The 480,251-nt window shown below is 44.3% G+C and overlaps 3 protein-coding genes, 1 non-coding gene and 2 pseudogenes across 12 annotated transcripts; 2 read left to right on the top strand and 4 right to left on the bottom strand.

The window, feature by feature from the left end:
- Positions 1-62,668: 62,668 nt before the first annotated feature.
- LOC113251619 (translationally-controlled tumor protein-like) lies at positions 62,669-64,317 on the bottom strand (annotated as a pseudogene).
- A 3,634-nt stretch (positions 64,318-67,951) lies between these two features.
- On the bottom strand, positions 67,952-68,153 carry LOC113252557 (small nucleolar RNA U3; annotated as a pseudogene).
- A 15,490-nt stretch (positions 68,154-83,643) lies between these two features.
- On the top strand, positions 83,644-222,475 carry LCOR (ligand dependent nuclear receptor corepressor). Of its 9 annotated transcripts, XM_057308858.1 has the most exons (9): positions 83,760-83,784; positions 84,807-84,880; positions 145,764-145,826; positions 146,542-146,607; positions 146,950-147,029; positions 173,752-173,884; positions 178,813-179,100; positions 182,032-182,125; positions 207,678-222,475. In XM_057308858.1, the coding sequence occupies exons 7-9, from the start codon at positions 178,863-178,865 to the stop codon at positions 212,005-212,007; spliced, it is 4,662 nt and encodes a 1,553-aa protein (XP_057164841.1). In that variant the 5' UTR covers positions 83,760-83,784; positions 84,807-84,880; positions 145,764-145,826; positions 146,542-146,607; positions 146,950-147,029; positions 173,752-173,884; positions 178,813-178,862; the 3' UTR covers positions 212,008-222,475. The 9 variants fall into 9 exon arrangements, with proteins under 9 accessions (XP_048074718.1, XP_026349558.2, XP_057164840.1 ...); XM_048218761.2 differs by lacking the exons at positions 145,764-145,826; positions 207,678-222,475 and adding an exon at positions 184,672-194,257 and having other exon boundaries at positions 83,644-83,780; XM_026493773.4 differs by lacking the exon at positions 145,764-145,826 and having other exon boundaries at positions 83,655-83,780.
- LOC113252566 (U6 spliceosomal RNA) lies at positions 171,845-171,951 on the top strand. Its single transcript, XR_003314920.1, has one exon. It is a non-coding gene; the product is annotated as a U6 spliceosomal RNA (small nuclear RNA).
- A 5,209-nt stretch (positions 222,476-227,684) lies between the features above and the next one.
- SLIT1 (slit guidance ligand 1) lies at positions 227,685-389,324 on the bottom strand. The gene is made up of 37 exons (XM_057308774.1): positions 388,910-389,324; positions 367,894-367,965; positions 365,761-365,832; positions 360,514-360,585; positions 279,353-279,424; positions 278,224-278,295; positions 277,536-277,607; positions 276,865-277,028; positions 275,453-275,600; positions 274,935-275,006; positions 274,348-274,419; positions 272,126-272,197; positions 271,250-271,393; positions 266,456-266,619; positions 265,713-265,736; positions 265,435-265,579; positions 264,740-264,814; positions 264,408-264,551; positions 261,859-262,002; positions 261,406-261,572; positions 258,346-258,478; positions 255,923-255,991; positions 253,279-253,350; positions 250,857-250,928; positions 249,953-250,024; positions 242,486-242,649; positions 240,691-240,815; positions 240,315-240,412; positions 237,502-237,641; positions 237,291-237,384; positions 234,511-234,648; positions 232,927-233,164; positions 231,290-231,420; positions 230,683-230,837; positions 229,363-229,651; positions 228,839-229,050; positions 227,685-228,064 (listed from the first exon to the last, which is right to left on the bottom strand). The coding sequence occupies exons 1-37, from the start codon at positions 389,104-389,106 to the stop codon at positions 227,826-227,828; spliced, it is 4,605 nt and encodes a 1,534-aa protein (XP_057164757.1). The 5' UTR covers positions 389,107-389,324; the 3' UTR covers positions 227,685-227,825.
- A 33,487-nt stretch (positions 389,325-422,811) lies between these two features.
- Positions 422,812-478,602, bottom strand: ARHGAP19 (Rho GTPase activating protein 19). The gene is made up of 12 exons (XM_026493777.4): positions 478,511-478,602; positions 457,851-458,116; positions 456,749-456,829; positions 455,111-455,320; positions 452,263-452,489; positions 450,052-450,138; positions 441,193-441,258; positions 439,547-439,738; positions 435,142-435,240; positions 430,678-430,788; positions 430,088-430,166; positions 422,812-426,604 (listed from the first exon to the last, which is right to left on the bottom strand). Exons 1-12 carry the CDS (start codon positions 478,564-478,566, stop codon positions 426,594-426,596), a joined length of 1,485 nt encoding a protein of 494 aa, XP_026349562.1. The 5' UTR covers positions 478,567-478,602; the 3' UTR covers positions 422,812-426,593.
- Between the last annotated feature and the right edge of the window lie 1,649 nt (positions 478,603-480,251).

Below are 480,251 nucleotides of genomic sequence, written 5' to 3'. Positions count from 1 at the left end.
TTCTTACATCTTCAAGATGTTCTTTCATAATCTCTCAGGCCTAAGGACCAGACAGAGCCTTTTTTCTTGGTTGTCAAGACCTCGCTTACAAGAACTAAAGGTAGAGATGGAGGAGTTTGCCATAGCAGGGTACTCTTAATTCATCTTAATTCTCTTAACTATCCTATGAGGAAGATGAAAATAGTATACACGTTTTATAGATAAGAAAGTTAAATACCTTTATCCAAGGGCATACAGCTAGTACATTGCAGAGAGCTGGGTTTTGAACCCCAACAGCCTGCCTCCAGAGTCCATGCTTCCGCCCACTCTGTTATGTGGTGAATGCTTAAAGCAGGCCCTGCTGTCATTTGCAGAGCCGCACAAGTCACTGGCCTGTACTGGCATCACCTCCCATTGCAGGTGCGCAGGCAGAAGCTCTGTCACCTGCGAGTTTCCCCTGCTCTGCCAGGAGTACCTTATGCTCATGAACCACGAACATCAGGAAAGGGTCCTGGTCTGCCCCACCCCCTGCTCACCTCCCTGTCTGTGTCCCATCAGACCTTCAGCCCCTTGGGGGCAGGCTAGGTCTCTAACTTCACTGCATCCCCAGTACCTAGCACAGGCTCCAGCACACAGCAGGTGTTCAGCCAGCATTGTTTGCTTAGAAATGATCAAAGCCAGCCTGCTCATTTTACAGGTAAGGACTAATCACACAGGTTAAGTGACCTGCCCAAGTCTCCACAACCTACTTCTGAGGAACTCATTCCTTGCTTTGTTCAAGAGTTCAGAGAGACTCCACGCATTCATACACACAGGATGGAGTGTGTAAAGACCGAATTATATGGGATAGACCAGTAGGCCATCACAGGTAGGGGCAGGGAGAAAGAGTTCCTCAGTACCAAGGACCTGGTTTAGTCTTATCAACACCCTGGAGTTATAAAAACTGCTTTTCTTTCTACCTGCTCAAGACGATCTCAGCCCAACCCAATGGCCCAATGCAGACCATCTGGGAACATTTACAGCTTTTAAGAAACAGGTAGCTTTACAGATAAAACCTGGAAGCCTACCCTCTTGTAAGACGGAGGCCTCCTTCCCTAGACACCAAAATGGCCACTCCCTATGCAATAACCGAAGGACCCCTCGTTGGGCCACTTTGAGCAATGGCCCTGAATCTCAAGTTCTTAGAAACAAAATGTTCTTGGGAATCTGCTATGTGGCTAACTCTGTTCAGAGTGTTGTCACTTACTCAGCTTTCATGAATCTTTACCTCAAACCAGTGAGGCAGTCATATTATTGTCAGCCCACTTTACAGGTGAAGAAACTGAGGCTCCAATAAGGTAATTTCCCTGACCCACGGTCACTTGGTTAATAAGTGTCAGAACTAGATTTTGAATTCAAATCCATTGGTTACACAAAAGCTGCCTCCCTTGCCATGCGTTATGGTTCAAAGGCCATACCAGCTACTCTGTGCTGGTTCCATGAACCCCACCCCAAAATTAACCTTAGTAACAAGAAAAAGGAGTCTCGCAAAGATTGCCACCCAGTATCCACACTCCCCATGTTTCTTAGTAACAGTATCCCAATTCCATTTGGAGCAGCAGGATTCCATCCCCCAGCCTCTCATGGAGCCTAGAGGAATCCAGTAAGTTGTAAACAGAAGTCATTGACCAGAGAAGTTCTTTAGAGGATGCTTAATCCTTTTACCCTCTCTTTTTAGTTTTCCCTTTTGCCTTTCTCACCCTCGTTTAGTTTCTGCCAGGAAAGGGAATGGGATGACTGGAGATCCAACAGCCTTCTTAGATTCTGAGGTGACTGTGTGAACAGAAGTTCACACTAAGGACAGTCGAGCAGAAAGATGAGCAGAGTCTGGTTCTCTACTGACCGTGGAGCACCCAAACAAGCCCCAGGTGCCCCCCCCCCCCACCGAACTCTTCTACATGAAAGAGAAATGCATACATCTCTGTCTTATCTGAGACATGGTTATTTACATGTCCTGCCATATGTAGCCAAACCTAATTCTTATATGTGAATGGAAGCTAGCCTTTACTGAGCACTGACCATAATCCACAAACTTCCTAATGTTCTTGCAATTAATCCTCACAATAATTCTGCATCACACGTATTATCTCCACTTTGCAGATGAAGAAACTGAGATGCAGAGATGTTGGATAATTCTTCCAGGATCATTCAGCAGGTAGCAGAACTGGAGTTCAAACCCAGCTCAGTCTGAGTTCAAATTCCATGGTCTTTCCATAGCACCATGACATACTGGATGCTTGCAGAGAGTTAATTAAAAGTACCTCCTGGGGGTGCCTGGGTGGCACAGCAGTTAAGTGTCTGCCTTCAGCTCAGGGCGTGATCCCGGCGTTATGGGATCGAGCCCCACATCAGGCTCCTCCACTATGAGCCTGCTTCTTCCTCTCCCACTCCCCCTGCTTGTGTTCCCTCTCTCGCTGGCTGTCTCTATCTCTGTCGAATAAATAAATAAAATCTTTAAAAAATAAAAAATAAAAAAATAAAAGTACCTCCTGAGGACACTTGCTTTCAAGGTGGGGAAGCGTCGCCCTTGAACCCTCAGCGCTTCAAGCCACGTGCAGATGGTGCTTCATCTGTGCATGAAAGCATATCTTGCACATTTTCTACTTCCGCCTTCTGAGCTGCTGAAGCAGAAAGTCCAGGCAGCTGTGATAAAAATTTTAGGACTTGGCCTTATAGACTCTCACAGTGTTACAGTTGGGAAAGACCCTAAGAGGTCATCATTGGACACATGTGTAAACTAAAGCTAAGACAGGCAAAGTGATCTTTCTAACATTATCTGTTGAGCTGAAGGTGATACCAGGACTAGAACTCTGGTTTAAATTCCTAGTCTGGTGGGGTTTTGGTTTCTTGGGTTTTTTTTTAACCTGTATCTGACCATTTATGTTTTTAACTACCAGTTAAAAAAAAAAAAAGCAAATGTAGAAATTCTTTCCTCGATCTGGTGCTTCAATTTTGTTGTTCTTTCCCATAAATCTACCACAAGTTCCTAAAAGGTTAAACCAATCTTGAATGCCTAGAATAAGCCCCATTTGATCATGATGTACCATGTTGTCAGTTTACTAATATTTTTTTTTAAAGATTTTATTTATTTATTTATTTATTTGACAGAGATAGAGACAGCCAGCGAGAGAGGGAACACAAGCAGGGGGAGTGGGAGAGGAAGAAGCAGGCTCATAGCAGAAGAGCCTGATGTGGGGCTCAATCCCATAACGCCGGGATCACGCCCTGAGCCGAAGGCAGACGCTTAACCGCTCTGCCACCCAGGCGCCCCAGTTTACTAATATTTTGTCAAGGATTTTTGCAGCTGTGTTAAAGGTAGATATTGGTCTGTAATTTTTTTTTTTTGTAATATCTTTTGTTAGTTTTTGGTATCAGGGTTAATATGGCCTCATAAAACACGTTTGGGAGTATTCACTTTTTTATTTTCTAATAGAGAAAGATTGGTATTATTTCTTTGTTAAATGTTTGATAGAATTAACCATTAAAACTATCCAGACCTAAATTTTTCTCTGTGAAAAAATTTTGCCATATCAATTCCTCAATAGATATAGGGCTATTTAGATTTTGCAATTTATTCATGCCAGTATTGATAAGGTGTACTTTTCAAGTAATTTATCCACTTAATCTAAGTTTTAAAATTTTACTGATATGAAGTAATTCATAATATTTCCTTATTATCCTATTAAAGTCTGGAGAATATGGAATGATAGTCCCTCTTATTCCTGATACTGTAAATTTGTTTCTTTCTGTGTCTCTCAGTCTAGATGGATGTTTGTCAAATTTCATTGATTTTTCCAAAGAACTAGCTTTGGGTTAATTTGTCTATTGTTTGTTTTTTTTACTTTGTTGCTTTCCACTCATTATTATTTCCTTCTTTCTACTTACTTTGGGTTCACTTTGCTCTTATCTAGCTTCCTAAGGTTGAAACTTTGTTGATTAATTCTATTCCTTTTATCTTTTATAATATAAAAATGTAAAGCGATAAATTTCCCCCAATTCAATGCTGTAGTTGTGTCTCCCAAGTTTTGATATGTTGTATTTTCATTATAATTTACTTCAAAATATTTTCGAATGTTCCCTGTGGTTTCTTGTTTGAGACATGGGGTTATTTAAAAGTGAGTCAAGACCGAGGGCTAGCAAGATGGCGGAGGAGAGGAGACCTAAATTTCGTCTGGTCCCAGGAATTCAGCTAAAGAGCTATCAAACCATTTCAAACACCTACGAACTCAAACAGAAATTGAAGAAAAGAATAGTTGCAACCACTTTGTGCAAGGTAGGACATGGGGAGAAGTGAATGTGAGGCAATATACGGTAAGATAGACCGCGGTGGCGGAGGGGGGGGCCGCCATCAGCCAGCTGCCGGCAAGTGCTAGAGCATCGGGGCACAAAATCACAAAATCGGAACTTTTAGAAGTCTGCTCCGCTGAGGGACGTCACACTAGTGGCTAAGCAGGGGGTGGGACCCTCACTGGGACAGTGTGGTCTGAGGATCCCGGGGTCACAGAAAGACCCAGAGTGCCTGAGTGCGGCTGAGCTCCCAGGTATCGGAGCAGGGAAGCCGGCTGCAGAGTGAGCCGAGGAAGGGGCTCTCAGCTTGGGGTGGCCATAAACTGCGATGCGGGGCACAGTCGGGCCACTGCTCTCTGAGCAGGGACCCAATAAGTGGCAGATCTGGGAAGACTCCCCTTCCTCCCCCAGGAGGAGTGGAGCAGGAATCTACTGGGTTTGGAGACTCCAAATGGGGTGGTGGGCCAGAGTTAGAAATGCTTGGTCACAGGCTGGGTGAGCACGGAGCGCGGACAGATACCAGGGGGACAGGAGTGACTGACTGCCTTTCTCTGAGGGCGCACTGAAGGCTGGAGGGGGGGGGCGGGGGGGACACAGCTCCAGGCTCTTCTGGGGCCAGAGATTGGGAGGCCGCCATTTTCATTCTTATCCTCTAAAGCTATGCAAAAGCCTTCAGGGAACCAAAGCCACATGGCACAAACCAGAGCAGATTACAAGGGTGGTGCAATTCCACATGGGTTGAAGACACCTGAGAATCAATACAACAGGCCCCTCCCCCAGAAGATCAGCAAGAACATCCAGCCAAGACCAAGTTTACTGATCAATGAGAACTGAAAAACTCCAGCGCTAGTGGAATACAGCACATGGAATTCATGGCTTTTTCCCCATGATTCTTTAGTCTTTCAAAGTTAATTTTTAAAATTTTCTTTATTTTTTCTTTTTCTGTTTCTTTTTTTTTAATTTTTCTTTTTTCCTTTTTCAACCAACTTCTTATCAATTCCTTTTAAAAAATCTTTATTAATTTTCATTTTTACAGTCATTGTCTATCCCTTCATTGTATTTAACCTTATTTTTTGTATATATGTAAGTTTTTCTTTCTCTAAAATTTTGGGAGGCAGTTTCTTCTAACAGACCAAAATATACCCAAAATCTACTGTGTGGTCTGTTCTGTTCACCAGCCTGATCATATTCTTTTTTTTTTTTCTTTTCCCCCCAGTTTCGGGTTTCTTCTGATTTGTTTAGTGTATATTTTTCTAGGGTCATTGTTAGCCTTTTAGCATTTTGTTCTCTCATTCATCTATTTTTCTCAGGACAAAATGACAAAGTGGTAAAACTCACTTCAAAAAAAAAAAAAAAAAAAGAACAAGAGGCAGGACCAACTGCCAGGGACCTAATCAACATGGACATTAGTAAGATGGCAGAACTAGAGTTCAGAATGACAATTATAAAGATACTAACTGGGCTTGAAAAAAGCATAGAAGATACTAGAGAATCCCTTTCTGGAGAAATAAAATCTAAGCAAGTCAAAATCAAAAAGGCTTTTAATGAGGTGTAATAAAAAAGGAGGCTCTAAGTGCTAGGATAAATGAGGCAGAAGAGAGAATTAGTGATATAGAAGACCAAATGATGGAGAAGAAGGAAGCTGAGAAAAAGAGAGATAAACAACTAGTGGGTCATGAGGGGAGAATTCGAGAGATAAGTAATACCATAAAGTGAAACAATATTAGAGTAATTGGGATCCCAGAAGAAGAAGAAAGAGAGAGGGGGGCAGAAGGTATATTGGAGCAAATTATGGTACAGAACTTCCCTAATTTGGGGAAGGAAACAGGCATCAAAATCCAGGAGGCACAAAGAACACCCCTCAAAATCAATAAAAATAGGTCAACACCCCAACATCTAATAGTAAAACTTGTAAATCTTAGAGACAAAGAGAAAATCCTGAAACCAAGAGGTCTGTAACTTGCAATGGTGCAAACATTAGATTGGCAGCAGACCTATCCACAGAGGCCTGGCAGGCCAGAAAGGACTGGCATGATATATTCAGGGCACTAAACAAGAAAAATATGCAGCCAAGAATACTATATCCAGCTAGGCTGTCATTGAAAATAGAAGGAGAGATAAAAAGCTTCCAGGACAAACAGAAACTAAAAGAATTTGTGATCGCCAAACCAGCCCTACAAGAAATATTTAAAGGGGTCCTCTAAGCAAAGAGAGAGCCGAAAAGCAACATAGACCAGAAAGGAACAGAGACAATATACAGTAGCAGTCACCTTACAGGCAATACAATGGCACTAAATTCATATCTTTCAATAATTACCCTGAATGTAAATGTGCTAAATGCCCCAGTCAAAAGACACGGGGTATCAGATTGGATTAAAAAAACAAGATCCATCGATATGCCATCTGCAAGAGACTCATTTTAGACCCAAAGAAACCTCTGGATTTAAAGTGAGAGGGGTGGAAAACCATTTACCATGCTAACGGACATCAAAAGAAAGCTGAGGTGGCAATCCTTATGTCAGACAAAGTAGATTTTAAACTAAAGACTATAATAAGTGATGAGGAAGGACACTATATCATACTTAAAGGGTCTATCCAACAAGAAGATCTAACAATTGTAAATATTTATAAATAAACATGGGAGCTGCCAGTTATATAAGCCAATTAATAACAAAATCAAAGAAACACATCAACAATAATACAATAATAGTAGGCAACTTTAACACCCCGCCTCACTGAAATGGACAGATCATCTAAGCAGAAGATCAGCAAGGAAATAAGGGCTTTAAATGACACGCTGGACCAGATGGACTTCACAGATATATTCAGAACATTCCATCCCAAAGCAACAAAATACACATTCCTCTCTGGTGCACATGGAACATTCTCCAGAATAGATCGTATCCTGGGTCACAAATCAGTTCTCAACTGGTACCAAATTCCCTGCATATTTTCAGACCGCAGTTCTTTGAAACTTGAACTCAATCACGAGAGGAAAGTTGGAAAGAACTCAAATATATGGAAGCTAAAGAGTTTCCTACTAAAGAATGAATGAGTCAACCAGGAAATGAAAGAAGAATTTAAAAGTTTATGGAAACAAATGAAAATGAAAACACAACTATTCAAAATCTTTGGGATGCAGCAAAGGTGGTCCTAAGAGGAAAGTATATAGCAATGCAAGCCTTTCTCAAGAAATAAAAAAGGTCTCAAATACACAACCTAAACTTACATCTAAAGGAGCTGGAGAAAGAACAGCAAATAAAGCCTAAACCCAGCAGGAAAAGAGAAGTAATAAAGACCAGAGCAGAAATCAATGAAATAAACACCAAAAGAACAATAGAACAGATCAACAAAACTAGGAGCTGGTTCTTTGAACGAATTAATAAGATTAATAAACTCCTGGCCAGACTTATCAAAAAGAAAAGAGAAAGGACCCAAATACACAAAATCATGAATGAAAGAGGAGAGATCACAACCAACATCAAAGAAATACAAATAATTATAAGAACATATTATGAGCAACTGTATGCCAACAAATCAGATAATCTGGAAGAAATGGATGCATTCCTAGAGACGTATAAACTACCAAAACTGAACCAGGAAGAAATAGAAAACTTGAACAGACTTATAACCAGCAAGGAAATTGAAGCAGTAATCAAAAATCTCCCAACAAACAACAGCCCAGGGCCAGATTGCTTCCCAGGGGAATTCTACCAAACATTTAAAGAAGAATTAATACCTATTCTTCTGAAACTGTTCCAAAAAATAGAAATGGAAGGAAAGCTTCCAAACTCATTTTTTGAGGCCAGTATTACCTTGATCCCCAAACCAGACAAAGACCCTATCAAAAAGAATTACAGACCAATATCCCTGATGTACATGGATATCACCAAAATACTAGTCAATAGGATCCAACAGTACATTAAAAGGATTATTCACCATGACCAAGTGGGATTTATTCCTGGGCTACAAGCTTGGTTCAACATCCGGATATCAATCAATGTGATACGCTACATTAATAAAGAAAGGGCAAGAACCATACGGTATTCTCAATAGATGCAGAAAAAGCATTTGACAGGGGCGCCTGGGTGGCACAGCGGTTAAGCGTCTGCCTTCGGCTCAGGGCGTGATTCTGGCGTTACAGGATCGAGCCCCACATCAGGCTCCTCTGCTAGGAGCCTGCTTCTTCCTCTCCCACTCCCCCCTGCTTGTGTTCCCTCTCTCGCTGGCTGTCTCTCTCTCTGTCAAATAAATAAATAAAATCTTTAAAAAAAAGAAAGAAAAGAAAAAGCATTTGACAAAGTACAGCATCCTTTTTTGATTAAAACTCTTCACGGTGTAGAGATAGAGGGTACATACCTCAATGTCATAAAAACCATCTATGAAAAACCCACAGCGAATATCATTCTCAATTGAGAAAAACTGAAAGCTTTTCCCCTAAGGTCAGGAACACGGCAGGTATGTCCACTATCACCACTACTATTCAACATAGGACTAGAAGTCCTAGCCTCAGCAATCGGAAAACAAAAAGAAATAAAAGGAATCCAAATCGACAAAGAAGTCAAACTCTCACTCTTTGCAGATGATATGATGCTTTATGTGGAAAACCCAAAAGACTCCACCCCAAAATTTATACAGGAATTCAGTCAAGGCAGGATATAAAATCAATGCACAGAAATCAGTTGCATTTCTATACACCAACAATGAAACAGAAGAAAGAGAAATTAAGGAGTTGATCCCATTTAGAGTTGCACCCAAAACCATAAGATACCTAGGAATAAATCTAACTAAAGAGGCAAAGAATCTGTACTCAGAAAACTATAGAATACTCATGAAAGGAACTGAGGAAGACAGAAAGAAATGGAAAAACGTTCCATGCTCATGGATTGGAAGAACAAATACTGTGAAAATGTCTATTCTACTTAGAGCAATCTACACATTTAATGCAATCCCTATCAAAATACCATCAACCTTTTTCACAGAAATGGAACAAATAATCCTAAAATTTGTATGGAACCATAAAAGACCCTGAATAGCCAGAGGATTGTTGAAAAGCAAAGCTGGTGGCATCACAATTCTGTACTTCAAGCTCTATTACAAAGCTGTAATCATCAAGACAGGATGGTACTGGTACAAAAACAGACACATAGATCAATGGAACAGAATAGAGAGCCCAGAAATGGACCCTTAACTCTATGGTCAACTAATCTTCAACAAAGCAGGAAAGAATGTCCAATGGAAAAAAGACAGTCTCTTCAACAAATGGTGTTGGGAAAATTGGACAACCACATGCAGAAGATTGAAACTGGACCATTTCCTTACAGCATACTCAAAAATAGACTCAAAATGGATGAAAGAACAACGTGTGAGACAGGAATTCATCAAAATCCTTGAAGAGAACACAGGCATCAACCTCTTTGACCTCAGCTGCAGCAACTTCTTCCTAGACACATCGCCAAAGGCAAGGGAAGCAAGGGCAAAAACAAACCATTGGGACTTCATCAAGATAAAAAGCTTCTGCACAGCAAAGGAAACAGTCAACAAAACCAAAAGACAACTGACAGAATGGGAGAAGATTTTTACAAATGACATATCAGATAAAGGGCTAGTATCCAAGTCTATAAAGAACTTATTAAACTCAACACCCAAAGAACAAATAATCCAATCAAGAAATGGGCAGAAATCATGAACAGACATTTCTGTAAAAAGGACATCCAAATGGCCAAGAGACACATGAAAAAGGGCTCAAAATCAGTCGGCATCAGGGAAATACAAATCAAAACCACAACGAAATACCACCTCACACCAGTCAGAATGGCTAAAATTAACAAGTCAGGAAACGACAGATGTCAGTGAGGATGCGGAGAAAGGGGAACCCTCCTACGCTGTTGGTGGAAATGCAAGTTGGCACAGCCACTCTGGAAAACAGTATGGAGATTCCTCAAAAAGTTGAAAATAGAGCTACCTTATGACCCAGCAATTGTACTACTGGGTATTTATCCCGAAGATACAAATGTAGTGATCCAAAGGGGCACATGCACCCCAATGTTTATAGCAACAATGTCTACAATAGCCAAACTATGGAAAGAGCCTAGATGTCCATCCACAAATGAATGGATAAAGAAGATGTGATACACACACACACACACACACACACACACACCCGCGCGCACACAATGGAATATTACTCAGCCATCAAAAAATGAAATCTTGCCATTTACAATGATGTGGATGGAACTAGAGGGTATTATGCTAAGTGAAATAAGCCAATCAGAGAAAGACAATTATCATATGATCTCTGATATGTGGAATTTGAGAAACAAGGCAGAGGATCATAGGGAAGTGAGAGAAAAAATGAAACAAGACAAAACCAGAGAGGGAGACAAACCATAGAGACTTAATCTCAGGAAACAAATTGAGGGTTGCTGGAGTGGAGGGGGGGTGGGAAGGATGGGGTGGCTGGTTGGTGGACATTGGGGAGGGCATGTGCTATGGTGAGTGCTGTGAATTGTATAAGACTGGTGAATCACAGACCTGTATCCCTGAAACAAATAATACATTATATGTTAATAAAAAATAAAAAAATAAAAACCCATCCTGATTTTTTAAATGTTAAAAATTTAAAAAACAAATTGAAAAAAAATTTAAAAAGTGAGTCAATCTCCAAATATTTGGGGCGCCTGGGTGGCTCGGTCATTAAGTGTCTGCCTTCAGCTCAGGGTGTGATCCCAGAGTCCTGAGATTGAGCCCCACATTGGGCTCCTCCGCTGGGAGCCTGCTTATTCCTCTCCCACTCCCCCTGCTTGTCTTTGCTCTCTCACTGGCTGTCTCTCTCTCTGTCAAATAAATAAATGAAATCTTTAAAAAAATTCTCCAAATATTAGGGTTTAAAATATATGTATATATGACTTTTTGTTACCAGTTTCTAATTTAACTCCATTATGGTCGGAAAGCAGACTCTGTATGACTCCAGCTTTTTTAATTTAGTGATATTTGTTTTATGACCCAGCTTGTAATCTGACTTAGTGAGTATACGACATGCATTTGAAAAGAATATGTATTCTTTTTTTTTTTTTTAAGATTTTATTTATTTATTCCACAGAGATAGAGACAGTCAGCGAGAGAGGGAACACAAGCAGGGGGAGTGGGAGAGGAAGAAGCAGGCTCATAGTGGAAGAGCCTGATGTGGGGCTCGATCCCAGAACGCCGGGATCACACCCTGAGCCGAAGGCAGACGCTTAACCGCTGTGCCACCCAGGCGCCCCTGAAAAGAATATGTATTCTGCAATTGTTGGGTATATTGTCAATTAGCTCAAGATGAGTGATAGTGTTATTCTCTTCTTCTACATCTTTACTAATTTTTGTCTAGTTCTACCAATTGCAGAGATACGTATGTTCAAACATCCAAGTGTGACTGGGAAATTTTCTAATTCTTCTCTCAATTCTGTCAGTTTTTCTTTCATGTTCCTGAACCTCCATTATTAGGCATTATTAGGCACACAAACATTTAGACTGTTAGATCTTGCTGATGAATTAAGCCTTTTATCTCTAGGAAATACTCTTTAAATACTTTTTTTAAAAAGATTTTATTTATTTATTTGAGAGAGAGAGAGCATGAACAGGGGGAAGGGTGGAGGGAGAGGGAGAAACAGACTCCCTGCTGAGCAGAGAGCCTGATGTGGGGCTCAATCCCAGGATCCCAGGGTTATGACCTGAGCCAAAGGCAGATGCCCAACTGACTGAGCCACCTACATGCCCCTAAATACTCTTTTTTTTTTTTTTTAAGTAGGCTCCATGCCCAGTGTGGAGCCCAGTATGGGGCCTGAACTCAGAATCTGAGTTCAAGACCTAAGTTGAGATCAAGAGGTAATCACTTAATGGACTGAGCCACCCAGGCACCTGAATACTCTGTAAATACTTTTATCTATTTATGATAATTGTCTCTGCTTGACATCTACTTTATCTGATGCTAATATAGCCATCTTATTCTTGTGCTTCCTGTTTACATAGCATAATTTTCCATCCATTTACTTTCAACCTACCCACATCTTGATACTTCATTTATATCCCCGAGGTAAACCGCACATGGTTAAATTTTTCTTTCTTACTGATTTTGTCCGTCTCTGCCCTCTCAATTGGAGTATTTAATGTAATAGTTAATATGGATCTATTTAGGTCTAACATTTCGCTATTTATTTTTTGTTTGTCCCCTCTGTATTTGAACTTCTTTTTTTTTTTAAAGATTTTATTTATTTATTTGACAGAGATAGAGACAGCCAGCGAGAGAGGGAACACAAGCAGGGGGAGTGGGAGAGGAAGAAGCAGGCTAATAGCGGAGAAGCCTGATATGGGGCTCGATCCCATAACCCCGGGATCACGCCCTGAGCCGAAGGCAGACGCTTAACCGCTGTGCCACCCAGGCGCCCCTGTATTTGAACTTCTATACCTCCTTTCCTGACTACTTTCATTAATTGGATATATGTAAGAATTCCATATTTATTGGCTATTTAGCTATATCTTTTTGAGTTAACTTTTTGTGGTCATTCTAGTAATTAAAATATACATTCTTAATTTTTTTACAATCAACTTAGAGTTAAAATTTTACTGCTTCTCCTAAAGTGTAAGAAACTTGCCGTTTTACTCTCATCTCAACCCCTTACTTTATGCTATAGTTGTTAAATAATAACATCTACATATTGATGATATGAACATTCACAGGACAATGCAAGACAATACAAGATAATGTTATAATTTTTGCATCAAACATTATCTTTTGAAGTTTTTAAAAAGATTTTATTTATTTACTTGAGAAAAAGAGAGCATGAGCAGGGGGAGGGGCAGAGGGACAAGCAGACTCCCTATTGAGCAGAGAGCCCAACACGGGGCTCAATCCCAGGACCCCAAGATCATGAACGACCTGAGCCAAAGTCGGATGCTTAACCCACTGAGCCACCCAGGCACCCCACATCAAACATTACCTCAATACATATTATTTTAAAGAAATTTAAAGGGAAATAGTCTTATATTTACATATATTTTCCATTTCTGGTGCTCCTTTTTACTTCCTGAAGATTGAGTTCTAATCTAGTTCTCTTTAGCTTGATGAACTTCCTTTAACATCTCTTATAGTGCATTTTGGCTAGCAATAAATGTTCTAATTTTTTGTTTAAAATATCTTTACCTTTCGTTCTTAAAGGATGTTTTTACTGGATATAGAAATCAGATTGACATTTTTTTTCTATAATGATATTTTTCTATTGACTCTGGCCCCCATATTTTTTCTGATGGTCAATGGGCTTTCAAATTATTGTACTCTTGTATGTAATATATCTTTTTTTTTTCCTGACTGCTTGCAATATTTTCTCTTTATCTTTGGTTTCAACAGTATAGCTTCAGATGTGGTTCTCTTTTCTTTATTCTGCTTGAAGTCAACTAAGCTTCCCAAGTCTGTAATTTTATGTCTTTCACCAAATTTGCAGAAATCCTGGCCATTATTTCCTTAAATATTTTTTTCTGCACCATACTCTTCCTTTCTTCTACGATACTCTTAACACATGTCTTATTCCTTTTGATATTATCCCTCGGATCCTTGAATCTCTGTTCATTTTGGGGGTGGGGATCTTTTTTTCCTGTGCTTCAGATTAGATCATTTCTATTGATCTATACTCAAGTTCACTGACTCTTTCAGCTATCATCTCAAAAATGCTTTCAAGCCCAAGGGAATTTTTCAGTTCTAGAATTTCCATTTGGTTCCTTATATATATATATATGTTGCATAATACCCCATAGCACCATACTATATCAACTCTCCTTTACTGATGGAGGTTCACATTAAGTTCTTTTTCTTCAGGGTAGGTACACCTTTTTGCCCCTACAAAGTCATGCTACAATAAATTTTCTTGAATATATTTCTTTATGTACCAGTATAATTTTTTTCTGTAGAATATATTACAGAAAGTAGTATTTCTGGATTAAGGAATATGTGCATTTTTAATACACATTATTATACTTTCCACAGATGCTGTACAAATTCACATTCCATACTCATATGGGTAGTGTCACCAATACTTTTTATTTTTGCTCATCTGATGAATCAAAATGCTATACTTTTATTGTGTTAGTTTGCATTTCCTTGAATACCAGTAAGGTTAAGAATCTTTTCATATCACTAATGATTTACACCTTTTTCCTGGAAGTACCTATTAATATGCTTTGTCAAGTTTTAATTGTCTTTTTTTTTTTTTTTTTTTTGGTTTGTAGGAATTAAGGTATATTAGCAACATTCATCCTTTGTCATGTATATTTTTAAGTATTTGGTCTTCTGACTTTGTTTATAGTTTCTTTTGCTATACAAAAACGTGTTCATTTTTAAGAGGTGATGTATGATGGGGCATCTGGGTGGCTCCGTAGGTTAAGCGTCCAACTCTTGATTTCCACTCAGGTCATGATGTCAGGGTTGTGAGATTGAGCCCTGCCTCAGGCTCTGTGCTGGGTGTGGAGCCTGCTTAAGATTCTCTCTCTCCCTCTCCTTCTTAGGTGGTGACCCTTAGGGTTCCTAAGTTTTATCTTTTGCATCAGAAAGTCTTCTTTACTTTATGATTTTAAAAATAATTCCTTACATTTGTATCTAATATTTTTATTTTTCACATTTAGACTTTTAGTCCATCTGGAGTTTATTTTTGCATATGATGTGGGGTAGAAGTATCATCATATTTTCTTCCAGATGGATAGTCAGTTCTGCCAACACCATATATTAAGTAATCCATCTTTCTCCCTCTAAATGAAATGTTATCTTTATTTATATTAAGTCCTAGTTTGAATTTGTTTCTGGATTTCTTCTTATTATTATTCTACTTGTATTGTTTATTCCTATGCTATACATATGTTTTTATCATAATAGCATTACAGTAAGTTTTATTATCTGGTACACAGGTAGAAATTGTGTTTAGCTAGTAACATGGATAGCAGATAATAAAAGCTTAAACAAGAAATAAGTTTATTTCTATCACATAAAAGAAGTCTGGTATAATAAGGCCAGGGTTCATATAGTAGCACCATGCTCACCAAGAACCCAGACTTCTGCCATTATTCTGCTCAGCTGTTCTTAGCAGTGGCTTTCAACCTGAGGCTCCCTGTGCTCCAGGAGAGCTGCTGAAACTCCAGCCATATATCCCTTTTTTCCAGGCAGGAAACAGAGTGGAGAGGAAATCAGAAGGGTACATGCCAGCTGTCTGATTTCATTTTTAGGGGCTTTTCTGGAAGTCCAAACTAAAAAGTTTATTTATACCTGCATCTGTAAGGGAAGCAGAGAAATGAAGTCTTTTAGTTGCTGGATATTGAGTGTGAACCGAGTTTGTCTCAGCCACATCTAGTAACGTAAGCCCTCCCCTCCCTTATATTCTTCTTTTATTTGTTTTTGTTACTTTCAGACATTTATGTCTTTTAGTTAATGGACTTCATTCTTTAGAACAGTTTTAGATTATAGAAAAATCGAGCAGACAGTACAGAGAGTTTACATATACCCCCTTCCTATATTTGTTCCTACCCAGTTTCCTCTATATCATTTACCTCTTGCATTAGTGTGGTGCATTTATTAAAATTAGTTGACCAATAGTGTTATATTACTATGAACTAAAGGCCGTAGTTTACATTAAAGTTCTCTGTATTGTACTCTATGCATTTTGACAAATACATAATGGCATGTGTCCACCATCACAGTATCATACAGAATAATTTCACCACACTAAAAGTCCACTATGCTTCACTTATACCCCTCCCCCAAAACCCCTGACTCCTGGGAACCACTATTCTTATTACCATCTCTATAGTTTGCCCTTTCCCAAATGTCATGTAGTATGTAGACTTTCCACACCAGAAAAGCTTTGTAAGAAACTGCCAAACTGTCTTCAAAGTGGCTGTACCATTTTGCATTCCTATCGGCAATGAATTAGAGTTCCTGTTTTTCTGTATCCTCACTAGCATGTGGTGTTAGCAGTGTTTTAGATTTTAGGCATCCTCATAGTTTTGTATCAGTGTTTCATTGTTTTAATTTGCATTCCCTAATGATATATGATGTTGAATATCTTTTCATATACTTATTTGCCATCTGTATATCTCCTTTGGTGAGGTGTCCGTTAAGATATTTTGCCCACTTTTTAACTGGATTGCTTCTTTCCTTATTCTTGGGTTTTAAGAGTTCTCTGTATATTTTGTGTTCAAGGTCTTTTTTAAAGATTTTATTTGTTTGTTTGTTTGTATGAGAGACAGAGAGACTGAGAGAGAGAGAGCATGAGCAGGACAGAGGGAGAGGGACAAGCAGGCTCCCCACTGAGCAGCGAGCCTGATGCGGGGCTCCATCCCAGGACTCTGGGATCATGACCTGAGCTGAAGGCAGACACTTAACCAACTGAGCCACCCAGGTACCCCTGTATTCAAGGTCTTTATCAGACATGTGTTTTGCAAATATTTTCTCCCATTGTATGGCTTGTATTTTCAAAGGTATTCTACCTTTCAGTGTTGTTAAGGTCAATATTGTGACAAAATCTCCATTTCTGTTTAGGTTTTCTGCAAGTCCGTACCACTCCTCTTCTTCTGTGACTTCCATTGGCTTAAGGCCACTTCCCTTTCCAAGTCTGGCCAACTGGCAGAAATCCCTCAGCTATCAGCCAATCCAATATGACAATATTATATTTATAATATAGAGAAATAATTTATATATTTTAAAATCATATGTACATATATCCTTTTAACACTTTTGGTTTTTCATCATTCTAAGAAATTCTCAGTCACTAAAAACCATACATACCTGCATTAAATTTTCCTCTTAAAATTGGAATCTCCCCCCTCAAATATTTCAAGCACCCAAGGCATTGAGCAGAAAAGGGCCCCTTGTTTGGCTGCCTGTGGAACTCAGCAGGGTGTCCGCAGACCTTTCGACAGGGACACTTCCCCTTTAGGGCCTGCACTTGCCCTGGGCTGCAAAGTCAGCCTCCAGCAGCTGCCTCTCCCGTCTTCACTTGACCACAGCTTTGCTCAACGACTTCTCCTTCCTAGTTCTTGAAACAGTTCACTCTCCTCTGCTTCTTACCGGCTGTCTCTCTACCTGCTTCTTTTCTCCCATACCCTCCCCCCACCACTCCCTTGGTCACCAGGCAGTCCCCGAGGTCAGAAAAGTCTGCCTCACCTGTTCCTTTTTCCTCCCTTTCACTGACGTTGTCTACACAGACATCCCTCACTTTTCGTCGCATTCTCATTATTTCTTTTTCCAGTTTGTTGTTGTTGTTGTTGTGACTTTACCTTTTAACATAAAACGAATACAAGCATATGAGAAGAGTAGGTAGGTAAACCACAGTTAAGGTTCTAGGGGGGTGATCTTCCTGGATATTGACTGCTAGGACTGGCTTAAAGACACAAGAAAAAGACCTGAAAATCCTACTCCATCTCTTTCATTGTTCCTGTCTTCCTAAGAAATACTTTCTTAGGGGCAAAAGTGAAACTTATGAATTTGATGCTGACTTAATTAAGAATGTTTTGAGATCCATGGAGTGATGCAATATTCCCCCATGTTAAATTTATCTGGATAGATTAAAATTCGGTAAGCTATAGGCCAAAAAAAAAAAAAAAAAAGTAATGACTATTCACTGCAGAAAAAATACAACAAAGTCGAAAGGTAAAGATAAAAACCAGCTGCAGTCTCATCAGTCCACAATAGCCCTGTAGCCATGCAACGCTTGCAGGCTTTTCCCGATGCCTGTAGGGAACACAGGCCCAGGGACCCTCGTCTACAATTCCAGGAAGTGAAAACCTCGGGAAACACAAGGTTGTTTTGCTTTTGTTTTTGTTTTCTAAGTTTGCAGCCAGCTTATTTGACTACACAACCTGACCCAAACTGATGTGACATGATTTATAGTCTTTGTCCTACTTAGAGTGAATGTTCATGTTCCACTGCAGAAATCTTCGTGGGTTTGATTGCAGGTTGCTGCCTCAGACACATCGAGGGTGTTCCGTAACAATGCAGCTTTGTAAAGTCTGAGAAATTCTGAATTCCGAAACATATCTGACCCTCGAGGGTCAGGACTGTGGACCCGAAGACTTCAAAGAAGTGATGGTGATAATGATGCTCTGTGGCGTCCGCGCGCTCCAGGCACTGCTCAGCACTTTGTGTATATTAATTAATTAAATCCTATACATTCCCACAAAGGAGGTACTATTTTCTTCATCTCCATTTTACACACAAGGAAAGAGATGACATTGTACTTACTGTTTTATTGCTTGCTTTCTGTGCTGGATAATACCTCTTGAACATCTTTGATTTCAGCGAATATGAATCTACAGCCTTATCTCTAGTGATTGCACTGTGTCCTATTGTGTGACTGTGTTTTCAGCCAGTCCCCTGTTGTAGGGCACAGGTTGTGTTCATACCCTCTTGATGCATTTCTCTCTAGGATCCTTCAGTAGAAGCTGGCAGTTGTCCTTCTCAAACCTCTGGTTCTGAGAGGCCAGGACATCGCAGGACTTGCTTACTGGGTCCTTAGAAGGAAGCCCATCCTGCCTCTTGACCATCTCCTTTTATATTTTTTATTTTTTGTTATTCTAATATAAGCGTTTCATCCTCTGTGTATCTTTACCCAATTCCCCGGCATTTGAGAAATCCGTTTCGCCATTATTGAGGCAGGATCTGAAATGGCAGATATCTCTCACTTCGTCAGCACGGCCTCTTTTGCTTCCTGCCCTTAATTGACCCACTTCCCTCTCCGTGTGCCCTTGTTTCAGAAGGCTAGCATGTCAGCTCCGCGATGACATCTCTTAGGTCTATATTCCTACTGCCTGATTGCTAAGCATTTAATCAAATGGGTCCTTCTTTGATGTCATTTAATCTTGATTCTTTTCCCACAGTTGCCACTAACATTGTCTCGTGGCACCTGTATTGGTTTCCTGTGGCTCCTGTAAAAAATGACCACAATCTCTGTGGCTTAAAACAAAAGAAAATTATTCTTCCACAGGTCAGAGGGCCAAGAGTCCAAAATCGAGGCTTTTGCAGAGCCACACTCCCTCTGAAGGCCTAGTGGAGAACCCTCCCCTCCCCCTCCAGCGTCTGGTGGTGGCAGGTGTTGCTTTATGGCTGCATAACCCAAATTGCAGTCTTCATCTTGGACTTCTCTTCCCCCAGTGCCTCTCTTCTGTGTCTCTTATGAGGACACTTGTCATTGGATTTGGGGTCCACCCAGATAATCCAGGATGATCTCATCTTGACATTACATCTGGAAAGATCCTTTCTCCAAATTCGGTCACATTCACAGCTTCCAGGGGTCAATGCATGGACATCTGAGTCTGAATCTATTCCAGCTCTACTGCTTGGTGATGGCTGCTTCTGGACCAATCATTTGGCACCTCTGAAGCTCAGCTCCCTTATCTGTAAAATGGGATGATAATGACACCCACCTCTCTGCATTGTTGTGAGCAATAGAGAATGCGTGCTAACGTACATGGTATAAAGGTGTTCCCCAAATGGTAGCTATGACAACGTGTGTATAATGCAATATGATGTTTCTTTAAAATTAGAGGGGTTTTTTATTATAAAAGAAAAAATAATTCATGCCTATGGTAGTGTATAAAGTAACACCTCCCCACTCTAAAAGAACCTAGTCCTAGTTCCTGGAGGTAGCCGTTGCTAACAGTCTCTTCTATAAGCTTCTACAAATATTCTATGCGTTTGGAAGTATATATCCATTTTGTTACACAAATAGGCTCATGTACATTCACAGCTTCCTTTTTACTAAATCATTGTTCCAGGTGTATTCTCCAGGAAGCAGACCCTGAGATGGACTTCAGTGTGCAGAATGCTTATGCAGTGGTGTTGGTGGGACTAACATCTGTGGAAGGGAGAGTGGGAGCAGGAGTAGGGAGAGGGAGAGGTCAAGGTCTTAGACAGCCTTGGCCAACCCCACGGAGTTCTGGAGTTACACTCCTGCCACTCCACTGCCAGTGAGCCAGCCTGGGAAGGCAGCTTTCTGCAGCTGAGGCCATCTCTGAAAGGGACGACAGCAGAGGGCTGTCTACCACCAGCACTCCCCGCAGCTGACAGCAGCAAGTTCTTCTGAAGGGGGCATCAGCAGCACCTGGTGTCCACCTCAGGGATGTCTGGATGACCTAGTAAGACAGGAGAACTCTGATGGAAAAAGGGTATCCTCTTGCCTAACAGCTGGAAGACCCAAACCCTGTAGACCCAGCAAGTCTGGCACATGGGGTTGTGTCAACTTTACACTAGTTTTATGGGAGTTTTTATTGTCCAAAAACAGTCACCATTGCTTTGTCTTCCTCTTCTGACAGCAGAGCTTCTGGGACCTCTTTGGCTGGGATGTAGGGCAAAGGGCTGGGGGAGGAAGCAATTAAGTTTCAACACAAATTTCTCTGACAAGTAATGAAAACAGAAAGTAGCTGAGGATTCCCATTCTGTAAAAGACAAGCATAAAGGGTCATTCACACATGTGACAACGGCCCTTCCTATCTACTTCCTTTTCAATGTTCTTTTAGTGTTTTCCTTTGTTCAGCACTTGCTGGATCAACTCCCAAGCTAAGAATTTGGGACCACTGCCCCATGGTCTGAGAAAACAGGTGCCATTGTCTCACCCAGGCTATGCCCCCAAGGGAGGCTGTGTGTAACTTGGCATCCTCCATGGGGGCCCCACACTTTCCCTGCCCTTCCCTCTGACCTCCTTCGTGGAACTTAGGCAAACATAGGGAAGCAAAGGTTGGGAGACCAGGCTCCATCCTGGGAATGGAGACCTGCTTGAAAGTAAGAATTTGGCTTTAATCAGTATTACCAGAGGCTACCTCGCTGGCTCAATCAGTAGAGTATGTGAATTCTTCTCAGGGTCATGAGTTCAGGCCCCACATTTGGCCTAGAGCTTACTTATATATAAATATTTTAAAATACTCAAAATATTTAAAATAAAAAATTAAATATATTTATAATATATAATATATGTTTTATATTTATATATATTTATATCTGGAAGGAATTATATATATCTAGAGGGATATATGTTTTTACATATATATATCTATATCTATCTATATCTATCTATATATATATCTATCTAGATAGATATAGATATATATCTGGAGGGAATGTAAATGGTACAAACATTTTGAAAAACAATGTGGCAGTTTCTTATAAACACCACAAGAGCTAACCATTCCACTCCTAGATAAATGAAAACCCATATTCACACAATGACTTGTACAGGAATGTTCATAGCAGCTTTATTCATAATAGCTCAAGCTGGAGAGAACCCAAATGTTCATCAGATAAAAAATTGTGATATATTCTTGCAATAGAATACTTATCCTCAGTAAAAAGGAATTGATATATACAAAATATGAATGACCCTCAGAAAACATGCTGAATGAAAGAAGGCAGACACAAGAGTACATACTGTATGATTCCGTTTACATGCAACTCTAAGAAGGTCAATTTAATCAATAGTGACAAAGCAGAAAAGATGAAAACGGGGTATGTATGGACATACTTAGGAAAAAGAATATGCACCAAAAAATTAAAGTGCTTGGCTCAGTTGGAGGTGGTGGACGTTAGGGGGCATTATAAATGACTTTTACTTTATACAGTTCTGTACTTTCTAAACTTCACAATATGATCCAGCTACTCTACTCATAAGTATATACCCAAGATAAATGAAAACCTACATACACATGAAAACCATACACAGATTTCATAGGAGCATTATTCATAATAGCCAAAAAGTGGAAACAACCCAAGTGTCCATCAACTGACGAATGAATAAATAAAATGTGTTTATATCTAGAGTGGATTATTCGGCAATAAAAAAATGAATTACTGCTATGTGCTACAATATACATGATCTTTGAAAACATGATGCTAAGTGATGAAAAGCCATCAGATCAAAAGTATTTACTACAAATATGACAGAGGATTAATAGAAAGGTCTCATTCTAGCTAGGAAAAGAAAAGAAAGAAGAACCCAGTTGGTAAAAGCAAAGGAAATGAAGACAGTCGCTCTGGGGGAGCTAATAGGAAACGGACGGGTAACAAGCCTTATAATTGCTAGTCATCAAAGAAATGCAAATTGAAGCAACAGCATTCCAAACGCCGGCACTACTATTATCAACTGCATGGTTGCCTTGGATTCTGGACCCTCACTTGCTTCAGCAAATAGACCTGGTTTCTCCTTCTTTCATTTACAGAGAGCTAAATTAGTGCTCAAATATAACAACTTCATGATCTACACAACGTTAAAATTATCTCCCATTATTTTCTTCTTTTTTCCCCACCTCACGCCCTGTATGTTCTCTGGAAAAAGAAGTTATTGAACATGTATACAAACACACTGCCTCTAATCCAATAATGATAATAATAATAATAATCCTTTTAAGTAAGCAAGTTATAAATCTATAAAGCATACATAAATGAACTTTTTAACCTATAAGCTACCAGATGGCTCATGATTCCTTCAGATATGGTTTAGGAGGCCCATCTGGTGGCTCTGATGGGGGACCCATGCCCCAACACTCAGAGCTTGCCCTGACTCCCAGCCCTTGCCTTGCATTCTTCCTGAGACCTCTGTCATCATCCCTACTTGGGATTGCTTCATGAATTCTTTCTTCTCCCTTCAACTTTGTGCTTCCCACAAATTTGCCACTTACTACATGGGCAGGACCTCTCAGAAATGAACGCGTCAAGCCTCTCATTTGACTCTTGCCACAAAATCCCCCTGCCTTTATAAAACAAGGTGTGCATTGTTTTATTTTTAAAGTGATGCCGTTGGGGCATCTGGGTGGCTTAGTTGGTTACGCATCTGCCTTCAGCTCAGGTCGTGATCCCAGGGTTCTGAGATTAAGCCCCACATTGGGTTCCCTGCTCAGTGGGGAGCCTGCTTCTCCCTCTCCCTCTGCTGTTCCCCCCGCTTGTGCTTTTTCTTGCTGTCTGTCAAATAAATGAATAAAATCTTTATAAATAAATAAATAAATAAATAAATAAATAAATAAATAAATAAAGTGATGTTAAGCTATCCAAAAAGCAAAAATAATTTAATTATGATCTTTAATGCTAGTGTACTAGTATAATCTTATACCACTAACAAAAGTGGAAAATGATACAAGACCATCAAGTTGTGCATTCTTTTTGATTCTGTGAATGTGTGCATGTGGGGGGTGGTGTGTGTGAAGATACTCATTACAGTAACATTGATAATGGGAAAAAAATTGTGTCTCCTAAAGGTAGAGCAATAAGGAAAGAGTTCAATTATGAGGCTGCCCTCTTGCAAAGACTAACTGGAATAAGGATAGACCACTGACCTTATCCATTAGCTGGCCAGTGACTGGCCTGGCAAAAAAAAAAAAAAAAGATAAACTGAACCCACTAGAGTGTTTCTCTCTTAAACAATACCTATTACCAATCGAGAAGGTATTAGAGCTGGGACGTCATCTAGAGCAGTAGTTCTCCAACCTTAATGTTCATGAGGATCACCTCAACAGCTTGTTAAAATATGGATTGTTTCTAGACTATGGGCATAGAGAGATGTGCAGAAGGGGAAGGACAGAGAAACTCACAGGAGGAACTAAAGACCAACTGTGGCTCCTGGTTACTTTCCATTTTCCGTGAGCCCAGCTATACTCGGGTTCCTGATCTGAGATTCTATGTGACCTCTCTGTGTCCTTATGCTAAACTCCCCTTAATTTAATTTAACGTCAGTGAGTCTCTTTGCAATATAAAAAGCCTGCCTAGAACACATTTTGTAAGATTATGTCCTTCAATGGAGGCAAAGTGCATTATCCCAATTCCATTCCAACCCACCCCTTGTGTAACCAAGGTAATGATTTTGTATGTATCTTTCCTCAGCTTTCTCTAAGTTCCATATACACATATATGCAAGTGTTTTACTATGTCTGTTACAAAAAATTAAATTGTTTTGAGTTAGCGTTCAGATTCTGCTATAGACGGACATATCTGTGGCTTAGAAAAGCTGAGGTTTACTTTTCTTTTGCATGACGGTCCTGAGGTAGGTGGTCCGAAACTGGTGAGGTGGTTCTGTGCTCTGAGGTCATCTTAGAATCCTGTCTCTTTCCATCTTGCAGCTCCACCAACCTTGGGAGTTGCGTCAATCACATTTCCCAGGGTGTTTTATACCATGTCTGCATTCTGGTCAACAGGAAGGGGAAAAGGTGGTGGCAGGGAGGGCATTCCTTGCCTTTAAAGAACAGATTTTCAAAGGTGCACAGATCACTTCTAATCATTTCCCCTTGGCCATAATTTAGAACTGCACACACAACTGTCTGGAAAGGAGGCTTAGAAATAGAATCTTAAGCTGGTTGGTCATGTGCCTGGTTAAAATTTAAGAGGTTCTGGAGTGGGGAGGGGTGGAGGAATGGGATTGCTAGGTGATGGACATTGGGGAAGGAATGTGTTGTGGTGAGCACTGTGTATCGTGTAAGACTGATGAATCACAAACCTGTACCCCTGAAACAAACAATACGTTACATGTTAATAATTTTTAAAAATTAAATATAATTTTTTTAAAATTTAGAGGTTCTGTTATCAAAGGAAAAAGGGGGAATGGATCTTGGGGAACATTGAACAATCTCTACCACTAAGACTATACAATGCTCTGCAATTTGCTTATTTCGTAATGCCCCTCCAAGTCAATAAACACCACCCCAATTTGCTTTAATGGCTGCCAACCTAGCATCTTACTGTATAATTATCATGTATTCAGTTACTCCTCTATTTGTGGGCCTTCAGATTAAGTCCATTTTTTTGTACACATAAAGTTTCTTCAATAAACGTCCTTGTTCACAGATTCTTGCTTCCTAGAACTTTTGTTTCAGTAGGATGAATTGCCCAAAAAGAGTCAAAGGATATGCATTTTTTATTTTTATATGTGTTGCCAAATTATTTCCTTAAAAGGCTATAAGAGTAAGTTATAAGTCCACCAGCAATGAATGAAAGTCCCCATTGCCTTATATTATCATTAATATGACTTATGATCAATATGATTAATTAATATAATTAATTAATGATTAATCATTAATTTTTGGCCCATGTGAATGGGTGAGAAATTCCACTTCGTTGTTACTTAATTTTTTCAAAGATTTATTTATTGGGGCACCTGGGTGGCTCAGTCCGTTAAGCTTCTGTCTTCACCTCAGGTCAACTCAGATCCTAGGGTCCTGGGATGGAGCCCTGAGTCTCGCTCCCTGCTCAGCAGGGTGTCTGCTTCTCCCTCTCCCTCTGCCCCCCCCCACTCATGGTTTCTCTCATTCTCGCTCTCTCTCTCTCTCAAATACATACATAAAAATAAAATAAAAGTATTTTTAAGAAAAGATTTATTTACGTATTTGAGAGAGAGAGAAAAAAAGAGCAGTGGGGCGGGGTGGGGGGGAACAGAGGGAGAATCTTAAGCGGACTCTGTGCTGAGCACAGAGCCCTACATGGGGCTGGATCTCATGACCCTGAGATCACTACCTGAGCTGAAACCAAGAGTTGAATCCTTAACTGACTGTGCCACCCAGGCACCCCCATTTTTACTTAAATTTGAATTTCTCTGAGTACAAATGAGGTTAAGGGTATTGTCATATCTTTATTGATGATTTGTATTTCCTTTTCTGTATATTGCTGGTTCATATCTGTATCTATTAGCATCCCAGCAGGAAACAGAATTCACCCCAGATGGTTCAAACGAAAAGACTGCAAGGAAGGCACTACTCACAGAGTTGCAGGCAGGACGAAAAGGGTAAATACAAGATGAAAAGTTAGTGAGGCACCCAGAGACGAAACAGCAGGAAGCTATCGCTGCCTCTGAGGGCTAAAGAGACAAGACGGGGAACTAGTGTTACCAGTGAGCCCAGTGAGGACTGAACCATGGAGGAAAAGCTCTCCTCTAAGAGCTGTGGAGATGGAAGCACTTAGCTTCTGCCAGACACATATCACCAGAAGGGAAACATCCCAACTTTTCTCTCCTTCACCCTCCTATCTCCCGCCAGTTCTTTCCATTGGCCAAATCAACGGGCAAGGCAGCCAGCAAGGATTCCAAGTGATGCAGTCCACAGGGCAGCCTCCCAGGACACAGATGCAGGCAAACAGGGTGAAGAGCTGTGCAAAACAAGCAGAAAAAACAGCATAGTATCTTTTACCCCCTCTTCTATGGAGTATGTGTCTTTTCCCTATCCATCGGTGGGAACTTGTCAAACACTAGGGATATTAATCCTTTGTTTCTAGAATGTATGCAAATGATTTCCACAGTCCATCACCAGCAATTGACTCTTATCCACAATTCATTTTTCCATATAAATCATTCTTATGGCTTTGGAGTCTACCTTTCAAAAGATAGTACTACCTTCACCTCCAAGGTTCCACACATCGTCTCCTACATTCTCTTCAAATGTTTCTTTTTTTAACTTTTGCCGCTTTGCTCCCTTTGAGTTTATTTTTGTACAGGGCATGAAGTAGAGAGTCTAGCTTTGTTTTCTTCCAGATGAAGAGCCAATCATGCCAGCCATGCTGGCATGGCTCTTTATCCACTGAGGTAAAATCACAACTTTGTCATATAAGCTTAGAATATATACTTAGATTTATTTCTGAGCTTGCCGTGGCACTCTTTCACTGCTTTGAGTGGACGGTGTGCTGGGGGCTACAGGATAAAAGCATTCTAAAATTTGCAAGGAAGAATCAAAGTCTGAGAAGTAAGAGAATGGCTAAGAAATTCATGGAAAGGGACACCTGGGTGGCTCAGTCAGTTAAGCATCTGCCTTTGGCTCAGGTCATGATTCTAGAATCCTGGGGTCGAGTCCCACATCGGGCTCCTTGCTCAGAAGGGAGCCTGCTTCTCCCTCTGCCCCTCCCACCTGCTTGTGTGTGCTCTCTCTGTCTCTCCGACAAATAAATAAATAAAATCTTAAAAAAAAAAAGATTAATGGGAAAAAATTCTTTCAGTAGCCTTGATATATTACATGCTAGTAATTTCTAGAATGCTGATCTAATTTTTTTAAAAGTATGGGTGTGCCTGGGTGGTTGAGAGCCCAACTCTTGGTCTCAGCTCAGGTCATGATCTCAAAGTTGTGAGATCGAGCCTCACATTGGGCTCCCCACTTAGCATGGAGTCTGCTTGGGACTTTCTCTCCCTCTCACTTTGCCCCACCCCCCAGTCTCTCTCTCTCATTCTCTCTGTCTCTAAAATTAATTAATTAATTAATTAATTAATTAATCTTTTTTAAAAAGTATGATGTTATCCCAAGAACAAATGAATAAATACAAATTAAATTTGAAAACTTAGTTATGTTCTACTAGTCTAACATGGTAGCTGTTTTTAGTACTTTATCTTACCCTCCATCCTTTATCTGTATAACCTAAAGGTCAGCCCCCTGAATATCATAAATTCATCAGTTCACGGGGGACATTTTGTTTTGCTTTGTTTTTTGCTTCTTCTTAACTCCCTTGCCCCTGCACTTCTGCCTCATGGTTGCTCCTAGAACATTTTCATGGGCCATTTCTTCTCTGGAAGTCTCCAGCCTCCCACCCTTTTGCCCACCTTTCCCTCTCTGACCTCACTGCTCATCTCCACCAGCTTCTGCCCATTGCTCTCTCTTCCCCCTTCACTTGCCCCACAACATTAAAACTTCGTCTTTCTTTATTGGAAGAACAATGCTGTATTACCCATCTCACTCTAACCCGGGCCAGCCCTGAGCTCTAGATTGCTGTGAGCACCAGGGTCTAGAAAGTGTGTGGCAAAGCAAAGACAGCTCACTTTCTGAGGATTCCTGCCTCCAGATTCTTAAAGCAACAACTTTCTCTCCCTCCTCCCTGGCCATACTTTTCAAGAGTTGTGTTCACAGCTTATACACATACCAATTTGTGTTCGACATTCCTTTGATGTTAGTTCATCAAATGTACACACATATCAATTTGATTTTTTGTAAGTCATTTTCTCATCATGAGTCTTAGCTTTAAAAACTGTATAATTCCCTCATGTAGGGATGACATAATTGACAATAATTTCTCTAGCTTTGAACACTTAAAACATTTCCACTTTTTTTTTTTTTTTTTTGCTGGAGAAAATTTGTTATATTTTTAAATAATTAAAGCTCTCTTTCTGTCCAATTATTTTCTAATACTTCAAATTTTTTAATTCTTTTTTAACCCTGAGGTCAAGAGTTGCATGCTGTGCTGACCTGAACCAGTCAGGCGCCCCCTATCGATTTATTTTCTGAAAGTAAATCCCTGGGACTATGCAAAATAGAGAAAAATGGAGCTTACGTTTTTATTACCCTTGATATATATTGTTAAATTTTACACAATTCTACAAATTTACAGTGCCGCCAGTAACGAATATTTCTCTATAGTCTCATTTCTGTTGGGTTTTGTGTTTTCAAAGACGTTCCACATTTATAGATGCAAACTGTGCTTTGTTTTTATTCCCATTTCATGTCTTGATTCCTGGGACTGTTGAAAAGTTTGCCATTTATTTACAATTTGGATTTTCTCTTCCATATATTGTCTGTGCTCTTGTGTATTTGTGTTTGACTTTTTTTTTCTCTTTTTTTTGGTAGTTGTATGGTTTTACCAACCCAAATACAATGTGCACATAAGCGGTCTGTCTGTTCATTTTCTTCACCATGCAGCCTGGTATTGAGATGGGTGACTCTGGGCTGGGCTGCTCCTTCCACCATGGCTTCTTGGTTCTGGGAGGGGACATTGTGAGCAATCTCTGCGCGGTAAGATCTGTTACACAACCACAGCGCTTCAAGCTCCTTGACGTCGTGGACTAGGAATCCTGGAAGCCATGGGGCAGCCTGTGCTTTGTTTTCTTGTTGCTTCCATAACCAGGCGTGGGCGTCGAGAACTGGCCCTTGAATCTTCTGCAGACCCTTCTGTCAATGCCTCTGGGTTTCCATCCCTTGCACTTAGTTTTGACATATCGGTCTGACAGGCACCAGATGAACTTGTTGGTCCTCTTTTCAACAATCTTGGGCTTCTGAGGGCGGCCCTGATGCTCTTATTCACACACTTTAGAGAGGGCAGATTTGATGCCTGCTTGATCACATCTGCCATAACTATTTCCTCTAATCTCATTTTTCTTTATAGATCTTGTATGTAGGTATTTGTAAGTTTTACTATGTTCCAGCAGTCTAATTGTTCCCTTATTATTTATTGATTTATGTTAGAAGGTAGTAGAAGAGGGAGACCTGGGTAACTCGGTTGGTTGGGCTTCTGCCTTTGGCTCAGATCATGATCCCAGAGTGTTAGGATCGAGTCCCAAGTCAGGCTTCTTGCTCGGCGGAGAGCCTGCTTCTCCCTCTGCCTGTCGTCCCCTCTGCTTATGTGCTGTCCTCTCTCTCTCTCTCTCTATCCGACAAATAAATAAATAAAATCTTTTTTAAAAAAAAGAAGGTCACAGAAGATACTTAGGACTGTAAGAATTGAAATTCCACCACTCCTAGTCTTGCTCTGCCGCTCTGGGTGACTGAGCAGATCACACCACTCCCGAAGCCCTCTTCCCACCTGAAAGCGCCTGACATCATGGGCAATGGCATGGAGTGCACAGGGTCTGAGGAGGATTAAATGACATAGACATAAAAGGCCCCAACCCCACAGGCGCAGTGAAACAGGCCAATATGTAGCCAGGATGCACCACAATGGCCCTACAGCGAGACACTGAAACACATTCGTTCTGCTAGAATGTGCATTTCTGTAAAGGAATCACTCATCGCTGGAGGAAAATCATAACCACCATCAGGAAAGCAAGAAGCCCTCAGTTCAGCTGCTACTCTGACTGCATGAGCGCTTTCACTATAGCTTAGGAAAATTAAAAATAAGCGCTCATACCCAGAGCCCTTTTCCCCAGCTCCAGGGCACTGCCTCCTGGACCCACTGAGCAGAACTCAGAGCCCACTGCCCTCTGTATTTTCTTTTCTCTCTTTTTTTTTTTTAAGATTTTATTTATTTATTTGACAGAGAGAGAGGCAGTGAGAGAGGGAACACAAGCAGGGGGAGTGGGAGAGGGAGAAGCAGGCTTCCCGCTGAGCAGGGAGCCCGCCGGGCTTGATCCCAGAACACTGGGATCATGACCCGAGCCGAAGGCAGACGCTTAACGACTGAGCCACCCAAGTGCCCCTCTCTGTACTTTTCTGCACCTGCCAGCCAGCTCTAAGTAAAGCCCTGCCCACATTTTTTCCACTCTATGATGCTGTACATTTGAAATAGCCACTGTGATGCCCTCCAGCCACACGGAGGTGCCCAGCGGTCCGAGCTCTCTCCTGATGTGCAGACTACTGTATGCATTGCTTTCCAGTTACAGACGTGCATAGATTGGGAGTGAGCTGCCTCTAACCCTATTTTCCCCACAGCCCTTCTATTTGTACTCCTTGCTTTTGCAGAACATACGATTTTTCAGGAATGGGTAAGTGTTGGGCACTAGTATGTACAGCCTCACACCCTCTTGTTCATACCTTTGATCCCGGCCTTGTTTGGGGGCACAATTCCACACAGGCTTGGACGTGCCTCCTGTGGCCACGCTTCACCCCCTGACCCCCGCAGGGCTCGTGGAGTGCCTGCAGGAGCGTGCTCAGCATTGGCTCATGTGCAACACAGAGGGGCAAGGGTGTTACAACCCCTTGGGGCAACCCTCTGCCAGTGCTGGATAGGAGTCAATGGATGAAGACTTACAAATGCTTCTCCCTTTCATCCCTCAGACGGTTAGTCTGAGGCATATTCAGTACAGTTTCTCAGAAGTTACTGTTGGCATCAAAGCCCAGTTGTCCACAGCAAGGACCAGCACAACTGGCTTGGCTTGCTCTCCTTCCTTGGCCAGACTCCCTAGGCCCTCCCTCTTCCCTAGGAAGGCACCTGCAGCCACGTCCTTGTCTCAGGCTTTTCTTTCCGGGGGAACTAAGGTACCATGGGCTGCATTAAAGTCAAACACCTCTCCCTACTGTTGCGAAACAGTCTTTGCCCAAATCCTTCCAAGGGCCTTTATCATCTCTTCCCCAGGATCCCCTGCACCTCCTTATGATGCCCCACCCAAAGCCTCCATCTGGAATCTTCTTTTTGGTTTGGATAGAAGGAGCCAAGTTTTCAGCATCTGCCCCAGTGTCTAGATTGAATAGAAGTGGCTCCTCTGTGTCAAGGGCTAGTCTGAATCACCAAACAGGGACAGACTCTCACAGCCCCAGCTCCAGTTGCACACCAGGATTCAAAAAACCTGTCTGCAGCCAAAAGGGTGAACGTGAGGTTTATGAGTCGCGGCTTTGCCCTCCTTGTCACATTCAGGATGAACTCAGAGGGGAGGAAATGAGACCATTACTAAGACCTGTTCTTTCCACTGGAGCACTTCCTTCTTAGACTTCGACACTTCAGTGTGTGTACATGCACGTAGGCCTGATTTTGTCCTCATGATCTTTGCATTCTTTGTATCCTAAAATCTAGGTCAGTGATTCTCAGACTTTGGGATTTCGCAGAACAGTACATTAAACACATATTTTTAAAACTATGAAGCTATCATAATTCATTTCGTTTAGAGAGAAATTTATAACACACAATCCATGGTTCTACAATCTTCTCTTTCTATCTTCTGCCATAAGGTTTAATGAAGTCTTCAACATTATTCTGGAAGTCCTCTTTGTTCTGCAAATGTGTTCTGCGGCTTTAATATTCAATGGACCATCACAAGTCAAAAGGACAGTGAATAGTTTATTTAACCCCCAAACAACATCCTTGAATGTCTCAATGGAAGTCCAGCTGGTACGGTCAGTTGAATGGTCTCTCGGTAAACTTAGACATATTTCACCTGTTTTGGCGATGTTGGGGTGCCAGATCCCCAGCAAACATTCATGCTAGGAGGCACCATGTTGTGCACAGTGGGAACCGTAGTTTCAAACTGGAAATGTCCCCCCCGGTGGTTACCTTCATCGGGGGTTACAGTTAGTTGAAAGCAATGCAGCTTGTTTGGGTCAGGAAAATGCACTTGACATGTACAAGGTAAATTGGCTTCGCACTTTGTAACCTCTTTAACAAGCAGTTTGTCCCAAACAAAAGCCCTGAGTGGAGTCAGACCGACATCTGGGACCCTTGGGGACTGTCAGCCCACTTCAAGTGGTAACCAGCGTTAGCATTACTGCAGACTTTAACCTGAGCGCCCAGGGACAGGCGAGGTGGGCCCTGTGACCAACATCATGGAGGGCCTGGCAAGACATGCGGCCTCTCACAGTGGCATTGAAGTCTTGGAGGCTCTTTATCAGCCTTCCTCTCCCTCTCTCTCCCTTGCCCAACGGAGTCTGGCCTATTCTGTTTGGTAAATAAACAAATGATGCCCTAGGTAATAGAAAACAGGTAAAAAGGGCATCATTGAACTTGAAAATTTGTGCTTAGTTTTAATTCACATGGAGATTGTCTTACTTGACTTAATACAATGACCACTTCGTACTCCAAGTTTATTGTGCAAAATTAGAGCAAACCAGTCCCTCAATGTACAAGTCCTTTCTAAGTTTAAGGAAGGTGACTCTGAGAGCTTTTTTGAATTCTTCAAGTTGTTAAGAATAGGATGCCATTTTCAAAATTTGATTGTCCAAATGACTTCCACAATACTATAGTCAAAGTAACTTCCCAAATTCCAATGGCAAAATTTAATGCCAGATGTGTCCAATAACTCATAAACCACTCCACAGATAGAAATTAAATGTAACTCGATCTTGTCGCAAACTAAAAAATATCTTTGGAAATGTTTCCAGAAAAGGCCATCAGTTAAAAGTTATTAATTTATCCCTAACTAGTAAACTGGCAGTCAGTGTGTAGGATTTAACAGTATGGATTACAGCAGTGATCTTCCAACTGTATTCTGCATCAGAATCACCTGGAGAGATTGTTGAACCGCAAACTGACGGGCCCTATCCTCAAAGTTGCTAATTCATAGATCTAGGATGGGATACGAGAATCTGCATTTCTAACAAGTCCCCAGCTGATGCTGAGACTGGGAGAACCGCACACTGACTATTACAGAGACGTAGAAACACTTGCTACCACACTAAACTATAAAATAGACATAAGTTCTGTTTCATTCAGGGACAAAAAAAAACTCTGTGCAAATTTCTATTTTGTCAAATTTTATCTCTGGCCTGGAAAACAAACCAAGGTTATCTATAGAGTTTTTCTTTGGGGCTCGTGGTTGTCAAGGGTGCTGGGGGTGGGGGTAGAGTCCAACAAAAGTTGAGAGGATGTCATATTTAAATAGGTGAAACTAGGTTGCTGGAACCACCAGTTTATGAGAGTGATGGGTGTCATCGGCATTGAAATCTCACCTCACGGTTGCATTCTACTCCGACTTCTCTGCAACTCCCTCACCCCCCATTAAAAAATGAAAAAGGAATTATCTTCATTCTGATCTAATCTCTCAAGGCCTAAGGTGTGAACTAGGTCATCTGGTGATGACACTTACAAAACCTTTACACGTGATTTGCCATTAATAGGGTGTAAAGAACATTCGAATATGTTATCTCTGATCCTCAAACCAGTCCTAGGAGGTGGACCTTACTACCTCTTGATACCAATGATGGAATTGAGTCACACAAAAGATAAATGACTTGCTCAACATTAGAGCTAACAAGGAGCAGTACCAGTGCTCAGATCCAGGTTTTGAAAGACTAACTACAAAAAGTTTAAACTGTTCAAGGCACCTGGGTGGTTCAGTTGATTAAGCAGCCAACTCTGGATCTCAGCCCAAGTCTTGATCTCAGGGTCATGAACTCGAGGCCCACGTTGGGCTTCATGCTGGCATGGAGCCAAATACATACATACATACATACATACATGTTTAAACTTTCCAGAGATGTGAATTTCCAAAAATATTGAAACTAAGAGAGAAGTTTATTGTCCTTGTTGATGCTATTTCTCCAACATATTAGAAATAATTAGTAATGTTTAAATACATATAATACTTGTTTTTGTTAGGAGATAGTATAAAAATATAGAGAAAGCATCCCACCCATTTAAAGAAATAACTTTATTTAAAGGAAATAGTTTGATAAGTTTTGCCACATAGCTGTAACTGTGAAATCATCACCACAACCCAGATAATGAACCCTCAGAGTTTCTTTTTGCCCCTTCACCTATTTCACCCATCCCCCCACCCACCTCTCCTCTGGCAACCATCAGTTTGTTCTCTACAGTTAAGAGTCTGTTTCTTGATTGTCTCATTTTTTTTCTTTGTTCATTTGTTTTGTTTCTTAAATTCCACATATGAGTGAAATCATATGGTATTTGTTTTTCTCTGAGTGACTTATTCACTTAGCATTATACTACCTAGCTCCATCCATGTTCTTGCAAATGACAAGATTTCATTCTTTTTAACAGCTGAGTAATATTCCATTGTATATATACATCACCTCTTCTTTACCCGTCTATCAATGGACACTCGGGTTGCTTCCATAATTCAGCTACTGTAAATAATGCTGTAATAAACATAGGGATGTATATATCTGTTTGAATTAGTGTTTTCACATTCTTTGGGTAAATACCCCATAGTGGATTTACTGGACCATATGGTAGTTCTATTTTAATTGTTTGAGGATCTTCCATACTGTTTTCCATAGTGGCTGCCTCTAGTTTGCATTCCCATGATGCTGCAAGAGGGTTCCTTTTCTCCATATTCTTCCCAACGCTCTTATGTTTCTGAATTTAGCCATTCTGAAAAGTATGACATGATATCTCATTGTGGTTTTGATTTGCATTTCCCTGATGATTAGTGATGTTGAACATCTCTTCATGTGTCTGATGGCCATCTGTATGTTTTGGAGAAATGTCTGTTCATGTCCTCTGCCCATTTTTAATTGGATTATTTGTGCGTTTTGGTGTTAAGTTCTTTATCTATTTTGGATACTAACCCTTTATTGGATATGTCATCTGCAAATATCTTCTTTTCCCATTCCATAGCTTGTCTTTTATGTTGATTGTTTTCTTTTCTGTGCAAATGTCTATTTTGATGTAGTCCCAATAGTTTATTTTTGCTTTTATTTCCCTTGCCTCAAGAGACATATCTAGAAAAATGTTGCTGCAGCCGATGTAAAAAAAAAATTACTGTGCTCTCTTCTAGGATTTTTATGGTTTCAGGTCTCAAATTTAGGTCCTTGATTCATTTTGAGTCTATTTTTGTGTATGGTATAAGGAAGTGGTCGTTTCCTTCTTTTGCATGTAGCCGTCCAGTTTTCCCAACACTATTTGTTGAAGAGACTTTTTCCCAATGCATATTCTTGCCTCCTTTGTCAAAGATTGATTGACTATATAATTGTGGGTTTATTTCTGGGCTCAAGTTTTGAGAGTTCTTTATATATTCTGGGCACAAGTCCCTTATCAGATATTTGATTTAAAAGTATTTCCTCCTAGGGGTGCCTGGGTGGCTCAGTTGGGAGAGCATGGAACTCTTGATCTCAAGATTGTGAGTTCAAACCCCATGCTGGAAGTACAGCTTACTTACTTACATACATACATACATACATACCTACACACATATATAAATATCTTTTTAAAAGGGCATTTCTTCCTAATCTATGACTTATGTTTTCATTCTCTTAACTATCTCTTACTAAGAGCAGAGATTTTACACGTTAATGAAGTCCACATTTATCTATTTGTTCTTTCATGGCTGTGCTTTTGGTGTCATTTCTAAGAAATCATTGCCTAACCCCAAGGTTACAAGTGTTTCTCCTATGTTTTCCTCTAGAAGCTTAATAACTATAGGTTTTACATTTTGATCTATGATACATTTGGAGTTAATTTTTGTATGATGGGAAATAAAATTTGAGGTTCCTTTTTTTCGTGAAGATATTCAAGGTGTCTTAGCAACATTTGTTGAAAAGAATATCCTTTCTCCAATGAATTGTTCTTGCACCTTTATCAAAAATCAATTGTCCATATATGTGGAAGTCTGGACTCTCTATTCTGTTCACTGACTTGTCTGTCTCTAAGCCAATGCCACATTGTCTTTGTTACTATAACTTTATAGCAAGTCTTGAAATCAGATAACATTACTAGAGTCATATTGTATAAAATGTGATAATATATATTAAGGGCAATAAAAATAAAGTGAGTAAATTCCTCTTCTTCCCGTATTCTGCACATTTTGGTGAGTTTGTTTTTAGGAAAATAATTTGAAAGAAAAAGAACTTTAAGAAATTTATCTTAAAACATCTTATAACAATTTTTCCCAAGCCGAAAAAACAAACCAGGGTTATATCAAGGGTAATAAAAACATAAACTAGTTGTTCCCCATTCTGCATATTCCCAGGGGTTTAATTATAGAAAATAATTTGACACAGAGATTTAATTATTTAAAAGTATTTTATGACAAATTTCCCCCCAACGAAAATGTGGAAATGTCTTAAATGTTCAAAACTAGAGAAATTATTGTCAATTATGTTATCCCTACATGAGGGAATTATACAGTTTTTAAAGCTAAGACTCATGATGAGAAAACGACTTACAAAAAATCAAATTGATACGTGTGTACATTTGATGAACTAACATCAAAGGAAAGTAGAATACAAACTGGTGTGTACATAAGCTGTTATCGCAACTCTGAGAACTACGCCCAGGGAGGAGGGAGAGAAAGTTGTTGCTTTAAGAATCTGGAGGCAGGAATCCTCAGAAAGTGAGCTGTCTTTGCTTTGCCACACACTTTCTAGACCCTGGTGGTCATAGCAATCTAGAGCTCAGGGCTGGCCCGGGTTAGAGTGAGATGGGTAATACAGCATTGTTCTTCCAATAAAGAAAGATGAAGTTTTAATGTTGTAGGGCAAGTGAAGGGGGAAGAGAGAGCAATGGACAGAAGCTGGTGGAGATGAGCAGTGAGGTCAGAGAGGGAAAGGTGGGCGAAAGGGTGGGAGGCTGGAGACTTCCAGAGAAGAAATGGCCCATGAAAATGTTCTAGGAGCAACCATGAGGCAGAAGTGCAGGAGGGAGCTAGGAAGAGACACAGAATAAAAACAAATAATTGTGCCTGTAAAACTGGTAAATTGGGGATTTCCAAGAGGCTGACTTTTGTGTTATACAGATAAAAAGTAGAAGATAAGGGGCACCATGGCTCAGTTGGTTGAGCGCTTACTCTTGGTTTCAGCTCAGGTCATGATCTCAGGGTCCTGGGATTGAGTCCTGCATCAGGCTCCTTGCTCAGTGGGGAGACTGCTTCTCCCTCTGCCTCTCTGCCTGCCTCTACCCCTGCTTGTGTGTTCTCCCTCTGACAAATAAATAAATAAATAAAATCTTAAAAAAAAAAATTAAAGACCTAAATAAATGGAAAGGTATCTCATGTTCATAGACCAGAAACTTAACATTGTAAAGATGGCAACAATCTCCAAATTGATCTGTAGATCCAATGCAATCTCTATCCAATTCCCAGTTGGCTTCTCTGCAGAAATTGACAAGCTAACCCTAAAGTCCATATGAAATTTCACGAGCCCCCCAACCCTTATTTTCAATCTTAAGAAAAAAGAAACAAAACAAATTGGGAGGACTCATACTTCCTGATTTTAAACCTTACTACAAAACTACAATAATCAAGACAATGTGGTACAAACATAAGGATATACATATAAATCAAGGGAATAAAATTGGGAGTTCAGAAAAAGAGCTCTCACATCTATGGACAATCAATTTTCAACAAGGGTGCCAGAACAATGCATTGAGGAAAGAATAGTCTTTTCAACAAATGGTGCTGAGACAACTGGACATCCACCTATATAAGGATGCAGCTAGACCCCTACTTCATACCATATACAAAATTTAACTCAATGTAGATCAAAGATACAAAGTTACAAGACTCTTAGAAGAAAATAGGAATGTAAACTTTCATGACTTTGGATTAGGCAATGATTTCTTAGATATGATACCAAAAGCATGAGCAAAAATATTGGGCATGACCAAAATTAGAAACATTTGTGGTTCAAAGGACACCATCATGAAAGTAAAAAAGACTACCCACAGAATGGAAGGAGATATTTGCGAATCATATAACTAATAAGAATCCAGTGTCTGGAATATGTATATATTTAATTTTGTGAACATATAGAATACAGTTATAACTGCCTTAATGTCCTTCCTAACATCTGTGTCAGTTTGAGTTAGTTCCAACTGGTCGATTTAACTTCTCATTATAGGTTTTCTGTTCCAAGTTTTCTGCATGCCTGGCAACATTTTTGGATGCCAGACATTGTGTATCTTACCTTGTTGGATGCTGAATATTTTTTCGTACGACTATAAATATTCTTGAGGTTTGTTCTGAGGCTTACCTGAGTCACTTGGAAATACTTCAGTCTTTTCAGATCTTGCTTTTAAGATTTGATAGGTAGTTCTTGGGACGTCTGGGTGGCTCAGTCAGTTAAGCATCTGCCTTCAGCTCAGGTTATGATCCCAGGGTCCTGGGATTGAGTCCCACATCCGGCTCCACAGGGAGCCTGCTACTCCCTCTGCCTGCCTCTACCCCTGCTTGTATCTCTCTCTCTCTCTCTCTGACAAATAAAAAATAAAATCTTTAAAAAAAAAAAAAAGATTCGTTAGGTAGTTCTGGAACATTGCTCAGTCTAGAGCTAAGTATTCCAACTAGAGGGCAAGACCCTTTTACCTACACTACCCAAAGCCCTGTGAATCTTGCAGTTTCCCAGTCTGGCGGCTGGAACAGACACTATTCCTGGCCTGTGTGAGCAGCCGGCTCTCTTCCGTCTAATCATTTCAGGTGTTCTCTTCCTGCCTCAGGCGGGGAGTTAGTTTCCTCACCCGTCTGCACTGAGCAGTACCCAACCCAGTATTCAAAGGGCCTTTCTGCCTACGCCCAGAGTCCCCTCTCTTTGCAGCTCTTTCCTCCCCAGTACTCTGTTCAGTGGCCTCTCATTGCCCGGGGCTCCCCAGACTCTCAATTTCACCTCAGTTTCAGAGTTTGCTGGGTTTAGATCATGACCTGAGCCGTAGACAGACGCCTCACTGACTGAGCCACCCAGGTACCCCCACACCCATTATTCTCTGACTCAACTTTTTTTTAACAATTAAAACTTTGATCTGTATGGAATATGTTGGTAAAGAGTGAGGAAGGAACCCAATTATATATTCTCCTTAGTTTCCAAGTATCCCATCACTATTTACTATTTAATCAATCTTTTCCTCACTTTTTCAAAATGTCACATCTACCATTAACAAATCACCTTCTTTTTTTTTTTAATCACCTTCTGTATCTAGCATTTTGTGTACCTATGAGAGTCATTTCTGAGTTATCAGGCACTTATAATATTATTTTTTAATAAAGCTTTCCCAGGTGACAAAATCATAGCATTCTAGCACTAGAAAGATATTCAAAATTATCTAGTCCAACTCCCCCAGTCGAATTTAAAAATTTCTTCTATAGCACACATGACAGAATGTCACCTAGCCTCAACTTGAAAATCTCTAGCAATGGAAAACTTAAACTCCGTGTGACAGCTGCTTCCATTTGGGGACACTTCTATTGCTTCTCATTCTTTTGGTCAAGATCAAATGCAATTTTTGGACACTTCTGGTGATTAGAAATTTTTATTATGCCTTGCTGAAATCAGCCTCCTGAAATTCCTGTCCACTTTTTCTAGTTCTACTCTGACAGCATACACACCTGTTCCTCCTCAAACCTATCGACCTTTCAGTGCCTGGAGACATCTCTCCTGTCTCCCTTTGGCCTTCTTGAAGGGAAAACATGGGCAACGATCCCTTTACTCTCCAAAGGCTCAACAAGTTCTCTACTATGGATAATTAACCAGTTAGCAATGTGATTTACTGGATTTGTCATATTTCAAAAAATACCTGTATAAAATAAAAATTCATAATCTTCACCCCCTACATTCTGACCTTTTTCCAATTCTCTCTCCTCAAGGAAACCAATGATAACCTTATGATGCATATTCTTTTATGGTTTTTTATTCTATGTACACGTATAAAAAGTGCTTTAAAAATGATGTGATTTGCATTTTGCATATAACAATACCTCATGTACTTGACATATTTCTAAGTCAATACATATAGAGATCAACAGCATTCTTTAAAGTAACTTCATGGGCACCTGGCTGGCTCTGTTGATAGAACATGCAACTCCTTATCTTGGGGTCATGAGTTCAAGCCCTACATTGGGCATAAAGCCTATGTTAAAAAAAAAAATGAAGAAGAAAAAGAAGGGGAAAAAAAGAACCTCAGAACATTTCATAGTATGGATTTACCATAATTTATTCTAACATTTTCCCCGTACATTCTTCACGACTCCATATTTTTTAGCATTGTAAAAGAAATGATACAATATATATCCTTATATATAGATTGTTATATGCTACTGCTTTTATTTTTATAAAATACATTTCTAGAAGATTGTTGCATTTTATTTATTCATTTACTTTTAATTTTATTGAAGTAAGAACACTTAACATGAGATCTACCCTCTTAGCATATTTTTAAGTGTTCAATATGGTACTGTTGAATATAGGTGCAAAGATATACAGTAGATCTCCAGAACTTATTCATCTTCCTTAACTGAAACTTGATGCCTGTTGTCTAGTAACATCCCACCTTTCCTACCCCAGACCCTGACAACCACCATTCTATTTTTTACTTCTATGAGTTTGATTATTTTAGATGCCTCATCTAAATATGAGCATCTAATTTATGATGCTTCATCATAAGTGAAATCACGTAGTATTTGTCTTTCTGTGACAGCCTTATTTTATTTAGCACATTGCCCTGAAGATTCATCAGTGTTGTCGCATACGGCAGGATTTCCTTTGTAATATTCCATTGTATATATATACCACGTTTTCCTTATCCATTCATCCACTGATGGATATTTAGACTGTTTCTAATCTTGGCTACTATGAATAGTGCTGCAAAGAACATGAGCTCTTCAAGATCCTGATTTTAATTCTTTTGGATAAATACCCAGTAGTGGGATTGCTGGATCATAAGATAGTTCCAGTTTTAATTTTTTAAGGAACCTCCATACTGTTTTCCATAGCAGCTGCACCATTTTGCATTTCAAACAATAGTGTACAAGGGTTCCAATTTCTCTACATCTTCACCAACACTTGTTGTCTTTTGGGGGTTTTTGTTTGTTTGTTTTGGGGGGGTTGATAATAGCCATCCTAACAAGTATGAGGTGATCTCTTATGGTTTTGATTTGCGTTTCCCTGATGATTAGTGACAGTGAGCATTTTTTCACATTCCCATTGGCCATCTGTATGCTTTCTTTGAGAAATGTCTATGCAAGTCCTTAGCCCATTTTTTTTTTTTTTACTTGAGTTATTAGTTTGTCGTTGTTGTTGTTGTTGTTATTGAGTTGTAGTAGTTCCTTATATATTTTGGAGATTATTCCCTTATCTGATGTATGGCTCACAGATATTTACTCCCATTCCGTAGATTGTTGTTTCCTTTGCCGTGCAGAAGCTTTTCAGTATGACGTAATCTATTTTTGCTTTTGTTGCCTGTGCTTTTGGTGTCACATCTATGAAATCATTGCCGGGACCAATTTCACGACGTTTTTACCTTGCGTTTTCTTCCCGGGATTTTTGCAGCTTCAGGTCTTCCATTTAATTTGAATTGATGTTTGTGTATGGTATGAGGGTTTAATTTCACTTTTTTGCATGTGGACATCTAGTTTTCCCAATACCATTTGCTGAAGAGACTGTCCTTTCCCCATTGTGTACTCTTGCCATCCCTGTCAAAGATCACTCGACCTTATATGCATCGATTTATTTCTGGGCTCTCTTGTCTATTCCATTGGTCTATGTGTCTATCTTTATGCCAGTACTATATTATTTTGATGACTATAGTTTTATAATGTATTTTGTATCAGATAATGTATTGCCTCCAGTTTTGTTCTTCTTTCTCAAGGTTGATTTAGCTATTTGTGGTCTTTTGTGATTGGATGCCTTTTTTTTTCCTTGCCTAATTGCTCTACGAGAACTTTCAGTATCATGTTAAAAAGAGGTTGCAAGAATGGGCATCCTTGCTTTGTTCTTGATCTTAGATGAAAAGCTTTCAGTTTTTCATGGCCAAGTATGATGGTAGCTGTGGAGTTTTCATATTTGGCCTTTATTACATTAAAGCACTTTCCTTCCATTTCTATGTTGAGTGTTCTTATCATGAAAGGATGTTGAATTTTGTCAAATGCTTTCTCTGCATTGAGATGATCATATACTTTTTATCCCTTATCTTCTTAATTTGATGCATCACTTTAATGGATTTTCATACGTTAAACCATCCTTGCATTTCAGGGATAGATTTCACTTAGTCATGGTGTCTGATCCTTTTAATGTGCTGTTAGATTCAGTTTGCTAGTATTTTGTTGGGGATTTTTACATTTACATTCATCAGTTGATATTGGCCTATGGTTTTCTTATGGTGTTTTTGTCTGGCTTTGGTATCAGGGTAAGTCTAGCCTCATAGAATGAGTTTGGAAATGTGTCCCCCCCCTTCAAGTTTTTAGAGGAGTTTGAAAGTTGGCATTAATTCTTCTTTAAATGTTTGGTAGAATTCACCAGTGAAGCCATCTGATACTGAGCTTTGTTTGTTTGAAGGTTTTTTTTTATTACTGAATCTGTTCAGACTTTCTATTTCTTCATGATTCAGTCTTGGTGGCTTGCACATTTCCAGGAATTTATCCATTGCTTCTAGGCTATCCACTTTGTTGTATATTTGCTTTGTAATTGCTCATAGTCATCTCTTATGATTATTTTTATGTATTTATATATTTTTAAAGATTTTATTTATTTATTTAACAGAGAGAGAGCACAAGCAGGTGGAGGGGCAGAGGTAGAGGGAGAAGCAGGTTCCCTGCTCAGCAGCAAGCCCGATGTGGGACTCGACCCCAGGACCCCAGGATCATGACCTGAGCCAAAGGCAGATGATTAACCGACTGAGCCACACAGGGGCCCCATCTTTTTATTTTTTAAAAAAGATCTAATTAATTTATTTATTTGAGAAAGAGCACACACAGGGTGGGGGTGGGGAAGGGGAGAGAAGCAGAGGGAGAGGGACAAGCAGACTGTGCCGAGCACAGAGCCCAACACAGGGCTCGACCCCATGACCCTGAGATCACCATCAGAGCTGAAATCAAGTGAGATACTTAACCAACTGGGCCACCCAGGCGTCCCTCTTATGATTCTTTTTATTTCTGTAGCATCTGTTGTAATATCTCTTCTTTCATTTCTTATTTAGTCTTTTTCTTTGTTAGTCTAGCTAAGTGTATCAATTTGTCTACTTTTTCAAAAAAACAACTCTTAGTTTCATTGATTTTTTTTCTGAAAGGGTATGTGCATTTTAAATTTAAGTAGCTATGACCAGATTACTTGCCAAAAGGTTGTGGTAATTTATACACTCTCTGAAAAAGGTGAGGGATGGAGTGGCTCTCCATCTGGAAGAAAATAAAGTTAGAACCTTGTCTTACATTATAGACAATAAATTTCACAGAGATTAATACAGAAAGACAAAAAATAGAACTAGTTCCTATTAAAATAGGAAAAAATAAAAGATAACATTTGTTCAACCTCAAGATAAGTTTGGCACTTTTAAAAAAAGACCGGAAACTGAGAAGCCATAAAGAGAAAATTGTTGTACTCAACCACATAAACATTTAATTACATAAACAAAGCCAAAAGAGAAATGAATAGAGTGAGAGAGAAACTTGCAAGATATAGCAAGTGATACCACTAATATATAAATAACTCCTTCAAATTAGTAAGAAAAAAATATATAAAAAGCTAATAGAGGGATGCCTGGCTGGCTCCCGCTGTAGAGCATGCAACGCTTGATCTCGGGGTTTTAAGTTCAAGCCCCACGTTGGGTGTAGAGGTTCCTTAAAAAAAATAAAATCTTAAAAAAAAAAGCTAGTAGAAAAATGGGCTAAAGATAGGAATAAAAATTGGTAGAGATCTATAAACAGCCAATTAACTTATGAAATGTTCATCCTCAGACGTAGTACAAAACACACACACACACACACACACATACTTAACCAACATTATCATTGTTCCTCACGGGATGGCAAAAATGGAAAATACTGCTAATATCTAATGCTGTTGGGCACTGAGCCCTCTGATCACTCTGACAAAGGAACCATTTTAAGTAATCAATTAGTCAATTGCATTTTCACGCCTTACTTTTTTTGCTTCATTGACTATGTTTCCAAGCAAATGATATTTTTTCACCAGCTGCAGAAGATAACACCTGAATGAGGTGTGAAACAACATAAACCAGCAGCTGTAGCACGTGGAAGCCCACTCTCAGGGCTGGGTGACAGGAGCAAGGCTCCTCCTTCCCCTTTCCAAATATGCTATAGTGTAATCTTCACAATTCAAGGGGAAAAATTAGCAGGAAAAAAAAAATAACATTCTCATATTTTTCCTGAACGCGCTGCTTTAGAAGCTCATTATGCTGTCTACGCTTCTGCCAAATGAGTCTTATACTTAAGTACTCTGCAACAGCATGAATTCACTAAGAGCAAAATTCTCACTTCAAAATAAAGTCTTTGTTTTATTTTCTTCTTTACTTAAAAGCAGAGAAAGAGGAAGTATCCCGGGAAGCTTTAAGAGGGGATTTTGATCCACATAAAGAAACACTGTCCAGAAAGGGAACCTCAAGTTCACCTGGTTGCCCTTATCTTACAGAAGAGGAAACTCTAAGCTAAGAGAAGCAAGACCTCAGAAAACACACAGGTTGGGAATGTGTAGCAGTTGCCACTGGACTTTGTTATAGATCGTTCCAAAGGGGTTCTTTTTTTTTTTTTTTTTTTTTTAAGATTTTATTTATTTATTTGAGAGAGAGAAAGAAAGAGAGCACAAGGTGGGGAAGAGCAGAGGGAGAAGCAGGTTCCCCGCTGAGCAGGGAGCCTGACTCGAGGCTCCATTCCAGAACCCTGAGATCATGACCTGAGCGGAAGGCAGACGCTTAACTGACTGAGCCACCAGGGGCGTAGGGTGCATGCCCCTGATCATTCCAAAGGGGTTCTTCCCCATTTTGTCCAGCCCTTTCTCTGCGGTCACAGGCTTGCAGAAGAGCGAGCGTTCTGGTGCAGTGTAACCACTAGGTGGCACTGTGTACTGCTGGGCTAGTTCTGGTAAAGTAGCCCCCTGTCCAGCTGTAGCGTCTCCCTGTCTGTGGACGGGTCCTTTTCACGCTGGCTAAATCATAATTCTCCTCCGAAAGTTATAAACTTAGCCAATTTTAAGAACCATTTCATTTTTCTTAGAAAGGATAGAATTTTGGTTCATGGATTGGGAGGGACTTTCACTTTAAATATTTTCTGGAATTAGTCCATTCCTAATTGTTACTGTAAAATTCGTGCAGCCTTTAGGGGCTCCTCAGGGTGCCCAGTGCCAAATGAGCTATGAGTTACGCAGCTGAAGGACTAGTGTATAGAGCGTAGGGTGCATGCAAATGCTTCGTGAGACCCAAGAAAAAAATGTAAACCTCCAGAATAAATCAGGCTGGACGCTTCGGTGTTCTCCCCACAAACTGTGTTTTAGATAAGCCTTTCAGGTGATTCTGAGGCAACAACAGTCTTGAAACCCTGTTTTACAGGATGCATAATTAAAAGGCAGTTTCCCTTCTGACCCAGGCACCATCCCGGTGGCTATTTGTCTAGCATCAGCAAGCCTGCAGGGGTGGTGATAAAAAGCATTCCCGGTGTCTGGTTCTATATTTTCCTGTGTAGAGAATGCCACCCATGCTGGGCATCAGAAAGAGCACACAATTAGCTGCAGCCGTTGTTCAAGATTGTTGTTGTTACAAAGCCCAGCACACAACAGGTGTTCAGGGAATATTTGTTGTCAGCAATAAAATAAAACATTATATATATGTAGTACTGTATACATTGAACCTCATATACATAATGTTGAATAAATGAAGCCAGACACAAAAGTTCACATACTCTGATTTCGTTAGATGAATACCAAGAAAGAGCAGGACTAAAAGGGACAGAAGTCAGAAAAGCGGTTGCCTTTGAAGGGGGAGGATTGACTGATGGAAGTATTGACTGATAATGGAATGAAGGATTGTCTGGGATGCTGGACCGGGACCTGGGTGATAGCTGCCCGACTGCTCAGGTTCCTAAAACAGTCGTGGGGGGCTGTACTTAAGAAAACAAAGAAACAAAAGAAAAGCCAGGCTGGAAAGGAAGACAGGAAAACAAATATGAAAACAAAAATAAGATAAAGAAGAAAAAAAGGAGAAGGGTAGAAATATAAGAAATACAAAGGAACATAATTTATACAGTTGGAGTCTTTGAAGAAGAAAACAAAGCAATGGAACAGAACTAACATGTAAAACTATAATCCACTCAAAAAACATTTTCAGAAATAACAACGACCTGAATCTACATACTGAAAAGATCTGCCAACTACCTGAGAAAATTAACGTAAAATGATGGACTCTGAGACATATCTTGGCAAAACTATCAGATTGTAAAGATAAAGAAAAACATTCTGAAAGCCTCCAGACACAAAAGGACATAATTTGCAAGTGCAAAAGAATGAGATGAGCATCAGACTTCTCCAAAGCAGCACACAAAGCAAGGCAAAAAGGGAGTGGCATTTTCTAGAAACTGAATGGAAAAAAAAGTGTGATCCATGGCAGCCAGTTTTTCAAGTATCAAGACAAACGTTTTTCAGGAATTTAGGACCTTTTTTGAGGAACGTTTTAGAGGTAAGCTTCATCCAACCAAGAGATGACTTGGAAAATTTTAACAAAGGGCTGGTGGTGGAGAACCTGGCCGGCTCAGTCCGTCGAGCATGTGACTCTTGATCTCAGGGTCCTGAGCTTAAGCCCCATGTTGGGTGCAGAGATTACATATATACATATATACATGCACAAACACAAAAAAACACAAAGGGCTGATGATGAGTATTTTCATCTAGATCATTGCAGATCAAAAACTAAAACAAAGGTGGAAGCGAGGGTAGAAGACCACAGTACAAGTGTACGACATTGTGACAAAGCAGAAATAATGCAACCGCAAGGTGGGACAAGGAAGAAAAGTAGAAGGGGAAAAGTTGATTGATTGTCTCAGAGGCAACGGGTAGGGGTTAGAAGAGGCCGTTAACACCGATGCTCATGTGGACATATGTCAAAAAAAAAATCTTAAAAATGTCATGAGAAAAACTTCAGTAAGCTCTATCAAGTGGACATTTTATGGACAACGCTTTCTCATCACGATACAATGAAACTAGAAAATGTTAACTAAAAAAATTTTAAGAATCCTTAAGTGTTGAAATTTATAAATTCTTTAAGTTGCATATTAAACAAATTTCAGTTTAAGAGGAAATGAAACATGAAAAAAATTGTTTTGTAACTGTGTGGTGATGGGTGTTAACTAAATGTATTGCGGTGATCATTTATGTGAAATTTATGTGGTGAAATATATATAATCATTATGTTGTGTGCCATAATATCTTAAATTATATACCATAATATATAATGTATGCCATAATATCATAAATTATATCTTAATTTTTAAAAAGAGGAAATGTAAACTTTTAATTATGGAATTTCTAAAACATGATTAATGAAAGCACTACATATCATAATCTATGGGATACATTACAACAATGATCAAAGGTAAGTTCACAGTACAACAAAACACTTTTGTCAGTTAAAAACAAAAGAATGAAAATAAATTAATTAAATTCTTAGCTCAAAAAACCAGGGGGGATAAACAGGAAAAGAACAACAAAGTGAACCAAAAGAAAGCCTAAGGTAGGAAATAATAAAGTAAGAGTAGAAAATTAAAGAGTCAAGGGATAGAAAAGCAGTAACTTTAATTAATATATCAAAATCCTGGTTTCCTCAATAATTTAACAAGATAGACAAACCACTCTCTGACTTGATCAAGAAATAAGGGAGAAAGCACAGACGTACAAAATAAAAAACGATGGGAGACATACCAGGGAAACAGAAGAAATTTTAAAAATCATAAGAGATTAATTTGCAAAGCTCTATGCAAATAAATTCTGAAAACCTAGATAAAATGTGCATTTTCCTTGGGAAAAATGTAGAGATAGAAGAATTGGTGAAGAAAAAGTAAAAATATCTATATTGCAGATGACATGATATTATATCTGGTAAACCCTTGAGAATCAAGGATAAAACTAACTCAAACAGTAAAAGAACTCTGAAAGATAATAAGATATAAAATTAACACACACAAATCAAGAGCCTTCATATGCATTAATAATAACCACTTAGAGGATATAATAGCAAAGAAAACCCCAATGACAGTAGCAAAAGATTAAGTAAGTAAATTGAACAAGAAATGTAAAAAACATAGAATAAAACTTTACAATATTTCTGAAAGATACAAAAATAGACTCGATTGAATGATGAAACATTTTCTATGTTTAGATAGGACACAGTACAAAGGTATAAATCCTTCCTAAGTTAATTTATAAAGTTAATATAATCCCAATAAAAATACCAACAGTTATTGATAAAATTCATATGGAAAAACAAATACAAATCATCAAAAAAATGGTGAAAAAGAAGTACAGTGAGGACCTAACCCTACCAAACATTAAAACGTGCAATAAAGCCTCTATAATTAAAGCAATTGGTACTGATGTATAAATAGCCTGACAGTGAAATTGAATACAAACCCCAGAAATAAACCCTAGTAGATAAGGACATTTGTATACAACAAATGTGGCAACTGAAATCACTCAGGTATATAAAAGAGGCAAGGGGCGCCTGGGTGGCACAGCGGTTGAGCGTCTGCCTTCAGCTCAGGGCGTGATCCTGGCGTTATGGGTTGGGGCCCCACATCAGGCTCCTCTGCTGTGAGCCTGCTTCTTCCTCTCCCACTCCCCCTGCTTGTGTTCCCTCTCTTGCTGGCTGTCTCTATCTCTGTCGAATAAATAAAATCTTAAAAAAAAAAAAAAAAATATATATATATATATATATATATGAGGCAAATGAGTAGCCTTTTGGAAAAAGATAAAATTATATCTGTACCTCATTCCATGCACAAGAATAAACTCCAAACTGATCAGAGATCTAAATGGGAAAAAAAAAAAAAAGAAAGAAAGAAAGAAAGAAAGAAAGAGAAAAAAAACCACGTAAGTTACTAGAAGAAAATATGGGTAAATTCTTTTTTAATCCAAGTACAGTTTTCCCCATTTCTGAAAGTAGAATGTTCCTATGAAATCTTTTGTAAGCCAAAATAGCATAAATCAAAGAAACACGTACCATGATACGTAAAAAATTTCGAGCATGATCAGACCCAAAAAACAACCTCTCCTAGGCTTTCTGATGCACAAAATAGCTGGAGATAAAGCACAGATACTCACAGACACGGAGCTCTTGCAGCTTGATGTGAGATGCCCAGTGCTCTGCCGGGGGAGGAAGCGTGCTGGGGCTGCGCTCTCTGCTTGGGGTGCAAACTGCCTCCAGGACTGCTCGTTGCAAGACAAACACTGAATGATGTTTTTGCCTTTCACCTTTCTTCATAGAAGCAAAAATCCTCTTCAGATCTCTTTCGCTTGGTAAAAACAGGTAGTAACGTAGGGCTGTTGTCAAAGTGAGGTGGCATCAAGCAAACTTTTGAAAAATAGGGAAAAGCTTTCAAACTCAAGATCCGAGCGTAATAAAAGAAAAGATTGATAAATTTGACTATGTAAAAATAATTTTTGAAGGGCAAAAACAATACCACAAAGTAAAAAGGTAACTGATAAACTAGGAGAAAATATTTGCAACATACGTGACTGATAAAGGGCTATTATCACCAGTTTATTTTTAAACTCTGAAATTGAAGAAAAAAAGGCCAAAAACTCAATAGAAAAAATGAAGGGAAAGATATGAACAGACAATTCACATAAAAGTGTAAAAATGGTCTTTAAAATATGTAAAGATGTTCAATCTCACTCATAATTAGAGAAATGAGAATTGAAACTACACTGATAAACCATTTCTCACTGATCGGATTGGCAAAAATTGGGGGAAAAAACCCAACTTGACAGTACATTCTGTTGGTAAGGCTGTGGAGAAACAGGTACTGTCATAGATTGCTGGTAGAAATCAAAATCAGGGAGCGCCTGGGTGGCTCAGTTGGTTAAGCATCTGCCTTCGGCTCACGTCATGATCCCAGGGTCCTTGGATGGAGCCCCAAGGCTGGTTCTCTGCTCAGTGGGGAATCTGCTTCTCCCTCTCCTTCTGCCCTTCTACCCCTCCCACCCCCACCCCCTGGCTCATGCTCTCTCGCACTCTCTCTCTCTCAAATAAGTAAATCTTATTTAAAAAAAAAATCAAAATCAGTACAACCTTTTAGGAAGGAATTTGGCAATATCTGACAAAGTACATGTGTTTACCTTTTGGCCCAGCACTGCCACTCTGGGAGTGTCCCCTGAACATTCACCTCCACCAGGATGACCCTACATGAGGACAAAGGTGTCCATTGCTGTATCACTTGTGATTGCAAGATACTGGAACAGCCTAAACTCCCCCATACACAAGAGTGTTTGAACAAACCACGATGCATCCGCGAAATGAACTGCTTCGTCCACTGTAAATAAAATGAGGAAGATCTCAGTGCACTGAAACGAAATGATTTCCAAGATAATCGTTAAATGAGAAAAAGCAAGGTGCAAAAGAGCCATTTATAACGAGAGATACTTCCAGAATGGTGGCAGGAGGAAATCTGAGGACCTACCCTCCAGCGAAACAATCCTAACTGGTGGAAGTTAAGAAAAGAGAAAAAAGCATTTAAACTCTCTGAAAATTGTCCTCAGGGCAGACAGCAAATAAACATTTATCCGCAAACCTCTGCTAAATGTTGACAGTGCATGGAAGCTTCCCTCCAGGTGGGTGCAGCTCCTCTCTCCTCCCCACCCCCCAGCTCCCAGGCAAAGACTATGGTATCTCCCCAGGAAGGGCAGGCCATCAGGCTTCCTTATCATTCCCAGCTCTGCGTTGCAGAAGAGAAACTCCAGGTGAGTGTGGACAAGAGCTTGGGGCTCCCTTTTTGCATTGAGCCTCTACTCACACGGCAGAAGTGCTACCTCGGGCAGCAAGCCAAGGATACCAGGATCGCCCTCACCCCAGCTGCTAGTAGGACGCTGGTTCTTCAAGGACCCAGGGGACCAGAGGATACTTCCTCTGCCCAGTGCCATGCAGTAGAACAGAGCCGTCACTCTGAGGAAGCTGGCTGCTGTCCTCACGGCTAGCTCTGCAGTTAAGTATTTTATGACAATTTTTTAAAATTAATACTTGTATTTACCACTGGATTTAGGATTAGAAGAATCTAAATTACTCTAACATCTCAAATAAAATAATGGATCATAATGAGCTAGGTGCTTTCTAGAACGCACTCCGTAATGTCATGGACCAAATAATCCATTCTTTACAGTAACTTTTATATTGGTATGTTAAGGTTATTTATACTAACTATTCTTCTTGGGTGAAAAACAACTGGAAATGTCCCAAGTATCCATCAACTCTTCATAACAAAAAAGAATGAACATCTAAAACATGCAACAAATGGAAGGTGTGTGCTGAAACCCCACAAAAGGCTGCACACTGGGCGATTCCATCTATATGAAGTTCTACAAAAGGCAAAACTAATTTATGTGAAAAAAAACTTTAGTGGTTCTCTGTATGGAACTGTTGAATCACTATATTGTACACCTGAATCGAATACAACACTGTATGTTAACTACACTGGAATTAAAATTTTAAAAAATAAAGTGGTTCTCTAAGGATGAGAATTCATGTGGGAAGTGAAAGGAGGCACAATGGAACTTTCTGGATGGATGGAAATGTTTTATAAATTGTACTGGTGGTTACATTGATACATATGTTTGTTAAAACTCATCAAACCGTACACTTCATATAGGTTCATCTTATTTTATTCAAATTATATATCAAAGTTGATTAAAACAAAAGAGAAGGAAAAGAAAAGTTTGGGGTTTTCCCTGTCTGCTCATATCTAAGAGAGGAGCAATAAGAAAATGATTAGAAGTCCTATAAGTGAGGAGAGTTTTCAATAAGGGGTTTCATTGTAGGGCGATCTGGGTGGGCTGTTTTGTGGGAAACTCTTGATGTCAGTATTTTTAGGTCTTCTCTAAAAAAGAGGCAATAAAGCAATTGAGGCCAGACTACTTAGGTTCAAATACAAGATCTACCACTCATTTGCTAAATTTCTAACTTCTCTGTGCCTCAGTTTCTGATTCTGTAAAATGTGCATGATACTATGCCTACCTTGGAGTTAAGGTGAGGATTAAATGAGTTAATGTATATAAAACAATGTCTGGCACATAGTAAGCACTAAATAAACATTCGCTGTTATTGTTATTATTACTCAGGCAAGAAGCTTCCGATCTTCTGCCTTGAAAACAGAATCCTGGCTGTTAGGATCCTAGGAGGGAGCAAGAAAGAGAAACAGCTGGACTGGAGAAGAGGGCTCATCCATTCTCTTTGACCTTTTCCTGGGGGAGGGGGAGATTATGCCCTTATTTTCCCCTTCTTGTCTTTGTCGGGATTGGGGGAGGAGCCTAAGTTGTATACGGATTCATCCCACCAGCTTCCCGGAAGGATTTGTCAAGCAAAAGAGTGGCGGCAAGTCTTACTCCTGAGGAGCTCAAGTGATCTAATGACGTTAAAAGCATCATAAACAAAATCACAACATCATAAAGAGTTAAAGATAAGCAACGAAGTGTGGAAAGAACTTGCAACAAATGTAGTGTGGAAATAAAGACCTACTCCCGTAAGAACTCAGAGCTTCCTGAACAAGGGAGTCACCACCAGCACATGCTTTGGGCAGAGACTCGAAGCCGCAGGGGATGAGAAAGCCTTGTGGCCCAGTGGGGGGAGGGGGACGGATTTCAGATGTGCTTTGATTGGAGATTCTGGGCACAGAGAATGTGGATGCAGGCTAACTAGACACAGGGCGTCTCATGTGATTAGTTTAGGGGGCATATTTGGTTTTCTCTGGCTGATCCTAAGTTGGAAATTGGGGGGAGGAAGCAAAAAATGGGGAAAGTGACGGTCATTGACCAAGTCCTAATGTTGTGGTAGGGTTACTACAGAGGTTGTGGTTTGGTGGCCTGGACTGGCTGCTGCAGACGTTGTGGGACAGAATTCTATGGTCACATGTGGTCTGACCGTTGTCTGTATTGATACTCAGTCTCAAAAGGGATAAGAAAAACCTAGATGTCTCCAATAGATTAAATGATCAAAAGATGCAAAGTATGATTTCTATGTTTGGAATTAGGAGTAGCCAATTCAGTAGGTTCAAATCACAGTTAGGTTTGGTTTATGCATATCCAATTGCAAATGCTCAAGAAAAAAGAGAGAAAGGTGATTCAACTCTATTATTCCCCGCAATGACAATGTGTCACAGGCAATGCAGACTTGGCATGGCTTTCTTTTTAAAAAACAAACTGTAGAATTAATTATGACTCACAGAGAAACACCGATAACAAGTAAGAGGAACTGATAATATCAGCTACAGAAAATACTATTAATATTTTATGGATGATTTAAGACAGTGTTTTCAAACTACGGGTTATGATCCATTAGTGGGTTGTGAGATCAATTTACAGGGTAATAAGTATTTTTTTAAAAAATTGACTGGTATAGAATAGAACAGAATATTGTCTTTTTGCCTTATCAGTTAACTTTTAGAACCCAACATTTGGGTAAAATGTGACACCAGTGTCAACACTGAAGTAATTCAACCTCATAGGAGAAGTATATAGAGATAAAATAAGATACTGTTTGTCTGAACAGAACTACATCCGGGGGCCTGGGTGGCTCCGTCAGTTGAGCAGCTGCCTTCAGCTCAGGTCATGATCCCAGAGTCCTGAGGTTGAGCCCCATGGGCTCCCTGCTTGGTGGGGAGCCTGCTTCTCCCTCCCTCCCAACTTGTGCTCTCTCTCACTATTTCTGTCGCTATCTCTGTCTTTCTCTCTCTCTCAAATAAATTTTTTAAATAAAAAAAAAAAGAACTACATCCAACTTAAAACATCTGTGCCTCAAGGGATACAATGAATAGAGTTGAAAAGGCAACCTACAGATTAGGAGAAAATATTTGCAAATCATGTATCTAGCAAAGTGTTAATATCCAGCATATAAGTAGAGCTCCTACAACTCAACAACAAAAACAAATAACTCAGTTTAAAACTGGGCAAAGGACTTAAATAGATCTTTCTCCAATAATATACAAATGGCCAACAAGCATATGGAAAGGTGCTCAACATCACTAATCATTAAAGAAATGCAAATCAAAACCACAATGAAATACCACCTCATACTCGTTAAGATGGCTGCTAAAAAAAAAAAAAAAAAAGTGTTTCCAGGGATATGGAGAAATTGGCTCCATTATGAAATATTGGTGGGATTGAAAAATGATGCAGCCACTATGGAAAATGGTATAGCAGTTCCTCAAAAAATCAGAAATGGAACGACCACATCATCCAGCAATCGCACTATTGGATATACAACCAAAAGAATTGCAAGTAGGGTCTCAAAAAGACATTTGCACACCCATGTTTAATAGCAACATTACTCACAATAGCGAAGAGGTGGAAGCCACCCAAATACATACTGATAGCTGAACGGATAAACAAACTGTAGGATATTCAGCCTTAAAAAGGAAGGAAATCCTGCCATGCTACAACATGCGTGAAGCTTGAGGACATTCTGCCGAGTGAAATAGGCCAGTCATAAAAAGACAAATACTGAATGATTCCATGACTTATCTAAAGTAGTCAAATCCAGGGGCGCCTGGGTGGCACAGCGGTTAAGCGTCTGCCTTCGGCTCAGGGCGTGATCCCGGTGTTATGGGATCAAGCCCCACATCAGGCTCCTCCCCTATGAGCCTGCTTCTTCCTCTCCCACTCCCCCTGCTTGTGTTCCCTCTCTCTCTGGTTGTCTCTATCTCTGTCAAATAAATAAATAAAATCTTTAAAAAAAAATAAAGTAGTCAAATCCATAGAAACAGAAAGTAGAGGAGTGGTTTAATCAGATTAAAACAGCCCACCAACAAGCCCATAAAAACCCTTAGACTTAGAAACTCTGGTGGCAACTCTCTTGGGTCCCCTCCCTCTTCAGGAGCTTTGTACTCTATCATTCAATAAACTTTACTATCGCTCTATAAACTTTGCTTTGCTGCCCACCTCTCTGGTCTACTTCTTCATTCTTCAAAGCAGTATGACCAAGAACCACAGGCACTAAAGGAGAAGAAATCCTTCAATAATAATGGATAAGATGGGAAATTTTATGTGTTTTTACCACAATTAAAAATAAAATTTAGGGGCGCCTGGGTGGTTCAGTCAGTTAAGCGTCTGCCTTCTGCTCAGGTCATGATCTCAGGGTGCTGGGATAGAGCCTCACACGGGGCTCTCTGCTCAGCGGAGAGCCTGTTTCTCCCACTCCCACTCCCTCTCCCTCTGTGCTCTCTCAAATAAATAAAATCTTAAATAAATTAATAATAAAATTTAAAAATTATTACTTTAAGATTTTATTTTTAAGTAATCTCTACACCCAAAGTGGGATTTGAACTTAAAACCCTGAGATCAAAAGTCACATGCTCTACCGACTGAGCCAGCCAGGCGCCCCTAAAAATATTTTAAACTAAAACAAGATAACCATGTGTTCCGTACTTCCCAAAGCTCTTTAGCGATAATGTTAAATGCTGGTGAGGGTTTAATGAGTAGTCTTACCATTGCTGGTAGAAGCATCTCTTACAAGAAGGCAATTTGGCAGTATCTGTCAAGAGACTTGCAAGTATTAATACCCTTCAGCTCAGTAGATCTATTCCTAGCAATCTATCCTAAGGAAAACTTTAAATGTGGACAAGGATTTGGGTACAAAGATGTTCATTACATTCTTTTATTTTTTAAGGGAAAAATTGTAAACGGTGTAAATATTGAAAACGTGGCAACAGTCAAGAACATTTGGACAGCAGAAAGGGAAGGAAGAAAATGTCTTAAATTCACATGATGGCATGTCATAGTCATTAAAATGTCTACTCATAGATGTTAATGGAAAAATATGTATGATACAATGTTGTGTTAGGATAATTTTTTTAAAAGATAAAATCATGACGCTCACATAAATATAAAGAGAACATTCATCACAGATTGAATTTCACTCAGTAATTAACGAGGGAACCGGTAAGGTATTAAACCCAGTTTAAACAAGAATTCAAAGATTCCCACAGGACTAGGTCAATCAGGAACACTTTAATGAATTTACAAATAGATACAACACTGACTTTATCTACTTAGGGATTTGGAAATCTTATCCCTCCACCCACCAAAGAAATTTCCATATCTATGGGCCAGAATAATCTGCATCACTACTTCTCAATGGAGAAGTGTAGTAAACAGGACGCTAAGAGGTCATCTTTTCCTTTCCTTTTCTTGCCTCCTTTTCAAAATCTTTTACAACTTTTCCTAGCAGTTGAAATCATCAGAATATAAAATTGAATATGTAACATTGTCTCAATTAAGAAAAAAAAGAGAGAAATTCACCCTAAATATTAAGTATGGGCTGTTGTTTTTTTTGTTAATGATGGAGTTAGTAGTTAACTTGCTTCCTGAATCTTTTCTCTTCCCCAAGTTTTCCACAACAAAAGCATAGTCCTTTTATAATGAAAAAAAGTTTTCAAAACTACAATCATAAGACAATTTACCTGAAGCAAAAAGACCCAAATAATGGTACCCTTAAAATTCAGTAATACTCAGGAAAATTTATATCTAAATCTAAGTAAATCTATCTGCAATCTAAAGAGAGTCAACATGAAATGCCTGGAATTAGCTACTTGTGGAAATACTCCCCTAAAGCAATCTTCCTCTGAACAAATCTGATGATAAATATTTTTGAGGAGATAAAGCATGCTTTCAAATTCCTTAGGGAAATCACAATCTAAGGCTAAGAGGAAAATAATTGAAGATGAGCATTTTTATTATTATTATTAATTCTAACATGAATCATACTAGGGATGGGATTTGGTAAAGGTAGATTTTGGTCTGCCTGGAGTAGCAGGGGAAAAATCTAAACAAACGATTTGCCAGTGCTTCCTCAGTAACTCTCAGAGGAAAGAATGTACTGATTTGAGATGGCTAGTCTTAAGTACTTCAGTAGAAATACATTTTCTTAACATAGAGAAGGACAATTTATCTGTTTACCGTACTATGGTTTAAGAGAAATACTTCCAGAAGAACATCCCACTCCTTTTGTTCTCCTAAGGTAAATACAAAATGGAGACCAAACTTGAGAATTCCTTGAGCCAAGTAAGCAAAACTAAATCTAGCTTATTCATGAACATAAGTGAAACTTAGATTATTTCTTATAAATGTGTCTGATAATCATAATAGAAGCTCAGATTGGCTTCCTAAAAATGACATAAAATAACCACTTCTCACCAATCGCCTACTGTCTGGAAACCCCCAGGGTAATAACCAGTCCCTGTCAAGGTTAAACAACCTCCTCATTTTCACTCTGTAAACTATCCTATAACCTCGTGCCTCTGAGCTTTGTGTCTGTTTTGTATTTGAAAGTTCCCAATTTGCAAACTGTTCACGTCTACACAATCAGCTCTTACTGAATACCGTTTTACTCCTCTGGTGCTTGTAATTTCACTATTCTAGATTTTTGACAGTTTTCGTTCTATCTTTACCTCTTCAATTTGATGTCATGTAATCATATCCACTAAAGTAAGTCTTACACATGTATAATGCCCTAGTATATACTCACAATGACCCCAGGTATATGGGTCAGTATCGTCCACGTAGAAACTCATCCCAGGCCTGTGGTGTCTTTAGAAAGAGGTTGAGTTCATCTTGGCAGCACCTCCAACCCTGAGATTCTGGAGGCACCTGAGGGCATAGTTGGTTCTGGAGGGGAGAATTGCTTTCTTCCTTAAGAGGCTCAGAGCTCCTTTCAGGTAGCCAAGCTTCCCTGAAGGTAGAGCAATCTCTATCAGATCCCCAAAATATGGCTTGGGCAAATTAACCAGGAAAGGAAAACAGAGATAAAGGTTAAACATCAGAGGCAAACGTGTATTTCTGAAGTCATGACGGTCATTCTCATCTATGACTAGACTTGATCTATCACCAGACAAAGGGGCACTGTAAAATGATTTCTTTTTTTGGATTTATGATATCAGGCTGTTATTTGCATTACGCAGTGAGGATTAGTTTTCAAAACACTCATATCTTGTCTCAGGAAGAGTAGAAGGAAAAGAGTTTCTCTGACCTCACCAAACCTTTTTCAATACGGAGAAGGACCAGCTGTTTCTCTGGGACAGTAGTTCTCAGATTCAGTGAGATTAAGGATCATAGAGCATATCCAAAATGAAGACTTCCCTTTCTCCACCCTTGAGATTCTGATCTTGTAAAAGCTCCCTGTGTAATCTTACTTACAGCCAGAATGGAGAACCCCGAAGCACAGGGTTTTACCCTTTAAAGGGCTTTCAGGGGCCTTACTTAAAGATGTTTTAAATGGCCCTCTCCCTAACCTCAAGCAGTGAGGAGCATGCAGTATGTTTTACTGCAGCCAGTTAAATGCTCAGCCTGAAACACTGACTCTGGAGAGAATGACTGCAAAGTCTCAGAGCCAATTAGAAATTATTCATGAAATTGTAGTAGCATTGAGTCAAGGACGGCAGCACCTGGTGGTGTCCTAAGCAGACCTTCCCTATGTGCGTGCTAGCCTGCCCAGTGAGTCTCTGAACTATCCAATTCCTTCTAATAAACCCCTTTTCTGGTTAAATTAACTAGGAGTGGAATCTGTTGTTTGCAATCCAGAACCACGGCTGGTTCAGTAAAGTAGGTCTTATCGTTACATTTTGCAGATGAAGAAATCAAGTTTCAGAGAGATTAGATTACTTGTCAGAGGTCTCTTGGTAAGTGGCAAAGCCAGGACTCAAATCAAGATCTTCTTTGCTCATTGTGCTTACCATCATGATATGGGTTGGGAAAAACCATAGCGCAACCATCATACACCTTCTTGACCCACAGAAACAGCCTCAGTGGTTCTCAGCCCGGGATGCACACTAGCGTCACCTGACAGTGGGACCAACCTGGATTGCCTGGGGCTGTCCTGTTCTTAGCACTGGAAGTCTCATTTCCAGGGAAATCCTGTAGCCTTGGGGAGACTGGACAGTTGGTCACTCTACCGGGGGGGGGAGGGGGACCTTAAAACAACAACAACAATAACAACAACAACAACAAATGCCGAGGCCCTCCTCCAGAGATTTTGAGTTAGATGTTCTGTGTGGGACCTAGATATTGGCATTGCTTAAAGTATCAGCTTAAAGTATCAGTGTGAGCAGCTAGGGTTGAGAGTCACTGGTCTATATGAAATCTTTCACAGTGTATCAGACTCCTAATCAGTCTGTCCTATTTGTGCATCTAAGGCTGGCTTTATTGCTGTGGTTAATATCTACACAAGCGGGCATTTGATAAAGACTCCAAAATATTAAGATCAGAAGGCATGGCAAACAGTGTCCAGAGCCAAAAGCTGGTTTCAATGGCTGCCTCCCTGTCTCCTTCAAAAAAGAGCAAATAGGGAAATATTAGGGGCATTTGAATGGCCCTGCAGGTCATAATTACAGCGTCTGGGATTAATCTAGTGATCTCGGGGAGGGTAAGGAGCTCTGCAACAGTGATAAGTAGTGCTGTGTATGGGAGAAAGGAGTGTGGTACAGGCTGTATGGGTGAATGAGGCTGGGTTATAAATTGGTGATGACTCAAACTTCTCATGTCACTTGGTGATTGAGGTCTGACTGTACTACACCAGTTGGCAAATTCTACAGCTTTGGCTCCTATGTTGCCATTTGACTTTGTTACTAGGGGCCAAGGAGAAACCCAGAGGACCAGGTCATTCCTCTAGTCATCTGTGGTTCTGCTAGCCCTGAAAGAAAAGCCTAGAGCCTTGGCATTCCAGGGTTCTTTTTCTCTCAGAAGTTCATTTGTTCATTTATTCGTTCATTCAACAAATATGTGTGAAGTACCCACTATATACCAGACACCACGCTGAGGATACGACACCAAGGAAAACTAACATGGTTTTGCCCTTGTGTGGTGTTGTGGGGGGAGACTGATGTCTAACCAAGCCATTTAAAATAGTGTGATCATTGCTAAGACAGAGAAGTACTAAGCACTGAAAGAAACATGTAGATGAGGTCCAGGAAGACTTCTCAGAGGAAGTGTCACCTAGACTGGGGCAGATGGATAATCTGGATTTAGCCAGGCCAAGGGAAGAGCTCTCTCAGGGAGATAGAAGAGCAAATGTAAAGACCCCAGCTGGGCTGTGTGAAGCATGTGGTAGGTGGAATAATGCACCCCCCCAGAAGATCACACCCTAATCCCCAGAATCTGTGAATATGGAAGCTTACCTGACAAAAAGGGTTTTGCGGATGTGACTAAACTAAGGATCTTGAGATGGAGAAGTTATCCTGGACTGTCTCGGTGGCCCAAGTAATCACAGAATGCTTTTACTTGAAAGAGGGAGGTGGTAGGTCAAAGTCAGAGAGAGATTTGGAAATGCTACAGGGCTGGCTTTGCAGATGGAGAATGAGGCCATGGACCAAGGAAGGCAGGCAGCCTCTAGAAGCTGGGCAAGGCAAGGGAACTTTTCTAGAGGTTCTCCCGGAAAGCATCCAGAAGGAACACAGCCTTGCTAACACTTGGATTTTAGTCCAGAAAAACCCATTTTGAACTTCTGACCTCTAGGACTATAAGATCATACATTTACATTGTTTTAAATCATGAAGTTTGTGGTAATTTGTTACAAGAACAATAGGAGACTAATATAGGAACCTACCAAAAAAATAGTCCAGAATGGCCAGACCATAGAGTACAAGGTGCAAATAAGATTGGAAAGGTAAGCAAATCAGGCAGAACCTGATAGGGCTTGTTAAGGGTAAGGCTGAAATCCACTTCATCCTTGGGATACCCTGAAGGATTTTTAAACTGAGGAATGATCAAATGAGGTTTACCTTTTAGAAAATTACATTTGATCTACTTCAGGGGTCAGCAACATTTTCTGGTAAACAATCAGATAATAAATATTTCATGCTTCATGGGCCATACGGCTCTTGCTAAGTATTCATTTTTTTTTAACAACCCCTTAAAAACATAAAACCTGTTGTTAGCTCAAGAGCCATATGAAAACGGGCAGTCCCCAGCTTTGAGCCATCCTGTTTTCCATTTTCTCAGCCACTCTTGCAGCTAGGTGTGGGGATGGGAGTCAGGAACCCAATTCTGGCTAAAGAGATAAGGGAACATTTCCCAAAGAATTCTGGGAACACTTTGGCCGTACTTATGAGAAGTTTGGGCACTGCGTTTCTGCTTTCTCCATGCCCTTGAACACTGATGGGATGCCTTATCTCATGAGATAAGCCTGAGGGGGGGGGGGGAGCCAAGATTAACAGAGATGACAGCCCTGACAGAAATGGACTGAAGCAAAGCCTCAAGTGTCTATCTCTAGGTTTCTTGTAACACGGAGGAAAATCAGCCCCATTTTAATATCTGTTCTAAGTAGGGTATCCTGTTGCTTGCAACTGAAAGAATTCCTAAGTGAACAGGTGAATGCTAGGAGATTGATTAGGAGGTTTTGCCCCAATGCGAGAGGGGTGACGCTTGCCCAACGTAGGGCTGTGGTAATCAGGAAGTACACAAACTTGAGACATATTTCGAAGGTCGTATCAATAGGATACAGAGATTGTATGTGGAAGGAGAGGCAGGAAGAGGGAACAAGTGATGTCAGAGATTACTCCCAGATCATTGATTGTGGCGGTACTGCTATCTACCTAAACAGAGAAAGGAGAAGAAAGAGCAGGTTTGGGGAGAAAAAGTGAAAAATTGAATTCTGGAGTTTGGGGTTCCTGCGGGCCATCTTAATGGAGCTGTCCTTAAGCCATGCCATGTGAGAAACTGATGCCCAGGAAAGAGGTTGAGATAGCTGTCATCAGCATCGATCCATACTTCTTCTTCTCTCTTTTTTAAAAAAAAAATATATTTATTTATTTATTTATTTGACAGAGAGAGAGCAGGAGAGAGGAAGAGCACAAGCAAGGGGAGTAGGAGAGGGAGAAGGAGGATCCCCACTGAGCGGGGAGCCCAATGTGGGGCTCAATCCCAAGACCCTGGGATCATGGCCTGAGCTGAAGGCAGATGCTTAGCCGACTGAGCCACCCAGGCGCCCCATACTTCTTTTTTTTTAAGTAGGCTCCATGCCCAGCATGGAGCCCCATGTGGGGCTTGAACTAATGACCCTGAAATCAAGACCTGAGTTGAGATCGAGTCTGACATTGAACCAACTCAGCCACCCAGGCGCCCCTCATGCTTCCATTTTTAAACTATCCTTTAAAAAAATCATATTCGTGGTGTCACCATCCTCGCGGTAGTCCAGCAGAGCAGCCATGCCATCTGGATTCGTTTTCACCAATAAAGAGCTGCTAGTTTTTGAAATTAGCAAGGAGGTGCTTGATTTGTTCTGCAGCCCCTGTCATAAAAGGTTTTACTCTTTCTGTCCTTCGTTCTTTAAGCTTGCCTTTGATTGATTTCGTGTAATCTTTTTTTTTTTAAAGATTTTATTTATTCAACAGAGATAGAGACAGCCAGCGAGAGAGGGAACACAAGCAAGGGGAGTGGGAGAGGAAGAAGCAGGCTCATAGTGGAAGAGCCTGATGTGGGGCTCGATCCCATAACGCCGGGATCACGCCCTGAGCCGAAGGCAGACACTTAACCGCTGTGCCACCCAGGTGCCCCTCGTGTAATCTTTGATGTACCTTCTGTAGGCTTCTTTTGTGAAGCTGGTTTCCTGCAAGTGATGGTTTGTGACAATATCAACACCAGGGATGACGGTGCTTTTGGTACCTTCTCCCTCCCAGCCTTCAGCGAAGGCATTTCCACCAACGAGCAAGTCACCAATGTTACCCTCTGTCCTACTGACGGTCTTCCCCTCCGCCTTCAGGCACAGCCCATCTGCAATCTCCTAGATCTTACATCTCATCATGGCTGACGAGGTCCTTCTAGATGATTAAAATGGCGGCTGGAGAAAAACAACGATGCTGCTAGCTTAGCAGGAGGTGGAGTGCGGTGCAGCCTGAACCACACTGCGGTGGGGGAGTGGGCGGAAAAGTGAAAGATGCTTTTCAATACCTTAATCTGTAAGTTGGATGTGACACTTTGGACTGTCTCAACTCTTGCAATTCCTTGACGTATAAGTATCTTTTCCCTGAAATGCAAAACTGTAGTCAATTTCCTTATAAGTTCTTGGGCTCGTAGCTCAGCCACACAAAGATTGAATTTCCTCATATGTAGAAGTCCTAGCAATGCTTACTCCATAGTCTGTCAAGAGCACCCAGTGAGAATCTGTATATGAAAGTCTTTTATGAACTGTAAAAAAACGACAATGAGTTTAGCTGGGTGTTTATTTACATGTACTTTTGTATACACAGACTTCATAAGAATAAGGGTTTTCATATGATCTTTGTAGAATGGGTGGGAGTCCAACTGGTAGAGAGGAGAAGAGATGAATTGCTATGTGGGAAAATGGTATGATATGATAAAGAACAGTTCATCAAAACCAAATAAAATTGAAGGGGAAACATGAGAGGCACTCTTTCAAAATAATGGTCATAATGATAATGATGAGGACTGTTATTATTAATCATCATCTACCGTTTTGAAAATTCTTCCCCATGCAGCAAGATGTGAAATAAAATAAGAGGAATGAACAGCAAAAGGAAGAAACAAAAATCATTTTTTGTAGATGATATAGTTTTAGTATTAGGAAACTAAAGAAGAAATAGTTAAAAGCATTGACATTAATAAGTGGGTTTGATTAAACAGCTAGAAACAAATTAATGTAGAAAGAAGCAATAGCATTTCCTTAACCAGTTGAAAAAGACAGTGAAATCTCACCTACATGTGATTCTGAATACACTTACCACAGACTTCCCAGCCAAGTGCATTGTCCAAACTAGGTCTTCCCATTGTCCTTCCCCTTCCTTCCCACCACATTGACATTGCCTTGAGAACAATCACATGCATCCCATATATTCATGTTAATTCCTATCAATGAGAAGAAATTTTATCTTGAAGATTCTGTGTTAACATTTTAGGTGGACCAGGATTCTCCAAGAAGAGCGCTTAAGAGAGGCCCTTCATAAAATGTGTTTGTTGTTTCTGTTGATGCTTATCTCCCTTTCTGTTCCCCTTAGGTCTTGTTTTCCTTCTCTCCCTGCAATAACTGTTTGTTATGAAATATAATAACTTGTAGACTTTTGTGATAAGCCTGTAATAAATGCCAGGGTCTGTCTGCACATGGAAGTAGGTGGTTACCTCTCTCTCTTCTCCACCCCTTTATCACCTAGACACAGCGTCTGGGGAAGGTTAGCAGAGTTACAGAAGCATAGCCTCTCTCAGCCAGAACTTTCCTCCCTCCCATCTACCTGCCTCATCCACCAACACCCAGTGACGACTTTATAGCCCAATCTGACTGCAGCTCTCCAATCAGATAGGTGAACATGCTCAGGTCCTTGGTCTAGAAATTTTTACCTTCTCTGGCCCCAAGGGGACTTTGGCCCTAAATTTAATTTGAAGTTGAAGAATGTTGTAGGGGCTATGCTGTGGCCAGGAGGGCTGAGTAACCAGAACAGAAAGTGGGAGAGGAGGGTGGGAAATGCCCCTCCTTTTGCTGTTACCAGGGACTTCTTTCTGGGCCAAATTTGGTACCAACTAAAGCACGTGGAAGTGCCTAAGCAAGGGTTTGGTGAATGAATGTGATTCGTCTTGAGTTTCTTCTTGTGAATGCTCTTGAGTTTAGCTTAGCCCTTGTCCTTTCATGCTGAGCAGCACAAGACCAGGCAAAGGAGTAGGCAATGTGACCGGGCTTGGCGGCTTTACCTACTAGACCCCATAGCTCCATCCACAGTTTGCCGACACAGCTCCTAGGTTCCCCTATTGTTAACATCTTACATCACACAGTATATTGTCAAAACTAAGAAACCAACCTTAGCATATTATTGTTATTGAAACTCCAGACTGTATGTTGCTAGTTTTAACTAGTATTAACTAAACTAAGCTAAACTAAACTAACTACACTGATTTCAATAGATTTTTGCAGCTAATGCTTTTTTCAGTTTCAGGATCCAATCCAGGATACCACATTGCATTTAGGAGCTAATGTGCTTTTCGCCATCCTATAAATCTCCTTTAACACCCATTTCCAGCCCCATCCCTGAACTGTCTTCCAAGATTTAACATCAATCATAGGGGAGGAGAAGGAGCCAAGGTCCTAAGGTTAGGTCTAAAAGCCACCTCAGCATTTCTCATTAGCATTTCCCAAAATGAAATCTCCGGATGAAGCGTTCAACAAGAAACTCTGCTATTTTCAAGGAAAGAGAGATTCTATAGCCAAAAGAATTAAAGAAATGCTTGATGCCAGGGGTGCTTGGGTGGCTCAGTGGTTTAGCGTCTGCCTTCGGCCCAGGGTGTGATCCCGGAGTCCTGGGATCGAGCCCCACATCAGGCTCCTCCGCTGGGAGCCTGCTTCTTCCTCTCCCACTCCCCCTGCTTGTGTTCCCTCTCTCGCTGGCTGTCTCTCTGTCAAATAAATAAAAATCTTAAAAAAAAAAAATGCTTGATGCCAAATCCCTTCTTGAAGAGGCAAAATATTTATCGACATGACAAAAACTCTGAAAAGTCTTACAATAAATAAGCCAGTTCAACTTAACAGAACTTTTATCAAATTTCAGTCATTTGTGCACCACCTTCATGCTTTTTGCTGTATCTGCACAGTGTGTACTATTATTGACTTAATCTTCTTCTTTAAATCCACTCATCTTTTAAAAAATACATTGTAAAGAGCATTTGATATCACTACTCTCAATGGAAAATTAAGATCATTTGCCAAAATTAGTTAGAATGGAAAAAATGTTAATTTCAACCAAGAACTTCCTAAAGTCATCTCATCTATCACCAGTGGTTCACATATGATAGATTGCAAAATATTGGTTAACCAGAACCCTTTTTTCCATAACACCTGTTAAAATCCTGGGGAGACACTTTGGGAAAGGCTTAGAAGATCAGAAAATATATAGAGGGAGCTAGTGGTAGACCCTGAACTGAAACTGAAGCCCCTACTTGCCTCTCAAGTGCCCTCCTCACAATTCCTATTCTGCTTCTGAGGTTCAGACCTCCCTTGGGCACGGCCAAAGGAGATTCCATGGGGGTCATAGTTTGTAACATAAAAAGTTCAGATTCCATGTGGTCTGGTTTTGATCCTGACTTTGGGATTTTAAACAGATTCCCACACCTAGTTCTGAAGGCTCCCTATCTTCCTCCACTCTAGGGGAAGAACTTGGATCTGATTCTTTGTCAAAGTACATGGGTACAAAGTGTTTTCTGAGTCCCAACTATCATTGCTACCTATACCCCGCCAATTCCCACCTACTGACCACTGACCAAGTTCCTGCACTTTGTCCGGTTCTTCCTAAAGTCATGTTATTTTAAAATTTAATTGTGTTTGAGCAACAGGGTGTGGCAAGGGGGGGGTGCCTATTGTTAATCAGTAACAGAGAGCGGCAGATAAACAAGGTGCTTCCAGCTGGGTGGGGCACATTTGGCTCTCAGTTCTCCCTAAAGCGGCTCCAGAAACTTGAGTACTTGATTTGACTGGCGCTCTTGGCTGTTTTCTCATTGCGAGAGGCTAGAGCACAGGTGTTGCTGACCCCTCCTCCATTTGGTCAGTTGCTTGATGCCTTGAGTGGGTTTGACAACATAATGCTCACTAATCCTACCCCAGCTGGTTTCTAACATTCAGACCAGATTTGAGTGCCCCTGGGCTTGATAATAGCCTCTGGAATCATCCATTCCTTTCTTTATTCAAAATATTAAACATTTTGATTAAGCCAGTCTGTGCTATGGTTTACGTAATAATGGGTAACATTTACGGAGCTCTTACTCCTTGCACATTATCTCACTTAATCTTGGGACAACTTTAGGAAAAAGATATTCTTTTTCTCATTTTAAGGTCAGGTAACCAGGGCCCCAACAACTTAAATACCTTTCCAAATTTTACGTAATTATCAAATGCCAGATCTAGTATTTGAACCCAGGCATATACTTAATGCCAGAGCCTGTACTCTTAGCCCTTAGCCTATACGGCCTCTGTGGGAGAAGGCGTGGTTTGTACCTTCAAGGAGTTCACATACTTAAAATAGCTATTTTGAGGTCCTTTTTTTTTTTTTAAAGATTTTATTTATTTATTTGACAGAGGGTGGGAGAGATACAAGCAGGGGGAGGGAGAAGCGGGGAGCCTGATGCGGGGCTTTATCCCAGGACCCCAGGATCACGACAGGAGCCAAAGGCAGATGCTTAACAGACTGAGCCACTCAGGTGCCCCTATATTGAGGTCCTTTAAAGATCTCTATTTTGAGGGTAGGGAGCCTGCTTCTCCCTCTCCCTCCGCTTGTGGTTTCTTGCTCTCTGTCAAATAAATAAATAAAACCTTTAAAAAAATCTCTGCCATCTCTGGATATGTTTCTACCTTTTGTCTCCTCCCTGGTGATTTATCACACTCTCCTTTCTCACAACTAGTAAGGTTTCTTGTTTTGCTTTGTTTTGTTTTACTCAGACAGCGTCCCTTCCCTCCAGCTTCTCCGAAGGAGAAGAATGATCATCAATGACGAAGGGCAATTGCAAAAAAAAACTCCCAGTGGAGTCAGCTTCACGCTCAGGAAGGGACAGTGCGCCCTCCTCATGGTTTCAGGTTCTCTGCACGTTCTCTAGTAGCAAACCATAGAAATGATCCCTGAAGGTCTAGTCTTGCAACTAGTAAGTCTTATTGAATGTTGTACATCGTGGACATTATATTGTAGAGCAGCTGGATTTTGTTGTCTTCCTCTTAAAAATGTTAAGACTTTTCTTTTTCTGGAAGTAAGTTAATTTTTAATTTGGATTAGCCTGATCTTGTCAGAGCTTTTTTTTTTTTTTTTAAGATTTTATTTATTTATTTGACAGAGAGAGACAGCCAGCGAGAGAGGGAACACAAGCAGGGGGAGTGGGAGAGGAAGAAGAAGGCTCCCAGCAGAAGAGCCTGATGTGGGGCTCGAACACAGAATGCCGGGATCACGCCCTGAGCCGAAGGCAGACGCCCAACCACTGCACCACCCAGGCGCCCCTTGTTTTTTCCTTTTTTACGACTATTCTAGCGTTCCCTTATTCAACAGCTAAAGTAGCCCTGTTCCTTAGGCATGAGAGTTATGAGATCCAAACTCAAAGCCCAGAGTAAGAGACAAAGATCTCTCGAACATCTCTGTTCTTGCAATCCACTAGCAGCTGTTTTCTCTCAGGTCTCCTGGATGTTTTCTCGAGCACATGCAACTTACGTAGCATTCAGTCAAAGACTGGATTTCCATTAAAGGAATCCCTTTGCATAATTTTTGCGCTGCTTTTTGTGTGGATCTTTCCTCTAACCTTCCTCACACATTACGCTCACTACAGTAGTCTAGAATCTGCCTCCTGCTCTGTTAGGCTCCACCTCCTTTCACCATGGTTTGGAGGGGTGCCCAGGCAGAAAATTGGGTTGAATATGGAGCTCACCTCATGTATTTCCATTTTCTCAAAGATCACAGATCAGCACCATCTATTGTTCAATGCCTACAAATAATTGCTTCATGTATTTTGGCAATTTCATAGTTGTATATGATGAGAGAGTAAGTATAGTACCAATTATTCATTTATGGCCAGCCCTAGAAAGCCTGGTTGTTCCATTTTATAACAATCTGACAATCTCTGAATCTTAACTGGAATTTTAGTCTAAGTGCATATTAGAATTTGTTTCTATCATCTAACTTTTTGCTGTGTGTATGTTTTGCTTTTTCTTTTCTTTCTTTTTTTTTTAAAAGATTTTATTTATTTATTTGACAGAGATAGAGACAGCCAGCGAGAGAGGGAACACAGCAGGGGAGTGGGAGAGGAAGAAGCAGGCTCCCAGTGGTGGAGCCTGATGTGGGGCTCGATCCCACAACGCCGGGATCACACCCTGAGCCGAAGGCAGATGCTTAACGACTGAGCCACCCAGGCGCCCCATGTTTTGCTTTTTCAATGGTTTGCTTTTTTCATTTTTTTCTTTACAAAAATTAAAGTTATTTTGTTTGTTCTTTTAGTTTTTATTTCATTTTACCTCTCTACACATTTTAAAGGTCTACATACTATTCCCATTTTTTTTTTACTAGTTATTCTTGAAGTTTGTCATGCCTACTTATACCAACAGTTCTATAGTTCATATCTGTCCCTCTGCTGAATTACATGAAGTCTTTAGAATACCTCTTAAGTCCTTCACTCCTAACTCGTAACTTATTGTTACTCAGTATTTTCGCTTAATTCTTTAAAAAATACACAAATGAGACATTATAACATTTTTACTTCATATAAATAATGTTTAATGTTACCCACAAGTTTACCAATTTCTTTGCTATTCCTCACCAGATCTCAGGTCTTTGTTCCAAGATTTTTCTTCTTCCTGAAGTCAATTTTTTTTTAAGTCCTTTTGGTTAAAAAAAAAAATCCTTTTGGTGAAGATCTGTGGAAGATTCTCTCAAATATTAATCTCAAAATAGATTTATTCTGCTTTCATTCTAAGATTTATTTGAGAGAGAGAGAGCACGATAGTGCATACGCACGAAAACGAGCAGGTGGAGGGAAGTGGGAGAGGGAGATGAGCAGACTCCCTGCCTATGGGGAGCCCAAGATGGGGCTGGATCCCAGGACTCTGAGATCATGACCTGCACCAAAGTCAAGAGTCCAGCGCTCAATCGACTGAGCCACCCAGTGCCCCTGCCTTCATTCTTGAAAGATAATTTCAGTAGGTACAGAACTGAGAGTGGATGAATGTTTTTGGTACAGGATTTCCTTCTCCTTCTGTGCCGGAGGTTCTTGGTCATGTGGCCTGGAAGAATGAAGAGGTAGACCAGACAGAGTGGTGCGCAGCAAAGCAAGGTTTTACTGAGCAACAGTACAAAGCACCTAGAGAGGGAGGGGACCCAAGAGGGTTACAAACAAAAGTTTCTAAGTCTAGGGGTTTTTATGGGCTTTGTTGGCGGGCTGGTTTAATCTGATCAACCCTCGCACGTGTCATCCAATTGGGTTTTTGTCATCTATCTATCACGTGAGAAAGGGTGGAGGGCTCCTTGCAGGGTGGTGTAACATTCTGTTAAGGGTGGTTCCTTCTTAGAGCTGGGGGACTCTTGTTCCGCCAGCTTGTCTTCCAAATCCTTCACCATTTTCTGATTCCAGGTTAATAGGCTCCTTTGGCACTTGAAAGGCGTTACTCAATTAGTTTTCTAACCTGAATTGTTGCTGTGGAGTCTGCAGTCAGGTGGTCATTCATTTCCAAATCATTTTTTCTCCTAAGCTGATTTTTAAAGTATTCCTTTGTATTCTGGAGTTTATAAAGTTTCTAGGTGTAGAGTGTTTTATTTATCAAGCTTGCGATAAATGTTTTGGGTGTTTATGGGTTTATATCTTTTGTCAGAAGTGAAAAATTATCATCTATCAACTTATCAGCCATTTCTTCTCTGTTCTCACTAATTTATCCCCAAGAAATCTATAAATTAGACTTACTATCCTATTTTCCATGTTTCTCACTCCCACTTTCAAAATGTTTATCCCCTTGTTTTCTTGTATGACATTCTGGATGATTTATTTAGATCCAACTTCCATTACGTCCTTAACATCTGTGCCTAATCTGTTTAACCAATGGCTTAATTAATTTTAAAATGTCAACAATTATATTTTTAGGGGCGCCTGGGTAGCGCAGTCGTTAAAGCGTCTGCCTTCGGCTCAGGGCGTGATCCCGGCGTTCCGGGATCGAGCCCCACATCGGGCTCCTCCACTGGGAGCCTGCTTCTTCCTCTCTCACTCGCCTGCTGTGTTCCCTCTCTCGCTGGCTGTCTCTCTGTCACATAAATAAAATAAAAAAAAATCTTAAAAAAAAAAACAATGATATTTTTAATATATATTTTCAAGAACACTGTATTTTTTTAAAAAGATTTTATTTTTATGAGGGGAGTCTGGGTGGCTCAGTCAGTTAAACCTCTACCTTTGGCTCAGGCCAGATCCCAAGGGTCTTGGGATTGAGCTCTGTGTCGGGGCTCCTTGCTCAGCCGGGAGTCTGCCTCTCCCTCTCCAACTGCCTCTCCCCCAGCTCCTGCTCTTTCTCGCTCGCTCACTCTCTCTCAAATAAATAAATAAAATCTTTAAAAAAAATAAAGATTTTATTTATTTGAGAGAGTGTCAGAGAGCAAGAGCCTGGGGGGGGGGGGCAAGGGCAGGGGTTCCGTAGAGAGGGAGAGGAAGAAGCAGTCTCCTGGCAGAACAGGGAGCCCAACAGGGGGCTGGATCCCAGGACCCCAAGATCATGACCTGACTCGAAGGCAGACAGACGCTTAACTAACTGAGCCACCCAGGCGTACCAAGTACACTCTTATTTCTCTTTCAAAAATTCCCGGTCACTTTTGATAATCTCTATTGTCTTGATCATTTTTGTAATTCAATTTTAAAATTTCATAGGAAGTTATTTTATATTTCAATTTTATAATTTCAATATCTGAAGACCATGGAAGTCTAAATCTGCCTGTTGTTCTGATTGTAGGTCATAGTGGCTTATTTTCTCTTATGTTTGTCCATCTCTGATTGTAAGATTATATGTATTTATCTTTGGGGATCCTATAGGCCTAACCTGGGGATTTTTTGATGTTTCTACTAGGAGCTACCTAGCTCCAACAGGAGCTACCATCTTGGGAACGACTTTAGCTTTTTCCAAAGATCTTTTCTTATTTAGGAATCTCAGGGTCAAGGTTCAAGATGTCTGCTTGGAACTAGGCCAAGGTTTGGTCTCTGATCAGTTGGTGCGCTGATAGGTTTACCGTCAGGGCAGTGCAAACTCCAAGCTTCTTGCTACTCACACTGCCATCCTGCTTTTAGCATACTTTTTATTAGGGACCACTTAGATTTTCTTTATTTATTGCAATCCCATGTGATGTATTAAAAAATTAACCTCTTCCAGAATCTCCTTGCTTTGGAGTAATGGAATGTTTTATAGTGTCTAGCCTTCCATACTGACAGAAGTCAAAGTCACGAAGGCTGCTGCTGCTTTTTTTTTTTTTAAGTAAGCTCTACGCCCAACTTGGGGCTCAAACTCACAACCCTGAGATCAAGAGCCAGTGCTCTACCAATTGAACCAGCCAGATGCCCCTCTTTTTCCTTTTGTTTGAAAAATGATTTGTGGGCCGTATGGGGGCATTAAGAGTAAATAAGGTAAAATATGCATTTGAAAATTGATTCAGATATATATTCCCCAGTGAAACCACAGTAAACTAGGCAAAGTATACATTTGACTGGAGATTCAGATATGAATTTGAAAAGAATGCATAACACAGTATGTACTAGTAGCAGCAGACTGAACCAAAATGGGTAACGGTTGATGGCCTTAGAGGGAGTACTGAATGACACCGAGGATCTGTAGATATGTTTGCCCTGGGGACACTTGCTGACTATAGCTGGACGCTATAGAATCCAGGATTGGCCCTGGGGCAGAAGATCCCAGGGCAGGGAACAGCAAGAGATTTTGGTATATATATATATGGGGTTGTAGGAAGACATTGGGTATTTCAGGGGTCAAATGAAGGCTTCCAGTCTTCATATCCCCTTAAGGTATGTGCCAAATTTTGAAGCTGTTGGCCATGCTTTCACCAAGAGGCATGCAAAAATTTCCTACGTACACTGTCTCCTTCCTAGAAAACTCCTAATTTTTTTTTTAAAGATTTTATTTATTTATTTGACAGACATAGAGACAGCCAGCGAGAGAGGGAACACAAGCAGGGGGAGTGGGAGAGGAAGAAGCAGGCTCATAGCGGAGGAGCCTGATGTGGGGCTCGATCCCATAACACTAGGATCACACCCTGAGCCGAAGGCAGACGCTTAACCGCTGTGCCACCCAGGCGCCCCAAAACTCCTAATGTTTTAAGCTCTAACGGTGGTTACACATATGCGGAACCAACAACAGCACTATAGTATTAGTAACGTCAAATAAAGATGTGTGGGTTCATCCAAAGTTGAGTCAACTTATTTTACCCAATGTGCCATGGTAGGTACTACACAATTTTGCAATTCTTTTTTACACACTGAGGTGTTTTATTAAAATATGCACCTGTAAAATTATTTGTTTGCAGCTTTCAAGCACTTGACGTTGATGAGCTCTAATAACTCAAGGTCTAAGGAAAGTCGGGAATACTTAGTCCAAACTTCTCCTTTTAAAGAAGTAGAAACTGAGGGCCAGAAAAATCAGAGATTTGTTGAAGGTCATAAAGCATTATCAAAGGAGATATCCAACCGGTTTCAGAAGTATAATGATGACAATGGTCCTGAAGTTTCTGAAAGGGTGATAGGTCCAAGAACTGAGCAGTTGAGGAGTTTGCCAGAATCCAAAGTGTCACACAGTATGAAAGAGCATCTGCGCAGCCACATCCCTGTCTGTTTGGAACATCTAGAGTTTACCGGCAGCATTAACACTGCGTCTAGGAGAGCGTCTGTCAAGGAGGCTCTGAAAGAATAAAAGCTTTCGGAGAGATGTTACAGAGTAATTTTCAAGGAGAGTTTTAACAGGGAGTTTTTCATGCTAAGGTTACATCAACTGCAAGCAACTAGTGGAGATTATATTTTCTTTTTTTTTTTTAAGTGAATGTGTGGAAAAGATCAAGATGTCATTCATCACTTGAGTATATTTATTCTCTTTCTCTGAACATGAAATGTCACCCATCCTATGAACAGAGGAGTTGTCCTTTGTTTCATGTCCTACCAGTTTATCTACAGTACTTCAAGTCTTCCACGGTGTATGCTTTGGAATTTGTTACTTCTGCGTTTCAATTGATTTGAAAAGAACCGTTATTAGATCAATAAGACAATGCTTGAGAAGAAATTACAGGCCTGCAGGCAAAATAATAAGTCATAAACATATGTAATTGTATAAGACATTCAGCATAACATGGCTTTAGTGACAAATGACAGCCCTTCAACTTAAGAGGCATTTCAATGAGAAAGGCATTTCAATGAGAAATCACAAATAAAAGAATATTAATGGGATTTTTAAGAAAAGAGTGTGGACTGGTTAGTGGAATTGTTAAATATATTCTAATGCTTTTATCATCTTTCAAGAATAACTGTATTAGTCAGCGCAGGAGCTTTTATGCTCTGAAGAAACAACAATCCCAATTAAATGATGCAGAACTTCAAAGACTTAGTGGGTAAACATTTGTTAAATGTCAATAGCACGGTGTTTAAATTGATATAGAAAAGTAAAAAGGAAGTTTGGCTATCTTTTAATTACATACAAAGCCACACTAGCATTTACCTTCATCTGTGAAGAGGATAAAAACCAAATTACTAGAATCTCCTGAGTTCAAATTTTTCCATCTACCTGTTGTGTGAATTTGAGTAAGAAATTTAAACTCTGTGTGCTTTATTTTTCCCATCTCTAAGATGAGATTTAAAAACAGTACCTATTTTGTAGAATTGTTTTAAGTCTGAAATAAAATAAGGCAGGTAAAGTGCTTAGTTCAAGACTTGGAGTCCTCACTCAACAAGTAGTATCATTATTCCACAAGTTCATATAAGTTACCCTGATTTTTTTTCCCCTAAACTGAAGGGTATTTAAGAAATCTGTATTGTGGGGTTTTTGTGTGTTTTTTTGGTATTAATAATTACTGTATTAACTTCAAGAAATAATTAAGATTCACCTACATGGATGAAACTACTTTTTATAATAACCTAGTATGGGGTGCCTGAGTGAATCAGTTGGTTAAGTGTCTGCCTTCAGCTCAGGTCATAATCCCAGGGTATGAACCCAGGGTCCTGGGATCAAGTACCACGTCGGGCTCCTTGCTCAGCAGGGAGTCTGCTTCTCCTTCCATCTCCCCACCCCCGCTCGTGCTTGCTCGCTTTCTCTCTTGCAAAAATAAATAAAATTTTAAAAATATATAATAACCTAGTATTGTATCATATCGTATCTCTTCTCATCTCATCTCATCTCATATCTAGTACTCTTGGAGGCCAGCATTGAAAGACCATTGTATAAGGAGTGAGTAGATGTGAATTCTATGCCCAGCTGTGTCTGTTCTGTTTCCAACCTTGAAGATAATTTACATCTCTAATGACTGCACCTGCATCTTCAGACCCATGAAAATAACCTGGCCTGGAAGTCATGTGTCTCACTTCTGCCCATAATCAGTTCATTGACCAGAACAAGTCACCCATTTGTTTGGGTAGCTGCTACATAGCAGGCTCTGTATAATCAACCTTTCAAAGATGACATGAGAACTGCTCAGTAATGAGAGGTCATTTTTGTTAGATGGGAAGAATCTCAGATGTAAATTTTGAAATGTAGGTTTTGCCAAAGCTCAGTAAGAATATTTAAGCACTATCTGTGATTTTACCAAACTTTCTTTTTCTTACTTAAAATTTTCTTTGAAGACTTCCTTTGGCTTTAAACACTTTCATTTTGCCTAACTCAGATGTATTTTACACCTTTTCAGGCTTAAAAAGAAACAAATTTTCCATGGAAAATTTGCTACCTAGTTATAATATTTGCTACCTAGTTATAAATAACTCCTTTCTGGTGATTCTTCCCCCCCCCCCCCCCAAGTCACCTAACAAAGACAACAGTGAACTGTTGTTTGTTTTTTCCTGAGAACCAGATGAACAAAATACCATGTGTTCAGGTAAATAGCTCAGCATAAGGATCAACATAGAATATGATTCCGAGGGCTTATAGGGAAAAAAAGGCTCACTCCTTAAAAAAAAATAATGCTAAGGATATTTTTTACAAAGATTTTATTTATTTGTCAGAGAGAGAGACAGAGATTGAGAGAGAGCACAGAAGCAGGGGGAGTGGCAGGCAGAGGGAGAAGCAGCCTCCCGATGAATTCCCCCAGGACTCCGGGATCATGACCTGAGCTGAAGGCAGACGCTTAACCAACTGAGCCACCCACCCAGGTATCCCAATGCTAAAGACATTTAAGTTTCATTCCTACAATTTCTGAAAACTCTTTATATCTTAGTTAATTCATTCCATTGTCATTTAGGAAAATATCTCATAAACTTAAATTTTTTCTTAACATTAGTGACCACAAAGATACTATTGTCTATCATCGCCTTCTTCCTAGGCTAGCACCATGGTAATTTTGTGACTATGGCCTTATATTATAATATTTAGTAAAGTAAATCTCTCCTTGTCACATGTCAGATTCCCTGGAAGCAGAATTGGAGATGAACTTTGGGATGCAAAAGGTTTATTACGGACTAGCATTTGTGGAAGGGAATTGGTAGCGGTCGGGGGGGGGGGGCAGAATTGGGCAGAGAAAGTATTCAAACCAAGATTCAGGTCAACAAAGCCTCAGCCAACCCAGTGAAGTACTTTGGAACAAGTGTTAACTGTCAGTGTCCAGCATCAGGCAGAAGTGACCAGGCTGTAGCCTGCTAGCCCTTAGTCACCGTATCCTGGCAGCCCCAGAAAGACGTGACCTTGGGCAAAATAGCTCTGAGCAGCTGAGGCTAACCCCGAAGCAGCTGACAGCTGGAGGCTATGTAGTGATCACAATCCCTACAAGCCAAACTGTGAGTTCTTTCTCGGAGGATCTAAGCTGCACATTTCCAAGGCTAACATATTCTTCTTTGCTGTTCTCTTTTTTAAGAAATTTTTCGTTGTTGTTAGAAAAAGAGAGAAAGAGCACGTGCGTGTGTGGCGGGGGGGGGGGGCAGGGGCAGAAGAAGAGGGAGAGAGAATCTTAACCAAGCTCCACGTGCAGCGCAGAGCCTCACCGAGCCTCTGTCTCCAACCCTGAGATCATGACCGGAGTGGAAATCAAGTCAGATGCTGGATGCTTAACTGACTGAGCCACCCAGGCACCCCTGCTCTTCTCTTTCAAAACCGATATCGTAATTATTCATGGACCTTTATTTTTCTTTATAAATTTTGGAAAGTTTTTTGAGTTCCTTTTGGAGTTTTGGTTAGAATGGCACAGAATGTATGCCATCCAATGTGGGGAGAATTGACATCCCCTGGATAGTGCTGTGCCATGCAGATGATACTTGAGTAGCCAGAAGATGACACTCTTTTTTTTTTTTAATATTTTATTTATTTATTTGACAGAGATAGAGACAGCCAGTGAGAGAGGGAACACAAGCAGGGGGAGTGGGAGAGGAAGAAGCAGGCTCATAGCGGAGGAGCCCGATGTGGGGCTTGATCCCATAACACCGGGATCGCGCCCTGAGCCGAAGGCAGACGCTTAACTGCTGTGCCACCCAGGCGCCCCAGAAGATGACACTATTGAGAAGTGTTTCTGGAGGCAGCAGGACAAGGAGGCAGCGAGTATGGTCAGGAGATTGTTAAATGCAGTGGGGATCAAGCAAATAAATATACTGAAGTCAATACGAAAAAATATGGGCACCTGGTTTCTCACTGTCAAAGGGGGATTTATAAGTGTGTAGCAGGGAAAGGCTTGCAAGTATTCAGAGGGGCTGGATTGGAATCGAATGCATCAGTGTAAACTCATGGTGTTTATATTTAGAGACAGATATAGAAATATAAATACAGATGTGTGTATATACATATGTATATATGTATACGTATATAACTGATAGATGTGTATATATATACATATATGCATATGTATATACACACATATACTTCACAGCTCTGACTGCTGCTAAGACCTAGTAGCCATGACACCCCAGTAGGAGTGAACACACTGAGCCCAAATCTTGATTTCTGAATACAATCCTCCACCAAAAGTAAGCAGGGCTCATTCTAGAGCTGAGGCAGAGAAAATACAAAATGAGCCTAGAACATCTAGCTGTACCAGAAAATGAGGAAAATGTTTGTAGAATGATGGGGGTATGCCAAAAGGATAAAAAAGTCAGCTTGAAGTGACTCTCACTGGCCAAATCTGGGATGATGACAATAACTACAGCAATCCATTACAACCCACTGAATGAAACAGGAAATGATGAGTCCATAAGTAATGAATCAATAAGTAAAAGGGGAAGAGCACAAACTCATATTCAAATATAAACTAGTTAATACAGAAGAAACGATGAAGAAAATAACTTTTTGACCATCATCATTGTGACAAGTGATTCAGGCAACGATTCATGGATGTTAAGGCTGGTGGGTAGGGCGAGGGACAGGACGTTGGTATAATCTCAGAATATCTCCCTACAAAATATTTATCAAGTACAAAGGAAACAATGGTGATTTTATGGTGGAGAAAACCACTTGATCAGATGAGCAAATTTTCATCACAATTATGTGAAGAGTTAATTGACATCATGAGCCCTCGATGAGATGCCCAGAGACCCCAGCCTCATTTCTGTGGTTTTCTTGTCACAGTGTATGGCCTGAGTCTAGTCATGAGGAACACTGCATAAACCCAGTTGAGGATCACCCTACAGAATGAGAGGCCCGTTCTTTTCAGGACTGTCAAGATCATAAAAAAAAAAAAACAAGAAAAGACTGAGGATTGTACCAGAATCAAAGAGACTGAGAATACACGCAGTTAAATTCAGTGTAACTTCCTGGATGGGATTCTGGACCAGAAAAGGAAAAGAGACGTCATTGTTAACAGAGAGTGAAATTGTAATGGGGCCTGTATTGTATCAGTGTTGATCTTCTGATGTGATGGGAGGGTTATATGTGGTTATGAAGGAGAGTGTCTTTGCTTTATGGACATTCACACTGGATATTTAGGGATGATAGGAGTCAAGTCTGTAGTTTTCTATCGGATTGTTCATAAAAAGACCCAACAACAAGAACAAAACCATATATACAGGTACATAGAGAGCAAAAGCAGATGTGCAAGATATTAACAATTGGGGGATTTGTGAGGGGAATATAGGTGTTCTCGCAACTTTTCTATAATTTGAAACTATTTCAAAATAGGTAGGATACATATGCATACTCATATTTAAAACAAACATAAAAACACATGTTTACACAAAAACTTGTTTGCAAATATTCATTGCAGAATTACCTATAATAGCTAAAACATGAAATCGATCAAGTGTCCATCAATTGGAATGGATAAACAAAATGCTGTATATCTATATGATGAAATATTATTTGGCAATAAAAAGGAAGTGTTGATACGTACTACAGTGTAGATGAACCTTGCAAACATTGTGCTCAGTGAAAGCAACCAGTCAGAGAAGACCACCGGCTATATGATTCCATTTACCTGAAATGTCCAGAAGAAGAAAATTCAGAGACAGAAAGTAGATTCGTTGTTGCCAGGGTTTGAGGAAAGGAAGAAATGGGGAGTAACTGCTAATACACATGGGGTTTCTTTGGGGCTGATGAAAATGGTCTAATAGTGATTGTGGTGATGGTTGCACAACCCTGTAAATATACTAAAAAACCACTGACAGGTGAATTTTATAGTATGTGAAATATATCTCAAAACAACTTTAAAAGAAAAAAAGTGTCATTTACACACATAACATAAAGTAAAGCCATAAAGTTTTCTGGGCACACAGGCAGACTGAAAAGAGAGGAACTTGGAAAGTCTTTTACTAAAGCACGAAGAACCCCTACAGGAGCAGTTCCAAGTGTCCCAGCTTCCCTTCTGCCCACTAGGTCTTGGCTCTAATTCCAGGTCCCGTTTTCCCTGCAGTACAGGAAGCAAAATAATGCGAAGATTAAAGAGCCGGCTCTGCATCCAGATTGTTTTGTTTTTTTTTTTTAAAGATTTTATTTATGTATTTGAGAGAGAGAGAGAAAGAGAGAGAGAGAAAAAACATGAGCAGGGGGAGGGGCAGAGGGAGAAGCAGATTCCCTGCTAAGCAGGGAACCAGTCTTGGGGTTTGATTCCAGGAGCCTGGGATCGAGACCCGAGCTGAAGGCACAGACTGAGCCACCCAGGCACCCAGATTGCCTGGGTTTGAATCCAAATCTACCATAACCTGTAGTTAGGCAAGTTACTTAGCCTCTCTGTGCTCTGGTATCAAATGGGGATGCTTGATTGGGTTGTTGTAAGGAATAAGACATAATCCATGAAGAGTGCTTTTAAAAGTGTCACTTATCGGAATTCATGAGAAGCTGACCATGTTTTTTTTTAACAAGTCTTGCATCAGGAGACTTCTTTCTTAAAAAGCTCCAATCCGTTTCATCCTCCCATTTCTCTGACGTCCTTTCCCATATTATATGCCACCTCCAACTAATCAGACGCAAGCTTGATATAATCCTGACCAACCAGTCTATGGTTCACAGAGGCTACCCCCACTCTCTGATCGTCATTTTCTGAGCTCCGTTTTTCCCTATCATCTGACCATTGCAAGAACTATAGAACATAACTTAGGGAATGTTGTTTTCAAAGGCCAAGGTCATTGCTGTTATTTCTTCACGCTGTTAGATATTCATCCCGAACTGTACAAGCATCGTAGTTTCCTGTCACCCTGCATGCTAGACAAGCAGATGGGAGCCTAACCCTGAGAACTGATAGTCATTTCATGCTAACAATATGACAGCCACTGTCCATGATTGTTTCATTTCATCTTCACACAATCTCTATCTTGTAGACTATTACCCTCTTTGTCACATGAGGAAACTGATGACCAGGAAAGTTAATTTGTCAAGGCCACACAGGTTCTAATGGATGGAACTAAGATTCTAATCAATCTCTCCGTGTCTTCAGATCTACTCTCTTAGCCACCGTGTTGTATTGCTCGATCTTCCCCAGAATGGGAAAGAGCTTGCAGCTAGGATCCTATTCCAGGGTAGCCAAAAGAGTTAGCGGTCAGAAATTATGTTTTAGATATCTATGTGTCCTAAGTGCCTAAGACACTGTGTGACACATGATAGGAGTTCAACATTTTTGTCAAACTGCTCAACTGTGCAATGGAACATAACCTCTCACGTGGAATTACATGAATCCTCTGTGTGCAGAATCCTGCTTCTACTTGCAGGACAATTAGAGGGTTTCGGACTCAGAGAGATCTTAGAATTCTGGTTTTGCCATTTGGTAACTTGGTGGCCTTGGACAAAGGCACTTAACTCCTCTGAGTCTTGAATCTCTAATCTGGAAAATGTAAAAGTATGTATAAATCATACCTCCTTTTTGGCATTGTTATTCAGATGGAATGAAATAAAGTTGCAATGTTAGACATATAGTAGATATTCAATAAATCATAGTTATTACTATTGTCCCCTCATCCTTCCTTCCAAGTAAGCCTTTGTGACAGGTCAACTATATATTGGTTCCCAATTTAAAATAAGTGAAGCAATAATTGCAATTCAAACTGGAGTAATGGAAATAACATTGAATTGGGAACTGGGAAATCTGGCTTCTGGCTTTTGTTGCCCTCTTTCTATTGAGCAGCTATGCAACCAAGTCACTTTACTTGTCTGGGCTTGTTATTCCATACTTCAAATTAGAGTCAATCTCTAAGTCTCTAGGATCCTCTTAATCTACATGTCTGAGACTCTTTAAGAGATTATGTTGAGGAAGTATTACCCTTGGCTTGATCATTTCAAGCAGATTATGGGTAAATGGAAAACACATCCATTAATTCATTTTAAAGTTATATATTGTTCATTTATTTGAAACTTCATGAAGCATACTTCTTTCAAAACCCATGGAAACTTGATTAAAAGCTACAAGACTCAAACCTACCACCTAGTGGCAAAGAAAAGGAGATTCATATTTAAGATACAAGCTGTCCCGCCATCACAGGTGCAGGGTGGGTGTCCTCAGCAATCTTTCATTTCATGTTTGTCCTTTTCTGTCACTACTCAGGATAGTTTTGTGTACACAGAAATTCAACACTTCCTGACTTAACAGTTTGTCCATTTGACAGTTCTCTTTAGCAGGTGAAATATCATGAACTTCTAATCATTGGTGTTAGATTTGGGGAGCAGAGGTGCCTTCCTACTCATACATTTCAAACCACTTCTACCCAAGAGGCCCACCCAGTCCATCTCTTTATGGTTAGACAGGGCATTCCACAAGTGCCTGGTTGAGAGACCAGGACCACTACTTTGAAAAGACAGAAATCAATACACCAACGGGATTCTTGCCTGCAAGTATTTAATGACTTTGTTTTACCTACTACAGTAATTAAAATTCTTCACATTTAAATTTAAATATCTAAAAGCAGGAATGCACCGTCCTTAAACTTAAACCCCAAAGGTGAGGAAGCGGCCAGAACCCTAGCATACTAAAGGGAGATCTATTTTCCATTTTTTCTTTTGTATTCTGTACCCCCCCTCCCACCCCTGCTTTCTCCTTTTCTTCCATTTTCTCTTTTCTCTTTCTTTCCCAAATAGCAGTCAGGTAATTAAGCTCAGAATAATGTTTAAATGGAACAGGCAGTGCCCTACGCAGGGTTATTTAATTACCCCAGGTTTTCACCTGAAAATCCCTTTCGTCATTGAAAATATTTCTCCAGTCTTACCTGAAATATGGAATTATGCCATTTTCCAACACTCTGCTTTAAGTATTGTTAATTTAGCCTTCTTTTGAAATATCATTCTCCCTTTAGCACAATTTTCTTAAACCTCTTTCTACACACACACAGCGGATCCGAATATGCCACCTTGAGAATTTCGCCTGTGATCCAGCCTTGTTAGTAGAATCCGCCTAGTTTTATAATTTAAAAAGCTTGATTCAATTTTTACGGGTTTACGAAGTCTTCCAATGACTTCCAGTGTCTTCCAATGACTTAAACTATATCCTTCTCAGTTTTTAAAACTTTGGGGGCTTAGTGCCTCCACGGGCATCTGGACATTTATTCTTAAGTCGGCTTCTTAAATAGGCTCCCGAAAGGAGCAGTTTCAGCTGAGAAGTTCAGAGAACCAGTTACCACGGAACTCGCAACAGTTGGTGTGGGGCAATAGGCAGGTTAGAAGAGATAAATGGGGCTAGTTTAAGAAACAAAAAGTCCCGGGAAGGGAGAGGTAGGGGCAGCGGTGGCCTTGGGGCACACTGCGAAAGCGGCGCAGGATCTGGGGTCGGGGCGAGCTCCAGCCCCGCGAAGGCGCCTTCCCGGCGGCCAGAGGTGGCGGTGGCTGCGGCCAAGAAACGCGGGTACAGCAGTCGGACGGCCGCGCCGCGGTGAGCGCGGGGTCCGCGCGCGCCCAGGCAGCCCCCGCGAACACGCCTGGGACACCGCGAGGTGAGGCCGGCCCTGCCCCCGCACCGCCCCCGGCGGGAGGTGCGACGCCCAGGCCGCGGGTGCGTGCGCGGCCCCGGGCGACGCGGCTGGGCGTGCGCGGGGCCGCGGCGGAGGCAGGGCCGGGCGGGCGGCAGAAGATGGCGAGGGTGTGTAGGCGGCAGCAATGCTCCGTTGAGAGACGCGGCTTTCGGCAAGAACTGGACTCGTGGCGCCACAAGCTCATTCACTGTGTAGGTGAGACTCTCCCCCGGCCGCTTCCGGCCCTTGGGCCGCCCCGCCACCGGCTGACCCGGACAAGGGAGGGAGCCGGGCAGAGGGAATTGCTGCTCCGGCCCGCCCGCCCTCTTTGGCTCGAGCGTCCCCCTCCCCCACCCCCCGGAGTGCGGGCGCGCGCGACCTCCGGGCGGGCTCTCCCCGGCTCGGGCCTGAGCACGCGCGTCGGCCCCTCCCCTCCGCGCGTCTTCCCGGGGCGGGCTCTCGGGTGGGAGCGCGTGCCCCTTCCTTTCCCCGTTTCCCCCCTTCCTTTCCCCGTTTCTCCCCTCCCCGCCCGGCGGCCTGGCGCCGCCGCCGGCTTATTGTGGAGACTCGTCCCGCGGCGCTGCCACTTGACCGGGGACGCCGCCTCCGGTTCCGCGGAGCCGGGCACGGGGCGGGGCTGGGGGGCGTGCTCAGCCCCCTCCTCCGCTCTGTCCGGCGCCTTCCCCCTCCCGTGCCTCCCCTCCCCCCACGCGCCGCGGCGCGCGCCCCAGTCCCCGCGTGCACGCGCGGCGGCGGGCGGGCGGGCGCCCGGCGCTCGGGCGTGTGCGAGGCGTGAGGTGGAGATGGGGGCGGAGGGAGCCGGAGCTGTCACAGGCCCCGGGTCCGCCTGACCGAGCCAAGTAGGGTGTCATGGCCGCGGGGGGCAGCGGCTGCACTTCCTCTGCGGGCGGCGGCGGCGGCGGCCGGGGAGTTAATCCTCGACGCTTGGGTCGGTGTGTGTGTATTTGTGTTCGGTGTGTGCGCGGCGGGGAGGAAGGGGGGTGGAACTGGGTCCTACCGAGAAGCCGGAGCGGGGGGTCGCTCTTGTCCCCTCCCGGGGGGTTTGCTGGAGCCGCCGCCTCGCCGAGAGTCTCGCCCCCCCCCCCCCAGCCTCCCGGGCCTCGGGTGGCTTTTTCTTCACGGGCAGGAGGGAGTGTGGACGGGGGCGCCCCGGGAGGGGCCGGGCGGCCGAGCTGCGCCTCTCACACTGTGTGTTTTGTCTGTTTTTCTCTCCCAAGGTCCCGTTTCCCTCTGTGCGGCGGCCGGCGGGACCATAAGGGCTTAACTCATATATTTAACCCCCCTCCAAAAAGTAAGTGGCCCGTGTGGTGTCTCCGCTCCGCCCGCCGCCCCCTAGCCCCAGTCCATCCTTGTGTCTGACTCTCCTGTCCTCCAGCATTGTTATTTCCCCATCTTTGCTTCAGTGCTGCTGCTGTGGGGGAAAATGCTTTCTCGTGCTCCTCCGTCCCCCAGGCCCAGTCTTCGGGGAGGCGCAGAATTCCAGCCCCTTTCCCCCTTCTCCCCCCGTGGGGAATATTCTTGGGAACCAGGTCTTCCCCAGCAGAATCTAGGAGATTCTATCCGTACGCTTGGGCCCCTCATCCCCTCCTTCCCGACAGGGTTTCGTTGGAAGGAATTATGCAAATCCTGCTTTCTGGTGTCCATTCAGCGGCAATTTCATGCGGTGAGAAGTTCTCTTTGTTGTGCGAGGGGGAGAACAGACACTGATTTAATAGACATATCTGTTGGGGGGAAGGGTGGAGGGGGTGTGGAGAGGCTCAGTTTGGAAGAATTACAGCACTTGGTTAGCTCAGTGTCTTTGTGTTTGAGCTTCCTGGCTTGACAGGAGGGTATGCCCTTTACAATGTCCCACAAGAGATGTTTTCTGTAATAGATTAAAAAGCAAAACTGAAACTTTAAATAAGTGAGACGTAAGGTAACCTTTACCTACAGAATATAAGCCTTTCCATTTCTGCAGTGTTTCATTATGAAGATCTGTGTGAATTTTGTTAAGGATTTAGACTGTAACATCAAAATTAAAATAGGCAACAATGCTTTAAGGTATCTCCTATAACTTTGGTTGTCCACAGGTTAAAAGTACATTCTTAAAACATGCTTGTGTGAGTAATAAAGACACGAATAAATTTTTTCGTGTAAGGTGACTTGTAGATAAATTTTAAAATTTCCCTCCTGCCAATCCAAGCCCAGCTCTGCCCTCCAGAAAGCCTTTGGGTATCAGTTATCATTTACTCTTGTCTTTGCTTGTATTTTTTCAAATCTATCCTACATTTGCTAAGATGTTACATCAGATTAAGCTCTTTTTGAATAATTAGTTTTAACCATCATATGAAAGAGTTCACGAAGGCATGCAGGTTTTGAGTAGTGTGAAATTAATGTTTTCGGAATTACGAGTATAAAATCCTGAAATTATTTTGAAGAATTTTTAGTCTTGTATTTGTTTCACTTTTTTCGAGATTAGTTTTTTTGGTAGGGCTTTTTAGTTTTTTAAAAGGTTTTGAAATTGACTATAACCCTGTAGGTTTCATAAGTTACTGTTACTTTAGATGGTTTTAATGAGTTGTTTATCTTATTCTAATTTTGTTTGCTTTGAATCCTTGCCTTCTGCCTCAGGCCCCCATTTTATCAGTCACTGCTAGTGTTAGTGGTTACTTCGTGCTGCTTGACAAGGTTGTGGTTTTTTTTTTCTTTTCCCTTAATGACTAACGAAATTCTGTAAATAACTGAACTGAATATCAAATTTTGATTCGTTTTTTGAAGGGGGGTTTTAATCTGGTCATCAGTTTCCTTAAAGCATACTTTTAACTCCAAATTTCCACTTTGAAGGTAGTAAAGTTCAGGAGATACTTAAGTCCAGAGTGCAGAGCAGTAATAACATAGTTGATAGTCTCACAGCTAAAATCAATTGGGTTTCGTATTTTTTCTTATGTATAATTTCTTTAAGAGGAGAGTTCTAAGTAAATCAATAGTAATGTTAACTTTCTATACTTAAAAAGGCTAGCAGTGATTCTCATATAATGGAAAAGGCAACTATGTTGTTTGTCACTAGCAAACGTTTCCTCGTTTATTTTAATGAGATTGGTTCTGAACAGTTAACCTTCTATTTGATTCTGTTGACTGATTATCTTACTACTTTAGGGTCATTTGGTTTCTAAATGATATTTAATTTATAGCAGTCTTCGGAGTAAAAATGAATTCTCGTTTATTTCCAAAATCTAATTCTCCTATTTTGGGGGGACTGTGTGGTGGTGGGTGCATCAGGATTGTGGAGGTGTTTGTGTTTCCATTATTATGTTTTAGTTGAATTGGAGTCAGTAGCACTTTCAGACAGTGATTATGATCAAGATGGATATTTGGTACCCAGGTGATTATGGAGGTGTCCTCTGGGACTATGGCAGTCCATATTCCAGGAAGATGGAGGTTTTTCTCTGCTGCTTGGTGTGATGTAACCTATTGCTTGGCTGCTCCTCATCCTTGCTGTATTCTCAAAAAGCTCTTCCCAGTGTAGGGAAAGTTGTGTTGATTTCAGCTTACTCAACTTGGCTGAAAAAGGAGAGCACAGGAAGTCTTTTTGACTTACACAGACTTATTTCGAATTGCCCTTATTCCCTCAAATGTGCTTGTAGCCAGAGCAATTCTAGGAAGCATCTGAATAATGCTATTTTTTTAGCCTTATGGGCTGTACTCGATGGCCTGTAATTTCTTTCAGAGTGAGAATTAGGTGTTCAGTGTCTATGGGGACTTGCACTTCTGAGCACCCACCTAATTACTTAGCTATTTGTATTAGTGTTGTTTTTAGAGATGAAAGGCAGTTAGATAAGTACTTCATGTAAATTTGTACCTGGCACTGTGGGCAGACAAAAGGGGAAGCTACCCTAACCTTCAGGAACTTTTAGTACTTAGAGAAGATATAGTGTATAAGGCAAAATGTGCCATACTGTGGTGCAAGCAAGTGCTAGGGGTGTTTAGAAGTGAAAGATCTCTTTTGAAGTGATGTAGGAAGACTTCGTGAAGAAGGTGGCAGATTTTTGCTTCATTTTGATCAGTACGGAAGAGGCATTCCTGTCGTGAGAAACAAAAGTGGCAAAGGACAGGAATGAGTTGAAACTGTTTAAGTCTGTTTAAACTGCAGGCCATGATTTATGTAGGGGATATATAGATGATAGGTTTGCAAAGATAGGTTGTAAGATTTTCTAATGCAGGTTAAAAAGTGGGGTCTCTTTGTTAGCCACCTTGGGGCTTACAGTGCATTTCTCTCCTTAGCTCTGGGGAGGAGTGTTTCCTTTATTTGATGATTTCATTGTGGAACTCAACAATGACACACATTGTTTTTAAATCATCTTGACAGGAATGATGTTGTTATCCAAAACAGTGTCTCTTTTAAGTAAACTCACTGGAGGCTATACTATATTCCATTGCACAAAACCTATTTTTGGAATTGCCTAAAATCAGTGGCATATGTATTCTTTGAACATCATTAGTACTGACAAATTTTCATCCTTAGAGGTCTCATTTGGTATTTGGAAACAGTCGAAAAGTATCTTTTATGGCAAATAAAAGTATATGTTAAATAATGAGGTTGGTTTTCTTTCCTGGTTTGCAAACTGGCTGTGAAGCTCAGCAAAGGGGTTTGATTTTTTTGATATGCCTCAGAATGTCTCTCTTCTTAATTCCTTTATGTCTACTCATCTGCTGTATGGAATCTGGGTATTGGGTAGATGTGAGTAAACAAAGCTGTTTTTGTAGTTTCAGGTTAAAAACTTCCCATCACTACCCTCCAAATTATCGACTGTATTTGTGAATATTTAAAAAATTGTTTTACTACTCCTTACAGTTGCACATTGTTTGGGGGATAATTCCAGTGTGAACTATTAGCTCATTTTATTCTCTCTTGTATGCAGGAAGTGTCCCAAGTACAGTGGTCCATACCCTGAATTTTTTCTTTTCTCATTTGAAATACAATTTACATACCGTAAAATTCAGCCTTTTAAAATATACAATTCAGTGATTTTAGTTTATTCACTACATTATTCAAACATCACTGTATAATTCCAGAACACTTCCATTACCCAAAAGAGAAACCCCATACTCAATATCAGTCATTTCCTACTCCATCTGCGATCCAGCCATTGGCATCCCCAGTCTGCTTTCTGTTCCTGTGGATTTGTCAGTCTAGCGTATTTCATGTAAATGTAATCATAGAGTATATGGTGTTTTGTGTCTGCCTTAGCATGTTTTCAAGATTCATCCATGTTGTGGTATGTATCAGCACTTAGTGTTTTCTAGGGCTAAATAATTTTGCATTGTATAGACATGCTATGTTTTGTTTATCCATCAGTTGATGGGCATTTGGATTGTTTCCCCTTTTTGCCTATTGTGAATTATGTTGCTATGAACGTTTGTTTTCCCTTTTCTTGGGTATGTACCTAAGAGTGAAATTGCTGGGTCACATGATAACTGTTTTAACTTTTTGAGAAACTGCTAAATTGTTTTCCAAAGCAGCTGCAGTATTTTATATTCTCACCATCAGTGTATGAGGATTCCCTTTTCTCTACCCCCTTACCAACACTTGTTATTGTCTTGTTTTTTTGATTATTATTTTAGTGGGTAGGTCTGAAGTGGTATCTCATTGTGGTTTTTATTTGCATTTCCCTAATGACCAGTGATGTTGAGCATTTTTTCACATGCTTATTGGCCATTTGTGTATCATCTTTGGAGAAATGTGTATTCAGATCCCTAACTCATTTTAAAATTGAGTTATTTGTCTTTTTATTGTTGAGATGTAAGAGTATATTCTGGTTACTGGACCCACATCGGTGTATGATTCACAAATATTTTTTCTCATACTCTCAATTTAAAAATAATTACAGATCAGAAGGAAACTTCAAAATACCTTGTAAAGGGAATAATGTATATAGTAGTGGATTGATAGGAGAGAACTAGAATTACTCAGGAAAGGCTGGCTTTAATATCCCTAATTCATAAAATATGAATTATTAAAATTGTGGTTTTTAAAAATATTTTATGTATTTTAGAGAGAGCACAGGTGGGAAGAGGGAGAGAATCTCAAACAGACTCTGTGATAAGCATGGAGCCCCAGGTGGGGCTTGATCTCACAACTCTTGAGATCATGACCTGAGCCAAAACCAAGAGTTGGAAGGTTAACCCACTGAGCCCACCCAGGTGCCTTTGTGTTGTTTTGTTTTGTTTTTTAAGTAATCTCTCCACCCATCGTAGGGCTTAAACTCATGACCCCAAGATCAAGAGTTGCACACTCTACTGACTGCGTCACCAGGGACCCCAGTATTGTTGGTTATTTGATGAAGTTGTGTCATAACACAGATATATATACTTTGCTACCCAAATCTTCAAAATTCCTGCCTTTCTATGGTGAGGGTTCATAAATCAAGTTCAGATAATGTGGTAAACCACATTATTTAAATCTGTCCTATGCTTCAGTTTTGCATAGTAAATAAAAGTTTGGGTACAGAGGGATACCTTTATATAGATATTTTGTCTGAAACTTTTTTGAGTAGTGAGAGAAATTTAAACAATAGCAGTATTTTTGAAATTTGAGATTGTATTTTTTGGTTGCATTTTATGAAACTCAGATATTTGATAGTTCATATTTACTTACTGAAAGTTATTATATGATTTTATTTTCTGGTGCTAAACTATACTGTTTTAAAAGACTTGAATTTTGTGAGTAGTGAGTTTCTCGGGTTTTTGCATTGGTTAGATTTGGTGTCCAAAGTGTCAAGTGTAATGATGTCTTAGGGATGAAATTGAGAATCTTAGGAGGTAGGTGGGAGAATTAGTCTGAGAATCCTTTACTTAATGGATTGTGAGGGGTGTGTTAAGAAGACTGTATGGTTGGCACCTTGTAATGATTTTTTGTCTTGTTTTTTTTCCTTTTGTTCCACATGTTTATTTTTTGTTAGAGAGAAATATGGATTCTTTTGATTTATCACTTAATCAGTTTTCTGAATGTTATGTAGTCCAAGGAAGTTACGTGTGTAAAGCCAGTTTTTGTTGCGTGACCAAATGATAATGAAGTTCTTACAGTCCAGTTTTGGGTAATGTGTATTTTTGAATTATGAGAGCAGGATAAGTCAAAGGGAATGGGTACAAGAAAAAAGAATGTATGTAACAGTAATTTGTAGACTTATATTTGAAGTTTTGGTATTTGGAAACAAGAATTAATATGTTTGAGATGTTTTATAGTAAAGAGAAAAAAAATTTCCTCAATTATGTTTTTCAGTTGTATTCAAAACTTTATAAGTGTACTTTACCATTTGAAGTAAGGGAGTATTTCTTATAACTTCTAATTCATTAGGAGTTAGTGCATCACAGTTGTTTTTTTTTTTTTAAACAAAGTTTGAACTGGATCATGTAGAAACAAACTTGTCTCACAAGATTTTTCTTAAGTGTAATAAGGTAGGGGAATAAACAAATTCTCCAAAACTTGACATATAGAAAGCTTTAGAAAAATTTAAATTAATGGTGTCACCATCTTATATCTACGTAGCACATTTTATATTTTAAGAATAACCCTTTTACGGGGCGCCTGGGTGGCCCAGTCGTTAAGCGTCGTCTGCCATCGGCTCGGGGCGTGATCCCAGGGTTCTGGGATTGAGCCCCACATTGGGCTTCTCCTCTGGAGCCTGCTTCTTCCTCTCCCACTCCCCCTGCTTGTGTTCCCTCTCTCTCTGGCTGTCTCTCTCTCTGTGTCAAATAAATAAATAAAATCTTTAAAAACAAAACCAAAACCCTTTTACATACACTATTTTATTGCCTTTATTTAGGAATGTAGAAAGATAAAGATGGGTATTAAAAAATAATAGGTCAGTTGGGAAACATTGAGTAATAACTCTTATTGAAGCAATCAGGGGATTTCCCTTACCATAAGCGCTTCCTTTTATCCGCAGAAATAATTGTATGATATTTTAATGTTTGAAATACTTATGTAACTTATCAGGTAAAAGTAAAACACAGAACCGAACTCTTCCAGAAGCAGAGTTTTTATTTAATTTTCTGCAATTGCTGTATGAAGTTACATAGTAGTTTTCCACCTCTGTTAAATATGCTAACACATCAAGACTTAGGTTAGAAGATGTGAATACCAATATTATTTCCCATGAGAGCTGCTATTGTTGGAAAACTGTTGTATGATGAGCATTTTCATTCTCATTAGTAATACTAGATAGTCTGTGACCGTTATTTGATTTCACTGTTGGCTTACTTTTCATAAATCTGAGTCATTTTATCATTATCATTAATAAATGATTATTGTGTACGTTTCTGTTACTAGTTGGCTTTTTAGAGGTTTGTTTCCGGAGAGTAAAGGCCTATTCTCCCTCTCCTAAACTCATAATGTGAAGGGGAAGAAAAGCTAATTTTAAAAGGATATATAGGGTGTATTTTGCTTGGTGAAAGAAAATCCCACGCGTGAAAATGTGAAATATATTTTATTTTACAACAGAATTCACATCTAATTTAACATAAGAAGCATGCTCTACTAGTATGTTTAGAATTATTGGTTTAGGGGTGCCTGGTTGGCTGAGTTGGAGGAGCATGCGACTCTTGATCTTGGGCTCATGAGTTTGAGCCCCACGTTGGGTGTAGTAATTACTTAAGTAAATAAACAAATAAATACATATTGGTTTATACGAATTTCAAAAATAAGTGTACAATGTATGTAGAAGAGAAAATTGTTGACTTTGTTAAACTGAGACATGTTTATGTTCAGTTTGATATGTGCTTGTTTTTCATTTTTTTAATTATCTCTATTGTATGGGAATTTGTAGTCTCCTGCCTGAACACTTCCCTTCCTCACAATCAGTGTAGGCATATTTTCTAGGTCACTCGTAGGCATTTGTCTCTATACTTCTGTTGTCCTCTCTTTTTGTCTTTTAGATTCATGATTTATCAAAGGTAGAAAGGATGCTAGAACTTATTTACTTTTTCAACCATGTTAAAAAGAAAGGAATTTAAAAAAAATCATTCCTTTTGGAAAATTTCAAACATACACGAAAGTAAAAAGTGTAAGACAGTGAACATCCCAGCTACCTCAACTAATGGCCAGTATTTTATTCCCACTGAATTATTTTGATGCAAATCCCAGGCATCATTATTTACTATTGAATCTTTCTTGGCAGCCTTTTGTATAGTACGATCTCCCTCTTTCCACTTCCCATCCCCCTGGTAAATTTAAAGAAATAGAATATCTAAATACTATAGAGAAGACAAGTTTTTGTTGTTTTACTAATTCTTTAAAAAGCCAACAGATATTGAGCTTTTCCCATGTGCCAAACAAAATCCCTTTGATGTTACTGATACACAGGTGGAGAAACAGATTTGGAAAGATTAAGGATTTCATTCATGATCACTGAGCTAAAGAGTGGTAGACCCAGGATTGGAATTCAAAAGCCTGTGCTCTTTAATCTTAAACATTCAAGCATATGCCCTCCTTTTGGACTTTTTTATTTGGTTCCACCAAGTTGCCCCTGTTTTCTTTGTTTACAACTTCTGATTGCTTATTTGATTTATATTACATTAAAGAATTCTAGTTTCTCTGCCTATAATCTTACCATAAATGGTAACATAATTACTCTTCCAATTCTCTGTCCTGGAATGCCTTGCCCCTTTCTCTTTAGCATTATCATGCTGTTTGGCTTCCCTCATTCTTCTTTGCTTTTTATTTTTTTTAGTTTTTTTTTTTTTAGTTTTTTTTTTTTTTTAGTTTTGTTGTGGTATTCAGAGCTAAGTAGGTTTCTGAGCGGAATGTTTCCACTGGCTTAGTTTTTCTTCATATGTTGCTAGACTGACTATCTCTATTGGCTGAGATTTGTACATAGGCTGACAAGAGGAAAGGCAGCAAATGCTATCCAAGCGATACTGATTCTGGGCTTGGTGAGCCCTTCCACCTGGACTGGCCTAGTTCACGGCACTTTGAAGTTTGTAACAAAAGCCTTCTAAGTAACAGTGTGTAGGTGCCTGGCCTTTTCTTCTATTCATATCCTTCCTAGAGAGCTCAAGGTGGGGGCGAGGGTGGAGGGGCAAACAGGGTAAAGCAGATTGGGGTCAGGATTTAGGATTCCTGGACTTCAGCCAAATGCCTTCTCAGTTTTAACCTTCTGTGACTTAGATTTGGTGCGGTTGGCAATAAATATTTTTAAGTGTGTGCTAAAAAGAGAAGTTGCTGAGTTGTGTGTAATTAGTGAGAAAGGGAAAGAGTAATTTGGCAAATTTTAAAAATAACACACAGGTTTGGGGGCACCTGGCTGGCTCAGTTGGAAGTGCATTCGACTCGTGATCTTGGGGTTGTAAATTCAAGCCCCACATGGGGTGTAGAGATTACTTAAAAATAAAATCTTTTAAGAAAATATGCTGTTCTGGTAATTCAGACATCACTGATCTTAGACAAAATGCTTCAGTAATAGATACAGGAAGATGTTGTGACAAAAGTAATGGGGAGAAATACTCATCAAAATAAAATGGGAAGTTCCTTGCCTTTACTAAGAATAAAAAATGAGGGGAACATAAATGTTTGTGACTATGCCCCTGTGTTGAAATGAGGCTTTTTTTATTGAATGATTAATGATATAAATACTAATCTCATCACAAGTGTTAGGTTATGTGAATTTTCATTCAGCTAGTAAGGACGTGGAAAAAGTTTAATTTGTATAAATTAGTATTGATTCGCTTATCCTGATCACAATACAATGATATTTTAATTATGGGTAGGCTTTAAGCAGTCCATAAATCTTTGGAAATTGTTGTTTAAAAAAATCTTTAAGCTGGCTATTTTTCTATGAGCATTTAATACAGCTGATACATCTTTTAAAATGATTTAATGTATCACCTGTGTTCAATGGCCAGTGTACTAAAATTTTACTTATTATTTACCTATTAGTAAATTATCTATGGCAATAATATTTTTATGATACTATGTTGGCTACTTTATCTAGATTGGTTTCTTTCTTTTTTTTTTTTTTTTTAAGATTTTATTTATTTATTCGACAGAGCTAGAGACAGCCAGCGAGAGAGGGAACACAAGCAGGGGGAGTGGGAGAGGAAGAAGCAGGCTAATAGCGGAGGAGCCTGATGTGGGGCTCGATCCCATAACGCCGGGATCACGCCCTGAGCCGAAGGCAGACGCTTAACCGCTGTGCCACCCAGGCACCCCTCTAGATTGGTTTCTGTTCTCGAAAGAGGATAAAAATAAATAATATGGGTTAATTTCCAACAATTTTTTAAGAGGTACTAAAATTTTTGCTTTATTGACTTTTTTAAAAGAACAAGAAGTATGATCGAAGTGATAAACCTATTTTCCATGTGAGACTTGGACAACTAATTTTCTTGTGTGTATTACTATATATAGATTCTTGTGTTTATTAAAATAGATTTTGGCATGTTAAAATAAATAGACATATGCAGAGCATCAGAAATCCACATGTATATCTACTGAAAACAGTTTCAAGACTCATTGCTATGGCTACCAACATAAAATTTTATCTAGAAGATAACGTTCCTTTTGGCCCCTTTCTCCTTAGGCAGAGAACTTCTGTTTAATCTTAAATAACATATTCTATAGCAAAGATTAGTACATTTTATTGGTGCCAGGCAAGAGTACATTCATAAATGGGCAAAAGACAGAGAAGAGAAACTAGAATTCTCCATATTAGGTGAGAAGACTAGGTAGGAGTTGTCAGGAGCTATAAAACTGTGGGACTTAACTTTTTCTAATGAAATTGGCCACATAGTTTACAGTCCAACCTTGAATGAGTTGTATTGATCAGGACTGATGAACTACCAAGAAGATTAAATTATCCACAGATTTCGATCTTTTAAAGGCAAGAAAATGGGATTCCTGGATGGCTCAGTCGGTTAAGCATCTGTCTTTGGCTCAGGTCATGATCCCAGGATCCTGGGATCGAGTCCCACATCGGGCTCCCTGCTCTGCTCAGGGGGGTCTGCTTCTCCCTCTGCCCCACCTCCCCGCTTGTGCTCTCTCTCTCTCTTGCTCATGCTCTCAAATAAATAAATCTTTTTTTTTAAAAAAGGCAAGAAAATGTATATTAATGGAGAAGAGTTTTTCTAACGTAGCTACATTGATTAAAAAAATGAATAAACTGATATTGTGGCAAAGACGGGACCAGAGATGTTGATGACCCAGACATTTTTTACCCTTCCTTTTTCTCCCTTTTTAAGGATTTAAACTTTACTTTGGAAAAAGTGGAAAGCTTGCTCTTGTTAAATGATTAGTAAATGCTTATTACCTCAGACATTAAAAAAGTTATTTCTTAAAACTGTATAAAGATGTTTAGGTAAGAATACCTTTAGTAATTATTGTACCTAAGTCACCGAACCCGTATTTTGTCAGATACTATTTAACAGGTAATCACATGAAATCAACTGTTTTGAGGAATGTGAATATCCACTTGCGGGTAAAAAAGGTAAAGAATAAGTGCTGTATTGGGGCGCCTGGGTGGCACAGCAGTTAAGTGTCTGCCTTTGGCTCAGGGCGTGATCCCGGCGTTATGGGATCGAGCCCCACATCAGGCTCCTCTGTTATGAGCCTGCTTCTTCCTCTCCCACTCCCCCTGCTTGTGTTCCCTCTCGCTGGCTGTCTCTATCTCTGTCAAATAAATAAATAAAAATCTTTAAAAAAAAAAAAAAAAGAATAAGTGCTGTATTAAACAGGAAGGAAGGATCTGTTGTCAAATCATGTTGCAATCAACGTCTGGTTTTTGTGACTAGAAGTATAAGCAATAATAGTAATGATACTGTTGCTATTATATTTGACTGGAGTATGAAATAAATAGCACACTTTAAAATTTGGATTAAAAAAAAAAAAAGGATGCTTGCTCTCAGATGGCAGAATATACAAGATCTTCAGATGTTTGGTCCAATGATGCAGCCTAGGATTCTGCCAAGAATGTTCTTTTAAGAATGAGTAAATTGCTTTTTCATGATATAGTTTTCATTCATCTTTCTTCTCTGTACAGCTCCATCTTTTCTTTATGTTTCTTTTTCTTTGTGTGTAAAATAAATTGATATATGTTTGAAAATACATCACATTAAGAAGAAAACAATTAACTTTTAAGATACATGTATGCATATGCAGGTTCCCCTCTCTTATATGAAAGTAGAGCATTACTATGAAACCTTCTGTAAGCTGAAATGGCGTAGAGCAAAGAAGCAGTTACCAATTATTGATATGGAAAAACTGTTGCACATTCCCAGACCCAAGAAATAAGCTGTCTCAGGTTTTTCTGATACCCTGAAACACGTTTTGTTAATGGATGCAAGAAATAAATTGAGGTAAAGTACAGATGGTCACAGACACAGTTCAAAGTTAGGGTGCCTTGATGCTGAGTGTAGTTCAAGGGAAGGAGCTTGGTGGTGCCATTCTTTTTTTTTTTTTTAAACGATTTTATTTATTTATTTGACAGAGATAGTGACAGCCAGCGAGAGAGGGAACACAAGCAGGGGGAGTGGGAGGGGAAGAAGCAGGCTCATAGCGGAGGAGCCTGATGTGGGGCTTGATCCCATAACGCTGGGATCACGCCCTGAGCCGAAGGCAGACGCTTAACCACTGTGCCACCCAGGCGCCCCTGGTGGTGCCATTCTAACTGCTTAGGGTGCGCACTGCCTCTGTAACAGCTTGCTGTGAAACAAATGCTGACCGCTGTTTCACTTTTTGCCATTTTTCATAAAAGCGAGATGGTGTAATGCAAACTTTTGAAAAGTGGGGGATACTTGTATTTTAGTCTAGGGGGAAACATATCTTCAGAAGGCCATGGAGATAAGAATGACTTTCAAAGTGGAAATAATGGTGGTCATAGTTAAGAGAATGACATTAACTAGACGGTTCAGTTCAGAACATATGTATTCAATGAAGTCTTTTTCCTTTTTAGTGAATGGTTTTTGCTCTATTTGCATCATTGTTTATATTAAATCTGTAAAACAGTTTTATTTTGATATAATGCAAATAGTTTGGTCTCTTCTGGCTTTTGTCCATTTATGAATTTAAAAAAAAGTTAAAAGTTGCAGCCTTTCTTGAAGTTAACCATTGAGTCTTCCTTTTCTTTTTATTTTATTTTTCTTTTTATTTTTTTTAATTAATGATTTTTTATTATATTATGTTAGTCACCATACAGTATATCCCCGGTTTCCGATGTAAGGCTCGATGATTCATTAGTTGCGTATAACACCCCGTGCACCATGCAATACGTGCCCTCCTTACTACCCATCACCGGTCTATCCCATACCCCCACCCCCCTCCCCTCTGAGGCCCTCAGTTTGTTTCTCATAGTCCATAGTCTCTCATGTTTCATTACCCCCCCTTTCTTTATCCCTTTCTTCCCCTACCGATCTTCCTAGTTCTTATGTCCCATAGATGAGAGAAATCATATGATAGTTGTCTTTCTCTGCTTGACTTATTTCACTTAGCATTATCTCCTCCAGTGCCATCCATGTTGCAGCAAATGTTGAGAATTCGTTCTTTCTGATAGCTGAGTAATATTCCATTGTATATATGGACCACAACTTCTTAATCCAGTCATCTGTTGAAGGGCATCTCGGCTCCTTCCACGATTTAGCTATTGTGGACATTGCTGCTATGAACATTGGGGTGCATATGGCCCTTCTCTTCACTACGTCTGTATCTTTGGGGTAAACACCCAGTAGTGCAATGGCTGGATCATAGGGTAGCTCAATTTTTAACTTTTTAAGGGACCTCCACACTGTTTTCCAGAGTGGCTGTACCAACTGGCATTCCCACCAACAATGTAGGAGGGATCCCCTTTCTCCACATCCTCTCCAACAATTGTTTCTTGCCTTGTCAATTTTTGCCATTCTAACTGGCGTAAGGTGGTATCTCAGTGTGGTTTTGATTTGAATTTCCCTGATGGCTAATGATTTTGAACATTTTTTCATGTGTCTGTTAGCCATTTGTATGTCTTCATTGGAAAAGTGTCTGTTCATATCTTCTGCCCATTTTTTGATTTATTTGTTTCTTGTGTATTGAGTTTGAGAAGTTCTTTGTAGATCTTGGATACCAGTCCTTTATCTGTAGTGTCATTTGCAATTATATTCTCCCATTCCGTGGGCTGCCTCTTAGTTTTTTTAACTGTTTCCTTGGCTGTGCAGAAGCTTTTTATCTTTAGTCCCATAAGTTCATTTTATCTTTTGTTTCTCTTGCCTTTGGGGGTGTGTCATGAAAAAGGTTGCTTTGGCTGATGTCATAGAGGTTGCTGCCTATGTTCTCCTCTAGAATTTTGATGGATTCCTGTGTCACATCGAGGTCTTTCATCCATTTGGAGTTTATTTTTGTGTATGGTGTGAGGGAGTGGTCAAGTTTCATTCTTTTGCATGTAGCTGTCCAATTTTCCCAGCACCATTTATTGAAGAGACTGTCTTTTTTCCACCGGATGTTTTTCCCTGCTTTATCAAATATTAGTTGCCCAAAGAGCCGAGGGTCCATTTCTGGGTTCTCTATTCTGTTCCATTGGTCTGTGTGTCTGTTTTTGTGCCAGTACCATGCTGTCTTTGTGATCACCGCTTTGTAGTACAGCTCGAAATCTGGCATTGTGATGCCCCCAGCTTTGTTTTTCCTTTTCAACAGTTCCTTGGAGATTCGGGGCCTTTTCTGTTTCCATACAAATTTAAGGACTATTTGTTTCAGTTCTTTGAAAAATGTCCTCGGTGTTTTGATCGGGATAGCATTGAAAGTGTAGATTGCTCTGGGTAGCATGGACATTTTAACTATGTTAATTCTTCCGATCCATGAGCATGGAATATTTTTCCATCTTTTTATGTCTTCCTCAATGTCTTTCAAGAGTGATTTATAGTTTCTAGAATATAGGGCCTTTACGTCTCTGGTTAAGTTAATTCCAAGGTAACGTATGGTTTTTGGTGCTATTGTAAATGGGATGGATTCCCTAATTTCTCTTTCTTCAGTCTCGTTATTCGTGTATAGAAATGCAACTGATTTCTGAGTATTGATTTTGTATCCCGCCACATTACTGAATTGCTCTATAACTTCTAATAGTTTGGGAGTGGATTCTTTTGGGTTTTCCATATAGAGTATCATGTCATCTGCGAAGAGAGACATTTTGACTTCTTCTCTGCCGATTTGGATACCTTTGATCCCTTTTTGTTGTCTGATTGCTGTTGCAAGGACTTCTAGTACTATGTTGAATAATAGCGGCGAGAGTGGGCATCCTTGTCGTGTTCCTGATCTTAAGGGAAAGGCTTCCAGCTTTTCCCCATTGAGAATGATATTTGCTGTAGGCTTTTCATAGATGGCTTTTATGAGATTGAGAAATGTACCCTCTATTCCTACACTCTGAAGGGTTTTAATCAGGAAAGGATGCTGTATTTTGTCAAATGCTTTTTCTGCATCAATTGAGAGGATCATATGGTTCCTGAGTCTTTTCTTGTTGATATGATGTATCACGCTGATTGATTTGCGAATGTTGAACCACGCTTGCATCCCAGGTATGAATCCCACTTGGTCATGATGGATAATCCTTTTAATGTACTGTTGGATTCTGTTAGCAAGGATCTTGTTGAGGATTTTGGCGTCCATATTCATTAGGGAAATCAGTCTGTAATTCTCCTTTTTGATGGGGTCTTTGCCTGGTTTGGGGATCAAGGTAATATTGGCCTCATAGAATGAGTTTGGTAGCTTTCCTTCTGTTTCTATTTTTTGAAATAGCTTTAGGAGAATAGGTATTATTTCTTCTTTGAATGTTTGGTAGAATTCCCCAGGAAAACCGTCCGGCCCGGAGTTTTGTTATTTGGAAGGTTGTTTATCACTGACTCAATTTCTTCATAATTAATTGGCCTGTTTAAGAGATCAATTTCTTCCTGTTTCAGTCTTGGTAGTTTATAGGTTTCCAGGAAGGCCTCCATCTCTTCCAGATTGCTTAGTTTTTTGGCATATAGCTGTTGATAATAGTTTCTAATAATCCTTCCAATTTCATTGGTGTTGGTCATGGCCTCTCCTTTTTCATTCATAATTTTAATAATTTGGGTCCTTTCTCTTTTCTCGTGGATAAGTCTTGCCAGTGGTCTGTCAATTTTATTGATTCTCTCAAAGAACCAGCTTCTAGTCCTGTTGATTTGCTCTACTGTGCTTCTGGTTTCTAATTCATTGATTTCTGCTCTCATCTTGGTCAACTGCTTCCTCGTGAGTGGATTAGGCCTGTCCCTCTGTTGCTGTTCCAGCTTCTTGAGGTGAGAATATAAAAACTGCATTTTAGATTTTTCTATTCTTTTGAGTGAGGCTTGGATGGCTATGTATTTCCCCCTTAGGACTGCCTTTGCAGTATCCCATAGGTTTTGGACCATTGTGTTTTCATTCTCGTTGGTCTCCATAAATTGTTTAAGTTGATTTTTGATTTCCTGGTTTATCGAGACATTCCTGAGCAGGATGGTTCTTAGTCTCCAAGTGTTTGAGTTTCTTCCAAATTTTTCCTTGTGGTTGAGTTCCAATTTCAGAGTGTTGTGGTCTGAGAATATGCAGGGGATAATTTCAGTCTTTTGGTATCGGTTGAGACCTGTTTTGTGTCCCACAACATGGTCTATTCTTGAGAATGTTCCATGGGCATTAGAATAGAATGAGTATTCTTTGGTTCTGGGGTGTAGTGTTCTGTATATATCTATGAGGTCCAACTCGTCAAGTATGGCATCCAAAGCCTTTGATTCTTTGCTTAGTCTTTGCCAGGGTGTTCTATTTCTGATAGTGGAGTGTTGAGGTCCCCTACTGTTAATGTATTTTTATTTATATGTCTCTTTATTCTGGTTAAGAGTTGGCTTGTGTGTATCTTGCTGCTCCCCTGTTGGGGGCATATATATTTATAATTGTCACATCCACTTGTTGAATACTTCCCTTAAGAATAATATAGTGCCCTTCTGCGTCTCTAACTATAGTCTCTAGTTTAAAATCCAATCTATCTGATATGAGAATTGCTACCCCAGCTTTCTTTTGAGGTCCATTTGCGTGAAAGATGGTACTCCATCCCCTTACTCTCAGTCTGAATGCATCTTTGGGTTCGAAGTGAGTCTCTTGTAGACAGCAAATGGATGGGTCATTTCTTTTTATCTAATCTGCAACCCTGTGGTGTTTTATGGGAGCATTTAGGGCATTTACATTGAGACTGATTATTGAGAGATAGAATTTTAATGATGCCATGTTGCCAGTAAAGGCTTTGTTTGTATCGGTTGTGACTTTCTGTTCTGTATCACTCTTCGGGCCTTTTTACCTTTATAGAAGCCCCCTTAATATCTCCTGTAGGGCTGGTTTCGTGGTTACAAAATTGGTTAGTGACTGGCGATTCTGGAATGTCTTTATTTCTCTATCAATTCTGAATGACAGCCTTGCTGGATAAAGGATCCTTGGCTGCATGTTTTTCTCTGAAAGAGCTTTAAAAATGCCCCCCCCAACCCTTTCTCTCATTCCAGGTCTGTGTAGACAGGTCTGACGTAATTCTGATGCCTTTGCCTTGGTACGTGAGAAATTTCTTTGCCCTGGCCGCTTTCAATACTGTATCCTTGGATCTAATATTTGCGAAATGCACTATGACGTGACGTGGCATAGGTTTGTCGTGGTTGAGCTTGGGAGGGGTCCTCTCTGCCTCTTGGACACGAATGTTTGTTTCCCTCGCTAGATTAGGGAAGTTTTCAGCTACAATTTGTTCAAATATCTCTTCTAGACCTCCGTTTTTCTCCACCCTCTCGGTGATGCCGATGATTCTGACATTGGATCGTTTCATTGAGTCAGTAATCTCCCGTAACCTACATTCGTGGGCGTGGATTTTTTTAAGACCAGCTTCTATTTTCGTTTTTTCCTCTATTAACCCATCCTCCAGTTCACTAATACGTTCCTCTGCTTCGGTGACCCTGGCCATCAGAGCCTCTAGTTTTGCCTGCATTTGGCTCATAGAATTTTTAATTTCTGTCAGATTCGCTCTCATTTCTGTCCTTAGGGATTCTATATTCTCAGTAACCTTTTCGTTAATAGTTTTTTCAGTTCTACTCATCATTTTGACCATCGTTACTCTGAATTCCATTTCTGATAATTTGGTTACATCCATATCCATTATTTCTGTGGCAGAGGCCACAGACTCACTGTCTTTTCTTTGCGGGGGGGGGGGGCTTCTCCTTCTTGTCATTCTGATGAGGAGAGGTTGTGGGGTTGTCCAGAGCCCAAATTATTGACTGGGTCCCAGGCCGTGCCCCTTGTTTTATAGGGATCTTAGGGATGTGGGCTTCTTCTTTAAAGATTTTATTTATTTATTTATGTGGCAGCCAGCCAGCGAGAGAGGGAACACAAGCAGGGGAGTGGGAGAGGAAGAAGCAGGCTCCCAGTGGAGGAGCCCGATGAGGGACTCCTTTCCGGAACGCTGGGATCACGCCCTAAGCCGAAGACAGGCGCTCAATGACTGCGCCACCCAGCCGCCCCGGGTTGTGGGCTTCTTGATTTTTCAGCCTGCCTTCTGGGGGAGGGGCCTGCTGCGCCGATACTCAGGCAACCCTGTTTGGGTAAAGTCTCCGTGTCCCCTGCGAGGGGGGATGGGGATGGGCACGCTGTGAGCCGGTATTTCCAGGCTTTTGTTCTCTGGCGGCTTTCCCTGGCAGTCTGCTGTGCCTCTTCAGAGAGTCAGAGTAGCAGTGGCCGAATCTAAGCCTCTGTCACAGAACGGAGGGATTGCGGCCCGTTCTCCACTAATGTTTTGGCCACTTTAACTCTGTTTCTGTTGGTGCTGCTCAACCCTGCAGCGTCCGGGGATGTGCGCCCCACACCCGGCGTCCCAGCCCTTACTTCAGGGCCGGCGTGTCTCTGTCCTTTGTGTTTCTAACACCGCCAGCTGCCAGCCGCCCCGGTGCGCTCCCGGAGCTCCCGGTCTCAGTCTATTTCTGGTGAGCACACCGGGATTCCGCAGTTCCGTGAGATGCCTGGTGGCGCGCGCTCCTGGCTCACGGTCTCAGTCTGCTGTTTTGCGGGTGCTGTCCGCAAGCCCGCCCGCTCCCCTTCCTTTCCTTTTTCTTTTTCTTTTTTCTTTTTTTATTTTTTTTTTTAAGATTTTTATTTATTTATTTGACAGAGATAGAGACAGCCAGCGAGAGAGGGAACACAAGCAGGGGGAGTGGGAGAGGAAGAAGCAGGCTCATAGCAGAGGAGCCTGATGTGGGGCTCGATCCCACAACGCCGGGATCACGCCCTGAGCCGAAGGCAGATGCTTAACCGTTGTGCCACCCAGGCGCCCCTTTCCTTTTCTTTTTAAAACACGAAGTTACGAAGAACATTTGTACTTCCGGAGAAAATACATAATGTACACAAATAATTTTAGACATGAATTTGCATGCTTTTCAGATATTAACCATGGATAGCTAACCCTTTAAAGATTGTGTCTTGATAGGATGGAAGAGGTTGTTAAATGTATTTTTTGCTTTCACAAATTTAATTCCTTTCATCATTTCTCCAATTGTTCATCACATTCTAAGGCCCATCCTGGAAGCACTTGCATGTAACAACAACAAAATGTGACTTCGGATCAGGCAGACCTGGGTACAAATTTTATCTTTACAGTTTACCAACTATGGAATGTAGAGAGAACTAATTTTAGTTCATTGTTATATGAAATAGTATTAATAGTAAATACTGTGTAGGAGGGTTATGAGAATTGACTAAGAAACAAAGACCTTCATCTTCGCTTAATAAATAATAGAGCGCTTGAAAGAAATCTGTTGAAGCTGATTCACAGAATTTGTTTTTTAGATATAATCTTAAAATTATAGCTTCTTCAAAATATTTTTGTAATAAAGAATGATGATTCTTCTCTCTGGAATTTAAATTGCATTGTGTTTGGTCTATTCAGAATTTTTATATATTTACAGCTCCTCTGTGTAATGGTTTGGGTGATGGCAATTTAAACATTATTATCACATTTATTGCCGCATTCTATAGGATAGGGTGGCAGAAATACTCATTTGTATGCTTTTTTGCCAACAGAACTACCACATACTTTCTCTTAGAAAAAATAGTCCCATCTTAGGCAGTGGTGTGGAGTGGGAAGAACCCTGGGGGAGGAGCACTAGGTTCTAGTTTAGGTATGACTATTGCTGTGTGGTTTTGAGTAAACATACGTAATGTCTGCATCTTGGTTTCCTTATCTGTAAAATAAAGTCTTGAAGAGCCTTCTAATTATAATATTTTGAGAAAAATTGTGTTGATTTTCATTGTTGAATAGGCCCATGTGTTTCAGGACAGAAAAGTTGACATGATATTAGGAAATATTGTATATTTTGGGGCATGAGAACTAAACTAGTGTACTCAAAGATTATTGCTTTATAAAATGTTCATGAGAATAAAGTCTATTTATTCATCTTTAAGGACAAAACAGGATATGTAAAGAATGGGCAGTAGCTCCACAAGCTCATGCAAAAATGTGTAACTAATTTTTCTTACTAAGAATATATACCTCTATATACTCACAAGGTGGGAGAAAGTTTGCCTCATTTAGCTAATGATAATTGTATCTGTATATTTCATATAATGTAAATGTGGTTTCTCTCTTTCTGTCTCTTTTTTTCCCCCCAATACTGTTTTCCATGGTGGCTGCAATAGTTCACATTGCCACCAGCAGTGCACAGGAGTTTCCTTTTCTCCGTATCCTTGCCAACACTTACTATTTCTAGTTGGTAATAGGCATTCTAACAGGTGTGAGGTGATAGCTCATTGTGGTTTTGATTTGCATTTCCCTGATGATTAATGATGAAGAACATCTTTTCATGTATTTGTTAGCCATCTATATGTCTTCTTCGGAAAAATGTCTATCCAGATTTTCTGCCCATTTTCTTATTGGATTATTTGGGGGATTTTTTGCTTTTGATTTGTGAGTTCTTTATATATTTTGAATATTAGCCGATTTTCAGACACATCATTTGCAAATATTTTCTCCCATTCAGTAAGTTGCCTTTTCACTTTGTTGATGGTTTCCTTTGCTGTGCAGAGGCTTTTTAGTTTGATGGAGTACAACTTGTTTATTTTTGCTTTTGTTGTTTTTGTTGTTGGTTTCGGATTTAAAAAAATCATTACCAAGACTGATGTCAAGGAGCTTATTGCCTTTGTTTACTTCTAGGAGCTTTGTGGTTCAGATCTTATGCTCAGATCTTTAATCCATTTTGAGTTAATTTTTGTATATGGTGTAGGATAGTGTCAAGTTTCATTTTTTGCATGTGGCTGTCCACGTTTTCTAATACTATTTATTGAAGAGACTGTCCTCTGCCCATTGTATATTCTTGGCTCCTTTGTCATAAATTAAATGACCATATATGCATGGGTTTATTTCTGGGCTCTCTGTTCTGCTCTTCTCATCTGTGGATCTGTTTTTATGCCAATACGGTACTGTTGTAGTATGGTTTGAAATCAAGGGACATGATGTCTCCAGCTGTATTCTTCTTTCTCAAGATTGCTTTGGCTCTTCAGGGTCTTTTGTAGTTCCATACAAATTTTAGGATTATTCTGTTTCTGTGAAAAATGCCATTGGAATTTGGAAAGGATTGCATTGGATCTGTATATTGATTTGGGTAGTGTGGACATTTTAACAATAGTAATTTTTCTAGTCAGGAGCATGGATTATCTTTTTATTGTGTCTTGCTTCAGTTTCTTTCATTAATGTCTTGTTTTCAATATACAGATATTTCATCCTCTTGGTTAAATTTATTCTGAAGTATTTTATTCTTTTTTGGTGCAGTTGGAAGTGGGATTGTTTTCTTTCTTTCTTTTTGGTAGTTCATTTTTTGTGTATATAAATGCAACAGATTTTTGTGTATTTGTATCCTGCAACCTTACTGAATTCATTTATTCTAATAGTTTTTTGATGGAATCTTCAGAATTCTATGTAATATCGTGTCATCTGCAAATAGTGATGGTTTTATTTCTTCCTTTCCAGTTTGAATGCCCTTTATTTCTTTTTTCGTTCTTTCTTCTTCTTCTTCTTCTTTTTTTTTTTTTTTTGCTTAATTGTTCTGACTGGGATTTTTAATACTGTGCTGAATAAAAGTGGTAACAGTGGGTGGGCATCTTTGTCTTGTTCCTGATCTTAGAGAAAAAGCTTTCAGCTTTTCACCATTGAGTATGAAATTAGTAGGGGGCTTGTCATATATGGCTTTTATTATGGTGAGGCATGTTCCCTCTAAACCTGCTTTGTTGAGAGTTTTTATCTTAAGTGGATGTTGAATTTTGTCAATGCTTTTTCCCTGCATCTGTAGAGATGATCATATGATTTTTAACCTTCATTTTGTTACTGTAGTGTGTCCTATTGACTGACTTTATAGACGTTGAGCCATCCTTGCAAACCTGAAGCAAGACACACTTGATCATGGTGGATGATTCTTTCAACGTATTAATTACATTGAGTTTGCTAATATTTTGTTGAGGATTTTGCATCTATGTGCGTCAGGGTGATTAGCTTGTTTTTTTTCTTGTGGTATCCTTGCTTGGTTTTGGTTATTAGGGTAGTGCTGGTCTCTTAAAATGAGTTTAGAAGAGTTCCCTCCTTTTCTATCTTTTGGAAGAGTTTGAGGAGGATGGGTGTTAATTCTTTTTTGTATGTTTGGTAGAATTCATCAGTGAAACTCTGTGGTCTTGGACTTTGTTCATTGGGAGGTTATTGATTACTGATTCGGTCTCCTTAGTAGTAATCAGTCTGTTCATATTTTTTTATTTCATCACGATTCAGTTTTGGTAGGTTTTATGTTTATAGAAATTTATCCATTTCTTCTAGGTCGTCCAGTTTGTTGGCATACAGTTGTTCATAGCAGTCTCTTATGATTCCTTATGTTTCTCTGGTATCAGTTACAACATCTCTTTTATCTCTCTCTTTCTGATTTTATTTGAGTCCTCTCTTTTTCTTGGTGAGTCTAGTTAAAGGTTTGTCGATTTTGTTTATCTTTTCAAAGAACCAGCTCTTCATTTCATTGATTTTTTTTTTCTTGTGTCTTTTTAGTCTCTATTTCATTAATTTCTGCTCTAATCTTTGTTAATTCCTTCTAACTGTGGGCTTTGTTCTTTATCTTCTTTTTGAGCATACAGTAGGTGAATACTTGTTTCTTGAGGTAGGCATTTATCACTATGAACTTACCTCTTAGAATTTTCTTTTACTGCATCCCATAAATTTTGTTTTCTTTTTTTTTTTTTTTTTTTAAAGATTTTATTTATTTATTCGACAGAGATAGAGACAGTCAGCGAGAGAGGGAACACAAGCAGGGGGAGTGGGAGAGGAAGAAGCAGGCTCATAGCGGAGGAGCCTGATGTGGGGCTTGATCCCGTAACGCCAGGATCACGCCCTGAGCCGAAGGCAGACGCCCAACCGCTGTGCCACCCAGGCGCCCCTGTTTTCTTATATTTTCATTTTCTCTTTCTCAAGGTATTTTTTCTTTCTTTCTTTCTTTCTTCTTCAGATTTTATTTATTTGATAAGGAGAGAGAAAGTGAGGCCGCATGTGCACGTGCACACACAAATAGGGAGGGGACAGAGGGAAAGGAGAAGCAGACTCCCCACTGATCAGGGAGCCCAACGTGGGACTCGATTCCAGGACCCTGGGATCATGACCTGAGCTGAAGGCAGATGCTTAACTGACTGAGCCACCCAGCTGCCCCAGTTTCTCTTTTGATTTCTTCTTTGACCCATTTGTTGTTCAGTAGCATGTGGTTTAATTTCCACATTTGTGAATTTTCTAGTTTTCTTTGTGTAATTAGTATCTGTTATCCTACCATGTGGTTGGAAATGATGCTTGATACAATTTCAGTCCTCTTAAATTTATTAAGAATTGTTTTGTGGTCTGACTTGGGAAGTGAACTGTCACATAATCTATCTTGGATTTATATGCGCTTGAAAAGAATGTGTATTTTGTTGCTTTCGGATGGCATGTTCTCTAAATATCTGTTAAGCCCATCTGGTGTGATCTTTGCTTTAAGACCAGAGTTTCCTTATTGATTTTGTGTGGATCCATTGATGTAAGTAGGTTGTTAAAGTCCCCTGTCATTATTGTATTGTTTATTTTTCCATTTAGGTGTGTTTGTATTTGCTTTACATATTTAGGTGCTCCTATGTTGAGTGCATAAATATTTTTTAAAATATTTTATTATTTTGGGGGGGGCATGTGCATGAGTTGGGGGAGGGGTAGAGAGAGAATCTCAAGCACATTCTGTGCTGAGTGTGGAGTGCACATGGGGCTCAATCTTAGGACCCTGAGATCACGACCTTAGCTGAAAGCAAGAGTGGGACACTAAACTGACTGAGCCACCCCATGCCCCAAGTGCGTAAATATTTAAAATGTTTTATCTTCCTGTTGGATTGACCCTTTTATCCTTCTGTAGCATTTTCCTTGTCTCTTTTCACAGCCTTTCTTTTAAAGTGTTTTGTCTGATATAAGTATAGCTACTCCACTTTCTTTTGGTTTCCGTTTGCATAGAATATCTTGTTTCATCTCTTCATTTTCAATGTGTGTGTCTGAAGTGAGTCTTCTGTGCAAAGTGTAGAGCTGGGTCCTCCTCCCCCCATTTGGCGGCTCTTTGTCTTTTGATAGAAGAATTTAGTCCATTTACATTTAAAGCAATTACCAATAGGTATGTGCTTGTTGCCATTTTGTTAATCATTTTCTGGCTATTTTTGTAGTTCCTCTCTGTTCCTTTTTTCTTGTCTTGCTCTCTTGTGGTTTCATGTCTTTCTCTAGTGATATGCTTATATTCTTTTTATATTTTGTGTATTTAATGTAAGTTTTTGCTTTGTGGTTACCATGAGGCTTCCATATAATAACTTATAAGTCTATTTTCAATTGATAATTTCAGTTTTGATCTCATTTTAAAGCTCAGCGTTATTTTTCCTCTCCAGTGTTTTTTTTTTTTTTTAAAGATTTATTTATTGTTTGAGAGAGAGCACACAGGAGCAGGGGGAAAGAGCAGAGGGAGAGGGACAAGCAAACTCCTTGCTGAGCGCAGAGCCTGACACAGGGCTTGATATCACAACCCTGAGATCATGACCTGAGCCAAAATGGAGAGTTGGGACACTCAACTGAGCCACGCAGGTTCCCCCAATGTTTTGTTTTGATGTCACATTTTACATCTTTTTTTCTTCTTTATTCTTTAATTATTATAATCTTAGTTATTTTGATGAGTTCTGCCTTTTGATCTTTATATTAGCTTTAAAAGTGATTAATCCACTATCTTTATTATATACCTTTCCAGTGAGATTTATCCTTTCATATGTGTTCTTGTTACTCATTAGCACCCATTTTTTTCAGGTCAAGGAAATCTCTTCAGCCGTTCCTGTAAGGCCAGTTGAGTGGTGAACTCCTTTAGCTTTGGCTTGTCTGAAACACTCTTAAGCTTTCCTTCACTTCTGAATGTTAACTTTGCTAGGTAGAGTATTCTTGGTTCAAAGTTTTTTCTTTCAACACTTTGAATATATCATGCTACTTCTGGTCTGCAAAGTTTCTGCTGAGAAATCTGCTGGATTTTTTCCTTGTACATAACAAGTTGTTTTTCTCTTGACGCTTTTAATAGCTTCTCTTTTTTGTCTTTAACTTTTGACATTTCGATTATAATATGTCTTGGTGTGGGTCTTTTTTAGTTTCTCTTATTTGGAACTCCCTGGGTTTCCTGGATGTGGATGTCTGTTTCCTTCCCCAGGTTAGGGACGTTTACAGCCATGATTTCATCAACTGAGATTTCTACCCATTAGTTTCTTCTTCTGGAAGCTCTATGATCAAACATTAGTCTATTTAATTTTTGTTCCATAAGTCACTTGTGCTGTTTACTTTTTAATTTTTTTTTTCTTTTTACTGCTCTGGTTGGTGAGTTCCACTGCCTTGTCTTCAGATTGACTTTTCCATTTCTCTGTTTCATTTAGTTTGTTGTTGAGTCTTTCTGGTGTTTTTTTTTTAGTTCAATTATTTGTATTCTTCAGCTCTGTAATTTTTTTTTTTTTTTTTAAGATTTTATTTATTTATTTGACAGAGAGACAGCCAGCGAGAGAGAGGACACAAGCAGGGGGAGTGGGAGAGGAAGAAGCAGGCTCCCAGCGGAGGAGCCCGATGTGGGACTCGATCCCGGAACACCGGGATCACGCCCTGAGCCAAAGGCAGACGCCTTAACGACTGCGCTACCCAGGCGCCCCTCAGCTCTGTAATTTCTATTGATACTTCTGTTTTCTTCTCTTTGTTGAAGTTCTCATTGTGTTCTTTCTTCTCCCCAGTTCAGTGAGTATCTTTATGACCATTACTTTGAAATCTCTATCACGTAAATATTACTTACCTCTGTTTTATGAAGTTTTTTTCCTGAAGTTTTACCTGTTGTTTTGTTTGAAACATATTCCTCTGTGTCTTCATTTTGCTTGACTGTGTGTTTTTTTTTTTTTTTTTTTTAAGATTTCATTAATTTTAGAGAGAGTATGAGCTGGGGAAGGGGGCAGAGGGAGAAACAGACACCCCACTGAGCAGGGATCCTGATGCGGGGCTCAATCCCAGAATCCTGGAATCATGACCGGAGCCAAAGGCAGATGCTTAACTCACCGAGCCACCCGGGCACCCCTGTGTGTGGTTTTTATACATTACATGAGAGAACCACATCTTCTAGTCTTAAAGGAGCCTCGTGTAGGAGATGAACTCCGTTGTTCAACCCTGCCTCAGTTCTTTGTTGTCTCCCAAACCTTTGTGCTTCTCCAAGCAGCCTATCATTTTTTTCCCAACAGTTTAAAAGTATGCTTGGTAGTAAATTGAAAACTTGGGGTCCTACTCCAGATCTGCTGATTCCAGACTTAGGGATGGCATGGGAATCTGTATTTCTAACATACCTCAGGTGATTCTTGGCACACTGAAGTTTGAAAACCACAGACATACAAGATAAGGTTACTTTAGTCAGTATGTTAGATGCTCCAAGATACCTGATCCAGCCTCCTACTTTAGTCTCAACGCTCTATATCCTGCCCATTCTCCACCCTAATCCCTCAAGTCCTCTTACCACAAAATACAAGTCACTCTTTATCTAGTGTGCAAGTATTATTATACTACTTTATCTTCTTCCCTTTCTTTCTCTAGTTGTACCTTTTCTAGTTTGAGAGACCCTTGAATTCAGCAACCATGTCATGTGTTTCTTTATATTTTGAGTGCTTGGCAGAGTGACTGGCACATAGTGGATGCTCAGTAAAATTTGTGGAAAGGTAGAAAACAGAAATAAGCACTTTTTCAAACTACTGCTTGTGTATTGTCTGCTAATATCTTATTGGCTAAAGCAAGTTATATGATTAAGCCCAGAGTCATGGTGGGAAGGTATTATAAAGTTACATCACAAAGGGACTATATATAGAGGGATGAAGAATTGGGGCCCAAATAGAAAGCATCAATTTTCACTTATTCATGTGAATATTTGTGATAATAGGTATTTGTCAAGCACAATATGTGCCTAGCAACCTGCAAAGAGTGGGGTATCCTTTATTATTATTATTATTATTATTATTATTATTATTATTATTATTATTATTATTTTGTACTATGTAGGAACAATTAGAATGATTAATGATGGGACACCTGGATGGCTCAGTTGGTTAAACATCTGTGTTCGGCTCAGGTCATGATCCCAGGGGCCTGGGATCAGGCCCTGAGTCCGGCTCCCTGCTCCACGGGGAGCCTGCTTCTCTTTCTCCCTCTGCCATTCACCCTGTTTGTACTCTCTGGCTTTCTCTGTTCCTCTGTCAAATAAATAAAGTCTTTAAAAAAATGATTAATGATTAAATAATTCACAAATGTGATAGAACTGGTGGTTTGAATTTGGGACTGTCTGACTTCAGAGTTTGTATGCTTTCATATGGTTATAAACACGTTATGTTTTTAATTTCCCCCCATAAGTTTTTTTCTCTCTTATTTTTGGGAAGTAGATGTTTTGGACATAATATGTGGTACCCTTAATGGCTTTAACACAGTGATTTTTAAAGGAGATTGGGTGGGAGAAGTTGACCCTTTGAGAACCACTGTATTATATCAGCTATAAAGAACTAGTTTTCTATGTTTGTGAATTGTGTGGAGACGCTAGTGAAACCTGGCTTTTAATAGGCGAAGCATATTTTTAAATTTTGTCTTGTGTTATTTCAAAATGTAATTTTTTCGCCTTTTGCTCAGAATGTGTGTATCTGAAATTTGTGAAGTACCAGCAAAAGGGATAAGAAAGGGCTAGGAATTTCCAAGAGGTGAATGGATAAAACTTGGAGGTGGGCTGTAGGTGAAGAACGAGTGTTTAGATTATATAAGAGCATAAGATGTTGATAGTTTTTCCAGTAGTCTGGGGACATACATTAACATATGTGTGTGACACAGTTTGCTTGAGATAGAAAGATATGAAACATGGACAATGATAGCCATATTGAACGGCAAGACTGTTGTAAATTTTCTCAAAGTGGTGATGTGGAGAGAAAGAGATACTTGGGTATGACTTTGTCATCACTTGTTGGTCTAGGACTGACATTGCTTTAGGGATGGTGGTGATGTGGAATGGTATTAAGGAGGAAAATATTTTATTAATGCTTTTTTTTAGATATTGGTACTTTGGTTTTTATAATTCTGAGAGTTCTTTATATCGTTCATATTTTGCTATAAGGAGCTCACAGATCCATACTTTAACAAGCATGAATGAATTTGTAACTTTTAGATTCTGAAACTCTTCTTGGAAGATGCCCTGGTGGATAGGGAATAGACATGGATACAAACTATTTTTTTTTCCTACTGGCTCTTCCTATCTGTCAAGTTTGAGAAAATACCTGAAAAAAAGTGAAGCCCCGTGTTCGATCATATGGTACTTTCCAGTGTTCTGTTACATCTATCAGGACTCTTTCTACTGCAAGTTCAGAAAGCCAATTCAAATTCATTAGTCAGAAGGTCATTTTGTAGATTTATGAACTGAAAAGTTCACAGGATAAAGCTATAGGTAGGATTTTATGTAACTGGAATCAGAAGTTTGATTGATGTCATCAGGAATGTATCCTTATCACCCTTTCTAAGCATTCTTTTTCAGATTTTATTTATTTGAGAGAGCGTGAGCGCAAGGGAGAGCACAAGAGCAGGGGGAGGGAGAAGCAGACTCCCCACCGAGCAGGGAGCCTGATGCAGGGCTCCATCCCAGGATGCTGGGATCATGACCTGAGCCTAAGGTAGCCACTTAGCCGACTGAGCCACCCAGGCACCCTCTAAACATTCTTTGTCAATTTTGGTTTCCTTCTTCAGGTATGATGGTAATGATGATCAGTAGCAGTTCTAGACTTACATAATTCTTAGAGTCCACATGTGTTTCTCTGTATAGCACTGGTCAAATTGGTGGATGGAAGGCCAGGCTTGGGTCATGTGGCCTGTCCCTGAACCAGTCACTATAAGGCTAGAGGACTATGATCCTCTGACCTGACGAAGGACATGTGCCTGGTTTTGGAGAGAGGCTTAAGATCAACTCTCTCTCAAGGCTTGAGGGAGGAGCAGATTGATTCTTCAAAAAAAATCAGATGTTATTCCTTTAGAAAGGGAAATGGGTTCAGATTAGGCAAAACCTATGAATATTCCATATATGAATCTAGATCTACTTTTGAAGAAATTGACTGATTTGGACTATGTTGAGTTGAATTGTGTTCTGCAAAAAGATATGTTGAAGTCCTGACTCCCAGTACCTTTGAATGTGACTTTACTTGGAAATAGGGTCTTTGCAGTTGGGGTCAAGTTAAAATGAGGTAATACTAGATTAGAGTGGGACCTAATCTAATAATTGGTGTTTTTTACACAAAGGGGGAAATTTGGATAGAGGCAGAGATTGGAATTATGTGGTCATAAACCAAGAATGCCGAGGATTGCTGACAACCACCAGAAGCTACAAAGAGGGAAAGAAGGATTCTTTCTTAGAGGGTTTGGAGGGAGAATAGCCCTGCCAACACCTTGATTTCTGCCTTCTTGTCAGTCTCCAGAACTTCAAGAGAATATATTTCTGTTTTAAGCCACCTAGTTTGTGGTAATACGTGGTAAAATTCAGCAGCTCTAGAAAACTAATATAGACCATATTTGGTACTTATAAAATTTATTTTTTTATTCAGCCCATCTTTTTTTTTTTTTTAAGTTTTGTTTATTTAAGTAATCTCTATACCCAATATGGGACTCAAACTCATGACCCCAGGATTGAGTTGCATGCTCTTCTGATTGAGCCAGCCAGATGCCCCTCAGCCCATCTTCTTAAAATAAAATGCTGACCATAAGTTTCCCAATGAATACCTTTTACATTTTAAGTGGCTTTTATGGGGATTTGGGATGCCTTTGGAATTTATGGGTTTGGCATTTGAAAATGTATTTTGTTAGAATTTCATTGTATCCATAATGATTTGAGAATAATTGTGTTTATTGACCTCTACATTTTATAGAGTCTGTAGTTGTAATTTAGTTGAAGCCATTGTCCTTACTGATGTATAACTAAACATTATTTCTCAATGTGTTTGACTCCCAGATAGCACAGTGCCGTGTGAGAATCAGGAGTAGAAATAATTAAAGTGAAATACCCAGAGTAGATATGTTCTAGTAGCTTGAATATGAAAGAAGGAATATGTCTTAGGGCAACTGGCTATCAAGGTGGGAACAGTTGGTATTTTAGTGACACTAAAAAAAAAAACTTAAGAGTAGCTTAAACAGTATTTCTGAGCTCTTGTTCATTTTCTGCAAACAGAGAGTCAGATAATACCTCCAGAGTTTGGTTAAACTTTGAAAAAAATAAGATCTTATGAATATCCTTCTAGAATTTTCTAATTTGTAGTAAGTGGATATTTTCTGTAGGTACTGTAATTCTTACTCAGAACCTTTGTATAAAAATTTATTATTTTAAGAAACTTAAAACTATTGGAAAAATAGTTTGGGGAAACTACGCAGGCACTTTTAAATATATATCCCCCCGTATTCACTAAAACGAAATAGGAACAATAAGTGAAGAAAATGTCCTATCTTAAACTAATAATGTTGCATGCAGTATAATTATTTTTTTTAAAGGTTTTATTTATTTGTCAGAGCGAAAGCAAGAGAGCGTGAGAATATAAGCAGGGGAAGCAGCAGGCAGAGGGAGAAGCAGGCTCCCCACTGAACAAGGAGCCCAATGTGGGACTTGATCCCAGGAGCCTGGGATCATGACCTGAGCTGAAGGCAGACACATAACCGACTGAACCACTCAGGCGTCCCAAATTTTTTAAATAAATTATCTATCTCTGTTTATTCACTTAAAGTAAGCTGTACGCCACCCAATGTGGGTTTTAAACTCATGACCCCGAGATCAAAAGTAGCATGCTTTACCGACTGAGCCAGCCGGGCACCCCATAATTTTCATTATAAATATTTTTGACAGTGGTACCTTATTTTAAGTTTAGTAACATTTTCTCAATTCAAAACTCACATATTAAGTATGCAGTGACAAGTATTGCTTCTGCCATGTTCCATCTACTCTAGTTTTACTTGCTTCCTCTAACCATTTTTGTTATGTATTCTTTCAGCGTTTCTTTATAAAAATAAAAGCAGATGTTAATATTTTCCTTTTTCTATTTTCTTACAACAGTATGTAGAAAATACTGTGTTCTTTACTTTGCTTTTTTTTTCTTTATATGTTTTAGTTGCCTTTCTATATTAGTATATAGAGAGCATTGTCATTCTTTTTCACAACTGCATTGGATTCCATTGTGGATAGGCTGTAATATATTTAACTTGATGGTTATTGAACATCTGAGTTTTCACTTGTCGCTAACCATCCTGCAGTGAATAATATTGTACATAAGTTATTTTGTGTGTGTGCTGGTATCTGTAGGATACGTTCCCAGAAATGGTATTACTGAGTTAAGGGGTAAAATACATTTATAGCTAGGTATTGCCAAATTGCCCTCTACATGGGTGATACAATTTTGTAGTCCCTCCATCATTGCAGGAGAGCACCCTTTGGGAGAATGTCTATATCCCTACAGCCTTTCCTATATAATATTGTGTCTGATTTGTGGATTTTTGCAAATTTGATATGTAAAAAATACTCTCAGTATAGTTTTAGTTAGCATTTCCTTTACGAGTGAGGTTGAGCCTCTTATTTTTAAGGAAATTTCCGTTTACATTGATCTTTAACTGATTTCTTGAAATGGTGATTATGATATATTGCCTAGTGGTAAAACTAATAATAATGTTTTAATGGAGGAGGAAAGGGAGGAGATGATTGTTATTAGAAGAAAGATTTCTGGGTCCTTTTTCTCCAACTCAGGAATTTTCACATATTCATGAATGGTTCTTAAAGAATTGATTCTGAAATTTCAGTTGCTTTGTTATTGCTTTAGGAGGCCTGCAATGTGTAATTGGCACAGCATAGCCATCCGGGTTTTTCTGAGTGCTCCTTCTCCACCTTTATCATGAAAGCATAGATTGGTGTTATGCAGTTTCTTTAAACTTTTTCAAAGGATTTTAGAAAAGTATTCAAATTTTGCCCAAAGGCCGCCTTTTAGATTTTCTGTGGGCATTTGCTAAAGTACAGTTCTTATCTAGTTGGCATAAGTTGATTTCTAGAAATGTTTTTGGTTTTATTTAGTGTATCTGCAAAATGTTATTTGCCTTTTTTCATGATGTTGTTTTCGTCTCCCAAGTTGCTTATTGTTAGCTGTTCTTTTTGGCTCTTCATTCTTTCTGTGTTGATACTCTGTTTACTTGAATGTTGGAAGAACTGTTTTGAGGTTTTGGGGGGTAATGTCACTTTGCATTCTGAACTGAAACCCCTGTCCCTAAGAAGTTACGTTTCTACAGCTATTAATACCATTAGATACGGTCTTGACAGTATCTATGAACATTGTTTAATGTCTTAAAATTTGATATCTTAGAAACTACAGGAGAAACATAGTAAAATAAACAACAGAAATTAAAGCTAAGAATACATATGCCCAGTTAAGGGATCGACAGGCAAAGCAAGCATAGAAACCAGTGACTCAGATGAAGGACTATATTCTGAGAGCCAAGTTGACAAGGAAGTAGATATTGAGTGACTCACAGATACTGATCCAAAATAAATGTCTCTGTCAAATAAATGTATATTGACTTAAAATGAATTTCTTAGGCAAGGATAGCCTCTTGGCTTTGGGGACAATCTCTGTTTAGATAGTTTGGTTGAATTGCATTTTTAATTTAACTAGTAGACTGTTCCTGTTTGTGTGGCACTTAGATTCTGATGGGAGAAATAGGGACATTAATCATAGGAAGAACCTATAACTACACAGGATAAGAGCTCTGAAAGGAGATGTGGTTCTGTGTGTGTAATTGTGTTTGTAGAGGTGGGCAGATTGGAATAATAGAAAATCAGAAGAATTTCTAAGAAAATAAATATTCATTTGGGAGGTGAAAGTGAGTATGAGTTAACCAGGGGAAGGAAGAGAAGGGGGTAGGTGGAGAGGATTCTTCTAGACAGGGTATCAGAATATGTTTTCAGAAGACAGAAAAAGAAAAAGTAGACTTTGGTTTTCCTCTTAGGATCTGGTTTATGTAAATATATTTCTTTTTCACCACTTGGTGGCACTTAAGCATGTTTTAACAAGGCTTAGTTTTGGCTGTGGAATATTCTGAGAGTATTTTTTAAAAATTAAGGAAACTGATCTTTGAAAATTAGAGGGGTGTGGAGCACCAGATGAGTTTATTAAAATCTTATGGGAAGAAAAGACAGCGTACTCAGGCTCTGGATATTTCTGTAAATGGACATCTGTATAATCCACTCCTACTGGGGAAGGATGAAGGCATTCTTTGTCAGGTACTCTTAGTTTTTTAGCCTCTTTTCTTTCCAAGTTCAAATAGGAGTGATTTTTTTTTTTTGCTACCTTTTTTATTGAGATTTAATTAAAATGGAAAGCTCTAAAATTTTAACAATTGTGTACACCCGTGGATCTCTGTCCAAAACAAGATATAAAGTATTTCCAGCTTCTTAGGAAGTTCACTTATGTTCTGCTCCAGCCAGTTGCTCATTACTGCAATAACTGATTTGTCACAAGTTAGTTTTGCCTATATCTTACATTTCATATAAAAGGAATCATACAGAATGTACTTTTTTGTGTCTAGGTTCTTTTGCTTACACATTTGTGTTTATAGTTCATTCCTTTTTAAGTGGATTTATTGAGACATAATTTATATAGCAAACAGTACACCCATTTAAAGTATATAACTCAGTGATTTTTACTATATTCACAGAGTTGTGCAGCCATTAATGTCAGATTTTAGTCCATTTTCATCACCCCAGTGGGTATCATATTCTGTTTACATACGAGATCCCATAACAATTAGCAGTCAGTCCTTGTCTTGTCCCCCTCTCTTTCCATTCCCCAACATGGACAATGACTAATTTACTTTGCTAGGTCCCATAGAGGAAGGAAGAAGTGGTTAGGACTGTGACTGTGTTAGATTGATGGAAGATTGGTAAGATTGGTAGATCCAGGATAATTTTCTAATGGATTAATGTGGGCAGTAGGAGAAAGAAGATAAGGAGGATTATAAAGTTTTGGGTTCAAGCAACTTGGTGCAGAGTTGTCTTTAACCAAGGTAGTAGAGACTGTGGGTGGAGCAGGTTTGGAAGAGAAGATAATTTCGTTCTGATTTTCTTTCACGTAGTAGGTACTCATTGTGAATATAGTACTGCTGAATATTAAGAACCAAGGATATGAGACAGCAGCCATGAGAAGGCACTCATTGTCAGTCTTAGGTTCATTTACTGTGTGAGTTCTCCTCCGCTTGATGTTGTTTCTGTGTATATTTTTGTTTTGTTTTTCCATGTAAGATGTGTATATAGTACCTACTTTATGCTAGGTCCTGTTCTAGCTAATTTTTCAAATACTAATTTAATCCTCATAAAAACCTTATGAGGTAAGAATGTAATTACAATGCCTGTTATTACTGAAGAGTCACTGAGAAATTAAGGAACTTGTCCAAGGTCACATAGTTAGAAAAGGGAGAAATAGTTAAGACTCATACTCACAAAGTTTGGTTCGAGTCTGTGTTCTAAACCACTGTAGAATGCTGCTTCCCTTTTGATTATTCCCCATGCTGATTGATTGATTGAATTGAAGTATAGTTGACAAACAGTGCTACATTAGTTTCAGGCCCCTGTAGTTTTATTGTAGTTATGAATGGAGAGTGAGGATTCACACAATGGCCCAGAAGCTTATTTGAAGTAATCTATGCAGAGGTTGTGGCTAATGGGTATTTCTGTAGCTTTAAAAATTAGTTATTTTCATAATATAAAATAAAGTAAACTTGTGAGGCTGCAAGTTCTGATTACAAAAGTCCTAGAAATTGTATCTTGAGGTGCTCTTAACCTGTGCTGATTTTTATGTGAAACTTTTTGGAGTGTCATAGTTATTTAAGTTGGGAAATATCTATCAATATTGCATCTTTATGATTCTATTTACATCTCTGACATGGTGCAAGAAGTATTGATTTGGAATTCTGGACTGATGGTATTCCAGGTGCTCCATGTATTCCGTTTGATAAATGTTCCTTCAGTTGCTTGACTGTTAATATTGAAAATCCTTAAGGAGTTGACTTTTTTCATTCAGGTATTGGTTATGCTCTATTTGGCTTAAACTGTCATTGCCCCAAAAGGCAGTGTAGCTTTTTAGTTCACATTCCTCTTTAATATTCTCAGTGACATTTATAGGTGTCGGTTTGAAATAATACAACTTTGCGAAGTGTTTTATATCATTTGTTTTTCCTTGAGGGTATAATCAGACTCTACAAGGTGATGATGTTGGTAGCTGACCTTCAAGGATTGAGAAAATATATTTTAAGTCCATCTTTTTTAGGTTATCAGTGTTCTTTTTTTTTTAAAACGTTATCTGTATTCTTAAGGAGGACCATAAAAAGGTAAAACAACACTGTAGGATTTAGTTCTGCTTCTCTTTGTTAGTATTAGTGAGCCATCAATTACAATTTTTGAAAATTTTCCTTACTTTTCCAGATGGAGAAAACACAACAGTTGGTATCTGTTTTTTGTATTGAATGCAGGTGAACTAGTTGAATGCAGGGGAACCACTGAACACAGGTAGTTATTTAACTGTCTAAATTCTCCTAATTCTCCTGAAGATTATATTAATGAGTGAATCCCATTCTCTACCTCGAGAGAGAAGCAAATTCATTACATACAAGGATGTTGTGTAGGGCATTTGGGTTTAATTCTTTAAGGGAACCTGATTGAGAAAGGCTGATCTGGGCTGTGGTCTGTGTTTGTAAAGGCTCAGGAACTAAGGATGATTTTTTTTAAAGAGTTAAAAAAAAAAAAAAAAAGGAACAGAGACTGTATATGACCTGCAACAACTAAAATATTTACTATTTGGCTGTTTATAGAAAGGTTTGTCTAAATGTCCTCTAAGACGATAATACTTAAATTTGAATCCCAGCTTCTGTCTCTCTCTCTCTCTTTTTTTTTTTTTTTTTTAAGCTTTTTGTCCTCGGTATCTGACTCTCTAAATGGGGGATAGTTTAATAGTACTTACCTCAGAGTTGTTGTGAAGAGTACGTAAAATAGTGTCAAGTTTTGGAATACAGCTTAATGAATGTTAGCTGCTATTATTGTACTTAACATGAAATATAAAATGGCATGTATTTATGTTGTTTACTAATATGGTATATAGCAGATATCAAGTCCATTCTTACATTGTGATATGAAGTAGTAGTATTTCAGTTGAGAATATTAGCCAGTATTTGTGGTGCCATGATATCTTACAGATTCTTATGTAGGAATGTTCTCTTAAAAACCATCTAATCTGTTACCCATTAAATGTTACCACATTTTGGTGTTCGGTAGTTCAGTATTTTTCAAGGTAGTCTATCTCTTTGGATAGCACTAATTTAATCATTTTTATTTGGTGTGCTGACTTCTGTCTTCCTGTTGTTTGAGTTTCGATGCCTTAGAGAAGCTATTTTCAAACTTTCTTTTTTAAGATCCCTTAAAACTTAGCTTTTCAAAGAGCTGTTGTATTAATTTATTTGAAAATAACAAACAGCCTATTACATGTTAAGCAACATTTTAGTGAAAATCATTGTTTTCCAAAACAAAAACATTTTGAGAAAAGGGGCATTGTTTTTACATTTTACAGATTTAACATCTGGGTTAATAGAAGATAGCTGTCTCATTATACCTACTTTTTTGTTCAGCTGTTGCATAATGTTATTTTGGTTGAAGTATATGAAGAAAATCCAGCCTCAAATATAGAAAGATTGTTGGAAGAGGGAAAAACATTTTTAGTAGTCTTTCAAGTAATTTTGGATATTTCTCATGGATTAACACCAAACCTTGATAACTGGTGTGTGTGTATGTGTGTGTGTGTGTGTGTGTGTGTGTGTGTGTGTGTGTTAGTAAACTTTATTTTTTAGAGTAGTTTTAGATTCACAGCAAAATTGAGTGGGGAAAATACAGAGTTCCCATATAAGCATAACCTCCCTACTGTTCACAGCTTGGCACCATAGTGGTACCTTTGTTACATGGATGAACCTACATTGACCCATCATTATCACTGAAAGTCCATGGTTTACATTGTGGTTCATTCTTGGTGTTGTACACTCTGTGGGTTTGACACGTGTCTCCACCATTGTAGTGTCATACAGAATAGTTTCAACTGCCCTTAAGATCTTCTGTGCTGTGACTATTCATTCCTCCTTCCCTTTCCCCAATCCCTGGCTGTACATTTTGCATTCCTGTTAGCAATGAATGAGTTGCTCCACAGCCTGCACAGCATTCTGAGTTAGTGTTCCTGCTTTTGGCACTTTTAATAGGTTTGTAGTGGTATCTTGTTTTAATTTGCAGTTCCCTAATGACATTGTGATGTTGAACATGTTTTCATACGCATTCTTGCCATCTGTATTTTTTCATATGCTTACTTCCATCCATATTGCTTCTTTGGTGTGGTGTTCAGGTCTTTGGCTTATTTTTTAATCAGGCTGTTCATTTTCTTATTGTTGAGTTTTAAAAGTTCTTTGCATATTTTGCATAAGTCCTTTATCAGATGTATCTTTTGCAAGTATTTTCTCTGTTGCCATGTGGAATTTTAAAACCGTGGTATACGTAGCTTACATATAAGGTAGTATAATATATATATAATGATTGTAATATATATACCATATATGACATTTTACGTATTTAAATATGCTGTATTCTTATTAAAATATTGTATTTCATTTCTAGTAACTTTTAAAAGCAATCATAACATTTTAAGTTCTTTAGGCTTTCATCCTTCTGTTTACTGTCTGCTTATTCTTGCTTTTAATAAATTGTTTTCTCTAGATTTCATGGGTTTTTTTTCATTGTGGGCGGGCTCATGTTTGACATGGCTTATTTTTTTTTTTCTGTAGGAATCTTGTGTGGGTAGATCATGAGAACTTTTCTCTGGGGAAGGTCTGCATTTGCTTCTGCCAGCCACCCCCTCCCACCCTTCTCAGTAACCTAGAGAACCAATTTTATGTTAATTTTATAATTAGGGAATTCCTAGATAATTCAGATAGTGTGGTGGTTCTCAAAGTGTGGTCCAGAGACTCCTGGGGGTCCTGGAGTTCAGACTATTTTCATAATAATACTGAGATGTTATTTGCCTTTTAATTCTTCATTCTCTCACTAGTGGAGTTTTCCAGGGGTTATTGGAGATGGTATCATTACTCTGATAGGTAAGAGTGTGAGTCTTGTGTGTGTTCTTGGGGTTTAAAATTTTTGTTTTAATTTGTCTTTATTTTATTTTTAAGTAAACTATATGCCCATTGTGGGGGCTTAAACTCACAACTCAGAGATCAAGAGTTGCGAGTCCTCAATAATTTTTGAGTATAGAGTGATCTTGGAACTAAAATGTTTAAAAACTGCTGAAGTAGTGTGTATTTGAATTCCAAACCTGTGCAAGTCACAAGCATGGGATTCAGTTTCTCTAGGGAGATTCCCTTATAGTCTCTCTGCCTAGGAGGACAAAAAGATCCCTGAGCTTCCTTTGCAGATATTCTGATTCAGTAGGTCTGGGTTGGGATCTAAGGAATTTCATTTCTAGGGAACAAGTTGCCAGATGTTGACATAGACCGCCACACTTTTGAGTAGCAATGCTTTAGAGTCCTGAGTTTCAGCGTCCTTAAGGCCTCTCTTCTCTTGTCCCTGCGTCAGTGTTAAAACCCAAGTTCCTAGGTTACCACCCATACTTAATCATCCACTCAGTGTGTCAGCACACTCTCAGCTCTGTCTTCCAGATTCTCGTTTGTTTTTAGCACTTGAGGACTTCCCTGCCAACCTTTTGAGTTTAGCTGTGCATTGAGAGAGAATATGTGTTTTGAGAGCAAGAGAGAGAGAGAGAGGAGTGTATGTTGCCATTATACAAATTTTATTCATTATAAATATGCATATATTTTATCTAGGAGTTTATAATAATAGGACTTTTAAATTATTTTGACATGTTTCCCTGAATAGTTTGGTCCCATCTATAAATCTATCACTGAGCAACTAGAAGTTTCCTATAAATCTTTATAGGCCTTTGGGGAAAACTTTTTAAAATATTACCTTGTTTAAGGATGTGCAATGCATTATAGTTATTTAGAATACCATTTTTCATTTGAATATCCATATAGTTCTGTAAAGCTTTCAGAATTGGACTCAGTGTGTTTTTTTTTTTTTTTAAAGATTTTATTTTTATTTATGTGACAGAGAGACAGCCAGCGAGAGAGGGAACACAGCAGGGGGAGTGGGAGAGGAAGAAGCAGGCTCCCAGCGGAGGAGCCTGATGTGGGGCTCGATCCCGGAACGCCAGGATCACGCCCTGAGCCGAAAGCAGACGCTTTAACGACTGCGCTACCCAGGCGCCCCTGGACTCAGTGTGTTTTGAGCTTAGTATATAACAATAAATTTTTCTCAAATTAATTTCTAATAGTTTATTGACTTGTCATTTGTTTCTCTTTTAGCATTAGAATGTTAAGTGTTTCTTAAAAGGCATTCAAATTGAGAACTTGGCTTGATAAGGTTCTACTTACACTTGTACTATGCAGTATTTTAAAGTTTATTCTATATTTTTGTCAAAAGGAATGCCTCGTTAAAATATTTCTTGGTATTTTCCTCTTAATGATTTTAAAGACTGACATATATTGTTCTAATCCTTTGTATTTGCTGTTCTGCTACATACATAATTTCAAGAATCAGTTTAGCAACGTAGTAGGAATATTATTTAATATAGAATGCTCTTCCCAAAGACTTCCAGAAGTTTTGGTGTTCTCTTTTAACTGTAATAACACAGTTATTTTTAGTAATCGTAGATTCAGAGAAGATTATACAGTGATATCTAGTACTCAGTGATTACCTAGGGTCAGTCATTGTGTAAAGAAATAACACTTTGGGTTTTTTTCTCTTAAATGTATTAATTTGTACTTATTCACTCAAAGTACTAGTTTCTCTTCTACACAGCTTTAAGAGATTTTTACAGGGATGTTTGTATAGTTTAGGGTACCATTTGTAAACTCTCCATTTTGCATCTCTCTGAACATTTGTAATAATTAGACTAAATGCTGAATTAATGCTACTGCTTACACTTCTCCAGTCAAAAGTACCCATTTGTTTCCAATTTTAAAACCAGTCCTCCAGCCATATCACCTTATATTCTTTTCTTCAGCATAGGGAGAACTAAAGAAATGTTATAGTGTTCTGAAAATATAACTGTTAATTTCAACATAATAAATAGGGCAAGAAAACTGTGACAAAGATGGATTGATTTGATCATTCTGATTCTCAAAGTGTGATTCCCCCCGCCACTTACCCTGATGCTTCCTGAGACTTTCTGGGATATGCTTGCTCAAAACTGTTTGCATCCTTAACACTAAAATGTTATTTGCCTTTTGCACTGTGTTGATATTTGTGCTTATATTTTAAGAGTGTGGTGGCTAAACTGCTGGTGCACAAATCGAGTTAGTGGCACCAAACTATTATAGTAGTCTTTGTAGTCTTTCACTTCACACACAAAGTAAAAAAAATGACAGTTTCACCTAAGAATGCCCTTGATGAGGCGGTGAGAAATGCTGCTTTTACTAAATCTTGACCCCAAGTTTATGTTTTGGTAATACTCTATGTGATGAAATGGGAAGTATGCATAAAGCACTTAATGTGACTGAGTTGTGAGCTAAACTAGATGTTTTTTCATGGAACACCACTGTACTTTGAAGAATGTCTCACAAACTGTGGTTTTTCAGACTTTAGTATTTGACAGACATTTTCTCAAAAATGAATGAAGTGAGCCAGTCACATCAAGGAAAGAAGTGTAACAGTATTTGTTGCCAGTGACAACATTCCAGCTTTTAAGAGAAAATTTCATTTGGAAGATCCACATAACTCAGTGAATCAGTACTTTCCAAATGGTCAATACCTGATGTTTACAGGTCAAGCCTTGGTTAAAGATCCTTTCCGAGTACAAATCGGACCAGTGGATTTTTTGTAACAAAATTTTATTTTCAAGTTAACGTGTAGAAAAGTTGACGTTTTTGTGTACAGCTCTCGGAATTTTAACTACATGTGTAAATTTGTGTACCCACCACCACAGTCAAGATACAGAACAGTTCTATCACCTCAACAGCTCCCTTGTGCTCTTCTGTTGTAATCACCCCTTCCCAAACCTCTGGCAACCTCTTATCTGTTCTTCAGCACTATAGTTTTGTCATTTTGAGATTGTCATATAAATGGAATCATAGAATATAACCACTTGAGACTGGTTTCACTAACTCGCCATAATGCCATGAGAGTCATCCAAGTTGCATCAATATTCATTTTTTAAAAAAGATTTTATTTATTTATTTGACAGCGTCCATGCATATGAGCGGGGAGGGGACAGAGGGAGAGGGAGAAGCAGACTCCCCTGCTGGGCAAGGAGCCCCATGCAGGGCTCGATCCCAGGACCCTGGGATCATGACCTGAGCTGAAGGCAGACACTTAACTGACTGAGCCCCCCAGACATCCCTCACAGAATTTGTCACACATCCACTGGAATATTACTCAGCCGTCCAAAAAATGAAATCTTACCATTTCTAATGCTGTGGCCGGAACTAGAGGGTATTATGCTAAGCAGAATAAGTCAGAGAAAGACAATTATATGATTTCACTCATATACGCAATTTAAGAAACAAAATAGAGGATCATAGGGAGAGGGAGGGAAAAAGTAAAATAAGATGAAATCGGAGCGGGACAAACTATAAGAGACTCTATAGGAAACAAACTAAGCCCTTTGGGTCTGGCTTCTTTAATTTAGCATTTTTAGATTCATCTATGTTATGGTACATTATCAGTATTTAATTCCTTTGTTAGCACAGGCTGCCGTAATAAAACATTGGATGGCTTAAACTGATATTGATCTTCTCATAGTTCTGGAAGCTGGAAGCTCCAGATCAAGGTTCAGCAGGGTCGTTTCTTGTGTATACTCTTTTCTTGGCCTGTATATGCCCATCTTTTCACTGTGTCTTCACATGGCCTTTCCTCTGTGCTGGAGCATGAAGAAGGGGGAGCACTCTCTGGTGTTTCTTTTCATTAGAAACTAATCCTATTGGATCAGCCCCCTTTCTCTTATAACCTCAGTTAGCCTTAATTAAATTATACATTTATATTGGAGGTAGGGCTTTCAGGATATGAATGGGGGGGGGGAACATTCTGGCCATAATAATTCCCTTTTATCGCTGAATATTATGCCGTTGTATGCTTATGCCCAATTTTGTATGATCAGCTGATGGACATTCGGGTGTTTCTGCTTTTTGGCTCTTATGAATAATGCATGTCTGAACATTCATGTACAAATTTTTGTTTGAACACCTGTTTTCATTCTCTTAGAATTGTACTTGGGGGTGGAATTGTTAGGACACATGGTAATTCTATTTTAATTCTTTGGGGAACAACCAAACTGTTCTCCACAGATACGGCACCATTTTGCATTCCTATCAGAAGTACATAAGAATCCAGTTTCTCCACATCTTCACCAACACTTCTTATTTTTCCTTTTTTTTTTTTTAATAACCATCCTCGTGGGTATGAAGTGGTATCTCATGGTTTTGATTTGCATTTCCCTAGTGACTAATGATATTGAGCATCTTTTCATGTACTTGCTGGCCATTTGTAAATCTTCAGAGAAATGTGAATTCACGTCCTTTGTCTATTTTTAAATTGGGCTATCTGGAGTTTTGTTGAGTTGTAAGAATTCTTCACATATTCTACATATTAGGCCCTTATTGGTCATATGATTTCAAGAATTTTCTCCTATTTTGTGGGTATTTTCACTTCATAATATTCTTTGAATTGTAGAAGCTTTTAATTTTTACGAAGTTTAAAATTTTACACTTCTTGTTGCTTGTGCTTTTGGTGTCATGTAAGAATCCATTGCTATATCCGTAGTCACAAAGATTTACCCCTGTGTTTTCTTCTTAGAGTTTTATCATTTTCTCTCTTACATTTAGATCTTTGATACATTTCGGGTTTTTATGTATGGTATGAGTAAGAGTCCAGCTTCATTCTTTTGCACATGGCTGTCCAGTAGTCCCTGCATTGTTTGTTGAAAAGGCGATTCTTTCCCCCACTGAATAATCCTAACATCCTTGTCAAAAGTCAATTGACCATTGATATGTGTTTTATATCTGGACACTGAGTTCTTTTCTGTTGGTCTATATGTCTGTCTTTGTGCCAACACTGTGTCTTTGTAATAATTTTTGAAATCAGGATGTGTGAATCCTCCAACTTTTTGTTTTTTCAACTTTCTTCGAAACAAGATTGTTTTGGCTATTTGGGCTCCCTTGCAATTCCATATGAATTTTAGGATCAGCTTGTCAGTTTCTGCAAAAAACATAGTTGGGATAGTCATTGCATTCAATCTATAGATCAGTTGTGCAGGCTGGGGGGGTGTATTGCCATCTAAACAATATTAGGTTTTCTAATCCAAGAACATGGGATATCTTTCCATTTCTTTAGGTCTTTAGTTTCTTCCAGCATTTCATGTTTTGTAGTTTTTAGTGTGCAGGTCTTCCACCTCTTTGGTTAAATTTATTCCTAAGTATTTTATTCTTTTTGGTACTATTATAAACAAAATTGTTTCCTTGATTTCAGATTGTTCATTGTTAGTGTATAGAAATACAGCTGATTTTTGGGTGTTTCTCATGTATCCTGCAAATTTGCTGAACTTGTTTATTAGGTCTAATATAGTTTTTGTGTGGATTCTTTAGGATTTTCTGTATGTAAGATCCTGTCCGTGAAAAGTGGTAGTATCACTTCTTCCTTTTGATTTGGGTGCCTTTTATTTACCTAATTGCCGTGCCTAGAACTTCCAAACAATGTTGAATGAAGTGGCAAGAATGAACATCCTTGTCTTGTTCGTCATCTTAGTGGGAAGCTTTTCAGTATTTTACCATTGAGTATGTTAGCTGTGAGTTTTTCATAGATGCCATTTATCAGGTTGTGAAAGCTCCTTTCTATTCTAGATTATTGAGTGTTAGCCTGAAAGAGTGTTGGTATTTGTTGAATGTTTTTTCTGTGTCAGTTGAGATGATCATGTTATTTTCCCCCATTCATTCTATTACTGTAGTGATTGATTTTTTAAAATTGCTTGAGCCACCATGCATTCCTGGGATAGATCCATGGTGTATAGTCCTCTTATACGCTGCTGAATTTGTTTTGCTAGCGCTTCATTGAGGATTCTTGTGTCTATATTCATGAGAGATCTTGGTCTGTAGTTTTCTTGTGAAGTCTTTGTCTTATGTTTATCAGGGAAATACTAACCTTAATGGAATGAATTAGGAAGTATTCTTTTTTTTCTTCCATTTTTTGGAAGAGTGAAGAGCTTTGGTATTATTTCTTTAAATATTTGGGAGACTTTATCAGTGAAGCCATATATCTCTTGGCTTTTCTTTGTTAAGGTATTATTTATTACTCTTGAATCTCTCATTATAGATCTATCAGATTTTTTGCTTTTTCTTGAATTATCTTTGGTAGTTTGTAGGAATTTGTCCCTTTTATTTGTTTTCTATTTGTTGGCATACGATTGTGCATATTATTGTCTTATAATTCTTTTTATTCTGTAAAGTCAGTAGTGATGTCTCTACTTTTTTCCTGGTTTTAGTAAATTGAGTCTTCTCTCTTCTGTTTCTTGGTCACGCTGGCTAACGGTTTGTCAATGTTGTTAATCTTTTCAAAGAAGTTTCAGTTTCACCGATTTTTTTCTTTTTTCTTTTTTGTCTCTGCCCTTTATTATTGCCTTTCTTCTGCTTGCTTTGCATTTAGTTTCTTCATTTTTTTCTAGTTCCTTAAAGTGTAAGCTTATTGATTTGTGATGTTCTTTTTTAATGTAGGGTTCACAGTTGTAGATTTCCCCCTGAGCACTGCTTTTGCTGCATCCCATGTGTTTGGTGTGTTGTGGCTATTTTTAATTCTTGTCAATGTATTTTCTAATTTTCATTGTGATTACTTTTTTTGACTCATTGATTAAGAATGTGTTGTGTAATTTCCACATATTTGTGAATTTTCCGATTCCCCCATTATTGATTCTAATCTCTTTGCGTTATTGTTGGAGAAGATACTTTGTATGATTTCCGACTTTTTAAATTTATTGATACTTTTTTTTGGTGACCTAACATATGGTCTACTGTGGAGAACATTCGATGTGCACTCGAGACAAATGTATATTCTTCCTTTTTTGGGTGCAGTGTTCTTTGTATGTCTTTAGGTCTAGTTGATTTATGGTGTTAAGTCCTCTTTCCTTTCTATCTTTTACCTAGTTGTTTCATCCATTATTGCAAGTAAGGTGCTGAAGTCTACAATTATTGTTGAGCTGTTTCTCCCTTCAGTTCTATCATTTTTTTGCTTCGTATGTTCTGGGGCTCTGTTGTTCGGTGCATTTGTGTTTTTAATTGTTAAATCTTCTTGACAGATTGACTCTTTTATCATATATTTTTGTCTGTTGTAACAAGTTTTAACATGTATTTTGTCTGATATCAGTGTATACACTCTTTCTCTTTCAATTGCTATTTTCATGTACTGTCTTTTCTTTCACTTTCAACCTGTTTGTGTCTTTGGATCTAAAGTGAGTCTCATGTAGACAGCATATAGTTGGATCATGTTTCTTTTATGCATTCTGCCCATCTATGCCTTTTAATTGGAGAGTTTAACCCATCCATTTACATGTAATGTAATTACTGTTAAGGATCTTTGTCATTTTGCTATTTGTTTTCTACATGTCTTATATCAGTTCCTAAAGCCCTCTATTACTGCCTTCTTTTGTGTTATATAAGTATTTTCTAGTGTAACATTTTAGGGGGAATGAAACATGAGAGACTATGGACTATGAGAAACAAACTGAGGGCCTCAGAGGGGAGGGGGGTGGGGGAATGGGATAGGCCGGTGATGGGTAGTAAGGAGGGCACGTATTGCATGGTGCACTGGGTGTTATACACAACTAATGAATCATCGAGCCTTACATCGGAAACCGGGGATGTACTGTATGGTGACTAACATAATATAATAAAAAATCATTAAAAAAAAAACATTTTAATTCCCTTTTTATTATTTTTACTGTACAATTTTATAGTGATTTTCTTAGTGCTTGCCCTGGGGATATATAATTAATATAATTTATAAAATTCTATTTTGGATTAATAACTAATCTTAGTTACAGTAGTATACAAAATACTTTGCTCCTGTGTAGTTCTGTTCCCTTATTTTATTCTGTTATTGTCATAAATTACATCTTTATACATTATATGCCCATTAACATAAATTTTTTTTCAAAGGAAGAAGATTTAATATATTCAGGATTCACATCATGACAAATCATGATACTGAATACTCACCCCCCCCCTTTTTTTTAAGATTTTCTTTTTTTTGTCAGAGCACAAGCAGAGGGAATAGCAGGCTGTCTGCTGGGCAAGGAGCCCAGTGTGGGACTTGATCCCAGGACCCTGGGATCATGATCTGAGCCGAAGGCAGACGTTTAACCGACAGCCACCCAAACGTTCCTTGAATACCCTTCTCTTGATAAAAGTTCAACTTATGCATTTTTTTTTCTGTTTAACCTACCCTGCCATCTTTTCTCTTGTGCTTTGCTATGGTTTCACCCCACCTCTTCCTGTCTATGGTTACATTGACAGATTCCCTCCCTCTCCCCAGTAGTTTAGGAAGTCTACTCCTACACAAGCTATGATGATTAACCTTAATTTTAATACACTGTTTAACTTTACCACCATCTAAGTAGTATCTATAATCTTTCTTTTCCCCACCTCCCAAGTACAGTTAGCTGCCCATCCTCCTGGTAGAAATGGGGCATTTTATTTTCCAGTTTTCCTTGTTGATTTTCTCACGCATCAACATAAACTTACTGTTACATGAAGTTGTCTTTAAATCATAAGGAAAAAAAGAGGAATTACCAGAACACAACCTCCTTCCTTTCTCTTCTTCCTCAAACACTTCGTAATGTAGTGCTTCTATTGTAGTTTCAGATACTATTCCAAACAATTTGAAAATATTGAATTATTTTAATTTTTTTAGATCAAAACAATTTTTATAGCCAAGGAAACTGAGGAATAAATAAGACAACTTACCTAAGGCCATAGTACTGTTAAAAGGCAAAATCAGTAATTTGAACCTAGGTTATCTGGCTCCAGAGTCCTTGCTGTTAACCACTGGTCTGTTACTGCCTAAGTACTAGTGTTCATTCTATTACATTATAACATTGAATGTAGAATTCAGTTGGATACATAAAACATGGATTCATGTTGAAAATTCGGGACAGATAAAGTGAAGGGTATTGGGAGTCAACTGAAAGGAAAGATAACAGTTGGGAGGGGCTTTTGATCTGTGGTCTCGAAGACAAAGCAGGATCAAGACTATCAAGACTATCAAGGCTTTTTAGACAGAAGGAACAGGATGAGAAGAGGCCTTAAGACAAGGAAAAGCAGGTTGTACTCAAGAAACAGAATAGCTGAGTGTGCTTGAAGGAAACCGGGAGAGAAAGTGTTGAAATGGTTCATATCTGAAATGATTTAAAAGCCACACTTCATAGTTTGGATTTTATTCTGCAAGCAGTAGGTAGTCATGAACGTTTTCGAGCAGAGGAAGACTATTAAGAATTTATATGTAAATGTGTGTATAAAAATCTGGAGGCTAACTCAAACTTTGGTGAAATTAAAAATTTTCTAAAACATGTGGAAACTTATTTCAGTAGGGACCAGATTAAAGTTTGATCTTTTGTACTGCCATATATTAAGGTATGTTGGAGATGGGTTATAAAGTAGTGATTTTTTAAAACATGCATATTAGAGATTTTTAAAGAAATGTGTTTGATTATATTGAAAGGGATGTACTTCCCTTTCAAGATCATCTCTTGTATGAGAGGTGGTGAGGTAGGGTATGCATTTATTTTAATTACATGCCATATGCTAGTTCAGATCAGCTATAGTATTTTTGAGTGTTTACAACTAAGTTGTTTGCCAGTGCTGGAAATATAACCATAAGTAAGACCTGGTCATATTTTCAGTCTTTTTCTTCCTATTTGGTAAACATTGGAATACTTCAGTATTCAGTCCTCTTCCCTCTTTTCATTTTATCTGCCCTCATTAACCAAATGTGATCTCATCGAGTTCTAAGGCCTTAAATTCTATCTGTACTTTAATGATTTCCAATTTTATATCCTTGATCCCAGTGTATCCTTTTAAATTCAAACCCACCTATCCAATTGCCTCCTGCACATATCTTTTTTGATTTTAAAAGGCATGTTAGATTTAACATGTCCAAAACTGAACTAGATTTCTCTCTGCTGAAGTTGTTCTTCCTTTAGTCCTCTCTTGGAAAGTTACATTACCATTCATCCAGTTCTCAAACCAAAAGCCTAAGTATTGTTTTTAACACCTTTCCTTCCCATTCCACATCTATTTCATCATCAAAGCAAGTTGGTTTTATCTTCGAAATATATATTCAGCCACTATTCTCTACTTTCATGACTCCCATACTAGTTTAGGCCACCATCATCTATCTCTTGCCAAAGCTATAGTAATAATAGTTCTTTAATAATGTTTTCCTCTTGGGACACCTGGGTGGCTCAGTTGGTTAAGTGTCTGCTTTGGCTCAGGCCATGATCCCAGGGTCCTGGGATCAAGTCCCGCATTGGGCTCCTTGCTTAGCGGGGAGCTTGCTTCTCTCTCTGCCTACCACTCATTCAGGTTGTGTGTGCTCACTCTGTACCCCCCCCCCCCACCTCTCACCCCCGCTCTCTGACAAATGGATAAATAAAAAATCTTTAAAAAAGGTAATGTTTTCCTCCTAATCAGTTGCCTGTGCCCCCACCTGGGAATCTTAAACAATATAAATCTGATCATGTTGCACTTCCACCAGTACCCAGATGTAAAACTAGTTGATTTCTATTAAATTCAAAATCCTCACCATGGCATACAGGATCTTGCCTCTAGATTTCTGACTTCATCTCCTACTTTGTACTTGATCACTTTGCTGAGACCATATCAGCTTTCTTGCTCTTTCTCAAATACACCATAGCTCATACTATATGCTGCTTCAGCATAGCTCCCTCTGCGTAGAATGTTCTTATCTTGGTTATCTATGTTGCTTGCTCCCTCACTTTATTCAGTGCTCAAAAACGTTGGCTTAAAGTCTCTTCCTGACCTCTCTGAAGATTCTCCTTCCTAAATCCCTGCCCAACATTTCTCATTGTTCTCTATCAGTCAGGGTTTATCAGAGCTTCCTTGTTATCCCCTTACTGTGCTATTTTCTTCTTCAACCATTACTTTTACTTACCCTTATCACACATTATTTATCATCATCATCCTCATCATCATCATTTATGTATTTGTCTTCCTTGTCAGAATTAAAAAGTTCCATGATAGGAACTATTGTCTGTACTGTTCACAGCTGCATCCCTAGTGTCTGACTCAATATCTGTATAGTCCACCAAGAAACGGAGGCCCCAAAACAATAGAAAACCTCTACTTTATTTAACCTAAAAAAAAAGAGCAAAAGAAATTGCCGATCTCCCACCTTGTATTACATTTTTAGTATGTTTGAGACAATATGTAATAACAAAAGGCTATTATGAATTCAGTAATGCTTTCAAAGGAAATATGTATTTTGTTCACAGCAGAATGGCATTTGGACAAATAGTGGCTGTATATGCAAGCACATTTTTATTTAATTTACAAACAGTGCTCATATGGATTTACTGACCTTGTAATGATGGAGTTCCTCTAAGGAATTGTGGCCTACAGATTGTGAACTCCTGATGTAATTGACTCATTCCTAATCAACTTCAGATTTGCATTTAAATGGCTTCTTTTTAGCATAATTACTCTACCCAAGACAGTTTGATATAACAGAAAAAATGAACCCAAACTGCCCTTGGATTTCCAAAGAACTAAATTCATCTGACCTAGCTACTTACTACCTTTGTGCTTTTGGTTACTTAACATCTTGGAATCTCATTTATGGTATTACGTATGTAAATATAATTATATGAAATTACTTTGGTAATGTTCCAGCTACTCAATACGTATTCCTTTTCCCTTCTTAATGTATTAATACCATTATTTTTCAGGACCTCATCTTTCTCAATTTATTTCTGTCTTTGCTGTGATTACAGCTTTGTACAAAAAAAAAAAAAAAAAAAAAGTGTTCTGTCATCTCTCTTCATGGGCCAGCAAAGCAAGCCATTCATTATGTTCTGGTTTTAGTTCATCGATACAGGGAACTTAGTTGAGCTCAAGCAGAAAATCATCCCTTCTGTTTTTATTTACTTTATTTAACTGTTTCTTTGGGTCTTCAACATGCCAGACACAAAACGGAGTCATTCTAAAATCACAGACCACTCAGGTAAATATAAGAGTATAGGGAATTAGGAAGAGTGTGTGTACATTCATTCAACAAACATTTATTGACTGCAGTTTAAGGAACAGGCTGATATTAAGAGAAACATAATGGGCTCCAGTTCTTTGTTCAAAATCTAGTGGATACAATGCCAAAAAATAACTGTAGAATAGTTTATAAGTAGTAGTATAAGCAGTACTGATGAGGATGTTCCTAGTTTTGCCTGGGGCTTGAGGGATGAGATAAAGGATGCCTTGGAACAAACTAGATTGAGGATTGCAGGAAAACATTCTAGGCAGAGGATGTGCTATGCTTAAAAGGCACGGAAGCGTTGACATGTATGTAGTGATTGATAAATCAGTCTGACTAGAGTATAATGTATGTAGACAGAAAATGGTGTCATGGGAGATTGAAAAGGTAGTTTGAGACTAGACAGACCCAGTGATGTTGGGTGTCATCCAGGAATTTGAAGTCTTCACTAGTATCATTGGAAACCAAAGGTTTTTAAAACTGAGAAAAGGTGGAAGAAGTTTGGCAGAGCGTGAAGGATGAATTGTGTTGAAAATGGCCGTATCGGGGATGCTGAAATAGTAAAATTAATGAAAAGTTAGAAGAGGTCATTAGTAGGCAGTGGATGCATTCAAAAGAGCCTGGGTTGTAGAGTTACAGTCCTGGTTTTAAACCTAGGCCCTCTCTCTTTGTAGTTGTATGAAAAAATTAGCTGCCTTGATTTTCAGCTCTCTCATCTGTACTAGGTAGTAATAATACCTCTGAAGATTTGTTATAGTGGTTATGAAGTACCTGATACAGGGCTTGCCTGATGCCAACTAAGGACTCAGTTAATGATAACATGAACAACATGTAATTATTAAGGTAAAAAATGGCGAAGGCCTGAATTTAGGGGTGGAAAAGAGAATAGATTTGGATGGATCTTTCTGAGTTATAATAATAGGACTCACTGGCTAGAAGACTTGATGACTGACTTAGGGAAAGAATGGAATCAGACAGACTTAGATTTGTAATCTGAATGATTTAGGATGAAAGGTTTAGGGATGCCATTTTCCTGGTAAGGAATAGAGGAGGAATCACTGGTTGAGATGAGGTAAAAGGAATGAAATTATTTTGATTTGGACTTTTTGAGGTATTTGGGATATCTTGATGATGACGTGAATGAAATAGGCAGTTAGAAATAAGGTCTGGGGCAGGAGATAAGAGATTGGAGAGTTATCAGTATATGCACGATAGCAGAAATGTGTGTAAATCTTAATGGCAGGGCATATATTTTAAATGCATCCTCTATTCCCACATTGCTGAGCTCTGTAATAACACTTGATTGGTTCTTATTATTAAATGTGAGATTTAAAAAATAATATCCTTTTAGGTTGGCTTTGTATATAAAAGATAATGCATAGTTACTTTGATATCTAATTTAATGTTCACTTTATTTAAAGTTACAAATTTAAAACCTAGTTTTCCTAAAATACAGATCTTACTCTAATTTTAAACTTGTAATAAATATTTTAGCCTAACTTTTTAAAACGTTTTAATCTGTAACTATGAATTAAAATTTTTATATTTTCTCTCTAGATACTTAACAGAATCTCCCTAAGTACTTAAGTAAATCTTATTAATCTAATAATTTAAAGTTATAAATGTGATTGTTCTTAAGTTGTACGAGTACCTAAATACAGTGTGCAGACTTAATAATTCAGCCTAAAACCACATGTCTAAATCAGCTATTCAATTGTACATTTTAAATTAGAATTGCAAGGTTATCTCTGTATTAGGCAGCATTTTCTTTCTTTCTTTTTTTTTTATGATTTTATTTATTTATTTGACAGAGAGCACAAGCAGTGGGAGGAGTGGGAGAGGGAGAATCAGGCTCTCTGCTGAGCAGGGAGCCCGATGTGGGGCTTATTCCCAGGACTCTGGGATCATTACCTGAGCTAAAGGCAGATGTTTAATTGATTGAGCCACCCAGGTGCCCCCAGGCAGTATTTTCTTAAAACATTACAAATATTTATCAAACAGGCACAGATTACTTATTTTAACAGCTTTATTGAGATATAATTTACATACCTTATAATTCACCCATTTTAAGTGATTTTTGTTATATTTACGAAGCTGTGCAACCATCACCAAAATCAAATTTTAGAATGTTTCCATTACTTCAGAAAGAACTGTGGCATTCTTTTGCAGTCATTGCTGTTTTCCCTCCTACCTGTAGAAAACCATTAATCTCCTTTCTATTTATATAGATTTGTCTTTTCTGGACATTTCATATAAATGGAATCATATAGTATTGTGGTCTTTTATTTCTGGCCTTTTTCACTTAGCATAGTGTTTTGAAGTTCATTCATCCATATTGTAATAACATTCCATTGTATGAATATATACTGTATTGTATTTATGCTAGGTTGCTTAATACAAAACAATTAAAAGTTTAGTTCTCTTAAATCATTCTTATACTTAATACTTTGCTTTTTAAAAAAAACAAAAACCTGAAAATAAGTGAACTAATAAGCTTTTATCATAAGTTAAAAAAAGAACAACAGAATAAACCCACAGACAAGATAATGAAACTTAGAGTGAAAATTATTGAACCGGAAAACATAGGATAGAGAAGATCAAAAAAAAGCAAAAGGTGGGCAATGGGGAGTAAGAAAATAATCCGACAGGATTGATCAAGGACTTAAAAGACACAAATAATATTATAAAAATAAAGACTAACTAGAGATAAGGTAAAAGATTTAAAAGATAAGGGATTTGTAGCATTATCTATACTAGCCAGAAGGTGGAAGCATCCTAAGTGTCCATAGATAGATGAACATATTAAGAAAACATAATCTGGGGCTTCTGGGTGGCTCAGGAGTTAAGCATCTGCCTACAGCTCGGGTCATGATCTCAGGGTCCTGGGATCGAGCCCCACGTCACGCTCTCTTCTCAGTTGGGAGTCTGCTTCTCCCTCTCCCTCTCCCTCTGTGCTCTCTCTCTCAAGCCAATAAAATCTTAAAAATATGTATAATCTATGTATCAGTGGAATATTATTCAGCCTTAAAAAGGAAGGGAATCCTGTCACATGGTGCAGCATCCATGAACCTTGACGACATTATGCTAAGTAAAACAAGCCAGTCACAAAATGACAAATGTTGTGAGATCTAGTTAAGAGGTACTTAGGGGCGCCTGGGTAGCGCAGTCGTTAAGCGTCTGCCTTCGGCTCAGGGCGTGATCCCGGCGTTCCGGGATCGAGTCCCACATGGGGCTCCTCCGCTGGGAGCCTGCTTCTTCTTCTCCCACTCCCCTGCTTGTGTTCCCTCTCTCGCTGGCTGTCTCTCTGTCAAATAAATAAATAAATAGATAAATAAATAAAATCTTAAAAAAAAAAAGAGGTGCTTAGAGTAGTTGCATTCATAGAGATAGAAAATAGAATGGTGGTTGGCAAGGCTTGGATGGGGAAATAGGGAGTAATTGTTTAATGTTTCAGTTTTGCAGATGAAAAAAGTTCTGCAGATGATGTAAAAACAAATATTTAATGGTACACTTAGTGGCTAAAATGGTAAATTTTATATTACATATATTTTACAAGTACAAAAAGGATGAAGGAAAATACTATTAACAATCTTACGCCAATAATTTTGAAATAAAAGAAAAATGTAATTTTCCAAAAACCGACTCAAGAAATACAAAGCTTGATTGGTTCTATAACTATTAAATAAATTTAATAGAGCTCTTCTCTCAAAGAAAACACCCCACATGGTTTTACATGTGGGTTCATCTCAACTTTAAAAGAGAGTATCTGTCACCTCTTCCAGAAAATAGAAAAAGACAGACTATATCTCAGTTGTTTCTATGATGTCAGATACCAAACCCAAACAGGTATTATGAGAAAAATTACTGGTCCATTTTACTCATTAAACAGATTACCCTTGGGGTGCTGGGTGGTTCAGTGGTTAAGCATCCAACTCTTGATTTCAGCTCAGGTCCTGATCTTAGGGTCCTGGGATTGAGCCCCACATTGGACTCTTCACTCAGGAGGAGTCTGCTGGAGCTCCCCCGCCCCACCAATGCTTTTGCTCGCGCACATGCACTCTCTCTCTCAAATAAATAAATAAATATTTTTTTTAAAAAAAATTACCCTTTTAGTAATAGTAAAAATTTATTATTTTGTTTTATGCTTTTATCCTTGAATTCTTCATCTGATATTTATCTTGCCACCTAATTTATTGCTTCTTTTTTCTTGTTTATGTTTTTCTCTTTGCCTATGTCTTCAGTTTCAACATATCTTTGTCACTTTCAGCTCATTATAAACTGCATATTGCTATACCCTATGTGACAAACTTTTCACTTAATTAATCCAGTTAATATTTATCATAATGTGTACCTGTTTGGTATTATTCCTGAAATTGTTTTTTGTGTTTCTTGTTTAGTATGCTTGCTTTTTATTTAATTTTTAATTTTATTTACTTTTATAGTTGACCTTTTTTGTTACTGTTATTTCCTCTGGTGGTTTGGAAATTCTTCAGCTTTAGTCATACATTTTAAGCAAGTTCATCTTAAGCCTACATTTCCTTAACATCAAAGATTAATGTCTATGACAGATTGCTCCCTTATCCCACATACACACTTGATTTTGACATACTTAAGCATATCTTATTCTTACTTCTTCACCTAAGATTTGGGATGTTATTCTTAAATCATTCAATTAAAGAATTATATTGTGTTCATCTATTTAAAGAGTTCTTTTTATTCATTATATTAAACTGAACCCCTGTATTAGTAACAATTATTTACACTTAACTATTAATTTTATGGGTATATTGCTTACCGTTATTTTTTATATAAACAATGTTTTCTTAGGAGGTACTTGTTCTGAATCATTTTTTATTAGCTGAACTACTTTTAAGTAACTCTTAGCCCAGAGTGAGTGCTGCCGTGCTTTTCAAATCAGAGCATATCTAGTTATTTCTTTCTTTTACCCATGTCTTTAAATGATAGACTGGCTAAAGAAGTGTTTTGTTTTTGTTCTACATTCAGAATTTTGTAAACACATACCTCCATTGGCTTTTAGCATTTACTTTTACTGATGAAATGACTGGCAGTCTAAATCTCTTTTCTCTTTGTTATTCTAAGTAAAAAAAAAAGGAAAATTTCCCCCTTATTGGGAGCTTTTAAACTTTTATTCTTGAAATTGAGATATTTTACCAGAGAAGTATTAATATACATGCTTTTTTCCCCCTGAGTATTCAGCCTCAGTTTTTCTCAGAGCCCATTCGATATGCAGACTCAAGATAGTATTCAACTTTAGAAAGTTTTCTTCTTCTTCTCCTTCTGCTTTCCTTTTTTAAAAAAAAGTTTATTAAAATGTATATTGTTTGCTTTTTTCTTGTTCTGGAAATTGTGTTTTACATTGTTCAATGTCCTGGCCACCTCATGATTTCAGTGTCTTCAGATTCACTATTTCTTTCTTAATTTTGACTTTTTGAGGACATTTCTTAAGTTAGTTTTTTAAAATTACTTATTTATTATATATTTTTCTACATACCACCTCTGTTTGGCTATTTTGATAGTTTTTCTTTTTTCCTTCTCTTCTAAGCACATGTTCTCCACTTTTTCCAAAGTAGCATGCCCTTTTTAAAATGCTGTTCTTCCCTGGTCTCAGTGGAAATACTATTTACATTTTTTTCTTCAAGTTCTAATATTTTTTCTTCATCAATTCTGTTTCATTTTGAGCCATTAGTTGTAATTAGGTTATTGTTTCTCTTCATTGTATCTGGTTGGGTTTTTTCATCAGTTCTTGTGCTGGGTAATTTGGAGGGTGATAAGTGTGCCAGCAATTGGGCTCTTCAGAGTGCATGGGCCAGGAGCAGATGCTCAGAGGGAGAGGAAGAACTCTTAGTGAATGTAGTTGTCCGGCACTAGGCGGGGTGGATCACCTTAAGTAATGAAAAGAGGAGCCTGGTTTTTGTTTATTACCTGTGGAAGTCCATCCACATTTCTTTGGTTATAGGATACACTGGGGAAGCTGGAACATCAGTAAAAAGGGATTCTTTACCTCATATTACCTTGGATAAAATATAAAAGATTATATAAAATCTGGTGCTTTTTAGTTCCTTTGGGGCTCCCTTATAATGGAGTTTAGTGTGGTGGTGGCAAGTTCTACACCTGAGTTTTAAGCAAAGAACAACAGACACTGTCGGTCTCCCCTCATTACTAGGATATTAGTTGATGATTGTTACCAGCAAGCATCTCTGAACTGGCATTTTATAAAATAATAATACTCTCTTGGAGGTTGAGCTCTTTTATACCGGGCACCAAGTTTTACAAGACACCCAAGGACCTAGATGTAAAAATTGTGAATTGTCTGATGTGCTTCTATTTTTCCTTGAGTACCTCTTTGTCTTCCAAACTGCTAATCTCTATACTGGTTTCCTCAGAGAAAGGATTCCCAAGACTCAGCCCTTTTTTCATTCCATCTGTAATATTTTCTTTATTTCAGAAGTACACACTATATCGCTTACTGAAGTTGGCTATGTATTTGATACGTTCCTGCCCTGTTATTTTTTATAACCAGCTTTTCCTCTTTTGGTTGCAAATAAAGAGGTAGCGAGTATGATTTAGATTGAAGAGGGAATATGTGAAAAAATTTAAGAGCTATATGATTATTTAATCAGAAGCTAAAAACCAGGCATGTTGCGTGCATCCTAGTATAAGAGAAAAAAAAAATGTGGGAAACAGGAAGACCTGCATAGCCTTCCTAGAGCACTAAATCTCCTTGAGCAGGTAAGGCCTAAATGTGTGAAAAGAAAAGAAAAAAAAAAGGCTTAGATAGCCTATGACAAATTTTATTTTATAGCATACTTTTATAGGCAGGGCTTTGCATGGGCAGAAAACAAAACATAAACACTTGACATTTATTTAAAAGGGGAGAGTGATAAGTAAGGATAAGAAAACTGGAAACCCAAGATTCATGGGGGCAGGTACCATGTCTGTTCTCCATTGCCTACTCAGTGCCTGCCACTGTCCCTGGTAGGTGGTAAGTTGTCAGTTAATATATATTGAGTAAACAAATATGTATTTGTTGAACAAACTGAAGAGTACCTTGAAGGAGATAATTTATTTGGGCAGAGGTGAGATGGAAAGCCTTGAGAAAATACTAGGAGGTAAAAGTGATGACTAAATACACCAGAAAACCAATGTGACTGGAGCTGTGAGAATGAGCACAAAGTTCTGGGAAATAAGGCTGCTAATGGTAGCTTGGAGCCAAATTACAAGCAGCTTTGATTGTTGGACTTAAGAATTTAAATTTATTTTTTAAACAAAGTAGAATTTCTCTGAATAAATAGTGGTATTGACAAAAAGCAGTGTTTTAGAAATAGTCTGAAAACATAGTGGAGGTTGCTGTGAGGAAGAGACTGGAGACCAACTTTGAGACCATTGTGATGTTGGATAGGAATTCTTGGGACACTAGTTATGTCCTATAAAATTACCAATATTTCCTTATATGTAATATGTTACATAAAGATGCTTTTTAAGCCCTAGTGATTGAACATAATGACATGGCTGTCTTTCTCAGTGTTTATTTAATTTTCCATGGCATTTTGTTATTGATCTCATGGCTTTTCTGTGAGATCATGGTATAAATTTTGAATACATTTGTTTTTCCCTTATTTGCTTTTTGTTAATGTCAAGCATAGCACATGAGCCATTTCTCGTTGCTATGCAACTGCTAACTAAATTCAATATTTAATATTAATAAAACTGAGTAGCATTAAATTCAGTTAATAGAGGGTAGCAAAATACGGCTTTACAGTTTCTAATAAGATTTGTAACGTTTAACATATGTTACAGATATGAGCAAAATAGGGGTGACCTCTTTACAGTTGCTTTTTTAATCAGAATTAATTGTGGTTAAAGGACCAGATTTTGTCAAGCAGAGAAAGACAGTTATATGGTTTCACTCATTTATGGAACATAAGAAGTAGGAAGATCGGTAGGAGAAGAAAGGGGGGGATAAACAGAAGTAAACAGAAGGGGGAATGAACCATGAGAGAGACTATGGACTCTGGGAAACAAACTGAGGGCTTCAGAGGGGAAGGGGGTGGGGGAATAGGATAGGCTGGTGATGGGTATTAAGGAGGCCACGTATTGCATGGTGCGCTGGGTGTTACACGCAAGTAATGAATCATGGAACTTTACATCAAAAACTAGGATGTACTGTATGGTGACTAACATAATATAATAAAAAAATATTATAAAAAAAAAAGGCACCAGATTTTTTGTTTGATTCCTTTTGGTCTTTTCCCTTTCATGGCTTTTTGATATGTAATTTCAGTTTTTGTTAGTGTCTGTGTGTTATTGATGAAATTTTTATTCCGTTTTCTTATTTCAGACTCTGTTATCTTTTGTAATTTTTATAATTTTGTATCTCAAAGCTTTTATTTGCTTTTTTTGTTCTGAGTATTATTTCTTGCTATATTTACATTTTTCCTTTTCAAGAATTTATACTTACTATGCAAGTTTGGAATTCATTATAATTTCATACAAACCTACGCTCTTTGGGACAAGAGCCACCTGTACTCTCCTTTAGCTACTTGTAGCACATACTTGGTACTTTCAAGATATTAAAATGCTTTCATTAATATTTGTAAAATAGGGTGTTAGAGTTAGAGATAGGCTCTGGGATTAATTTAAGGGAAGAAAAAAAAAAAAAAAACCAAACTAGTGTTGCGAAGATCTAGTTTGCAGGCCCAAGATAGCTAGGATCTAGCAATTCGTTTTTCGTTCTCTTACCACCATCTCCCTAACCTCTAAACCCCCAGTCCAACCCTTTCTCCTCCCTAGTGTGGGGAAGAGGGGTCATAGTAAATGAGTGGAAAATGTTCTAATTATAGTAGGCAAATTAAATAAGCAGACACAGATAACTCCAATTTGCTTGAATGGGTAGTTTGATTTTGTTAATGTCCTTGGAATAATTTTGATGGGAAGAAATTAAGGAGAGTTGAAAAACAATTGCTTCTTAATAATACATGAAAAATCTAGAATCTAGAAGATAGTGTAGAAAAATCAGGTCTTTAACGTCAATGTAGATAATGCAAACTCTAGAGATTACTCTGTTGAAAACAATGGCTAAATACTGTGGACAAAAAAATCCCTTACACTGCATTATTATTCTTAAATTTTAATCTTTTTTATTTTATTTTATTTTTTAAGATCTTATTTCTAAGTAATCTCTATACCCAGTGTGGGCCTCAAACCTACAACCCTGAGATCAAGAGTCTCATGCTGCACTGACTGAGCTAGGCAGGCGCCCTTGCATTATTTAATGAGATAAAATACTGTTTCTAAGGACCATCTTTTTTACCGCTTTATCTTCCAAACCCTTTATGGTGATTGTATTTGTGGTAAGGAAATGCTAACTATGTGTGCGGACCTCATGTATCCACCTGGGTATAGTATTTTAAATTAGTGGGTCTCCCTCCCTTTTAAGCATAAGAGTACTTTTTTTTTTTTTTTTTTAATTAAGTTTTACTCAGTTAACATACAGTCCAATATTGGTTTCTGGAGTAGAATTTAGTGATTGTCACTTGAATACAACACCCGGTGCTCATCACAAAATGTGCCCTCTTTAATACCCTTCACCCATCTATCCCATCCCCCCCCACCCATATCCCTCCATCAACCCTGTTTGTTCTCTATCGCTAAGATTTTCTTATGGTTTATTTCCCTCTCTCCCTTTCCCTCCCTCCTTCCCATATGTTCGTCTGTTTTCTTAAATTCCACATATGAGTGAGATCATATGATATTTATCTTTCTCTGACTTATTTCATTTAGTATAATAATATACTCTGGCTCCATCCACATCCTTACAAATGGCAAGACTTCATTCTTTTTGTTGGCTGAGTAATATTCCATCATAACTATCTTTTTAAATTATAAACCTGTGATAGTAGACTATGTGACAAAATGCATAGTGCCCCAAAATACCTAGTACATACTAGAAATTCAGTAACACTTTTTGTATTTTCTTAATTACAATAACATTTTTATGTGTTTGAAAAGTACTATGTACAGTGAATGCACAAGACATACTCTTTCTGAAGCTCATGCTTTAAGTATATATGGATTCGTGGACCCCTTGTAACTGTTTGAACTCCCAGTGAGATCCATAGTTTGGGAACCACTACTCTTACCCATTATTTCTGTTATGTTATATAAAGGTACGATCTGATTCCTTTCTTCTTTTCCCTCCTTTTTCTCTTAATGAACCATAGGAAACAGCAAGATGGCCAAGATTTTTAAATTGTTTTTCATTGAGTTGATCAGCAATATTTGAGGTAATAAATCAGAAAAGTATTTTTTTAATACTGGTAAAAGGTGATAATATTTTAAATATTTATGTGTAGGTGTATTTGAATTTCTTGTATGTATAATTAGTGGGTTTTACCTTCATAAAAGAACCAGCAAGTAGTTATTATGGCAATGTGGAACAATTACAGAGGTCTTTTTCTTTTAAAATACTGTGTTGTGACCATTTTCTTTAGTGATAAAGATGTTCTTGGTGAGGATTTTCCTTCTTTAAAAACTGTTAGCTTGAAAAACCTATGATCTCAGTTGATACTCAGAAACATGCTATTTAGAGTAATCTAGAATGCTGTGGAAACTTTGAAACGATTTGACCTTTTATTGGGAAAGGTGCCTTTTTAAAAATGAAGTTGGGCATTTATGTAAGGAGGTATTTGGGATTGTGTAAAATGATAAGAGAACCTGTGAATTTCCATTCATTCATTGGTTATTTCTAGTGTTGTCTGTTTTGTATTGTTCTTGAATGTGCTCTGAATTTATATTGAATGTTAATCATGGACAAAAATGCAAATGCTTCTTTTAAATTTGTCATTGACACTCTTTCCTCAGCATCCCTTCAGTAATAACCCGGGGATCCTTGAAAACTGGAAGAATACAGTTTTTTTTTTTTTTTTAAGCAACAGATTGATAATATTACATTACCATAGGGAGTATTATTGTAATATGGATTTTTTTTCATCCTTTCAGGATTTGAAAGTATTCTTGAAGGGCTGTTTGGACCTGCATTATTAAAAGATCTCAGTTTATTTAAAGGTATTCAATTTTTTTTTTTTTGGTATTTCAGATTCTTCCTGGTGACATATATGATACTTTTGTGATTTAAGCCTCCATCTCCTTCTCTTTATTCAGTGTTATGTGAGTTAAAGCTGTATCCCTGTAAGCATCTGTTTGTGTTTTAGTTGAATGCAAATATATGTATTAATAAGGTATATTAACTAGTGAGCAGTTATTAAGAATTTTAAGACAAATAAGGAACCTGTCTACTGTTTAGGGTTTTGTTGTTGTTATTAAAATAAATATATTTGATATTTTCATTTGTTTCATGAAAAATTCCCTTTCGTGACTGTTAATTTAGTATTCCAACTGTTTTTGCAGACTGTGAACCTGAAAACATTTCTGATTGGACTTTTGATGAAAATTGTCTATTCTGTTGCTTGAGAAGAGATAAAGTAAAGGTAACCAAAAAACTTGTGGGACTTATCTATTATCTAGTGTGGTATTTTATAGTTTTTATTTCTTCAAAACTTGATTACTTTTTTGTAGGAAAAGGAAGGCATACCCCATATTTATTTAAAAAGATTTGATAGTAACTCTGTTTTGCTATTTAGACTGTTTCTAGTATGTTGATTAGCCTATTGAGAAATCTATATCCCAATGTGCATTGCTTTATTTATATAGCTCACTAGGCAGAATAATTAGCTAGATTTCAAACTGTTGGGTGTATTTTAAATATGAAATATATGATAATTTAAGCAATGAGAGTCATTTGTACAAAAAGCAGTAACATGGATCTAGATCAAGTAGTTACTAATTCATGTAGATTTATGACAAACTATGGTTTATGCTTTAGTAGAAGATGTTTCTTTATACTATTTGAACATGAATGCTATTTATATTCAGTTGTAGAAATTGGCAGTATTTTGGGTTTCTGTTTTTAGTGCTTTGTGTTAAACGTAAATGGAGTTTTGGTTTAGAAGCATTTCAATTGTTGGGAATATTTATTAATAATGGTTTCCTATCTATGTTTCTTTTTATGGTACTTCTGTTCCCTGTATTTATTTATTTATTTAAAGTAGACTCCACGTCTAGCGTGGATCCCAGTGTGGGGCTTGAACTCATGACCCTGAGATCAAGACCTGAGCTAGTATCTAGAGTCAGATGCTTAGCCAACTGAGCCACCCAGGTGCCCCTGTTCCCTGTTTTAAAGCTTTTGGAAACATTTTTAATTCCTTCCTTCCCCTTGTACACTTCTAACAGGATCATTGACCAGGTTCTGTAAACTCTTCCCTTATACGGAGTTTATTCATTTTTCCTTCCACAGTCATTACCGTATAGTTTTTACCGTTAGCATTATTTATAGACTACTGAAATAACATGATTGGTCTCTTAGTTTTCTTCAGTCTTTTAAACACTGCTACGAGTTTAAACTCCTTCCCCCCAACCCTCATCCCTCAAATATGTGGAAACATTATCCAACACACAGTCTCCAGTGACTTTTTTCATTGTATCTGGCTTTATTAGCCGAATGTTCTGTGCCTCAATACTCTCCACACATCAGTCCAGTTCTCTTTCTAATGCTGCCCCCCCAGTCTTCTATATAGTTTTCTTTCAGCTAAACTGGTACAATCATTGCTTTTACTATTTAGACTGTAGCATTGCATACCAGTTGTTCTTTATAGCTTGAAATTCCCCTTCCCTTAAGCTTAAGCTTCCACCCTCCTTCAGTATCAGCGGTATACCTCTGCTCTTATTGCTGTTTCAACCTTTCACACTGTTGTAGTATCTATAACGATTATTTGTCAATTAATAGTCTGCCTTATTATGTTCCTGTTTTTCTGTGTTTGTGTCTTGTGTTCTTGACTACATTGTCAACCTCTGAAGACTGAACCATGTTGTATACTTCGTTACCCCTCCTTGTAACCACTGTACCATTATTTACCATTGTTGGCAAGTTGCTTTAAAATCTGAAAGCCAGTTCAAGAGCTTTTCAGTGTTCTTTTGTAGCTTCCTTTTCTTACTTACTGCATGAAAAAGTTGTTATTGTGACTATCCAGGATGGTCTATTATCATTGAATTAATGTGGAGAGTGTTTTGAAATTTAATGTGGTTTGAGAAAGACCATAAATTAAGCAAGTATCAGTGAAGTCGAGGTTGATCATTTTAAACTGTGTGTGTGTGCATGCATATGCATGCATGTTGTGACTATTGAGCAAGTCATTTAATAGGCATTTTGGTGGAAGAGAAGGAGCAACTATTAATTACCTTTTTAAGGGTAGGATTGGGAGGAAAACCCTTCTGTGTTCAGTAGTTGAGAACAGTATATTCTTGTAATATGATTGAGTTTTCCATTGCTATATGAGGGTAAAATATTATGTGAATATTTTTAGAAGATGGAAATAGCAAGGCATGGAACCATGTAGCATTTAAAGCAGCTGTTCTTATTGTTTTAGTTCCTCAATTTCTAGTTGCTTTTCTAATTAGAAAGAATATTTCCATTTGACAATTTAGCTAGTTCTGGGAAAGCTGATATTTTCCATTAGACACTTCACTATTTATCTTTGGCATTTATTTTTTTCAGAGACAGCCATAACATCTATAGTGGAAAATAGGAAAAGAGAGAGCTTGTTTGAAGATGTAACTTGTCAAGTATGTATCTCTAATTGTGTTAGACTTAAAGTGATTGAACTGAAACTTTTAGAAGGCACTTGGAGCATCTCATCTGAGAAGGACTAGAATGTGGAAGTAAATATATCCACTGGGTTGAAGCTTGTACTTTTTAAGGCTGGCTTTAAGATTCCAAAAAGAGGAAATCTCTGCAGAGTATGGTAATAGCCAATAGGTGGCAGCATAGAGCATGATAGTGGAGTCTTGAGTTTGAGGGTGGCATGATGAGATATCCAGGATATTTGGAAAAGCTGTTAGAAATATTGGTCTGATAGTTGGGAAAGAAATGGAAGTTATTCATATTTTTTCATTTTGGACTTTCAGTAGATACCGAAGCTGTTAAAACTGATAAAGTAAATGCATACCGTTTATTTATATTTACTTTATAAAATATATAGATAAAAAATACAAAGTAGTCTCTTTGGAAAATAGGATGGGGGTTCAGCTAGAGATTAGTGAAACAATTGTTGATCTACCCTTCAGGATTCTACAGTGATTAGAAAATACAATTTTTAAGGGATCGGAAAGTAACATTTTTTGAACATCTGTGTGCCAGTTACTTTTATTTGTTCCCATTTAAATCCTCACAACAATCGTATAAAGTTGGTTAAAGGCATACCAGTTTTAGAAATAAGAAATTGGAAGGGTTGCAGAGATTATTACAGGCAGTGTCACGTAGCTGGAATTTGATCCATGTTTTTAGAGTACATGCATTTTGATAACATAACTAGGAACAGAATCACAGAAAGTGGAGAGCAGGAATTAAAGTAGAACTTGGAATGATTCAGTTTGAAAGAGAGAAGAGAACTAGAGTGTAGATGGACAAGAGTGTATTTGAAATAGCCACTCTCAGCTGTGCCTAGGAATCTACTAGTGAGTACCTGCCTCACTGGTTGCCTTCTTTCTTTTCTATTTGTTGGGCATATACGAGGCACTCTGTAAAATGTTTACTAAATGAGTAACTTTACTAAATAAGGCTTAATAAACTTAGAGAATTAAATTAATAGCTAACTTTTGAGTGCTTACATGTGACAAGCATATACACACAGTTACCTGTGTGTATTCACTCATAAGGCTTTTAGACATTTTTTAGCTTCTTTGAAATAATTTTAGACTTATAGAACAATTGGAAAAACAATAAAGAGTTATTATATACCCTTTACCCAAACTTTCCAGATGTTAGCATCTTATGTAACCACAATATAATTATAAAAATCAAGAAATTAACATTGATGCCGTATTATTTAATATGTAAACCTTTCATAGTTAGCCAGTGATGTCAGTAATGTTATGTTTCTGGTCCAGGATCCAGTCTGGGTTCACACTTTGTATTTAGTTGTCATAGTTGGAATAGTATTTTTTGCTTTGCCTTTCATATATTTTGAAGAACACTAACATTGATTTGTAGAATGTCCCCTCGATTTAGGTTTGTCTGATGATTCCTCATGATTGAGTTTAGGTTATGCATTTTTGTCAAGAATTCCACAGAATGATGTATCATCCTTAGTGCACCCTATCAGGAAGCATACGGTGATGTTTACCTTCATCAGTTAGTTAATGTGATGTCTGCCAGTTTTCTCTATTATAAGGTTTCTATTTTTTATTCCCCATTCATACTTAATAGATACCTTGTGGAGAGGTACTTTGAGATTTTGGAAATACCTTTCTCATCATACTAGTTTCTCATCATATACTAATTTCCTCATTGTATACTACTAATTCATTCATTGATGAATGTTGCTTGAAAAATTACTATCTACTATTTACCAAATGATGATTTTCTATTATTCTGCTTCTGTTAGTTGGAATTCTACTCTAAGAAAGAGCTTTCCTTTCTCCTCTATATTTATGTATTTATTTGTTTACCTATCAATATGGAATCATGGATTCTTATACTCTGGATTATAATTCATTACAGTCATTTTTTTTTTTTATTTTGTAGTTCAAATTGTCCTAGATTTGGCCATTAAGAACTCTTTCAGGTTGGTTCCTTATCTTTTTTTGACATGTTTCTGTAATGTTTTCTTTTTTTTTTTTTAAATAGTACTTCTTTTCTTTTTGGCACCAAAAAATGTCCCAGACTTATCTTTGCTTTCTCTGTCTCAACTCTGGATTTTTCCAAGGACCTTAGTTTATTTAGAGAATTGTATAAGAAAGCAAGGTCTAGGTACTAGGTGTCTTTATTGGTACTAGAGAGTCATTACCTCTAGGTCTCCTCAGTCGTCTCAGCTAGGAGATATGTATTTTTACTTAAATATATCTGTATTTCTTTCTGTATCTACTAAAAACCATCTTGTGAGGCTTTCATTAATTGTGTTGATAGTATGAAGAGTTGATCCATTAGTAGTGAGAGGGTGTTGGAGAGTTAGGAAGAATTTATTGTTCCTAAAAATGGACTAATTCTAAGTGATTAATAAATCTGTGGTATGGCTCTGCTTGTTTGGCAGAGATAGAGACAGCTCTTGTAGAGTCAAGAGCATGGATGTTTTACTAACTAGGAATGATGGGAGATAAGATGTTATACCAAAATCTAAAATAATTGTGCTCTAAGGAAGTTTGTTATAAGATTGTTAGTGAGTTTAGTATTTGACTAGCATTTTAGGACAGTGTTTTAAGAAGATAGAATTTGAGCTGCATTTTTGAAAAATACATAAGCAGAGATGAGACAGGCACATCCTAGGTGGATAGCACATTTATTTTTGGATTAACCCGGGATAAATTTAGAGTCAGGTCATGCAGATACCCTTCATTGCCCAGCCAGCTGAGAAATCATGTAACGAGATTCTTTTCATATTTATCATTAGTCTTTCATGTTGCATTTAGTCTGAACATTTTATAATTTTTTCTGGTTCATGAATATACATTAATTAGAAGTTTAGATATATCCTTTTAACATTTTACTTTTATTGCTACTTTAGCACATTGAAAGTTTATAGTAAGAGCAAATGGTGACTCTTGTTACTATTTTCTCATCATATTCCACAACATGTGTTTATGTCCAGTATATTAGTTTGGGTATATTCAGTGCTGCTTGATGTAACTTGTCTGTCTCTTGTCCCAGAGTACCACAGATCATTAAGTATTCATAGTATGTACCATATGAAAGGCACATTGGAAAAAATATATTAATATAATACATATCTATTAGGAATGAGAAAAATAAATATGAGAAGTTTAAAGGTTACTTATTTATGAGATTTAAGTAGATACAGGGCAGAGTTAAGTGGATACCACAAGTTAGTACATGATGAATTAATTGCTCTATTAACTCTACAGATCTAAATTGTGAGACTTAACCTTGTACTTCCAGAGGCCTTTTATATAGATTATTTTAAAAGATTAGGGAAAATCACTTGACTCAATGAATCAGTGCTCAGTCCAAGATCTCGTTAAATATTGAAGTGGGTTTTTTTTGAACTCCTACTCTTTTGTGGATTTTTCCCTAAAACAAATAGACCTCAATAAACTATTAATGGGTGGTTAGCTCTGTTGTGTTAAATTTTATGTGGTCGTAGTTAACCAGTGGACTAATCATTTGGCACATTTATTAAATGCCTGGATCTGTGGTAGGCCAGAGAGTATACCAAAGAAGTAAAACACTGATTCCTCCTTATGGACTGTTGGTGAGACCTTGGGTAGCTAATGCAATTAAAGGGGATTTAAATTGGGGAGAATTAAATCATCCATCAGACATGCCCGGAACCAAAGCTCTGATGTAGGTAGGAAACATTGAGAGTAAAATCCCCTCCTTCATTCTAGTATATAATATTCGAAAACATAGTGGATAATACCAGAAAATTTAAGTACTAAAGCACTCGAGAGGCGAAGTGGATGATGCTTAATCAAGGAGATGGAACGCATCCTGAATCTTAAAAGGCTCCATGTTTTAGAGTGGTTTGCTTTGGTAGTCACTTTTAGGTTATAATGCAGAGGATTTTATAGTGAGAAAGTTATAGAAAGCTCTTATAATAACCCAGAAAATGAGCCTGAATTAGGGTCATTGCTGTGAAAATTTATAAGGAAGGTATGTGTGTAAGGAATCTAGAAAAAAGTGAACTTAGCGATTACGTGAGTTTGTAAATAAGAGAGAGAAATGATACTGACAAAGTTTTCCAAGCCAGGATGACTTAGCATGGTGAATTAATAGAAGTTGAGAAGTGAGAAGGGGAAAAGTATGGTGGCCAATTTTTATAGTGAGGAAAATGAGGTTATTAGCTGAAAGCAGTTTGTGGTAGAAGGGAACATTTAATTGGAAGTGTCCAATAGGGTTGTGGAAGAGGAGTTGAAATAAGAGGTCTGAGCTGAATACATATTTGTAGGGTTTCTGAATACATGTGGTGATTGGAATACTTGAGCAGATGAATCTTTGGTGAGGGATAAAATGCAAAATACTAAGAACTGAAGACCTTCATTTTAGGAAGTAGAAGAATCAGATTGAAAGGAAAATAGGATCATAGAATAAATGAGTTGCCAATCTTGGATCAGGTATCTCCCTGGCCCCATACTGTGTGAGGAGTATGAGTTGTGTTTGTTGTACTAACATGGACTCCTATGCTGTTTCCCCAAATGGGCCCTAAATGGGTTGACAAGTACCCCCAAACATACTACAGTGGGCTTTGAGAGAATAGCTTCTCAAGATTATTGGCTATAGGAGCCAGACTGTAAGTCTGACAGGGTTAATGAATAAGTAGATGTTGTTGAAGTTAAGAAATGGATATAGTCTACCAGTTTAAAAAGTTGTCACTGACAGGAATGATAAGAGAACAGGACCAGAGAATTAATGGGCAGTTGGTTTAAGTAAAGGTTTTGTGGGGAGGAGGAGAAAACTTATGTAATGTTTATACCCTTGGAAGAAAAGAAGCTGGAAGAAGGGAAGACGTTAAGGTTATTAAAAGGTGGGAACAGTTGAAGAAGGCAAGATTGTAAGAAAAATCAACAAAGGGGGGCGCCTGGGTGGCACAGCGGTTGAGCGTCTGCCCTCGGCTCAGGGCGTGATCCCAGCGTTCTGGGATTGAGCCCCACATCAGGCTCCTCCGCTATGAGCCTGCTTCTTCCTCTCCCACTCCCCCTGCTTGTGTTCCCTCTCTTGCTGGCTGTCTCTATCTCTGTCAAATAAATAAATAAAATCTTTAAAAAAAAAAAATCGACAAAGGGACCCCTGGGTGACTCAGTCCATTAAGTGTCTGCCTTCGGCTCAGCTCATGATTCCAGGGCCAGGGGATCAAGTCCCGCATCAGGCTCCTTGCTCAGCAGGGAGCCTGCTTCTCCCTCTTCTTTTGCCCCTCCCCCTGCTTGTGCTTTCTCTCACGCTGTCTGACAAAAATAAATACAATCTTAAAAAAAAAATCGACAAGAAATTAGTTACTGAATAGTAATAGGAGATTCCTGTTGAAATAAGAGTACAGTCAGTATAATTGTAGGAGTTAACAGTTGGCAGAAAATAAATGAGGCAAGAAAACCTAAGTATAAGAACCCTGGCTAACTGACTTGCTCACACTGAGGGCAAAGAAAGTTGAGGAGTTCTCAGGTATGAAGGTGATGTTTAAAAAAATAATAAGGGAGAAATAGGCTATAATAACTGTACTCCTCTCATTTGAACTGCTGCTTGCAGTTTTCTACTTTAACAAAAATAAAAGATATTTTCAAGAAAATTAATAAAATTGCCTCTTCCGGCAATGCTTTTTTTTTTTAACCATTTCTTTGTTGTTGTTTTTTAACGGAAGTATAATTGACATATAACATTAGTTTCGCATATATAATAATGATTCAGTATTTGTATATATTGCAAAATGATCACCACACAGTTACATAGTTAACATCCATCACCACACATAGTTATAATTTTTTTTCTTGTGATGAGGACTTTTAAGATTTACTCTCTTAGCAACTTTCAGATGTGTAATACAGTATTAACTATAGTCACCATGCTGTACATTAGCTCCCCGGATTTATAAATGTAATTGGAATTTTGTGTCTTTTCCGTTGTGTGTAGATAGATAGACCACATTTTTGGTTTTTGTTTGTTTTTTAAGATTGATTTATTTTGGAGAGAGCATGAGCATGGTGGGGGAGGGGCAGAGGGAGAGGGAAAGAGAGTCTTAAGCTGACCCTGTGCTGAGCATGGAACCTGATGTGGGGCTCAGTCCCTCAGCCCCAAGATCACGATCCGAGCCGTTAACCAAGTGCTTAACCACCTGCACCACTCAGGCACCCCTGGACCACATTTTCTTTATCCATTTTGTCCATCAGTGGACACATAGGTTGCTTCCATATCTTGGCTATTGTAAATAATAATATAGTGAACATAGGGGTGCATAAACCTTTTCAAGTTAGTTTTTTTGTTTTCTTTGGATAAATACCCAGAAGTGGAACTGCTGGATCATATAGTTCTATTTTTAATTTTTGGGGGGAAACTCCATACTATTTTCCATAGTGGTTGCACCAGTTTACATTCCCACCAACAGTGCATAAGGGTTCCCTTTTCTCCACATTCTCACCAACACTCATTCTTGGCTTTTTGATAATAGTCATTCTAACAGGTGTGAGATGATACCTCATTATAGTTTTGATTTGCATTTCCCTCATGGTTCATGATGTTTAGCATCTTTCATGTACTTGTTGTCCATCCATATGTCTTTGGAGAAATGTCTATTCAGATCCTCTTCCCATTTTTTAATTGATTTCTTTGGATAGTAATCCCTTACCAGATACGTGATTTGCAAATATTTTCTCCCATTCAGCTGGTTGCCTTTTTACTTAGTTGATGGTTTCCTTTCTGAGCAGAAGCTCTGTAGTTTGATGTAGCCTATTTGATGTAGGTTTTTTTTGCTTTTGTTGTCTTTGCTCTTAGTATTAAATCTAAAAATTATTCCAAAGACGTCAAGGGACTTGACTGCCTGTATTTTCTTCTGGGAGTTTTATAGTTTCAGGACTTATGTATAAGTCTTGAATCCGTTTTGAGATTTGTACGTATGGTGTAAGACAATGGTCTAGTTTCATTTATTTGTAGTGTGGGCTGTTTAGTTTTCCCAATACCATTATATGGACAGACTGCCCTTTCCCCATGGTGCATTCTTGGCTCCTTTGTTGTAAATTAATTGCCTGTAAATGCATGGGTTTATTTCTGGGCATTCTATTCTCTTCCACTGATCAGTGTGTCTGTTTTTATGCCAATACCATACTGTTTTGATTACTGTGGCTTTGTAATATCATTTGTAATCAGGAAGTGTGAGGCCTCCAGTTCTGTTCTCTTTTCTCAGCAATGCATTTTTAAGTAGGAAGAAATGTCTATCAAGTCTTTTTTTGCCCATTTTTAAATCAAGTTGGGTTTTTGTTGTTGTTGAGTTGTAGGAGTTCTTTCTAAATATTAAGCCCTTATCTGAATTGATTTGCAAGTATTTTCTCCTGTTTTGTAGGTTACCTTTTTATGCTCTTGACTGTGTCCTTTGATGCATGGAAGCTTTTAAAATTTCGATGTCCATATTATGTATTTTTACCTTTGTTACCTGTTCTTTTGGTTTCATTTAAAAAAATACTTATCAAATCCAGTGTTATGAAGCCTTTCCTCCCTATGTTTTCTTCTAAGGGTTTATGGTTTAAAGTCTTTGATCCATTTTGAGTTAATTTTTGTGTATGCTAAAAGGTAAGAACCCACTTTCATGTTTTTGCACGTGGGTATCCCATTTTCCCCACACCATTTATTGAACAGTGTCTTTTCTCCCACTAAGTGGTCTTGGCACTCTTGTCAAAAATCATATATATGAGGGTTTATATCTGGGCGCGCTCTCTTTTTTGTAAAGCTTTTTATTTGAGAGAGCCCATGTGAGCCTTGGGGAGGGCCAGAGGAAGAGAGGGAGAAGCAGCATCCTCACTGAACCGGGAGCCCAACTTGGGGCTCAGCCCCAGGACCTGGAGATCATGACCTGAGCCAAAGGCAGACACTTAACTGACTGAGCCACCCAGGCACCGTTGGGCTCTTTTATTCCATTATTTTATGTGTCTGTCTTTATGCCAGTACCATATTGTTTTGATTACTGTAGCTTTGTAATATGTTTTGAAATTAGGAAGTGTGATACCTCTAGCTTTCTTCTTTTTCAAGATTGTTTTGGCTCTTTGGGGTCCCTTGAGTTTCCGTAGGAATTTTAGGATGGGTTTTTGTATTTCTGCAAAAAAAATGCCATTGGGATTTTGATAATGGATATGTTTTAAATAAGTAGGTAGTTTGGGTAGTATTGACATCTTAACAATATTGCGTCTGCTTTTTTTTTCTTTCCTTCAAAAAATTTTGCCAGTTCCATATTTCTAAAGTTAAAATCAGTAGCTATGCATTTCACTTTTATTACGTCAAAAGTACCAGCTACTGTGGTTGAAATAAAGGTACTGTGAATGATTGAAAAGTAGTTACAGCCACAGATGCTATATTCAAGGAATTTGTAGTCTAGTGGAGGAGGTGAGGTAAGAAATACACACACGCACACACACAAATAAAATTTTTTTTTTTTAAGATTTTATTTGTCAGAGAGAGAGCTTACACAGTCAGGGGAAGCGGCATGCAGAGGGAGAAGCAAGCTCCCCACTGAGCAAGGATCCCGGTGCAGGACTTTATCCCAGCACTGTGCGAGCCCAAGGCAGATGCTTAACTGACTGAGGCACCTAGGTGTCCACACACACAAATAATTTTAATACGGGTTATAAAACTAGTACTGTTCAAGTAGTATAGATAATATGCTATAAGAGTTCAGAAAAAGGCAAGATTACCTAGGCTTTTATATTATTATTGCCCCAAATATGCAGTTGGATATCCTTCTGTTTATAATGGTCTTGGGCATCTAGGGACATCCATAGTCGTTATGGAGAACAGATAGAAATTGAAGTTTCTGATTGAGTTGTGGATGAGAATGGGGATAGTATAAACTTTTAATTTTCAGCCAGTGGAAGGATATAAGAAACCCTTGCTATTGACTGTGGTGATGGTTTGCATTGTCTTTTAATATTTTTAGTAACTGTACATGTATAAGGGAAGGAAACTGTAACTGCAGATGCTGACTGTAGATATTGGTAAGTTAAGTATAGTGGTAATAATAGCCATTTGCCACTTATATTTTAGGCTTAATTTCCATGAAAAGTAATAACAGATACACTGATAAGTCATTCATGGTAGGTTTGTTGTATATTTTGAATACCATATTTCATTCGTGATGTGTAGTCAGACTTCAGACTTTGTTTTTTCCTATTCTTTAGCTTGATAGTTTGCTTAACAAAATTGACATATGGTAAGAATTGTATTAAGCACAGCAAGTTTTATTTTGTTAGTGTAAAAAGCAATAATTTACATGAAGTAAGGTTTCTTTTTAGATAACTGACCTTAAAGAGTATGAGCATTTAAAATGGTGGAGCCATTTTCCTTAAGACTTGCTGGCATTTAAAATAATAAGACATAGGAGAGTGGCATTTAAATCAATGAGTTGCGTCTTGTCAGCTCTTTTTAGTTCATTGCTTGAAATGTCAGTAAGCCATGGGTAGCAGACATGGCTGTAGCTATAGGCCCATGATCTATTGGGGTAGGCTTGCTAACATAATTATTACAAAACTTTGCATGCATGTACATGCTTCTAATTCCCAGGTTTTCTATACCATATTGTATGAATTTTTTTAAAGAAATGATTTAAATTTGGAGAACACATGTATAGAGCGAGGAATGGTCTTAAATTTAGATAGGGATGGTCCTAAAATGTTACCCCCTCAGTTTTGTATCATACTCCTGAACTCTAGACCATCTTACCTTCACCAAGTGAAATTTGTAATTATTTATTCCATTTCCTCTTCTGACATATTATCTCTCATAAAGAAAATCAGCAACTATGTAAGTGTCCTTCCCCATTCTTACCCTCCAAAACACCAAAACTCGTAAGGTGACAAATGTTAGAGTTACGAAAGAAACTTGAGGAAATGTTAATTTTTATGTATTGTTTAAAGTTTAATTTTATTAGCTATTATCCTAAGAACGAACTTCCATGCTGACATACTTTTGTTGCTTTATTTATTCAATAATATCCTTGCTATTTCAGGGACTAGTGAAACTACTTTCGTTATAGTTCTTGGAGAAATCTAATAATTCTGTCAGCAAACTATCGTCCGTCTCCAAGTCCAGCCCGTAGCCTGTTTTTGTAATGCCTACAGGCTAAAGAGTTGGTTTAAAAAAACAGGGGTGGGAGGAGATGCAATAGAGACTGTATATATGCCTTCAAATACTAAAATATTTACTATCTGGCCCTTGATAGAAGATGTCTTCCTCTCTTTTGAATATATTCATCAGGTTGTTGAGATATCAAGGAAAGCCTGAAAGTTGTTAACTTCCATATCTTACTTATTATTCTCTTTGCTTTTCGTCTGTTTATCGGAGCAACTCATAACACAAACAGATACAGTTTAATGGCAGGACAGCTGGGGTTATGAAGGAGGGAGAGGATGGGAGAGAGACAAGGGAGATCTTGGCTTGTGGGAGAAAAGTATGGCTTAGCATTTGTCCATCCTACCTTTTTTACCTTTTTCCTTTGAAATAATTTCACTTTTAAAAAATTTTTTTATTAAGTAGGCTCCATGCCCAGTGTGGAGCCCAGTGTGGGATTTGAACTCGTGACCCTGAGATCATGACCTGAGCCGAGATCAAGAGTTGGATGCTTAACCAGCTGAGCTACCCAGGAGCCCCAGAAATAATTTCACATTTATAGAAGAGTTTTAAGAATAATGTAAAAAACTTTTTTTTTTTAAGATTTTATTTCTTTATTTGAGAGCAAGTGAGGGAGAAAGCATAAAAGGGGGGGTGGTCAGAGGGAGAGGGAGAAGCAGACTTGTCGCTGATCAGACCCCGGGATCATGACCTGAGCCAAAGGCAGACGCTTAACCTACTGAGCCACTCAGGCGCCCCAAGAATAGTATAAAAACTTTTAAATACCCTTCACTGAGAGTTACCAATTGTTAACATTTTGCCACATTTGCCTTACTATTCATTCTCATTCTTTCTCTCTCAGAGATAGTACATAAAACATATACAGATTTTCCTGAACCATATCAGAAGTAGTTACAGACATCATACCCCTCATACTTGTCCATTCCTCAGTATTTCCTTGTATATTTCCCTATTTCCTAAGAATAAAGGTATCCACTTACTAAACTACACAGTACATTTACCAAAAATCAGGCAAGTTAACTTCAATACGGTATTTAATCTGTGACTCTCATTCAGATTTTACCAGTTGTCCCAGTGACTTCATAGGTTTTTGGTGTTTTGTTTTGTTTTTTACCCCCCTGAATTTGATTTTCTACTCTCTAGTCTCCTTTAATCTGGAATGGTTCTTCAGACTAATTTATTTATTTTAATTTTTTTAATGTAAATTCAATTTAGTTAACATATAGTATTAGTTTCAGGGGTAGAATTTAGTGATTCATCAGTTGCATAGAATACCCAGTGCTGGGGCGTCTGGGTGGCACAACGGTTAAGCGTCTGCCTTCGGCTCAGGGCGTGATCCTGGCGTTATGGGATCGAGCCCCACATCAGGCTCCTCCGCTAGGAGCCTGCTTCTTCCTCTCCCACTCCCCGTGCTTGTGTTCCCTCTCTCGCTGGCTGTCTCTATCTCTGTCGAATAGATAAATAAAATCTTAAAAAAAAAAAAAAAAGAATACCCAGTGCTCATTACATCAAGTGCCCTCCTTAATGCCCATCACCCAGTTATCCCATCCCCTCACCCACCTTCCCTCCAGCAACCTTCATTTTATTTCCTATGGTTAAGAGTCTCTTATGGTTTGCCTCCTTCTCTGTTTTCATCTTATTTTTCCAGACTTTTCTTATTTTTAATGACACTGACATTTTGGAAGAGTATAGTTCATTTGTTTTGTAGAATGTCTTTCAATTTAGGTTTTGTGATAAAATTCATGTCATGATCTTTTAGCAGGAGTACTAAATAAGTGATATTGTATCATTGTCAGTGCATCACATCATGAAGCACACAATGTTAGTTTAGTAGGTGGTGTTTACTTTGATCAGTTGACAAGGTTGATGTTCACTAGGTTTGTCCACTGAAGTGGTTCTTTTTCCTCCTTGTAATTAATAGGTAATTTGTGAAGAGATACTTCGAGACTATGTAAATATCTCTTCTTTACTAAACTTTCATCCACTTTAGTTTTGGTATTGTGGTAATTTCTTGCTGGAATCCGTTATTTTTCTGATGGCTTGAAAATTGTTATTTTTCTAACTATTCCTCTACATTTTTTAAATATCACTTTATACTGTAAAGAAGAGCTTTCCCATTCCCTCTGTCAGTTTGAAGTCAAAATTCTTAGTCTGTTCAAATATATCATCCAGTGTCCCAGGTTTGATTAGTGGGAACCTCTTCAAGCCACCTACTATGTCCTTCTGACATGTCCCCATCATTTTTTGAGCACTTTAATACTTCCTGGTACAGCAAGATACTCAACATTCATCTTGTCTTTTCCCTGCACCAGTACTGGATTCCACTTTTCTAAGGTTATCTGGTTCCTTTGGTGATGCATGTATGCCTTTTTTGACTAGTCTGCATACAACTTCATTAACAAAGACTAGCTTTTGGGCAAGACTTAGCCTCCTTATCTTGATTTCTGTCTTAAGATATAGCAAAAATAGTGAAAAATAGTGAAATGCCAACAATTCATGGTGACTGATAGTGTATCCAGAATACTATGCAAAAAGTAGATGGCAAGTAAAAAATACTGTTTTTCAACCTAAAAGTATGCTTGCTTGAGAAGAAGGATGTTTATATGAGGTTTTGAAAATAAGTGTCACATTTCTTTGTGACTCTAAAAATGTAAGTAAGATCATTTGTTTGATTTCAAGTGCCAAAAATCAGTGGTATGTTCTGTATCTTGTATCTTTAAAACTGTGAACCTATTTTTAAAGATTTTTAATGTGGTAATATTTATATGCAGTAAAATTAATCCATTTAAGAGTTCAGATTAATAGATTTTGGTAAATGTATACAGTTGTATAATTACCAGCACAGTCAGGGTTCAGGACAGTTCCCTCACCCTAAAAAAGCTTTCTCATGTCCCTTTATAGTCAGTCCTTTTCCTGGACCCTCCAACTCAGTCAGTCACTCTAGTTTTACCTTTTCTAGATAGAATTTTATATAATAGGAGTCATACAGTATGTAGTCTTTTATATTTGACTTATTTCATTTAGTATAATTTTTTGATATTTATTATTTTTGTATATACTCTTATTCCTTTTTATTGCTGGGTAGGTCTCCATAGCATATATCTGCAACTATTTGTTTATCCCTTTACTTTTTTATGGACTTTTGAGTTGTTCCCAGGAGTTGGCTATTAGACTTACTCACATATAAGCCTTTGTACGTATATTTTCATCTTATCTCAGAATTGGAATTACTGGGCAGTATTATAATTGTATATTTAACCTTATACTACCATATCATTCACCAAATTAATTTAACCATTTTGTGATTCCATCAGCAGTGTATGGGAATTCTGATGTTCCCCATTTTGCCAACATTTGGTATTGTTAATCTTTTTTTAGCTTTACACATTCGGGTGGGTCTGTAGTGGTGTCTCATTGTGATTTTAATTTTCATTTCTTTGTTGATTAGTGATGTTGAACATCTTTATACATATCTTATGTGAAACATTTGTTTGAATCTTCTCCATTTTTAAAAACTTATCAAGTGGTATCAGTTCTTTATACATTCCATATAAGACTTTTTGTCAATTTTTTCTTTTAAAATTCATGTTTTTTATGTCCTGTTCAAGAAAATCTCATGGTTTCTCTTAGAAGCTTATTAGTGTTGACTCTTATGTTTTGATATCTGATACATTTCTAGTTAATTTTTCTGTGTGGTGTGACTTTTAAGTGTTGAGGTTTATTATATTTCATAAGATAATCCAGTTCTGACACCATTTGTTGGGAAGACCTTCTTTCCCCCTATTAAATTCGTTGGCATCTTTGTTGTGTCAGTTGACAATATTCCTGTGGGTATATTTCTGAACTCTGTTATTTGCCATTGAACTATATGTATTTTTACACCAATACCACAGTGTCTTGATTAGTGTATCTTTATGTCTGAAAATCAAGTAGTACTAGTTCTCCAATTTTGTTTTTCCTTTTCAGACTTGTTCTGCTAATCTAGGTCTTTCTGCATGAAATTTTAGAATCAATATATCAGTTTTTCAGAAAGTCTTTTAGAATTTTGGTTAGGATTGCATTGAATCCGTAGAGCAATTTTGAGAGAATTACCATATTAGCAACATTGAGTCTTCCAGTTTATGATCATAGTTTGTATCATCTTTATATCTTCTTTAATTTCCCACTGAAGTGTTTTGTAGTATTGCTTCCCTTTAGCCTGAAGAATTTCCTTTAAGCATTTCTAGTAGTACAAAGAGATAGCAACTCTTAAGTTGTAGGGAAAAGTATAAACTTCTTATCTGAAAACATCTTTTGGATATTTGTTTTATGGACATTCCCAAAAGCTAGTAAAAGTTAATAAAAGAGTATACTGTATGGATTGTGTGTAGGTGGAGATAACTAAAAGCTTAATAAAGAACTTGAGGTCTTTCCTATTGATGATCTCAACCCATTGGGTAGTAAGTCTCCTTTCCTGCTTTGGGTGATTGGATTGGATCATCATACCACACAGTGTTGATGACTTCTGCAGCTGTCTTTTCTCTACCTCTCCTTATCACCTTCACAGCTCCCTTAAAAGAAATTACCTTAACAGGATATTGGAAAATTGACACAAACTTGTGAAACTACCAGGAAACATAGCATTTGAAGATAGATGACCTACACTTTCCCCGAAAGCTATGTACAAAATTAACTTTTACACAACACACGTTTCTCCATTTATGCCAGCGCTGGCAGCTAGAAAATAAAGGTAACATCCTTCTCATAATGACAATAAACATGTAAAATAATAAATATGTGGGAACTATATGAATAAACAATAAATTTTAATCGAGATCCATTAAAGCCCACTTGGATAAATGTAAAGCAACTCCTAAAAGAGAAGACTAAATATTTTTAAGGGTGTTACATTCTTCCTGAAATACTTTCTAAGTATAATGCTATTCAGATCAAAACCACAATGTCTTCTTTGGGGAGCTGGTGGTAATGGGGAAAGAGTTGACTAAGTTATTTTAAATATAATCTGAAAGAATAAAGCTAGAATGGCCAAGACATTTTGAAAAATATGAATAACGAGTAGGGATTTGCCTTCCCAAATACTAAGACTTGCTATAAATACATAATAATTTTTTAAGTATGGTACTTTTTTCACTTCTTTATTAAGGAGAGAGCTTTTAAAAAAAAACATGACTACTCCCTACCACAGAGATACAGAATCAGATGCTTTGACAGTATGTTTTAGGCATATATGCTTTTAAGAAGCTCACAGTAGGAAAAAAAAGAAAGCAGCAGCAGCTCAGAGTTGATTCTGATATGACAGAATCACCTGTGGCTATGAAGAAACCAGTCTAGGGGAACCAGTTCCTGAATTCTGAAGGAAGCAATTCCTAGGGAATAAAAGTTCCAATTCATGTCTCCCACTGTATTCTTATTATGTTCTAAGCCAACAACTTGTTCTTTAATAAGTAGGGATAATAACTGTGTTTTTTTATTTACAGAAAAATATGTCACATCATTTTGTCTTTTTTTTTTTTTTTTTTTTTGCCATAGTATACATAATGACTCCTTTTACAATTCAGATATGGGGGAGAGGAAATGACATGAATTTACTCTTTTTGTATCTTCTAGCTATTGTGTTAACTTTATTAGCTCTGTGTCATATGAACTTTTTTTTGGTTCATTTAATTTTGGTATAAAGTATGTACAGTGAGGATGACCTATATTTTCTTTGTATATCATTACTATAAATTTGTTTTTAAGATTTAATTTATTTATTTGAGAGAGAGAGCGGGTCAGGGAGCAGAGGGAGAGAGAGGGGAAAAGAATCTCAAGCAGGCTCTGTGCTGACCACAGAGCCTGATGCAGGCTCGATATCATGACCTGAGCTGAAACCAAGAGTTGGACACTTAACCGACTGAGCTACCCTGGAGCCCCATATCAGTGCTGTAAATTTTTAACTTGGTGACCAGATGCAGTTGAAAAAAGTATGTGATTTTGTGTTATATTTTTCATCTTTGGTTATTATTCTGGATAAAATAAGCAAAATAACCATTTGACTGGTAAAAATTATTTTTTTAAAAGATTTTATTTTATTTATTTATTTGACAGAGAGAGACAGGCAGTGAGAGAGGGAACACAAGCAGGGGAAGTGGGAGAGGAAGAAGCAGGCTCCCAGCAGAGGAGCCGGGATGCGGGGCTCGATCGCAGAATGCCGGGATCACGCCCTGAGCCAAAGGCAGACGCTTAACGACTGAGCCACCCAGGCGCCCTGGTGAAAATTATTTTTAAACAACCATTTAAACTGTGGAAATAACTACCTTAAGGGCATACAGCAAACAGAGAATCATTTGTTCAAAAAAAAAAAAAACAAAAAACTACTAAATCTCAGTAAGAACAATGGGACTCTGGCATTTGATCCATGACCCATTCCCACCCACCTCACTGAACTCAGCTTGAGGGAAGCTCTACTCTGAGCAGAAGGAGCAGACTGTGGGCTTCTTTCATACCTTCTAGCTTCTTGTTGGAGATGCTTTCTTCCAGGCAGCTGAGGTCAAAAAGCCTAGTGCTCCCTTCATTCACTCACCCTTTACTCAGAGTGGAAGTCTACTCCAGGCGCAGCAGAGTGAGAATACTGAGCTTTGGGCCAGGCATCATTCATAAGGCAGAAGTTCTATGCCAGGAGAGGCAAATCATCCAGCACCCCTCTCATAAAGCACAGATGTCTCTCTGAGAGAAGTGGGTCATTGTCCCAGCCCCCAGTTTCTGTGCAGTGGCACAAAGGTTCTTCCAAAGGGAAAGGCAGGCCTTGAGAGCAGAGAACTCTCTCTTAAGGAAACTGACTTTATTTGGAACAGAGCTTACAAAAAGTTGTTGAAAATGATGATTTTTGTGGTAAACGATTAAGGGGAGGCTGGTAGCTCCATGATACTAGTAGCAACAAGTGAAACGGCAGACTGGTTAGAATTTTTACCAGAAAAGAGAGAACCAGAAAAAAAAAAAAAGATAGCTAAAAGAACCCTCCTGGGATTGGAATAAGCCTCAAAGACTGGCAAAGAAACCCCACCCATACAGAGAGACCCGCTTTTATTGGAACAGAGAGTGGTGCAATTTATGCGCCATGGTGTGGCAGAAACACAATGAAACAAATTAGTAGAGGCTAACAGCTGGATGTGTGATACCACTACAGGCAGATCAGCAGGAAGCTTCTAAAGCAAAGACCTGAGAAAGAAACTGCCAGAGAGTCTAACTGAACCCACAGTCATTCCTGGTGGACAGGGAGACTGCATGCTCAAGACAGCATCTCCTGAGAAGTGGTATCAGAGGCTGCACGGTGCTAGTGAAATAGACTCAATGAACCTAGAGATAAAAAGGGACATTTTTTAATGATAAAAGGGTCAGTCTATCAGGAAGACATAATTATATCCTTACCTAACAACATAGCCCCAAAACGCATGAAGCAGAATGTGAGAGAAGTGAGGGGAGAAGGAGTTCAGCAGCAATAGTTGGATATGTTGATATTCCACTTTCAATAATGGATAGAGCATCTAGGCAGAAGATCAACAAAGATGGAAGACTTGAACAACACTGCGTATCAACTAGACCAAGAAGATACTTATATAGAACACTCCACCCAAAAAAGAACAAAATACTCATTCTTCTCAACTGTACATGGAACATTCTCCAGGAAAGACTTTCTGCTAGGCCATAAAAAAATTAAAGGATTGCAATCATGTGAAGTATGTTTTCCTACTACAGAGGAACGATATTAGAAATCAGTTACAGAGAAAATATGAGGAATTCCCAAACATGTGGAAATTAAATACCACTTCTAAATAATCAGTAGCTCAAAGAAGAAATCACAAAGGAAATTAGAAAATATATTGAGATGAATTAAAACAAAGCCAAAACACACCAAAACTTAACGAGATGGTAGCCAACAGCACCTAGACCAGAATTTATAGCTGCAAGTGCCTATATTTAAAAAGATTTCAGTTCAATACCCTGTCTTCCTCAAAAGACTAGAAAAAGAAGAGCATACTAAATCCAAAGCAAGTGGAAAGAAGGAAATAATAATGAGTAGAGCAGAAATAAATGAAATAGTACAGAAAAATAGAGAAATCAGCAAAATCAAAGGTTGGCCCTTTGAAAAGACCCAACAAAATTAATAAATGTTTTATCTAGGGCTGATCAAGAGAAAAAGCTCAAATTACTAAATCACAAGTGATATAGGAGAAATTACTACTGACCTTACATGAATAAAAAGAATTAAGGGATAATATATATATTAGCAGACTAGATAATTAGGATGAAATAAGCAAATCCCTAGAAAGACACAAACTACTGAAACTGACAAGGAGAAATAGAAAATCTGAACCAAGCTATGTTGTAGGTTGAAATGTCTATCCCACCCCACCCCACCCACCTCCCCCAAAAAAGACATGTTGAAGCTCTAATCCCTTGTACTTATGAACATGACCTTATTTGGAAATAGGGTCTTTGCAGGTTAATCAGGTTAAGACAAAGTCATACTGGATTAGAATGGATCCTAAATCCAGTGACTGATTTCTTTATAAGAAGAGAGATTTGGAGACCGAGACACACACAGGGAAGAAGTCCATGTGAGCTGGAAGTAGAAATTGGACTTACGGGGCGCCTGGGTGGCTCAGTCGTTAAGCGTCTGCCTTCGGCTCAGGCCGTGATCCCGGCGTTCTGGGATTGAGCCCCACATCAGGCTCCTCCGCTGGGAGCCTGCTTCTTCCTCTCCCACTCCCCCTGCTTGTGTTCCCTCTCTCGCTGGCTATCTCTGTCAAATAAATAAAATCTTAAAAAAAAAAAAGAAAGAAAAGAAATTGGACTTACGCTGTCACAAGCCAAGAAATGCCAAAGATTGTTGGAAACTACCAGAAACTAGGAGAAAGCAGGGAAGGATTCTTTTGTAGACCCTCAGAGGGAGCATGGCTCTATTGACACCTTGATTGCAGATTTCTAGAATCCAGAGCTGTGAGAGAATAAGTTTCTGTGGTTCTAAGCCACTCAGTTTGTGGTAATATATTACAACAGCCCTAGGAAACTAATACAACCTAGAACAAGTAAAGAGATTAACTTTGTAATTTTAAAATTTTCATCAAAGAAAAGCCTGTGGCCAGACATTTTCACTAGTGATTTCTGTCAGATATTTTTAAAGGATTTAATACCAATTCTTCGCAAACTTATCTAAAATATAGAGGAGGACTTACTTTGTGAGGCCAGTATTACTTGAATACCAAAACCAGACAGAGAAGTCACAAGAAAAGAACACTTCGGGCCAGTATCACTTATTTATACCAACAACAGCAGTAAAATTCTCAACAAAATATTAGCAAACAAAATCAAGTAATATATAAAACTGTTATACACCCTCACCAAGTGAGATTTATCTCAGGAATCCAAGGTTGGTTTACATCACAAAATCGATTAATGTAATACAATGCATTAATGGAATAAGTAATAGGAACCATATGATCATCACAACGGATGCCCCCCAAAAAAGTGTTTCACCAAATTCAACACCTTTTCATGATAAAAACATGTAACAAACTAGGAATAGAGGAGAAATTCCTCAGCCTAACTTACAAAAAAGTACATAGTTGTGGTGGGAGGCTGAACGTTTTTCCCCCTAAAATTAGGAATAAGACAAGGTTGTCCACTCTCATTACTTCTATGCAGTATTGTACCTGAGGCTCTAGCCTTGGCAGTTAGGCAGTAAAAAAAGAACCAAAGTTACCCAGATTACAAAAGAAGAAGTAAAAGTGTCTATTTGTAGAAGACATAATGTTGTATATGGAAAATCCTAAAGAATCTACAGAACTATTAGCGAGGTTGTAGAATACAGCATTTAAAAAAAAAAAAAAAAAGGTGGGGGCGCCTGGGTGGCACAGCGGTTAAGCGTCTGCCTTCGGCTCAGGGCGTGATCCCGGCGTTGTGGGATCAAGCCCCACATCAGGCTCCTCTGCTATGAGCCTGCTTCTTCCTCTCCCACTCCCCCTGCTTGTGTTCCCTCTCTCGCTGGCTGTCTCTATCTCTGTCAAATAAATAAATAAAATCTTAAAAAAAAAAAAAAAGTGGTATTTCTAGACAAATAGCAATGAGCATTCTGAACATGAAAATTAAAACAGTTCCATTTACAATAACATCCAAAAGAATAAAATACTTAGGAATAATTTTAAGATGTTTAAGGCTTATACACTGTAAAATTTTTAAAAATTGTTGAAATAAAGAAGATGTAAATAAACAGAGAGGTATCTCATGTTCATGAATTGGAACACTTAATGTTATAAAGATGGCATTGCTTCCCCAAATGGCCTGCAGATTCAGTGCATTCTCTATCAAGACCTCTACTGCCTTTGCAGAAATTAAGAAACTGATCTTAAAATTCATATGAAAATTCAAGAGATGCATGAATAGCCAAAACAATCTTATAAAAGGAGAGAGGACTCACACTTCCCAGTTTCAGAACTTACTACAAAACTACCATGATCAACATACTGTGTTACTGGCTTACAGATTGGAAGTGTAGATCAGTGAAATAGAATTGCATGTCCAGAAGTAAAATTTATGGGTTAGTGATTCTTTTTTTTTTTTTTCCCCAAAGATGTTGTATTTATTTATTAGAGAGAGAGCACACAAGCCAGGGGATGGGGAGGCAGGGGGAGAAGCATACTGCCTGCCAAGCAGGGATCCCGACGCAGGACTCGATCCCAGGACCCTGGGATCATGACTTGAGCCGAAGGCAGACGCTTAACTGACTGAGCCACTCAGGCACCTCTGGCTAGTGATTCTTGACAAAGGAAGTTGAACCCCTTTTTATACCATACACAAACCTTTACTTGAAATGGATCATATACCTAAAAGTAAGTTCTAAAACTATAGGAATAAATCTTCATGACCTTGGGTTAGGCACTAGTTTTTTAGATATAATACCAAAAGCACAAATGACCACAAAAAATAGATAAATTGAAATTCATTAAAATCAAAAACTTTTGGGGGCGCCCGGGTGGTTCAGTCAGTTTAGCATCTGCCTTTGGCTCAGGTCATCATCCCGGGGTGGTGGGATCGAGCCTCGCCCTCATCAGGCTCCCTGCAGAGCCTGTTTCTCCCTCTCCGTCTGCCTGCTGCTCCCCCTGCTTGTGCTCTCTCTGTGTCAAATAAATAATCTTTTTAAAAAATAATTTAAAACTTTTGTACTGCTAATAGTAGTAGCATCAGTGAAGTGATAAGCTCACTGATGGCCGAAGATATTTGCAAATCTTACATCTGATAATGGACTTACATCCAGAATATATCAAGAATTCTTACAACTCAACATTAAAAAAGTAGATAGCCCAGTTAAATACTGGGCAAAGCATATGAATAGACATTTCTCCAAAGAAGGCATTTAAATGACCAATTAGATGTTCAACATCAGTAGTCATTAGGGAAATATAAATCTGAACCATGAGACACCACTTCTTGTGGACTAGAATGGATATAATAAAAAAGATAACAAGTGTTCATGAGTATGTGGAGAAGTCAGAACCCTCATTGCTGTTGAGAATATGAAATGGTTCACCTGCTTTGGAAGATGGTTCAGTACTTCCTCAGAATGGTAAACATAATTAACATGATCCAGAAATTCCACTTCTAAATATATATCCAAGAGAAATGAAAATATACATCCACACAAAAACTTGCACACAAATATTAAAGATAGCATTATTTGTATCATAGAAACCCAAATGGTCATCAGCTGATGATTGGATAAAACATGCTGTATCCATACAATGGAATATTGTTTGGCACTAAAAAGGAAGGAAGTACTGGTACATGCTACAGCATGGTGAACCTTGAAACCATTATTCCAGGAGGAAAACGTGTATCTCTCTCTCTCTCTCTCTCTCTCTCTCACACACACACACACACACACACACAAATATTGCACAATTCCATTTATATGAAATATCCAGAATAAGCAAGTCCGTAGAAGCAAAAAGTAAGAAGCAGTTGCATAGGGTTGGAGCAAATGGGAGAATGGGGAGTAGCTGACTATTAATGGGTACAGCGTTTACTTCTGGGGTACAAAAATTTAATTTATCATGGTGATGGTCCCACACCTCTGTGAACTTACCAAACAAACCATTGAATTTTACACTTCAAATGAGTGAATTGTGTGGTTATGTGTATTATATCTCAGTAAAACTATTCAAAAACAAAACAAATAGGTGTGACTGTAATTAATGTGAGCCAACTGAAAGTTATCTGTATGTTTCAGAGTCCAGGTTGATAAAATTGGTTAAAATTGTTTAATTCAAGAAAAAAACAGGTAGCACCTCCTTTACTGAGTGCTGTTAGTTGCTGTGAGTTGATTTAGATAAGACAGTAGCCTGAATGTAACATTAAACATGGTTGAAATACAGATATTCTGAGCTTGCTTTGGCAGCGCATATACTAAAATTGGAATGATACAGAAAAGATTAGCGTGGCCCTTGCGTAAGGATGATACACAAATTTGTGAAGTGTTCCATATTTTTATGATGAGCACCGGGTGTTGTATGTAAGTGTTGAATCACTAAATTCTGCACCTGAAACTAATATTACACTGTATATTAACTGGCAGGAATTTAAATAAAAACTTGGGGGGAAAATACACATTTTTGTAAAAGTGTATGTAGAATCACTCACTGTAACTACACTGTGTACAGTGCATCCTTCAACTAACATCTTCTCTAAGATATAAATGTTTCTAAACATGAAAAATAAATATAGATATTCTGCTCAAAGTCTGACCAAACTGACTAAATGTAGGACTAAGGAGTTAAGTACAGTTCATGCCATGTAATGTCTCATTTAAAAAATCACCAAACAATGAAATGGCATTAAAGTATAATACAGTGGAGGATTTTATTGGACTCTTTAATTAATACCTATTCCTAATACCTTTTAGATGTTAAATCTGTATCAAAATTACATTATTTTGTGATTGATTTTAAAAAGTTACTTAAAAATTTCTTTAGGCCACAGAAGAGAATGTTGGCAAATAGAACTATAATAAAGGTTTTCATAATGATTTATAACACAATATTTTCTTTATGTGGAAGACTTAATAGGTCTAATATAGAAATTATATGGGATGATTATTTTAGTTTGATTATGCAAGAGAGTTCTTCATATTAAACTATTTATTTGTAATATATAATTGCTAAATGTGTCTTTGCAAAATATGATTTGGGTTGTGCTGTCAAGACCGTTTGAATGATAGGGAAATCAAGCTGGTTGCAAATATCATTGGTGTATTTGAAATCTTTAAGAAAAATTGTTCATGGATTATAACATTCTTTCAGTGTCTTGTTTATTACTTCTTTTTCATTGTGTCAAGGTATGTCCCCATTTTCTTGTTTAGAGTACTTTTAAGTTTTCCATGACATAAGTAAATGCACATGGTGATACATTGCAGTGATCTGAAGTAAATTATATGTGCTGGAACTTAAAGAACACTTAAAACATGTACTTTCCTTTTCTTTACACTTTTATTTTCTATTACCATAGTTTCTTGTTTATTAGCTACAAAAGTGGAAATAAGTACAAAGCATTAACAACATAGTGTAGTGCTCCTGCAGTCTGAGAACAGATTCTGGGAGTGTTCGGGATGAGTCTAGTTTAGCATTTTGAAACTTTCTGATCAGGACTTAAATTTTTATATTGTAAACCTTTTAAGCATGTGTAGTGATGTTTACCTTTAGAACATACGATGCACTCTAGTTTTAAATTCTATTAATTTCACAACTGTAAACATTTGAAAGCTATAGTTTATGAATAGTATTCTAGGCACAGAATTATAAATTCAGATAACTTTCTATTTGAGTTTTCCCTTCTTATGGCCCTTCAAAAAATGTTTGTTTTGTGTCTGGAAAAAACTTCTTGAACTTGGAGAGCAAGCATGATCCTCAAATAATATTTAAGGTTTAAGGTGTCTTTTTGTTTGAGTTGAATTGTGTGTGAGGTATTCCTATGTAGTATAATAAGAACTGATATATTTGAATGCTCAAGAAAAATTTTCCTTTAGTATTAGTTTAATTAGAGTTTCTCTGTAAATTTTAAACATAATTCATAAGAGAAATAAAAACCACCCAAAGTATATTTTTACATTCACTTTGCTTTTGTACTTTTGTGGAGATAAATTTTATTCTGATTCGAAGTTTTAAAATACTTTAATTGTATTAAACTGATTTGTCTTATCTGTTACTAACATTTGTCTTTGATATTGCATATGTGCTTTTGATACTGAATGGGGAAAGATTTTTGTGCAAATATTTCACCAAATATTTTTACAGGGACACTTAGTCGGTCTGGATGAACCAGCTTCGGGAGCTGGGCAAGAAGCTCTGCTTAAACAAGAGCAAGCAAAAATCATTCGATTCGAGAGACAAGCAGAAGAGTTCCTCAATGCAGTCTTTTATAGAAAAGGTTGGTTCTAGTGAAGAATGGCATTTAGCATCTGCTTGTCTTATATTAATTTCCTTAATTTTAATGTCATTTTTTAAAAGTCACTTTAAAAATATTTTTCTTTATTGATAATACACTTTATATTCCTTTGGTCAAGTTAAATTTGGAATAGGGTAAGGCAACCCTTCTCCCTCCTTTTCATTCTGAAGTGATGGTGTCATATAACTTTTTATTAGGTAAATAGTTCCTGAAAGTATTATGAACATCTGAAAATTCTAAGGTTTCAGCAGTACAGTATTTTCTCAGACAAATATTCTTCATAGTTACAGTTTTAATCACAGATAACCATAAAACCAACTGTATATAAAATTTTAGTAATTCCTCACTGAAATTCATTTGGAAAAAAGATGTGAAGTTATATCTTAAAGTTAGATTTGCAAGCATTTTTCCTTGATATAGTCTTGCTTCACTAAAATTTCATTGAATTATTAAAATTAGAGAAAGAAATTCATTATTATATAATAAAACCCATACCCCATATATTGGAGATGGTATTTAATAGCTCCACCTCTTAGATTTTTCAATTTTTCTTTCTCCTTGAAACTTTTGTAGACAAGTTTTACATTTCTTTTCACTGTTCATAAAGCATAGTTGCTATCAGCCAGGACCTTCAGAAAGCTTCCCTCCATGATCCATTCTAGTGAAGTCTTTACCTTCAAGAAATTCTTTCTAAATGGATTTGTATTCCTTAGTTATGTCTTTCCTCTGGTTCCAAGATGGAGGTTACTGTGAGAGGTTCTAAAAAAGTTTCCTACAAACTCCTCCTAATCCTGAATATTCCTTATTTAATCTTCAGCAGACTCAATGATTCTGCTTTCTTTATGTGTTCTAGTTTACACCTCTCATTCTTGTGGGAATTCCCTCCTTCCCTCCAAAGTTAGAAGGGTGATTTTTGCCTATATACTGGTTGAAAGTCTAATTAAAGTGCTATTCTGATTGGTTGGTTACAGTTGGAGACCAGCTGATGTTCTGCTTAATGTGCTCAGTATTTTCAGAATGGAGTATGAAGTTAGGTGTCATATAAAATTAAGGAGTGAAGAAGATTATTGTTTTCAATGCACTTTTTTTTTCTCCCATCAGATCCCTATGCAAAATTAAATCTTTTAGTACATCTTCACTTCTCTTTTCATACCCTCTAGCACCCTCAGACCTAAAGCTCCCAACTGAGGCTCCCATGCCCACTTTATCTTCCCCTTAAAGTACCCTGAATTTTGAAATCATGTTCAAAATAGTAATTGACTTAGTTTTACAAACATTTGATTGTTTTATTAAGGTAATTCACATTTAAAGTATAAATGATAGATCGGTTCTGTCAGTTTATTAACAAAACATCTTTACAGCTCCTCTGCTATTCTCTACTTTAGGATATGTAGTGAGTCATGGGTCTAATGCTGCAGCAAACTTCATTATCTGAAAAGAGGAACTCCTCTCCCTAATATACATATGGAGAAACCACTTTTCATCTACTCTTTGCTTACAGGGAGTTAATAAGATCAATCATAAGCATATTCCTCAAGAGAATTCTAGCCGCTTTCTCTACTAGTCCTATCCCTTTGTCATGTAGGAATAACTTAAAGTTCTTACAAGTTTTCTTATTTAAACATTAAACTTTTGGGCACATGGGGGAATTTTTACCTTCCAGTCAGTCTTAGGGTAGACTTCAAGAGATGAGAGTCCTCTGAAATTGTATGTAAGGTTAAGATTGTGTATTTGTATACGGGCATATAATGCTCAGAAAAACTATTGCTTTTTTTATTGGAAGTTCCTTCCTCCTCGTTTTATGCATTAATGTTATTTTTAGATATTGTATTAATCTTCATGAAAATGTCTCCAAGGTGACCATTAGTCCTCTTCAGGTTATACCAAAAATGTATAACATGAAGAGATATGACAAGCAATTTAGTCTGAAGGGGATTTTTTTTTTAATAAATAGTTCAGAAATTAATGGATTGAGTTGTTACTAAGTATTGCAAATGAATGTTTTTTGTTTTTGGAGGGGAGAAGAGGGGCAGAGGGAGAGAGAATCTTAAGCAGGCTTCATGCCTAGCTTAAGAACAGTGAGGTCATGACTTGAGCTGAAATCAAGAGTCGGACGCTTAACTGACTAAGCCACCCAGGCACCCTGAAAATTTTATGTGTTAAATAATTGAGTATGAAAAGGTACCATAAGCTAAGTAGGAACGTAGATGCAATAAAAGTAGGCTTTTGTGGTATGGACTCTATAATAAATTCCAGCTTACAAACAGTATACCTTCTACAGCTGTCATTATCATATTTTTTTCAGCTTGCTTCGTCACTTGTGTTAGAAAATTTGACACTTTCCTGAAAGTTTGATTTTAAAAAATTTTTTTTAATTTTAATTTTTAAATTTATTAAGATTTTGAGAGAGTGCACGGGGCGGGGGGTGCAGAGGGAGATGGAGAGAATCCCAAGCAGACTCCACGCTGAGCGTGGACCCAATGCGGGGCTTAGTCTCATGACCTTGAGATCGCAACCTGAGCCGAAACCAAGAGTTGGATGCTCAACTGACTGAACCACCCAGGCTCCCCAGATTTGCATTTTTAAAACACACAGGTGGCTGGTGAGCATTTACTTGTTTTCCTGTAGTTTTAATTTTGATTTGATTTGTTGTTTTTATTTATTAGTTGTGCGTGTTCCTCAAGGCATATCTAGGTTTATAGAAGTTGTGTTTTGTTTTAAATAAGCGAAAGAATGAAATGTGTTCAGGAAATCTTTTCAAAAGATATAGAAATTCAAATGGCAGAGATGTCATCAATTTGTGAATATGAATCATGTTTTATGATTATGTTCTTCATTCAAAAAGGCAAAACAGACTGCAGTCATTTAAAGCTCAGAGGTAGCAATTTTTGGTCTTTATCCTAAAATCTCTGACTCTTCACAAATCTCTTTAATTATATGTATGACTCTAATTAAACACATCTCATAAATTCATTTTGCTTCCTATTTGGAAGCTTTCTTCTTTATGTGTTACTGGGGATAAGAAGATACACTAATATATTAAAACTTGAAATTATATGCAGTCTTTCATTTGGAAGATGGATCTTAAGTGGAAAGTTAAATGAATATTAGTAAGAGTATTCAGTGGGTAGAGAGATTTTAAAAAAACCAGTGTGTGGCCAAAATGTTTATTAGAACATTTAAGGAGCTCATCAGTGGTTGCAGTAATTTCTGAACCTTACCTAATTGAACACCTTAATTCTTAAATCATTTAGCGTACTCTATAGAGAAGAAGCATGGGGTTAGAAATACTTGTTAGTAGAACAGAAATGTTACTGTTGATAAAGCAAACCTCATTAAACTTCAGAGAATTTAATATTCTGACTTTAGACTATCTTCTGGTATTAAATGTTATCTTTCAGGGAAAAAAATTGTTCTTATGAGTCCCATGGGGTTTTGGTGATGATGATGATGTGTGTGTGTTTGTTTACTGGGGAGATTTTAGATTTTAATAGTTATAAGTCAGTTTTTCTCTAAATTTATAAATCAACCTAATAACCTTCCAGCTCCAACTGTATTATGGGTAAAGTAATTTACCTTCTATAGTTAAATCTTTAAAAGACCAAGGAAACTCAGGTTTTCTGAGAACTGTCTTCTAAAAACCTCTGAAGTGTGTTGGGGAAGTAAAGGTCATAGGTGGAACATTAAGATCATGTGGAGAGTTTTAATCAGGGGTCTACCACTAACCATCTATACAGATTTGAAGAGGCCATTTATTCTTTAAAAACATTAACCTCATTTGTCTAAAGAAAAACAAAACTATTTGATGAGGATTGATTTAACTGATCCATTTATTCCTCAATTAATATGAATGCATACTTTATGCCAGGCAAGATTAGGTGCTGAATACACAGAGGTAAACAAACATAATCTCTGCTCTTGAGAAGCTTAGTCTCCCTGAGAGTGTGGTAACGGTAGAGATGTGATGACCTATTTATACCAAACATTTTCCCTTTTATATTCCACCATTTGACCTTTAGGGTCCCTTCCAGGACTGAAAGTTCTATGAGTTAGTGAATTCATATGTTTTAAAATTAACATTGATTAGAAATTCATAACTTAGGTGTTTATTTCTTTATTTCCGTAGCTGTTATGTTTAATGATTGGTAGAGTGTATTTAAAGAACTCATGGCAAGTATATGGGCTTAAACTTTTGAGATTTGGCATTTAAACTCCGGGTTCTAAAATTGTGATCCCTCAACCAGCTGCAGCTAAAAACTTACTAGAAATGCCAGTCCTTGAGCTCACACTAGAACTGCTGAATGAGTGACTCTGGGGATAGGACCCAGCAATCTGTTTTTATAAGCCCTTGAAGTGATTCTGATGAGCCTGAAAATGGGAGGCTATTGCCCCATTCTATCATGGATGTTTTAAGTATCTCCTTTTATAATTTTGATATGCCTTCCATCTTTAACAGAACGTAAATTAAGCACTCATGAACTAAGTAATCCAACAATTCAGGAAGATATAGCTAAGAAAAGGTCTAGGAGAAGCCAAATATGATCTGTAGGTGGTAAATAGGGAGGTAATTATTTCATAAAAGAAAGGTTTGAGATTTCTGTATCAGGTAAGTGATTCTTGCCCATAAGATATACTATTTGTTATCCCTTCATTTAATTTCATAATATTGAGGGGCTGGTGTTTAGAATAATGATTTTTTGAAAAAAAAATTTTTTTTTTTAAATCTGGAACTCAAGCTTAGAGATTAAAAATAAAATTCTGAGAAGGAATACTACTTTTAGGATATTGCATTATAAGAAAAAAGATAAGATGAAATTTTATGTTTGCTTGAAAGCTGTCTCTCTCTCTCTCTCTCTTTTTTTTTTAAGTACATTGTCCCAATTTAAAAGTAAATAAATCTTTGTTTACAGACAGTCCCTGGGTCTCCGACCCCAATATTCCCCTAGTGGCCCGTGAGATCATGCAGCGAATGATCCAACAATTTGCTGCTGAATATACCTCAAAAAATAGCTCTACTCAGGACCCCAGCCAGCCCAATAGCACAAAGAACCAAAGCCTGCCGAAAGCATCTCCAGTCACCACCTCTCCCACGGCTGCAACTACTCAGAACCCTGTGCTCAGCAAACTTCTCATGGCTGACCAAGACTCACCTCTGGACCTTACTGTCAGAAAGTCTCAGTCAGAACCTAGCGAACAAGGTATGGTTTGATGTCAAGGTCTCCTCTGTCCAATCAGAATACTTTAATTGGGGAAGAAAAAATTATTGGCAAGTAGGGCACCAGTAACAATAATAGGATAAAAACTAATGTGATTCTTAAATTATTCCTGACTCTGCAGTGGTAGAGAAGAAGTACAGATAAAATGGCTACCTTACGTATCAGTTCGTAGTTACGAGTAATGTACCACCCAGGAAAGTAGGTGGTTACAGTTGTTACTGATCTTTAATTTACTTGATATTTATGTAAGTGTTTTATACTTTCTAAAGCTTTGCCATATCTATTGTTTTTAAAACCCCTGTGCAAAATTAAGTTTTCCCCCTATCTATCAGTGTTCTAGGATTAGCACCTGAGAAATAAATATGTTTTATTAGGTAGAAGTTATACTCTGCAAATGAAATTATAAGGCAAGAATGTGTATTGTTTGCATTTTTAAAAAAGAAACTCCTGGGGTTAGGTATAATGAGGAAGACATTGACACACCAGGTGGTTCAGTGTATTCAATATTTTATAAATACACAAACACAAGCATATGCATATATGCTGTGTTATGAACTAACCTTAGAATATTTCCAAAAGGTAATTTTAATTTGTTGATGAGGATCCTCATTAAGGGAAAAGGTTAAGAGGTTATCAGTTTTGCTTATTAGCACATATTTCTTGAATTTATGAAAAGTTTACTCTCTTGAATAGATTAAATATTTTTGTTGCTTTGTGATCTCATTTTACCTTTAATTTCACAAAGATGAAGTGAGCATTTCAATTCTGCCATTGCTTGACCCATTACAGATTGTAAATTGGTGAGGCCTATTCTAATGAGATTTCCTGTCATAGAAATCTCATAAAGAGTGTGCAGAAAGTTACGAGATGTGTAGATTTACTGGTTAGAAATACAGGTTCATTTTGCAAAAAGTTGAATCCGTATGAAGAACCTCTTTGACAGGACTTTTCTTTTGCTTATTTTAAGTAATTTAAGAGGGTTTTATACTTAATGGACTGGCTTTAGTTTATTAAAGAATGTATTTTTGAATAGTAGTTTCTGCTTTTTTCCTGTTTGGGGGTAATGAATAGCAATCACAATCTCAGAATTCTGAGAGATTTCCTGGTAGAACTCCTCATTGTCATATGTTCACACTGATCAGTATACTTTTACTTCTGGTTACCAAAGCAAAAATGTGCTTTTCTGTGCTTTTTCTTTTTGTCGAGGATTATCTTTACCAAAGATTGGTAGCTTTTATTAAAAAACTCCTTGCTCTAAATATTCCATTAAAAACTTCAGGTCTACAATAGGAGAATGACAGCATATAAAGGTTGCATTTAAAGTATTAATAGTGAAGATAAATATATAAAGATACCACTTAGTCTAATTTAACTTCTAGTTGGTGCTGTGCTTAAGAGAGATGTTGTACTGACGGTATGCTCTCGTCAACAGAAATTTGAGCTAGATGACGGGATTATAGTGTATAGTCTTTAAGGGAAACAAAATTTTTAAAATGATATTTCCCAAATGAATTTTCAGGTGTTTTCAATGAAATCACAGTATATTTAGTATATTTAAGTAGATAAAGTATATTGCCTGTGTGATTAGACAGACTTGGAAGTCTTTAAATAATAGTGTCTTTGGTTGGAAATACTTTAAGCAGTGTATTTGCTTGTTAGATGTCTAATGGGGTTAAGATGTCTAATAGGACACTTGGTTCTGTAAGATTACAGTTATATTTTTAGAAATATTGGTAACTCTAAAGGACAACACTTATTCTGTATGAGTGTGGGATTTTTGGTTTACAGACTCAGTCACGTATTTACTTCTAACAGCAGGAAATCAGGAGTGGTGGTGTCCTCAGATACGAGTCGTATGTAGGTTCTGTATTGGGGCAGTTTTTAACATAACTAGATAGAAAGTCCTCTCTACTGACCAACTGAAAATCAGAGGCATGGAGTATTAGCTTTCTTTGTTAATTTTGGACAGAATGGCAACTTTAAAAGTTGTCCAGATGATGAGTTTTCCTTTTTAGACATGCCTATGAGGAAAAAAAAGTCTTTGTTGGAAAAGAAGGTCTTCTGATTTTGTGTTTTAATGGTATTGAATTTGTTATTTGGTCTAGCTTCAGTAAAAAGGCTAAACATCTAGGCTGTCATCACTATCAAGACTGTTTCATTCTTCTTTCTTTCCCTAAACTTTGCTCACCAGTTTGTAATAGCTTATTAATTCAAAAACCTTCCCTTTATAGATTCCAAGAAGGGAATTTTGAATTTCTGCAGATTTTTTCCAAAAGATTGAATCCAAATACACAGTTTTTTGCACATGTGTCTGAAGAAAAATTAGGACTCATGAAAATTATAAACAGTTAACATCTGATTCATCGTACAGACTATCTTGTATATACATGTAATTTAACCATATAAACTTGTATTTTAAAATGATCTGTGTTATATAAAATTTTCTAAATCCAACTTTTATGTACTTAAGTGCTTCAGGTAGACTTAGCTCTTGAGGACTTTAGTTTTATAATTTGTATGATGTGGCATTAAAAACTTAGGTGCTTTTATGAAGGTAAATTTACAAAATGGAGTCTAATAGTTCTGTTACAGAACTTCATACTGTGTAAACTGCAATTTCTAATATCTCACTATATCCTAACATCTTCAGTGATATGCTATATCTTTTCTTTTGCCCTACTAATAAAATATTTAACCCTTGGAGATATTAGATATAACAAGCTTTGCTAAATGTATGTCACTTTAGGAGGGAAAATAATCCTTATTCTATTAACGAATTGACTTCAGAACTCACATATATGGCTAGTGTATCTGCATGGTTGACTAGGCCTGTTGCTTTGTCATTTTGGTCTCTTCAGTCCACATTTGTTCCTAGTTTTTAATATCCTCAGGTGTTTGTTTGTGTCTCTACAGACGGTGTACTTGATCTGTCCACTAAGAAAAGTCCATGTGCTGGCAGCACTTCCCTGAGCCATTCTCCAGGCTGCTCCAGTACTCAAGGGAACGGGTAAGGGAAAATATTTGTAGCCTTCCACAGTTTTATAGGGGACAGTTTATCAAAGAGTGGTGCATATCTCCATTATTTGTTCTAAAAATTAAGTCTTCAGAGTAACACTCTTGTAAGTGGGCCTTTAGTAAATTACTTAGTCCATCGCTCAAGTAAAAGCACAATCTGTGAAGTCCAGAATTGACTAGTGTAGATCAGTTTTGCCAGATCATTACAGATAGTGAGTAATGAAAATATGGCAAGAATGTCTTTGGCCTTTTTGTTGTTGAGTGTTTGAGAGTGGGAAACCCAACCTAGGTAATTCCAGAGTTCAGATGTGAGGCAGTATTATGTGTGCTGAAGTTGTTGAATGAAAATTGGGCTCCAGTACTTAACTTGTTATCTCTAATGGAGTGTGTGGGTATGTGGGGGCTGTTCATTTTTTTCTATTTGGTTTGGTTTGGTTTCATTTGTTGATTTGAACTGCAGTTTTAACTCTGTGTGGCAGTTCAGAAAATGTAATTGTATGTATTTTTCGTTTTTTAAGTGGTTAAGACTGTAGTTGTTGGGATAACCATCTTATGCTACCAAGACATTATTACATGCGCAGTTTTGATAACTCTTAGATTAAAGTGAATTTTCTGACCACCTAATTTTATAGTATAAGAATTGTCTTAATTTTCCCTCTACATGTACATAAAAACCACTTAGAAAAGTCAGGTATTAATGAAGACATTTAAATAACATATTGGGAAGGATTTCCATAAAATTGTGTTGTAACCAAAAATCAACTTCATATATGAAAAGTAACTTTGGTAAGTTAAATTAGTTAATATGTAGGTTTCTTTAACTTTTAGAATACCAACATAGGGAACTTGTTTAGATGTTAAAGGAATAAGTACACACTAAATGGACTAACCTTTTTCAACTTACTCTTAATTACTTTCAAATTGAAGAATTCCTTTACTGACTTCTAAAATGCTGCCTTTATTTTCTCTAAAATTCCATCATTTTCCTTTTTCTCTCCTTTCTTCAGTGAACTAAAAGTAACATTGATTTAATGCAGTTTGCATAGTTTATTAATCTTTTTTTCTTAAGCCCTTCTTTTCACTATAGTTTATATTAGATACAAGTCATTGTGTTCCCAAATCATTGGGTTCCATTTATATATCACAAAGCTTGAATTGTGTAATTAAGGACACATGTAGGAGAAACCTCAGTGTGGTTTGCATAAATGAATCCCTTGCTTAAGATTTACTTTAAACTTGGCCACCAAGTCCATGTATAATGTGGTTGAAGTTGCTGTGTTTACCCCTCTGAATGGAAAGAAAGTGTTTTTTATGTAGTATCATTTTTTGGAGGACAAAAACACCGATAAGACTGCCCGTCTTTTCGTTGAATATTCATGGTTATCTTTATTATGTTATTTACTGATAACAGCACAGAATCCCTGTATACTTTTGGAGAACATAGCTGGTTTATCATTATTTCTTCAGAGTTCCACTTTTGTGCCTAGTAAATGTAATTATTCCCCTCGGGCATGCTTTACCAGTTGCCAGTTTTATTATTGATACATTTATGTATTGTGAAAATGGAAACCTTATGAATTAATTTTGTGTAAGTAGTTGACTTTTTAAACATTATTTGAAAGCTATCCACTTATAATTTCAAAATTGATGTTTGATATTTTAAGAGACACTTTTAACTAAAGAAAACTGCTACAAATTGTTTACATACCTTTGACAGTAATTACTTTGAGTAGAACTTAAAGAACAAAGTTTGGGGAAAATAAAGGGCAGTTTCTTTAAAGATTGGATTATTTCAAATGGAAAATTAGTGGTACTCATGTGTCTGCAACTAATAGTGTTTTAAAATGAAGAAGTGTGGTAAGTTATAATGCGATGGGTATTTTGGTTTGTTTTGGTTTGGGTTCCCCCCCCCCTTGGGGCTGGTAGCCATATATTTTTTTCCAAGCAAAATAAGAAATGTTGTTTGAACTTGTTTGGTTTTTGATAATGAACATCAACGGTTTGTGGGATAAATGAGCAATTATCTATGGGTTCCACCACTGTAAATGGTTCCAGTTTTATAAGCTGGTTGTCATGAATGTTGAATATGTTGCATTAAAATAAATAAATTGGCTTACTCTTTTATTACTGTACTTGTTTAGTGGTAACGTCACATTGGTAACACAATTCTGTGTAGATCTATGGAGACTTGATGATTACTTTGTAATTAATAATTAAGGTGCTATTTTCAGACAGTTGCGCGAAACTTTTTCTCCGAAAATTTGTGAACCCAACCAGAGACCAGCTGACAGGTTTAATTTTTCTTTGCCCAAAAAGCTCCTGGTTTTTTTTTTTTTTCTTTTTTCCTTTTTCTTTTTTTGTGAACAAGTTTTAAAACTAACTGCCGAGACCATTTTTTTTTAATTTTAGAGAAAAATAAATAAATAACACAAAGTGATGTTACCCAAGCAAGGCCTTCTAATAAAGGAGTGGTCCCCTCACCCATCCCTCCCTACCTGTGCAAGTCCTGCTCACATCAGTTTCCTTCCATCCAATTAGGCGACCTGGGAGACCCAGCCAGTACCGCCCAGACGGACTTCGGAGTGGTGATGGGGTACCTCCAAGAAGCTTACAGGATGGAACCAGGGAAGGTTTTGGACACTCCACATCACTCAAAGTTCCATTGGCTCGATCCCTGCAGATTAGTGAAGAGCTACTGAGCAGAAACCAATTGTCCACAGCTGCCAGCCTTGGGCCATCTGGATTACAGAATCATGGACAACACTTAATATTATCCAGGGAAGCCTCTTGGGCAAAACCACATTATGAGTTCAACCTCAGCCGTATGAAGTTCAGGGGAAATGGTGCACTCAGCAACATCAGTGACCTTCCTTTTCTTGCAGAAAACTCTGCCTTTCCAAAAATGGCACTTCAAGCAAAACAAGATGGAAAAAAGGATGCGAGCCATGCATCTCCTGTAGATTTAAAGATACCACAAGTTCGAGGAATGGATCTTTCTTGGGAGTCTCGCACTGGTGATCAGTACAGCTATAGCTCTTTGGTAATGGGTTCACAAACGGAGAGCGCGCTTAGTAAAAAGTTAAGGGCTATTCTTCCAAAACAAAATAGAAAAAGCATGTTAGATGCTGGACCCGATTCTTGGGGCTCAGATGCTGAGCAGTCTACCTCTGGACAGCCATATCCCACATCGGATCAAGAAGGAGACCCTGGCTCCAAGCAGCCTCGGAAGAAGAGAGGGCGTTACAGACAGTACAACAGTGAGATACTGGAGGAAGCAATCTCAGTGGTTATGAGTGGAAAAATGAGTGTTTCCAAAGCTCAGAGTATTTATGGGATTCCCCACAGTACACTGGAGTACAAAGTAAAGGAGAGGCTGGGCACTTTGAAAAACCCTCCAAAGAAAAAGATGAAATTAATGAGGTCGGAGGGGCCAGATGTTTCTGTAAAGATTGAATTAGATCCCCAGGGAGAGGCAGCACAAAGTGCAAATGAATCAAAAAATGAGTAGGAATACTTTAGAGTGCCAATTACTGTACAAACTGGGTGAGCACTACTGCATTGTTCAGCTATCATTGCTTGCACCTAACTTCACGTAATGTGACACTTGTTTCTTTGCAGATTTTGCATTGACTTGTGTGTACAGAGGTGAAAGGTGCATTCTGAATGTTGCATATTTTAAATTTTTCATGTGCAGTATGGCTCGGGATATTGTTTGGCCTTTTTGCATGTTTCTCTACAAAAGAGAATTGAGTTACCTCACAGAGAACAGATACATGGAAGTGGACTCCTTGCCTGTAGAGCCTGCATGCTTTTCTTTCTTTCTTTCTTTTTTTTCTTAAGTTATATTTGCCTTTATTTAAAAAAAAAAAAAAAATGAAAAGAAAAGGAAAAAAGCCCCCTTTTAGAAACCACCTCTGTCATACTGGGAGCTTTATCATTACAAATTGGAAAGCCATCTTATAAAATCATTCATGTTTCTCTTCTGCATTTCAACTAATTGAAGGATTAAACTAAAAAAAAATCCTAGGAATAATGAACCTTTGAATTTAAGAAATTTGGTTATTCAGTGATACGTAATTATTTAGGTCAATTTACATTTTATGATTTTCTTCTCACTATTAAATTTACTTAACAAATCAGCAATCTGTTTAGTGCTCACCCAGAGGGAAAGGAGGTGGAAAATGTGCACACACTACCTTCAGAAATGCTTCGGTTAATTACTTTGTAACACTACCTTTGCTGTAATTTTATTTGGTGTTTTCTAAGGGTAGAATTTGGTCTCACCAACAAGTGAGGATATAGCCTTATCTCATGGAGGACGAGCTCCGTTCTTACTCAGGAGCAGTCAGGGTACATTACATAAAACAATAGAGGATGCCTCATTTTAGCAAACTAAGTTTCTTTGTAGTCTTAAAACCTTTTACAGATTTGATCATGTGCTAACTAACGACTGTATGTCGTTGCAGACACTAGTTTAAAATATTCAAGATCTGTTTATTGGGGAAAGGGAGAAAGAAGTAAGGAAAGAAGTGTGTTTAAGTAATTATAATATTGCAAAAGTGGTATCTAGATTTTACAGCCTCAGTAGTCTGCCCAAATATCCACATGAATGAAGGATCCATGTTTGTGGTGAGAGAAAAAAAAACACAACCCCATGGTAACCTAATATGATTTAGGTTGCATTTCACGTCTAAAGATAGTTCAATCAGCAATCGAGCTCAGTAGAATTTCTATTTTAACTAATCCAGATACTAGAACAAGGGGGGAAGTGTTGTTTTTTAGTTTTTATTTAATTTGTTGCTTTCAATTTCTTTCTCTCTCTGTTTTTGGCATCCTGCATTTTATCCCCTTCTTAACCTTTTCTGATATTTAGCTGATTTTTATGGTTGTTTAGCACACAATTCAGGACTTTTCAGATCATGTTTATATAAGCACTCCTTGAAGAGCATCTAAGCTTTTTTTGAGATGGGCTTTTCAAATTACAGTAATTAAATTCAGAATATTTATTTCCTATAATTTTTTACAAGAATAACCAATAAATAAAGCCCATGAAGTTTAATTTTGCCTTGTGACCAAATTAAAATTACTGTTGGTGCAAAAACAAAATCCACACCACATACACCCTGTCTAATCTAATCTGCTGAGAAAGGTGGTCAGGCCCTTCTAAATGCTTAACCAAAAACAAAAAGTCATTGGAGTTTTCATGTAGAATAAAAGTAAACTTGGAGCATTAAATTTGAGGCCGATGATTTCAGATGGATACTAAGAGTTTGAAGAGAAGTAGGTCCAGATAGTCCCGAGGCATAAATTCTTGCCTGGCAATTTTGGAGCAGTTAATTAGGTTAAGGATAGTTTTCCCTCAGCAACCTATGTGTTCAAAGGTTAGGCACACCATTGCTGTTATTGAAATAATGCACTGCTCATTCTTGACATAGCCTGGGCTTGGGTTCCTCTTTTGGTTTGGTTATTTTGTGTAGCAGTTTAATCCGTGGATGACTGAGCCTGTTTCCTCTTAGCTTTCTAATCTCAACAGGAAAAAGCAGCTTGGGTTCAGAGCAGTATATGACTCTGCAATATTTTCTAGCCTAGCTAGAAGTTGCAATAAAAATATTTTATGAAATATATGGTTTTCATCTGCAGTTGAAGGAAGTTGTAGAAAGTTTGCTGAAAGCAAAGGGCTAAGCTTGTGAAGGAATGCCTCCTTTGTTCCACACTCAGTAATTTGTCACACACAATTAATTGCAGCCATGGTACCTTTTTGCCTGACATCTGGGGTATTTGGTAGCCCAAATTGCTGCAAAAAGGCCCTTTGAGCAATTAATTTGTGCTTGCTTTTATCTCCTCTCAGAAAGGCATCATTAAAGGCCCATTTAAAAATCTGGCCCTAAAAGTTCAACTTTTGTAGTTTTACTGTTCAGAGAGGTTTAATCCTGTGTGGTAGTCTATAAAGTGATGTATGAGTTGAGTTATGTAAATTTTGTCATTGTAGTGTACATGGAGTGATCATTTTACTAACATAAATATTTTCTATGTGTGTTTCAGTGGATGACAATCGAGCAGCAGAAGAATGGTGTGCCTACCCTTTAATGCTGCAGTTTAAATAAGAGAACTTGTATTGTGTCATTTCAGATTGTAGGCTGAGACTTGTAAATAGTGAAAATTTGAGTACTTCTATTATTTGTTTTGGTTAGAAAGTGAATTTAAAAACAAACCAAACTCTAAACTTTCTCAGATTAAAAGTCCTGAGACCTGAAGATTGTAATATTCATGTCTGTGAAGCTTTTAAACATTACACTTGAGATCAGTCATGACTTGATATTCAGGTAAATTTTCTTTTCCAAGAAGCTTTTGAATAAGCATATTTCCTCCAAAGGTCGGTCGGTCTCTTTTTTTTCTTTTTTGAGTGTAGATTATTTTAAAGCACTAATTGCATTACATTGGTAACTGCAATATAAAATAGCCATTATTGTTTTGTGAAGCATGGTTGAAATTAGATAGTGGTCCCTTTTAAATTTCATGAGCCTCTCAGAAAAAAAAAAATCTTTAAAAAAAAATACAGAAAGCTGCTGAATATTTCAAAAGATATATATTTTACCTTATTGTAGGTTTTGTAAAGTTAGTTGGTAATATTCAGGTGCACTTTTAATGTTAAATTTTGTGTTCAGAGTTCCATTATACCATGTATTTCTCGGAGGTGGCTCATCACATGGCTGGCTGTCAGTCTTGGTGCCGCAGTGATCTTTTAATATTTGATTTCTCTCTTGATTTGCCACTGTTCTGTATTGGCACTTTCAGTGTAGATATTCTAGTTTGGGGACGTCCTCATAAATGTGTAATAGAGATTGGTCTATTCGCATGCTTAATTTCTGCTAATCAGAGTTTTGCATGGCCCAAACAACAGTTGACCATTTTTATGGTATGGGAAAGTATAGTTCACAGCTGTCTTTGTCACAAAAGCCTTTTCTCCTCTCATTTTCCAATAGGCAGATAATGACATTACTCTACGTAATGTTAGGAGATAATGTGTTGAACATCAATTCTTGCGGGGTTTTTTTGGTTTGTTGGTTTGGGTTTTGTTTTTTAATGAGAGAACATTGATATTATAGAGTAGATACGCTATGGCACTATAAAGTCAAAAATACTGAATAATCCTGTGGAAGGATATCTAGTTGGTATTTTTATCATTAGCTTTCTCATTTTTCAGACAGTCGAGCCATGAAGCTTGACAGTAATGTAATGTACTATATTACTTTGTTCAGTAGGCTTTCAAGTGACTCTGAACTATGTTTGTGATGAGCTATACACGTTTTTTCTGCTCCCCAAATACCATGAAGGACAAGGTCTCTCTTTCAAGAAACATAATTTATATTTGTGTATAATACTTTTTAATATTAAGTTTGTTGTTACTCTGAAGTTTAGGTGTTGCTTGATAAACCTTTGCTGCAGCAGATCATGAATATGAGTAAGGCTTTGTGTGATAATAGGGGTCCTTATGTGAAGTTAATTACTGTTCAGTTCTGGTGAGCAAGCTCAACAAGTGTGAAGTGTGTATTAGCTTTATTTGGTACACTTTTACTTTACAATATTGAAGTGCTTTTAGAACTCTGGTTATCTTATATAAACCATTACCTCAACCAATTGGCATTTTCATTCCCCAACATTTTACCTGAGATATAATATGAGCTATATGGGATCAGACAGTAAAACAATAAGGCACAATGAGAAGTTTAGTTCCCAGTTTTCTGGAGAGAACTCTAAATTAGACTAAAAATGACTACCTGCAAAGGCCCATATCATAACTACCTTCTGTCATTAGGCAGTAGTTAGCAACCTTTGAGCTGCTAGTGAGCTATGTGTTCTCCCCCTGCCCAAGTAAGCACATGGTGCAAGGCCTGAAGCCTTTGTGATTCTCTTACATTTCATTGACCCATAATAGTGAAGCTTGGATTCAGTTAGTTATTTTTGCAAAACAAACTAATGAGTCAGCCCAATGTCAGAACCTGAAATTATTTTAGTAGTTACAGCAGACAAATGACCGTTCGGTGTTATTTTCTTTAACAGCTATTGTCCCTGTAGATTTAATTTTGAAACCACATATTTTTGCTTTTGTAATTATGCTTTCTTTAAATGCTGGAGGTTGTTTTTGTATGAGCCATCCTTTTCTGTATATTCAGGTTGCTGTCATTGGTGATAGAATATGGCAATAGACTGAATTGCTCCACTTAATCTTTTATGGAAGACATTGAAAGTTATAGGTTAAATTTTGACCTTCATTGAAGATATCAAAAATTGTTTTCCTTGTTACCACTTTCCATTGTAATTAGGTCTTCATTAATACTATGGTCAGGCCAGTGTTATTAGAAACTAAATGGCTTTAGCCAAACAGCCCATTTAGGAGACTATTAAGCTATATAGGGGCTTAAAAAAATTGGTTGCGCTCAAACTCTACTGAAAAGGAAAGAAGTATAATTCTGGTACAAGGAATGCAGACCTCCAAAGTCTTCTTAGGTTTTTTTTTTGATTCATTCTGTCCTTGAGACTTAACAGGATTTGTGAACATGGTGACTGAAGGGAAAATAGAGGAAATTCTCTGCATGTCCTCTGTCTCTTATTCCCAGATAAACTCACAGTTGCCTTTCAAAAAAGCAGACATTAGCCCTGTAGCTGTGTGCCCTAAATGTTATGAAGGAGATGGGGGAGGGAGGTAAGGAGTCGGATGGGAAAGTATGTAGACTTGAGAAGAGGCTAAAGATTCTGTACTACGATACTAACAATGAGTCACAGGATAGATAATGTGGTAAAGTTGGGCCACCTTCATTTGATAGTCAGAAAAATCTTTTAGATGATTTGAAAATGAGAATCAAGGCTAATTAATGTTGATTTGACAATAAAACATGAGTTAATTCTGCAACTATTTGGGGGGTAATTTTAAGGTTTCCAGTTCATTTAGAGCTGTATCGATAAACGCTAAAAAACAAGCACTTTTAGTTAATCATCGATTTATTGGATGTAGCAAATATTATAATCATATTTAATCTTTATAGTTTGAATATGGAAATGAACTCTTTACCCCATCTTGAACTGTCTTTGAACAGACTCAAGGTGATCTTTTCAACACTGGAAATGACCCTACACACATACCAAAAAAATCTAAAGCAGTAAGACGTATTTGAAGATCCATACCTCTTAGAACTTTTTAGATTTGTCTTGGGAAAGAATTTATGAACCTATAACCAGTATTAGTGCAGTCTTGGGTTCCTTGTTCTGCATAATTGCACCCTTTCTCAGGTATGTCCTGAAAACATAAATTTTAAAATAATCTCTTTAGAGATTAGATTCTCAGTGGATAGTGTGTAAGGGGACTGGGGGGAGGGGGTGGGAGGGTTGGCCACAGGACACTGACACAGTAGAGCAGGGATTTTTAACATTCAATAGCCAAATAGAATTTCAGTCTAGAATATTTTTACCCCCTCAGAGTAAGTGAAACAACATCTATTATTTGGTAAATACCCGGTGCTACACTTCTAAAGGTCTTTTCTTTCATCCAGGTAACTTTTTTTTTCCTGCTTGGTGAAAGGGTATATAGTAAACTTTACTGTCACTAGGAAAGCACTTGCCCGAAATGTTTAAAGTACTAGAAAAGGGATAATTCAGCACTTTTTCTGTTACAACACTAAAGTCTTAATTTATCTTCAGAGTCTTAGGTACTGTAAGTTTTAGCGTGATTATTTAAAAATATAAAGCATAACTACATAATACGGGGTCAGATCACATTTATATAAATCTTGTCTTATTTAAAAAAAAAAACAACGTTCTGTACCTTTCAAGCAATTCCAAATGATTGCCTCACGTTTCCCATTTCATTAAGCATTTCAGGCTTAAGAATTTGGAATTTGAGAGGAGGTGCGGGGAAAATTCCCCAACATGAAAAATTGTGTCAGACCATTTTAGAAAAATAAATCACTAGGAAAATGGGTAGGGATTCTCTCTCCCTTTAAGTCTTCAGGGAATGAGCAGTATTTAGAATCTTTGGCTGAAATTCAAGCCTTTTTACTGTGTAAATTTTTAATATTAATTCACTGACATGCTTTTTACATCAGAGGACTGAAAATGGATCTTAATGTTTTTAAGTTGTGGAAGGGTATATTTCTAAAATGAGGGGGGATAATTAACTAGGTTAGTATACCAGCATTAGTAAGTTTAAGGAATTTTAGTATGTAATAGCAAAGTGTTTGATTAAAAGTCTAATCCTATATTGCTAGTCGAAATTAGTTATAATTCTGATATAGGAAAGATAATAGTCATTGGATATTGATATGCTGTGCTGTCAGAAAACCAGACTAAGATAGAAACCTTTATCTGACTCCCACATGTTGCTTGTTCTGATGGGATGTATTCTTTATAGCAGCTTATTGCTGCTTTGAGAAGAAATGTATAAACTATACATTTGGAGTGTTTGCATATAATTCTTTATAACCTCCACTTAAACTGTCAGACATTGGTATTTTATCAGTCCACACTGTTAAATAAAACTAATGTTCTTAGGAATCCAACTTGTACACACTGTTTAAAAACCCTCAGGGACAGTTTACACACTATTCTCACTCAATTCAGGTACTTTGATGCTATTCTTAAACCTAACAGTGACTTGTATTTTTCTGTTTTGCTTTTATTTCGACGTGCTGGTAGCACATCCTTGATGAATGTCAACTTAAAAACTCAGTTCAGGTATCCAGGTATAACTCAGCCAAACATTTTAAAGCTGCATATAACTCTCCAGCACACGGTGCCTCACACTCTTATAGTGGCATTCTATATATTCAGTTATTACTACTGAGCAGATAATATGGGGGTTCCTGTTAACAATGAATTTAAAAAAAACAAAATGTGCATAAATGTATAGCCAGCACATGTGTAACACACGCACACACACACACACACACACAGACACACACAAACTATATATTTTTAAATGCCACTAATAGCCAGCACAATTAAATGACATTCCTTGCTGCTTCTGTAAACTATAACAGATGCAGTTCCTCCTCGATGTGGCTCTTGCTTCTTCACCACACTACTACTAAATTCAAGCACTGGTCCTTGGGTGTCTGACCTCTACATTCTAGTTTATGCAATGTCTTTAGAGAATTCTGTGCACTGGCCACTGTGATGGAACCGTTGGGCCAGTAGTGCTCTGAGTTTATTAGTAGCGATTCTGCCAAAGTTGGTGTTGTAACATGAGTATGTAAATGTCAAAAAAATTAGCAGAGGTCTAAGTCTGCATATCAGCAGACAATTTTGTCAGTATATTTTGTAGCCCTGAAGTCCTCAGTGACAAGTTTCTAATGATGTGAAGTTCTAATTCCAGTGTTTAGCCCTTCGCATCTTTACTGTTAAGACTTGTCTGCTAGAGGTCTTTATTCTTTAAGACTCCTTTTGTTTTCTACAGTACTGTCTGTGGTTAACAAAACAGATTATTCCTCTGCTTTAATATTTGATATCTTACATCTAAAAGGAACTCTCCATATATAAAACCCATAGCCTTTGAAGATATAGAACATGGCATCTTTCAGATTTCTAGACGTTCAAGTGTCATGCAACAAAACAGGAACCCCCTTTACTCTTATGGACCTCATTTCAATATACTGTTTACAGTTTGACGGAATTGTATAATTTAATATTTCTCTTGTACTGTAGTTTATATTTATTTACAGATTTTTTTTTGTACTGTGTGATTTGAACTTTTTGTTCCTTGCTATGATCAATGTTTATGTAGTAGAGCACTTATGATCACAAATTAAGTTTTTTGGTTTGATTGCACTACATTAAATTTTTTAATGCAGTTCTGATTTTTGACTGGACTAAAATAAGCTGTGTCTTAATGTATGTGATGAGTACTTAAAACTTTAATCCATGTGGTCCCCTTTTTTTTGCATTGTATGTCAGAAGCGCTAGTTCTTTCGTGCATGTGTAAGATTTAATGGTTCCATTGTATTATTTGACCATGACATTTTGGAGAAACATTCCCAGCTGTAATGTTGTGTATGGTAGTTCTCACTGGATGCTAGACTTTTCAAAACCACTATTCTTCTAATAAATTTTGTTGTGAAAAGCTGTTTTAAAAGCTTGTTTTCTACTTCTTAAGACTTTAATGCGTTTTTAAAAAAATCCATAGAAGGGGTAAGATTTCCAGGTGTACTGTAAATGTACATGGTAATGGAAGTTGGTAATTTTTTAATGGTAAATCCTTTCCAGATGACCTCTTAGATAACTCGAAGTGGCTGTTTCATAATTGTGCATTGGTATTTGGGTGCCATACTGCCTTGTAACTCTGTGCCTTTACTAATGTGATGCTCCCCTACCTCAGTTTTCTTTGTTTGGATTATTCACTTTAAAAAGTTTTTTTCAGCTAGACAAGATATATATTGATATTTTCATAATACCTGGTTTCTGGACTTACATAATTATTTTCTGAAAATCATAATTTTCTTAGAGTAAAACTTTATGCTGGAGTTGCTTGCTAAAACAATGATTTACTAAGTTTTGCTCTTGAAGCACAAGTATGAAAGTAACACTGTCAGTTGAGGTTATTATAGTCGTTCTGATTTCTTGGGAAGGTGCTGGCATTTCCTTTTACCTGGACAAATAAAGAACAGCATATATGTTGCTCAGTTGTGGTTTTTAGAAACTAGGTGTATAAAGAAGTTTTAGATTATAAAGTGATTCCTCTTGTAAAGTGGTGAGGGGAACAGCTGAATTATAGTGATAAAGATTAGAAATGGTATAGCAAAGTATTGGAGGAAGCTTTTTCAAGGTCATGATATACATGTAATTAATGTAAATTGAAGTGATTTATGATCATTTCTAATGGCATTTTATATTCAAAAATGATGCTGCTGTTGGTAGTTGCTCCAGATTATCTTTTAGTTAGTATTTTTGTTTTATTTCTTTGGCTATTTCTGCCTTTTGTTCCAATGTTTATAAATTTGGAAATTTTGTTGGTACCGTAGGCTTGTTTATCGGCTTCATTTATTCCCCTTAGTCATGCCACGTGTTTATAGAACGTTTTTCTGGAAACCTAATTACTACTACTTTGTAAATTTCAAAGCTATAATTACTTGTTTCTTGCCATTATCCATTCTAACCTGGTGGCCAGATCAATATAGTAGGATTATAATCTGGCATCTCATAAGTGAATTCATTTTAATTGTCCTGTTTTCAAATTGGTATTTAGTTCTTCAATTATTGTAACTTTAAAAAGGACTTACTCCTAATCCAGAATTTTTTTCTTTGATTCTGTTGATACTTTGGAATTAATTGAAGGACTCTATATGTATTAACAAGGTGTCGGAATCAGGGAAATTGCGTAAGGGAAATGGAGTGGGAAAATGGGATAGCTTTCTGCCATTTTCCAAGTTGTATGATTGTTATTTTTTCCTCAAGAACTGTCCCTTTCTCTCACCAGACACTTGTATTGAAATGTAATCTTACTACGTCATACTGTGCTAGATTTTGTCGCCGAAAAGAGTGCAAAAATTTTTTTTCTTAATAGAATTTGCTAAGCAATGCGGTAGATAACGGTTCTTATATTCCAAATGTACACTTTATCATTATCGGCTTCCAGTGGTTAGCATTTAGCACAGGATTTTATTAATCCTATTCAATTTACAAGTTATTGGACTTCTGCTGTTTTTGGAGGCAATGGTGTTATCAAGCTGGAAATGATGTATCAAGCTGCATTTACAATTGGAGTAGAAAGGCTTTTTTTCAGAGGTTAGTGGAAAAGAAATATTCTCAAAAAATAGTTAATAGTTTAAGCCATGATTTGGTTAGAGTGCAACTTGGAAAGTAAGAACTTGGGAAGTAAGCAAAAATAAACTCATAAGGATTAAATCTTGAGTCTGAAGCTTTGTATAGGCATGTAAAAACATTAGTGTTTATTGACTAGTAGTTTTATGATGTTAATTGTACTCTTGCCAACCATATTTGATCAGCAATATGGAGTGATAAGGGATTATTTGGTATTTTAAATTTCTGTCAACTTGGTATTCTAGCTAGATCACTCGTGTTTTCATCTGGAAAATCATAGTGGTAGCCTGAATGCCGTTTAGGCCTCATTTCACCTCTGAGTCTATTAAATGCAATCTTCTATTAAATGTGAGACAAATATACTAATTACATCTGTTCTAACATTGGGAAATACAGTAGCAACCTTTATTGAATAATAAGGTATAAACTTTAGGTCTCCCCTTTGCATTGTAGCGTTTTCTAAAGGAAAAAGAAATAGATCTGGATCTCATTTTAGATGCCTTTTATTTAAAACAAGTCTGTTTTTTAAAGTTTTTATTATGAACTGTATGAATGTGATGATACTTTTGCAAATATTATAAGGTATGTTAATTTTAAAGTATGTTATTTATAATGTCTGTTTCTGTTGTGTGCAGGCTAGTTCTGTCTTGAATATTGGAGCACAAAGAGTTCTGGGGGATCATTGGATATAATTAGTCTTGATTAGAATCCGTCTTGGAGAATGCAGATGCATGGGTCCTGTACCAGATCCACTGAATCAGTTTATAAGTGTGAGGCCTGAACATGTTCTATATTTTCAAAATGTGACACAGGAGTTTTTTTTGGTTTGGGTTTTGTTTTTGTTTTTGTTTTTGTATTTTTGAAGCTTATTTAGTAGATCTTTTTCTAGTTGTGGCAGAGACGCATAAAATTTACCATCTCAACCATTTTTAAGTATACAGTTCAGTAGTGTTAGGTATATTCACATTATTGTGACCACAGGAACTTTTGAGTAGCCCCCCCCCCATTGATTAAATGCTGTTTGTCCCATTCTAATCTTTCATTTTTTTAAATGAAAAACATGGAATGTGGCGAGTTTAAGGGATTTGCCCTCCTCACATAGCATTAGTTGCCCTTAATACTCATGATTCCAAACCATTAAACTTATCTCTATACCACTTTGGCACTCCTGATTCAACTTTAGAATGAGAGGTTTAATCTGCTAATAATTTTCTTTTAGGTTCACTTTTTAACTTAATTAAATCTCAAGTATTAATTTAGTTTCACCCTTCTGGAGATGTACATTGCTTTTTAGGAAGAGAATTAAATCTGTATTATAAAATTACCAGTTAAGAAATTATGTTAGAAGCTTACAAACTTTATTGTTGAAAAGAAGTTAGGGTTGCTGACTCAGTGCTAGAGGAAATGAATCTTGACGAGTAGGTAAGGCATATAGAGGAGAGGAGAGAATATCCCAAAAGACAGAATTTGATGGACCTGGTTTAAAATCCCAGCCCTTCTGATTTCTTCGTACATGATCTTGAACAAGTTCCTGCAACTTTCTGAGCCTCAATTTCTTATCTGTAAAAGGAAGCTTTTACCACCTGCCTCAGAGATTTGCTATGAGGCTCAAATGAGATTCTGTAGGTGAGATACTTAGTACTATGCTGGGCTCTTCGCAAATACTCAAAAAATACAAGGAGTGAAAGCATCTGGCAGGAGTTAATTTAATGTGAGGGAAAGTGAGAAAATCAGATTGAAAGTTGTAGAGGAAGTCGTTTGTATTGATTAGAACTTTGAAAGAGGCAGATGAGTTTGTATTAGGGACACTGGGCAGCCAGTCTTCTTTTTACTGCAGTCAGAGACATAAAACTGTTGGAACTGCGATTAAAAGCTGGAATGCTGCTTTTCTGCATTTCTTGGTCCTGTTCCACGGGCATATTATCAAACTATTAGTCATTCTTTGTTTCTTTTCAAAGACTAGACTAACAGTTGTTTAGAAAGTAGAATATGTTTAAGATTAAAAATTACAAAGGAGTAGAATTTATCTGCATTTCCATTGTAAACTGAGTTTCTTTGTATAGTCACGGTTGAAGGTTTACATGCTTTGGAGATTTTTCTTTTTATGTGGTGGTAGTTTTAATAGCAAAATATAAGAGCCAAGCATGGGAGTGGTCACGTGTGCGTGCATATGTGTTTAATCATTAGACCATTAGTTTTCCAGTGAAATAATTTGGGGAATCTTCTGCCAAAGATTTAGTGATTTTAGTTACACTCTTATCAAATCGAAGTTTGACCATTTCACAGATAGATCATAGCTAGCACAGTTTAGAGGTGTCATTCCAGCATCTATTAAATCAGCTAGGAACATTTTGCCAGGAAAACCTGGCAGTGTAGCATTAGTTAGATAAAGATGAATTAAGAAGATAACCAGGATAGCAGATTCTTATGAGGTGCTTGGAATTGGTAAGTCAGTGTAGATCAGTTTAGTGGGTCCTAACCAACATTTTAAAAGAAATAAAAGAGAAAAAGCACGTACCATATAATAAGGATAAATACTGTTTCATTGAAAGTGTGTGTCATCATAGATAATGCACCAAGATGTGTGCTTCATCACTGGGTAAAAAGTATTTCTTGTTCTGGTTTGTAGTCAAAACTCTAATGTAAACCATACCTTTTCATCCCAGTAATTCTGGTACCTTGGAGAGCATGCTAGCAACCTCTGCTTACAGCTAAGAGCCTACACCTTTTACTGTCTGATCTTCAAAATTCTCTTCTTCCTTTCCCTGCCTCATTGATTTGAACTCATTTTCAAATGAGGCTCCTCAAAATGGAGCCTACTTTTAAAAAAAAGAAGATGGCAGTTCTGGGTAATGTGAAACAAACGTGAAAATGAGGAGAAACTAGTGGCAGGAAGCTTAAAATACAGTATTCTCCAAGGAAAGTCGGGTCAGTATGGTTGAACTGGATAGTAATTGGAAGCAAGAGAAAGGAGGGAACCTAGGGATAAGGAGTGAGGTGAAATAAATACCTCAGTATGTGTGTGTGTGAGTGTATACATTTAGTTACACTTTGTTTTCAATATTCCTGAGTGAAGACTTGAATATACAGATGATTCTGCTTTTAGTTCATCCCACTCCAACACACCTCCAACAGTAGACTTGAGATTCCAGAGAGGTGGAGTGGAGAATGATGATAAAGGGCTTAATTCCAAGAACACCCCAGAATGGTAGATATAAAAATGCTTTGCTTATCCCTATATTTCAAATTTTAAAATATATACCTCCTCTAATATTCATGAGGTGAACAAGTGATAAATGATATTTAGGAGCCCTTTTTAAGGTTTTACATTTTACAAAGTGATCTAGTCTTTAAATGATTACAGTTATTAGGAATGCCATCGTGATTTACTATGTGACAAAAGTAGAATTTTCCACTTTTAAGTCTTAAACCGCAGATTTGTATGGTTTCAAGAATGGAGATTAAGAACCTCAAGAGAACATGAGAAAAGTTAGGATCTAGAAGATCCCCCTAACAATCATGAAAAGCTCAGGATACTATCAAATATCTGCTGCTTATTATATAATCTGCTAGTCTCCCTCTTCCTTTCACCCAAAAAGAAACTAAGACTATTTGTCAGAAACACATCACCCTGTTTCTGGAGAGGAAAGAACATTTGTGTTGCTGGGATCTGTTGTGTGAACTGTTAAAGTCCTCTTGTTTGTTTTTGTGTCAGCCCCCTGTGCTGACACACGGCCTTGCAAGGTGGTGGTGTGGGTATTGAGTTGATGGTGGTTGTTACCACTATTATTACAGAAGAAATATGCTCCCCTTGTAATGGAGTCTTGTCTGGATGCCAGGGAAGTGCACGGTCCTTGGCTTCTCCTGGGCCTTGACAAATGTTTCTTTCCCCTCACCCCATGATGAGGGGATTTGAAAGAGCCCCATGATATGGTGCGTTCTCTCGTGTGGGGAATGAGCACCTGGTTTCTGCTTCAGCAGTGGTATTTTTTTAGTCCGTCATCGTCCTGGTCATTTAAACTGGGAGTGAAAGAGCAGTTTCTCCCGAAGAGCAACATAGATTTTAATCCTCTATCTGACTAAAAATCGAAAAGAGAAATAGGTCAGTCAGCTGGCTTGTCATGAGGTCTCCTATAGTCCTGACTTCCTAAAATGTCAGTTATGCTTTTTCTATCCAGATCTCTCTTCACTATGGCTTCACTAACTCAGGCTAGTGACACACTCTTTTTTAGTTCAAAGCAGCCTGAGGTAGAGGTCTGTCCTCTTGGTCTGAAATTATTGTATTATTTCCTAAAGTCTATTTCACAGTGTTTTCTAAGAATTCTTAGTTAAAATACTCATTAGATTAATAATTTAGGTTTGTGCTCTCACCAAACCAGTATTTAGCAATATCACTTAGGGATATTTCTTCCCTCACTTCCAGGAACTATTATTTTTTAATTCATGCCCTCCAGTCCAAAATCCTGTGCTTTTCACAGCCTATGAATCTTTCCTCCTTTTGTTTAAATTAATATCTGGATGTAATGTATTTGGTCTTACGTGCATAGTCTTAGATGATAGAAACAAAAATCAATCTGGTAGGAAAATTAAAAACTTTATCAGATGTAGATAGTTTGGCAGAAGCATCTGTGAACTCATTACATTCCTAGAAAGGAGACAAAGGCATTGGACTATGGTGCTTAATGACTCCTTGCTCTGACTTCTTTTTTTTTTTTAAGATTTTATTTATTTATTTGACAGAGAGAGACAGCCAGCGAGAGAGGGAACACAAGCAGGGGGAGTGGGAGAGGAAGAAGCAGGCTTCTAGCAGAGGAGCCTGATGTGGGGCTCGATCCCGTAACGCCAGGATCACGCCCTGAGCCGAAGGCAGATGCTTAACCGCTGTGCCACCCAGGTGCCCCTGCTCTGACTTCTATTCATCAAGTAACCTTCTGATTATATTTTGGCTTCTGGGGTACATTTGCCTATAGGGTAAAAATATGTTAAATAAGAATTTCCTTGATAACTATATTTTTATTATAACAAGAAATTTGACAATTTGGTTAAATTAGAAATGGGAGATACAAGCCTTAAAAGGCTTTCTCATAATAATAGCCTCTTATCAGAGATATTAAGCCCCGAGATACAGAAAAGCTAACAAATTATGGCTTCATGCTCAGTAAGGACCCCCTGAAGCACTTCTCGTTTCCCCCAATTTCGATTATTCATAGTTTTTGGAATCTTTGTTCTGCCATGCTTCTAGCAAACTTGGCTAGAAACACGGTAAACAGAAAGCTGTTACAAAGGGATTCCATGTCTTGTTTTAGATGAGTAGTTCTTCACTATTTTTCCATTTCACACCTGAACAAGATGCTATTTGCTATCAGCAATCACCCAGGGTTTGAAAATACACACACACACACACACACACACACACACACTCCTCCTCCATGTTTTTCATATCTGGGGGAGTGATCATTCTCTTTAACCCCAATTTTGAGAGATGCTTTTTCTATCTAAATCCATCTAAACTCTATTTCACAAAATTTGGATTTCAGCCACCTGGAAGTCAGGTATTAAACTGCCTGATTTTAAGAGGTCACTTTCTGTTTTGTGATCTTATTTCTTAATTTCTTTGTCACCTACTGTACCCTTTTATTGTTTCTTTTATAAAAGTTCAGTTCTGTGGAAGGAAAACTTGGTTGTTCAATAGCTTAGAGGTTCAACTAAACTATATATGGCTTTTGGAAAATCTCCATAACCCATGCTGCCCACCTTCTCCTCTACTCCACACACACATACACACAGTAAATGTTGTCATAGCACTTGGAATATTCCTGTGTCCAAGTATGGGTGATCCACAGGTGTGAAATAGCCATGGGTGGATGTATTTCCCAGTGCAGAGCAAGGACTTGTCAGCAGACCTATCCAGGCCCTTGAAACACATTTTCTATGTTCAGAGGACCAGAAAATAAGGAATTAGGGAATGTAATTTCAGGTTATTGTCTAGCAAAAAACACAGTTCTTCTTGCCTTGAGGAGAACTGATGATGCATTTTTTATGTTTTCTTGTATTTAAGTCGAAGAATCAAGCCAAATTAATGTACTTCTCTTAACTATCTGGTCTACTCTGTCAAGTGTTGTCTCTAGCTTTCTCTCCCCTTCTGTTTTCCCAGGACTACCTTTTTCTGCTACTAAGATCAGCTCCCATCCAAACATCATGCAGTGTCTTTATTGCTCTTTTGTATTTTGGTCATCATTGATGTTGCATTTGCCATCAAGAGTTTTGTTGGTAGTTAGCAAATATTGGAGAGACTACCTGAATCCATCAATCCCAGATTCTAGACTCTTAAAACTGTCCTTTCAGCTCTCTGCCATTTCTCTTCTCGTTTTATTCTTTTTTTTAATCTTTATTTTATTATTATTATTTTTTATTTATTTGACAGAGAGTGTACAAGCAAGGGGAGCAGCAGAGGGAAAGGGAGAAGCAGGCTCCCCACTGGGCAGGGAGCCCGATGCAGGACTTGATCCTAGGACCCTGGGATCATGACCTGAGCTGAAGGCAGATGCTTAACTGACTGAGCCATCCAGGTGCCCCTCATTTTATTCTTTTACCTTAAGATAACATAAGCATTGACGACCCACCATTTACATTAACCACAGGAATGCTTTTTTGGGGGGAATTTAAGTATTGCAGTATTGACAAAGTAGGCGAGTTCAACTGTGTCTAACCTCTGATCTGGAAAAACATCATTGAGTAAATCATTACAGATAGAGTTGTGAAACAACACATCACTCTTAAACTGTGCCTTTCAAAGTTGTTATGAATATTATCTTATCCTTTGACCACACCCTTAAGAATTAGGCATTGAGCTGGGGATAGAAAGACGGAGTGGTCGAGGTCATGTAAGCTATTTCTCTCCCAGGAGAGACATTCAGAACTAATCCAGGGAGTTGGAAGTCAAGTTTCCCTCTTCTGCAGCCCTGCGTCGCATTTACCAGTCCCTGGGACCTTAAAGCTCTTTACTGGTGGTGAAGTATTTCTGACTGATAAATAATTTACTTAACTATAACAGACTCCTGTTGTTGAGCAGAAAGAACATGAAATCAAACAAGTGATTTTGAAATCTGTGATGAATTATTGTTCTTGTAAAGATCTTACATAGTCAGGTGTGAGGGACGTACCATCATACTAACTGTAGTCACTAAACTATGACATAGTGCTTCCCCTTCAGTCAAGCTGAGTGAATGGGCCACAGGACAGAAGCTCGCGCCTCTCTTTTTTCACCTTCTTAGTGCCTGAGAGTATTCTAAATCAGGGCAAGTGCATATTTAGGCTCTCTCAAAGGCCTAAGACTATAGGAAAAAACGGAATAACTGGAAGCAAAGGTTAAGACTGTTTAAAAATCAGGCAAAAACTAGCCAGTTTTTTAAACTGCACCCATTTTTTTAAAAACATGAAAAAATTGTAATAGAATTAAATTTTAGAAAGTTGAGGTTAATTTTTAAAATTAAATATTCAAATCATCTGAAATTAAAATTTGTCTAGACCTAAAATCTTACTGAGAAAATTTCTAGAGAAAAGGTAGGAAGCTTGATAAGTTAGAGGCACAGTCAAAAGTGATTTTATTACTGTAGTTATAAAGTTTGCTATTATAACAGGGCCATTTAATGACACTTGGACAAAGGTTAGTAATAATGTGAAGGTTCTCATATCCAAGTGAAGCTACTGGTCCAGTTGCCTTCCAAACATCTCAGATTCAGAATCTTATAAACACCTCAACTCAGTGTGTACAGAAAGGAACTCATCAGACACATACATACCACAGCAATCACCAGCCCCCAGCTTCATTCCCTGTATTCCCTTCTCAGCAAGTGTTGCTGCCCAGGAAGAAAACCCAGGAAGCATTCTTGATATTCTTTTTCTGTCCAAGAAAAAACAGAAGAGCATGAAATACGATCCCTACCTAGTTGCTTACATCTCAAGTAGCTCAAGTAGCTTACATTTGCTTGGAAAGCTAAGACAAAGACAAGTCAGTAAAAGAGACAAGATACAAGATATGTAAGATACATATACATGATTCCTTATGATTGCCAGTATATTTTACAAACCGCTATGGCTTAGGATTTCAGGAAAAGATGCAGTCACTCCGGGACTCCTGGGTGGCACAGCGGTTAAGTGTCTGCCTTCGGCTCAGGGCGTGATCCCGGCATTGTGGGATCGAGCCCCACATCAGGCTCCTCTGCTATGAGCCTGCTTCTTCCTCTCCCACTCCCCCTGCTTGTGTTCCCTCTCTCGCTGGCTGTCTCTATCTCTGTCGAATAAATAAATAAAATCTTTAAAAAAAAAAAAAAAAAGATGCAGTCACTCCAGGTGGTATCCGGATAGTGTTGAGGTCCAGGATATAACTGATGAAGAGCTCCCTACCTCTTACTCTGATGACCTGTGGTTCACCAGTACATTCTCCCTGATGTTTTTTACCAGGAAAACACACAAATGACCCTTTGTTGATGTCTTTCTTTTAAGCAAGGTTGCCGTTTGCAGTTTTAACCTTTTCATCTCCTGGACTCTCTCTCATGCTGTTTTTCAGCACCCAGATGCTATACTGCTGTTCCAGGTTAGCATTCAGTGGGTCCTGATGTTTCTGCAGTATGTATGCCTTGGTTGTGAAGACTCCACTTCCCCTTTCCGTAGTGCTGTGGAGCAGATTCATACCTACCTGTACTTGTCTGTTCTTTCGGGACTAACTAGCCATGTTGCCACAACCATTGCTTCAGGGATGGCTTCATGGCCCCTTGGAAAATCTTACATTAGTTGAGGCTAATTAAAGTACTGAAGCACTATTAAATTATTGAAGCATGGAACAAAGGCGGATGTCTCACAGCCGTAAAAGAGGTTAGATCTCACCTGTGGGTTAATTATTACTCAGTTTTTATTCTGTGTGGGCATCACTTCAGAAGAAAGCGCTTTCTCGGTTTCTTTCAGAGCACTCTGTCCTCTTATTGGGTGCACATCTTGATTGTATTAACCTGCAAGCATATTGTCAACCCCAAATACTAAAGTCTGCTTCCAGAGCAAAGCCATAGGCATGGAGCAGTGTCCAGAAGATGTTCACACTTCAGCGATAGTGGTGCTTCTTGAGTTGGGGGGAACCAGTTATCTCCAGTTTTTTTCTTCAGTAAGATGCCATGATATTTCTTCATCTTTTTCATAAACCTTGATCAGCCTTTTTTACCTTTTTTCATGTATTGCTAAAATGCAGTTTTTTCATGCATTGAAAAGGCAGTGATATCCCACTTATTTATATCACCTCTCTCAGAAACATCAGGAACAAGTCCAAAAACCAAAAACTGAGAAAGAAAGACCACTGAGCAGTTGAAGTTGTTAGAAAATCCATGTACTTTACTCATAAAACTCTTCCTGAAACCTTCATCCAGAGTCTTTATTTTTACCTGAAGTACCGGTCTAGCGCCTGAAGTAAGCCTGCCAAACACAGCTTCTATTTGGAAGCCAATAAGAAGAAAGAGTTTAATAACATACAGACTGCCAGCATAACTTTTTTATATTAAGGCAGTCAGATTTACTTAATCAAGTAGCCCCCAAGGCTATCAATATATTTCAGTTCAGTATAATAAAACTAATAGCTGTGGCACACCTGGGTGGCTCAGTAGGTTAAGCATCCCACTTTGGATTTTGGCTCAGGTCATGACCTCAGGGTCATGAGATTGAGCCCTGTGTCAGGCTCCACACTGGGCATGGACCCTGCTTAAGATTCTCTCCCTCCCTCTGCACCTCCCATCACCCTGCTCATACATTCTCTCTCTCTCTTTCTCAAAAAAAAAAAATAATAACAGCTATACTTTAATAATAGTGAATATGGTAACAACCCTGATCATTAAGAAAGAATAAATTATGTTCAGAGGAGGATATAATTTTTAAAAGATTTCCATCAAAAGTATTTTTAAAATTTTAAATGTTCAGTACTTGAAATGTAAACTTTATGTAGAAAATACACTTTAGGTTGTCAGAAAGCATTAATGCAGATCTCTGAGTTCTTTTTTTATTGAAGTATGTTTAATGTGATTGGCTGACAGTAATGGTAACTGATAACTTCATAGGTTTTCCTTTTCACTAATCCTAAGTGAAAGAGGGGGCACGTGCTCTATTAAGACCAAAAATGGTTAAGTGTTCTGGCCAAGGTTACACAACTAGTAACTGGCAGAATACTCACTACTGTCTCACAGTACTGTATCCTTTTACACATGTTACGCTGTTGGTACCACCTGATAGACATAGCAACAAGGGAGGGTAAGGAAGGCAGGAGGCCAGTGTAGGCTGTCTAAGGTAAGCCTTCCTGGAAAGGCTCCTCATGGCTGGGAGATAAAGTCAGAGATTGAAGAAAAGAAGAATTAGCTGGAAGGTACTGTCAAATAACATCTGTTCAACACATGTTTATTAAGGTGCCCTCAGTGCCCTGACAGTTTCATAGTCAGGTAATAGTCTCCTGAGGAATTACAGTCCAGAGAGAGAGAAATTGAGAAGTTGTATGAAACTCCAGAAAATTAGGTGGGCACCTGGGTGGCTCAGTCGGTTAAGCATCTACCTTCAGCTCAGGTCCTGATCCCGGAGTCCTGGGATGGAGCCCTGAGTCGGGCTCCCTGCTCAGCGGGGAAACTGCTTCTCCTTCTCCCTCTGCCCTCCCCTCTCCCCCACTTGGGCTTGCTCGCTGTCTCTCGCTCTCTCTCTCTCTCAAATGAATAAATTAAAAAAAAAAAAAAAAAACCTCCAGAAAATTGGAGCACTCCAACTGCTTGGGCTTAGTAAAACCCAGACATCCAGAAACACAGAGCAGCTCTTGAAAATACTCGGCTGTCTGAGCAGGAATTGCTTTTAGCTTGTCTTGAATCTAGTATGATCCTTGCCCGCCACCCCTCACTGTCCAGGTTAAACTTCAGAGTTGTCCTGGATAACTTATGGAAGTGGTTGTTTGATATAAAATGACTTCTTGTGAAATACTGTAAAATGCTTATTGAAGGTCTAGGAGAATATAGCAGGTGGGGCTTGACTAAGAAGACGTCACGTTGCCTCCTTGCAGTGACGGAACCTTGCAGTTTACAGTGGGATTTCCTGTTTCCTTGCTTAATGCCTAGGAATCAGCAATTGCTTGTAATTCCATCTTTCATTGTGTCTGAAATGTGAAATTACCCATCTCTATTTCTCATTGCGCCAGAAAGGGGGCAGAAGAATTCCTGCATTACTGTTTGCAGAATTATAAGTCCAGCAAATTAGTCATGCTGAGAAACCATGTTAAAACTATAAGTCCAAAATTTGTAATGTAGTGTGTCTGAATTTTTATCAGTGTTGTGGACTTATAAATCAATGACTGTTTCATAACAGGAATACCCAGGCCTAAAACGAAAGTGTATGTTGACCAACTGCGGTTAATAATGTGGCCAAAATTTTATTTTCTGAAAAATTCTTTTCAATGATATTTCTTCTTTATAGGAAAAATTATTGTGAATAATCACTTAAAAAGTATGAAGGATGTTACTAAAACTTGAGAATATATTAGGTCTGGCCTTATATTTTAATTAGGTTAATACTCCTTATTAATCAACTTTATACGGGCACTTGGGAGCAGTTTTAGAGTGTCCATTCTCTTTACAGCATGAGTAACATCTGGTAAATTTCATAATGTAAAAATGTTCTTTGGAAAATGAGCCATACTAATTTCTCCTTTCTCTTTGTCTGTCTAGTGAGAACTCAACAGAGGCTATAGGAGTAGATTCTAACAATCAGTCGAAGTCCCCACTGGAGAAGTTTATGGTCAAACTGTGCACTCATCATCAGAAGCAGTTCATCCGTGTCCTGAACGATCTGTACACTGAATCCCAGCCGGGCACCGAGGACCTGCGACCTGATTCTGGAGCAATGGATGCATCCACTTGCAATGCTGGCTGTGCCCAGCTAGGCCCCAAACATCAGGAAAAGGATGCTGCATGTCTCGGTATGAAGTCTCCTACTCCTGTAGACTTGTTTGTAGACTCATCAGGCTCGCACAGCCCTCCACACTTGACAGAACAGGCCCTGAAGGAGCCTCCTCCTGAGACAAACTCTGTAGATGGAAGAGAGAATGCCTTGACTATTATCCAGAAAGATTCCTCTGAACTTCCAACCACTAAACCTAATTCTGGTAGTTCAACAGATACTTCCATGCTGGGATACCTCACCGCATCTAATTCTTCCTCATTAAGCTTCCACCACATCTCTAAGAGCTTGGAGGGGCAAACCACTGGACAGGAGCAAGACACAAATGTGAAAATATGTGAGGATGGGAAAGACCATATGCAGAGCTCAGCTTTAATAGAAAGTCTAATTGCAGTGAAAGCAGCATCTGAGAATAGTGAGGAGAGCAACAGCTGTATTGTTTCTCAAAGAAATTCACTCAGAGCTTTATCAGAAGAAGCTTGGGACTCAGGGTTTACGGGAAATTCACCTAGAACTGCTGACAAAGAGAATGCTGTACTGTGTAGCTCAAAAACACCTTTGCGCCAGGAGTTCGAGTCCAGTGAACAGGACGCAAGGCCAAAGCAAGAGAACCATCTGCACTCACTAGGAAGAAATAGGGTCAGTTACCATTTACATCCCAGTGACAAGGGTCAGTTTGATCATTCCAAAGATGGTTGGTTAGCCCCCAGCCCCATGCCAGCTGTGCACAAAGCATCTAATGGACATTCACGAACCAAGATGATATCAACCTCCATTAAGACAGCTCGGAAAAGTAAAAGGGCATCAGGGCTGAGGATAAATGATTATGATAACCAGTGTGATGTCGTTTATATCAGTCAGCCGATAACAGAATGCCACTTTGAGAATCAAAGATCAATATTATCTTCTCGGAAAACAGCCAGGAAGAGTACTCGAGGATACTTTTTCAATGGTGATTGTTGTGAGCTGCCAACTGTTCGCACACTGGCCAGAAATGTACACTCCCAAGAAAAAGCGAGCTGTTCAACAGTGGAGCCAGAGGCGGTGGTCACTCCCAAACAGACCCTTACCCTTTTGGCCCCAGGACCTGCAGTGGATGTGCAGCACCCCAGAGATGACGACCATGAAGAGCCTAGTAGAGAAATAACCTCCCCCAAGGAAGGAGAAAGAGAAGCTTCCTCTGAAAAGGAATCTCAAGAGCCTGAGGTTTGCCCCATGACAAATAAACCAAATCCGAGCAGCTCTCCTAGGTCAGAGGAAACGACAGCCTCCAGCCTGGTGTCGCCTCTCCCTGTTCACCTTCCCAAAGAGGACACGCCAGAAGGCAGCTCCATGGTCTCAACTCCCACAGCAAGTGGGATGGCTTCCCCTGACCAAGACCAACAACCAGTCGAACTGCTGGATATCAAGGAGGGGACTGTCACCCAAGACTGTCACCTGGTTTCCTCTACTGAGAGCATTTCTGAGGGAGGCAGTGAAGATGTTGTTTCTAGGCCTCATTCTTCTCCTGAAACAGTCAGTAGAGAGGAAGGTCCTCTGTGCTCAGAAAGTCAGAGTCCCCCCGTGGGCTTGGAGCCTCCCCTGAGCCTCAGAAAAGCTGAAGACAACCAAAGCATCAGTACTGAGGCTGAGACTGAAGACACTCAGGAGCTAGATACTGACCCACTCTTGAAGGAAAGCAGCACTTTTACTAATGAAAACCCCAGCAGAATTGAGGACAGTGAGGCAGCAGGTGGTACAGGAAAATCAGAGGGACAGGGCAGTGATGTAAAACATTCTTCAGAAAAAGATATGTGCGATCAAAACATTGATTTACCTGAAGAGAATGTGGACAAGAAGAAAAAAGGTAAAAAACTCCCTGAGGCCTCTGACAGGTGCTTAAGGAGTCAGCTTTCAGATCCCTCCTCTGCCGATAGGTGCCTAAGAAGTCAAAGTTCAGATTCTTCCTCTGCTTGTCCTGAGATCAAGGTTTCTAAAAATCCTGGTATGAAACGTTCTAAAAAAGAAGGGTATCCTGGTGAGACAGCATCTGAGGGCCTTCTGGCTGATGGTTTCCATACAAAAGGTCTGGAGGACACTGAAAACCCAGGTGTCGATGAAAATCCCTCTGAGAAAGATGCTGAGCAGGAGGCCGAAGGAGGTGGGATCATCACCAGGCAGACTTTTAAAAACATGGTGGCAAAGGAAGTCAAAGGGGAAGAAGGAGATATTTTCCCCAGCAGTGATCCCGTAACCACAGTTGGCCAGCCCCTGCCTGGAGAGAGACTGGAAATCTATGTTCAGTCTAAGTTAGGTGAGAAAAATGCTCATGACCCCTCAGAAAGTATTCCTTGTACTTTCCCAGAGCAATCAAAAGAGATGCCAGAACCAGTTCCCACACAAGATCCAGAGGAGGTTGCGAATGAGCTCAGCACTGCAAACATCCAGCGTAAAGATGATGGTAGCGACCCGCCGTCCAGTGCACTTGGGTTGTCAAGTAGTGGAAGCGGTGATGCTGGTGGGCCCCCAAAATGTGTACCGAGGCTTACAAGACTGACCTCTTCAGCCTACAACCTAAGACATGCTCATTCTCTGGACTGCTCGGATACTGCAAAAGTGACTTCAGAAAAGGAAGCAGCACAAGGAAACCCAATGCCAAAGGAAAATGAAGCTTCGGAGAGTGGAGATCCCTTAGACGAGAATGATGTGGACACAGTGGTAGATGACCAGCCCAAGTTTGTGGAATGGTGTGCAGAGGAGGAGAACCAAGAGCTTATCGCCAACTTCAATGCCCAGTACATGAGAGTTCAGAAAGGCTGGATCCAGTTGGAGAAAGAAGCCCAGCCAACACCAAGATCAAGGAACAAGTCAGATAAACTGAAGGAGATTTGGAAAAGCAAGAAAAGGTCACGGAAATGTAGGGGTTCGTTGGAGGTTCAAAAGTTTTCTCCAGTTCAGATGCTGTTTATGACAAATTTTAAATTATCTAATGTTTGCAAATGGTTCTTAGAGACAACTGAAACCCGGTCTCTGGTGATTGTGAAGAAGCTCAATACTCGTCTTCCGGGAGACATCCCCCCTGTCAAGCATCCTCTTCAGAAGTACTCTTCTGCCAGCCTGTACCCCAGTTCACTACAGGCTGAACGCTTGAAAAAACACTTGAAGAAATTTCCTGGAGCTACTCCTGCTAGGAACAATTGGAAAACACAGAAGCTCTGGGCCAAATTTCGAGAGAATCCTGACCAGGTGGAGCCAGAGGATGGCAGTGATATCAGCCTCAGTCCCAATTCTGAAGACAGCGTAGAGGAAGTCAAGGAAGGCCGAAATAGCCATCCTCCCACAAACTCACCTACCCCAGCCAGTACCCGGATCCTTAGAAAATATTCCAATATTCGAGGAAAGCTCAGAGCCCAGCAATGTTTGATCAAGAACGAGAAAATGGAAAGCCCGTTTGGGCAGGCTGTGGAAAGTAAACAGAGTTGTAAGAGTGTATGCATCAACCCTCTGATGTCCCCCAAGCTTGCCCTGCAAGTGGATGCAGATGGGTTTCCTGTTAAGCCCAAGAGTACTGACGGAATGAAGGGAAGGAAAGGGAAGCAAATGTCTGAAATCTTGCCGAAAGCAGAAGTGCAGAATAAACGCAAGAGGACAGAAAGCAGCAGCACTCAGGACAGGAAGGACAAGGGACCTGTGGTGAAAGCCAGCAGAGACAAGCATCCCGATGGATCCACCAAAACCCCTGCTGCCAAGAAGCCAGCTGCAAGGGACAGAATCAGCCAACTGCCCAAAAAGACATCCTTAAAAGAGAATAAAGTGAAGATCCCTAAAAAGTCTCCTGGGAAGAACTGCCCTCCCTCTAGGAGGGAAAAAGAGAATACGAACAAAAGACCCACACAGCCCGCTGCCTCGGAGACCGGGTCGAAACCTGCAAAGCAAAAGGGGGCAGGTGAATCCTCTTCAAGGCCACAGAAAGCCACCAACAGGAAGCAGAGCAGTGGAAAGACTCGGGCCAGACCCTTGACGAAAACCCCGGAGAGCAGTGCCGCGCAGAGAAAGCGAAAGCTGAAGGCAAAGCTGGACTCTTCTCACAGCAAACGGAGACGGCTGGATGCAAAGTGATCGGAGGGTGGCAGCCGCGAGTTAAACTGTCCTGCAGAAGTAACCCTTCATTTTGCATTAACTGAATCTGCTTTTATAAGCTTATCCAGCCTTTCAAATCGGCAGTTAGTGGAGAACACCACAATTGAAGATGTCAGAAAGTGCATCTCAGATGGAGAAGGGAACTTGCAGAGTCTTTCTCTGAGGCTGAGTAAGGGAAGTTATATATTATATTCTGGTTGTTCCTTGGGTTTTAAACTTGGAACCAAGCAGTTTTAGTTTTTAAAAGTACAGTGCCTTATTTATCCTTTCGTTTTTAAATTTACAAAAGCTAAAAAGCTGATCTATGTGATTAAAGGCTTGTATTTTATACTTGATGCACAAGCACTTGTACTGTAGCCGAGAAGACCACCATCATGCACATAAACGTAGCTTCTGAGCAGCTGCCCTGCAGTGTCTGCACATGCACAGATGCTCCTGTTTGCAAACCCGAGCAGTGAACTTCCCTCTCTGTCTTGTTTGTTTGTTTAAATGATATTCGAAAGCTAAACCAAATCATTTTTATGGTATGTGGAGATTGCAGAGGGAATTTATAATTACTATGAAAGGTGAATATTTCTGTTACCCCTTTTTTAAAAATCATATTCATTATCGGTCACTCCTCCCACTTTTGACCTTTTGTCTTTTAAAAAATGTGTTCTAAATTATGTGCCCATGGGACAAAAGATGTGTCACAAGGTGTTAATATTGGGTTATGACTTCTAAAAATTATTTACATCCCCCAGGTGATTTGTATTACTGATTCTTACCATCCTTTTCATTTTGGGCCTTGCACACTTGCTGGAAACCTAACAAGGTTTTCACCTGACTTTGGGGGAAAAAATGTAGGTTTTTTTTTTTTTCCATCTTGTAACTGTAACTTGACAATTAGGATGAGAGTGACTTCTAATATTCTTTCTTACCCTGAATACTTCCACATTCAAAGAAAGCCGAGTTGTTATTTCCATAATAGAAAAGTTTAAGAGTTTGTGTGTGCATGTGCATTTGGGTGCGTTTGCCTGTGGTTATTAGCCACAGACGTCTCCCAGCCCCAGTTCTACAGTAAAATTCTTTCTTCCCCATGCGGTGTGCTAGGGTGTTCGTGAGCTGGGTAATTAGCACAGGCCAGATGGTTTAAATGTGGCCCAGGGTCTCTGTGAGTATCTGTAAAACCAGTTTGGCACCAGACTCAGAAAGGTCTAAACAGCACAGAGTCATGTAAAGGTCAGAGCAACCTTGCAGTTGGAGAAAGCAGCTCTGGCATTCCTAGTGGGCCCACACCCTTCCTCCCACCTGGAGCTGATGTTCAGCTGGTGTGTCCCAATGGGAATGGACATGTTTAGAGTGCATGTCAGCATTCTGATTGATTAGCACCATACTGGTACTTAATGCTTGTAGTGTCACTCCTGCCTCTATCATGTCAGGCTCTGTTCCTTGGCTCAAAAGTCAGAGCCACAGTGTTTGTAACGAATGTTGTTTGCCTTTCCCGAGTGACGCCTGAGGTGGTTGCATTGGTTTTACCTTGGTGCCTATAGCATTGCTCGATTACAACACAGCGTGTACTCAACATTTCCATTGGGCCACTCTACGTAAAGGCTTGGTTGGTAGAGCTTCAACCAGCTTCTCTACTGTGCTCTGTCACAGAAGTAGGCTTGTATGGACAGGTGCTACTCTGTCCTTTTTACTTAAAAAGATTTCCATTTAGATTGTTCAGATCTGTTTAGGTAAACCCAGATGGACTTTTTTCATGCATAGTTCAGTCAAATCATGATAAAACAGGCCTTCTACCCATTCTGTTAAAGGTTTGCTGTATATAATGAGAACTTCTGCTGACTGGATAGGACTGGAGAGAAACGTTTGATTCATGGGAAATTGAGAATTGTGTTGAATTTCATAGACTATCTTCAGTGAAGCCTTGACTTTTTTCCCCCTATGTCTCCTCTATCCCATGAGTCACTTTTTTTTTCGTTTTAATATCTTTGACTTTGGCCATGCAAGAGCTACCTATATTAATGAAACTGCTGAATGTGTATGTTGGGCAGCCCTTTCTCAGCATTAAGTTGCACAGAAGCATTAGTATGTTTTGAATAGGTTCAGTTAATCTTTGAAAAGTGGTTTTAAAGTTTTTTAAAAATATTTTCATATAGTCGTCACTGGATCCTGTTTTTGTGGTGACTTAAGCAACTGAGGTTTGCCGATGTCGTGTGTGCTGACTCCTGTACATATGTCCAGGGCCCCTGAGCTGCGTGCAGACTGCCTTGTAGTGGTGCTTGGATTAGGTTAGCGAGAGGTGGGAGGCAGTGAGCGGGTGCAACCCTTCCAGTTCCAGGCTTCTAACTCATTCCATTACTTTTCTAAGTTCTTTTTCATTTAAAAAAGCTTACTTCAAGATAGTAGCCTTTTCTCCCATTTTAGGCAGCGTTTGAGAAAAGGTATCAATGTGTATGCATTTTTTTTATACACTGCAGTGGATCATCTTTAAAATCAACTTACATTTTATAGTAGTAGCAACACTTAAATAGACTGGGATTCTACATAATTAGAACACTTAAAAGTTTAGAAGTATTTTTATGTTTGTTGAATCTCATTTTTGCTGATTCAGTTAATTTTGCTAATAGAAGAAAACAAAAATGAACTTGAGGGCTGGCTCTGGAACGCCCTTTTACACTTACAGCCGATGCTGGCAAATGTGTCTCCTAGACACCTCCAAGCCAGACCTGCAAGTGACTCAAGTTTCCCCTTGTTTTCCCTGTCTTGCAAAGACCTCCTTTTTATAGCCATCTTCACAGTATGGCTGACCACCAGATGCAAAGGAAGTCTGTCCAGCGTTCCAGATTCCAAATCACAAAAGAATTCTGCTCCTGGGCCTATACTCAGCACAGGGACTGTCCCAGCACTGGAGCTGAAGTTGCTGACCAGAGGACACTGGTATGACTGCTGAGCTTCTGGGAGAGCTGCAGGGTGCCTGGGAAACAATCACTGAAGCTCTACCATAGCTCCCCAGAGCTGGGCCCTCCTCGGGAGACCCATCTTCTAACTCCCACTTTCTAGCCCCTAAGGCTCCCTGCGTTTGGGAGGACAACAGGGAGATCGCTCCCTAGTCAGGGCCCAAAGCCTCACCCATAGCACTCCCTCAGACCCCTAGCAAGCTGCAGCACAGCAGGGAGGCGCTGAACCTTTGTTCTGTTCTTAAGGCTTCTGCATGGGAATGTCCCTAGGTCTGTTAATCTGCAGTTGCTAGTCCCTTGCATCTGGTAGGTAGGCCAATTCTGTTGCATCTGAGTTTCATTAAAGATTTCTGTGCAAGCCTTATCTAAAAACGATAATCTTGGGCTGTGGGTTTCGCCCTTGCAGTATTATGGGTAAGAGAGGTGCAGGTTGCAGGCTTCACAGATGCGGTGCTCCTGCCGGGCTCCTCTGTGCATTTCTCATTGTTCAGATAGGACATCCGTGAAACACATCACTTCGAGACAGTTGCTTTGAACTGAAGTTTGGTCTCTTTCCTGCCTTGTGGTGGATTTTGTACTGAGGGCTGCAGCTGTCACTTTCCTCTCTGGGCAGCGTCTTGCTGATTGAAGGACCTAAGAGCCAAGTAGGAAAGGACAGCATACAACACAATGCAGATGTCACCCTTAGCGATCTGGTGGCTTGTCACCGCACCTGGGACTGGATTGGAATTTCCTAAGGTGCTGGGCCCAGGAGCCACCCCTGTTCCTGTTGGTTTCCTGTCAGCCCACACAAGCTGTGTTTTTTGCAGATGCCCTATCAAGGGTCTGCAGAATATGGGCTGGTCGCTCTTTTGTAAATAAACGTTTACTGGAACACAGCCATGCCCGTTGGTTTATGTATTTTCCGTGGCTGCTTTCCGGCAGAGTGGAGTATCTAGAACAGAGACCATATGGCCTGCAAAGCCGGAAAGATTTACTGTCTGGACCTTTCAGAAAAAGTTTGTTGACCCTCCTTGTTTAAGAAAATAATCCTTTTTTGGGAACAAATTTTGCCTGATTTATCTTCTCCTTTCTTTTGCCTGCCCCCTCCCCTCCGTCCTCTTCTTTTTCCTCCTTATCTTCCCTCAGTTTTGTTCTTCCTTTTACATTTCTTTATTTCTCCTTGCTACAGAAGGTATATCGTTATAGCACATTGAATACCGTCTCCTGACACTTGAGCTGCTGTAGCCTCACATCTTCCGTCTTCGAGCCTCCATCACTGGCCACAGTGAGGCCGCTGTTAGCCTCTAGAGTCAGGCCCCACAGGCAAAGAGGGCTTCGGAGTTCTCAGTGCGGCCCGGGCCTCTCATTTCACTCTGTCCTTACCTTAGACCTGACACTGGCTTCACATCTTGTGTGTTACTGAGGCAAGCCAAGATTTATTTATTTTTTTCAAAATTAGGTGAGAATACTTTAGTTGGAGGTTCCGTTTTCTGAGCTGCATGTTTAGATACGGAAAAAGCCTTTTCACAGAAGAAAAACAAAGTCCAGTCACTGACCCACAGTATTTATTATGTAATGTTTTTGGCCAGCTTCTAGGAAAATAAAAATGTATCAGTACTGATATTTTTTCAGTCACATACTCTCCTTTCAAAATAACGTTATTAGAGGTAAGCCAAAAATAAAAAACAAGGGCTTGCTTTGAACATGCGTTTAGAAAAGAATAGAAAATTGGAGCATCTTAGGACCTAAGTGTGACTGAGAAGGTGTAGATTGTATCTTTGGATCAAATCCAGTCAGCCTCCAAGCTGTTGGTCTTCCCTCTCCCCCACAACGCAAGGATAAGCTTCTATACTGTTCTACAAATGAAGTTGAATGTCGTGTCAGTGAAAAAATTTCTGTCAGTGGCCCCAGAACAGTGATTGTTTCAATTGTTTTGAAAAAGATAATTATTATTTTGACTTCTCAGCTATTAATTTTTGTCTTCGTATGGCTTGATGTCCACTGAAATACTGGAAATTTTTTCTACAAGTATGAAATCATGTCTCTGTATATCACATTGGCAAGGCAGTCCTCACATCCCAGCAGTAAGTATTCTTCCCCCGGCTTGCTCCCAAGTCCTTTTTCAGGGAAAAAATGAAAAGAAAAAGATTATTGTATTTAAAACAAGCAAAGTTGTAGCAAGCCTTTTGAGGCAACCTTCAGTACAGTTCATCCCTTGAAATGTCAGAACAAACTGCTTGTTCAACAGTCGACGTATTAGAAGACTTGAAGGTCTGTCCTCTCTCCTTTAAAGTTATTAAGTCATACTCAGGCAGAAACCCAGAGCTCTCTGATGCTGCTTCTGACTTAGGGCTTTGCCATGTCGTGCTGGAGGACCCAGAGGACCACCTGGGCCACTTCTGCGGAGGGTATGCTTGCTCATGCTTTTGTTCTTGGAATTGAGCCAGTGCGGCCACTTGCTTCCGTTAGCTCCTGTCTGTCTGATCGTCCCTTTCCCAGAGCGCTGGTGGTGTACGCTCAGTGCTCAGGAGACATCCTTTGCTTCGGTGTTCAGAGGGGCGATTGTGTAGTTACGTCTGCCTGGCAAGCACAGTGATGCACAGAGCCTCTCTCCCCTGCCTGGACCGTCCACGTCACACAAGGTGCTCAGCAGTAGGCAAGGTACGTAAACGTACAGATTGCCCATAAACAACAACAACAGCAGCAGCAAAAAACAGGTGCTTGTGCTTTTATAATATGCCAGAGGTTGGAGGGATGCATTTTACTTTTTTTTTTTATGATTATATTAAAAAAAAAAAGTAACAGAGACCATATGTAGCTGACAGAGCGTAAAATACAAAATATCCACCACCTGGCTATTTACAGAAAAGATTTACTGACCCTTGTAGTAGGTCATTCAAGGTCAGTTATGCAGACAGTTAGGGACAAACATTTTTCCTATAATCAAGCCTTGCACCATTTCTGCCCTTTTAGATTTGAGGATGTCTTGCCTGTTCGTCTCGGCACACAGCTGTTGTTGCACCTTATTTCTGAGTAATGCTTGTGCACTAAAGAAAAAGAAAATACCCCCCTTCGTTGATTGAATATTTGTTGAATCCTGATCTTATCTACTAGGATAAGTAGTTAAAACTAGAAGTACAAAGTCTTTTAAGTCTTCCTTTATGGCAAACAGATTTAGTAATGGGCCTAAAGCCAAGACAGCGCCTCTCCTGGCCAGCCCAGGTGGGTTCCTTTTACCCTCTAGAGCCGTCCTTTTCTTTTTCATGTACAGCATATTTGCAAGCTCACTCCCCAAGCTTTGGTCACTACTTGTGAACATAAATGGCTGGCCTGTGCCTGTTTGAACCTCGAATCCAGCCTAGCCATTCTCAGCTCTTCTAAAAACACCAGCCTGTTGATGGCACCTCGTTGGCACACCAGCTCTAGACTGAAGAAGCCTGGCTCACCTCGTTCAGAGGAGCCATCCTTGACACCCTGCTTCTTCCCTCTTCTGCTTAGGCCACTCTGCCCCCTTCCGGGAGCTGTCTTCTCGGGGACGGTCTCCCATCTCCCGAGCACGTTACTGAGCAGAGACGTGTCATACTAGAAGCTACTTTCTCTCCATAACTCTTTATTTTCCTTCTAGAATTTAGCCATTGAGTCCAGATGCTCTAAAGTTTATCAACTTTTTCAGCCCACTTGTTTTCTATAACCTGCACCTCTGCTGCCTTGCAGCCGAAGCTGTAATATTTGGGAGGTAGTTTGTGGGAAAGACGCTATACAAACAAGAGCTGCATAATTTTGTATATTTATACCACAGATAGGGATTTGTTTTAGAGCCGCTGTAGCTTAAGGGTATTTGTTTCCCCAGTGTTCTAGGAGACTGTGTTATTGACTCTGGTTTCAAATACATTATATAATACATAGTTATACACACCACTGTGGAATTTATTTCACTGTGTAAATACTGATATTTTCCTGTTCAAAAGCTTCTATAGAAAGTATTTATTTTAACAACAAAAAATTAACTGTCAAAAGGGCTTTCCAAAAAAGTGTTCTTTCTAGACACCCATCCTTCCCAATTACCATGCTCATCCATTGAACTCCCAAACAACATCGTGAAGGCAGAGGGTGCAGCCTTGAAACCCTCACTAGTTCGGGCATATGCAATGTGGATTGGGAACCCGAGTGCTTCTCCCCACTGTCATCCCATCCCAGAACAAAGTGGGTCTCCCACCACTGTTATGGCTGTGCCAGGCATGGCATCAGGGCTTGCCTGAAGCAGCCCACGTTTCGCATACACAGTTGATACCTTCTGACTGTCCAACAGCCTGTGCAGGGAAATGAGCCTTAGTTGTAACCCCAAGGAAATCCAAGCCCATACCTGTGGGATATGGAGAAACCACTGGTTGCCTAAAGAAAGCATTAAGATATATTGTAGTCTTTCTCATGTTTGTGAAGGACACACACCTGTTCACATTCATTAACCATGGGAGATTAGTGTTTCCTTCTGCACCTTGATAGTACTCATGAGCACCTCAGCTCTCCTCCTCCGCCCCTCTTTTCCCTGTCTCAGCAAGCATCTGTGCAGATGTGGGCCAGTCCCACCTGTAACCCATGGTTACAGAACGGAACCATCTGTTCTAAGATGTGTGCAGCTTTTCTTCTCAGGAGTTTTGGTCTGCAATTCAGAGCACCCCTAGATGTCATGGAACTGATGGCTTTATGATCACGTTCCTCTTCCCTGTGCCCCATTCCTGGGCACCTCTGTCTGAGTCATGATTCTCATTCCGCCCAGCTGGCTGGACTGGGAACTGCAGCTTCAGGACTGCAGAGCGCCTGGGACTGGACGCACATGGAGTTTTGTCCTCCATAAATTTTGAACCATAATTTGCATATTTTCTTATGGCCTCCCTTTGTCTTTTCTAACAAATGAGGACACTTGAACAGTAATGCTGGAGAATGTTTTTTTCTAAGATACTATTTGTAAGCAAATCTGATTTTAAGATGAAATGTGAATGGGTAACTAGGTGCCAGGGAATTTAGCACTGAACTAGACAGTCAACACTTTTTTAACCTTTGCAGGAGGAAATAGATTTTGCTCTCATCTAATGTTCACAAGAAGTAATGTTGTAAATAGTTTTTTTAAATATTTATTACGTGTGCTGTATACCGATTCATGTTCTGAGCGGTGTTGGTCTGCAGTGTAGTATCGTGGAAGGGTATATTTTGAGCAATGGACTTACTTTCATAACACAGTTCACACATGGAGAAAGAACAGAAACCAGCAGGTTGAGAGCTGTGTGGGGCATTTGATCTGTAATGCTACATCAATCCAAGCTTTAACTGCCCCCTCTTCTCATCTGGTTATGTTAAATATATTATATATATATACACACACATGTATGTATGATAAACTGGTCGGTTCCCGGATCTGCAGAGCAGATTTCCAGGTGTTCTTTCTGATGTGTTACGTATAAGCAATAGGATCCCAGGAAATAACATTTGTTCTGGGCTCTGCGTTGGCCCTTGTCTCAGAGGATAGGGTGGGGGTAGAACAGCTCTTGCTAAGACCTCTTGCCTTTGCCGGAGAGGTGGCTGTACTTGAATTTTTGCTTCTGTTTGTCCACACGCTTCTTCATGTCATACAACTCTAGCAATGGATGAGAAGTCTGCCAGCACCAGACACATCAAAAATCGGGCATGGAGATTGAAAAATCATCATTTTTCCATGAATTTGTAGGGCTTCCTAAATCTAGTGGAGGCAAAGCTCGTTTGGCTGTAAACATAAGAATTTTTTATATTAGAAATTTAATTGCCAGCTAAAAGTCCTTTGAGTCTATCTGCCCTGCGTTTGAAAGCTAAGCCCATTTCCTGTGATCCCCCTCTGTGCCTGGGTTTGAAATGTCTGGGGTAAAACCCGTTAGATCCGAGCGAGGCAGGCAGTCCCTCTTCCACGGCTCCCAGCGTGTCCAGTTCCACAGCTTTCTAAGCTGTTTAGCAGCCTCTCCTGTGACCGTCCTAAACTTTATGAAAAATACCCCACACCCAAATAACCATGAATAGAATAATGTAGTTTTTTAGGCTTTTGGAATATGTCTTCTCTTTTGTATTTATGATAGTGTTTAGAATTTTTCACTAGTGTTTTTTAGATTGAAGTGGGTGCGTTAGGATAAGACTTTCCATTGCTGAGCCTAAAAGCAAGCAAGAGGAAAGAAACTGACCTATATTGTGTCATTGGGAAGGTGACTACTTGTGGTGGTGGGAGGGCGGGGAGGGGGCGTTGTAGATTATGTGGGAGTAAAATAGAACTCTGGCCTGAGGCTCCCCAAGTGTTATTACCTTGTAATAAATAATCCCCTTATTAGCCTCACTTAATCTCAATAGAAGCCTGCTGTTTACCCTCAGGGAACAAGTAGTTTTCAAAATTGAGCTCCTCCAAGGTCACTGGCCAGCGCCTGTGTGCAGGCGTTGGTCGTCTTTGTGAACTCATGGCATTATTTTCCCATATGCATTATGATACTAAGAAATTCAACCCCAACCTGTATGAAAAGCACAGCCCAGGGTCCTACTTTAGGCTAGAGTTAATGCCTTTCGGGGGCCAGGGGGGCATAGGAGGCCCATGCAATTTAACTGAAGCTCAGGTGCCGTGTTGGGTTTTTCTTCTTTTTTGGCCACGACCCTTCAGAATGAGATTAGGGCAGGGGCTGCTGATCCGGCTGGATCCAGGGAGCTCTAAGATGAATCTCTACCGTTCCTTTAAGGTCTTTCTGGTTCCTCCCGGTGTTGTCGTTGCCGAGGTCAATCTTGTAGTTGTTCAGATGTGCTCCTTTTTGCTGTCTTGTGAGTCTTAGCCAGTGATCCAGATGCCCAAGGAGAGAGTCCCCGGAGGGCCTCGCCCCTTCCCGGTACCAAGTGTGTGCTCCTAACCTGTGCAAAGGTGGTCTTTCCAAAAGCAGTGAGTTGAGAAATTCTGCAAATGGTAATCTGGGTGATCGGCGTGTATTTCTTGGGCCTGGATTTCCATTATGTTAGTGAGTGTAGGAAGATACTGTGTCTTTAATGGATGAAAATTCAATGTATGCTGTGAATTTGTTGGTTTGAAACATTGAAAAATTTTCATTAGACAATGTTTACATACCTCACCTGAAGAACCTTTGAGAGTGTATATATGAAATTTAAAAATATATTAAGTTGCTTTAAAACAATATGTATAGCTATAAAAGTTGGAGTTATTTTAACTTTGAATATGTACCAAGTCTCTTAAATATTGAAATCTGTGGACTTTTTGTGCTTCTGTGTTTTACTTTCCTGTTAGGCCATGTAGGAAGCTGTGTTCTTGTTATTGGTGAAGGGCCCTCACTGAGATCCAAGCTTGGAAGGATTTCCTTTGTTGTTCCAGATTTTCTTGTTTGGTTTGAGGGATGGGGTATGGAGCTAGAGGATGTGTGGGAGGGATTTCTCTAACATTGACATCTATTCCATGAGCTTTTTCTAGGCGCTTATTTTATTGCAGCGTATTAAACTTCTTTGATATTAAAGTGTGTTTGTGTAGTTACTGAAGAGGGAACAGAATGCATGGAAGCCCAGTATTCCACTTGTAGCCTCTGGCAAAGTTAAGAAGTTGCCAGAAGGAACCCAAAAGCAATATACTTCTTCATACTTCTGCCTCAGCCACGGTGTTGGGACTTAAAGGAACATTGTGTGGTAGATCTGTGGTTATTTTGTGAGGTATGCCTAACTTCAGGGGCAAGAAAACACTGTGGGTGAATCCTTGGGAGTTCCACCTCGGAGTTGGAAAGGTGCCAGTGCTTCATCCCGAGGGGCAGAGAGCAGCTGAACCAGGTAAGCCATTGTTAAATTCAGGGGCGATGTGCACAGCCACCAAGGAGGGCTGCCCCCCCCCCTTCCCCGTAGCCCATGTTGGGGCCTGGCAGAATGCTGGCAGGAAATTCTTAACATGTCCTAGCCTCGTGACCTGTTCTGCATTCTTTCAGTTCTGCTTGAGAGGGGTCAGTGTAAGCGTCCAGTGGGCCAGTGAGTCCTGTGGAATCAGCCATGATTTCATTAATAAATTATATGACAGTGGCCACCGACATGCAGAACTATAGCCAGTAAAAATAACCCTGCTGCTGACAGTCGGGCTGCCTCTCTTAATCGGGTCAGGAGAATCATCCTGTTCCACATTAGGACTTTTCGTTGTTAAAAGAGACTTCTTTTCCTCCCATATTGATCCTAGGGTACAATAACTAGAATGTATCTAAGAGGTGCGGACTGACTGGCTTGGTGTGAGGGGCCATCTCGAAAATTAACGCTGGAGAGTGCAAGGCCCCGGGACGATAGAGATGCGTTAGCACTGATCTCAGGAAAACTTGGCAACTTTAGTTGGAAGCCTGGTCATTTTTTTTTTTAAAGATTTTATTTATTTATTTGACAGAGACAGCCAGCGAGAGAGGGAACACAGCAGGGGGAGTGGGAGAGGAAGAAGCACGCTCCTAGCGGAGGAGCCTGATGTGGGGCTCGATCCCAGGACTCTGGGATCACGCCCTGAGCTGAAGGCAGAAGCCTGGTCATTCTTTCTGTTGCTTCCACTCCCCAGCCAAGCCCTGCTATGTCCATTTCCTTGGCTGGGGATTTCCTTTGAACTGTTAAATTTGCCACTTACTTCACTGTAATTCAGATGTTGTAAACTGGTAGCTCACAGATGTGTTTTATTTAGCCTAGTGTTTAAAAAATTATACACAAACTATGAGTGTTGACATGAAATTTGGTTTCTGGCTTCTCTTTTAAAAAATGACAAGATCTGATAAAGTTAGTGCGTGGTAAGAATCTGCTGGAGCTCAATAGATTGGAAAATGTGCCTTTAAGGTCACCATGGTCCTTTTCGGCTACCATTTGTCCCTTTTTTCTTTAACAATGGGGAAATAGGTTTCTTACTTGCTGCATTATCAGCAGTGGTGATACAAATAGAGGCCAGAAGGGCATGTGCCCACTGGACTTATTTAGATAACCTACTGTCCAGACACTTGAGCTTACAACCCTATTTTAACCCATTTTCTCTCCTATACCCAGTTCATTACATTTCCTCCCAAACCCCTAATTGCTTTGCAGGTACTGCAGTTACCATCACTGCCCACTTTTAAGGTGACCACGTCTGTTAAGGTGACTTGGGCAGCCATCATCATGATCTAGTGGGAAATCAGTCTGTAGCCATGGCATCAGAGCCGGGGGCCAGCTGGGTCCCCTTGCTGGTAGGGGCCTTGCCCAGCCTGACTGCCAGGGCTGGGCCTCACCTAGATGCTCAGGTCATGCATTCTACAGAACTCCTAGGAGCAGTTTTCAGTCTGAAATCATGGCAGAACTACATAGAAGTATGTTTGCCTTCTTTCTCCACTGATCCCTATGAACCACTGGTTCCTGGTGACAGGTTAACCTTACAGGGCAGTTCGAGAAGCCACATCGCTTTCTAATCTGTTGCCCTGATGAACGGAAACCTTCAGAGCCAGCTTGAATGTGGATGGGGCTCAGTTCACACACACACAGTTCGGGTGTGGCTGCAGACACTGGAAGGGAAACGAGCCGAGCAGCCCCTCCAGATCTCTGTGTGTGCTGTGCCATGCCAGGATGGGCCCGCCCTGACATCCCCGGGGAGCCATGACCAAGCCATGCCCAGACCTCGCCTTCCTCCCTCAGGAGGAACCCACCGCCTCTGCCACTTCAGGGAGACCAGAGAGTTCCGAGGGCAGATATCCTACATGTGCTGCATCTGAGAGCCATCCCTGGATTGTGGCCAGCGTATGGGCAGCTCAGAAACCCCCAAACCCTGGGAGGCGGCCATGTCAGCAGCCCTGGGCTCATCCTTGGTGCAGAAAAAGAGATCAACAAGGCAGAACCTGAGTGAATCAATGTCATGTTCACATGGAAGACAACAGACGATATCCAACACGTTCTAGAACAATTCTAGGGAAAGGACAGGGGTGGCTCCCTCACAGCCTGCTCTAAACCAGTCTCTCTAAAAGAGTGATCCTGACAAGACTACAGAAACCCCTAACACTGCATCTGAAAAACAAAACGAGACACCAGATATTGACTTTAACATATAAAAATACTATAACAAAATGAAATACAAATATATATTAGAATCTGTTAAGTATTCTATATAAAGAGATACTTTCATGGTTAGGCTAATAGCAGGCAAAAAGGAGACAAGTCCGGCCTTTTCCTGACACCTTCACAGGGCGCTGGGGCCGCTGGGGCCAGCAGTGGCGGCAGCAACCCCAGGACCTGCCCTGCTTGTGTCTCTTCAGTGCGTGGTTAAGAGCCAGTGGTGACATCAGCGCAAACGAAGGTCTTTACCGAAGGGGTGACAAGGTATGGAGGTGATCTGTCAGAGATGATTTCACCAGAGCCTTCTCCCGGGCCTCAGTGTGAACAGGCAAGAGGAGTGGTGACACAGCTCCTTACCCACGGGCAGGTCAGTGCTTACATTCAGGGGATGTTGACCCTGGGACACACAGCTCGGCCCCTAGCTGCCCTCACTCTTGTGGTGGATCCCAGTCTCCCGGCTTGACAGAGGGTGAGCGTGGGGCCAGGCGGGGATGTGGGTGTCGTGGAGGAGTGGGTGGGGGCTGTGGCCAGCTCACACAGGGCACTGCCTGCGAACAGACCCCCCCCCCCCCATACTCTGCCCTCCCGACCCCACAGCACTGGGAGTGTGGGACTCCTGGCAGCCATCACCCATCTGCAAGTGAAGAGGCTGCTGCCAGTCAGTGCCCGTCAGGCCCAGGGAGCCTCGTCGACTCCAGGGCAGTGGGGAGCAGTGATGGCCAAACGCAGGTGAGTGTCTCAGGGCCAGTGGTCCCAGAACACCTGTATTTCGTGTGAGGGGTGAGTCAGCTACGCTTGAGCTTTCCTCTATAGATCAGCACCTGCCTCGTGCAAGAGCTGCTCTCCTTAGTCCCCCAGTGGCCCAGAAACTGTAGGTAACGTAGGGATGCTGTGCAGCCCTCGGAGAAGCCTCTCAAGGCCCGGCTGCTGTCCATGGGGGGGAGGGGCACTGCAGCCTTGCTCAGGATTATAGTAGAGCCTGGTGCCTGGTGAAGAGCAGATCCAGCCATGAAAATACCTCTGCAGTTGGGCCGGGCAGGACCCCCTTCACATTACAGGGCTCCTGGGATTCAAACTCGCTGGCCGGAGTCCCAGTGTAGTGGAACATACCAGCCTTCCTCAGTTGTAAGGGGCTCCAGCCCTCTGCTGCTCAGCACCCAGAGCTCCCTCCCCCACCACCCGTGGTGGCTGAGGATACGGGAAGAGACCACCTCAGCCACACCACGGCATGCTCCCCAGCCGTGTCTTCTGGTTGTCGATGGAGGGGCCGGGAAAGGGACATGCTCACTCCCCTTGCCCACTGGGGTTCCCTGGGAGCACCCTCACTGGGCAGGAGAGTGTGACCTATCTTGTAGCCAGTTCACTACTTAAGCTCAAAGATACGCTTTTGTGTTTTCATTCTGCATGGAAAAGCATTTGTAGTCACGTGGCCACATATTCAGTGACTCTTCAAACACAGAGTCCTTCCTTGCAAATGCCTAGGGTGAGCCGCGCTGGCCTGGGCCAGCATCTGTGGTTGGAGCCCTCTGCTCATCTCTTCCCAGGCATCCTGGTTACTCCTGTGATGCTCTACGATGAGTCCGTATCGGTCCATGAGAGCGGCCTGGTACTGGCAGCCGGTAGGCACGTAAATCCTTGTTGATGTGATTAATGAAAATGGATCTTCTAGCTCCTCCAGCCTCCCTTCTAGAGCCATAGTGGGAGGGTCTACATTGCTTATACCTGTGTTCAAACCACCTCACCATTTGATAGCTGAGACTGAGGCCCATGGGGAGGAAGTTGGAGCAGAGGTTTCTTGGTGCCTGGACTGCTGCTCCCTACTGGTCTACACTGTGAGGGGATCTGAACCCAGTGTCCATGGGAGGAGAGACCTCCCTGGCTAAGCAGCCTAGCCCAAACCCCATTGACCCTGTCCCCCTGCCCGTAGCTTGCCAGCATCTTGCGACTGGCTAGGGGCTGGGCTAGCCCAGGACCAATACCCCTTTGGTGGTCAGTCTGGATGTAGCGGTTATTCAGCGGGAACCAAGAACCAACCTCCCCCGTCCTCTCCCCACCGTGCTCTCTGGTGGGATCGCCAGCCCAAACAGACCCAGTGGGCATTTCCTCCATCTGAGAGCCCCCTCCTTGAAGCTATAATGGTCAACCCATAACTTCAGGATTTGGAGGTCTGGTCCTAAGACCCAACTCCATCCCCAGCCTCACTCCCCAGGAGCAGTGGCTGCAGTGCTTCTCCGCCCAGGGCGCAAGGGTCAGTCCCTTCCTGGCCAGCAGGAGGGGCCCTTCCCCTCTGCAGCCTGGCCTACTGCTAGCAGATGCTGCAGCGGCAAACGCAGCAGAGAGCCAGGCTGGCTGCCCCCAGGGAGGCTTCGAGGCTCCCTGCAGCGGGCAAGGGGCTTCTGTGGCCACCATGGGCCACAGGTGAGAGGGAAGAGCTGGTTTGGGAAGGGGCCAGTCCCTTCTTCAGACCCAAGTAGTAGGCGAGCAGGGGGTGTCCCCATTCTGCACTTCTTGGCCTGACCTCAAGCACACAGTCATTCAACAAATATTTATTAAGCGCCTATTTGTGCAAGGCACTTCTGGAGAGGGCGGCCTGCAGCCCGGCCCGCTCCCCCGCCCCACCCCCAGCGCCGTCACTCCGGGAGGTCGGTCCCCCCCCACGCACCGGAGGGCCCAGCCGCCCAGGAGTCGCTGTGCTGGCCTGCACCCGAACCCGGCTGCAGGCCCCCCGGGCTCGGCTGCGGCCACGTCCCCTCGCCCGCCGCACCCTCCCCGTCCAGCCAGGCGCTACGCGCAGACGGCACAGCCACACTTGGTGGGCTTCTCCACCTCCTCGGCAAAAGAGGTCCCGTCGCTGCACTCAAAGGTGAACTTCCTCCGCTTCAACCGCAGGCCCTGGCAGCAGCCCTGACCTGGGCATGAGCCCCGGCACTCCACCCATGACAGCGGGCGCGTGGTCTGGCAGATGGCATAGCCCCTCTGGACCTGGTGAAAGTCCCGGACAGGGTCCCCCCGGCACTCGGACTCTGGATAGGACAGACACCAAGAGAAAGCCTCAGGGCACACCCGTGGGCCAGCCCTGGCCCAGGGGGGAGGCAGGAGGAGGAGGAGGAGGCAGCCTCCAAGGACCAAGTCCTCTAGGGCTCAGACTCCACCTCTGTCCCCACCAGGCATGCACATGCACGGACTTGCCCCTGGGCCCATAGTCCAGGGAGTAGGAAGGAAGAACTTTCTAGCTGCCAGGACCCTCCGGGACAGATTGGGCTGTCAGGTAAGTGGGCTCTGTGCAAGAGGAGGCTGGAGGCTGGGAAGGCAAGAACAATAGAGAAGGAATTTGTGCCAGGAGCAGGAGGGTCTGGGGGACCCTGAAGGTGCTTGAGTTCTGGACTTCTCCCTTTCCCTCTGCCCAGCCTCAGCAGTCTCTATGCCAGCAGAAGCATCTTGGTCACATGGGCCACGGAGGGCCTGGGAAAGAGTTCCCAACCCTCAGACTTCCTGCTGTGCTCCGGGCCCAAGGTAATGGGGCCAAGAGGTGGAGGCTGGGCAGGAGCTGTTACCCTGGGCAGTCCCTTCTGCAAGGACAGACCCCAGCCAGAGGGGGCACGTGCTTTGGGTAAGGGGGCTTCAGGGAAGCTGGGCCATTTGTCTGGTGGTGGGGCTCCAGAAGTACTACACGCCAACAGCAGTCCCAGGTACAGGAGAGGGGAGAGGGTACAGAGGGGTTGCCAGGCTTGGAGGAGGAAAAGTCAAGTCACTACTGCAAGTTGTGGAGAGGGCATGTCAGGAGGGGGGCCCCTGACCTTGCTCACACAGCTCGCCCGAAAAGCCAGGGTCACACACACAGTGTGCCCCCTTGGTGGCCAAGGCCTGGCAGTGGCCATGCAGGCACTGCAGGCCCCCACAGGGGTCCGCAGGTGCCCCAGCCTGGTTGCACAGAGCCCCCGAGTACCCATCCTGGCACTGGCAGCTGTAGGAAAGAGCGTCGAGGGGCACACACTTCCCGTGGACACACCTGGAGGGGACAGAGAAAAAGGACTGTGAGAATAGGCTGGAGCCAGACCAGCCCTAGGGTACCCCACAACCCCAGCCTTGGCGTCATGGGGTGTGATTCTGTGTCCTTAGCGACCTCTTCCTATTAATAAAAACTGAAAACTAGGAAAAAATAAAACCCTGTGTTGGGCCACGTGTTCCAGTTTGGGGGTTTGAAAATACAGTGCATGCAGAGGCCCTCACCTGGGGATAGGAGCTTGCAGGGAAGGGAAGGAAAGGGAACCTGCAGGTGGGGCAGCAGGGGGAGGGCTCCCTGAACCCAGCCCAGGCTCACTTGTGGCCATGGCAGGGGCCGTCTGCTGGTTGGTCACAGTGTAGGCCCCCCCAGCCGGCCTCGCAGTGGCACACAGGCCCCGGGGTGGCATTGGGCTGGCAGATGCCATGGAGGCAGTAGAGCTTCCGGCAGGGCTCACAGCCTGGCACCACGCCTGGCTTCATCCGCGTCTTGGTGAAGTCCTGCAGCTCGTTGTTGATATACAGGTTTCGGATGCAACCGTGGAAGCTGGTGCCATTGAGGATCTGCCACAGGCGGAAGGCAGCTGAGTTCACATCCACGGGCATCCCTGGGGTGGGTGGAGGGGGCAGAGCTGGGCCGAGTCCGGCTCAGACCAGGCCTGGCGCTCACCACTGAGGTCCGCTGGGCATCTGCCCTCGGCCTCTGTCTTTCTGTCTCTGCAACCCTGGGCCAAGGTCCTTTGCCACATTGGAGGGTCCGTACTTTCCCAGAAGAAAGAGAAAAGCTGCCCCCTCTCTGACCAGAGCCCGGGGGTGCCAGGCCTCGCAGCAGCCAGCTGACGAAGCAAGCCCTGGGTGCCTAAGGTCTGGCTGCCCTCACCCGAGGCCCCTTCCTGCCCTGTGGGACCAGCTCTTATCTCCTTACTCCAAAAGCAACGAAGGACCTGGGCCGAGAGCTTTGTCACCTGCTTTGTGGTCATCCCAGCAACCCTCTGAGGTCAGAGTGGCTAAACCCCATCGTGTACTCAGTGACTTGCCCAAAGTTGTATGACTAATAAACCGCAGAGCTGGGATTAGAACTCAGGGTTCTGTCCTTCGCAGCTGCCCAAAGTCTTGCCAGGGCCCTCCGCAGCACTGAGAAGGCCCCACTATTGCAGAAATCTAACTTGTCTGGACCTGGAAATGTTTGCAGGTGGTGGACAGGGTCATTTAGCCTGCAAAGCATGGAAAGCCAGCTGGGAGGTCCCCAGCTGATGCACAGACTCTGTGCCTGGGCCTCGGAGGGCTCTGAGACTGGGAATGGACCCTGAATGCTTGACAAGCCCCTCCTGGCCCAAAGCCAAGAGGAAAGGTGCCCACTTTGGAAGACAGCTGGGAAAGCTCCAGGCTCCCCTCAAGGCCAGGCCTCAGACCTAACCCAAGGTACTTATCCTTCTTGGTGAGCCTGGGCTCCAGTCTGGGAAGGACAATCCACCGGTGGCTTGGAATACCCCCGCAGTCCAGTGGCCTGGCCTCAACCTTCCCGGCAAGCCTTAGGCCAGAAAGCAACAGAGGCCCCACCTGGAATGGTTGTCCCCATCACCTGACCGGGAGGCCTGGGGAGGGCCAGCTGCAGCCTCTCCCTGGGCCAGGTCCTTACCTCCCACGTAGAGGGGAGCCTCACTGTTTAGTGTGTAGTGTTTGCCAAAATTGTCCATGGTCATGGGACTGCCTCCGTCGATGGAGAGATTCACCATCTGGTCAAAGGTAACCAGCTCAACAGTATGGAACTGCCCATCATTGATCGTCTCGGCACTGGAAGAAGATGGGGTGCCACCACCCCAGGGAATGGGCTTCAATTCAACCCATATCTGCCTGGGGCCTTCCCCAGAAAGGCCACTGGTACAGCAGCTGCTTCCCAAGAAATAACATCTCTAAGGGAGGAGGGTGTGCAGACTCGGCGGCCTGGGGACTGGTCCCTCCTGCTTCCCTTCCTGGGACTCCCTGGGGGAAAGCTGAGCAGTTTGGGGCAGGGGTTTCCAAATTACCATCTCTCCCTTCCCACTAAGGAGCCCCCTGTGAGGAGGAGGTGGGAAAGGGAAGGGTGGGCCCTACCCAGGCCTCAGCCTCAGCCCAGCCCCAAGCTGGGGCCACACTAGATGGTTCAAATGCCCTTCCGACTTGAGCAGCTCAGGTTCTAGTGGTCCTGATAACCACCTGCTCTTGGCCCCGGAGACCCTGAGCGGGGGGGCATGATGGAGCCTTACCTGTAGATGGCAGAGCTGGGGTAGCTGCCCGGGTCGTAGCTGACACGCACGTGACCCTGGTACAGCTCCACTGCGATGTGGTCATTGTCCCCATTGTACAGCAAGATCCCGTTGTCCTCTGCCGTGGAGACCTGAGGGGCGAGGGCACTTTCTCTCCCACCCCACCCCACACAGCAGTGGCACAGGTAGGTGGGGCAGATGAGGGGCCCACATCTGCAAGAGGAATGCTGTGTGCAGAGCGGTCCTCCCCCGACTACCCCAGGGGACACATCCTCCAGGGGATGCTGACAGAGGCTAGTAGCCGCTGGCTCAAATGCCACCCACTGCCAGACTGGCTAGGGCTGCAGAGAGCAGGCAGACGGACCAGCTGAGGCCGGAAACTGTGTGCGAGGAGGAGCAGGTAAGAGACCTTAGGGCTACCTGCCCGGAGAGGAAATGGGTGGGCTAGCCCCATGCTGTGATGGATGTGGGCTAGCCCATGCTGTGAGCCTCCGGGAGCCACCGAGAACAAGTTAAGGAAGGCTCTCTAACAGCCACGACCCGCCCCCAACCTGGAAGGAGCCACTCAGGAGGTAGGGACTGTGTGTGGAGCCGTGCGAGCGAAAGCTGAGTTGCCTTGGGAGGGAGATCTCGAACCATGATCCTGCCTTGTCCCTCTTCCCCCATTTCTTCTGGTAAAGGGCCTGATTCCCTGGTCTCCTAGGGCTGGCACAGGGCCCAGGCCGGACCCGTCATAGCACCCCAACTCGCTGGACTCCATGGCTGGGCCAGGAATGGGCATGTGACTGAAGGCAGGCCAATCAGAGGTCTTCCCTGAGGTCCTTGATTGCTGTCCAACCAGCTGGCAGGGCAGAGCCAGCGAAGGGGACAGCGGGGCAGACCTCCCTTCTCTAAGGAGGTGCCTGAGGCCGTAGCTGGGAGGGTTTGGGCGAATTCTGTTTTGTTGAGCAGTTAGGCTAGCTGTGTTCTCGCAGGGTACACAGTGAACGTGGGCACGATTTGGGAGAGGTGACGCAGTGGGGGACAGCATAGGGAGCACGTTGGGAGGCTCAGGGGCTCTGTGAGAAAAGGAGAAAGACGTGGCTGCTGGGGTAGGGAATGCCGCTGGAGGAAGAGAGCGCTAGCCCCAGAGGACACGCAGACTTCTATCATTTTATCACGTGAGATGCACCATCCCCTTCTCCTCCCCAAGGACTGTTTGGCAAACAATACCGTTCAAGTGGGACGTGCTTTTTGCCCTCCACGACCTGAGTTCAGAGATGAAATTCCAGATGTGAGATGGATAAATAAAGGCCCCGGGGCCAGGAGGCTGAGGATATGAGGCCAGAGCTGAAGCCCAGAGCCAGCTCCGGCCGTGCCCCAGGCCCTGGAGTGTGTGCAGCGTGGGAGGCTGGCTCTGGGGGGCAGGTGAGACAGGTGGCGGGACAGGATCCAGTCACCCGAGACCACTTCCACCCCTCCCTCTTTCCCCGATCAAAGATGGCTTTTGTGACCCAATAACCTTTCCACATCTGCTGGACCCACATCCAAAGAGTTTTGATTAACACGGGCTCCTCCCCGTTCTCCCAGGCAGGGAGGCCCTTCGCTGCTCTGACCTGCCCGACTCCCCTCTGTGACCGGGCACCCTGGGCACGCACCTGCAGTGTGATGTTGGCCCGGGGCCAGTTCTGCAGGTCCGTGAACTGCAAGTAGGTGTCCCGATCCACAAAGTTGACACTGAGCAGCTTCTCGCACTCGGGGCCGCCGAAGCCTGGGAGGCACTGGCACACGGGCCCGCCGCCCTGGTTGACACAGTTGGCCCCGTTCTGGCATTCAGTCCCCTCGCAGGGGCTTCGGGGGGTGGGAGGGCGGGGAGGGGCCTCACAGAACTGCCCGCTGAGAGGGGAAAAGATACAGGTCAGAGAAGGCCAGGTGAAGGGGCAAGGGGACAGCTTTCTTTTCCACAGTCCTGGAGAGAAATTCGCCGAACATCTTGGGAAACTGGATCCTTACAGCAACAGAAGATGCTCCTAACGAGCACGTTTCCCCGGAGAACTAGGAGTCGGAAAGATACTGGAAACAGGGGAGAAACAGGTGTGGTCATCACTGTCCTCTGTCCACTATCCCAGCATCGTCGCTCTCCTCTGGGCATCTGTCAGACATGGAAAACTTGAATCCGCCTCCTAACAAGATCTTGTGCAGATTCAAGGTGGGGAAGCACCCGTGGCTGTGGCAGTCAAGTCCACTAGCAAATTTTACTATTGCCCATTTTACGGAAAAGAAAACAGACCCAAGCAAAAGAGAGAAGACCCAAATGACTAAAGAAATAAAAGGGGACACGACTACCAGCAGGGGGCTCTGACCCACGCTATGGCCGCAGCACCAGTAGGCACAGCAGCCGAGAGCGGAAGCAACTCAGAGGTCTCTCAGCGGGTGGGTGGGTGCACAACGCGGTCTGTCCACACGATGGAATATTATTTGGCCACAAAAAGGAATGAGGTTCTAATGCATGCTGCCACAGGGATGAAACCCAAAAACATGACGCTGAGTGCAGGACGCGGGTCACAGAGGACCACAGGTCGTGTGAGTCCATTTCTAGGAAGTATCCTGGATAAGCAACTCTACAGACACAAGTATTAGATTACCGGTTGCCTGGAGTGGAACTTGGGGTGGGGGGTGACAGATAAGAGGTATGGAGTTTCTTTCTGGAGTAATGAAAATGTTGATTATGGTTAATGGATGCACAACTCTGGTAACCTACTACAAGCCACTGAATTATATACTGAAACTGGGTCAGTTATAGGGCATGTGAATTATAGCTCAATAAAACTGGAAAAAAAAAACCCAAAACCAAAACAAAACAAAAAGCAGAGCATGGGAGGTGGGTGGCCAGAAGGAGGGCAGGTACCCCTCACCCTAACCTTTCAGAGAAGTCAGGCTGTGAAGATAAGTGACCTTTATGCCAGATGTGTCTTCAGAGGCTCACTGGGCACTGGCCAGTAATCTGTACCCACCTCCCTCCACCAAACAGTTCCGGGGCCCCGTGCTTATGGCCGAGTGATTAGGTGACTTTCCCAAGGTCACACAGCTGGGGATGGCATAGCCACGGTTAAAACCCGAGGATCCAACTTCCAGGCTAGGACCCTTACTCCCTCCTGCCAGCTGGGCTTGGGGGCTCCTGCCAGCTCTGGGGCTGGAAGCTAGGAGGCCTCAGTCGCTCGTGGTGCCTCAGGGCCACTCACCTGTAGCCCTCAGCACAGAGGCAAGAGTAGCTGTTGACTTCGTCCACACACTGGGCCCCGTGCTGGCAGCGGTGGTCCCTGCAGTCATCCTGGTTCTCACTGCAGTTGTCACCTGCGTAACCTGGTGCACACTCACACCTGGGAGGCGAATGGGGTGGGGGGCAGTCAGTCCCTCACTTAGGAGCCTGTGGGGTCTGGGGCCTGTGTGTGTGACAGAGAACCTCAAGGCCCATCCGTCTATGGGACAACTGGGAGGTCAAGCAGAGCCCTGGAGAGAAAGCTGCCCCCCAGTACGTCCTGGGACCCTTTTCTGGTACAGGAAAAGGAGCCTGTGTGGGCCTCTGTGTGGGGGCAGGTTCTGGGCTGGGAGGTTGGACATCCAGTGGCACGAGAAGGGGACCTTGTCATAAAGGACCCACCCTGCCCACTGACAGCACATCCAAGGCCAAACTTCAGCCCCTCTTGACCTGTCCAGCTGCTCCCTAGAACAAGACCCTGAATCATAAGGCTCAACTTGCTCTCTTCTCCAACCTCCCCAACTCCACCGGACCAGCCTCCTGGCCCTCTCCCTGCAAAGTCAGTGCCCCCACTCAGGGATGCCAGGCCAGCCCCCAGGCTCCCAGCTCTCACTGTGCCGCACTGGTTACCTAGAGATCAACCATTTGCCTATCAACTAAGGAGAACACTCCACCTACTTTTCAGTCACAGCCTTGCAAGAAGCCCCTGTCCTGCTCCCCCTCCATCAGGCCCACCCTGTGGTCAGACCTGTCTCCACTGGAACATCCCCTTCTCTCTCCCTGCCTCAGTCCAACCTAGCCAATACCACACCTCCTCCAGGAAGTCCTCCGGGCTGTTATCAAGTGATCCCTGTTGGAAACCCTTCCAAACTAAACTGCAAACCCCGCAGCTCAGTCACACAACCTGGCTGGCAGGTGCTCTGCTCCTGCCTGGATGTTTTTACTCATTCCCAGTTTTTCAAGCTGTAAGAAATACTTTTCTACCCAGTAAGAATACATACACATACGTACATATGCATGTGTGTGTGCGCGGGCACACACACACACACCCCTAAAGACAGTTTCATGCCACAATATTTCTCCTTACTACATAAAATGGCATGATGCTTGGATAGTTTCTCTATTTTAGGGTTTTTTTTTTTTTAAGGATTTTATCTATTCATGAGAGCACACACGAGCAGGGGGAGGAGCATAGGGAGAGGGACACGCAGACTCCACACTGAGCGCTGAGCCAACACGGGGCTCGATGTCCAGACCCCGAGATCACGACCTGAGCTGAAACCCAGAGTTGGACCCGGGTGCCCTCTATTTTAGTTTTTAATGTTAATCCGGACCCACCCCACGGATCATGACCCACTGCTGGGGCTTGAGCTGCGATCTGGGCGCTGCGGTAGCTCACTCACTCGCATCTACTCCCTCCCTCGTGCTCTCAGTGAGCCTACTGGACCCCTGCGGAGGGCCGGGCACAGCCCCTGGGGGGGGGGCGGTTGAGAGCACAGGCGCACTGCACAGCCGCTGTCCGCTCACTTTCCGTGCTGTGTGGGACTGCGCCAGCCCGGTGTGAGGGCTGAGGGACAGTCCCGCTTTCTTCCACCACCCGAGGTCCACACCCCTCCACCTCCCCCCCCCCCCCAGCAGCAGGCACTCCCCTTGCTCTGCCCCTGCTGCTTGCTCTACCGCGCCCATCGCACCCCAGCAGTCACCCAAGTGCAGCATCTCTGCCGCCCTTGCGTGGAGGCGCCCATGCACTCCTCGGTTTCAGATCGGGCCTCAGGACCCCCGTCTCCTGCTTCCTGCCATTGTCCTCGGGCGGCTCCTGCTGGACCGTGGGCTCCCTGAGAGGCTCCCCTCCCCACCCCGGCCTGAGTGGCTGGGGTTGGGTCCCTCAGTCACAGGCCTCCACCCTGACCACCTGTGCTGTCCTAACCAGTGAAACGGGGGTCCCAGAACTAGGACACTGTTTACAAAGCTGCAGGTGGAAACATTTTAGAAGCCCACGACCTTCATGTAGTCTTCAGGTGACAGTGCACTTCCCTATAGGCCGGTAACAAAGATGGTGACAACAGTCAATGAATGACCCCTTATCCAAACCTCCTGGGGCCAGACAGGTTTTGCAATTCTGAAATCTGGTATTTTGGAAAGGTTATACAAAGCCTAAAGCGTTACATAGCACATCAGTGGGAACTGGGGTAGCCCCTTAATTAAACATGTTCCCATTTCTGCAGCAAGATCTACGTACGTTCACACTACACGGCAAGAACAGTGACCCAATAGCTTCGTAACAGTGCGGGTCAGATTTTGTTACCAAATACGTTCAGGTCAGACCAGATTTTACTATCAAACGGGCTTTTGGTTTTCAGAGTTTTGTGCATTTTGTGACGGGAGGAGAACTGTGGATCTGGAAAGATAAGGGCCCTTTATGGAGCACCTACCAGATGTCGGACTTGGAGCAAAGCACTTTTCATGCATTTGCTCATCTGACCCTCACCACCACCCCAGGAGGAAGCTACAGGGGTCCCCACTTTGCAGAGGAGAAGACAGGCTCAGAGTAGTCAAGGCACCCTTCAGGGTCAGGCTGTAAACCCAGGTCTGGCCGACCAAAGCTACGCCCACCACTACCCTGTCCTCACGCTGACTCGCAGGAACATTTTGTAGCCAAGACCACCCACTTTTGACAAGAAAGGAAACAGAATGGGGAGAGCAGAGGGGAGGGGACTTCAAGGCCCATGTCCTTGTCTGGCCCTGAGAACGGGCAGCACTGACCTGGGCCCATCTGGAGTACCCACACACTGAGCCTCGTGCTGACACGGGTTCAGATCCGGGGAGCAGAAGTCCACCAGCTGCTCACAGGCCCTTCCTGGGGAAAGAACGAGGAGGAAGGAGAGAAGCTGCCCCCACGCTCTGGCAGGCAGCTGGCCCAGCAGAAACCTGCAGGCTCTGAGGGAGGGCCAGGGCACGAACCCCCTACACTTACCCGTGTACTGCAGGGGGCACCGGCAGCTGTAGTTGCCCACGCCGTCCACACAGACACCCCCGTTGGCACAGGTGTGCTCCACACAGTCGTCCGTATTCACCTCACAGGTTGGTCCTTCAAAGCCGGTGGGACAGGAACACCTGAGGGTAGAGAGGCAGGTGGGCCTGGGCCAGGGCAGCAGCCTTCCTGAGACACTGGTGGGAGCCTGTGTCCGCCGGCGACTGTCACTATCCCAGAGCTCTGGTCCTTCCTCCAGGCCAGGCCCTTGCTAGGTGCCAGGGTTTGAGTATATAAGACCGCCCTGCACTCTGGGGGCTCACTCACAGTCTAGTTGGGGAGACAACGAGGAGACAGGCAACCAGACGAGAGCTGGGGAGTAGCAGGATGGTGCCACACGGAGGCTGGGGAGGGTAGACAGAGGCCGAGGACACTTCGCTCATAGATCAGGGATGGGGCGAGAACAGGGCTGGGGGGGGGGGGAACAGGAGCCAGCTCGTGGAGGGTCCTGGAAATCCGTGGTCTTCTTCCGGCTACACCTTCCCCAGGGGGCACCTGGGGTCTTCCAAGTGATGGGTGGGTCAGAGAGCTCTGAGAGATTAATTTCCAGATCTTCAAGTTCTGCACAAACACTTCCCCGAACAGACCTACCCCAGAGCCTCAGGAAGGCGCACACACCTCTCCCAGCCTGAGTGCAAGGTGGGACGTGCCTGGAGCCTAAAGCCCTCGGGCACCAAATAAAGGGACAATTAGGAATGGAGAGTTTTCCAAAGTGACCAGACAAATGCTTTTGCAAGAGGTTCCAGTTCTGAGTATTAATCATTGAAGGAAGACCTCATGGAATGGTCAGCTGGTAGAGCATTACGAGTAACTTTCGATGACAGATGAATCTGGGGTTTTTGGCATATAAACTCGAAGGGTTTCAAATAACTGAGTGACACGTTACAATAAAATCTCTAATCCCAATGACTTATATGCACAAACTTTCTCAGCCTTTCTAACTGTATACATAGATTTTTAAAAAGGACCATCCTGGATGCTGAGCCTTCTCTCGCTCTCACATCCACCCTGGGACACAGGAACCCGTTAGGAGGATAGCACATACAAAAGCTCCACCTAGCTCAAGAGTCTAGTAACATTTTACTTTCATGCGTAATAATTATCAATAAAGTTTTGTGGTAGAGTTTTGTTCTGATCAGTTGTATATTATTGACAATTGTAATGACAACTCTGCAAAAGAAACTTTTTCATCAGAGGTTTATGGTGACAAGAAATAAAAAAAGTCTGTAAGCTTACATCCCCACGTTGGTGGCAGGGAAGCATGGCAGCGGGCTCAAGAGCAGACTCTAGCATCAGAACACAGACTTTGGAAGAGAAATGGAGGTGGGGGTGAGGAGTAAAATGGAAATGCTAGTTCGGGGAGAAAAAGAATGAGGTAAAATGTTTAAGCTGTTAAACAGGAGCTTGGTTCGATTTTTTAAAATGGTATCAAGTTGCTGTGCTATTTGGATCTCATTGGAAAGATAGAACTAGATAGTTTTATTTTTAAATGTTAATATTTACAATATCCTGGAAATTACCTCCTTTGCAATAAAAGTTCAATCTACACTGACAAATGCTGTCACTCTGAGAATGTGCAAGAGGGGATGTAGTTTAAAACACCTGTTCGGCGCAGGTAAGCAAGCAAAAAGGTGTGAGGCGCAGTTTCAGGGCCCGCCTCCAGCTGAGAGGGGGCGACCCCAGCTGCACCCGCCCTCTGCCTAGCAGGCATTTCCGAAGGGTCCTCGCAGCCCCCCAAGCTCCATAGAGTGCCCCCCCTCCCCAGACTGTAGCGGAGGAGGAGGGGGCTGGATGGTGCGGCCGCCAAAACCCAGAGGAGGACGGAGCCTGTGACGACCTGCGAGAGGCTGTTTAGTGTTTTATTTTTTACATCTGACGGTTTGGCTTTGCAGAGACATGTTTGGCCGTTTCTGCTAAGTAGATTCAACATCGTTTTCCAAAGAGCAAATTTGTTTGGCAGTTTATTTTCAGCAACTAAATACTGTATATTCCTCGGAAAAACTCTGGGTCCAGGAGAGTTCTGGGAAGGTGGGGGGCTCATCGAGGGGTCCTGGGGGAAATCAGTGGGGGGGCTTGCGTGGGAAGATCAGACAGGAGTTGGGAGGGCTGGCCCTTCATGGAGTCCAAGGTGAGGTGGGCAACGGCTGCCCAGGTGTGATCAGTGTGGCACATGGGGGAGACCACGTGGGGGAGGCCCCCGATGGCGTGCCTGGGACTTGCTCCCACCTCTGGGAAGGCCTCCCCACCTGTGCTGGGGGCTGCTTGATACCAAGGAGCTGGCTAGGGGCCTTGCCTTCAGGCAGCATGGGCATGGCAAGCAGATGCTGGACTTCCAATTGCAGCCTTGGGAGTTAGTGGAGATTAAAGGTGTTTAAAACACCCCCAGACTGCCCCTTAGCACTGCCACCGCATATGCCCCTGACCATGGATTGCCAGGGCCGTCAGAAGACCCTCTGGCCCCTGGCCCGAGCAGGGAGAGGCCTAGAGCAGGAGTGGGCAGCGCAGCTCCCAGCCCCAGCCCCACCTGCTGCTGTGAGACTCTGCAGGCCCCCATCTCTTCCGGCAACCGGGGTCTGGCCTGGGTAGGCATGGAGGGGTCTCTAGTGAGTGCCTGCTGCTCCCCAGCACAGCCCCACCTCCTCCTACAACACAGGGAGACCGGGGCCATCTCACTTGGAGGAAGGAGGCACCAAGGCTTGGGTGCTAGACCCGTCAGCACCCCACCCACCAGGTTGCAGCCCCTCCAGGCAACTCACATGAACCCAGTATCCTCGCCCTCCTGTGGGCGGCAGGTCCCGCCGTTGCCACAGGGGCTGCTGGAACAGCTGTCCAGGGACACCTCGCAGTTTCGGCCCTGGGGGGCAGAGTGAGTGATGAGGACCTCAGAGAGACCCAGGGATTGGGGTGAGCCAACAGAGACAGCCCGCCCCCCCAGCAGCATGCCTTCCTGGCCCGGGGGTTGCCTGTTCATTCATTCATTCATTCACTCATTCACATGCTGGGTCATTGATTAAACATTCCCTCATGCGCCTGTCCTGGGCAGTATGGGCAAAGCGGTGAACAAGGCAGCCCAACCCCACCTTACCCGGAAAGGGCAGCCCCCCCGGCCCCCCCGGCCCAGCCTCCACTCACCTTATAGCTGCTGGAGCAGGCACACCTGTACACTTCAAGGGGGTCGTTATGGCAGGTGCCCTGGTTCTGGCACGGGCTGGACAAGCAGGGATCACACTTGGCCTGGACAGCCAGGGTGGGGGGACCTGAGGCGGGGGGGAAGCATTAGGGCAGAGGGGAGAGAAGGGCAGGATAGCGCTCAAGGAGAGTGGTGGAGGTCCTCTCCCCAGGGAGATTTTGGGCCTTCCTTTCTCAGCCTCCACCCTGGCCTCCGCACCGGCCTCTGTAAAGTGAGGTTAATAACAGCACCTGCCTCAGGGGCCTTAAGGACTAAATAAGCTAATTGAAAAGCACGAAATGGCCGGGTGTAGGCGCCCACGGAGCCCCCACGCGGTGGTCAGGGCAGAGCCGTCGGTGCGAGGGCATCGCAATCACTGTTAGGTGGGCTCTGGCTCCCACCCCAGCCCTGTCACAGTGAGCAGGAGACCGCGGGCGGCCACCTCAGCAGGGAGGGGACACGGCTCTGTGAGGGGCCCAGCTTAGGAGGAAAAAATCCTTTTGCCTTCAAGTTGTTTGTCTCCCAGGCTGAATGGGGAAGGACCTTTCCTGTCACCACAGGCAAGACCTCCTCCAGCCCCTCTTTCCTGAACCTGGAGGTGGGCGCGGAGCCAGCTGCTGGCTGCCTGGGGCACCACCTGTGCGGGACGCGGCCCTCACAAGAATGAATAGAAAACCCAGCCAGTAAACTCAGGTTTGCACCTAGGACTCCTTCTAGAAATGGAGAAATATCGGTCCTGCTGAAGAGGCGTGAGCATTAAGAGAAACACTTTTCAGTAATGACTGGAGGGAAGCATGGGCAGGTTCCCGGGTACGCTGGGATTCTGCTGCTCCTTCTGGGGCTAGTTCCCTGGTGTGTTGTCTGTGAAAACTCAGCCAGCCCCTCACTTATGATCTGTGTACCGTGCTGTTGCCCATGTTCTACTTCAATTAAAAACAATTTTTTTTTAATTCACCAATACCCGCCCCACCCCATTAAATAAATGCCAAGCCAATGTTTTGCTCCCAACAGCCAAGCCACAGGTCAGGACCCTCTACACTGTCAGCCCCGTGACCGCATCCTTCACGCCACGTGGCCATTGACCTGGGGCTGTGGGTTTCATTTCCCGCGGAGGCCTGTGAGCTTGCAGAGGGCCGGGGCTAGGCCCCCAGCGGCCCCCGGCACACACGGCTGGACCTGGGGCAGCCCTCGGCCTCCTCCCTCAGCTCAGCTGGGCTCCCGGGCCCTCAGTCAGTCAGTCAGTGAACCTCTGAAGGAGTATTTACAGACGCCGCGGGTGGGGCAGCTTCAGAGCAAAGCGTGCACCCAGGCCCTGTGCTTCTGCAGATGTCAGGAGAGTGGCGGCTCATTGCTGCGCGCAATTCCTACCAAAGGGAGGCCGGAGCACTCCCGCTGCTGAGAGGCTGGGAGCGTCCAGAAACGCTGCTGCTGTTTTTATTTTCTTTACGTAACCCCAGGGAGGGATTAAGGCCCTCACAGCCTGAGATGTTCTGCCTGGCTTTTCTCGTTCGTTCGCTGTACGTCAGGACTGGAAGTTGGCCACACTAACGAGCAGCAGGTGCTTTATTCCTGTCGCCGACCCCCCCTCTGCTACCCCACCACGCTGCCGGTCACCACAGGGACACAGGAGTCCCTGGAAGGCCCTGCCAGGATTAGGCAGGTCCTGTGAGCCCCTGGCAGCAGGCAGCGGGGACGCAACCCTGTACCTAGACAAGCCCCCCCCCGCCGCTGCCCCTGTTCTCGTGCTCCGGGGCTCACCTTGGCATTCAAACTTCTTGGCAGGCGTGGTGAGGAGCAGCTTGCCCTCCATGTCTGGGGGCCCCGCACAGCGGGCGATGCCCGGTTCCTTGTAGCCTGTCTTCACCCAGCCAGACAGCCAGCGGAGGTGGCAGTCACAGTACAGAGGGTTGGCACCGATGGCCCTGCATCAGAGAGCAGAGAGCAGCAGTCATCCGTAATGGGGTCCTTTACGCCCTAGGCGCTGAGGCTGCCGGGCACTCAGCCAGGGGCTGGCGAAAACCCCAACAGCGCCTGCGATGAGCCTTTCCTGCTCAGCCGGTGCTGCTCAGGCACTTCCTACGTGTTACCTTCTTCTTCTTTTAAGATGTCATTTCTGTATTTGACAGAGAGACTCCCCGCTGAGCAGGGAGCCCGATGCGGGGCTCCACCCCAGGACCCCGGGATCATGACCCGAGCTGAAGGCAGATGCTTAACCTACGGGGCCACCCAGGCGCCCCTTATGTGTTATCTTCTTAGTCGTCCCCACAGCCTGCTCTCCCCATTGCACCGCTCAAACAGGCTCAGAAAGGTTGAGCACTTGCCTAAGATTGCGCAGAGAAAGGGGGGCGGTGGGATTTGAACCGGAGCTGTTGAGGCCAGGGCTGATCAGTGCATTGCCTCCAGAGTGCATGGCGGGTAGGGGCCACCAGTTACTGCTGGGATGAACCAGCTGCTTTCCCACGACATCGAATCTTCTCATTAGCCCCACGGTGTAAGCTTTCTTCTCCGTCTCCGACAGTGGGAACAAGCCTCACGTGGACTCAGTAATTTCCCTGGGGTCCCACAACTAGCGAAGGGCAGCCCCTAGCTCCACACCCAGGGCTGTCTGACTCTGAAGCCCGTACTCTTATTTTTTTTTTCATTTTTAATTAAACAAGGAGCACATGAATGCTTTCTTGTTGTAAACCATTTTCAAATACTGCAAACAAAAGCCTCCACCTCACATGATGTGGAGAACATACTAAATGCCACTGAATCGTACACATGAAAATGGTTAATTTTATCTTAGGCAAATGTCACCTTAATTTTTTTCAAAAGGCCCGTTCCTATGACTGATGGGACAGCAAAACGGTAGGGCCCCGGCAGAGGGGAGTTTTGTGATATCGATCCAATCACCCATGCAGTGGCCTTTTGACCTAGCGATTCTGTTTCTGGAAGTTTCTCTCACAGCTACACCTGCACAGGTGTGTGAAGACCTCTGCGCAGTGGTACTGATCACAGCCTTGTTTGTAATAGAAAGAAACTACAATACGTTCGTCCACGTTACAGAGAAAGGCTGCCGCCAGTGTCGCTATCAACCACAGAAGGACCCGTGGTCACACGGTCACCACGCCCAGGAGTGTAGCTTTCTGGTCTCTCCCATAGTTACACCTAGAGCTCTTTTTAAAAAAATTATTTTAATTCAATTAATTAACATATAGTGTATTATTGGTTTCAGAGGTACAGGTCGTCAGTCTTATAGAACACCGGGTGCTCACTACACCACATGCCCTCCTTAATGCCCATCCCCCAACACCCAGGGCTCTTCACAAATTCTACCCGCTTCCTGCACATCATTACCAAGCAGCTTCTTGTCACTAGGTGGCACGTCTTGGAGCTCTTTCCAGGTCAGCATAAAGGGGTCCACCTCATTGTGTCAAAGTGCTTCACAGCATCCCAAACAATGGCAATCTCATAGCTTACTGAGCGATTTCCCGATCGCCAGACATTCCGGTTGTTTCCAACGGCAGTGAACGCTCTTGTAGTGTGAGCATTTCTCTAGAACAGGTGCCTAGAAGTAGGCGTCAGGTCCCAGAGGAAGCGCACGCGGGATGCTCAGAGCTGCCCTCCACAACAAGGTCGTATCCGCTCGCGCTCACGGCAGCGTCAGGCCAGCCCTGCTCCCTCCCACCCCAGGCCAACACAGCCGCCACACTCTTTCAGGGAGGGTTAGAGACGGGCGGGCGGGAGCTCCTCCGCCAGCAAAGGGAAAAATCAGAGCCTCCGCCCGGCATTCACTTATATCAACACGATTTTGCAAATATAAGGCTATGTGATGAGAATGAGAATGGGCGCGTTTATTAAGTAACAAACAGCTGCCCTGCCCTTTTCCACCTGTTTCTGGGCAATAGAGAGGAAGTGGCTCCCCCGAGGTGTGCTCAATCTGATGAAAGCAGCAGCAACTCTGAGCAGGAATCCCCAAAATAGCCCTGCTGATGACTGCACAGTCTTACAAGGCGGCCGTGCAAGCCTTGGCCTCGGGCCCCAGCGCAGCTGCTCCCTGCCCGCTGACCTGGAGCAGCCACGGCGCCTCTCTGGGGCTCACTTTATGACTCGATAAAGAGCCTGCAATCTGGAGGCGGGCAGAAGGACAAGCACACATAACCTAGAATGGGCACCACGGGAATAATGCAGCGTGGAAAAGGCGGCTAGTTCAACCTCGACATGTATTTAAGTTTTTCTGTCCTGATCTGCTGACAGCATCTATCCTGGCTAACGGGACAGGGGGTGATACCTTTCTCCACTGAACAGTGCCAGGGCTGCTCAGAGGTAGAGGGAGCTCAGAGGCTTTGGTTTTTTGAGGCTACAGTGTGTTTAAAAAGAAAAAAAAAAAAAAGACTTTTTGTAAATAACAGGAATACAAAAATTGTGCTAAATTTAAAATGTTTACATTAACCAGATTAATATTTTTAACATACAAAGTGTAAGGTAATGTGATTATGGTATTCAAAATGTAAATACAGACTTTATTTTAAAATCTTTTTTTGTAGTGCACTGCAGGAGTGTGGTCTGGTAATGAGCCATGAGCTTAAAGTTTATCATGAATGACTTCTTCCTCCAGTCCTGTAGCTCATTTAGAGAAAATGCCCCAGAGACTGAGGCCACTGTGAATGTGGGGACCTTGACAGGTCAGGATGGTCACAATGCCAATTCCCCCGTCGTCCCCCCACAAATGGCAGCAAATGTGCACCTCAAATCTTTTTTTGAAGATTTTTTTTAAAGATTTTATTCATCTATTTGACAGAGAGAACACGAGCAGGGGGAGTGGCAGAGGGAGAGGGAGAAGCAAGCTCCCGTTTTTAAAAGATTTTTTATGATTTATAAGTAATCTCTACAGCCAATGTAGGGCTCAAACCTACAATCCCAAGATCAAGAGTCACAATCTCCACTGACGGAGCCAGCCGGGCGTCCCGTGGGCCCCTCCAATCTAAGTGTCCCTTTCTGACCCTTTACATAAAAATAATAATAAAGAATAATAAAATCTCCCACGGTATAACACTATTCAAAAGTAAATTCTGGGTTGACCCACCTGTTTTCCTTGTTTCCATATAGAGCCGACTCCGAGCCGCACCTGATTTCAACCCTTCACACACTTCACTTTCACCTGGGGACCACTTTTCGCACCAAGAGTGACTGTGGGCTCCGAGGGGAGCAGAGTCACAGGCCCCGCTGACGCGCAGCCGTGGGGACAGGCTGTCAAGCCAAAAGGGCTGTGATTCAGGTCTACACCCTAGCAAAAGTATAAATAATCCCGTGTTGTTGAAGTTTGGTGTAACTTGGAAATAGCTGAAACAGTAGGTACGCAGTGCGTTCCCGCCAAGGCCCTGCCGGGCTTCTGTCAGCGCAACCGGGACCGAAATAGCTCTGCTGTGGCTGTCCCACGGGGCCGCCGACCGCAGAGCGCAGCTCACACCGAAACTTCGGGATCTCCTTCACCTGAGCTAGGCCTCCTCTGCCCATTCTCCTCTCAGGCAAGGTGCTCGTGTGCACACTGTCTCCGCCTCGTGCAGCGAAGCTCTCCGAGAGGAGGAACCACCGTCCCCTGCCGTGCCCGACACCAGCAGGCCGCCCGCGAGTGTTCGTGAACCAACAAAGCACGAGGAAGGCACACAGCTCAGTGTGAAAGCAAAGGAAATTCAGAAAGGAAAGAGTCGTCCATCGTCCCACAGATGTAACTAATTTAATGTTTGTGTATTCCCTTCCAGTTCTTGTGCTCACACACGTACGTCAGTGAAATCGCGTACGGTCTTCCTTATCCCGCGTTTTCACCAAGTAGTAAAGGACAGCGCCAGACTCCTCTAACGAACTACGTGCTGTTCTGTCCGACGGGCATACCACGGTCTACTTCGGCATTCCCAATTTACTTTTCACACCGAATTCTTAATGAATTCGGAATCTAGCTTCCCGGCACGCAGTAAATCAGAGGCAACAAAATGCCAGATTAGAGAAATGAAGAATGACGTTGGGCAACTTTGGCACAGGATCTGGGACACAGTAAATATTCTTTGATGAAGAGATGGATGGCTGGATGGTCGGACGGACGGATGGATGGACAGACGGACGGATGGAGGAAAGATGAGCTAATTGCAAAGTAAATATGAAAGTTAACAGCCGCAGAGAAGCGTGTAGGGTATTAGAGCCCAGGGCAGTGATGAGCACTCACAGTCATGGCATATGGACCGTAGTGGATCTTAGAAATAATCTTTGTACAGGCGAGGAAAGAGGTCCAAAGAGATGAATGAATTGTCTGAGATCCCATTGCAAGTTGATGGCAGAACAAGGACCTAACACCACACATTCTAATCACTAGAGTTCAAGGGGTTTAAATATGGTGGACCTCAGCCTCCACCACACCCTCTGCTTACTACCCCCTCCACCTGCATACTGCCAGTGAAGAGGAGAGGCCTGGGCCAGGGTCACAGTAGGAGCGAAGGGCGCCTCCAGGAGCCAGGGACGCTGGATGCTAACTCTTGGGTAACTCGTGCCCTGCTGTCCTCAGGGACAAGTACAGATGCTCTCTGGAGAGAAGCATCTCTGATGTAGGTCCTCAGAATTCCAAACATCAGCCAAAAATGAGCGCACAACCACTAACCACCAAACACAAATGCAAACAAGCCCTGCTGAGTGAGAGTTATCAAGAGCAATGACCAGGCGGCCCCTGCCTGGCCTTTATCTAGAGCCACTGTCTCCAGCCAGGCTCCCTCCTGCCACGTCCCATGCCAGCCAGCCTCCACATGTCACCATGGCTTTCTAGGAGCTTTTTCTACGACTTCATTCTCCCATAATTCCCTTCTATCTGTAACATAAAGTCCACACTCTTCAACATGGCACAAAAGGCCCTTCACAATGGAATTCCAATGTTCCTTTCCAGATTCATCTCCTCCCACCCCACACTCCTCACCCAACCAACCCCCTATTATCCTATGTTGGACAACACCCCTGAATATGTCATTTACTTTCTTGCCATCTTGCCTTTGCACATGCTGTTCCCTCCTCCTAGAATGTCCTTCCCTATCTTCTCCAGTGGCAAACCCCTAGCTAGTCCGTTTCTGAGGGCACCAGCATCAACATCACCTCCTCTGTGAAGCTCCTCAGACTTCCCCAAAGTTAGTCATTGCTACCTTTAAATTTGCTTTATAATATCCCTGATGGTCACAGAAGGCAGAAACCCTGTGGTAATAAATTCTTCAGCACTTGACTCACTGTGGTTATTCAGGATGTATTTATTGAGGCAATAGAGAATAAGTAAATAGCTTTGGAATCAGACACACCCAAGTTCCAATCCTATCTCTGTCATTTCCTAGCTTTAGGACCTAGGGAAGCTGCTTCATTTTTCAGAGCCGGGGCCTGAATGGAGAACGTAAATGTAAATAATAAATGTAAATAAATACAAATAATAAATGTAAATAAATAAATGCAAATAAATAATAAATGTAAAATGGAAATAATAAATCCTCCCACCTAGGACAGAGTCCTTTTTCCCTTTCACTCCCGTGGCAGACATCACTAATCAATCCCTGCACTCCTCCCACGGAGTGCGGACCAGCGCTGGAATCTTCACTGTGGCCTCAGGCCAGTCCCTGTCCAATTTGCGGAACTGGTGCAGAGCACAGCACCTATTGTCGCTTTGGTCTTGGCGTAAAGGAAACACCACAGATAAAGTACTCACACATAGTAAAGTCTTTGTCCCAGAGAGACCCTCAATAAATAGTACCTATTGCTATTACCATGTTAAATACACAGATCCTTTGTAAGATACACTATGATGTCAGAGACTAACACATGGAGAAGGTGAGTCTTACCAACGGAGAAAACCCAGTGAGATTACTGGACGAATGAAGCTCAGGCGGTGATGCCGGGGGCCCCAGAAGGCTCTCTGGGGGGGGGGGGTGCCCGCCCACTCTGGCCCTGCGCACGCGAGTGTGGGCAGAGAGCAGGATGTCCCGGGAGCGCGCAGGGTCCCAGCTGCCGTGCCTCTGGCCTGATACCTGCTCGGCCTGGAGCTGGGACGCGGGGAGAGAATGCTCTGCACCCAGCCCCAGCCCAGAAGTAGGGTGGTCCTGTCCCGGCCCACTGCTTCCTCTTTCTGTCAATTGTGGTAAAAATATATACAACACCGAATTTGCCATTTTGACCATTTTAAGCGTACGGTTCGGTGGCATCGATCAGTGCAATATGGTGCAACTCCCACGACTATCTGGCTCTGAAACTGCATCACCCCCGTACCCACTAAACAGAGGTCCCCGTTCCCTCCTGCTCCCGGCACCTGGAAGCCACCTTTCTCCTGCCTGTAGCTGCGGGCCTACCATCCTGTACCTCCTATCAGCGGAATCACACAGTATTTGTGCTTTAATGTCTGGCTGATTTCCCTCAGCAGGTCTCCAAGGCTCGTCCGCGTCTGTAGTGGCTGCCAGAGTTTCCTTCCTTCCTACAGCTGAGCAAGATCCCAGTGTATGGAGACACCACATTTTGCCCAACTTGGGTCGTTTCTGCCTCTCGGCTCTTGAGTGAAGGAGGCCGCTGTGCACGTGGGCGTACAGGGTACCTGTGCGGAGTATCCGCTTCCAGTTATCTGGGATACACACTTAGAGTGGAACTGCTAGGCCACAGGGTAATTCTGCTCTTAGCCTTTTGAGGAACTGAACACACTGCTTTTTAAAAATCCACATGGTACCGCCAGCTAAATGGTTTCAGAAGCAATTCGACATCGAAGAACACCAGTTCTTGGGGCAGTAAATGTCCAGAGCTTATCCCCCACCCTGTGAAGTCGGTGGCTTACGAGCATGGGCTTTCGAGACCGAAGACTCTAGCCCCTACCAGCTGTGCAACTCTGGGCAAGCTTCTCACATTTTCTGGGCCTGTTCCTCGCGTGTAAAATGGGAGTCATTGTACCCATGCTGCAGGAATGCTGGAGGGGTAAATCGGCCGCTGCCGTCCATCCGGGTCGTTACCACTCTCATGACTGCTTACGAAGAGCCGTCCTCACACCCATTGCTGGGACTGAGAAACAATGAACGTGTAAGGGTCTGAGATGGGGAGTGTTTGACGTTCACGAGCTCAATTAGTTTCAGGCTAAAAGCCATAAACTCTGCCAGTCTCAGGAGGTGGGGGGGAGGGGGTCTCTCTCAGAATCCAAGTTCTGTTTAAATCCAAAAAGGCCTCGAGAATCGGGCCGCTGTTACTTACAGGTGAGACAAGGAGGTCGCGTCTGTGAAGATGCCCTCTCGGAGGCTGGAGATGTCATTGCCATGCAGGGACCTGAGGAGAGAGGAGGCCGTTGGTGACTCCTCCAGGCACAGAGACTCAAGAACCGATGGAGGCATGTGTCATGCTTATCCATGGGTCTCTCCGTCAGTGCCAGAAGGGAGATGGCCACCGGCTCAGAGACCAGGCCCTGCTGGCCACTGGCAAGGGAGGGGGAGCCCCTCATAATCCAAGTAGACAGCCCTGCACCCCAGCCCTTTTGGGGGAATCGTTTTTGCCATCACATATTACCCAAAGCACCATTTCTGTTGACACAGGAAATGGAATGAGTGTGCGGCCCGGTGCCCTCCCTCCCTTGGCCAGCGAGCCTGAGGGCTAGGCTCCCCCTTGGTAAAAAGGTTACTATGGCAAGCCATAGGTTGATGGTAAAGAATGTCCCCGTGCCCCAGGCTGGGCTGCTGGAGGGTCCCACATGGAGCTTCAAGAGGGCTTCCTAACAGGCATGACAGTGGGCTTTGATCACAGGGCAAAAATCTTCCTGTGGGAATTCTTAGAAAAGGTTCACAAATCCCTTGCGAACATTCTCCACCTGAACCGGAAACTCACATGCAAACAAGGGGCTACCTTATGTTGGATGCCACCCCCCACACACACAGCTCCCCCAAACACAACATGGGGCGGACAGCAACCCCCCATTTCTCAGAGTTTCCCATTCGTTCTTCAGCCTCCGTGAGGGGCTTGAACGAGCACAGATGGGCCTCGCATCTTGGGACACTACTGGCCCTGCTGGGGCCACAGAAGTGGAGACAGTTGTGCCCACCACGTGGGCCGTGGGGCCCTCCGTGGGCTGGATTTTCACGGAGGAATGAAGAGCAGGGAGACTTACAGCAGGCGCAGGGAGCGCAGCCCCTGGAAGGCCAGCGGAGGGATGCACTGGAGGGCGTTGTAGCTGAGGATGCTGTGGGAGGAGAGGGAGGGCGAGGGAGGAGAGACCAGGACAGGGAGGGGCCGGCACCAAGTTAGCGACCGGCCCCCGCCGGCTGGCTCAGCAGCAAAATGAGGGACGCCTGAGCATGGAAGGGGGTAAGGGCTGAGCCCTGGACTAGTAAGTCCTGTGACCCAGCTGTGTCCCCCAACCCTTTTATGCCTCCGTCAGTTCCCCCAGATGCAGAGTAGGGACAAAACCAATGACAACTTGATAGGGCTTTTGTGCAGCTAAGGGGAGATGGCCCAGGTGAAACCCTCAGCTTCCCTGTGAAGTTGCCCCTGACCAGGCCCTGCCTCACTCCCGGAGCAGACAGGTGGGCCCGGACCACCTAATGATGTGCCATGAAGAAGCTATGACAGTGTTGGGAAGGCTCTGTGACCGCGCCCCCCCTCCCCCACCCCTGTCATAAAGATGGGTACTGAGGCCCTGTAGGGTGACAGAACTTCCCCAGGGTGCTGTAATTAAGTCCCTAAGCTGGGTTTTTAAGTCAGCTTCTCAGTTTCCTGGGTCCACAGGCTACACCATTCTCTCTCAAGGCTTCCAAATAAACGGATCCATCAAGGGCAGAAAGGGAGGTTGAGAATAAAGGAAATGATACTCATAAAAGCCCCAAATGTACATCCAAGGACTGACGGACACACAGCCATAGAGTGGGAGACCACTGCTCACTGACCAGGGCAAGGAACGACCCGTGCAGTGACAGGGAGGAATTTCAGAGTAACTATGCTGGCTGAAAGAAGCCAAAGAAAACAGAGTATTGCTGGAGGATTCCATTTATGTAAAACTCTGGGCGGCGCGAACGCATCCATAGAAAGCCGACGGCTGGCGGCCTGGGCCGGCAGTGCCAGGGTGGGGGTGGGGGGCGGAAGATGGGCTGTCACAGGGCGCAAGAGACTTCTGGGGGTGTTGGAAGCGGTCGCCATGTTGATTGTGGTGATGGGTCCATGGATGGGAACATAAGTCAGGATGTAGCCAATTGTGGGCTCTAAGTACGCACAGCTGAGTGTATATTAACCACACCTCAATTAAGCAGTTTCTAAAACAATGAGAGCCGGGAGATGCTCCTGTCCCAGGAGCGGGCTCTGTGTCCCCTTGCAGTGGCCAGAATCACTGAGGCCAGGCTGCCCAGCCCCAGCACTGTGGACTGTTCTCTGCTGGGTACTTAGCAGCAACCCTGGCCAGCGGCTCCTCCTGCCCTCCCCTAGCCGTGATCCCCAAAACCGCTTCCGACATGATCAAATGTCCCCTAGAGGGCGGAATCACCCCAGTTGATGGCAGCTTCACACACAGGCCCAGGAAGACTCTGAAATGGGACCCAGTGGGTGAGTAGACCCAGCGGGCAAATAAGCACAGGTGGGGAACCGAGAACCAGCATTTCATGGCCTTGGGCCCACATTCTGCTCCTGGAGCGGGGAGGTTCTGGCGGTCATGACCCAGTCCTTTTTTCTGGGTCTCAGCTCTACTGTTTTGTGGGTATTGGACCACAGTAGAATCCAAGGGAAAGTTCTTCAGTTCTTGGCACATTATCTATAAAGTGAGGTGTTGAGAAGGTAAGCGCGATACCCCTCTTAAGCCGCAGGCCAATAGAAGGGATGCTTGCGATACTTTCCAACCAATTGCTGGGAATGTAATTAAAGCAATCATTAAAATAGCTCAGACTATGGGCATGAAAACGTTCAAAGGTCGCTGTATACAACAGTCCAAACTGGAAACAACCCAACTATCCAGCAATAGTAAAATGAATAAGGAAAATATGGCAAGTCTTACAAAGGAATACTATACAGTAGTAAAAATGAACAGACCACAGCTTCCCACATGAGTGGATCTCACAAACACAATGGCAAATAAAAGAAGCCAGATAACAAAAAAAAATATTCTGTATGATTCGATTAATATAAGGTTCAAAAATGGGGAAAGTGAAATATGCTTGTATAGAAGAGCGTATGTAGATGGCAATACTATAAAGAAAATCAAAGAGTGATCACCATAAAAGTCAGGCTAGGCACTGCCTGGAGATGGGAGGAAGGGGGAATGATCAGGAAGGGATGGGGCGACTTTTGGGGTGCCGTGTTCTATTTTTTTGCCTTAGGTATTCACACATGGGCCAGATTTATAACTATTTGTCAAATGGTACATTTATTTTTTTTTGCATTTTTCTGTATAAATTTTTCTGTATATTTTACAATTTAAAAATTGGGTTTTTTCTTTTCAGCCGGCAGGCCCTGGCACGCCCCCTGGTGGTGATACTGCGAGTGACCAACGGGGCTTGGGGAAAGCCTCAGTGGCCAGAGCGTGTGTGCCCTCCCGCCCCTGGACTCACAGAGTGGTCAGCTGGCTCATGTTGGTGAAGGAGGAATTGCTCAGGGAACTGATCTTGTTGTTGCTCAAGTCCCTGGAAAAGACGAAAGCATCATTGTTTAGAAAGAAAGAACCCCACCCTGCTCTCCCCTCCTCCACGCTGCCCGTGGCCCTCCCTCAGGCAGCTGGGGGGCAAGAGGGGGGCAGCAGAGAGGGGCATTTGGTGCACGATTAGCTACAGCGCCCTGCTCTGCTCCCCGAACTCCCACTACATCCCCGGGGCTGCCTGTCTCCATTTCCTGACCCCCACCCCAGTCTTCTGCCCCCTTCCACCCTGGAAATGCTCCCACTGAGGAGATGGGCTGCCTCCGAACTACCAGACCTCCTGGGCTCTGTGCTTTCTCCTCTTGCTACCACTTAGCTAGCTCCTTCCTAGCCCTCCCACAATCCAACGGGGGAGACAGTAACCACGATTGTTCAAATGAAGGCACAAGGTCTCTGAGTGATGAAGCACACCCAGGGTCACAGCTGATACCCCTCTTCTCAACCCTCTTGCCTCCCCGTCATTCCTTCCTCAGACCCCTGACTGGCTTCCCATACTCTGCCCCGCCTCCTTGGCCGGACCTTCTCAGTCTCTTGGTGAAGCTTCTTTCCAAGCCAGCCCTACCTTGCCAACCCTCTCCCTGTTGTCCGTTCTGGGAGCCTGGGGGACACTCCAGGCTTCCCTCCCACCACAGGCAACAGTGCCCTTCTCTGCGGGCCCAGCAGCCCTGGCTTATGAACCCCCCTCCAGAGACACTCCAAGAACAGTCCACGTCTTGTGTTTCTCCCCCCACCCACCCAGTCCACAGCCCCACAGCCAACCCAGAAACTGTGGCCCCACCACCTCCTCCCTCTCAGCCTCCACCTCCACCCTTTCTGCTCACTCAAGCCATCTCTCCCAGCTTCTGGCTCAGGTTCGACCTCATCTCTCACCTGCAGCTTTGCCCCTTTCGATCCACACGGGCGGGCACCACCACCATCTTTCTAAGACACAAATCTGACTAAGTCACTTCCCGGCCAAATCCCGCAATGGCTCCCATTTGCCTAAAAAATGAGCGCAGACACCGGCTAGGTGCTCTGGGCTCTGGCGCACCTCCCCCTCACCTCCTCCCGACGCCTGGCGTGGATTTGCTCCTTCCTGAAATTCTCTTGCCCCTGTTCCCTCCGCCCACTGGTGAGTTTGCCTCTGCCCCAGTCCGCCACACAGAGTCCATCACCCCCGGCTTCCAGCCACACCCCTAATGTGCGTTTCCCTCTGTCGGAACACTCATCAGTCCCATGACTTTATGTGCCCCAAGTCTCTCTCTTGCCCCCCCAACCACCTTCGGGGGAGGGGCCATGACTTAGGGGCCTTCACGTCTCCTCACTTCGTGCAGCTCTTGGCTCAGGAAATATTTGTAACATGAAACCATACGCCCTGCCTTCAACTTCTCTTGGTGAGCATTCCTCTAACATTGTTCTTGGACACACTGAGGTTCTTCACTGACACTCAGCACTCTGGGTGGCCCCTCCTGGTGATGGGCAAGGACTGGCCCCACACCAGTCCTCTCTCCCTCCTCTTCTCCCAGGTGTATCCAAGCCACCGGCCCAGCGGCTCCAAACAGACCGGAGAAAAGCTGTCTACGTCGTTGCTACTCTATCACCAGCCACCGAGTCACTGCCCTCCATCCCCTCCCCACATGGGAATAGTCCAAACACATCTGCTAGGTCTTTAGCAAAGACAGATACCCCGGAGCTTCCCGATTCTGGAAGCCAGTGCTACTCAGAGTAGCCAGCCCCTGAACTGAACGTCCCACAACCAGGAACTTCTGCCAAAGTCCAAATCACTTACGACACTAAACACACAATGTAGTTTAGCTCACAGCTTTGTCATAGTAACACTTTCTCAGTGAGGGAAGCAAGACATTGATTTGCATCTGGTGCAAGTTTCTTGTCTAATTGTGGACCCATTACAAACAGTTCTCTAGTGACCACTGGTCCGTAGACCACACCTGAGGAGGACTGCTCCAAGCCCAACTAAGAGGGAATGTTATCTGGACTTCTGGGGAGAATCTGGCCCATGAGCAGACCAAAACAACTGAAGTGAGGTGTTAATTAGGCTGCGAGGTTAAGAGGAACTGAAGTTATTCGGAGGCTTATCTCATATACTTTCATGGGGTGCAAAGCGTCAAGGGTGGAAATAAAGAAAAAGATGTTAGCCTAAAGAAAAATTTAAGTCACAGACGTGTATTTGTAGCTGCCATATTTCATGTTTGGTTTGGGGGCCATGGTTGGACTGAGTTTTCCATCAGTCTCTTCAGCTCTGGCTCCTTCCTTTGGCAGGATGACCCTCATTGACAATCATTCTCAGCCCAGAGGGAGGCTTGGGGTGACGCGCTGGGCAGAAGAGGACAGGGTCCGACCCAAGGGAGCCTGGAACATGCCATTCCCATGCATGACCACTAGGTGGCAACACAGCTCTATGCACGGACATTCGGGAGGGAATGGGCAAAATTCAAAACGGAATCAGCCAGAAGTGGGGTGGTAGGGAATTCCAGGAAAGCTAGAGCCAGTTGGTTAGATACCAGGGGGGGCCCCTCGCCTCTGAGGCAGGCCTGGGATCCTCAAGAGGCCTGGATACTCACACAAGCTGCAGGTACTTGAAGGTGGACAGCTGTCCTGGAACCAGTGTGAACTGGTTCCCGTCCAAGTAGCTACAGGAGAGGACACAACAGTTAGCTGGCGCTGGGAAGCCTCCCCTGTAGCCCAGCCCTCCAGCTCCTCCCCTCTCCTCTCCTCCATGCAGGCCACACAATTGGCCCAGAATCGCTAACTTGGGGAGAAAATAGGCAATTTCTTAAGCATTTGGGTAGGTGCCAGCCAAAGAACTTGGTAAAAGCACTGGGACACAAAGCCTCCCTTGGCTTCCTTCCTGCCCCTGCCTCACCCGCTCAGCCTCCTCCCTGTTGGCAGGCACCCCCAGGGCTCACTCCTGGGCTTCTCGCCCTCCCCTCTCTACCCTGCGGTTTTCCTGACCAGACAGGCCCGATCTGCACATTAGTCCCTCCCAGGCCCACCTGCCCAGACCTTCGCCAGCTAGCAGGGCCCCCTCTCCACCCACTGGCAAGGTGCGTGAGGCTGGTCCCATGGAAGCCCCAGACCCAGACTGGCCCAAACCTGAGCTCGGGGCTTTTCCACGCAAACTGGCTTCCTCTGACTCCATCAGCATCACACCCATGTCCTAACCACCCAGGCTCAGGACCCTGATGGTGATTCTCCTACTCACTCAACAGCTCCCCAGGGCCGCTGACTCTCCCGCCTACCAGTCGCTGCTCATTTGCTGTGTTCCAGACTCACATCTCCCCTGACTGCACACCGTCACCCACGCCTAGACTCCTGCAGCCGCCTCTGTCTGTTCCTCCATCTTGGCCTCCCTTCTGGGACCCACTACATACACCGCCACCCAAGTTGTCCTCAAAGCCAAGCCCACCAGAAATCCTTCTAATGCTTCCGAAGCTTCCCCATGTCTACAGGGTGGTGCTTGGCATTCAAGATGCTGTGAAGGTCACCTACCTGCCCCCAGCCATCCTTGCTAAGCAGTGACCCAAGGACGAGGAGCTGAAACCCCAGCTGGCCTCCCTGCCCAGGACCCCCAGCAACTACAGCCCTCTTGATGGCTCGTCCCCACCCTCCAAAGATCCAGAGCAGCAAAATCAGGGTCTTACTTGCTCTGACCCAACAATGGTCATACAAAGTGACTTCCCACCCATTGCATGTGACCCTCTCAACCACTCTTGTTAATACACCTCAGTGGCCCCATTTGACAGCCGGGAAAACAAAGGCTTAGAGCAATCGAGTGATCTTCCCAGCCTCTGAACTTCAGCAACCTTGGTCAAAGAAGGCGGGCTGTCCCACCTGTCCCATTATGCTCAGGGTTATGAGGCACCAAGGAAAACGGTCACTAACAGGATGACAGGAAACTGGGCAAGGGACAGGGTGGTGGGTCACAGGACAAGGAGGACAACGGTGGTTGATATGCTTGTGAGGAGATAGGCGCCTTGCTGGTAATGAAAGAAATGCAAATGAGAACCTCACTTCCCCACAGGGAAAGAAAAGCACAGCTACGGAGGCCTGGAGGGACCAGTCCCAGGGGACAGGAGGAGTCAGGGACTGACCACAAACTTATCTGGGGGTGTCTGTTGAAGAAGCCAGCTCTCCGTCTCTGTCTGTCGCACGCACTGACATCCACACCCCCACATAAGCTCAGATACCACATCCAAATCAACGAAGGTTCTAGCACCACGACGCCCAGTGTTGATGGGGGGGCAGGGGTAGTGGCAGGAGGAAGGCCATTTCCACACCCGGCCAGTATGGGTACAAAGACAATGACTTTTCTGGAAGGCCATCATGCAAAAGGCAGCAAGAGTCCTAACAACGCATCGCTCTTTGACGAGCAGCTTCACTGACGGGATAGTCACCTCAGCACTATTTATCATCATAATTCAATTTAGTAAAAAATTTGGAAACAATCCAACAAAGGGGTATTTGTTATACAGATCATAGTAGATTCATGGGGTGGAATAGTAGGCAACCAGCAAAAATAAACTTCTGGGGACGCCTGGGATTGGTCCTGGCTCAGGTCATGATCCCAGGGTCCTGGGATCGAGTCCTGCACCGGGCTCCCTGCTCAGCAGGGAGCCTGCTTCTCCCTCTGCCTGCCGCTCCCCCTGCTTGTGTTCTCTCACTTTCTGACAAATAAGTCAAATCTTAAAAAAAAAAAAAAACCACCACTTCTGTGAGAGCTGTCATGAGAGAAGGGGACGCTCAGGAGGTGATGTGAAGTGGAAAACGTCCGTCACTTCTTATTTTAAAAGCAGGCATCAGCCGAGAGTGAGAAAGCACTCAGTGGGTGACTCATGCCATCAGGTGACTACAGAGGCGTGTCAAGCAGAAGCTCAAAGCCTTCTTGGAACCAGTGTTTTCTGCAACGCCCTAACTCCAAGCCCTAGTCAGCTACTCTCTGCTCGAGGTGACCTGTCCCCCTGATGCCAGGCCTGGGGCTACTTACAGTTCGGTGACATTCTTGGGGATGCCCTTGGGCAGGACCTGGAGATGTTTGTTGCTGCATCGGACCACGGTGTCCAGGCAGGCACATTCCTGGGGGCACTGGGGGCGGGGCAGGCAGCCCCCCTCCTCCTGGCCTGGGGAGGAAGACCCAAAGCCACGTCAGTGAGGGAACAGGCCTCCTTAGGGCCTCTTGCAGTCAGGGCCCCGCCCCACGGTGCCTCAGAAGACTTTCTCTGACACTCTCTCAGGCACCAGTAAGTCCCTGCTTGGCTGCACCCCTTCGTCACCAGGAACAAAGCCCCTTGGACCTGTTTTCAGGTTAAGATGGGTCGTGGGTCAATCTCTTCTGCCTCGGATCCGAGGTGGACGTAGGCATGGCACAGAAGGAGGACGGCAGCCGCATCATTTCTAGTACGTGCCAGATGCTGTATCGAACATCCCCCTTTAATGCTAAAGGAAAGGGGGCCACTAGCACCGCTAGAATGCAGCACCATGAGGACAGAGACTGGTCTCTTTCTGCTTCTTTGCTCCCAGAAGGAGCCCAGCCCCTAGAAAAGAGCCTGCACACAGGAGCCCTCAAAATAGATCGGCTGAACGAATAAAGGAAGGGATGTGTACTTTACTGAGGTCTGGAGAGGTCACGTAACCTGCTCAGCTCAGAAGGCTGGTCAGAGGCAACGCGGGGTCTATACCTGCGTCCAGCTGACAGAATCAGCTCCTATCACACCTCCATCACGGATTCACTCATGCATTCAGTAAATATTGTTGAGAGGCTCTGTCTGCCTTCCTCTCTTCCTTTCTGAGTGGGTGCAGGAGTAATAAGGACACCAGGGTCAGAGTGGCCGAGGGCACTAGGAAGCAGGTGACCATGACCATCCGGGAGGCTGGCTGCGGGAGGCACCCTGCAATACGGATGAACTCCCTGAATCCTCAGAACAGCTCTCTGGCGGATGGGCTACCAGCCCAATTTAGAGATGAGGCAACTAAGGGCAGAGTGGTTCAGTAACGTGCCCAGGCCCCCAGCCTGGAAAAGGTGGCACAGGCCTGGGACGGAAGCCGGCTACCCCCGGAGCCTCCCTCTCGACCGCTCCGGTCTACGGCCTCCTGGCAGCAACAGCTCAAAACATCACATCCTTTCACCTCGAGGAAGTTCTCCTAAGGGGGTAAGTTGAAGACAGTTGTCTACCAGGATGTTCCTGGCAGCATGAGGCATAAGAGCAGAACTCTGGAAGTGTCTAAATGCCAAGAGGCAGGCTGATTAAATCCATTACAATACTCTCCAGGCAATGACAAGCATGTTGAAAACGTCCACATGGGTGGTACTGCGAGATCCTGTACGCGTCACACGTGTGTGCACACGCGCACACACACACACACACACACACCAGACTTCAGGAAGGTCACAAAGCGGAATAGCGACAGGAGTCATTCAGGGCCGGGAAGCAGGAGCAGTGGACACACTGGTGATTGTTTTACTCTTCTGGATTGACCACTGTGGCTTGTTAAGGAAATGATGCCTCACTTTGTAATAAAAATAAAAAGAGGTGGCGCCTGGATGGCTCAATTGGTTAAGTGTCTGCCTTTGGCCCAGGTCATGATCCCAGGGTCCTGGGATCGAACCCCGCATCGGGCTCTCTGTTCAGCGGGGAGTCTGCTTCTCCCTCTGCTCCTTCCTGTCTGCTCATGATCTCTTTCTCTTTCTCAAATAAATAAAAATCTTTAAAAAAAAAAGAAAAAGAAACTGTTTCTTGGGGAAATAATAGTGTTTTTATTTTATTTTATTTTATTTTATTTTTAAAGATTTTATTTATTTATTTGACAGAGAGACAGCCAGTGAGAGAGGGAACACAGCAGGGGGAGTGGGAGAGGAAGAAGCAGGCTCATAGCGGAGGAGCCCGATGTGGGACTCGATCCCGGAACGCCGGGATCGCCCTGAGCCGAAGGCAGACGCTAAACGACTGCGCTACCCAGGTGCCCAATAGTGTTTTTAAATATACTTAATGGCATAAGAAAATGCCCAAAATATGTAGTTAGGTTTAAACAGAAACAGAATTTTTGGGTTGGGGGGATGGGTAAAATAGGCGATGGGGAATTAAGGAGGGCACTTATCGTGATGAGCACTGGGTGATGGATGGAAGGGTTGAATTTAAAATTAAGTTAAATTTTTAAAAAAAGAAACAATTTTTTTCAAAGACCAGCAAGTCATTATTATATAAAATGATATAAAAATATATGAGTAGTATGGAATTTTTTTAAAATAGGACATAAAATTGCTCTAGAAAAATCCATTGATTTCGTTTAGAAAAATACCCTGACCATCTTTCTGGGTGTGAAAGTTGAAGCTCCTCACTCAGGACCACCCTCATCGGGCCTGGATGGACCAGTCTGGAAGCAGCTGTAGGGAGGGCTAGAGGAGGCAGACCCAGCAGGCTGGAAGCGGAAGGTAGCGGCAGGGCTCAACAGCAGGGACAGCCGGGTGGGGCTGCAACCTTGCTCTGTCACCATGGGTAAAAGTCTGCCTCCAACAGCTGTCCTGTGCGCGCGGAGCTCTGCGGGGAAGTCAGGGGACGGGGCTACATTCTGCACGTGCAGGGGAAGAAGGGCGGGGCCTCAGGAAAGAGACTGGGAATCGCATGAAGCAGACCTGAGTGTGAGAAGTGACCGGTTTCCCACAGGGAGGATAGGGGCCTGGGAAGGTCCCGCTGCCCCTTGTAAGCCTGGAGCCCTGGGCATGGCCAGGAGGCAGGTCCCTCCCTGCGTTAGGCACACTTATAGAAAAAAATACGCTAACATGTGAACTGTGGTGTTTTTCTAAGGGATGGAATAATAGGTAACGTTTCCTTCTTTTATCCAGACTTTCCCATTTTTTAAACAATAAGCATGTTATTGTTCTTAAAACTGCACGAAGCCGCCGCCAGGCAGGGGCAGGTGCAGGACGAAGAGGGGGTCTCCCTGCTCCCCGCCCCACCCCAGGACCAGGGCCTCCCCCTCCCCACGGGAGCCCTCCTCTCCAGGGCTGAGCAGCCCGCCTCGCCCCTCCTGCCCCGGGGCCCAGGCTCACCTTCCTCACACCTGAAGTCGGGGAAGGCCACGTCCTGCAGGGGGATCTGCCGCAGGAAGTCTGGGTTCTGGCACCGCGGGTTCCCGGTCACGATCTTCCTCCGCCGCAGCCAGTCGCCCAGCCAGGCCAGTTGACAGTTGCAGTTAAAAGGATTGGCCAGAAGGTTTCTGGAAGAGGCGGCCACGTGACCACCAACACACCCTGCCAGGCGAGGTTTCCCCGCAAAGCCCTGTCGTGCCGCCACATCCCGGCAACGCGGCCACACGGCACTCCTTCCCAGACGGCCGGCAGTTATGAAGACGTGGCATCCTGACACAGTGGGACCCCACGGGCCACGAGGCCCTGACACCCCCCGGTGAGTCTAAGTAACGACCCTGGGAGGGCGGGTGGCCACTGGGGTGCGGGTGCCGAGCCAGAGCCGCAGGCCCGCCCACCCCCCCAGCCCGGACTTACAGCGTGGAGAGGGCCTGGAGGGTGTCGAAGGCCCCGGGGGAGATGGTGGCGATCTGGTTGTCGTAGAGCGAGAGCAGGCGGACGTTGCGCAGGCCCGTGAAGCTGTCGTTGTGGATGCAGCTAATGCGGTTGTTCCGCAGCATCCTGGGGGGCGGGAGGGGGGCAGCCCGTGCTGTGGCCTGCGGCCCCCACAAATTCTCCTCTTGAGGCAGTGAGCCGAGGTTGAGGGCCACAGCACCCAGACTCCACGCACCCATGCTCTCAAGACCCTCCCCCCAGACGCTCTCCTGTCCATCCTGCCACCACCTTCACTCCCTGGGTGTCCAGGGCACCCCCAGGCCATGCTCCACATCAACCCCCAGGGACACCTGCTTAAAACCGATACCCAGTCGTGTTCCTGTCCAGCCTGAAGCTCCAGGGGCCCCCAAACTCCCCACAGAATAATGTTTCCCATCTTTAACGTGACCTGCGGGAGCCTGTCTCACAGCCCCGGACCAGCACCTGACCACCTCCCTAGAGAGCGACACACTCTTGATTCCTCTGGCCTGCAGGCACGCTGTCCAGGCCCGCATCAACACGCCGTTCCCTGGCTGTGGTTTCCTTCTACAGTGACCCCTTTCCTCATTTGTATCTGCGCAAGTCTCTGTTCACCCTCAAAAACCTGGCTCAATTCCCTTCCCCAACTAAAAACAAAACCCGGCTTGACAAAGAATAGGCAATTCACAAAAGAAATTAAAATGGCTTATGAAAGTTGATTTAAAAATGTTTAAACTTACGAATGATCAAGGACACAGAAGCATATTGAATCTTTGTCTGACAAATTGCAAAATAACTAAAAATATAATAATAATGCCCAGGGTCGGTGTGGGTGAATGGGCACTTTCACACTCCGGCCGGCAGGACAGTGACTCGGGGCCTCCTGGAAGTGAGAGGCACCAAAGGCCCTAGAGGACCCTTCGTGCTCTCATCCAGCCAGGCTTTTAGGAATGTATCAAAAGGGAAGAATCCTGGAGGGGCACAGCATTTCACAATAAAGATATCAATCACAGCATTGCTTATAACAAAAATTAAAATAGCCCAGATTCCCAGTAATTCTGTAATATGTAGTCCTTCAAAATGATGTTGTAAAAGCAACTTTAATGATACGTACAGGTGCTCCCACTGTGGTTAAGGACAAAGCCGGTCACTAAATAAAAGAGATCCTCGGATTCCATTCTGAAATACCTACATGTAAGCATGCCGTGTGTGGGTGTGCGTGTGCGTAATGCCAGTTCCATGTGGATGCACAAGACTGGAAAGTGGCCGACACCCACAGTAACAGCGGCCATTCGCGTATGGTGGCGGGGTTCTGGCATTTCTTCTCCTGTGCCTGCACTGTGGCTCACGTGCGCCCCTGGCTCTGCCCCAGCACCGGCCCTGCCCCTCTCCTCCGTCCCCCTCCAAGCCTTCCTCACAGGGAACCCAAGTGCTGAAGAGCCCACGACACCCTCATTCAAGGAATACCTGGCCAGGGTGAGGAAGAACGGGGCAGCCCTATATGCTCAGCCTGGGAAAACAGCCACACTAGAGTCACATGTGACAAAAGCAAGTGGCAAAGCACAGCACAAAGAGAATCCCCTTTTTGTAAAACAAACGAACAGAAAAACACAGGAACCCCACAGGGAATCCCTTCATATATTCATTTCCTTTACACAAATCCCGTGGTATGCGCTCGGAAACAGCTCGATAGCCTACAGCAGGGCGGGGATTGAACCCCAGCCACGTGGCGTCTGGAGCTGTGCTCCCAGAGAGGTAGCCGTTAGCCACGTGTAGCTGCTGAGATTCAAATTAATTACGATCAAATGAAATTCAGAGTTTTGTGTCTCAGTAGCACTAGCCACACGTCAAGGGTGCCAGAGCCACGCCTGGCTCCTGACTAGGCAGTGCGCACACGGGACACTCCTGTCACCGCAGGAAGTCCGGCCGGACAGCGCGGTCTGTTGCACACGCTGAAGACCTACATGGTCATCGGAAGAGCTAGCGCTGCCTGGGTGGAGAGAGGGGGCTCCCTGCAGCATTTCTGGGGGGGGGGGCCAGGATCCTACTGAGTCCCGATGCCGGGTTAGCTCTGGCCGGGCTCTGGGTCACAGGATCCAAGAATCCCAGGGATAACGGGCCATCCCTGCTCCCCGTCTGCGCCGGCTGAGTCACCTCAGCAACGTCCCCGCCTTGGGGCCGTCCAGCCCTCCTGCTTGTGTCCCTGCTGGCCACTCCAGAACTAGACACATGTGCGTGCTCTTGCAGCCTGATCAGAGGGCGGCGAGAGGGGAACCTCCAAAAGGGCCCGCCTCCACTCACCCCTTCACCAGGCATCGACCCCACCCCCCAGGGAACCGCAGTTAGCAACATCTGATCACTTGCCCCACCGCGGTCAGGGTCCTCAGCTGTCCCTCGCCTCCTGCAAGCTGGGGGCTGGGGGACAGTCTCCCATCCTCTCGGTGCAGACACCCACGCTCTGGCTTGGGTTTGCCTGTGCCAGTCCAGTCCTGCTCCCTGGCCCGCACACTCACAGGGTCCTCAAGCCGTCCAGGCCTCGGAACATGCCGCCCCGAATGGACTCCAGCTGGTTGGCGGTCAGATGCAGCTCGCTCACGGAGGCTGCGCCCTCGAAGGCCCCATCTTCGATTTCCGACACCTTGTTGTTGCTCAGATTGCTGGACGGGAGGCAGCGGAAGGATGATGGAGCTGAGGACCCCGCCCTTCCCCCACCCCACGGCCTTTCTGCACCCACCCCCCGCATGGGAGCCCTGCCTCCCACTGAGAGCTCCCCCACACCCAGTATCTGCCTTCTCCCTCCCCAGCTAGAGCCCTGACTGCAACCTGCCCCCAATGGGTAACTCACATCTTCTTCAGATGAGTGAGTTTTTTAAATATCCCAGTGGCCTCCAGGATGGAAATCTCATTGTTGTTTAATCGTCTGTAAGAGGCAATGAAGAGAACTTACACGTTCATAAATGACAGACATTAGAGTACCTACCAAATTGAGAATATTTGGGGCTTAAACAAAGGGGTTCCCAGAAGAATTTATCTGGCAAGGCAAACTGAGCCTACGTCAAAGGAAGGATGGATGGGAGTGCTGGGGGGTGAATGGGGATATTTTTAACATTAAAAATGCCACGAAAATGTACATACACCAATGACAGGTATGTGTGGCTAGCTATTCATGCACACGCATACACGGGCACGAATTTATATTCTTGAAGAAAGGAAATAGTTAAAGGATTAGCTTAAGATCCAACCTGATCTGATGGGATCACATCCCCCGGAAGAAGGCAAAAGCATGACTGAGACAAGCCACCCCTGGCTCAGGCTGCCGACCTGCCCGTGGGCCAGAGATGGCTGCAAGGGTCTGTAGGCTGTGAGTCGGAAGCAGAGGGGCTGCAGGGGTGGGGAGCCACTTCCTGCCATGCCCGTGCCTGCCACGCTGGGGTCACCCGTGCTCCCCAACAGAGCTGGGCCAGAGGAAAAGCCAGAGAGGACAGAGGAGGGCTAGTGGGGCTGGGGGCAAGTGAGGGGTGCGGAGGGCAGGGGCCTCACAGCTCAGCCGTGGACTGGGGGATGCGCTCGGGGATCTTGGTGAGCTTCAGGCTGGAGCACTCGGCCAGGCTGGCCTCACAGCGGCACTTGTGCGGACAGACGGCGTCGCTGCTGCACTCGCTGCTCAGCTGGTAGTCCTCCGTGCCTGCAGGGACGGGGCGGGAGGGCCAGCTGAGGGACCCAGGGCAGGGCCTCCCTGGCCCCCTCGGCCTGCTGCCCCTGCCCACCCACTGCCACCACCCCGCCCGGGCTGGCCTCGGGCACCCCCATTCTCCTACCTGGAATGAAGTACTGCTCTTTGGCTGGGGAGAGAAGCAGAAACACCATGAAGCTGGGATCCTCTAGGACTTGGGGGAAGAGCCCAGGCCCCAACCGTGCTGCCCAGGAGAAGGCACCCCGGGAACAACACTGGGGTCCCAAATCCGGGCTCCAGAGTCCACCTGCCCAGCACCCAGGTGAGAAGGCCTTGCTAATGAAGCACAGATGTTCCCTGACCAGGCTGAGACCCCCCAGTTAAACCCCCTGGGGAGCGTCAAAAACACAGGAACGCTCATGGGCAATGGCCCGAGACGGGAATGGGGCCGAGAGGCATCGGGTCGCTGACCAGGATCCAGGCTCAGAAGCCGACTCACACTATCCCCATCCCGTTTCTACTGCCCCAGAGCCTGGAGGCAGCTCTCTCACTGAGGAGAGTTCCCAGGCTTCCTGAGTCTGACAGCAGTAGCATGACGGCGAAAGGACCTGGGAGCAGAGGAACCTGGGTCCTTGACCGGGCAGGCCTCCCTCAGGGACCTTCGGCCAGCCCTGCTCTTCCCTAAGCCTCCGTACAAGGCACAAGGCGGAGTGGGGCTGGCAACGGATCAGAGCCAAGGCTATGGTTTGGGAACGACGCCCTCCGGTGAGGGTCTGGAGTGGCCTAGGACACGCCGCTGGAGCCCTTCAGAAAATATCCCCCGTCCCTGAGCTGACTGAAGACAGGCAGGCAGGTGGACAGATGGACAGGGGGTGAGCGGGCAGCCACCTGAGCAGCGGAACTTCTTGCTCTTGATCTGCCCGATGCGCTTGTTGGCGAGGCGTCGGGGGCTGGCGCAGCGGGCCCCGCTCGTCTCAATGGGGTTGGTGCGCAGGAAGTCCGCCAGCCACTTGAGGTTACAGTCACAGATGAAAGGGTTCTGTGCCAGATGCCTGTCCAGTGGGGGCAGAGTGGGGATCAGAGACAGCGCTGCAAACCCGTGCTGACTTCTGCCTGGATGGGGCCTCGCTGCTCGCTGGTGGCTTGGGCCACCGCCCAGGTACGCCACCAACTACGGAGAAGTCTTGCCAGAGCATGGCAGCAGGGAACGACCTCTGCAGGCCCTGGAGCTTCCGGCTGTCCCTGCTACACGCCCCCTGCAAGCCTCACTCTGTCCCCGGTCCATCTACTCACCCGTACCCCCCCGGGGAACATTTCCCAAACAGGAGTGGAGGCAAGAGTGACCTGGAGACTGGCCAGACCACTCCAGCCTTCCATGGGTGAGGGGACAGAACGGGTATTAGAGCCCAGGACTGACGGTGCCCAAAAGCCTTTGTTGTAGGTGGTCCCTTCCCTGCAGCCTCTGGCAACAGCAGCTTCTCTCCATAGCCCAAGGGATGGGGCCGGAGGTGGCAAGGCTGGTCCTGCAGCTGGGGTGGGCATGTCTCAAAGTGCCCCCTGCAGCCCCTCACTTATGGGAACTTCCATTCCCACCCCAGGCCATGAGGGCTGCTCCCCCCCCACCCCCCGCCGCCAGACCATTTCAGACCCTGTCTTTAGACACAAGGGAAACTCAGAAAGCAGGCCTGAAGAGCTAGTTATTGGGAAAGCACTCATATTCTCTTGCCAGGCTGCCTGTGTGACTAGCAGGATAAATACAGGGAGGGGACACCTGACAGGCAATGCTGACTGTAGGAACCTGGGATGCTCTAAGCGACCACATGGGTGTCTTTCCCATTCGTGGGCCCTCCCCACCCCAACAGGCTCAGATCAGCCACATCTGAACCACCCCAGCAGCCAGCGCACCTGCCTGTGTCTTGGCCATCACAGCACTGGGCGTGCCCCGCTTTCTAAACTGAAACAGTCAGAGAAAACTATTTCTGTACCCGAGAGCCAATGCTTCTGCATGGAAGTACAGGAAGTCAGAGCAGGGGCCAGCTCAGAGGAGTCGGCATGGACGGCCGCTTCTGCATCTGATGCCACCAGTTCAGGCCATCTACTTACTGGCCTCAGCCCAGGGCCCTGATGGGGCTCCAGGGCTATGCAAACACTCCTGGGCTCCTCTTCCTGCTTGGGCTACTTGGCTGGAGCCTTCTCTGCCCAGATGTCCCTGCCACTCCCCTGGGCCGTGTCCTCGCTTTCCTGCCTGAGTCCTGGCTCCTGTCAGCATCACCAGGTGGGCCAGGCCCCTCGTACCCCTTCCGCATGACTGGACATTTGTCTCCCCGTTTAAACCGTCAGTCTGCACAGAGAAGACGTGTTTGCTGATGCCCTGTGGCAGAGTCCATTGATGACCTAAAATACATTAGGCTCCGGGGCCTGCTCTGGGATCCGCCCAGCCGCTCAGCCCCATCTGCCTATGCGTCACAGCCCGGCCTCTACCTGAACTAATTGCTTCCCTTTATCACAATCTCGGTAGAGAACTCTGTTTAAAATCAATCCAATTATGTTGCTCAGGCATGTATTAAAATGTTCAATGGGCGTGGGGTAGAATATATCCTTTTTAAGAACAGGTTATTTGTGTCAAAGCCAATTTATAAAAACTTGAATCACCCACAGAGACAAGTAGCTTAAGTATTTGACACAAATTGGAATTTTTAACAATCGCAAAGAGCAGGGAGCTGAGAAGGGAAAATGCTCGGGAAAAAGGAAAAGAATACCTGCTTGGGAAATTATCATCCTGTTAAAGGCACACCCGGAAACGAGCTGCATGGGAGGCCACGCCGCTCCCCCCATGAACCTTTGTGAGAGAAGAAGGCGGCAGGGAAGGCTGTATTCTCAGTGTCCTTCTCGGAATACGCATTAAGAAGTCACAGCTAGAAACCTTTCGGGGCAGATCCTCAGCATCATTAGTCAAATTAAACCCACAACGAGACACCACTTCCCGCCCACCTGAGCGGCTGTAATCAAAGAGACAAGTGATACCAAGTATGGGCAAGGATGTAGAGAAACTGGAACCCTTATAATACGCTGCTGGTGGGGGTGTAAAATGGGATTTACAGCCACTTCGGAAAACTGACAACTTCTTTAAAAGTTAAACATAAATTTCCTATGTGACCCAGAAAGCCCACGAGAAATGAAGACATTTGTCCACAAAAAGATTTGTAAGCAAATATTCACAGCAGCGTTCCTCATAATGACCCCAGAGTGGAAATCCAATGTCCATCAACTGGGACGGATAAACACAACGCAGTCAATCCATTCAGTGGGAAATCACTTGGCCGTAAAAACCAAGAACCAAGTACTGATACACACTGCAATGTGAATGGACCTCAAAAACATGAAAACTCAGTCACAAAAGATGGTATAACACGATGATTCCATTTTTTTTTTTTTAAGAGAGAGAGCAAGGGTGGAGTGGGAAGGGGCAGAGGGCGAGAGAGAATCTTTTTTTTTTTTAAGATTTTATTTATTTATGTGACAGAGAGACAGCCAGCGAGAGAGGGAACACAAGCAGGGGAGTGGGAGAGGAAGAAGCAGGCTCCCAGCGGAGGAGCCCGATGTGGGGCTCGATCCCGGTACGCCGGGATCACGCCCTGAGCCGAAGGCAGACGCTTAACGACTGCGCTACCCAGGCGCCCCATGAGAGAGAATCTTAAGCAGGCTCCACATCCAGTGAAGAGCCTGACTCAGGGCTGGATCACGACCATAAGATCATGACCTGAATAGAAATCAAGATCCAGATGCTTAACCAGCTGAGCCACCCAGGTGCCCCATGATGATTCCATTTTTATGAAATGTTCAGAAAAAGCAAACTATAGAGACTAATAGATTAGTGATTGCCTGGGGATCAGCTGGAAATTGGGACTGACTGTAAAATGGACACAAGGGATTTTAGGGAGGTGATGGAAACATTCTAAAATGTGATTGTGGTGATCGTCGAACAACTGTAAATATACAAAAAAATCATTGAGTTGTATACTCAGAACAGGTGGGTTTTGTGGTATGTAAGTTATACCTCATTAAAGCTGTTTTTTTTTTTTTTTAAACTGAAAAATCTCTTGGAGTAAGGAAAACGGCCGCAAAGTCAGGAGTGGGGCCCAGGCACTCGGCCATAGATCTCGGAGCTACGGACAGACAGATCAAGCAGGATGTGGGGGGGTTAAATCTGCTCAGGCCTGACCCATGACTCAGTCCAGGCATTTAACCCTTCAAACCTGTAATGAGAATATCTGATTATTCCTGGGTCTGTGTTTCTTTTATTCTGGTTCCAAACTGTACTCTGGTTGTTAATATGTAATAGTCGTTGATGAAAGTCCGGTTCTGCTCTCCCGCCTTAAATAATGAGGTCTATTCTTAGGGAAAAAGCACAATTGAGGGGAAAGCTAACTAAATTCTCAGGGAAGGTGCAGAGACGTCTGAGACCAAATCCCTGCTCTATGAGATGTTGTGTGACCTTGAGTGAGTCCCATGACCTCCCACATCAGTGCCCTCATCAGTGAAGTCGGGACGCTAGACCAGATGTGCACCGGCCGTGGTGAGTGTTCAGGAGGATAACACATGGAACAAGCCGCGGCCTGGCCCTGGCTCAGAGCTCGGCGAACCGCCGCGACTACTGTCGTTCTGAGTGTCCCACTATTTCTGTCTCGCCTGTGGGAGGACTCCTGTTCCTGCGCTCTGCCCCAGCTCTGTGCCTCACTAGTGCCTGCCGGCAGTGGCCAGGCTCTCAGGCCCGGTGTCCGGCAGGCAGAAGCTCTGAGATCCAGCCAGATGAAGGGACACAAAGACAGAGGTCACCCCCAGGAAGCATAAGCCACGTGATGTGTTCCCTCTCCTTCCAGCCTGAGATGGAGACAAGCTCCTCACACAAGACCCTCGGTCCCGGTCCCCATCCCCATGGCTTTCCTGCGTGTGGGTCCCCGGCCTGGAAATCTCCTTCGTGCATTTCTCTGGGACATCCCACCAGCTGCACAGAATCTCCACCTTGCCCATGTCTCCCTGTAACTTCTGACCTCACATACATGGCAAGATCGCCCTGTCATCTCCATCTTCCTCTCCCTGCCTCTCAGTAGATTAATTAGCAGGACGAGGCTGTGGGCGGGCACGTGAGCTTTAATAAGTTTGTCTTCGTGGCTAACGTCCTTGCTGACGCGCAGGGTGCCCAGGGAGCAGGAGTTGAGCCTTTTCTCTGACCTGTTTCATACCTGTGCTGGCCCCTCCATGAGGATATTATCTGATGGAGTGTGCCATGCAGGAGATAAACGATGGCCATGATGAAATTAATAATAAATGCCCATTAAGCAGGCATTTAAGAAGCACTTACAATGAACTCAGTTCTGTACAAACATCCCCTTTTATCTCCTAATAGCCCTATGCAGAAAACAGTATCCTCATTTTATAAATGAGTGAACTGAGGCCCAGAGAAGCTAATTAACTTGACCGGGGTCACACAGCCAATAAGAGACATAGCTGGGAGTTGAACCCAGGATTATCCAACCCGAAGTCTGTGCTCTTTCTTCCGTAAGAGGCCACTCCTGGTGAGCAAAAGGCACAGGGCAAGACAGCTGCCTGTCCCCGGAGGCTATCACTTCTCCCTAGGTCCTCCCACTGGGACCAAGGGGAGGAAGGCAAGAGGGCACTCACAGGGTCTGGATGGCCCGCAGGGAGGTGAAGGTGCCCTTGGCGAGGCTCTGGATCTTGTTGTCATACAGGGAGAGAAGTGAGAGGTTCTGCAGATCCTGGAAAGCATCGGGCCGGACGCAGTTGATCTTGTTGGCATTCAAGAGCCTGTAGGCAGACCAGGGCCAGGTGGTGAGGGGAGAGGCGCAGAATCGGCTGCATCAATTTGCCCTGGGCGCCTCCCTGGCACCAAGCATGCACCGTCTTGGGCAGAAGTGCCCAGTGCGGGCACAGGGAGCCTGGCCCTCTGGATGTCCACTCCATAGGGGAAGCCGAGAACTCCGACTGCCCTCTCTGTGCAAGGGACCGTCCTGCTCCACCAGCTCCTCTCCTTTCAAGGAGCTGCTACGAGTGCTCACAGGCTTCTTGGGAAGCAGAGAGCACAGTGGTCAGGCCACCTCCCAAGGGCATTTTGGAGGCTCCCCTCCTTTCCAGAGTCTGCTGGGCTTCCAGGCAACTGAGATAGGGCATTGAGGTTCTACTCCTCTTGGATCCTGGGAGCTCTCATGTTTCAGGGAGGCTGATCTGGGTCCGATGTCCCCCTGTAGGAGACAACTCTGTCCCCAGCCACGCTGACCTCCTCAGGAACACAGGCTGGATCTCAGGAGCCTCTCAGCTCAGGTGTCCCGCGATCAGCTTTGACCCTGACCCCCCCTCCCTTCCTGGCCTCGACAGAGCCCCAGAGTCCTTCGCGACACCCCCAGCTCTGCCATCGTCCAAGCTCCTTGCCTCATTGAGTCCCATACCCCAAAGAGGCTGGCAAGGCTAGTCTGAGAGGCCAGAGGAATACTAGCCCCCTCCCTGGGCGCCACCCAGGGACACCTGCAGATGGGTCCTTACAGGAGCTGTAGGGTGTACAGGCCTCCAAACACACCCCGGGGGAGGTCTGTGATCTTGTTCCCATACAGGACCCTGGAGAAAAAAGGCAACAGAAAGAGAGAGTAAGGGGACAGCCCACCAGGTGGGACATGACTTTGCAAGTGGCACCCACACAATGGCACCACCTCTAAACCATTCACGGGGCAGAGCATAGGGGTGGAGGGCTGTTGTAACAAATCGCCAGCAGGTGGCAGTAAAGTGTGTTAAGACAGGGTCCTCCGCTTGTAGTCTGCAAAAGGTACCCTATGGGCTAGAGACAGCCGTGATCCCCACTACTGCAGGAGCGGCCCCCCAATACCCGCTCTCTGCCTCACACATGGAACCCACAGAAGCCCGCAAAGGGGCCCTTTGGGGAACTTCGTGGGAAATTAAGCTGGCCCCAGATGTAAAAGGAGACTGTTCAAAGAGGAGAAAATCCCATGGGCAGGATAATTAACATATTTTCAGAGAATTACAGGAAAAAACCATGAATGCCAGACGGCATGCACAGAATGAGCTCTGACTTCAAGCAACAGATAACACACCAGAAAGAAAGAGATCAAAGTTCATCTGTGCGGAGGTCTAGGCAGTGGGGGTGCAAGTGGGTTTCTTCACCTTAGTTCTCTGCGTTGGGCAGGAATTCCGTGTATGATTAGGAAAAAAGCAAAGGTTCCAAAAAGCCATGCAGGCATGAATGGGTTCAGGCAGAGGGTGACGTATCAACGGGGCTTGGGGACAGGGTGTACTCCATCCCCAATATTGCAAGCAGCCCCCACAAGTCGCCCCAGAAACAATTCAGCCTGTGTGAAAACAGTATGTGCTTCAAGATCCTTTCTGGAAGCGGGCATGGCAGAAGCGAAGGTCCTGCAGTGGAATTCAGGTTGGCCCGTGGGGAACTCAGTGTGGCTCAAGTAGAGGAAACAAATGGAATAAGAGCTTGGATTTTACCCAGTGAGCACCAGGAAGCCTCTGAGACAGGATCAGATCTGCATTTGGCAAGATCAGAGTGGAGGGGGCAGGGGCTGAAGCAGGGAGACCAGGTCAGGGTCTGCCAAGGTGGACACTGTCAATGAGGTCTATTAGCATGACATCAGCACGGAAGTTCCCATGTAGTGGGGAGATGGCTTTGACCAGGTATCCCTGAGCAGCAACAGGAACCCACTTAAATGGGCTATTGTCATGTTCCAATTTAGAATGAGTTTCATTCACTTCTCAGATGAGGAGCCCTGCATTTTGGCAGGCCACCTCCAGAATCTGATTTCCTCAGCCAATGATAGAGACTCATTACCAGGCTGTCGGGTACAGCTATGTAGGTTATACACTGCACAATTTAAGGGGTACCATTCACAAGGGGTCCCACCCGCTACCTCAGACTCTACTCCAAGAGAAAACAGTGCACACAAAGGCACTGAGCTGGCAGTCTCCTACATTCCCCAAGGGGGAGTTCCATCCTATTTCACTTCCCAGGCCCCTAATCTATGCAATGCTTGTGTCCAGTGCTGCCAACGATAAGCAGAAACACTCACTCCTCAGAGTAACAAATGGCCTCTACCAATGTGGGGGGCTCACCCAACTACAGGGTGCCTGAGGGCACTCTGTATAGACAAGTGCTATGGGACCTCAGACAGCGAGGGGCTAGGTGAACCTGGGGGTGCAAGCAAGGGCTCTGGGAAAAAGAGAGATGAAGTAACATTTCCAAGATGAATGTTTGTTGCTGCGTGGCATTTTGTTGATTGATGGACCCCCCCCCACACACACACACAATAAACCCTCCAGGGAAGGGAAATGGGGAGAGGAAAATGCTGTTTTCTCGTCCCCCAGCACAACTTGGAAGCGCACCTGTGATGAAAGACACAAGGTGTGGCAGATGTCACAACTGGAGCTGGGAGTGGCTGCCCTTCTAAGTGCCCTGAATAAGGTTTAGGAGCATAGAATGCTGGGCCCCAGGGGGAGGCGGGACCAACACGAAGGCTGGGCCAAGTCAGGTGACTGCAGCAAAGAATGCTGGGAAAATCCCCTTCCTGCCAGGAAGAGCATCAGAGTTGCCAGGGGCAACAGCTCTGCCTGGATTCCCTCCACCCCTTCCCAGCTGCAGAGTGCCCACCAGCGAGGAAGGGGAGCTGGGCAGAGCCTCCCCTCCAGAGGGGCCCTGGCACAGGGATGAGGGTTCCCTGGACCCTGGCAGACTTGGCACGGCTACTCACAGTGAGTTCAGGGAGCGGAGGCCCTGGAAGGCATCGGGCGCGATCTCTGCAATCTGGTTGTTGCTCAGGTCTCTACAAGGTGAGCAGGAGGGAAGATGGCTGAATCCCTCGGCAGCCACCGAGCCCCTCTTGGCCCCTCCTCCCCAATGCCACGAGAGGGCAGGCATTTCTTCGACATTAAAAAAAATGAGGGGCCAGTTCTCCCATCCACCTGAAAAGCCCCCGGCCACTATTTCCCTATGCAGTCTGAGGCTCGTGCTCAGGCCGGGCAGTCCAGCCTTGGTCCGTTCTTGGGGAAGCTTTACCCCACATCCCAGCTGCCCCCTGCACCCCCTCTCACGTCCACAATTGCTTGTAGGAGTGGCCCAGCTGAGGTGGACAGTCAGCTCCGGTCCTGTGCCAGACTCGGGCTCAACGCCACATGTAGGCCTCACGCTAACACCGTGAGGAGGTCACACCACCGCCATCCGCACGTCAGAGATGAAGCTGACAGGCAGAGCCAAGACCTGCCCCATGGCGTGGCGTGCCTGCTCCAGGCCCTTCCCTCTGCTCTATGCTGACTCCCAAGAAGCAGCGGGGACACTCACATCCTCCGCAGCTTTCTGTAGGGAGAGAAGGCTCCTGGGGGGATGGACTTGATCCCATTGAGCTCCAGGCGGCTGCAGAGAGAGAACACAGAAGGCCGGGGTCCTGACTGCTGCCTCCTGGGCTCACCGCCCCCCCACACCAGGCCCTCTGCCCCTGCTCCCATCCTCCATCTGGAGTGGATAGGCTGGCCCAGGCAGAGGAAAGGAGCTGCTGTATTTGAGCCCCCTTACCTCAGATTTTTGTGGCTGAAAGGAGCCCATAAATCAGGCTACTACTTAGAAACCGACTCTAGCAGACTCACCCAGCTGGGCTGGACAAATAGACCATAGAGGGACACCCCCTCCCAACTCTCCAGAGCTGCCCAGCTTTGGGTAGAGAGCTCAGGCCAGCCAAGGCCAGCTGTCTCTCCTTCACTTGTACAGAGGGGCCTCGGGCAAGCTCTTCGCTGGGCCACCAGAGCCCGGCCCAGCCCAGCCCGAGGGCCCGTATCCCAGCCCCCGCCCTGGCCCGTACTCACATCTCCGTCATGGTCTCAGGCAGGTTGGCGGGGATGGCGGTGAGGCCTTTGCCACGACAATCCACAATGCCGTTGCTGCAGGTGCACATGGCCGGGCAGGAGCCGGAGGAGAGGGTGCAGGAAGGCACTCGGCCTGCCTCCCCTTGGCCTGAAGAAGCAGTGGGCTGTGACCCGGGGGTGTCCCGTGCCAGCACCTCCCACCCCAGATACGGCATCGCAGGTGGGGACAGGGCATATCGTGTTTCTCTGAAAGCGGGGAGGAGATCCAGAGATCACTGGGGACCACCATGTAACTGTGGGCGCCTCGCACATAGCACGTGCTTGCTAGATGTTTGTTGAACTTGAATCTGAACCTAACGGTGCTGCATAGAGTGCGATTCACACACTAGGAAATCCTGGCCCAAACTCTGAAGCTCCAGGTTCTAGTCCATGTCACTCAACACTTTTGAGCCTGAGTCTCCTCATTGGGCGCCAGAGACTGACAAGGACTATGTTTGTTGGGCACTCGCTCTGGGCCACACGCTGTGGGAAGGGTTATACGCACAGTATCTCATCTAACCCATGAGGGGCGTGAGGTTCTTGTGGCCATTTTACAGGTAAGAAAACTGAGTCCTTGATATTAATTAATTTGTGGAGAATCACACTGTTAATAGGTGATAAAAACCAGGATAAAACACAGTGATACAAGTTTTTTAATTGAAGTATAACATACAGGTGCACTGTCTCAGGTGTAAAGCTGGCTAAAGTTCTACTTATAGGCACACCCACAGAGCCGTCCCCAGACATAAGACATTTCTATCACCCAAGAGGCTCCCTCATGGCCCTTCTCCAAGGCAGCCGCTATTCTGAGATCTGTCGCCAAAGATGTGTTCTGCTGATCTGTGCACTTCATAGACATGAAATCAGACAGCAGGTCCTCTTGTGTCTGGCAGCTTCCGCTCAATACAGAAGCTCTGAGACTCGCCCACACTGTTGTGTATATCAGCGGCTTGTTGTCTGCCACTGCTCAGCAGCGTTCCATTGTACGGACAGCTCTTAATTAGTTTATCCATACCCTTGCTGGTAGACATGTGGGTTGTCTCCAACTCTGGGCTACTATGGAAAAAGGCTGTCTTGAATATTCTCAGACATGTTTTTTACAATGGGTGAGAACAGGAGATGATAGATGGGGCAGGAGGGGGAGATGGGAGGGAGCAGGAGGTGACAGGTGAGGACTGGAGATGTGGGCAGTCCACGGGGTGTGGATAAGGACAGTAGGTGATGAGCAGGAAGTGATGGGTGAAGAGAGGAGGTCACGGGTGGGCCAGATGTTAGCACATGGTCACAGGAGGTCATGGGAGGGAACAAGATGTAGGGAGGGGAGCAGAAGGCAGGTAATGGGCAGTCGAGAGCCCCAGCAGGGCGGCACCCACCTGAGCAGCTGAACTCACTCTTCTGGACCTCAGCCACATTGAGGCCACGCAGGCTAGCGGGGCCCGAGCACTGGGTGAAGAGCCCAATGGTTGGCCGCTGCCTCAGCCACTGTGAGAGCCAGGCCAGGTGGCAGTCGCAGAACAGGTGGTTGGAGTGCAGGCGGCTGCGGGGTGAGAGGGCAGCTCACAACCCACCCGCCTGGACAGTGGGAACCCCTACCAGGGAGCAGACACACGGCCCCAGCAGTCGGAGCGCAGGCCAACTGGGGGATGTCCTGAGGCAGCAGGACATTTCCGGCGGCCTCCCCTGCCCTCCCAGCTCGCTCGGGCAGCCGCTGGCCTGAGTGTGACCAGCAAATGATTCATCTTGCTGGGCTCACACAGACCCGCTGCCCGAGAGCACATAAGTCATTTTTTAAAATACAAAACCAAATCACTTGTTTTCCGAGGAAAAATCAAATACAAATGACATTCCACATCCTTCCATTTTAGGTCACTTCCCTCTGTCTTGGACTCTGACACCCCCACCCTGAGTGGATGGCCACAGAGAACGCAAAGAAGAAGAAGGAGCTCTTTCTCTCGGTTGTGCAAGCCTTCGGCCCCTTCCCCACCACCCCCGGCACCGGCCCCCCTTGGCGGCCGGGCTCCTGGCTGCCCCTGGGCTGACTCACAAGGTCCGCAGCTTGGGCATGTGGTTGAAGCTGGACACGGGGATGGTGCTGATGTTGTTGTTGTTCAGGGTCCTGATCAGGGGAAACCAGAGTCACTGGGTGTCTGTGCCATAGGCAGTTACACGGGAAGGGGGGCCGGGCATCTCTCGGAAAATCACTCAGACTCTCACACCCAGATCCACGGTCCACCTTCCAGGGGAGCCACGACTGGGCTGGATCCTGGAGAATGGGCCCACCAAAGAGCAAGAGACGCAGAGCTGCCCTCAGAGAAAGCCCCGAGCTGGGACAGTGGTGACAAGGCAGCTGCCACCGACTCCCAAGTTGGGACAGGGAGGTAGAGGAGGGAAAGGCTGCCCGCGGGCCTGAGCTGGTTGGGAGCTAAGTACAAACTTTGCCTGGGCCCCCTGTGTCACAAAGTCCTGGAAGACACAGACACTGCCCTGGGCTTCGTCGTGAGCAGGGTAAGCCTGGGTCACGCGCTGCAGGCACGACCCCACAAGCAGGTGTCCCCCCATCCTAGATGACGAGTCCAGGAGAGCAGAGAGTACGGCCTCTGCCCCGGACTTCACATGGTGTCCTGGGGCCTCCTGCCCCCTGCGCTGCTCCCAGCCCGACTCCAGCTGCCTGGGCCTAGCTCCCGCGTTCCCAGACTCTCCAGCCTCTGCTGCCCTTCCCGTGCTCCACTTACAGCACCTCCAGCCCCCGCAGAGCCCGGAAGGCCCCTTCCTCGATGCAGCTGATCTGGTTCTTGTCCAGCTGTCTGTGAAGCAAAACGCAGTTGTACAGGAAGGCACGTTGCCTGGAGCAGGGGCATCCGAACCCTTTGATCCCGCACTCCATTAGTTTAAAGCAAAGAGGCCTGGCCCCACGCATTTGTTCAGTATATATGTGCTGACCCAAATAGCAAACGCTAACAAAAGCTCATGTTCTTTCTTCTTTAGTTAAAACAATAAATATAAGTAAAAGTTACATTATATTCCTTCACCTAACTTTGCATATCCTCGGGGAGCAGGCACCTGTCCCCCCCACCCCACTTTGGAGACCACCCGGAGGGTGCTGGAGGCTGGGAAAGGAGACAGCTTCACCCAAGGGCAGCGGCAGCCAGAGCTCACACGTGGATTTCAGCCCAAGTGCCCACAGTGACTGACCAGAGGGGGCCCCCTGGAATGCTGCTTTTGGAATAAACTGACGCTGTGATTGGGGTCCCTTGGGAAAGAAGGCAGTGCTCGGTTGTCTACGACAGACATGGGGTCAGGGAGTGACAGGCATGCCGGGCATTTGCCATTCCTGCTGCAGTCAGAGCTCGGGGAGGACAGGAATAATTGTGAATAGTAGGAAGAAACCATTACATTTAAATAACACTTGACAAAGTGTATTTATTTCCTTGTCTCCTTTCAACTTCAGAACAAGCCCGTGAGGCAAATATGATTGTCCATTTTACAGAACAATATACTGAGGCTCAGTGAAGTTAACTGACTTGTAGCCACTTCTACAGTATGCACCTGGAAGAGAAGATTCACACCCAGCTCTCTCAATCTACCGAAGGGCAAGAGCATGCAGACTGTGCCATTTAAATGGACCATGAACCTCACCTAAGCACCCCCAGTCCATGACACTCCCTTCTACCCAGTCCCCAAAGGCTGCCTGTTTCCGTTGACCCCAGACTGTTCCAGAAGACCATGCTGGTACCAGCCATCTCAGAGTCCATACCAGCTCCTTGGCTGCCTGGACCACAGGGCTGGGGCAGATGCACAAGGATACTGCAAGGGGTGGCCCTCCAGCCCCTGTACCCTTCCCCCTCCCAGGCCTGAACTCACAAATTTTTGAGGTCTGTAGCTCCACGAAAAGCTTTTCTGGGGATGGCCTGGATTGTGTTCTCACTCAGGTCCCTGAGAGGATAAAGCCAGAGGGAGAAAAACACTGATCAGAAGAGATTTCTCTGGAGTGCCCTGATGAGTCAGGGAGGTCACGATGGCCAGATAGCACTCCAGCACCTGGGAGAGCGTCTGGCACACAAAGCCCTGCTCTGAGCATTTGCAGAAGGAAAGGGGAAAGGGGAAAGGGAAGGGAAGAGAAGGGAAGGGAAAGGAAAGAGGGAGGGAGGAAGGGAGGGAGGGAGGGAGGGAGGGAGGGAGGGAGGGAGGGAGCTAGCTGGAGAGAGGTACCCTGCCCTGGAGGGATCTTTCTCCCCAACTACTTCCTGTCTCTTCGCAGAGGGGGTTGCAGCTGGAGGGACGAGCCTGGGGCAGCCCCAACCCTGACTCTGCCAGACCCCGACCCTGCAAACAGACCCCCAGAGGTCAGCTCAGTCCCCAAGGCATCACCCAGGGCTGCAAAGGAGCAAGCAAAGGAGGGGCTTCTCAGTGAGCCCACAGCCACCCTGGGACCTGTGGTCAGCGCACCCACGACTCACTCTCTGGTTTCCTGGTAAGGAACGAGGGCTCAGGAGGAAGGCGCCACTGGTAACCCAGCCAGTAGGGGGCAGAATCAGGTCACAAAATGCAGGCTGGGCCTGGCTCCAGATCCTGTGCTCTCAGGCCTGCCGTCAGCAGAGCCACCTCCAAGAGCCTGAGCCCAGGCCGGAGTCTGCCTCATGCTGGCTGGGGGGCCGCAGGGCTGCACCCCTGCCCTACAGCGTGGATGTCAGGGGTCACCGAGGACGTCACCATCTCCCCCTTATTAATGTCCGATGGGAGGGAAGAGGAGCTGCAGGGACACCGTAAACCCCTGGCCTCTGCAAGCCCCTGACCAGCTTCCGGACACATCCTCTGGCTCTGTTGGCAGGTAGGGCCTCTGGCACCTGCCCACCAGCCTCTCCCTTCCTCTCTGAGCATCCTCACTAGACTTTCACAAATGCCCCTTTCCGGGGCAGCTTTTCCTTGCCACAGCGGTGGCTTCAACTGCCCCTGTGTCCCAAGCTTGTCCCCCAGGCCAGCACTGCCTAGCACGTCACATATGTGAACTCACTTGACCCTGGCACTAACCATGGGGCAAACACTATTACTGACCCCCTTTTCCAAAGGATAGAAGGGAGGCTCGGAGAAATTCAAGGGAGCCCAGCTTGTGAGTGGCAGCTCCAGAATCCGAGCCCAGGCAGCGAAGGTCCCAGAGCCCCCACTGCATGGCTGTGCTAGCAGCAGGAACAGAAGTGGGGGGATGGGTGTCCTCCCCTACGCTGCACAGGAGGGAACCGAGCTCCAAGAAGTGAAGCAATCTGCCCAAGGTTAAAGCAGGACAGGGAGCGGTGGTTTACAGGAGGGCCCTACATCACGTGTGCCCTCAGGGTCCATATGCTGGGCAGCCAGGGGCTGACTGCTTGACGTGGGCTCCAGCGCTGGGCAGTTCCACAGCCCCCAGCCCCTTCCAGACCAGGCCCGCAGCACTCTGACCATGTCCTTCCTTTCAGCCATTCACCCCTCAGGCCTTAGGGTTCACTGGCAGCCCCAAGAACATGGCCCACAGGGCCCCCCAGCACACAGTCCCTGCGCTGTCAGGGCCACCACCCCTCCATCTGGGTCCTCCTGCTGAGACAGTGGAACAGAAGCAGGAGCAGGCCCTGAGCTCAGAAAGGCCGTTCTGATCCTGGCGCCCCCGCCTGAGCCACAGTGTCCTCGTGTGCAAAGAGCAGATACAAGCCTGGCAAAGACTCTCCCCCAGCTCCCCCCAACCCTGTCCCCCTGCAGAGCCTGTGAGCTCCCTCCCCTGCAAACCCCAGCCTCTCCTGTCCCCCAGCCCCCTAACTGGCCTTAGGCTCCCGTGGTCTGAGGGCTCCATCACCATCAACACCTGTGCCCTCTTCTCTCTCTCCTCGAGGGAAAGCATCTCAAGCCTGTGACACAGACACTTCTCGCCTCCGAAACCGTCCCTTTTTCCATTACAGCTTGTGCCCTGCCTCGCTACAACTGGCTGTCTCTGTCCCTTAATGGAACAGCCACTTCGCCCCTTCCACCTCCCGGCAGGTGGCAGTGGGTTTCGGAAGCCGCTGGTGTCCACCTTCCTCTCCTTCCCGCACCCCACAGGCCACTCTCTTCCCTATGGTCTTGGATCTCAGCTGTCCATGCGCATCTCAGGCACCCCTGTTTGGTCTGTCCCTGTTCCCTGAGACACACCACACAGGCTGGTCTCAGAACTGCTCCCGGGGCCTGCACCCCACGCTCCCTGCCGTCCTGCTCCCCAGAGCCCCCACCCCGCATTACCTACCCATCTGCCCTCGGAGCCCCCACCCCACACTACCTGCGGTGCACCCCCAGTGCCCCCACCCTGCACAGCCTGCCGCCGAGCCGCTCTCCCCTTTCTCAGCAATTCCCAGCAGCCCCTCCACCTTGAGAGGCCAGGAGAGCTCTTGAGCCTTTACTTATCTGCTAAGCCTGTTGTCACCTCCTCCTTGCCTGGAGAGAGCCCTTGGTGGCTCTGTCCCCTGTCCAGTTCCCGTCATGCAGGTGATTACTACCGAGAGGGTACACCCGGTGCTGGCCTGGCCCTCCTGTCCCCCTGGTCTGTGACTTTGATCTCTCCCTCTTCTTAAGTACACGCTGGCACTAGGCAGGGCAATCTGACAGGTAAACTACTTACTGACTTGGGAGAAAGGGCTGTGCAGGCCACACAGGCAAACGAGAGACTGCTGGCTCGCAGGGGCTCACAGTCACACGGGTTCTCTCCTCACGCACTCTGGGAGAAGCCAGCCACTGTGTCAAGGACACTCAAGCAGCTCTCTGAAGAGACCCACATGGAGAGAACTGGTGGCCTCCTGCCAACGGCCAGCCCCGGCTTCCAGCAATGTCCGTCAGTCATCAAGCAAACAGATTCTCTAACCCCAGTCAAGCTTCCAGACTCCGTGTTGACGCGCCCCCCAGAATTCAGACACTGAAATCCTAATGCCCAGGGTGACAGTGTTGGGAAGCGGGGCCTTGGGGAGTGCTTAGGGCCTGAAGGTGGAGCCCCTGAATGGGATGAATGGCCTCCCAGGAGAGGTCTGAGATGAGAGGACACAGCAATGAGCCAGGAAGTGGGACCTCACCACACACTGGTCTGCCGGCACCACGACCCTGGACTTCCCAACCTCCAGAACGGTGAGAAACAAATACTGTTTGTTTATAAACTACTTAATTCATGATATTTCTATTATAGTAGCCCGAACCGACTAAGACACAGCCCCAGCCAACAGCTTGACTGTACTCTCAAGACCACCCAGCCACCTACAGAAACTATGAGACAATACATGTTTGTTGTTCTTTTCAGCCGCTGTGTTTCAAGGTGATTGGTTACACAATAGTCAATGTTGTAACCAAACAGGGCTGCTCTGGGGAAATGGTCCAAGAGAGGCTTGGGAGCCGTACTAGAGAGCGTGCTCTGATTCTGAGAGCCTCTGAGGAAGGCAGAGTCACGCTCGGACTTGATGTGAATGGGATGCTCATATGAAATGAAATATGTTCATAATGTGGCCCCATTGCTTTGCACCTTGGGCCTCAGTTTCCTCATTTGTCAAATGCACAGACTGAACCAGATGATCTCTTCCTCTCCCCTGCAACGCAGTCCCACCACATGCTGACTACTCCGAGACACAGCAAGCCACGGCAAGCCCCACTGCTCCCATAAGCAAGCTTGCTTCCTAGGGCATCTGAGATCTTAGGGGGAGATGAGGGACAAGGAGCCCGTCGCTGACAGCACACTTTCTGAGAGAGGCAGGATAAGAGAAGACAGACATAGCCATCCGCCTTCTCCTCCCCACAGGGAACCAGGGAGAACAAAGCAAGGACAGCAAGGGCAAGACAAGGCAGGGAGGGCAGGGGCCTGGAGACTTCTACAGAGTCAGGAACAGGAAGTGGGGACCTCCAACGGGACAGTCATCTTGGTCCCAGCTGGCAGTTCACCCTTCAGCCAAGCTTGGGAGGGAACTCTGGGCCAGCAACTCACATCCATTATTCTGTTTAATCCCCACCACCATCCTGCAAGGAAGGTTTTTTATTTGTATCGATTAGTTTATTGATTTAAAGCCAACCTTGTTCCAGAAAGGCTTTAAGGTGGCTTATAGGGATTTACAAAACAGCAAGAGAGCAAGAGTGAAAAGTGGGGCAAAGAGAAGAAAAATCAATGGCAGATACCAAGAACGAGGCATGATGTCCCCCACAAAACTGTCAGGTCTGGGGCCAAGCATGGGCTCTGGGGAAACTCATCCCTTAACAGGGTCCCCGTATACGTATAAATTTAAAAGGACCAGTTTCTCAGGAGGATAGCTGTTCAGGGTACTAAGATGAGACAAGAATTCTCCAAGGATCCTTATAAAAAATGACACTGTGGCCTAATCAATAATACTAGACCCTTATAATAAATGGGTTTCGAGTGTCTGGTTCTTATAATAGTATCACAGTATAGTTCAGGAAATGCAATTCTAGGTGGACTCACACCCGTAGCTCCGTGGGGAAGCAAGGGACAGAAATCGGCTGTGCGAAGGCAGGAGCCGGAATCGAGCCTGGCATCACCCAGGCATAGTAAGCTTTGCCTGTAGCAGAAAGCGCCAGCAACGTGTCTGCAGGAAGAAGCCTTTGCAGGCCAGAGAAGCTGTGAGGTTAGTTAGACCAGAGAGGCTTTTGATCCGATGGTCTTTCAGACATTGTTCAGGAGCACCAAAGCTTACAGAGGAAAGGTGCTGCCCCTAGGGCAGGCAGGAGAGGCGACACCATCCAGGAGGTGAGGGGCCAGGGGTGGGTGGGAGCCACCCGGGGCCGGCCCACAGGAGCCAGCCGCTCACATGGGTGAAATGAGGAAAGGGAGGGGAACTTAAGACCTGGAAGAAGCCAGCCTCTAGAGGAGAGGAAAGGGTGGGCCTCAGAAGCCTGAGAAAAAGGCAGTATGCTGGCGGCACAGGAGGCCCTGGGAAGAGCTAGAACTCTGGGAGGAGAGGAGCCGGGTTCGAAGCCTGCTGCTACCATTTATCAGCCAGGCCCCTGGAAGGTGTGCACCTGAGGGCCTCAGTATCCCTGCTTGAAAACTGGAGATAAAAACACCTACCACACAGGTGTGGAGAAGAGGAGTTCTTGTGTTTGAACTTCTGTCCTAGGACCTCCATGGCAATATTTAAGAGACCGGCTTCTGGCCCTCCTCAAACACCTCAGGCCCATCCCTTTCTAAGGGTCTGACTGTTGTCCCCAGTATGCTCACTAGGGGGTACCAGAAGCCTGCCCTGGGCTCTGAAGCCTTCTCTGCCACCGCACCAACCCAAACGAAGCTCTTCTCTTTTTTTGTTTTGCCCCAGTTGACCTCCTATCTGGTCAACAATTGTCTTGTCCTCCCCAAACGTCTTTGAGGTGATGTTTCTCACCTCCATTTTCCCCAGGCTGGCATGCAATCCCAAAAGGCACCACCTACATCTTGCATTTCTGCTCTATCCTCATCCCATGGTGACCTTGTCGCAGATCCTGAAGTGAGCATGGCCTGGGGTTGGTCAGGGCAGAATGCGATACACTGAGACAGGGAGGGTGCTGGAGTGAGGGAGACAAACCAAGCTGGGAGCTGCTGGTGGCCTAACCCTGGCCAGGGGGCAGCAGAGGGTGCAGTGCCATGGGACAGATAGGGGTACAGAAGGAAGTCCCAGGCAGAACAGTGCAAGGCAGATTAGAGACCACGGACACAGCAGTCAGACAAGGGACAGACTGGGGAGATAAATACAGGCCTGGGGCCAGATTCTAAGGGTGAGGATGACGTCTTGGACTTTGACAAGCTCCCAAGGGATACAGGTGCTGCTGGTCTAAGAAGCACACACTGAGAGGCCAGGGTGTAGAGGAGAAAGCCCACAGCAGAGTGTCATAGTAGAGATGGGTTCAATAAGCCCTGGCTTACTCACTTAAATCATGTGGTCTTGGGCAAGTCACTTAAATTCTCTGGCCTCAGTTTTTTCACCTGCAAAATGGGGTGGGAATGAGAAGTGGCACCTACTTCGCAGGATTTGATGTGACAGGTGCTGTGGGTTCTAATCCCTGCCTATTACTCCACTTATGCTGTCATTCCTTCAATTCCTCAAATCCATCCTGCCACAGGACCTTTGCACTTGCTATTCCCTCTGCTAGAATATCTTCCTCTACTCTTCACCCAGTAGACTCCTATTCATCCTTCACATCTCAGACTACAAGACACTTCCCCTGACTGCCCCCTCAGCTTCAGACTCCTAAGACCCCATGCTTTTCCTTCCTAGCACTAATCCAAGTATATAATGAAATATTAGTATACTGAATGTAATTAACACTGATTTTTGGTTAATATCCATCTCGCACTCCAGAACATCATATCTCTCTTCCTCTTTTTTGCCCCAGACCATAATCTCTTAAGAGTACTGTCTCGTTTGCTCCCCTATAGTACCCTGGACCTAGCACACTGCAGGGGCTCAGTAATTTTGAACTGAACTGAACTAATGTGGATTCCCATCATGACAGCTCTCATCCCTCTGCATTTTCCTGACCAAAACAAGGGGGTAAGACAGGTGGTGCAGCTGAGAGGGGAAGCAAGGGGCTTGGAGCTGGACAGTCTGGTTTTGTATCATCATCTTTGCGAGAGACCAAGCCTCCTCCCTTGGGCACTGAGGGCACTTAACCTCCTCGGCCTAACGGGGCAGCCACAGACCCAGCAGGAGCTCTGAAAGGGATGGGCCCTGGAGAAGCACTTGTCGCTCTTGTTTTATCATCAACCCTGCCCTTCCCTTCACACATCCTCATGGAACCTTTGTGACTAAACAGCCTTGGGTAGTTCTGAGGTGGTGCCTGGAACATGAGCAGGGAGGTGTGGGCAGCATTGGAGGAAGGTGACTCTCCTGGGGCCCCATAAGATAGAGAGGGAGCTCTCTAAGACCACACCCGGGGTGGGGAGCTCCAGTTGAGTCCTGAGGCCAAGATCCTCATGGTCTGAACCCCACCACCCAAAATCAAGGGCCCTGAGAGGCAAGCTGCTGCCAATTGCAGCATCCCCTAGGTCGGCGAACACCCCCAGAGACCCCAGCCCGGCCCCTTTCTGTGAAGAGAAGGGGGCAGCCAGGCCCACACCCTGACTTGGGCACTATCCCAGGGGGCCCCCTCCTCTTGCATACTCTGCCAGTCCCTCCAGCTTCTGCCAGGGCTGGGGAAGCAGGGCCTGGGAAGCCGAGGTCGGGACCCCATGTTCTTGCTGCTAATCCCCCTTCACGCTCTAACCAGATTGGGCCCTGCTGGCAGACTGGCCTCTGAGGGGATCAGCAGGGGGCCCAGCCAGGGACTGCTGGGCACCAGCCAAGGCCAGACTCAGCCCTGGGTTCCCGCTGCCAGCTTGCCAACCTCACTGCAGAGCTCGGGGCCTACTCTGTCTGCCTCTCAAGCCACAAGGAAGCTCTGGGCAGACTGGCCCGTCCCCTTGCCACTGTAGCCTGACTGGTGACCCGAAGCCCACCCAATAAGGGGCCTAGTGGGGAGGGAATCAGGGCGTCCGAGTGTTTCAGGTCACCTCACCCAGTCTTCCTTGTTGGTGGACTGTCAGGTAAAGACTCGGGCCCAGGAACGGACAAAGCCGGCCATGTACCCCTTGCGGGGACTCACACAAGTTTCCTAACCCCTGCAGGCTCCTCGGCTGTGAAGTGGGAACCATGGTGGGCTTGTGGGGCTTCACTGAGGCCACGTGCAGGGCTCTCAGCAGGCCCGGTGCTGTCAGCTGCCATGGCATGCACTTGAGAATTGTCTTTATGGGGCCCTGTAGGGAGGGGGGGGGGGTCGAGTTTGGAAAATCCTGGACTAGGAATCAAGAGGCTGGGACTTGAGGCCAGTTCTGCCACCAGCCCCTTTGGCAACCTGGGGCGAGACCTGCAGTCAGTTCCCAGCCCCTCAGTCTCCCCTTCCAACAACAGGGCCCTCCCAGCCAGGTCGGTGTGTGGCGGTCCGGCCTGGGGTGTGGGCTGGATCCCCCTGCTGCTGCTAGTGAGCTCCCCCGCCTCCCCATCCCACCACGGTGGCTCAGCGCCCACGCCTCTGGCACCTGGGCCAGCGATAGCGGAGCCCCCGGGAGCCTGTTAGAAGAATGGACTTCCCGGCCCCACCTGCTGCATCGGGATCTGCTCATGGATCTCAGGTACTCCCAGGGGATGCAAATTGTGTTTCTCAGAGCTGATCTTGATGTGAATAAATGTGTTTGTCTCCAGAAGTCAAGTTTGAATAGGAGGAAAGAGGACAGGACAGAAGTGACCAGGGAGTAATGCCAAAGGGGCACACTGGGGAGGTGAAGGCGGAACTAGTTTCCTCTGGCCTCAGCCAAGTGCCCCTGCTGTTGTCAAAACAAAGGAAAGACCGAGGGAGCTGCCTTTGCCTCCTCCTTGTGGCCTGACTGCCCTCCTAAGTGGCCAGTTCCCCTTGCTAATCCTTGTGTGCCTCCTGACCCCCTTTCCTCTGCTCTCGCCATCAGCAGAATCGAGCCAGCAAATGGCAGGACCAACAGATAAACCAGTACCCCCAGAGGGGGCCTCCGTGATGGTGAGGAGCTGGCCAGGCAGGAGCCAGTCTGGGAGGAGAGCCAGACGACCTGGGTTCAAATGCAAGCCTCTTTGTGCCTCAGTTTCCTCATCTGTAACATAAGCTTGTAAGAAGAGTAAATAAATGAAAGGGAGTGAAAGTATCCAGAGGAGTATCCCGCACAGTAGGTGACAACCAATGGTACTGCTGGCAGGGCTTCAAACTACCCCTGGGAATTATTGCTGGGCGGTTCCCCTCCTTCCCCTCTTCTTCCCCTCCTACGCTGGTTTTAAGAGTCGTAGAATTAAAGCTCACACATGCTCTGTGAGGTCCTGAGATTTTAGCAAGTGTTGAATACCCAGGTTCTTCCCAGGGAACCCCTGATATCCAAACTCCTGCAGGCGGTTTTAAAGGCTGACATCATGGATGGCGGGGTTTGAGCTTTGCAGGAGAAACGGACCGGTCTGAACAGTACGTGCCAGATGCTGTCAGCTGGGGAGATGCCCTCCCTGCTCTGCCCTCCATACTTGCCCAAAGCCATGCACCCTCCTGTGGCTGCCCCCCCTCTCCAGCCCTGCAGAGTGAATGTTGCAGAAACCTCATTAGGAAGAGACATTATGCAGCCCTGGATGGCTGCACCGTAAAACCAGCCTGGGTACCATCTCCTCCAACTGGGCTGTTTGTTACGCAGCTACGGAGCGTCACTGTCATCAATCCCCACAACAGAGATATCAGAGGAGATGTGCACACCCCACAAGGCAATCTCCGAGCCCTGCCAAGATCAAGCTGCTCAGAGGCTGGCGTCCCATTCGGGAGTGAGTAGCTCGGGGACAAATAGGAAACAGAACCAGCAGGCAAGGGTCCCAGCTACCATGGCAAGAACACAGTAATGGCAAGAGGGTAAAGAAGGCGGCGGGGGGGGGGGGATGAGGGCCCCTCTTAATCTGAGTGCCAGGGCAAGGCCTTCCCTACACACAACCACAACACACTGAGCCCCAAGGAAGTGTCAGGCATTCTACTGATCCTGAGCACAGAGGCACAGGGGCAGACAAAGCGCTTGTCCTGGATACCTACGGGTTGTAGAACCAATAACTTCAGGCATTCCCAGACCTGACTGACACACCTTGGTGGGGGTGGAGGGGAGCTCTGCAGCAGGAGCAAGAATCAAGATCTAGAGGAAAGAACATGAGCTTTGGAGCCAGACAACCCTAGGTTTGACTCCAAGCTCCACTGCCATTTACTGCCTGTGTGCTTCTAGGCAAATCACTAGACCTCTCTGAGTCCAGTTGCTCATGTGAATGGGGGTTAATCACAGTCCCTCTCACCGAGTTGCGGTGCGGATGACAAACCACACATGCCTTTCATATAAAGCACAAAACAGGCAGAACTAATCGATGCCGTTAGAAGTCAGGATCATAGTTACCCTTCAAGGGGTGGGGAGAATCAACGACCAGAAGGAGGTACAGGCAGTTTCTGGCTACGTAAGATGTTTTATTTCTTGACCTGAGGCTGGGTACCTGGGTGCACATGCTTTGTGAAAACCCGCTGAGTTATATGTATGAAGACACACGACACATACACGGACAGTGGCAGCGTGCCGTATGTATGTTACACTTCAGCGACGAGCTTTTGAAGATAACATGTGGAGCACCGCTTCCAGTACCTGGCGTCCCGTGGGCATTCAACTGCTGCCAGCGCCCTGCCTCCCTGATCCCTCACTGGAGGAGACAAATGGGAAAGACAATCTGCCAAGGTGACGAATTCCAGGAGAATCGGGGCTCACACTTCTAAGTGGTGGGGCAATATGCAGACTGAGGGGACGGTGTGGCAGGAAGAATGCCCACCCCACAGTGATGAGGGACTAGAGACCAACTTCAGACAGACACTGAGGTGGGAAAGCAGGCTCTGTGGGCACGTGAGAACTTTGCGCTGAGCGAAGATGCTGCATCCCCCAGGGAAGAGGCAGAAGTGTGTGCTTTGGTTCCATACCTTCCTGAAGAGAGGGGTCTGCCTCCTGCTCCAGGACGAGACCTCAGGGTCAAGTGGGTGAGCTAAGATGCTGGTGCTGGAGGGGCAAGGATCTTGGGGATCCCAGTGCAGGGGTGGGGGGAAATGGGCCCACAGAGCAGCCTTCAGAACATGTCTGGATTCTTTTTCTGCCTTGTTTCAAGAAGAAATTAAGGATACATTATTAAATGGAGAAGGTAACAGAAACCAGAGGAGGTAAAGAAAAAAAAAGACAGAAATGGGTAGAACTATAAAACAAGAGAAAGAAACACACTCTATAAAAGCTTTTGCACCTACTTACACAGGTGCCCTGGCTTCTCCCCACCTAGGGGACTGTGGACACCAATGTGCTATGCACTTCATGAAGCCCGCAGATGAAAACATGCTTGGGAGAGGTGTGGCCTTTCCTGGTGTAAAGCCAAGCATGGAGGCCTCCCACCAGTCACCATAAAGAGGTGGCCAAAGGATGGAAAAGCAAGACACTAATCAGCATCTCCAAAGGCAGCCCAAGTATGCTAGGTCACTCGCTTCTCAGTCACTTCTCCAGAATCCAAGTCACAGATCAGCCAATTCTCCAAAGGGTCAATTTGCTAAATTTCATTGTTTCCTTTACCAATTTGGTTTTTTTTTTTTTAAGATTTTATTTATTTATTTGACAGAGATAGAGACAGCCAGCGAGAGAGGGAACACAAGCAGGGGGAGTGGGAGAGGAAGAAGCAGGCTCATAGCAGAGGAGCCTGATGTGGGGCTCGATCCCGTAACGCCGGGATCACGCCCTGAGCCGAAGGCAGACGCTTAACCGCTGTGCCACCCAGGCGCCCCATCCTTTACCAATTTGGTTTTAGTTGGGTGGTTCCCCATTTGTCTTCATGATGGCCTTTTAGAATCAGTTGGGGTGTCCCTGCCCCAGCTCCCTGCCCTGCAGCCACAGGAAGAGACTAGGGTTGGTTTCACCATAGTTCAAACACCAGGAGCAGAGGCAGAGACAAATGGAACAGTCCTTCAAATACTCTAATAAAGACAAAATGCAAACCAGTCAACTCACACAAAATAGTTAAAGGAAGTAAGTCAATGTGATGAATTGGTCATTTGACAAATTGGCCATTCCATGAATTGACTTTTGGCAAATTGGCTTTTAGCAAAATGACATTTGGTTTAAATTGGTCTGCTTCTGACATAGCAATGTGTTTCACAGGGCAATTACTTACACTCATGGTCTGGTGCCAGAGCTCAGGAGAAGCTGTTTTGCAGACGGGTCAGCGCCACACTATCTAATACACTGCCTTTCACTAGACTGGCCTAACCCAAGATGGAATTTCAAATATTTTGAGGGATAGACACACTGCATAGCATGCAGGCCACCTTTCACCTGCATCATTTTCCTCAGTTAAGCTCACCAAAAATCTGAGGAGCAGACTCTTTGAATTCTCCCTGATAAGGACCTGGGAGTGAGATGGGCAGGATTCAATGTGCTTTGGGAAGGGAGAGAACCAAGGAGAGGGGCAACAGACTGGGCAAGTAGAGTCCAGGCTGTGCTGGGGGAGGGGGCTCTACTTGGTGCCAATGACCAAGTGGCCAGTCTGAGCTTCCCCAGGGAGAAGATGGGGGCCCTGACCAATGTGACAGGGAGCTAATGCCAGAACAGATATCTGATTCTATATGATTGAAGCCTGTGGCAGGAGCAATGCACTGAGGAAGCCAACAGATTATCACCGAGTCCCTGGGGCATTACCAGTCCTCTACTTCCTGACCTTTTTTTTTTTTTTTAACCAAAGACAACACCATTGTCTCCCCATCTCTTGCAGTGCACTCCAGGCACTGTAAATCTTGGTCTCTGGAGTTGCTCAGAAGAAAAGGGGAGCTTGAGGGATTGGAATGGCATGAGAGAGATCAGCCTCCCTGGCTGCAGCCCCTAATGTCCCCTCCACATAGACACACAGGGGTGCCCAAAGGATATAAGACCTCTAACCACTTCCCAGGCAGGCAGAAAAACAGAGCCCTGCCAGGTTACAGGGCAAGGATGGTCTCCAGTCTGATGGGCAGGTGGCCACAGTGGGAAAGCTGAGGAGCTAGGAGGAACCCCTGCCCGGAGGAGCTGTCCGTGGTCCTGAACCCTCTTGGCAGCTCTTCTGGTCAGGGCTAAAGACAAATTTTGGATCCCATCCAACTTCAACCTTACCCATCTGGCCCACACACCAGACCTTGTCTATTGAGCTTTTTCCCCCAAAAGCCCATAGGAAGTTCAGCTCATAGCATACACAGAGATGGTCAGGTAAGCACCATTATGAGCACAATTCACACCATGAATCTACTTCCAGATAGGGCTGAAGTTTGATCCTCCCCCACTTCTCCAGAAGTCAGACCTCCCATTGCCTGGACACAGACCCAAGCACAGAGAAGTGCTGAAAACTGGCCCTGCCCCAAATACCTTCCTCCAGATCCTCCCACCAAAGCCACTTACTTCAATCCTTAGGACCTTATGGGTCATCACTGACTCTTGTATAACACATGATTATAATTAATGATGGTGATAATAACCACATATATTGAGCACATTTATTATGTGCCTGGCACTGTGCTAGGTATTTCATATGTTTTATATACATTATTTAACACAATCCGTAAAATAACCTTCTAAGATAAATACTCCCACCACTCTGTTGTGCTGGATGTTGACAGTGAGGGAGGCTGGGCATGTGTAGAGGGTATGGGAACTCTCTGTGTTTTCCCTTCAATTTTGCCATAAATCTTAAACTGCTCTAAAAAATAAAGCCAATTAAAAAATTCTCACCACGCCTATTTTCCAGACAACGTAACTGAGGCATAGTAACTTTCCCAGGCTTTCTGACTGCAGAGCCCACAGCTAGCCCACTCTGCTACACTGGCTCAGCACGTTGGAACATCAAAGTGATGGGTAGGTGGGCGGGAGGCATCTAGAAGCACATACATGTCAGCAGTGACATTTGATGAACTTGAGGGAAGGAGGTGAAAACTTAAAAAGTTATGATAATGAACACTCATAATGTTGACATTGAGTCATCAAAAAAAGGTTAAATTACGTTCAAGGCCCTCTGTTTAAGAACTGAGATGACTGTATAGTAAATTTTAGACATATCTCATTTAAAAAATGGCATGAGGTTCAAGTATTTTCCCTGAGCAGTCATGCTGTGGGGACAGCAGAACTTCAGCCCCTACCTAGGATGAGCACTGTCCAGGGACTTCTTACACCTTGATTCCTACAAGTATCTCAGAAACTGTCCCTCCTTCCAAACCCCCTTATGCTTGAAAGACAGAGTGTTGCGCTTTGGAATCCTGTGGTGAGGGGCTTCAATCACAAGACAGTATGGATAGGCGTGTCCCTAGGCCTCTCACCATGCCCCCGTTCCACTCTCCTCACACCTACCCACTCCCCCGTGTCTCACAAACCCTCTGCTGTTTCCATCACCATGCACATCACATTGCATGTCTGTGAGTCTCTGGCCTCCTGACTGTAAGGACAGCACAGCCGTTGGGAAGGATCCATCTGCCCTCTGCCTGCCTCCTGGAGAAAGACGTGAGGCGACAGACCAGCACCTGGGCCACATCTGTAAGTGGGCACAGCCACCCACCAGGAATGCCAAGCACACAAATGCCCCGCACGCCTGCCTGAGCTTGCTGATCACAGCTTTTGGTTCCTATGCTGCGCGTCTAGCCAGGAGACAGTAACATCCCGGTCTGACTCCAGCTTGCAGAGCCAAGGGCCTCCAGCCCAACCTTGTGCTCCAGCCCATGTTTGCCAGAGCTCTGCACTGGAGGGATTGTGTGGATCAGCACAGCCAATATTTCCCATTTTTCATCTGTCATTATTTGAGAACAAAGCCAGGTTGGAAAATATGTAGTAAAGGCTACAGTTTTACTACTCCCAGTGTGATCAGAGATGCGTGGTATTGGCATTGGTAGAAATGCAGAATCTCAGACCCCATCCCAGACTTTCTTTTGTTGGTGAACAGGCCCCTCAGAGGAACAGAATCAGAATCTGCATTTATTAAGGTGACTTGGATGCACATTTAAGTCGTGAAGCACTAGGCAGAGAACTAGTTCTCAAACTTAGCTGCACATTAGACTCTGGGGAGCTTTAAAAAATAGTGATGCCTGGACCCCACCTCAGAGATTCTGATTTCATTGGTTGGGGTAGAGCCTGGACATTGGGACTTTTCAAAGCCCGTTTTACCCATTCCGGCGTGTAGCCAGGATGGAGAATCCTTTTTCTACACATGCGATCTTTAACCCTGTCCTCTCTGCCCCTCAGGCCCCTTGTCTTGTCCTCCTCCACCCAGTGCACCTCCCCTTACAATGTATTTGCTTCTCCAACCCTTTCTTTCTCAGTATTTCCAATCTGCTAGGATTACTGATACTAATCAAGTGTCGAGGAAAATAGTTCATACTAGAGGGTGAATGGCTGACAGCCTTGATGTCCATGAAGTAAGTACATTTTTAAAAGAGGAGGATGTCATCACTGGTGACATCTGATCAGTCTGAGGAATGTAAAGAAGACACTTTAAGCAGAGAGGGCTTTTCTGGTCTCCTGAATTTACCTTTTCTATTCAGCTAAACTTACTATACAGGAAAAGAGCTATTTATAGCATGGGTAAAATTTACTACTACCTTTTTAAAGATTTCATTTATTTGTTTGAGAGACAGCACGAGTGGGGTGAGGAGCAGAGGGAGAAGCAGGCTCCCTGCCAAGCAGGGGCTCAGTCCCAGGCCCCCAGAATCAGGACCTGAGCTGAAGGTAGATGCTTCACCAACTGAGCCCCCAGGCCCCCCATCTATCACCCTTTGTGGTGACTCTGCTGCCAATGTGTCTGCACAAATACACTCCCCTCAGACTCATGAGCTGCCCCGGGGAGGGTCCAGAGACCAAGGGAGGGGAGAGGCCAGAACAAGTTTATTTATCAGATGAGGAGCAGAGGCTTGAACAGAAGCCAGAATCCCAGGCAACCCGCTCTGAGCCCACCAGCACACCCTTGGGAGGCCCCCCGGAGGAAGACCCTGCAGGGACGCAATGGGCTGCAGCCCCACAGGAGCAGCACCAACCCCCAGGCTCAAGGGACAAGGCAAAGCCACCTGGTGGAAGGCAAGGAACCCAGAGACACAGAAAGAGAGAGAGAGACAGACAAGCGACCAACAAAGAGAAATGGGCAAAAAGAGAATGAAGGAGAGAGAAGCTAACAGAGAGAAAAAGACAAAGAGAGGCAGAGAGAGACAGAGGGGCCAAGACCCCCCTGATTGAAGATGAGGCTCGGAGGCAGGGACTTGGCTTTTCACAGCAGCCAGGGGCGAGTCTGTGTCACGGCTGACAGCCAGCTGAGGTGCAAATGAAAAGAACCAGCGTGTGAGCCTGCTGGGGCCCTCAGCTCTGGGCGCTGGGCTCTAACATCCCCTGGCCTCTCTCCTCTGCAGGCCTGGCGGCTGGGGGATAATTTGCCCGTGGCTGGAGGTGTCAGGCTCTGATGATGAGTGTGAAGACTGCAGGTGACCTGCCCTCAGGGACACATCCTGTGTGACTAATCACCCAGCAGAGGTGGGAATGGAGTTCCGGCTACTGCGGCCTCTTCCCAGCAGAATCGCATCCCAGTGTGTGTGTGTGTGCGCGCGCGCGCACACGCCTGCCATGTGTATGTGGGGGGGGGGGTTTGCTGTCCTCACTTGTGGCTGGAGAAGGAAGGCTTTTGCAGTGAGAAGGACCTGAGGGCTAGCAGTAGGCTAGGGGACAGAGCCAGTAGGGACAGGCAATCGTCATGGAGGAGTGGGGGGCTCTGGGAAATGGTGGTGTGCTGGGTGCACTGTTCGTTCTCTCTTGCACACCACAAGTCCAACAAACACTTTACATGTAAGTTAAGAACAGAGACTCTGGAGCCAGACCGTCTGGGTTTGAATACTGGCTCTGCCCCTTCCTAGCTGGGTAACTCTGAGTTTGTTGCCTAACCTCCCTGTGCCTCACTTTCTTCTTCCTTAAAGTGGGAATAAGAAATAATGATTGCATCTAGCTCATACGATTCAATGAACAAATATGTGCGAGGCGTTCAGGTCCGTCCCTACCGGCACGTGAGGGATGCTACGTGTGTTAGTTATCGCCACCCTTGCTACTGTTAGTCTCCCAGCCCCTGTAAGTGCTGGGCACTGGGCTGGGGGCTCTGTCAGAGCAGCAACCAAGACAGAAGAGGTCCATGCTTCCATGGCTTTCCATTCGGGTTAGGGAGAGAGAGACACTAAATAGCACAACCAAAGACCTTCAAGCTGATTTCCAAGACGGGGAGTGCCGTGTGGGAAGCAGCACAGTCCGGCTGCTAAAGAGTGCCTGGGAAGGAGGAGGCTTCGGTGGCCAGTGTGGTCAGGGAGGGCTGCCCTGTTTGTCCAAGGGGAAGCCAAATGGTGAGAAGGATGGAGCCAGACAGAGTCCTGGGAAAAGCATTCTGGGCAGAGGAAGCAGCAGGAGAGAGACAATGAGGCAGGAATGAAGTGTCAGGGAACAGAAAGTAGGCCTGCGTGGCCAGTGTGCCAAGAACAAGGGAGGAGACGTGGCTAGGAACAGGCAGGGACCACGCAACAAGGGCCCCACGTGCACAGCTAGGACATTAAGCTGGTCTCTATGTGGGTTAGAGGGTATTAAGTAGGAGACAGGCAGGATCCACAACTGACATCTTCAAGACTGGCTGCTGGCAGGTGAATGAATTATGAATGGCGGGGGGCAGGGGGCAGTGAAAGCAAGAGTTGAGCCCTCTTAACAACCAGGGAGGGAGGGTTTTTAGGATGAGGAAGCTGAGGACCGGACAGCAGCTGCAGGATGAGAGGAGTACTGGGCCCACAGCACTACCGGGTGTGGAGTGCTTACATCTCCCACGACTTGGTACCCTCACTGTCACCACTTACAGAACAGGCTCAACTGGGAACCCAGCATCATCCAGGTGGCCCAGAGTATGGTTAGGCCCCAAGTCCGGCTGGCTCCAAAGCCCCTGCCCATGGAGGCTGGCCCCCTGCTCGTGCTGAGGGAGAGGAGAAAACCCCAGGGGACACTGGTTCTAAACATAGAGCTCTTTCCTGCCCCAATCCTAGCACACCTGCCCACGTCACAGATGGAAACAACCTGCTGGGATGGGAGGAGGGCTGTTCAATGTCAGAGGTGGTGCAAGAGGCAAAAACCCTTTATGATGCATTTGAGGTCATTTACCCAAGTCGAGAAGATGCCAACTCACCCTACCAAATTTTAGTCCCACCAGAAGTGTACTCTGGTTCAATGAGATTCTATCACCTATCCCCAGAACTCAGAATCTGTCTCTTGCAGAAGACAAACACTATAAATTCAAAGCACGGATTTATTTTGATTTTTTTTTCCCACTTAACATCAACTTCACAGCTGCATCAGAAAACCCACCAGCGTGGGCCTGTTCAGACACATGCCCTGCATCATCGCCACCATCCTCTCCCCGGAAAGGAGCTTCTCCTGATGTCCTCCATGAAGCCTGCCAGGCTCCCTAGGAAACTTAACCTTTGTTCATCTCACTACTACCAATTAGGGCCTATACTCTGTGAAGTTTCACGTGAAGTTGGAGACTTTTGTGCGGTAGAGTAGCAAATTATTACTGCCTGGCAGCAAAGATAACCTCGAGGGTTAGTTATTGCCCCGCAGGACATCAACCAGCTTTGTATCTAACTTTGTAATTTTACTTCAACGTTCTCCGTCTTTCATTGCTTCTAAGCTCTCAGTGCCTCAAACTCTCCTTGAGACAACTTTACCATCCTGCTGGCTTTCTCATTAACGATGCAAATAAACCTTTGGCACACAACCACTTTATATTTGTAGGAGAGTCATGTTTCTAGTTTTTTTACAGTTATACTTGGGCAGTCGTTTATCTTCGTCTTGCAGACAAGGTGAGGGGGGTTAAGAGAAGCCAGTGAACCAGCTGAAGGGCACAGAGCCAGCAGGTACACAGGTAGGATTTGGACACCCTGCAGTCTGATGCCAGAGCCCACAGTCCAAGTGCCCCTGCAGGTCTCACGGGTCATCTGCCTGGACTGGGAGCCTTCAAATGACCTGATCAAATTCCTTTATGTTACAGGAGAGGACCCTGAGACGATGGGGAGTGAGGAGGCTTATGCACCATCGCACGCTGGCAAAGGACAAAGGACAACTGCCGCTGAAAAGATGTTTCTCTTTTAATGACTGCCTCGTCTTCTGCCGTTTAGCTCAGATCTTTGCTCGGTCGAGGCCACCCACTAGGAGCCAGAAAGAGCCCCAGCCACACAACGAACTCTCCCCTGCCTGCTGGAGAGGTGAGGTATCTCCAGCACAGAGTCACTCCTTCGAGTGTCAGCAGGGCTCTGATGCTCTGACCCAGAGGCCATGGAGGCCTGAGAGGAGCAAAGAGGGGCTGCCCAAAGTCTGCGCATCTCCTGGAACGCGGGGCGCATTTTGCCTATGTGCGCAGTGCATCAGATTCTCAAACGGATGTAACTCCAAAAAGATGACACATGCTGCCTTGTTTGCAGAAGGCCCCTGTTAGAAGCAAACGAGCTGCCTGAGAAGGAAAACACGTTCATCTCCAAGCTCTTGCAGAGGTTAGCCTGCCCGAACGGGCCCATTTGTGACTATGAGAACGAAGCCATTCAAAAGTCTTTTTTTCTAATTGGGTCATTTCACTGCTCAAGTACCTAAAAGTCTCAGAATCTGTAAGACTGCCTAGGAGAGGTTCAGGCCTAGGGACCCATATACCCACTCAGATGCCACTTCCGGTGGCACGAGAGCAGCCCAGGGCCACAGGGCCTCACCCAGTAGAGTGGAATGTCAGCGCCGAGGTGGGGATTCTCATCAACTTTGTTGGCAATTACCTCAGGACTAGAAGAGAGTCTGGTACATCCTAGATGCTCCAGAAGTATTTGCTGACTGGATGAGAACCGTCCAGGAGGAGAGAGACATGTTACTGACTGGTGGTACCTCTCAAAGCCACGCCAAGGGCAAGACCCAAAAGTAAGATTAACAGCAACTAACACTTGTCCAAGGTCCCATAGCTGGGAGCCAAATCCACAACATGGACCAGGTCTGTCTTAGTCCAAATCTTAACCACACGACGCTGTCTCCCTGGGCTCAATCCTCCCAGCTGGCACAGAAATCACCTTTGGGCCTCTCCAGGCCCACCACACCCCTGTCGCCCTTCGCACCTTCCGATACCAACGCTGGGGCAAGAGAGGAGAGACAAGCGTGTCTCAGAGGAAGGAAGGGGTGGGACTGAATTAAGTGCCAGTGAGATTCTCAATGAGAAGAGCTGAGTTCAGCTATCGATGCCAAACGGTTCCTGAAACTAGTCTCCAGGGCAGAGACAAGCCATCCCGCTGCGGCAGGAAGAGAACGGACAGCATACCTGTCGAACTTGCATTGGTGCCCAGCACTATAATGGATGTGACGCTGTTGTGAAGCCGACGGGGCAAAATGCTCTGGACCCTGAGGCAGAGGCTTTGTTTCTTGTATAACTGTGTGACCTTGGGCAAGTCCCTCTGCACCTCTGGGCCTCGGTGTCCCCACCTACAAAATGAGGGCCCTAACATATCTCAGGCAATGCCTCGCAAGCCATAGTGTGCACACAAGTCTGGGGCCTCGTTCATGACCTAGGGTGGCCTGAAATCTGCATTTCCGACAAGACCGGTCCTTTGCCTCGCTCTCAGCAGCCACGCAGAGAAAGCTCTCCCTGAGTGAGCCTGGCAGCTGGCCCGGCTCTGCCTCGACAACTTTAGTCCAGCAGACAAAACAGCCAGCTGTGGACAGAGCCCAGGGAGCTAGCCAGCTGCCTTCTGCTTTTCCCTTTCCAAACAAAATTTGAGATGTCACTTTTTTTTTTTAATCACAGAACAGCTGAGAAAAGAAAACAAGTATTCCCTCCACCTCCATCTCTGACTCCCACCCCCACTTACCACTTGCCAGAAACTAGCCTTGATATCTTCCTGTCCTCTTCTCCCATCCCCTGCACCAGCACCCTTATCTGACAGGGTCCCCACAACTCCTCAGGCCCTCCCCTCCGCTCTCTGAGCTCACCTCTGGCAGAGGCTTGCCAGGCTTATTTTTAACAGCTCTGATTGAAGCTGGGATCCCGCTGACATTTACACTCCCTCATCATTATCAGCTCGAAGCTTCCAGCAGCCAAGCTAAAAAGGCTTCACAGAGCGGGAGGGGCTAGGAATGAAATGTCAGCAGCTCCACACTCATGTCTCTCGCGCGGAGCGGTCCCACCACCTTATGGCAGCCGCGGTCCACCAGCCCCCCCACCAGCCCGGGCCCGGGCGGCCAGCGGGATCTTGTCCTTGTGACCACATTTTCTCTCCCAAGAATCAGGACACGTGGTATGATTTAGAAATGCACAAATGTGAAAAGACTCATAGAAGCAGAAGAATTAAATCCCATTTAGTGGTGTATTTAATGAGAGCCACCAACAAGCCCCTCCTGGGCAGCTTTATCCTTATTTAGACGTTAGACAAATGCAAACCACCCAACCATCGCTCTGCTGAACTTGCAGCCGTCTTGCTCCTCACTTGAGTTCTGGAATATCCAAAGCTCCATTTTCTCCTCTCTAAAACGGGCTCACCATCTCCACTCATCGGGTTACTGGGACAGTGACATGAGAAGAGGCAGGTGCCTGCAGCCGGGCTCTGCCAGCACCCCGCCTTCCTTGGCGGCCCTCTCCCTCAGGGGCCTCCCTCAGCCTGCACCTCAGACATCAAATGCTACAACCACATCTCGTCCTTCAAGCTGCTGACCTGTTGAGCCTCAGAAAGAAAAGACAGGGAGCAAGGAGCGCCTCGACACTTGACTGTCTCCGAAGAAATTCAGGGTCATGTTTTATGTCTGCTCCGCAAGGTCAGGGTTCATGGGAATGCGTCTGACTCACCACGAAATAATTCACTCCTGGGTCACTGAAGCAATAATTTTTACAGAGAAAGCATTTCCAACTCAATGCACTAAAATGTCAGTTCATTAGGGTCGTGGGGGTGGGGTGGGGTTTAGAGGTGAGAATGAGGACCTCTGTGACTCTTCTGTTGGGAGGAGAAATGAGCTGTTACAAGCATAGAGAGGACACCCACCGCTCGTGATGCGTGATGATAAGATGCTTACGCGATGAGATGGAGTGAGGTGAACCACGTAGGCACTGCCACATAGCGTTAGGCCACCAATGACTTTCCGACCATACCTTAGGAGGATCATTGGCTTCTGGACCACGGATGACCATGGGTAACTGAAACCGCAGAGGGTAAAAGTATGTGGATACTAGCATGAAAGGGAACAGTCTAAAATGTATGATAAGCGGGTATCTTAAAAAAAAAGCCTGTCCATCTCAAGGAGTCCCCTCCAGGAAGTCTTCCCTGATTTACCCCAGTCTGATCATTCAAGATGAGCTTATAGTCTTGCAGCACTTGGCTATATGGTCTGATCTGCAGTCCACTACACCTCAGGAAAACATTAAATTTCTCCTTGTTTCCAGCATTCAAGGAAGCCCTTCCCTAGCCATACACTGTCCATGGGCAGCCATGGGCCTTGTCCTCTCTGCCATTCCCACACATCCATCTACAATCACCCACATAACAATTCTGTTAAATTATTGTTTTGATATTACCATTTCAAGTGAACCAGGAAGCCCAGTTTATGGTTCAATTTGCAAAATTCTGATCACACTGCCAGGTATCAAATGTCTGGCAAAACCAATCGCCTTGAACTGTCACAGCTGGAACAAACAGCTCTTCCCAGAGTGCCTTCCACATAAACACGGGGGCTGGACCATGTAAGGGGTACAAACAGGCACGCGGGCACAGAGCTTGTCCTCATGGAGCTCACCGACAAAACTCACAGTGATGAATGGTCCTGATAGCTCAGAGTTCTGGAACTCTCACTATGTGCTATACACCACCACACTTCCTCTCCACAAAAGCCCTACAGTTCAGTGCAATTACGATCCTCAGCTCAGAACTGGGGAAATGAGGTTACTTAGGGATGTGGTAACTCAGAGAAGCTACACTGCTAGGAAGCGGAGGCTGGGTTTCCAACTCTGATATTCCTACCCCAGAACTGCAGTATTAACTGTGACATCAATTCCACCACCTCAGACCCTGACTGAGACAGGACCCCGAGTGACAAAGAACTGAGAGAGAGAGAGGGACGGAGAGAGAGAGGGAGGGTGAGAGAGGGAGAGAGAAAGAAGACAAGGACCCTGAGAGAGAGACAGAGAGAGAGAGAGAGCCGACCCTGAGAGAGACCAAGACAGGACCCTCGGTGAGAGAGACAGAGAGAGAGAGAGAGAGACTAGACCCTGACAGAAAGAGAGACAGGACCCTGACAGAGAAAGACAGGACTCTGAGAGAGAGAGAGAGAGAGAGAGAGAGAGAGAGACTAGACCCTGAGAAAGAAAGAGAGAGAGACTGGACCCTGAGAAAGAGAGAGAGAGACAGGACCCCGGGCGGGGGGGTTCCTGAGTGAGAGAGAAAGACAGGTCTCTGACAGAAAGAGTGACTGGACCCTGACATTGAAAGACAGGACCCTAAGAGAGAGAGAGAGACAGAACCCTGAGAGAAGGGGGCGGTTTCTGAGTGAGAAAGACAGGTCTCTGACAGAGAAAGAGACAGGACCCTCTGACAGGTCTCTGTGACAGAGAGAGACAGGACTCTGACAGAGACAGAACCCTGACAGAGACAGGACCCTGATAGAGAGACAGGACCCTGACAGAGAGAGACGGGACCCTGACAGACAGAGACAGGACCCTGACAGAGATAGGACCCTGACAGACAGAGACAGGACCCTGACAGAGAAGAGACAGGATCCTCAGTGAGAGAGAGACAGGACCCCGAGTCAAGAGAACAAGCATGTAACAGCCACCCAGCACCCACAGACAGGGCTACACAAAGGAACTGACTATGGAAGGAAGTCATATAGAAGAACACCCCTGGGCTGGAGAGACCTGGGAGGGTGTCTGGAAGTCAGGTAAGTGTTGAGGGGAAAGTGAGGATTCAGAAAGGCAGAAGCTGAACCGCACCCACGGCGCTGAGCATGTGCTGGGCCAGAGCTGAAAAGGGGGTCTGCCGGAGCGCGTGGGGAGAAGCAAGCCTGGAAGGGGCCTCGTGCCAAGGGGCCCTTGAAAGCCAACAAAAGGAAGGTGGACCTGAGCCAACGCAATGAGAACCACTGTAGTTACAAAAACAAGAGAGAACAGTTCGGAGCGATGGCCAGGAAGGTGACGCCTGATGCCCTGAAACGAGAAGGCCCGGGAGGGAGTGGGGCTGCTTGGGAAGCCACACTAGTCCTCGCAGCACTAGTGACGGGGCTCCCGACCTAGAGGACCTGCCTTCTCCCAGATGTGAAAATGTCTAGGGCAGCAGATCAGCGTGGCTGTGAGCACGAGCAGACACCTACCCCTCTGGTCCCACATGTCCTGAGCCATGAAACAGGGATAATCCCAGCCCCTCACATGGGGCTGCTGACGGACTGAATAAGCTCATGTGTGTGAAGCACGTAGCCCAGCACCCGGCTCACAGTACCGCTCGGCCATCAGCTGTGACGACTAATATTAACAGAAACGCAGGCTGGCAGGGAGGTGCTGGGAGATGCTGTGACTGCACCTCCATCAGGAGGCTGGGAGTGGGAGGCGGGGCTGAGGACAGGAGTCAGGGGGGCAGTCTTTTTTTTTTTTTTTTTTAAGATTTTATTTATTTATTTGACAGAGAGAGACAGCCAGTGAGAGAGGGAACACAAGCAGGGGGAGTGGGAGAGAAAGAAGCAGGCTCCCCACGGAGGAGCCCGATGCGGGGCTCGATCCCAGAACACTGGGATCACGCCCTGAGCCGAAGGCAGACGCTTAATGACTGCGCCACCCAGGTGTCCCAGGGGGAGCAGTCTTGATTGGCAGGTCAGGACGGGAAGGGGAAGGCTGAAGTCACAGGAGGGTGTCAGATCTCCCAGCCCCACAGGGGCCACCCAGAGCAGTATGTCCAACAACGGCCAGATGGGGCCACTGCCACCGAAGAGTTTCCAAAAGCAAAACTGGCACAAAGGTCATAAGACTCTCCAGGGGCAGAGGTCCAAAGTTACTGGATCTGTTGTGCATCTGGTCAGGTGTCTGTTTGCCCCCAGCTACCGCTGGCTCGTCCCATTTCCATCCCTGCCCATGACCGGGCCCTGGCCGTCCGTCCACACACGTGTTAGGTCTTCCAGGAGGGGCCACTTCCAGTTGTTTCTTTTGCTCTTCCATTTTAAGCAAATCCAGTTCGATAGCCCTTGAGCAGCTGCCCTGACCCAGAAGGGGGAAAGGCCGTCCCAGGAGGAGAAGGAAACTCTGGCAGACCTCTGGCCTGGGGGAAGCAGCAGACCAGGCAGCGGCCCCGCGGTGGCTGCTTGCCAGGAGATGGAATTTATACATGAAATTCAGGAGACGGGCGGCCCCGGGCACCCTGGGCCTGGCTCTGACAGCACTGACAGCTAATTAGAAAGCTCCATTTGAGCCTCACGTTGAAAAGCCATTTAATAATTAAATGTCTTATCTGTATTTAAATTCCTCTGACAATATATACTTAGAGTGTGGCCAGAGAACACATTTTCTCACTTCCGTCACCCTACAAGACACAATATTTGAATCCAAGCATCTCCCCCACTGACAATAAGTGACATTATGTCAGACAATTTGTATCGAGAGTGTTCCAGCATCAGGGGGACCCTTCCTCCCGGCCCTTGGATCGATGTGGCACAGAGAGACTCAGACTCTGAAACAGGCTTGACATGAATATGTCCCTTCACAAGTCACTGACCTGGAAGGCAGGGAACGGGTGAGGGCCCGCAGCCTCGTGGGCTATGAGGGGGGGCAGAGGGATTGGCTGGCCTGAGTGTGGCCAACACAGGTGCATTGCCTATAGAGTAAGAATAAAATTTTCTAAATAATAAATAAAATATTTTAATTAATAATAATAATGATGAAAGTTGGTCTGATTTCCATTACTACATGCACAGGAAATTCTAAAGAATATTGGGGATAAAATATTACTCCCCACTTAGAAGGAGGCTCCTACCCCCTCGGGACACCACCGCCTCAGCCTTAGTAACTACAGCACAAATGGCCTGGAAACCCCAGGGCTCCCTGGCTTCCCCACGGAGGGGCAGGAGGCCACAGCGGAGAAACCGGTTCAGAGGGAGGATAGGACAGGTGTTCTGCATGTGTACAGGGATGGACAGACACAGGCTGGGTTTGGTCCCAAGAGTAAGCTCCATACCCCTTGAAGAAGCCGGAAACAGTAAGAGAAGTGACCTCTGCATGGTCCCCCGAAGCTGCACCCCATCCTGCTGGCAGCAGGGGCCATAATGTCACCAGCATCCCACAGGTGGGCTGTGAGGGCCATGCAGAGCTGCGGGGAGGGGGGGGATCCCAAAAGGGACACACAGAAGCCTCTGCAGGGGGACCAGATTCAGGTGGGAGGGAGTCTCGATGGTCCCTGTTGGGGCATAGAAAATAACAGGGAGGGAGGCTTCCCACATCCTTCTGCTGTTGGGTCGGAGCTCTTCTCCTGCGACAACCCAAAACACTGCTTCCTCCTCGACCCCAGTGCAGGCTCTCAGAGAGCACAAGGCTGTGCCTCTGTCTCCTCTTCTGGAACTCTCTCTTGCCATCCAAAGGAGCCAAAGAAACCCCCAGCAGAGAGAGCACACTCAAAGGAATAAGACCTGGAAGGGAATTTAAACATGACCTAGTTCAACTCTCTCTTCTGACCAATGTAAGAAACCCAGAGAGGTCAAGTGACTTCTCCAAAGTCACCCAGCTGGTTAGCTAGTGCTCTTTCCATCCCCCCACCTGCAATGCCACCAGGAAGCATTATGGCATCATAGAGTCTTTGCAGTCAGCGTGTTCAGGTCCAGACCCTGCTCTTATCTTACAGCCATATAATGTGGTCTACACCACCAGCACTGCCCAGCCTCGGGTAGCAGCCGGGACGGGTGGCTGGCCTGACAGTGAGCAGCTGAGCAGTGCGCCAGGCCCGGACAGCACAGCCCTGCTTTGGGGGTGTTTATGACTTTGCATCGGGGATGCTGGAGTCACGGCCAATAAGACCAAGTATCTCTCTTCAATTCATGCTGTTTGATAACCATTGGAACTGTCCAGGACTATCGCTAAACTCAGGAATATCGAGGGTCTTGGAAAACACTACCTGTACCTGACCCAGCTGCAATCCTGCCCTAAGGTGCTTTCCATGTTCTTGGGTTCCTCTGTTGATCTCCTGTGAGCTCAGCCACTGCCTCTCAGCTTGTGGTCCTCGGACCAGGAGCGTCCAGCCACCTGGGTGCTGGGTGGAAAGGCAGAAGAGCAAGCCCCTCCCGGGCCTGCTGGACCCAGATCTGCAGAGACACGAGACCCCCAGGGGACTCGGATGCACCTTCAGGCTTGGGGGGCCCTGGTTTGGGACACCGTAGGGAAGCTCAAAGGGGAGGACCCTGCAGCCAGTCCAGCACCCTGAGCACCATCAGAGACCATCACAGACCAGGTGTGGCATGGTGCCACTGTCCCCCGAACAGGAGGCTGGGAGAGGCCCAGCCGGGCAAGAGCTCAGATGGAGAGGTTCTGAGTTTCTGAGGATGCAAGCACGCTCCAATGTGAGTTGTGGTGATGCAGCCAGCCACCGAGTTAGGAAACCTCCTTTACACAGCGTCTGGGGATACAGGTTCTGGGCTCCCAGACCTGCGCCTGCGCGCCCGCTCCTTATTCCCTAGCCCTGGGACAGCTGCACGTCCGCTAAGGCCTCCAGGACTGGTTTCCACATCTCCACTGTGACAGAAGGATGCCAGGAGAGCCTGCAGGTAAAAAGCTGGCCCTGGCCTGGTCCCTGATGGGTGCCCAAGCACTAACAGCTCTGACTGTGATCTGGGGGTGGGAAGACTGCCTGCTGCTGCAAATATCCTGGGGGGGGCAGACCCGGGTGGGTGAGCAGTACGTGCAAGTCCCAGGACAGCCGTTCGGGCCGAGCGCATGGGCATAGCAGGGGCAGCGGGCTCTCCAGCAGCAAACATGGGGCGTGCTGGGGTTCCAGACAGGGAGCAGGGAGATACGGGAGCCCCGGTGAGATGGAGAGTGACATTCCTTCACTTCCTCATTTCTGTGGCTCCGAGGGAGGGCACAGCCTCCCGCAACACGCAGAAGGGCAGCTCCCACGTCCTCTCTGCCTGCAGCGGAACAGGCAAGCCCGCAAAGACGGAGCTCCTTGGGGCAGAGCAGCCAACAGCCTCAAAGCCCCCATCACACTGCTACCGGCACCAACTGACGAGCAACTCTCCCCACGGAACCAGGACCAAAAGCCAAGGCACCGCTGGCCTCCCTGGTGACCACTTCCCAGGCCCCTCGGTAATGATTTTAACAAGCTTCCAGCTCCCCACAAGCTGCTTAATTTTTGCAACAGCCATACTTTTTCTTTTTTTTTTTTCTCCTTGAAATGTTCGTTTTAGCACAACTGAGCAAGAACACAGTGGAAATTCCATGCCAAGTTAAACAGCCATTTCTTCAGAGTGCCACACCCTGGATTAATGAGCCCTCCAGGAACAAAGTTCCTTCTAACAAAGACACCATTAAACACAAAGCCCCCCCAAAACCTCACATAGCCCCTAAGTGTCTGTCACCCAGTCACAACCAACTGACAAGAGGGTGTGCACGGTGCAGGTTACGTGGACAGCTCGGAGGCAGGCAGGCCCAGCGTTCCTGGCTGCTGAAAGAAGGGAGGGAAAAGATATGCAGGTATCTGGAAGAAAAAGTATTCTAGGCAAAGGGAACAGCCCATGCAAATGTCCTGAGGCAGAAGTACGCATAGCGGTCACGGAAAAGCAAGGGGTATCAGGGAGGCTCAGGTAAGAAAGGGGGAGAGTGGTAGCAGGTTAATGATTCTGGATATCACACAGAAGGAAGCAGGAAGCCATCAGAGAGTTCTGAACAGAAGAGCAACTCGATTCATAAGATGACGCACTTAAGTCACTAAGAACAGTACCTCGCACAGAGTAAGTGCTCAGTTAACATTAGCTCTTGTTCGACTTTACCCCCTGAGTTTCCATGTACACACCCCACATATTCAAATGTACATATCACTCAAAGCCCTTCAGTAACACCCCTCTACCTACTGAGGTGTCCCAGGTCCTTCTATCTGGGATTCAAGCCCCCCGTAATAAGGCCCAACACGTGCCCAGCTATAGACTCGCTCTGCCTACACCTGCACACCTCCCCTCCTCTTTGCTTTCGCCTATACAATTCCCTTCCTCCTGAAGGCCCTTCTTACACAATGTCACATCCATCTCAGAGACCACCTCCTCCATGAAGCCTTCGTTCAGGCATCCCCAGATGGATTTCAAGTCTCTACCATTAGCCAAGCATGCCATGCCACTCATGGACTTTCTTATCCTTGGTGCCTATTTCATCCCCCCACCCCCCGCCAAACCGCGCCTCCAGCCCCTGCCGCCATTGCCATCGTGAGGAAGCTACATACCGGGCTCCCTAGCGGGGCTTGGACAAAGAACTGGATGAGGCCCTCTGCCCATCAGCAGAGCAACACGATAAATGCCCAGCCCCCGTCCACCCCCACCCCCTTGACGAAGACCTGGCCAAGACTCAGCCAAGCAGGGAAGGGGGCAGCCTGCTCTCCCAGACTGTCCAAGGGGCCAGTTAATTATAAATAAAAAGGGTGGGAGGGGAGGCCTTCTTCCTTCAAATATAAAAACTCAACAGACAAAAATAATCTAACAACAGCTCAGATCAGATCAGAACTGTTCTGATCACCACTTCAGCCTAAAGGCTTTGGCCCCCCTGGGAGCACAGATGCAGGTATTTCCCAAGATAAAAAACAACCATGATAAAGAGGAGGAAGGGGTTCAAAACCCCTGCCCAACACCACACACACACACGCGCACACGCACAGGCCTCGCATGGCCGTGTTCGAGCTCTTGCATCTGGAGGAGGGGCATCCTTCACACGTCCAGGAAGGCCCAGAGCGGACCAGGCACGAACCAGATGAAAAGGAACTGAGGCCATCCTCGCGAAGTCAGTGGTGGGCCGCCCTTCTGCTACATCACAGAGGCCTCCAGTGGCCGCAGTGTAATGAGGGCGGGGAACACGACTCACCACCTGTCTTTACAGAGGACGTATTAAACAGCTCTGAACTCCCGCGTGGTTTTCTAAAGCAGGCAGAAGAGAAGGCAGATCAAACAGGGGTCAGAATCTTCTAGATGACTGCTTAACCAGATGCAGATAAATCACAGGACCACAGAGAATCCTCCAGAGGGTCTGAATAAGACACTCAAGGTGAAAATGGGGCCAGGACTCCTGAGCTGTTGTTCCTTGGGGAGGCTCTGGCTTCTCTCTTGCAAGCTGTCTCACCAGGTTAGCCCCTGCCCAGGGACAAGAACCCGACAGACAAAGCCACCAGCCAGAGAAGCAACTCGTACCCAGAATCTGATCGAGAGACCTCTGCCAAAGGACAATCAGTTGGATCCCCAGTCCCAGAAATGGCACCTATGACGGACACCAGTGGTTTTAGATCCGTTTGTTTTCATCTACGGCATCTGCTCGCTCTACTTCCCAGTGATAACTCCAATTTCTATTCTTTGGGGATCTACGTTCTCGGTCTTTCATTGCTTCTAAGCTCTCAGTGCCTCAAACTCTCCCTGAGACAACTTTACCATCCTGCTGGCTTTCTCATTAACGATGCAAATAAACCTTTGGCACACAACAAAGGTCGTGTTGCCACTCTCCCCCCAACTCTGCTCTTATGGTCAGGTAGATATGACTTCACTCCCAACTCCAGGCCTGCCCCATCATCTCCCTGGCCACAGTGGCTGGTCCAAGATGGCCACAGAATCCATCAGAGCCAAAATAATGGTGTGAGACTTCTGGGACAGAGGCCAACACTCTTTCCTGGTGGCCTTGGAGCTAAAGGCTGGAGCTCCTCCTGTAGCCACTTTAGAGCATGGATGGCGACAGTGCTGAGAATGGGGCCAGTGTGGAAGAGATGGGGGCTGGGGACAGAGACGGAGAGAGAGTAAATAGATGGATGGGCAGATGAGTGAATGAATGAATCATCACTTAATGAATGAAACACCCTGGTATCATTTGAGCCCCTGAGCAGGCCTCATCTGATTTAAACTCAGGTCTGCCTGATTCCAAATGAGGGAAGGGAGTTCATGGGTATTGAGTGTTTATTGCTGGACATGGTGCAAATGTCACTTCATTTAGTCTTCACAATAACCCTGTGAAGGAGGCTTCTTTTCCCCCTATCTTATTTGTAAACAAGGAAACTGAGGCGAAAGAAGTTCTTTTTAACTGTCCCAGGTCTGCCGATTCACTACAGGTGAAACCACAGCCAAGGGTCATCTCCAAGGCTGTGATCTTCATGCTACACTGCCCCACCCGTGGGTGAACGGGCCAGAGCTCCAGGCCAGAGCCCTGGCGAGCATCCTCAGAGGCCTGCGGACCCGGGGAGTTCACATTTTGATAACTGAGCCAGAGGAGGGCTGCCAGTGAAACATCCACGTGAGGAACTAACGGGCATAACGTTCTCTGGGAGACAAAAGCCGCATCTGCTGGAGCATGTTTCAGGACGATCTCTCAGGGCCGCAGAAGCCGGCAGAAGAGCAGCTGGAGATGTCAATGCCCACAGCCCTCCTGGCGCAGGCTGGGCGATATCTAAACTTTCTGAAGTTTAGATATCGCAGCGACTCAGCGCCGTCAGTTGTAAGGCCAGAGGGAGCCCTCAGAGGCTTCCAGGGAAATTGCCAAGGACACAGACCAAAGCCAGAAAAGCCACAAAGCAGTAAACACTATCAGGAAGGGTGTCAGCAACAACAGACAAAGCATGTCCCATCGGGGAGAAAGTATCCCGCTGCTACAGGAGATGTGCCCCCGGCCCCCCGGCTGTGGGGGAGGAAGCGCCACGGGCCGTGTGTTCCAACCACCACATTGTTGTCAAATGTGAAGCATGGCGGTATTTTAACTCTGCTCGGTTTGTGAAGACCCAAGCACCTTCGTCAAAATGACACCGCCGTCTTTCCCCAGGGAGGTCAGGGCAGCTTGCCAGGGATGCCGCCTCTATTCCCTGGGTCTCCCCTCTCCCTGGGTACCTCACCCCTAACTATCCCACACAAGCCCCCAGAGGGCTGCTGATTCCCCTTGCCATGCAAGCTCACTTGGTCTCGGGCCAGTTCTTATTCCCTAAGACGCAGCTCTTCACTGCCCAGAGAGGAATCATCGAGACCTGCCTGGAAAGACTAAAGAAAACAAAGGAAAGAGCAAGGAAGCACACCAGCAACCTCCTCCGGGTCTGGCTGGGAAAGCTTGGCCCGCCACCCCGCTGATGCTCCCCAAAAACTGTTCCATCCCTTATGCTGCCCTCCTGAGTGGGGAGAGCCAGGGAGGATGGGGAGCCCACTGGTCAGGCCCGCACTCAGGATAAAGCCAGAGCCAGATTTTGGCAGACAGGTGCCAACACCTGCAGAGGGGGCCTCGAGCACCCCAGCCACATTTCAACCGCAGGGAGAAGTGCAGGGAACGAGAGGGCGGAGCCAGCGGATGCCCTGTGAAGAGAAATCAAAGGCTCCGGTTTGGGAGAAAACAAGACACCTGAGGGAGGCACAGTTGCACCTCGGTCTTTCCAGCCTTGGGGCCCCGCTCTCCTCTCCCATCTGCCTAGGAGGTCTCTCCTTTGGGAAGTCCTCAGGGACCTCCGCCCTCCTCCTCCTCTCTCTACCCAGCCCCTCTCCACAGCCAGGGGATGTGCCCTGGTAGGTACATCAGCACCTGGTAGTTACCTGTGTGAAGCACTTTCTGGAAGGTAAGAAGCAGAGGAAGTAGGGGTGAGAAGGTAGGATCTCCTTGACTCCCTGGTTCACACTGCAGCTCTTCCACTTTAGTCATTTTAACCAAGCCACTTAACCTCCTTGCACCTCACTGTCCTCATGTGTAAAATGGGGAGAATGGGACTGAGGTGTGAATGAAATCATTCATGGAAGGCACCTGGCCCAGTGCCTGGCTTATGCAATAAACATGAGTTTTTGCATCTCTAACTTGTCCTTTTCCTCTGTGGAATGGAGAGCTCCTCAGGGGTGCAGGCTCTGTGTCACCCCCACCCGTGTCTCCAGCACAGAGTCGAATGCACTTCCCCAGTAGCAACATGGACCAACCACCCCACAGAGCCATCACAAAAGGTCAGAAATGGAAGAAGGGATACAGGCGGTGTCTAGGAGCCAGACTGGGGGCTCAGTGGTCCTGAGCCGCGTGGGTCCGGGTCAGGTACAACGACAAGAGCAGTTTCCTTTACTCCTCTGACCCTCAGTGTCTTCATCTTTAAACCCGAGATAAAAATGACAAGCTCACAGGGTTACAGGAAGCAGTAAATGAAAGGATGTTTCTAAAGAACGTAGCACAGTACCTGGCCCACAGTAAGTCTCCATAAAGGTAATGGGTTCTGTCACTCTTAGTAATAATAATGCTGGATTACTATCAGTAATGAACACTGACTACCCTGAGGTCATCTGCAGCCACAGCTACTCTCTCAAGAGGTACCTAAAGGAAAAAAGCAGACAGAAGGACTGCCTCTGAGATGCTGGGGGAGGAGAATTGCCTACTCAGGGCCCAGATCAGAAGAAAGTTCTGGAAACATCCTGGCAGGGACCCTTTCCAGTGAGAAAGCTGTGGGCCCCTGCCGCTCTCTGCATCTCTTCTCAAACTCTGCCAGTCTTCCCCCTTAACGCTGTTAGCCTTGTCACACAGAGGAAGGCGTGAAAGGTTGGAGTCTGGAAATTAACATTTCAAAGTCAATGTTGGCGGAGTGCTGCCTCCCGCTTCCCCAGCAAGCAGCCTGTGCGGAGTCCCAGCACAGGGGAGGGTGGAGGGGCGGAGCTGGCATGTGCGGCCCCCACAGCTTTTGTGCCTGAGCAGTCATCTCTCATTTTCCCTCGGCAGCACATGAACGAGAAACATCACTGACAAACCTGCCCCAGCCAAGATGAGCCAGACTTCAACCGCAGCTCTGTGCTCTCTGCTCAGGAAGAGATGGGGAAACCTTTGGCCTCCTCGCCTCCTGAAGACCTCTGTCAGACTGGATGGGCCAGAATTTGGGAGGAAGAGAGCAGTGTGTTCAGCCCAGTCTGCTCAGATACCCATCCGAGCAGCCATTAGGTCAGACAGAGACTGACCTCCCAGAGCGGCCCAAAGGAAACAGAAAAGCATCAGTCGCTTGCGCATTGATCCGCTGTCCTTTCAACAGCCACTGCAATTAGATTTTACCTCTAAAATATTTGTTGGCTCATTCTCTGCCCATCTGAGAAACCTGCGTGGGGAGAAGGCACAGAGACAATTCTATGGCCTGCAACCATCCAAAGGCATCCCTCAGCCCCTCGCTCAGTGTGTAGTCAAAACAGTCACAGTGACGGAGACCCCCCCTGAGAATGACACAGGGTGCAAGTGGGCAGACAAACTGGGACAACCATCTCGTAAAACAATTTGCGAAGGGCCAGCAGAGTTGACAATGTTCATGCCCACGTCCTAGCAACCCCCCTCCCCGGAATTCACCTAAGAAACTCTCCCAAACGTGCCCCGGGAAGTAAAGTACACGTGAGGATGTTCTCAGCAGCACTATTTGCAGCCAAAATCCTGGACACAAGCCAAATAAACACTGGCAAGAAAATGGATTACTGTGGAAATTCATGCAGTGGTGAAAATACATGAGCCACAGCCACCCACATCACCATGGCTGAATCGCAGAGACATAATGCTAAGTTAAAAAACACAAAAAACAAAAAGCAAAAACCTTGTTGTAGAAGAATGTACGTCGTTTGGTTCCTTTCATAAAAACTTAAAAGAGTAAGCAAAACTTAAAGTAACGCTTACATATACATATACATGTAGCAGTAATACAAAGAAAATCAAGACAATTACAAACACAAAAATCAGCACGCGGTACCGCCTCTGTTGCTGGGAGGCTGGGGTGGACGTGGATGGGACCGGGAGGGTAGGGGACCTTCCAACAGCACCATAATGCTCTTTCGCTTAAGTAAGTTGGTGAGTTCACGGATACTCATTTGATTATGATGCTTGCCATTAACATATACGTTATTTATAACACATTATAAATACTCTTTTTGTATTATGAAAAATTCACTTAAAAATCGTTTTCAAAAAGAGGGCTGGCAATAATATGGGTAGGGACATACGAAGGCAAAAAGGGACTGAAACTCTAAGGAATGCTGAAGCCGAACCCGACGATCACTGACGTCTCTCCAGCTGAGGGTTCAGGTGATAAAAACCACAGAGACAAATGCGTAATCTTACAGCTGCTCCTGCCGGCGCCTGCCGTGTCATCGGGACATGCGAGTCTCTTCACAGGGATGACTCTAATTCCCGTATGTGGAGACGGGTGCCATCCTTGCCATGGAAGATATGGCTCTGAGAGGTGAAGTGACAAGGCCAGGGTCATCAAGCTGGTCCTGCCGCTGAGTGAGAAAGCAACCGCTCCCCATCTGGCCGCGCCTGCAAAGCCCGCATCTTTCCACGATGCCAAGCAGCCTCTCAAATATTTATAGACATAAATGGTGAATGAACCAAAGCGCAATTCAATCCAACACATATTTATAAATATTTATAACCAAATGTTTTGCTTTGATAAGGCCTATTCTCTGAAGTGCCTGGCGTCAGACAAACGGGGCTTTTTCTATGGGAGCAGGCTGTGGCTCACCTGGGAACACTAACTCCTTTCCATGAACGCACACTTACGTCTGCGCTCACATCCGACACAGATGGCCCTCCGCCCCGTTACTCGGCCTCATCAATTTAACACACCGTGAAAATAAGACTCGGGGGCTCAGGGACCGCAGGATGCTGTGTTTGTGAGGGAATTCATGCCTCTCTGTTGCCTAAAATCTGCCAGAGGCTCCCCACCGCTTTCGGAATGAAATCCAAACCCCTCAGCAGAATGACACGTCCTGGCTGAACTCACATCTTTCTGCTCACAGCTCACACCCACAGCCTGAATGGAAGGCTGGGCTGCAGTGGCAGGTTCTCGAATGCATCGTGCTCACTCTGGCCACCTGGCTTTGCACACAGCCTGTTCCCTCTGCTCTTCTCCTCCCTCCCGGCCTAGCCAATGCCTACCGCACTCTCAGAGCCCAGCAGTGGTGCCTTCCTCAGCAGGGAGCTTTGCTGAGCCCCAGTGCTGGGCTCCCACCACTCCTGCCAAACCGCCCCCTGGGTCTCACCCCTCTGCACCAGCTCTGTTTTCTTGTCCATCCTTCCCCACAGACCCTGAGCTCCTCTCTCTGCATCCCCAGCCTCTAGGCTGGGCCAATAGGAATTCAGAGCTCATGAGAAGTAATTGCATGCTGTCGCCTGAGCCGAGTGCCCCAGGGCCATAGAAAACAACAGTGGGTTGGGACAGGTGATCTGTGTTAACGTGCCTGTGCCGGCCTGTGCTGAGATTTGACAGCGTTATCCGACTTAATCCTCATAACCACACCGTGAGGCCATACCATCCCCACTTCACCAGTGAGGAGATGAGCTTTAGAAAAGTCTGTGACGGGAGTGAAATCATGCAGCCAGCCACCCAGACTCCAAGGCCCATGATTGTGATTAACTTCTTGAATAAACTACTGAATGCCCATAGAATCTGGAAATCGGAGGACATAAGCCCTGAAAAGCATCTTGGGAAAGCAATAACAACTTTCAATGGCCCTTTCCGTACCCCTGAGGGTTTTTTATTTTTTAATCATTTACAAAGATTCACTAATTATGACACCTTAGAGATTTTGTACCGCACCTTGTAATTTCAAAGGATTTTCTGTCTAAACCAGCTTTTCTGGAAATTTGCCTTTGAGGACTTTTAAGGTGGGTTTTATGGGTTGTCCCAAGGGTAGGACGAGCTGATACAAAGACCTGCCCACACACACAAGAAGATTCTCACTAGCCCCTCCAGGCGAGGCAGAGGATGGCAGTGAGGCCTAGTGGGGGGTGGATGGCCCCCGCCCCCCCCCCAGCATTCTAGGTCCTCCATGCCTGAGGCCACAGCCACCCCTCCCAGGCCTGCAGGCCACCAGGGACCTTTCCGGCAAGACAGGAGATGAGGATGAGTGACCCAGAAGAGGAGCACCACCTGCCTAATTCTTGACCGCTTCACCGTATGACTGTCGGCGGCAGCAACAGTGGAAGCCAAGGACCAATGGGACAGATAGGAAGAGCAATTCAGCACACTCTTCAGGGTCAACGTGGGGATAGCCAAGGCCGCAAGTCCCCACAGAATGAACGGGGCTGGACACAGGGTGCATTAGGGCCAAGGCAGTGGCAGTATATTCACCTCAGAAGCACCAACTCTGGGGCCCGCCCAGGGAGGCTGCCCCCGCCTAAGGGGGGCCCGAGTGAGCCCAGAAGCCGAGAGAGAATCACTACTGTGCAGTCCCAAATCTTCCCATAAGGACAACAGGGCCCTGGGAGAACGAAGCCCAGACAGCTGGATTCATGCCTCAGCTCAGAGAGAGTCCCACAGAGGCTCGGCTTCCCTGCCTCCTCACCTCCGGCTACTCTGAGCTTGTTTTCTCCTCTACAAATGCAGATAATAACAAACAATTCCAACCTCATGGGCTTTTGCGAAGATTAAATAAGACAAGGCATCTAAACCTCGAAGCACACAGAAGGCCCCTGACAAACGGCATCTCCTACGGTTCGAAGGTTCTGCTGTGACAGGCAAGCTTGTCAGCTGTACACTGCACGAGAACGGGGACCACGTCTACCTTGTCACTGTCGCATGCCTGCTCACAGATAGGGTGCTCAGCAAACAGCAAAAGACTGAACGGTCAGGCCACCAGAGGCCATTCAGCCTGGGAGCAAATATACGGCTGACAGAGTGTGGGGGCTAGCCTGGCTCAGGAGCCCCTTCCTGGCTCTCCTGGGAGGTGGCTTGTGGGCTAGCCACCCAGGCTCTGCGTGAACACACCCAGGGCCAGAGTTCTCGCTGTTGCAGGAGGCCCAGCACCCCTCTCAGGCCGCCCTTCCTCGAACCTGACCTCAGCCCACCTGCCAGTGCAGATCCCACTTCTGGAGGACGCAGAATAAGACACGGCCTCCTGTGCCCAGCATCCATTCCTTCAACCACTCTCAGCAGCTCTGGGGGCCACCCCTAGCCTTCTAGGCATTGGCTGACATCACTCCAGTGTCTTCACTGACCCCTCACAGGTCCATGCTGGGTGACTGTGGGTTTGGCACACGTTCCAGGTGAGAGTATGGAGCCTGGCAACACATTCTAGGAAAGGAGGTTTCCTTGGCAGCCCTCAGCTCCCCTGCTGGCCTCCATGACCCCCAGTCCTGGGCATGGAATACCCTTATGAATCCTGTCCCTGGAGTCACTCCCATCCCTCTGTGGGTGTAGGGGTCTTCTGTCACTCATTGTCACGCCAATGTCATGTCAGCGACTCAGGTCATTGATGAAGGGAGGGCCAATAAGCAAGACCCATTACTGGGCACCTGGGTGTGCTAGGACCTCTCCCCTAGAAATCCAATCCCCACCTATGAACCACCCCGATCTTCCACAGCACTCTGGAAATAGTATTTTTCTGCCCTTCCTTCCTAAGAAGCCAGACTCAGAGAAGAAGCCTGTGTCAGATTCCAAGTTTTTGAAAACTAAAGAAACATACACTCCTCCCAGAAGGACTAAGGGGCAGCTGGGGAAAGCTGCCTTCCCATGAGGGCAGAGGGCTCTGTCCTTGTCAAGAGAGTGTGGGTGTCACAGGTGAGTGGACCTAGCACAGACTTGGAAGTCAAACTTGCTTTCAAGCCTTGGCTGTGTCAACTCACTTGCTGTGTGACCTTGAGCAAGTTGCCTGACCTCTCTGAGCTTTAATGTAAAAGGAGACTCAACAAAATGTAGTTCACAGGGCTGCTGTAAGAATACAATGAGATAGTGTATGGAGGGTCATCAGCCGGCCTGGGTTAGGGCCAGTACTGAATAACATTCCTCCACTGTGATGATGCTGACGAAGAACCAGGGGGAGAAATAGTCATTCATCACCACACACACCACCCTCTCCCCGACCAGAGAGTATTGCTTCCTGAACTGCTGGAAGCCCACTGCAAACATTCCAGGCTCCTCCCTGCTACCAGCTGTCCTGAGGCCTGGGGTCAACACCCCTTCCCCATCTTACAGAGGCTGGAGGAGTGGAGACCACTGAGAAGCAGGTACCCACTGCCCCCAGGCCCAGCCTGGCCTCCTGGACCCTCTCCCCAGTGCTGCTGACCAGGAGCCTGTCCTGGCTCTCTTACAAGTGAGGTTCTCTCCCTGGCTCATTTCTGGAGACAGTGGGGCCAGGGGCTGGGCACCTTGCCCAATTAACACTCTCAAGAACGCCAGTGGAGCAGCTGCAGTGGCAGTTGGACTCCCCGGGAGAAGGCCCAGGTGTTCCTGCCCCCTCTCAGGTGCAGGATAGGGGGGTCCCGAGCACTGCCAGGGAACGGAGGAGTCAGGGTGTCTGCTAAGGGCCTGCACTAGGCCTAGGCCCCACCCCAGGGCACCTGGGCTTCCTCTGTAGGGGTAGGGGGCATTTGGGAACCTGCATCCCTTCTGTGACATGCACACCACGGCGACAAGAGAATGGGAGACCTCTGGAACGAACGGACCTGGGATTCACTGCTTGTCGCAGCTTATCACCTGTCTGTAAAATGACAGCGCGTTCTGCCCCATGTTGTCGCAAAGTAACATGAAGACACATGGCTTGGAACTTGGTCCACAGTCAGCACCCAGTGATGCAATTTCCCCTCTCCCCTTCCCATCCCTGTTTAGAGTGGGCGGCAGAAATACACCAGTACCGCACTTCACAGAGAGAAGTTGGGCTCGGAGACACACTCAGAAAAGCAACTTTCTCTCTGCCTCCGAGAGACCAGCTGGAGAGACAAATGCTTGGCACGAAGAAAAGTAAAAGAGGCTCTGATACCAAGGAACCTACCCTGGCAGGTTGAGAATAAAACACATGAACGGAGTATGCAAAAAATTATGTAGGTAAAAAAAGGAACCAAATACAAGGAAAAGAAAGACTGGGAACAACATCTATTTAAAAATCATAAAGAAAGACAGCTTCTTGCCTCTAATAGTTTTCTTGCTTATAAACATACTCTCCAATATTTGATTGATGTTTGCTTGCATTTAGCTAATTTAATAAAGCTACTTACCTCTGTGTTTAACAATAACAAAAACAACAAAACAGGATGTGACTATTTCCAGGATTTTAACCCTGGCTACAGGAGGCTACAGAGCACACTACTGCCCCCTCGTGGCACTGTACCTAAATTGCAGGGACAAAATTTGAGACGTAAATAAAGCTCTTTGGTTGCTGAATCTGAAAAGAGCCATGAGGCTTCAAAGCTATCACCCACACGCAGGTCACTCCTCAGTTACCAGCAACTATGTTGAAAAATCAGCACACTGGGGCACCTGGGTGGCTCAGTCGGTTGAGTATCTGACTCTTGATTTTGGCTCAGGTTATGATCTCAGGGTCGTGAGATCAGGCCCCACATTAGGCTCCATGCAGGGTCTGCTTGGGATTCTCTCTCTCCCTCTTTCTCTGCCCTCCTTGCCCCCGCTGGCATCTAAATAAATAAATAAATAAAATCTTTAAAAAAATCTGCAAACTAAGGTCCATTCCCAGCCCTCCTTGAAGGCAACTCATTTCTGGGTTGCAACCTACCCTCTTCGTTGCCTATAAAATGAAGGGAGAAGACCTTAAAGATCTCTGCTGGCTCTGACATCCAGAAGTTATACGATGTCTGTTAAAATGCAGATTTCTGGGGACACCTGGGTGGCTCAGTTGGTTAAGGTCTGCCTTCGGCTCACGTTGTGATCCCAAGGTCCTGGGGTTGAGTCCGGCATCAGGCTCCTTGATCAATGGGGAGTCTGCTTCTCCCTCTGCCTGCCGTTCCCCCTACTTGTGCATGCTCTCTCTCTCTCTCTCTCTGACAAATAAATAAATAAATAAAAACTTTAAGGAAGGAAGGAAGGAAGGAAGGAAGGAAGGAAGGAAGGAAAGAAGGAAGGAAGGAAGGAAGGAAGGAAGGAAGGAAGGAAGGAAGGAAGGAAGGAAGAAAAAAGAAAGAAAAAAGAAAGAAAATGCAGATTTCTGGTTCCAGCCTCAGATTCTAAATTATAATATCTGGGGAAAGGCTCTAAAATCCACATTTTTAACAAGCAGGTTCTTATCTCTTTAATGTTTGAGAATGGCTACCCCTAAGTCCTTGCATGTAATATTTAAGATGCTGCTTTATTAAATCTAGAAGTTTTGAGGTATCTGAGCACATCCTGGCACCCTAACATTTTCTGAGGGCCTGAATATTACACAATACTCAATGCAGTTTCATAAGGACTCCATAGTGTAAGACAGTTTCAGGCCCATTTTGCTGATGGAGAAACTGAGTCTCAAAGAGGCACCATGAACGGCCCAAGAGCACAAACTAAGTGAGCTGGGTCTAAAACTTCATTTTTCGAATATCCATCAACTTGCCAAGGAACCCAAAGCCTTCTTGACTCCATCCTCCACTTCTCAGTGCCGTGGGGCTGGGGTTCCCAGCAAGCAATGGAGTTCAGGGCCTGCTCCGAGCTCTCAAGAGCGTTCGTCAGCCCTGTGGGACATACTTCAGACTCCAGCCCAAGCTAACAGAAGATCAGCCACTCGTGTCAGCGTATGCCATCCTTCAAAGCGCTCCTCTCACTCCAAAGTGGTCACTGTGGGTTTTGACACTCAACTGAGAAAGAATGAGGCTATACTGCAAACCTGTGCTCACCTCATCTGCCCAGGAGAACACACGCTACGTAAGGAGGAAGAAAGGGTGGCTAGTCTTTCCTACAATAGCTACCTACACTTCACAGATAGAAGCCATGTGCTTAGAGATTCGAACTCCAGCTCTGTTGCACACCGGCTATGTGACCTTGGGCGACTTTCTCTGAGCCAGGGTTTCCTCATTGGAAAAATAAGGATTAAAAAATTCGACTTCCCAGGATTGCTGGAGGAATTCAGTGAGATAATATACATAAGGTGTTACCATGATGACTGGGATCCAGAAGTGCTCAATAAATGGTAGCTTAAAAATATATTCACACACATTCACGACATGTGGCTTAGACAGAAATGGAGATAAATCCCTGCTCTGACCTGTCCGTTTCACCCAGACATACCCAGAGTCCCCCGGAAGCTGGAAGGATGCAGACCCCCAACAACGGCGCTTGCTGAGCAGACACTGTGTTGGTTATGGGCAGGCACTGTGCTAGGCTCATGTGTGTCCTGCTAGAGGGCCAGGCTCTTAGCCCAGGAAAAGGGTTTCTGGCTAAAGTTAACATCAAAAGAGTTCCCCCTCCCCACTGCCCCTGCCACCTTCTTGTAAACCCACAGGAAACTTCACTGGGGAACCCGACCTGAACGTGAAGGTCAGGGCATCCGGTCCTCACCATCTTTATTATTACATGAGCTGGCAGGCAAATCCCCTTCCATGATCCTCTGGGGGGGGGGGGTTGGTCTATTTATCTTTTAATTGAAACGGGAGGGGGAAAGTGAGCTGCTCCTGGCCAACCTAACTACTGCCTCTGTGTTCTTCAATTACTGGTACAAAATGATTTGATGAGAGGAACCAAGCCGACATCTGGGTTTCAGTTAGCATCTGACATGGGGCCTCGCTAATTAATCTGGAAACATGAATTGACAAAGGCTCAAACCCAAGCGCAGTCAGGGAGAAAGCCGGCTGGCGGGCCGTGAACAGAAGGTGGTGTGTGGCAGGCGGGTGCAGAGGTCACTGGGAGTGTCCAGAAGGACTCTGAGATGGCGCCTGGCTTTGTCATCTGACCCCCAGAGGACAGGCTGGAGGTGGCCCGGCAGCAGCTGGGAGGGGCCCAGCTGACGCCCCGCCTGCTCAGTGTTGGCAGCCAGCGAGGCAGACAAAGGGACCCAAACATTTCAGCCCCATCAGCCAGATCAGTCGTTTTGTTCCCACCTGGCCTGATGCCGGCACATGGCTACATCTTCCCCACTGCTAACTCTTCCTCACGTCGTCTTAAAGGTTAAAAAACGAAAGAAAGAAAATCATATATATACAAAAGTACTTACTGTTTAACAATCATTTATCAGTAAGTCCCTTTTCTAGTTGATGCCTTACTAGGCACCAGGCACTGAGCTAAGAGCTTTACATACATTACGACATTTAATCCTTAAAACCAACATAATGAAGTCTTATTTCCATTTCATAGTTGAGCCAAATGAGGCCCAGAGGGGTTAAGCTAGTTGCCTAGAGTTGCACAGCTAGCAAGTGCAGAGCCAGACTCCAGCTCGGGATTGGGCAAAAGAGGACGGTGTGCCAGGCGCTTGTTAACGCACGTCCCTCCCTACAACGCCTCTCCCTACACCCATTTCAATGTGACTGCCAGGGTGGGGGTGCTGGAGTCACAGGACCTCCGCCAATGAGAGCTGAGGATACCCCAGAGATCACAGGTGACCATCCAGCTGTCTCCCACACGGCTTCGGAGCAGGCCTGAGGCTAAGGGCCAGCAAAGAGTGGATGGGGCCCCTGCTCTCCCCCTAGTGTCTATTTTATATCTCGGGGTTCCCTGTGAGATTTATTGTGAATGAACAGGCCGCCCATACAATCTGCGCCCTGCTGATTCAAATCCACTACTCACATTCTACAGTGAAAGATACAGAACTCCGGGAGAGCGCAATGCTCATCACAGAATACAAGCGCCGGCACCCACGTTTGCAATCCTTTGCGCTTCACGCTGTGTCCGGGGGGAGCTCCGAACAGAGGCGCAGGCCTTCCCTGGCGTTGCATGTTCATGGGCTGGGCCCCACCTGGGTCGCTTGCCATTCTGAGTGGAGAGTACCTACAGAGGCGTTCAGCAGAGTGCTTGGCACCCAGCAAGTGCTCTGGAAATCCAAACTATAGCACTGCTCTTTCATTGTTCCCTCGTGCTAACATGAAGGCTCCCACCAGCCCCGACTCTGGCCCGACCTCCCCACCTCCCACTCCCACCCACCGGGAGAAGCCGCCTATCTGAAACAGGGCTGATCCAGATAAAAGGCTCAACACAGTCCCTGGCTTGTAGAAGGGCTCAGGCGAGCTTGGCTGCTATTGTCATAACTCCATTACCTGCAAGCCTTCTCTCCCCTCCTTCCCTCCGCGTCTATAAGACATCAAGATCTGTCTCACCGGCCCGGGAGTGCCAGCATCTCACACCTTTCTCCCGGCTGACAGTTGGCACTGCTCTACATTCTCTCCTTCTGTAGACCTATTCATCGTTCTCCCGTTTCCTTTGGCTTTTGAAAATTAATTATCAGTGATTTGTTAAGTTCATTAGCTCTGCCTCTCAACAGCATGGAAGGCCTGCCATCTGGACCCGTATTTTCATTTTCATGCAAGTCGTTCCATAATTACACAATAAGTGGTGTCACCCTGCGAAGCCATGCTGAACGCATGCAGCTCACCCCGCCTTTCTTCAGACTTCCACGATCTCTCACCGGGACAGGCAGATCTGCCCACCCTGCTCTTGGAGCCCCCGCCATCTTGCTCTTCTTAAGCATTTACTGAGCCCATCCTGTGCCCCATCCGGTGTAGGCGCTGTTGTGCGCCTGTAGTTCTACGGGGTTACTATCATTAACCTATTTGCAGATGAGGAAACTGAGGCTCAGATGAGGAAGTAATCTGCCTAAATAATGCTGAATTTTCAAGTAGTGGAGTCAAGATTTGAATCCAAGCCCTAGGTCTACACCAGAAGACCCTCAGGCTGAATGTGGTATGATCCTTCGGGGCTACTCCTGCCTTTTCACTAAATCCATGTTCCCTCCTGCCTTTCATCACGGGGCCTCTTGGGTGTGCAGTCCTCACCTGAGTTCCATTTTGTCATGCGGTCCTGCCTGGTCAGCTAGCGCCCAGGTCAACTCCACTGCCTTACAGGCACCAGATTCTTGAGAGGGCGGATACACATGCAGTAACACGATAAATAAATTCTATTTATTGAGCCCTCACTGCAGGATAATTGCTAAATGCCTGGGTTATCTCATTTAACCCACACAACACTCTTATAAGGCAGGTGACCAGGGCGGGTATCTTATTCACGTGACAGGGACAGTGAGATGAAGCCCTGGCCTTGACCACCCAAGAGTAACTATGGAACAAAGATTTGAACCCAGGTACTGTGACTCCAGAGCCTACTAAGCCATCCAGTGAGCCAACTACACTCCTGAGAGGCTGCTACACACGTAAGGACACTGAACAATAAGGAAGACGGGTCTAGGGGCACCTGGGGGGCTCAGTCGGTTGAGCGTCTGCCTTCGGCTCAGGTCATGATCCGGGCATCCTGGAATCGAGCCCGGCGTCGGGCTCCCTGCTCAGCGGGAAGCCTGCTTCTCCCCCTCCTTCCCGCTCATGTTCACTCTATGTTTCTCTCTTCCTCTCAAATAAATAAAATAAAAAATCTTACCAAAAAAAAAGGAAGACAGGTCTAAGCATGTCACGAGGTGAGTGCAGACAGACTCCCACGACTCCATTGTGGGCACGTGAAACCCTGGTCTCAAGTGAACAATAATTGATAGGGAAGATTCTTAGAACATTCATTCCACAAACATCTACTGAATATCCAGTAGAGATCAAGGACCACACTGGGTGCTGGGGACACTGAAGACAATAGATGTGTATGCCATCCTTCAGGAGCCACAGATTCTGGACAGTTGGTTACAAGTACATGTTACAAAGAGGTGAGGTCAAGGGTATTGAGGGAACACATGGCAGGGGAACCCCACCCAGCCCACGAGGTGATAAGAGAAGGCTTCACTGAGTAAACAATGTCTCAGGTGAGACCCAGAGGATGACAGGAACTGTTAGAAGACGTGTGTCTGTGTGTCTGTGAGAGTATATCGTGCATCTCTCCAGGAAGCTGCGTGTTCTGGGCCAAGGGAACAGCAATGAGCAAGCCCAGAGAAGCACGGGGACGGCACCTGTCAGGAGCTCAGGGAGGCTGGTACCCCTCACAGCAGCAGGGGAGCCCATGCTTTCAGTCAATAATGTATACCCAGTGCCAAAGACACTCCCTGGGACTTCCTTGTCTGACAGCTGCTTTGGGAGGCCTGCAAACTTGGTCTGTCCTTCAAAGTCAGTCCTGGAGCTGCCCTATTTTCTGGCTCCTCAGTCTCTGAGTCTGTGTCTCGCCCACTCACGGCTCTCCCTGAAGTCTATTTTATCTGTCTCTGTATCGAGAGTCACCCCCTCCAGCACATCCTAGAACTTCAACGCTGGTCCTTATAAACAGGGGCTACAGCCGCTCCCCCCAGGAATGGAACCGAGCTAATAATGTTTACTGAAGCTGGCCCTGCACCAGGGGCCTTCTAACACCCTCCAGCGAGCCCACACTACACCCCTAGGAGGCCCGTTATCTCAATTTACAGATGAAGAAACTGAGGCCCAGGGAACTGTGTGGCGTTTGCACCACACCACAGAGCTGGTCGTGCTCCTCCCAGCATTCCTCGCTCCCTCTTTCCCAAAGAAATGACCCTCTGAAGCCAATGTTCTGTCCTCCCTGAAGGGACTGCAGAAAAGGCACGGACGTTAGGCAGCTTCTCCCCAACAACCTGCCATCACTTATCAACATGCCACATTTTAGCAAAACGAATGGTTCCTTCGAAAGTCCTGTGGAATGTAAACGTGTGAGCCACCCACCCAGCAGAGCGGAAGGGAGGTGACCTCCCTTCATTTGACAAAGAATGTAACCCACGGGGAGACTGGACAATTAGGTTCCTCCAAACAGCTGGAGTATGCCTGAACAATCCAGAACAAGCACCCACTACGTGCCAAGCCCGGTCTCCAGGCACGCCAGCAGACAGAGGAGAAACCTAGCTCAGGGCTCCTGTTCCCGAGAAGTTAACCACAGGCAACAAAAACACCAGAAATACTTACATGTCAAAGCAAAGCCCTAAAGCTTCTTCTCAACCAGAAGTTCGCCAGCACTCAGGCGGCGTAGGACACACGCCAAGGAGGCCTGAAGCCCTCCATCAAACAGTGTCGCCCAAATAAACAGTGTGCCTTCCACATGTACATGGACTCGGGGGGATGAGTAAAAAACAAACTCACTTAAAAGCATTTCTGCAATGGAAGCCTTGGGGATGAAACCACACAGGATTTCACTTTCTCTATGACACAGTTCTGGGATCTGCACATTTCTTAAGTGAGTATGTATGACCTTCATAAATCGTTAAATAATCTAAATTAAAATGGTATTAAACTCATAGTAGCTTTGTCCCTGTATTTTCTGAAATGACACATGCTCCAAGTCCAGTTAGGAGCAAGCATGGCAGAGGCGAGGAGGTCTATGAAGACTCTTGACATTGAGAGGGACCCCTGGCCTGGGGAAGGTTGGGCCCCAGGGACCGGGGCTTTTCAGCCTTGTGCTCCCCCTCAGCACGGCGGCTGCCCTCCCCCAAGCCCTGCTATTCCAAGGCTGGAGCCATTGCATGCCTTATCAATAATTCACGGGTACAGACAATAGTGCCAGCTGGATACTCTCTTCGGGCAGGGGAGGGGCCTTTGAGGAGGCTGGCAGGATAAACCTTTAACCACCTAGAAGCAAACAACCACACCTGTGCCCGCTTTGCCTACCAGAGAGAGACAGGACTTAGAAGCACTTTAAGAATCAAGATCCAGCCTAAGAAGGCTTAAGTTTGGAAATACTCTCAAAGACTCCCACACTCCTCTCAGGGCCAAAGGTATTCCCGAGAATGCCCCACATGAGATCCACCCCACTCCCAGGAACACAAGGTATGGCTAGTCCAGCTCTCGTCCAGGAAGGCAGCCTGGGCACTAGAAGAACCACTAGATCAGAGATCAGAAGAGTGAGTTCTGGTCCCAGCTCAGCCATGCACCTGCTGTGTGACCTAAGATAACTGGATTAACCTCTCTGAGCTTCAGTATACTTCTATATGAAATGCAATTGAAAGAGGAAAATGGGCAAAGGACTCAAACAGGAAGTTTAACAAAAAAGGAATACAAACAGCCTTAAAAACATTAAAAAGGATGTCCAACCACATTCATAATGAAAGAAATATAAATTAAAATGAGATTTTTTTTTTTAGCCCATCACATTGGCAAAAATGAAAAACACTAATGATACCCAAAGAGTGTGGAAAAACAGAGATTCTCATATACTGTGGAGATGGTACAGCCTTTCTGGACAGCAATCTGGCAACAGCCCCCATAAAATAAAATATATTTTCGTGTGGTGATGAGCACTGGGTGTTATACGCAACTAATGAATCATCGAACACTACATCAAAAACTAATGTTGAACTGTATCCTGGCTCATTGAACATAATAATAAAAGAATAAAAAGAAAATACAAAAACAAAAGAAAATGGGGAAAAAATGCATTTTGACTTAACACTTCCACCGCTAGGAGTCTGTCCTGTAGACCTATCAATATAAGGGCAACAGACAGACAGACAAGGATATTTCCTTTTGTTTTATTTACAAGAGCAAAAAGACGAAACACAGTTTAGTGACCCTTGATGAATATACGATGAGAGTCCACAGTGCCAAGGAAAAGAACAGCAGCCCTCAACGTGCTGATATGCAGCACCCCGGAGCTCTGTTGGGATGAAAAGAACAGGGCATGTTCCCGTATCTGGGCAGGAAGAGAGAGAGAGAGGTGGGAGAGGAGTACATCTGTCTTCCCATGTACAGAATATTTCTGGAAGCCTCCACATGAGGCTGTTCCAGTAGCTGCATCTGGGAAGGGGACCAGGAGATCTGGAGTGGGACAGATTTCTTTTCATTGTATTTGCTTTTGTCCTAATTCATGTTGTAAAGCAGGTATTAAATTTTCAAGAACTTTTAAGACATGAGGGTTCTGTCCTGCTTAGACGGGGAACATCCTGCCCGTGGGAAAATTAAGTTCAACTGATGGGAGCGTTGTTTCACAAACGGTAAAGGACCACGGACATGCGAAGCACTATTAGTTTGCACACACATAGCAAGTCCCACATGCAATGTGGGCATTTCTGAGGGAAGAAAACCACTTGAACGTCTAAGTGAACAATGAACTCGGATGGACTGCTCACTGCTTCCTCACACTCCTCATTCCTCCCCAGAGGTGTTTCAGGGGCCACTGAAAATGACAGGGTCTGAACTGGCCTTCACCAGGTTCAGGGTAGGGATGGGGATGGATTGATTTCATCTGGTGAAGGCACTTTGAGGCCAGAGGCTGGCTTTCAAAGAGCAGGGCGCACGGATGCCTGAGGGTTTTTCTCGCCAACACCAGGCTGTCTGTGCGTGCCACCTCGCAGCCCCAGCAGGAACTGTTCCCCAGGCCCCCTAACACCCGGCTCAGCGCCAGGCACAGGCACCCACCCAGCAAACATCTGTGTAACGGATGAATGAGTGCCCTGCGAGTGGGCACCCTGCCTAGGAGCTCGCAGACGGTTGGATCTGGAAGGCCTTTCTGGAAGTCCCTGAGCCCCATGTACCAGTGTGACTTGCTCAAGGCCCATGGCAAAATGGGACAGAGGCAAGACTGCCAAGATCTGAGACCCTCTCCAAAGCTTCCTGCCCTGCTTGCTCCCTGAGTGTCCACAGAAGTCATGTTGTTCCAGATCCAACGTGCTCCCTCCATCTACCCCATGCTCAGGCTTCAGAGGTTTTTAGGGTGGTCTCCAGTCTGAGATTTTTGTAAAGCATCCAGAACCACCAGAGCCATTGACCCAGCCTTGTCATTTAAAAAGGCAAAGGCAGGGGAAATCCTATCACCACCACGTTCGGCACATTCGTTAGGCCGTGTCTCTCCAGGCCCTGCAAGATACCAGTGGTGTGCAGCTCACTGTCTCCTTAAGACGTGGACTTAAGTTCTCTCCCCAGCGGGGTCAGTCACTGCAGGGTGGGGGGTGCTGCTCATCGGAAACCGTGTTCTCTGGGTACAAAGATGAGCCCAGCGGGCTCCACGGGCTCGCACGTCTGTCTGCAAGCTGCGCTTTACAAAGAACCATGCACCCAGGTGGAAATCTGAGTCTGGGTACAGCTCTGCTGGGTACAGCTCCCAGCTCTGCTCCCACCCCACTAGAGACTCTGGCTAAGTCATGCAGCGTCCATGGGCCTCTGTTTCTGCATCTGTAAAGTCAGGATGTGGATTAGAACCTCTCTCAGGTTCTTCCCAGTTCAGATAGCACTAAAGCAGTGGTTCCTCAGCAATGAGAGTTGGAACCCCAGAGGCAAAGATTTGCAATGAATTGACAAGCAATGGCCCTGGACAGACCCAGCTCCACACCAGCCTCCTAAACAGTGCGAAGAAGGCCCTTGGAACCCACCATGGGGAGTCGGGGAGAGCCGGTGCTATCCACCCCGCAGGAGACCAGGCCCTCTGCCCCACCACCTCCCACCATTGAAGCCAGCCTCAGCCCTGGCCCTGGTTCTCTCGGTCCTCCGGCCACATTGCCCTCTCTCAGCAGACCCCTACGGTCTCAGGGCCCCGGCCCTCTGCTTCCACGCAAAGCCTGAGCCAGAGTCCCAGGGGGCTCTTCACTGTATTTAAAAAACAAGCCTTTTGAGCAGACATGTGTCATTGTAAAGATGGGCCCAGCAGGAGAACCAGGAGAGTTTGCCTCTCACCTGGCACAAAGCCTGCCTCAAGCTGCCCAGGCCTCTCTGGCTCGGCACACACACACACACACACACACACACACACACACACACACACAATCCCGCTCCTCCTCAGCAAAGAGCTGGAGTGAGTGTCCACCAGCTCACCTCCCCCAAAGCTCCTCCTCCTGACTTCCCAGCAGGCCCTCCCCTCCCCCGCTGCCTCCAAGGGGGAGCCCACAACCTGCATTGTGTGTGTAGGATCCACAGAAAGTATTAGAGCAAAGAAAGGCACGCCTGGAGCCTGGAGCCTGGAGCCCAAAGCCCAGGGCTGATGGCGGTTGCTAAGAGACAGAGGATGCCCAGCTGGAATCGTGACTGAGGTTTCTTGTTTGTGCAAGAGCAAGATGAAGAGGAAAGGAGAGGACGTGTTTGCTGTGATGAATTTCAGCCTCCACCAGATTCTGCCAGAGGAAGAAAAGATCTCACTTGGAATTATACCCAATGATGTTCAGTCTTTCTAGCCTTCTGGCAGCAGAAAAAGCTCTAAGCCCCATTCTTTCTCTATTCCTTAAATATATACCCTGAATAACTAAGCACAACCCCCCCCCCAAAAAAAATCCTAGGACAGGATAAAAGCTAGCCATTCTATTCGTCAAGGTGAAGCACTGTAGAGAAGTAGCTTCAAATCCAATCCATGGGCTTGGGTGGTCTCCATTCAATCCTAGCTTCTCTGCTTACTGCTGTGTGTCTTTGGGGAAACTGCTTAAGCCACCTGTGCCTCAATTTTCACTTATGTACAATGTAAGTAACACAAGTGTTGTGAGGATTAAGTCCAGTAACCCATGTACAGTACTTAGCACAGCCCCTGGTTCTCAGTTAAGACCCACAGACGTTCCCTTGTACTACACATGGCTCGTCAGAGCTAGATCTTCCAGGCTCCTGATTCTGAGCGGAAGAATCTGAGCACAAAATGGTCCAAACCAGGAGTGCTGTGACTGATTCAGACTGGCCTAGGGAAGAGAGGGCCGTTTCCCTGCCCCTCCACCATCCCTTCTCTCCCTTCCCTGGCCAAAGCAGCAGCCTAGCTCCCCAGCCTGCTGAGAAGGTGAGCCAGAGCCGTGGCCACAGGAGCCGGCTCTGCTCTCTTGGCTTCCTCAGCTCTGCCCGGCCGGCACCACATCAGGCCCTGGGCTCGGCGCAAGAAGAATGTGACACAGCTCTGCTCCCCACCCCCAAGCGTACCACCGATGAAGCCCGCACACGTCCCTTCACAGCCAGAGGCAGCCCAGACTCTACCAGTCCCCCAATCAGACCCTCAGCCAGGACGAAGGCCACCTCTCTTCTCACCCAGACCCTGTGGCCGATACGCACACCTGCCTGGCCCTGGCCTGTCCCCTAGTCCCAAAAGTGGGGAAGGCAATGAGAAGAAGGAAATCGGAAGGAAACAAACTCCTGGCAGGGCCATCTCTCGGCCACCTGGGCAAGGACACAGGTCCAGGGAGAGGGATACTGGGGAAAAGGGAGAGTGTCTGGACAGCTCCCAAGTGGGCCAGGTAAGTGACGCTTCTAAATCCTAAATCAGGCACGTCCTCTGATGCATGATTTTTTTGTGTAAAAAAGTCTGGCAGTATGGCAGTTCCTCAAAAAATGAAACAGAGAATTATCATTTGATCCAGCAATTCCATTTCTGGGCATAGCACAGATGAGCTGAAAGCAGGGACTCAACAGATTCGTACGCCCGTGTTCACAGCAGCATGATTCTCAACAGCCAGGTGGAAATAACCCAAATACCCGTCATCAGACGAACAGATAAGCGAAATGTGGTGGATACACACGATGGAATATTCTTCAGCCTTAAAGGGAAGGAAATCTTGTCACATGCTGCAACATGGATGAACCTTGAGGACATCACGCTGAATGAAACAAGCCAGTCACAGAAACACAAATACTGTGTGAGTCCACTTCTATGAGGTATCTGAGTAGTCACAGAAGTGGAATGGTGGCTGCCAGGAGCTGGGGGTCTAGGGGGAATGGGGAGTTAGAAGTTTACTGGGTACAGACGTCAACTGGGGAAGATGAAGTAAGTCCTAGAGATGGATGGTAGTGACGGCTGCACGAGTGTGAATATACCTCCTGTCACTGAACTGTATACTTAACATAGTTAAAAGGGTAAATGTTAGGTTATACAAATTTTACCATACACGTAAAAACAGTCTGGCAAAGGTTTTCAACCAAATCACATTTAGCTGCACGCTTAACACAGTCCCCTTCTCGAAAAGACTGAATAACAGGCCATTTGGAAACAGCACAGAAAATACAAGAGGGTGAGTTCTCACCTGCGAAATGGAAACTTACAGAAAACATCCCTTGAATAAAGCTCACAGAGTACCCAACTCCCCCCAGGTCCCATATCCTCCAGAGTAGCTGGAACCAGGAAACATGTCTCCTTGGCCGCTGACAGTGAGACAAGGAAGCAAGGGGGAGATCACAGATCCCTCGAGGAGCAAGCAGCCTGGGTGCTGGGACATGGGAGCCACCAGCAGATCCAGGGCAGACAGGGCTCCAAAAGTCCCACGGAAAGAGCCCAGGCTGGGGCTCACATCCCACCCAGCTGGGGGACCTCAGAGGCCAGTTACTCTGTGGGCTTACTGTTCTCAGTAGAAAAATCAGGGAAAATGATCCCAACTCTAGAGAGTGTTAAGAAGATAAAAGAAATAAGGAGAGAAAACATAACGTAATGGGAAGGAATATGAATCCTAGAGCCAGATGCCTGGGTTCAAATCCTGACTCTTTTACTTTCTAGCTGTATGACCTTGGGCTAGTACCTTAACCACTCATGTGCCTCAGTTTCCCCACCTGTAAAACAAGGATAACCGCACTTACTCTGGAGGGCAATCGGGAGGATTAAATGAGGTGATGAACGTCAAGCGTTTAGAACCACGTGGGGCACAGGGAAACCCCACATCAGCACATTATTGTGATCGGTGGTGACAGTGGTGTCATTCCACCCAGAGTCTGGGTGTCTAAGGACATTTCTGTCTTCCTTCCTCCTCCCCTGGATTTGGTCAGGGCACCCGTCCTGCGGTGCAGACCCCCACGGAGCCCCAGTTCCCTGAGTGGGCCGGCCCTCAGCCACAAGGACAAACTCAGTTTTAACCATCAAACAGTGGGTGGCCGGGACATCGAATGGAGTCTGGGGAGCCCAAGCAGACTATGACAGGTGAGGGTCAAAGCATGGAACAGGCTAAGTGAGGGCATCGTGACCTTCCCTGTCAGTCAGCACCAAGGCAGGGCATTTTCTTCTGCGGGCCACTCAGCCAGAAAGAGCTTTCACTGTCTGTGCAGCTGTCCCTGCAGGGCTCATGGGGCACCTCCGGATGCCCCTGTCAAACTCTGCTGACACCTCTCACCACACACTCTCTCCCAAGCAGGCCCGCTCAAGCCACTCATCTCAACAATACCACCTGGGGGCCGACCGCCTCTGGTGGCCATGAAAACGCAGACAAGGCCTCTTCCGGCCACCCGCCCAGCCCTGGACAGGACAGAAGGGCTGAGCAGCAGGCCTGGGCCTCTGCCAGTCGTGCCGGACACGGGCCGACGCGCAGTCCCGGAGGCAGCGAGCATCTGCGGTGACCCCACTCCAGGCCAGACACCGAGAGCCCCTGCGAGAAACGGACCGAGTGCCGCCCTCTGGAGCCTGTGGCCTTTCTCAGACAGCTCCTCTTAAATGCCCTAAAAGCCAAGGACAGCCGCCCCGAGCACAGAACTTCTCGGAGGTCTTCCGTTTTATTGCACATGTTCCAGTCCGGTTTGCATTCTCCTAACGTCCCCGTTGGGGTTTTACCAATAGTCATGATAATAACAGCCACTATCGGGGCGCCTGGGTGGCACAGCGGTTAAGCGTCTGCCTTCGGCTCAGGGCGTGATCCCGGCGTTGTGGGATCGAGCCCCACATCAGGCTCTTCCGCTGTGAGCCTGCTTCTTCCTCTCCCACTCCCCCTGCTTGTGTTCCCTCTCTCGCTGGCTGTCTCTATCTCTGTCGAATAAATAAATAAAATCTTTAAAAAAAAAAAAATAACAGCCACTATCTATGGGGAACTTGTCTTGTTTCAGGTGTTACCCTGACCTCTTTATAGGTATCACTTCGTGTGCTGGAACAAACATAAGAGGGTTACTATTAGCATCCCCAGATTACAGACGAGGGCGCCAGGGCTCTCAGTGGTCAAGCAACATCCCGGGGGTAACCCAGCTTGCAAATGGCAGAGCAGAGAGGCGGAGCCCAGCCTGGCCCCTAGGGCACGTCTTCAACCACTATCTAAATGTAATATGCAAAATCTGTTTTAATCTCCTAAATGCTGACCAAATGCTGTTCCAATGCTGACCCCTTCATTTCCCAGGATGCCCCATCCCAGCCTGGACCCCTGAGAGTAGGTTCCTTAAGCCTCAGGCCACCTCCAGAGCCATCGCCATATCACAGATGCCTGAGCCACCGTCCCACTGCCAAGACCTTGTTCCTGAATTGTTCATGTGAGCTCCACCTTGCCTCCCACCCCAGGCTACCAGTCCAGTAACCAGCCCATCCCCCTCTCCACTGTCCCTATCTTGAAACTCCAAACCAGCATTGGACAAAACCATAAAATACCAAAAGCCCCCTCACTGTATTTCCAAGGGACATACACCCCAATTTTTCATTGTTCATTCCCCTACCTAAAGGGGGCTCAGTTATTACCAGGCTCCCCAGCACGTGTCAGACATGCTGGAGTGTCCTGCGCCTGAGATGCTGGGCCTTGCCCACCTGCCAACAGCCCCAGCATTGTCTGGGCCAGCACTCCGTCTCCCAGCCCACCTCCTTTCCTGCCTGAATGAAGACATAAAAGTTGTCAAGCAGAAGGAAAGAGACAAAGATGAGCATCATTGGCAGATATGAAAGGACTCACTGACGGTCCTGCTTTCAGGAAGCCTTGAGTGTTTGGATAAGGAGCAAGGAAAACAGTCACCTGCTCACGTCCCTAGGTCATAAAGTCACAGTGAGCCTCAAAATCAGGGCAAGGCAAGTTCCGAGCAAGTTCACAACAGCCAAAAGATGGAAGCAACCATCCGCAGATAAACGGATAAAGGCGATGTGTACGCATACTATGGAATAGTTCTCCACGCCTTCTAAGGTGGAAATCCTGGCACACGCTACAACATGCGTGAACCTTCAGGATGTTATGCCAAGTGAAATAAGCCAGTCACAAAAGACAAATATTGTATGATTCCCCTTTCAGGAAGCACCTCAAGGAGTCAAATTCGCAGCAGTAGAAGGTGGAGCGGCGGTGGCCAGCGGCTGGGGGAAAATGGGGAGTTGTCGTTTAGTGGAGACAGAGTGTCAATTTGAAGATGAAAAAGCGCTAGAGTCTGGTTGCACCGCAGTGTGAACGCACTTAACCCTTAACCGCTCTACAGTGGTTAAGATGGGAAGCTTTATGTTATATATATTTTGACACAATTAAAAATCTAACCAAATACAATAAAATCAAAGTGGGAAGAGGGCTATTTGCAAGCTGATTACACAGACCCCATCTCCTCTCTGCGCCCTCTAAATCGCATTTATGAGAGCGGTGCGTGAGGGTTGGGGGGAGGATCTGGGTATGTCGTGGACCTGTTATAACGTGATGTCCCCATCCTATCCCCAGCTTTCCCACGGCCCCTGCCCACTGCTGGGTCTCTGATTTGCTATCTTTTGGACAGCTGAGTGTCCTCGCTATCAGCTTTGGACAGTCTCTTGCTGAGTGGGGCCCCTGGGCTATCTGGCCGGGGAGCAGAGGTCCCATTCAGTTGCTGGGCATTTCCTGGAGCGACATCAGGCCTGAGGTCTGGCGAGCCCCCAGCTCCCAGCAGGCAGTCCTGGACCTTCGTCAGACCCTTTACAGGCCTTCTGAAGTCCCTGAGAGGCTGGGGCGGCCTCACTTCCTCTCCTCAAAGGGGTGTGTTTGCTCTGCTCTGGGGGGGATCATTAGCCTGCCCCATCTAGTGCCCCTCGCCCCATCCAGCCCCCACCCACCTCCTCCCCCAAACCCCCGTGTCTCCACTGTCGTTGGGAACCGCAATTGCGTGACAAATGACTGAGGAGGTCCCGGGGACGCCATTTCATTCTGCAGGCGTTATTGTGCCTGACCTAAACCCAAATACCCAGGCCCCAGTCTCCCGGGTGACACCTGAAGGCCCCAGTTTCCTGGCAACTGGGAACAATGGCCCCTGGGAAAAGCACACACAGTTTGGGAAAGGGCAGCCTTTTTTCTCCGCACCCCTGGGTAGGGCAGGGAACTCCCCACTTCTGCAGGCAGAGTCTGGAGGGAAAGTCAAGCCATGAGGGTATTTGGGCCTCCCGTGCCCACCTCCCCATCCTAACCCTGAGCTGCAGGACGTCTCCCGGGCAAGCTGAGCTCACCCACCTGGGGCTGCCTCTTAATGGGACAAAAGCCCCTTTGAGTCAACTCACTGCCCCTCCTTTCCCCGGAGCAGCCCTCCTTGCCAGTCCCCAGTTGTCCCTGGTTCCCGGAGCTGACTCAAAGCATTCAGACTTCTGTTCTGGTGACCCCCAGTGTCACCTTTTGCCTGCGGAAGCGACATTCTCTTTCCCCTTTGAATGGCCTCAGAGAGTGTTAGGAGGATTCACAACAGCTCAGGTGCACGGCAGGTGCTCAATACACAGCAGCTGTTGTCAAGACCACTTTCTGGGTTCTGGAGTAGCCCCTGTCTCCCAGCGGAAGCAGAGAGCGGAGAGACCTGAAAGAGACTGATGTGGTCCCGGGGCTGACCTGTGCCCTTCACCATCCACCCCTCAAAGTGCAGACATCCGGGGCGGGGCTGAACTTCCGGGGTACAGAATCACAGACCACGGGCTCCCCACAGATGCGAGGGGCTCTGACGAGAGTCTCAGAACTCTCCTTTCAAAACCAGGAACTTTCTGGTGAATTCTACTGTGTTGTAAAGATTTGTGCTATTTGTAAAATAACACTTGCCTGCATGCTAGGGAATGAAGATCACACTTTTTTAAAAAAATTCACTCAAGTCCTGCTCATCTAAAAAAATTCCTTCTGACTGAAACCCCACAAGGCAGTTTCTGCAACAGCAACTAACGGAACTTTGAGTAACGTCTTTTCTCTCTAGCCATTTTGGTGAAGGTTTTGGGACTCAATATTGCCGCCCATCCCCAAGAGGGCAGGGAGGGAGGAACCATGTGGCTCCTATTTTGCACTGGGGATACTAGAGTAGGACACTCAAGGCCAGCAGCATCTCAGCTGGGGAACGTCACAGCTGGGACCAGGCCCAGCCGTCCTGTCGGCAGAGGGTGCCAGGAGCAGAGACAGGAGCCCCGAGCACAGGTTAGAGGGGAGGACAGCAGGGGCCCAGGCCAGAGGAGCAAACCTGACTCCAAATCACAGACATCAGGAAGCAGGAGGGCTCTGGGCATCCTGACGTGCTACTGAGGGTGCGGCAAGATCTCAGGTGTCACAGATCTGACCCCCGAGGCTGGACGCACAGGCACGGAGTCAGACAGAGCAGCTGAGTGAACAGGAGGACAGAGGGCTGGACTCGAGCGTCCCGGCCCACCCTCAGCTCCAGTGCCCCGTTCTAGCTCCCAGAGACCTGCAGCCCTTGCCTTCGCCACCCTCATTGCTGCATCGTTCCTGATTAGAGAGCCAGACCGGTGGCTGTCTCGGCCCCTCATGACACAGTTAAGTCCCACACCGCCGGCCAACTGAAGTTTTGAGAGAAACTTTTTCTCTTGCTCCCGTTGACCTCCCTTCCCAACAGGACCTACCAGCTCTGGAAAGCAGAGACCACATCCTACTCCCCGGACACTGGAATGAGACAGGCAGAGAACTATTTGGTCAGTGTTACAGATGAAAGATTGAAGATCAGACCCAGAAAAGCCGGCACGAAGCCCCGGGTGTGCAGACTCGCAGGCATGAACTCAGTGAACAGCGCCTGTGGCGGAGGGTGAGGCATCTGGAGAGCATGTTGTCTACAGATGGATTTTGTCCCCTTGTCCATCCCTTTTGTGTGCCCCTGTTTTCACTGGATGATGACATGCTGTTCCAGCACACGGAGGCCCAGTGGCCACCCACTGTAGGACCCATCAGCTTCTCCCTGGGAGAGTAGACAGGGACCAACCCATTCTAGCCTCCTCCCTGGAAGGGAAACCCCTTAAAAACAGTAGTGGACCTGAAGAGCCAGGGCCACAGAACAGCCACAGTTAATAGTAGAGCTGCCATTCACAGAGACCCAGGCACTGCCCCCCCCCCATCCTCACTTTACCCCGCGATGGTGGTCTGTTCTTATCCCCACCTCACAGATGAGGCTACAGGCTGGGGGGTTACACAGCCACGTGATTAGAAGGGGCAGCCGGGGAACTTGACTCCAAAGCCCTCTCTGGCAAGCCCCACACCCTGGACCTCAGTGTAGGATTCCCTTAGGAGGCAGAGAGCGAGAAGCAGAGATCCCAGGGCAAACTGGAATCAGCAAGGATCAGGGGTGAGTTTGATGCCTTGGGAACTGGAAAAACAGTGACGATGCCCAGGGGGCCATGGTTTCCTGGTGGGCAGCACTGAGGTCCTGGGTGGCAACGGCCCCAAACCCGAAGCTGGAGCAGAGGTTAATCCGGGAGGGGGGGGCGGTAGGTGCCTTAGCGGGGGAGCACCTTCAGCCTCCGCAGCTCTCCCTGGACCCTGTGCTCCAAAGCGCATGTCAACTCCACCAGTGGGTCCTGCCTCCTCTTTCCAAAAAACGGCAATGACCGGGACCGGCTGGGGCGGGTCTTCCTCTACAACTGTTTCCTTTAAGCAATCCTATTTTGCCTGCCCTGCAGCAAAACACCTCATGAACTGACACAGCATGCCCTGGGTGGGGTTCGAGAAGGGATGGTGGCTGGACAGGCACCCCAGACCCCTGAGTGGGCTCCCGGCTCCCTGTGGTCCCTGGCGTGACCATGTTGGGTGGGACCCTAGGGCTCGCTAGCCTGAGGCTACAGCATCTGCGTTCGGCATTAGTGATAAATAAAGACAGGGACACACTAATAAAACCATACTCTGAGAAAACAACCCATCTCCTTCTTAGATGAAAACACAGACCAACCATCTCTGCTGGGCTTTGTACGGAACGCAGACAGGCGTGATTTGCTCCCCCTGAAGGGCTGCCAAGGCTGCAAAATGAGCAGAAAGGAATGATGTTCCCGTGTTAGCAAAGCCCCTAATTTCAAGATTCGGAGGCACATTCTTGGTGTGTAAGAGGCAACACCATATCCTTGGGGCATGATGTGACATGCCTGGGGGCCATGGCCTCTGTCACACGGGCATGTCACCCCAGTGCCTCCGGGTGTGAGCTGATGTTCACAACGGGGCGGGGAAGGAAACACATTGAACAGGGCCAAGTCTTCCCTGTTAGAGTCAAAACGGATAACTGTCAAGGCCTATACCTCAACCACACCCAATGCTCTCTGAGTTAAATGAGCTGTAAAGATCAGCATCTTTAACCTGGGCCAAGCGGGTGCCCAATGAAGTCACAGAAGAGAACAAGGAACTGTTTGGCTGGCTCCCAGGGCCGGCATAAAAAACCACCACGTTTTTATTTTATTTCTTCAAAAATAATGTTTTTCTCCTCGTAAATAATAAAGGGACTTCTTTACCACACTGCTCAGTCAGGAAACATTAGGTATTAACAGAACCACTTTGGAGAGAGGCACTGTCTTCACGGCTCACTTCCCTCTTGCTTGAAAGACTCCAACATGTTTACTTTCCAGAATGAATTTCCAGAATTTCAGCCACCTTTGGTTGCCCAATTATCATTGGTTGAAAAAAGAAAATCAAATTATAATTCAACAAAAAAAAAACCCACCTTTGGAAAATTTTGCTCTGACAAATTCTAGGTATAGAATGATAATAAGATGCTGATTACTGGGTAATGGAAATACAACTTTTCTTTCTTTTCCTGCCTTTCCTACTGGGTGAGGAACTAGGGCTTAACTATGAAGGAAGATACAAGCTCTTGATGTTTCTTGACGGTTCACCACATGGAAAATGTGGGCCAGAATCCCAGACCCCATCCCTGGCGTCATCTTATTTAATTCCTGCTCAGCAACTTGAAATGTCTTTATTATGCCCTTTTCCCAGGTGAGAAAACTGAGTCCACACAAGATGAAGCAGTTTGCCCAGTTCAATTAGGTAGCAACAGCAGGGCTATTGGATTTCAGAGTCCAAACTCTTAACTTCCATGTTATGCCTGATCCCCAGCTCTGGGTATTTTAGCAGCCCAAAGGATACATACAAGTGCAAAGGGAAGCTGCACACAGGCTTCCCCATGCAGGGGCCTCAGCGTCACCTGTGCCTTCAGAAAGGCACCACGGACACCTGCGTGCACCCCTGCCATCAACAGATGGCACTCACGAGCAAGGGCTGCACTCCCGCAGGGAGCCCCGGGGACCGAGCCATTTGCAGTGCGTGGTCAATGTTCAAATGACCACAGCTTTCCCCCAGGGACAACAGAGGTCTCGTGCCATGTCCAGCTGGCTGTGAAAGATGCTATTAAAAGTCATCAATAAATGAGTTTCAGCCTTTGCTTACACAGTTTACTGTAAGGACCTATCGACAATGATTTCTTACCCTTTGTTTCCTATCAGTGGAGCTTATGACTGTAGGAAACTGGGTTGTTTTTTCCCAGTTGCCTTCAGAGGAATAAGACTTTCAAATGCCCAGGTGTAGTGACATTTCAATACATATGAGACAGAAGATGAACAGTGTGGGGAAGTTTATGTCTAAACAGTGGTATAATCAATGTATGTGCATTTGTCCCCACGAAATATGATTTTTCACTTCTATTATAATAGTTTTCTTTCACATTCCTTTTTTTCTTTCTTCTTCTTCTTTTTTTTTTCCCCATTTCGTGGGCACTGAGAAGGAAAAAGCCAGGCTACAAACCAACCAACAAATTCTCACAGCTTAAGCCCACCACCCTCTTGAGGAATCAGCAATCACAGAACCACCAGTCAAGCTCTAGCCAAGCCCTAGACCATAGCTAATTCACCCGGATATTCCTCAAGCCCAACAAATCACTGCACATAGCAGGCTTATAATATGTTTGTTGGGTGAATGAATCCATCCGTCCGTCCGTCCATCCATCCATCAAGGGAAGCTAGGCCCAGAGACCCCACTGCCATGCTGGGCAAAGTGACACTCAAAAGGAGGGCTGCCTCTCAGCCAGGCAGCAAGGCTGGGGGACGTCTCCAGAACTCCTGTCTCCCTCAGGAGGGACACCCACCTTGGGAACTTACAAGTGCTCAGGAGCCTAAGACAGTTGCTGCTTTGCAAACATCAACCAGGACTTGCGTTAAGGATTCCCACCCACAGCAGAGCACCAGGGAGGAGAGGCTCCCAATGGGATGCCCCTTTAATAATGCCCCAGACCCGCACCTGTGGCAGATGCGCCCCCACCCCCACCACGGGCTCTCTCTTCTTTCTTATACATTTCCTAAGTGTTATGAAGAGCAGAGCTGGTCACACACCCAAATAAATAAAAAGTTGGTTTGCTGTTTGGTTTTCTAAGAATACTAACGTGATCAAAAAACGGTTGCTCTTGACAGACACAGAACTAAATTTCTCCACCAGCGAGCCACTATTCAGGATTCCAGGATGGCCCTGGTTGTTTGGGAAACCTCGTGGAGGCCATAAAAGTCCAAATACCAACTGCTAAATGGTTTCCTCCAAAAGCCCCCAGGAAATAACTACTGCCCCCTTGAGAGCTGACATGTCCAAAAGATTCTTCTAGAAATGGAGGCCAGAGTTATGGGGGTGGTGAATTGGGACCCTGATGTCTTGGGTCCTCCTCCACAGCAGAGGTGGGACTGGGACACGGGCCCTTGGCTCCGCCTGGCCAGCTGGGGACTCCTGAGGGTCAGCCTGGGGTGCAAAGCTTCACCAGTGCGGGCCCTGGGGTGGCAGCAACACAGGGTGGGGCCTCAGCAGGGCACGTCCCTCCTCTACCACACATGAAGAGGTGGCAGCCTGGCCCCTCTTTTTTGTGCTCCTTTCTGGCCCTCAGCCTGGGGCTCTGGATTCTGCAGAGAACGCTCTCTCCTTCCTATCCATCCTTTCCTGAGGCCCTGCAGACCATGAAACCCCAGCCGGCTTTTCCCCTCCCAGCCATCCCTCACCCTGGCCTCCTCCCTGGGAGCGGGAACCTCTGTTGGCACTGGGGAGGGGAAAGAGTGGCCCCTGTCCCCCTGCCAAGGGGGATGTCACACCACCAGAATTTATGGGCCAGCTCTCCTTGTACCAGCTTTTCCCAGGTTCCTCCCCACCCATTACTACCCCATTAGTTGCCCTGTGTTTTCCCCTAACTGTCACCAGCCCACACTGCCTCTTTGTTAGCCCGAGGCTCTCAGGCCAGCCCCTCCCCAGCCAGGGGCTGAGCATTGGGAACTGATTCCTCCCTCGCTCCCGTGCCCCTCCCCCGCCTCCCCCGCCCCAGAGCCTTGAGTAAAACAAACCCACCAAAGGGCATTCTTGCTCTGTTTGCACAGCACGAGTGGGCCCCCGAGTTGCCTGGCGCCCCTTATCCTCCATGAACACACTTCTCCTCCTTATTGGTATTCAGTCAATACCTTCCTTTTCTGACCCTTCCCTGCTTGGCCCCAGAGATCTGCTGACAGAAGGGCCTTTGTTGAAGGAGCAGAGGGTGCAAACACCAGGCTCTGAAGACAACACATTGACTTCAAAGGGGGAAATGAGTCACTGCTCCTCAGGCTGGGTGGGGGACCAGGACAGGGGCTCCTCTGAGCATCTCCAGAACCAGACTCTTCCTGAGGACAAACCTCCCATGCCTTCTCACAGAGCAACACCATTTCCAAAGCTATGTGTTGATTTTTATGGTTCCAAGGCTGACTACAATACGTGGGCCAGAATCCGAGGTCGGGTAGATATTTTGTTACAAAGTTTGCTGGAAGCACTTTGCTGTAAAGGATGGCTTCGGGCTAGGGGCCTTCCAGGCTCCCACCATCTGCCAGTTTCGTGTCTGCGAGCAGACTACCCATCCGAACGCCATTTGGAGCCAGCCTCTCCCTGCTCACTGGCCACCCCGTGAACTGGTTCAAGGGCTCTATAGCTACAAGCCCTTGAGGCTGCCAAACCCAGGCTCCCCAGCACCTTGGGCACATCACCGTAGCAGCTGCCAATTCAGCTCCCCCGTGAACTCTTCCAGGGATGAGGCAAAAAGCAGAGTAGCCCCCCCCCTTCTGCAGTCAGCTCTTGAGGAAGCCGGCCTCGTCCGGAGCAGAATCCGCTTCCCGACCTTCCACCCACTGTACCCACTTCTGCTTCTGCAACAGATCAGCTCCTTTGTTCCCATGACAGCCCTTCACTTAGCTTAGAAAATTGCTCTGAGTTCCCCTACATTTGTTTTCTTCACACCAAATAGCCCCAGGCCTCTTGACTACACCTCCGATGAAATGTTTTCCAGATGCTGCCAACGTTAGCCACCCTCCTCCAGAGCACGTGTAGTGTTCTCCCCACAGCCATCCATAACGCAGCACGGATTCGGGTACTGAACGCTGTTCTCTGTATGTGCTCAAGTCGGCACAGACTAGAACAGGTCTATCCCCTCCCCTAGAGAGGACACCTTGCCTCCATTAATTCAGCCTGTGACTACACTCCCTCTTCCAGCCACCTTCCCACACTCAACTCATCCTTGCCTTAAAGTCACAGGCCCTTTTCCTAACAAGTGCTCCCAAACCAGGTCTCCCCCATTCACAGCTTTCAAAGTTGTCTTCATATTTATGGGTATTTAATTTCACCTCATGGATTCTAGCCCAGTTCATGGAGTTCTTCTACAATCTTCTGTCACCTTGGCTACAAAGTCCATCCCTTTGCAGTTCTGTGCCACCTGCACATCTGCTGAGCACCCCTTCTATATGCTCATTCAATTCATTAATAAAATGATAAACACAGCAGGGTCCAGAGATGCTAATGGCTTGTCCAAGGTGTCACAGCCAGAGGGGGACAATGCTTGCTTCTGTCACACTCTGCCAAAAATTCCCCAGGACCCCTCAGACTGCTCTCTCCAGCCCTCTCCCACCCCCACCTCCTTACTGGTCTATCCCAAGAGACCCTGATTATAGACAGGAAGGTCTGGTAAGGACTGGCTTCCTGAGAGCAAGATGGAGAAATCACCCCCTACCTAAGGGGATCCTAGTTTGTTAAATTATGCCCACTTCCTGCAGCTATGGTTCTATGCTTCTCAAGGGAGCCTCTGAGTAGCCCACCCAACAGACCAGTCTAAACAGGACCGGGAAGATGAGAAGGTCCTGGGAAGATGGAATGGGTTAGAATGAGGAGGCCTACAAAGATTCCGAGAATCACCCTGAACTTTAGAAAGAATCTGTATAACGGATGGTCACTTAAAAATAGCTTCAGCCCTCTAGCGTCTTGCAAACAAGTCTGGCGTGGCTCTTGAAGATAATGATGAGTTAAAGGGTTGACCGTAGGCATACATCCTTGCTCTATAACTAGAGAGCAACACCCAGATCTCTGGGAGAACATGCCAGGAAAACAGGTCAAGGTTAGTATGAGAATTCCTAATGATCAGAGCTACTCACCGCAAGACCAGCTGTCTTGTGAGCTCCCCATCACCGAAGTGTGTAAGCGGAGGCTGGAGCAAATGACTTTTGTCTCATTTGAATCCAAAGATCTAAGTTACTGTAGCCTCTTTTCTGTTGTGACAGATCTGTGGTGCTTCCAATTAAAAGGCCATCACTGGACCCCAAATAGCCAAAATAATTTTGAAAGAACAAAGTTGAAGGACTCATACTTCCTGATTCCAAAACTTATTATAAAAGCGCAGTAATCAAACGGTGTGGTATTAGCATAAAGACAGACAAATAGACCAAAGGAATAGAATGGAAAGCCCAGAAATAAACCCTCACCTGTATGGTCAAATGATCTTTGACAAGGGTGCCAAGACCATCCAATGGTGAAAGGACAGTCTCTTCATCAAATAGTAGTCAGAAAACTGGAGAGCCACATGAAAAGAATGAAGTCAGACACTTACCTTTCACCATATATAAAAATTAACTGAAAATGGATCAAAGACTGGGGCGCCTGAGTGTCTCAGTTGGTTAAGCATCTGCCTTCAGTTCAGGTCATGATCTCAGGATCCTGGGATCACATCCTGCTTCGGGCTCCCTGCTCAGCGGGGAGGCTGCTTCTCCCTCTCCCTCTGCCCTTCCCCTGCTTGTGCTCTCTCTCGCTCACTCTCTCTCTCAAATAAATAAATTCTTTACAAAAAGATGGATCAAAGACTTAAGCGTAAGACTTAAACTCCTAGAAAAAAAAAAAACACAGGAGAAACACTTCACGGAATTATATGTGGCAATGATTTCTTCAACATGACACCAAAAGCACAGGCAACAGAAGCAGAAAAGAGACTAACGGGACTACATCGAACTTACAAACTTCGGTGCCTGTAAGGATACAATCAACAGAGTGAAAAGAGAACGTACGGAATGGGAAACGATATTTGCAAACCAGACACCTGATAAAAGGCTAAATACCCAGAACATATAAAGACATTTCTCCAACAAAGACATACAAATGGCCAGCGAGCATATGGAAAGATACTCAACATCATTAATCATCAGAGGAATGCAAATCAAAGACTAGAATGGCAACTATAAAAAAAAAGAAAAGAAAAGAAAAAAGAAAACCCCAGAAAATAACAAGTGTAGGCAAACTGATGCAAGCACTATGGAAAACAGCATTCGTGGTTCCTCAAAAAATTAAAAATCGAACTACCATAGGATCCAGCAATCCCACTTCTGGGATATACTCAAAACAATGGAAGGCGGGGTCTCGAGATACCCACGTGCCCATGTTTGCCGCAGCACTGTTGGCAATAGCCAAGGGTGGAAACAACCCAATTGTCCATCAACACATGAGCAGATCAACAAGATGGAATATGATTCAGCTGAAAAAGTGAGAAATCCTGACACATGCTGCAACGTGGATGAACCTTGAGGACATTACGCTGAGGGAAATAAGCCAGTCACAGAAAGACGAACACTGTATGAGTCCACTCTAATGAGACACCCCGAGTGGTCACGCTCATAGAGACGGAAAGCAGAAGGGTGGTTGCCGGGGGGCTGGGGGCGGGAGCAAGGAGGACGTGGTTAATGGGTATAGATCCGCAAGATGAAAAGTTTCGGAGCTGGGTCTCATAACAACATAAACATAGATACACTTAACATTGTGGAACTGTACACGTGAAAATGGTTAAGATGGCAAACTTTATGTTACATGTTTTCAGTCATAATTTTTTTTGAAAAGCCGCATTTGACAAGAGACAGGACAGACGAGAACTGGGAAAGGCAGATGAGAGCCTGGATTTAATGAAGCAGAACCGAGCTACGGATACGTCAGTGAAAGCCGAGGAGACTTCTGGAATAGCAATACCAATCCTTTATTCACATGTGACAACGTCTACTGCCCCCGTGGACTTCTGATGCCGAGATGACCTCAAGTCCCAAAGTAATAAAGCCATGTGTGTGTGTTCTAGGAAGAACGTCTGATGCTAAGAGGCTCAACGTTACGAAAGTCAAAATTAGATTAAGCAGAGATCACCACCTGTCAAGAATTCACGAAAAAGGTAATGCACAGTATCTAGTGTTTACCTCCTTAAATCCCGCGCTATTACAGATCACAAATTTAAATGTAATAAGTTATCATTCACGTTAATAGTCACGCCAAGTTAATCCACTAAAGAGCTCTACATCATAGTCAGCTCCTGGGGAAGGCACTCAGGGAAAGAGGCTGTAGAAATAATTCTTCCATTTGTATGAAGTCACTATCTCATTTTCAGTCTATAAAGCCAAGAAAAGAAGAGGCTGCATGAGTAAAACTCTCGGGCAACAGGCTAAGCTGCCTGCCAAATCCGGAGGGAGCTGCGGCAAGATGCAAAGGGAGGGAACCTCTGTCCACACCGAGAAGACAGGTGCTGGAACGGACAGCACGCCCTGCCCTGAGCCAAGGAGACAAGCAAGAAGGCAACCTCGAGTCAGGCCTAGCCTGGAACCTCCCGCTGAGGACAAGAGGAAAGGGGAGCTGGAGAAGCCCTCCAGCCTGGGGCAAGCCATGAAGACTTCTAGAATGGCAGATTGTCCTCTATATCCAAGTAATATGGCTGGAGGGGGCATGCCCACCCACCCCCTCCATTGCTTTCAGGATGACGGTTTGGGTGATGATGGCATTCACAGCACTTGAACTGGGTGGTCTGTACAAATCACCTCTAATTCTCACAACATCCCCCTCCCCATTTTACAGATGATGAAATAGATGCAGAGAGGTTAAGTAACTCACCCAGAGTCCCACAGCTAATCAGTACCAATGATCATTGGAGGGAAAGAGAGGACTCAATGCCAATGAGCCTAACCACAACCTGGAAGAGCCAGGAAGGCTGCCCAGAGGCATACTTCTTTGGTGGGCTTCTGGAACTACGATCGTGTGTGCCCATAATTCCATAACCCTAGGCAGGGAGGAGCTATGCCATGTTTCTAGTCACTGAGATTTACTTCCTCCAAAGGGAAGCCACAATGCAGTATACAGAATAATGTCCCCCGAAGATATCCTCGTCCTTATCCCCTGGGACCTGTGAATGTCACCTTATGTGGCAAAAGGGGTTTTACAGATGTGGCTTTGTTACAAATCTTGAGACGGAGAGGTTAGCCTGGCTTTTCCAGGTGGACCCAATGTAATCATAAGGGGCCTTACAAGGGAAAGAAGGAGGCAAGAGAGAGAGGGAGATGTGGCAGCTGAAGTCGTTGGAGAGAATGATGCAGCCGCGGGCCAAGGAATGTGCCTGACCTCTAGAACCTGGAAAAGAAAAGGAACAGATTCACCCCTGGGCCTCTGGAAGAAACACCACTCTGCCCACATCCTGACTTCAGCCTCAAGTAGAGACCCATTCCAGATTTCTGACCTCCAGAGCTGTGTTATAACACATCCGTGTTGTTTCAAGCCACTGAGTTTGCGACAGTTTGTCCCAGCAGCACAGGAAACAAATCCAGACCGGGGTCAGAGCTGCCTGGGGCTGTGCCCGCGTCCTCACGCAGGTTCCCGCCAGGGGAAGACAGTCCAGCAAGTCAAAGTCCTTAAAGGCGAAAGTGGTTCCAGGTTCATTAAACCGAAGAGGCAGTATGGGGAGATGGGGTCCATGCCCTTTATCAGCTCAGGGGAGCCAGCAAACTTTGGCCAATCTCCAGCTGCCTCATTAACAGGTGAAAAAATATACCATATACCAACTCCAAGAGTTTTGCTAAGAAGTTTTTTTGCAAAGTGTTAAGTGGTCTAAGAATATACAGTGTTCATTTTATGATGCCCATTTTTCATAAAAGACAAGCGTTTCCTTTCAGGTTAGTGAGCACCTTTACCGCCTCCGGTCAGGACCAGTTCTGACCTGAGAAGCCAGATCCCTCCCTCCCTGGCCAGAAGTCCACTCCCTCACCCACGGTCTACACCTGGGTCTGCTCATGCTGGGTCACTTCTCAGTGCCCACAACTGGCCAGGTAGAGGCCTGCATCTCTTCAGCAAAGGTCTGGACCCCACAGAATTATAGGGAAAGAGCTGGAGATTTGGGAAAGAGTTGGGATGGGTTTATCAGCTCCCTACCTCTCCTTTACCCACCCCACTCCGAGGCTCCCCCCTAGAGCAGGAGACCCAGAGCCGTCCTGGGACAAAGACTGAGCCTCTGCCAAGAAGCTCCACATCAACACTGGGGCCAAAGCCACACTGACCGTGGAATAGAATGACCAGGGGCTCCTTGCCCTCCAGCATGGCGCAGGGGGGGCAGGAAGAGGTCCAAACGTATAAGCCAATGGTTCCCAGTCATTTCACCAAAAGGATGCCTTTTGATACCTCCCCACCACACCCCCCAAACATTTGAAAAGTCTGGGCCATTAAAATATCATAATCAATAATATATCTTTCCATATTTTTATTATTACTCAAGAGCGAATTAACCAACTGCCAGTTGGGGCTTCTCTTTAGCAAAAGAGGCCAGTGTTGCACCAAACTGATATGTGATTCCAGTCAAAAATCAAAGAAAATATATTTGAGTTAGCTCCTTTGGACTGATCGCACACACTGCAAAGAGTTTGAGGAACCCCAGGATTACTTCGAGCTTCTCAAGCCCTGCGGACACCTAGCTAGAATCCCAAGTAGTAAACAGAACCACCAAAGCCACAGAGTCCGGTGCAGGGGAGGGTCACGAGGTCATGCAAGGTCCTTGCCCATGCTAATAAAAAGTGGAGTCAGTCAAACCCTGCCATGCTTCACCTGGGGACAGCTTCTTGCCGACTCACGTCCATCTCCACCTCCTCCTTGACTCCCTCCTTCCTCAAGTTCTCATGGCCTTCCAGGAGCAGGGGCTCCCTGTACTAGCCTCCATACCCCATTTCTAGCAGACGGGTACCCCTGTCTTTTCTCCAGAGACTCCCTCCAGCCCACCCTCAGTGGATTTTACTTCTGCAAACCATCACTAAGCCCCTGAACAACTGGCTTCATATTTCTGGATCACAGGTCAAGGTCAACCACAGGTCAAATAGAACAGGGGTCAGCTGGCAAGTACTGAGTCCATCAAATCTATGAAGCTGGGGTATAATAGACAAGCACAAAGCCTTGAGCCGATAAAGCAGAGAAGACAGGGAGGAAGTCCGGGGCCCCCTACAGAGCAGAAGCTGTTCACTCTCCTCCCATAGCCTTTGGGCCCATGTCTGCTGCCAGAAAGACACGGCTTGCTGGCCCTGCTAAACCCACGAGTGCTGGGGAAATAAGGATGGGCAGGCCTTCATCCCTGCCTCGTCTGGTAGAGCAAGCAGGGCAAAGGGGTCATGAGGAACCTCGGTGGGGGGGCTCGGACAGAGGTGCGAGCAATTGTACCTGATGGAAACAAAATACGGAACAGCCCCACGTGGGGATATTGCTCGGTCGTAAAAAAGAATGGGACTTTGACACACGCTGCAACAGGGATGGACCTTGAGAACACTGTGCTGAGTGCATAAGCCAGTCCCAGAGGGCAAATATCATACCCTTCCACACTCAGGACGTAGTCAGGATAGGCTCATTCATAGAGACGGAAAGAAAAAGAGAGGCTACCAGGGCTGGCGGAGAGGCAGGAAGGGGGGGTTACTGTTCAGTGGGCTGGGGATGCTGAGGAAGTTTGGGGCACAGACAACACTGACAGCTGCCCACCACGGGAGTATCGTAATGCCGCAGAACGGCACACTTACCCACGGTTAAAATGGTATTAGCTCATGTTTATTTTACCACACAAAAAAAAGTTGTAAAGAAATAAAATAGAAAGCCCTGAAGAGGCAATAGTCAGTTCTTCTCGGGGAGGGGGAACTGTGACCAGGAGGTGGCATTTCAGGCAAGCCAAGGGAGAGATGGAGGCCCATCTGTCCCTCACATCTCGGGTACAGAGACCCGAGGAAAGATGATATTTACTCTCTGCTCAGTCACTCTGCTCATAAGAACCCTCTGTGGCCCCCTCTGCCTATCACCCTTTCCATACTCTTCACTCTAGAAAAACAGAGACTGTCTACACCTCCTTCTGGGCCGAGATCCGTACAACACTCTAGAATTGAGGGGCCCCTGCTCATAGGGCAACTGCATCCTCTCCATCCACCCATGTTTCCCACACCCTTCAACACCTGAGTCAAAACTTTTTTTTTTAAGATTTTATTTATTTATTTATTTATTTGAGGACGAGAGAGCATGAGCAGGGAGAGAGGCAGAGGAAGAATTAGACTCCCACTGAGCAGTGAGCCCCACTTGGGGCTCCATCCCAGGACCCTGAGATCATGACCTGAGCCAAAGTCAGATGCTTAACCAACTGAGCCACCCAGGCACCCCTGACTCAGAACTTCTTATCTCCCCAGAAGACTCCTGAGCACTCTCTTTCCTCTTCCTGTTTCTCTATTTCCTATCCCGAAAGGCAGGAGAGCGTGGAGGATTAGAGCATGCCCTGCGTTCAAAGCCTGGCTCTGCCAGCAAATAGCTACGCGACCAATTACTTCACCCCTCCCTGCCTCAATTCTCTGCACTGTAAAACGGGATAATAACTGCATAGGACTATGACAGTTAAAATGAGAAAATCCACATAAAGTGTTTGGTGCATAAGAGCTAGCAAATGATAATTACTATTATTATAACAATTACATATTGCTTTGGCATTAACCTTTATTTTTTTAAAATATTTGAATGGTAGCTCAAGTATGTTTAAATGCCTTATTTAAAAAAAATGCCTTTATCTTTCTTTATTGGCATGGCAAAATTATTTATATAATTTCTGAAAGGGCTTGAGAAAAAATCCTCACTCCCCAAAAAGTTATTCACAACAGCCCCCTCCTGTGTGCACTCTTCTCTGTTCAGAATCTTCTCGATGCTTATAAATTCCGTTCATTCCATGCTCATTTTTGTAATGCTGTGGGAGAGGACTTTTCATTCCCTTGGGCCCCTGTAAAACGTCCCCAGCAGAGCACTCTGCCTTTGCTGGGCATTCTCCTGGGGGGTGACCCATCGGCTGCTCTTCCCTCCAGCCCTCTTCCAGGCCCTGGCTGTCTGCATTTGTGAAGGCCTGTGTGGCTCTGAAGCAGGGGGGTCAGAGCCAGGGGCCGGCGCTGTGTTTAGGACATTAAACCATGCTGGGCGCATCAGCCCTCTCTGGCACTCAGGATGTCAATCTCGGGCCGGCTACCGTCTTCTGCAGAGGCTCCCGGCCAGCCCAGTGGGACGCTCGCCTTTTTCACTTGAGTCTTGACAGTGGGCACAGATTTAATGATTGGAAAGCACTTTGAGAATTCAGAGTGCTCCATAATTGCTAACTCATAATCCCCAAATTGTTCTCCGTGTGGCTGCGGGAGGTAAAGCGTCTGCCCTTGGGAGGGTCTTTGTTAGTGTGCCCCCCCGCCGCCCCCATCAGAACCCGGGCCAGGCAGAGGCAAAGGGGGCCTCTGACCGTAGAGGAGTGCCTGCCTCAGATGCTTCAAAGTGTGCTGAGAGCAAGGCTTCTCTAAGCGTGAGCCAGATGAAGGGGGCTTGATAACAAGGCAGATTCTTGGGCCCTTCCACACCTACTAACTCAGGATCTCTGATGATAACCTCGGAGGATAACCCTAGACAACTCTCATTCACACTAATTAGAGTACTAACGGAGAGAGGGAGATGCATGGGTCTGGGGTCAGAAGGACCTGGGTTTGAGTCAGCCCTGACCCTTATTGTCAGAGCTCCTCAGGCTCCTGACACGAGACCCATAAGATCTAGTTTGGGCAATGCAGCACCCCCCATGTCCCCCCAGGACATGTGCTTTCTAAGACACGTAGCAAATTAGAGGGCCTGAATTGTTACTCTACAAAGAACTCTATTTGACCTAGTACTTCCCAAACTGTCTAACCAAGGAAGTTTCCTTCCTTCCATCGTTAATGCCAGGATCATCTCACAGACTTCATATCTCAGGAGATAAAGCTCACGAAGGTCCTTCCTGGGAAAAGTGAAGCCTGGGGAGTGAGGGACAGCATGTTAAGGCAGCGGTTCCAGCAGGAAGGAGCCCGCTCCTCCCGCACCAGGGTCCTCGGTTCAGTTTTCCGCAGATCTGCCGCCTGGAGTGGACGTGTCACAATAGCGAGGTCACCTTCCTGCTTCGGGTAATTTCCCTTGGAGGCAAGACAGATCCATTTTTAACAGCTCTTCATTTCAGCAGAGAATGCCCTCCCGCCTCTGATGGGGGCTGGGGACCAGGACTGGAAGGGAGGCTTTGTTCTTCTGACCAGTGCTGACAGTTTAATTAAACCCAGCTCCAGACGGGTCAGCGGGGTCAGGCATTCTTCAACAGGGCTCCTGCAGAATATCACATCCACGCCTCTCCAGCCACCAGGGCCCTGTTAATGAGCTATCCTGGTCCTTACAGCAGGGATATAAATAAGGGGAAAGAGGTGCCCTGGGCTGCCTTAATCACCCACCCCCACCCCTTCCAGGTCCAGCAGAGACACAAAAGGTTGATCTTGTCTGGACGCATATTGGTTTCAACGCTAAAAAGCCGCCCAGAGGAACTGGGCTTCCAGAAGTGGTTTCGGGACGAGGAAGAGAATTCAACCAGTGAGAGGAGGGGGCACAAGGTCGCAGCACAGACCCCTCCCCAGATCCGGGAGGACAGAGGCACGGAGGCTGACACTCGCTGTGCTCCGCACCCAAGCATGTGTGGAGACGGGGTTTTGCTGATGTAGGAGAAGTCATGAGGTTCAAACACGTCTGACCCCTGTGTGCATCCACGAAACATCTCCACATTCTCTTGTGATCGATGTCAGGGGATGAGGCCAACCCCAAATCCAGATAACCTGCCACCAGGGTATAGCCACCCTGGTAGGAGACAGGGGTCCAGTCAGTGAAGAATCTGCCCCCACCCACTCCATGCTGCTGTCGGTCGGAGACGAGCGGATTGCTCTCAGAAAGCACTGATGCTAAGCCCTCCCCTCCTGGGCAGACAGTGCCTACCCGTCTGTCTTACACAGCGCACTCCACGTGTTCTCAGCACCGAGAACAGCGCCTGGCCCACAGGAGGCCCTGGGTAACCGGTAGATGAAAGGGTGGGCAGGTGGATGCGTAGGGTTACAGGTGGATTGGTACACAGGCAGGTAGAACTTGAAGGGGTGGGGAGCTGGCTGGGGGGGGGGTGGTGGTTGTGGGTAAGCGAGTGGAAGAGTGGATGGGTAGGCGGATGGATTAGGTGGGTAGGAGTGTGTTTGATGGGAGGATGAGCGGGAGGAGGTGGGAGGGTGGAGGGCTGGTACAGGGTGCAGAGACAGATGGGCAGATGGGTGGGCTGACTGGTGAATGAGAAGATAGGTAAGTAGGAGCGCAGATGAGTGGGGGGTGGATGTGTGACAGGTCGGTGGTGTTGGGAGGTTAGGTCGGCAGACGAGTAGGTAGATGGACAAGGAGGTGGATGGGTGGTGAGGAGAGGCTGGATGGGGGGGTGAACGATGTGGAAGGATGAGACTGAGCATCAGAGAGACCACGGTTCGAATTTGGCTCAGTGCCTTGGGCATGTCACAAACCCTCTGAGCTTGCACATCTTCATCTGTAAAATGGGGGAAATGCCGACCTCAGAGATGTTCTGAGGATGAAATCAGATAATATTTGTTGGTTGTCCCCCATGAGCCTGGCACAGAATGATCTTCCATTTGTTCTAACCATTACTGTAACAGCTGTGGTTCCTGAGACCTTTGGTGACGGTCCTGGGAGACCCGGGCGGTGAGAGGACGTCACAGGATAGGCACACTTCTGCGGGGGCTCCGACTCCCTCTACCTATAAACAAGGGGTGGCTGGATGCTCTCTTCTGAAGAGGTGGGGGAGTGAGGGTGCTGAGCCGGAACTCGGGGCCCACCCGCAAGGGGGGCATCCCCAAGGAAGCAAAGAACACACGAGTAACTCCAGGGCCCTAAGAAACATTTCTGGGGCAACTGTGCAATGCTGGTCCCAGGACCCCGCGGCTGCCTGCTGGGCCCTGCTGCTGGCGAGCACGCCAGCCCCCCTCCACAGCCCCTAGGGGTGCCTCTGCAGGCGTGCCTCATGACGTGCAGCCTCTCGTGAAGGGGAAGTTTAAACCTGTTGGGGGAGGTCCCTGCCACGCGAGGGGGTGGTTCTACACGAAGACAGACGCCGGTGGACCAGCGGCAGTGGACAAATGCTCAAGTGCAGGTCAGCTTGGAGGCTCTAGTGCCGCCGCCAAAGCAGGTCACCTGTGGATTCACCTCCTGTTCCCTGAGCTTCTACTACAGGCCACAGAGTTTACACCTGCCATGAGAGTAGGTCACACCTTTCCCCAACCCCCGCAAAGGCCTGTGGGGTAGCTGGAATTCTCTCTGTCTGATAGAAGAGCAAAACAGGACTCCCAGGGTTAGAGGAAGCCCTCCGAGGTCACTCGGCTAGCACTCACTTTAACTCCGACCACAGAGGCTTTCCAGCGCTCGTAAAAGGTGGGAGGTCTCCTACCATAAAAACCACACACACTTCTTACAGAACATCTGGGAAACACAGAAAAGAAAAAAGTCACCCAGAAACATTTTACAGTCTCTTTCTGTGCATTCTTTAGAGTGATTTATTTAGTGATTATATTGTCAGTATAATTTTGCATCCTGGCTTTTGGTAACACAAACATTTAGCTGCATTACTTTACATCTTCCACAGAGACCACATTTAATGAGGATATAAATATTTCCTCAAGCAGATATACCATAATTTACTTAACTGTTCCCCCAACGTTGAACATATATTTCTATATTCAGTATTCTATATTTCAATGTGGGAATATTCTATATTTCAGAATAGGAATACTCTACATTTCGGGGCACCTGGGGGGCTCAGTTGGTTACACATCTGCCTTCGGCTCAGGTCATGATCTCAGGGTCCTGGGATCGAGCCCCACATTGGGCTCTCTGCTCAGCAGGGTACCTAGTTCTCCCTCTCCCCCACATCCCTGCTTGTACTGTCTCTCTCTCTGTCAAATAAATAAATAAAATCTTAAAAAAAAAAAAAAAGGAATATTCTACATTTCAAAATTCTAAATAATGCTGTAATGAACATGGTTGTGCTCATGTTTTATTGTTTCCTTAGGCTAGATCCCCAAATGTGAGATTTCAGGACCTTTGAAGGCCTGGTATCTAATTCTAACCTGATCACCAAATTGCTCTGTGGTCCAAGGCAAGTCACGTCTCTGGGCCTCAGCTCCCACATATGGAACGAAATGGACAAACCAACACAACACGGGGGAAATATTACTGAAGAACAGCCAGTAACGGGATTTTAACACCTGGCAGCCACACACACAAAGTCAACCTAAATATGGATTGCGCCATCCAACACACTCTGTGACCGCACCTTACCTACACATTTGGTCTCTCTCAAACCTGTTTCACGCTGATTTAGCATAACAGCCTCTGCCGAAAGTCCATGATTTGCTCCAGGTGGGAAGGATTAGCAACGGAGCCCTCAAAGCAGAGGGGAGGTCAACAGGTGAGAGACCAGGACCACCAGGCCCTGCCTCCCCTCCTACCCTGCCTCCTAAGGGAATGTGGTCCCCTCCAGTTCCTGGAGGAGGAATGGGCTCCCTAGTAAGACAGCTCCAGGTGATCCCACAAACCCTCAACACAGCTCATTGGTTCGGGAATGATCTCATGACCAAAGGTGAGCCAATCAGATTTTTTCCCCAGAAATCTGCAGCTGGGACCTGAGACGTGGGGATTAACTCCAAGGTCACAGGAAGTAGGAGGGGAGTCGGCACTGTGGCTAACCAAAGTCACGGCGGAACTGAGATGCTGCGCATAAGCCCAAGATACTGGTCAGCAGGGAGAAGCAGGACAATAATGAGATATTCAGAAAGAACTAGAATCACTGTTCACCTCTCAGTTCTGGTCCCAGCAATACCTCACTTCCTGTCCTGGGGAGCCTGTAAGTCTGCTGGTTGTGCCTCGCAATACCCCACCACCCTTCCCATCACCAGCCTGCGCAGGTTTCTGTTTCCGGAACCCAGAGTGCCCAAGTGCTCCTCGCCCAGACCAAGCGAACCAGGAGAATTATCAGAGATGTTTGCAATGCCAGGTGCTCAGGTCAATAGACTGAAGGTGGAAATGGGACAAAGAATATTGGCAAATAAATCTTTAAGCACTTGCCCCTGCACCCTTCCTTAGCACAACAAAAGCAACTCAGTGAGCCAGAGCCCAGAGACAAACAACCAGATCAATAAAAGGGTTTGTTTAACCACTTCCCCCAGGATGTGCACTTTTGAGATGGCCTGAACTGGAGGGGCGCCAGGTGGCACTGAACCAGGTTGGGCCCAGTCATGAACTCAAGTCCCAGACTGACCTGAGTGGGGACACTGCACAGGAGTCCTCCCCAAAGTCCTGCTGCCTGGCACACCTGTGCTTACAGATGAGCTTCAGAAATATTAACAGGGGAGCTAGGAAAATAGTTTCCCTTCATCAGGTCTGGCTATGCTCCTGGAACATCTCCTGTGGAGAATTAGGAACACACTGGCTAAAAAGAAAAAGCAGTAGGTACTGGGGAAGGGTTCTGGTTCTAGAGCCTGGAAATACTCCCCAAAGAATCACCAAGCCTTCAATCAGGCGGCCCTTCTCTTGGAAGTCCCTCTGTTCGGTGCTGATTGGCCCCCTCCACAAGACAGCCAGCCGGCCACAAGGGTGAGAACATCCAATGTTTCTGGAGGCCACTGCCTCCTCCAGTTCCCAGCCCCATAGGGTGCCAAGAGCAGGAGTCAGGCAGACTCTTATCTTCTTCAATGGCTTTTCCACTCCTTGAATGGAGTTCCTTATGCCAGCCTTTAGATATAAAATCCAGTTATTTAATATTTGTTAAAGCATAGAAGCACTTTTCTTCAGTAAAATATGAAGCCATGAAGAGCACTGGGTGGGGAGTCCCAAAGGAACTTGACTACTGACCCTGAGAAGGTCACTTCACCTCTCCAACCTTGACTTTCATCTTGACTTTCCTCGGCAGTAAAACCATGAGGAACTGTCTGCCTCACAGGGTCACAGGTGTCAGATGAGACAGGTGCACCCGAGTGCCAACTTCCCTGCAGGGCCATTTGCTCACCAACACTGTCAGGAACAGAGCGAACACCTGCTACAGGCCCACCGCAGTCCTGATGCTTTATATGCACAATCTCAACTCAGCCTCACAATAGCCCAACCGTGTACAGGTAAGAAAAGCAGGCCCTGAGAAGTCAGACCACCTGGAGTTACACCTTGAAAAACCCAGGACCACCTGAGCCTTGATTTTCTACTGCTCCAGGCTACCCAGCCGTTCCACTAGGGATCCAATTCTCCAGACACAAGTCAAGAAAGCAGCCGTATGGACCACACAGTGTCACTGCTCTCAGGAGGGGACCCCACGGACATGCAGGGCACCAATGACACTGGTAAAAGGTAGACCCAAGAGCTGGAGACAGACAGAGACCCCTGCAGAGCTGTCCTCTTCACGCCAGCCTCAAGAGCTGGTGGAAGGCTCCGGCAAAAGATGGCAGCCCCTCAAGAGATGAATAGGGCTGGAAGTAACCTCAAGGAAAAGGCGAAAGTTTGTGAATTTAGATTCACATGAGGGGGTCTTGGATATTTTAAAGTAAATGAGGGATGGAAAGAAGCTGTGTCCATCGATGAACAAATGGATAAGGATGTGAGAGGTATAGATATATAATGGAATACCATCCAACCATGAAAAAGAACGAAATCCTGCCGTTTGTGACCACATGGATGGACCTTGAGGGATTATGCTAAGTGAGATAAGCCAGACAGAGAAGACAAGTACTGCATGGTATCACTTATATGTGGAATCTGGGGAAAAAAAAGAAATCTAAAAACAGTCAAACTCATAGAAACACAGAATAGCAAAGTGACTGCTGAGAGCTGGGGGGAACAGTAGGAAGAGGCAGACAACAGGGTACAAACTTGCAGGGGTGAGATGAATAAAGTCTGAGGATCTAATGTATTACATGACAGCCGCAGTTATAAGACCATCTTGCATAATTGAAAGTTGCTGAGAGTAGAACTTAAATATTCTCACACATACACAAAAGCCAAACAAATAAATAAAAGGATGACCGTGTGGAGTGATGGATGTGTTAATTAACTAGATGGGGGACCCTTTCCTGTGTATAGCAAGTCATCGCAGCGTACGTGTTAAGTAACTTTCAGTTTTATTTATCCATCCTCCCTCAATAAAGCTGAAATCTCAAAATAAATTTTTAAAAATTTTTAGTAAAATAAAAGAGAGAGGGTCAAAGCAGGTGCCCAAAGCTCAGTGGCAACCACGTCCTGCACACACAGGCTCTGAAGCCCGGGTGGAGGAAGACAGTGATCAGGGCGGCCAGGGGAAGGGAAACCGAGCAGGCAGATAATGCTGGGACAGTGACAGCAGACGTTGGAAAGGTGAAGAGGGCTTGCAGAAAGGAAAAAGAAAAGTACAGGAGGTCAGCAAGAGAAAGGATGTTCAGGATGAATTTTTGCAGAGACAGAGCTGTGATAATGCCCTTGAGAGCCAGCTTCCAGAAAGGACCGGGCAGAGAAAACAGGAGCTGCTGGAGCCTGGGCAGGGCAAGGCCAGCGCCTGCACGTGACCAGTCCTAGCACAGACTTCAGGTTAAAGCCCTGGTTAGAGAGATGTTAGGGCAGATACCTCTGCTGGGAAGGGCCTCGTGCCTTAGCACTCAAGGCAAGTAAAATGCTCCCCGCATGTGCCTGGCACCGAATGAAAGGCCCAACCTACCGAGTGACAGAGGACTGAAGAAGGCCTAGCTCAGGACTGAGGGTGGCAGAGACCAGCGGAAGGGCTCATCACTGAAGGTCACTGTGGCGAGCCTCCAGACCAGAAGGAAGAAGAAACAGGAAGTGACCTGAGAGACCATGTGGACAGCTTCAAGACAAAAACTTGAAGGCAGTTTCAAGGACACAGGGGCTGCCCCATGGAGACCCCTAGGTTCATCAAGAGCTCTGGAAGTCGTGACATGTGTGCAAAGAATTGGCTGTGTTGAATCCAAACTCCAGGAGCCCGCAGTCACACCGTCAGCACTCAGGCAGTCCTGGGCTGCCATCTCCCACCCAGCCCCCACACCTCAGTCCTGTCGAAGTCACCTGCTGCCTCTTCCTCCACCTGGTGCTGTCCTACAAGCCTCTCCAGAGAAGACTAGCAGCCTTGCTTCCGCACACACAGTGCTCTGCTGGCCACGCAGAAGGTCCCAACAAGGGGTTTTCAGGTTGTAAATGGAAATAACTAAAAGAACTCAAAAACCTCCCAAATCAAAATTCAAAATCCTGACAGCCCTTCAAAAATCTAACGAGAGGGGCGCCTGGGTGGCACAGTTGGTTAAGTGTCTGACTGTTGGTCTCGGCTCTGGTCGTGATCTCAGGGTTATGGGACTGGGCTCTGCGCTCAGGGTGGAGTCTGCTTGGGATTCTCTCTCCCTCTCCCTCTGCCCCTCCCCCCAGATCATGCACTCCCTCCTTCCCTCTGGAATAAATAAATCTTTTTTTTTTTTTTTAATGTAACAAGAGTACACAGTTGTTCTATATGCTTACAGAAAGCAAAGGTAAGAAAAACATAAATTGTTGGGAAACAGATTTAGGGCTCAAACTTAAGAAAATGTTTCTAATATGCAGATCTGTCCAATAATGCAACTGACTGTCTGGGGAGAGAGTGAACTCCTCATCATTAGAGGCAGCCAAGCAAAGACTGAAGGACCACAGGCTAAGGAACTGCAGAGGAGATTCCTTAGATAATCCCTAAGGTTCTGTCCAACCCGAGACCCCACAAAGTGAAATAAATGTTGAACAATTACAGCCACATTCAGCAAATCATAGAGCAGCAGAATTAGCCACTACCCTTGAAGCTTGAAAGAAGTACATTTACAGCAAATAAAAGTATGACTTTATGCCACAGTTGATAAGCTTCCAGAACTCATGACTCCGATCTGACACTAGAAAGAGATCCAAGAAGGGCTTCACGGAGTGAATCAATATTCGACCCAGGGCAGGTTACCAAAGGCTGGGACAGATGTGCAGGGTTGGAAAGCCTGGCATTATGGCTGACAAGAACGCCCCCCCCCCAGAACATTCTGCCACCTGCCCAGTCAGAGTCAGCACGCAGAACTGAATGAGCTGTGGATCCCGGCAGGTGCGACCGCTGAGAAACGACCCATGGAACGAGGTTGAGGGAGAGCCCGGGCCCCTCTGACCAGATGCGCCCCCCCACCCACGCCACAGCCGCAGTGTCACTCACAGCCTCGACAGAGCCTGGTTATTCTGGAACAGCAGTTCCGGTAACAGGTGCAGCTGGTTCCGGTTCAGTCGTCTAAAAGAGAGAAGAAAGGAAGAGTTGGAAGGTGCCTCGACGTCCGGGAAATCCAGAAAGCTCTGGGTTCCGAGTGAGAGGGCACAGGTTCACATCCTAACAGGGTCACTGTGTTGCCTCCAGGGAAATGAGCTTCCCTGGGCCTCGGTTTCCATGAAGTGCGAGTCCGCCATCCGACACTGGGGGAGGACGAGCACCGGAAGGAGCTCCCCGCCAAGGACCTGATGGGTGGCGGGCAGTGGACGCTTCCCACGATTTCCGCCCGCGCTCCTCAACATCATCATGTTACATGCGCAACACCTGCTCGAATCCATGAGGCACTGAAATACTATCTTGGCTTGTGCGCTGAACACCTGACTCCACTTGAAATGGAAGCAGGGGTAGAACTAGCCCCACGGTTCTGATTGTTCATGGCTTTCACCCATGTTTGCCTCGGTGGCAACCTAACTTTTATTGTTTGCTTTAGGTCTTTTTCTCAACCTGAAAATCGCGCTATCGACTTTTTTTTATTATTTAGGAAAATGCATGCTTCATTCTTTACAAACCTCAAATAATAGAAGAAAAAAGTATTCGGCCACCTGCATTTTCCTCACTCGACAATCTGTGGCTTTCTGTCCGTGCAAAACAACAGAGAACAAGCCCTTTATTTTTAGGGACTAGGATGCCCGTCATTTCTCATTGCTCTCCTGGTGGGAAGAACAACTCAGTTTATACACACAGGCAGGAGTGGGAAGTCTGGCTCTGGAACTTGGCCTGGACGGAGGATGCAACGCGGAAAGAACCCAGACTGGCCCTAGGAAAGCAGCAACACCCCACGGAGGTCAGCAGCCTGTCCTCTGACGCTGGAGGACGACTCCTGCCCATCGGGGGAGCGACACCTACACGTGTGGAAGCTTGGTATTCGCACACTGTGGTCCACGGGCCACCGCAGGGGCTTCGCCTGGGAGTTGGTAAGAGCTGCAATATCCCAGCCTCTCCCCCAGGCCTGGGGAGTCAGACTCTGCATTTCATCAGAATTCCCAAGTGATCCGGGCGCACACAGAGGCTGGAGAAGCTCTGGCGTAAAATCCAGCCCCACCCACCAGACCACAGCACAGTTCGGGTCTCGCACGACCATCTCCTTTAACGGCGCGGGACGAGCATAAACCAATTCTACACAAGCCTTCTTGTGCTAGGGGGGAGCAAGAAACGTAATTGTCTGTGGCCAACGGTAACCCGTCTGTGGTTACCTCCTAGGAGGTCACCCTTCATCTGATATGAGAGAAAGGCACCATTTTCCTGCACGGTGCAGACAAGGAGACCAGCTGGAAGAGGTTAACTCAAAAGGGCAGGCTCCTGGGGAAACACATCACTGCCCTGGAAAAAAAAAGGGACCACCACTATAATCCTTAAAGCAACAGAAGTGGACATCAGATCACCCCAAGTTCCTTAACCTTGTCCAGTAAATTAATCCTGTATTTACACTGCCTGGTAATCATTGGTTTTCATTCTGTTTTGTTTTCCCCCAAGACTTTCTCATTTTTCCAGCTTCAATTTCTGAAAACACTGCAGAGGGGGGAAAAATTCAATAGCCAGTATAAAGCAGAAAATCAAAGAACAGCAAAGGAGGGCCCTAGCACGGTGAAGGAGCTGCAGGTACTAAGAACAGGGGCAGCTGTAGTGGTGACCAGTCCTTCTTAGCCCTCGGCACGTGCCAGGCACCGGGACGAGGGGAAAGCGGAAGGCGCAGGTGGGTTTCTTTCTCTTGAGTGTGACAACAAGGGCTCACATTCACGCACGTACCCTCGTGCCTTCTTCTCGCAACAACCCGAGGGCAAGTTTTACCTCTACCATCTCGCCGCATGCCTTGGCTCTTAATAGGCGCTCAGGACGTTTATTGACCTGGCTGAGCTCTCTGTGATAGCTGAGGGAGCTGGGATGCCCAGAGGTGAGGGACCCACCCTCGTCACGGCCAGGTACTAGAGCCGGGTTCTGAACAGCTCCTTTCCCCCGCATTGCACACTGGCCCCCCCTCGGCCAGCACAGGGTGGCTGAGCGTGCCACTCTCCCTCCGTGCCCACGGCACGCCGACCCTTATGGCCAGCAGGACTGCACACTTCCACTTCTATACTCAAGCTTGCAGGAACTGCTTACAAGAACCAGCTATGTCTGCTCCCAAACCTACCTATGCCAGAGGTGCTTATAATTATAGAATGTAATTAACTGTGACAGAAGCGAACAAAATACTCCTGTGAAAAGAGTCATCTCTGTGAAAACTAAATTGGATGCTTTGGAGAAAGTCAATAAACCAAAAGCTGTTCATTAAAGGGCTGTTGAATTAAGTAAAAGATTGGGCCAGGGGCAGGAGGGTGACAAAAGAAACTCGGGGGGGGGGGGCACCTGGGTGGCTCAGTCGGTTAAGCATCTGCCTTCAGCTCAGGTCATGATCTCAGGGTCCTGGGATCCAGCCTTGCTACAGGCTCTCTGCTCAGTGGGGAGTCTGCTTTTCCCTCTCCCCTACTTCTGTTCTCTCTCTCTCTCATATAAAGGAAGGAAGGAAGGAAGGAAGGAAGGAAGGAAGGAAGGAAACAAAACTCGGAATTCTTCACCCAGATTGCTTCTAAGGGTCTTTTAAACATCTCACTCCATCTTAAAGAAACCAAAACCAAAAATCTTAAGCAAGTAATTTGTGTGTAGTGTAGGTGAGGAAAACAATACAGAACTCCAGTGTCATACTAAGAAGAAAAGCCTTGGGGAGGGGGTGGAAGGTGGGGGAAGAAGGTCAATAAATGCTCACTTCCATGTTTGCGCTTAAAATGGAATGTTTAGGGGCGCCTGGGTGGCTCAGTCATTAAGCGCCTGCCTTCGGCTCAGGGCGTGATCCCAGAGTTCTGGGATCGAGCCCCACATCAGGCTCCTCCCCTGGGAGCCTGCTTCTTCCTCTCCCACTCCCCTGCTTATGTTCCCTCTCTCGCTGGCTGTCTATCAAATAAATAAATAAAATCTTTTTTAAAAAATTGAATGTTTAGAGTATGTGCGGTGTTTATGACTGCCCGCTTTATTCAACTTGTATGATTGATGGATCACCACAGGTCTCCACCAAGTCAGAAGAGAGGGTGCCAGCTGTCCGCAGTGAGCACCAGACATCCCCGGGGACACGGCAGTCACACCCTCCCAAGAAAAACCGCCTGCTGTGAACTTGCGGGGGACCCAGCCCTGAAGAAAGGAACGGGAACAGGACAGAAGGGACAAAGTCTGCGGTGACAAGTCGTGACTCAAAAAGGAGGGCCCTGCCTCCCACCCCCACCATGTGTCGGCCCCCCGCCCACCATCCTTCCTCCTGCAGAGCTTGGCAGCACCAGAGCGGAGCTGCAGGGGTTCGGTCCAGGTCCGCATCGGGTCATGAATGTGTACTTCGTTCTGAGCCTTTGAAAAAAACAAACACGGCATTCATCATCCATTCTCGCTGCAGGCTCCTTATCGCTCACTCCTAGGCCGGGATGAAGAACGCAAAAGAAAAGACCACCTTGATTTTCTTCCAGGCTGCAGGAAGGCAAGAAGACAACCATATTCTTCTCCCTTTCTTTAATACCTTACTTTCTTTGAAGTAAAAGAGAAAAGTGAGGTATTAGGTCATAGTCATTAAGAGCTCAGGCTTCAGAGGCAAAATGATCCAGGTTCTAATCCCCTCTTCTGCACTTAATTACACTTAATCACCAAGTGCCTGAACTTCAGTGAACCTCTGTTTCTCATCTGTAAAATACCACTGACCACAGCGTTGTTTTAAGGATTAAATGAGATATTGTAGGGCAAAGAGCTTATCCTGGTGCCTGGCATAGAGTAAGGCAATCAACTGTAGCTATAATTATAATTATAAACTCATTGTAAGAAAATCCATAAAAAAGATAAGCACAAAGAGTAAAATTAAAGTTATCTGATATCCCACCACTCAGTGCAATGAGAGTTAATCTTCCCAATTACTTTTCCCCTCCTGTGCTCTATATACATATAAGTTGATGTGATTTACATAACATCACTCCCTGCCTTTTTCATTTAATGCGTTATTGTAAGCACATTCCAATGGCCTTAACTGTTCTTCAAAAATGTGACTTGATACCCTACGTCTCCACCAAAATGGCTTTGTCCATTTTTGTTGTCGTTGTGCTATTTAAATGATGTGCAAAGAATATCCTGTATACACATTTTTAGCCACGTCTCTGATTACTGCCTTAAAATAAAAGGGACTTTCTGGTTTAGAGGGCAGGAACTCTAGGACTCTTGGCACCTCTTGAGAGCCAAACCAAAGCAAAACAGTGAGACCAGTGACCCCCGTGAGTGTGCGTCCACCCACCCCCATGAACGTGTGTCCATCCCCCCTCCACTCACACCACATTCCTTTTTTTTTTTTTTTTTTTCATCATTGCCAACCTGAAATGCAAAACTTGATCATGACCCATTTGAAAACCAAGCTCTGGTTTGGAGAAATCATGTAAGTCAGAAATATCTCCACCTTCCAGCTTCTGTGCTGTGGCCCTGAACACCCAAGACCCAGCGTCTCAGGTGGCCACTGGGTCTCCCCGACAGTCCCCTTGGCACACCAATTCTTCCACACAGCCACACGAACGGGAGGATGGACAGTAGTCATGCCTGGGCTAGGAGGTTAGAGGAAGCAATTTCACTTCCTCTGTACTGCGTGGGGTTTTTGCCATAATTTGTTATCAAGGAAAAACAACAAAGAGAGTTGCATTTAGAGGTATTCTAACATTTTTTTTTTAAGATTTTATTTATTTATTTGACAGAGAGAGACAGCCAGCGAGAGAGGGAACACAAGCAGGGGGAGTGGGAGAAGAAGAAGCAGGCTCCTAGCGGAGGAGCCTGATGTGGGGCTCGATCCCAGAACACCGGGATCACGCCCTGAGCCAAAGGCAGACGCTTAACGACTGAGCCACCCAGGCGCCGAGAGTTGCATTTAGAGTGTGGGGTGCAGACACCCTCCAGCTTTGTCCTCACTGTCACACCCTGTGATGATGCCATGACCGCTTCCCTGGCTGTGGCTGCCCCTGGCTCCTACCAGCCAGAGGGAGGCAGGTGGGGCATGCTGTCCTCTCCCTGCACCCTGCCCTTGCTGCCAGACTCAGCTGTCATGTCCCCTCAGCGCTACCCCACCGCCCTGAGCCTACGCCCACAGATACTCACAGCCGCTCCAGCTCCTTCATGTCGTCAAAAGCCCCCCGCTCCACCACTCCAATCTGGTTCTCCATCAGCTGCCTGGGGAAGCAAAGAGACAAGGACAGCTAAAAGATGTTGGACAAGGACTCCTAGCAACAGCTGGCACCAGGAAATGAACCAGGAGCAGGACCCAAGATACACACAGACCCAGGGCCTGGCCTGAGCTGACAAAGCTGCCCCCCAACCTTGCAAATTCCCAACAGGTATCCTCAGCACCCCCAGGCCTGACAGCAAGATACATTTCCAACCCCTGAGCCTGCGTGGACCCCTCTGCAGCCACCGGGGCCACAGGGCACCAGGGCACCAGGCCGTGGCTCCAAAGGCATCCTTGTTCCAGGAAGCCGGGACCCAGGCAGCAGGGGTAACTCCGGGCTTCCGGCGCCCATGCCCTCCTTCGGCCCAGAGGGCGCATGTCCAAGGGGCAGAGCCGGGGGATGGGCCAGTAGCAGGGGGAGGGGAGCCTGTGCCAACTGGGCAAAGCCCACACACGCAGCAAACATACTCTGCAGTTGGCAGACAACACCCCCTCTCCCTGCACCCCTACACCCCCTGGCCCCATTTGCTGCCAGCTCCACCACCTGGCTCCATGAGACCGCACCTCCTCACCGCCAACGCTCCCCACGGCCCAGAACATCCGGCTGGCGGGCATTTGCTGGTTGCATGGTATCTTTTGAGATCGTCACGTATACTTTTCTCCCTGCATTTTCCCCAGTCCAGTCCTAAGCAGGTGGCTTGGGGTCCTATGTGGACCTCAGAGGAGGTTTGGGGGAGGGCAAGGGGCAGAAGCTGCTACCACACACTTCTCTTCCTCCACCTTGTTTCCAAAAGCCTGAGCTGTTGAGGAGCTCATGCTGGAGGACAGAGTGGGTGAGGGATGCCAGGAGGGAAGGAGGGTTTTCCCAGACTCAGAAGAGATTCCTGGAGCCTGGGAAGGACTCAAAGGTCAGTGGGTTCTGGAGCAGCAGAGACCCCTGCCCAGTGACTGACAGCTATGACCCCAGAGAAGATGGAGACCACAAGGTCCCCAGCCCCACCAAAGACCCTCAGAGCGCCAAAGTAGTTCTGAAAGAACTCAGGCCCGAGGACCCTTGCACTACCCTGGGAGTAGGGGGTGAGGACCCTATGATTGTCTAATGTTGAATGCATCAGAATGCATGCATGTGTCTGAGAGCCGCAGAGGAGGAAGAGATGAAGGGATCCACCCCTTCCCCTCCTCACTCCTCACCCCTACCCAGCTCGACAAGGGAAATGCTACTGATGGCTCCTTTGCTGGCTAGTGGCCAACCCCAATAGAGCCAGGCCTGTCACTCTGATATCTGCCACTGTCAGGCACCCGAGGAGAGCCACTTCTGTCCTCAACTGCCCCCACTCACCTACCCTCTCAAGTCAGGGGGGCTGTAGCCTCACTGGGGAGTCTTTCTGAGGCACAGAGTCAAAAGAACTATGCAGACTGTCATGGACTGGAATGCATTTCCCATAATTCATACACAGAAGCCCTAACCCCCAGCATGATTTGGAGATGGAGCTTATAGGGAGGTAATCAAGGCCTAATGACGTCAAAATGGTAGGGTCCTAGTCTGATAGGACTGGTATCCTTATAAGAAGAAGAAGAGACACCAGAGACCTCACTCTGTGCACACACAGAGGAAAGGCCATGTGAGGTCACAGCAAGAACGTGGCCAAGAAGAGAGGCCTCACTATGAACAACCTGGATGACACCTTGATCGCAGTCTTCTAGCCTCAAGAACTGTGAGACAATACATTTCTGTCTTTAAGCCAGCCAGTCTGTGGTCTTTTGTGAGGGCAGCCCCAGCAGACCAAGCCAGAGACCTAAAGCTTCCTCACGGTCACCCGGTCTGCCCTCATCCCAGGATAAGACGCCCCATCGCCCAGCCCAGGTCCTGCCAGGCGGCGAGCGCTGGTTTCCGCGCTACGCCCACCTCCTCAGGCCTGTGCACGGCAGCGGCTGCTCAGCTGAAGCCTGACTCCCCAGGGAGAGGCCGTGCTGGCCTACAACGCTACGACCCACAGCCAGGGGACCCACGGGGCCATTGCCTGGGGGGGGCAGGAGGGCGGTGATAAGCAGGGGCCCGTACTCACAGCACCCGCAGCTGCTTGAGCCCCACGAAGTCGTTTTTGTGGATCCGAGTGATGTTGTTCCCGTTGAGTTCCCTGGTGGAGGAAAGAAGAACAAAATGGTGAGAGGCCCAGGGCGGGCCCCCACGTCAGGGCTCAGCTCCACACTCCCGGTCCACTGAACTCCAGCCTGTCCTCTCACCAATGGGGCTGGGTGTGTCCCAGCCAAGCCCTGGGACCCCCACGTCTATGTCAAGGCCCAACAAGCCGGGGCCCATCCTTGCAGCCAGGGAAATGCACGGGGCACAGGCTCGCTGCTGGGAGAGCTGTGGGAGCCAAAGTCCTGGTTTTTGCCCAGAAAGAGCTCAGGCTGATTAGAGAGACAAGAAATTCACGCAGGGAAGATTTTGGAAACTAGCCGAAGGGAGGTCATTCAGGTGGATCCCCCATCTATAAAGTGGGGATAATAACTGTGACTATCTCAGTGGGTTAGCATGGGGCCTAAACAAGTACAGAGCATGGCCTGTGCTGGGAAAGGGCCCCCTTGCAGAGAGCAACGCTATCATCTGGTGGCATAGGCTCCTACAAGCTGTCCAGAGTCAGAACACGAGAGAGCAGGGTGGGCCACGCATTTTAAGGAGACTGAGGACATGGGACTCAAGCTGAGGCCTAAAAGACAAGGCAGATGTGCCCAGTGAGAGGGACGGAGTGGACATTCCAAGAAAGAGCATCCCGGAGTATCTGGGGGCTGAGGGAGGAGACAGGCGGGGGATCAGGAGCTATGGGAAGCAGCATTGGGGGACTGCAAGTCCAGATCACAGGGGGCCTCAGAAAGCAAGCAGAGGAAGACAGGGAGCCAAGGAGGCCTGCAGGCAAGAGCCTACCACGAGGTCAGTCCTGCATCGAGGGGAAAGAGGGCAGGGTAGAGGAAGGGAGAGGGCCCACTGGCTGGATCCCAGGGCCAGGCCTGAGCTGCAGTGGCTCCTCTCCCCATTCTACCCCAGCCTCTGGCCCCTCCTCCCTTCCAAGGTTACATGTGTTCCTCCTTGGCCCTCTCCAGCCATGACCTGGGCACCTTGGACATGGAGCCCACCGGAGAGGCCATCTGGCCCCTGCTGAGCCTCCCAGGGAAGCTCACTCGCCTCTGCCAGGCCACTTCTCTTCACAGGGAGCTCGTGCAGCCTCAGAAAAGCAGGTCCTTCCAGGAGGCAGCTACAGCACTCCCCAGGAAGTTCTTCCACTGAGCCACACACAGCAGAATCTCAATCGGCCCTAGCCCCACACCCAGCTGTCACCTCCCCATCTAATCTGTCTCCCTGTGGCAGCTCTGTGTTCACATCCACGCCACCTCCTCCTCTTTCTCACCACGTCACAGTCACTCCTGTGCTTGGCAACAACCTAACTACCCCCATCCCAACGCACATGCGCGCACACACACACACACACACACACACCCTACTCCCCTGCAGCCCAGCTTCCTCGCTCACCAACCTGGTCAACCCAAATCCCAGCTACTTTGAAAACAGCAAGGTCCCTCCCCTGTAAGCATGTAGGAAGTGTGTTTGGCCTAGACGATGTTCTAGAGCTGCACCCCTAAAACCCCATATTTTAGTTTCCACAGACTCCAGAACCCAGGCTCTACGGACCACCTCATGAGGGGCTGGAAAGTAGTGAGAGCGCCTATCTTACAGACGAGGACATTGTGCCTCAGAGAGGTCAGGTGTCTTCCAGAGGTCACCAGCTGCTACATGACAGAGCAGAGTGGACACGGCCATCTGATCCGAGGGCCCAGGCTTCTTCCAGCAGGCCGGGCCGGGGACAAGCGGATAACGCATTCAACCCATCACTCCCTCTGCCTTCTCCTGAGCCTGTCTCCTGAGCCTGAGCAGCAGCTGGAAAAACTCATTCCCTCCACATCTCTTTTCAAACAGGATCTCTCAGAGGGGCTTGAGGCCTCTCCAAGGTAACGGGGCCCCTGATGAGAGCCCAGACTGAGCCACTTCCCACCCTAGATGCTGTGAGAGGCCCTCTCCACGTGAGACAGGCTCTTTTCAATGTGAGGGTCTTTTTCTTGGACTAAATATTCTTCCCCGAAACAGCCACCTCTGAGCCTCCCCTGCACCACGCCCCAACCTACTCCTTCTGTTCACAATCGTGCTTCCAGCATCGAGAACATCCTCAACAAGAGCTTCAAATGGGTTCCCTCTGCAAGCAGGGCTGGTTTCCTTTCACCCCCAAACCCAAAACCACAAGGAATTTTTGGTTTCAATTTTTTTATCATAATGATATATCGGCACTGATGACAAGAGCAAAAACGCTAAACGTAAATGGACATCAGCAGAGCAGCATTTAGTTGACCTTCCAGCGCATCTGGGAAACCAGATACTACAGAGCCTTTTAAAAGGGTACAAATCAGGGACGCCTCGGTGGCTTAGTCAGTTAAGCGTCTGCCTTCAGCTCAGGTCATGATCCCAGGGTCCTCCCTGCTGCTTCTCCCCTGCCTGCCGCTCCCCCTGCTTGTGCTCTCTCTCTCTCTCTGACAAATAAATAAATAGAATCTTTAAAAAATAAAAATAAATAAAAGGGTACAAATCAGCTTGTACTAACAGGGTAAGATGTCCATGATATAGTTTGTGGTATAAGGGTTACAAGACAGCTTGTATTCTATGAGCCCGCTCGTAAAAGCTACACACATGTCCATCCTGGTATGTGCGCAAAGCGAGCTCCCTGGGGGCTATCTGCCACATATTAATGCCCATAACTGTTAAATGGTGGTTTTAGTTTCTTTTTGATACTTTTCTGCACTGCTTGAATTTTTTTTTTGAAGATTTTATTTAGGGGCACCTGGGTGGCTCAGTCGTTAAACATCTGCCTTCAGCTCAGATAGTGGTCCCGGGGTCCTGGGATCGGGCCCCACATCGGGCTCCCTGCTCAGCGAGAAGCCTGCTTCTCCCTCTCCCACTCCCATTGCTTGTATTCCCTCTCTCACTGTGTCTCTCTCTCTCTGTCAAATAAATAAATAAAACCTTAAAAAACAAATAAATATTTTATTTATCCATTTGAGAGAAAGAGAGAGGAAGCACACGAGCAGAGGGGGAGAAGCAGAGGGAAAGGGAGAAGCAGACTCCCCGCTGAGCAGGGAGCCCAACGTGGAACCCAATCCCAGGACCCCGAAATCATGACCTAAGCCAAAGGCAGATGCCCAATCATCTGAGCCACCCAGGCGCCCTTGCTTGAATTTTTCAATTTACATCTATATTTTTATAAGCCAACATAACAGTCAAGTTATTGCATTTAAAAATAAGAGAAGGGGCGCCTGGGTGGCTCAGTCATTAAGCGTCTGCTTTCGGCTCAGGGCGTGATCCCAGCATTCTGGGATCGAGCCCCACATCAGGCTCTTCCGCTGGGAGCCTGCTTCTTTCTCTCCCACTCCTCCTGCTTGTGTTTCCTCTCTCACTGGCTGTCTCTCTGTCAAATAAATAAATAAAATCTTTTTAAAAAAGTTTAAAAAAAAAGAATTCTAAAAAAAAATTAAATTAAATTAAAATTAAAATAAGAGTAATACAGGGCAACTGGATGGCTCAGTCGGTTGGGTGTCTGGCTCTCGATTTTGGCTCAGGTCATGATCTCAAGGTCCTGGGATCAGGCCCCTGGTCAGGCTCTGTGCTGGGCATGGAGTTCTTGGGGTTCTCTCTCCCCACTCCCTCTCCCCCCCACCCATGCCTGCTCTCTCTCTAAAGAAAATAATAATAAAATAATTAAAAACAAGAGTAATACATGCACATTGTTGAATTTTTTTCAATTTTCTGAAGAATAAAGAAAAAAATTAAAATCACACATAAATTCATCACCCAGAAATAACCCCTGTTAATATTCTGGAATAGTTTCTTCCAAGCCTGTTTTCTTTGGATACGATTTTTATAGTTGAAATACTTTAATAAATACTGATTGAAGACTTACTGTTTGCAAAGCATTTTGCAAGGTTCTAAAGGTATGGGGATGAGTGAGACATACATGGTACGCACTCCTTCCACAATGTTATACCCTGTTTGTTCCCCACTGATCATTTTTGAATGGCCATCAATTACCCCTGCATTTGAATATACCAAGTTACTGGGGTATTCCTTGAACCCTGGCTACTGGACACCTGGGCTGTTTTGATATTGTTCAATTAGCAACGGCACTGCACAAAGCTTGGTGGGCATTTGGGAGGAATACTTTCCTAGATCTGGTATTACTCAGCCAAAAGTCATGAAAAACCTGGTGAATTTTAGAATAACTGCCTCATTCTTTCTCGTGGCAACCATGGTTTATAAGACAATTGACTTCAATAATTGTTCATTTCACAGGCAACAAAACTGAGGCAAAGGAAAATGTTAAGACTTATCTGAACAAGGCAGGGCCCAACATAGAAGTCAGGAATCCCTGAGAATGGAATTCCCACGAGGTGGGGCGGGGGGCGGGGGGGTCTCGCAAGGACTTCTGGTGACATCATAGTCACATGCCTCTCCTCTTACCCTTTGGCACCAGCCCCCCTGCTCAGGCTCCAGACCTGTTCCTTAGCCCAACATCAGGTGGCCCCACCCCCTTGCTTCTGGCACCCCACCCCACCTCCACACAAGAAAAAATCTGGGACAGGCAGGCGAACGATGGGGCAAATACAGCCTCTCTCTCAGGAGGCCCTCTGCTTCCGGACAAGAATGTCCACGGACACCCAAGCCCACCCAGCCCCCTGCCTCCCCCATCAGCGTTGCTCTCTAACCCAGGAGCTAAGGGCCTCCTCTCAGGGCAGCGCCCTCTGGAGGCAGGCTGGGAGGCAGCAGCAGCTCGGATCAGGCACCCAGGTCTGAGGGCTGCTGCTAAGGATGCATTATCGCCACTTGGGCCCAGAGCATGACCTCCACTGGGCAGCCCACCCTCGCCCCATCAGCAGGAAAGCCCACCAGAATCGAGTTTCCAACGTGGGCCAACCACTTCCCCTCAAGCCCTCAGCAGAGGATGATGGAATGAGGCAAGGAGGTCATTTTTCTCCAACATGATTCCTCCAACAGGTGGTCCTTGAGTATTGCCATGGAGACACCCCCCGCCCCCAGCAAGCCGTCTGGGAGCAAAGAAGCTGGGAGAAGCTGCTGTGACCTTAAGACCTTTGCAGCCAGAGCAGCCAAATAGGGTGGGCCTCCAGGGGGGTGCCAGGCCTGGTTTCCAGGAAGAACCCCTATCCAGAGCTCCCCAGGCTCCCTGAGGCTCTTGTGCCAGCGCCCACGTCCGCCACTCCCCCCTGCTGGGCGCCCACAGTGGGCAGGCTTGGAGCCTAACTCCAAGCACGCTTCATCTCACACCGCCCTCACCAGTGAGTCCAGTCCTGTTCTCTCTACCTTGCTGAGGAGGAAACTAAGGCACAGAACTGATGAAGCGATTGCCCAGGGCCACACTAGGGGTAGGGCTAGGATCAAACCCAGGCCGGTATGATTCCATGTTCTTGCCCTCCCCCCATCATGATACCTCCTACCAATGACTCTGTCGAGCCCACCCCTCACCCCAAGTGCTCATGAAAAACAACTTGGAGGCTTTGGGTAGGTAACCCTGGGGCCCTGCACTAAGACCATGTCCTCTGCCTAAGCAACAATATCGGGGGTCCCCAGTCGGCTGAGCCTCGTGTGTTCCTAGTGGCTAAGAGCTTAGCCTTTGGAGCCCAACTGTCCAGCTTCAAATTCCTGCTTCACCATCACTAGCTGTGTAACCTTGGGCATGTAGCTTAAATTCTCTGTGCCTCAGTTTCCCCATTTACACAAGAAGGATAATGGTAGTACCCACCTCTTAGAGGTGTGGTGAGGTGTGAATGACTTAATATTTATTTCAGAGAGGGCCGGGCAGAGGGAGAGGGAGAGAGAATCTCAAGCAGCCTCCCCACTGAGCGCGGAGCCCGAAACAGGGCTTGATCTCAAGACCCCGAGATCATGACCAGAGCCGAAAAACCAAGAGTCAAACGCTTAACCGACTGAGCCACCCAGTGACTTAATATTTCTGAAACGCAGAGAGCAATGCCTGGCACACAAGCACACACACGTGCCCTCTGCATCAGTTTCACCTGCTGCAATTAGGGCACTACTCCAACTACTGCCTCAGCTTCCCTCATGGATACGGCTCCACCAGCTCGGCTCAAGCTGGTGCCCCAGGCACGGCTCAGGCTGGTGCTGGGGCCCAGGGCCGCACTGAGCAGGGAGGGGCTGGCAGCTGCCCACGCTCCGCAGGCCCCGGGATGGGAAAGCCCGGTGAAGGTGGCCTATGGCAGTTCTCTCTCTTGCAACAGTGAGGAGTGTGCGTCCATCCTTCTCCCCCAGGAGGAAATGCACCCCAGTGGCAGATGGCCCTGATTTCCATCAGCTCCTGTGTGGTCCTCGCCTGAAAGAAAAGCCTCAGTGGTAGAAGATTTTGGAGAAAATCCTCTGAAGCAAAGTTACCAAGATAAAAACAAAAAACACACAAGGATTCCTCGAATCCTCTCAGGAAACAAAAAGCGGACCCCCAGTACCTGGGTGTTTGGGGATACACTGAAAGCACGAACCCTCGGCTCTCCGAGTGCTGCAGGAATAAACAGCCCGGGTCCCTCGCGGCGTGTTCTAGGGGGTCCCACATGCCTCACGAACATTTCTTGCCCTAGAGCTCCACCACTTCTAGTACTAGTTCCCTAAGGGACCAGAACCTTCCCACAACGCCCCAAGGCTGCAACAGCAGCGGGGAGGCTCAGGCCACCCTCCAAATCCCTTCCTGCAGGATGGCCAAACAAGGAAACACAGAGCTCTGACTGGGGCCGAGACAGGCCTCTGGGCTGGGCGCTGTGCCTCTTGGCTCTGTCCCCCGAAGTCCTCTGCTGGCCAAATCCGCGGCGATGAGTGCCTGCAGAGTCTGAAGGGAGAACGGAGGGAAGGAAGAATGGGCCTCCGGACGTCAGACCGAACACCCCAACCTGCAGGCCGCCCCACTGCACGCCCACGCCCTAGTGCCTGGAGTGCCCGGGGCCCCATAGAGCCTCCTCACTGGGCGCCCCACATTCCCTCCGGCTCCCCTCCGATCTGCTCTCCTAGCCACAGCCGGAGGGATCCTTTCAAGATGCAGATCTGATCGTGTCACTCCCCACTTAAGCCCTTCCGTGAATCCCCATCGCTCTTGGAATTGAGACAAAAATCTCCTCACCAGGAACTACAAGGCCCACGTGGCCTGCCCCACATGCCCCGTTCTGATTCGCTCCCTCCTGTGGCAGGGCCTTTGAAGGGCCATCCCTTCTGCCTAGAATACTCCTTCCTCTTTGCCTGATTCCAACTCTTCCCTCCAGCGGGTCACACTCCCTATCACAGGCCTGCAGAATACCCCAGGCCCTCCTCTGCAGCTTGAGCCAGAGGCAATCTGACATGGATCCGGGGGCTTCCTTGACTGCTCTCTCTGCCCCTACAGGGGTTTATAGCTCCTCGAGGACCTGGACTGTGCTGGTTTCTTCTCACTATTGTATCCTCAGGACCTAACAGGGTAGTGGCACCTCAGAGATGCTGCAGGGAGTATTTCTTGAAGGCATGAACAGATTCGCATTAAAATGGACATATTCCAAACAGCATCGGCTGAGGGGGTTTTCTGAGTTTCCCTGCCCCCCAACACAAAGGGAAAAAAAGCTACACTGAGAAATGTTCCCCCTCGGGGCACCTGGGTGGCTCAGTTGGTTAAGCATCCAACTCTTGATCTCAGCTCGGGTCTGGATCTCAGAGTCATGAGTTCAAGCCCCATATTGGGCTCCACCCTGGGTGTGGAGCCTACTATGAGGAAGGGAGGGAGGGAGGGAGGAGAAATTCTCTCCCTTACGAATCATTATGTTGTACACCTGAAACTAATGTATCACTGTATGTCAATTATACTTTGACCTAAAAATAAATAAATCTGGGGGGCACCTGGCTGGCTTAGTCAGTAGAGCATGCAACTCTTGATCTCGGGGTTGTGAGTTTGAGCCCCACGCTGGGAGTAGAGATTACTTAAAAATTTTTAATTTTTAAAACAAAAAAAATCAAAAATTAAAAAGAAATGCTCTCCCCAAATGGACATGTGCCAAGAAAAGCTCCACCCACACAGGACACTGCTGTGTTACCAATGACTTCCCACACAACCCACAGGTTAAAAGACGGATTTTTCCTCGGTAGCTCCCACAGGAAAATTGCGACCCCCAGGGCTTCAGCTGCTCCACTCCTCTACTTCCCTCAACACACGGGCACTCCTGACGCAGAGCCTTTGCCCATGCTGCTCTCTCAGCCCAGAACTGCCCAGAACAGTCCTCTTCTCCTCACCGGCCCGCCAACACACACCCTGACTGACCCCGACCCTCCTTCGGGCCTTCGGTGGAAACAGCTGTTCCAGACCAGCCTCCCCGATGCGTCCGCTCAGCTACTCCGCCAGAGCTGGGATTGGAACTGGGAGTCGTGTGCAACACGAGCCCTTTGTGAAAGGCCAGTCCCTCTCCTGCCAGGCTAGGAGGGGAGAGGGCACCCGTGGTCTGCTCTATGCCCAACACCCTCAACACAGTGAGCGTTCTCTAAATAGAGTGAAAATAGGCCGACTGAGCAATCCTGCCCACCGCGCCCAGCTGCTGCTGGCTTATCTCAGCCGACGCGCGGCCCACTCTCCCATCAGCTGGCGGAGCCTTGCCCACAGTCCTCAGGAATCAGTGGGTGGGTCATGATCGGGAGGCTCCCCTGATCCGCTCCTCCCCCCAGCAGAGCCCACAGGCCTGGTACCAACGCCCCGCGCCGGGACTGCCCTCCAGCGCGCAATAAATCCAGAAGCCCCAGAGACGAGTAGTCAGGGGCCCCAGGCTGGGGCTGAGTTGCTACGGGTCCTGCTCTGCCCGGGGCTCCCGGGGACCCGGCTTGTCGCCTTGGCTTGAATACTAACAGTATCTATCCTATCACAACCAAGCCAACTCATTGAAGCCTCATGACAGCACCGATTCAAAGGTTTATTATCAGTTCTGACTCACATTATGAGGAGACTGAGGCATAAAACACGTAAGTGACTTGTTCAAGATCAGCTAGCTGGTAAGGACGTTAAGAGGCAAGCCCAAGCATGTCTGACTCCAGGGCCCAGCTCGCTCTTTCTTTTTTTCTTTTCTTTTAATTTCCAATAAAATACACATAACAAAATTTACCACGTAACCCATTTTCAGTTCGGTAGTGTTAGCATATTCACGATGTTGTACAACAGATCTCCAGAGACTGTTTTCATCCTGAAAACCCGAAACTCTGTTCCCATTAAACAATAACTCTCCACTCCTCCCTCCCCCTTGACCCTGGCAAACACCGTCCTGCTTCTGTCTCTATGAATTTGACTACTTTTTTAAAGATTTTATTTATTTACTTGAGAGAGAGAGAGAGAAAGCACACGAGAGAGAGAGAGAGAGAGCGCAAGCACACGCACAAGCCGGGTGGAGGGCAGAGGGAGAGGGAGCAGCAGACTCTCCGCTGAGCAAGAAGCCTGATGTGGACTCGATCCCACGACCCTGGGGTCATGACCTGAGCTGAAGGCAGACACTTAACCAGGCGCCCTGTGAATTTGACTCTTTTAGATTCTTCATATAAGTGGAATCATATAGTATTTGTCTATGAGTGGCTTATTTCATTCAGCATAATGTCCTCAAGGTTCATCCACGTTGCAGCATGTGACAGGGCTTCCTTCTTTTCTAAGGCTGAACTACATTCTACCGCACGTGTGCATACACACGGTGTGTTCGTCCATTCTACTGCGGACGGACACGTGGGCAGCTTCTACCCTCTCGCTCTTGTGAATGATGCTGCAGTGAACATGGGTGTACAAATATCTTCGAGACCCTGTTTTCAATCTTTTGGGTGTCTACCCAGAAGCAGACCTGCTGGGTCATATGGTAATTCTGTTTAATTTTTTGAGGGATCATCAGAATGGTTTCCAAGGGGCTGCACCATTTTACGTTCCCAGAAACAGTACACCAGGGTGCCAATGTCCCCACATCCTCGCCACCAACTGTTATTTCCTGTCTTTTGAGAGCAGCCATCCTGATGGGTAGGAGGTGGTCAGGGCCCAGTTGTTAACCCCAATTCCGTGCTGTAGTCTATTCTGAGGTCCAGACCGTACAGCAGTCTCTTCATGACCAACGCCTGGCCTTGCTCTTGCCAATCCCCTTCCTAGGTCTGGGGCCCACCCCTAAACCACAGCCCTGCAGCCGGTGCCCCACTGCCAGCCACCAAGCCTCTGGGTCCACTGCCTGTCAGCCCTCTCTCCACCCACTGCCCACTCCAGGCCCATGAGAGGTTATCCGCCAGCTAACTCACCGACACTGACCTCCATCTGCAATGCCACCTCCCTGCCTCCCCCCAGCTCTGCTCGCCACCCCCAGCCTGAAGCTGGACACCCTCCCTGAGCCGGCCCGCACTTAGGTCCACCCCGTAAACGTGTGCAGGTTGGGCTCATTCGTGGCCAGTTTGCCGCTATGCTCCTGCGCTAAGCCCTGGCAGGGGTTCTATAGGTGCCGAGTGAATGTTTGATAAATGAATGGTTGCAAGAAGCCAGGACTTACTAAGATAGGTGGTATGGCAGTTTGATTTAAAAACCAAACACGTACACGTCTCAGAGCCTCACGGCTCGGGGACCCTGGGCACCCCACTCACCAGCCATCTGTGCCCCCGAGCATATGATGCACCTTCCGACCTTCTCCTCATAGGCAGAGCGGTGACAATACCTTCCTCCCAGGACCGTTGTGAGCAGTAAAAGGGCAGAGGAGGGTAAAGCATCGCTCTGAGACTGGTCCGGGGGATGGGGGGGGGAGGACTCTCCGTGGTGACCGCAGACACCACCCCAATTCCTCACTGCCACTCTCCTTCTCTGACCCATCTCCCCCATCCCCAATTGTCTGGCTCCTCCTTCCCAAATCGCTCCCCTCCCCTCCATGCTCCAGTCCACCCGCTCCCCCTCGGAGCTCCGGCGTGTTCTCTCCTCCCACAGACTTCCTCACCACCGACTTGCTCCCAACCATCTGCCTTGCCTCCCACTTCTCCCAGGAAACCGGCTACCCAGCTTGGCCGGTGACCCCACCACCACAGGTCCAGAAGCTGTTCTCGGCCCTGGTCCTCAGACAGCCTGGCTGCTCTCCCAGGTTAAGCCTCCTCCTCATCTCCAAACTCCTTCTCTGGCGTGGGCAACAACTCCCGGGCCAAGTTCAGATGCACAAATGCCAGGAGCGCCCCCAGCCTCTCCACCTTATCCTCCTTGTTGTCTGCCCTCTTTTTTTTTTTTTTAATTGAGATATACGACTGACATACAACATTATATTAGTTTCAGGCATACAACATGTTGATTAGATGTCCGTATATATTGCAAGATGCTCGGCGCGGTGATGAGGACTTTAAAGATCTACTCTCTTCGCAACTTCCAATATACAATAATATACAATATAGTATTATTAGCCGCTGTCTTCACGCTGTACGTGACCTCCCCAGGAATTACTGATTTTATAACTGCAAGTCAGTACCTTTCGACCACCTTCAGCCGTTTCACCCCCTGCCATGTTACTGTGGGCAGAAACTAAAGGCGGTCCTCATGGGTCCACAAAGGATGTACTTTCCTCGCCAGGAAACCCCAGCAAGGAGCAGTGTTTCTCATGTGGCGCTCTGGGCACCTCCCGCATCTGAAGCACCTGAATCGCCTTTGCCAAAAACCTGCTGAGTCAGCATCTCTGGGATGGGTCTGGGAATCTGCAGTTTATAGCAGCTTCCCAGGAAATTCTTTCTTTTTTTCAAGATTTTATTTTTTAAGTAATCTCTATACCCAACATGGGGCTCAAAACCACAACCCCGAGATCAAGAGTTGCACGCTCTCCTGACTGAGCCAGTTAGGTGCCCCCCCCGCCCGGAAATTCTTATTCCCGTTGAAGTTTCTGTTCCAGCTCTTCTCCAGGAGGCTCTCCCAACTGTGTCTCCAGTCCACATACTCTACAGAGTAACCATCCCCTACCCCCACCCTTAGGGTCATCTTCTTCACGTAGCTGATTATTGGCAATTCAAACAAAAGAGGTAGAAGCCAGCTTCATGGCTTCTCCTCCAGGATCAGCCGCCCTCCCCAGGTTCGCTCCATTCACAAAGTCATTCTCCCAGGCTGGAGCCTCGGGGCCCCATGACCCTCCTATTTGCTCTCTCTGCACCTTCTGCCTCGGTCTCGATCTGCTTCCTCCTGTGCCTCAGCCTCTGTGGCCTAACTCCACGAGGACTGTGGCCACGGCCTGCTGCTGATGTGACAAATTACCACACGCTCAGGGGCTTAAAACAACACAGATGTATCCTCTTACAGCTCTGGAGGCCACTTTTGGCTCGTGGCCCCTCCTGCCACCACTCCCACCGCTTGCTTCCATTGTTACATCTCCTCCTCCCGGGTTGACCCTCCTGCCTCCTCTCTCTTACGGGGACCCGGGGATGACGTCGTGCCCACCCCGATAACACAAGATCTTCTCTCATCTCGTGATGCTTAGTTGCATCTGCAAAGCCCCTCGTGCCACGTCAGGTGACACAGTCACAGGTTCCCAGGATTGGAACATGGACATCTATTTGACCCACAATGACAATGTCTTCTAAAGCAAAGATCAGAAACATAAAATGTCCTACCAAATGTTTAAAAAAAGAAAAAACAACTCATCGAACACACTTTTGTGAGCCCCTACCATGCACCAGGTAATGGGAATGCAAAGATACACAAGACACAGCCCCTGCCCTCAGGAAACTCAAAACCCAAGGCACCCATCACACAAACCAGTTTCTTAAAAAGCAATAAAGTGCTCTTCCCTACTGAAGAATTCCATTTAATAAAGGTAGAAGGAATGAGGGAAATAGAACATCAAAATTGGATAATAATGGTTGCAGGCAAGATCCATTAATGGGTGCTAAAATTAGTAGGTGAGAATTTGAGGACAAAGAGGCAATGGCAATCTTAACATATCTCTCCCAGATGTTTATTAACTGCAGAAGCAAATTCAGGAATGTCACAGGGAAGAAAACTGGCAGAACACCATCGTAACCAAGAGATTAAGGTTAACATCCCCAGCAATGAGACGTATCAGTGTCACCGGCCCCACGATGGGATGCCCCGAGAAGGGCACACCATCCCTATCGCATTCCGGCAGAAATCCATAACCTCAATCCAATCAGGAGGAAACAGCAGACAAAGCCAAACTGAAGAGCACTCTACAAAGTAACCTACCAGTACTTTGCACAAGTGTCCACGTCATGAAAAGCGAGAAAAGACGAAGGAATTGTCACAGACTAAAGGAGAATAAGGGGAAATGACAACTAAGCGCCATGTGGAATCCCGGCCCAGATCCTGGAATAGAAAAAGGACGTTATTGGAGAAGATGGTAAAATCCACATAAAGTCCGTAGCTTAGTTAGTAGTCCTGTACCCATGTTAATTTCTTAGTTTTGATCATTGCACTATGGATAAGAAAGATGTGAACACTAGGGGAAGCTGGGTGAAGAGTATATGGCAACTCTCTTTGTACTATTTTTGCAACTTTTCTGCAAGTCTAAAAGTATTTTAAAGTACAAGTTTTCAGAAATTTTTAAAGAATAAAAAATACAGCAATGGCAGCAAAACCATTGTCACGGACAAGCCAGAAATCACAGTCATGGTCACCATAACCAACTGTTCTCCCCACCGCCAGCTGGTCTCCTGTTCCGTTTATCCTCCACACCAACAGAATGGTCTTAAACCATGATTTTGCAGTTGTCACCCTCCACTCAAAACCCATGGGGGTAAGTGCTCAAAGGGTCTTCTCAAAAGGACACAGGGGGAGCTTGAAGGGGCTCCCACCAGCCAAACGTGGGACACTCTGAACAGCAAAATAAATAACGATAGTAACAAACTATAACCCAAAGAATAAAATAATAATCCATGAGTCCATACAGTAATAAACTGACAAACAGATGGAGGAGAAGGGAAAGTTCTTTCTTACAGTAGAATGCCAACTAATAAACGGAGAAGAAATGATGAAGTTAGAAATGTCTCAGCAATGGGCATTACCACTACCGAAAGTTCGATGAAGAACAGGATAGTTACATAGCCTCAAGGTACCCCCCTACAAATGGCTTATTAATAATAAAGGGCTCCATCCCATGACCCATGCCATCATGACCTGAGTCGAAACCAAGAGTCAGACACTTAAGCAACTGAGCCACCAGGCGCCCCTAATCTTCTTTCATTTTATTTTTTTTTAAAGTAAACACTATGCCAATGCCCAATGTGGGGCTTGTACTCCTGACCCCAAGATCAAGGGCCGCATGCTCTACCAACCAAGCCAGCCAGGCGCCCCTCCAACCTAATCTTAAATAGTTCCCAAAAAACTGTACATGTGTATAATACATGATAAAGCAAATGGGGGAAAATATAAACAGTTGAATCTGGACAACAGATATATAGGAGTTCCTAATACTTTTGTTGCAACTTCCCTATAAATTTGAAATTATAACAAAATAAAAAGATACAGTGGCACAAAGGATTCTTCTGGGGTGATAAAATATTCTAAAATTGGATTGTTGGTGACATTTGCACAACTCTGGAGATTTAAAAAAATCACTGAATAGTTTTAAAAAAATTATAAAAATACACACACACTCCCTCTGTTGGCTCCCTATTTCCCAGCCCCACGACCTGGTGCCCACCCGTTACTTGAATCTCCTCTCTCAGAACTCACCAACACAAATGTGCACCCCACCGGCTGGATCTGCTCCTTACCCTCCTCCCCAAATGTATGGCACACACCTTCTGATGCCCCAGATGCCCCCACCCTCACTTTAGCTCTGTCCCTCCTGAGGCCCTGCCCAGCCCTCAAGCCCCATCAGTGCGGGGGTCCAGCCCTCCCTTCCACCCCCACGCCCATGTCCTCATCTCTAACACTGACCGAGTACCTTCTATGCACCAACATTATTATAACCACTCGACATGGAGTATTTCATTCGAACTCACAGCCCTGCAAGGTAAGTGCTATCACTGGCTCCACTTTACAGATGAAGAAACTGAGTCACCAGTGAGCCAGCTGGGATCTCTCGGGTGATCGTTGAAGGAGGCAGGATTCAAACGAGGCTGTTCTCACACCAAAGCCTGCACTGGCAGCCACTGCACTCTGCGTCCCTAGAGACATCTTTACGCATTTGTTCTTCTGCAGACAGACCTTTCTCGCCCACCAGCCTGCAAGCTCCCTGGGGAGCCGGTCCACACTCTGGACCTCTCTCAACACTCTGCACACGGCAGGTGCCCAACAGCTGTTTGTCCGCCACAGGCTGGGTTCCAGAAAGAAGAGGAGGGGGTCGCAAACTCCATCAAAAAGAGGAGACAGTTCTCCACCCACCCCCACCCCCCCCCCCCCCCCCCCCCCGAGCACAGCCCAGCTCGCTGGCTACTGCCCAAAGCCCGGCCGTCATCTGCTCTGGGTAATAAGTATTTGTATGGCGATAATTACAGCATTTGGGGAGAAAATCCCATTAAGCGAGAGCCCTGCCGAGCTGCTAATGCCGGCACAGAACGGGAGGCGGCAACTCCGCCGAGCTCCCGTCTGCTTCCAATAATGCAGGAGCTGCCTGTCCCCACCGCCCTTCACCCGGCCCCAAAGAGCACGGCCGCCCCTGCTGGCAGCCTCGAGCAGCCAGGGCCACCGAGGGCCAGCCCCCTGCCTCAGAGCGGGCGCGGAGGCAGCGGCAGGGTGCACAGGGGATCCAGGGCATGGGGGGCTGCACGGTGAGGGAAGAGGGAGCAGGGCCAGGCTGGGATCCAGCCCTGAGTGGCACCCTAGTTCCTTTCCTGTCCCTGCAATTCTGTCACCTTAATAACAATAATAATACTACCATTAATGGGGCACTTGCTGTGTGCCAGGCCCACTGCAAAGTGTTTCTCCCAGCACTGCCCTAGGTAATCCTCACAACCAGCCTGTCCTTTCAACCAGCAGGCCCTGTAATCGTCCCCACTTTAGGGGCAAGGAAACAGCAGTGCTGGGAAGTCACACATTCCTCTGGAGCACTGCCCCAGTTTGCAATTCCGTGTTTATTCTCATATAGTGCCATTCATCGCTTCCTCCCTTGCTGGACTAAAACTCAAGGAGGGGGGCGCCTGGGTGGCACAGCGGTTAAGCATCTGCCTTCGGCTCAGGGCGTGATCCCAGCGTTATGGGATCGAGCCCCACATCAGGCTCTTCAGCTATGAGCCTGCTTCTTCCTCTCCCGCTCCCCCTGCTTGTGTTCCCTCTCTCGCTGGCTGTCTCTATCTCTGTCGAATAAATAAATAAAATATTTAAAAAAAAATAAAAATAAAAATAAAACTCAAGGAGGGACAGGCGGTTTGGGCTTCTGTCCGGCGCCGTTCCCTCAGCACCATGCAGACATTCCATAGACAGCTATCTGTTGAATGAATTAATTAAACCCCATAATTTGCCCAAGGTCCCCCCAGCTGCTGTGTGGCAGAATGGGGCTAACATCGCAGGCAGTCTGGCTCCAGAACCATGCCATCACACCATCCGCCCTGCAGAGAATCCCTGCCTGCTACCCCCCTGCTCCTTCTTCCAAACTGCAGGAGACGGAGACAAAGGTGCGTGGGGACAAGGAAGGAGTGCTCCGCTCAGCCAGACTTCAGGAGAGCAGGCTTGTGGCATGGTCAACACTCCTGTGCTCACCTCCCAAGCTCTCTCCTGCCCCACTGAACCCTCAAACCTTTGCTTGAGCTCCTCAAATAATAAAAATAATAATAACATCAACACCTAGTTAAATCACAAAGCATTTTCACACCCCAGCCCTGTGCCAAGCACGCCACCAGGCCGTCTACATTCATTGGCTCCCTTAACCCTCACCACCAACCTGCAACACTGTCATCATCCCCTTTTACAGATGGGGAAACTGAGTCTCACAGCAGATGGAGTGATGGCACCAGGGGCCTGCCTCCAGTCACGCAGAACCCAGCAATAAGCCCAGGGCACCTGCTACTAGAGACGCAAGCCCCACCTAGAGGCAGCCTCCCCTGCACAGTACAGGTCTCCGTTGCAGGAGACCACGGTGCAGACATGGCTTCCGTCTGGCCCCCTGACCCCTCTCCATGACCACCACCCAATCGTGATTTGGCATTCCCAACAGGCTCCCAGACAATCCAGCTGGGGTGCTCTGGGAAGTCTTCCTTGGGCCTTACCACCCAGCCCCATTGAATGGGGCCTCCAGTTTCACGGGGCCAAGCCGGGAAAAGGCAAGGGCCCTCCAGGCCTCTGCAGCAGGCAGGGAGCTAGGGCAGTGGACCAACTGGCCAGGAGGCAAGAGAGCAAGCCCCCAAAAACGGACGAACTGCAGACCACACTGGGCTGGGAGTGCAAATGGAAGCCAGTGGGCCTTCCAGGGCCCTTCCTGGCCTTGTCATCCTCGGGCCTCTCCTATCTCTGCACCCAGGACCCACAAGCCTAGAATGTCAGTAACCAGGGTGGAAGGGAGAAGCGGTGTCCCCCCACGCTACACTCTCTTACCACACTCTCCTGGATGCTCTAGTCTAAAAGACTTTTTTAATTTAAAAAAAAAAAACAAAAAAACAGAAATTCAAAGTCCTTGAGTGGAAGAAAAGACAATTAATAGTGGCCATGGCTGGGTCCCTCTGAGGCTGAATTCTACAAAGAGATGAAGCTTCCAGGCCTCCTCCACCACACCCCTAACCCTCACTCTGTATTTTAATTGTTCCACTGCTGTGAATTATTCAGCATCCTCACCCAGCCCACCAGCCCCACAGCCCCTCTGGCCGAGCCAATTTCCTCAACAGCTCTGGGACCTGCACAGCCTCTTCCCAGAAGTCCCCGCAGCACACCAATTTCTTCCCACTTGCGGGGATAGGCCTGGACCCGGAGTTATGGGATATAGGATCATAAAGTTGCCGGGCCTCACAGGCTGCCATAGAAACTGCCCACGAGACAAAAGGCGAATGCACAGCTGCAGTCTCTCCAAATTTCACAGCCTCAGAGGCTGCTGTTCTGGGCCTGGTCCTGCACAACACCCGTATCAATGAGAGAGAGCCTTTGCTACAGTTATTTTGAGTCTGCCTGGGCTCTCACCAAGGCCTCTTTTCGGGGTATTCTTTTCTTCCTCAAATGGCTCTTTCGAGGCCTGCCTGCTGCAAAGACAGGCTCCCTCTGCTTTCTACATCCTTTCCCCACCCAAGAAGTTTTACACACAGCAAAGACCAGATCTCCCCTCACTCCTCCACAATAACTCACCCGTGGACTCCATCCCTGATGTCCCCAAAGGGAAAATCCAAGAAGACAGGCCTTCCTGACTCTTTCCAACCTTCCCACCCTCAGGCCTCATCACATCGGACTGGACACGGCACGCTGCGGCCCCGGACAGCTGGTCCGTTCACCCATCAGTCTGGCTCGGGCGCACCTGCAGGCCCTCTGCTCAGGCATTCCCTCTGTTTGGGCTGCCAGCCCTCTCTGCTTAACAGGCTCCCACCAACCACTGTTGGGTCCCAAAGTGTGTAATAAAATGGCCCATCCTTTGGGGTGCCTGGGTGGCACAGCGGTTAAGCATCTGCCTTCGGCTCCGGGCGTGATCCCGGTGTTGTGGGATCGAGCCCCACATCAGGCTCCTCCGCTATGAGCCTGCTTCTTCCTCTCCCACTCCCCCTGCTTGTGTTCCCTCTCTCGCTGGCTGTCTCTATCTCTGTCGAATAAATAAATAAAAAATATTTTTTTAAAAAAATGGCCCATCCTCTGAGAAGCACCTTCCAAAAGAAGGTGCTTTTCTTCCCAAGAAAAGTGCTTCCCACCCCAGTGCTCTCCACCACAGCCCCATCACACTGCCAGCCTGGCCCTCTCCCAAAAGCTGTTAGGTGTTCCATTTGGGCCTCTCCACTATACATCCCTTGAAGACAGGGACTTGCTCACTCCCTGCTGGAGCCTCAGCAGTGAGGGCAGTTCCTGGCTTTGTAAATGTTTGCTGAATTAAATAATGAGACTCTTCTCCTGACCCTATCATAATAATGCCTCTCACTCAGTGAGCACCATAACGAACTAGGCACTTACCACACTTTATCCTTGGTCCTCGCAAGAACCAGAGATTTCAGTATCAGCAGCCCCATTTTCTGCATGGAAAGCAACTAAGGCTCAGAGAAGTTAAGTAACTTGCCCAAGGTCACACAGCAACATAGGCAGTTGGACCCCAACTCTTTCTTTTGCACTAGGAAATTTCACTTCCATTCCACTCTGATTGCAAGAGAGCTCAAGAATTCTGAATATCAAAATAGACACTGTCCTCAAAACTAAAGGTGGAGAGAAAGAGCAAGGAATGAGATGAATTCAAGATTCAGATCCAAAAGCAAAGGCAAGGGGCTACCGTGTCTCAGACCTAGGCTGCTACCAGGATAACAACTGCAGGAGAAACGCCCTGTGGATGATGTGAAGGAACAGAGGATAGATCCAGAGTGAATAGGTGTGGAGATGACCCTGCAACCTCAGGGGTCCTCTGCACAGATTTCCAACCCTCAGTCCCTCTCCATGGCCACATAGCATAATGCATAGGAAACCTGATTTGGTCCAACCTCTCTCCACACCAGCATCTCTCCCCAGCCCCACAATACACACTGTCTGCACACACACACACACACACACACACACACCCCGATTCCCATCTAAGATTGCATCTAGATTGCAAATTCTCTGAAACCTCCACGGGAATTTTTCAGACTCAGCCAAGAAGAGTCTGGGGCAAATGTGTGCTCACTAATTGCTGACCTTGGTACAGAGTTTGATCCAGGAGACAGCTCTCCCCGGGGTCAAATTTCTGCCTCTGGCCAGCTGGGAGCCATGAAAATGTGCTCAAGTTATTGAAATCTGCACGCCTTTCCTGAGAGCCACTGCAGTTGCCCAGGAGCGTGGGGAGGAGTATGCAGGTTTCAAAGCAGCCGGCAGCCTTCTCCAAAGTCCAGTTCAAAAATCTCCTGAGGCAGTCACCTCTGCAGGCAGCACAAAGACCCCACATGTGACCAAAAATCCACACACATGGCCCACATACAGGGACTCTCACAACCTCCCATTACTGAGGTGACACCACGGATACTAGGAATTCACACAGACACACATTCTGCAGTAGAATCTAGGAAAGTGAATTATATAGGTCCATAAACACACACACACACACACACACACACACACACACACACACTACAAAGCTCGGCGGGTCTAGAAAGGGCTGAGTTTCCTCAAGAATTTAGAAGTGAGAGAGAACGAGGGAAGAGAAATGATTTTTTAATGACTTTTCATGGTCAATGTCTCCACTCAAGGCTCCTGACCTCTCAGCATGATTCAGGGGTCTCCCAGTCCAAGTCACACCTACCCCTTTCTTGCTGCCGATGTAACATACCCCAGGCCCCAAACCCAAATCCCTCAGGCCCCATTGTCTGCCTGGGTTGGGGATGGCTGGATGTGAGTTGGGGGACCAATGCCTGACACCTGCAAGAGAAGAATTCTTAAGGCTCTGGGGCAAACAATGGGTAGGAAGGGGAAGACTGGAAACTTCAACTCCATCCCATCTTGCTGCCCATCACCTGCCTGCTAGCCCTCAGAGCCCAGTCCACACAGGCTGCTCAGAACACAGCCAAAGATCCATGTGTCCAAAAGGAGATATGGTCCCTGGCAAGTGAGGAGCTTCCCCCTTGGGTGCCAGGCAGGCTTTCTGGCACCAATTCACAGCACCCTGGAGGAATAAAGTGCTGGCACAGTGGGAAGGGCCTGCCAGCGCTGAGTACAGGGTGCAGGTGTGAGGCTGGGAGCTGACAGCCCCGCCAGGGCCCTTTGAATCCCAGGAAAGGGAAACAGTGATGCTGCCGGCTCCTGGCTCCGGAAGGGCCCTGGCAGGCACTGACCCATCTATTGGCTGCGGAGCCCGGGGCCCCAGCGGTCCTGCTCCCACCCCAGCCCCGAACTGCGTCTGGGTGGGAGGGCAACCTCGGGGCTCCCTGGGGAAGGGGGCCGTACTCACAGGCGCTCCGTGTTCCGTGGGATGTTCTTTGGGATGGCCTGCAGCCCCGTGCCGTGGCAGTCCACCGTGGTGCCGGTGCAGGTGCAGAGGGCGGGGCACGCGGTGGCACCCAGGCGCCACGCGGCTGCCCACAGCAGCAGCCAGAGCTCGGGCCGGACGAGCCCTGCCGAGGGCCCCCTCCGGGGCGTCAGCGCCATGGTGCCCTCACCGCGTCCCGCTCCTGTGCCAGACGGCGGCAGCCGCTTACCATCCCCGTCCGGGGCGGCCTCCAGGTGCAGTCCCGGGGCAGCGCCACCGAGGAGGCTCGTGCGCGGCGCCCTCACGGGCTGGGAGGCACCTTGCTCCTCCAAGCGACGGCGCCTGTGTGCGGACCGAGGGAGGGCGCCTTGGGCGGAGGGCGCTCGGCTCCTCTCTGGTTTCTCGCTGGCTGCGTCTCCCTCTCTCCCTCCCTCCAGCTCCCAACTGACTGCTGCGAGGAGGAAAATGGGCAGGCCCCGCGCGCGCACGCACCCCGCGCACACACACACACACACAATCACACACACACACACAATCACACACTCACACCCGCACGCTCACTCCCACCCGGCAGTCATCCATCAATCGAAAAGCACACATCCAGGGCCAGACTCCTCCCCGCCCTCCCCCAGCACCCCCCGCCCCCGCCTCCCGACGACCACTCGGCGGCTGCAGCGAGCAGCGTACAGTTTCAAAGGTGGAACCTTCGAGGCGCCGCGAGCGGGCAGGGGGTGCGGGGGGATGGGAGGATGGTCACGACCCGACCTGCCCAGTCTTGGTCCTGGCCAGCTACACACACACACACATACGCACACACGCACACACACACACACCGCGAGTATGTGCACACTTAGACGCACGCACTCAGAACGCGCAGCCCCCGCAGCTGGACCGGAGTGGGGAAGGAGATCTTATCTGGCCGCCTGGACCCCTTCCCCAGGGTCACAGACATGCTTTCCCCGACGGCAGAAATGCTTCCCAGGCCCGACCAGACTTGCTTTGTCAATACTCGGTGAAAGCAAGCCCCGTGCCCCAGCTCTCCAAGCCACCTGCCTTGCTTAGCCTGGGACTTGGAGGACAGAGCCTGGGGGCGGGGGAGGAGAGAGTGTACAAAAGCCCTCGGCCGAGTACAGCCTTCTCTCCTGCCTCCACCAGGATGGCAGCAACCCCACTTGTCTGATGGGAAGACTGAAGCTAACTGCACCCAGATGAAAATGGCCCTCACTTGGACATTTGTACTTCCGGGAGATATTATTTCTGCCCATTGGGCAGGTGGGGGTAGGGGAGTTGGCAGAATATCAGTGGGGGTTGGAAATCCAGCAAATACCTTCCTCCACTCACACCAGCATTCTTCCATTTCTGACAGATGAAAACGAATATTCAGTCCTGTCATCCGAGGACTGCAGAGAGGGCTGGAAAAGGGCTGGGTGGCCTGCTTGGGAGAGAAACTCCACGGGCCACCATTGTGAGACCCCAAGCTTTTACCCTCCTTCGGGCAGCGACTTTTCTTACTCTAAGGCAGGTATAGACATAGGTGTGGGCATGGGTGTGAACAGGAAATCCAGATAGGGAGAGAATTATCCTCAAGCCCAGAAAAGATGAAGGACCTTCCCAAAATCAAGAACAGCCACGGTTTGCTTGTGCTCTACAGGACCCAGACATCCTTTGTCCACCGATCCCCTGATTCTGGACCAGCTACAGGCTGGCAAGAAGAAACACTTAAGCAGCTCAAGAAGCACCACCCTTCCCAGGAGTTGGCTACCCGGGTTTCCCCCTGGCAGAGACCTGAAAGAAAGGTAGCTGGTCCGAGATGCCGGGGTAGGCGCAGCAGGGATGCCGCTTGTCAGAGGGGGCTGGTGGGATGTGGATAGGCCGCACTACATTAAAACCTTCTCCCCCAGGTAGCCAAGACTTGGGGTTTTCTTTGTTTTTCTTTTCTATCTTGATGAAAATTTTACAGTAGCTCTACTGTCATAGCACAGATAGAACTGTGGCCAGTGGGTCACAACTAATGTGGCTGGTGTTATGGGCTTCTGACCGTTCTTTTTTAAAGTTTTTACACACTCCTGGCCTGACCTGCATCCAAGGCCATCGGTTCTTCAGCAGCAATTCAATGACAACTCAGGAGGAAGGGGCTTTCTCACAGGTCCCCAGGGGGTGTGATCTTAGAGGAGTGTCCCACAAATTAAGCCAGCGCTCCTCCTCAGCCTATGAGGGCCCCCTCACGCTTCTCCCTCACAAATTTCTCCTGCTTCTCCACAGGGTGCTCAGCCCCCTCTCCTCACCGGCCCTCCCCAGCTGCCTCTGGCAGAGTTAAACCCTCATTCCTCTGAGCCTGCTGCTTTGTTTACCCCTCCTCGCTGGAGCTGTTTACACATGTGGTTCCTTCCCTGACACTCCTCCGGGGGCAGAGCCCGCCTCTTACCCCCCCACGGCTTCCTCATTTCCTCATTTTGGCACTTAACCCAGCACCTGGCACTTAGTAGGCCTGTCACAGACAGCACTCAAGACTGTTGAAGACGTCCAGTTTCCAACCTTCTGCTCCAGCGATGTCTCCCCAGCCCCGTGACCTCAGAGGGTGCCCCAGAAGCTAGGACCCATGTGGGGAAAAGGGAGAGTGTTGATTAACTGGGCCACATGCCCTGGGGGTTTCAGAGTGGTCCCGTGAAGGGGTGGAAGGAGGGGTGGGCGAGGGCAGGGGGTGGCAAGATCAGCCCTGCCTGTGTCTCCCAAGAGCCAGCCAGTGCCCTAGAAGCTTCTAGACTAGCCTGGACAGTGAATCCCAAATTGTCACCACCCGGCAAAGCCTGCCCTTTCCTATAAAGGGGAGGAAAGGAAAGAGGGCCCCCTCAGACCCAGGACAAAGACTCCCCTCGCCAGCTTAGTCATGGGAGGCCCTGCCCCAGCAGCCAGGCAGCTCCCCAACTTGGCTCCTATCCCCAGTTCCTCCACCCCAGAACCTGGCTGGCTCTCCAATCTGGGAGGCCGCTAGCCATGAATGAACGCAGCTCATTAGCGTTCCTAGCACATTTACTCGTGAAACAACCGCCTGGCCAGCAGCTCACCCTCCACCCCCACAAGGCTCTGCTGGTTAGTTTCCTCTCCCAGGCCCCTCCCTCTGTTGGATCTCCCTACCCACTCCCCACAGCAAGGCCACCTGCTCCCTCTGCACGGGTGGGGAGGAGGCAGCCCTGTCACGTGGCTTCTGCCAGGAATGCTCTGCCAAAGCCCACTGGCCACCATCAGGGCAACCCCGGGGCGGGGCGGGGCGGGGCGGAGGTCTCCCCATCCCGGTGGTGGGAATCTTCTCCAGTACCCTCAGCCATGCATGCTCAGGAGTTGAGGGCCACCTCCTGCCTGTGACTCGGCTAGACTTTGGTGAGTGCCTCCTTCCAGCTTTCTGCACAGGGCCCTCTTCCTGCCTCCAACAGCCCTTCTGAGGCACCAAGAAGCAGAGAGCCTGGGTAAGGCTGTGGAGCCCAGGGGCTTGGATTTCTGGACTGCAAAAGGCAAGAATGAGACAAAATGCCTGCTAGCTGGGCATCTGTTAAACACCATTTATTAAATATCTCTGTCCTAAGTGCCTTGGCAAATCAACAGGGAGTAAGAACCAATCCTGGCCCGCACTGAGATCACAGTCCACTGGGGAACAGAAAGAGGAAAGTCCACTCTGCATGATTAGTTTGGTAACAAGGAGTGTGGAATTGCAGAGAAGCCCCAGAATGTGGGGCTCAGGGTAGGGCCAGAGGGCTCCCTGGAAGAGGAAGCACTTGAGCTGAATCCTGAAGGATAAGTAGGCTTTGGCTGGGCAGCAAAACAGGAAGAAAAGCTTTCCTGGGCAAAGAGAAGGGCAGAGGTAAGGCACACAAATGGTGCAGTGTCCTCAGTGGCTGAGCTGGGGCAAGTGCAGCAAGGCTGCAGTGGGGTGGGGGTTCAGGTAGGAAGTGAAGGCAGAGGTCAGAGAGGGGGGTGGGGGAGGGGGGAGGACGAGAGGGAAGGCACATCGATATATCGACACATCGGGCCCTGGTGCAGCCCTTCTGGCTTTACTGGGCTTGCAGAATTCCCTTGCCTGTCCCCGTACTCAAGCACAAGCCCTTATATGTATGTGCCTGCCATGCACTATCCCTGGAACCGGGGGCAGTGGGGGCTCCCAGGGAAGGGCCTGGATGATGGCCAGGGAACAGTTTCAGCACATGCTTCTACTGCTATGATTTTTTTTACCTGTATAGTATGACTTAACCTCTCCATCACCACCAATGCATTTTTAAATCCCCTTGGATGCTTATTATAAATGCCAATTCCCAGGACCCACCCCAGACCTTGTGAATCAGAATCTTCACTATTAGCACACTGGGGAGTGAGGCGGTATGATTCTGATGCAGGTGGCTCCAGAGACCATGCTCTAGAATCGAGGCCTGGTGTTTTGGGTTAATAAGTTTGAACTTGGACCTGAAAAGTCTGGGAGCCACTCAAGGAAAGGGCCCAGCAAGGACAAAGGGTCTGAGGCCTCTCTGCCTCCCTCCTCTCGGATTTCCACACACTCTTAGAAGAATGAGACACAACAAAGAAAAAGATAGCCACAGGGGACTGGAGGGGAGGGGACAGAGCCATGTGACACTAGTGCATCATAGCTTCAATCACAAGATGTCAGAGCTGGAAGGGGATAAAGAAATGATCAAATCCAAATACCACCGTACAGTTGGCAGCCCAGAGAAGTGAAGCAAGCAGCCTAACCTCGCATGGCAAAGGAATTGCAGAAGTGAACCATGAACACGGCTGGATCTTGCTCTGCTAGGCCTCACATCTGGGGAGAACACAGCATTCAGTCCATCCTGGGCACTCCTCTTGACCCTGCAACCCCCACAGGGACTGAAAAGCCAGGGGTCCCTGGGAAGTCATTCCAGAAGCACTCGGGATATTTTAGCTTTAATCTCTAAACCCCTTGATGTACTCAAATTTGAAGGAGGCTGGCTGGACTGCTTGAGGCTTTCAGTGACAAAGCCTAAAGCAGAAACAAGCTCCTAGACTTAAGATCAGTGGCTTTTACAGAGGGTACCACATGTATGCAGGACAACTCTGACAGATAAGAAGCAAGAGAGAAGCAGAGAGGAGAGAGAAGAAAGAAGGAGAGGAAAGGAGAAAGCAGGGGGGAGAGTCTGTGCAGGCAGCAATTTGCTCATTCATTTATCAGACATTGATTGCATGCCAACTGTGAGCCAGGCATTGGAATGTAAGAGATTTTTTTTGCTTGGGATTCATTGGGTTTCTTGTATCTTGCTCATGGTTTTCATCGAATGTGAAGTTTTCAATCATTATTTCTTCGAAAGTTTTTTACATCCCCTCCTCTCCTCTCCTCTCCTCTGGGGACCCCACTTACACGTATATTAGGCCACTTGAAGTTGTCCAAAGCTTACTGATGCCCAGTCATTTTTTTTAGTCTTCTCTGTGTGTTTCATCTTGGCGAGTTTCTAGTGCTGTGTTTTCACGTTCATCATCTTTCCTTCTGCAGTGACTAATCTGCGGTCAAGCCCATCCGGCACAGTCCTACCTCAGACATTGTGGTCTGCATCTCTAGAAGATCTATTTGGGTGTCTTTTTCTCTTCCATGTATCTTCTTAATGTGTTTATGTTTCCTCTGCCTTCTCATGCATGTGGAATATAGTTGTAATAGCTACGTCTATGAATTCTCTTATCTGTATCCTTTCTGGGTCAGTTTTGTTTGCTTTTTTTCTTCACTTGGGGTCATATTTTCTTACTACTCTGTATCCTGGTAAATGTAGAATGGATGCCAGACGTTGTGGATTTTACCTTATTGGATGCTGGACATTCTTGTATTTTTAAAAAATAATCTTGGGCCTTGTTCTAGAACAGAGTCAAGTTATTGGGAACAATTTGATCCTTTCAAGGCTTACTTTTAAACTTTCTTAAGCAAGATCAGAGGAGACTTTAGAGCTGACTTTTCCACTACTGAGAAAATACCCTTCTGAATATTCTACTCAATGCCATGTGAATTCAGAGGCTTTCTACTCTAGCTGGTATAAACACCAGCGCTGTGGGAGCTCCAAGGATTGTTTTTTCCTACTCCATTTGCATGGAACTTTCCCCAGCTTCAGGTAGTTTACAGTATGCCCTGATTGGTGCTCAGCTGAAGACTGGGAGTGGGATGGATCACAGGCAGAAACCATCTACAAATCCCTGGCTGCTCTCTCTCTCTTTCTGCAGCAAGTTGTTCTCCCTTCTCCCGAGAACTCTAGCCACCTTGGCCTCCCAAACTCTTAGCTTCAACTCTTCAACTCAGCTTCATGCTGGGTTCCACCTCGGGGCCCCTCTTGCTCTGTGGCCTGGAAACTCTCTAGCCTATAAGCCAGGTCAATTATAATCTTCACCATACTTGTTTTTCCTCTCAAAGGAATCACCACCCCACATTACTAGTTGTCCAATGTCTGAAAACAGTTGCTTCATTTTTTTGTTTTTTTAGTTGTTTAAGGTGGAAGGGTAAATTTGGCCCATTACTCCATCCTGCACAGAAACAAAGTTTGTAAAAGATTTTTAACAACACTCTGTACCCTTTAAACACTCCCAGCATGCTAGGAAGATACTGCCAAGCAAACAGCCACTTGACTCTGACAAGTACCATGAAATTGGCCAGAGAGGAAGGGGCCTCAGCCACACGGGGCTTCTCTCACTTTATAAAGCACCTCACACTCCTTGCATAGGACAGTCCCTATGCCAGCATGCTCTTTCTGCTGTTCTCAACCTGGCTTAGTCCTCCTCATCCTAAGCAGCACCTCCTCAGGGAAGCCTTCCCTGATCCTGGGTTGAGCCCACCCTCTCCCCTGTCATGCAAACTCCTGGCTCCCATGCCACCTTCAGAGCACTGATACTGTCATTTGTAATCACTTGTTTATCTAATGTGTCTCCTCCCTCCTAGGCTGGAGCTCCACGAGGGCAGGTTGCCATCATCTTGTTTCCTAATGCCTACTTTAGGGACTGGAACGTGGAAAATGCTGAATAAATATCTGTTTACTGAAACACAGGGGCTCATTCAGGAGAGGTGTATCTTGAGAATAAAGGTGCAAAAAAGGCAGATCTCCTGTCAAAATCAGGGCAATGAAGAGTCATATTTAGCTAGAAAGAGAATTCCCCAGGGAGCAGTGAGTTAGGGTGTTGGGGGGAGAGCTGGATGCTGAGGGAACCGGAGGCCAGGCTGAGACCCCTGGGTGTAATGAGCCACTGGATAGATGGGAAGAGTCAGCACAGGGCCCAGGCTGGGTTCCTGGGAGGAGCCTTTGGGATGAAGAAGAGCCTACAGAGCATTTATTAGGGAATGTTCTCAGGATCAAGGTTGTGGGAGGGAGGGAAAGGGCAAAGATTGCACAGAGGCGATGCTGATCTACGATGTCATTTCAATAGCAGGCTTAATAAGCTCTACAGAAAGCTCTGAATAGAGAACGCTTTGCAGTGTCCCAAGTTGTGGCGATAGTGCAGGGTCTTTGTCCCATGGCATTGACCAGTCACTGGACCAAGGCTGCTCCTGAAGGGAGGTGTAACCCTGTGTGAGGCAGTTTCTCAGCTAAGGGCAAACCCCAGAGAGGACTGACTGCTGAGGACCATCTTCAGGCAGCATTTCCAGAAGCTGGGGGAAAGTCCTTCATTCCCGAAGGTTGATCTGGGAATGGGGTAGGAGAAGGCCCAGAGGCAAAAATAGGCACAGAGCCTTTGGCATGACTGGGAGTAGCTTTTCCAGGATGGAGATGAGACTGGAGTGGTGGTCAGAGGGGGACAGATCTTGAAGAGTAGATCTGTTGAGGAGTTGGGTCAAATCCCAAGGGGAATGGGAAGCCATCTTGGGGGTTTAAGCTGAGGAGTGAGACATGATCCATTTCTCTACTCTACTCATCCTCTGATTCAGCCCCTGCGCCTCCTGTGGCATGTGGGAGAGAAACAATCCTGCTTCAAAGCACATCATGTACCCAAATCCAGACATGAAAAGGCGGAAGTATTCTCTATCCTCTCCAAAATCCAAGAAGATGACAGAAATTGTCACCAGGGAGCTCATTAATCCCCCCAAGCTTCAGGGGCATCGTTTGTTAACAGCTAACCAGAAACTTCCACTGTGCCTATACATTCTAAAGGTTTATACTATTCCAAGAGTTTTACATATTAAAGCATTTAGTCTTCCCTACAAATTTATGAGGTAGGTACTATTTTTATAAACCAGAAGCTGGAAGCACAGAGAGGTTTAGTAATTTGCCCAAGGTCTCACAACGTTTGAGTGGCAGAGGCAGGATGTAAAATGGGGTTAAGCTCTACCTCCTGGAGAGGGAGTGGAATTGAATGAAAGGTACATATGAAAGTGCCTTATGCTGTGCTTACGCATGGTAAGTGTGTTCATTTTTTTAAGAAAGTTTTTAAATTTTCTGAATTTAATTTTTTTAAAAACTGGTAATAATGACGGCGTGGAGAAAAGGTCTATCTAGAGGAAGTTCTTTTTGATAAACATTATATGGTTAATTTTAGAGGATTCCCTCCTCTCCTTTTTCCTTAGTGCTACAAATGAGTGCCCTCTGGGTCTGCTTGGCAACATAACCCACACAAAGACCTGATACCCTCAGAACTTTCCTTGCCATCCGAGAGTACAGGGATCTTCTAACCTCAAATGTGGCAGTCCTTCTCAAACTGGCAAAGTCCCAAGTTTAACAGGTGATAGTCTAGAAACAGCAATGAATTTAATGTCAATCTAATTTTTTTGCAGATAACATGAACTTTTTTTTAATTGGAGTACAGTTGACATAATATTATTTTAGTTTCAGATGTACAACATCTGAATTTGACAATTATATACATTACAAAATGCTCACCATGGTGTGTATTTGCCTATCACTATACAAAGTTATGACAATATTATTGACTATATTCCCTATACTGTACTTTTCACCCTCATGATTTATTTTATAACTAGAAGTTTGTACCTCTTAATGCCCTTCACCTATTTCATCTATTCCGCTCTGGCAACCACCAGTTTGTTCTCTGTATTTATGAGTCTGTTTCTCTTTCTTTTGTTTGTTCATTTGTTTTTTAGATTCCACATATAAGTGAAATCATATGGTATTTGTCTTTCTCTGTCTGACTTATTTCACTTAGCATAATACCTTCTAGGTCCATGCATGTTGCCATCAATGGCAAGATTTCATTTGTTTTTATGGCTGAATAATATTCCATTCATATATCTATGTATATATACATATGGCATCTTCTTTATTCATCTATTGATGGACACTTGGATTGCTTCCATACCTCAGCTATGGTAAATAATGCTGCAATAAACACAGGGTGAATATATTTTTTTGAATTTGTTTTTTTGTTTTCTTTGGTAAATACCCAGAAATGGAATTACTGGATGGTGTGGTATTTCTATTTTTAATTTTTTGAGGAACTTCCACTGTTTTTCATAGTAACTGCACCAGTTTACATTCTCACCAACAGTGCATATGGGTTCTTTTTTCTCCATATCCTCACCAACACTTGTTCTTTTCTTTTTGGTACTAACCATCTGGACTGGTGTGGCGTGGTATCTCACTGTGTTTCGATTTCCATTTTCCTGATGATTAGTGATACTGAGTATGTCTCATGTATCTGTTGGCCATCTGTATGTCTTCTTTGGAAAAATGTCTATTCCGGTCCTCTGCCCATTTTTAAATCAGATTATCTGTTCTTTTGGTGTTGAGTTGTATGATTTCTTTATATTTTTTGGGTATCAACCCCTTATCAGATATATCATTTACAAATATCTTCTCCCATTCAGTAGGTTACCTTTTCATTTTGTTGATATTTTCCTTTGTTATTCAAAAAGCATTTTAGTTTGATGTAATCCCAATTATTTATTTTGCTTTTGTTTCCCTTGTCTGGGGGAGACAGATCTGGGAAGATATTGCTGAGGCTGATGTCTGAGTTTATTGCCTATGTTTTCTTTAGTTTTATGGTTTCAGGTCTTACATGTAGGTCTTTAATCCATTTTGAGTTTTTATTTATTTGAGAGAGAAAGAGGGAGAGAGAGAGAGAGAGAGCAGGGGTTGGAGAGGGGCAGAGGAAGAGGGAGAGAGAGAATTCTAAGCAGGCTCCACACCCAGTGCGGAGCCTGATGTGGGGCTCCATCTCACAACCCTGAGATTATGACCTGAGCAAAATCAAGAGTTGGAAACTTAACTGACTGAGCCACCCAGGCACCCCCATTTTGAGTTTATTTTTGTGTATGGTATAAGGAACTCATCCAGTTTCATTCTTTTGCATGTAGCTGTCCAGTTTTCGCAGAACCATTTGTTGAAGAGACTGTCTCTTTCCCATTGCATATTCTTGCCTCCTTTGTCACAGATTAATTGGCCATATAAATGTGGGTTTATTTCTGGTTGCTCTATTCTATTCTATTGATCTATGTGTCTATTTTTGTACTAGTATCTACTATTTTGATTACTATAGCTTCTTGAAATCTGGGATTGTGATACCTCCAGTTTTGTTCTTCTTTGGCTATTCAGAGTATTTTGTTCCATACAAATTTTAGGATTATTTGTTCTAGTTCTGCAAAAAATACTGGCATTTTGAAAGAGATTGCATTGATCTATAGATTGCTTTGGATAGTATAGACATTTTAATAATATTCTTCCAATCCATAAGCATGGTATATCTTTCCATTTATTTGCATCATCTTCAATTTCTTTCATTAATGTCATATAGTTTTCAGAGTACAGATTTTTCACCCTCTTGGTTAAATTTATTCATAGGTATTTTGTTCTTTTTGATGCAACTGTAAATGAGATTTTTTTTAATTTCTCTTTTTGCTAGTTCACTGTTAGGACTAGAAGAAATAGTGTATAGAAGAAATGCACAGATTTCTATATATTGATTTTGTATCCTGCAAATTTACTGAATTCATTTATTAGTTATAATAGTTTTTTGGTGGAGTGTTTAGGGTTTTCTATATATTACGTCATCTGCGAATAGTGAGAGTTTTACTTCTACCTTACCAATTTGGATGCCTTTTATTTCTCTTTCTTGTTTGATTGCTGTGACTAGGACTTCCAGTACTATGTTGAGTAATTGTAAATCTAATTAAAAAAAAAAAAAAACTTACCAAACATTAACATTATTGGGATAGCCTCTTCTTTTATCCTCTTTTATATTTTCCATATTTTCTACAATAAAAAGGCATAACAAAAAAAAACCCATTACTTTAGAAATAAAGATGTAATCACTAGATTTATAATTATTGCCTGAATAAAATTACCACTAAACTTAATATTCCAAATTTAATTATTTTATGAGCAAACTAAATTCTGAATAATACATTTTACACCCCTGCATTGAAGAGCTGTTATAAATCTGCGAAGGAAGCTTTAAAAATAAGTATGGCTTATATGAAATATCTAGAATAGGCAAACTCAGAGACAGAAAATAGATTAGAAGTCACCAGGGGCCAGAGGGCGGGAGGAATGGGGAGTTATTGCTTAACAGGCACAGAGTGAGTTTGTTTGAAAATAGGGGTGATTGGGGCGTCTGGGTGGCTGGGGCGCCTGGGTAGCTCAGTCGTTAAGCATCTGTCTTCCGCTCAGGGCATGATGCCAGAGTCCTGGGATTGAGCCCCACATCAGGCTCCTCTGCTGGGAGCCTGCTTCTTCCTCTCCCACTCCCCCTGCCTGTGTTCCCTCTCTCGCTGGCTGTCTCTCTCTCTATCAAATAAATAAATAAAATCTTATAAAAGAAAGAAAATAGGGGTAATGTTGCATGGCACTGCGAAACTAATTAATGCCACTGAATTGTACACTTAAAAATGGTTAAAATGGAGATACATGATAGATAGATAGATAGATAGATAGATAGATGATAGATAGATACCACAATAAAAAATAATAAGTGATGGTGCAGTTAAGGGAGAGGCTGTGCTCCAGAATGCCTGTCCAATCACTGGTCTCACCAGCTGCCCAGGATGGGCCCAAAAAATGATGAAAACAGTAGTTATCACTAACAATAAGCGACTCCTGCCCAGAGGTAAATAAGCTGCTCACCGTCACCCACGACAGGGACAGGGGATTGAACCCAGGCGTTGTGACTCCAGACGTCACACATTTAACCCATTTTACGGCACTCCGCAACAGCAAAACTGTCTGCTGAAGATTTCATATGACATGAATCATCTGTAGGTAATGCTGCAAGGGAGGTGCTCTCTTCCTATTTACAGACAGAAGTCTGAGCCTCAGGGCGAACTGCTTGCCGGGGTATCCAGCTGGTGGGGCCAGGGCTCCACTCCCAGACCCAGGCCCGGCCCCGCAAAGGCCTGACAACGGTGTAAATGACTGACTGCAGATGGGAAACAACCGACGCAGTATTTAAATGGCGTTGAGGAATCGGGGTGGGGGGAGGGGGTGGGGTTGGAGGAGGCTTGGAGGGTTTTCAGGCAGGGCAGAATTTTTAAAATCAACTATTAAGTTGCTTTGGGCTTCTGCCAAGGCAGGTTGGGTCCTTGGAGCGTCTCTCATCTTCAATGAACATTCATCAACTGGCCCTGGGCGGCCAGGGGAGCGTCCCAGAACGCAGGGTCCTGAGCAGGTTCGCAGACACTTGCTCCCCACAGGCTCCGCCTGGCAGGACACTGATGGGGTGCTGTTGCGCGTTCCGGGAGAGGGAGAGACGGGTCAGGGCAGCGAGGACGCGCGACGGCGGGGTGGGGCCTTCTGGACCCGCCCCTGGGGGTGGGCGGTGTCCGCTAAGGGGGGGGGGGGGCCTCCAAAAGCACGCAAAACAAGCACTTTTGTTGGATATATCAGGACAGCGCCTCTGGACAAATGGGGATGGGCGCGGAGCAGAGTTCATCTGGGAGGTTTCAGGCACCATCTGCGAGGAGCTGAGGGCGGACTGTACCCAGGGAAGCGCCGAAATGGTCCAGCTCTGTGATCCGTCCAGTGACTGCAGCCACCCTGTCCTGTTTCCTTCTGTGAGGACAGATGCATAGCACCCCGGCGTAGCACAGCTGAATGATTCTCCAGAGATAAACCCTGCAATCTCCCCACTTCAGCCCCATTTTACAGATCAGGAAGTAGAGCCCCTAGAGGAGAAATAACTAACCCAGGGCCACAGAGCTTATTGGCTATCTAACGGCTTGCGCACTGTTCATGTTTGCGGTCTAGCACCTCACCTGGTACCTGGGGCCCAGCGGATGCTCAATAAATGTCTGTAAAACCATAAGGAACTGGAACGGGAGCTGAAAACTCAGGTCCTCAATCCTTGAGGAAAGACAGAATTTAGAAATCCAGTTATAATGACAGTCCAGAGCCAGGGCAGCTGGCGGCTGGATAAATGTGCCCGACCAGGGCCCCTGGACCGCTGCCCAGGCAGCTCCACTCCATTCTGCTGTGAAAATTACTTCCTTACCCCTTCCTCCAGCTGTCCACGCCAGGGGCTTAGGGTGAGGAAACCACCTGAGGGCTTTGCCTTAAAACCTTAGAGCTGGAAGGAACGTTCCACAGCCTCTAGTTACAGTTCTGTGTAATGTTTTCTTAAATGATTTTCATTAAGTTTGTTCAATAAATATTGTGCATCCACCATGAACAAGGCTCTGCATTGCTGAAACAAGAAGTGTGATCTTTGTTAAAATCAGACCCAAGTTTGTAAGTCAGGATTTTTCTACAGCCAGAGGTATTTAGTGAGCAAACGTAATAAACATTCAATATAAATGGTACATACAGCAAGCTATTATTTCAAAAAGCAGAGTTAAAGCTAAAGGAGGTCATTTTTTTAGAGAAATTATTGCCTTCTGGATGGAAAAAAATCATAATTTCCAGGCGTAGAGAACTGATCAATGGAACGGGGAAGTATCCCAAGGCTTTTTCCAGCAGATACAGGCAAGATCTGTTCTAGGACAATTAAAGAGAGCTGAAGATTTGACATCTGGCAAAACAAACCTAGACAAGCCCCTGAAAAATCAAGAAAGAATTAGAGGGAATTCCAGATTTGTTCAAGCTTGCAGAAAACCGAAGTTCAATTATGCGATTGAAAATATGAAATATTATAAAAATATTAAAATAGTGGAAGGTTAGAGAACAAGCTGCCTGGTTGTATAAATGTTTACTTTTAAGGACTGTGCTAAATTGATGTCCAGGCTCAGCGTCAGAGTCCAACAGCTCCCTGTGGACTGGGAGCCCGGCACCATGTTTGATGTGAACAGAGACTGAGTTTACGTTTGATGCAATTCAGTGCTTTGTGAATAGAAATCCAGCTAAACATTCACCTACGCTATGAACCAGCCAGTTCTCTTCTAGGTAGAACTGGAGGTAGAGATAGAACTACAGACAGAGATGCAGATAGAGATGCATTACCGTCTTACCTCTGCGGCTATAACAAACTACCACAGGCTGGATAAAGTGGGGGTGCCTTGAACAACACGCATTTACTTTTCATCATTTTAGAGGCTGGGAAGTCCAAGATCAAGGTGCCTGAATGCCCAGGTCCCTTTCCCTGGCTGGCAGACAGCTGCCTTCTTGCTGTATCCTCACACAGCAAAGAGAGGAAGGTCTGCAGCTTCCTCCTCTTGTTACAGAGACACAAATCCCATCCTGGGGCTCCCCGGCAGGTCCTCATCTTAACCTAATCACCTCCAAAAGGCTCCGCCTCCTAATACCATCACACTAGGGGTTAGGGCTTCGATACATGAATCTGGGGGGATATAAACACTCAGTCCAGAACAATGCCCAACAGACCGAGGGGTTTAGTCCACCAAAAGACACGCACAAAAGGAGTTCTAGCAGCCTCATTCATAATTGCCCCAACTTGGAAAGGGCTCCAGCGCTCATCAACAGGGAAATAGATAAACAAATTGTAGGGTATCCATACAATGGAATAATGGGCAAGAACAGGAATAAATCACAGAGGCAGTCTGCCGAGTGAAAGAAGCCTGACACTAGCACTCCTATTGTTTAATTCCGTTTATATGAAGTAAAACACAAGCAAAACTAATCTATGCTGATAGAGGTCAAAATAATGGTTGTCTCTGAGAGAGGAGTGACTCAAATTCTTCCGGGCGTCTGGAAATACTCTATTTGATCTAGATGGTAGTAATATGTGTGTGCGTGTAAAAAGACACCAAGTGGTACACTTCAATTTAATGTATTTTATGAAGGTTATGCCCCAAGGAAAAAGGAAAAGAACTTTTCTTTCAGGGATGACAAGTACATGGTTGGCAGGCTGCCCTTATCCCCTCCCTCGTCCATCGATACTGATTAACCACCAACTCCTTCTCGCTGAGCTCGGCTTCAGAACCGTTCGCAATCCAGCACTCTGGCCAGGTGGCTCCGAATCAGAAACCACGAGCATCTCCTCCTGTGCGTACACAAGCACCTTAATTAAGATACGCCATCATCTTCGATTCGTTTAGCCATGTTTGGGGAAGCCTGGCTTCTACTCGCTGACTGGTGGCAACATCCCTGCCTTCCAGATACAGTTCCCAGGAGGAAATGCCTTCGGAAGCTGGAGAATGAGAGCGCGAGGGACACACGGCTATCCCAGGGCGAGGTGATGAACTCAGCACCGCAGGTAACACTGGGGCCTGGCAAAGGCTACAGTTTGACAGGGGCCCATGTTACCATGTAGAACCAACTGGCTTTTTTCTCTGGTAGCAGGGAACAGAGAGGGATAAAAGAAAAGGCTGCACTGCAGGGAATGACAATCTCTTGATTTGTGCAAAGTCTCCTAACAGCTGGAAACACAGCCTCCACGTCAGGTCTCGTTAGGGATGCTAACTGCCTGTGAGCTCACTCTTCACAGCTTACAAAATCCCCTCCATCCTCCATCAGACAACCATGTGATCTGGACAGAGTGGGAATACCCACCCCCATCTGAAGTAAGAAAACTGAGGCTTAGAGCTCAGAGATGTTGCATGACCCACAAACCTTCTGTTAACCAAGCCAGGGATTCAGGATTCACACCCAGGTCTGCCTTCCTCCTAAGCCCATGCTCCTTCTTTGTCTTTTCCTTTAAGTTGTTATTTTTACATCAAAGCTATACATGCACCGATATGGTCAAATTATTCTGTAAGATTAGTTATGAAAATGGCAGGTGTCCCCACCCCCTACCACCACCACCACCACCACCATTTCTCCTCCGGAGAGCTACCAACTTTCACCTCTCACAACTGGTCATTTTGGAATTTATCTCCACCATGTATGAAAATAAATCCACACCTAGTTAAGCCACTGTGGCATTTCAGCATCCTGAGATCACAAAGAAGATCCCACAAGCTTCCAGAAATAGTAAAAATAACATCACCTACAAAGAACTAGGGATTAGAATGGTCTCGTTTCTCTCAACAGCAACAACGCTGGAGCACAGACGGCAAACTGTGAAGGAAGAGGGTTCCCAACTTAGAATCCCATACGCAGGGGTGCCTGGGTGGCACAGCGGTTAAGCGTCTGCCTTCGGCTCAGGGCATGATCCCAGCGTTGTGGGATCGAGCCCCACATCGAGCCCCACATCGGGCTCATCCGTTGTGAGCCTGCTTCTTCCTCTCCCACTCCCCCTGCTTGTGTTCCCTCTCTCGCTGGCTGTCTCTATCTCTGTCAAATAAGTAAATAAAATCTTTAAAAAAAAAAAAAAAGAATCCCATACGCAGCCAAACTATGAATCAAATGTGAAGGTACAATAAAGACATTTTCATACATTAAAGGTCTCAAAATGCTGACTTCTCACGTACGTTTTTCTCAGGGAGCTCTCAGAGGATGCCAAACCCTTCACACCAGGTCCACAATTGTGTTGCTGCTATCCCTCTTCTCTTTTCTCTGTCTTTACGGATCTTGAACCTTCAAAATATCCTTTTTCTGTCAATTTAGTAGAATTTTAAGAGAGTGAAAATGGACATATTCAATCAGTTATCATTACCCAGAAGTTCTCTGCTCTTTTATTGTTTTCAAAGCAGTGGACTCTTTCTTCAAACAAAATCCTATCAAAAGACAAATATCTAAAACACACCAAAGCAGTATTACATTGGTTGCAGTATGGTTTGTCTCCATTGGTTAACTGTTAAGAAAGTTGCTGAAACTAATTAATGAAAAAGGAGTGAGCAAACTACAACAACACCATTTTGTACCCATAAATTAATTAATGGATCCAGGCATTGAATATCAGCTGCTGTTAACATCACCCCTTACGTGCACACTCACAAAATGACAACACAACTCTGCGTGCACCTTTTGTTGAAAGAACACACCACCACTTACAGTTGCCAAAAAATCACAGCCTGAATTGATCAGGCCTCTGTATCCTACTACCCATTTATTGGAAATACAGATGCTGAACTGCATGCATCACCAATATGCAGTCAGCAAAATCCGGACTGGGGAAGGTCAACTGGTCCAATGCCCTGGGATCGTCAACATATAATTAGCAGAGGGGAAAAGGGATGGAGGGAGAATCTTTGGGTTAAAAAGACTTTAAAGACATATCAAATAAAAAAGTAGGTAAGTACACACCCATGTTCATAGCAGCATCATTCACAATAGCCAAGAGGTAAAAGCAACTCAAGTATCCATCCACAGATGAACGAATAAACAAAATGTGGTCTATATATGCAGCGGAATATAATTCAGCCTTAAAAAGGAAGGACATCCTGTCACGTGCAGCAATGTGGATGAAGCTTGAGGACATTAATACTGAGTGAAAAAAGCCAGTCACGAAAAGACAAATACCGTGCGATTCCACTTACATGAGGTAATCAAACTCATAGAGACAGAAAGTAGAATGGAGGTTCCCAGGCGTGAGGGAAGAGGGACTGGGAGTTGTTCAGTGGGTACAGAGTTCTAGTTTGGCAAGATGAAGAAGTTTTGGAGGTGCATGGTGGTGATGGCTGCACAACGTGAATGTACCTCACACCACTGAACTGTACGCTTGTACACTTAAAATGGTGAAGATGGTGAATTTTATGCTGTGTGTTTTTTACTACAATTTTTACTACTAATTTTTTTAAAAGTGGGTAAGACTAAATGACGAGTTTAAGAAGGTGCTCTTGGGTGGTAAAGTCATAGGGAGATGCGAGGCAGTGATTACCACAGAAGTCAGGAAGGGGAGCTACTTTTGGGGGAGAGGAAAGGAGGTGCCTTTGGGACAGAGCACAGAGAGGCTGGTTGATCTAGGTGCTGATTTTCCAGAGTGGTCGCCTTATAAAAATTCACTATGCATTTGTCTTCTGTGGTTTTCTGTATCTGTTTCAAGTATAATTTAAAAGTAAGGGGAGGAAAAAAAAACCTGAGAAGAAAGAAAGCTGCTACAATCCTGACTGTCAGCCAACATATTCCGTTAAAACAACCACTTCATCTGAATTAAGAGAGGAGAAGTTGGGAGTGAGGCAGCCTGAAGCTGGGCCTACCAGCTCCTCTTCACCTCTCCCTGGCTGAATACTTATGCAAAGCCCCATCTGTACCGTGTCTCCTCCCTGCCTCTGAACCCCTGGTCCTGCACACACCTCTGTCCCTGGGGACTTTCTCACAGAGCTAAAACAGCCAAACTCTGCCAGGGGTCACAGGGAACCGGCCTCAGCAGCATGACAACTCAGGGTCTCCCCCACACGAGGGCGCAAAGTTAAGACTCAGACACCTTTGTTGTCAGCTGTCACGTTTCATTTTCTGGTTCCCAAATTCTCTAATGTGAATTCTGCTAAAATCTTTGTGCCACCATAATGTGCCATCACAGGGTCAGGATTGGAACAGCTTTCTGTCAGCCTGCGGTGATGAATGTCCCAGTGCGGAGTCCCTGATGCTCACTCGAACACAGCCCTGAGCGTGCCCGGGACGATGCCGTGGCGCAGTGAGTAAGAACGCAGCTCCTGTTCAGACCGCCTGGGTCCAGATCTGGGCTTTGCCACCTGACCTCACACAACAGGCTACTCAGGATCTCTGGGCCTCTGTTTCCCCACAGGTGAAGTGAGGGTTTGTGACAGTATTTATTCTATAGGGTTGGTACAGGGCCTCAATAAGCTGAAATATGTCAAGTCTTTAAAAAGAGAGCCTGGCTCAGGGTAAGTGCTCAGTGCTTGTCCTTATTTCACGTAAGGACACAGCCCCAGGCTCACAAGGCCAGGGAGGAAAAACAGGGAAGAAGGGAATCCATTCATCTACCGATCTTTCCCATGTCCTGGAGATGGGAGAGCTTGAGAAGTCTTGCTGCTTCCAGACCGGCTGAGTTCATACCTCGAACCGAACATGACTGAAAACCCAATTCATGAGCTCCCCTGCCCCTCTTCTCCAGCCTGATCCTCTTCCAGTGTCTTCTACCTCTCTGAACAGCAGCAGTGTCTATCCAATTCGTTGAGCCAGAAACCTGAGGGGCGCCCTATACTCTTCCTTTTTCCTCACCTCACTACTGACCCCTCTCCACGACACATGGACTTCACCTTCTAAGCACATCACAAGTCATTCCCCTGTCTCCCTCTCCCTGCCATCTCCCCCTGGAGGCTCATGCCACATGCCTCTCCTCATCACTACCATGGCCATCCTTTAAATTTCCTTCTATGATTGTTTGACTAGGATCTGCCTCCCCCACTAGACTAGAAGCTCCAAGAGGACAGGCGCCATGCCAGTGTTCCTGACCATTGAGTACTCACCAGCTTTTAGCACATGCTGGCACATCGCAGGTGCCCAGTGAAGATACACAGAATGAGCTAAATACTAGAGTAAAAAAGGAGCATGTTTCCCCCATGTACATGTCGTAGCCCACGGGAGGCTGCCACCGCCGCAGCCCTTAGGGCCTTCCCTGCAGGAGCCACATCTCCTCTCTTCACTGCTCCCCACCATTTCTCGTGTCTGCCTGCCCCTCACAGGCTCCAGACCAAATGGGGTGGACCTAGACTGTGTCCTTGAACTGAAGCAGCCATGGAAGCCTGGCCCCTCTGGCCCCACTGAGCCAAACCCCCACCCTGCAGTCCCCCACCCGCATCCCAGTCAAGCCAGTGAGTTTGGGTACTTCCCCAAAGTCAGGAGGAAAGACACGGAGCCAGCCATCTGAAGAAGCTCCATCGCCGAACCTCGTCCTCCCACTCTGCTGTAACGCTGGAGCAGAGGGCTCACAGAGTTGTTTGGTGAGTACTTACTGAGCACCTACTAGGGCCAGGCACCGTGGGAGACAGCTGGGGCACCTCAGCTGACAAACACGGCAGACACAGCCAACAGCCATTCTCCCCTTCCTCCTCACCGACATAACCAATTTTGTTCAGTCCCATGCCCCAGATCCCTGGGGTGGGGGTACTTTATTCCTCTCATAGATGCTGATTTAACAAAGGGCATATGACCATTTTAGCTGATGGCACTTGAGGGGAAGTCTGCTGGGAAGCTGCTACGCAAGTTTCCTCACTCTTACAAGGGGAGATAAACAAGAAACGCCTCCTCCTCAGGCCTACGTTGTGATGACTGTAGCCGGGGCGGCCACCTCAGGACCTTGAGGAAAATGGACGACACTCTGAGAATGGCAGGCTGAAAGACAGGAAGAGCCTAGGTCCTTGACGACTCCGTTGAGCTCCTGAATCCAGCGCCCCGGAACTGGCCCTGGTCTATTACGGAGTGACACAAGCCTTCATTGTTGAAGCTGTCCTCTGATGAGTTTTCTCTCCCGTGCAGCCAAAAGCCACCTAGAGGGGCGGCACAGGCAGCCAACACTTCCTGAGCAATTGCAGGAGAGCAGGCACTGAGTATTCCTCTCGCACACTTCCCACTCCTGCCTGGAGCTGGAATTGACCGTGCCCATCCTACAGCTGAGGAAGCTGAGACCCAGGGGTGGAGGAGAACTTGCTCTGTCACATACCGAGTGCTGGTGGACTTGGAACCAAAACCCAGGTCGTCGGCTCTCCTGCCACCACACCAGCAGAGCATATGGGTTTGACCACCATGTTGGTCAGAACTCTCCATTACAAGTATAATAGGTGGGAGCCAGGCCAGCCTAAGCTTAAGAGGCATGGACTGGCTCCGTTCCCAACTACAGACAAAGCAGAGGGATGGCCGGATCCAGGAACTCAGACCCCATCTCCCTCTCGTCTTTGCTTCTCTCTGACACCATGCCTCAGACCCGCTCCCTGCAAGGCTGGAATCATGGCCACCAGCAACCTTGGTCTCACATCCCAACGGTCAAGGGCCAAAAAGGACAGGGGTCTCACTTTCCTCGGTTTGAGTTTTATCAGCCAAACTTGGGCCCCATGCCTTCACCGTATGTCTGGATCCTGAGTGCCACCTTTGTGTTCTGGGCTTGGCCACTCCAACCTCTCTATGCCTCAGTTTGCCTGTGCTGAACTAAGCAGAGTGGCAGCACCTGCTTGGCCGGACTGCGGTGAGGGTCATTCACGCATCCAGCACACACTTCGTGCACACCAGCTATGAGTCAGGCAGCTTTGGAGGTGCTAGGGCTGCAGTTACGGATAATGAGACCCAAGCCCTGCCCTCGTGGAGTTTACAGTCGAGCAGGAAAGACAGATATTAAATAAACAAACACGGGAATGAATATCTCTGTTACAGCTCCGCTAAGTGTGCTAAAGGACAAACACAGAGCGCAATGGGAGAGAAAGAAAGAGCCTAGTCTGATTGAATGCATAGCATTAGAAAGCCAGACCCCAGGCATGGAGTAAGCATTCAGTCTAGGGTAGCTATTACATAGGTTTTCCCTTGGCGTCTTCCCAGTCACCTCACACCCACAGCGACTTACTGTGAGGAGAGCTAGGAGGACTGGCGGCTCTGCTCTCCATCTCTGCGACCAATTACAAGCCTCCTAGGGGATGGAGCACAAGTGTGACGCATGCGTTGGGACAGCACGAGTATAGCAGGTCCCAGGGCAGCCTGTTCCTGGTGGATGGCACACACCCAGCTCTCGGCAGCCCCTTCCTGGCTCCGGCTGAGGCTCCAGGAGCTTCTCAGGCTCCAGGGTCTCCCAGGCTCCTTCCGCTGGCTCCGCATCAAACCCTAAATGAAGGAGTGCTGGAGAGAGATTTACTGCATAACAAGCCAACTTTCCATTCACCATTGCCAGGCTCTGCTGTCCCCATAGCTCCTGGCCATAGGGACAAGGGCCCTGCCCCTGCCCCAAGCCTCTGGGTTGTCTAATCATGTCCTGGTGGCCGCCTCTGGAGGGACCATTTGCGAAAATCTCTTTGTGATCAAAGGATGTGTCTGTAGAACACACTCAGGCCCTCTGGGGTTCCACTCCCATCTCTCTCGTACAGACATACTGTTTTTTCAGGGAAGACGAGCCAAGAGCTGCTACGTTAGATTAATTGCCACAAATGCTGACTCCATTCCTATAACCATCATCATTGCCATGAGCCCAGCTCAAGCCCTCAGGAGCCTAATTGGGACTGTGGCGCCGGCGCATCTGACCTCCCGGCCCCCAGCTCTCCCCCTGCCACCATGCAGACAGCCAAAGGGGCTGCCTGGCACACACATCACTCCGCCATTTGCCACCTTCCATGGTTCTCTGGATCTGAACAATCTGAACCAGCCCCCTTAATATGGCCAACAAGGCCTCCTGTGATCTGGCCCCCCTAACATTTCCAACTGTGTGTTCTCAGGAAACCATTCAGGGTTTTCCCAGATCATACGCTTCTTTCATCCAAGACTTTTCCAACACATGCCCTCCTCTTATACGAATCTGTCCTTTAGATAATGAATGCCTCCTATGTGCCAGCCTCTGTGCTGGCTCTGGGATGCGACAGTGAGTCACACGGACACAGTCCCTGCCCTCAAGGAGACCATGGTCTAGTAGGGGAGGCAGACATCAGTGAAAAACAAAGAATCATCAGAGTTTATAATTACCAAAAGTAGTGAGAGCTGTGAAGGAACCATGTAGGATGCTGGGAGCGCAAGAAAGCTGCCATGAGATGATGTTCAACCTGCCATGGGATGACGAGTAGGTACATCTGGGTGGGGGCCTGGGGTTGGGAGAGCTTCTGGATGAAGGCCTGAGGCCAGAGGGCATCTGCAAGCTCTGGGATCTGAAAGCCTGGGTAGCAGGTGGGCAGAGAATGTGCAGATGGGCTGGAGGAGGAAGTGGGAACAGCCCAGCAGATCAAGTTAGAAGACCATCCTTGACACAGAGGACATGGGGGAGTGCTGAGCTGTTCAAGGGACTCAAACAGGGCATGAGCCCTCTGGACTGGGAGGGGGTAAGAATGACAACAGGGAAGGCTAGGGAGATATGGCGGGGACTGAGCTGACATCACCACAGTTGAAATGCTGGGTCAAAGAGGACTTTTTTTTTTAAGATTTTATTAATTTATTTGACAGAGAGAGAGACAGCCAGCGAGAGAGGGAATACAAGCAGGGGGAGTGGGAGAGGAAGAAGCAGGCTCCCAGCGGAGGAGCCTGATGTGGGGCTCAATCCCAGAATGCCGGGATCACACTCTGAGCTGAAGGCAGGCGCTTAACGACTGAGCCACCCAGGCGCCCCTTTATTTTTTAACTTTGTGTTATGTACAGAGATTTTCTACTATGTATGTGTAGGGGGGGTTAGCACCACAGCCCCCATGTTGTTCAGGGGTCAACTGTATTCAGAGGTACCCCAAAGTTGCAGATATAGCTCTTTTGCCCCCACTTTGCAGCAGCATCCCATCTTCCCTTTGGTTCAGAGGCACAAGGAGCCCAGCATGGCTGGATGGCAGTCTCAATTCAATGGACTCATTGTTGTGTCCCCTGATGGAAGCATACCTCCATTACAACTGAGGCCTTCCAATGAGCTAAGCGCCAAGTTTCTGCAGGTAAGTTAGAGGAGTGACTTGCCTCAAGGTAACTTGACTAACTTAACTGACCTTAACTGAGGGTAAGTTAGAGAACAAGGAAGGACCCTCCCCTTTCTTCCCACTCCTCGATTGCTGTGGGAGACAGTCACAGATTCAGAGCATCCAGTGTGCGTCCTGTAAGGCAGAACTCAACCTTTCAGGACAACTGGTACCATAACCAAGCCTTTAGAAGACCATCCCACGTTCCATCAGGCCAACTACTTCAGGGTTACAGGGCCCGTGGTAAGACTAGTGAATCCCCATGAGCACAAATCTGTTGTTGCACTGACGCTGCTCTGAAAGGAGACCCCCTGGTCAGAAGCAACACTGTGTAGATGACCGGGACAGGGAGTGAGGGATTCTGTGAGCACACAGATGGTTGAGCTGGCAGAAGTGTTCTAGGCAAGGGTGGAAATCCACATCCAGAATAAGGGTTTACGCCAGTGAGGACCAAACCGATGCCTTCCACGATGGAAGGGGTCCAGTGTAATCAATCTGCCACCAGATGGCCAGCTGACGGGTCCCCACCACCTTCAGAAATGGTAAGCTTCTAAAGTGTCTGGAGGGGGCGCCTGGGTAGCGCAGTCGTTAAAGCGTCTGCCTTTGGCTCAGGGCGTGATCCTGGCGTACCAGGATCGAGTCCCACATCAGGCTCCTCCGCTAGGAGCCTGCTTCTTCCTCTCCCACTCCCCCTGCTGTGTTCCCTCTCTCACTGGCTGTCTCTCTGTCACATAAATAAATAAAATCTTTAAAAAAATAAAAAATAAAAAAATAAAGTGTCTGGAGGGCATTTCTTTCCTTCCTTTCCTCATTCATACAATAATTTTCTGAGTGTCCCCCTGTACCCCAGTCCCAGCCTTATGCTTCTCCTATAAATGGCACAGCAGAGGCTGGGCTCTTGGCTGTGATGTCAGGCTCAGGGTTTTTGTACAAAGAGACAGAGAATAAGATGGCTGCAGCTGCCACTGCTCCTCAAACGAATGACATGATGGAAAGAACACCGGACAGGGATGGGGCGCCTGGGTGGCTCAGTCATTAAGCGCCTGCCTTCGCTCAGGGAGTGATCCCAGGGTCCTGGGATCGAGCCCCACATCAGGCTCCTCTGCTGGGAGCCTGCTTCTTCCTCTCCCACTCCCCCTGCCTGTGTTCCCTCTCTCACTGGCTGTCTCTCTGTCAAATAAATAAATAAAATCTTAAAAAAAAAAAAAAAAAGAACACTGGACAGGGAGTTGGAGCACCTAACTTCTAGTTCTAGACCAGCCATCAGCATCCCTGTGATGTGAATAGAGGCACATTGCTATGCCAACCTCAGTTTCCCCATTCTCAAAACAGAGCGAGAGGTGCCTGGGTAGCTCAGTCGGTTAAGAGTCGACTTTTTTTTTTTTGTCAACTTGGAGCAATCCCAGTTATACAACTGGCTCCAGGCACACACAGATCCAGCTGCAGGTGTTTATTTCTAGAGTATGTTCATAATGGTTTGCAATCTTTCAAGCTCACTTCTGACTAAAATTTAAACAAATAAATTAAAGACAGGGAGATTTAAGAGAGGTCCCTGCCCCCAAGCTCTAACGCCTGATGCATTAACTGGGGGAAGGTCACCTCCGCCATCTAGTGGTACAGGTAGTGATTACAGGCACACATACTTCATAGGAAGAAAAGAACGTGAAATGGATTGCTGTCGAAATGATAATATTGTGGGGGTGGGAAACAACCAGGAGATTTAATTAGTCAGCCCCAGGGCTGACTGTATCACAGCTTTGCCTAGATAACAGTGAGCAAGTTCCTTCACTTCTCAGGGCCCTCGTTTCCTCATTCTTAAAATGGATTAATGATACCTCTACCACGGAATCGTGAGGATTAAATGTGATAAGGCATATAAAATACCTGAGATGCAGTGGTGCTCAGAAGCTGGTTCCCTTCCTCTCAGAGCCGATCAAAATGGGAGAACAACTAGAGCAGGCGGTCTCCCCAGGCACTGTCAGAGGCTCTTGATTTACTTCCCTTTTCCTACGTTATTGCTAAGCTGTGGGTGCCATGGCTGGGTATTAGCTTCCCTAACTTCGAAGGACCAGCTCCAGCAGCAGCCCTCCTGGGGACCCCACTCGGCGCCGACTGCATGCCTACACCAGCACCAGCTCGCTCACACTCTGCCAGGCAAGGCTGAGTCTGCCTCTGCCTCGGGGTCACCAGGCCCATACACCTGCTCCTCCCCTTCCTACAGGGAGTTGTCCCCTGCCCCTCCGGTCCCTGTATTCCACACCCACGACTGGTCACAAACTGCGCACCCACTGCTACCTCTCCATCGGCAGTTCTCAGGGTGGTCCCTGGACCGACAATATTAACACACCTGGGAACCTGTTAGAAATGCACCTCACTGAGCCTCAGACCAACTGACTCAGAAACGCCAGGGGGGAGGGCCCAGCAATGTTGCTACATGTCCTCCAGGTGACTCTGACACGTGAAGTTGGAGAACCACTGCTCCACAAAGCCCCCCACTCTGCCAGACCTATTCCCCTCAGATTCCTGGCGTCAGGTCCCACCTTCTCTGCCACCCCCTCCATCCAGTGACCCCCTATTCTATGATGGAGAAACTCTCCCAGCACCTAAAACCATCCTACACTCTTCCCCTTGCCCACTTCACCTACAGTAATGTTGAACAAACCTGTCATTAGCAAACTTCAATATATTTATCACTCAAGCAGACCACTTTCCTATTTCTTGCTCAACATTTTTAAATTTGACACTAATTCAAACATACACTTTATCCTGGTCCTAAAGAATCTATAAATTCAGACAATATGCAAGTTATATTTTTGTTGGGCACTGAAATAAACACTATTAAAATTTGAGCAGTTCACCCAAAGTACCACGTAAACATTACTTTGGGGAAACAATGCCTGAAGTGTAGTCTGGCTCTCTCAGAACACACTCAGACCCACCCTGTCCATCCCCCGGAGCCTGCATGTCCCCTTTGCCTCTCCTCTAAATCCACACTGTTGTCAGTAATACCTTCCTGGGCCATTTAGCACCCCCACTCATTAGCCCCACCCATGACACTGATACCCTGAGAACTCCCCATGAAACATCACCAGTTCAGGAAATATATATAGAATGACTCAACTCTGGGCCCCCGAGATGTCCACTTCTGATCCACAGCACACGAGCCCCCAACATTAAATATTCTGCCTAAGCACGACCTCCAGGAAGGGTCCCTGGGCCTCCCCTGTCCCCATCTTTCCACCTTCTCTCTGCACCATCCCACTCCCTCTCCCGACTTTCCACCCTCACCAAGGTCAAGAGCCAAACATTTAATTAGTACCCAGTTAAAAAGCAATCCCCTGGGGCACCTAGGTGGCACAGTGGGTCAAGTGCCCAACTCCTGGTTTCCGCTCAGGTCCTGATCTCAGGGTTGTGAGATCGAACCCTGCATCAGGCTCTGCGCTCAGTGCCAAGTCTGCTTGGGATTCTCTCTCTCCCTCTCCCTCTGCAGCCCTCCAGGTGTGCACGCGCGTGCTCTCTCTAAAATAAATAAATAAATCTTTTTAAAAATTTTTTAAATAAAAAGCAATCCCCTTCATGCCCCTCAAAATACACACAGACACACACACTTTCTCTCGAAGCATAATGTAGAGGAAAGTACAAATATTGTTGAGTGTGGGGCTCAATGAATCTTCACAAACTGAACAGGCCTGCATAACCAGCACCTCCGAACTCCCTCAAGCCCACTGCCTGTTCAGCAGCACCCACTGGCCACCCTCCGCCCAGAGTAACCACTCTCCTATCTTCTCATGGCATACATTCATTTTGCCCATTTTTATACTTACATAAGTGAAATCATACAGTATGTTCTCAGCCATATTGTTACATGTAATTGCAAATCCTTGTTCTCATTGCTGTGTAGTATTCCACTGTAGGTATATTCCGTGTATTAGTTTCTCATTCCTGCTGTAACAAATTACCACAAATTTAGTGGCTTAAAACAATACAGATTTATTATCTTACAGTTCTGGAGGTCAGAGGTCAGAAATGGGTCTCACTGGGCTAAAATTCAGGTATCAGCAGGGCTGCATTCCTTCCCAAGGCTCTAGGGAAGAATGTTTCCCCCTTTTCCAGCTTCCAGCAGCCACCCACACTCCTGGGTTCATGGCCCCTTCCATCTCCAAAGCTGGGAATGGCCAGTTGAGTCTAATACTGCCACCCCTGCTTCTGACTCCTCTGTGCCCCTCTTCCTCATTTAAGGAACCTAGTGATGCATTTGGCCCACCCAAATAATACTGGCTAATCTCTTTATTTTAAGGTCAGTGGATTGACCTGTTATTCCCTTTTGCTACCTAATCCCCCCTGCTCTGTCACACAGCATGTGCACAGGACGGGAGCCTTGTTCTGCCTACCACGTCCACCACGCAGGTATCAGTCCACTGCTGATGGGCATCTGGGTAGTTCCAGTACAAATCTGTTGGTGAGCGTATATCTGTTGGGTATAAACATATCAGGGGGACAGCCAAGTTATAGGTTAGATGTTCCACTTGAGTAGAGGCTGCCCGTTTTTTCCAAAGTGACTGAACCAATGTAACATTGCCACCAGCCACGCAGGAATTCCAGTTGCGCTCAATGTGGCAACATTGGACATTTCCCGAGGCTCTTGCTGACACCGGGGACTTCCTTGCCACTCTGCCTTTCTTCATGTCTGCAGGGCCCAGCAATGTTTCACCCTGACCATCTATTCATCTCCATTTCTGTTTCCAGAATGCAAGACCTTGTTGGAGAAAATGGTCATTTTCAGGGCATTTTCTGATCTCAACCTCAAATTCGTATGAATCCTTCTGGGCACTTATGGCCATTCAGCTAAACCTACTATTTACAGAATCTCAGGATGACAGCAACTTCAGGGGCCACATGGGGTCCATCTCCCCACAGAGCAATCGTGTCACATGCACCAGGGTCTCTCATGCTGCTGTGCCGTTACTTGGGCTGTTGCTCCCGCACCAAAATCCCTTTCCACAGGCTACTTTTCACCATCCTTCATGGCACATGCCCTCCAGATAAGCTTCCCCAAACCTCTCAGTGGGACCCTATCTCAGTTGGACCCCTCCTCTCTGCTTCCACAGTACTCGGCACTCCTGACCACCTACCCACTCCCACTGCACTGCACCACCAGGGTCAAACCAAAATGGTGGGACATGGCTCTCGCCCTTACGTCTAGCATGCAAGGTCAGCAAGCTCAAACACACCTGTGTTCATTAAGGATGGGCATCACCGCTACTGGCACATTTTCATCCAGGAAGGACCCAAACAGCTTCTCCAACGGAGAATCATTCCATTATTGGACAGATCTGATTCAGTTCAGCACATTTACTAAGAGCCTCCTATATGCCAGGTGCTGTCCTAGGTACTGCAGAAACAGAAAATAAGGAACTCGGGCTTCCGCAAGCTAGATTCACTCTTTCCCGCCATTGCCTCAGAAACAGAAACATGTAACAAGGGCCCTTCCTCCTCCACATGGGAACGCTCAGATATTTAAAGTCAGCCAGGCAGTGAAAGGAGGCATAGTCAACATTCCAACTGCAAATCAGGCAACGGGATTAGAGGCTAAAGTAATCTCCAGTGATAGAAATGAGATGTAGCCTGGGGCAGGTACATGGGGGGATTGACTATAAAGTGGCATGAGAGAACTTTCTGGAACAATGGAAATGTTGTACATCTTAATTGGGGTGGTGGTTACAGGGAAGTACACATTTTATCAAACTGTATGCTTAGAGTTCCTTTAAAAGGAAAGATGGATTCAAGTCCATATGCAGGCACTCACGGCCAGTCACCGGATGTATCACCTCATTTCTAACTGTAAATCTCCATTTCTATCTGTAGAACATTGTTTGTGAGCTAATTCGATGACTTTCAGGCCCCTTATTTAAACAAATTCTTACTGTAAACCAGAGACAAAGGAGCTAGCTCCCTGGCTGAAGTGGGCATGGGCAATCTGGTGGTATCCTTCCAACCCCTTCCCTTCCTCGCAATGAGAGGGTGCCATTGTCTTGAAGTCCCAACTAGCTCTGACAGGCGCTGCTTCTATGTCTCTGCTGAGGATTTGCCTCATGCTAAATATATCCCCTTTTCCTCCCTACCATATGGTTTCTAGATTCCTCTGGAAAGAGTAGGCTTTTGTGCTCCCATAGAAGAGGGAAGCAGAGACAAGCAAGAGAGCCATGCCTCTCCTCTCTGTTCCCCTCCTCCTGGTTCATTCCACACAATACCCACAGCAAGTGTTCAAGAAGGGGCTGCAACAGGAGACCTCTCATCAATGGTCAATTCCAGTTACATTAAAGTACTTAATAAAGCCTGGATTACTGGGTCATTATGTTTCCGGTAAATCCCGGTGGCTTTTCATCAGAGAGAGGCAGAAGGCCTGGCCCCAGGCCTCTAAGCTGAACAGAAAAATTAATGGGTCTTTATGCCCAAGATAGTTGGTCATGGGGAGGGAGATCACATTTTTAATATTTTCTCTCCTGCTCTGACCAGCCCAACTTCCACTCGTTTTGCTTTCAGAGAATTTATCACTAGTTCCCTGCATTTGAGAATATGAAGACCCTTCTTAACACCCACAAATTTCAGTTTGTACACTTAACAGCTGCATTTTGATCCATATAGAAACTATAGGACACACACACACACACACACACACACACACACACACACACCTATTGATTTAACTTAAAAAATATCTTGATGGATCACAACACAGACAAACACTGAAGGGCAGAGTCGCCTCCGGAAGAGGCAGGCCGTGCTTGGTGCACACCTTGACTTGAAGTCCCCTCCTAGTGATCCCATCAGCCCCCAGGGCTGTGCACACCCATGAGCTGGATCACACTGAGGCATTTCCATAGCCAGCCCTGGCAAGCAGGAGCTAATCCCAGAAAAGCCAGTGGATAAACCTCTCACCACTTTCCTTGCAACTTTCCGTCCCCTCTCCAGGGTGGTCTCATGACTAAAGGAAAAGAGAAGACATGGCCACAAGTGCCAATGGAGTTGAGGAGTAGGTTGGTGGCAGGGGGGAGAAAGGACAGCCTAGGATTAGAGCCCCAGAGGTTCTGGAACATAGCGATATAACATGAGCCATTTATGTCACTTAATATTTTCTAGCACCCATGTTAAAAAGGTAAAAAGAAACAAGTAAAATTACTTTTAGTAATATAATTAGCCCAATATATCCAAAATATCATTTCAATGTGTAATACTTATAAAAATTGAGACATTCTAACATTCTTTTTTTCTTACTAAGGCTTTGAATTCTGGGGTGTATTTCACATGGAGAGCACATCTCAGTTCAGACTGCCACATTTCAAGTACTCAATATCCACATGACTAGAGGCTACCATATCAGGGAGTGTGTATGAGGAAGCAAAGAAATGAGGACAGACTCTCCCTAAGCAGTTCCCAGCAGTGGGGGCGGGGGGTGAAGGGGAGGCGGTGGTTATGGTGGACACCACCCTCCTGTAGCTCGATGCCACTCCTGACAGGCACGCCACTCCTGACAGGCACACCCGCTGTCTCCCAGAGCCAGCACTGAGCCGCTCAGAACGTCCCGCACGGTCCCAGAGCCCAGCCGGAAGACACGCAGCACAGTGTCATACAGAGGATGCCGACTGGAGCTCGTGGGCCAAATCCGGGCCGTGGAGGAGTTGCGTTTGGCTCCCACAGTGTTTTTCAATCTCTTGAAGCAGTGGTTGTTTTCATAACCTTATATTTCCTTCTTGCCTCTTGTAGACATTGGGTGTGTAACACCTCCACAAGACCAGTTCTTGAAGTCAGGCGGTCCCAGATGTTAATCTTGACTCGACCACCTTTCAGCTGACACCGGATACATTAAACTCTTCATATGTCTTCTACTATAAAACTGGAGATCACAATACTTCACAGAGATCTTTGACTTTAGTGAGATCAGGAATTAATTGGCTAACGCAAAGCTGGGTACATAGTAAGCACTCAGTAAATGATGGTATTAGTTTTCATTCACAGGAGACTTGAACTCCTTAGAGCCCCTACCACAGTCCTATTTCAATATGGGAAAATCGGGAAGTATGTACACAGCAGGAGCTCTCAAAAGCAACCTCCACTTACATACACAGATGTTGGGGACAGCTTCTGCATTCATAATTTTTAGACAGTCTGTTTCCTTTCTCTGTTGCCCACAGGTATGGTTCAACTGAATTTAGCAGTCTTTAGTACTAAGACACTACAAATTTTAAAAGGCTTATTTCTGGGAACAAAAGGAGAAAGCTAGCAATGATACCAGCGGCCCCTCCTGCTAACCCTCATCCCGGTTCCAAGGTAGAAGACTTGGAATCTGGGCACTGGATACTGCTGGTAAAAGATATTAACAACCAACTTGGACCAAGACTTGGCCATTGCTCAACCCCAATTTTTGTTTTTGCTTTTTATGGGGGAAATTAAGAGGCTGGGACTTCAAAATCTCTAAACAATCATGATGAACTCTATACCACGACCCTCTAGCCTGGGGTTCATCCTTCCTTACCATCTCCACGCCCATTATGCTTTTAATTCAGAAATGTAAGTAGGAGCAAAACGTGGGCAGCTGGCCACAGGGACCAGCAGCCACAGAACTGGCCCAGGAGGAAGGGGAGACTAAGGAAAACTCTTCCCAGGAAAACTCTGTTTTCCCATCTTCCCTCTCTGCTGTTTAAGGCAGATTTGCTTCATTACTTTCTACAGTTTGCATGTTGACTATGTGCTCAACACTGCACTAGCCACTTTGATCCTATTTTTCAAAATAACTCTGGTCCCCTCCACCCTTTTTCTTTTCTTTCACATTACTCCGTTTCCTGTGTGCTATTTGTAAGAGTCTCTCAACGCTTCCCTCTCAAGAAAAAGACATGGCTCCTTTACAGTAAATAACAAGTTGGTTCTTGGGGGATTAGGAGAGGGACACAGTTCTGAGCAGCACTTAGAGAACCAACATGGCAAAAAAAAAAAAAAAAAGGAGCGCATGGGTAGATAATGGAGCAAAGACAACTGCAGGGTTTTTATTTGTGTTCCAGATTTAAGTAACTCCTTTGTTATAAAAAATAACTATGTCAGGGGCGCCTGGGTGGCTCAGTCGTTGGGCGTCTGCCTTTGGCCCACGGCATGGTCCCAGGGTCCTGGGATCGAGTCCCACATCGGGCTCCTCCGCTGGGAGCCTGCTTCTTCCTCTCCCACTCCCCCTGCTTGTGTTCCCTCTCTCGCTGGCTGCCTCTCTGTCAAATAAAGAAATAAAATCTTAAAAAAAAAAATAACTATGTCAGCATCAATAACCTGCTGATTATAAAATGTATTCTTGGCAGAGAGAAAGAGAATTAACATCTAATGAATACTTGCCATCTGCCAGGCGCTGTGCAAGGCTAGTGGTTCTCGGTATTTTAGTGGTCAAGGACTCCTCTGGGATTCTTGTGGAAACTATAAAATCTCTCCCTTAGAAAAATTCAAATGTACACAAAATTTTACATAGAATCACAAGGGCAAACAATGTTCCAAAGCACAATCACAGACTCCAGATTAAAACCTTTTGTGCTAAGCCCTTTGCATCTGAGAGCATGTCATTACTGAGACAAGATACCATTATCCCCACCTTACAGATGAGGGGACATCCCCAAGGTCACATACATAATAAGCGGCAGAAACATTTCAACCAGAGTTGTCTAAACACTACTTGCTGTCCTAGATAAAAATGTCATTTGGTTTTGACTGTTATTATAACTGTCACTCCTTATTTTTAAACGAGGAAATAAGATTATGTGCGAAACTGAAATCTGTGCAAAACACTCTAGACTCAGCCACAGGACATCAGAAAGCTCAGAATTCCCAAGGATTCCAATCCCATTTCCTATCAGCCAAAAGCCCCACTCCCCCTGAACTCACCCGTCCAGAAAGAAAACAAGCCAAACAGGTGCTTTTCTTAGGTTTCACAGGCCTCAGAACAAGAAGCAACCTGTCAAGAATATCTCAATAAAAATGGGGGGAAATTTTTTAAGAGGTAACGTCTCCTTAAGATAATCTATCAGTCAAAATGGGAATTAAGAGACCAGTCAAAGCATACGGATATGAAACAAAAGAAATTTAATTTCAGAATATTACACGAATAACAAAGAAAGACAATGCATATGATTGTTTCTTTACAGTTACATATATATATATATCTTATAATATAGTCAAACAAAAAATGGTGAAACAGTTAAGAAACCTTGTTTCTCTTGTTGAGCAAGCTCAGGGAGAACCAAGGGCGACCCCTGCTGTGAAGGGCCCCGGGCAGGAGTATTTATCCCAACAGGCTCTGCCAGTCTCCAAGCGTCTGGGGGGAGTGCTCAATGGCTCTTCAGCCCCCCTGGCTGTGGCCTCGCACACTCGTTTCCATGACAACCCAAGCACTCAGGCTATTATGTACTCACCTCCTCACTAGCCCCTCCACTGACTCTCCACTAGTGTAAAGATGTCTATCGGATTTGGTTGTCTAGGTAAGCTAGCTTTTCCATAGGGAGTTTTAGATTGGGTTAGTTACCACTGGTCTGAAAAGCTTGTGGATTTTAGGGACCCAAATTTTCCCCAAATTCTAGAGCAATCTTGCCAAACGCCAGAACCCAGGTTTAGATCAATGTCCTGTCTTCAGTACAAAAGCTTCAGGGAGGAGGGGACAGGGATGAGGATCTCCCCGGGCAAAGGAGTTCTATTTAGAAAAGACCTTCCAGCATTTGTGTGAGGCCCTGTACGATGTAAGCCAGCAGCGAGAGCCTGGAGAAGTCCGTTCCCAAAGATGGCTTCCCGGTTATGCACAGTCCCCACAGCTGGTCACTGTGGGGCACAGGGGCAAGCACAAGTTCTCCTAGAAGGCAGTATTTAAACCACATCCCAACAGAGGCTCCTGTGAGGGAAGCTGCACAAGGCCACTGCTCTCTGGGAGGAGAAAGGCTCTGCTCTGACACTCCGGGATCTGCTGGCTTCCTTACAAACCAACTCAACGGCCGCCTCTGGATCACCGGTGGTCACCACAGGCGGCAGCCCCGCACTACTCCATTCCCCCCAGGTGCTCCCCGGCAGGGTACTCAGGTGAAGAGTGGGTGGCGGGCTGCTGCGGCTTCAGTTACAATTCGTTAAGCAGCAGCTCCTGGAGCATGTTTTGGCGCTCAGGGGCAATCAGTATCTTCTAATCTCACTGTGGCAGTGGAGGTTTTCAAACCAGATTCTGCACACTAAAAGGTCAGAAACTCCACTGTCCATGGTCTTCACCGACCCCACTAGTGTAGCTCACCCAGTGATCCGAATCGAGGAGGTGCTCTGCGTCTTCATGCTCGTGCCCGCCGGCACAAAAACACTACCCTGACGCCACATCAGAACCCACCACAACTGACCGCAGAAAGAAATGAAATGTTAAAAGCCGTAAAAGGAGGCATTTCCAAAGAGACTGTTCCAACATGAAAAATAAACATAGCAGATTAAAAAAACATAGATTAAAAAAACTGTTAAATACGGGCTCAAAAATACCCACCCACCAAGTCAAAAGGGAGACAGTACCCCGCTGTGGCAAATGAGGAAGGGCTTTTGTCTTTGAGGTCCCCATAAGATTCCACAGGATTAGAACACTTACATATTACAAGGCAGAAAGTTATGCTGTTTATTTCTCAAATTTGGATTCCAACTGGATCACAGCTTCTATTTAAAAATGACCTATCACACCCTTTAAGCAAGGGAAAGTATTTTTAATAAATAACTTAAATGAAACACACATACCCAAATTCACACATGAAGCGCCCAAGGCGGCGAGCTGTACAAGCACGTGTGCGGCAAGCATCTCTCACACCGCTCTGGCTCCGGCGCACTGCCCTGGGATACCAATGCCATTCGACCGAAGAACGTCTCCTCCATCTCAGCTACCTCCCTCAATAGAACCCCAGAGCACACCTGATGACAGGAAGGGACCAGGTCACTGCTCTGCTCTTCCCACCTGACGCCACGACATTCTGGGATGAACCACTTCAGTAAAGAAAGGAAGTAGCGGGTTAAGGGAGAACTCTAGTTCAGTCTGGTCATATCAAAGCAGGCTCTGCACTCCCTGGTAGCTGGTGCTTATTTTCTCAATAAGGAAAAGCCAAAGAGAAACCTACACAAATAAATTTGCTAACAAGTATTTTTAAGAATGACATAAAAATGTTCTAGAGAAAGGGGCTTCTAAGCAGGCTTACACTCCTCACCATCTACGGTTCACAATCCATCGAGCTGGAAGGCCGAATTTCATCCTTCTCTTCACACTGCTGTTACAGCAGCCAACGAAACAGGAAGTATGGAAGAGAGGACTGACAGCTGGACACAAAACAAACCAAACCGTGCTCCCCCAGCGGCATCCTCCGTTTCAGCAGAAACGCAGCTTTTTCAGGAGTTTAAAGATAGTCAGCAAGTCCCACCTCGCTGGGCAGCTGCTCCCCCGCGGAGCCCGACTCGGCTCCGTCACAGGGTGAGGGCCCCCACACAGCTTCACAGAGCAGGCCCACTGGAAACGCTCTCGCCGGCCACGTGCTGCTCTCTAGGCAGTGAGTAGTTACACCAGACCGAAGCCACGCCGCTGCTTCCCTCAAACACACGCGAACATCCCCAACCCAGTCAAAGCCCCAGCCCCACCTCCGAACTACTCCTGTGCCCGTCCTGACAAGGAGAGGGGCGGTGCGGCAACCCTCCGCAAACACTGGTGATAAGCCCCAACCGCTTCCAAAGGAGAATGTGCTCTTTCAAATCCTCTCAGCCCTGCCGAGAGTGATGCCCACTTCCTCCCGGGGACTCCAGTTTGCTCTCAGGAGACAGGCTAGCCTGCACACCTGACCCCTTAGAAGGATGCACTATAATCCCACCCACGAGGAGTCACCCTGGACTTAAAGCCCGAGTTTCCAATACATTCAGATCCTTCAGCAAATCTCTATTGAGCCGTCAGTGACTGTCCTTGAGTCACAGTGATTTGGCACGAAGTAGTGACGCCAGAGAAGTTTTAGGCGAGGGGAGACTGAATGAACGAGACGAGCTCAGCAACCACACAAGTACTTTGGCGGCACCGGGGAAAGGGGAAGAGAGGGAAGGGAGGGAGGAAGGGACACAGTTTAATAACTGACATTTGTTAAAAGATGGTATCACTCTGAACTCTCCTTTTTCAATAACGCAGGTCAAATACCCTGCAATCTCAGGTCCAAGAAATAACTTTTGTATTTTCAGGAAAGCTGCAAGTTCTTTGGACACAAATGTTATTGAGGAATACGGCTTCATGAGATAAAGATCTTTCCCAAAGCTTAAGGTGAAAAAAAAAGGGAAAGACATCTGTCTTAGGCACAATTTAAAGGACCTATTCAAAAAATGGCTTTAAAAAAACAAACAAATAAACAAGAAACAACCAAAATACCACCCATACTACCAAAACAGAAAAAAGCCCCAAGTTAAAAAATAATATCAATCCGCCAAGACTGACAGTACTTAAAAAAAAAAAAAAATCACTGGTAGTTAAGCACAGCTTTCATATTTTTAAAAATAATATCTGCTTAAACAAATACATGGAATGAGCACTGGAGCCCACCTGGTTCTGCCCATTTACTGTTCTGTGTGAGCTGGCTGGTTAGTGGTTTCCCCAATGTTTTCAAAGAGAGAGAAAGAGAGAGATGCCAGCACCCATTCAGGAGACAGAGTCTGCAGACATTATCCAGTGAACGGGGTTAGAGATATCAGTCAGGTCATAGGATTAGCTGACTTTCACGATGCAAAACGCAGCAAGCTGCTAGTCCTTTGTGAGCAGTAATGATGCCTGGCCCACTAAAGAGAAAATTCCAGGTGGACAACAGGAGCACTCTGGATCCTTTAGAGGAATCCTAGGTTGAAAGAAAAACAAGAACATTAAGCACATTTATAAATATTTCTTTTGGCAAACATCCCACCTGAAAGCTAGAGAGGCTATACTTAATATTTTCTACAAACTGAGGGTTAAAAAGCTTAACTGAGAATTTATGACTTTCTACCAAGTAAACATCACTTTGTCTATGTGCCCTAATCTCAGCTCATTAAAGCAACTTAATAGCGCTAACAGCTACCATTGTACTAAGTGCATAATTTGCGCCAGACTCTGCTCTGAGTTCCTTATGTACATTATTTCATTTATCTTCACAACAATCTGTGCATGAGATAATGTTCTTGCCATGTTACAGGTGAAGAATCCGAAGCCTACAAAAGTTAACTTTACCCAAGATAAACAGATATAAGCAGCAAAGTTGGGAGTTGAACCAAAGCCTAACTGAAGGCAGAGCTCACGGCCTTACCAAGGCAAATAAATGTTTACTAAATGTCTACTAGAGGCAAGGCACTGTCAGTACCAGGAGGAAGAGAAGAACAGAAGACAGGAGGCCACAAATGTATTCTTAAGTTTGGCCCTTGTCTTCCAGAAGAGAAACTAGCTACAGATATCAGACGATACATGTGAAGTAAACAACTACAATAAATCATACTAAATGTCAACGTTTTAGTAGTGTCAATAAGAGTAAAGGAAAACATACATCTGGCTGGGTTAGCCAAAGAAGGTTTCAAAGAGGAGGTGTGGTTTAGGTTGGGCTTTGCACAATGGGTAAGATTCTCACTACTGAAAATAATGCCCATTAATAAGAAGGTACTAAATCAGCAGTTCTCATCTGGGGGTGAGTTTGCCCCCGCCTCCCCAGGGGACACTTGGCAAAGTTTGGAGGCATTTGGTTGTCAAAACTGGGGGAAGAAGAGTGCTACTGGCATCTAATGGATAGAAACCAGGGGAAGCTGCTAACCATGGTACAATGTACAAGGCAGCTCCCCACGACAAAGAATTATCTGACCCAAAATGTCCACAGTGCCACGTTGAGAAACCCTGTGCTAAAGAAACGTCTTTTCGGAGTGTGCTCTTGATGACGATAATAAAATTACATTATTTTCCTCAAATAATATTCCTTTTACAAAATCACCATGAAAAACCTCTAGTTACATTCATTGCATAAAAGAATTAGATGGCAGGTAAGTAGATCTGTGGCCATGGAAACTGGAAGAGAGTTCAGATCTGGAGATGCAGGTCTGGGAGCAGTTATCCTACAGAGAAAATAGAGCTGTGGGTTAGCCCAAGCTGCTGAGAGGTACAAAGCAAGAACAGAGATAAGCAGAGAACTCAAGATAGAGCACTTAAAAACACAAAGAGGAGGGGTGCCTGGGTGGCTCAGTCAGTGGAGCGTCCAACTCTTGGTTTCACCCAGGTTGTGATCTTGGGGTGGTGAGAGTGGGCCCTGCATTGGGCTCCACGCTCAGCTTGGAGTCTTCTTGTCCCTCTCCTTCTGCTCCTCCTCAACCCCACTCGCGCACTCACTCTCTCTCTCAAATAAATAAAATCTTTAAAAAAAACAAAATGAAGAGGGGAGGGGTAGGCCAGCAATAGTAAGCTATCACAGAGATGGGAAAGAATTCACAAGGAAGAACAAGAATAGGGTAGCATCATGACAGCCAAGCCAGGCCTTTCAGGATGTAGGAAGTAACCAAGGAGAGAGCAGAATGAAAATGCCACTGCCTAATCCAATCCAAAGTGTTCATTATGTGTGGGCCCCCACTTTTCTGAATCACTTTTTTTTTTTTTAATTTTTAAGTAGGCTCCATGCCCAACGTGGGGCTTGAACTCATGACACTGAAATCAAGAGTCACATGCTCTGTTGACCAAGACAGCTGGGCGCACCTGATTCACTACATTTTTGAGAATCAAATAAAGCTATATGTTCTGTCCTCCAGAAAAATATAAATAGGCACCTACACACAAAATGACACCAACAATACCCGGAACTTGATCAGAGCCCTTAGGAGTCCACACATAACAGCTTAAAAATCCCTGTTCTAAATCTTCTTGCTAAAATATGAACTTGGCTTATTTCCTTAATGCATTTCTCTCTCCTGAAAGTATAACTGTCAATATAAAAAGACTTATCATTTCTCGATTCTTTTTTTTTCTTTAAGATTTTATTTATTTATTTATTTGAGAGAGAGATCACAGAGGGAGAGGGAAAAACAGACTCCTCACTAAGCAGAGAGCCCAACGCGGGGCTCAATCCCAGGACTCCAGGATCATGACCTGAACTGAAGGCAGACACTTAACTGACTGAGCTGCCCATTTCATTTCAAAAATGAAAGCCACAAAAGGTATAACTGATAAAACAATGTATCCTTCAAAAATAACTTCTGTGTAGTTTTGATTCACGGATACATACGTGGAAATATATAGACACCCATAACTCAAACACCCAACTCCCCTCAATCAGACAGCCCTGCCTACAAGTTAGAAGCAAGATGGAAAGAAAAGAGCGTTCAGATAATTCATTCAAAGATAAAGAATGAGACTATACTGAGATCTAATCTTCTAGAAAAGAATAAAGATTTATACATAAAGACTGGACTTTGGTTCTCTTTCTATTGCAGACTCTCAAATCGTAATCACGCTCATGTGTCGGTAGTAAAATGCACGTGTCAAACCACAGCTCACTTCATCTGCCACACATGCCTTACAAAACAGACCAAGTCTCAGCCGCTTCTCTCTAGTCACAACTATCGCTACCTGTTAATGCTTCTAAAACATTATTTCAATTAAGCCTCATAAGAAATCTGTGAACTCGGTATAACTATTATCCTTATTTTCAGAGGAGGAGACAGGCTCAGAGAGAATGAATGGTTTTCCTGGGCCAGAGGAATGAGGACTCAAATCAGGTGTAACAGCAAACCCCCGGTCCTCCCAGTGGACCACACGGCTTCTTCAGCGGAGAGCACCGCAGCCGCTGCCTTTTACCAGAAGAGCCTGGGCACAGCAGTCCCTGAGCCAAAAAATCTTTTTTGTCCTAAGTATCTTCAAAAATATGTTGTATGATATGATTTCCAGGGTCTGTCAGCTGTTTATTAGCTGGAAAGCCTCACTGAATAAACAAGGCTAAAGTCTACACAGAAAAAGAGCGTAACTATTCCATGTTTATTGAGCATATTCTCAGCACTTCTGCACTTGGTGTCACAAATTAGTTTACACTTGCTTTTAATTTGCTTAACAAGTATTCTTAAGATTTTTTTCACATGTGTCCCATCTGTCCAAGAATGCAGGGACCGTGCGGGTCTGTCTTCACAGCTCTACCCCTCAGCACCTGGGACAGTGCTGAGTAGCCGATCAATAACCATCTGCTGAACAAACCCAAGGGCAAAGACCCAGCCTGACAATTTTATGTTGCTTCTGACCCTGGGAATTCAAAAACTGCTGCTGACAGACTAGATGCAGACAGGACTTACGCTCAGTAAGAACACAGAATGAGTACAGTCAGTACCTTTTTTCCCCTCTTTCTTCCCCTCAGACCATTTCAATCTTGTTGGTGTCATCGTGACAGCTGGAGAGCCAGAAAATAACTGTAACAAGAACATTTTACAGTGGCTTAAAAGTGCTAATGTCATTCCTACAGACAGACTTTACTAACAGAAGAATTATTTGCTTGTTCAATTTCCATGTGAAGAGTTTTACTGAGGCTGATTATATTTGTATCATTAGTCTTAACGGATTTTATTGCTGGCTTAATGAACCAGCATGTGCAGGACATCTAGAAGGACTCCCCAACAGATAATGCAGTGCCAAGTAGGCCCAGCTCAAGTGCTACCTGCCCCACAGAGCCTCCCAGCAAGAACTATTCCCTCCAGCACTTTGCGGAGCTCTTTCACTGTCTTTGTCATCTCCGCATATGACTGGCTATATCCTCCTGGCACTCCACATGCGTTTGTTTTGACCATCAACATACATGAAAGGACTGAGAAAAAGGCACAGTTGAATGGCCCAGAGAAACAGAGTAAAACAGACAACAGTACATCAGTATTTCTCCTTTCTACAAATGTACACAAAGAGGAAGTCCAAAGAACAGTATCTTACTAAGTTCATATTTTCTTTGCTGGCTCTCTTCAATTCACCAATGGCTACAGATTCCGGAGTAGAGTACTTGTTTTTCTTTTCTGACATCATCTGATTTCCCAGGACCTTCCGCTGATTTAGGAAGAGAAAATATGTGATTTATAAAGATCTACTATATCTGTATTACGGCTAAACTTGTCCTTAAATCTACAGTTTCTTAGTTTAAAACAATTTCACTTTCTGATAAACTCTCCTAGGCCATCTTACACAAGGGAGTCCAAAGCATGTTACAAAAACCCTAAAATCATTGCCTTCCTTTAGGTGATCACTTTTCCTCTACATTTAAAATAGCTGAAATATAAGAAAGTTTTATAGTCGATTTAACCTAGTTAATGCAGGCCAATTACAGTGTGCTTCTGAGACCATTAAAAAAAAAAACACACACACAGTTATTTACCAGTATAATTTTTTCCCCAAAAACGTGTTATCTCTGCCAGCTGTTAAGAGTCCCCCTCCTACTCTGGGATACTTCCACTGGGTCCCCTCTAATACTGCTTCCCTGTCATGTCCTCGCACAGGATTAGAAAACTTGGGAGAAAGTCTTTGTTTCTAATACAGCCACAAGAGCGTAGAGGCCTTCTAAGGGGGTCACATGACTATACTGTCATTCAGAGCAGGACTAAAAGCCCTTTCATCTCTGAACAGCTTAGAAGCTGACATAACCTACTGTAACAGCTGATAGTGACAATTCTACCATCTTTGGGGAAATCTTCCCTTTTTTCTTCTTACAGAATAAGTTTAAATCCCCAAAAACGAACTTAGAACATGAAACTCTACAATATAAATCTTAGCAGCAATATTAAGAATATTCCAATGTAATAAATTATTTACATGAGAGGGATTCTGGAGGAAAAAGTCTAGCCCAAAAAAGGGATCAAAGCAGAATAGAAATCAAATAGCTAAAACACAACAATGCTGGAAAAATGAGACCACTACATCTTCCTTTCAGAAATCAGCTATCACCTCAGAGTAAGCTGAAATGGGAATGCCAGGAGCCACAGGACCGGCTGTAAAGCTTCCAATGAACTTTTCTTTTTTTAAAGATTTAATTTATTTATCTGAGAGAGGAGCACCTGGGTGGCACAGTTGTTAAGCGTCTGCCTTCAGCTCAGGGCGTGATCCCAGGGTCCTGGGATCAAGCCCAGCATCAGGCTCCCTGCTCCACCGGGAGCCTGCTTCTTCCTCTCCCACTCCCCCTGCTTGTGTTCCCTCTCTCACTGGCTGTCTCTCTGTCAAATAAATAAATAAAATCTTTAAAAAAATTTTTTTTTAAATATTTATTTGAGAGAGAGAAAGAGATAGCGAGAGAGAGCACATGCAGGGAGGAGGGAGAAGCAAGGAAAAGAGAGAGAAGTGGGTTCCCTGCCTGAGCAGGGAAACCCATGTGGGGCTCGACCCTGAGATCATGACCTGAGCCAAATGCAGCCACCTAACCAACTAAGCCACCCAAGCACCCCTCCAATGAACTTTTAAAAAGACATTTCAGGGGCACCTGGGTGGCTCAGTCAGTTAAGCATCTGACTCTTGGTTTCGACTCAGGTCATGATCTCAGGGTGGTAAGATTGAGCCCCAAGTCGGGCTCCACGCTCAGTGCAGAGTCTGCTGGAGATTCTCTCCCTCTGCCCCTCCCCCCAACTCGCATGTGCACTCTTGTTCTCTCTCTCTGAAACAAATAAATAAAATCTTAAAAAATAAAAAAAAAGTGGAGCATCTCCTTAAAAACAAATAAAGACATTTCATTACCCCCTCGCTATTGAGCAGAAACCACTATTATTAGCTCAAAAGTCTCTTCATTTATAACAAAAATACTTTATCCTTCTGTTTCATAAAACTTGTTAACATTTGTATTTAAAATTATTGCTCAAAAACATCTTATCCTGATAGAGTTATAAGTTTTTTATAATTCTAAAGTCCGAAATTCTCTCTCAGTAAAGAAATGAGCAGCTGCCGAGAGGATACTTCTTATTTACATTTCAAGCCACACTTAGCAATAAGCCACTACAGAACTTTCTTTCACTAAGAAGAGAAAACTACACCCATCTAGCTTCAGTTAATGTTTGACACATAGAGAAACCTTTATTTGACTAATAATTTTTCTTGTTATCAATCATCTCAATGACAGGAAGTCAGAAGGAATGACAGACTTTCAAGTAAAACGAACCAACAAGGATGTTCATTTTATGAACTACACCTAGCAGGTATGAATATACTGCTAGGTTCTAGCAAAATAAATTACTTTTTAATTATAGTAAAATATACATAACACAAAATTTACCATTTTAGCCATATTAAGTATATAGTTCAGCAGCATTAATTCCATTCATCTTGTTGTGCAACCATCACCACCATCCACCTCCGGAACTTTTTCATCTCCCCAAATAGAACCTGTGTATTCACCAGACAATAATTCCCAATTCCCCCCAAACCTTAGTCCATGACAACCACCATTCTACTTTCTTTCTCTATGAATTTGACTATCCTAGGTATCTCAAATAAGTGGAATCATATACTACTTGTTCTTTGTGACTGGTTTATTTCATCTACCATAATGTCCTCAAGGCTCATCGATGTTATAGCACATGTTAGAATTTCCTTCCTTTTTAAGGCTGAATAATATTCCATTGCATGCATATACAACATTTTGTTTATCCATTCACCAGTCAGTAGATACGTGAGCACCTTCCACCTTTTGGTTACTGTGAATAATGCTCCTACAAACATGGGTGTGCAAATATCTGTTCATGTCCTTGCTCTCAATTCTTTTGGGTGTATACCCAGAAGTGGAATTGCTGAATATTTAATTTTTTGAGAAATTGCCACTGTATCGTCTTATCCATGACAGGCACACCATTTTACATTCCCACCAACAGCACACGAGGGTTTCAATGTCTCCACAACCCCACCAACACTTGTTATCTTCTGGCTTTTTTTTTTTTTAATAATTTTTTATTATATTATGTTAGTCACCATACAGTACATCCCCGGTTTCCGATGTAAGGCTCGATGATTCATTAGTTGCGTATAACACCCAGCGCACCATGCAATACGTGCCCTCCTTACTACCCATCACCAGTCTATCCCATTCCCCCACCCCCCTCCCCTCTGAGGCCCTCAGTTTGTTTCTCATAGTCCATAGTCTCTCATGCTTCATTCCCCCTTCTGATTACCCCCCTTTCTTTATCCCTTTCTTATCTTCTGGCTTTTTTAGTAATAGTCATCCCACTGTGACTTGCTATCTCACTGTCGTTTTGGTTTGCATTTTCCTAAAGATAAGTGATATTGAGCATCTTTTCATTTGTATATCTTCTTTGGAGAAATGTCTAAGTCCTTTGTCCATTTTTAAATTATTTTTTCCTGTTTTTGTAAGAGTTCATTATATATTCTGGACATTAACTCCTCAAATATATGTTTTACAAATATTTTGTTCCATTCTGTGACTTGCCTTTTCATTCTGTTGATCACAAAGGACATTTTGATGGTAAGCAAAACTAATGTCTCAGAGGCTACTGGCCCCCATAGATCAGGACTGAGAGTGAATTCTAAACTTCTCTTCATGATAATAGCTAAGACCAAAATGAGGTTTAGATGATGTAGCAATGGCTAACAACTGCAGCTTAAAGAAAAATATATATATTACAAGGTATTCATTCTTATTTTTCATTTTAATCAGAGCTCCTTACTGTTGCTGGGTTTATAGATTTTAATAATGTTAAAACAATTTTAAAAAGTAAAAGAGCAGAACACAGAACTGTGCTTAATCTCTCTCCAAACTAACCTTGCCTGAGTTCATGCCTGAAAATCTAACCCCATTATCACGTTATCTACTGCCACCTGATGGCAATATGCCTTAACTACAAGTTCAGATCATCCATGAGGACGTGTAAATTGAATCCGCAAGCATAGTGATGGCAGCAACAGCACAGAAGTAGATATTATACTTGTTTTAACAACAAGATTTTTAAGTAATTTGAAGCAAAGGAAGAGAATATACAACTGATTAAAATATTAAGCTTACAAAAATTTGAGTTACCTAAAACTCACTAGCCTATCAAAAAATCCATTTCCTAACCATTTCCGTAAGTCAACTCCCTCGCTTCTCCATAGCTTCTGCAAATTGCGCAGTGAAGTTTGTAGCACAAAGCAAAGAACTCTCCACATGGCTCAGAAATGTGGACTCTGTCTTCAGTCCCAAAGAGAAGGAAGGACCTTTCTTTTACACTCTAATCATACAGCCCCTTCTCCAATTTGAAATGCAGCAAAATGCTGTAAAAACTAAAAGTTTTTCCAAACTGTATCCTTGTCCTCTTACAAATGAGCCCTTTACAGGATCCCAAAGAATAGAAGAAAACTGTTTATGCATAAGAAAAGTTAGACTGCTAAGCTTCCTCTAAGTCAGTGCTGAAAACGATAGCACAGCATACCTACCTTAATAAGGCCACTGAAGGAACGTGAACGGGCTCTTTTCTGTACCCGAGGAGTAGAAGATTCTCGCCCTGGTGTTTGGGTCACAGATTGCTTATTAAACTAAGAGAGAACAAACATTTTACTATTATTTCCCCCATAAGGGATAGGATTCTGCAACAATCAATACCTAAGTGTAAATATCCAGAAAAGTCCAGGAATAAGTGAGTCAGTACATATATGATTAGTAGGTTGGCAAGCAAAACTCAAAGGCAGAAATGATGTTGCCAAAAAAAGTCAAAATTTATTAAATTACTCTAAGGAGACTGCACTTCATTTTCCTTTTTCTTATGTACTATAAGGCTGGAAGTGTTACCCTTATTTTACAGATATGGAAACCCAGAGAGTTATATAATTTGCCCAAGATCTCCAGCTCGTAATCAAGATTTTTTTGCAGAAAGTATCTTGGACATAGAGAGTGACTAGCACAACCTAAAACAGCCCTTAATTTAACATAAATTGCTTAAAGAATAAAGAAGTTACTAAAGCTCTTTAAATGGACATCTAGCATGATTGCTTGCCAGCATTATTATCAGAAGAAATACATCAAAATAAAAAGTGGTCAATTTTATCAATATCAGCTCTCTGTTTGATGGTATCTAACATGGAAAAATGGAAGACATAAAACACTGTATCGTCTTATTTAATGCTTTGATTAGCCATTCATCTCCCCAGTTAAAAAATGATATCTTAATTCTTCTACTTGTCTGCCTTTTCTAACTATAGTTTTTAAATATGTGAATTGTAATTTTGCAAATTTTTATCAGTTCAGGTTCAGCTCTGGAGGTTTAAAAAAAATGACACTTTTCATGCATATTACACAGGTACCAAAAAGTTCCCGAAGTTAATTATCAGAAAATTTAGTCACTTCTAGGGGCGCCTGGGTGGCGCAGTCGTTAAGCGTCTGCCTTCGGCTCAGGGCGTGATCCCAGCGTTCTGGGATCGAGTCCCACATCAGGCTCCTCCGCTAGGAGCCTGCTTCTTCCTCTCCCACTCCCCCTGCTTGTGTTCCCTCTCTCGCTGACTGTCTCTCTGTCAAATAAATAAATAAAATCTTTAAAAAAGAAAGAAAGAAAATTTAGTCACTTCTAAAGAGCTTAGAAAGTAAGCATCCCTCCTGGATATACTGAGACAAGTGACAACTCATCATTCCTGACAATGTTGGCCAGGTGCAATAAGGGGGGCTCTCTTGTATCCAACTGGTGGGAGTATTAATAATTTTCTGGGAAGCTATTTAGCAATGTGTGTCTAGAGTCTTTTCAAAATGCATACAGTAGTCCCCCTTTACTCATGGTTTTGCTTTCCAAGGTTTGTTACCCATAATCAACCGCAGTCCAAAAGTAGCATATCCTCCTTCTGATATATTGTCAGAGGGTCAGTAGTAGCCTAATGCTGTGTCACATTGCCTATGTCATTCAGCTCACTTTGGCTAATCACATACGCATTTTATCATTTCACATCATCCCAGGAAGGGTGAGTATAGTTATAGTAAGATATTTTGAAAGATAGAACACATTCACATAACTTTTATTACAGTATACTGTTATACTTGTTCTGTTAGTTATCATTGTTAATCTCTCACTATGCCTAATTTACAAATTCAACTTTATTATTAGTATATATGAATTTAAAAAAAAACATAGTATATATACAGTTCAGTACTATCCATGGTTTTCAGGCATTCACTGGGGGGTCTTGGCACCCCACAGATAAGGAGCAGGAACTACTGTATTAAAAAATAGACATACCATATGAAGTTCTTACCCCAAAACTAACTGAATAAATAAAACTAATGGTATTCAGATCGAGCTTCTAGAATTACATCTAACTACAAATTTATCATAAATACAGGGGACTAAGGAACATGTTCAATAACACAAGGGTGCAACCAGCAAAATCTAGACTGTGGGAAAAAAACTATATGGTTTCTTTCACAAATAAAGGGGGCAGAGAGAGAGAGAGAACGTGTAAATGTGTGTGCTTAAATGCAGTGTAGTAACCTGGATTAGATCCTGGCACAGAAAAAAAGATATTAGCAAAAAAACTGCTAAAATCTGAATAAAATCTCTCAAGTTAATAGTAATATATCAATGTTAATTTCTTAGTTTTAACAATGTCAACACTAGGAATGAAGGATACCCTCAGTGAAGGGTACGTGAGAATTCTCTGTATTATCTTTGCAACTTTTCTTTAAACCTAAATTATGTCAAATTTAAGTTTATCCAAACAAACTTTGGCAATTTTTGGGGGGGAAAACAAGAAGAGGGGAGAGAAGGGGGGACCTATATATTAAAAGGGACCCAATAGCTGTGTCCAGGAAAAAAAAAAAAATGCATACTCTTTGGTCATCCCACTTCTAGGGAAAACTCTGCAATGAAAATACCTATGAACAGGGGCGCCTGGGTGGCACAGCGGTTAAGCATCTGCCTTCGGCTCAGGGCGTGATCCTGGTGTTACAGGATCGAGCCCCACATCAGGCTCCTCCGCTATGAGCCTGCTTCTTCCTCTCCCACTTCCCCTGCTTGTGTTCCCTCTCTCGCTGGCTGTCTCTATCTCTGTCAAATAAATAAATAAAATCTTTAAAAAAAAAAAATACCTATGAACAAAAATGTATAAGCTAAAATTATCTAATTCCCAAATATGTCCAATAGTAGGCAAACTGTATATACATTAGGTTATATGTGATGAAATATTATGCAGTTGTCAAAAATGTTCACAGCCTTTTAAAATGACATGGAAAATGATCATGATATAATGTTAAATGAAAAAGATAGGAATTTTTAAAACTGAATATATATTATGATCTCAAACAAAAGGAGACAAATGTCAAATACATATTCATGGAAAGAAAAGACTCATAAAAGAAAATACTCCAAAACTTTTAGCAGTGGTTATCTCAGGATGATTACAGGTGATTTTTCTTCTTCACACTCTTCTGGAGGTTGCACTGCTTCTACAGTGAATATTTATTATTTTTATAATCATAGAGAAGAATCGGGATATAGTAAAAGTATAGTTTCGTCAAAATAAAGTGGCAGTATTTTAAATGTAGGCAAGGAGTTCACAAGCATGCATGAGAAAATGCTTATGCTGTAATGTTTAGTGAAACAGAGAGATAAAGCATGTGGTATGATCCGAACTATGTAGAAATTTATTGATAGGAAAACGACCGAAAGAAATACCCAAATTGTATACCCTGGTGGGGATGAATGATTTATTTTCTTCTTAACCTTCTCTATGATTTCCCATTTTTCTAAAAATAGCGAAAATGATGTTAGTTTTTCCTTTGTATTATCTTTAACCCTCTGCTTTCTTGATGACAGAAGTCATGACACTTGTTCCACCTGAACTGCTGTCTTAGTTTCTATCAAGAATTAAATCACTACACTGCTTTGAATCTGCGATAATACTAGGCCAACACCCTTGAAAATTCCAGTCATAACACAATTTGTTAGATCTCAAACTAACTTCAAAGAGCATAACAGAAAACTTCTCTTGAAGGACTCAATTGTTAAGAACAGCTCAGTTCCACATTTTCTGAGCACATGGTTATGTCCAGCCCTATGCTTCAGATTAGGCATAAAAAAATAAATAAAAACACAGACTTCCCTCAAGAAGTTCCCAGTTGAGTAAGAAGTCAAGAGACTGACTTTGCCTGTTTAGCTAAAATTCAAGAGGGACTGAGACAAAATAAATTTCCCGAGAAAGAAACTAATGAATTCATTGGGATTCACTCAAACTACGCTTTGAGTCTCAAAATGGCAAATGAAGAGAACTAATTTTGCTCCCATTAACTCCAAAATAAACAAATGTAGCTACCAGAATTCCTACTTTCTAATATCAAACTAGGCCCCTGAATTTACAGTGTTTTCTAACTGCAAATAACTCATTAGTAAGAACTACCACTTTTGCTCTGCTATGCCAGCCACTTTACATAGATTCTTTCTAATCTTTATATAGTCATGAAACATGGACATTTCAATTACCATTTTAAAAATAAGGAAACTGAAATTCAGAAAGATTAAATTATTTGCCAAGAAAATCTGAAGGATTTAAACTTTGGAATATATCGCAACTGCTGGTTCTCTCTCAGCATGCTTGGTACATGACCAAATTACAGAAACTCTAACCATACTTGGATCCTTCTGTTTAACTCTAGAAATCCAAGAGACTCCACTCCTTTTTGTAACGGGACAGTAGTACAGAAACTACCATTGAGGTTCCATTGACAAGTTTTTTTCCTGGCCGAGCCAACCTTGGGCCAATAAGAGCCAAAAATTAAATGAGATTCTTAACAAAATTCCCTAGTGATTCTACAACCGTGATCACATTCCTAAAGCCCCATCACTGTCTGCCTGCCTTCAGGTACCTGTCTAATAAGCTGTTTCTTCTTCGCTGACTCGGGCATGCTGTGAACGTGTTGGAACAACTCTCTCAGTGCCTCTTCCGTACGCTGCTGGGTCTCCTCCTGGTGAGAGCAGGAATCTACCCAGTTCCGTTTCTGAGATTTTGCCAGTTGGAAGGACTTAGCAGGACATGAAGCTATCAGATCAAGATCATCCTAGAGAATATTGTAAAGAAAAGCAAATTAATATATCCTGCCAGCTTTGTTTTCAGGTTCCCACAACCTTGAAACAAAGAAGGAAAAAGAAGTGGGGAGGGTGGTATACTCTTATACCTAGGACTAAGAAAAATCTAAATATAATTATCACATGAAGAGAAACCTGTAATTACAGACTATATTAATAGCTGACTCCCAAGACCTGCTTAGGGAACCTAAACTCATTTAGAATATTGCTACCAAAAATTATATTTATATGAGTTCAATTTTCAAAGCATCTTTTAATTGTACATAACTCTCACTGCTTTCCTATGAGGTAATCAGGGAAAGTATCACCATTCCCATTTGATAGAAGAAAAAACTAAAGTTAAGCTCTAAGTTTAAAGTAATTTAGGTACTAAAGTGACAGACCCATCCTGGAGACCAAGTGCACAGGCTCTTGGGTGGTGCTCTTTGCTACACATAGCAATATGATGGGATAACTACACAGCACTGGTGGAGGAACAGAAACAACTCTCTAAGAAAAGCTACACTCCAGGGGCACCTGGGTAGCTCAGTCGGTTAAGTGCCTGCCTTCGGCTCAGGTCATGATGCCAGTGTCCTGGGATCGAGCCCCACGTCAGGTTCCCTGAAGGAGCCTGCTTCTCCCTGTGCCTCTGCTCCTCCCCCTCGCTCATGCTCACTTGCTCTCATGCCTGTGTGCTCTCTCTCAAAATAAATAATATCTTTGAAAAAAAAAGAAAGAAAGAAAAGAAAAGCTACACTCCAGTTAAACTAGTTGAAATCAAATACTGTTTTCCTGGTCACACCAAATATTTACTAAATGAGAGGCAGAAACAAAGAGGAGCAGAAACAGCAGTGTAAGATGACAGCTTGAGTCCCTAACCAAGACAGACTAAAGGAGATCATCAAAGAGTATTTGTGAAGTTTTTTAAACTTCTCAGTTTTAAAGCTTAATAATTATATATAATTTTATTAATAATCATTACACATTTGCTTTCTAAGTTTATACGGTCTCAAGTCTTTCAGATGTTTGACAGAGTGTTACCACTGAACCTGAAACAAAAATGTATTATAGAAAAGCGTGATTTATTGCTGTAAAATATTTAATACATTTGCTATTTACAGCCTGTTTATGTCATATGCTGTAGGAATGCAAAGGGGCTTTACGAAAACCTTTAAGCATGCAGTCTAGGCCATCACTCATATGTAGAGGATACCATCTACCAGTGGAGCACATCTGAACGGAAACAAGAAAACTCTATGTGGGGGCACATATAACTTTCCTCTCAGTCTTTTTCCTTATCTCAAACTGACTAGATAATTTTGAACTATAACAGTAACAATATTTTACTTTCCATGGCTTTACTGTGACTTCACACTTTGTTTTAAAACTCCACTAATCTTAATTAACTCTCTCCTTGTTTGGGCTAAGAGCAATTTCCTATTCTTACCTTTGAGGCTTGAGTTCTGGAGCCCAAATAGTGCAATCTGGCACATTCCCGAATATAAACAGGAGCCTGGGGAGGATATAAAAAGAAAACCAAGAACAAGTAGTTAGCAGTATCTAAAATTCTTTCAGACCACAAAAATAGTGATTCTCAAAATAATCTGACTGGCACATTATTTCAGAAAAACAAAAGATCCTTAAAACGCCCTATCTCATAGCTTCCTTTCTCTTGCCACCAAAATGATATCTCAACAAATCTGACATGAAAACTGTTTTTGAAAAGATACTACTGTAGTTTTAAAAATCAAATATGGCATGTACATACTCAAATGAGCCAGAAACAAAAATATAGACATTTGTAGTAATGCTTATCTTTGACAAAAACTACCCCAAAAGGGGCACCTGGGTGGCTCAGTCAGCTAAGCAGCCAGCTCTTGATTTCAGCTCAGGTCACCATCTCAGGGTCCTGGGATTGATTCCCTTGTGGGGCTCCACATTCAGTGGGGAGTCTGCTTGAGTTTCTCTCCCTCTGCCCCTCTGCAAGCATGCACGTGCTCTCTCGTGCTAATAAATAAATCTTTTTTAAAAAGTCATTACAAATTACAAGTGGTCCCCAAGTCACATTTTTAAATCACTATACAGAAAATACCATTTAGAATTACTATATGGTAACAAGAAACAAGAAAAAATTTAGCTTATTGATATATTGCCCAGAATTCTATGACACATACCCTGATACAATCCTAGCAGAAGTGTCAAATAATAAACCACTATGGGAGAGAATTCGGTAACATCTAAGGAAATCACATTTGCATTTACCCTTTAACCCAGAAATCTCACTTTTGGAAAACTATCCTGATGATACAACTCCAGAAATCAAAAACACACTTGGATGAGATTAATCGAAAGATTAAACACAACCTAAATGTCTATTATTAGAGGACTGCTTGAATGAATTTTTACACATCCATATAACACAGGACCATCTAGTCATTAAAAATGAAAGACGAGAGGGATAAGGGACAGAAGAAACACTTAATGAACTAACAGGAGTGACTTCCAGTATCTACTGTTGAGTGAAAGTTACAGAACAGTATATAAAGTACCTGTGTAAGAAAGAAGAGGAAATAGGAACATACATACATATACACACTTACTTGTTTTTACAAAAAGAAACACAAAAGGAACTAGGATATAAACCAGAAAATAATGAAAACGGTTAGGACAATGACTGAGATTTATCTACTAAGTATAACTTTTTGTGTAGTTTTGACTTTTGAACCATGTAAATATTCTACAGATTAAAAAAATACAATTAAATCCAAAAGGAAAAAAGGCAAACCCTAAAACTGAACACAAACACAGATAACATACACAGAAAAAGAACTGTTCTACCTAACTTTTGAAAACTGTATTCTGACTATACATCCTTAGTGACATATATTCAAGGGAAAAGGAACTGTAAGGAAATCTTAAATCTTAAACTTCCATCAGCAGGTTTACATAGGCTTATTTTTGAAACTAATTTTTTTAATATTTATTTTATTTTTTATTTATTTGAGAGAGAGTGCGCAAGCAGGGGTGGGGGGTGGGAGGGCAAGGAAGAGGGAGAAGCAGACTCTCCACTGAATGGGGAGCCCAACACGGAGCTCGACCCCAGGACCCTGAGATCATGACCTGAGCCGAAGGCAGACGCTTACTGAGCCACTTAACTATTAGCCCCAAAACTAATTATTTATATACTGATATTTTACATATTGAAGGATAAAGCAAACAACATATAAATGCTATTAAAATCTGGAATTTGCAATGCGCAAAACAGATACAAATATAAAGTAAAAGAAGTCAAGAAAAAGCTCTGGAATGTTAAATCTGAATTTGAAATATTAATATGAACTAATGATTTCTTTTTATAAAGAATTTTAATCTACTTCTTGCCCTCAAAGACCCTAAAAGCAACGATACACCAGAAACAATGAGTATAACTAGTGTGACTCAAAGAAACCAGGGCTCCTTGAAGAAAATAATTGATTCCAGGCCCAGGGCAGAGCAAATGCAAAGTGAGCTGGGGACATTTTATGCCAGGAAGGAAACACTCAGACTAATGGAGTCCTGTCAAAAAGACACAGCAGGAAGAGCTTGCAAGGGCTCTCACTGGCCAAATTTGAGACAATTTGAAAATTAAAATTAACGACTCAAATTGACTAACACTTTGAATAACTACAAACCTATAAGTCTGTAGAGATGTTCATAAAAAAAGAAAAACAGAGGAAAGGAAAGCTCTCTTCCAAAGAAAAAAGTCAGCTAATAAAGATTAAACAATAGAATTAGAACACCACTGTTTTGTAATACCCAATATAATTATAGATTCCAGCAGGATTACCAATGGAAGCTAAAATCATTACATTAGGTAATCATCACCCTGCAGGTGACTTACTAATTATGAAGGGAAAAATGTACCTTTGTAATTGAGAGATGTGGCAGTTAGCAAAATTAGCATCACTGAGAGTGAGACAGTCTGACATCCTGTGCCTCCTGATGTGATGCAATATGATGCCATATGATGTACACAAACATCGCCTATGAATCTTTGCCAAAAATGTTTAACGTGAATCTAATCAAGCCTCTAGACCTAACTTAAGAGTTTACAGGAACTACAAAAAAAAGGGATAGAGGAACAAGTTAAATAACTTTGAGAAAACCATAAGACAAATTTACAATACAGAATATTCTATAACTCAACTGGCCTAAATGCTTCAACAAATCAATGACATGAAGGAAAAGCATAGGGACTATTCCAGATTAAAAGTGAAATAATAATCAAAAGCAATACATAAACCTCAATTAGCTTATGTTATTAAAAATAGCATCTATGAAATACACTCAGGACAACTGGGGGAATTTGAATCTGTACTGAATCTTAGTTAATATAATATTCTTATTAATTTTCTAAGACATGATAATGGTACTGTGACTATTAGGAGAATGTTCTTATTCTTAGGAGACACATGCTTAAGTATTTATATGTGAAGTATCATGATGTCTGCCTTTTACTATCAGGGGTTCAGCCAAAAACAAAAACTAAAAAAAAAACATGAATATACGGAGTAAGATAAAGCAAATAAGGCAAATGGTAACATTTGTTGAATCTTAGAGTTATGTAAGTGTTCACTGTTTTACTCTCACAACTTTTTAATCTATATTTGAAAAACTTCATAATAAAGGTTTTTTTAAAAATGTCTTGAGACAAAAATATTATGACATCTACAGTTTAATTTTTACCTTGGTAAACTCTGAGGCAGAGCTCAAAGCCAAAGGAAATTTGCTCCAAACAAGAATATGACAGAGCCCACACCACTTATTCTACGAAAGTCATTAAAACACACACACACACACATACACACACACACACACACACACACACACACACACACACACACACACGTATCTATCTGGTCAGTCAGTGCAGCATGCGACTTCTGATCTCAGGGTTGTGAGTTGAGGCCCCACATCGGGTGTAGAGATAACTTCTAAAGAAATTAAATTTTAAAAAAAGCAAAAATAAAAACAAAAACACCTCTGCCCCCCAAAAGACACTATAAGCTTAAGAGATACCCAGAAAGGGAACAAGAAGCGGATGGGCTTAAATGAAAATCTGGAGGTGTTAAGTATTTTACAGTTCAGAGGGAATCAATAAAAGACCTTCCCACATAAAATGGGAATTGGCCTTAATTGTAGATAGTTATAAGTCCCTAAGGAAAGATGTTGTGACCCGTGTTGGGGAGACAAAACAAGACTGGGTCAGGGACACGTGGGTGGCTCAGTCAGCTAACTTTCGGTTTCAGCTCAGGTCATGCTCTCATGGGTCATGGGATCAAGCCCCACATCAGGCACCATGTCCAGTTCTGCACTCAGTGGGGAGTCTGCTTGAGACTCTCCCCATCTCCGAACTTCCTGGGGTGGGGTGGGGGCGCACCACTCTCTCTCAAATAAATCTTAAAAAAAAAAAAACAGACTGGGTCAGAGGGACTGATAATAGCAGAGGATAGAACTATAAATAGGAGGAATTTTCAGGAAAAAAAAAATACAAAGAACACAGAATGAGACAACACTGAATCTGAGGATTAGGAAGTTAAAAGTCCACCCAAAGAGGCCTGAGAACAAGAAGACACAACAAAGTACAAGAACAACAAACCTGGGGTAAAACAGGACCTCAGAATAAGTGATAGAGCACATAGAAAAATCAACCATTCTCCACCCAAAGGAAAAGGCCGGGGAAGAACCCAATCAGACAAAGTGGTAAAGCAGAGGCCCATAAGGACAATAGTTCTGATGGGAATATCAAAACGGAGAGACCTAGGACCAAAATAGATCTCAAAAGAAATGTTCTTTCTCTCCTTCAGACATCAACAGAGGCTCTTGGCGTGCTCACACTAGCCTGGAAACAAAGTTAAAGTAGCAAACAAGAATCAAAGCCCCAGGGGCGCCTGGGTGGCACAGCGGTTAGGCGTCTGCCTTCGGCTCAGGGCGTGATCCCGGCGTTATGGGATCGAGCCCCACATCAGGCTCCTCCGCTATGAGCCTGCTTCTTCCTCTCCCACTCCCCCTGCTTGTGTTCCCTCTCTCGCTGGCTGTCTCTATCTCTGTCGAATAAATAAATAAAATCTTTAAAAAAAAAAAAAAAAAAAAAAAGAATCAAAGCCCCAAAGAGGAGGAGCTGAAAAGGGATCTATAAAAGGAAAAAGAAGAGTGAAAAACAGAATGTTTGAAAGGGTCTAATAATTAGACCCTCTAAGATTTGTATGATTTCTATTCTCAAAATCCTTCACAGTGATATGTTATCTTACATGGTAAAAGGGATGTGCTGGTATGATTAAGAATCTTGCAATGGGGAGATTACCTATGTTATCCAGATGGGTCCTTAAAAGCAGAGAACCATTCCCAGCTGTAGTTAGAAATAACAGAGAGATACAACATTGCTAGCCTTGAAGATAGAGGAAGGGGACCATGAGACAAGGAATGTGGGCAACCTCTAGAAGCTGGAGAAGGCAAGTAAACAAATGCCCTCCTAAAACATCCAGAAATGAATGCAGCCCTGCCAACCTTGATTTTAGACCAGTGAGAATCATGTAGACTTATGACCTACAGAACTGTAGGTCCTAAAACATCCAGAAATGAATGCAGCCCTGCCAACCTTGATTTTAGACCAGTGAGAATCATGTAGACTTATGACCTACAGAACTGTAGGTCCTAAAACATCCAGAAATGAATGCAGCCCTGCCAACCTTGATTTTAGACCAGTGAGAATCATGTAGACTTATGACCTACAGAACTGTAGGTCCTAAAACATCCAGAAATGAATGCAGCCCTGCCAACCTTGATTTTAGACCAGTGAGAATCATGTAGACTTATGACCTACAGAACTGTAAGATAACAAATTTGTGTTAAGTCACTTAAAATCCTTCACAGTTAAGTAGACTTCATTGTATACTTGAATTACGTACACACTGAGCAATGGACAAGCAAGAAAGGACAAGCAAGAAAGGACAAGCAAGAAAGGACAGGTCAAGAGATCAGAAGGTGGAAGGCTAGAAACCCTGGGGTGCAGTGAGAGCTCTGAGATCTCTCTTTTAACTTGTGAGTGGTAGACTATGAAAAGTTACCCCTACAGCAATGGTAGTAAGAGAATTCAAAGAAGGAGAGTTCTATTAGAAACTGCATCTAGGGGCGCCTGGGTAGCGCAGTCGTTAAGCGCCTGCCTTCAGCTCAGGGCGTAATCCCGGCGTTCTGGGATCGAGTCCCACATCGGGCTCCTGTGCTGGGAGCCTGCTCCTTCCTCTCCCACTCCCCTGCTGTGTTCCCTCTCTCGCTGGCTGTCTCTCTCTGTCACATAAATAAATAAAACCTTAAGAAAAAAAAAAAAAAGAAAGAAACTACATCTAGAAATTCCCTATTTTGATTCACAACTACTGTCAGGGAACTATCTTACTCTCCATAATCACGTTTTGGAACTAGTTGTTCCCCTCAACAGGAAGTATATAAAGAACAGGTTTGAAAGATCTTTCTTCATTATTAAACACCATTCATTCGGGGCACCTGGGTGGCCCAGTCAGTCGAACATCCAACTCCTGATTTCAGCTCAGGTCATGATCTCAAAGTCGTGAGATCAAGCCCGCATCAGGCTCCCCAGCCAGCACAGAGCATGCCTGGGATTCTCTCAATCTCCCGGTCCCTCGGCCCCTCCCCACTAATGCACTTGCTCTCTCTCTCTATCTCAAACAAAACAAAATTCTTTGTCCTATTGTCCTCTGCCTACTATTCTAATCCACTTATCTAGATCTTGACCTCTAACTGATGATAATCTTTGACTTGAGCACCCAAGCCCTAGATGCAGCCCTGACCATTTGTCTTCCAGCCTACTAAGTTCTGACCTTTCATTTCTAAATTCTGGACTCTGGATCACTCACCATCCTATAGTCAACAAATCCTAGGGTGGCCTCTATGTTCACACCGTGCATTTACTACAAAGCTACAGTCATCACAATAGTGTGGTACTGGTATAAAGACAAACATATAGACTAACTGAATAGAACACAGTCCAGAAATAACTCTCACGTATGTCGTCAAATAATTTTCAATAAGCATGCCAAGACTATTCAGTGGAAAAAGGACAAGTTTTCAACAAATGATGCTGGGAAAACTAGATATCCATAGCAGAAGAATAAGGCTGGACACTTACCTAATACCACATAGAAAAATTAACTCAGAATAGATTCATAACCTAAATATAAAACCTAAAACTATGAAATTATTTTTATTTTTTTATTTTTTTATTTTTTTAAATATTTTATTTACTTATTTGACAGAAACAGACAGCTAGCGAGAGAGGGAACACAAGCAGGGGGAGTGGGAGAGGAAGAAGCAGGCTCCCGGTGGAGGAGCTTGATGAGGGGCTCGATCCCTTAATGCTGGGATCACGCCCTGAGCCAAAGGCAGACGCTTAACGACTGAGCCACCCAGGCACCCCATGAAATTATTTTTAAAAAGCATAGGGCAAGAGCTTCATGGCACTGGATTTGGCAATGATTTCTTGCAAATGACACCAAAGGCACAGGCAACAAAAGGAAAAAAAAATGGGGACCTTCACAAAAAATTACCAATTTTGTGTAGCAAGACTCTATTAACTGAGTAAAAAGGCAATCCACAGAATGGGAGGAAATATTTGCACATCATATATCTATCCAGATATATATAAAGAACTCCTACAACTCAACAATAAAAGAACAACCCAATTCAAAAATGGGCAAGGGCCTTGAACAGAAATTTCTCCAAAGAAGACATGCAAATAGGCAACAAGCACATGAAAAGATGCTCAAGAGCTCACTAATCATTAAGGAAATGCAAATCAAAATTACAATGAGATACCACCTCATAACTATTACCAAAAAAACAAATAACAAAATAAGTGTTGGTGAGGATATGAAGAAATAGGAAACCCTGTACATCACTGGTGGGAATATAAAATGATACAGCCACTATAGCAAACAGTATGGCAGTTCTGTTAGAATGACCATGTAGGGGCGCCTGGGTGGCTTAGTCGTTAAGCGTCTGCCTTCGGCTTAGGGCGTGATCCCGGCATTCTGGGATCGAGCCCCACATCAGGCTCCTCTGCTGGGAGCCTGCTTCTTCCTCTTCCACTCCCCCTGCTTGTGTTCCCTCTCTCGCTGGCTCTCTGTCAAATAAATAAATAAAATCTTTAAAAAAAAAAAAAAAAAAAGTTAAGGACGTAGCAAGAAGGGGAGACTGGAACCTTCAAAAAAAAAAAAAAAAAAAAGACCATGTAATCCAGGGATTCCACTTCTGGGTATATACCCAAAAGAATTAAAAGCAGTATCTCAAAAAAGACATTTGTACACCCACGTTCATAGCAGCATTATCCACAAGAGCTTAGACATGGGAGCAACCCAAGTGTCCTCGACAGATAAATGACATGCAAATATGGTATATACGATGAAAGGGATATTACTCATCCTTAAAAAAAAGAAGGAAATTCTGACAAATGCTACAACATGGATGAACCTTGAAAACATGCTAAGTGAAACAAGCTAATCACAAAAAAGTGTGATTCCACTTATATGAAGAACTTAGTCAATTCTCTCTCAATTCTCAGCCTTTCCAGTGGCAAAACACTGAAATTCACTATCAGGAAAGTGTGCTCTAAAGAAAAGGCCAAGAATATGACTACACAACTTTTTGTTTGAATCTTAGAAACCTCAAAAGGTCAAAATTTTCAGTCACACAAAGGGCCCTTTCAAGAGAATAAAGATCCTCTCAATCAAACCAGAGAGCCTCTAGGAAGGGGAAAGGTATTGTCCCCTAGTCTTCTCAGCAGGAGACCATGTTAGAGAAGGGTTTGTCTTCGAAAAATCTGTGTATGTGGCTTTTGTCTGATGGAGTGAATCCCTATGAAATCCACAGAACCATTGAGAAAATTTTGTGGGCAGAAACACTGATAATTTGTACTAAAAGGGACAAAGAATACAAAATGAAGAGAGACTCTCAGAGCCTCAAAACTCTACCGGCAGGAAACAGGCAGGATAAACTCACTCAACGGCCAATACACACTGCCCCTCATGAAAAAGGAAGGATGACTCGGGGTGGAGCCAATTATCCTACTCATCTTCCAGGTACCTTCCTATTCCTCCCCACCTTGGTCGTTTTCCTTGGGTTTTGCCACTGTCCAATCTGGCTTCAAGTCCCAGTCAGGGCCTTTTTATTTAGTTATCCTTATAGCCCTGCTGAGGATCCCACCATGTTTCAACCTCCTTGTCCTATTACCACCCAAATCTTACCCCTTACCTACCTTAAAAAGTTTCTGGGAGTGTTTAATCATAAAAGCCATCCCATTGTTTAACTTTGTGATATTCTCTTGAAGGTCATTTGCAGTGACCTATTCAGAGGGAAAAAAAAACAAAAGAGGGGGATTAAGAGCTGGGAAGTAGAAGACATACTCCATTTACTTACCAAAAAGCTTGTTCTTTCAAAGGTATAGTGGCTTCCTTCTCTAACAAAGGTGCCTCTAATGTGTTTAATTCTGGAAAGGCTTTTTGGTTCAGCAGGCTTCTACTGAATATGACATAACCTAGGAGAAATCACAGTCCCTAAAGTCACCAAGAAATCCTTGAAAACCAATCTTTGTTTCTTAATTCTGCTTGAGAATTATACATGCAAGCAGAGTTGCTAAAGAAAATCTCGTCTGGGATTCAAAATGGGCAGGAAAAACAGAATCTATACCAACCACCAAGGACACTGACTCTTCAGAGAAACTGGAGTTTCTCCAAAGGTGAGAGAACTGTCACTACTTATTGATACCAAAGGTGACACCTGTTTCTTAAAAACACAAATGGTCACTGATTTTCTTCTTGTTTCTCCTGACTTTTTTAAGCACCTGAGCATCTCTACTATCCCAAAGCCCTCGTCTCTATTACTTAATCTGTTTACTTTTACCAAGATCTCTTAATATCTCTTTTTATAGGCACAGATTACTCACTTTTTTCATAATTTCAGTTGGCTGGTTCTAAAATTCTTTCATTAGGAGGCTTGATCTCCTTAATATGGACAAATGTTGATGTGCCCTTTCTTCTTACCCCCACCCCCAACCTTTGTCTAGGCAGAGGTTCTTCCTGGCCTAGAACATCACATTTTTTTCACTAGTTATTTGTTAGGTAAAATGTTCCACACAACTACTTTCCCTTTTTTCTTTTTCTTTCTTTCTTTCTTTTTTTTTTTTTTTTTGGCAAATTAAACTCCATGAGCCCAATGTGAGGCTGGAACTCACGACCCCAAGATCAAGAGTCACATGCTCTACTGACAACCAATCAGGCACCCCACAACTACTCTCCTTAATCTACCTTTTCTCATTTCTTATAATCCCAAAAATCTTTTATAAGTCACCATATCCTATCTATTTCTATTCCAACAACCTCATGAGATAAGTGATAAAGAACTAATTTATGCCCAATTTACAGAGGAAGAGCCTAAGCATAAAAAGGGCAAAGGACACAGATAATATAGCTGATTTGCAGCTTCCAACCCAAATATTCTGGCTCCCAATTCCATCATACAGTAAAACCTATATTATGAATGGGCAGGAACAGGGGCACCTGGGTGGCTCTGGCTCTGTCAGTTGGCCATCTGCCTTTGGCTCAGGTCATGATCCCGGAGTCTCAGGATTGAGCCCCGCATCAGGCTCCCTCCTCAGCTGGGAGTCTGCTTGTCCCTCTGCCCCTCACCCTGCTCATGCTCCCTACTCGCCACCCCCCTCTCAGATAAATAAATAAAATATTAAAAAAAAAAATATATATATATATATACACTATATATATATATATATATATATATATACACACACACACACACACATATATACATATATATACGGGCAGGAACATAAAGCTAGTGCCTCTAGGTCAAAAATTAGTTCAATAGGCAGTTTGGAAAAAAAAATTAGTTCAATAGACTTTTAATAATTTATTTCTCACATAAGTCACTGAGAAAGCCATGGTCTCAGTAATAAAAAACACATTCAGCTTTTTCCAAGGAGAGCATATCTACAGGAAATAGAAAAGTCAGGATAAGGCAGAACTGTTCTATATCATCTTACCTAAAAGTTTAAATAACATTATCCTGTAAAATTGTATGGCTCTAGTCTAAATTTATACCACACAATTTTCAGAAATCAATCTAATTTCTCAAAAGGCTTCCTGTTAAGAAGGAATATACAATGACCAGCCAAAATGAGTATTCTAGTTTAGTCAGGAGCTATAATTTTCCACTAAGAGCTTCCATTAATAAATTGTCTTTCATGTTTATCAGAGATTGATTTATACATGAGGTTACAAGAATTGGCCCCTTCAGGTTTGATGACTCCCAAATGAACTAATAAAGTATGTTCTAACCTTGCAAAGCTGAAAAGTAGACTTTGGACCCTTGATAACCTCACCAAGGTACAGCCAGAGGATGAGGCCCAGCCCAAGAGAACCAAGCAGTCTTTGCTCTTCCCCTCAACACTCACGTTTTTTGGCCACAGGACATGGGGTGCAAACATAAGGGCAAGGTTATAGGCAGACATCTTATTCTTGTCTTGTTTCTTTGCTGTCTGGTACAGGAGATCAAGCAATAACTTCAGCAAGTTACGATTGGGTGGAGGGAGAATGAGGAAGAGCAACTGGAGAGCCTCAATTTGCCGCTCCTTATCAGGTACATTGGTCTTGTTTCCTTTGTCATCAAACTGCATCAAATCTTGAGGACAAAAGAAATGATTGCAAAGGAGGGAGAAAATATAAGCAAGAAAAATCAACATGCCTACTATTATCCTCCCCTCACCTCCAATCAAAAAAAAGAAGAAGGAAAAAACAATCAGACATAAACAGAGATTAGAGCAAAATATAATAACAAAATAGTGTCAGTACAATTCAATAATAAAAAGACCAAAAAAATTTTTAAATAGGCAAAAGACTTGAATAAACATTCCTCCAAAGAAGATATACAAACGGCCAATAAGCATTTGTATACTCTATATCATTAGCTATCAGGGAAAAGTAAATCAAAAACACAATGAGATACTACTTTATACCCACTAGTATGGCTAGAACCAAAAAACCAAAAATAACAGGTGTTAGCAAGAATGCTGAGAAAATTAACCCCTCCCACATTGCCAGTAGGAATGTAAAATGGTGCACTTTCGAAAAGTTTGGCAGTTCCTTAGAAAGCTAAACGTAGTGTTACCATATGACCCGGCAATTCCATTGCTAGGTACATATTCTTAGGGATATAGAGAAATGAAAATATCTCCACACAGATCTTTGGCAATGCCACCCCTTTCACTTTTCCTCACCCAGATATTTTACTGCTAAAAGAAATATGACAGTGAATTATGCGCTGATAATGGGATGATCCACACAGCTCCCCCATGGAATCAAAATCAGTTTGTCCCCTAAAAGGCTACCCAGGTTATCAATAACAACAGTCCCCAGATAACAGAACTTCAAAGGACCCAAATAACCATTTGGATATAATTCATATAGGCCTGAAAATGATTATAGTGTGTTGTTTAAACTATTTAACTTTGATAATAATTCCAAGTTTAGAAAAGGCAGGTAATATTTCTAGAAACTATTTTTTCCCTGTTAACATGAAACTGCAAACAAAACTCCCTTCCAGTTATCAGCAAGGCATACCACATGCTGCAACTGTGCCACACCTCAACATGATCACAAGGAACAGTGAGTCACGGGATGGGGGAGTGGAGGATTGCAAATACTGCACTAAATTAACTCAGCGGAAAAGTAAACAGAATAAGCATTCTTCATGTTAACACTTATAAAAAAAATCAATACTTTCCATATCTTTTTCAAGATCCAACTTATTTCTCTCCAAAATAATTATAAAGTTATATAACATTCTAATAACATTTATTCACTTGTATAATCCAGATTGTCACTGAGAGTGCTAAAAAAAAAATCTAATCTTATTAGATTTTAGAAATTCAAGCTAGTTTTTTAAGTAATAAAAATTACTCAAGAGGAAAAAAATCTTGTATTTTCCTTAAAATTAGAAAAGAGAGGAAAATGTCCAAAGGCAGAAAACCAAGTAAATGTAGTATGGATTTTGATGCCATGTGCACTTAGAGCCTGTAGCAGCCTAAGAGCTGTGCAATTTAATAATGAATTCCCTACCACACAGACATAAAAGGGAATGAGGAAAATATGAGCTGAAAATGGAACATCCTCCAAGACACACTGAGTGAAAAAAGCAATGTGTATTATAACCTACCATTACATAAAAAGAGAGGAAAAAGAATATATGTAAGTATTTGTTTGTAAATACCTCTGGAAGGATACACTGGAAATCAATAACCTTGGTTGCCTCCAGAAAGAAAAACTGGGTATCGGGAAAGGGAGGTGGGAGGGAGGCTTTTCACTGTACACTCTTTTGAATCTTTTGAATTTTGAACCATGTGAACATATTGCTTATTTAGAAAACAAATAAATTTTCAAAAAACAACTTTCCAAGATTAGAGATGATCTCAATTGAGGCATAGTAATACTTAGCTAAAGCGCCAAACCAAGGCAAATATAGCAAACCTGTAACCACCTCAGGTATGTGAATCGATCCAATGAAAAGCATTCATTTATTAAGCAACTAAAATATTCAAAGCACAATGCTAGGATCCATCAGGGATATAAAAATAAATAAAACCCTCGGGGCGCCTGGGTGGCGCAGTCGTTAAGCGTCTGCCTTCGGCTCAGGGCGTGATCCCAGCGTTCTGGGATCGAGCCCCACATCAGGCTCCTCCGCTATGAGCCTGCTTCTTCCTCTCCCACTCCCCCTGCTTGTGTTCCCTCTCTCGAAGGCTGTCTCTCTCTCTTCAAATAAATAAAAATAAAATCTAAAAAAAAATAAAATAAAAAATAAAATAAAATAAAACCCAGAATTTAGGGGCGCCTGGATGGCTCAGTCATTAAGCGTCTGCCTTCGGCTCAGGGCGTGATTCCAGCGTTCTGGGATCGAGCCCCATATCAGGCTCCTCCAATGGGAGCCTGCTTCTTCCTCTCCCACTCCCCCTGCTTGTGTTCCCTCTCTCGCTGGCTGTCTTTCTCTCTCTGTCAAATAAATAAATAAAATCTTAAAAAAAAAACAAAACAGAATTTATATCAAAGAAGCTGATTTAGCAAGGAAAACACCTGATTAAATCAAATGTAATTAGCCAATACTACCCAGAGAGCCCAAAATATCAGGAAGTCTTAACCAGTTTTGGCAGAAGTACTGCTATGGGTTACAAACGACAGAAAATGCAAACAACTTTACTCAACCGAAAGAAATTTATTTATTTACATCTCCTTCTCACCTACCATACTCACCAGCAATTTTGAGGTGTGCATGGAAATGTTTATGAGTCAGCAGAGGCTCAGGTAACTCTCCCAGAAACATCTTCAGCAAGGTAGCGACGTCATTTGAATGAAACTCCCCTGATTCCAAGTCAATATCAGTTCCACTATTGAGAGCATCTCTTAAAATCTGCTGTCGGACACTATTCCCTGGTACTCTAAACAAACCCTCTACTCTCAAGTCTGTTTAGCATGGAAAAAAGAGAGGACATGAAAAAAGAAGTTACAATTAAGTCATCTAAAAGACTACACTCGAAATACCTTTTATAAAGACCTTGAAGGAGGTTTTCTTCCCTTTTTCCCAAAAAAGTTTCGAACCTACTGGCCCCTGAGGAGACTTATCTGAACATCCCTGAGCACCTGGAAAAGGTCTGCCCAGGACCAGCTAAAATTGGGGACTGAATTTAACCTAAACAATGACTAGAATGAGCTTGAAAGATAAGTTGGAAGAAAGCCAAATCTCCCAGAAGGCCCCTTCCCTTTGTCTGGAGGGGCTGAATTCATCTGTGGAAGTTTGTTGCTCCTGTAAATCGTTTCCCAGTCCAAAATGAATCGAGAGTCCCTGCACTGCCTCAGATATTAAAATTCTAACCGGTGAGATCACCTTTCGGTCTGAGATTCCCAGAAGCTTAGGATCATCCCAACTGAACTGTTTTTCCCTTCTAGTTAGGTTCTAAGCTAATCTAAGAGGAAAAAGAAAGATGAGAACTATAGTTTTGGTTTGATCTGGAAGAACCATGAGAGTTCATGTTTTCAGTATAGGCACATTTTTATTTTTGTATAGCCCCCTAATTCAGGGGTTCAAGTTCAAATGCCTAGACGGGCAGGCAGATAATAATAATAAATGAAGGAATGGGAACCAAAACAAACTAGAGAGCACATACCCGTGCTCCACTTGATTGTGTCCAAGTGGGGGCCCAGGATACTAGATCTTTCTGTCATCCAAAGAATTAGAAAACCTGGACTTTCCCCATTCCCCACTGATAACTAATTTTATTTTTAATTTAATCCTTTGCCAACCAAACAAAATATGAACGTAGAGGACTCAAGTCCTTACGTTATTAGTTTGCAACCTCTGCTCTAGCTCCTACCACAGTGCCACACATAAAATATCATAAATAAGCATTTGTATTGAATTTATCAAAGCATCACATACACCACACATTCCACATACACTCAACTGGACCAAGCACTTAGAGCAAGACATAAGCAGCATGACTACCACAAAATGAATAGGAATTAAGCAAAGAGTGTATGTGAATTATAGAATTCCAGAGATGAAAAGTATCTTTGGTGAAAAATCATGTTCCCTTGAGTAAAGATTATGATTCTTTAGAGACAATGTATTTTTCCAGGAAAAAAAGCCTAAGTCAAGGTGAAAATGTGATTTCATAGATACTATCTAATTTATCTACATCTTAGAGAGTATAAAACAAACCAATATATGAGATGAAATTTAGAAGGAAATATATTTAGAAACATGCCACCTAAAATTATCATTGGTTAGTGTCTTTTGTTCATTGGCACCTACTAAATCAAGGAAGTTAGCTTTCAACAGAAAACTGACAACTCTTCATTAACAAAGAACAACAAACTCTTGAGAAGTCTTACTTTTGTGTAGATACTCAATCAGTTGGTATATCTGGGCAATGCCTTCCTCCGTCAATGGGGATCCAAACACCACTCCTTTTTCTAAAAAACCATATGACAGGACAGAGTTATATTTTCCATAAATAGTACAAAGTCATCATTCTTTAAGCCACTCAAGCATCCTATGTTACAGTTGAGCAAATGCTTTCACAGGTTAGTAAACAAAACCTTAAAGCTGGAAGTACACCCAAAAATGCAACAACAACTCTCGATCAACTCTCTGCAAGTTTAATATTAGACTATAGGTTCCTTAAAGACAAAGACCATCTTCTTATTTAAGTAACAATACCTAGCATGTTGATATTTAACTTAAAAGAAAAACAGGGAGTCACCTGGGTGGCTGAGTCGGTTGAGCATCCAACTCTTGGTTTCAGCTCAGGGCTGAAGATCATGCCCTGAGACGAAGCCCCGCGTTGGGCTCCAAGCTCGGACAGGGTCTGTATAAGATTCTCTCTTTCCCTCTCCCTCTGCCCTTACCCCACTCGAGCTCACACGCTAAGATAAATAAATAAAACCTTTAAAATAGATAAATAAATAAACAGAATTTAGAATCATGATTGTCGAAGTATGACAGATTATCCCCTAGCGCTGGTATAGGGCCTGATCTGTTATAATATTTAAACTTTTTTTCTACCATAAATGATTTTCTTATACTTAATAAAACAGTACCTCCTTAATATCTTATCAAAAGCCGTGCCACAATTTATTTTCTGGGAAGGCTTTTATTTTGTGTGACTCATAGGTATTTGCCTTATCAAAGCAGTCCATAGAATGAAAAAATTCGAGAACTGCAATAAAAAATGTTCAAACTTTCTTTACTGTACTCTCTAGCTATGTCATAGGGTATGAAAATCAACTAAATTATGTCATCTCTCTCAGGGACTGATATGCTTGCTTTAGTTTAGCTACTTTTTAAAATTTTTATTGCTAACTTAAGATTTTACTACTTAAGAAAATGAGAATGACAAAAAAAAAAAAATACTTTACATAATAGCAACTCAGTGAATGTACAGATGTTAGGAGGTGAAGAGACCTGCCCACCCTTCACAGACATATGCCCTACCCTTTCGTTTGAGAGACATTAGAGACCGGAAGAATCCCGCTGCTGGGCCAGCCCCGCCAGGCAATTTAAGGTCCACTTCCCCCATCAGCTGAGCCAACTCCGTTCCAGGTAAGTCAATGAGCCTTGTGATATTGCTGACCACCAACTCGGTGAACACTTCAGGGTTCTCATGTCGGAGTTTCTCCACAAAAAAGTCAGGATTGAAGATGATGGGCTGCCCTCGAAGGGAAGAGTCATTGCAGATAACAAAATTACAGATGGCATCACTGAAAAAAACGAAACAGAAGACACTTCAGAGTGATCATTTTTGCATGTTTCTCACGCTCTCTTAGCCATACAAGTATTCGCTCTTTCTATGGGTTAGTCTACATACTGGTCTTTTGAAAAACCTAATCTTTAATCTGCTCACTATACAAAAGAAGACAATTTGAGCTTGTTGCTATTTAGGTTACACCCCCCTAGATACGCAGGAATTTCATTTCATGAAAAGATACCAAATAACCTCTAAATATGACCCAACTCCCTGCTCAGTGGAGAGTCCACTGAGCTCTCTGCCCCTACCCTCTCTGCTCGTGCTCATTCGGGCTCTAATAAATAAAATCTTAATTAATTAATTAATTAATAAGACCCGAATTTGCCCCTTAATTTCAGGCATATGCCATAAGAAGATATAGATCCTTCCAGCCTCCCAAGCCCAACAGTATATTAAATTTGCTAGTCACATAGAGCACATTTCCTTAAAACAGCCAAACCCTGAATTTTTACTGTTAAACACTTGTAAGACACCAGACCTGCAGCTGTTCTTCCTAACACAGCAATGGGTAATATTAAATTAAGGCCTTCTTGGGACTACAGCCAGTACTGTACATGCGGTGTCCCAACTGTTGACAGCACGTTTAGGCCAGTCTCATATGCCACAGAAACCACATGACAGTAAGCATGAACCTATTTAAGAGCTAAAACTGGGGCGCCTGGGTGGCACAGCGGTTAAGCGTCTGCCTTCGGCTCAGGGCGTGATCCTGGCGTTATGGGATCGAGCCCCACATCAGGCTCCTCCGCTATGAGCCTGCTTCTTCCTCTCCCACTCCCCCTGCTTGTGTTCCCTCTCTCGCTGGCTGTCTCTATCTCTGTCGAATAAGTAAATAAAATCTTAAAAAAAAAAATTTAAAAAAAAAAAAAAAAGAGCTAAAACTACATCTAAATAGTGTAGTAGACATTTTGGAGACATTTACTCTGCCCATAGGGTTCTTTGGTCCCTACACAGGTGTCTTCTTTATTTTTCTTTTTTTTTTTTTTAAGATTGTATTTATTTGAGAGAGAAAGAGAGGGAGAGGAAGAAGCAGATCCCTCCGCCAAGCAGGGAGCCTACACAGGCGTTTTCTAATAATCAGCCCACTTTAACTGAAACAGCTGCCCTTGGATTCTGTTCCTCATAATCGAAAGCCTTCACCAGAATGGAAGGCATTTACAAGTATATAAAATAGATATTAATACCACCTTATCCAGGTCCAGAAATAGGTTTTATTTTAAAATCCTTCAACTCTGGATGCCTCTGCCCATCATCTAAGTCCAACCTTTGTTCAGACAGGTTCTTCTCTCTAGGGCACTTGGAAAAATTCTTGTTTTTAGATCTAAGGAGCACTTGCTCCTAATTTCACTTTTCTGTCATTGAATAATACTAAGCAGATACATTCTGTTGGCCCCGATCTTAGCTCATTTTCCACTCCCACATTACTCAGGCTATATTCCTGGCAAAGCTCCTTTGACTCTCAAGAAATATTTTCTTCCAGGGGCGCCTGGGTGGCACAGCGGTTGGGCGCCTGCCTTCGGCTCAGGGCGTGATCCCGGCGTTGTGGGATCGAGCCCCACATCAGGCTCCTCCGCTGGGAGCCTGCTTCTTCCTCTCCCACTCCCCCTGCTTGTGTTCCCTCTCTCGCTGGCTGTCTCTATTTCTGTCAAATAAATAAAAATAAAAAATCTTTAAAAAAAAAAGAAATATTTTCTTCCCTATTCATTGTTTTCCAATGCCTTACTATACTCCTTTGTACTTTTAACATGTTACATATAAGACCTATATTATTCCATCTCCGATAGCAGACACAATACTACTTGTTTGTATCCATTATCAATCATCTCTAATGGCTTGTTCTAATCCTTATTATATAAACAGTCATCTATTATATAACCAATGAGTAGATAAAACACAAACCAAAAGAACAAGTCATCACATCTGTCAGGCAAAACTGAAATTCATCTGACACATATAAACATTCCCACGATAAAAACAAACAAACAAAAAAAAACAATTACAACTTAAAAGTCTTCCACAACATCCTAGGTACCAAAAAACTGTTCCAGGAAAAATGACACTCTAATATTAAATATTAGTAATCTATAATCTACTTTGTCAACACTACATGGATAATTTCTAATAATGGTATAATTAAAACAAGGCATGGGAAAATTTCAAAGTTCATCACTTCCTCCTTGAAAAATTACTACATCATTTTAATCAATAGTCCAAATCTTCAATTGGTAGCTACTAAATTCCTTCTTTTCTCTGAAATGATAAAAGAGAATTCACATAAAAATTTAAAATTACGAACATGTATTCTCAAGCCAAAAAGTCATTAAAGAAAGAAATCTAAAACTGCTTATCGACTTGACCTTTTTATACACAAGGTAAGGTTATTTTTCCTGTAAAGGTGCAAATGATTATAAGGCAATTAAAATCAAAAGCAAGTGTATCCTAAACCATTGACAAAACCTCATTTTTTAAATGTCAGCTTATTTCAGTTTAGAAACATGAGTCAATATAAAACTACCGTTTATAATCACTGCCAATGAGAAATCACTACTCTGAGAGAGCCAGAAAAATCATGAAATGTGTTAGCACTAAAAAGAGTCTTATAATTTACTGAGTCTAAACTATCATTTTATGGACTTCACATCCCTTTTAATTCTGAAAAACAGATTTCAGATCAAATTAGTTCTAACATATAAATACGCATGAAGAGCATCCGTTACATTCCTGAAGTAGAAACACATACAGACATACAACCTTCAGACCTTTATTTTCTTAATATCCGGAGCAATATTCAGTTAAGATCCTAAAACTTCCATCACAGATGACCCTCCAGCACTAAACTGGATCAAAAACAAAAGTGAGAAAGGCTCTAGAAGCCCAAAGCCCTAGCTTCACAGTTTCTCAATAGAGTCCTTCCTACCTGGCCATCACCCCCAAGTCTGCCCCTCTCCTAAATAGGTAGAACAGGCAGAAGAATAAGTAAGTTCAAGGCTCCCTCTACCTATTCACAAAGAATACCAGGAAAAGTTCCCTTGAAGTCCTAACCCACAGGTAATAACCAATCTCAGTCTCTTTTCTCCTGCTTTTTCTCCCCTTCCTTCCCATGATCATTCACTCTTGTTTTACCCCATTTGAATGTCTTTAACCGAGGGGGTTTTTTTCTCCTTTTTCACTTTTTCTGAATGGAGCATCTATCTGGTAAGACAGGATATAAGAGAGAAATGATTTAAAAAGAAGTAAAATGGAAGATGGGAGACAGAAAAGACAGATACAGTGGGTTACATTTTTTAATTACCGAATACGACACGGCCTGCTAATCCCTTTCTACAGAATACATAATATCACAATATAAAGCTGAGAATATCAAGGAACATGGTTAAGAACCTAAGAGATTTCTAGGACTAAAGACAAGAATTAAACAAAAACAACTTCTTACTCTACAGTATCTTATTTTAAAACAGTCTAAGTTTGCTCAAGTTCAAGAAAAAAAATTAATTTCTTACATAAGTGCTGAAAGCTTCTGATGAGGCATTGGTAAATCGAAGAGACAGGAAAAAAAGCTTTCTCCTTGTTTTTCATGACAAAGGAACCTCCTTTCCCTGCCCCATCACAGCCTACATAAATTCCAGACATGTTAGAGGACACAAGGACACATTATGGGGCCTGAAAGGCAGTACTTATCACGACTCTAAGCACTCATTTGCGAGTAGGAACAAAACAGAAATAAAAAACTGGACCAGTTCATTGTATTTGCCAATGTGTAGATAAAGCTCAACAGTAGTCTCCCATCACACTGAAAGCTGTATTAGACAAAACAATCATATAATGTAAGACTATAAGGACAAGTACTTGTATAGTATGGAGGGAAGGATGATCCCTACCTCACATCATACACAAAAAAAAAGAAAAAAGATCTAAATAGGAAAAGCCAAACTTTAAATAGTTTAGAAAAGAACGAAGAATAATAAATGAGGCAGAGGAAATGTGTCTTAAACAAGGCATAAAAAAGCACAATCCACAAAGAAAGACTGATACATTTAACTACATTAAAATTTTAAATGCGTGTACAACAAATGACATTATGAACAAAGTTTTTTAAAAATGAAGTCAAAATGCATCTGGAGAGAGGAACTGGATGAAAGAACAGGATTGGGAGAAAAACTTTTCACTGTATGTTCTTTTGTACTTTCTGGATTTTTTATTCATATGAACATATTACCCATTCAAAATAAATACATAAATAGATTTAAAACCTTAAAATAGAAAGCCATAAACTGGAAAAAATTGTCATGCATATAAAAGGATTAGCATTCAGAATTTATCAGTCTAAAATTTTACGTCTAAAAATTATAAGAAAAATACACTCAAAGAAAATTAGACAAAAGATATGATCAAATAATTCATAAAGGAGGGGCCCTAAGTAACTAATAAACATGAAAAGAATCTTAACTTTAAAAGTTACAAGGGTAGGGGCACCTGGGTGGCTCAGTAGATTAAGACTCTGACTTGATTTCAGCTCAGGTCATGATCTCAGGGTTGTGAGACTGAGCCCTGTGATGGGCTCCATGCTGGGCATGGAAGCCTGCTTACCATTCTCTCTCTCCTTCTCCCTTTGCACCCCCCCCACCTGCCCTACTCATGCAAGCACACACCCTCTCTCTCTCTCTCTCTCTCTCTGTAAAAAAAAAAAAAAGTTACAAGGGTAAGCAAATTGAAGAATGGTATCTTTCCCCATCCATCATTTTGGCAAAAACTATCAGATTCAGGCAATATCCTTTAATTCCTAGTTTGCTAAGGGTTATTTATCTATTATCATGAGTCAGTGCTTAATTTTATCTATTTGTTGTGCATTTATTGATATGATTTTTCTCCTTTATTTTGTTAATGTGGTGAATGACACTGATTAATGTTAAACCAACCTTGCATTTCTAGAATGTTGTTATATTATCCTTTTTATATATTGCTGAATTTGGTTTGCTAATAGTCTGGGTTTCTCCACATACATTCATAAGTGAGAGTGTCATGGAACTGTTTTCTGAAAGTAGAGAGTTCCTATGAAATCTTTCATAAGCCAAAATGGCATAGAGTGAAGAAGCAATTACCGTTAACTTACATGGAAAATTTTTTTAGCATCCCCAGACCCCAAAAATAGCCCTTCTTAGCCCTTTTTGATCCCTTAGGACCTATTTTGCTGGTGGATGCACAAAATAAATCAAGACAAAGCACAGATGCCCACAGACACAGTTCAAAGTTACAGCAGCTTGCTGCTGAGAGCCACTCTCATTGATCAGGGTCTCAGCGGCCTCTATAATGGCTCGCTGGAAAACAAACGCTAAATGCTATTGTCACTTTTCGTCTTGTTTTGTAAAAGTGGAAATCTTTCAATTTCTTTGGGTTAGTGAAAACAGGCACTAATGTAGGTCCTGCCTAAAAGCAAAGAGGCCTAACACAAACGTTCAAAAAGCAGGGGATACCTGTACAGTCGTGCGACGCCCCCCTCCACAGTTTCACTTTCTGTGGTCCACAAGCAGATAATCCCCCTCTTGACCTATCAGAAGGTCAACAATAGTCTAACAACTATCAAGGGTGCCTACACCACTCACCTCACTTTATCTGATTACATAAGCATTTTATCAGTTCACATAACCACAAGAAGAGTGAGTATAGCACAAAAGGTATTTTGAAAGACCACATTCACCCAGCTTTCATTATATTATTATTGTTCTATTTTAACATTATTTATTGCTCCCTTTTATCTGGTTATTAGATAAGAGACTTCTATTATACCTAGTTATTAGATAAGAGATCTCTTATTAACCTCTTAATGTGCCTAATTTATAAATGAAACTTTATCATAGCTGTGCATGTATAGGAAAAAAGTATATATGGGGTTCAGTACTATCCACAGGTTCAGCCATCCACAGCGGAGTCTTGGAACATACCCCCACGGACAGAGGGGGACTACCGTATTGTATTCATTAGGTTTTACATCAAGGTTGTGCTGGCCTTATAAAATTAGTTGGGAAGTAGGTCTTATTTTTCTACTTTCTGAAAAAGTTTAGGTGAGATTGGTGTTATTTCCTCTTTAAATGCTTGCTCAAATTGGCTGAAGAAGCCATCTAAACCTAGAGTTTTCTTTGTGAGGTTTTTAACTATATATTCAATTGATGGTACAGACTATTCAAATTTTCTATTTCTTCTTATATTAATTTTGGTAAGTTGGACATTTCTAGGAATTTGTCTATTTCATATAAATTTTCATATTTTATTGGCATAAATTTGTTTTTAAGATTCTCTTAGGAACTTTTTTTTTAAAGATTTTATGTATTCATGAGAGAGGAGGGCTCGAGTGAGAGAGATCACAAGCAGGTGGAGGGGCAGAGGCAGAGGGAGAAGCATGCTCCCGCTGAGCAAGGAACCCGACACAGGGCTCAATTCCAGGACCCTGGAATCATGACCTGAGCCGAAGACAGACACTTAACCGACTGAGCCACCCAGGCGCCCCTCACTATGTAACTTTGTAGTTCTTAAGAGGAACAATTAAAAAGTTCCTAAGACGGGTGCCTGGGTAGCTCAGTCCGTTAAGCTTCTGCCTTTGGCTCAGGTCATGATCCCAATCTGTCTTCAGCTTAGTGTCCTAGGATGGAGCCTCAAAGTCCGGTTCCCAGCTCGGGGAGCCTGCTTCTCCCTCTCCCTCTGCCTGCTGCTCCCCTGCTGGTGCTTGCACGAGGTCTCTCTATCAAATAAATAAATAAATAATCTTTAAAAAAAAAAAGTCACATAGTGATGTCTTCCTCTTTGTTCCTGATGTTGATAATTTATGTTTTCTCTTTTTTAATTTATGAATCTTACTAGAGGTTTATCAATTTTATTAGCTTTGTCAAGGTTCCAGCTTTTGATTTTGCTGTATCCCTCTATTACATGTTTGCTGTTTATTTCATTAATTTCTGCTCTTATCTTTATTACTTCCTTTCTTTACTGGATTCAGGGTAAAGGTGGTGCTGCAAATCAGTGGGGAATGGATGACCTTTTCACTAAGTGGTGCTGGAACACTTGGATATCTATAGAGGGGAAAAGTGAAAATTGATATCTATCTCACACTATACACAAAGATCATCAATTCCAGGTAAATGGCACATCTAAAGGTGAACAGCAGAATGATGAACCTACTAGAAGGTAACATACAAAAATATACTCTTGAATGGAGGATGGGGAGATTTTTTAAATAACTTTAAAATAACACATTAAGGGACGCCTGGGTGGCTCAGTTGGTTAAGCGTCTGCCTTCCGCTCAGGTCATGATCCCAGAGTCCTGGGATTGAGTCCCACATCAGGCTCCTTGCTCAGCAGGGAACCTGCTTCTCCCTCTGCCTACCACTCGTCCTCTCTCTGACAAATAAATAAATAAAATCTTTCAAATAACATTAAAAATATTAACCACAAAAAAAGATTAATACATTTGAGTTCATTAAAATAAGAACTTGTGGGGCGCCTGGGTGGCACAGCGGTTAAGCGTCTGCCTTCGGCTCAGGGCGTGATCCCGGCGTTCTGGGATCGAGCCCCACATCAGGCTCCTCCGCTATGAGCCTGCTTCTTCCTCTCCCACTCCTCCTGCTTGTGTTCCCTCTCTCGCTGGCTGTCTCTATCTCTGTCGAATAAATAAATAAAATCTTAAAAAAAAAATTAATTAATTAAAATAAATAAATAAATAAAATAAGAACTTGTGCTTATCAAAAGACATCATTAAGAAAGCCAGTAGGAAAATATATCTGTAATATATAGCAAAAAAGGGCTCGCCTGAATATACTAAGAATTCCTACTAATCGATAAGAAAAAACAAATGACCCAATAGAAAAACAGACATGAAATTTCAATAAAATCTCAAAAAAAAAGAGTAGCCAAGGGGCAGCTGGGTGGCTCACCAGGTTCAGCATCCAACTCTTGGTTTCAGCTCAAGTCATGATCTCAGGGTCAGCAGGGGGTGTGATTGAGATTCTCTCTCCCTCTGCCCCTCCCCACCACTCATGCTTGCAGACACTCATGTGCACTCCTTCTCTCTCATTCTCTAATAAATAAATAAATAAATGGAATCTTTAAAAAAAAAGAATTTTCACTGAAACATTAATTTCTAAAGAGCCAAAATATCCAGCAGAATTATTTTTTAAATTGTGGTGTATATAATGGTATATTTTACAGCAACGAAAATGGACAAACTCCAGTCATATGCACCATCATGGATGAATCACATATAATGATGAGCAAAAGAAGTCTCACACACACACCCACCCACACACTACTGACTGAGGATGCAATGACATTTACATCAAATTTTAAGAATAGACAAAAGCATATTGTTTAGCAATACTTGCTTAAGTGGTAAAATTATAAAGAGAAGCAAAGATATAGTTACCATAAATTCAGGATAATGGCTACCTTTGGGGGATAGTGACTAAGAGGAGGCAACAGGGCATGAGGGGAATTTCCAAGGTGATAGCAATTTTCTTGTGATAAGTCATTGAGCTGTGGAAAAAGGGAGATTCATTTGAAGTAAATATGGCAAATGTTAAGGTTTGTTGATGCCGGGCAATAGGAAAATATTGATTATATTATTCTACATACTGTATCTAGAATCACATCTTTCGAGACAAATTAAAAAAAAAAAAAGTAGCTTTGACCTAAATCTTGCTACTACTTGATATAAATATCATAGAAAATCAGAGTTAATAGTAAAGGTTAATTTCCTCATCACAAAAGTTTTTGCATAGATGACCAGAACCAGGAGAATTAGTAGTTAGGTATGCAGGCACACAGAAATAGCAAGGACCCTAGTATTTAAATTATTTTTTTTTAAGATTTTACTTATTTATTTGGCAGAGAGAGACAGCGAGTGAGGGAACACAAGCAAGTGGAGGGAGAGGGAGAAGCAGGCTTCTCAATCCCAGGACCCTGGGATCACGACCTGAGCCGAAGGCAGACCCTTAACGGCTGAGCCACCCAGGCGCCCCGCGACCCTAGTATTTAAATGCATGTATTAGGCAACCATCCCAAAGAAGGATAAGAGGCAAAGCTTATCAAAAAGGATAATTTGGGGGCACCTGACTGGCTCAGTCAGTAGAACATGCGACTCTTGATCTCAGGATTATGAGTTCAAGCCCCACGTTGGGTGTAGAGCTTACACTGGGGAAGAAAAGAAAGAAAAACGATAGGAGAGGAGAGGAGAGGAGAGGAGAGGAGAGGAGAGGAGAGGAGAGGAGAGGAGAGGAGGGGAGGGGAGGGGAGGGGAGGGGAGGGGAGGGGAGGGGAGGGGAGGGGAGGGGAGGGGAGGGGAGGGGAAGGGAGGGGAGAGGAGGGGAGGGAAAAAAGAAAAAAGGGTAAATTGTATTACCTACTTATCATCTGCTATGATTACTCTTACCACTAGATGGAACTCTACATGTAAGGCGATCTGCTTAGTGACAGGACTAGAAACAGAATCCACAGCTGAAAAATCAATTACAAAATAATGAAATGCAAGTGCTTTTCAAGCATGTTAAACTCATGAATCTGCAAAATTCAAGGCAGTGGGAAAAAATAAAAAATTTATCCTGCAGATGTATCTTTTGGCTGACTGCTACCAAAACTGCATACCCACAAAACGAAATGTTTCCTCCCTAGTGAATTGCTTAACTTGATTTGTTCTCCAAGAACCACAACCTTGGCAACATCTATCAAAATACGAGCTATATTTAAAGTTGTCTAAATCTCACTTACCACCCTAAGAGAAGTATGCACTCTCCTACTACTTTTTCAACCCTCTGGCTTTGAAACATGACTTTCATTGTGTCGCCTTCTGGGAGAGTTGCTAGATAAGAATACATATAAATATTAAACAAGAAGTTATTATTCTTCCCTTTTTCTATATATCAAATTTAAACTGGTATCATGAAAGCTGTATATATAGAAAAAGGATATAACAGGCCCCGTGTGCCCAAGCTGGCAGGATTTTTAAATAACAGTAACAGTTCAAAGTTGGTAACTAGTACCACAAGACTTCAGGAAATTATATTCAATTTCTTAGACAAAAATTTTGAAACATTCACATCCTAAGGGCTGCCCTTAGAGTTTTTGTCCAAGATTTTGTAATTAGGACCTGTTATCTCTAATTTAGACTCCGAAAGTCTGCAAAACCCTATCTGACCCCTATATTTGATCTCAAACTAATTTCAAAATACTAGAGCAACTTAATCTGAATTAAACTAGTTAGAAGTTATAGAATTCCTGATTGCTTATCTTCTTAATCTTAACATTTTTTGGAAACCTGACCTAAGATTTTGACCTATGGCATGACAACGCAATATCATGCCATTTCTCAGTCAAGAAAGCAAATTATACTTCCTCCGAGTATCGATAACACAAATTTACTGACATGTATTTACTTGTCAATTCTTATTCTTCTGGGTGTCACAAGAATTGGTATTTTTTTTTAAGGTTTTATTTATTTGCCAGAGAGAGAGACAGAGCCCAAGCAGAGGGAGCAGCCGGCAGAGGGAGAAGCAGGTTCCCCACGTAGCAGGGAGCCTGATACAGGACTCAATCCCAGGACCCCTGGATCACGACCTGAGCCAAAGACAGACACTTAACCAACTGAGCCACCCAGGTGTCCCAAGAATTGGTATTAATTCTGTTGCCATCACCTCTCTTAATTTTTCTCCCTCAGGCAGGTGTACAATAAGAAAGTTTATTTGTATTCGAAAAATAACATCAAAATTCCCTATTTATTTGGAGAAAGTTCTATAAAATGCTTTGTTGACAATTCGGTGTCTCTCTTACCATTATCTAAAAGTTGTTTATCATTCAGAAAAGTATAATCCAAACTTCAGGAGACTCTTTTCCGACGGACTTTAGATGACATGAGCCTCAGGCAACTAATACACAGAGTACTTCTATGTATGGTCAGATTAGGTTCCAAAAGACTACTTCTAAATCCATTTGTTCCAAAGTCCAGAGTGAGCCTATCCAAGAGAGACAGACAGCAAGTGCTTCTGCTCTGGCATGTGACAGTCATATCTCACACAAGTTCTTAAAACAGAGCTTCTATTACCTTATCAATATTCTACAAACCTAATCATAAGTCTCTTCATCAACTAGCATAAGAAGGTGAAATCCTAGTTACTCATGGGTCATTTAAAATCAAACTAACCACGATCTACTGAGTGTTCTGTAATTTTAAGAAATTCTAAGATATAGGGACAAGATACTAAGCTAAGTTTCACCTCTGGATGCTTAAAATTCACTAAGCTTTTATTCTTTTTTCCCCCACTACCTCTATTTTCAAAAATACAAGTAGCCAATTGCAGATACAATTAGCACATGAGCACCTAGGAGGCCCAATGAGATGACTTTGAAAATTAGGATGCAAACAAGTTTTGTTTCATTGCATTTGCATACACACACACACACACACACACACACACACACGTTAGCCTTTGAAGCATCACTATTTTAAAGAGATCTTAGGGCAACTGCTAAAAATCCTTTGAAATTGGAAGCGATTACAAGACTTTTTCACTGTAGTGAGTCTTAAGCAACCTCCACTTTGGGGAAACACAATATGCTTTGCCATTCAGTCTGAACGATACCAACTGTTGAGATGATGTAATGCTGAAAAGATGGCATTCTAATATATGAGATTTTATGGTGCATCAAGTATATAATACTTCTGAATATTTTTGAAGTATTTCAGAAAATACTTTTTAAAATTTATATATTCTACCATCTTTTCAACACTTCTTTCTCAACACCTAAAAAGAACGTATTGTGTTGGTTAAAATCTTTACGCTTTAATAAAATTTAGGCTTTATCCTCTGTACAATCTTAATATACATATCCTGTATTTAAATTGCCAATAAAAACTGTTAACACAATGATGTAAGTATACATTTCACATCGGTGGACTTTGAGAGAGCTTGGTCACAAGGATAGCTGCCACAAAATGACCTTACCCAAAGAAAAAAAAACAAAGTAGGCCTTGGTACTTTAGTGAAGAAACTATTATTGCAACCAATGGAGGGATTGTAGGGATTTCAAAATGCAAAAAAATTTAAAATGGTAAGTAGACTTAAGTATACAAAAAAGAGCCATACTTCAAAGCACAGCCTATAGTGCATGTTAGTGACCTCCAATTAAAATATAAAGGAAAGTATTTGATGATAACGTCAAGTATAACATTACTAAATTGTATCACTGTATACTTTCCTGGTTTCTGATCTTCCCCTAATTCTTAAGTTTCCTGTTATTTAGTGATTTATTCTTCAGTTTCATTGCTATTACTTACTCAGTTTAACTTTGTAATTGTGTTCAGCATTAAAACCAGTGAAGAACTTTTTAATTATATTATCCCAGTATCTTTAGGTTAGTTTTTAAATTAACGAGTTTCTCCCCTCTCCAAAGGTATGATTAAGACACATTTAGCAAATGTAGCTCTCATTATTGTGGCATGCAATTATAAATTTAATATTAAGAACTATGTGATTTCTATATTTCATTCATGAATTTTTTCTTTTTATTGATACAGATAGAACCCAGCTAAGATGCCTTTATCTCTAATCAGATGACATATTATCTTAAAGCTGTCAAATAATGTTTTACTTCCTTATTATGACACATCTCAGAAATTTGAACAAAGATCAACCAAACTATTTTAATTTTCTATGGGAAAAAATAAGAACAACAAAAAGAGAAAATTGGAATCATATAATCAGGAACATTTCTGAAGTGGATATAGCTCTACGTGATACCTTGGACATTTTCTGTTAAATTGGGAGATATTGATTTGTTATAGATTGGCTCAGATTATTATTGAGGGTTTTTTAAAAGATTTATTTATTTGAGAGGGAGAGAGAGAGCAAGAGAGAGAGCAAGCATGAGCAGAAGGAGGGGCAGAGGGAATTTCAAGCAGACTCCCTGCCTACTGGGGAGCCCAACGTGGGGCTCAATCTCACAACCCCAAGATCATGACCTGAGCCAAAATCAAGAGTTGGACCCTCAACTTACTGAACCACCCCAATACCCCTATTACAGTGTTTCTGTAATCTTACTGAGTCCCAAGAAATTAGTTTTATGCTATGTAATACACTCTGGTCAGTAAGCAAGAGAAATAAAGTCCAAAGTTGATTAAATTTATTTGAAACTGATCTAAATGCCTTTAAAGGAAACATCTCATTTCCATACTTGTGTATATAAGCAATATTTTAGTTACATATTAATTTTTCAAAAACCAAAGGGTTAATACTTCAGCACAACTAAATCAGCAGGCAGGTGACTGAATTTTTCTGTGGTTCTATATCATTCTTGAAGTAACAAAAAACTGGTGTCTAGCTTTCAGGTAATAATTCAGCTTGACAAATCACCTGTATTTAATCTGGCAACTGATACTGTTATTTATTACGTTTTCATCTGATTATCTTAAAAGCTATGGCTTTATATAGTGTTATAGTTATGAATTTGACACTAACACACTTCCCATTATAAAATATACTATTAACCCACTTCATACTTGAATAATTATTTATAAGATAGATCACAAAACTTGTGAGCTTCTGACAAAATTTCCCCCCCCCACTGTATCACTATAGTTTCATACTTAATTATAGAAAAGATAATAGTTTCCCTACAAGATTTTAAGTAGTAGCTAAAGACCACAGCACAAAAGATAATACAAGATCATTAATTGCCAAATCCATGGTACAGACAATAAAAGATGTACAAATTTAGAAGGAAAAGAGAAACTTTCACCCTTAGACAAAAGTTGAGATTTGAGGTAGGTCTTAAAGATGAACAGGGCTCGGATAGTGGAAAAAATAAATAAGTAGTACTTAAATAAAGGGGCTTTTTGTTTGATTTTTTTTTTTTTTTTTGCTTGGTTGGTTTTTTAAGAAACATAAAATATGCTCTCTACATATTAGTGGCAAGCCCTTTTCAAAACATAAGCTTAAATAAAGGGGGGGTGTGGGGCGCCTGGGTGGCACAGCAGTTAAGTGTCTGCCTTCGGCTCAGGGCGTGATCCCAGCGTTATGGGATCGAGCCCCACATCAGGCTCCTCCGCTATGAGCCTGCTTCTTCCTCTCCCACTCCCCCTGCTTGTGTTCCCTCTCTCACTGGCTGTCTCTATCCTGTCGAATAAATAAATAAAATCTTTAAAAAATAAAAATAAATAAATAAATAAAGGGGGGGTGTACAGAGGGATTACTAAAATAATGCAGTGGACATCTGTTATTTTTGCATGCCCAACATCTATCTTCCCCTTTCTCTGGTAACAGCACCCCAATTTTCCTTTGGGCAATAACTTCTCCCCATCTTTCAGTATATGTGGTTTAGTGGATTGACCCTACTCCCTGGGCAGCAAGTGTGATATGAGATACAAGACCCATGCTTAACTAATCGAAACATTCTATCCTCATTGATTGAGGCAAAGGCCCACAAAGTCAAACCAGGGGAAAAAAGACAGCTCCAAGACTCTTGCTGGATGCTAAGATTGCTAACCCTGTGGAATGCCAGACTGAAGCAGCTGGTGGTCCATTACTGCCATCTTTGGTGAAGAACTTGCTTTTTCAAAAAGGAAATACAGAGGAAATCAGATCTAAGAAAGTAAGAGACAGATGCCTAGTGACATTGAAATTGAGAATTTCAGTACAGATTAAGCCATGCTTGATCTACCCCCCAGACTTCACAGTTTCTTGAGCCAATCAATAGCATCTCTTTGCTTCAGTTAAAGTTGCTGTCACATATAACTGAAAGAATCCTAACAAAAATGTTAAAAATGTCAGCTGCGAGTATAAATCCCAGCCCCTCTGGTCATTCTGGTTATTCTGCCTCCCTACCTCCTCCTTGGGAAACCTCTGTTCTCCGAGATCACTTCTCGCTGGCTTCATTACCACCACTGCCTCCAAAGCCTGCCCCTGTGGCTGTGGCTGGCAGCCTCTACTAGAAAGTCACCCACTCTTCTCCATATTTTCCTTTTTTAATTTTTCTCTTATCTCTTGTGCTTCTCCCTTCTGTACCATCTTTCCAATGCTCAGTTTTTCAGAAGCCAGTCTTGGTTTTCCTTACAGATGTGAACTTCTGTTCAGCCAAATGCACCAAACACAGCACACAGCATGCAGCCTTTGGTTCTTCAGCTCAACTCATTTCAGCAATTTTCATTGTTCTACATTATTCAAAAGTTCTTTTAAAAAAATAGCAAAACCCTCCGTGTGCCTGGGTGGCTCAGTCCATTAAGCATCCGCCTTCAGCTCAGGTTGTGCTCTCACGGTCCCAGGATCAAGCAGATGGAGCACCAAGTTGGGCTCCCTGCTCAGCGGGGAGTCTGCTTCTCCCTCTCCTTCTGCCCCCCCTCCACCCAGTGCAGTGAGCGCGCTTGAGCGCGCTCTCTCTCTCAAATAAATGAATAAAATCTTAAAAAAAAAAAAAAATGAGGCAAACTGATATACCTACCTTGTATATTCTTCGTGCAAATTACCAAATTTGCATTTATCAATTGGCTTCTTGTGAGCCTTAAAGGAGTTAGTATCCTCAAACCCATCTAATGGATAAAATAGTGTCTGGACTTGCAATAACAACAAAAACAGACTGCCACTCTCTGATGACCACACAACCAACCAGCAACCCCCACCTTTAACATCTGTTAATTTCACAAACTCTACCAAAGATTAGAAGCAAAGAAAAGTAAGCCCCTTACTGGTTTATGTGGATCAATTTTAAAGACTTTACTTATTTTTCTGAGAGAGAGCACGGGCAGGGGTGGGGGGCAGAGAGAGAAGCAGACTCCCCCTGAGGGAGCTGGACCTGGGGCTTGATCCCAGGACCCCAGGATCATGACCCAAGTTGAAGGCAGACGCTCAACTGAGCCACCCAGGCCCCCGAATTTTAAAATTCTATTTCTTCTTCCCCTCTCCTTCCACCAAGACTGGCACTGTCTACAAGTATAATGACCAAACTCTCTAAGCCAGGTAATTGATAAAAATATAAAATTATTCAGATTCAAGAAAAGACCACTGAAGAATCTCTTCATCATTACCCTTCAGATAGGATTTGACAGCACAAATACAAAACTGGATTCAGATATATTAAATCATGTTTTCCCACTTGTGCATGTGAGAACAGGCAAGTCTTCCTAAGATCAGTAAAGGTTCCATCTATTACCTTTCTTTTAGGGCCACACTGCTATCTTATTAAAAAAAAAAACAATATAACAAAAAAGTCTTCAGGAAATTATGTGTTTAGTAACTAATATTCCATATCTAATTAGCAGAATACAGGACCCATTCCCCATCTACGGGCACCTTCCTAATCCTCCAAAACCATTTCCAAAATGGGATGCAAGCATCCAGTAGTCTGCTCCTATTCCTGCTGTTCCTAAGTTCTAGGAGCAGGCTTTGGCCCCACAACTTGGACACTGCTGGCATAGTAATGACAACTTATGACAAATGTTATCACTACCACAGCTTGCTTTGCTTCCCTCCAACCCTGTATATTCCCATTTGCTTTTCCTGGTTCACAGCAGGTTTCTTTTTTCCTTTGAATATTGAGGTTAAAAAGCCTGTGACTCTTTGTCATCAATTTCCCCTCTTCATCTAATAATAGTTACCACTTTTTTTATATACCTTTTCAATTCAAAAAGTACCGAGCTGTATTTCCCTACTGCCAATTATGTGGGGAGGTGGCTATAATTCCTTTCCTGCTTTAGCTTTTTCTCTCTTTGGCCTTTCAGAGTCTTAACTATTTTTATATCGCTATTGGTAAAGTGGATAGTTTCTATTTGTGGATTCCCCTTTAGAATTGCCCACTTAAGAGTAACTTGAAGGTATAATTAAAGTTAGTTAAATTTTAAAGTGTTATTCTACCTGATAAAGACCAGAAAGAGAGGGGGAAAGGTGGCTACCATCAACAGGTCAAAACAAAATTCTTAAAAGGCAGAGCAATTTTTTTTTTTTTAAGATTTATTTATTTATTTGAGAGAGAGAGCACACAGCAGGAGGGTCAGGGGAAAGGAGAGAGAATCTCAGGCAGACGGGGAGCCAGATGCAGGGCTCGATCTCAGGACCCTGAGACATGACCTGAGCGGAAATCAAGAGTCGGGCACTTAAACAACTGCACCACCCAAGCGCCCCCAGAGCAACTTTTTCTTATTTAATTCTTTGATTAAAACAATTTAAAGCATTGCTAACTATTAGAAGCAGGCTTAAAATAATGATGAAGAAATAGAAAGCTAGTTCTTAACGCACGATCACATATTCTCCATTCAATGTGCAAATATATACTGATCTGCGCAAATCAGACAATTCTTTCCTCTTTACTGAATAAATACAAAGGGCCCCACCACCAACAGAACTTTAGAAAGATTAATATCTGCAGGGAAAAACATAATATGTATGGTATTTATCACCACAAGGAGTATTTTATGTCTTAGATAGGACTATTATTCATTCAGTATTGACCATCTACACAAAGCTAAGCGTTGGGAATATGTAATAAAAATATACATGTGTCCTGCCCTCAAAAAGCCTTACAGAAACCCAAATTCTCTTTTACAATATGAAATTAATAAAATAGTTTCAAATTCAGATAAGATTCTGTGAATACCTGTTGATCGTGTAACTAATACTGCCACTTAAAATTTAAATTGAATTGGCGACATTCTTGAAAGGAATTCAAACTACTCCTGCTACAGAATAATGTTTGCCTTCAGCGTGTTCATCACAATTCAAGATCTTAGAGCAGGATGACAGATGAGCTGATCGAATTTATCAACCCCCTCTACAGTTTCCAGGCAAAAATGATCAACCATTTATAGGCACCTCTGAGAGTGAAAAACTCTTCCCTATAAGATATTAACACATTCAAACATGTCTATCTCAGCTAGGGAAGGAATCCAGTGCCCACTCATAAATCCAGCTTCCCAAGACTTGGAATCTCCCATTTGATACAAATGGCACCAAGTGACACCAAACCAAAGGATTTACGCTTTACACTGAGACAATGTAAACAAGCTCACTTTACTAAATTCTAATATATATGTAATCAGTTAAGACATGTAAGGTCTCAGGACGCCTGGATGGCTCAGTCGGTTCAGCTTCTGCCTTCAGCTCAGGTCATGATCCCAGGATCCTGGGATGGAGTCCCGCACGGGGCTCCTTGCTCAGCAGGGAGCCTGCTTCTCCCTCTGCCTGCCGCTCCCCCTGCTTGTGTTCTCTCTCTCCCTCTCTGACAAATAAAATCTTAAAAAAAAAAAAAAAAAAAAAAAAGACATGACAGTCTCAAGACTGTGGCAAGACCACCTGGAAATTCTTTCTGGAAAAAGCCACATTTTGGTGTGCTACAGCGTTTCACCCATTCATGCCTGCGGTCTGGCTTAGGAGCTGAGATCCAGCCTCACCTCCGCTTGGTCCAGCTGCTGCTCGTGTGAGGTTGGCCCGTGGCGCTGGCTGCAGACCAACCAGTTGCCTTTGCGCTGAGACTCATTTTGGTGGTGAGGAAACTCAAGTCCAGAGCTGTTAAGCAAATTTCCTAACGTCACACAGTGCTGGAGAGAGCTCTGTTAGTACCTTCTAATCTGCTTCGAGGCAGTTTATTGTGTTAAAGTCGGAGCAAGGAAGTGTCCGTTAGAAATGGGTTTGAGTTCTTGGGCCAATCATAAAAATTATGATTTCCTAAACTGCAGATCCCTCTGATCTATTCTTTAGTTCTATAAGGAAAAAGAAAATCTATCATGTAGAAATGGTGATTATCTGCTAGGCTCAGCGCTACGCTAAAGACTGTCTAATTTAATCCTGACATTCTCCGGAGTAGACATTATTACATCCATTTAAAGGTAAAGAAATTGAAACAGAGAGAGGTTTAAAAATTGGCCTGAGTACTTTACTCTTTTTGGTGCTATTGTAAATGGAATTGTTTTCCTTATTTCCTTTTCAGATAGCTCATTTTTAGTATATAGAGAAATGCAACTGATTTTTGTATGTTGAGTATCTTGCAACTTTACTAAATTTATTAGTTCTAACAGTCTGTCTTTAGGGTTTTCTATATGTAAGATCATGTTGTCTGCAAACAGGAACAATTTTAGTCCTTCCTTTCCAATTTTGAAGCGTTTTTAATCCCTTTTCTTGCCTAACTGCTCTGGCTAGGACTATTTGCATTATTCCTTATCACAGTGGGTTTTCACCTCACAGCTGTCAGGATGGCTATTATCAAAAACAAAAACAAAAACAAAGGACAACAAGTGTTGGTAAGGCTGTAGAAAACTGGAACCTCTGTACACTGCTGATGGGAATGCAAAATGATGCAACTGCTATGGAAAATAGTATGGAGGTTCCTCAAAAATTTCAAAATAGAATTACTGTATGATCTAGCAATCCTGCTTCTGTGTATTTATCCAAAAGTACTGAAATCAGGATCTCGAAGAATTACTAGCACTCTCATGTTCACTGAGGCACAATTAATAATCACCAAGATTATTAATGTCCATGGACAGATGAATGGAATGGCAAAATGTGGTATATGCGTAGAATGGAATATTACTCAGCTTTTAAAAGAAAATTCTGCAACAGGTGACAACATGGATGAACCTCACCGACATTATGCTAAGTGAAATAAGCCAGTTACAGGAAGACAAATGATTTTTCACTTATATATATGAGGTATCCACTGATATGAGCTTATCCAAAATAGTCAAATTCATAGACTGAAAGAGTGGAATGCTGGTTGCCAGGAGCCAGGAGAGGGGGAATGGGGAGTTACTAATTAATAGGCATCAAGTTCTAGTTAAGCAAGATGAATAAGCTCTTGAGATGTGCTGTACAACATTGTACCTACAGTCAAAATACTGTCTTGCACACTTAAAAATTTGCTAAGAGGGTATGTTAAGTATTCTAAACCACAACTTAAAAAAAAATTTTTTTTAATTGGCCCAAGAACTCAAACCCATTTCTAACGGACACTTCCTTGCTCCGACTTTAACACAATAAACTGCCTCGAAGCTGATTTGAAGGTACTAACAGAGCTCTCTCCAGCACTGTGTGACGTTAGGAAATTCGCTTAACAGCTCTGGACTTGAGTTTCCTCACCACCAAAATGAGTCTCAGCGCAGGTCGGTCTGCAGCCAGCGCCACGGACCGACCTCACACGAGCATCAGCTGGACCAAGCGGAGGTGAGGCTGGATCTCAGCTCCTAAGCCAGACCGCAGGCCTGAATGGGTGAAACGCCGTAGGAGGAAAGAACAAAGCCTGGCCCCGCTGGGTCACTATGACCCAAAGGAAAAGCGTCAGTACGACCAGCCCACGGCCTCGTTTCCTAGGCAGCTGGACCAAGAACTCGGCTCACCTCGGGCGGGAATCGCGGGCTGGCACCTCCCCTTCACTCTGCGCTTCAGTCGCCATCTTAGTCAGCTAACTTCTTTCACCGCCCCCATCTCCGGCCCCGCCCCCACGCCTTTGGATTGGCTAAGGTGTTTCCCCCTCTTCCGTGCGACTGGATGACTAAACAGTTTCATGATATTATTGGTCTATTCAAATACCTAACGGTCATTGGTCGCCCCCAGCCCCGGCGGAAAAGGGTTGGCGGGGAGGAGACCCAGCCCCGAGGCCTGCTGGGAGTTGTAGTTTCGTGTTTTGATGAACTTTTCCGATTCCACCTACTTTTGAAGGTTCTGGACAGAAATCCCCAGCCTACGCTCAAATTAAGTCCGGATGAGAAATCTCAGAATTGCAGAACTGCCGAATTTGAAATCGATTTTAAGAACAACTCTAAAATGCAAGATTCATTTTCTGTCTTGACACAAAGAGAGGTACCTATAAGAGTAGGTACAACGCGGCAATCAAGAAGTACTTAACTATTGCATTTCGTCCACAGCCAGCTTTCTTCAGACAGCCGCACAGCATAGCGGTGGGTCACTTCTGCTTCTTTCCACACGCTCCCTTCCGGCTACGCAGAGAACCCACAGGCTTTGCCTCTCTGGTCTGAAACAAGGAACCAAAAGCTCCCTAACTTTGTCCCTGACTGAGCTTTAATGCTCCGTGATAGAAATAATGATAATTATGCTTGCCCTCCCTGATTCATGGGCTTCTTGCAAGGATTAACAGAGGCAACAGATGTGAGAACGCTGTAAACTTCAAGCGTTAAGGTTTTTTTCTGTACTAGTTTACCATGTCGGTTTTTCTAGGGATATTTTTCCTGCGGTTCCTTCTGACATGCTTTCGCCTGAGGCTCGCGCAGCGTTCTCCTCCTCCACTAAGCTCTATGTGTGTTTCAGTTTCTCAACAAACTCTTCCCTGCCTCAAGCCTTTGCACTTGCTTTTTCTGGCCGGCCCATTTTTCCCTTTATTATTGGTCAGATCTCAGCTTAAATGTCACTGGTTGGGATGGCTTCCCATCCATGTGGCCCCCACTGTATAAATCAGTTTGCTTACTAGGCTTTCACAGTGCACTCTGTACTAGCCCTTCATAGCTCTTATAACAAAATTATAGTTGTTTGTGTGACTATTTATTTCATGTGAGGGTTCCCAGCTAGACTTCCTACCACATATGGGCAGAGACGACATCTATTTTGCTCCCTATGGCTCTGGCACATAGTGACCTTTCAATAAATAGTTTTTGAACAAATGAATAAACAAGTCCTCAGATTATATGATCCAAAATAAAAGTTGAATCAGATGTTCTAATAGGTTATTTCAATTGATGAATTCATATTAAAAGTTTGATGAAAGTGTAAAAATAAAATTGCTTTATTTTATGTGTATTCTGTGTTTTATGGTTAACAGATTTTCTTTATTGAGCAAATACATAAAAAGAAACACAAAATTCAACGAACATGTATTGGTGAAATTATTCATTGAACCCAAGACAGCCTTGGAAAATCCAGGCTGCATATTTGGTATATATACAAAGCAAGGAATACAAGGCTCAAATTCTGCAAAGACTTTCTCCAAAGTACAAACAAGTTTTTGTCCAGCTCCCCCCCCATACCCAGCACCAACTGACTGACTGATTGGATTAAATTGATGCTTTCACACAGAAGAAATGTTCAAAACTGTAAAGTATTACTGCTACAACCAAATAGAACAAC

This window comes from Ursus arctos, unplaced genomic scaffold (genome assembly GCF_023065955.2).
Source record: "Ursus arctos isolate Adak ecotype North America unplaced genomic scaffold, UrsArc2.0 scaffold_7, whole genome shotgun sequence".
In the NCBI taxonomy this organism is placed as follows: domain Eukaryota; kingdom Metazoa; phylum Chordata; class Mammalia; order Carnivora; family Ursidae; genus Ursus; species Ursus arctos.
This window is presented reverse-complemented; position numbering and strand designations above follow the sequence as displayed.

Bases quoted from the DNA above. Each gene is read 5' to 3' on its own strand.
- LCOR (XM_026493771.4), top strand. From the start codon at position 84,439: ATGGCCGCGGGGGGCAGCGGCTGCACTTCCTCTGCGGGCGGCGGCGGC. The intron at 179,101-182,031 runs GTATGGTTTGAT...GTGTCTCTACAG, and splicing joins GTCAGAACCTAGCGAACAAG to ACGGTGTACTTGATCTGTCC. The intron at 182,126-207,677 runs GTAAGGGAAAAT...TTGTCTGTCTAG, and splicing joins TCCAGTACTCAAGGGAACGG to TGAGAACTCAACAGAGGCTA.
- SLIT1 (XM_057308774.1), bottom strand. From the start codon at position 389,106: ATGGCGCTGACGCCCCGGAGGGGGCCCTCGGCAGGGCTCGTCCGGCCC. The intron at 278,296-279,352 runs GTGAGTTCAGGC...TTTGCTTCACAG, and splicing joins GCTACAGACCTCAAAAATTT to ACAGCTGGACAAGAACCAGA. The intron at 266,620-271,249 runs GTGAGTGCCCTC...CCCACTGGACAG, and splicing joins CTGCGGGCCATCCAGACCCT to GCATCTGGCACAGAACCCTT.
- ARHGAP19 (XM_026493777.4), bottom strand. From the start codon at position 478,566: ATGGCGACTGAAGCGCAGAGTGAAGGGGAGGTGCCAGCCCGCGATTCC. The intron at 455,321-456,748 runs GTAAGACTTCTC...CATGCTAAACAG, and splicing joins GATTGAGTATCTACACAAAA to ACTTGAGAGTAGAGGGTTTG. The intron at 452,490-455,110 runs GTGAGTATGGTA...TTTGTCCTCAAG, and splicing joins TGCACACCTCAAAATTGCTG to ATTTGATGCAGTTTGATGAC.